Source organism: Aricia agestis, chromosome 3 (assembly GCF_905147365.1).
Source record: "Aricia agestis chromosome 3, ilAriAges1.1, whole genome shotgun sequence".
NCBI classification, from domain to species: domain Eukaryota; kingdom Metazoa; phylum Arthropoda; class Insecta; order Lepidoptera; family Lycaenidae; genus Aricia; species Aricia agestis.
Window position 1 is genome coordinate 4231314 of NC_056408.1, and position 576716 is coordinate 4808029.

Genomic DNA, 576716 nt, shown 5'->3' on the forward strand with positions numbered 1-576716 from the left:
TTAGTGGTTGTTTTCCCGCAGCAGAACGATTCACCTTTAGTAGTAGGTACTATCGAATCATGCGAGCTATTTTTTGAAAATACTAAATATTTTTTATGACGTACTATGGCAACTTTATGCCGATAGGCGCGAGCGGCTATAACCCGGCCGAATTTTATTTATGATTGGAATAAAAAGAAAAGTTAACAAATCTATTGTACTACTAAGATAGATTCATTTCAATGTGGGAAAACAACCACTAAAATTTCACGCAGTATAGATAGGTACATAATATTTTGTGTCTAGAATCTATATAATTACTATAATAGCATCCTTCCACTAATAATAATTAACTTGTAACAGGTGTTGCTTTTGCTCGTCCGCTAATTAAAGAGCATTTACACGCACCGACTAATCGGCAAGTGTGAACCGATGGGTGAAAGTGACCGACTGACCACTATAGCCGATATCTGTTGACTTTACTTTCGTTTTTGACTGCTCTCAGCTCATGTGTTAATTATACACGTTTATTTTGATATTCTTAGCCCATATAAATTGGAAAGTGATATAAGGAAATTACACCTTACAATTAATAATGTATAAAGCTGTCACGTGGAGATTTAATGGTTCACTTGAGTGAATGCTTCGTTTTTCTTTCCTTTAGATATATTTTTCAATTCTGTATTCGAAACTCTGCGTTCTATGTAAAAGATGTAAAATGTAGTGTAAAAGACAAAATTGAACTAAACAGTTCATCGTCTATTGTGAGCTTTAGTACTGAAAGATTTTCATTCATATGATAGTTGCAAGATATTCGATAAATCGAAATGCTTACAGACATACCTATTTTATGCTGTACAATAGCTATGTCCAAACTATGCAATTTCATCTTCAATTTTCGTCATCATCTTTTTATTCAACTTTCGTTTGACATATTCAATAATTGAATGCGTCAACATCCACCCGCGTTGGAAAGAAAAGTGTCATAGCTTCGCGGGCATGCCTCACGTGCGATGTTGACTGCGCTATAACGCATGCCCTTGATGAACAAAAAAGGCGCAGAGTGGACAAAACTATTCAGCGTTAGAATCCAGTGCTATTGGCGCCAAAATACTACGTTACAGCATTTATACGAGTTACCGAGGTACCTAATATGGCTCAATTACTAGCCAGTTTGCTTTGAAGCTGTTATGTCTGTGGGAGAACGTTAATGAATTCGAACCCGCGACCCCCGGCTTGAGCGCTGACAACACGCTCAACCACTTAACCACAAAGGTCGTCAACGTTGGGACTTGGGGCATCTTTTTGTAGATAGGCTATTTGCTACTGCACATCTCTCTTTTTTCTACTTTTGAGTCCCCAGTTAGTGATCTCTTATACTTCATCATTCACACAACATGGTCGCAGACAATCCTAAGAATCGTTAACAGTTATGACATTAATTACTGTAGACAATAAGTCTGGGAAACCGGCGCGGGCGCTGCATCGTAAACCCACTTACATAGACCCAATGACATAGATAACACGTGTTCTTACATGATCACATGGATTGGGAATCGCCAGCTATCTGACTACCTACCTATCTTCGGTACATATTATGATTTATTTTATTTTTTATTTATTCATTAAGAAAACCGGCGTGAAACAGCGCATGCGCTGTGTTTCGCCGAGTGAGTGAGTTTACCGGAGGCCCAAACCCCTAACCCCTACCCTATTCCCTTCCCTACCCTCAACTATTCCCTTCCCTTCCCTTCCCTACCCTTCCCTATTACCCTATTCCCTCTTAAAAGGTCGGCAACGCACTTGCAGCTCTTCTGATGCTGCGAGTGTCCATGGGCGATGGAAGTTGCTTTCCATCAGGTGACCCGTTTGCTCGTTTGCCCCCTTATTTCATAAAAAAAATATATATCAGGCTACATAGACCTATACAATAATATAAGTATACCTTAATGACTAACATAGATAATCTAAATTATATACACTTAAGAGGAGTCCACACCGCCGTTTTTATTTATTTATTCGTTATGCAAAGAGTTACAATGATACATTTAAAAGTTATAATAATGCAACGGCGGCGTACTTATCTATTTAAGAGATCTCTTCCAGCAAACCTTATAAATAGTGGATGTATTTGTCATAGATGGGCCATGTACACAAAGAGACCATTTTTCCATACAAACGTTGTCCCCTGTTTCCTCCCTGGATAATGCCGGTAGAGTTATGATTTTTTTTCCTGAATATCTATGGCCACTATTAGCATGTCCCTATGTTTTCTTTTTTTTTTCATAATTTTATTATTAAAAAAGATAAGAACGTCCAAAATCCCAAAAAATGGCCAGATTTTCCTCTGTGTTCAATCCAAACACCCAGAAAACAAAACTGGCCAGAATATACAAAAAAAAAATAAAAAAAAGGAACACATCTCAAGCCTTGCTTTAATTTTTAATGAAAAAAGTACTTAAATCGGTTAAATTTTGGATAAGGAATCAGCGGACAACGAATCGAAGATTTTCTGTTCTTTTATTAGAACTTTTGTCGTGTTGTCTCTATCGCGCTCTGCGGTGGGGGACTTGAGTCGTCGCGTCGGTACTCTCACCACAAAGGAACTGAAGTTGACCTTGTGGCGAGACAGACGTTCGACCCTCAAGTGGAGGGATGTCTTCTTACTGCCCATTTATCACATTTATGCCCAAAGGGTACCATAATATTATATTATTAACAACGTGGTTTGGTTTCATTCTTCTAAACTACTGTAGAAGTAGAATCGAATAGTTATTCGCTTCGATCGCAGTCTCACACGCACGTATGAATAAGATTAAAGCAACAAGGTATGAGAATTGGGTCCTTAGACTGGTTTTCATGAAAACCTGAAATATAAGGAAGATATTTCAACTATGAAAAATTAATCGCGTCTTCTTATGCTGAGTACATACGGTTTTACTCGATAGTTTTTCTCCAAATCGAGCAAAAACCACTGCGTGGACCGCAAAAGTCACAGCTCGAAGGCTCGCATTGAGCCGGCTCGATGTTTTCTACGAACTTACTCGACGCGAGCCGTCGAGCTTTACTCAAACGTGTGGAAGTGACTTCGAGGCTTCGAATCAACCTTCATCAACAGACATCTTTTGGCTCGAACGGTTCGGTGAATACTAAACGGCGAGCTAAGAGCTTACTCGATAGAGTGATTCTGAATGTGTGGACGAAAGCCCAAGCCGCGGGTTCTGCTCGACGTGATTGCTCGATCGAGTAAAACCGTATGTGAATACTTAGCAATAAGGAGTGAGCACACTGAGACGGGCCGTGCCGGAGCTCAGCGTGCCGGGGCTCATCGCAAAAATCCGCCTCCATACAATTTGTATGGAAGCGGATGCGCGTATCGCACACTATGTCGGGGCGCAGCGGATATCCGCTTCCATACAAATTGTATGGACTCACTCCTTTACGTTGCGTTGTATTTATTGCTATAAAGTGGATAAATCTGCCTTAGCTTTGGGAGAGAGATACTCCTAATAATAGTATCATTACGATTAGTCGCTAGCTTACTACTCAGTACTCACACTTTTGACTAATAAAAAAAATGTGAGCGTATTGTAATGTCAGCGGTTTTGATGATGAAAACATAACTTTTCTAAAACATTATCCTTCAAAAATTACGGCGCCACTTATCTTCATAAAAGCTTTAAAGCTTACTCTCACTTTTTAAGTTCAGAGATAAACTCTTCACAACTTTAGCTTTAAAGTTCGAGATTGATTGCAGGTCGTCGAAAACATAAAACAAAAGAAACATTAAACTTGAGAAAACAAAGCGATAAATTATTTATGTTTATCTTTTAACTATAACCTCAAAACGGCCGTTTCTATTCAGAAGAAAACAGTAAATATTTCTGTCGTATTCAGATGTCGTTCTAACGAAAATTATGACTACATATTACATGACTATATAGTATATAATATGCATCTCGTAGTGAAAGCAAAACATACTTTCTTTTCACTACTGATTTACTTATTTAATGCGATTTAATGTATTTATGTTAGTCTGTTATTAAAAGCCAACATAATAATAAATTCCTTGTCTGATTGCTTGTAATTTTCTGCTTAGTGCAGTACTTCCGTGTTTGTTTCCGACAGTGTCTCACTAAGTCCGTGAGACCGTCTTTTTCAACCCAACCGTCTTTTTCAACCCAACTCAACACGTAATTAAAACTATCTCTCTCAATGTCAAAACAAATGCGATAAATCAAGGAATGTGTTAAACATCACGGTCTGTTTTACATAACGTTATGTCGTCAATTTTCTGCCAGCGCACTGTAGGTCAATTTAATTTTGCCAAAGTATATTCTCCCCAAAACTCGCAACTTTATGCGCGCAAAAGAAAACCTACTAGATCCACACATATTTCTGTAAAAGATTGCCTTTTTTCTTTCTAGATACACTACACTACTAGAGTATAGTGTAGAGCAGGGGTTCCCAAACCTATTTTGTATACTGCCCACTTTGAGAACAAATTATGTTTTAGCGCCCCCTTTGTTTCAATTTAAAATTAATCCAGATGAAATAAACCACCCTCCAAGCCTCTACACATCGCCCCCACTTTTTTTCTGGCACCACACCTCCCTTTAGAACTTCAGCGCCCACAAGGGGGCGTTATCGACCACTTTGAGAAATGCTGGTGTAGAGTTATAGTAGACTATTGGGAAAGAATAAGGGGCCTAGACAAGTGGCAAGCGATCATCGTAATTGCCAACAAAATGTATGGGATTTGACATTAGTATTCGCTAGCGAAGCGATGACTTATGTTAAATCGCATACATTTCGATAATAATCGCTTGCCACTTGTATACTAAGGCAGGTGTATTAAATTTTAGACCACGCCTCATCTCGTCTCGGTTCAGTGCGAAAGTGATATGTAAATGAATCAAAGGATTATTCAAATGAGTACATCCGTAACTTTTACTGTCCGTCGCGTCGCGGTTCAACGCACTTGCCGCCCGCGCCGCGCGCTGTCTGCCTGCTGTCTGCGATCTCTGAATAATTACATTAATAAATCATTCATACTTAGTAGTAAATAGTAATTGCATAAATTACGCGCGTGTTCAAACATATTTCATATATAAAAGGTAGGGCAAATAGACTATTGAAATCTTCACTTAATAGTTTCGTTTAGCCCTCGGGCATCCCTGAGATCATATTTTTATCAATGGGTTTTCGTGGTTGGTTGCCACTGTTGATCCTGGCGACACAGGAGTTGCAGTGGTGGGAATGTGTGGTGGGCCTTTTGCCCGTTTTTAGTCTATCGTTTTATCAAAAGCCGCATAGATACTTTACTCATAATTCATAATTCGTTTATTGGCTCAGAATACGGTACAAAAAGGTTTCAATTCGTATCAAGGCTTTGTTTATTCTAATATTCTAGGCGACGGAGTGTGCGGTCTTAAAAATGTATGGAAATGCAGCCCGTCATAATTTGCGTGTACCTAAATTATAGGATCTTCTGCGGTAGTAGATATACTTAAATTAATATTAATTTTAAAAACACATATTATAACGTTTTCACCGCAACGTTTTACCGTGTACGGCGTTCGCTCTTATGAAAACATTTAAAGTTTTGTTTGCAATAAAATCTCTTTCCTTATCTTTGGAGCCATATTTTACAAACATAAACGTGACATTAATAGTGGTAATTGCGGGAGATTTAATGTGGCATTGTCAATCATGTATGCAGATTAGATGAGAACAACTCTCAATGGATCTTCTCAAGCGAAAGTGAGAGGTCAAGTATTTTTTTCTGCTAATTGGACAATAAATATGATTGTTTGTATGTTAATTTCGAACTATTTAGAGTATGCATATATTTTTTAATATTTCCAGTTTGAATCGTACGATTTGACTAAATAAATATTATCTTTATTATATTATTACTCTGTTATATCTTTGAAGTGTATTATCAAAATCGGTCCTTTTACCTATTCATTGCAAGTAAAAATAAAAATAAAAATCATTTATTTTCAGACAAAAAAGTCCATATTATAAATAATTTTGTGTCAATAAAATTATAAAATAACAAATAATCAAAATGCAGCTCATCTTGCTACCCTGACATGTAGCTCAGTGAGTCTGCGAAAGAGTGGAGAGTCAATTCGCTCCGCTATCATCTTCAGGACCCCATTCCGGCTCTCCCGAACTCTATGCACTACTGACGCTACCTTTTTCCGCATAATCGCATAGAAATCGTCGACTCCTGCATCGGCAAACATCCCGTAAGCATAGCTAAAATAATTTTCTCATTTTATGCGTCGAGTCGTCAGCCTAAAGAGAGATATATTAGAGCAAAACTACAAGTTACAACACCTTGTAGTGGTAAGGAATTCTAATAAAAACATTGTACTTCTCTCTTTCGGCACTTAAACTTAGTGCCGATAGAGAGTGTATAACTTCTTTAGAGTTTACGCAACCCTAAAACGCGAATCTCCGTGGGTGTCCATTGTTTGTCGGCCTCATAAAAATATTGCCAGCATGAGCAATATTTCACTTTAACACTTCAATTACCCAAATATTAGGGTGTAAATTGTGCAAGGCGTGTCACCACACCCCATAATCACCTGCATACCTGCCGGTGTCCACCACAAAAACTCACTTTCTCCCACTCCCACGCCCCACTTGCGCGGAACGCCCAAACTCATTGAAGTTCACTTTCCACTTGACAGGTTTTGCAAAATGGTACATTTGGTGAGATGGTTCTGTCGGACTCTTAAATTCCTTAGTAATGTTAAGATGTTAAATGTAATGTATTCGTTTACATGGAAAAAGTGCTGCAGGTACGCACGTATTTAGTGATATTTGGTATAATGAAGTCGACTAATTCAGGCTGTGGAGCAAATAAAGTCAAAAACTCATAGTGTGTTTCCATACATAGCAAATATATCATGTATGTATATAAGTATACATACAGGATATTATTTGTAATATCCCGTATGTTGCCAGGTTTTGAACTCAGGCCCAAGTCTTACACCTCGAATGGTTATCAGTTATTACCAAAATTGTATGATTCTTGCTTCTAAAGATACCCTACTCAAGATCTCGAGCTATAATAAGCGAGATGCCTACTAGCTTAGCCTGAGGGTTCGTAGACTATACTAGACTTGACTAGTTTTTTACCACTACAAGGTGTTGGTATATGTATTGTTGTAACTTGTAGTTTTGTTCTAATATATATTCGTTTGTCTCTTTAGGCTGACGACTCGACGCATAAAATGAGAAAATTATTTTAGATGCTTACTTGCAACTTATTTCTAGATGGCTTACTATCAGGTGATGCGTCTACAAATATTACTTTTAGGTCGTCAACCTACTTTTAAATTGACATCGTCAAAACCATACATCCTTTTCACTGTCCCTATAGTCAGTGGAATTGACAATACATACTTAATGCGAATACCGAGAAACAAAGATCAGAGGTCAGGTAACTTTTCAAATTAATATTCGCGCGTAGCAATAATAATGAGGTCGCAGATAGAACCTTATGGTTGCAAAGTCAACTTTATGGTTGCAGACAAAACCAACCTTATAATTTTCAATGAGCTATGATTTTGCAAAATATTTGTTAACGTTTTGATGATACGATAAGTTTGTATTTGAAACGTTTTGTGGAGATGGAGAAATAGTGATAATTAGTCAGCGCCTTTTAAAGACGTTCAAGCAACTAATCATGGTCTTCATATTGACACTTCGCTTTTTAAACGCAATTAGGATAGGTACAATAGTTACTTGAAGTTCCTAATAAAAACTCATGTCGTATATTTTCTTTGGTAGTCCCAGTAAAACATTATATTTTCAGGGGTGTCGCCCATAAAGATACTAAGTTATTATATATTACATTCAGTTTTCCTCGCTTCATTTTATACCATTGACGACGAAGAAATTCCCTTTTTTGTAATAGAAAAACCATTGTTCTGTGTAATAAGAAATTACCGAATTGTCAAATTATGTTCAAGTCGTAAAATGACCAGCGGGGTTAAAATGGTCACTTTGGAGAATCATATTATGTATCTTAATATGATTCATTTTTTCAAATCGCAAAATGCTCACTCTGCTTGCAATTCATGTCTAGTAATTCGTACTAATTTGATATTCGTCAGTTTGACAGTTTTGACAATTCATTTGCTGAATTGATTGAGAGGAATTGGTAAATGTGACCATTTTAGCCCCGCAGATGTTCCCGGAAGCCACTAAAGCCATAAAGACTACTATATCATTTGTGCCAGAGCATATTTTCTACTGCTGAAACTTCAACTGATAATATTTTCGATACAAAGCGGTTACAAAAATCAAAGGCACGATGCCAAATATTGCGTCACGAGCCAGAGGTTTAGCCAAAACGTCTAGCAAAAGTTAAAAACTTATTTTTAGATGTCTTCTTATATCTAAGCTTATTCAATATAATCACTAGTAGCTACATAGACGATGTAGTGAATTAGCGTTTCTTACATTTTAATTCTTTTCAAAACTCTAGAGTCTAGAGCTTTTGTCATAAAGGCTTTTCGTTGTAAAGGTTTCTTGTATCATAGTTTATATTATGTATCTACTAGCTGTTGTCCCGCGACTTCGTCCGCGTTAGCATAGCATAATAACGGAGAAGGTTAATTTTCTCCTTTTCATGGTCTCTTACTAAAAGGGTAAAAACGGGATCCGATCACGAAGATAAATTAATATCAGCCTGTCCGTCTGTCCATATCCAAGCTGTACCTCAAGAACCGCGCTTGACAGTTGATATTTTCCAAATTACATTCTAAGAATGTAACACCATTTTGTAATGAGCAACGTTTTTAGGAGGGGAGGGGAGGTTAGGGGGCCCAGCCCCCCCAAGTAGGAAACAGGGCGAAAGCCTATTAATGAAATGACACTTGAAATCTGTGGTGATTAGTTTAGGTTTGGTTAGGTAAAATTAAATAAAATGAACATAACATCTCCTCTCTTTTGAAAGTTGGTTAAAAATGTAGCCTATGTGTTAATCCAGGATCTCAGCTAACTATCTGTAAAATTTTGTCGAAACGCTCCCAGCCGTTTAAGCCTAAAGAAGTAACAAACACACAAACTCACAAACTTTCGCCTTTATAATATTAGTAGGATTAGTAGGATAGGATTATATTGCCGAGCAACGTCCTTGGTTGCCGCGGGAAACAATCAGTCTAGCAAACAAAAATGTTTTCTCTTTTTGTTTCTTTATATTAAGATTAGTGGGTAATTAAATAACAATGATTAATGCAGTTTTTAATTTTTTAATGAACGTTGAGAGGAAACCTCGGCAAACGAGCGTAAAACTCAGCTAATTGTGACAATTATAGAGTTATCTGTCGCGTGGGACGCTCGGCTGGGAAACTGGTGTTCCAGAAATTGTTCGCATTGACGAATCTAGTTACAACTCTATTATAATTTGCAGGGCTATACTAAATAATAATGTTGTTTTGTTGTTATAGTAAATGGTGGACATTGCCACGAGCTACTTACAAGCCTTAAAAAGGTAGACTAAAATTATTCTAAGATCAATTTCAATGTGTATTGTGTAATTCCCTTGTTCTATTTCTTGTTCTTGTAAATTAATATCTAGCGCCTGTAGTAAGAAGTATTTGCCCATAAAACACAAACAGATCTAAAGTGCGTCAGTTATTTTTCTAAACAATACGAACTTCATCTGGAATCCTATTTGCTTTTTTCAACTCAAATTCTTTATTTTCAAAATGTGTGTTAGTAAAGAACGTTATAAAACGGTACTATTGCTAAAGAGTTAATAGAGACAAAAAAATAAGTTAATAGAGACTAAAAGAGTTAGTAGAGACTTTCATAATAATATTATGATGTTAGCAGAGTTAACAATAGTAACGTTGGGTTGAAAACTGAAATCAAACTACCTCTAAATCAGAGATAAGTTACACATCAGCCATGTGTTTTTTTGCCCTAAAAAAATGCTTTCTATAGAAATTAAAGTGATCTCATGTTACTTGTAATAATGCCACAACCGATGTGGTGCATTTTAACGAAAGTTCTTGAATATTTACACGTCGACTTTCCCTGGCAACTAGAAAGACAAACATTTGAACTTTCCGTCTCCGTTTTGACCTTTTAGCTCATTAGTTATACGTTTGCAGTGGTGAATTCAAAATATATATTGGCCCTTTTTGGTTACAGCGACATTGTCAAACGCTTACTCTAGATAGCTCTTTTGTCACGTGACGGAACTAAGTGTCGCTTGAGAGGCAACTGTTTTACAATCACCTGTCAATATCATCCCCTTTTTTATGAAATAAGGGGGCAAACGAGCAAATGGGTCACCTGATGGAAAGCTTAACGTCGCCCATGGACACTCGCAGCATCAGAAGAGCTGCAGGTGCGTTGCTGGCCTTTTAAGAGGGAATAGGGTAATAGGGAAGGGTAGGGAAGGGAATAGGGGAGGGTAGGGAAGCAAATAGAAGAAGGTAGGGAAGGGAAAAGGGTAGGTGATTGTGCCTCCGGTAAACTCACTCGGTGAAACATAGCGCAAGTGCTGTTTCACGAAAGTTTTCTGTGAGCCCTTATTCGTGCCGAAGCATGGCTCTTCCACATCAAAATATCATACATTTTATACAACATAATAATATCATTTTGCATGTGGCCTTAATAAGAACTAACAGCTGCTTCACATCCACGCCTGTTCATCCATATGCGACAAGACCCTAGTAAGTCTACAACAAGGATTTGTGACTTTAGGGATTCCTTTTCCAAGGAGCGTATGAGACTTTCGGCATAATATTATAATTATTATTATCAACACACCGCTACAACTAGTTTAGTGATATAAATTGTCGATAAATAAGATTTTTTTTGTTCACAGAAAACGATGTGGCGGTCACGACGTCTGACGATATGCGTCCTCCTCATACTACACATGGTGAGAATAATTTTACTATTAAACACAAAATATCGCAATATTTATATTCATAATATTATATTGTTAACAATATTAATATAATAACTGTTAACTGAAAATACTAATGGTGCATCAGTACTAAGATAAAATCAATTACTTCTTAAACTTAAATCGGACTGAAGGAATATACACTCGATGACTTCACTCTCCATATTTTTAACCGACTTCCAAAAAACGTGGAAGTTATATATTCGGCTGTGGATTTTTTTTTTGTATGTTCGACCACTACTCCGCCGTTTGTGAACCGATTTTCAAAATTTTTATTTTGTTATATTAGGTTTCACTCCAATTTGGTGCTATTTTCACAAAAGTGGTGATCTGATGATGGGATCCATGAGTAATCGCGGGAACTCCTCAAAATTTATATGGAAACATATGGTGATTTTGGTTTTATGAGAAGCATCCTAAGCATATGCTACCAAAACGCAAGATTTTGCACCAAGGTACACTATGGTTCCGAAGATACTAAGAGAACTCCGGATTCCTTATAGATACAAGTTTGGGGGTTTAGGCGTTGTTTTAAGAACTGAAAGCATATGCTACTATGCAAATTACATTCATCATCATCATCATCATCACTACCATGTCAGGGTCACCAATGTCACAACTCACATGGTTGTATATGGATACAATATACACACAACACCATAAAATATCATCAGTCATCACGTTATGTACTTATTTATTTGGTACATTTCAAAGCGATTTTAATACAAAAAATATACTTAATGTTGTTTCAAAATACATAATATTTCAAGTACCACAAAATTGAACATAAGTAACAAATTCAACCTTTACTCCAGAGCGTAAGGCACACATTTGGGTTGGACTGAAGGAAACGGGGCACTATGGAAAAAATACTTAGAATACCAATCGATAGGGGGCGCCAAGAGGAGCAAAAAAGCTCAGATAAACTTTTCTCAAAAATCAACCCCCGGCCAGATACAGGCCGATATACGAACCTCGATAGTATGGCGAAAATACTTTTAATAAAAATTTTGACGACAAAAATACAACCCCCTATTACCACCCCTTTTTATTATACCAATCAATAGGAGGCGCCAAGGGAAGCAAAAAAGCTCAGATAAACTTTTCCCTGTCGAATGATATGCCGAAATGTGACCCTTGTTAGTATGGCGAAAATACTTAGAAAAATTTGGCTAAGGTTTAGGAACCTACGTCAATTAAATGTTGGTGACATGGGTTAAGGAGGATTGTTTTGGGTGAGAAAAACTCCTACTTACCGTTTCCACCGCCAGTAAACTTTTCGTTTAGAAGAAATTCGCATTTGAGATTTTCGTAATCTTCACATAAGGTCATATGTTTTCTGATGTTTACGAAGTATTTTTAAGGCATCTCAAGGCTGTGATGAGTGGGTCTTACTTAACTACTCAGCCACGGATACCGAAGGGGGGAACGGGGAGGCGCAGCCCCCATCCAAAGGGGGGGAGGCTCGGGGGGCGCAGCCCCCCGCCAAAACAAAAACAAACACAATCTAGAAAGTCCAAAAGTAGGTTAGGTTAGGTTGGAACTTAGACCACAACACCCAGATATAGTTCCAAAAGTTTCAAATATTCTGTCAGAGAACTAAAGATTCAGCTATCTGGTACCGACTTCAAAATGATGAAGATTGAGTACAGAAATAGTTGAGGTTTAGCCGAATTCAGAAAAAGGCACTATTAGATAGGAAAAATTATTTAATACTTTTTAGTTCATATTATAAGGATGTTTTTATTGTTTTTACCTTGGAAGTCGGTTTTAATTTTTTGTTAAAAATAATGGTGTATTAGGGTAAGAATTATAATATTAGCTGCATGTTACGGCGGAAACAGATTAAGTTATAAGTGCTATTCGTGTAGTCACTCGAGCGTCATGGAGACCTAGTAGGTTTTTGACATTGGGTAAAACTGATACAAAAATAATAAGAGCGTTTTTTTATTTTAGCGGTGAGTTAAAAAACTGCAGCCATTAAAATTTATGAAAAAGAAAATATTTATATTCAGAAAATTGCTTATTTACGTAAATTATAACAAGATTTTAGACAACAAGGACAAAATCACTTAGTTTAGTGCAACGTAAAATATCAGCAAAGCTAAATTAGGAAAATACATATTATGAAGCTTTTTTTATTTTAAAATGTCCCTACAGGCTTACCTAACCTTTAAATAATTAGTGCTTTATATGGAAGCTTCTTTGGGGTATATAAAACGTCCCCTATCTTAATCTGTCAGATCCGATGACATTTAAATATTCGAAAACAACTTTTTTTAAACCACCACGTGAGAAATCTGATTTCTATACCATGATAACTAGACACAATATGTCGGAAGCCTATACAAGCTTAATTTGACACGCTCGAGCTTGTCGTGAAATGCCCTCTTCCCCTCCCCAACTATAAATGTCTTTCTCAAGGCAAAGCACTAGTCGAAAGCTTTATTAAATTTCAAAACTATACTGAAACTATATTAAAACTATATTATAAGACAATATTGTCTGTGAAACGCTCTACCTGTATGTGCAAATCTCTTTGAAAAGTTTTGAACTCACACGTGTATCTTGTTAAAGCTTACAAGAGCTAAAATATTTTAAAAATGCTTACCTTATATTACTTTTTCATTTTATAAAACGAGCTGTCGACATAAAACCCGAATTACCAATTAACAGCGTTTAGATAAGCCAGCGCCTAGCATCTCGTTTTTAATAATTGAAATTAAGAAAGTACTTTAATTAATGCACTAAGTAGAGCGGCGCCTGACTGAAAGTTAATGATTTTTAATCGACAGGCCGTGTAAGGTACATCACTGGCACCGACTTTGTTCAAATTATATCGTTTACGTCGAGGATGTGAGCTTTCATCGATAGACAAATTATCGACACTTAACATCCCCTTTTGAGCTTTCTTCTTGTCTCAATTAATAGTAATACGCCTTATGAAGTAAAGTTACTTTTTAAACTTTTATCACACCCTTTAATATTATCATTTATACGTTAATTTAAAAGTCGTAAAGTTTAAAGTTACACATAACTTTAAACTTTACAAATTTAAAATTTACGCTATGAATAATAAAAACATTTAAGTTTAATTTGTGATTCATTCATCCATCTTCTTGTGTACCCCCAGTATCAATTTATATTTAAACTAGATGTCCCGCGCGGCTTCGCCCGCGTAAATAAGAATTTTACAGAAACCGTACATTTTCCCATAAAAAATATTTCCCCCGTTTTTCCCACATTTTCCTGAGTTTCTTCGGTCGTATTAGTCTTAGCGTGATAATATAATATAGCCTATAGTCTTACTCGATAAATTATCTATTTAACACTGAGATAAGTTTTTAAATCGGACCTGTAGTTCCTGAGATTGACGCGTTCAAGCAAACATACTCTTCAGGTTTATAATATTAGGTAGGTATAGATTTTTTTTAAATTATCGCTTGACAAACTCGAGTCTCGATCTAAAAGACTATGAAATGGTATAACATGGTCGTGATGATGATGATGATGATGATGATGATGATGATGATGATGATGATGATGATGATGATGATGATTAATGTAATTTGCATATTAGCATAATATGCTTTTTGTTCTTAAAACAACGCCGAAACTCCTAAACTTGTATCTATAAAGAATCAGGATTTCTCTCAGCACCTTCCGAACCACGGTATACCAGGTATATCTGGGTGCAAAATCTTACTTGTTGCTAGCATATGCTTAGAATACTTCTCACGAAACCGAAGTCACCACATGTTTCCCTATAAGTTTTGAGGAGTTCCCTCGATTCCTTATGGATCATTCATCAGATCACCACTTTTGTGAATATAATACCAAATTGGGATGATACCCTATATACCAAAAGAAAAATTTTGAAAATCGGTTAACAAACGGCGGAGTAATCGTTGAATATAAGAAAACGAACATAACACCTCCCCCATTTTGAAAGTCGGTTAAAATTGTAGCCTATGTGTTATTCTGATATATAAGCTATATTATTGTAAAGTTTCATTAAAATCTGTCCAGTAGTTTTTGCGTGAAAGAGTAACAAACATCCATACATCCACACATCCACACATCCATACATCCAAACAAACTTTCGCCTTTATAATATTAGTAGGATTATGAATCAAAAATACACTATAGTATAAACGTAACACACTGGTTTTTGGGAATGAATAATCAGGGTAGGGAGAAAAGTAGTTTCTTTGATAACATAAGAGAAAAGCTGTAGTTTATTTTTTCATGGACAAAAGTAACTAATTTCATTTCTCTAAGAGAAAATATGTAGTTTATCGTTCTCTGATGGAAAGATAACTAATTTCATATGTATAGCAATATTTTACTCACTGTACATAAGTCGGCTATTAGTTAAGTTCACTTTACATTCATCGAGAAAACTCGTAAACATCAGCTGATGGTCACCCCGAAATTAGGTATTCTTGTCGTCGTCGGCCTGAATTCTAATTCATGAAGAAGCGTCGCCTAGAGGGCACCGTTTGATGAGGTTTTACTTGTTAATGATTTCAGAAATTGACTTTAGTTTACCCAACTGTGCCAGAATCCAGAAGGAGGTTGTTGTAAGAACTAGATGCGCAGGTACACGTTCTTTTTGGAGAAAAACTAGTTTGTCCTTTCCCTGGACTCAAAGTATTTGCTGAACCTAAGTCGGTTCGGTCAGTCGGTCGACAAAAAGTGTCTAAACACACAATGCCGAATTTCCACTGCGGAAGTTCGGCTTAATTCCGCCTGCAATGTATTTTAAATTACCGATGACACACCATGCCGAAATTCCGTCGCGTTATATTGTATGCTTTTAACACTGCTGACGTAATTATGCGGATTTCCGCCGCAGGACTTCGGCATAGTGTGTTTAGACACAAAGTCGTTTCAGCGGTTCGCTCGCGAAGGGGTAACAGACTGACATCTGTCGGTATCTAGACAGACAGACAGTTTCATATTAACTACAATGGGCTTGGGCCTTTTCTAAAGCTCCTCACCGCACCCATTTCAATTAAAAAACGTACCGTACGTAAGTACGACAATCGTCCTATAATTTCAGGGCCCACCCAAAATCTACCCGCGACCCACCAGTGGGTCGCGACCCACACTTTGGGAAATGCTGAACTACATGGATTGTTCTAAGAACTTCTTTCTTGGCACATCAAAAACAAATTTTATTGATAGCAAATAATAAAAACGAAAATAAAATAAGTAAGTTATAGGATTTGTTCAAAATTATACCGGAAAAAATAAGGAACTACTCCAATTTTTACAAATGTTAGTTACTCGGTTCATGCTATCGTGTCTTCAATTATTATAATTAACAGACACTTAACTAGTTAAAATACAACTACAAATTAAACAGATGTTTCACAAATCAGCCAGGAAAACGTAAATATTTGTAATCTATACGAAGAAAAGCGTTGAAAAACATATTTGTTTAATGATTTTCTAACCTAACCTAGAAAGGCCGGGGATACTTAGAATTATACGACTTAATTACAAATCAGTAAAAAACCAAAACACACTCTTCCATAAGGAAATGGTTCGGACGAATACGGCCCTATGCCCTAGTAGGGACGACCCACTGCTCTGGCTTCGGTTCCGTCTACACTTACCTGATTACCCTTAAAGTGTGAACGCGGCTTTATAACTGAACATTGTTGGGTTGTAAAAATTCATTGTAATTTGATTTGTAAACGTAATCGAATATAGTACCTCAATTTGATTTGACTAAGTGATTCAACATTATTGTCGCTTCGTTTCTCGTACGATCCAGTTGGTTTCCTATCAAATAGCACATATAATATTTTGTATTCTTATGAAATGCCAAACCAACAAACCAAACCTTAAGTAGCCTACGGAAGTTGCGTAAAATAAATTCTGTAAAACTGATTATTCTAAGTAGGTATCTTAATTTCAATATTCTTTACTGTTTTTTCTACTCTTATTAATCAAGTTAGATGAAAATATGTTCTCAGAAACTTGTACTTTATACTAATCGGTAAAGCTAAACAAGATACGCCAGGACTTAAGAGGATTCCACACCGCCATTTTTTCCATATAAACGTTGTCCCCTGTTTCCTCCCTGGATAATGCTAGTAGAGTTATAATTTTTTTTCCTGAATATCTACGGCCACTAATACAATGTCCCTATATTTTCTTTTTTTTCATAATTTAATTATTAAATAAGATATGAACGTTCAAAAACCTAAAAAAATAGCCATATTTACCGCTGTGTTCAAACGTCCAGAAAACAGATTTGGCTAGATTATACAAAAAAAGCAAAACATAGGAACACAGCTCAAGCCTTTTTTTAATCTTTAATGAAAAAAGTACTTAAATCGGTTAAGTTTTGGGGAAGGAATCAGGGGACAACGAATTGTTGATTTTCTAGATTTTCTGCAGTTGTCTCTATCGCGTTCTGCGGTATAGGCTTGAGGTAAGGGAGACAGCTATAGATATTACACGTACTTTTTTTTCATTTCTCTAGCCCCTGGTGTATCCTCTTAAATTATAATGAAACAGTCAATATAAATGCTAATACGTAACATTGTAACTTGTAATTTATATTATAAAGTGAACTACATATACATAATATTATGTGGGATATATTTTGTACTAGCTGGTTCCCGCGATGATACCCGCGGTTTATTAGGGATAAAAAAAATATCCACAGCCGAACATAATATAACCTCCTCGTTTTTTGGAAGTCGGTTAAAAATAAATTTTGTGATATTTTTCCGCAGTTAAAAAGTAGCCTATGTGTTTATCCAGGGCATCTATTACCCCATCCCAAATATTAAAATCGCTCCAGCCGCTTAGATGTGAAGAAGTAACAATCATACAAACTTTCGCCTTTTTAATTTAACTTTGTATTAGTGTGATAGTTTAACTTTGTAATATTTATAATAATTCTAAATTACGAGTAACATTTCTGACTTTCTTAACAAAACAACAGCTTGAAACCGAGTAGCTTAGTCTAACAAAAGATGGCTCGTAGTAAAAGCTGCTTTCCCGGCTTAGCGACCTGCAGACACACATACTGTCCAGCTTATAAAATATTAATTTTATGGCTTATTGATTTTATAGACACCATAAGATAGATTCTTGTCGATTGAGGTCTTCTAAGTAAACTATCATTAAAATTAGCCGACAAAACTGATTACCTGTGATTAATTAATTCAACTGACTTCTTATGAAGACTCGCAAGTCAAAATATTTTTAACAGTCTTTCTAAGCACTGATTTACTTTCTTAAGTCACATTATTCGTTAGTTTTTAAAGCATTTATTTTATGTTAACATGCAAAGGTTCTTAAAGTATTAAAATTATTAATAGAATATTGTTCTATTACGTCATTACTAGGTGTTCCAGTAAATTTTGCTTTGCCAATTCACATCATAATTAGCTCTATTTCATAATAAGCGGAAGCCTATAAAAGTCTCTAGAGTCTAGACTATAAGCTGAGTGACAAATTAAATGGTTAGTCACTTATACCATTATTATTTATTACGTATCGGAACCTGATTAATTCAAATCTTTACGGTGAGACAAACATAAAATTCTGCCAAATCCTTCTCACCTAAATCGGGTAAGAATAATGACCTCCACTTAGGACGACTTCTACGTCACTCCGATACATAAATAGGCGGACTTCATATCTAGAAACTCACTTCTAGGCCGTTGAAAGCGGTGCCCAAAATTCATAAAATTCTGCCAAATCCTTCTCATCTAATTCGGGTTAAAAGAATTATGTACTTATAACTTAGGATTGCTGGAAGAAATTTCTTTAGAGATAAACAGTACCTGATGTATTAATTTTCTTCTTACATGTATAACTTATTTAATTTATTGTTTTTGTGTTAAATAAATAAAATAAATAAATCGGGTATAAAAAATGACCTCCACAAAGGATGACTTCTACGTCTCATAAAAAGTCGGACTTCATCTCTAGAAACTCACTTCTAGGCCGTTGAAAGTAAACTCGGGTCGTCGGCCGGCACACTGCACTTGAGCCGAGCATGCGGATCTCGGCTTTCTCTCCACCTAACATTTTTCGGTCCCGGTAACACATACTAATTAAAATCGATTCGGTTTTCGAACTTTATCGAGATCAAATCGCTTTTATGTAGCTTCATTAGTAGTTACTTAAAATTAAATTAGTTATCTAATAATAATATTAAGTATATAAAAAGTACTCAAAAAGTCCTGAGGCGTGATCGACTTTATGTAGATTAGGAGTAATTATAAACGTTGGTACGTGATTAAATTATTTAAAAAAGTGACTTACAAAGGATAATTATGGGAAAAACCTATAGACAATTTAATAATAAAAAAAGTAGTTACATATTCGATCCAGTCTGATGTCAGTAAGTAATATTTACCATAACATTATTTGTAGAGTTTTGATTACTAAACTCTACAAATAATGTTATGGTAAGTTGGATATTGGTTTGTCATTTTAAAATGCCGTTTTATATTTCGCTAGAAAACGGACAAAATCAGGGAACGAAGCTGCAGTAATCTTCCATTATTTATGTTATATTAATAATGGATCTTCCATTTTTGCTTGGAAGATGCTTGAATCTTCCAAACATCTTCCAAGCATAGCATCTTAGTCTGAAACGAGATTATATTAAAGGCGATTGTTGTTTACTTAAAGGTTTTTATTATTATTATCTACTTTACGCATTGTTCGGATAAAATGGTACAAGACTGACTCTAAATTATTAAGTTAAACCAAAAAATATGACCTATTTGTTGGTTTAATTTAATAATTTAGAGTCAGTCTTGTACCATTTTATAAACATAAATTCAACAATATAGTATTATGAATAAATAAAGGAAGATTAATTTTTCCCTATCCCAGAAAAAGTTTTCGTAAAAAGCAGACACGAGACAAACATTTCGTGAAGCTATTATGAATTCATATCGTTTGCTCCACAGAAAACAAAAGCCACTTACTTATGCATGTTTTTTTTTTTTATTAAAAGAGCGATCGTCTTTCGAGTATACTTATAGCTAGTGCCTACTTTGCTGATGCAAAAATATGCTAACCTTGTGAATGAATGAACAGCTTGCAACAGTTTCAATTATCAAACGAGCAGCTTGGCTGAAACAAGCTCTTATTTTGCACTCTTTAGCTGTTAGCATGAATGAAGAATTGTTATTTTAACAACATGACATGCGTGCTATGTTTATAAGATTAAAATAATATCTAATTGCAACATGTTTAAAGTTTTAATTGCATTTTTAATTATATATTTTTTTCGCTTAGAATATTTTTACATGTATTTACCTAATGCAATGAAAGATTTTATATAATATTTTTTATTGAGGTCACCCATAACAGTTCATAGAGGAAAGCTTTGTCAGGTTACTCTACTCTCTACTAGTCTAATTTTTATTCCATTTGCGCCAGCTTAAACTAAAATAATCGTTAATTAATAATAATTATTAAAAATATAAATAAATAAATAAAATATTTTTTTATTCAAAATGGGTATCATGATACACTTTTTGAAAGTCGAACGAAGAAACTACGTTGCCTACCACCGGTTCGGGAACTACCCCGCCGAGAAGAACCGGCGTAAGAAACTCGCACGGGGCCATCTTTTGCAAAAAAAAATGGAAAATTACAATGTTATGGCTTACAGCTATGTAACAAAATTAAAAGAAAAGTAACCTGCATGGAGCCACCCTATTCCCAAGGTGTGCTGTCCTCGAAGAAATCATTGACTTTATAATACGCTTTAGCACACAAACGTTCTTTAACTGCTTTTTTAAATTTGTTTAAAGGTAGATTTTGAACATTTTCTGGGATTTTATTGTATAGGCGTATACATTGGCCTTTAAAGGATTTGCTTATTTTGGCTAGTCTGAACATTGGTATTGCTAACTTGTTCTTATTTCTAGTATTTACATTATGATTATCACTTTTCTTTTTGAAAATATTTATGTTCTTTCTAACATATAAGAGATTTTCCAAAATGTATTGAGATGTGACGGTCAGAATTCTTATTTCTTTAAATTTTTCTCTTAGAGATTCCAAAGACGACATCTTATAAATAGAACGAATAGCTCGCTTCTGCAGCACAAATATTGTATTAATGTCCGCCGCGTTTCCCCACAAGAGGATGCCGTAAGACATTATGCTATGAAAGTAGCTAAAGTAAACTAATCGCGCGGTCTCTACATCAGTGATTTCACGAATTTTTTTAACAGCATATGCTGCAGAACTAAGCTTATCTGCCAGTTTCGCAATATGTGGGCCCCATTGTAACTTACAATCCAGCGTTATGCCTAGGAATACGGTGGTGTCTACTAAATTCATTTTCTCATCATTTAATAGTACATTGGTTTGTACTTGCCTAACATTTGGCAAGATAAATTTTAAACATTTTGTTTTATTAGAGTTCAAAAGTAAATTATTAGCATTAAACCAATGTACTATTTTTGAGAGAGCACTATTTACCTCGTCATAATTAAATTGTCGCCTCTTCACATTAAAAATTAGTGAAGTGTCATCAGCAAAAAGTACTATCTCATGCTTATCTTTAACAAGATAAGGTAAATCATTTATATAGATGAGAAAAAGAAAAGGCCCTAAAATGGACCCTTGTGGCATATTTTTGTAAGTACCATTTAATAAAGCAGCTATGATTTTTGACAAAAGATTAGTAAAAATCAAGACTGGTGGAAGTAGCCTCATAGTTTATTGAAACGTCAGATCACCTGCAGCTGTGGTGCCAATATAAATATCAGTGGTGTCTGATTACTTTGGATTTGCAAATCTTTACTTTCACACATTTAAATCTGATCTCCTATCAGATTTACTAGGGTTGACACAATTTGTTTGATATTCATATTAATTTCTCTGAAATATTAACAATTTTGGGTGCCGTAGTTCAAAATCATAATGATAGTTCCATGGACTATCATTATGATTAGCAATAATCGATTTTAAATAAAATGAAAAAAAATCGTGGTTATAGTCATCTCAACGGTAAGTTTATCATTTACCATGTTCTAAGTGTGGAATGCATTTTTTCTTTTTTTTTTGTAAAACAACATACTATCTACATAGTGCTTGAGGCCTCTAAATTATATTAGGTCATCGCTCCCAAACATTTCTCCTCGTAATTTCATCCAATCATGATTTAATAGGACAACCCATTTTCAACGGAAGACCCTTTCCGTTCACAAAAAATGAATGATTCTCACAATATTCGAGCAATTAAGCTATTATCTTCAGATCTACTTTCTCTATGATGTAACAAACATCCAGTTTTCAATTAAGCATAATTGCTGGATGTGGATATTGATGGTCAGCCCTGAACATCGATGTACTTTCTAATTCTGATGCCCCAGGCGGAACAAGACCAATACGATAAAACCTGACACCCGTTTCCCTTTTTATCGATATCTGACTTCTGAGATATCAAGTGTAAAAAATTTGGGACAATTTCGCTGTTATTTGAGAATATCATCCATATTATTATAAATGCGAAAGTGTGTATGTCTGTCTTTTACCTCTTCAGGCCCAAACAGCTGAACCTATTTTACTAAAATTTGGTATGGAGATAGATAAATTGAATCCCGGGAAAGAGGTTAGTGGTCACAGAGGTTAGTGACAGCTAGAATAAAAAAATCAAAAATTTTCTATTAAAAAATGTAATAGTGTTCATTAAACGTAATCAAAAATTAATAATTAAAAATAATCAAAAATGACAGAATGTTTTTATTGGCCACCAAAAAAAAAAAACAATAATATACATATTATAAATAGTTTAAAAATATGAAGTTTGTTGTAAGTATGGGATAAGGAAGCTATTACAATTAGAAAAAGATCGATCGAATAATATTACGAATCATTTCATAAATAACGTAGTAATTAATTTATTTATTTCCGTCGTAATCATTATTGACTGGCACCGACAAAATAATAGGTTAATTATAAAATTAAACCACTTTCATGCCTTTCATTATTAATTTGCGGCAAACAAAAACTTGATTTAATTATAATTCTCTACAGCGATTCTCAGAATAAGATATTTTTAATATTGGGAGCTGGCTCTCCTTTTACAGTGTGGTATTCATATTTAATGCGGGTCGAAATTTTAACTGAAAACCTTTTTACGGATAAATTTTAATTGGGCTGCCCTTTCTACCACTGGTTCCGGACGCATAAGTGGCAAGTCCTTCTTACATTGTAGAGTTCTAAAGGGCATTACGAACTAGAGCTGGATGGCACAGTCCTAACTCCTAGGATAGTGGCAGATATCGTACATGGGGCAGCGAAAATAAAGTGGTGTACACTCATAAAAGATAACATAAATCCAGCACTTGTGTGAAGCAAACTTTAACCTTATCCTACTTCTCTTTATCCAATGCTCTCCTGGCTGAAGAGAAGCGGTACGGTATGTCCCGTTTCTATTCGTTTCGTTGAAACCTAAGTGATTTACACGAGAGCTTTGCAAGATGCGTTTAAATAGCTTCAAATGCACCTGTGTACCTGTAGAAAATGTGCAGTCTCTTGCGCAAATGAAGGTATGAGAATCTCTTCACCATAGGTTAACTAATATTTTTTTACACAAATAGAAATATTTAAACGTGGGAGAGCCATGCTTTGGCACGAATGGGCCGGCTCGACCGGACAAGTTTTCTCACAGAAAACTGTGAGACTGTGTTTCGCCGAGTGAGTGAGTTTACCGGAGGCCCAATCCCCTACCCTATTTCCTTCCCTACCCTCCCCTATTCCCTCCCCTTCCCATCCCTACCCTCCCCTATTACCTCTTAAAAGGCCGGCAACGCACCCGCAGCTCTTCTGATGCTGCGAGTGTCCATGGGCGACGGAAGTTGCTTTCCATCAGGTGACCCGTTTGCTCGTTTGCCCCCCTTATTTCATTTTAAAAAAAGACCCTGAAATCCGTAAATTATGGATAACTGCAACATAACAATGTATATATTGTATAGTATACCTACATCTACACTATTTTTTAAATGGCTTTTTAAAAATATATAGATACGTTTAAAAGGAAATAGTATACGGATATCCGTTTCGTTCTATAAAACACCTAAAAAGTAAAAATAAAAGTACGCAATTTAGGAAACAGTATACGGATATCCTACGCACATTCGATCCATAAAAAGCATAAATGACGCATACTAGATGATGCCCGCAACTCCGTTGAGCCAAAATTCGTTTGTCGTGCGAGAACCATACACTTTTCCGGAATAAAAAGTAATATATGTCCTTTCCCGGGGCTCAAAATATCTCCACACGAAATTTCAGCAAAATCGGTTCAGCGGTTTCGGCGTGAAAAGGTAACAAACAAACTGACTTTTGCATTTATAAATAGGATTAAAATAACCATAAAATCTAGTAGTATTGTGAGGACAAATACGAGCTCAAGTAAGAAAGTGCGACATAATATAATTGAGGAACATTTAGTAAAACATCCGATTATAAATATTGACCTTAATCTTAGTACGAGTTTGCCGTTTTGCGTCCTTCTGCGCTTGTCTATTAGGGCTACCACTAAGACGTAGAAAGTAGAGAATTTTATATTCTTTATTATTCCTTCTCTCAATTTAATATGAAAAATCCCTGTGTTTATATATTATAAGCTTGTGAAATAATAAATTTAGTGTGCAAATCCCGACCCGTTTGCTCGTTTGCCCCCTTATTTCATTACAAAAATATATATATATATATATATTTTTGTAATGTATATATATATATATATATATATATATATATATATATATATATATATATATATATATATATATATATATATACATTTCCAGAAACACTTTGTTCCCGAATGCTTTTATATTGACCTTTTGTAGGAAAAAATTGAAAAAAATGAGACTTGTCAAGAATTTGGGTTAAGGTCAAGATGAACTTAACTCGTAAGTTTGGACATATCTAATCCGGGTTGCATAAAAAATTTGATAACCAACTCAACAACTTTCTCGCGATGAAGGAATTCTACTAAACTCATAGATTCAGATGTCCGACATTTCGGATGTCACAGCGAGCATCTTGTTTTGAGCTATTAAAATGGTCAGTGTGTCGAATTAAATAACGCTTTAGCCCACGCAGTGAAAGCTGTATATGAAAAGCAACCAGTAATTTTCCCGTCGAAATAAAATATGAGCGTCGATAACTTGTTCTTGAATGGATTTTTTGTCGATTGATTTGTAGGCGTCACTGATGGTTACTTTATGAAAGTACGAATCACTATTTTTATTTTAAACGCTGCTTTTAGTAGGTACTTGGACTATGACCAGAATTCTGGTTACTGTATCATAATTTTGGCAAATGATTTATTATATTAGCCAAACGCTACATAGCATTTTTAGACTTTTGTATATTATATTTACAATAGATTACCTACATATTAACTAAACACACACACGAGGTAAGTCCTTGAATAAAATACTCAAACTTGTTGTTTTTTCTTCCAGAGAGGAACAATCTGCGATCAAACCTCCAACGAGACGGGCGGCGGCAGCTCCAACTCGGAAGCCAACAGCGCCGCCGAGCCGTCCTCCGACCAGCTCGCCATGGAGTCTGCAGAACGAGAGACCCCGAGCCACGCGTACAATGGACCCCCTCCGCCTGTCCCGCCCTCGCATAACAGAAGACAAAACCCGCCGCACCTGCAGCCTCATCATCCTATTGGTAGGTTTTAGAAAATACAGTAAAGTTATTGAAAAAGGTTGTACAAAAATATTGAAATGCTAAAATAATAGCAACTTACATTGTCTATTCTGAAATTTCAGGTCTGCCTCGGATTCCGAACCATCACCAGATTCACTCGAAGCCTTTCGCTCACGGGCCGCCTGTAAACCATCACAAGAACGACATCAACACCGTGTTCAGAGGACAGCCCCCGCCGCCCGCCCCTCCCGCTGATGCTCAGACCTCAGCCAGTGACAAGGTCTTCAGCACAGCTGGTGACGTGTGGCCGGCGCCCGCCCCAGACATGCCCAAAATTGTATCTCTGGATGTGAAATGTGAGAAGAACGCAATGCGAGTCTTCCTCAGCTTCGACAAGCCGTTCTTCGGTATCGTCTTTTCGAAGGGTCACTATTCCAATCACCAATGCGTACATTTACCACCGAATCTAGGAAGAACGTCGGCGTCGTTTGAAATCGGAGCCCACGCTTGTGGAACGGCCGGCAGCGGAGATCCGAGATATCATGGAGACGTCGCAGCCGCCGGGACGTACTTTGAAAACGTCATCGTCATACAGTACGATCCACAGGTGCAGGAGGTGTGGGATCAGGCCAGGAAACTGAGGTGCACGTGGCACGACCAGTACGAGAAGGCGGTAACTTTCCGACCGTTCCCCGTTGACATGCTCGACGTAGTCCGAGCCGATTTTGCCGGAGACAATGTCGGATGCTGGATGCAGATTCAAGTGGGTAAGGGACCTTGGGCATCAGAAGTCTCCGGTCTCGTGAAAATCGGACAGACGATGACGATGGTTCTGGCCATCAAGGACGACGATGCCAAGTTCGATATGCTAGTACGCGATTGCGTGGCTCACGATGGACAACGCGCTCCTATCCAGCTAGTAGATAGGAGAGGCTGTGTGACGAGACCCAAGCTGATGTCGAGATTCACGAAAATCAAGAACTTCGGGGCCAGCGCTTCCGTGCTCTCTTACGCTCACTTCCAAGCTTTCAAGTTCCCTGACTCGATGGAAGTTCACTTCCAATGTACCATCCAGATTTGCAGGTACCGCTGCCCGGAGCAGTGCTCGGATGGTCACAACGTTATTGCACCACAGCCCGAGTACGGTCCTCCTCAAATCGACGCGTATCCTGTCGGCATCGAAGTTAGAAGAGACGACCGCAGAATAAGGAGGCAGAGGAGAGCGACGTCCCCCGAAAAAGAAGTGGGCGTCAATCGAGTAATTCGCGTCGTTTCCGCTGGGGACTTAAACATCGATACATCCGACGAAGCCAACTTACCGAAAGTTGTACCAACGCCTGGATTAGTTTGTATGACGACTCCCGGTTTCGCTGCAACGCTCGGCGCTCTTCTTGCCACATTGATTTGCTCGTGCGCCGTCTCGGCCGTATTATTCTTGAAGCTGAGGCCGATCACCAAGTTGAAAAAGAAGACTGCCACAGTCACCACCATGACGAGACCACACCCCGCTGCCGCGCCTCACATCATATCAAAGAGTCGATTTTACTCGTAACAACGTTGTATTTCTAATTTAATTTGTACATATTACTGTGATGAGACTGAAGTATAGAAGATACTGTATCAAGTCTTTTTTGTGGTGAAATAGATACTATGAGATTTAGTTGAAGATGCCATTTTGATACACTGTGTTCAAATCACACATTTAAGATAAATCTTGATTTTTTATCTGAATTTAGATTTTAATGGCAATTTTACTAGAAACGCAACTGGCAACACAGAAGGACTAACGCGTGTTAGTTTTTATTTGGTAAAGCATGTCTATGTACTGCTGTCACCTACCATCAAAACATCCACTCATTTCTTGACGGATTTCAAGAAAACTAAGGACAAAAACGGATTTAAATGTTACGTATAGTATAATTTAGTACCACGTTGTTTTGTAACTAGATGTACAGGCTCAGTCATGCCATCAAGAGGCTTAGATAGAATCAATTCTTGTTGTGTACAGTTAGCAGAAAAGTCCAGGACCAGTAGAGTAAAATATAAGAGAGTTGCCAATTTCATCAAAAATGTGCTAATATTTAAAAAAGTCTTTTAACTTCCGAGCAGCCATTTTCGAGCCAGTTTTGATAGTATTAACAAATAGTATGATGTTTTTGCAATACTTAATGTAACCCCGGAGGCTAATTCTTGGTCACCCGAGAAACGAACTTTCTTATACCACAGAATAGATAATAGTACTATTCTGTGGTATATACTAGAATCGGGACTGGAGGCCTACCACGAAATCGTTTTGGATTCAAATAATCGGAAGAAAATACAGCGTCTTACTCTAACAACGTCATTTCACGTTTGTAACAGTAAGACGCGTCATTCCGATTCATTCGGTTGAGTCTCAAAACAGTTTCGTGGTATGGCCCATGGTCTTGGTCTTTTTTTGCTGACTGTGCGACTACTATCCACCGTTTATCACTTGTTGTTATGGACCAATTGCATTTGTATTCATTTCATAAGTTATTTAATTAATATAGTATTAAATAAGTACAATATTCTGTTACCTCTTCCCAAATAACTTTGGCGTAGGGGCAACGGAAATCTATAGCAGTTTAGGTAACGCTAGAATAATTTTACTTGTCATTAGTATTAATATTATTTATTCTAAGTTATTATAGTCACTTGTATACTATTATGATGCCCTACCTCTCGCTATGTTTTTTGTTGATTTTTTTATTCTTTATTTATTTTTTGAGATGTTGTTCTTTTTTTAATGTTGAGTTTGTGATTAATTTTATGAGTCTTACAATAACAGTGTACCATATTAAGTGCAAACAACCTTTGTAATCACTGTAATCAATATAAACTGGATAAACATTAATTGTTGTATTTTTATTTATTCCTTTTAACTTATATATAAATGATTAGGAACCGTATATTTTACCGGGATAAAAAATATTCTACGTCGTTTCCCGGTACTCAAAATATCTCAATACCAAATTTCAGCAAAATCGGTTCAGCAGTTTAGGCGTGAAGAGGTAATGAGACAGACAGATAGACACACTTTCGCATTTAGAATGTCGCAGTACAGTTCAGTTCAGAGTTCAGATGGTCCTGTCTGGTGGTAACAGCTCATAATGAATAATGCCCACCTTACACACAGCATCGCCTTGTTGCAGTTAACCCGGGTTTCGCCACAGTCTGTGAAGCCTGACCGGCCTTTGGACCACGATCTTTTTCGCACGTTATTGTCGTACGTGAACCACTTTTCATCACCAGTTATAAGCTTCTTCAAAAATGGTTCGGCATTACGTCGTAATAAAGAATTACAAATGAGTACACGGTTCATTAGGTTTCTTTCAGTGAGCTCATGAGGCACCCAAATATCGCGCTTTTTTGTGTACCCAGCTTTCTTCAAATGCGCCAAAACCGTTTTGTGGTCAATCCCCAGTTCTTTAGATACATTGTAACTACTAATATGACCGATTTTGCTCTACTTTAAAAAAAATGGCATCAGTTTTGTCCGTTACAGGACAACCAGAGTGACGTGCATTTTTGATATCAACATTTCCAGATTGAAAACGCTTAAACCAAGTTTGCGCTACTCTCACAGATACTGCATTAGGGCAGGCGCGGTCGCAGCCTGAAATTTGGGGGGGGGGGGGGGGGGGGGGGGGGTCACTCAGTAGTCACTACACTATATTTTTTTAAACTGCGCCCTCGGACGGTTCTGGGTTCACAGCAGCTGTCTAAGGTCGGACGAAGTGGTGGTTAAGGGATAGCTAGAAATTTCCTTTTATTATTTAGCAAGATTTTGAGATTTTTCAATTTTACCTTAGATTTGGGGGGGGGGGGGTCATGTCCCCTGTGACCCCCCCCCCCCCCCCCCCCCCCTCAGACCGCGCCTGCATTAGGTCCATAAGCATCACAAATTTTTTTCGCGGCTTGTGTTGCATTTTTACCTTTTCTATACATATAATAAAACTGTAGAAATGACATTTATGTACATTAAAGATATCCAAAAAATAATAAGCGGGGGCTGTTACTACATCGCAATAGAAGCCAAAACTGTGGTTAGTTTTTTGTCTGTCTGTCTGTCTGTCTGTCTGTATGTTTGTTCCAGCATCACACGAAAACTACTAATCCGATTTGAATACGGTTTTTGCAGATATATATGCCTTATTTAAACTTAGCATCTGCGCCGCCCCAATCCCCCCCCCCCCCCCCCCTCCCCACCTGGTAATGATGCCAAGCAAAAACATGTTGCGTCGTTAGTGTTGAGTTTTAATTCTTATTCCTTAGGAACAAACTAAGTTATTAATTAATATTGAAACATGTGAAACATACAGATTTCGAGTGTCATTTGATTAATATGAGGGCTTTGCCTGGATATGGACAGACGGACAGGCTGATATTATATCTTTGTACTCGGGTTCCGTTTTTTACCATTTGAGTAAGGGACCATAAAAAGGAGAGAATTATCCATTTCCGTTATTATACTATGGTAACGCCTACGAAGTCGCGGGAAACAGCTATCCATACTATTATAAATGCGAAAGTGTATTTGTTTGTTTGTTTGTCCTTTCTTCGCAGCCTAACGAAGCAACCAATTGACTCGATTTTTGGCATTGACTTAGTTAAAAGGATAGAGAGTAACATAAGCTACTTTTGGTCTTGGAAAAACATCATGTTTCTAAAGGAGATTTGCAAGAATATTCGTATTGTACACGATTTTCGAATTTCACGCGAGCGAAGCCGCGGGCAAAAGCTAGTTTGTAATAAAATTTTAAAAAGTTTCGAATTTCTTCATTAGAATCACACATTTTAACAATAAGAGAAACAAATGAATATCACATATGTGCCGAATTTGAATATGGAATTGTCTTCTGTAAAATTAAAACTTTTTAATTAAACCAAAATCAGCCAGATACAATTGGTACACACACAGTACACACTATAATACGAAAAGACTTTTTCCCCAACCCCAATTAGTAGGAAGTGTGGAATCGACGTTGGTCTTGCTTGTCATTTTGCTTTGAACGTCACTGCAAGCTTGTAACAATAATTATTTAATAGAGTTTATTACTCCATATTATAGATATTAATCACAATCTGCCGTACTCAGAGTGGAACATTAATTACCTATTTAGTAATTAATTCAAAATTTTGACATATTAAGCGCCATACATTGTCAAACTCTTCATTAAATTTAAGGTTAATCACATATTTTTTTTATGAAATAAGGGGGCAAACGAGCAAACGGGTCACCTGATGGAAAGCAACTTCCGTCGCCCATGGACACTCGCAGCTTCAGACGAGCTGCAGGTGCGTTGCCGGCCTTTTAAGAGGGAATAGGGTAATAGGGGAGGGTAGGGATGGGAAGGGAAGGGAATAGGGGAGGGTAGGGAAGGGAATAGGGTAGGGGATTGGGCCTCCGGTAAACTCACTCACTCGGCGAAACACAGCGCAAGCGCTGTTTCACGCCGGTTTTCTGTGAGAACGTGGTTTTTCTCCGGTCGAGCCGGCCCATTCGTGCCGAAGCATGGCTCTCCCACGTATGAATTAAATATATCTGAGTACGGCGGTTAATCTCGAATTCAAAATATGACATATTAACACAATATTAAAAAAATAGGGTTTAAGCCAAAGAAGAGCTCAATTTTAAAATTTTAATTAAATATTAGTACAGTAGACCTATAAACATTTTGGTAATATTTATTTAAATTAAAATGTCAAGTATTACCTACAAATGTCAAACAACGTACCTACTTTTCAGTAGGTACGTGAAGGGTCAACAGTGAAGGGAATATTAAATGTATCATCATATTTTTAACATAACTTTATTAGATTAATATTTAACAAGGACATTATAATATTATAGCTTTTTCATAAGTGATAAAATTATTTCATAATACATACAATATTTTATTAATAAACAAATCATTTACAAAAAATAAGTAAGTACCACTACCGAATTACTAAATAAAAAAAACATAATTTTGTAAATGAAAATTGCACAATGAACATTATCTATGGACTTAGTTCTAAATAATTTCAAAAGATGGCGTTGTTTCAAAATTAAATCGTGCTGCATCAATGATACAAAACGGTTGCCATGAACAAAACAAAACTTAGTATATTGTATTAATATTAAATTATAAAAAAAGGTTAAATGCATGTTTTTGGACGGTATACATTATTTAACTAGAGTAAATTATTCTAAATCTTTCATCGAAGGACCACTACAATAAACTATAAGACTCAAGTCGTATTAGATAATTATTAAGTATTTTACCGTCAGATTGTTATAATAATAATATTATGTTTATTATTCTGTTAATATTTAACATTTATGCCTCTAAGCGTCATTTTTCAACCATTAAAATATTTTAGGACAAAATCGAATACGATATTTATTTTGTTGTAAATAACATGTTTAGTTGAAATTGTTATAACTTATAAGCAGTCCTTCAAATAACAATTATAATATTATCTACAATATTATATAAAATAAGACACTAAAATAATGCATTGAGCAAAGTCAGGAGTGAGTATAAATGCAACCCTACAGTAAAAACTATATTATTTCTATATAACTGTATAGTATCATTGGTGTATTTAACTTATTTTACAGCAATGCCTTAGATAATAACGCTTATAAACTTATTATTAGATTAATATTTCGATAAATCTAAGCTATGGTCATTGTAGTAAAGCAGAAGATGTATTTCACATTTCTAACTATTAAAACAAAACATTTATAAAATTTTAAACTGTAAAAAGTTGATACAATTTGAAGTGCAAAATTGACAAAATTTTAAAATTATATATGAGCCACTAAAATATTATTAAAACGATCTACCTACTTACTCATAGTTCTTATCTTAAATATTATGTAGGTAAAATATTTTATAGCCTATAATCTTTTACTACAGTTGGATGATAGCTGTTTTATTTCAGTTACAACTTATATATCTATAAATTATTATTATAAAATAGCGCCATAGTAACAATAAATTACAAAACAAAATATCCATCTTTATAAAATATACAACCCTAAGCATTTAATTTTATATAGCTCAAGTCATAACATATCCAATAAAACAATTTTTTTATATCGTATGTCTATTATGTATTAAATAAAATCATTTTTATAACTGGATAAGTATATGAATTATGAGGTACGCCATCAAAATAAAAAGTTTCAAATAATATTATGTCAACAGACAAACTGTTTTAGGATTAATCTCAAGCATACCAAACTTGTCAAAACTAAGTGTTTTGACCAAGAAAAATATATAAAAAAACTTAAATCTAATGGCATGACTCGACAAATTCTTACCATCTAAGAGTAGCATATAAAATGCGATTTTCAATCTCACTCAGTAAAATGTATTAAAATAAATGCAAATTAAGGAAAATATAAATGCTCGACATTGGCAAAATGTCATAATAGCTAAGAATTAAAAAATGTCATCTTACTGGCTGAGATTAAAAATCTTTTGCCTTGGCCAGAAAAATAAAAAACCTGTATTTTTTTAAACAGATAGCGGTATTTTTTATCAGAAAGCAGGTTATAATTGATAGTATATCTAACCGCTAGATGTCTGTTTAACAGCCGTTCCCAATATTTGATCTATCTCTGGTTTTGCCTTACTAGAGATAGGAATAGCTCACAATTGACATAAAATATATGTCTCTAATGTCTAATGTGAGTTATTCCTATCTCTAGTAGGGCAAAACCAGAGATAGATCAAATATTGGGAATGGCCGTTACACGATCGTGAAAATATCACAATCGCACTCGTAGCTGTAGAATCGAGAAAAAGACAGGTACTTAGATCAATAACCGAATTTCATCGTGTTCGTTGAACGGGCTAATGATGCTGGGCTGAAGATGCACCCGCCTCTGTAGATACCACTGACATAGATCAAGATAAATACCGCATGTGTATATACTTCGCGTGCCATAACGCGTTCCCAAACGATGAGCAATGCTCGTCTTTCGAAAGTCTGTTCTTTAGTCTGCGCTCCACCGTTACCGGAATCGGACGTCAATCGGAATTAAAAAAAAATCCTAAATGTCTAATTGTGCCGTATTAAGCTGTAGAAATTTAAATAGAAACGTTGGCTCAGATAATGGGCACGTTTCTTATCATCGGTACGTCACAGTAACTAGGAAAAAGTGGCACGCTCGTTTTCCTACAAATGGAGCGACATGCGGTATCTATCTTGATCTATGTCTGTGGTAGATACCAATATAAAAAGCTCTCAGTCACGTCATTATTTCATCAGTATATTAGATAGGTTTTTATAGTCCTTACCAGGCTATATCATAGAAATCTGTACAAATTGTTTAAACTATGTATCAGGTCTGAGGACTTGGTCCGTAGCACGACTTAGCACCATCCGTTTTGAGGCAACAGTTCCAATTCGACATAACTGACCTAATATAGAAGCGACTATTCGGGCTTATATACAGTAACCAGAGTAATTAAAACTAACGAGTAGGGCGACTCAGACAAGATCCCGAAAATATGTTTGACGTAGTATGTCATATCGGCCGGGGAGCCGTGCGTTAAAGCCTTTCGAAGCGAGAGTCTATAGCGTCAGTGATGCCGCGACAATGAAAATTGTATGGTTTGGAGTGGTTTGGAGTCGAGCACAGCGGTCAGCGACATTAACGCGTCTGGGACGTCACTTACCTACGCCAAATCATACATCTTTTTAAGTCGCGGCATCACTGACGCTTCGAAAGGCTACCTTTACTCAGCATTGTGAAACATGTTGAAAGGGACACTCGCGCCCAATTCGCGTATATACGCCAGTTTGTTTGAAGTCGAGGTACTCCTTAGTTCTGTCTACTCTGCAGTAACCTAAGGCCCAATTCACACCGGATTGGCAGCGGCCGGCAGCGGCGCGAAGAGCACTTTTAGTGTGAAATAATTTTAAACTTTATTTACATACCTATAACTACTAGTATCGCTTGAAAACTTCAAAAAGGCTCGAGGCACCGCCGGCGGCCGCGCGCAGCCGTTGGCGAAAAGTGTTCGCGGCTACCCGCGACCGCGCGCGACGTCGCGAGGCGCCTCGAGGCGCCTCGAGGGGTCGCGAGCTGCCGCGAGCACTTTCCGCCGACGGACGCGCGGTGCACAGTGGATCGAAAATCGAGAATCATAGGCATAAGAACTTGAATTTTGAGCTGATAATATGGTCTCCTAGTTGTTATTACATAATAAAATGTAAAAAGACGCAGCTACGTGTAATAATAAGGGAGTTACAATTTTTTTATGAAAGTAAAGAACACGGATCATTTAACAAAAAAACAATAGAATATGTCAAGTAGTTCCAGACAATTTAATTTAATTCAGTTGGAAGTTTTAAATTGTTACTGAGGACACTGGAAAAAGAGAGGGTTGATACATTATATCACCATAATAATTTATTTCTTCTTTCTATTTGAATTAAGTTTTTAATTAACCAAAATGAAGTACAAATGGTGCCGTAATACGAAATATGCCAAAATGTGAGTAATAATTAGTACTATAAATTATAATAGTGTGTGAGGATATAACGGCCAACCATGCGATTCCAGAGATATTATGCTCATTTTTCATGTCGGCTCCATACTAAAATTTCTTAAAAAAATTATTACTCCCTTATTATTACACGTAGATGAGTCTTTTTACATTTTATTATGTAATAACAACTAGGAAAACATATTTCAGCCCAAAAAAAATACATCTGAATCAAAATCAAAAAATACAATTCAAGTTCCTATGTCTATGAAACTCGATTTTCGATCCACTGTGCGGCGCTCCAAAGGTAGCGCGCGGCCGCTGGAGCGTCCACAAGCGGCCGCCCGCGGCGACGCGAGCCGCCTCTGCCGGCCTCGCCGCTCCTCGCCGCGGCTCTTCGCGCCGCTGCCGATCCGGTGTGAATTGGCCCTTACAGTCCTATGAAATACACTGTAACCGGGTATTCTAAATTATATTTCGAAGAAGTTATTAAAACAATACATTACAAATAGGATTACCTAATAAGGTATTTCACTGAGTATTTGAAGTAATTTAAGAAGTCACTTGAGAACTTAGGCCTTACGCCGTTAGCACTCTTTATAAAATCCACTACAGAGGCAGCGAACCGCGAAAAAGTGACATCATCTCGCTCTTAACCTTTTTGAGACTTTTTAGTCAGTGTGCAAAACGGTTTTTAATAAAATTAGACTTTACAGACCACGGTTACATGTACTACGTCTAAGACTTTATCCATAGGGGAACGATTTTAACTCAATTTTCTACCGTGAATTTTATCGATGTCACAATATTTATTCTTAGTTGTGTTTTCCACAGTCCATACTTTATGTGCAAGGCTGTTAGCACACATACCGCAAAAAATACAGATTTAAGTTAAAATGCTGTATCTCGCTCTATTGCTTTTGCGGTATACGACGTCAGTGTGACAACAACGCTGATTACAGAAAAATTCACGGCAAATTATTCCTTATAGCCTCAGCCTTCCCGTGGAGGCGGGGAGCCCAATAACCGTAATGCCATCCACGCAGCGAGGGAATGCGACGCGGGCTGCGGCGACGCGACTGTCGCGACGCGCGTCCGCAACTTGTGTAGTAATACTGCAGCTGCCAACGCCGCGCCCGCAGCCGCGCCCGCAGCTGACGCGAACAACGCGCCGAAACCGACCGCACCCATACATATGCCGTATACCACCTGGAATTTAAATAGGCATGATATAGAAATGATAAATTAATGTAATATTATCCCCATGTTATATTATGCCGATTTGATAAAAACGAATTTTAAAACTGCCATAGTAACGCCATCTCTAGGAAATTGTTAGCAACTTAAGTATTTACTCGGAAGAATGATGCAGAATATGTTGAGTTGAAGTATTTAATTAAAGTATGTAGGTATTAGTGATGGATTATAGTGTGAAGAATTATGAATCAAAAACTAAAATTGCGTAACCACGGCTATTTGTTTCAAGTTCATTGATTTAAAGTAAATTAATGAAATCTAAATATGTGTTGTAACGCCATCTGGCGGATATAACAAGAACTTAAAAAACACTTCACAGTGCTCTTAACTAACATACTGTTGCTGGTTATAATATTATAATAAGCAAATATGCACAATATATTTGTTTTGGCAGGACATTTTCACCTCTTCTCTTATTTTTCTCAAAAGACCGTCACGAGACCGTCAAGTTATGTTGATCCTAACAAAAATCATAAGATTCAAAGACTTTATGTTTTGCAAACTGAGCAGTAAAAATATATACGAGCTCAAAAAATCAACGACTTACAAGACATTGTGTCTTTGATTGTTTTCTAATTATTATGTACTTATAATAATTATTGAGAACATGAGTGTTTGAAGATTATAAGTTTATAACTTAATTAAGTTTGTAACTAACAATTCTAAAACTGACTTTTTTGCATAAATAGAGATTTTGATAAATTCACATCGTTTTGATTTTATATCAAAACAATGTGAATTCTATGCATAGCTAAATGTTGAAGTTATTAATTTGAAAGGTTTGTTCAAAACGAAACTATGAGGGAGAAAATGTGTTATTGCTATGGTGTAAAATATCAGTTACCCACTTCATCCTCTTATGTCTTCATGTATTATTAGCAGAACAGCATGAACCGTCTCATCCTATTTTTAACGCTTTTAATAGAAATCTCTTACCTCCTCTCTTATCCGTCCGCTGAAGACCGTAACGGGTTCCCGCGTTGGTCCAAACGCGAGATCCGCTTCCGAGACCACATCATAAATGCCGGACACGCCGACATCGGCCGATCTCGCGTCGCGGACGGTCCGGCGTTTCCTCAGCGAGCGGGGACCAGCCACGGCCGGTCCGGGCTGCTTCGCTGGGACCACGGGCTTCGCGTCGGGACTGAGGTTGCGAGGACCGTGCGGGAACCGCTCACGGTCGAGCTCGGTGGGCCGGTCCTGAAATTATGTAATTAAAGAGGATGTTTCAAATACGGTATAGTAAGCCTAAAGGGGGTGACTCAGGGGGTCATTCTGGAAAACTTTTGTTTTACCACCTTTGGAAAGTCGAAAAAAAATTAAGGCATTCTTATCTATATATATCATCCATTATCAATATCATATGAAAAATACAAAAGTATGTCTGTCTGTTTGTTACCTCTTCTCGCTCAAACCGATTTTGATGAATTTTAGTTTTTCAGTTTTCATTGCAATAATATAACTGTGCACAGTTTTCATTGCAAGAATATAACTGTGCAAATATCTAGTTAGAAATATATTCAGTACTCACAGTGAACGGTCTAGCCAACGCCTCCACCAACTCCTCTACTGCGCTCATCCTGTCAGTGTCGGGCTCGGGGGCCCGCTGCGGCAGCGACGCGGGGGCGATATGGGGCATCGGTGCAGGAGCCGCCACTGCATCGCCTGATACTTCGTCACCGAATGCCTCCTCTAGCGGTAGACGCTGATGATCCTCGGCTAGAGCCAAGTCCGCATCTTCGATGGAAGATTCACTGAAATGATAATAACATTGTAAGGTAAAATTGAGTTTAAGAACTAATTAATTATTATTACTAAAAAATACTAACAATATTGTCTATATTGTATGGTATGTTGCTAGAAATAAAAATTCTTGAGCAGGCCCTTCAGGGGCAATGGTAGGCAACAGTACCTGCCCGTATGGTGATTTTGTAAATACAATGAAACAGGCGTTTGACAGCAAGTATAAATATCTGCTCAACCTAATACAAAATTTTGTATCCAATTTTGATAGACAGCCGATATTGTACATTTTTCGCTGTTACAAAATAATTGCTGTCCGGGTCTTATTGAGGCCTGATATTATGTGCTATCATCATTATTATGTCCCGATGTCATTATGGTCCTGCTGCGTCCTATCATCCTTCCTATCTATGACTCCTTCAGGGTTTACGGTATGAAGCTGCTTCTGGCTACACTTGCCCGATTTCATTGTGGTCCTTCTGCGTCTTATCGTCCTTCCAGTCCAGGGCCCTCTCGGGGGCGTTGCCAGTCGGCTGATAGCAGTCGAGGCCTCTTGCATCGAATGTGCTGACAGTTTACAACACTTACCCGATCTCATTGTGGTCAGGACCACTGCAGCAGGCTGCGTCCTATCGTCCTGGCCCTTTCAGGGGCGATGCCAGCCAGCTGACAGTGCTCGAGGCACCCGCGTCAGCAAATTCCGACCTTACATCGAATGTGCTGATATTTTGCAACACTTACCTGATCTCATTGTGGTACAGCTGCATCCTGTCGTCCTTTCTATCCATGACTTCTTCAGGGTCTACGGTATATAGTGGCTTCTGACAACACTTACCCGATATCATTGTGGTCCTGCTGCGTCCTATCGTCCTTCCTGTCCAGGGCCCTCTCGGGGGCGATGCCAGCGAGCTGACAGTGATCGAGGCACCCGTGTCGGCAAATTTCGACCTTGCATCGAATGTGCACACTTAGCGCGTCGGGGAACTTGAACGCGTGGAAGAACGCATAGGTGATGACGGTCGCCCGCTCGTCCGCCGCTTTCGCTTTGAGGAACCTGGAAGAGGTACATGAATGTGTTATAACATTGGTTATTTATAGCTAAGTTTTGGGAGATGGTATAATGATAAAGCGTTTGTCTCTATGCCTGTTATCATATTACGCTCAAACCGCAGGTACTATCAGAGAAGTTGATTCATAGGCAGATGGCGGACCTACGTAGTTTGGTCGAGTTATATCAAATTAACATAATTCGACCAAATGACGCAGATCCGTCAACTGCCTATGAATCAATTTCTTCGATGGTACATGTAACATGACCTTTGGTATGTAAACTTGGAGTACCGGGAATAAACTGAGGATAGATTTATCGCAAAAAATTATCTAGATTTTTAAATAGGCGCCTGAGTCGATCATACAAGTAGACAATGTTATTACTTATGACTATAATCTATAAACAGGGTGTAACAAAAATAAGTGATAATACTTTAGGGTGTGTACGTGTTCCTTGTACAGAGTTCACTGTGAAAGTAGCAGCGCTGAAAGACCAAATTTTTTTTTTTACTTTTGTATGGGAAAACTCGTGACGCTCGGGCCCTTGCCTATACAAAAGTGAAAAAAATGTTTGGTCTTTCAGCGCTGCTACTTTCACAGTGAACTCTCTACAAGGAACACGTACACACCCTAAAGTATTATCACTTATTTTTGTTACACCCTGTATTAATACGCGAGCGAATAAGTTTGGAGCCCTTTTTACGAAAAATGCAGAAACGTAGTACACACACTACAACGCGCACACTAGCATGTTTTGACTGACAAGCAAATTATACTCAGCTTTGTTTATCGTTGAATTCTGTTGTCAAATTAAAAATGGATTGTTGTTTTTTTTTAATCTGAAATAGTCTATACTTTAAACGGGGAGTCAAAAGAAGAAGGTAATTACATTTAAAGTCGAATTTCGACCATTAGGCGATCTCTAGTAATAATTATTGCGTCCGGAACTAAAGTTTATGTAGCTAGTATTGATTTCCTAGTAGTCGGTATAGTGGTCAGTTACAAAATGCTGATATTATAAAATATTACCTGGATATCATCTTCGGTCGCAGCACACAGCCGTACTCGTCGGACAGCTGGATGATGTGGCCGGACCCGTCTGAAGCCGCACAAGACTTCACACGCATGTCGAACTCGCCTGGAAAATTATAGTCAAACATTTGAGTACTTAATTTTTATGAGCCTATGCCGTCCCACAGCTGGGTAAAGGCCTCTCCCAATGCTCCCCACTTCTCTCGATCTAATTTTATTATAGTAAAATACAAATCATCGCATATAAAAAGGTGTGTTACACACACTTCACAGTGTAGAGAAGAGTAAGCATAAAAGGGAGGCTAGAATAGGGGTTTTTCACGATCCACCCCTGGGTTACACAAAAAGATACTATTTATTTTGTCATGAGCTTTGTGTCACTGTATAGTGTAAAGAAGAAGCTAAATTCGTGACCATCATCTATGTTATGATGTACTCGCGCGTACCATGTCATACATTTATAAAACTCTCGACTTATAGGTATATATAGGTACTTAACCATTTCCTAACCACCTAACCACACGCCAAATGAAATTGAAATCATTGTTTACGGCGTTGCCAGTTAACACCAGTTGTGGTCTGCAAACACATAACCGCAGCGCTAAAGAGGCGAAACACTTACCGGACCGTTATGAGAAATGCAATTAAAAGAAAATCCGTGACTAGAAAAGCACTCAAACGTAAACAAGATAAATATTACATTACGAAAGTAAGCAGACGTGATCTGCGTACATGTATGTATGGACATTGTAGTTTTGTATCTAAGAACTTGAAAATTCATATGCCTCCAAATTAACATGAAACTAAAATTGACGACCTCTGTGGCTTAGTGGTGAGCGCGTCGGTAGCTCAAGCCGGAGGTCGCGGGTTCGAATCCCGCCGACGGAACAAAAAGTTTTCAATGTTCCTGGGTCTGGATGTGTATTAAATATATGTATGATATAATAAAAATCTTAAATATATGTATAGTATAAAAGTATTAAATATATTTCCGTTGTCTGGTACCTGTAACACAAGTCCTTTAGGTACTTAGCACGGGGCCAGACTGACGTGGTGTGAAGCGTCCATAGATATTATTATTATTATTATTATTAAAATAAATAACCATGAATACCAATGTCGATTAAATGCTGATATTCGGAATGCGAAAGTTTTTAAATGTCTGTATGTTTGTTATCTGTTCAGTGTTCACGCTTAAGCCGTTGAACCGATTTTGAAGAAATTTAGCATGGAAATGCTTCAAGTTTCAAGAAAGGCTATAAGGTATTTTTATCCAAGAAAAATATACGGTTTTCGCACAATATATGAATTCGTGCGAAACGTAGTTGCGGGAAAAATCTTGTATACAATATTATTATTGTGTAAGGTCCGTAGCGTATAGTAAATAACTCATGACAACACATATTTAATTTTAAGGGTTATTATTATTACTAGAGACCGCCCAATGGTCGAAATTCGACCTTAATTTCAACGACATTAGGACTACCTATATTTTGTAAAAAAAAATTGACTTTATAATATTTTTTTCAACTCTTGTCTCTGGGACTCAGCTGATCTCAGACTGGCCGTGTAAGCATTGTCTTACAGGTTTTTAAGATTCAATAAAAAAAACTATAATCCATTTTCAATTTGTCATCTTGTTGTCAACAGATTTCGACCATAAATAAAAGAGTATAATTCGTATGTATAGGCTTGTCACTCAAAAATCTTTCATTTTTCCTAGTGTGTGTTTTGTAGTGTGTGTAATGTTTTATTTGTTAAAAAAATGTATGATAAAAACATAATTTCAAAATAATATTCGATATATAATATCGATGCACTCCTTCTCTATAATATAAACTATAACTGTGCAAAATTTCATTCACCTGCGTTTCCCCATTTTTCGTCAAAAGGGATACAAAGTTTTTGGCTCACGTATTAATATATAGATAGATTACATACTCTTTTACTATATATTTAGTAGGTAATATGTTTAATTACGTACACAGCACACAGAACAGTCATAGGTATTTCATTAAAATGCTAAGCATTTTGCATCTAGGTCTACATAGCATGCCAAAAGTCTAGAACGATTAGACTTAGTAGCGTTCTCACGTTTGCCTTCGATACGTCGAATAGCTTAATGGTGTGGGAACAGACGGAGATTGTTATGGTAATATTGAATTTTCCGGTGCCACAATAGTGAGATTGAAGTGAATAACAAAGTGACAAGTGTAAGAGTGAATATGTGAAACTGTGACGCGGTAGCTTGAACTGTTGCTACGTACCAATTTATAGTGTCAGGGAAATAATTGATTAGGGAGCTACGTTTATTAGCTTTGTCCACGCTGTGCCTTCTTTTGTTCATCAAGGGCATGCGCTATAGCACAGTCAACAGCGAACGTGAGGCATGCCCGTGACGCGCGTTGAAATCGTAGCGATCTCTATGACACTTTTCTTTCAACGCGGGTGGATTTTGATGCATTATTGAATATGCCAAACGAAAGTTGAATCAAAAGAAGATGACGAAAATTGAAGATGAAAATGCATAATGTGGACATAGCTAATAGGTTTCGTTGCATCGACGCGACTTATCGCTATTACAGATTATATAAAATAAATCGATAACGTTAATTGTTATACAATAGATTAGTCCACAATGTGCCTTTTTCTGTTCGTCAAGGGCATAGTGCAGTCAATAGCGAACGTGAGGCATGCCCGCGACGCATGCCCTCTGACCGTATCCAAAACTTTCGCTTTGTTATTAAAAATGGCAGTTGGCGTTGCGTTCGTTGACGCATTCAATTATCGAATGCGCCAAAACGAAAGTTGAATTAAAGAAGATGACGAAAATTGAAGACGAAAGCGCACAGTCTGGACTCTGGACATAGCTAATGTATATTATATTATACTATTCCGTATAATATAATATATTATAGCCTGCTCGACCGGATAAATACCACGTTCTCACAGAAAACCGGCGTGAAACAGTGTTTCGCCGAGTGAGTGAGTTTACCGGAGGCCCAATCCCCTACCCTATTCCCTTTCCTACCCTCCCCTATTCCCTTCCCTACCCTTCCCTATTACCCTATTCCCTCTTAAAAGGCCGGCAACGCACATGCAGCTCTTCTGATGCTGCGAGTGTCCATGGGCGACGGAAGTTGCTTTCCATCAGGTGACCCGTTTGCTCGTTTGCCCCCCTTATTTCATTTTAAAAAAAGACCCTGAAATCCGTAAATTATGGATAACTGCAACATAACAATGTATATATTGTATAGTATACCTACATCTACACTATTTTTTAAATGGCTTTTTAAAAATATATAGATACGTTTAAAAGGAAATAGTATACGGATATCCGTTTCGTTCTATAAAATACCTAAAAAGTAAAAATAAAAGTACGCAATTTAGGAAACAGTATACGGATATCCTACGCACATTCGATCCATAAAAAGCATAAATTATAGTATACTAGATGATCCCCGCAACTCCGTTGAGCCAAAATTCGTTTGTCGCGCGAGAACCATACAATTTTCCGGAATAAAAAGTAATATATGTCCTTTCCCGGGGATCAAAATATCTCCACACGAAATTTCAGCAAAATCGGTTCAGCGGCTTGGGCGTGAAAAGGTAATAAACAAACTGACTTTTGCATTTATAAAATTAAATAGGATTAAAATAACCATAAAATCTAATAGTATTGTGAGGACAAATACGAGCTCAAGTAAGAAAGTGCGACATAATATAATTGAGGAACATTTAGTAAAACATCCGATTATAAATATTGACCTTAATCTTAGTACGAGTTTGCCGTTTTGCGTCCTTCTGCGCTTGTCTATTAGGGCTGCCACTAAGACGTAGAAAGTAGAGAATTTTATACTCTTTATTATTCCTTCTCTCAATTTAATATGAAAAATCCCTGTGTTTATATAATATATAATAACTAAATTTATTATTTCACAAGCTTATAATATTATTATAAGCTTGTGAAATAATAAATTTAGTGTGCAAATCTACCGAATTGCTCAATAATAATAATAATCGAAACTGATAACTTGAACAAATGGCTACCAATTTTTGTTACGTTACCTAAACCAAGTAACTGTATTAGTCTCTTAATTATTTAATGTTTAGAAAAAAAATGGGAAAGAAGGAAACCTATATTTACGTCAATTGAACATAATTTATATCCTCAATATTTTAGAAAACTGTATGCAACATGAAAAGTAATTTCTTACGTTGATGAAAGAGTTAAGAAATTATCTAGGAGTCGACAGCCCTATCGTGCGACGTGCGATCCGTTAAGCAAACTCATTCGTACGCATTTGTCCAGTTGACTTTTTACAATACTGTGTACCGTTATGGTGTGTTTGCGCTATTATTGCCCTGTTAGACGCACACTTGTTTCACTTTTAAACAATTATTTGGCGTGGAGTTTTGCCGTTCCCTAAAAAAAACTAGGCCTTTACATCCGTTGTGGATGATTTATACAGTATTTTCCAGAGCGAAGTAACCACTCCTCAAATACTGTAGTGCCTGGGACAAGATTTTTAAATGTCCGTATGTATTAGCGCAACGATGTTGCGGACGTCATGTTGTGTTTTTAGTAAAGGGCTAAATAGTTGTAAATAGCCAGTAAAGGGCTAAATAGTTGTAAATAGCCAGTAAACTATGTTTTAAGGAACTATGTAGGTTTCTAATTTTCAAATTTCATTGAGAAATGAAAGTGTAAGTGTCATAATAATTGGCAACATGGTTTCACTGTAATGATGTTAAACAGGGTGTAACAAAACTAAGTGATAATACTTTAGGGCGTGTACGTGTTTCTTGTAGAGAGTTCACTGTGAAAGTAGCAGCGCTGAAAGACGATTTTTTTTTTCACTTTTGTATGGGCAAGAGCCCGAGCGTCACAAGTTTTCCCATACATAAGTGAAAAAAAAATTTTGGTCTTTCAGCGCTGCTACTTTCACAGTGAACTCTCTACAAGGAACACGTACACACCCTAAAGTATTATCACTTATTTTTGTTACACCCTGTATAGAGGTTATACTAATATTGGTTCCTTAAAATTCCTTTCTAAGCACTACAAGACTTATTTATTTGATTTGAAACTTGTTTCCTTTTATTAGTTTGATTACGTTTAACTGATTTAATTAACAATATTTTTGTCAATGTTTACTACACTATTATTTTAAAATTAAGTTCTGGAATTCTCAAGCTATTTTGTTAAAATTAAACTTTTGTTTTTTATCTAATTTAATGACGACTGTGAACTGGTTTCATTTTTAGGCAATTTAGTGAATTTATATTTTATGTGAAGGCAGTTGTTTGTTTCTGGCCGCTCCCATGTCTTTTCTTTTATACCTGTGAATTTTTCTATGAATAGAGAATTTTAAAATATTTTTTTTAACATGGGCGTGTCTATATTTTAAGTAGAAAGTGAAATTTACTGAGTTTTTATTGAAATTAAAATATATTTTACATTTGAACTAGAAAGTGAATCATCTCATTGCAGAATGTAAAATTAACTTTTTAATTTTACATTTTCTTTGAACTATGAAATAAATCTTATCGTATCTTTCGATGTTTTGTGTATGTTTTTGAATTAATATAAAACAAGAAAGTATGAAATATATGAAATTAAAATTACCAACTTTTTGATCTATTTTCTAGATCCCTATTTTATACTAATCATTATGATCCACTGAAACTTAACTAAATAAATATAGAAAATAGATTATATTACATAGAAAATAATAGCTTTTTACAAGAAGTCGATAATTTCTAAGCTAAGTAATTCTTGACAAAATTCAATCTCGCTCCTTTTACAGTTACTACTAATAATTCTGGTATGACACTTAAAATTAAAGATATTATAGGCTGTTCTTCATAATCTCTTGAAATAATCTTAAATTTTATTTATTGTTATTCAAACGAACGATTGAGTTGCCTGTAAAGGCATGTGCATTGTCAGATATATTTTACCCTTTGTACTTTTGAATCATTGGTTGGGACTTGGAAGTAAAATGGTCGCAATCATAATAAACAGAAGAAGGTTTCTAGTATGGTCAACATTACACCTTTATTATGGTTATATCCTCAACGATTCAACTTCAAGCCCTTTAGTCAAAATGCATTCGCCAGTTTGGATAGTAAAGTTAGATGTCAAAAATGTATGGAATTTGACATGGCGATTGGCGCTTAAGAGTTAAGACCATAAAGTTAAATAAGTATACCTAGCGGAATAAAGAATCAATGCCAAGCTGTCAAACGAAACCAAAATTGAATTACATCTGTGTGTACAAATCTGTTGACGTGTGCTTGAAAATGTTCCTACATACATTTTTCTAGAGTTCAAATTGTCAACGTGCCGATAAGTGCAGACTGGCTGTCAAAACAGATGAAAAAAATGGTTCTGCTGTCATCTGCATCACACGTCTCTTTTTACCACGCAGTGTTACTGATAGTGACATCTCGCTTACTCAGGCCTTTGTTTCTCTGTTCCGCTAGGTATATAAATTTATGGTTAAGACGCGTTATGACTTATGTCAAATCCGAAAGCACTCAGCTAGGTATAACAGCTTACCTCGGTAATCATTGATGGCGACGACTAGGGTGAGAGTGGAGCCGAGAGGCACGATGCCAGAGACCGGCGGTGCCCACGGCCCCTTGCCGGCCTGTATCTCCATCCAACAGTCCACGTTGTCACCTGGAAAATAGAGGTGAAAGGTTAGGTTAGTGGATACGTCAGCTTCTCGCATTGAAGAAGAGGCGTCGCGTTACATTGCGTTTTTTTGCAGTGCCTCGACGTCCATATTTTTAACCGACTTTCAAACAGGAGGAGGTTATATGTTCGTCTGTTTATATTTTTTATTGATATGCCACATTGATGGGTTGCGCCGTCGGAAGCAATGACGGAATAAGACATGAAAACGCGACGTGTTATCACTGATGTCACAGAATCTGATGTCTGGTATGTGCGTTGCCGTGAGTCGTAAGACACATGCGGCTTCACTCTAAGCAATAGCGATCTCAAGCAGCTAGAGCTATTGCAATTTACAACTCCTTTGCAGCAAGAATAGAGAATATGAATAGTAAATATAATAATAACAATTGTAGCGAATCTTTACAAAGTGTCAAAACGTCGTTTTCCTTGCTCGCTTAGAATTTAGATCTTTGAAACTATAACGAATTTTAATGCGATCAACAATCATCTAGGCTAGAGGCCTAGATTCTGGGCTAGCAATTAATTTCCAAAACACAGTTTTTTTAATTAACAATGGTAGGCATCTAATTGGCCAACTAGATGGCAAAAGATATCCATCGTATTGTACGGTCATATTCCGATATCATTATTTTAATATAATTAGGGGGCAATCGAGCAAACGGGTCACCTGATGGAAAGCATTTTATACGTGGGAGAGCCATGCTTCGGCACGAATGGGCCGGCCCGACCGGAGAAATACCACGTTCTCTCAGAAAACCGGCGTGAAACAGCGCTTGCGCTGTGTTTCGCCGAGTGAGTGAGTTTACCGGAGGCCCAATTCCCTTCCCTATCCTCCCCTATTCCCTTCCCTTCCCATCCCTACCCTCCCCTATTACCCTATTCCCTCTTAAAAGGCCGGCAACGCACCTGCAGCTCTACTGATGCTGCGAGTGTCCATGGGCGATGGAAGTTGCTTTCCATCAGGTGACCCGTTTGTTCGTTTGCCCCCTTCTTTCATAAAAAAAAGAGCAACTACCTCTCAACGTCATAGCTGCAGATGCGTTGCCGGCCTTTTAAGAGAGAATACGCTCTCTTGGAGGTTTGCAGGTCGTATTAGTCCAGAAATGCTGGTGCAGGCTTAGCATGGCCACCATAGAAAGGTTTGTTCTTACGGTAAAGTAGACAAGGTGATGGACTAACAAAGGAAATCTGTCAGTTTTTCCGCAAAAACTGTCGGCGTTTCCATTCTTTCGCATTTTTACTGTGGCCATGCTGGTGACAGTTCACCATACCTCGGAAGTCCAGCTGCACGACGTCCAGATCAGCAATCACCATGGGTGGCTTGGACGCTGTCTTCTCGTAGTCGTTGAACCACTCACACCGCAGCCGCTTCGCTTCATCCCACACCTCCAGCAGGTCTTTGTCATACTGCACCACCACCGTGTTCTCGTAGAACTGCCCGTTGAGATCTGAGGAGATGAAGAAGTTATGGTAGATGCCGATGTACAGAGTGTGACAGAACTAAGTGATAATAATTAAGGCTGTGTATGTGTTCCTTGTAGAGAGGTCACTGTGAAAGCAGCGCTGAAAGACCAATTTTTTTCACTTTTGTATAGGCAAGCCCCAGCGTCACGAGTTTCTCTATACAGAAGTGAGATAAAGGTTGGTTTTTCAGCGCTGCTACTTTCACAGTGATTTCTATGTAAGGGACACATATACACCCTAAAGTATTATCACTTAGTTTTGTTACACCTTCTATTTTATTGAAATTGTGGGAGTGTGGATATAGGGAATTTCCGAATAAGCCAGGTGTTATACTTGGTCAGGTCGAAGCCCACGTATATACTCGCTTACAAAATTTCAATAGCGTGATTGTGGCGCTAATTGGTCTACCCACAGTGCATTAAAAGCTGACGACGCGAAGATAAGAAGATATTGTAAATGAAAATCGTAAATGAGATTTACGTAAAAGCTTTTTTGTATGAAAAATATTGATTACGTTCATAAATTACTTGACGTTTAAAAGCCTAGGTGTGATGGTCTCGCTTGCATATTCTCTCGACAAAAAAAAATATTTGTCCACTTTACGTTTCTAAGAAAGCAAACGACGTTTTTGCCGGCACATACCGATGAGTGCTAAAGAGTTAAAACGAGAACTTTTAATTTTCAAATCCTTAATATGGTCTGTACTATAACGTGGATGAACTTAAGCAAAAACTAGAAGTCGCTCGAAGAACGCGGATCGAACCAGAAGCGACGGGCCGCGCAAGCGAAATCCACCCTAACGATCACGCGAGCACTATTCTTTTTAAACGGCCACTCGTCGAGTCGTCGAGCTCGTATCTCATGATCCGACGCCTCAATCTAATCTTTATTAGCTGGGCCATAAAGCATATTCTGCATTGTCGACGTCGCGCATGATTTAGATGAACGTCTAGAGTCGCAAATAGAAGGAAAGGGAAGGAAACGCGTTCGAGTTAGGATTCAGGGTTGGCGTCGCGCTGGCGGAGTGCCACGGGATATTGAGCCTTATGGTGTACGGGATGCGGAGCGGGAAATTCCGAGAAACAATGCGCGAACAGCGTTCGCAGAAGGAGCGGATCCCACGTCCGTTACTCCTCACTATCGGACGAAACTGGGAATAGATTAAAAAACCGTATTCACTTTGTAATAATGTCACCGACGTTCCTTACCGACGATTCAAAGTATTCTAAGTAAATCGCCGCAAACAGCCAATAATTACGGACATATATAAAACGTAATTGAATAAGGTATGCCATAAAAATATCTCTCAGTTCACTTGATGCTATTTAACTGCACGAGGTATTTCTGTTGAATAAACTGTATTTTACTTCAATTAACTAATTGCTTTATTTGGGTAACTTTGCAATAAGGTTCATATTTCTATGAATTTAGTGACCTTAAAATATTTGAGTGCATATCACACTACGCATTCTTTACGTTAATTTAGTAAGCGGAAAAGTGTTTTTTAAGATAGATAGAGATTTGAAACAGGCTTTACTTTGAGTCTTTAAACAAACACAGGTTTATTCTTAAGAAAAGCAAATTGATGTACTCAAACATACAGCAAGGCTAACCAAACGTCTGGTAAAAGACAGACCAGTCTTATAAGAAATATGTCAGGCAAGATGAACATTTGATGAAAAATGTATATTTATTTTACTAACCATAACTTTTTATCATATATGCAAAAGTTGTCTGTCTGCCTCTATACGCTTGAACAATTTGATATTAATATTATACTTTGAGTCCCGGGAAAGGACATAGGATATGTCTTCATCCCCGGAACAGTTATCGGACGGTAAAACAATTTCTGCGCGAGCGAATCGACAGGATTATCTATGTAGTCTGTAGATAAACGGCTGCAACTCCGTTGTGCCAAAATTCGTTTATTGCCTGGGAACCGTGCACTTTTTCAAGATAAAAAGTATCCTATGTCCCTTCCCGGGACTTGAAGTACATATGTCCATACCTCAACAAAATCGGTTCAGATCGGCGTGAAAAGGTAACATATAGACAGGCACACTTTTTAATATTAGTATGGATAAACTAGATGCATTTCACGTACTTTTACGGGTTTCGATGTAGGAAAAATTTGAACAAAATTTACAACAATATTATGTACTTTCATATTTTCTGGAATGTTTACGTACCTGCCACTGTTACTATCTGGCATCGCTCATCGCTGTAAGGACCTACCTATTTTAAAATCTGTTTAACAATTAATATGGTAGACCGTCCAACATTTCAATTTTATCTGGTAGCCCTACTACAGACTTGGCTCCGGGGTAAATGCGAACTTTACGACGATTTTGATTGCGTTCATCAATTAGTTCGTAGGTGGCCATTCTATTGAATGTCTAGGTATTTACAACTTGTTTAATTAAGAAAAGTAATATTTATATGCGTGTTTGAACGTGCAAGTTATTTATATTTATTGAGTGCTGATGCCACTTACAAAACCGTTTTGTCTTTTGACCTATATAATTTGTATGTAATATTAAATATACTCTTTTGTATTGCTTAAGATTTCGGCAACCGGAGCAACTACTAAGGTTTCTTATACCGTTTTTACTTCTCTTAACCTCGTTTATGAAATAAAGTATTACTTTGTACTATGTGCGTGAAATTATTAATTTAACGCACATGATCATCTAGGTCTCTATTTGTCTTCTTATGGTTAAAGCAGTTTACATTTTTATCTAACGTTTTTGTTCTTGTTTATTTCAGTAATTAAATTAAATACCTAATTGAACGTTCACGTCTTTTTGTCAATGTCAATATATGGACAATGTTTACTTTATCCAAGTAGGTAACTTGTGAAATATTAGAAAATGTATTTAGTCACGAATCGTGTGGGTAAAAGTGTTAGTCTTACCCACATATTGTTTACAGAGCCGGCACGAAGCACCACAGTATCAAGTTTGAAAAATAAATTATGCTGAGGAATGCACAGGTGAAGCTCACATAAACTTTACGTAGCTTTTCAAAAGTCGTATCGTCGGAACTCGATATATTTTTATTTAAATTATATTATAATAGATATACAGAATTATAGTATACATAACTTATTTTCGCCGAAATCTACGACAGTTGAAATTTCCCGTATCGATATTGTTTTACATGAAAATGATCTGTGGTAATCACTTACCACCCACTTACCGGGCTTGGTGCCGCACTTGGAGTAGGCGATGCGGAAGGAGAAGTAAGTCTGCCCCGTGGAGGGAGGCACGTACACGCAGCGCGGGTCACCGTGCTGACCTGAAACATACGATAGTTAGGTGCCAATTACTATAGGGAGAAATAGGTGTGTGTTAACATACGGCTATAGTTATTGCGACTTACTATAAAGGTGCTCCCCTCACAGGGAATAATGTAACGTTACAGAGTCGAGCATTACAATAGTGAAGGAGGAGAACCAAGCATTTTTTTAATCAATTTATTTAAGGGGTTTTGTCGGTGACCGGCAATGCCACCCCCATAAAGCTTATAAGCAAATCAACCACAACATAATATTATATACTATCTATACCTAAATATTACTTACAACGAAATCTAAATAATATATGTCTAGTAGGATACGAGCTTTCCTTGAATTAGGTGAGGCTAGAAAACTATTACAATGCGCACCTTGTAATGATACAAAATATGTATTTTTATGTAACTTGTGACCTATAATAATTTGACATCACAGGAGAATGCTCGTCGGTCAGGGAGGTAGTGTTGTAATGTAATGCTCAAAGTCGAATCTATAATGTTACATTAAACGCGAATCATGCTCCCGGTGAGGGAGCACCTTTAGATCAAACAAGTAGAAATAGGTGTAACATTATCATGGTTAGAGCGTCCGTGGCCTAATGGGTAGACCTTCGGTTCGCACTCCTAGAGAGTGCAGGTTCGAACCCGGGTGGAGGCGTGTACCTATGAGACATTTTCTGATCTCAAGTACATAATACGGACGCTCGTACGGTGAAGGAAAACATCGTGAGGAAACCCGCACATAATTGGTCCCAGACGTATTGACTAATTCTTTCCTCTGGACTAGGCCGACTATGATGCGAGAATGCCGTATGCGCTTGGGCAACCATACGGACATTTAAAAATCTTGTCCCAGGCACTACAATATTTGAGGAGTGGTTACTTCGCTCTGAAAAATACTGTATAAATCATCCACAACGGATGTAAAGGCCTAGTTTTTATTATGGTTAGGTGGAGGCACCTTTGAAGGTTATCGACCATGTAGCATACGGCTAGGAATGGAAGGTACAAATGGGTCTAAAAAAACAAAACGAAAAAAACAGGTCTAAAAAAATGGGTCAAAAATAAAAAAACACAAAGTTGTCGATATTTTATTCACCACTAGGTGGAGCTATGAATTCGCAGGGTCTTTCGTATGAATTGTCTATCCTACTGCCTATAAAGGTATTCCTGATCCACCACCAATATTGACCTTCTTAATAACCCAAATATTACGAACTCGAGCGTAATTTTGTTAGTTTTACTAGTAAGACTTTTAGACTCTCACAAGCGCATAGGTAGCAACTTAGCAAGTAGAAACCTATCCGCCAAAGCAGATACATTAAGACCTCAATAGACAATGGACAAACAAGCTACTAACTAGTCAAAATGATAGTAGTGGTCCATAAACTTGAATTGAACATTTGATAGAATTGCTGTCTTAAACGAGGTACAAGATGCGGGATTAAGAGCCACACCAATGAGGGTTTTAAATACTTAATTTGCCATCAGGTGGATGATAAAATCTTTCATGTCAATTGTCGTGTCAAACAAACATAATATTACAGTTATATCGTCATATATAGGTAACAGCTTTATCGTGATATATATTAAAACTTATTGATATACTCCACCTTTTGGAAAATTAAATCTAAAACCCTCATTCAGTAATGTTCTCGGACTTCTCGGCAATCTACGTTTTTTAGGGTTCCGTACCCAAAGAATAAAAACGGGACCCTAATACTAAGACTTATTTTCTATCCGTCAGTCTGAATTCAAGAATAAACCATCCTTTTTTTAAATAAAATTTTAGATATTATGTCAACGTTCCGCCGCGAAAAAAGCTGCGAACAGCTACATAAAGCACATTTTTAAGGTCAGCCCTTACCTACTTTCTCTGAAAACGTTAAAACCATGTAAGACCAATAACAATTTACAAGCGGCTGCGGGTATCAGAGCGCCACTAATTATAACGTCTAATTGCGATTTCACTCACAATTACAACGCATGGAAACTGTATTAGTACCGGTATGAGATGGTGGTGCGTACTCGGAAATATTTCGATTAATCTAGTTATGTACATCTTATAGATATAATAAGCTCGGTCAACTAGCTATAATTGAAGGTTTATCAAGCTAACTTCACCTATAAAATATAATACTATGTAAAGTTGTAGAGAATACGATAGCTTCAAAGCCACGAATAATAAAAACTAAGGAAACGTAAAAGAGTAAGAGCCCGTGAGGGCCAGTACTTCCTTCGTTTCGTAAAGCTGAAAGTTTACCTGCTTGTAACCTTTACAGAGGTAAGAACGACTTTAGGAGGTATCCAGTTCTGAAGGTCTGGTACCTGACCTTCGAGAAAGAGTAAAGCTCAATTTCATAGCTTATATTCTTCGCGGTAAGTGGAGGAATCTCGTCTTTTAGTGCCGGACATTTTTGACAGTTGCTTCAAACTGCTAGACACCCTCAAAGTCTAATACTTTAAGAAAGTTTAAGGGTGGGACTTTTATTCGTAGCTCCAAAGGTTAATTCTAATTAACCTTTTTTTTGGTTTTCCACTATTTTATACTCAAAAGAATACAACCTAACCTCAATATAACAAACCTCAGTTCAGTGAATTTCTTGATATAACGAATATTTTCTTATTCCCCTCCGATTTGCTATACACTACTACAAATCCTTCTATACAAAAAAACAAAACCTTCTTTTTTACCCTCAACCCCAGTCTACACAAAAGAGGAGACATTTTAGTGGTAGCAGTGGGATCTATACAACATCTCACCTTTAGACGATACGATGCCCTCAAAAGGATGTGAGAAGGTGAGGTGGACGTCCATGTGGTCCTTCCCGCACATCACCTCCAGGGACTGTATCACCGGCATGCCCTCCGGCCGCTCCGTCGGCCATAGCTCGCCGGCCCGCGTCTGTAACAATCATCATCATAATCATCATCAGTATCAAGGTTTTTGGGATGCATGAAAGGACTTACTAACGTAAAGACCAGAGATAGCGGCGTTTGTCGCTGTCACAACCTGAGTGGGAACCTTTTCCTAATTTTTTGGCATGGCATTACCATTAATTGAATAATATTTTATATTTAGTTTTTAAATTTATTTTGTTAGTGTTTTTGTGTGTTTTTATTTAGTTACCTACTGAGTTGTTCCTTTATTATTTTTTTTATATGGTTGTGTTATGAACAAAGTTTGATTTATTTGATATTTATTAAAGCGATTAACGCGATCCACAACAAATTCTATTGCGACTTTTAGTCACAAATCACAAGTGCTTGTCTTTAAGAAATGAAAAATGAAAATTACACTGAACACTCATTTATTTTCTTAAGAGTTTTATTCACATATATTATCTGCTAAATCTTATCAACATTTAGCAGATATTTGAATGAAACTATTCACCTAAAAATTAACTTGGAAAAGTTTTGTTGTTATCGTCGTGTAAATACTTCAATAAATAATCGTAAAGACAGATAAGCAAATAATTTAATAACCGAATGCTCATTATTTTCATTTATATTGATGTCTATACTATAATTATTTGTAATAATAAGCTTACATTTTCATTGTGTAAGTATGTAAAATTTAAATTAATTGTTTGACAATTATTACTGAGCGCGTTGATGTCTTTTGCTTGACGATTTCTGTTTCTTATTTCTTCGTTCTGTGTTGTTTCCATTATCTTTAAGTTAATAACCCACGCCTACGTTTGATTACAGTTAGGCAATTTCTGATAAAGATTAGAAGAATTACATACAATTTGTCTTAAAAAACCTACAGCAAACTTTAATGAATACGATTTATAAAGTTTGATTAAAAAGTATAATTTCCATCAATGTTTTTGAAAAGTGTTTTCCAATCTTCTTCGTTACGAGCACATTGTGTAATCAACTGTGCGTGCTTTTATGTTCAAGAACGATTAAAATTTTGTGACAAATTTTTTCTTATAAAATTGTTGAGAAATTTATGAACTTTTATTGAAATATTTTTATCCGCAACCAATGTGAGAACAAAGTCCAAGCCACAAGTTGAAAAACTCGACCTATTTAGATCCCTTACACTCACGACACAGTTTCCGAGAATATCGTGTTTGCTAACATAATAACGTGATTGTTTCCCCGCACTTACGAAATTGGATGATTGGACCAAATAAGGCACTAAGTATACACCTCCACGTAAAATGTATGTTTTTTGGCTTTTACAAAAGGTTCCGATACTTTTTGGCTACAATTTAGGTGAATGGTTATTGACAGCTAACAAGAACTTTTTACTAATTTTGGTAGCAACAGTCTTCATAATTTTCAGGGCATTCGATATGGGAAAAAAGTTTAAATCGGCCATTAATCTTTATTAGCTCTTTACTTAAACATTATTTTTTAAGCTAACTCTTTAAAATTTATACGAAGGAGAGCCATGCTTCGGCACGAATGGGCCGGCTCGACCGGATAAATACCACGTTCTCACAGAAAACCGGCGTGAAACAGCGCTTGCGCTGTGTTTCGCCGAGTGAGTGAGTTTACCGGAGGCCCAATCCCCTAACCCCTACCCTATTCCCTTCCCTACCCTCAACTATTCCTTTCCCTTCCCTACCCTCCCATATTACCCTATTCCCTCTTAAAAGGTCGGCAACGCACTTGCAGCTCTTCTGATGCTGCGAGTGTCCATGGGCGATGGAAGTTGCTTTCCATCAGGTGACCCGTTTGCTCGTTTGCCCCCTTATTTCATTAAAAAAAAAATTGAACTTAGTATGTGATTCCATAGGAGCAAGTTTCTCTATTAAATTGCGGAGCGTTCGGCACGGTAAAACGCATTGTAAGTTGTAACTCCGTTGTAGCGACGTGCGACAAAATATGACAATAATATTAATAGCTCCCACACCGGTTTTGGTGACGGTGGCCGGTTTTATTGAAACCAGGCAGCTACGCAGGAGTAATTTTACAGTGCCCAAGTGTGTGTGCAGTACACAAGAGCACTCTCTATTCCATTACTCTCTTAACCCAGTGGGATGGAAGATCAACACGACCGGCGAGAGATCAGGCGCAGGACCGAATTTTTACATGCCCATCCGACGCATGGATCATCTAACTTGTCAGACAATCAGGTGATCAGCCTGCATTGTCCTAACCAAACTTGGAAGTAACATGTTTCCAACGCGGGAATCGAACCCACGACCTCCCGAGTCAAGAACCGCGCTCTATACCACTAGACCACGGAGGCGTGTTATGACAATATAACAGTCTAGTGCAGGCGGTGCGACAGCACAACGCATTCAGAATCTCACAACATCTCATGGCGTCCAACGACGCAACTCATCAAAATGGTATAATATCATAAAATGTGTATCAAAAACATCAGAGCCTCGCCGCTGTTGAGAGTAGTGAGGTTACCGCAACATGCCTCACTTTAAGAGGAGTCCACACCGCCCTTTTTTCCATACAAACGTTGTCCCCTGTTTCCTCCCTGGATAATGCTAGTAGAGTTATAATTTTTTTCCTGAATATCTACGGCCACTAATACAATGTCCCTATGTTTTTTTTTTCATAATTTAATTATTAAATAAGATATGAACGTTCAAAAACCCAAAAAAATGGCCAGATTTTCCGCTGTGTTCAAACGTCCAGAAAACAGATTTGGCTAGATTATACAAAAAAAAGCAAAACATAGGAACACAGCTCAATCCTTTTTTTAATCTTTAATGAAAAAACTACTTAAATCGGTTAAGTTTTGGAGAAGGAATTAGGGGACAACGAATCGTTGATTTTCTGGATTTTCTGCAGTTGTCTCTATCGCGTTCTGCGGTATAGGCTTGAGGTAAGGGAGACAGCTATAGATATTACACGTACTTTTTTTTCATTTCTCTAGCCCCTGGTGTATCCTCTTAGGGGGTGACTAACACTAAAGTGTCGATTTTATAATTCATTTTTATACTTGAAAATAAGCCCCGAATTGTTTCATTTTCTAAAATTAGATACTACATTATATTTCCGAGAATTCGATCTGAGCAAAAACACGATATCGTAAAATTTTCTCGATAGAAAAAAATCACAAAGATGCATCTAATTTTCACGAATTTTTCATTTATTGCCATAACCGTGCATTGAACTAAGTTAATATTTTAACATATTGTATAAAATTCTATCATTGAGAGATTGACCTAGCGGATTTTTGAAATGTTGTATATTTATCGAGTTATTAAGAAAAAACTAATTTGGCGATGAATCCGCGTCGTTTTTTTTTCACCTGGCATAATATGAAAGACGGGCGGGCGTGAGTGTGAAGAGAGAAGGACGATGTTTGATTTTTGGGGTTAGTCGCCCTCTTATCGCATTGTATATTGTCCAATTTGAGTTGCGGCGATCTATTTGGCATATTTTGATTAAATATCAAATGAAGCACTGACTTTGAGGTACCGCACCGCAACGGAGCAATAGACCGCACTTAAACGGCGCGATGTGGCCTCTTAAGTGTTTATAGGTTTCCCGATGAAGGCGGTTTATGGGGACATTGATGGAGCCGTGATCGATCAGATGTAGTCCGGGAGCCGTCGGCAATGATGACAGCCGTTAAAGTCGATTAGCTGCTGATTTATTTCCTGACTAGTTGTCGACAGGTGATTTTGATATAGTCCAGGAGATGTATATCCAGTAAGTACAATATATGTACTTCAAAATTATATGAGAATGATCCTTATGGCGTTGGCGTTATGATCTTGTTAGAGGAAAAATAAATCGTACCGATATAAAATTTGTAATCTATCTCAATTGCGATTGCCATGGCAGTGACGTTTTAAATTTTTTCTCTGTACATTGAAGAACACTATATTTACTTCTAACAATATAAGTTATACGGAATAATTTATTCTTTGCTAGAAGATTTTCGTAATTTCGTATACGCAAAAAATAAGAAGCATAATATAATTATACTTTTCCAGTATTGTGTCCAGTATTTTCCTTAATTTTTATTATTTAGATAGAACTAAGGATGAACATAAAAACATGTATTGTTATAACTTTCCCAAACAGTAAATGTTTCTTTATATTTAGGCAGTATATAAGTTTTCATAAAGCTTCTCTTAAACCATTAATCAATAACCAATAACATTTTACACGACGCAGTAAAGATTGAATCAATGCTTTATCATTTCCAATACATAATCGAACTTTTGGAATATTGTTTTACTTAACGGTCGGTTAAGAGAAATTGTATTGCACAATATTATCTAAAATTGATCTGTCTGCGAGAGGCAATTTGATGAATCGTACGCATGCTTTCCACGAAAGAGCGTACTGCGTTCCCACGACCGGAGAATTCGACAAGGACGCACATACGCATTCTCATGAGGCGGAAAGAGATGACAGATTGCAATTTACATTTTTGTGCGCCAAAAAACAATGTTACTTTTTTATGGGGAAGTTGATAAAAAACCTTTGATGGCAGCCGATGACTGATGCGTCGGTAGTAGCCCAAATTGCTAACTTTTTAGTAGATACTCGCTTCATCAGGCTGAAGAAAGTGATAATATTAAGTGAAGATGATGAATGAAAATTAAGAAACAAAGAGTGAAGACTTTTATCTTTTTGCGTTCTATATCTTTTTGTAGAAGATATTATAAAGATTATAACTAAAGTGTGCCACCAAACACATTGTTAGAATAGGTTAGTACCTAACCTCCTAATCTATCTAACCTTACTTAATATTTAAGCAAGGAATAAGGATATAATGTAACATCATGTTTTCATTCGCGCGTATGCGAAATTTCAAAATATTTTATGAACGTCATGATTCTTGTCATCATTATTAACTATACTTAAAAGTAAACTATACCTTAATTTACATGCGTTAAAGCCGCCAATAAGGATAAATGCGGACACAGTAGGATATATTACTGCAAAGCTTTCATACTAGAAGACAGCACCAGGCACCACTGCACCAGCATAGACAGTAAACCGAAAGATTTGTTCGACACTAAACTTGACAACGCTTCTGTCAATTATTAATAATAGTCAATACTCCGATATAACGTGAGCAACATGTCGGATTTTGGTCGGATTAATTACGGTATGTGCTTATAGTGCCCTCTACCGATCTTTGCGTAATATTCTCAATTCTTTCGCCCATGCGCTATTTGCCATCCGGATACGAATAACTTAAATTTTCCACATTCATGGCAATAACTTAATCCAGCATTAGTGAAAGTGACACCCGTTATCAAACCGATTCATGGCCAGAAATTAATTGGATATAATCAGTTATACTAAGCTGATAGGCTCTCAGTTTTGTATAAATTATACCTGACACTAACGGCTTAGTACTTTAATATACCTGTGTCCGACACGGCTGGAAATTAGACTTGGAATTTGCGGTATTTAAATAATACTAGCTATTTGACCGAGCTTTGCTCGGTATTCGATAAAACACGAATAAAATTACATTTTCTAAAAATGATTCCTAGCTAGATCGATTTATCACCCCCGTAACCCCCTATATACTAAATTTCATGAAAATCTTTGGAGCCGATTCCGAGATTCCAATTACATATTTATAATATACAAGAATTGCTCGTTTAAAGATATAAGATTACTCATAGTACGTCAAGTAATACTTTGATCTTGGTATTGGTATTCTATGGCGATTTTTGGTGATAAAAAATATCCACAGCCGAACATTATATTATAACCTCCTTTTTGGAAGTCGGTTAAAAAGACTATATACCTATATGATATGTTGCTAGAAATTAGGTTGTGCTGAAACTCGTTAATGTAGAAATTCGCGATTACACGTATTTGGTCCATCTTTGGCACTCAAAGTATTTCCATACATTTTATCCGTGTCGGTTTAATAGTTGACAAGATAACAGACAGACAATAATAATCTACAATGTATTTACAATTAATAAATTATAAAGGCATTTTGAACAAAACCTAAAGCCAATTCTGGTTTTTTAGCCGACTTCCAAAAACGAGGTAGTTATACGTTCTGCTGTGGATATTTTTTTTACATGCACTGTATCAGACATTATATCACTTATGAAACACCGAGAAAGCATCGATTGGGGATAGTTTCTAGAGCAATAATGATATGCAACAATTTCTAGCCAGCACGCGAGCCACGCATACAGTAACACCACAGTTTTGTGATAATTCGACAGCTTTGCGACAGCAAACGAGGCGTGAAAATGTCATGCTCTTTCTTGAGCACAAATTTCTTATTGCTAAATGCTAATGGATTGCTTGTTTATGCTCATTTCACATCCAATTTAATCCAATTATATAAAATAACAGGTGATATTTATACTTATATTTTTAATGTCTATCAGTTTCTTCTCGCTGAAGAGGAAACGCTAACACTATTTTTCCATAAAAACATATTCCTCAATTTACTCCCTGGACAATGCGTCTAGACAAAATATTACTTTTTACAATATCTCTGGGATCTGTTAAATATACTCTACATTCGATTTTTTCTAAATTTAAATAAAAAAATATTAACCTTTAAAAATCGCAAAATATGAATGTCCCGTACCCCGGCATTCCACCAACCATAAAACTAATTTGAAAGATCTTATAAAATAAAAACGTAGTGGCATAGACTCACTCTTCCTGAAGATATTAAAAAAAATTAGATAGGCTCTCTTTTGAGGGAGAAATCAGTGGACTTCGTTACCTCGATTTACTGTATCTGTCTCTATCACAATTCACGTGATGGCAATAGCTTTTTCGTTTAAATTCTACTGCACCCGCGTTCCCTCTTAATCATCTCTGGTGGAGACGCAGCCTTAGGCTCCACTGATTTTGATTAATGTAAATGATTTTAGTCCTGGAAAAAGATATGGGATAGTTTTTGTCACGGAAAAATGTACGACTCGCAAACAAATAACTGTAAACTCAGGGCAACATCAGCTAGTCACTTATCATACACTAGATGACGCCCGCAACTCCGTTGCGCCAAAACTCGTTTATCTCGCGGGAACCGTACATTTTTCCGGGACAAAAAGTATCCTATGTCCTTTTTCGGGACTCAAAGTTTCTCCATGCCAAATTTCAGCAAAATCGGTTCAGCAGTTTGAGCGTGAAGAGGTAACAGACAGACACACTTTCGCATTGATAATATTAGTATGGATTTTCGTCTTTTCGATATGACGCTCGCAACTCCATTGCGCCAAAATTCATTTATCTCGCGAGAACCGTACATTTTCCAGGATAAAAGTATCATAATAATACATTGTTCTTTCCCGGGACTCAAGGTATTTCCATACCTCAAAAAAACAGCTTAGCAGTTTGAGCGTATGCATTTCGCTTGCAGATCGAATGCAACATTGCTAAATGTCCTGTAGAATAGCTCTGAACAGTCCACTTGTACACGCGTGCCGTGTAATGGACGTAGTTTAGAAAATACACAGCAATCACGAAACTGCTTATATTATGGCCAGTTATTACTGTATGGGGTACAGTTTCTACTTTCTTTTGAGAATTATACGAATAACGTACGTCCTTGTATATTTAGGTCAGGGACAACCTTGTTATATCCATACTAATATTATAAATGTGTCTATCTGTCTGTCTGAATACCTCTTCACGACCAAACCGTTGAACCAATTTTGCTGAAATTTAGTATGGAGATACTTTGAGACCCGAAAAAGGACATAGGCTAGTTTTATCCCGGAAAAATTTACGATTCTCGTACCATAAACGACTTTTGGTGCAACGTCATCTAGTCTAGTAATAAGAATAATACTAGAGTGTATTATTCTTATTACTAGACTCATAAAATTTATAGGTGTATGCAGTTAGCAGATTAAACTTATTTGATTGTATTTTAAGCAAATAATAATTAAATATTTATGCGATAATCGACCGCTTAACAAAGCAGTTAGCCTAAACGGTTTAACTTAAGGGGCTAATTAGTGTTTACTTAACAGTATACTAGATTAATTAGGCATTTAATTAAATGCCGGTAAGTAATAAACTATAAGTTGAATTGCCTATTGAACTCACCATTTGCATTGAGGGTCAACATCAAAAGACATTAATTGAAATGTCGTTGATACCTACATGTATTTTTATACAATAAGAGAGCAAAAGAGCCAACGGGTCACCTGATGGAAAGTAACTATCGCCACCCATGGACACTCGCAACATTAGAAGAACTGCAGGTGCGTTGCCGGCTTAGTAAGAGGTTACGCTTCTTGAAGGTTTACAGGTTAGGTTTGTCTGGGAATACTGCTGGCGACAGTTCGTTGATGTGTTTTAAAGACCTAAGAAACCTCGCACTGAGGAGTGAGGGTGCTTAGTCTAAGGGCCTTGTTACACCAAGTGGAGTGGCGAGTCAGCGGGAAGACAGTGCTCTCGGCCAATAAAATGAAAGCACTGTTTCGACACTGTCTCGCCACTCTACTCGGTAGGTGTAATCAAGCCATAATTCTAGTCCTTTTCCTTACTAATCCATAATCCATCCATAATTCTATAATATATCAATCCATAATTCTAGTCCTTTTCCTTACTAATCCATAATCCATCCATAATTCTATAATAATATTATAAATACGAAACTGTGTCTGTCTGTCTGTCTGTTACCTCTTCACGTCCAAACCACTGAACCGATTTTGCTGAAATTTGGCATGAAGATACCTTGAGAACCGGGAAAGGACATAGGATACTTTTTATCCCGAAAAATGTACGGTTCCGGCGCGATAAACGATTTTTGGCGCAACGGAGTTTCGGGCGTCATCTAGTACCTACTATAAACGCGAAATTGTATCTGTCTGTCTGTTGCCTCTTTATGCTTAAGCGGCTGAACAAAATATGGAATTTAGTGTTGAGATTTTTTAAGAGATGGGTAAGAGAAGAAGTTTTTACAACGGACTTTACGGTTAACGCGTGATAATCAAATTGAGTTGCGACGGAGTTCTCTAGTATTATTATTAATAATTTTATGTTTTAGTTTATTTTTAATACTACCTATAATCATTTTGACGGAATGAGGATTATATCTTTTATCTATATGACACATTGTAGGGTTCCCAGGAAAGCAGAGAGAATCCCTAATTTATTTAAAAACCAATATAACTAAAGTATATACCAGAGACTCCCAATAAATCGAACATTATGATTTGACAGTAATAATAATACTTCTATTGTTCGTGGATAAGATATTTAATAAGTCGTAAAACATGACAGATTTACAATTACTACTCTTGTCCCATCCCGGATGATGAAGCGACTGACGACGTAGTAATATTATACGCACAAATTACGAGGACCATCAAATCACTCATTCACGTACTATACTTATATTATCGAGTGAAAACAGCAGAATATCGATAGAATCATTAATTTGCTTCGAAATAACCTTATGAACTCTCACTATTAAGTACAAGAACGGGATATGAAATCCGCGAGATCGTTGTAATTTGATTTCTATTGGTAATAAAATAGGTTTTGTACTGCAATGGAGGGTGGTTAGGATTACGTTTAATCCGCCTGATATCGACCGTTTAGTATGTAGTTTGATGGTTATTTAGTAATTTTATGGGTTCCGTAATCGCCAATAGCTAATATTATAAATTACGCGAAAGTGTGTCTGTCTGTCTATTATAACTTCGCGCTTAAACCGATGAACCCATTTTGATGAGGTATACAAATACTTTGAGTTCCAGGAAATGACATAGGATATAGCTTATCTCGACAAAATGTACGGTTCCCACGTGACAAACGAATTTTGGCGCAACGGAGTTGCGGGCGTCATCTAGTAACTAAGGGTCAATTCAGACAGCAACGCGACGCGTAGATGCATTTCAAAATTTGTATGGATTTGACAGATTCGCAAGACGTCTCACGCGATTGAAATCTGTCAATTCAGTACAAATTTAGAAATAGGAATAGCTCACATTAGACATTAGAGACATATATTTAATGTCAATTGTTAGCTATTCCTATCTCTAGTAGGGCAAAACCAGATATAGATCAAATATTGGGAACGGCCGTTAGTGTTCCTTACTTCCATAGGCGGTGTTCACTCAAAGATTTCTATCCGTATTGGCTAATTTGCTCATTAAGAGTGCGGATCAGTTTTTGTATAATAGCCGGCGCGGCGTAAGCCGAGTGTGTGTATAATTATACCTCATTTACGGTCATTATATACTGCAAACTGAAACACCGTTACATACAGATCTAATTTGGAGCTTCACAATAATTGCGTGACGAACAAAACACATAAAAACTTCTTGGTAGTAGAAATCACAAATTACTATATTTTACTAAGGCATTGATGGTAAACATTATGTGTCTTGTAATTGTAAAAAATATAATATACATAAAATATAATGGTTACTTTAGTTTATAATTTTAGGTGTACATTTTTCGTATCGTTTTAAATAAAACCTTAGATTAAGTTTACGTTTTGACATCATTTTACCTTCAAGAAACAAAACCAACACAATATCATAAATTATATAAACTAACAGCTGCAGTCAGAGACGAATATCAAAAAAATTACTAAAATAAATGTAGATTTTAACACAAGCCCTTCACATCGTCTGTCAAACATTGAAGTTTTTTTTTCTATGGACGCTTCACACCACGTCAGTCTGGCCCCGTGCTAAGTACCTGAAGGACTTGTGTTACGGGTACCAGAGAACGGAAATATATATATATATATATATATATATTACTTTTATACTATACATACAGGGTGTAACAAAAATAAGTGATAATACTTCAGGGTGTGTACGTGTTCCTTGTAGAGAGTTCACTGTGAAAGTAGCAGCGCTGAAAGACCAAAAAAATTTTTCCCTTTTATATGGGGAAACTCGTGACGCTCGGGCCCTTACCCATACAAAAGTGAAAAAAAAATTTCGTCTTTCAGAGCTGCTACTTTCACAGGGAACTCTCTACAAGGAACACGTACACACCCTAAAGTATTATAACTTATTTTTGTTACACACTGTATATTTAAAATTTTTATTATATCATACACATATTTAATACACATCCAGACCCAGGAACATTGAAAACTTTTTGTTCCGTCGGCGGGATTCGAACCCGCGACCCCCGGCTATGTGGTATCTGAGTGCGGCCATTAGAACTATTAATAATTTATATTAAAATAGACTATGCTAATAAAACACGTTTAAAAATTCATATCACCCAGAATTCGCCAATAGCTTGTTAATAATGTAAATACGCACTTTCGACTTTCCTTTCGATGTTAGTCATAACTTTTAGCGACAAACCAACAAAATGTAGGCGTGTGATGTGCGTCATAGGATCTAGCGTTAGTATGTAAATTATCCTTCGAATATGAGGAAAGTCGTAACAAAGGTATATTATACAGAATGTAACAAAACTAAGTGATAATGCTTTAGGGTGTGTAATTGTGTATGTGTTCATTATAAAGTTTACTGTGGAAATAGCGCGCTGAAAAAGCAATTTAGTTTTGTGCATAGGGTGCATACAGACAGACAAACTTCGCATTTATCGCACTTTACATTATGTCGCATACTTATATTAGAAAATGTAATTTTAAGCCCAAATTTTTATATTAAGAAAAATAATTGTATGTTAGTATGGACTTAAAAACGTATTTTGCACAATATAACAACATAAATTTGCGCAAATATCACATAATTACACATTATAATCAATCAATTCACACTTTCTCATTAAATTAATGATATGAACGGTGAAAGTGAATCAGACAATGAACGGAGAACACAATTGGTGAATGAATTGAACATAAATGATGATGTGTTAATCGAATGCTTAATTGAAATGTTATTGAGGTAAGAAGGCTATGATGGAACGATCTTAGCCTGAGTAGAGATTAAAAACGAAACGCAAATTTAATCAACGGCGGTAAAAAATCATTTATAAAAAGATCCATTTTGTGAACAGACGTTCTAGATATACAATGTCTTGTTTTTGTCTGATACGTAAAACAAGTCTCTTGATAGATAATAACAATTGACAAGATATTGTATCATCATAAAAACGTCTGTATAGTGCGTATATAATATGTCAAAAACGTATATGCTTCGATTAAATTCAGATTTAATTCAAATTAAATATACGAGAAGAATACTAATATTGAAACATACTCGTATTGAGACTACACTACAACATCTACATAAAAACTCTCTTACACGTCGTATAATTTTAAGCATCTCATTATTTTCTTTTTACAATCGTGCACGCCCCTTTTGGGCGTGTCGGTTACTAAGTACTGCTCAAGCCTAGTCAATAGTATCTTTGTACGTTACAGCCTCAATTATGAGTCATAGTGTTGATGCCCTGACCACCTGTGGATTATTATTATTACATGATACCATAGATATAATATTTTCGGATTGATCAAAATGCATACTTAATTTTCATGATGAAATTTTCTTAGTTTCTCTTCACATCACACGCGGCTCGAGGGATGAGGTCTTTTATTTCGACATAGGCTTTGTTTTTATTTTTATTCGTAGCAGCCTGAAGTTTCAGTTTGCAATATAGTAACGATTCCCCCACCAGTTTCGGTGACGGTGGCGGGTTTCATAGAACCTGCCCAGCTCACGACTGGCGAGAGATTAGGCGCTGGGCCAAATTTTTACATACACATCCGGTGCATGGTTCATCTTACTTGTCAAATCAAGTGATCAGCCTGCATTGACCGAACCAAACTTGGTAATAATATTTTCTAACGCGGGAAGCCACCGAATTCCGAAATCTGAATCACGAAGGCAATTTTTAACGCACTTTTATAAAACCGTAAGTGTCTAAACACACTAGGGCGAAAATACGCGCCCGAAGATCGGCATGATTACCCCTGCAATGCGCTACTCATACGCTATAACGCGTGTAATTTCGGCATGGTCATACTCATCAGCAATTTAATACATTGCAGACGTAATCATGCCGAATTTCAGCCGCGTATTTTCAGCCTAGTGTGTTTAGACACTAACAGCTGCACCAGCTTCTTATTAGTCAAAACAATCACAAGCAAAGGAAAGAATGAGTTGTTAATTTTTACAACAAAAACTATGAAACATTTTCACAGTATAATTCAACATTTTATAATTGGCAAAGTACTCTCGTGTCTAATTAAAAATACTTCTTTCCCACAAAGCAACGAAGTATCAGATCTGTATAAACGGTGTTAATTGAAATGTTTTTCACATGTCATTGAAGTAACAATACTTTTTGACCTTTACTTCGAAAGTTATCTTCCAAACATGATTTAAATCATTGTCAGAAACTTACAAGTTTGAAGGCTTTTGTCGTGAAAATGTCAATTAAGTGCTAGATTTTTGTAAGCTTTAAGTTTAATAGCTTATTTCTTGGACAACAAAATTGTTATATCTATAATCTATATATTATATATCCATGTGCTAACAAAATATATCTTTAATTAGAGTATGTAATAGATCTCTAGTACCAACGACGCGTGGGAAGATGAGATAATCTTGAAGGTTTTATGTGTAATGTGTTATAAATAATTCTCGGATTCATTAAAATTGAACAAGAATTTTTTTTTTAATATACAAAACTCTGTGCAGTGTGCCTCTGCCCTCTACATCAGTACACTAAAGCTCCATAATTTTACACTTAATATGCTGAGTTAACCATTAAAAGCCGTTCACTAATCCAAACGGCATGTATGCAATCCAAAATGCTTGCTGTTCAGCATTTCAAATGAATCTTATAAACTTTGTAGTAAATCAAATAACTTTCTTCTTAAAGTATTGAACAATACAAGGAAAATGATGTGACGATGATATTCCAAAAGCTTTTATTTAAGGAGCTGCTTACAATCATGATAATTGGAAATATCGAAAGTCATCGTGACTTGCAACATTGTTGAATAAACGAAAATTTTGTTTGCCTTGGAAATTCCAGCGCAAGAACCAACAATACACTTTAAATAGTGCAAATAACGTGTTAAAAATTAAAATAATTAGTTAAACGATCTGGAATCATATTGTAAAACTTTAATTTTATAATAATATGTTAACTTAACATGGAAAAAATATAATATGATTTTTTTCTCAAGTTTCCATATATATTCTATCTTATATAATATTATAATATGATTATATAGAATTGAATATATAGAATAATAGATATATAGAATAATAATAATATTTTAGTAACTTTTATTTATTTTTTTTTTCGTTAAAAACATACTGCAGCGGCCCATTTTGGTACAAAAATATAGCACGTACTCAGAACTCATGTCGCCGTACTTTTCACTTGATTTACAGAAAATGTAACAAACCTGTTGCTCGGAATGTGTGTTCCCCCACTCGAATCTCGACTCTATCGGATGATTTTAAGGTTGTTTTTAGTGAACACATTTTCGGGGACAAAAAATGTAGTCCCGCACGTGGCATGATCATGTAATTTAGTAATTACTACTCTACATGTTTTTTGTCCGGCCGCGGAGTTAACAACACTAATACTGTGATTCGGCCGCCGAGATACTTGAACGTTAATGTTACATGGAACTATTAAGATTTTGGATTTCGCGCAGCCTTTCTTAATGTGGGCGCCCCCTTGTGGGCGCTGGAGATGGCGAGGGGCGGTGTGGGACCCAGAAAAAAATGGGGGCGTTGTGTAGATGCTTGGGGAATGGGGGGTGATTTATTTCATGATGCATTTTAAATTGATACTATGGGAGGGCGTTAAAGCATAATTTGTTCTAAAAGTGGAAGGTACTCGGTAGACAAAACAAGTTTGGGAACACAAACGGGTCACCTGATGGAAAGCAACTTCCGTCGCCCATGAACACTCGCAGCATCAGAAGACCTGCAGGTGCGTTGCCGGGCTTTTAAGAGAGAATAAGGTAATAGGGGAGGTTAGGGAAGGGAAGGGAATAGGGTAGGGGATTGGGCCTCCGGTAAACTCACTCACTCGGCGAAACATAGCGCAAGCGCTGTTTCACGCCGGTTTTCTGTGAGAGCCGGCCCATTCGTGCTGAAGCATGGCTCTCCCACGTCTGGTTTAGCGTTACTTTTAGAACCAGGGTATTATCTACTAGGATTTCATAATTTCGATGGAGAAATTAGAACTCAAAAGTATATAGGATTTAACAGAAAGCTAAGTCATAAGTGACATGATGATTGCGTTTGTTAAAAACACTTAATAATATTTGATTTCAGATTTCACTGTCAGAGTAAATTGTTACTTAATGCAATTTTTGTCCAAGTCAAGTTTTCAAAACTTGAGTCGTAGATGATCAGGGCCCGTTTTAGCACTACCAGCAGCGCCCTGGACGTGGACGCCAGGGTGCTGATAGTCCTAAAAAAAATTGCCTTTAGTGCCCCTTTTTAACCGGCGCCCTGGGCGGTCGCCCGGGCTAACGCCGCTACTGTAGGTGATCATTATAATTACATCATGTTATGCCTTTTGAGTTTTGGTATTGGCCGAGCATCTAGCACTTACCTAGATCTGTTCCATATAACTATTATTATATTCCATACTAATATTATAAATGCGGAAGTGTGTCTGTCTGTCTTTCCGTCTGTCTGTCTGTCTGTTTGTCTGTCTGTTACCTCTTCACGCCCTAACCGCTAAACCGATTTTGCTTAAATTTGGTATGGAGATACTTTGAATCCCGGAAAAGGACATAAGATACTTCAGTTTATCCCGGAAAAATTTACGGTTCCCGCGCGTTAAGCCATTGGCATTTGGCTTCATCGCCTTCATCTAATAACCACAAAATTTCTGAGAAAGTTATTCGTACCAATTCATGAATCATAATTTATTTATATACGGAATCCACTTTATTAATTTCGTATTAGAAGTCATAAATACATCGCTTGTCATACCTGTTTTAATTAAAAAGAAAGCCTACTATTTATTATTACGAATGGTTGTCCGTCTAGCCCATATTAATAAATAAGTCCAAATATAACTCTATATTTGCCTTATTCTATACTGTATCTGAAAAAGACGGAGGTACCTATTAAGATAAGTTTTGTTAAAAGAAATCCGCTTTCACCTTAAGAGGAGTCCACACCGCCCTTTTTTCCATACAAACGTTGTCCCCTGTTTCCTCCCTGGATAATGCTAGTAGAGTTATAATTTTTTTCCTGAATATCTACGGCCACTAATACAATGTCAAATGTGTGCCTTACGCTCTGGAGTTAAGGCTGAATTTGTTATGATCAATTTTGGTGACATTGGTGACCCTGACGTGGTAATGATGATGATGATGAATGTAATTTGCATAGTAGCATATGCTTTCAGTTCTTAAAATAGCGCCTAAACCCCCAAACTTGTATTTATAAGGAATCCGGAGTTCTCTTAGTATCTTCGGAACCATAGTATACCTCGGTGCAAAATCTTGCGTTTTGGTAGCATATGCTTAGGATGCTTCTTATAAAACCAAAATCACCACATATTTCCATATAAATTTTGAGGAGTTCCCTCGATTACTCATTGATCCCATCATCAGGTCACCACTTTTGTAAGCATGGTACCAAATTGGAGTTAAACCTAATACAACAAAACAAAAATTTTGAAAATCGGTTCACAAACGGCAGAGTAATCGTTGAACATACAAAAAAAATATAAATAAATATAAAAAAAAATCCACAGCCGAACATATAACCTCCTCGTTTTTTGGAAGTCAGTTAAAAAGTACTTAAATCGGTTAAGTTTTGGAGAAGGAATCAGGGGACAACGAATCGTTGATTTTCTGCAGTTGTCTCTATCGCGTTTTGCGGTATAGGCTTGAGGTAAGGGAGACAGCTATAGATATTACACGTACTTTTTTGTCATTTCTCTAGCCCATGGTGTATCCTCTTAATAAGTCCTTATATAAAAACTATTGATTCATTTAGGGCTTACAATACTACTGAGTACAGACATTCACACATAGTAAGTCTATATTTTATTTTATTTTTTTGTCATAGCAAACGAATTTCGAATCGAAGTTACAGGCAAAAGCTGATCTAGAATCTATACATAATAATATTCTAAATGTGGAAGTGTGTGTGTCTGGCTGTCTGTTACCTCTTTACGCCTAAACCGCTGAACCGATTTTGCTGTTTATTATAGAAATACCTTGAGTCCCGGCCAAGCCTATATTATATAAAGTATCCTATGGTATACTTTTTATCCCGAAAAAATGTAATACGTTGCGCCAAAATAAACGAATTTTGGCGCAACGGAGTAGCAGGCGTCATCTAGTATCTTAGTATTCTAATTCCGCCGTAAGAAGTTAACTTTTACACGGACTTAAACAGGTTATTATTTAACCGTCTGTTATTGTTTACGAGCTGATGCAAATACAAAACCGGAATGATATTACTTTCGTTCAAAGAAACCGACGACGCGACACCGCGTTGGTATGCGATAGAAACTTGTAGTGGAACCAAAAATATCTTGTCTATGTGTTTATTCTGATAAAGATCTGAGGAGTGCGGTTTTCAGATGGTTTCTATGCAGCTTAAATGCTTTAATTGCGTCATAATGATAGTCAAACCAATGTCAAACGCGATTTAATTGGTTGTTAGTTGTTACTCCAAAATTCTGTCGTTTTCAGGAAGAAGATTGAAAAAGCAGATCTTGCAGAATACTAAAAATATCTTGAGACGAACCTTTGTAGAGGGGTGCATTAGTCTTTGATTATTATCTATAATGCATGTGATAAGCAGCTGGCAATGATGGTTGTGCAGCATGAGTCATGACCCAACGTTGAGATGAAACAAGATGAAATCCGAACATCCGATAAAAATCTTGCGTTTTTTTACATTATAACTTACCATTAATTAAGATTTTACAATTTAAAAAATTAGCATAAAACTAAACACTAATTTATTCCGTTCCGATTCACGTTGTTAAACCGTCTATTATAATATATCTATCTCTTTCCAAATGATTCCACTGCATTCGAATTCCGAATCGAACTCAGTAGAAACTTATCTCACAATGGGAGGTCACGGACGTGCGCCGAAAGGTAAGCCGGTAACGGATTTGCCTATTGCCTATCCCTGGGCTACTGAATATGCATCTCGTCTCGGAATGTAACGGTCGGGTTACTTCAATGCAACTCATAAGCCTAAGAGGTTCCCAGTTTCACCATGTTAATCATTGATTAAATATTATTAAACGCCTGAAAAGGAAGGACATTTTTAATGTTCCTAAAATAATATGATTATTGACTATTGAGTAAGCTGTCCACGGTGGTAGAAGCACTCTATTTGCCAAAACCAACCGGCTTATAGTTTTAAATACTGATTGCAGATTTAAACTGAAAAAAATATATAAGACTATTTTTTTTCAGTTTATTTTTTTTAAAGATTTTCATAAGTTTATTAACATAGGATAAAATATTGATTTTTCTTTGAATTCGTACTTACACTAATATATTCTGAGTTATAAATAATAACCCAGTTTTGTGTAAATCCGAATTATCTTAAGTTCTCTTAAAAGGCCAGCAATGCATCTGCAGCTCTTTTGAAGTTGCGAGTGTCCATGGGCGACGCTAATTGCTTTCCATTGGATGAATCGTTTGCTCGTTTGCCCACTTCTTTTAAAAAAAGTTCCTTTAATATTATATTAACATAACTGTTTAAAAAACCCTGAAAGCATTGATAATGATAATAACTACTTTATTTCGTATATTCAGGATCAATATTGAAACGAAATTAATTAAAAGATCGGTAAACTTATTAACACACTTTTCGCACACTATTAAAGTTATTGCTTGCATATGTCCCTACCACTTAGGTCCAAGCTATGATGGGTAAAACTAGCAAGCAGCTTGAAGACAGGTAGCCAGTACCACTAGCTAATTAGTTAGCTTATTACTCCCGAGCATCGTGATTAATCATATTACAATGGTTCTCACGGTGCTTTCACTGACCGGTAGATTTAAGATGGCTTTTGTGGAAACTTTGCCAGCTCTGAAGAATCGAGGGTAGAGAAGGTTTGGATCAGCTCTCAATTATCCAGAAATACTCTGCAGTGCCCCTTGCAATAATTCAATATAAAAAAAACTTGAGAGGTATCAAGGGACAAATGGAATGAAGTTATTGCTTATGTTCTTAAAACCTGTATACACTCAAAAAAATTATTAAAAAAACGCCATCTAGTTGACGCACAGGAATACTGAATACTATGAACGCCCTCTGCCCCTCTGCAGGTACTATTAAAAAAGTGTCGAAGTCAAATAGTGGTCAAATATCATTCTGTCTAGCTCCTTTTAGGCCGAACGCGTGATAACGAACTTCGTTCCAATAAGTAGATGACACCCACAACTCCGTTGAGTGAAAGTTATTTTATCGCGCGGGAACATATCCTTTTCCGGGCTCAAATTTTATGCATACCAAATTTTATCGAAATTAGTTTAACGGCTTATACGTGAAGAGCTAACAGACAGACAGACACACTTTCGCATTAATAATAATTCTTCTTCTAAGAACTTGACCGCAGAGTAAGCAAAGTTCTAAGTTGACATTATTCAAACACAAAAGTAACTGGACCCTATTCGAATAAGAAAACGAACAACAAAATTATTGTTTAACGACTAACTTAATCGTTTCATTCTTTTTCATCAAGGGCTTTTCACTTACAAGTACAAATTGAGTCACAAATCATCATACAATGTTTTAATGAGAATTTTTATAAACACACACACACACACACACACACACACACACACACACACACACACACACACACACACACACACACACACACACACACACACACACACACACACACACACATACACACACACACACACACACACACACACACACACACACATAAATAAACAGAGACATCGTTATCGATACGCCTACATTTTCCGTTTAGAAAATATTTTAATTTGCCAATTTTATGAGTAAGTAAGTACTTAAGAAATTAAAACCGGAGAGGATTTTTTTATTTGATGAATTAAAAATCGTCAATGCTTACAATAAATTATTTGATACTGTTTGTTTGCATTGAACAAGGGCTCGTCACGCCACCTTTTTCTAGGCTGGCCTCGGCGGCGGCGTCCATCTTCGGGTGCCCAGTGCCCACTCTGTTGAGACCCTTGCCCAGTGGTCGGGATGCATGCGGCTATCGTGACCCACCCACTCCCACTTCAGCTTGGCCGCCTTGACACCTATGTCCTTGATGCCCGTTTAGGAGCGCAGTACTCGTATGGGCTTTACTCCTAACATACTGCGCTCCATTGCTCTTTGGCATACCCCGAGTTGAGACCTTTGCGAATCGGTCAATGACCATGTTTGCGCACCGTAGGTTAGGACGGGCATAATGCACATGTCGACGAGTCTTCGCTTCTGGGAGATTGGTAAATCCCCCTTCATCAGCGTCTTCATGGACCGGTAGCTCTTCCAGGCGTTCTCGATCCTGCGATCGACTTCCTTGCCTTGTCTATTTTCAAAAGAAACTATCTGGCCCAAGTAGATATACTCGTCGACATATTGCATTACTGGCTGGTCTACCTCGACCCTGCGCTTCGTGCTATTGGTCATTATTTTAGTTTTGGACCTATTCATAACTAGTCCCACCTCGAGGCTTGCCGTGCTCAGGTCAAAACCTAACATCGAAAATATTCGAGATATAAGAATCGGGTTCCAAATGTACTATCAGAGAAGTTGATTCCTAGGCAGATGCGGAGCCTACGTAATTTGGTCACGTTGTATAAAAAAATCCGACTGATTACAGCTCATTGAATTAACATTTGACATAATCCGATCAATTGACGTAGGTCCGTCGACTGCCTAGACAATTTCTTCGATGTACATCCAATATACGTAATTTATACGTTTACTCTTGTAGGTCTTCTTTTAAATCATATTTTCTATAGCCCGTGGACAGAACTGGACAGGCAATATTTAATAACAGGTGTTAATCGTGCACTGGGCGTCGCCACGTAACGAATAGCGTTAGTTAACGCCATTAATTTTATCAGTACAGTCGTAGCAGTCATTTTAGAATTTTTTAGTTTTGAGAAGAACTTATTGATAATGACATAAGGGCCAGTATCAAATCTTCAAGATAATATATCACTAAACGCAAGATTATATACATATTGTAATACAATAGTAGAACATAATTAGTTACTAACTAGGTTTAATTCTTAATGATATCGTTGCATACATGTATTTATTTCCAATTTCCTTGCAACCTTGCTTGTCAATAATGAAAAGTAAAAGGTTTTCGTACGCATCAAGTTATTGCTTCTTCAAGAATTACGCATACATTAAAATATAATTTTAAAAAAATTATCGCACGACTAGGTATATCTTATATAATTATAAATATGTACTCATTGAGGATCTCAACAGAGTGGGCACCCGAAGATGGACGCCGCCGCCGTGGCCGGCCTAGAAAAAGATGCCAGCGGTGTCGCAGTAGAAAGACAGATGGATGGATGGAAAGACAGAGTCTTTGGGGGAAGCCTTTGCTCAGCAGTCATGGGATAGTTTAGGTTCATAATAATAATAATAATGTACTCATTAACACGCAGTTGGACGTATACAAATAAATGTTTAATACCACACAATTTGCTGTTCGTAGAACTCTACCTTGCTTGCTTGTCATTCCTTCTAATGCACACATATTAGTTTGTTTCAGGATTTTAAAGTCCTCTACTACTTATTATCTATGCTAGTTTAAGCAAAGAGAATCATCAAACTCGTTTACGCACGGCAACCATTCATTTTCCGGGATAAAAAGTATCCTATATCCTTTACCGGGACTCAAGGTATCTCAATGTCAAATTTCAGCGAAATCGGTTCAGTGGTTTGGGCTTAAAGAAGAAACAGACAGACAGATTAGACATTTATAATATTAAGTATGGAAGTATGGGTTTTTACGTCAACGCGTCGACACAATAAATATGATGAACGCTATCCCACTTTCCACCTAATGGCACGGTTGTAATGTCACGTCAACTGACACCTTTCAACGATTCGCCCCAAGGCGGTATCCAATTGAATAACGTACACGTAATTACTCGATTCAATATTGGACACGTAGCAACGTAACTGAGAAAAGTAATAGATTTCTTGATGGTTAATTGTTAAATATCTCATAGTATCCGAGATGGCATTAAACCGTCTTAAAATAACGTAATGTCTTTGGAATCTCTCTCCCTCTTCCGGTCGAACTATCCTAGTGAGCGGACGTGTGTTTTGCGCTACGACAAATATTTAAATTTTATTTTATTTCTAAATTCCTTGTGCATCGGAGCCCTGTGAACGTGGAGTCCTCGCCCCTTCAAGAGTAGGGCTTCGGACCGTTGGTGTGGCGCGACCGGCTGCTGCTGTAAGAAATTTTTTAAAGTTTTAATTGTTGAGGCGCCGGCGAGTCTCGAACCCGGAGTCCTTGCGTCGTGCGGCCGCTACCTTAACCGCTCGACCACGGCGAGGTGAGCCGCCGACGCTAATTTACCCTTCGCACTCGACACCCTGCAACGTCACGCCATTACTTAGAGTTTGCAATTCTTTTGCTTAACTATGCTCCGACGTACACCCCCAAGAGCTAACACTCCGACAAAGAGTGTTGAAGACAATTCTGAAATGCAAGGTAACGAAGATAACGTTAACAAAGTTTGTTTGAAAAGGAAAAGGGAAAATGAACTAACTTAGTTTATGAATGATGTTCGCTGTATGTTTCAACAGTTTGTTACGTCGCAAAACGAAAAATTTGAGGCGTTAGTAGCCCAACAAACCGAAAGACAGAAAAAATTTGATGAATCCTTATCTGAAATAAAACAACATTATAAAAACCTAAATAAGTTGGAGAAATCATTGACTGAAATAAAAAAGCTAAATGAAGAAATAAATACATCAATATCGTTATTGTCGGCAAAGTACGATGAAATTCTAAAAGATATAATAGACCTTAAAAAGGAGAGTAATGAACAGACACTCTACATCAAACAACTAGAAAATAAATTAGAAAACCTTGAGAAACTGTGTTGCGTAACTAAACTAGAAATAAGAAATGTACCAAAGCTAAAAAACGAAAGCAAGGAAGGCTTACTCGATACAGTGGTGAAAATCGTCAATGCTTTAAATATTCAGTTGCAGAGCTCTAGCATTAAAGATGTTTATCGCCCATTCTCAAAAAAACCTGAAGTTACAAAGCCGATAATAGTGGACTTTACAACAGTACTTATTATATCTTTATTAAACTAAAACAATAAAACTAAATTACAATAAAAACTAGCGTAAAAAGAGAAATAAAACTTAATAAAGAGAGTTTCATAAATACAGTCAAGAAACTACCAATACATGACAAACGTACTAAATGAAACACCTCCATCTTAGATAAAGACGTTCCTCAGAGTCCAATCTTTATCTCTGACTACTTAACTCCTAAAGCAAAGACACTACTCTTTCTTTCAAGAGATTTTGCCACCACCTACGGCTTCAAATTTTGTTGGACGGCACATGGAAAAATCTATCTTCGTAAAAAAGAAGGAAGCCCCCAGTTTCGGATTGAAGAAGAGGCTGACATCGCTAAGCTGAAAAATAAGATAAAAGAATGACTAAATTCAGCATACAGCGCAACTTATTCTTTGTTTTTAGTTTTAATTTGCATGTTTAGACTAGCACTGCCTAAAAATTCTTTTTTACATGATAACTTCGTCAATTATTTACTTTTAAAGATTTTTAATCGAGGTTTTTTATTTTATAGCATAGGATATCGACGTTTCCATTTTACATCTTTAATCTATGTATTATTTAATTTTATGTACGTGCATCCGTCTTACAATATTGTTTGTAATTACCAATACCGGGATATTAAATTATTAATGAACTCAATACTTAGAATGTCAGATGCATATTTATCGAAACTACTTTATTTTATATTAGTTTATTGTGTTTTCGAGTGGGGTCATTACTTGATATTGTTACATTTTATTAATGGCTAGTAACGAAATTTTAGAGGCTATTGATGAAATCTCTGTATCAGAATCAATAAAATGTGATGTTGAGGAATGCAGCAAATTGTTAGATAATTCAGCAAAATATCAGGAGTATAACCCGAAATTTCGATAATCTGTTGGTGATGCTGCATAGGTTGAAAACAAACTGTGATATTATTATTCTGACAGAATGCTGGTTATCCTGCAATCCGATTATTCCTACTTTAGATGATTATAACTTTATTATCTCGGAGAACACTTCCAGTCAAAATGATGGAATCGTAGTTTATTATAAAACTCAACTTAATATTGTTTGTGAGTTTCCGGCTTGTCAGGATTGCAACTGTATGTTTATTAAATATGGGAATGAAACCGCTTTTGTTGCTATATACAGATCTGCTTCGTATAAAAATATCGATAATTTTATTTCATCGCTAAATAATGTCTTGATTAGTCTCTCCTCATATAAAACCATAGCAATTATTGGGGATATAAATATAGATATAACTCACAGCACAAGGGATCTTCGTTCCCAGGACTATTTAAATCTGTGCAGTTTCCACGGCTTACTACCAGCTCACAATATTCCAACCAGAGATAATAAAACTTGCCTGGACCACATCATATTAAAAACACACCGACCGTCAAAAACTCTGGTCTTAAATTCTTCCATCACCGACCATCAGGCGGTATTACTTAGTCTAAAATTAAAAGAAAAACGAGCTTTTTACTTTTCTACTTCTCGAAAAATAAATCAAGAAGGGATAAAAGCGGACCTGTCATCTACAGATTGGAAACCTATTTACGAACAAAATGACGCTGATATTGCCATGCAATATCTTGTAACAAAAATCCAATCTGCTATCCACTCAAATTTCGTAGAGCTTACTCTCCCTAGACGTAAAAAAATAATTAAGCCGTGGATCACCTCAGGCCTAATGAAATGTATCAGACACCGTGATAGGCTCCATGATAGATTGAGACAAAATCCAAACAACAACATTCTTAAAATTACCTACACAAGATACAGAAACTTCTGCAATAATTTATTAAAAAAGATAAAGAGAGACTATGAAACAAACTTACTAGATAATGCTAAAAACAATAATAAGAAATTGTCGGATACCATAAAAAACTTAACCTACACAAGTAAATCTAAACAGCATGCATCTTACCTACTAAATTCTCGTGATCCTAAGGAATCAGTAAACAAAGTTAATGACTATTTTGTATCAATTGGGAAAAGGTTGGCTGGCAACACTACTAAATGTAAAGATAAAGATCATAATATCGATTATCGCATAAAAGATAGTTGTAGTACACCAATCAATTCTTTTGTTTTGCTTGAGACGGACATCAATGAAGTCGAGTCTCTAATTAGGAGCTTAAAAAACGCTTGCGCTGTTGGATGGGACTGTATTCCGAATGTTCTTCTTAAGTGTTCAATATACATACCCTCTCCCCATTACTTACACATATTTTCAATTTATGTTTTTGTCTCATGGTCAGTTTCCAAAGGTTCTGAAAAATCAGTAGTTCATCCAATATATAAAACAGGCGAGAGAGACCGTGTTACAAATTACAGACTCATTTCTATATTGCCATCGATGTCCAAGATACTAGAACGTATAATTAATACACGACTTATAAAATATCTAGAACATAATCATACTCTTTCACCAAATCAGTTTGGTTTTAGAGCTAATAAATCGACTACTGATGCGGTTCATGAAGTTGTAAACTTTATTATTAGTAATATGGATGTGGGTAGATTAACCTTAGGTACCTATATTTTTAGATCATGCAAAAGCATTTGACACGGTCTCTACAACGCTGCTTTTATATAAGTTGGAAGCAATAGGAGTTAGAGGTAAACAATTACAACTCTTCGAAGATTATCTCACGAATCGCTCACAAAGTGTGAAAATAGGAAATATACTAAGTGATGATTTGCCTGTGAGCTACGGCGTTCCTCAGGGAAGTATATTAGGTCCAACCTTATTTTTGATATACCTAAACGACCTTCCTTATCTTAGTTTATCGGGCGGTAGAATCATATCTAATGCGGATGATACAGTCCTTCTTTTTTCTGCTCAAAGCAATAATATATTATTCAAGCTTGCTCAACGAGGCCTCAACTTTGTCACCCATTGGTTGCAGAATAATTTCCTAACTCTTAATGCAAATAAAACACAATACATAAGTTTCTCTATGCGAAAGCAAAAAGAATTAGATACCACCTTTAATTTAACTGCCCATGCTTGTTGCAATGAGACAAAGTGTTTGTACTTTCCTCTTAACCAGGTATCATCTGTTAAGTATTTAGGTATCATCATCGACAATGCATTGTCTTTTAGCGCCCACATTGATATGGTCACGTCAAGAAATAGAAAATTAACCTATGTTTTTAAAAATCTTCGACATATAGCTGATAAAAGTCTAATGAAACATGTCTATCAAGCGCTAGGGCAGTCCATAATCGAATACTGCATCACAATCTGGGGAGGCACTTTTAAAACAAAGATGAGGCCTCTTGAAGTCGCTCAGAGATCGCTTTTAAAGGTGAGCAGCTTTCGTCCCTATTTGTATCCTACTTTCCGCCCGCCAGCTATTCATCATGCAGACAATCTTGAGACAACACACTAAACAACATTTTCATAAAGATCTATACGCTAAAAGACGAAACAAGGCTATAGCAGAACTCCCAAAACATAGACATGCTTTTGTCAATAAACATTATTGTTTTCTAGGCCCATTCCTGTATAATAAAATAAATAAAGAAATGAATATACACCCTTTAAGCAAATCAAAATGCAAACAAAAATTATTTGAATATCTACACCAACTCACGTATGAGGAGACGAAAAAACTGTTAATAACTATGAAATAACTCGTAAATTATTTAAATTAAATCCAAGTACCTACATAATTTCTTATTGTTAATTAATCTATATATATAAAAGAAAGTCGTGTTAGTTACACCACTTATAACTCAAGAACGGCAGAACAGATTTGGCTGAAAATTGGTAGGGAGGTAGCTTAGAGCCAGGAGACGGACATAGGATACTTTTTATCCCGTTCGACAGCGTTCCTGTGTGACTTGACATGAAACGTCAGTCACTATAAAACGTGGTATAACAAAAAAGAATCAGACTTGGAATAACAAAACGAAAATGACAGCTATGTAATTGACGTAAAATGACAGCTATGTAATGACGTATGGATGACAATTTGATATTTGTAAGAAATCAATATTAAAACTATTTCTATTAAATAAATAATTAACAAGTGGATTGAAGTGAAGTGAAGTTTAATTAATAATGCCGCGACCAAGACGATCATATATAAAAGAAAGTCGTGTTTGTTACAACACTTATAACTCGAGAACGGCTGGACCGATTACCATGGTTTTTGATTTGTTGGATTTGTTTCCGTCCCGAATAGCAGAATACATCTTAAAAACAATGAAAACTCGATATGTGTAATGATTAATGAATACTTTATCATTTCAATAGATGCTGATTTGTTTATTACATGTCAAACATTTGTTGTCCAATCCTGTCAAATAGTGTAACAACTATTTTTTTTTTGGAGTTGGCCTGGTTGCTGAGACCTTTAGCCCGGCCGCACATTGTCCGAAATTTCTGATACGAAACATTTGAACGTCGGCCGGACCGCCACACCGCACACTACGTCGGAAGCTGGCTGAACCGGCAAGACTAGACGATAAAGTACGAGACGTCATCTTGCAGGAGTCAAAGGGCGAAGAAGGTCATGACAAATTTACCGGCGAAAATTACCAGCAGAGTCACGGGAATTTTTATAATTTTGTAATTTAGAAGACAAGACTTATTTTATTACTTATTGATTATGTTTATTTTTATGAAGCATTTTTAAAATAGGTTTTGATGATTTTTGCGCACAAGTTGCCTCCCCCGGGAGTGTATTTATTTTTTGTAAAATGTCTACAAAGTTCAGGTACTGTTATATTTGTTTGTTTTAGACATTAATTTTCGAATTTTTTTATTAACCGAAAATAATACCTAAGATTGCCATTATTGGTTCCGCCACCAGAGCCATTGTGCTCCCTGCTTTATGGCGAAACACTAGAATCACGACATTTTCCTTCGGTTTTCCTTCCTGGCGCTATGACTCCAGAACGTACGAACCGACTTCCACGGTTTTGCATTCGTTGGAAAGGTCTCGGGCTCTGTGAGGTCTATAGAAAAATATCAGAAAAACCTTCAAGAGAAAAGCAGGAAAATAGGGAAAATAATTTTATGGCAAAACAACGTTTGCCGGGACAGCTAGTTATTTATAATTATTATTTTCCAATGGTTGTATTATTAATTTTATTTGTGATAATTTACAATATTTTATTTAAGTCCTTTATTTTGTAAAAGATGTTAAACTCATTTTTAAGTTGTAAACATATTTATTATTGTAGTAATATATTTTTAGAAAATTAATAATTATTAATGTGATTTAAATAGGGTAGCTTACAGTTCGTTTGTAATTATAGAGTCTTGGAAAACTGAAGAGCACTGTGGTCTGAAATACAGATTTATCTAGTTCGGACACAGAAGAATTACATTAAGACGTGTACATTATATAGACCACTGTGCTCTTCAGTTTTCCAAGACTCTATAATTAAATATAAAATTGACAAAATATAATTTTGATATATTATATCAAAATTATATTTTTTCAATTTTATACCTGTAAGTTATTTTATGAGCAATGTACTTTAATTAATTTTGATGATAAATAAATTATTATTATTATTATTATCTTCGCGTCGCGTTTCGGTCTGAATTAACCCTAGAATAACAGTACCTACTGAAGTAGTTTTGGCGTATGAGTACTTACTTTCTTTTGAAACAGTAACCAGCGCCAGATACTAGATGCTAGACTGGATAGAAACAACCAGCTACTGGGCACGGGGCATCTTTACATTAATACAGTGCTGTTCTATCGCTGGAATTCAGTGTAAACAAATTAGCAAATATGGGGTAAACCCCCAAATATTAACACTTTAACTGCCGCACTTAAAGATGAATATTATTAATCAGTAAACATTAATTAAATGAAGATTTCGGAATAAAGCCCGTACACCTGTCAAACTCTTCATTACATTGAAGATTAATCATTAAATGTCTATGAGTGCTTACATAAAAGTAAAGATTGTATTATCAGAGTATACGGAACTAAGGAGTACCTCGACTTCAAACAAATAAGCGAATAGCTATGTCCGCACTGTGCACTTTCATCTTCAATTTTCGTCATCAACTCAAGGAACGCAACGCCAATATTGTCATTTTTGAAGTTTTGGATACGGTCAGAGGGCATGCGTCGCGGGCATGCCTCACGTTCGCTGTTGACTGCGCCCTGCCCTTGACGAACAGAAAAAGGCACAGTGTGGACAAAGCTATTATACGCGAGTTCGGCGTGATTGTCACTTTCAACATGTTTCCAGTTTCCACTATGCTGAGTAACGCATTAGTACTGCGCGCGCCGGCCGATATGACATACTTGATAGTTGATACTACGTCAAACGTATAAATTTCGAGATCTCTTCTGAGTCGGCCTACTCGTTAGTTTTTACTCTGGTATTATTGACATTACTTGTTTTATCGGACAAAACTCTAAAGTGCCAACTGGACGAGTGCCAACGTTTGGGTGGTTTAACCTATTCTAGTGACCTCTGTCGAATACGACTAATGCCATCGTTTATCTTTTCAACAACGTTATTTACAAAGTTCATTTATCGCGCAGGAGCCATACATTTTTCGGGATAAAAAGTATCCCATGTTCTTTCCCAGGACATAAATTATATCTTTACCAAATTTCAGCAAAATCGGTTCAGCGGTTTGAGCGTGAAGAGGTAACAGACAGACAGACACACTTTCGCATATTTTATAATATTAGTTAGTATGGATAGCTAACATTTTGACGTATGCTAATCAAAATCCGTAGTCAATAACTTTACTCAAAAACCCATTTACCATACTTATATCTTAAAATTATGTTTCCTCTACCTGTGGTTGCCTGGAAGAAATTACTAATTAGTAATAAGGCCGCCATTGTGTGTTACCTGTGTTTTAAAAATGTCTTTTATTTTAAATTGTTATAATATGTATGCACATTAAAGAATATTTATCTAAACCCTTACAAACCGGGCATACGTCGGGAGGATTAGGTAGCGACCACGCTAGCCTACTGCGACTCGTGTTAATTCCGCGACGTTTTTACGCAGTCCGTTTGACGTGCGATATGCGCGCTATGTATGTCACCGGACGCGCGCCGCTCAAATGGAGCGGACATCTGTAAGACTGTGGGCACGTTGGCCGCGACTTTTGTGCGAAGAATATTTGCGGAAAATGCGTATTTTTCTTTAATTTACATATAAAGAAAAAGATTGTGTTTTTGACAACTTTTTAATATGACACAAAAATACTTTGTAAGAAATGTCCAAACTAATTTGAGAGATTGTATTTTCAAAATTGACTCTTAGAATATTTGAGAAATTAACTATAAATCATCTAAATTACAAAAAATATAATACATATTATCAAGTTCACATTTTGGTAACATCAACCAAGATAAAAGCAAAGTATTTTAGAATACATATTTTTCGTCAAATGAATGGCGACATCATGTTTTCTAACATTTATGGTTTACGCCTTAAATAAAGTTTTATATCAATTTTTATAATAAATTGTGTTTAACCGACACCATATTCATCTGAAAGAAATCTCTCAGCAAGTCGCGCGCTAATGTAGTCACGGTCTAAGTGAAAAAGCGTGCGTTTCTTACATTAGGAGTCGGTCAAGCAAGCCCCAAGGACGGCGCTTCTGGGTACGGGTTCTAGGTTACTTTTTGTACCACACGGAGCTTAATGGAATGGTTTTAACTAATTCGCGCTAATATTATAGAGGAGAGAGTTTGTTATTTATACTATTCATGAGGCATTGCTCTGGAGATTCCGTTGAAAGTCACTGAGAAGCAGAAAATGTCTCTCAAATCTTAAATAATATGTTTCAAAGTAGGTATTAAAATACCTATAAATCAGTGATAGTACCTAGTTAAAACTACTATCACTGATTCATGGACTTGATTTTAAACTTTTTCAAAGTTACACGATAGCCCTTATTTCACTATCTATTATCGCTTCCCTCCAAATATAAACCTTTCCCGGATTTTCAATATCTCAAGTTTTGGTCAGGCTAACAAAACTTAAAATTTACATTTATTTATATAGAAAACAATGTTATCGCGTTGCCCAAAATAGATTGTTATATAGAATATAATATGGTTCTACTTTTTTTAACGTCTTTATAATTTGACCGTCAAGTACATTATTCGGCGTTGCGCATAAAATTCTAACTTTGCCTACGATATGACCTGTGACATCACGTCATGGAGATCACGTAGATGCCGTCACGTACAGAGTGGACGGACTACCGTTGGTGCTGTGAGAACGTGATGCGGGAAGTCCTGCCACATAGGCCTGCTTGGCCACCATTATCAATTATTCCAATGTAAGGAACGCTTCCATCACAATAGACATAACTACCAGTAGTTCGACTGAAAAGAAACGGACAGGTTTCAATATCTGTCAAATTCGTCGGGTTTCACTAGGATTATGAACGGAATGTGCCTCGCGCTGGCTGATATAATATATTTTTAAATATTTAAAATAAAGATTTCAAAATTGGATTCTGATAATTTTGATCGCATGTGCCAAAACATAAACAAAAATACGACCAAAGAGGAACACGTCCAGCGAATATGTCATAGTTTTAAATTCGTAGGTAACAATTTAACAACCCTAGTGACGATTTTCGTCTTAATACGTCAAATTTAAAAATTTCAACATCAGTTCTAAGTCGGCATACTCTATCATTCTGTCTACTCTGCTTCCATGGTCCAGTGGTTTAGAGCATCTTGACTCTGAGGTCGTGGGTTTGGTCAGGAAAATGCAGGCTGATCATCTGATTGTCTGACTGTCTTTCGGATGGGCATCTGAATAGTTGGTCCTGCGCTTGATCTCTCGCCAGTCGCCAGTCGTGTCGGTCGTCCGTCCCACTAGGTTATGAGAGTAAAAGGAATAGAGAATGCTCTTGTGTACTCCGCGCGCACACTTGGGCACTACAAAATTACTCCTGAGTAGCTGGCCTGGTTTCAATGAAACCGGCCACCGTCACCGAAACCGGTGTGGGAGCTATTATAAACATTTTACACACTCATGTTATAGGCGGGTGTATGTCTGTTTGTTAGATACTTTTTAATTAAATCTTAAATTAATAACACTCATTTTTATGAGTTTACTTAGAGTATTGTACGTTGGATGGGATGTGAGATAGGCTTTATAGCGGAAAACTACTATCAGAGAAGTTGATTCATAAGCAGATGGCAGTTATTTTGGTCGCGAATTGTCAAACCCAGCCGACACGGCTTTATATTTTACGGGCCCCCAGACCTACATATATTGACAATATTTTATCGAACAACTTATCTGGCAATAAGATTAAAAGGCGGCCGCGTTCAATATTAACCCTAGACTTCAATATTGCATTTTAAGTGATATTACTAGACGGTCAATAATATTGCATATTAAGTGATTATTGCACATTAAATGATCATCCAGGAGCCCGCTAAGTTGTCATAATCCGACCAAATGACGCGGATCCGTCAACTGCCTATGAATCCATTTCTTCGATGGTACATTAAGGCGCAGCGCAGTCTGTCAGGATGTATTATAGTCTCTTGTCTACGCTGCGCCTTATTGTACATACATGGTACATACCCGCGCGATAAACTTAAAAATTCGCCGTAGCAAACTAGGCAACATCTACTTTGATTATATACTGAGCGAGCGAACTGAATTCAATCTTTGACTCGCTCGCTTCGCTCGTTAGCTATTAATTAATAAAAATCATAGTCACGATTACAACCGATATAATTTTCCTCAATATCGGAGCGTGAATTACATCAATATAACGAGTCATTAAATTAAATCAATATAAATAAAATTATAAAAAGTAGCGAATATAGTAAACATAACGGTGCGTGCAATAAAAAGTCTAAACATGTTCGGAATATCTGGCCTTATACAGGCTGGTCTGTTCCAGCGTTCTAGTTCTACTTTTGTTTTCTATGAAATGCAATTAGCTTGCAGATCTTGTGTGTGCCCGTTAATGTTGAAACAACAGTAAGAGAAATTAAAAAAAAGTTTAAAAATGTAAAAAAAACTTGAGAGGTATCAAGGGACACCTGAACGGAACGAATTTATTTCTTATGTTCAAAAAACCTGTAAGTACTAATAAAAAGTGTCGAGGTCTATGATTTAGATTTACGCCGAACGCGCGATAAGAAACTTCGTTCCAAAAATAGCTTGAAAATGGGGGAAAAAAGGGGAGTAAGCAAATGTGGGAGATGAAAAAGAACAGGTTACGCTGGCCGGCAGAAGTGAAAACGAAACAGCAGCGGCAGCGTGGTTGAATGAGAGGGAAATATACTTCCTCTCCTACGCCACAAAGATTTACTTTTGACGACCTCTGTGGCTCAGTTGGTGGGCTGTCGGTAGCTCAAGCCGGGGGTCGCGGGTTCGAATCCCGCCGACGGAACAAAAAGTTTTCTAAGTTCCTGGGTCATGGATGTGTATTAAATATGTGTAAGTTTATCATATAATGAAAATCTTAAATATGTGTATAGTATAAAAGTATTAAATATATTTCCGTTGTCTGGTACCCGTAACACAAGTCCTTCAGGAACTTACCACGGGGCCAGACTCACGTGGTGTGGAGCGTCCATATAGATTTTAGATATATAAATATTAGATATACTGCCCCTTCATTTTACAACTTTTTAATCAGGTCTAACGCCTGATGCAAGTTTAATATTTTTGCCCATTCTAAAAAGACCGCAGAACTTCAAAAAGGTTGTTACGATTTTTTTATGTAAATCCATAAAAAAGTAGAAAGAAGAAAAATGTAAGCAAAAGGATTCATTAGCAAAACACACATCAAAACTTTATAATATTATGTTATAAATCGTGTGTATACACACTACACACCGTTAAAGTATTAATAGTATAAGGTGATATAAAATGCTAGAGAGCAATAAAGTGTTAAAAACAGAAAACAATAATAATAATAATAGATAAAATATATTATAATTAAGAAACTTTCCCAAAACTTCACCATAAGGATAAAATCTACGATAGACTTTTATGGATTCTCGCACCAAAAATCCCTATCCCTAAAATTGAAGCACTATTTTAAGTTTCACAAATAGGGAAGTATGTCTGTTAATTATTTCTTAACATTGTCTCATTAAATATATTTTACTTTTTAAGTCTCCGTAAGTATATTTTACTATCGATTCATTCAAAATTCCCCACGAACAGGACTCACTCACATTTTAGGAACAATATTGAGTCGAATCTGTCTCCCAAACCTGCGCGACGGGTGCCGGATAACGGAAATGTATTCGCGTACCCCCGATAGGGTTGCCAGGTCACTAGACTGAAAACCCGGACAAAACTAGCCGGACATATTTTGTTTAAAAAGGCCGGACACCCCGCTATCGCCTCAACATTTCCACTCTGAGTATATCAATAGGTTCGGCACCGCGCGTACATAATATTAGCGGTTTTATTAGATGGAAAATCATCTATTACTAGTAGATTTTTTTAATAAAATTAGTAAAGATGCATAGCGCTACAAAACCGGTCTTTCTTAAATTTTGGCCGGACAGTCTATGTCTGGTTTTATCCGTAAGCCTGGCAACCCTATCCCCGAGACCACCAGACGAAAATAAGAACTGGGCCACGCCAGCAAGTTTTACAACATTATTACATGTAAACAATATACTGGATATATCTATATCTATATATATATATACTGGCCAGGGGGCCAGACTGGCGTGGTGTGAAGCGTCCATAAATATTATTATTATATATTATATTATATCTTTAGATAAAGTGTGATATTGTACCTACTTCGTTTCTGTTTATTACTCTATCCGTTCTTATCCTGGTTTTCATACATCGTTTTATACTTCATAGATATGATACGTTTGTTATCTTTGAATAGATATTCGAAAAGATAAGAAACGTCTAAACGTACAGCTCCATACACCAAAACGCAATTAAGAAATCAATGATACAAAAGGCATAAAAGTTACAACCGTGAAAAGTAACAGAGTTGTAAATTGTCGACATGTTTATTAGTGGTTCCAACTTAATAACTGGCTCCTTTATACGAGTACGTGTCGATATTCTTTGAAGTTCGTTTCGTGTCTTTGTTTGGACCGCACAATATGCGGTGAAAACTCTATAACGACTTCTCCCACAAACCGTATGGGTCGTGGGATTTTAACTGCTGATGATGACTTTAGCCTGAACTATAATTTAATAACAGTGGAGACATAGTAATTTCATTGACTGACTGATAGGATTTGATATGACGCATCGGTAAAGTCCATATTACACTAAACTTTTTCAGGCCCAGTTGTTAGGAAAGGCGTCGCTTCTTTCAAGCCGATGCTTGAAAGAAGCGAATCTATTACGTTTTTGTTTAGGCCAAATTAAGGTAAGGGTCCCTTAATACGGGCTGTAATACGCGCTTAAGTAACAAGCTTGTCAATAATGCCTTATGTACTATCAGAGAAGTTGATTACTAGGCAGATGGGAGACCTACATAGTTTGGTCGCGTTACGTCAAACCCAGCCGACTGATCAGAATTAACATTGAATTGCCATAAGCCGACCAAATGTCATAGGTCCGACAACTGCCTAGGAATCAATTTCCTCGATGGTACAACATCACAATTTTTTATCTCTATCTTTTTCCAATAGAAATTAACTAAGTGCCCCTGATCTTAATATAAAGAAATACTTACACTGAGCGAAGCCAGCACTAGCAGTATGAACGTACTCCGTGATATACTCGCAACAGCATCCGCCATACTGAACCTGCGAAGATAACAACCATTAAAACAACCAGTCATTACTATTAAGAGAGATGACGAATAGTTTCATAAGTGGCGCTGAAGTATGCAACGGTATCGTTTAAATGAGGAAAGTTACACATAGAAATGCTATACACAAAAGCCGCAACTTTTCGATCTCACTGGAAAGATAGAGGGGAGACGATTCTAAAAATATGACTTTAAAGGTGATCGCACATGCACAAGCACGCACGCGCCGAACGCGCCGCATTTTAGAATTCGTTGTATTGTAGTGTGTGTATCGCCTCCCTCCTATATAAGTTAGGATAAGTAGTTAATAAGTTCAATTATTAAACATCCTTCGGAGACAACTCTCTTTTAATCAGTCTCCCCCAAGCCAGTCATTGCAATATGAAATTATGTGCAACCTCGCACATACGTCCACACCGTACGCGCCAAATTTCGTGTACTATGCGGTGCGTTCTGTGCTGACAAATATGCGATTAGCCTAATGGACCAATTATAGTCATAGTGGAAACCATGACAGCCACTATGACTGCAAAGCTAACTAGCATCGATCATTCGACTGCATCTAAGCGGGCCCCTAGACGAGCAATTTTATTGCAAAAAATCACGTAATGCGTATTATTATTGACCGTCTAGAAAAGATATAGAACATAACACGCCTTTAATCTAATTGTCAAATAAACTGTTCAATAAAGTTGAAGTGTGATTCCACAATAGAATTGATCGTCTAGACTCTAGGGGCCGGCAAAGATCCATCATGGGATAGCCTAGCGAATACCACATTTTTCAAATTGAATGAAAATTTCTTAAATTCAAATAGGGACTTTTCTGCGCATAGCTCGATGTCCTCCACCCATAAGTACCAACCATAAAACTACATATTTTGTACGGGGTTCCGTACCCAAAGGGTGAAAACGGGTTACGGGACTCTATTACTGAGACTTTGATGTCTGCTCGTCTATCTGTCTGTTTGTCTCCAGGCTCTCAAGAACTACTATATTAAGACTTCTGAAATTTTCACATATTGTGTATTTCTGTTGCTGCTATAACAATCTATATACATAAAACTCAAAGGTGACTGACAGATTGACATAGTGTTCTATCAACGCACAGCCTAAACCACTGGACGGATCGGGCTGAAATTTGGCATGCAGGTAGATGTTATGACGTAGGCATCCGCTAAGAAAGGATTTTGATAAATTCCAACCCCGAGGGGTTCAAATAGGGGATGAAAGTTTGTATATAATAATACTTCTTAACGCGAGCGAAGCCGCAAGCAAAAGCTCGTAAATACTAAAATTAAATTAAACTTGGCCGAATTTAAATTATTTTCAACTTCATCATGTAGACAACTGTTATGTACACACGCAATAATGACCTCACTTAAATCTTATCTAAGCGTTCGAAAGCAGACGTTTGACCTTAACCGGTACCATATTCTACAAGAATGCGAAGAATCAACGCCATTTACATAAGTGAAAATATCTAAACGAGTTAGTGCTTTCTCGGCGAGCTAGTCGAGGCGTCACAAAAATACACGACTAATAACATACAATTTGCAAGGAAAACTGGGTTCTAGAAAAACTGACCATAGAAATACTAAAATGCCTATCAGTATATAAGAATATACTATCTATAGGTACGTGCTTAATGCGAAAGTGTGTCTGCCTGTCGGTTATATCTTCACGACCAAACCGCTTAGCCGATTGTGATGAAATCTATACTAATATTATAAATGCGAAAGTATCTCTGTCTGTCTGTCTGTCTGTCTCGCTTTCACGCCAAAATTACCGAACCGATTGTAATGAAATTTTGTATACAGATAGTCTAAAGCCTGAGAAAGGACATAGACTACTTTTTTACTGGAAAAAAGGGTTGTAAGGGGGTGAAAATACGAAAATTTGTTCAAATTAAGTTAGTTCCAAAAATACTAGATGGCGCCGTACGTCTCTTACATCGCGCTAACGCTTGCCCAACATCTTTCTATAAGAGGTGATATATACATTCGAAGTTCGACTCTTTTTCCATTGTTATTTCTTTTTATGTTATTTAATAAGACGTCAGTACTTTATATTATAACTAGCGACCCGCCCCGGCTTCGCACGGGTAAAAAATATATAGCCAATGTCACTCACTGAATAAATAAGTTTTTAATCTATACTAATATTATTATAAAGAGGTAAACTTTGTTTGTTTACTCATAGATCTACTACTACTACTCGACTAAGAGCTGACGACCAAATCAGTCATGTAGCTTCAGCTGTGTTAAACCTCCGTTAGCTACTTCCCTTAACAACCCTTTCTGATAATCTGCCTGCTGGCAGGCCGTGGGCGGTGGGTGTGGGAGTACTGGGGTGGGGAAAAAAAGAAAAAAAATGTAGGTTCAGCTGTATTAAAACTCTTATTACTACAACACTACACTACTAAAATTATTAGCATGAGTAAAATAAATGCATTTAAATATAGTCCAAAAAAAATCAAGATTTTTAAATAAAAAATGGTTGTTGTGCCTCACTTAACATAGATAGGTATAGTGTGTTGCAGACATTTTTTAGATATTTATAAGATCTACATTTACTTAGAACATTGTATGGTTCTATCTTTTATAGTTTAGGCAGCGTACGCAAAATAAGTAAATTTTCTGGTTGTTTACGAAAAACTGAAATATCTTACGGAACCCTATATTTTCCAAAATAAAAAGTAGCCTATGTTACTCGTAAATAATGTAGCTTTCGATTAGTGAAATAATTTTTAAAATCGGTCCAGTAGTTTTTGAGCCTATTCGTTACAATTAAACAAACAAACAAAGTTTACCTCTTTATAATATTAGTATAGATATACAGTGACGTAATCTTAAACCTATCAATGATAAATAGTTTATGGGAAAAGTTGTGTAACTGGGGGGCTAAATAAACTTTAAAATTTGGCATAAAATATAAAGTTTAATTTTAAAAAATAAAATATGTGCACACTGCACAGCTGTTTTGATTTAAGGGGTACCAGGGTTTTTTTTATAAAAGCTTTTGACACCAATTTTGTTGACATCGCGCGCTATAAACTGAAGTCCACGCGGACGAAGTCGCGGGCAACAGCTAGTTTGGTAATAAAATTGCGAATTTTGGCGCAACGAAGTTGCAGGGGTCATCTAGTATAAGTTTGTTACTATAAGTTTGCTAGATTAGCGAGATTTTAAATGTGTGTGTGTGGACTGTGGATGTTTTTTTTGTGAAATTACGTTACGACTTACGATAAATATTATTTTATTAAAATTATATTATGTTCTGTTTGGTAATAACTAAATGACTTAAAGGTATTAGCGTTCATTCTTAATGATAAGCCAGTTAAATTTTTGTGAAAGAAGTAGCAAATAGTATCAAAAATAGCCATAAACCTCGCAAAATCACTTTTAACTAGTTTATGATTAAGATCTACTTTTCTTGTTGAAGATTAACATTTCCACAAAGGCAACTAGCTCACGATAAACATCTTAAGTAGCTGTTTATAGATAACATTTTGCGTGAAATAACGGCGATATTTTTTCACTTTAAACTGCTATCTTTATCAATCTTTCCACAGGCTTTATTTTAATGTTTACTAAGAAGATAAAGTTTATATTTTAGTTTTAATATAAAAAATATATTAAAACAAAATTCAACACTATTAAAAGCTCGAAATAAATCAACAAGAACGCCGCTGCGTTCTTGTTTTAAAAACCGGCCAAGTGCGAGTTCGACTCGCCCACGAAGGGTTCCGCAGCAACAATAAAGTTTATTTCTATTAAATTAAAAAAGGTTTTCGATTTATTTTTATATTTCAATTGATTTACTGAAAGTTAAATTAAGTTAAATATACGTGGGAGAGCCATGCTTCGGCACGAATGGGCCGGCTCGACCGGAGAAATACCACGTTCTCACAGAAAACGGGCGTGAAACAGCGCTTGCGCTGTGTTTCGCCGAGTGAATGAGTTTACTGGAGGCCCAATCCCCTACCCTATTCCCTTTCCTACCCTCCCCTATTCCCTTCCCTTCCCATCCCTACCCTCCCCTATTACCCTATTCCCTCTTCAAAGGCCGGCAACGCACCTGCAGCTCTTCTGATGCTGCGAGTGTCCATAGGCGACGGAAGTTGCTTTCCATAAGGTGACCCGTTTGCTCGTTTGCCCCCTTATTTCATTAAAAAAAAAAAAAGGTTTTCTATTTATGACGTATAAAAAAAACTACTTGCTAGATCTCGTTCAAACCAATTTTCGTTGGTAGTTTTTATAGTAGTGTATATATCATATTTTTTTAGAATTATCATGCCCCTATTTTAGAAGTTAGAGAGGGGGGGGGACACATTTTACCACTTTGGAAGAGTCTCTTTCGCAAAATATTCTGGATAGAAAAAAATGATATTAGAAACCTCAATATGATTTTTGAAGACCTATCTTCCTACAACAAAAAAAAAATCATCTACATCCCATACGCATAGGTTAGATGAAAAAAAAATTTTTTTGTTTCAGTTGTACGTTGTACCCCTAAAGTTTTTGATAATTTTTCAATGTTTGTATAAAAAATCCTAATGCGGTTTACGGACTACATATACTTACCAAGTTTCAATAGTATAGCTCTTATAGTTTCGGAGAAAAGCTGCTGTGACATACGGACGGACAGACAGTCAGACAGACAGACATGACGAATCTATAAGGGTTCCGTTTTTGCCATTTGGCTACGGAACCCTAAAAAGAAATCTTGTTAAAACACAAGTTTTTTTTTGTTTAAATGAGAAAATGTAGATCTAGATTTTTTATCAAAAAAGAAGGTTTGTACGACTTAAAAATAATTCATACATAACACGTTTTATAAAGCAAAATATAAATCAAACGAATACAAACGACAAACTAATTTAAAATTATTTAATTTATGAAGATTGTCTTTTTTATTAGCACAATTAATATAATATTGCATATAATGAATATTATACTCGTAAAGACCATTATAATCTATACATATATTAATACGTGAGCCAAAAACTTTGTATCCCTTTTGACGAAAAATGCGGAAACGTAGGTGAATGAAATTTTGCACAGTTATTGTTTATATGGTGAAGGAGTGCATCGAGCTAATATTATTTTGAAATTATGCTTTTATCATACTTTTTTTAACAAATAAAACATTACACACACTACAACACACACACTAGGAAAAATGACAGATTTTTGAGTGACAAGCCTATACATACGAATTATACTTACTCTTTTATTTATGGTTGAAGGTGGTTGAAGTCTCTTGACAACTAGGTGACAAATTCAAAATGGATTATAGTTTTTTTTATTGAATTTTAGATACTATTAGACAATGCTTACACGGCCAGTCTGAGATCAGCTGAGTCCAAAAGACAAGACAATATTTTTTACAAAATATAGGTAGTAGTCCTAATATTGTTGAAACTAAGGTCGAATTTCGACCATTGGGCGATCTCTAGTAATATGAATATCACAGGATTCTAAATTATTATTCCATTTTTTTTTTACCCGACTGCCAGGAGGGTTATGTGTTTAGAGCGTATCTTGTTCTTTTTAGACTCGGCAAAGAATCGCTGAACCTTTGAAGATGGACTGTGGGCTATGGAGAATCGAGATACTTAGAGATACTTAGGGATAGGATAAAAAAAGTTTTATCCCGAGGTATACAAACGTATAGTTCTTACAAACAAGTCTCCCTATGATCCTCATTTCGTCAGCGTAAAGGTCTTTAAAATAACTGTCGCCATACGTGGGGTCTCAGCAATATCTATTCGCGAGTTTTCGTGGCATTAGATTGTCTGGGAGTAACGAGTGTGACTTATTGACAGTTATGTCTTTATTATCTACATTGTTAGTAGAAGCGCTCACCATGAAACGCGACCGCCTGTCACACACACATGTAATAAAACTTGTTTTACGACGCTTCAGGTTTGACACGTCAATAATAGACGGTGCAAAAACTTTTTGAGCAATAATGTGTATTGCTTTTTTACTTTTTTATTGACCCCCGACACATTACCATCAATGTAACGTTATTGTAAGCATTATCAGAATATCAGGAAAACCCGATAGAAAAACTAAAACAGTTGTGTGTCTAATGCTTACATATAATGAATGTTTTCAGTTTGAAGAGATACTTAATCATAATTAACAAGGTAATATTATTAAAATATAATACTTATATAAAATAATAATATAATAACATTAATTATATTGATAGTAATAAAGCTGACATTTAAATTCAAAACATTATTCATAAGAAACCAAAATCAGGCAGGTAATTAGAGATTTTGAAAAGCAAGTGTAAAATGTCATAATAAATTAAAATAAGAAACGAACATTATTAAAAGCGAAAATACCTTTTAGATATTCGCACTTTTATGCATTAACACTAAAATCAAACATTAATTCTGAAGCATTGAAAATTGAATAATAGACACTCTTTCCTTATTTGAAAAGTAAATGTATAATAATATTTTTCTTACTCTGAATCGCAAACATCATGCATCTCCATTCTCTAATCATTTTAGTACTTTGAATAATTCATTAAGTACGAAAGTACAGTAACTACACGAAACTACATTAAATCAAGGTCCTATTAATAATGTCAATGTATGCAATTTGAGCCAATTTGAAGTGCCATAAAGGAATGCCACGGGCTGTAATTTTTCAATCACCAACCGATACTAATACAATAATAACCACTCTCTCAATCACTTTTCTCCAACTCTCATACAAATTATAGTCGTAATACAAATTACATGACAGTGTAATGTGCGGCCTATTTGCCCATTTGCCGGTTACACGCCGGTGTGACGGGCGGCCTAACATTAGGTAGGGTGTAATAATAATTTAAGTGTCATATCGTTCACACCGAGAGGTATTAAGGGCAGCATGGTTCAGCGAGTATGTAGAAAATCTTCCAGCAATGAAGATGTCTTTGAAACAATTTACTGCCAAAGGGCTTGGTAAAGAATAATTTATTGGATATCTGTTCTATTCTGTAGCCATAATTTATGGACAGTTATTTGTTAAAATTATATTTAAGAGGAGTCCACACCGCCGTTTTTCCATACAAACGTTGTCCCCTGTTTCCTCCCTGGATAATGCAGGTAGAGTTATGATTTTTTCTTGAATATCTATGGCCAATATTAGCATATCCCTATGTTTTCTTTTTTTCATAATTTTATTATTCAAAAAGATAAGAACGTCCAAAAAACCAAAAATATGGCCAGATTTTCCTCTGTGTTCACACACCCAGAAAACAAAACTGGCTAAAATGTACAAAAAAAAATAAAACATAGGAACACAGCTCAAGCCTTGCTTTAATTCTTAATGAAAAAAAAAGGAGAAGCAATCAGCGGACAACGAATCGAAGATTTTCTGTTCTTTTATTAGAACTTTTGTCGTGTTGTCTCTATCGCGCTCTGCGGTGGGAAACTTGAGATTGGTGAGACAGCAATACATTTTCAAATACCTATTTCCAATTTCTCTCGCCCCTGGTGTATCCTCTTAATGTGCCAGATTGAGTAACTACTTAATTATTTTAAAGCGCCATTACAGTAGGACCGTATAGGCTTTATACAATATTTTTTTAGTCGCTACTTACTGAGTTGCTACAAGACGTTGCTTACAAAATCTGTACTAAATACTAATATTATAAAGGCGAAAGTGTGTCTGCCTGACCCTGTCTGTCTCTATCTCTCTACCTCCTAGCTCTGCTATATATCTTTGTATGCTTATGCCACTTACGGCCGTTCCCAATATTTGATCTATCTCTGGTTTTGCCCTACTAGAGATAGGAATAGCTCACAATTGACATAAAATATATGTCTCTAATGTCTAATGTGAGTTATTCCTATCTCTAGTAGGGCAAAACCAGAGATATATCAAATATTGGGAATGGCCGTAAACCTATTTGGATGAGGTATCCAAGACTATACTTTGAGTCCTGTAAAGGACATAGGATATTTTTAACCCTGAAAATCTACAATTTTAATCCATAAACGAATTTCGCTCTTCATTGCGGGCAATATCGATCTACGAATAATAATAAAAACTAAGGAAGAGTAACTGTGTCAAAAAATGTGACCCGAATACATGCATACTTTATGCATGTATTCGGTAAACAATTTTGTGTAAAATATATAAAAGTGACAATTAATGTCAACGGCTTTATTTCGTGAGTGTAGTGTTTCGTCGTTATTGCCATATTTTGGTGTGCGAAAAGGAACCAAATTCAAAACGGTTGAAGTACGGGAGTTAAACGTTTCCTTAGTTTTCATTATTCGTAGCTTCATATGAATCTTAATATGTCTTGACAATCAATCTTGAAGACGTACAGTTTTTTACAAACGAAACCGATGTCCGCCTACGCCTAAAATTCCTGAGCCACAGGTGCTCAAGCATAATTCTTGTCTCGACTCATTCGTTCTTTAATCACTCGAAATGAACTTTCGAACTGTTGTGACTTAGTTGTGCCATAGATTATAGAGTAAGAAAATGGTTTAAGTGTTCGTACTTTATATTTTGCACTTTACTTGTTTTTTTATCTGTACTTTATCGGTTCATTACATTAAGAGCGTCCGTGGCCTAGTGGGTTTGGGTTTGGTTCGCACTCGAAGGGTGCAGGTCCGATCCCGGTTAAAGGCGTGTACCTATGAGTAATTTTCAGATCTCAAGTACATAATATGGACGCTCGTATGATGAAGGAAAACATCGTGAGGAAACCCGCACTTGGTTGGTCCCAGACGTATTGACCTGCTCATTCCTCTGGACTAGGCCGACTATGTCGCGAGAGCCGAGAATGCCGTATGCGCTGGGGACATTTAAAATCTTGTCCCAGGCACTACAGTATTTGAAGAGTACGGATGCAAGACCAAGGCCCTAGTTTTTATCGGTTCTTTTCGGTGGGTCAGGGACTAGGACTCTATTTCGTTAAGCTTCCGAAAATACACCATAAATTGTTCGGTTTATTTGATAATAAAACCAAACAAACATATTGATTGCCACTTGCACTCTCGAACTTTCAACCAATTATTTTTATTTATATTATATTGCACTCAATAAAACTTCCTTACACATTTGACCTCGATCAGTGGACTTAAGAGTATTTACGTATTGGTTCTAAAGGTCAGTTCACATAGCAACGTAACGAAGCGATGCGATGCATTTTAAAATGAGGCATTCATTGGATTGGGCAGTCCAACACAGCAGCAAGTCTGTCAATTGAATGTTCTCTGTAGTAAATAAAGTGCAGTTTTGAATGGCTCGTTTAAACGTGGGAGAGCCATGCTTCGGCAGGAATGGGCCGGCTCGACCGGAGAAATACCACGTTCTCACAGAAAACCGGCGTGAAACAGCGCTTGCGCTGTGTTTCGCCGAGTGAGTGAGTTTACCGGTGGCCCAATCCCCTACCCTATTCCCTTCCCTACCCTCCCCTATTCCCTTCCCTTCCCTTCCCATCCCTTCCCTCCCCTATTACCCTATTCCCTCTTAAAAGGCCGACAACGCACCTGCAGCTCTTCTGATGCTGCGAGTGTCCATGGGCGACGGAAGTTGCTTTCCATCAGGTGACCCGTTTGCTCGTTTGCCCCCTTATTTCATAAAAAAAAATGCATCGTATTGCCTCGTCACGTTGTAATTTCAACTAAAGCTATTTATGTTGCAAACCGCACGAAATCTGAGTAGAGAAGCGTCGCGTGCCTTAGCACACGAAATAAAATATTTGTTTGGGCCCTCAGAAAAGGTTGCCTTTACTTTTCTCATAATATTTTGTGAATTTAATAAAAGAAATGGAAAATTTCTCTTTAATGTTTGCTAACGCACTTTGACCTTGTGGCCCGGGGGGAGGGGGGGGGGGCTTCTATACTGATACGGCATATACGGCGGTAGCTAGACGCCTGCTCACGTATCAAATACTACGGTTACACGGTCAGTCTGACGTCAGTTGAGTCCATCAGTTTGGTCAGGACTCAGGAATGACGGGAGAATGATCATGTAACAGTTTGACTGATCGACTGATATTTTTTATATGTACTTTTCAGCTATTATTCTGGCGTCAGTCTCAGACTGATGCCCGACTGACCGTGTAACCGTAGTCCAACAATGCGACAGCATCTCGCTGCGTCTTTTTCGCCACTTTTCGCGGTTCGCGTTAAGCGCGTATTCGCTGCAACATCGTATGCGATCGTGCGATAAAAGTCGCTTTTTGTGCGAAATGAAAGTACATTATGCGGCGGAATGCGCGCACGCTTCATCAACTCGCATTTTTCACAAGTCCGTCTGTATGTGGAGCGCACCTCCGAAACGTTTATTACAGTGCTTTAGGGACAGTCGAATGACATAAAGATCAGTGTCCAATTTCGGTATAACATAAGTTGTGTATTAAGATTTAAAATATGTATGTGCATTCAATTTTGTAAAGTTTTTGATGATATAAAAAGTATGTTTGATTTTTAAAAATGCACAGAAACACTATATTATAATATGTGCCCAATATTCTGGGTTTCTTTGAAGGTAGTTTATCTATTCAACAACATTTTTCATTTGTAAGCATTTTGACGTAAACAAATGAAAAACACTAAAGTGCTGTCAAAGTAGCTTAAAAACAACCCATTATTAACGTTATATTAGAGCCTTAATAAAATTCTAGTAAATGATGATATTGTTTTTAAAACATATAAATAGAGCCCACCATAAAGGTAGATAAAGGGGTCACATAAGTAGCATCTTACTGGAATTTTAATGTTATCATTAATTATATCTGCCATCTTTTTGAGATAGCCTTCTGGTTAATTAAAATATATTATTAAAATTTACATTACCTTACTTCTACTCGTATGTATTGGAGCTTACCAATATGTATCAAAGAGTTCTTCAATTATTTATATTTGTGTTAATTATGTTAAGACAGTAATAATTATTGTCATATATGTAACTAATATTGTGCAAACATAATTTCTAAAAAGTAACTGATCAGAGGGGCTAAAGTGGTCGCTTTGGAGAATCATATTATGATTCATAATATGATTTTTTTTAAATCGCAAAATGCAAGTCTGCTTGCAATTCATGTCTAGTAATTCGTATTGATTTGATATTTGTCAGTTTGACAGTTTTGACAATTCATTTGCTGAATTGATTGAGAGGAATTGCTAAATGTGACCATTTTAGGCCTGCTGGACATCATACATTTAGAGCTGCTACGAGTTGGTAAACTATTTAAGAAACTTTTACTTTTTATCGTCATAGCGGTTCAGTGCTATAAGTGAATAGTACAAAATGACAGGTAAACTGACAGACAGAAGTATGGATGATATTATGTACAATTTCAAATAATGACCCAACACTTATCATCTTCCGTGACTCAACTTCAATTCGAGTCCAAGTTGTTCGACCCCACATTCGATCTCTATAGGTTATCAGAAAAAGTATTCTCTTTAATTTTATCCGATGGAACATTAATTAAAATTAATCGAATAAAGATAACAGCCGGTCAGTGTTTTAATTAAAGATAAAATCTCGAAAACAAAACGATTCAATATCATATCGATTTTATTGCGGCGATATCGTTTCACCTTTAGGCTAAAAGTTAATCGATTTATGGAACATCGAATTTTGTGTCATAGCTTTTAATATAGCAAGATAATTATAATTTTTAGTATTACGATTAAGTATACAATTTAACCAATGTATAATTAATGATGTACTTAATGGATTTAATTAATGTTATCTTTTATGTAATGAGTAATGAGTTAATGACTTATTATTTAATTTTAGTATTTTGTTAATGCCCTGTACAATTAATTATTTTGCACGTCACTTACAAGGTAGAATGTCGGATCCATGTATATTGTATGTATCCATATCGTAAGACCTTTATATACCACATATTTTATGCAATAAATCATTCTATTCCATTCTATATTTCTCACAATTTACAATCTGTAGTAATCGCAAATCGTAGATATAACTACGTGTATAAACTGCATAGATCTAATTAAGATAAGGGGTCATCCATAAAGTATGTCACATAGAGGAGGGGAGGCGATCGACATGGTGTGCTAAGATTAAGTGACATCACATTTCAATAAATTGAATCGCAAAATTTGAAATAATGACGTGGTCTCAATTTTAGATGTAAAATTAGAAAACACTCTTTCGAACAAATGTGACCTGTGACTAGGAGGTAAGTCGTAAGTACGAATTAATTTAGGGATCACAAAATATTAAAAAAATAAGAAGCTAAAAAATAATTTCTTAATTCTTAACCCTAGTCGATGACTACGATAAGTCTTCGTAAGCTCATTCCTCGATAATAATTCAGTTATCCACTTCAATACCATCCAAGCGTACTGCGATTGTTTGAACAACACTCAATTAATCAATACAGTGTGAGAACGGAAATTTTTCGGCACCAACCGTATACGCTACGCAAAACTTTAAGATCGCTCCCCATAGCTAGGATGGAATGCATGAAAAATATATTTCATCAAATTGTAAAGCCAGATGAAACTTACAATTTATAAGTTTCCTATGGATCTATATTTATAAGTCAGGGGTTCCCAAAGTGTGCGCCGCGGCGCCCTGGTGCGCCGTGGATAGGCAAGAGGGGCGCCGCGAGTCAATCCTCCGTCATTATCCGAAACCAAAAATATCATAAAATAAAATAATAATTTGTAAAGCAGGTAGATGATTAAATATTTGTTGATTGCTATTTACCAATTAGTAATTACCGTCTAAACCTAACTATAATCATTAAATGTGTTTATTCGTGTATCTTTTTCTAATATAGCTAGGTAGCTATATTAGAAAAAGATACAATAAAAACGATACTAAAAAAATTCTAAACCGAATTTCAGCAAATTCGGTTCAGAATTTTTTTGTCCCGGAAATGAGATATTAGGATACCTTTTATTCCGGAAAAAATGACGATTCCCGCGTGATAAACGAATTTTGATGCAACAGAGTTGCGGGCGTCATTTAGTCCTTCTATAAAATTCATTAACTCATTAGCAAAGTTACTAAGTCTTCATAGTTTACACTGGCATTACAAAATAAGAAAACCTATAATAAGCCATAACCCCAACACTTTTATAACGCATAATATTACAATGTTACTTTACCTGTCATATGGCGATTATACCATAAATTATTAAACCTTTTACAATCTACGAGATTCTCTAAGTTTATTATCAATATCATAGTTATTTTACTATCATTACCATCGCTACGTATACGCGTTATAATACTATGCACTATCAAAATGTCGAAATATGCATATAATGAGTAATAAAAAGCCAATTATTGTAAGAATTTCAAGTTTACTTCGGCTCAATTTATACCGCTGCGGAATAGAACGGAATGGAAGCATCAATTTTGCCTTATGCGAGGTAATTGGCACTGGAGAATTCTCGAGAATTCCGTGGAAGACGCGCGTCCAATTTTTTGGCTGGTACTTAATTTGTGTCTTATACTGTTGATATTTATAATGATTAAGTTTATTGTGCTATGTACAGTTTCGTCGCAAAAATTCGCTTCCGTTCCATTCCGCGGCGGTGTAAATTGAGATTTACTCTTATTATAATAATATTACTGCGATCAAAGGGTTATAATGTTTCAATGAGAAAATTTTGTTTAATCAGACTGTCAACAACTCCTGAAATATGCACTTTAAATTAAAGAATCAAAATATGCAATAACGCTTTATAAAAAATATAATAATATGCATTCCCATATGCAAATATGCACATGCACGCGATTTTGTACACTTTGCTTTTCTATTCTGTTGTATCATTAAAACCTGCCGTGGCCTGTACCAGGGAAAATTTTACGAATACGACAATGCTAAACTTGGAAACTATAATCTTGAGTACACAATCCTCACTACGCGATGATCACACATACCGAGTAGAGTGGCGAGGCAGTGCTCTCGGCCGCGCACTCGGCATGTATAACATGGATGTGCTTGGCTTAAGCACTGTCTCATCATTCTACTCGTTAGGCATCCATTATACGCTCATGCAAGCGACAGTCAATTCCGTCAATCATGAATTATGTTTGACTTATGGTGACTGACGGTCTGACGAGTGGTATTAGACGGTCACTCAATTCTCTTCAGTTTTATGTCAGTCAAAGCCTTTTTCAAAGGTATACGTTTCTAATTTTTTTCCTATTTTGTCAGATGTGACAACACTCACTCAAAATTCGTGACTGATGGCATGAAGCAAAAATCAAGATATCCAGATTTTCGTCAATCAACTTCAGTAGGTTATCCATCAGTTGCAGCCATGACTGTGGTGAAACTGACAGCAAAACCTACTGTGTAATGAATGCCTTAGATGCGATGCCTTAGATCAGGCCCTAATGCCTGATTACATTTACCGAGTACAGCTGTGGCGAGACAGTGCTCTTGGCTCAGCATATTTAATATGGATATGCTCGGCCGAGAGCACTGTCTCTAATCTAATCAGGCCCTAAAGGTGCTCCCTCACCGGGAGTATTCGCGTGTAATGTAACATTATAGATTCGACATTGAGCATTCGATAGCAAGCTGACTTTACTGTCACGTAGCATTGATGTTACAAGTTGTATCAAGATGTTACACATTGTATCATTATAAGGCATTGTAATACTCGGTTCTCCTCCCTCACTGATGTAATGCTCGACTCTGTAACGTTACATTACGAGCGAATGCTCCCGGTGAGAACCTTAATACCTTGATCACACTAAGCAGACTGGCAAGACAATACAGACAATTCGATTAGCCAGATTTATACGTGGGAGAGCCATGCTTCGGCACGAATGGGCTGGCTTAACCGGAGAAATACCACGTTCTCACAGAAAACCCGCGTGAAACAGCGCTTGCGCTGTGTTTCGCCGAGTGAGTGAGTTTAGCGGAGGCCCAATCCCCTACCCTATTCCCTCCCTACCCTCCCTTATTCCTTCCCTTCCCATCCCTACCCTCCTCTATTACCCTATTCCCTCTTAGAAGGCCAGCAACGCACCTGCAGCTCTTCTGATGCTGCGAGTGTCCATGGGCGACGGATGTTGCTTTCCATCAGGTGACCTGTTTGCTCGTTTATATTTCACTCTATTCGGTAAGTACACAATCCTCATTAAGCTGAACTCAGTTAAGCTGCACAACAATAAACAAACAGAATTCCGCCCACGGCGATCTGTATCTTCATCGATATAGTGCGCAATCACGACTGAACCCAAATACTTTAGCGATCTTGGGTGCTTAGTCAAAATGCACTCCCCAGTTTCGATAGCGAAGTTAGATGTCAAATCCCTACAGTTTAAATATCGAACTTTGCTGTGTTTTTTGACTAAGCACTCTGGGCCCACTAGCGCCATTTCGAGTTAAAGATAATAATCATAGATTAATCTCATAACTCTCTGTTTTCATTATTTATATTTATGGAAGAGATTTGACACACGATTAGCAACAACTCAAGCTGGTGTAAGTTACAAATTACAAGAAATAGAAGTAGATTCTACCTTATACTGTACTATTGCAGGTACGAGTACGCTAGAAATCTCGTGGAGTAATCTTTGGTGGTGACTACACACACACACAAATATTACACACACACACACACACACACACACACACACACACACACACACACACACACACACACACACACACACACACGCGCGCGCGCGCGCGCGCACGCACACACCTTGTGTGTGTGTGTGTGTGCATCATGCTAATAAATGTCATTATTTAGCAAATTAGAATAAGGCGTGGTAAGGATCATAAAATAATAATATGGTTATAACTGTTTAAAATATCACATTGCATCGTATTGAATCTCATTTCCGATCATGCCCTAAACGAGAGTCCCAATTTTTGACCGACTTCCAAAAGGAGGAGGTAATACGTTCGGCTGTATGTATCTTTTTTGTAATAAATGTTATTGAACGAGATTCGATTGATAACATTGAAGATCACTGACCGCACAGAAGTGACCCTAATATTTTAGGTTGATTTGTTTTGTCTTATGGCAATGTTCGTTGGTTTGCGGGCCGTTTATTTTTTTTATTAAAAGTGAAATTTTCATTTTTTTTCGATAGATGACCATCCAAAGTATCCAAAGAAACATAAAAACATTATTGTGTACGTGTAATTTTCGCTGACCCTTTCTCACACTAATTCACAAAACAAAGTTGCGATGAATTCAAAAACTACTTAAGTGGCGAAGTCAGTACTTTCTGTCAGTCAATCAGTTTTTACTGTTTTAGTTTTACTCATCCCTGAGATTATTCTTTTCGTGGACTTGCTGTAGTAGGAATAGTCATTAGTATTCGTTTTAGTTTTACTAATGATGCCAGCTGTGTTTGCTGCGCCAAAATTCGTTTGTCTCGCGGGAACCGTACATTTTTCCGGGATAAAAACTATCCTATGTCCTTCCCAGGGACTCAAAGTATCTCCATATCGAATTTCAGCACAATTTTGCTAAAAGTTCAGCCGTTTGGGCGTGAAGAGGTAACTGACATACAGACATACTTTCGCATTTATAATATTAGAATGGACAGTTTAACTTACCAGTGTGTATATTTCCGACGACTCGTGTTCATAGTCCGCCAACTGATCATCGTTCACAACAGCACTAATGTCACCTCCGAGCCGACTCACACATAGCACATGCACAGTCACAACCTGCAACAGAAATTGAGGGTTACAACTCTTATAATGGCAACTACCTAATCGCTAGTAAGATCAATAGTGACACTATAAACTGTATAGATATCGCAAACAAATGGACACTAGGGCCCTAATTCACAATGCCCAATTTGACACTACACCGCGTGCAATTTGATTCAACTCGAATGATAGGATAGCTTACATCTCAATTTATAGTCACAATATAATTTTATTGCTAATTATAAGGAACAGCTCTAGTAGAAAATCAGTCATGGAGGTCGCCATGTTTTTTTATAAATGGCATGTGTGTAAAAAAGCATGGTGGTCTTTATGACTGATGTCCTCCTACTGTTCCCCTTGAATAGTTTACTACAATATTATAATACATATTTAAACAAGAACCTTATGTCAGCACTACATAGTATTATAGGCGAACGCGCCGGCTTACGTGTCGGCCAACGCGTTCGCCTATATGTAGTGCCCACATTAGCCACAGCAACGCGTGGAATCCCACCAAAAACATTTTCATGTAAAAATGTTGCCAAGACGAGAACATATAGTTCGTGGTGTCAAAAAGTAGTGAGATCTCATGTAGAGCCAAGTTTCTAACCTTACAGACTCAGCCCTAAATTTAAAAACCTTAATTTTACACTAAAGCGCGGCAAAATATGTGATAATAATACTCGTATAATGTGTCAGCCGTATGAGAAGAATTTAAAAACTCTACACATTAGTCAAAACCGGTGGCCTGGTCATTTTAAAATAAAAGTTAGTAAGTACAACAGAAAAGTATATTATATTAAGTTCAAAGCCCATAGCATGACGAATAACAACATGGCCAAGACACCGATTTTGACTAATGTATAGAGTTTTTAGATTCTTCTCGTACGGCTGACACATTATATTATTATCACATATTTTGCCGCGCTTTAGTGTAAAATTAAGGTTTTTAAATTTAGGGCTGGTCTGTAAGGTTAGAAACTTGGCTCTACATGAGATCTCACTACTTTTTGACACCACGAACTATATAACATTTTAAACTTTCGCGTTGCATTATAATTAAACTTTTTAATCGGGACTTAACGCGACTTATTTAAGTAGTATGTACTCGTAGTAGCATTACTACTTAACTAAGTCGCGTTAAGTCCCGATTAAAAAGTTTAACCACGAACTATATGTTCTCATCTTGGCAACATTTTACATGAAAATGTTTGTGGTGGGATTTCATTTCTTTTTGTAAGTTGGTTTATGTTGTTTTTCTTTTAGTTTATTTTTTTTTGGGTGAATTACTTTTAGGTTTCCGTACCCAGAGGGTAAAAACGGAACAATATTACTAGACTTCAAGATTTCCATGCGCATTATTAATTTGGGAGTAGGTACTGTAATCGTAATACGATTAAGATCATTCATTAAGGTTAGGTTGCACCAACTAACTTTAACTATAACTTTAACTACAATGCAAAATGTCAAATCTTTGGTTAAAGTTAAAAATGGACGCCATCAAGACGCCATATTTAACCATAACCATAGAGCGCGACAAGGTTTTAAATGCACGTGGCGAAAAAAGTAACTAACGCTGTCATCATATAAAAACGCCATTTTTGACAGTTCTCCTTTACCAGCAGGGGGCGCTGTTGGTGGCCCACGTTCATTTATAACCTTGTTGGATCAGCTGCCATCTGTCAATTTTTCCGGTCAAAGTTAAGGTTAAAGTTAAAGTTAAATTTAGCCATAGCTATAAACATAACTTTAACCTTAACTTTAACTTTAACCACGCCTCTGGTGCAACCCAACCTAAGAGTGAGTTGCACCAACTTACTTTAACTACCTATAAAAATGTCAAATGAACTGTCAAATCCCTTGTTAAAGTCAATTATGGACCTAATATTTGACGATAACCTTAACTTTAGCTAATAACTATAACAACGCCTCTATTGCAACCCACCCTAATTCGTTTCCAAAGAAAATAATTTCATTCATACATTGACCTTATATACGAGAATTACATGATACATCTACTGACTGTCAAACAATCCAACACGTTAATCTCACGAAATCTAACCACGGGGAGAGGGGGGATCAGAAAATTTGTAAAAACACCTCACGTAATTTGTGGACCCCCTTGCTACTTAAGCAACAAATACTAAAAACAAAATAAATTGAATATTTTGGGGGGCTCTCATACAACAAACGTGATTTTTTGCTATTTTTTTCTATTGATAATAATAGATGTCGCTGCTGGTCGTCTACATCGCGATATAGCTAGCACGAATAGTTTCATATACTTGTTAATGTACTCCGGTCATCTACATCGCACTGTTGTTGAAGATGTTTGATATAGCCGTTTAACTTTTAGGTGTAGGTTTCATATTTGATCTAACCGATGTAAGATGTTGTTAACATTAACAACCTACAAATTAAATATTCGCAAAGAATTATTGCTGAGGCCTGTGGGCTGAGACTACGACTATACTTTGAAGTGTTTGAACTTACATATTTTTAAGACGATTTAAGGTCTAGAGTCTACAAAGTGAAGTAACTACGAATATTTTATTTATTTATTTATTTATTAAGCCTCGTTTATTCCTTAATTATTACAATATGCATACATGATAATATTATAAAATTACAGTGTTTTATTTGTTTTAATACATTTTCTAATTTTTAATTAAGTATTTATGAACAATTCAAATATTATTAGCAAAAAAAAATTTAGTTACATTATTAATATTACCGTTATTATATATACATATAGTATTTATTTATTATAGTTAAGTACATTATTATATTTTATAAATATAGCATTTTGAATTACATTGATATTTATTATTTATTTGTTTTTGTATATATTGTATCATCTTTTGTCGTTTTAGAATAGTACGGTATTAGTTTTACTTTTAACGAGCATAATAATATATTATTATTATTGTATGTTTTCGTGCACGTCCTATCTGCTGTTGTTTTTTATCCTATCTCTCTCCGTAGGGCTGCTGGAAGAGATTTATTTTTAGAAATAAGCAGATCCTTTGTGTCGTCTTTCCGTGTAAACTGTTATATTATTGTTATGTTTTCCTGTGCACAATAAATTATAAATAAATAAAATAAATAATATTACGGATTAATATTATCATTCATTAATTATTAAATTATTACATTATTAGTTGTTATTAGGACCTCTCTACGAGTATAGGCCTCCTCCATACTTTGCCATGCATCTTTTTTTTTTTTTTTTTTTTAAATAAGAGGGCAAACGAGCAAACGGGGACGTTGCCGGCCTTTTAAGGGGTAATAGGGGAGGGTACGGAAGGGAATAGGGGAGGGTACGGAAGGAAATAGGGGAGGGAAAGGAAAAGGGCATTGGGCCTCCGGTAAACTCACTCACTCGGCGAAACACAGCGGAAGTGCTGTTTCACGCCGGTTTTCTGTGAGGACGTGGTATTTCTCCGGTCGAGCCGGCCCCTTCGTGCCGAAGCATGGCTCTCCCACGTCAAAAATCAGCATCTCTATCATTTGCCTTAATCATCCAGTCTTTTCCGGCTATTTTTATTATATCGTCCATCCATCTTGTTCTTGGTCTTTCTTTTTTTCGTTTGTATTGTGGTCCCGTCCAGTTAGTTACTTTGTATGTCCATTTCTGTTTATTCATCCGCGCTATATATATTGTCCTGCCTATTTCCACTTTAGTTTTTGACAATGTTCTAAAGCATCAATAACGTTTGTTATTTCTCTAATATCTGAGTTTCGTTTTCTGTCCCTTCTTTTTATATTTAAAATACTGCGTTCCATGGATCTTTGGCAAATTTGTATTTTATTTTTTATAGAATTATTATATATCCAGGTTTGGCTACCGTACGAGAGACATGGAAGTAAGCAGGAGTCTAGTACTTTCTTCTTGAGAGATATAGGCATATTTGATTTTAGTACCTCTTTGTAGCTCCAAAACTTGTTCCATGTGATGTTGATTCTTCTTGTTACTTCATCTAGCTGTCGAGACTTAGAGAAAGATATTTGTTTTCCTAGATAGACATATTCTTGTAGATAGTCCAGTGGTTTACCATTTACTCTTATCGGCAATAAGGTAAAGTTGGTCATAATTTTAGTTTTAATAGTATTTAGCTCTAACCCAATTTGCTGACTTACAGTGTGCAATTCGCAAATCATTTTTTCCAGTTGCAATATCAGAACGAACTACGAATATCTTGGCGGGGGCACTCCCGTGCACCCAGATATAGCCTCAAGAGGAGTCCACACCGCCCTTTTTTCCATACAAACGTTGTCCCCTGTTTCCTCCCTGGATAATGCTAGTAGAGTTATGATTTTTTTCCTGAATATCTACGGCCACTAATACAATGTCCCTATGTTTTCTTTTTTTTCATAATTTAATTATTAAATAAGATAATATGAACGTTTAAAAACCCAAAAAAAGGCCAGATTTTCCGCTGTGTTCAAACATCCAGAAAACAGATTTGGCTAGAAAAAAAAATAAAACATAGGAACACAGCTCAAGCCTTTCTTTAATTTTGAAGTTTTGGAGAAGGAATTAGGGGACAACGAATCGTTGATTTTCTGCTGCAGTTGTCTCTATCGCGTTGTGCGGTATAGGCTTGAGGTAAGGGAGACAGATATAGATATTACACGTACTTTTTTTTCATTTCTCTTAATAGCGAATCCACATAATTATTGAATTTATTTGGGAAGTAACACTCAACGTCTCACTCACGCAATTCAAATCTATATACAGAGATATACAGAAATAAAATGGAGTATTTGATGTACCAAAGACCGTTTAAAACAACTACATAGTTTACTTTTGCATCTTTAACTTTTCAAGTAGGCACCTTGAATAGAACCAATTAAAATTTGAAAGTCCTGTACCTAGCGACCCTGCCAGTGTCAAATACATGATAATACACTCACGGCTCACCTCAATACCACAAACTGTAGAAACGCGCATTATCCTATTGTGACCGACTAGTCTTGAAACTACTAGACTTTTACAGCCGCCAGAAGACTGTGAACCTTAGGCTCAATTTATACCGGCGCGGTATAGAATGGAAGCGACTTTTTGCAACGGAACTGTATATAGAACAATGAACTTTATGTCAACAGTGTAACACACAAATTAAATACGAGCCAAAAAATTGGACGCGCGTTTTCCGCGGAATTCTCGACAATTCTTCGGTGTCAATTTCGTCTCCATACTATCTATACCAAATTTCAGCAAATTCGGTTCAGCGGATTGGGCGTGAAGAGGTTACTGACAGACAGACACACTGTCACATTGATAATATTAGTATGGATTTAACGACAAAGTAAAGCCTATGTTACACATAGTTAACCATGTAATAGCCGATGTTCCGGTCAACTCGTTCGACCCACCACGGTCGGTGGGCTTGCACAAGGGTTAAGCTTAGATCTATTCACGTCTGCCCTAGTAGGCACAATTGGCAAAACGCATTCGTCACATCAATAGAGTTGTGCTGCGATAATGTTATGAATATATTGTGTCTGATAGTATAATATGTGTAGTGAGGTGCTAAATGCTAATGTCATAAATGCGTTAATGTCTGTCTGTTTGTTGCTGTTCACGGTTACTGAACCGATTGTGATGAAATTTCGTTGAAGGTATTTAGAGTCCCGGTAAAGAATATACAATAGCTTTCGCAGAAAAACCACACGCCATATGCTAACTTTGGTGCAACGGAGTTGCTAGCAGCAGTTCATCTCCCGCCATAATAATATACTACAGTGCCACCAAAGCCTGAAATAAATTATATTCTTTTCTACAGTCATTTTACAATCATTTACCTCTACATTTCTAGTGACCTTTATGTCATCATCATAAAGCCTACTTTGAGGTCCAAGAATACGTCGTAAAGTCGAAACTTCATGGTAATTCGTTTACCCACGTGGCAATTCGACGCGGCATCCATGAGAACTTAGTTATGGTATGATGCCGTTATTCCACAATTAGTACCGTTTAGACTCACAACTTGTGTTTTATTCAAAGATACGGATTGTTAGATATGAAAGCTTTGATCTCTATACATAGGTTTTGAAATTTGGTTGTGAAATGTACTATCAGAGAAATTAATTCATACTGTGGTGCCTAGGACAAGATTTTAAATGTCCGTATGGTTGCCCAAGCACATACGGCATTCTCGAAAGACTCTAGACGAGTACCAAAATAATACATTTTATTTTCCAGTACGTTTCTGAACTAATTCAGCTCTTATGTAGAAAATGATTTGGTAATTAACGTAGGAAACAGGTACGTTATAATTTATGGAGCTGTCATTTACCTCTGAAAGATATATCTGATTTTGAACAAAAGAAGGGTACCATTATAGAGCAAAGATAGGTAAAAAATCTTTTTTTTTTTTGTATGGGAGCTCCCCTTTATTATTTATTTTATTTAAATATTATTATTAATTATTAAATTATAAATATAACTGAGTACTTTGTGAAGTTCAAGTGCCTAACTATTGCCATTACTGATATCGAGCAAAAAATAGCATAAAAATTACGTTTGTTGTAATTATGGGAGCCCCCCTTAAATATTTAATTTATTTTGTTTTTAGTATTTGTTGTCATAGCGGCAATAGATCAGATCAGAGAACAATCTGTGAAAATTTCAGATATCTAGCTATAGCTGTTCTTGAGATATAGCCTGGAGACAGACAGACGGACAGACAGACATCGAAGTTTTAGTAATAGGGTCCCGTTTTTACCTTTTGCCTTTGGGTATCAAAAAGAGACAAAAATTTGAGTTGTTTCTACGAAGCCTGTTTTTAAGGTTTCATCAACTTAACTTACTTATACAAAATAATATAATGAGACTTTAAACGCAACTTATACTTATTTATAATGACGATATCAAAGTTAAATTCCGTCTCTTATGGTCAAAGATCTCGTTAAAAACATTTCAATCCCAACCTACTTCTAATTCCAATTCAAACTCAATTATCTAAATAATATCCCTTACATTATCGGTTGTTAAGAAATCAAAGATTATAATTATATCCTTTAAGTAGGAGAAAGGTTCGACTAGTTACATTAAAATTCCACAAGGGAGACCAATTCATGACGTGGATACTGTATAGTATATCATTACATTTCATTTCATCTTTTTTACTAAATTAAAAAAAAACTGACCAACAGCGAGTCAGTACGTGAACGCAGAGATCCGTAAAAAAGGCCCATTTGTATCATAATTTATATAAACAATGTATTCATTCTGCTTCAATATTGGTAACAGAATGAATACATTACGGTAAAAACTGCGCTTGGCGATAAACAGATAAAATTTGGATGGACAGATAAAATTGTTTTTGGCTACTAAATGCTACATTTTAAATATGTTAAGGACACATCTTAAGTTTATTTTCAGCGTTCTTTACTCTCTGCCAGGGTCTATCATTTGAGTATTGTATAAAGAATAGGAAATTAAAGAAACACTGTTTCAAGCAAAGCATAGCCGCTAACACCACATTGCTAATATTCATAACATACCCGTATTATTATATCTTCAGTGAATGGAAAACAAACAGTTCCTCACAATCACTCACTTCGCGTGTGTTTGCTAAGAAAGCACTCCTATACCATAAGCACCACTATTTCATGGACAGTTAATGTTACTAGAATAATAATTGCAACTCTACCGTCAAGATCATAAGGTATATATCACGCTGGTTTAGAATTACATCTGAATAGGAGTATCGTTAAAATGATTGGCATTTAAGCGATCAGATCCAAAGGGAATCTTTAAAACGATGATTGATACATAAATAATCACAATAATACGACCGTGGACCTGGGAAAATGATGTGCTTCTAAAATTATCGTTGCATCTCTTTCTTATCATGCTATCTCTTTCCGTATTGGTCATGTTGCGCGATTGAGACCTGCCGGGCTAGCACGGCCACCAATAAAAATGCGAAAGTTTGGACAAACTGTGGACATAAAGATAAGGTGCCGTTCCGATCTTTACCGCGGCTAATCGCGACCGACAAAAATACAATGAAAATGCCACTTTATGACTGACTTTAATATATGTCATAGAGTAGGATAATATTTGAATTTTTAGGACTAGAGTCTGTCATAAAGTGGCATTTTAATTGAACTAATCGGAACGAAAAATGATCAGAACTTCACCTTAAGTTTATCTCTACAGTTTGTCTATACTTTTGCATTTCTACTGGTGGCCGGTTGATGTTTAAATTATTAATAGACATGGAGTTTCTTTAACTACATTCATATCGGCTTCACTTCTCCAATATTTTTAAAAACTATCTAAATCTCTACCACTAGGTACCTATGGATACTGGATAGGGCCTTCCTTTGAAGAACCAGCTCTTGCTACTGATGTTATATTTTTTATGAAAATCTTAATATAAAACAACTTTCACAAGTCTGTATTTGCTCCTTTGATACTAGCGACACCAAACGAACCAGGTTAACTTCCATAATTTCATCTGTCGAATTTACCACGAACTGAGCTACAATGATTCAACAACCTTTGATCGTACAATTCATTCGAATAAATCCAGTTTTAAAGTAAAGTCAGGATCGTATTTAGTGGTGTGGAGGCCACAGGGTAAAAATCAAGTGGACCTGGTCCAAATTATTTTTCTAAATATATTATAAGGATAACTTCAATAATTTAGGTAGGAAATGATAATTTATACAGAAAACGAATGATTTCCGATAAACATTCAAGTTTTGAAAGTCAGGTAAAATTTTGGGAATGGCTACGCGGTTATCAGTTTTGTGCGTAGGTTAATAACAAATTATGGTAACAAGGCCGCTTAATCGCGAAAAAGTGTTTCCTTTTTGGGGGCTTTTTTGTGGAGGCCCTGGGTTAAATTCCCTAAATACGGCCCTGACTAAAGTCCAATGATTTAAGCCGCTTTAATCGGTGAATCTCTCACGGCACTAAGCCAAGCTTAACCTTTCTAAGCATATCGTCGATCGAATGTCCACGTCGATTCCTTTTAAATTTCGCTAACACATAATTGGATTCGTTTCCGTCTTGTTAGGCACGAATCGATTCGATAAAATCTTAAGTGTGTCTATTTTCGTTTATTTCTTTTGTGTATACAAACACATTTCTTACTAGTAATAATTGAGTGGGAGAGCCATGCTTCGGCACGAATGGGCCGGCTCGACCGGAGAAATACCACGTTCTCACAGAAAACCGGCGCGAAACTGCGCTTGCGCTGTGTTTCGCCGAGAGAGTGAGTTTACCGGAGGCCCAATCCCCTACCCTATTCCCTTCCCTACCCTCCCCTATTCCTTCCCATCCCTACCTTACCCTATTAGTATTACCTTATTCCCTCTTAAAAGACCGGCAACGCACCTGCACCTCTGATGCTGCGAGTGTCCATGGGCGACAGAAGTTGCTTTCCATCAGGTGACCCGTTTGCTCGTTTGCCCCCTTATTTCATAAAAAAAAAGAAATGCTTGTCTCGTGTGAAAATAAGTACATAAGTCTATAACAGTTTTCTGATGTTGCGAGTGCCCGTACTCCATAGGCGACGGTAGGTGTTTTACGTCAAGTGACCGTATGACCGTTTGGCCCCTAATTTTATAAAAGTATGCACATTCCCTATCAGCATATAATATACCCATTAAACTGGCTTTTTATGCGATATCCAAAATTCAGACACATGGACGCACAGATGGGAAGAACTCAAGCTAAGAAAATGTATCTCAGTGAGAAGTTAGAGCGAGGTGCTTTCGTAAAAATAACTGCAGGGCTAAAATGGTCGCTTTGGAGAATCATGTTTTGAATTCATAATCTATATATATAAAAATGGATTTTCAAATGTGTTAGTCGCGCTAAAACTCGAAAACGGCTGAACGGATTGCGCTGATTTTAGTCTTAAAATATTCGTAGAAGTCCAGGGAAGGTTTTAAAGTGACACGAAATTCACCGGGACAGCTAGTATTATAATAATATTATGATATTTTTTTTAATCGCGAAATGGCCACTCGGATTCCAATACATGTCTAGTAATTTGTACTAATTTGACATTCGTCAGTTTGACAGTTTAACAATTCATTTGCTGAATTGATTGAGAGGAATTGCTAAATGTGACCATTTTAGCCCCGCTTGACTCTGAAAGGGGAAACTACATCTATACTTAAATAAAAAAAAACTCAAAAATTGCCTGAAAAGATTTGGCTAATTTTAGTCTTGAAATATTCATGAAACTATGATTTTATTATTTATTAGGGAAGTGATACGAAATTCACCGGATCGTCTAGTTTTTTATGTCAAGCTAATTTACTAAGGGCCTATTTCACCACTTCCTGATAAAGTGTCGAATAGGCTATTCACAACTTTTTTAACAGATTCTCTATACTTTATCTGTCAAGTTGGATAGCCTAATCGTCGCTTATCAGGAAGTGGTGAAACAGGCCCTAAGACAAGCAAATCGTAATTATACAGTGCTAATCATAATCAATTACAATAATTGATTAACAAGCATAACGAGAAAACAGTATGACATGTAAATAATTTGCCATAGAAGTTGCCCGCAGCACCGTTAGCACAAAAACAGTTCCCAGCGCCTTACTGTATCATGCACGTACTGTGGCTTCTACACACATACATGTGTAGGATAGACTACATTGTAGATAATGGGGAAGAATTATCCATACGTAATAAATGCGAAAGTATGTCTGTCTGTCTGTTACCTCTTCACGCTCAAATCGCTGATCCGATTTTGGTGAAATTTGCAATAGAGATACTTTGAGTACTGAGACATAGGATAATAATGTTTCCTTTATTTTTTATTTTATTTTAATATTATTATTAAATATTAAAGTACACATATAAAAGGATTTTGTGAAAAATTCAAGTACCTGTTGCTACTATTGATATAGAGCAAAAAAGGCCAAAAAATCACATTTGTTATATGGGAGCCTCCCTTAAAAATTAATTTTATTTTCTTGTTATATAGCGGCAACAGATATACACAATCTGTGAAAATTTCAAATCTCTAGCTATTACCGTTCTTGAGTTACAGCCTGGAGACAGACAGACGGGCAGGCAGACAGACAGACAGATGGACAGACGGACAGACATCGAAGTCTCAGTAATAGGGTCCCGTTTTTACCCTTTGGTTACGGAACCCTAAAAAGTGGCACTATTAAATACCAAATTTTCACTCGGATACATTTATTAAAAAGAAAGAAGCCTTGTTAAAAAGGAATAAGGTAATTATGTTATTCTGTAATATGAGCCAAGATGCCTGATTCAAATAAATAAATAAATAAATTATTTAAGCTAAATGTAACATTTATCATACCTATTGAAATATCAGTATCAATTTCGCATGCCACATGTCAACTTATGACCGATTTCTTCGATTGTATCATTGTAAATTGTAACGAATTCATCTCATTAGGCCATGTTGACTGTTAATCATACGAACAGCTGAAGAGCGATGATGGCATACCGGCTACTGATACAAAAAATACCAGCTCCAATCGATTTGACGAACATTCCGATACATCGATCAGATAAAATCGATAACGATCGCTGACGCAAAAACTCAGGAGTTTGTGGCCTTTTATGTGTTTCAGTGCATCGAGACAGTAGTAACATAAATAGTCTACGCAAAGGTCGTTAAAAGTGCGTGTGGCACTCGGGGACTGCCGCGGTAAAGCTATTCCATAGCATTCTTATCAACGTATGAAACTATAATTCGCATATCTAGTCGCACGAACACATACACCGTGCCGTAGTCTGGCAACGCCGCACCAAAGTGGGGTTGTTAGATTTTTTCGTTACAGAATTTCTTGTTTCGGTCGCCGCGCTCAAAGCCCATGATTAAAGCTAAGCAATAGCTTAAAAACATTTTATATATACCTACGCGCTCAGAAAACTTCGATAGCGCGATGCAGGAATGTTAGGCGAATTGTGGGTACCGCCACAAGTATTTTCAGAGCATTATGTATGGACACTTTATAGGTACGGCTATTGTTTTAATAAACACATGTATTAAATTTTAGAATTTTATTATCATGTGTTTTTTTTAAACAAAGATTTCAATTTAACAAAAATCCCAAAAGACTTTTAGCGTAGTCGCTGTCTACGCGAAAATTCGTAATCTGGCTAAAAATATTACAAAGATGAATGATTTGTTTATTATCCATTATTATCCAAATCAACAGACAAAACACAAAACTTAATATTAAATAATGTAGTTAAATGAAACTTTGAGTCTCTAATATAGAAATAAAAAAAAACAATACGTATAAGAGTCATTATACTACCCATTGTTAACTTAGAAAGATTATAGGATTACTGTCAAACAATACGTCCAGTAGCCCATAACCTGTCGAATGATAAATTAGATGATCTATTATAGGATTATTGTCAATGTAGATTAAATTAGTCTTGATTGATTGATACGTAACGTAAGTTTGTAACCTAATAGCAATCTACAAGGCTGCTTCACGCCGCCATATTGTAAAATGTCACTTGGGAGATAGTTATCATGCTCATGCAGATTCTGCCAATGAGAAGGCCAATGTCATCCAAGAATGTTTCATGTGGCGGACTGACGTTGACTTCATTTTGATCGAGGGGTGAAAACATTGTTATGCTTAATGACAATGTCATGCAAAAACATCCTTTTAGGTCATTCCAAAGATTCTGGTATTCCTGACAGCGAAGTTTATACACAACTGAGAGACTAGTAGCTCTACCATGAGTTTAAAGCTATAGTATTTGTCGATACTCGATACCGACTACGTAAATATTTAGTATGGCGATTTTAGTTCTGCAAGTATCAGCTAGAGGCGCTCTAAAATTTGCCATACTAAAATTTTATGGTAGTCAGTATCGAGGATCGATTAATAATATTATAGCATTAAACTCATGGTAGAGCTACATCCAAGCCCTCACTAATAGTTAAACGCTACTTAAATTTAAGTAGCGTTTAACTATTCAAGGTTCGCCGTCTTTTTTGTATAGTTATACTTTGCGTCAATATGAAGTCCGTACTGATATTATAAATGCTGTGTAGTCTGTGTATCTCTCTGTTCACGCTTAAACCACGGTTTTGAAATTCGGTATGCAGGTGTCCCGGGAAAGGACAGAGGATACGTCTTTTATCCCGAAAATTTTTACGGTACTAATTTTGATGCAACTCCGTTGCGGGGGTTATCTAGTATCTTTATAAGTAAGACGGTACAAGTCTCGCAACGCGTACGGCGTACCGTAACTAGCCAATAGAACGTTTTCGTGTGCTAAGTGTTACACGCGCGTAATGAGGGCATTATTGTATTAATTTCCGAGGAAAATCGGAACAATTGTTGAGAAGAGCGCGCCGCCGTTACATTTTTAATTTCAACTTTACCGGTCCGCTCACCAACCGAAGACTCGTCTTTAATAGACGATCTTACAGATTTTGATAGAATATGACGTTATACTAGTAACTAGATGACGCCTGTAACTCCGCTGTGCAAAAATTTTAATACCACGTTCTCACAGAAAACCGGCGTGAAACAGCGCTTGCGCTGTGTTTCGCCGAGTGAGTGAGTTTACCGGAGGCCCAATCCCCTAACCCCTACCCTATTTCCTTCGCTACCCTCAACTATTCCCTTCCCTTCTACCCTCCCCTATTACCCTATTCCCTCTTAAAAGGCCGGCAACGCACTTGCAGCTCTTCTGATGCTGCGAGTGTCCATGGGCGACGGAAGTTGCTTTTCATCAGGTGACCCGTTTGCTCGTTTGCCCCCTTATTTCATAAAAAAAAAAAAATTCGTTTATCGCATAGGAGCTGTACATTTTTCCGAGATAAAAAGTATCCTATGTCCTTTCCCGGAACCCAAAGTATCCTCATAACAAAAATCAGCAAAATCGGTTCAACAGTTTGGGCGTGAAGAGGTAACGTATTAGACAGACACATTTTCGCATTTATAATATTAGTATGAAATACATAGACAGAAATTTAAATTCATAGTGATAAAACTGAATAAATCTTCAATAACGTTCATATTGAAAAACTTCAATATCCTTATAAATCAATATGATTTATTTATAGTTTATTCAATAAAGAAATAAAAAACATATTAAGATGACAAAAGTAACTTAAATTCTGACAAATCACAACTTAAAATTTTACAGTTAACTAATTTAGAAGTCCGTTACTGACTTAATATATCTAGTATATAATATAATGATATATCAGAGCAAACAACGATTCATGGTGACACAGAAAATATGAAATTCTGCAAGCTGTTATGACAGAGGCATACGAAACCTCAGGAGAGAAAAGAGAGAGTGGTGTTGACTGAGACGCACACACTTCGGCATTATAGTATGCAGGGTGCACTTAAACCTTCCAGCCAAATTTCCTTATATATAAGGTAAGCCTAGGGTAAGTCTAGGTAAAGATTTTTTACAGACGTTTGAGGCTTACAATTTAGGTTTTCCGCCTTCTCAGCAGTAAAGCAGCCTATGTGACGCCTCCGTGGTCTAGTGGTTAGAGCGTCGCTCTCGACTCCGGAGGTCGTGGGTTTGAATCCCGCGTTGGAAACATGTTATTTCCAAGTTTGGTTAGGACAATGCAGGCTGATCACCTGATTGTCTGACAAGTAAGATGATTCATGCGTCGGATGGGCATGTAAAAAGTCGGTCCTGCGCCTGATCTCTCGCCAGTCGTGTCGGTCTTCCGTCCCACTGGGTTATGAGAGTAAAGGAATAGAGAGTGCTCTTGTGTACTGCGCACACACTTGGGCACTATAAAAGTACTCCTGCGTACCTGGTCTGGTTTCAATGAAACCGGCCACCGTCACCGAAACCGGTGTGGGGAGTATTATTTAAAGCAGCCTATAACATTATAATATGAATCAAAATGAAGATACTATGTCAGTTAACGCACTGGTAGATAATACGGAATAGAGTCGAACTCCAACTCTGAATTCTCAGGCTCTTACGGTTTTTCAACCGCGTATAAAAGTAACAAAAATACACCAAAACTGAATATAGACAACGTAACGGAATAACATTCCACGAATACTCGTAATAAAATTTGCATATTTATAATTCTTAGTGTTCCTCTTTTAATTCATTTGTAATCACTTAAATTTTTTACACTTTGCAGAGAGAATTGAAGACGTAAGTGGATGAAATGGTAACATTTTGCAACATGAGGGCAGTATCTAATTTTTTACCTAATAGGCTACTTGACCTAATTTTTTTCTTCGTGCTAATCGCTTCTTAATCATTCATTTTCACTAAAAAAACTAATATTTTAATATTTTACACATTAGAAACCCATAAAAATGTTAATTGAAAAATATGCCTTATAAATGGCGCCGAAAACACTGTCCGCCACAGTGTGACGTCATACGTTTTGTATTTTAAACTCTTTTTATTGAACATTTTTTATGTGCTAAATGTCTGAAAGTGCCCAAAAATTATAAAATAATTAAATAAGAAATTAGAAATCATTTGTAATGTTGAAAAATTTTGGAGAAAATTTTTGGCCATTTCATTTCCCGTCTACAATAAATGGAGATAATACATAAAACTGATGTTTTATTTGAATTATTCAAGAAAATATATTTTAGGAATCTTTCTAGGCTTATTATTATTATTTATGTACAAATAAACTTACATATAACAAGCGCGATAAATAAAAGATATTAAATTAGGAGTCTGATGACGTGACATCCAAATCGGAAGTACCGCAAAAGCGTTTTCGTCAGTACAAATATGAATAAATAAATTTATTTGATGATAAGGGTGAAATACGGTTTCCTAGGCCAAGTTCTACTAGAAATATGCATTTGTTCAATGAAATTTAATATAAGTCAAGTAGCCTATTCTAATTTGAATAAACCTTGTAACATATAAACATACCTACTTCATCATCTGCCTGATATATCTATACATGAAATATTTTTTTATTACATTTATAATTTTCCTGGTCTTAGCCTCTATTTATGCAAAAAAAAAACTTCGATTTTCAAATTGTTACTTACCCACTTCATGCACTTATATTATGTCTTCAATTGTTTAATTTTGTTTGGTTAACGCAGAGCAAAAGTCAATCATAAGGAGTATCCCGTAAAACAGCTTTCAAAAAGCCGCCTGACATTTCCGTGCCAATATACTCGTATAGAACTTTATTATAAAAAACTCTGCTACTGATAACTTTTCGCTATTGGCGACTGTACAAAAGGAGATGCGATATGATGCGGCTTCAATTATTTTCAACAACAAGTATTTTCTAGTAAATAAAGTCCAATTTCGACTTTCGACTTGAAACTTTTAAGTAAAAAGATAGCTATTCGAAATTGGACTTTATTTACTAGAAAATACTTGTTTCACTACAATGTTCGAATTTCAAACTACAATGCGTTGCATGGCGTCGCTCTTGACTTTACAAGATGATACCTACCTTACCTTAAATATTTTTAACGTAGTCCTGAGTGCAGTTAATACGGAAATTTTCGGTCTTGCTAATTAATGTAACAAGGAAAGGGGTGACAAACGTGCGAGTAAGTACGCGGACTTATGGCTCGACAATCTTAATCACCTGTGTGTCAGCAAAGATCCGCGAGCCGTGGGCCGCGAGCTGCGAGCCTGGGGACATGAGTAATCCAGTGTGAGCGATTCTCGTGTGTTGTGTTTGCGAACTTAAAACCCGCGTGTTTTAAGTTCGTACGTCTATCAGGCCTTTGAAATACAGATTTAACCAATCTGCTGGTCACAGAAAAATCTGGATCATAAAATCTTCAAAATCTGGTTGGAAATTTTCTAAACAACCTTTGTAAAAATCACTACAGCAGTTATGGTTCTTAACCAAAGGAACCACAATCAGTAACCACCTCTGAGATATACCACGCTCTGTGCGAGAGAGCGGAGCCGTTAATAAATAATTAATGACTCTATGAAATTCCTCCGTCGACCATCTTTACAATGTCAGTGAGAGTATGTGTTATTCCGCAAAACTATTCATCATAATATAAAAGTGATACAAACGTTTAATATACTTTCTTTGGATTTTTTAAACTAGGTAGATGAATTTTTATTACAATAAAATGTTTTTGATATCCAAACTTCTTTCAAAATCCTGTAACTAAAGATTCTGACTTCTAAACAAGGCAATGCCTAAAAAAACTTCTTTCAAATTCTATGAAGATTCTGACTATCAAACACAGATACAGCCTGGAGACTGAAACAGACAGAGAGACGGACATACAGCGAAGTCTCAGTAATTATTAGTCCCTTTTGTACCCTTGGGGTACGGAGCCCTAATTATACGCCAATAGCACCTGATTATAATATATCTATATATTAATACGTGAGCCAAAAACTTTGTATCCCTTTTGACGAAAAATGAGGAAACGTAGGTGCATGAAATTTTGCACAGTTATAGTTTACATGGTGAAGGAGTGCATCGAGCTAATATTATTTGGAAATTATGCTTTTATCATACATTTTTATAACAAATAAAACATTACGCACACTACAACACACACACTAGGGAAAATGACAGATTTTTAATTGACAAACCTATACATACGAATTATACTCTTTTATTTATGGTTGATGTCTGTTGGACAACAAGGTGACAAATTGAAATGGATTAAAGTTTTTTCTTATTGAATCATAGATAGGTACTATTAGACAATTCTTACACGGCCAGTCTCAGATCAGCTGAGTCCCAGAGACAAGAGTTGAAAAAAATATGACTAAAGTCAAGTATTTTTTTTACCAAATATAGGTAGGTAGTAGTCCTAAATTATTGTCGTTGAAACTAAGGTCGAATTTCGACCATTGGGCGATCTCTAGTTATTATTATTTCAGACTACGCACCGCCACACTTGGACCAATTTGAACCTCACAAAAACAACGCTTGAGGCCTCCGCAATTATGAAATTGAAACTACCATAGTAGCTACGGTTTAGTCGTTCGAGTCGTTATATATTATGATACTAACACACTTTAAATAACACAAAATAAAAGAGAGTTGGTCTAAAAATAACCGCAAATTATAGACACGTAAAAAAGTCTAAAAATAACTCTACATAGAGAAAGATCATTACAATTCACTATTTTTACAGATTTTTGTGTGAAAATAATTATACGTCTTCTTTTTATTATACAAGCTTTGATATTTAGACGGTTTGTGTTAGTACTTAGTACCTCGATTCTTGTTTCTATAATTTTCAACATACATTTTATTGTCAGAAATATCTTCTGTCGCTTGGTATTACACGGACTATGCAAACGAGAAACTTTGCATTAAGTTACTAAATTTCAGGTGCAGATTTTCTTATTTTTAACCGACTTCCAAAAAAGAAGGAGGTTTCTCAATTCGACGATACAGTCCTTTTTTTTAATCTCTACTATTTGAATTACTAGTGGAGTAACTGAGAATTCGCTTTAATAGTATTTGCATATCATGGCAGTCCCTCAGAACCGCAATGACCGAAAACACTAAGCCCATATTTATTTTCACCAACTATATTAGCCCATGATTGATATACAAGCGATAATGAAAAGACAAAATATATGCAATTTTTGTCTATTCACCCATGATCAACGTCGATTGGTAACAGCAGAAAAGTTGGCAGTCATCTATGTATCTACAATTTTGCCAACCAATTTTTACACCTAAATTCCACTAACATTAAGTTTATGCTTCGACAAAACGTTTGCATCAGTTCTTTTGTAAAAGCATATGTGGCGTAAAAGAAGTATTTCAACCATCATCATCATCATCATTATCATCATATCAGCCTATAGTCGTCCACTGCTGGATATAGGCCTCTCGCAATGAACGCCAAGATGACCGATCTCCTGCTACTCACATCCAACTTTACATAGACCATTCCATTTCCATTTTAACCGTACTAACTTTAAATTCGTGCCTTTTCAATAATCCTATCTTTTGTTTTATGAAATAAGGGGGCAAACGAGCAAACGGGTCACCTGATGGAAAGCAACTACCGTCGCCCATGGACACTCGCAGCATCAGAAGAGCTGTAGGTGCGTTGCCGGCCTTTTAAGAGGGAACAGGATAATAGGGGAGGGTAGGGATGGGAAGGGAAGGTAATAGGGGAGGGTAAGGAAGGAAATAGGGTAGGGGATTGGGCCTCCGGTAAACTCACTCACTCGGCGAAACACAGCGAAAGCGCTGTTTCACGCCGGTTTTCTGTGAGAACGTGGAATTTCTCCGGTTGAGCCGGCCCATTCGTGCCAAAGCATGGCTCTCCCACGGGCATCTTCTTCATAACGGAAGACTTCGACATAACGTTTGCATCAGTTCTTTTGTAAAAGCATGTGTGCCGTAAAGGAAGAACTTTAACCGCGCTATCTTTAAGTTCGTGCCTTTTCAATAATCCTATCTGATTAAGAACTGTACTCGTGTTATCAGTTATCATATTAACATGATATCTTGGAGAGAAGCGCGCCACAGCCAAGCGTGAAGCGTAATTATAATAATCATTCACTGTTAACCTACTTGTGTGTGTAACGCGTGTTTCCGAGTTCCGTGCCCGGGGAAACGAGCTGCCAGATGATCACCTGATGATTATAAGTCTACAGCAAGCGGGCCAACTGACATCGCTACCGAAGATATGACTGATTTCAAAAGGAAGCCGTTTTTAGATGGATATAGAGAAGATGTTCCTTCGAGTCAAGATAAGAAAAAGAACAGACGAACATAATAACCTCCGCCTTTGTGGAAGTCGGTTATAAAGGGAATCGACCAGTCCAAATGCGTTGGTTGGGCTATGTTGGTCTGTTCTTCACATTCAAGCTACTGAACTGAATTCAGAATTTGGGAATTATTTGGTTTTATATATTATTGAGACTGAGATACTTTCGAGTACACAAAGTATGTTTATATTATAATATGTTATTTATTGAAAATGGTTTCGGGAAAATGCAGATTGTAGCGTCAAATTTAGACGCAAAAACTTTAATAATATTGCCCTATTTTTAGGCCGTTATCCAATTTGCCTGGTTTAAAGACTTTGGTCTTTGCTAATTAAACTTTTCTTTAATATTAATCCTATATTTTTCTAATCTCTATTTTTTAAGTAGCAGCAACTTTTAAAGTACCTACCAGATAGCTGGATAATCCTTGAAAGGAAAGTATTATAACAAATTAAGGATGGGAGACTTGATAGACTATACATCATATTTTATTACTGTATCTAATATTTGTAAAGGAAATTCACATAATTTATATAAAATATGAATAATAACGTGTTTTTATGATAGTAATACTTGCTTATCCGTGTAATAAAGTGCCTATAATCAATATTATGTTAATTATATTATTTATAGCTTTCTCGATTCTTGAGCATATTTCTGTAAAGTGTTATATTAATATTATGTATAAGCTATACAAGTTTTTTTTTTTAATTTATACATGACAGAAAACTCTAACAGAGCTATGCAATTGTTAAAACATGAATATAACGTAGAATTAAAAACTTTAGAATAGATGTTACAGAATGAATCGAAAATATAAGAGCAAATACATTGATTTCTCCGTTTAAAAATATACATTCGAGCAAAATCCGACCCGCTCGTACACTTTCACGAAAATCAATTAACAAAACCATGCTACGAAATAAAAAATTTTAATAACAGCGCGCGCGTTGATGTCTTTTCTACGAAAGCGGCTCTTTTGTTCCTTTTTATCTCACATCTAATCACCCCGATCTTGTTCTCACAATGTAAACATTGGATTAGAACTAGCAGCACACACGCACATCACTACTTACCGATTTACTAACACAAGTTCACAACACGAAAATGGAACACGGGATAGGGTTGCGCACGTGTCGATAGTAGCGGGCGTCCGCGCGACGTGTGTCCGGAGCGGTGGCCGCGAGAGACTGGCGCGCCGCCGCGTCTGGAACGCACCTGCCGCCCGGCCCCCGCACTAGTGACAGGTGTGTGTCGATATCGATAAGTTGCTGAACTTCATCGATAGTTATTTTTTCATCTAAATGTAAAAATATCGACAAAACCGCAAGAGACTGGCGCTGGTGTGCTGCATACCTGCCGCCCGGCCCCCACACTAGTGACAGGTGTGTGTCGATATCGATAAATTACTGAAGTTCATCGATATATTTTCTTGATGTATTTTTTTTTAATTTTCGTATTAAAAATATTCACGCCATGATAACAGCTATTCTTAGGCTACTATCTGTGTCCGTCCTATGATATTTTCAAATATTAAAAAAGAGAAGCTGACTTGAAAGCTGTGTAAATATTTTAATGAGTATAGATACAGGCTTTATTATTTCTGTTTATGACGTTTGGATGTCTGAAATCACAAATCTATGACTTCTATGTTTCCATAATATAATAATTAAACCAATTTTCATTAAGTCTAATCTGAGATAATTATGGTGTAATAGATAACGCCCGCAACTCTGTTGCGCCAAATTTCGTTATCGCGCGGGAACCGTACATTTTTTTGGAATAAAAAGTATCCTATGTCCTTTCCCGGGACTCTACGTATCTCCATGCCAAATTTCAGCTAAATCGGTTAAGCGGTTTGGGCGTGAAGAGGTAACACTCACGCATTTATAATATTAGTATGGATTTTTTAATAACCTGCATAGTGCAGGATTCATTGTAGATGGATGTAGTAATATTTTTGGTTAAAAATTAGACATTCGTTTTATACCTATATCACACAAAAAAGCTAATGAATAGATACTAGATAGTATTAAAAATTAAAGGGATATTTATACGTCGCATATATTGTACCTGCTCGTCGCTTAGTTCCCATACGATTATACCAGTTACCACGTCATAAGAATATTATCATAAAGAGTATAAAAGTATAATTGACATAGTTTTGTACTCTTTACAATGTCATGTACGTTCTGTTGAATAAGACGTGTGAGTTCTCATGCGTAAAATTAACGTATACGTTGCTGAACTACAATGTAATTTTACAACAAAGTAATTTTTAAATCACATAAATAAAGTACTTTTTAAATTGTAGCAAAGAAAGTTTTTGAACCGTGAAACCGGGTCGCGTTGTTTTAGGAAAAGTTTTTCAAGAAATTGAATTTATTATAATACATTTTACCTCATTTAAGATGGTTTTTCACTAAGATAGAAGTTACAACCCTAATAAAACTATAAATCGATACAATCTATCGACTAATGACCCCACTAGCACCGATATGAGCGAAGTACGCCGATCAAATTAATTACGGTCTCATCTCTACGAAGATCACGTCAAAAAAGATATCCCTCCCTCTCGCACTTACGGCGGGGCGAGGAAAATGTGTTTTCATCTCTCTCCAGCGTATGCGCGTGCCAAATGTGAAACGGGAAATTTTCACCCGCGACTTCTGAATGAAACGTCAATTGCCGGCGTCTTTGATGTACGAGCAATAACATTTGTGAGGTACTAGCGATACCTAGCATAGTGATGCACTATCGAGTCGAGTATCGATATCTATACATATAATAAATCTGTAGAAATGACAATTCTGTACATTAAAGATATCCAAAAAATAATAAGCGGGGGCTGTTACTACATCGCTATAGAAGCCAAAACTGTGGTTAGTTTTTTGTCTGTCTGTCTGTCTGTCTGTCTGTATGTATGTTTGTTCCAGCATCACACGAAAACTACTGATCCGATTTGAATGCGGTTTTCGCAGATATATTTGTCTTCCCCCAACTTAACATCTGGTGTACAAAAATTTTTCCCCCCACCTCTCCAAGGGGTCAAAAGAGGGGGTAAGATTTTGTACCAAAATTTTTTCTTTAACACGAAAACTACTGATCCGATTTGAATACGGTTTTTGCAGATATATATGCCTTATTCAAACTTAGCATCTGCGCCTGAGATCTGCGATAGAGAGTAACATAGGCTACTTTTGGTCTTGGAAAAACATCATGTTTCTAAAGGAGATTTGCAAGAATATTCGTATTGTACACGATTTTCGAATTCCACGCGAGCGAAGCCGCGGGCAAAAGCTAGTCGATGTAATAAAATAATATCGATTATGCAGAGATTTATACAATTATTGTCTTTTATGGGCTTTGTTTAGTGCTCATATTAATTTATTTATTGAAAATTAATTTATTGTTAACCATTACAAGTAACGTTACTGATGGTTGAGTATTCATTGAATTATGAGTTATGACGTACTTAAGCCACAAAATTAATTGAATATTATACAGGTTGTAACAAAACATGGTTACGACCTGTATAATATTAAATATAACAATTATGAGTTTTTATATTATAATTTATAATATAAACTTATAAATTCACTGCGAAGCAGCGCTTAAAGAGTTTCCTTTGTTTTCATATGGGCAGATTCTTGATATTGGAACATTTTTTCATAGCAACACAGAAGTAAAAAAAAAATTTAGGCGCTGCTACTTTTACAATGAACTCTAGTATAAGGAACATAATATTATTATTATACACACTTAATATTCTCACTTTCTTTTGTTCCACCCGGTTACATCTATATCTATACATATAATAAAACTGTAGAAATGACAATTCTGTACATTAAAGATATCCAAAAAATAATAAGCGGGGGCTGTTACTACATCGCTATAGAAGCCAAAACTGTGGTTAGTTTTTTGTCTGTCTGTCTGTCTGTCTGTATGTTTGTTCCAGCATCACACGAAAACTACTCATTCGATTTTATTTTATTTTATTTTTATTTTTATTTGTCTTCTTCCAACTTCATATTTGGTGTATAAAATTTTTCCCCCCCAACCCTCAAAGGGGACCAAAGAGGGGGCAAATTTTGTATCAAACTTTTTTCTTTAACACGAAAACTACTGATCCGATTTGAATACGGTTTTTGCAGATATATATGCCTTATTCAAACTTAGCATCTGCGCCTGAGATCTGCGATAGAGAGTAACATAGGCTACTTTTGGTCTTGGAAAAACATCATGTTTCTAAAGGAGATTTGCAAGAATATTCGTATTGTACACGATTTTCGAATTCCACTCGAGCGAAGCCGCGGGCAAAAGCTAGTTTATATTAAAACTCAAACAAAATATTTTTTATTGTGATTATTTTTTAATGTAGTATTGACTAATTATAGTTAACGCGCCCGAGAGTCCCAAAAAAAAACAATTTTCAAAATTACTTTATTGAAAAATCAAAAATTACAAATTAAAATCAAACATTAAAATTACGTTAAGTACAAATGGACTTGCTCGAGGTTAGAGGCTAAGTGAGGTGGAATCCACAGCGGCGATCCAATTTCGCTGTGAACTTTTTGTGTGGTCGGCCGACCAAAGTGCATCAAAATTCAAGAGTACTTCAGCTACGCTCCGGAGCGGACCACGTGCTTGAGAAGACAAGTATCCTGCCCCTACAAGTTCCAACGGGCTTGCTGCTACTGCAATTGCCTGAGGAGCACCCCTGCTGACTATGGAACGGGTGAGTCGGGCATGATACGGGTTCGGAGTGTTTTCTTCTTTTGAGAACTTTTACTATCCCGCAGGCAATCTAGCTATTACACGCATTTTGCCTGTCCACATTTGGTGAATTGATTGAGAGGAATTGCTAAATGTGACCATTTTAGCCCCGCTGAATAATTCACCCTTTATGTTCTCAAAAATACGTTTGACGTAGTATGACATATTATTATCGGCCGGCGGGCGTGCGTCGTGACTCGCTTTTATTTGAAGTCGGCCTACTGGTTCATTGTGTCTATTGTGGTAATACAAAGGCCATGGGCAAGATAAGTATAAATACGCAGCTGCATACGGATGTTCCTTGTCACCAGATGGAGAAAATTTCGGTTATTGACCTATACTATAGTTGTCTCTTACACGTCATGTGCACAAAAATACTGGTTGTGTCTCTTTCAGTCGCACCCGAAGATATTGCCAATATCCTCGTGTGCGACTTTAAGAGACAAAATCATTGGCAATAATTGTCCGAAGTTTGGTCTATCTGATGACCAGACTATAGAGACTGAAAAAAAACATAATATTTTCGAAAAAAAAGTCCCTTGCAAAATGTCCTTAAAGGCGATAAATTTAGACTAATCAAAAGGAAATCGTCTTCTGCACGAGCCCGGAGCCACATAGAGAGTTGTTTCCAAAAAAGATCTAAACCCTTCCCGGCTTTTCTTTTTTAACCGGTAGCAACACCTAGGACGTTCTGAAAGTATTTGGTTCAAAATTCAAAAGCTGGATGACGCCCGCAACTTCGTCACGCCAAAATTCGCTTATCTCACGGAAACCGTACATTTTTCCGGGATAAAAAGTGTCCTATGTCCTTTCCCGGGACTTTAAGAATCTTTCAGCAAAATCGGTTCATCGGTTTGAGGCTTGGGCGTGAATAGATAACCGACCGACAGACAATATTTATAATATTGATGACTGATGAGTATTGTATGAATATTTTGTTTTATTTTCACATAACCACCGAGGGCTCAGTGAGATTGCTGGTCGCAAAATCCTCAAAAGATCTCACGCAAATTGTGGATTACTACTAGCTTTTTTGAAGCAGAAACATGACCATGTAAGGAATAGCGAACAGTCTGCATTCTGTGCACACTGCACAAGCACAGGTGAAACAAAAGGTAACGGAACACAATCAGCGCGCCCCGAGCAAAATATCAATAAACGTACTACATGTGAACCACTCAAATAGTTAGGCGCCTTACAGAGGCTGAGTAACAACAGACCGTGCACTGTACAATCTTGTCTATACTAAAACTTAATATTATAAAGCTGGAGTGTTTGTTTAAACGCGATAACCTCAGGAACTACTGGACCGATTTCAAAAATTCTTTCACCGATGTATAGCTAAGGTGTCCCTGAGTGCTATAGGCTATGTATGTACCACGGGCGGAGCTGGGGCGGATCACTAGTGTAATTATAAATAATCGCTTATCTGTAATGCCGCTGCCGCACATGCGTCTATCGTACGTATAACTTATAAGACGATACCATTGGACGATACACGCAGATCATCCAATGGTATCGTTTTAAGCACGGAGCACTACGCAGGTGCGGCCCGGGCATAAGAGCTACATTTTTTTCCGAATATGACTGTAAAGATAAGTCTATCCTGAGTCCTGACTTATCCCTGGGAAACCATAATGTTATGTAATGTTTTTATTTCGTTGTACTTCGCGTAGAGAGCGATCTCACTACGTCTCTCAAGTAAGAGTAAACAAGTGACAAGCAATGCACTAAGGTTAGTCACTATTATACACTTAAAATTATAGAAAAGATCCGAAAATGGGATAAAATAATTTACTCTCACAAGTCACAGGTCGCTGCAACTTTGCTTTGTTTGAATAGGAACTTTGTACGTGGCTGTATGTTACACTACAGACTTTTGGTCGGACGATAGTTTGACCAAAATATTGGGGTTTCAGTACATTAACGGCCGATACAAATCGAAAGCTTTAATCAGTACATCTTCGTACTGATTAAGCTTTCGATCAAACTATCGGCCGACTAAAAGTCTGCAGTCTGCGGGGGCTCTTAGACTAAAGGTGCCAGATGATTTTTAGGGTTCCGTGCCCAAAGGGTAAAAACGGGACCTTATTACTGAGACTTCGATGTCTGTCCGTCTGTTCGTCTGTCTCCAGGCTGTAACTCAAGAACCGCTATAGCTAGAGTTCTGAAATTTTCACAGATTGTGTATATCTATTGCCGCTATAACAAAAAATACAAAAAATAAAATTAATATTCAAGAGTACATTACATACAACAAACGTGATTTTTTTGGCCTTTTTTGCTCTATATCAATAATGGCAACAGGTAGGTACTTGATTTTTTCCTTTTTCAAAGTCCTTAATTATATGTGTACCTTAATATTTAATAATAATATTGAAAATAAAATAAAAAAATAGCGGGGCTCCCATACAAAAAACACAATTTTTGACCTAATTTAGCTCTATAATGGTACGGAACCCTACGTGCGCGAGTCCGACTCGCACTTGGCCGATTATACTTTCTTCTACATAATATCTAAGTAACGTGTTTCCAGTCAGCTTAGTCTTCTACAATATATTTTGATACACAAACAAGCCCACATTTCCCGCATATTTGGTGTGAAGTCGGCCTAACGTGTGTAAACAGTCTGTTCCGGCAGGGTCGCGATCCCATGAATAAGAAAACCATTTTCCAAATGACTCACAAATAGGACGCGTTTCTACGGAATTTGGTGCCTCTTAACAAGACCAAGCCCTGTTAACGTGAGTCATGACTCATGATAGTACCATAGATTCATAGGCAGTTGACGGACCTACGTAATTTGATCGCTTTATCAAACGACCGACAGATCACATTACATACAACATTGAATTGACATAATCCGACTAAATGACGTACTAGGTTTTTTTTATGAAATAAGGAGTGCAAACGAGCAAACGGGTCACCTGATGGAAAGCAACTTCCGTCGCCCATGACACTCGCAGCATCAGAAGAGCTGCAGGTACGTTGCCGGCCTTTTAAGAGGGAATAGGGTAATAGGGGAGGGTAGGGAAGGGAAGGGAATAGGGAAGGGTAGGGAAGGGAATAGGGTAGGGGATTGGGCCTCCGGTAAACTCACTCACTCGGCGAAACACAGCGCAAGCGCTGTTTCACGCCGGTTTTCTGTGAGAACATGGTATTTCTCCGGTCGAGCCGGCCCATTCGTGCCGAAGCATGGCTCTCCCACGTATCGGTTCGCCATCCTGTTTGTGAATCAATTTCTGCGATGGTACATTATCAGTAATTCCGATAATATACGTACTGAAACTGTTTAACTGTATATCGTTTAGGGACACTAAGTTGTTTGGCCCAATTTTTTACTTCTAGTGGTCATTTTAGTCAGTTTATCACTTTATTTAGTTTTATCCTTATTTTTTTATATCAAACAAACAATAGGTACATACCAAGAGCAACTTTAAGATCGCAGGGAAATTCCTAATTTTAGTTGACTCTAGAGTGCAATGGCTTATTACACTATTTGGTCATACTTATTAAAAAATCGACCAAGTGCGAGTTGGACTCGCGCACGAAGGGTTCCGTACCACAATATAGCAAAATCAGACTGAAAATTGTGTCTTTTTATGGGAGCCCCCTTAATAAATTAATTTATTTAAATTTTATTATTAATTATTAAAATACAAATACAATTGAGTATTTCGTAACTATTTCAAGTGCCTATGTGTTGCCGTTATTGATATCGAGAAAAAAATAACAAAAAATTCACGTTTGTTGTTGTATGGGAGCCCCCCTTCACCACAGAATAGATAATAGTACCAAAAGCCAACAAAAAAAAATCAACTGACACTTGACTGTTGACAATTAATGACAGCAAAGGCCTGACGCAGTTTGGCTGGGAATACGAAAGAGTGATGGTTTGTTTTTGTATTATTTTCCTAAAATTGTGTTATTTCGGTTTTTAATGTTAGCCCAATAGGGTTAGTTCAGCCTTGTATGGGAATCTGAAATTAATTATAGTCAGAATTTTTTTTGCACCAGTGTTTAGAGGAGGTCACAAATAGCTTAAATTCGAAAATTCGACCAGCCACGACGGTTTGAAGGTCCAATCTTTTTTTAGAACTAAATTTGTTGTAAATTTAATTTTCTACATTTTAAGTTTTTACAATTTTCATTGGAAAATTAATTTTTACGGAGACAAATGCAAAAAACAAGTCAAAGTAAAATTTCGCTTGTAAGTCAATTATTATCGAATTTAGCGAAAATAATTGTAGAAACAAAGTTCTAGGTGATAGATCATTAAATTTCCTACAAATTTAATCCTTATGAATTTTTTTAGAAATCAATATTTAAGCTCCTACACCTATGGTAAATGTACCGGGACCCAAGCGATTGGATAAAACTGTATTCAGTTTCTTCTATTTCTTCTGTAGATATTTCTGATCATGAATTAGACCTTCTAACAACTACGGCACAACCTACACCTGAATAATTATTAAAAAATGGCCAAGTGCGAGTCGGACTCGCTCATGAGGGTTCCGTACCATAAGGCAAAGATAGCTTTTTGTATGGGAGCCCCACCTAAATATTTATTTTATTTTAATTTTATTATTAATTATTAAAGTACAAATACAATTAAATATTTTATGCATATTTTAATTATCTTAGTGCTGCTATTTTTGATAAAAAGCAAAAAAGGCGACTAAAATCCTATTTGTTATATGGGAGCCCCATAAAATATCAAAATATATAATATGTTTTTAGTATTTGTTGTTATAGAGGAAAACAAAATACATAATATCTGAAAATTTCAAGTCTCTGCCTATCACCGTTCTTGAAGACAGACAGACGGACAGACAGCGAATTCTTAATTTTAATTGTGGTTAATGTAAAGAGCTACAAGCTTATTACTAGTTTTTTTTCTGTATTTGACAATAATCGCGATACAGGTCGAACAGGTCAAAATTATACTTTGACTTCTTTTTTCATTTATTTCCTTAAATATTGATTTTATAATAACAATTATAAGAACTAAAGTTGTAGAAAATCAAATTTTCGACAAATTTGATCCTTATCATTTTTTTGAAAAAATAAAAAATAAAGGAGATATAGCTAAAAAAAGATTGGACCTTCAAACCAATATGGCGGCTAACGCAGACGTCGTGGCTAGTCGAGTTTTCGAATTTAAGCTATTTGTGACCTCCTCTAAACAGTGGTGCAAAAAAAATTCTAACTATAATTAATTTAAAAAAAAATCTAACCCTACTGGGGTATGTAATTTGGGTAGAATAATAACCATTAAATATTCGATGACGTGTACACTGTACAAGTGTGGGCAAAATATAATAATAATAATATCTATGGACGCTTCACACCACGTCAGTCTGGCTCCGTGCTAAGTACCTAAAGGACTTGTGTTACAGGTACCAGACAACGGAAATATATTTAATACTTTTATACTACCTATACAGTATACATATTTAAGATTTTTATTATATCATACACATATTTAATAATTATACATCCAGACCCGGGAACATTGAAAATTTTTTGTTCCGTCGGCGGGGTTCGAACCCACGACCCCCGGCTTTAGCTACCAACGCGCTCACCACTGAGCCACAGAGGTCGTGTTCCCTCCAAAACTCCATCGAAAGTTTTAGTAAAGGGTCTACCACTTTACTAAAACAACTGACTTGACTCCTTGACTTTACTGACTACTTTTTTTAGAATTTTACTAGACTTTACGATCATCTTGAAAAACGACTTTAAATTTTGTAAAATTTTTACAAAAAAAATGTTTTTTCCGCCATATTTTACTTGACACTGGTTAAAAAGGCGAGCGCCATCTTATGAAAAAAAAAGAACGTGACAGCTGACAGTTGACACTTGACACTTTGACAGTTTAAAACGACGCGTCGAGTACTCGATTCTCGAATCTCGATGCACACAAAAATAAAATATATTTACGAATTAATAAATGTGCACATCATTGATCAATACATAAAACTTTAGTTCTGCGTGGATTAAAAAGGTAAGAAATATTGTATCTCATTGTTGTATTATTTTCAATAATATATATAAGTTTCAAAATGGTGACGCTCAATAGATGCATTTTACTTGGGTCTTCTTCGTCTTTACATTAATTTACCGGTTATGATTCCGTAACCAAACCAAACTTCAAAGGCTCATTATTCTGCAAAATATAAAGTATTATATTTATGATGATTGTTATGTACAAAAGTTTAGTCTATTAGCTACGTAATGTAATTCATTGCATAGCAGCTAAAAGTCTAACATCTTACTGTTTATACTTATTACTAAATTCAATCACTGTTTGTAATTTGGCATATGCCTCTTCTTGTATCATAAGGAGGCTGCCCTCATACTTGTTCACTTATCATTTATTTCGTTAAAAGTGTAAAAAAAATATGTTTGTCTAAAATAATTGCTGTAAGTACCTAAATATTATGGTTAACAGATACCATAGCAAGTCTTTTGTCTTAGGTAAACATGGATACAACAAGTGACTTGCCATTCAACCCTAGTGCAGTCTTGCAACCTGACCAGCCCATGGAAACTGACAAACCTGGTGGTCCACTTACTGCTGGCAGACACGAAGAGTTCTCTGTCGAGAAAGTCCTTGACCGAAGAATTAAAAACGGCAAAGTTGAGTACTTGCTAAAATGGAAGGGATATTCTAAGTAAGCATTTTTTGTATCACTTTGAACCTTGCTTTATTATTCTGCGCACATTTATGATTTACAAGTTTTATACATTTTAAGAAATTGTACAATTAAGAATTTTATTTATAATAGTTTAACTTCAAGTGGTCGCGCGGAGTCGAATCGACTCCTCTCAATACATTTTCGTTGATATTATCGACATTTCTCATTAAATCTATATCATTGTCTCAGTAGCTTTTCATAATTTATCTATCTACAAAATAAATAGCTTACACGTATTACTCTCCGCACCCCCTTTGCGGCAAGGACCTCAATAGTTTTGGTCTCGGCGCTGCCGTCGAAAAAACTCCGCGCGCCTCTCTTTTAACTTTAGATGTATTTTTCATATAATTGAGGCAAATTCTATGTTTATTTATAAAACTAAGTCGTCATTGACCAATAACATCGAGTGTTATTGCTAGATGAAGAAAAAATTGGAACTAGGATAAGAAAATTCCGATCACTTTTTCTGCCGTTTTTCACACAAGATAAGCTACTTTGGATCACCGGATTTTATAATTAAGTTTTTACTAAAAATACATTTAATTTTCTAGGTGAACTGTTTACTTTTAAAAAGAGTAATAATTAAATATATGAAATAATAAATAATGTTGAATGAAAAATGTTTTGTTTCTCAAATTCACCTACGACGTCTTTTAGGTTACGCGCGACCACTGCCGTTACAAAATAGCGCGCACCCGCTTGAAGGTTAAAGAGTTTAATTTGGTCACTGTTAAGCATTAGTGACCTAACCCACAATTTTTTTTTGTTGTTAAATTTTTAATGCAGCTTTGTTCTAAATCATCTAAAGAACATATTAACTGCATTCATAACTCAATACATTATTTTTTTGTGAGTTAGTACACGAATGCTTAACAGTGTCCATTTATAATTTACGATATTATGTTATACTGTTAAAACAAACAATTTATGTTCATATCACTCTTTAACTCAATACTATGTCAATATTATTTAAGTGTAGGGTACTTTTTAAAAAGTGTGTGTTTTAGCTAGTTTTGTTTTTGTCATTGAAAAAATTATATTCTTAAAAGGTTTATAATTATTATTGATTACTCATTATTATTGCTAAAACAACTCCCATCTTACTAATTTACAGTGATGATAACACTTGGGAGCCCGAGGACAATCTTGACTGTCCTGAACTGATATCAGCATACGAAGAGGCACGCTTGAAGAGGGAACGCGAGGCAGCACCAAGCACAGAGGTGGCAGATGACACCTACGGTCGCAAACGACCAAAACGCGGAGATAAGAAGAAGAAGGAGGTAAGGACATCAAGTTATTAAGTCTTTTGAAAGATTTTTTTTGTTGTTTCTGTTATTAGTCAACAGATCACCTGATGATAAGCAATCAATGTTGCCCACATTGATTGCTTATCATCAGGTGATCTGTTGGTTAATTTACGTGTAAATTATGTGTTAAGCTGTGGGAAAAGTTGGTTTCAATTCATCAGGAAATCCTAATCTCTATAATATAGGTAGTATATAGGATGACGGTCTTCAATCTTTTTATTTTAAGAGTTATGTGAAGACAATAGGAATAAATTTAATAAGTCCTTAAAAAAACAATAACAGATGTAAGTTGCAGTATTAGAAAATTAATGATTAATTTTTATAAAATGTTACATTCTTCCCATAAAAATATCTTATTCTGAATTCTTTGATCATCTTAAAATAGAGAACTGTGTTTTTTATCATAGGATTTTCCATTTTGCTTAATCAAAATATAGCATTGCAAGGATACCAAAAAATATTTCAGGCTATTCAAGAAGTGGAGAAGCCCAGAGGTCTGTCAAGAGGTCTACATCCAGAGAAGATCCTGGCTGGACAACTGTACCATGGAACCCTGTACTTCCTGGTTAAATGGTTGGTACACAATTTGTTTCCTAACTCTGCATTCAACATAATCAGACTGACTTTTATTTTGACAAAGTTAATCCCTCGATTGCGGATTCTTGGGAATCTATTGTTATTCTGTTGTTATCTATTGTTATATAGGGGTTGAAAGGTTAATACAATTACAATAGAAATACTCAATTTTATGACAGCAAACTTCGTGATAGTAAATAGAATTTACGGTCAATTGTACCAATGTATAATTTTATAAGTGTTAATAATAAATTAACTAGTTAACTAATTTCAGGCAAAACTGCAATGAAATGGATGTGGTCCCCGGTCATGACCTAGGCCAGGCATTCCCGGACTTTGTGATCAACTACTACGAGAGGTGTGCTCCGTTCAGTGTCAGACACAGCGTGGGAAGAGTGCCCAGGGTAGCCCCAGAAGTAAGTTGCCATATTGGCACAAACGCAATAAAACGTGTTTTCCTTAACTATTGATTTGATTTGATCAATTGTTTCCAAATAATCTTACGCCGATGCGCGTGTGGCACTGTTGGCGCTGATGGCTTCAGACATATGAATCTATTCTCAGGGCCCGATCTAAGGGGGGGCGAGCTGGGCATTTGCCCAGAGTGGCAAAATTGACTTATTCCATCCTAGCCATCCACCACTTAAGTTTGAGAATTTTACCAGCTAACCTACCTTAAGTTTGGTAGTGGAAATATTTGAGTATTTTACTTAAATATTCCTCCCATTTTCCCCTAAGAAAGAGCGGCGAAAATGATTTTTGCCCGGAGCGGCTAAATGGGTAGATCGGGCCCTGTCTATTCTACAAGAAGCGTTTTTCATAACTCGTAGCGGTCTGCACTAATATTCCATACATTTCGGTATTGGCATCGACGGTCAGCGTGAGAGTAATATTATATTTTTTAAGTAAGTAATATATTATATGTATACTAAAGGCCTTCAGTATGGAATATTTTTATGCCTTTTGTGGATAGTGTGAGTAACAATATTATTATGATCTCAGTCACCAAGAGACAAAATATGAAGACAGTTATAATAAAAATAATTTTAGTAATAATACTATAAGATTAATTACTCTGAAAATAAAAACTATACTTAGATTTAATCTTATAGTATTATTACTAAAATCCTATGTCAAGGGAAGGACAACCAGACTTAATTTGTTTTACTTGTTTTGCTATAAAAATTGTATGGCTATAGTCAGTGAATAAAGGCTTTATTTATATACATATTATATTATTACTAAAATAAACATATTGTATAATATTTCAGATTGAGCCGCAGCAGCCTGTGGCAGCCTCCATGGACGTTACAGAGAACAACACAAGCTTGTCAATGTTGCCAGCAATGGACGGTAAATATCAATGTTGATATTAAAAATTCAAAATAAATAATTAAAATTCTATACCACTACGACTACTTAACACCATCTAAAAAAATTTACAAGGAGACTAAAATTATGGACATTCAGCAACTTTACTCATATAACATATGCATACTTATATATAAAATTATACATAAACTTACACATTCACAAATTACATTTATAACAAAAACAACTAAACATACATCTCGTCGCGCGGACCACCTTGTACTTCCTAAAATAAGAACAAACTACGGAAAAAACACATTAACATATAGGGGAGCACAGCTATACAACGCACTTCCTAAAATTGTCAAAGAAGCAGGCTCGCTCAATATCTTCAAGAAAAAACTAGCCGATCACATATTTTGTTGCAACTCGTAAAAAGTTAATCACTTGGACCACCGGCTTATATTGGCAAACTTGCATTTTCGAACACGTCTCGTTATAAAAAATATTTTCAGACTACCGACAAAATCGGGTCGACGTAATTTGTTAATACTTACTATTCAACCTTAGATAACTGTAATTTTGATGTATTGTGAACTTTTGTGATAGTACTTATAGTGTTAAGGTTAAAATATTGTTTCTCATGTAAGTGACATAATTTGTCTTATTGAGAATAATAAAGATCTTTAAACCGAAAGTGTAACAGACAGTCAGTCCTTGATTGCGGAAAGTAGTTGCGGCAACATCTATTAATTTTTTTTCAAATAAGTGATATGAATCCGATAATATTATGGTCTACTGTACGTCTATTACTACTTCAAGCAAAAACCGCTGAGGTTAAGTTGATGTATTATCAGAGAAGTTGATTCCAAGGCAAATGGCGGACCTAGATAATTTGGTCGCGTTACGACAAACCCGTCCGATCGATCACAGCTAACATTGAATTGACATAAGTTGACCAAATGACGTAGGTCCGTCAACTGCCTAGGAATCAATTTCCTCGATGGTATGATATGAAGATACTCTCAGGTCCAGGAAGGGATATAGAATTATTCGCTAAAGAATATGCTTTCTTTCAATCCTTACTAATATAATAAATACGAAAGTGTGTCTGTCTGTTACCTCTTCACGCTTAAACTGCTTAACTAATTTTAATGAAATTTGGTTTGCAGATACTTTGAGTCCCGGGAAAGGACATGGAATAGTTTTTTTTTTGTTTAAATGTACGGTTCCGTGCGATGACCGAATTTTGGCGTAACGTAATTACGGGCGCAATCTAGGAGAATATAAAATGTAGAAAAATACTTATTCGAATCATTTCATGCCAGTTTTTAGACCAACTTACGAAATAACTATAACTCATAACTCATTCAAAAATGTATAACAACGCCTTGCGACGATGCAATTTAAATTGATTATGAATATTGACATATATATCGCTCTCGTTAGTCAATGGTGAGCAAGTTGATAATGATGATGAATATTTTCAGACACCCCAGTTCCTGACATGGGCATGCCGCAAGTGCCCGATCCTCAGCAGCTCGAAGTGCCAGTGAACTGATTCTAGAATTGGAGCCAATTAGTACTTAGCTACGAATAATAAAAACTAAGGAAGAGTAACTCAATCAAAAATAGTGCACCAAAAGGCTACAAAATGTGACCCGAATACATGCGTATTTATGCATGTGTTCGGTACACATTTTTCGTGTATATATACTCGAGCGACATTCAACCAGGTTGACAAGACAATTATTGTCAAACTCATTTTACAATTTGTTTACATATGTTTGTTTACTTACTTTTTACGTAGCTTTTTACAATATTTTTGTTGTTAAAATGCCTAAATGCCCTGTGAAATGGTGTAGAAGTCATACAGATACGACTTTTAATACAGGAATAATTCCTTTCATCTGTAAGTGAATTGTTTAAAATTATGCTTAAATTTCTTGTATTTTTGTCGACCCAAAAAAGATGGTTTATTTAAGTTGGATGCTAGGGTATTTGCGTAAAATTAAGCTGGTCTCTTTGTGTTTGTCTTATTAAATTTACATGTTATTCTAAAAGTGCAATAATCAAAAAATAATATAATTACAATTTTTTTACAAAGTCGCCATGGACAGTGTTATGCAAGATGTAACAATTTAATCATGAATGAAATTTTAGGGTCTGGCTGACATTATACTACGTTATAAGATGATGATCCCATATTCCTTAAACCAAATTTAAAAAAAAAAAAACAAAAAAACATAATGTAATAAATTACGTTCAATCGACAAAAACAAATAAGTATTTCCTTTAATATTGTAAATGAACAAAAATAAAAAAACTGCTAACTGTTATTAAAATATTATATTAATTGTAAGTTATAAGTACAAAATTTAGTTACGTAAGTTTTTTATTTCAATTCTGTAATAATTTAGGCTTTAGCACTTAGATTTTTGTAATCTGAAAATGTCTTCTCTAGGTGCTCGGACAGTTTTAGATTCGCCCGAGTCGTACAAGGTTTATTCATAATTATTATTATTACATGCAGATTATTATAATCGATGTCAGGATCAGAGGAAAATGTTTGATTTTAAAATAATAATTATGTGCTCGTTTCTTCGTGATAGTAGATGTGCTTGGTGTATACTGCATAATACTATCCGCTTTTGACAATTATTTGTTTCATAACGTTACGTTAGTAACATAGAATATCATTGATGACAATGACAATAACCGCGCAGGCTGTCGTCCGGCGCGCAATATTATGATACGTTACCTGGGATACGACCTTGGCGAAAATCTGAATTGTCATATTTTAGTGTTCGAAAAGGATCCGAATTTAAAACGGTTGAAGTATGGGAGTTACGTTTCCTTAGTTTTTATTATTCGTAGGAACTTAGTTATAACTCTAAGATGCAGCATTTGACCAAATGAGAATTATTTTTATTTTTCTACACTACACAGTGTAATTCTATTGAAAGTGCTGCCTAAGCGGTTTCCTAGAAGAGCAATTTTATTGCGCAATATCACGTATTGCGTAATATTATTGACCGTCTACAGTTGAAGCCGCGTCTCCACTAGGCAACATTTAGCGCGCGACGCTCAACATGTGCAACGCTGCACAACAGCGCGCGATGTTGCCAGCTGACGCGCAACATGACGCGCGGCTTGTTGTTTGTTTAAAGAGAATTGCATTCAATTGTCGTCAAGTGGAGACGCGCGCAACAATGTCCGTAGTGTGGTCTAACGAACAAGTGCTCAAATTAAGCGAACTGTACCAAAACTATGAACGTCTATGGGATACTGCTCACAGATACTATAAATAAAATTATAACCACTGCCACTAAAATCAACACAAGTTCCTCTGGCGACATGTTGGCGACGACTGACGTAAAGTAGATGCGTAGACAGACAACGTTGTTCATCAAAAGTCCCGCGCTGACTTTCAACATGTTGGGCAACTTGTTGTCCAGCATGTTGCGCGTGAATTGTTGCTTAGTGGAAACGAGGCTTGATATTGAACATCGCGCGCAACATAAAATTGAAACGTTATATTGCACAATACAATAGTTGATCGTCTAGGGGCCGGCTAAGCTTTGCTCAGCGCAGTGATATTGTGTGAATATGGCAATGTGTCATAAAGTATTCAATTCTTATTTGGTCGATTGCAACTTAATTAAAAGTTTAGACCGAATCAAATTATATTTAAAAGTTACATATTTCGTAGTATAACGCTTTGATGATGTCTGATTTATTGAAACGTATGACTGATTATATTGTGAAAATGCAGAATGATTTAACTAATAAATACTAGATGGCGCTTTTAGACGCTGATCGATAAATTAGAAATAATGCTTACGAGCACATAGGCGCACATGTAAACATTCAATTTTGGAATACAACTACAAGCTATATTATTATGTATAATCAAAACCACGATACGAGTCTCAAACTTTATAATATTATGAACTTTGTAGTTATACAGGATGTAAAAACAAAGTGATAATAATTTAGTATGCGTATGAGTTCCCTGAATAGAATTCAATATGAAAGTAGCAGTTTTGAAAGATAAACTTAAAAATTATGTATCTATAGGCAAAGTCGTGTCGCTAGGGCACTTGCCCATCCAAAATTTAAAAAAAAAGTTTTCTGTCAGCGATGATACATTCGCGTGAACTCTGTATACAAGGTGTAACAAAAGTTATAATACTTTAAGGTGTGTATGTGTCCATTACACATATAGAGTTCATTGTGAAAGTAGCAGCGCTGAAAGAGCAAATTTTATTGTGATTTGTATGGGCGTGATCCAGCGTCGTGAATTTGCCCATGCTTACGTTTAAAAAATGTTGCTCTTTTAGCTGCATTGCTACTTTCACAGTCAATTATTAAAGGACATATACACCCTAAAGTATTACCACTAAGTTTTGTCACACCCCGCAAGTAAACAAAATATCATTTTTTTTGACTCGTTTCGTGATAACTAAAAAACCAAAACACTGTCTTAATTAATTCCACTTTTTGGCGCGTGTCCGTCTAGGTCCGCTTGCGCTGGTCTGGGTTAAAGTTAAACGTAGTCAATGCATTGTGTTTTATTGAATATAATGTTAGCTCTCTCGTTATTCATATTAATGAAAGAGAAAGCACGATATTTTGTCAAACGAACAGCAATAGCCCAGATTGGTACGTGCGTGCTTAATCAAACCGAATACAATGTTTAAGACGGTTGAAGATATACTAGATTTAGAACTCAAAAGTAACAAAATAATATTTAAGTACAAGTTTGTAACATTGACTTCGTACAACATTTGTTTATATTATTTGAATAAAATATAGATTATTAAGGAAACCCTTTTTTTTTCTTCTTGTTTTTAAGCTCAATATTCCAAAATTATAGGAATGAAACACATCGATCAATAAATACAATTTATTAATTGCATCTTAAACTAGTGGTCCCTGTATAAAAGTTTAAAAATCTTAAAATTAATAACTAATAAATGCTTTGGCATTACATATGAGGTTCGTAATAGTGGTAATAAGATCCGTCGGGTAAAATCAAGATTCAAAGAGTACAGTCAAGACAATAATATGAACATAGTCAAGATCCTGAGTATTGATAACAGTACAATTCAAGATGTACAGAATACCTTAGATCTAGTTAGAATCGAGAATCTCAAATGAAGTAAGTACACAAGAATAGAATTAACATCAAGAGTACAGTCAAGATAATTATTAAGAATACATTATACAATCAAGATTAAAAATATCAGTGCGTAGTTGAGAATCTCAAATCTAATGAGTGCACAAGAATTATACTTGTATTGTAATACAAGATAAAAAAATACAGTCAAAATATTAATACTTTAAGATCCAGTGAATAGAAGCAAGATTTCCAAATCTAGTGAGTACAAAAGAATACTGCAGTCAAGATTCAAAGAATACAGTCAAGATCCAAAGAATACAATCAAGATTCATAAAGTGAGTACAGTTTTTCGATTATAGTTTGTTGAGGAAAGGTGAGATGGAGGCGAAGTCTTCGCATTCAGGAATCAGCTTGCCTTTGTACTTGATGCAGGATTCTGCACACAGTGGTCCTTCGAACCACGCGCCCAGCATCTTCTTGCATTGCGCACAGTTCTCGATGCACAATTCCAGTGGGTCGTAGCCCATGGCTATAAAAATAGGAGTATTAGCATATCTTGATAAAAGAAAGTATGTAAAATTGGTTAGACTTGGTTAGAAGCGATATTTTTGTGTTATATTTAAGACGTGAGTTGAAAGAACACGATAACTAACATTTTGTAACATACCACAGACATAGATCAAGATCTATGGACATTTACTCATTTTTTTCCTTATAATTTGAACAAACCTTGTAACTTAACTACTATCTGGCTAATGTAGGTATCTGGATACACATAAAATGCAAATTTTTTTTTTACTTCAAATCGTTTTTCCAGCGTTGTGTTCTTCCACTCACGTTTTCAATTATGAATGAGCATAAAATTAATTTCTCGTGTGTAAAGTTAATGAATCTTGTGAGGTTGTAACTTGTAAGTTGTAACTACTGAGTTTTGGTAGGTAAGTATGATATTATTGAGATTATTTCTCCCTTTTTAGTCCATACACTCGAAAAATAGAGAAACATTAACAAAACTGTAGACAAATTGATAGATAATGTTATTTGGATGCGACCTTGACTTTTTTCTGTACTAAAGAAGCTCAAAAGGATTGCCGAAATTATTGGCTATAAAAGCCTTTAGACCCCAATATTCTAAGAGTGAATGTCAACTATTCGAAGCAAGAAATAGGCACTTAATGCACAAAGGACGGGCCTTCCGGACCCTCTAACGACATATTTCGGAGTTCCTCCGCATCAATCATAGTAAGTGGACAACGCTGACTTGTAGGACGTTAGTGGCTTAGCAAAAAGTTGCAATTATTGGTTTTGAAGTGAACTATGGAGGTGAAGGATCGAAGTGTTGATTTTTAACTGAGTGTGATGAGTTATTAAGGCCTCTAGGAGTTATTTTAATAGCTTAACATAAAAAAAATCTGATTTGGTTAACTTTAAAATGAGTAGGCATTTCATTTAGATATCACATCTAGAATTTAAGAAAAATATGAATTTTACCTTTTCGATTTTTTTGCTATACTTACTTAATAGATAAGTAAGTAGGTAAGTATAGCAAAAAATTCATACGAACGAAAATAGTACACGAACGAAAAAATTTTCTTAAAGTTTTCATTTTTTTTTGCAAGTAAGAACTCATACGCAAAAATCATCATTTTTATCGAAGGTCGCGAATCGCGATGATGATGATCATTTGGGGTCAAGTGTAAGCGGTTGCGTAACTCGAAAGCCAACCGGCTAATTCGTTAACGGGGTCATTGCCTCGCGTGTTGCGAATGTTCTTAGAACAGGGGTTGGGAGGTCGACCTGTTGAGGTGTGCCTGACTTGTATGTTCGGAGCTAGTGTAAAACAACAAGATAACAAACACAACGGTACCTATAGGTTAATATGTAATGTGAAAGTATTACCTAGCGCATAATAGGGTTGAGAATGATTAACGTAGCGAATAAGAAGCAAATATGATCGTCATAACTCAAAACAGTGATGATTGACGTTAATTAATCCTTAGTGCGTGAATTCTTGGAAATCTATTGTTATTCTATGGTATCTCGCTCACCGATGAGCTTATGGCCTATGGGACTTAATGGGTTAAGTAAGTATTACTAAAGTCCGGCCACGCAGTACGCAGAATTTCGTGGTCGACACAGGTGTCTTCTAAATGGGAGCGCAATTGCAATAATAATCGTGTACATACAAAAAAAAAAAACAAGTAACAATGAGTCAATGTGCAAAATTCTTCGTGATTGGTTTGATCTGGATTTAAAACCTTGGGTTAAGATTTGTCTTATTTTTTATGGAAATAACATAGTATTTAACCGAGCTTCGTAGGTGTGGGCCTTCAGTCAATACTTCAGTAGTCCTGATAGTTACAGTTTACCAAAATTGATGACACAAAGCAAACAAATAAAGCCGTTAGAGTTAGATATGAACTAAAAGTATTTTCAATTAAGTAGTGAAAAATGTAGAATGTGTTAAGTTCACCGAGTTAGTTCCTTCCCAAGAATCTTGGACAATTTACACACAAAGCCCGCCGGAGGAAGAATTCTACAAAGCAATTGCCCTGATATTGCTCGATGCTTTATAGATTTATTAAAGTTCATTTTTACGATGTTTAGTAGCAATAATTAAGTTCCAAAATAGAAAAACTTGGCTTATTAATTATAAAAATCTTAAATTTTCAAATATTGATCAATCTATGAATAGTTTTGATCTGATTTTACACTAAGAACTAAGAAGCAAAATGAATAATTTGTATGTTCGAGTTAATCTCAGGAACTACTTGTTAGTACTCAAAAATTTAATAAGTGTTAGATAGACCATTTATCACAGAAGGTACTGTTTCTAAAATGACACAAAATTTTCATCACTTGAAGTTGATATCTAATAAGTAAACTCAAGAAATCAATATTTCCTTTTGTCGACGTAGCCGAAGTTTTGTTAGTTAATACAGAATTTAAGTAATCGTAGCGTAGCTAAATGAAATTCATTCCCCTCTCTGTAGTAAATCATCCAAAACCGTCGATTAGTGGAAGAAAATAACAAAATCATTACAATGCCTTAGGTTCCGTGGTTGTTTACCGATAGCGGGGTTGGCGCGCACGCCGCTCAGCAGCGCTACGGCGAGCAGCACGAACACGGCGAATTTGGCGGCCATTTTCTTGTCTGGAAAATAAAAACCGTTAAACAAACAACAAAACAAAGTTATAATACTTTAGCAATGTATAGCGTGTATAGTTTACTGTGAATGGAAGCGCTGAAGAGTCACTTTTATGTTTATTTTTGTATGGCAAATTCATAACGTTGGGACATTTCTCATAAATATACAAGTCAAAAGTTATTCTTTCAGCACTGCTACTTTTACAATGAACTCTATATTATACACACATACACAAACTAGTTAAAGTATTATCACTTAGTTTTGTTAAATTCTGTATATTATCTTAAACTGTAAGGCTTGCAGTTATATTTCGGAATTTTGGTTTACTTACTTAACCGAAATTGATATATTATGGTATTATTCATAAATCATAACATATAAATTCTCTTTTTCTCTAACCATAATATTATTATGAGCGCAAACTTCAAAAAATTATAAGAAACTAGCTGTGCCCCGCGGTGTTAACCGCGGTTTATAATAAAAGACTATGATTTTATCCACAATTTTTTTACACGTGAGTATTTCGTTTTGTTTACTTTAAAATAAAGGTAGATATTGTGCTCCTTGAATATTTAAGGTAAGTTAGTTATTAATAAATTTTTTCTCATATTATGAGTACAAAAGGAGTAAAAAATAAATATTATGAAATTAAGAACATAAAATTATACCTACCTAAGTAGAATACAGTGATTTAAGTTTTTATTTTTAGACGTAAGTGATAGATAATCGATCTTATAGATAATCGACATAAATTATATTAATATAAACATTTTAATTAATTACGTAATATAGGCTATATTACAGCTTTTTTATATTTTATTATATTGAAATTGTTTTAAAAACACTAACATTCTGATTTTCTTATATATTTTTTCTCCTTTATTGAAAAACTCGACATGTCTTTGATTTCTTTGTTTATAAACATAATGAAAATTATGCGATACTTATTAAAAAAATAACATGTAATTTTTTCAGGTCAATAAAAACATTTAAAAAAATCGCCATACCTTTATTAAATCGGCACATTCCGGGAACATTATAGCGAGTGTCAACAGGCAGTTCACGCACAAGACATTTCTTACACACAGTCAGACGCAACTGCGAAAAAATCTAGACAACACTTCCTACTCTGGTACTTCCTGAATGCGTTCAGTCACTAGTTCAGTTCAGTTCAGTAACTCACCATAGACATAGATAACTTTTAGGATGGAGAGGTCTAACCGCGACCGTTGTTAAAAGTGACTTGTTTAAATATGATTCACGCGCTGGTGGGGAGGGTAAAATCCCAGGAAATGGCTAAATGAAAGTCCAAAAATCTATTTCGAGGTGACATGTTACTATTACGAAATGTTGTAAGGCAGAAAAGTTTGTGACATAATTTCCATATAGGGTATTAATTTGGGAATTTTCTTTAATCGTAATTAACGTTTTTAGGGTTCTGTAGCCAAATGGAAAAAAACACAACCCTTATAGATTCGTCATGTCTGTCTGTCTGTCTGTCTGTCCGTCCGTATTTTATTTAGCAACTGGATGACGCCCGCAATTCGTTGCGCCAATTTTTTTTATTAATTAATTTTTCGCACGGGAACCGTACATTTTTCCTGGATAAAAGTATCCTATTCTCTTTCCTGGGACTCAAAGTATCTCCATACCAAATTTCAGCAAAATCGGTTTAGCGGTTTGGGCGTGAAGAGGTAACAGACAGACACACTTTCACATTTATAATTTTAATGTATGGATGTATGGATTAATGGCATTCATAAATGAAATAGAATTATTGACTATTACAACTGGACTAGGTACTTAAATAATAAAGTAAACTTTATTTTAACAAAAGGACTTTACAAGTTCTCCAAACGAGTTATCAAAAAGGCAGAGTCTGGAAGCTTGAGTCGTGTTGATAAAAAAAAATATAACCAAACAATCTTTAGAACAAACTAAAGTATCTTAAAACCAATAAACCACGCCTACAAGTGATTATCTCAGTGAATCTAGGACATTACATAATAATAGATTTGCTTTTCCTTCGGAGTTCAGGTAAATAGAGAAATTTTCCTTCCTACCAGGCACTTATAGGATCGAAATTTATAGTCATGTTAGTGCCTCATAAAAATGACCTGGAGCGAAATAAAAAAGTTTCCGGGAATATTTTAAAGCTCTTTTTCTCACTTTTACGAAGCAAAACTCTAAGCATATGAAGCCATAAAGTTTTTGCTTTAGCTAAAGCAAAAATTGCTTAAGCAATAAAGCGAATGGAAAAATTTTCTCACTCGTTGCTTAATCCCGAACGTCAATAAATTTTAACTCGACAATTAAAACGGGTTCAAGAAAATAATATTTCCTGTTTGATAAAATATACGCAACGATTAGAAACATAGGAAACATTTCCAATATGACGCGATTAAACATAGTTTATGTTTGCAATACTACTGGCAGGCCTTGGAGTATTCTAGAGCTCCCATTGTGTGGAGAAGTAGAACTAGGAAGATAAACATAGGGAGTTAACTACTGCTTGAAACGCTACCTAAAAATTTTTAGTCGAACGACACGGTCTTAGCAGGACTAGCTGCTAGCTGTGTATTCGTAGCTTTATCTTTAGTTTTTTGATATTTGTGTCACGCTTACACTTTTAATGAAGTTCCAAATACGTTGCTGCCCAATTTTCCTGCTAACCCTTCTTATTTATATGACGGACGCGCATTAGTTGACGCAACTGCAGGAAAATCAGCTCAACAGCCTTTGAGACCTTAGCTCCCAAACTGTTTGAGCCGTACCTAGTAATCTTTGGTAGTAATGTTTTGTCAAAATCGTTTTTTGCTACTTATTCTGTTATTGACCCTAGACTTAGACGGCCCCTAGACGATCAATTGTATTGTGCATTTTGTGCAATATCACGTATCCATTTTATTGAACAGTTTATTTGACAATTAGATTGAAGGCGCGCGATGTTCATTATCAACTCTAGACTTTGAAAAAAAAACAATTAAAGAGGATGGGCTTAAAAATCTCGGAGTTGAAGTCAAAAAAAAATCAAATTAAAAAATTGGTTACATAAAACCTTCAATTTACCATAAACCTATAATATACAGGGTGTAACAAAAATAAGTGATAATACTTTAGGGTGGGTACGTGTTCCTTGTAGAGAGTTCACTGTGAAAGTAGCAGCGCTGAAAGACCAAAATTTTTTTTCACTTTTGTATGGAGAAACTCGTGACTCTCGGGCCCTTGCCCATACAAAAGTGAAAAAAATTTTTCGTCTTTTACCGCTGCTACTTTCACAGTGAACTCTCTACAAGGAACACGTACACACCCTAAAGTACTATCACTAACTTTTGTTACACACTGTATATTAAGTCTATGCAATTTACCCATAAACCTATAATGCAGTATATATTAAGTCTATGCAATTTACCATTCGAAATAGACAAAAAGATGCAATAGAAAATTGTATTATATTCCGATGTACTAAATAATATTATAATACATCGTAATTCGTAAGTCAGGTTTAGTAAAAAGAATAACATAATATGTAACTCAGCTTACCTGCGGGAGATTTTTATGTAAATTATTTGATCATAACAATTATGACATCTAAGCATGACTTCCGTAAACATAGTTTGATAAGAGGTAATTCCCCGACCACAAAACATTCCATATTCAAAGCACACGGAAACGAATCCAAGCTTTCCGTTCACAAAAAACTGATGAATAAAAAAAAGAAAAAAACTGGTTCTCTCGCTCCATATTTAGGACAAAGGTGGTTTTGCTTCCGGCGGCTAAAAGCCAAGTGTAAATAACCTGCAACCACCTGAGGGCACAACCAGCGTGATTTAGGAAGCGAGCGTCAAAAATAAACAAATGCTTCCTTATAGGGCTGTTAGTATTGGACTAGTTTTCGATGATCTACGTCCCTACTGCCTAGATCTTACTTTTTAAGAGCAAAAAAATTAAATAGGATAAACTCAGTGTCATCCCTATAATAGATAGAAATAATATGATGAATGATATTATGGTTGTTTCTTTGGAATGGAATGCCATCCCAAATTGTCCGTTACTGTACGAGTATGTTTACTACTAGTTTTCGATACTTTAAGTTCTTAGATCCGAACTGTTTAAAGGAATGTAGAGCGAATAGTGAACTAGAATAGAGTCATCCCTACTATAAGATTTTTTTGGAATGGAATGTCATTCGGAATAAAATATTGTTCGCAATAACTTCGACACAAAACAAAAATAACGAAATATTAAAAAACTCCATTTAGTCCACAATTCCCGAGTCTTTTAGATCTCTATATTAGCTGTTATTAGCGTTATTTTAAGCTGATATATGATATGACAGGCTTTGGCATATTTTCGGATGAGCTGACTTGCCGCCTGCACGTCTTGAAAGTCTCTACTCATCTTTAAAGTAGAAATTCTCAAAATTTCCGTAAGAACTCCTCCTTTTTTAGATGATGTTGACAATAATAAAACTCTTTTGTAATATTGTAAGCTAAGGAAGTGGTAATAAACGTTTGAATGAAAATATTACGGACTCAAAGCAATAGATGTTATGTTATTATGTGCGCAGTGTGTAAATCTATTTTTATACTTACTGGTTTCTCTATCGCGACCACTGTATAGGAATGTAACGTACTCACATGAGTATGGTAAAAGCGCATTTTACTCGGCTACGGTATGTAAGGTTATGCATAAATAAATAAATTAACCAGTAAACTAAATTATTCAGACATATAATTACTAAACTTAAAACCATAAACTCAAATTAAGTTTCAACCTTGTACTTAAGGATAAAATTTAAACTATTCGAATTTTTAAACATTAATTTATCAAGTTTTTAATTAAATCCTCCAAAGTCTATAAACTCAACAATAACAAAAAATTAAATAGTCAAAGAAACTTACGAGGGGCTTATGAATGGAATTGGAAAATCGGAAATTGGATGGGAGGCAATTTTGGTGGGATGACAAGAATTTTGACCGAATTTGTTTCGTTTTCAGTTTTCAGATCAAAAACTAATTTTCAACTCTACAAACGCGAGACACTACAAATACGCTTGCATTTTTTAAGCGCATATTAATGATAAATATTATAACTTTTTTTTAATGAAATAAGGGGGCAAACGAGTAAACGGGTCACCTGATGGAAAGCAACTTCCGTCGCCCATGGACACTCGCAGCATCAGAAGAGCTGCAGGTGCGTCGCCGGCCTTTTAAGAGGGAATAGGGTAATAGGGGAGGGTAGGGAAGGGAAGAGAATAGGGTAGGGTAGGGAAGGGAATAGGGTAGGGGATTGGGCCTCCGGTAAAATCAGTCACTCGGCGAAACACAGCGCAAGCGCTGTTTCACGCCGGTTTTCTGTGAGAACGTGGTATTTCTCCGGTCGAGCCGGCCCATTCGTGCCGAAGCATGGCTCTCCCACGTACATTAACTGTAATGCAAAACTGTGTCTCTAGAGGCGGCCTAGGCCTAGGCCGAGTACCTATGTCTTCTAGCACGCTTCTAGTTTCAAAATATGCAAAAAATGCAAAGTCCATTAATAGCGTGGCATTTTCGGAGATTTTTTGACGCTTTCTCCCCCCTTGGTGACATTTCGTTAGATTTTATCGATTCATACTATTCATAGTCGAGTCGACAAAATTAGCGGTTTGATGCCCATATGCGCCTTGCGTTTACTTTTTGATAGTACGTTTATGTACTATAAGAGAAGTTAATGGACAGACGGTAGACCTGCGTTATTTGGTCGCGTTATGTCAAACGCAGCCGACAGATCATAATTCATAGCTCACATTGAATTGACATAATCCGACCAAATGACGTAGTCCGTCTGAATCAATTTCTTTGACGGTACAACAAAAGTTGTGCCTAGTGCAACATATATTCTGTACCAGGCCTTTTTGCGCCAATACAGTTTTCCTCGTGCACTGTCTGGTCCGGCAATGACATCACTGTCTGGAAGATCAGGTCCGACCTGTTCTATGCCAGCCCTGCGGGTTGCGCGATCTGCCGGAATCGACCGAGATTGATTCGACTTCCGCATATGAAATCACGAGACAATTTGGTGTAAACTGATGTGACGCACGTGTCACGAATAAATTATTGTCCACTCGATGACGCCCTCCACTCCCTTGCGCCAAAATTCGCTTATCACGCGGGAACCGTATATTTTTCCGGGATAAATATGGCGTCCTTGGCAGTGCCGTAAATAGCCTTTTTTGCGCCCTGTGCGAGCTTATAACTGCACCCTTGTTTTTCAACTGGCTTCCAAAAAGGAGGTTATAATAATTATGTTCGGCTGTACATTTTTTTTACTACATTGATTAACATCTCTGGGGCGCAGCGGGAAGTACTTATCGGGAGCAATTCGAAAGAATAAGAGTCTGCCTGGTCTGGCCATTCTTGCGCCCCCCCAGAGTCTACGCCCTGTGCCTGGGCACCGGTGGCACCGCCCTATTTACGGCACTGGTCCTTTGACACCATATTTAACTTTAACCAAAGATTTGACATTTTGCACTGTAGTTAAACAACCCAACCTAAGTGTTAATACTTTAGGGTCTGTACGGGTCTCCTACATAGAGTTCGCTGTAAAAGTAAGTGTAGCAGTGCTGAAAGAGTGACTTTTCTTTTACTTTTGTATGGAAAAAATCAAGTGGACGCTTCGCGATTCAAATCACGGAAAAATTTTGCTCTTTCAGCGCTGCTACTTTCACAGTAAACTCTATATAGGGGACCCAAACCCATACACACCCTAAAAATTTATCACTGTTTTGTTACACCATGTATAAGTAATATTATGTTTGTCTGATGCATCGAAGATCTCAAACAGATGAACCAATTTCGCCAAATCCCTCTGTATAAGGGGGCGTTATTTCTGAATTTATGAAGGTTTAATTATTATTGTTGTGATTAAACAAATACAATAAAGTCTAGTCCCGTGTGGAAAGGAATGATAAGCGCAAGCCTAGAAGAATGCTTTTTTGTTTACTTCAGAAGGAGATTATATTTAATCTAAAATGGGCCCAAGTATTAAAAAATATAAACAAATAAATAATATTACCTGGTAGCGAAATGGATAACATATTATATAGAACTAACACGGAAGAAATTATATTTTACTAATAATGAATATTATTAATATTTTTCTTACCAATTCCTCAAGTTCTGCTGTGATGATGAGCTGGATGTGGAATGTAATGGACTCGAGGATGGATGGCTTTTTATACCAAAACCATTTCATTTGGCTAACAAACCGTGTCTGAAAACAGCAGGCCTCATATTGGACAATCCAATTTGTCTAATGGATAGAGGATTTTATCCTGCATTCGTTTCTTGGATTAATACTTAATAATAATTCATTAATAAAAATGTCTATTAAATTTTGTCAGGGGCTGTTTCACTACTGACGGATATGTACCGGATAGGCTATCCACAACTTATCTGCCAGATACTCTATACTCTATCGGTTACATAAGTTGTGGATAGCCTAACCGGCACTTATCAGTAAGTGGTGAAACAGGAACTTAATCTCGCTAAAACTCGAGAACCACTGAACCGATTTGACTAATTTTAGTCTTGAAATGTTTGTGGAAGTCCAAGGAAGGTTTATATCAGGAGGGACGTGACACGAAGCTCACCAGGTCATCTGGTAATTAATAAATATCTTTTTAATAGTCCAGAAACTTAAAACATTTGCTACACCAAAGAAATCATGCTTGTAACTACTAATTTTAAACTAGGTGTTTCGCAATTATAATGGAGTCAATGACCGCTACCGCCCAGTTACGCCGAGTGAACCTTAGGCAAAACGACAAGACGACGGTCTTCTGTGAGATCGTAAGTATTCATCTGATCATCAGCTTACCTTTACTCTAAGATAGGAAGATTATCATAGAAATATTAAAAAAAAAAAACTAGTAGTCAATAAGGAAAACACTAACAAATGTAGACTAAGTCTCATACTAACACGATATTTTGGTCCACGTTTAGAAAGATTTTCTAGTACTTACCATAAATTATGCTAGGATTGTAGGCAGGACTTTACACATTAAGGGCCTGTTTCACCACCTCCTGATAAGTACCAGATAGACTATCCACAACTTTTTGACAGATGGTTTATCTGTCAGAGAAGTTGTGGATAGCCTATCCGGTACTTTATCAGGAGGTGGTGAAACAGGCCCTAACTGTAGTAGGCACAATAAGTTCTAAAACACAACTGTGTTTGCGTATCTTGTATTTTCCCGTTGATAGTTAAGATCCCGATTCCTTTAACGAGATACGTTTTAAATTATCGTACAATATTAAAATTTGATATTCTACTACATGACGGCCCTAACTCAGTAGCGCCAAAATTCGTTTATGGCGAGGGAACCTTACATTTTTCCGGAATAAAAAGTATCCTATTTCCTGGGACTCAAAGTATCTCTATCATCTCTATCTATATCTATCACGAGCATTTGCCCGCGGCTTCGCTCGCGTTAAGCAGTATTATTACATACAAACTTTCATCACACATTTTAACCCCTTGGAGGTAGAATTGATTAAAATCTTTTCTTAGCGGATGCCTACGGATGACAGACACATTTTCGCATGTATAATATTAGTATGGAAGTATGGATATAAAATTCTAAATTCTACTAGCAGTTTTCATGAGTTTTCCATGCATTTCCCAGTTTCCAATCTTCGTTACATCCCATCGGACATATAAAAGTACAACAAACTGAACGTTACGTAACAGCTTCTTTGTAGCGACGTGATTCTACTAAATCTTTTTATTAACACCGTAAAGTAACTTTTTTATTACGAAATGTATTATATAGTAATGCAACTTTACGACGGGTATCTACGACCAAGTCCCAAAATTATATCATAAAAATAAAACTGTACTCTTCCAAGTTTTTTGTTTTTCCGCGCTTTCATTTAGATGTCATCTTCATAAATGGCCGGTTAAAGTTTGAAAACCCAAATATGATCTTTGTTATTCTTCATCTTTATTGTCCATTATATTATTGGATGTTATTAATCTTATATTTTTAAACGAGCAATTCTTGTATATAAATATATAATTGGAATCTCGGAATCGGCTCCAACGATTTTCATGGAATTTAGTATATAGGAGGTTTCGGGGGGGATAAATCGATCTAGCTAGGAATCATTTTTAGAAAATGTCATTTTATTCTTGTTTTATCGAATATCGAGCAAAGCTCGGTCAAATAGCTAGTATAATTCAATTGCGATGCATAACCTGGTGAATAGCTTTACATTCGACTAGATGACTAGATGATAACTGTACATTTTTCCGGAATAATAGTTCCTATGTTGTTTTCCGGGACTCAAAGTATCTTCACACCAAGTTTCAATTTCACATCAAAATCGGTTCAGTGGTTTGGGCGTGGAGAGGTAACATACAGACAGACACACTTTCGCATTTATAATATTCGTATGAATATTGTCTTACTTCGGTCATTTATTATTATAATTATATTATATTATAATTATATTTTATGGTAATAGGTGTTGCACTTTTGGGAAAACTGAGAAATTATTTATTTCCTTTCAGTAATTTACAATCGTTTCTGAGTTTATGGTTAACACCCATTAGTGAGAATATAGTTAATTATTTAAATCCTGATTTCTAAGAAACAATATTTCGAGTAAAGGAAAGGTAGGGTAAAGGTATGTATAGCTCCAAAACTGGAGGTTTTCAGTGTGGGGTTGGTACGTGGGTGTTTACCCCCGCTCCCCATCAATTTTGGAGTAGGTTTCCGAACCTTTACTTTACTTTTCATATATTGTGTCCACTGTATGGGGTGGAGGGTTGATAGTCTGAGACACAGGAACTCCTAGTTCAGGCATCAACCTACCTAAACGCTTACTGTAAAACTGTTTCAAATAGTGTATTTTCTTATTTTTTTTTATGATGAAATAAGGGGGCAAACGAGCAAACGGGTAACCTGATGGAAAGCAACTTCCGTCGCCCATGGACACTCGCAGCATCAGAAGAGCAGCATGTGCGTTGCCGGCCTTTTAAGAGGGAATAGGGTAATAGGGGAGGGTAGGGAAGGGAAGGGAATAGGGGAGGGTAGGAAAGGGAATAGGGTAGGGGATTGGGCCTCCGGTAAACGGCTCTACTTTATTTAGGTGAGAAATAAATGATTATTATTATATTATAATTTGTAATTATAAGTTACTGCTTAACTCCATCATTTTTTTCACTTTAAATTTACTTTCAACTTAAAGTATTAAACTGTAAAGTTCAAAACTAATTTCATATTAAATGTTTAAAGTTTTTGGTAAATGGTAAAATAGTTAAATGTATGTGACATTAAAACATAAATCTTGGGAGAAGATATTTCGCTATTTTACAGCCTGAAAGAAAATGTCTTAACAATTTATTCTTAGTTTAATAATTGCTTTGTGCAAGACAGCTTGAATTCGAGCCAAAGGACAACCGTTTTCAATATTCTGGATTGGATAAATCAGGTAGCTGGTAGACTAAACAATATCTCAAGCAAGTAAATATTGCCATATTCTAAAATGGTGATTCATACAATAACATGTTCACTTTTTATGAGAATTTCTTTGGAAAGTCGGTTTAAAGGTGATCGCACATATTTTATCAGAAACGTACGTGCCGCACGCCTCGTATGCGCCGCGTTTTAAAAATTGTTTGCATGCAATGATATTAAGGTAAAAGCACTAATGGCAGACGCTTTAAGGAAACATGGTACATTTGAATGTTGTAAAATATATATTTATTAAAATAAAGGATTGATAACTTCTTCCATGTCTTCAGTAACTCTTACAAAATAAAACTATTATGATTATTCACTGACAAATCAATTAAAAAATAAATTATTGGTCTTTTTGTAAATTAGTCATAACAACTAATAGATGACATCACAGTAAACGAACATCACTAACGGCCGTTCCCAATATTTGATCTATCTCTGGTTTTGCCCTACTAGAGATAGGAATAGCTCACAATTGACATAAAATATTATATGTCTCTAATGTCTAATATGAGTTATTCCTATCTCTAGTAGGGCAAAACCAGAGATAGATCAAATATTGGGAATGGCCGTTATAGTAGACACTAATATGAACTAATAGTTGACATAGAACATTACATTACATTTAACATTTTTCCTATTATTAGGTCTTTATTTGCCGTTTTTTCAAAATATTTCATTTACTTCATCATAGTAACTACATGCATATGAAATATTATCCACGTTGTCTCCAGATTCTATCCATTCTTTTTCCATGCTAAAACTATCTTTCCTTTTATTTTTATTTTTCATATATTTTTTCCTAGCAAATTTATTTTGAGTCTTTAGTCTCCATGCTTCTCTTGCCTCTTCTTTTTTCTTCTTTCTTTTCTCAGCTCTCCTTTTTCTTCTTTTTACTGCTAAAAAACTAAAGCAATCGATTTTTAGATCAGACAAGGTCTAATATGTCAATTTTTAGGTACAGTAGTTCTAATTTGTTAGCTTGTTAATAGAATTATATTTTCAGAGAATATTGATGATATTTGCAGTAGAATAAACTACAAAATAACTTTAGTATGTATTGCAAAATGATGATATGAGTCCCATGACATCTATTAGGTTTTTTACATTTTCAATAACTAATAGTAGACACCCTTTATATTGTTAGGGAAAATGGATAAAAAATCATAAATAAACATTAATTAGTGTAAACAACATGACCATTAATCCAATGAAATCAATAGAAATTACAAAAAATCAAATAAATGTATTCAAAACCTACGTGCAAAATTTCGCCTTCCTTAACTATTTGCTAAGAAACTGTCGAGCGCGTGTTGACGCGGTCACATTTTTTACGAAAACTGATCCCATTTTAAAATTTTGTTCCCGAAAGCGTCCCTAATATATTTTTTCACGTCAACAGATAGCTTGAGAAGCTTATAAAATTTATAGTGTTGAGAAAAAATTAGACTAATCCTTATTTTTATGGTATTTCTGTCGTAAGTGTCATCTATTAGTTCCGAGTCTACCATTAGTGCTATACTTCGCACATTCACCCGCACCGCGCACGGTACGTGAAGCATTTCGTATGTAACGAAATGTGATTAAAATATACAAACAAATGTGCGATCACCTTAAAGCGGCATTTAAGGCTGTCACAGACAGAGCAGGTAATGTATGTTAATGTACTATCAGAGAAGTTGATTCCTATGCAAATAAGGACGTAAGTAGTTTGGTTTAATTATATTAATCCAGTGACCACATAGCCTCTAGACGCCTAATGCAAGGCGAATACTTTCAGACAATATGTAAGACTTATAGGTCTTACTTTAGATAATGACAGCGAAATCTGTCTTAGTATCGACCGCATCCGTGACCCGTGTACATCTCGTGCGTTTCATACAAAATATTTTTTTACTGTCAAGAATCAATTTATTCGGAGCTCAAGTCTGAATCCATGACGAAAGCATTTGACATAAGTCGTATTCCTTTCTATCAAATACAAATTAGTAATGCTTATCCTTTCCTCCGTTATCGTCACGCGTCACTAGTGATGTGATACCAACTATCTTTCAGAGGTATAATATATTTTTTTTTTTATCGAAAATCGAAACAAAGCGTGATATGCTCAAGTCATTTTGAGTTGGACTGTTGTTAAACAACTGATTAATGATTATAATTTATAGCAATAAAAATTGTCGACGAATACTGAGCTCTGCAGTACCAACACTGTTTTTGCCAAATTTAGTAAGAGAAATATGGATAAACCATCCATCTACTACCAGGGCCCCCGTAAGGGCTTCTGGCGCCTGTGTGCAAAAAAAGGATTTTGGCGCCCCTTAGGCAAATTTTGTTGGTCCTTGGTTTTGGCGCCCCTAAAGATGGCGATTTGGCGCCCCTAGAGGATGGCGCCCATGTGCATTGCACACATTGTACATATAGTAGCGAGGGCCCTGTCTACTACTACTAACTACCCATCACAAAGCGTTGTTTTTTGTCGGCTTTGCGAAGTAATCATGAAATCTTATCTTGAAAGCGTAAAGAAAGTAACCAAGTAAAGATTTTTAGTCACTAAAACTTCAAGCAGTTTTATTGGTGAACAACTATTTTTAGAAATAAATTTCCATCAATTTCATTGTGACTTAGAAATCATGTGGCGGAAGTAGCAAGTCAAATAATCTATACTAATAATAAATATAAAGCTGAAGTGTTTGTTTGTTGTTTGAACGCGCTGATCTCAGAAAGTACTGGACCGATTTGAATATTTTTTTTCAGTATTAATCAAGGAAGGCTTTATTATATATCCTATGTAGCCTATAATATATTATCACGCTAAGACCAATAGGAGCGGAGCACCAATGAAGAATGTTTCAAAATCGGGTGATTTTTCCTATTGTGCTGCGTAAACGATAAAAGTTTCGCAAAAATCATATAATATCACTTAATTTTTGCCCTTTGAAAGTTTGAAAAAAGTATGTTTTTAAATATAGGTAAGTATACGTACTATTTTAATGTAATCTGAAGACGTTTGTGTATATCTTTATACTCGATTTACACTCGCGCGCAAGCCACGAGGCGAGCCGCGAGACGCGCCGCGAGCCCTAAGTGTAAACTCGAGCTCGCGGCTCGTCTCGCGGCGCAGCTCGCGGCTCGCAGGGCTCGCATCGGGAGCGATTTCCAAAGGAGCTCGAGGGAGACGCGAGCTTTGTGTTTACGCTCGCGCTTCGACGCGAGCTGCGAGACGCGCTGCGAGCCGAGCCACGAGTCGCGAGTATAAATCTCGTATAAGAAGCTTGCCACAATTAATAACCTTTTTTATGCTAAACAAAGGTTGGCAGCTTTTATTTGCATCTCTGTTTTATTTTATAAGTCTTTTCTTCATTCTATACTTTAAAATAAAAAAATAATATGTACATTGTACTGGTTTTTTTTATTTCTTTTGACAAGCGCTTCTCGTACTTCCCATCACTAGTTCTGATTTATGACATGCCGTGAATTTGAATTGGCCAATCGTAATGCATTTCTTCTCTCTCCCCCCGGGTCGCTTACCTCAGCACATTGACACAATAATTTGTTAAGAGAAATCAAAACATTAGGTGTCTATTGGGTTATGTGGTCGCTGTATTAATCTATCACACACACAACAGGTAATGTAATGTATCTTTCCCTACATTTCAATGCTAAACGCCCCGCTTGACACACATTTCAGCTGCTAAAGTGTTATACAGGCTGTTCTTATTTTTAATGTTGTAATACTATGGCCTTTCGAGTTACTTGCTATTAGATTCACTAGATAGTTCATCAGAAGATGATTCGGATTGTAATTTTGATGCGCGTATTGTTACATGCAGATTAAAAACAGAACGATGTGGAGTGAAGATATTTGATTGAAAATATAGGCTCTGGGGAACAGACTGCCTGCAGTACCTGCTGTGAAGTGATGTGCTAAGGTGGCAAGTGGCAACACTGTGTGTATCTGTCTATCATACACATATAATATTATAATCACAGAATTTTTTTAACACCCTATGAAGAGAAGAGATGTATCGTAATATACAGAAATATATTGAGATGTATTTAGATGTATCAAAATATAAATGTATATTTTCATATAGCTCGGTATCTTAAGAGGATTCCACACCGCCATTTTTTCCATACAAACGTTGTCCCCTGTTTCCTCCCTGGATAATGCTAGTAGAGTTATAATTTTTTTCCTGAATATCTACGGCCACTAATACAATGTCCCTATGTTTTCTTTTTTTTCATAATTTAATTATTAAATAAGATATGAACGTTCAAAAACCCAAAAAAATGGCCAGATTTTCCACTGTGTTCAAACGTCCAGAAAACAGATTTGGATAGATTATACAAAAAAAGCAAAACATAGGAACACAGCTCAAGCCTTTTTTAATCTTTAATGAAAAAAGTACTTAAATCGGTTAAGTTTTGGAGAAGGAATCAGGGGACAACGAATCGTTGATTTTCTGGATTTTCTGCAGTTGTCTCTATCGCGTTCTGCGGTATAGGCTTGAGGTAAGGGAGACAGCTATAGATATTACACGTACTTTTTTTTCATTTCTCTAGCCGCTGTGGTATCCTCTTAAGATACGAAGATGTAAAAATATACATTATAGCTGCTGTGTGTGGTATCCTGACGATTTCTATAGAAAGATGTATCGAGATGTATCGTGCTATAATAATATGCATCTTTTCATTACCTGCTCTGTGTGTGGCAAGCTTAAATCTGCGCGCACGCACTATAACGAGCCACACTCCGAGTACCTACGCACTACGCAGCACGCAAACGCATCGCAAAGTTCACGAAATGTGACGCGTACGGCGCGTGCGTGCGATCACCTTAAAAATATTTTGTAATCTATTAAAATCATTAATAACCATAATAAACAACAGAGGGTAAAAAATAGCCACAACACAATATTTTAGAGCCACAAATAGTCGAGCAAAAATAAAATATCTCACATTTTTATGACAGGATCATTGTGGATGCATAAATTTTGATGCTTCAAGACTTTTAAGAAGATGAGATATTTCAGTTGCAAAGCTTTTAATATTTTTATGGCTTGTTTAACAACTTGAGGAATGGTGCAGCTTGTAAAGTTTTTATGCGGCAGTTTATTTTCATGTTTTTATCTGTAGTAGAATAAGATGAAGGTGTTGATTAAACTTAACTTCAGTTAAACTCTTTGAAGGGGTGTGTGAAGTGTTATAGTAAGGTAATTTTCGGTGTGATGTTTTCTTCTGATTTCTGTACGAACTTTATGCGTCATACTCATTGGCGGTGTTAGTGTAGTCGCCCAACTAAAGGAACCTGAATTAAGTAGGTATTCCAATAATAAATAATACAAAATATACTGCCATTAAAATTTATTCTCTAAATCAGACCACCATCAAAAATCTCAAAGTAAAAAAAATCTAAAAAGCTGGCAACCCTACATCACACTATCACATGTCAACCTTCGGCACCTCATCCTCCACTTTCGCCAGCACCAGGTTCCTGTCGGTGCCCTGGGGCCGCTTCGTCTCCAGGGCACTCCTCATCTCCAGGGCTCGCGTGTCCGTGTCCAGGGACTGCTCCTTGTCTTGCAGGTCGATGGTTATCTTGATGGAGGCGGCCTCGAGAGCATTGTAAGTAGCCCTGGGATAGAAATAGCAGTATTTTAGAAAGGTAAAATCGACTTTAAAATATTACGTAACGCACGTAATTAAAATTCCCTATCTCAAAATCTACTAAACCGATTCTTATAAAAATTGTAGCATTGCCTAAGTTGGAAAATTCCTAGTACTTATGTACAACAAAATAATCGGCCAAGTGCGAGTCCGACTCGCGCACGAAGGGTTCCGTACCGTTATACAGTAAAAATTGGCCAAAAATTGTTTTCTCATTTTTTGTATGGGAGACCCCCTTAAATTTTTGTTTTATTTAAATACTACCCTCTTACAACCCTTTTTTCCAGTAAAAAAGTAGCCTATGTCCTTTCTCAGGCTTTAGACTATCTGTATACAAAATTTCATTACAATCGGTTCGGTAGTTTTGGCGTGAAAGCGAGACAGACAGACAGAGTTACTTTCGCATTTATAATATTAGTATAGATTATCTATAATATCTACTGCCTCTCTCTCACAGAACACTAACACTCCTACCGGAGCTCTCTCTGCTCCTGAACAGAATGATATTCAACAGCCACCCACGCGGCGAACCACAGATTATGAGTGAAAGTGGCCGCGCATAGACAACGCATCACTGCGTTCGTTGATATTATGGCCGCGTTCACGAAAATACAATAGTAGGCAGTAGCCCAATAGGCGATAAGTAAAAAACCGTGTCGCCCAACAGGCGATAAGTCGCCATTCCAAATTTTTTGTAGCTGCGGAGGACCGCAAAATAGCCCAATTGGCTACTTGTCGCCCAATCTGGCAACCCTGGTACTGTATTTTGTGATATTGACTCCCCTCCCGCACCGCTACGGAAATATTATTCTGCGGCACCGCGCGCCGCGCTGCACTGACTGCAGTGACGCTTAGATAAGTTGCTGAATTATTAATTATTATTAAATCTGGTAAGTACTAATACCTGCTGATAAGTAGTTTGGCATGGTTTGTACCAGCGCAACGTTACTATTGCATATTTTTAGATTAAAAAGTAGTTATTGTAAGATAATAATAATTGTAGTAGTCAGACATACGATATCGCGGACTTTTACGTTGATATTAATGTCCTCTATAAGACTATAGTACATCACTTTGCGATAAGTATAGTCTATAATTTATAAAGCATAAGCAAGAAGGAATATTTTGGTAGATTTTTCACACAATTATTAACACTTAATACGGTTCCCTTTTTTCTCTCATTAAATATAGCCTATATTCAGCAGAAATAGTGTGGATTAAAAAATATGCATTAATACTTCCATCGTGCATCGGCATCGTGGGTATCGCAGACACAATAGATCTTCAATTGTTATGCTGGCAGCCGGCTGCCGCTATTGGAGATTTATAGTTAAAGAAATTAATTAATTATAATAGCAATCAAAAATAATAGTCATTCAAAACTTATTTTAAACAGTTCTAAAAATATTACTTTCGTAGTGTTAAACTTTTAACGCTTTTTTGAAATTAGGATTATAATAATGAAGCACGATAGTCTATATCAAATCAATAAAGCAGCACCCGGCTGTCGCATAACTATTGAAAATCTATTGTGTCTGCGATTCCCACGATCGAGGTAATATTTACGTGGACTCTCCGGGCGAGTCTGTGGCACTGATAATTAAATCTCTCCCCTACCGCACGCACACCCGCGCATCGCGCCTTGACGCCCAATTCGCAACGTGCAGCAGAAATCGTAATATTTTAATTTCGCCATAACATTAAAACCAAACGTCCAATTTTAATCATTCAAAGACCAAATATTATCTACATTAACTGTACTTAGTGATGAAATAATTTATTTTAATAAGGGTCAATAGCATGATTTAAATAAACGCATTTAAATATAGTCCAAAAAAAATTCTAGATTTTTTAATAAAAAAATGGTTATTGTGCCTCACTCAACATAGATAGGTATAGTGTGTCGCGGACTTTTTTGTAGATATTTAAAAGATCTATAATTACTTAGAACATTTTATGCCTCTATCTTTTATAGTTTAGGCAGCGTACGCAAAATAAGTAACTTTTCTGGTTGATTTTTTACACCTTGCGTCCGAAAATCCCAAATATCTTACGGAACCTTATATTTTTCCAAAATAAAAATTAGCTTATGTTCAGCAGAAATAATGCAGGATTCCAATGGTAAAAGAATTTTTCAAATCGGTCCAGTAGTTTCGGAGCCTATTCGACTCAAACAAACAAACAAACAAAAAATCAAATCTTTCCTCTTTATAATAGTAGTGTAGACATCGACGGGTGAAAGCGGAAGTGGCGTAACTTGAATTTTTGGCAAAATCACTTTTTAATTGATTGTTGTAAAAAAATAAATTCTGCGTCGAATGGTCTATATCTCGTCTTTCTACGATAAATTCTAGTAAAGATACAACCATGGATTTTTACCACCTTTTAGCACAGATCTTAAAAATTTTTGTCGTAACTAGACGAAAAACTGCAATTTTTGGATAAAAGATAGATACGGCAATGCGTGAGAAATTAGAAAAAGATACGACACAGGTTTTTTAACGCTCGAGTTTGATTTGAATGAGTTACGACATTTCTGTCGCCTAAAATACAACATTCCCAAGAATACGACAATTTCGCTGCGGGAAACGTTGTGTACTTTTATAGATACGACAAATTATTTCATAGGTATGAAAAAGTTATTGCATTTTAAACACATAATTTTAATCTTAAACCTATACTTACAACCAACGAATATAGTTGAGTTATGTGTACAGAGATAAGTAACGCCATTTCATCTCCCTCCCGCCCCTCTATGATACCTTCGCCGGCGCTCCCTATACGCCGCTCTTAACGCCTTTTAGTTGATGCGCGATCGTGGATTTGAGAAAACGAGTTTGTTGCTGTATTCTTAACACTATTGTATCAATGCACGTTTATTCGTGTCATAAATGAAGCTTAATCAAGTGTAGTGAAAGCAGAGTGGGCCTTTTCTTGATGGGCAGGGCAACCCATCATGGGTGCCCCAGGTTGGGGATACGCCTCAGTTAAGCTGAAGCACCCCGGGGGTATGTGGGACTATTACCTACTAAAACCACCTGCGGTTTGTCTTCAGCCGTATACGGAGGGATGTCCTGGATATGCCTAACACAAGACTCCCTCCACGACCGGACTTCCTCCAAAATAAGGGAACGCTTTGGCAAACTGAAACATTCCCCTTGGCGCCGGGACTAGCTAAGCCGGTCAGGTTCCCATACTGACACGGACACCTGAACAAACTCATCGTATAAGCCTCAGATTGATATAAATACGTTCCAATTTTTAACATTCTATGTTGATAAATATAGAAGTTATGAATTTTTAAAAAAGTTTTTTGGCTCTACTGTAAAGTTGGGTTTTTCGAGATACGCCACTTCTGCTTTCACCCGTCCATATACACAATCTGTGAAAATTTTAGATGTCTAGCTATAGCGGTTCTTGAGTTGCAGCCTGGCGACAGACAGACAGACAACGAAGTCTTAGTAATAGGGTCCCGTTTTTACCCTTTGGGTGCGGAACCCTAAAAAGAATCACTTAAACCGGACTTGCAGTTCCGGAAATATGCTCACACACAAACATAAAAACATACAATTTTGGCAGATTTGTTCAAAAGCTGATATAGTCTAACATATACGAAAACTGGGCAGTTCTGGAAATATTACATACATTCGGATCGAATTAATAACATATTTTTTTAAGTCGGTTAAAAAAAGCAACCAGTAAATATTATATTTCTTATTAGATATTGTCCACAACTTAGTTTAACTCGCGGGAACCGAAAAGTTTTTTGGTATAAAAAGAATCCTGTGTACTATCCCGGGAATTAAAGCACCTTTAATCAAAATCAGTTTAGCGGCTTAAGCTAGGAGATAACAGATAGATACACTTTCGTATGTGTGTTATTTATTAGAATAGAAATATAGATTATTGAGACTTTCTTCCGTCAAAGGATCTATATTTCAACCATAAAGTTAATATACCTAGCGGAATAGAGAAACAAAGGCCCGAGCAAGCGAGATGTCACTATCAGTAACACTGCGTGGTAAAAAGAGACGTGTGATACATGACAGCAGAACCAATTTATTTCATCTGTTTGACGTCCAGTCGGCACTTATCGGCACGTTGACAATTTAATCTCTTAGAAAGATGCTTGTATACGTAAAGAAATTTTTACGCACATACGTAGGTAAATCAATTTCGCTTTCGTTTGACAGCTCGAGATTGTTGCTCTATTCCGCAAGGTATCTAAATATATAAAACTCAAAGGTGACTGACTGACATGGTGATCTATCAACGCACAGCCCAAACCACTGGACGGATCGGGCTGAAATTTGGCATGCAGGTAGCTGTTATGACGTACGCATCCGCTAAAAAAGGATTTTGATCAATTCTACCCCCAAGGGGTTAAAATAGGGGATTGAAAGTTTGTATACCACTGTATACAACGCTGAAAGACGATTTTTTTTTCAATTTTGTATGGGCAATGGCCCGAGCGTCACGAGTTTTCCCATACAAAAGTGAAAAAAAATGTTGGTCTTTCAGCGCTGCTACTTTCACAGTGAACTCTCTACAAGGAACATGTGCACACCCTAAAGTATTATCACTTATTTTTGTTACACCCTGTATAATAATACTTCTTAACGCGAGCGAAGCCGCGGGCAAAAGCTCGTATTAATATAACTTTATGATTTCAACTAACTTATACAAAAGGAAAAATTTGAAAAATAGAGGCTAACATTTGTGGGAAAAGTAATGTAAATAATCATACACAATTTTCTAGCTGTTTCATTCTCGTCCAAACACTTTCATGGTATTAATGCTTTTATGAAGGTATAATTAAGTTTGTACATTAACTCCCCGTTATTAAACACACAAAGAGCAAAAATATTTACCTCATCTATACTAGCGGGAGATATAAAAGAAATATCTTACAAAATCATAGTTAATTGCAAAATCCATATTGAACAAACAAAGATCATAAAATGCTTCGTGGAAATAGAGCGAGCGCAGATAATTTTCCTCTTTTAATTAAAAACTTTAAGCACACATAGATTTTCATTAAGCCCACTAGATTTACTAATTGTAAGCGACCGCGTTCTCAGCAAATAAACGGCAACGCGTCTTGTGAAATTTCTGGATGGACTCCAAAAACTACCGTCGTTTTGGTCGTACGGTGGAGGCTCGATTATCCGGACAATAATAATTGGGTTTTCTATTACATGATGAAAAAAATATTACTAGATTACTATGCCTAGTATTGCTTATGTAAATAGTAAATAGTAATGTTATCATTACTACATTGCATGCATTGTATAAAAAATTTAGTGCGGTTTTTATACGTTTAAATCAAATCAAGAGGACGATTTATATTTACCTAGGCATTATGTAGATGGCAAAAGAAACTGTTGACCGGGTCGGCTATGTAGCATGATAAAACAGTGCTGGTTGATAAGACGTATAGGTACAGGAATAGAAGCTACTTCACAGACTCATATTATTAACTATTATAATTATACAGGTTGTTCGGGTGAACACCGTTATCCCTAAAACCAACAAAGCCCGTCAAAATGAACAACTTTTCTACTGGCACAATGCTGGGAACTCAAAAAATCCGTCGTCATACCCATACAAATTGCCGTTCCGGGCAATTCGTATGGGTACGAAGACGGCATTTTTAACGGTGTTCACTCGAACAACCTGTACATTAATATTGGCATTTAATCTATTGAACTTGAAAGTATAAATGGACGTTGTTAAGTGAATGTGGATCATCATTCATCCTAAAAAAATGTATTGAATGTTAAATGCAGTCATGTTTTTTAGATCATTTAGATTTTAGAACAAGACTGCATTCATATAACACCAATTTTTTGTGGGTTAATACATAAATGCTTAACAGCGACCAAATGTTACTAAACATAAGCTAGGTTTAAGAAACAATAGTTAGTCCGGTTGCTGATAACTGAATGAATCCGGATAACCGAGGTCCGGAGCCTACTGCATTTGGAAATATTTTGGAGCCGGCATTTCAACACTAATATGATATGTTGTCATCCAATGTGAAATGGAGGGGAAAGATTTGATCATACAATTACGTTGTCTAGGTCAAAGAAATCCAGAATTATTGTTGAAAATATTTTTGTGAAAACCAAGGAACGATGAGCATCAGACATTCAACAATGAACTTTTATGTGATTTTTTTAGTAAATCGATGGTGCTTGAGTATATTATGTACTCAAGATTATGTACTACCGATTTTAGGGAGCGGAGAACCACAAATGAATTGATTAAAGCGCGCGTTAAAAAAATACACTTTTGAAACATTGTCGGGATAGTATTATTTCAGTACCAAAATCTTCAAATCTTAGTTAGTACCTGAGATGTATTTCTAAATCATAAATCTCTTCCAACAATACCACAAATCCCCAAATTCACACCAACCTCTGATTAGACAGACGCAGTAAGCGGGAGCACGCCTATTGACTCTACCCCGATCAATTACGAGGCAACGCGAACGGCTCTAATGTGCCAATTTATTGCTCCACGCCGGTATATACGGAGTACAGTAACGTGAGGGTACGGGTAAGCTAACGTGACTTATCTTGTGTAAGTTGTGTTGTGGGCACGCTATGGTATTTACCTAAGGCAACTGCTGCAGCTACTATCTTAAAGTCAAAATCCTCACAGGATTGATGTTAATTGTTATGTTAGTCTCTTGCATAAAAAGTAGTAACGGATTTTGATTGACGAATTAGTAGTTTAGCTCTGGAATAACAGCTTGGCCTCTTTCAATCTAAAGGTAATAAATACATCTAGTGGGAAATCGTAGTATTCCATGCAAAAGATTTATTCATATTTCTGAAAATACCATTTTCCCCTAAAGTCCCCCTTCCCTCTTAACTAAATAACTACTTTTTCCGGATGTGACGACAACTTTGCCACTATTTTAACGAAGGAACAAAATATGAGAACAATAAAATCGCTTTATGCGTCTGGTCACTGGTGCCATTTCAAATCACCACTGCAGAATAAGTCCTAAACTCCTAACTCAGCCACAATTTTTCCGTTTACGATAACAACTCTTTGAAGTACAAAGGGCGTTTGACTTTGAAGTCTTTTGCCTCTACATTAAAATCGGTAACTGTTGTAAAGCAGGAAATGAAACTACTTTTACAGATTTTAATCGCGGTTTATTTTTATTTTAGTTCCTCGTAAGTTTCGTATACTTTACGGCAATTATGGTCTAGGCAGTCAGTTTGTCGTTTGACATTAGTCCTCAGAATTTATATTTTGTAGACATTGCCGTAATATTTTAATGTCTCCTTTTAAATTTATTTTTCAATAACATCTTGCTATCAAATTTAAATTTTCGATACGTTAGCATTTTTTGTTGCTTGTCGAAACTTTGTTTATTAGATGGATTTTGAGGAAACTTTGCAATAATGTAGGCTACATTTTATCCCGGCAATCCCAAGGAAACGGGACCACCTCGCCCTGTAGGTAAACTGAAGTCCATGTGGGCGGAGTGGCGGAGAACAGCTACATATTCAAATAACTCAACACAACCTACTCATATACTCACTTGGCACAATCCAGCTTGTCCTGCAGCTGTCGTATGGACTCCCTCAGGTTCCGCACCTCTTCCTTCAGTCCCAGATCCGCCTCGTCGGCCGCCAATTCGATCCCCGGTCTATACGCACGAGTCGCCAGCCGCGTCTCAGCTACTTTCATAGCGTTCACCTTATCGGCGAATTGTTCTCCCATAATCTTCAAATCCTTGGACAGTTTGTCCATGTTCTCTTCCATCTGCATAAAGATGATAAATAATAAATCCATACTTCCATATTAATATTATTATAAATGAGAAAGTGTGTCTGACTGTCTGTCTGTTACCTATCTTCACGCCCAAACCGCAGAACCGCAGAAGTCCCGGGAAAAGACATATAGTATACTTTTTATCTCGGAAAAATGTACAGTTCTCGCGCGATAACCGAATTTTGGCGCAACGGAGTTGCGTGCGTCATCTAGTAACATTATAAGTTTTGCGAATAGACGACTTAGCGACTTTCGCTTAAAATAGGAGATAATAATAATATCTATGGATAAGCGGTTTTATAGTGATAGTACCTAAATGGTGTATTAACAGTAGATGATTTTTCGAAATTTATTTTCATTGATTTACCCATCGAAAAAAGACATTTCTCCGATGTTTTTTACGTGGGAGAGCCATGCTTCGGCACGAATGGGCCGGCTCTACCGGAGAAATACCACGTTCTCACAGAAAACTGGCGTGAAACAGCGCTTGCGCTGTGTTTCGCCGAGTAAGTGAGTTTACCGGAGGCCCAATCCCCTGCCCTATTCCCTTCACTACCCTCCCCTATTCCCTTCCCTTCCCATCCCTACCCTCCCCTATTCCCTCTTAAAAGGCAGGCAACGCACCTGCAGCTCTTCTGATGCTGCGAGCGTTCATGGGCGACGGAAGTTGCTTTCCATCAGGTGACCCGTTTGCTCGTTTGCCCCCTTATTTCATAAAAAAAAAATGATAAATTTAATTTTAGTATGACTACCTTCATCTTCTGCCACTGCAACTCGTTCCTCGCGCGTTGCGTATCGTACACTCGGCGGCGCATCATATAGTTGGTAACGTCGGTCTGCGCCCGCAGCGCGTTCCTGGCTTTCCCCCGCGCCACGAACAGGGACTCCCGTAGTTTCAGGGTGTCTTGGAGCTCGTCTACCGCCATCTTCCTCGTCGCCTCGCACTTCTCCAGCCATTGGGCATTCGTTATCATACTGTGGATATTTACAGAATGATAAAGCCATTTGATATAGAATGCCTGATTAAATTAGATTACATCAAGCAACAGCAAAACGTCAAGCAGAGATTTTGCCTTTTTAACACGCTTTTATTAGTTTGGGCTGTGTGTATGTAACGGAATCTTTGAGCATGATTTTTACCTATTTCCCAGTAGTCTAATAATTAATCCCACCAAAAACATTTTCATGTAAAAATCTTGCCAAGACGAAAATATAGTACCCTATAGTTCGTGGTATCAAAAAGTAGTAAGATCTCATGTAGAGCCAAGTTCCTAACCTTTTATACTCAGCCCTAAATCTAACCTTAATTTTACACTTAAGTCACGGCCAAATACTTGATATAATGTGTCAGCTGCACGAGAAGAATCTAAAAACTCTACACATTCGTCAAAATCGGTGACCTATTTTTAATTTTGTATCTAGCACAAGAAACGAGGGTATCTCTACTAACATCCACCCTCTGTAACAAGGAAATGGGATAGGTTAGGTTGGGTTTCATAATTTTTTTGTTGTTTCTGTACAATATATTATATTACATACCAATTTCAGCTTTCTAGAGTCAGTGACAAAATTGTGGGTTTTTGGACACCTATAAAATCGAAACTTTGCAGAGCCAATGATAATGCAATAATTTGTTAAAATTTTGGAAAAAAGTAGCGCCTCTTTCAGTTTTTGTATTAAGACTAGATATTAGAGGTACGATCAGAGGTCATCTTGGAGATAAGCTAATATTATGACAGTAAGGAACACTAAATTTATTAACAGATTTTTTTCCAGGTCAAATCCAATCAGTCGGTAAAATCAATCAGCCTTCTGTTTGAGTCTGGATAATAGACTCAAACAGAAGACTGATTTTACCGTGTAAAACCACCAACCAAATTACCAAATTTATTAGCATTTGTATTACACTTTCGACGGAGTATAATCTCATCATTACTCTTACTAGTTATTTCTCTTTCATAACTATTAACAACATACCGATTAGGCGTCTTCAGAGAGTTCGTCTTGTATGTGATATTCGCGCAGTCCTTATCCAGGCTGACCATGTCCTTATCAATCTGCAGTGCTTCGTTCTTATCGTTCAGGTCGAGCTGTAGCTTGAATTTCACCACCTCCAGTCGATTGATCTTCTCCCATGCTGATTGACAACGATCTATAAGCATCTTCTTGTTGCTTTCTATCACGCAGAGTTCCTGAAGAATCATTTTGACTACTTAAACTTTCAAAGCGTTACGAATAATATTGGTAATAAGTTGGCGACTACTTTTACAAAAATTTACGTATCTCCTAGCCGATCCAGTTTTTGTAAAGAAGAAGGCGTCAGGATATTATATACCAAAGTAGATACCAAAGTATTCAATATTCATTAAAATATTAATAAAATACAAATATTTTTCCCTAAAAACTGCTGACTCACAATCAAAATCATGAAATAAACATTTGTTTTTTGTGTGTACATAATATTCATATTTTCAAATAGGCGTAGGCTTGACTCGAATACCAATATGCACAAAAACAACAAAATAAATGAAAAATATGAGCTTGCGAAAGCAATAATTTCAGTCAATTTCCGCAAGCGATCGGCAGACGAGAAGATGAAAGGTATTAGGGATTTCCTTAGCCCGGAAAATTATCCCGTATTCTTTCATCTCGTAAGTTATACGAACTTAATGTCATTATCCTTTTTGTTCCATTTGCCAAGTGTCGCGGAAGAATTTGCAAATTCTCAACTGCTTTACAAATAGTTTTCCGATATTTTATTGCTTTGTTATGAAAGTGTTAAGTCTCGTCTACATCCGTTAAAAGGGCTCCAAGCCATTCTAGAGTGTGTAGCAATAGAGCTCAAGCAAACTAAAAATAATAAAAAAATCTACATGCCCAAATAGAAATGTGCTTATGTGCACAATTAAGTAAGATATTAATTGTTTGATTGTTCGTTAGAACATGTTACATGACGAATGCAACAATTTTCTAACCATAGGTCAATTTCCATTCTGCAAATTATGATGTGTCACATAGGACTCACAGGTCACCAAAAGACTGCAACTTGCATTGTATGCTAGCTTTAGAATAATTATAATATTGAAGAACTCCATGGTTATAGTTTTTTTTTTTTCAATTTAAAAGAACCTACCTTTTTCAACTCTGTGTCAGCTAAATCGTAAGTCAATTCTGTACTTCTTCTCCCGTCTCTATTGGAGAGACACTCAGAAGTGACCAGAAGAGGCATATTGAGCTGCTCCAACTCTCTCTCCGTTGATGCCTTCTCTTCTTTTAGAGCGTTCATCTCTCTGTCAATTCGGTCGAGTAACTCTTTGATTGTGGATATCCATTGCTCGATCTCGTATATCCTGTAAAAAAAGTTTGGCTGAATATACCCTGGCCAATAACCTGAATGAAACCATGGTCATCTTCTTATATCTATAAAATTCTCGTATCACAATGTTACGCCGCGTATTCCTCCGAAACGGCTTTACTGATTTTAACCAAATTTTATATGCATATTCAGTGGGTCTGAGAATCGGCTACTGGGTACTTTTTATATTGATAAGTGCATTTGTTGAATAAAATATAATAGTAAATTATTATTACAACTCGAGACTGACGGCGACCCTTGTTTGTGCGACAGGATAGCGATGGACGTTGCCATGGTGACATACTTATTTAGTTATCACTTCAATAAAATAATATGGGTGAAATACTTTATATGGCAAAGAAACGTTTGCCGGGACAGCTAGTAATAATATAGAATTTATGTAAAGCTCTAAATTTAAACAAATTGGCTGGCAACACCTCTTGTATTATGGTAGCAATAAATTTAATAGGTGTCATTTTAAACCTTCGGAGTATCTCATGGGTTATGCCATAAAAAAAACATCACTTGCGTACAAGGAACCGTGACTTGACGCATGTGTGTATGCGGGCTTGCGAGCAGGCGCTTACATTGACACAGCAGTGGGTATCAGGTACCTAGCTGGATTCCAACGCTTAACAGCAATTTCAGAAGTCCAGCATCAAGTTGCTATTTGGCCTATCCAAAGTCTGTGCCAATCCACTACTACAACAATATAATGTTTCATAGGCAGATAGCGGACCTACGTAATTTGGTCGAGTGGCAATTCAATGTCAGTTGAATGCGGCTAAGTTTCACATAATGCGACCAAATTACATAACTCCGCCATATTCTGGCTATCAATTATTCTGATACCTTGCTTGAAGACGGTTGTTGTTGTGGTAGGTGTCCCATTCTGTCTTTATTCTGGTTTCATTGCGAAGCTGCCGCGCGCTGTGACGCAGGTCGAATGCGTCCGCTCTTCTGGTGTCAGCAGTAACCTGGTATTGACGTTAAATAATAATAATAATAATATCTATAGACGCTTCACACCACGTCAGTCTGGCCCCGTGCTAAGTACCTAAAGGACTTGTGTTACAGATACCAGACAACGGAAATATATTTAATACTTTTATACTATACATATATTTAAGATTTTTATTATATCATACACATATTTAATACACATCCAGAACTTTGAAATCTCTTTGTTCCGTCGGCGGGACTCGAACCCGCGACCTCCGGCTTGAGCTACCGACGCGCTCACCACTGAGCCACAGAGGTCGTCAAAAAAAATGTAAGTTTTTTTCATATAGGGGGCAAACGAGCAAACGGGTCACCTGATGGAAAGCAACTATCGTCGTCCATGGACACTCGCAACATTAGAAGTGCTGATGCTGAAGTGGGACCTAAGAATTCATTGCGCGAACTGATAGCCTCGGTTGGGTAGCTCTTTTCAGATCGCAACGTATCGAATTAACATATTATTATTGTATTAAATATCAATGTTTTTAATGAAACAGGAAGAATGTAAGAAAGATATTAGGTTTCCATAAATAGCAACCCAAAATTTTCCCTGTATTTCAGCGGAAGACTTCAAAAACAATTGTGATTGGCGGTTAATTTTTAAGCGAAATTCCACAAAAAGTCGTTTGTCTAATGAACTTCTCCACGAGTTCGAGATGGTATCGAGAATATAATTCCTTGGAAATTCTTAATCTGAGCCAATGTTTTATACATTCAGATCGCCTCAGATTTTCAATAAAAACTTGAGTTACATGAATATTTACTACCTTCAGTTGTTCTCGGAATAAAATTCTCGTTTCCGGAGACGAAGTTATTTAGTTATTGGAGAAGTTTGTTACTGTAATAAGTGCGATATGGGTCAACTATTGAGATGACGAATATTTAAATATAGGTCAAATGTAGAGAAGAAAGTGTGACTTATATTGTGTAGGAAAATAAAATTTTATTGCACGGCAAACTCAACAAAGGGAAAATTTTTACAATAAGAATTCTGTGCTCGTCGATAAATAGTCAATTTTTATACAAGGCTCTCCATTTGGAAATGGAGGCTGGCTTATAGTATGTACAGTTTTCAAAGCCCATATTAAAACGACGTTACGTAACGGGAGAATAAAATCGAATGGTTGAACTATAGATCTAGATATATTAGAGTAGGTTAGACGAGGCATAATATTCAGGTATCTACTAGAGAATAGGATAAATCCAAGAACTGGTTAGGAAGTTCGTAAATTCATTGTCAGTAAATATTTGGCAGCTTGTTCCTCAAAATTCCTATTGCTTTGCCATTATAACATTTTCATCAAGTTAACTTTTTGTATGAATTTTTTTTTTGCAGAAAAGTACGCTTTTATAGCTTAGTTTCGAAATATTGGGACTGGACAGTGAATAGTTGGTTACGGAACAAACCTATTTTAACAAAACATATTATGTGTTCAAATTTTAATATCGTAAAAATCGTACAACAATAATTTCGTAGAAAAATGTGTGAAAATATCATAGCGCTTCCCGGAAAATTGTTATTGACATTTTATGCGAAATGAAAGCAAAATTCTTACAAGCTTATCCACACCACATCCACACGGTAATACTATTCCGGTGTCGTTCAAAATCTTCTGGTAAAAATTGTGTTAGGTTAAAGTCTTTATTTTTGTCACTCCATGTACTTATTCTAGACAAATCATGACAAAGAGGAAAGATAACAAAATAAAGAAAAAAAGCAACTCACGTATAGGAATTACGTTTTTTGCACGACTTTCTTTTGCATTTTTTAAGAGCACTGATCCTAATAAGAACATTTAAATCCTGAGCCAAAAAATCTACCACAATATATTGAACAAAAATTTCAAAATTGTAATGTATTTTTAATCAAAACCATTCCTTTGCTGTCTTCTTCTGTTTCCTGGCACACATAGAAATTCCAATTTCCAATGAAACATTAAACAATACTCAGATTGCGATGGGCTTAGCAGGTGGAACTTTTCTTATTTGCGCCCCAACCCACGGATGATCCGTCATTAAAATTAAACAGCCATTTTCGTACTTCGTTGTCTCAGAACAATTTTTGCATAATGTATTAAGTATTGGGGGCTCGAAAGAAGGATCGGTGCAAATTCACGACGCGACGTGGAAAATGTTGACGCTATTCAGTCTATTCACCCATTGTGCATGGGTGAATTCCGAAATATAACGCAGTATACTGGCTCATGGCTGCCTTACTCCCGAGTCCCGACAGTATCAGAATCGAATCGAGAATCAAATCAGCTCAATTTCAAAGCTTTTACTACTCCCAACATAATATATTATAATATACTAGCGCAAAATCGTGCTGCGGCTCAATTTGGAACTAATTCGATCTCAACGGCTTTCCCCACTCTTGACAGCTATACTAGCGCACGGTTGTGCTGCGGCTCAATTTGGAACTAATCAGACTCGTAATTCAAAATCGTCTCAGTTCCGGGGGTAAGGGGGATATTAGATTATCATATATATTGGATCCGAGATCATTGAGTCAATGATATTGGATAATGTAATATAGACATATGATTCATTTTTTCCTTGATCATAGATTTTTGACATTTGCTGAGAGATTGGATCCAATACGGTCATAGAAATAGGTGTTACCAGTTATTTAATATAAAAAAGAGTTTTTAATTTCTTGTTCGTTAATATGTTTCAAATAATGTAATGTAATTATTTTTCTAATTATATACTTGGATAATCTTGCTGAAATAACAAAAAACAAGCCATATTAAAAATTACGAAGTCTTTTGACAAATCAAATTCTCTGAGATCTAGTAACCCTGACGTCAATACCTGTCAGCGTTGGCGCTCTCCATTGGCTATTGAAACCACATATGACGTAAAATAGGATCAATTAAATATGATAATGTAATATGCAGATATGATCAAATGATCATATATATTGGATCCTATCCTGATCATAGAAATGATCATATATAAATGATAATGTTAAGACTGCTGGACAGTGTTCACTGTTCATGACGTCTAGAATCGACGACATACTGTTGATTCGCTTCGGAATTTGTGTATTGATTTAGGTTGGCCACATACACACGTTTTTCGTATTCGTTTTCCTAATGTGGAATTTCGATTTAGAATTCCGTGAGGCTAGCGCAAATGTTCGTTTTTCTTCACGAGAAAACGCGCCGGCTTGCATTCGTTACGCACGTGAGTAATTCGTTCCGTTCAGAAAAAAGCGAACGCGTGCGTCTGTTAAAGTATTTTCTACTGATTTCAGGCATTCGAATTCGGAAACCGAACACGGAAAACATTTGTTTTCGGCCAGCAATAAATTTCAGTATTTTTGGGATGTCATTATAATATCTACGTCACACTTGTCTCACCAGTGGCACTGCAGCTCAGCTGAGTCAGCACGGCTCGTATTAACCGCCTGTTACTTCAGAGACGGCTGACTCAATGCCCATATTCTGTCAATAGCCATCTTAGGATCATTGCAGCAGCATATTCTTACTTACTTATAGAAAAACCGTGTATAATTTTGAGCTAAGCAAAGTGTTTATTGACTAAATGTTAAATGTGACTTTTCCGAATGGACCTATACTAAGCGACTACGAACTGTAGAGAGTCCTATTTGTCGAAGATTTTAGGTGACCGGTGTCAATAATTGTGCATACTTTAGACTGCTTTACTATTAAGGTGGCGGTTATATATATTATTATATCCAAATTCTCTACCGACGTCCGACCTGTCCTTCATTTAAGGCATTTGAGACCAAGGCATTTGATTTTTCTGCTTAATATAAATATACAACAAATCCTTTGCTAACTTTTGAAACCTTCGCTAGGAACGCAATATTTGAGAAGCAACCTCCTTTCTTTAAAAAAACTTAGATAACAGCACATCGTCTTAAGTTTACTTTACACTTCGTTTAAACTTTACACGGTATACAGCGGTCTGAAGTACCCTCAAGTGTTGTTCACTTTTCGAGAGCGTTAAGTCTGCACTATACTTGGTAAGTGCATCTTAAAAAATAATTGAAAAGGAGATTGCTGTAACGAGCTTATAAGCTGTTATTACTAGATATTGCCCGCAACTTTGCTGCGTGAAAATTGATTACGTAAACACTTTTTCGGGATGAAACTTTACGTGTTTCCGGTACTTTACGCATCTCAAGACATGGCAGGTTACTTATTTGACAAAAGGTGTTTAGTGTCTAAACACACTATGCCGAATTTCCGCGGCGGAAGTTTGGACTCCGTCTGCAATGTACCGATGACACACCGTTTTAACGTGGGAGAGCCATGCTTCGGCACGAATGGGCCGGCTCGACCGGAGAAATACCACGTTCTCACAGAAAACCGGCGTGAAACAACGCTTGCGCTGTGTTTCGCCGAGTGAGTGAGTTTACCGGAGGCCCAATCCCCTACCCTATTTCCTTCCCTACCCTCCCCTATTCCCTTCTCTTCCCATCCCTACCCTCCTCTATTACCCTATTACCTCTTAAAAGGCCGGCAACGCACGCGCAGCTCTTTTGATGCTGCGAGTGCTTTGATGGGCGACGGAAGTTGCTTTCCATCAGGTGACCCGTTTGCTCGTTTGCCCCCTTATTTCATAAAAAAAAAAAACACCATGCTGAAATTCCGTCACATTATATTGTATGTGTTTGACATTTCTGACGTAATTATGCGGAATTTCCGCCGCGGAACTTCGGGATGGTGTGTTTAGACGTGGTTTAGACACTTATTTGACAAAAAAAAAGTTTACGTACTGAAAATCCAAACGAAAACCCAACTAAGAACAACATAAGGTAATAACAGAATTTTAAGTAGGTACGTAAGTTTTACTAGATAGTACGGTTATAAAATCTCAGTACTGTTATGAAATAGAGCCAAGAAGCGCGCGTATTTTTTAGCTCAATTTAAATTCACTACAATATCTACATCACACAGTATACAAGCTACTTCTTATATTATGAAGAACAAGGACCAATTATTATTCCACCCATATTTCCAATCTCAATTATATTGTTAACCATAGAATAATAATAACGTATCGCTTTCCGTCTGATACAAACCTTGTCTGAACCTCCACGAATATTTCGAGACCAAAATTAGCTAAATAGTTTTTTTTTTTTTAATGTAATAAGGGGGCAAACGAGCAAACGGGTCACCTGAATTGGGAAGCAACTTCCATCGCCCATGGACACTCAGAAGAGCTGCAGGTGCGTTGCCAGCCTTTTAAGAGGGAATAGGGTAATAGAGTAGGGGGCAGGGAATAGGAGAGGGTAGGGAAGGAAATAGGAGAGGGTAGGGAAGGGAAAAGGGTAGGGGATTGGGCCTCGTCATGAATCTACTTTGTTTTAGCTTCGTGGGCCTCGTCCTCGAGTTATGTACTCGAGGCCTATATATGATAATCCTTGTGTTGTGTATGTATCTCTTGTTTAGCGTTCACTGTGAAAGTAACGGCCATAGATAATATGAATTTTTCCATACAAAGGTGAAAAACTTAACTTTTTCAGCGCTGCTACTTTAACAACGAACTCAATATAGGGGACCCATACACACCCTTACGGGCCTTAAGAATGCACCTGACCCTAACTTGACTACATACTTAAACCTAGATCTCAAAATCTGTAGGGTCTAGAAAACTGTTTTTTTACGCAAATAACTTCAGTTACAGCAAATAACGTCAAAGACGAAAACACGATTACCGAAAAAATGCTCGATAGTTTCTATTTTACAAAAAACCTTGTTTTAGACACATTTTTGTTTGGATCTTCGAAGTTTGCTGCCTTTTCTTTAATATTTTTTAATATCTAAAAAGGTATTGATAAAACCTAAATTTGCTCAAAATATTTTTTTCATAATCATTATACTTAGTTCGTCTCTTATTCATGTAAAACTAACTTGGCGGTGATTTCGTCGTCGTCGTCGACGAGTGAGTGTGAAGAGAGGAGGACGATGTTTCGTTTTTTGGGTCAGTACCCCTCTTAAGTACATACTTAGTTTTGTGAAATTCTGTATAGATCATAAAGTTAATATACCTAGGGAAGGTAGGTTCCGCTAGGTATATTAACTTTATGGTATAGATACACCGACATTCGCAATTTGCAATTTATCCTATAATCAAGCTCCATAATTTGTATTCCTGACAGCTCCAATATTAATCAATAAACAAATTGCCAACTACTTACAACTTCTAGAAGCTGCTAGAACATGAATTATTCACCTGCAAATCGTACAACCGCGCGTCCCAGTCGGCCAAGCTAAGATGAGGTAGGGGCTTCTCAAACGTAACTACGGACTGCATAATAAATAATAATTATATCAAATAATATTAACAGAAATATCGCAAAAAATGTAAATAATTTCGATCTGTCAAAACGTCAGAGAGATTGAAGTCGGAGCCGTCAGTTCGAAATTTAACATATTGTATTTTTTCGTTACTTTTTATGTAAGCCAAGGATGGAGGAATGAGTTCGTAGTTCGTACAATTTTAAAAGTATGTACTTCTACGAATAATAAAAGATGTACTTTGAATAAATGCTGTCGGATGCTGCTGCGGTAGTGTAAATTATTACCGACTAAGGCTGGGTTGCACCAACTAACTTTAATTATAACTGTAACTTTAACTTTAACTACAGTGCAAAATGTCAAATATTTGGTTAAAGTTAAATATGACGTCCAAGAACGCCATATTTAACCTCCGCTCATACGTTTTACTCATACGAAAATTTACTATGTTTTACAGTGTTATATTTTTCCTGTCGATTTTTACGGATAATTTTAATTTTTTATACCCTCCATCCCGTTACCTGTAGCTTCAATTAAAAAAAAAATAAACGCAACAGACATCTGTGAATTTCTCCGGTTAAAGTTAAAGCTAAAGGATTCCATATTTAACTATAATAACCATATTAACTTTAACCACGTCTCTGGTGCAACCCAACCTAAGAGCTGACGACCAAATCGGTCATGTGGCTTCAACTGTATTAAAACAGCTCCGTTAGCTAATTCCCTGAACAAACTTTTCTGATAATTTGCGTGCTGGCAGGCCATGGGCGGTAGGTGTGGGTGTAATGGGGTGGGGAAAAAAATGTAGGTCCAGCGACTTAAATTGTTGCTCTGTAGGTAGGTACTTCCTATGCACACCAAAAAATTTTAAATTGATCGGGTGGTGGGAAGGGGTTGCCAGCGTTAATTAAAAGTAGGAAAATTATTATTATTATCATGTGGGTCCTGTGTTGGCTTTGTTTCTGACGCGAGATTAGTATGTAATATGTAAAAAAAAATATAGCCAAAAAAAGCCAACACAGCTGAGCCCACATGAAAATAATAATAATTTTCCTACTTTTAATTAACGCTGGCAACCCTTTCCCACCACCCGATCGATTTAAAAAAAAATTGGCTGCACAGGAGGTACAGAGCAACTGTTTCAAAAAAAATTAAAGTCGCTGAACCTACATTTTTTTCCCCACCCCACTACACCCACACCCACCGCCCACGGCCTGCCAGCACGCAGATTATCAAAAAGGGTTGTTCAGGGAAGTAGCTAATGGGGTTTTATACAGCTAAAGCCACATGACCGATTTGGTCATGAGATTTAATTATGTGTTGAAAATATTATTTAAGTAATTCTTTAAATTCCCATGTAAAGTAAAATTATACACAATTCTTTTCGGCATTAAATAATCGGACATTCTAGAAATAAAAGGCAGCAGTTATAACGATACTTAACCCGGTTTCATATAAATACTAGGGTTTCATAACTTTAGGCTGAGATACTAAAATTTTGACGATAGAACTTCTAAATTACATATTTTATTTGTTAATAAAAAAGAAATGGCTAAAACAATATTATTCTGACCCACTTTCTTACAATAAAAATTATAGAAACCACAAAAGTGTGTGATACGGATCAAACATCTTATCGCGGTAGTTTTGCGTCAAAAGAAATATAAATTACGAGCTTTTGCCCGCGGCTTCGCTCGCGATATACAAACTTTCATCCCGTATTTTAACCCCTTGGAGGTGGAATTGATCAAAATCCTTTCTTAGCGGTTGCCTAAGTCATAATATCTTCCTGCATGCCAAATTTCAGCCCGATCGGTCCAGTGGTTTGGGCTTTGCGTTGATAGATCACCATGTCAGTCAGTCACCTTGAGTTTTATATATATAGATGTACGATCGAACTTCTCAGGAAAAATGGCAAACATTAGCCCTTAGCATTTATTGTTTTTATATTTATAACTAATCTAGCTATACATATAGAACAGTGTATAAAACACTATATGACACCCGCAACTGCATTGCGTCAAAATTAGTTTATCGCGCGGGAACCGTACATTTTCCGGGATAAAAATTAATCCTATGTCTTTTCCCGGAACTCAAAATAACGCCATACCAAATATCAGCAAAATCGGTTATGATGTGACTGAATTACGAGAATCGGGTACCAGAAGTGGTTCCTCACTAGCAAACCCGATAATCCTCGAGGGATTGTTATAGTCGGGTCCTCCCCGTTTCATACCACATATTTTTCATACCGCGGTATGAAACAGCGAAGTAATGTTTTTGAATTGTCTGTTTCGTACCGCGGTGCTTGGAGTGGTATGAAACGACGAATTCTTTATTGGTATGGGTGGATTCGTACCATGAATTTTATTAAATATTTTTAGTCTAATCACTTATTTATACTGGCGTATAAAAAAGTGGTAACAAGAAGAAATAAAAAAATATTTTGTATAAAGAAATGTCATTTATTTCAAAATCAAAAAATATATTAATATATACTATCAGATTTCTAACAATAGAATCACAGTTTGATTTAAATTACACATAGAACTTTAAAATTAACATAACACTATATGACGCCCGCAACTCCATTGCGTCAAAATTCGTTTATCGCACGGGAACCGTACATTTTCCGGGATAAAAATTAATCCTATGTCTTTTCCCGGGACTCAAAATAACGCCATACCAAATATCAGCAAAATCGGTTATGATGTGACTGAATTACGAGAATCGGGTACCAGAAGTGGTTCCTCACTAGCAAACCCGATAATCCTCGAGGGATTGTTATAGTCGGGTCCTTCCCGTTTCATACCTCATATTTTTCATACCGCGGTATGAAACAGCGAAGTAATGTTTTTGAATTGCCTGTTTCGTACCGCGGTGCTTGGAGTGGTATGAAACGACGAATTCTTTATTGGTATGGGTGGATTCGTACCATGAATTTTATTAAATATTTTTAGTCTAATCACTTATTTATACTGGCGTATAAAAAAGTGGTAACAAGAAGAAATAAAAAAATATTTTGTATAAAGAAATGTCATTTATTTCAAAATCAAAAAATATATTAATATATACTATCAGATTTCTAACAATAGAATCACAGTTTGATTTAAATTACACATAGAACTTTAAAATTAACATAACACTATATAATTAATTTTAAATTATCAAAAAGAATTTAAATGTACTTATGGTCTTAGTGTGCATTGATTTTTTTTATGAAAATAGGTAGTTTACAAAATACAAATAAAAAAACCGGCGTAGTGCGTATCGGGCCACACGCAATATAGGTAGGGTTCCGTAGTACCGCTAGTTATTTTTAATTTTTGTATGGTTGTATCGTGGGAGAGCCATGCTTCGGCACGAATGGGCGAGCTCGATCGGATAAATACCACAGGCTCACAGAAAACTGGAGTGAATTTAACGGAGGCCCACCGCCCAATCCCCTACCCTATTCTCTTCCCTACCCTCCCCTGTCCTATTACCCTATTCCCTCTTAAAAGGATGGCAACGCAACTGCAGCTTTTCTGATGTTGTGAGTGTCCATGGGCGACGGAAGTTGCTTTCCATCAGGTGACCCGTTTGCTCGTTTCATATTCTATGATTGATTTCAATTGATTGTGTTGATCTTTTTGAATTTTTTACATCATCAGGTTTTTTAATAAAGCACAATAATACTTAGAGTCTTTTCGTATACCATCAATAAATTGCCCAATATGTATTTGGTTTTTCTGAGATGAATTTATTTAATTTAAATAATCAAATAAAATAAAATAATAATATGTAAATAAAAATTATAAATAATAAAATTAAATTAAAATAATTTATTATTTTATAATTTATATAATATGTAAGTATAGATATTTTGAGCTTGACTGTACTAAAATCTGCGCTGCGGTACGAATCGATTAATTCAAAAAAGGTCTTCGCTGTTTTGGACGCGCGGTATGAAACAGGCAATTCAAAAACAGTACTTCGCTGTTTCATACCGCGGTATGAAGAATTTGTGGTATGAAACGGGAAGGACCCTATAGTCTCAGAACAGGAAAATAAGGTTATAGTAATGCGGCTTATGCCACGATGTTTGAAATATATACCTACTATCAGGGTTGTTTTATACGAACCATACATTGTTTCGGGATAAAAAGTATCCTATGTCCTTTACCGGGACTCAAAGTATCTCCATACCTTTCAGCAAAATCGGTTCAGCGGTTTTTGCCTAATGGGGTAACAGAGAGAAAGATAGACAGACACAGTTTCTAATAAAATATAATATTATTATACCTAGTATGGAAGTATTGATTATTATTTATTTCTAAGTTTTGTATAATTTAAATAATAGATCTAGATTCTAGACCGAGTCGTGGCACAACTCACAAGTCACAACACATTATTTTTGGTTGCAAAACAACCCTATAGTGAAACTCCAACAACTCTAGTTGATATCAACTGGCACGAGGCCAATCTATGCCTCTACGTTCGATTTTTTCTAAATTTACTAAAAAGTAAAACATTTTTATTTTTTTTTAATGAAATAAGGGGGCAAACATTGGGTTTGCCACACCTCCTCACCTGATGGAAAGCAACTTCCGTCGCCCATGGACACTCGCAGCATCAGAAGAGCTGCATGTGCGTTGCCGGCCTTTTAAGAGGGAATAGGGTAATAGGGGAGGGTAGGGAAGGGAAGGGAATAGGGGAGGGTAGGAAAGGGAATAGGGTAGGGGATTGGGCCTCCGGTAAACTCACTCACTCGGCGAAACACAGCGCAAGCGCTGTTTCACGCCGATTTTCTGTGAGAACGTGGTATTTATCCGGTCGAGCCGGCCCATTCGTGCCGAAGCATGGCTCTCCCACGTATTTTTTTTACTTATTAGTAAATAAAATTGTGACTGATTTGTATCATGACTGTATGGGCAAGCGCCCCAGCCTCATGATTTTTTCCATGCAAAAGTGTGTGAAAAGTGAAAAAAGGTACACTTTCCGCGCTGCTCCTTGTACGCTGAACTCTTTACATGTAACATACACATACACACCCTAAAGTATCAGCACTGAGGGTGAAGCCAAACGAGCGTAATTTGTGAGTTGTGAGTCGCAGAATTTCGGCTGGCAGAAATTCTGCTGCATTCAGTATCATTAACTTTATTACAAAAGTCCTGCCCTTTGATTCACACGAACGTAATATTGTGAGTCATGATTTGTATGAAAAGATATTTACGCGACCGAAATTCTGCGACTCACGAGTCACGACTCACAAATTACGCTCGTTTGGTTTCACCCTTAGTTTTGTCACACCCTGTGTATTTTTTACAGAGTGTACCTACATATTTTTAACTAAGACTAGCTGTCCCGGTGAACTTCGTGTCACTTTAAAACCTTCCGTGGACTTCTACGAATATTTTAAGACTAAAATTAGCCCAATCCGTTCAGCCGTTTTTGAGTTTTAGCGTTACTAACACAATTGAAAATCCATTTTTATATATACCTATAGATATATAGATTGTAATTATTATATTATGAAGGTCTTACCCCCGGTTTCTGAAAGGTCTGTCAAATCACTGATCAACTAACACTGCTGTTACTTTAGCATGGATGTCAAATCAGTTTGAGTTTCTGATACATTGATCAGCCGAAAATTAACTAATCTATGATCATTTTAATTTGACTAGCGATTTGTTTGTTTTCGTTGATTACTTTACTATTAACTATCAAAAATGCAAATTAAATGTCAAAATAAGGAATTGCAGACTGTCATTGCTTTTAAAAATGTTCTGGTAATTTCAAATCTGATACTTTTTGAAACATTGATCAGACGAAAATTAACTAATCTGTGATCATTTTGATTTGATATGCGATTTGTTTATTTTCGTTCATTTGTCAGAATTCCGAATTTCAATTTTTCAGACGATATCGAATCCTAATTTCTTCTTCATTATAGAAATGAAATTGATTATAATAATATATATTTTTTGCAAATAAAACGAGTACTGCAAATAAACAGTTTATTTGCATAATCGACGTATTTCTTACGAATTTTTATTAAAACTTCATAATAAATGTGTTTACGAACCTTATAGTAACGTAGTTTCAAAGAGAAAACATAGATTCACATAAAAAATAAATTGAATTCACAAGTTAATTCACCCACAATTACCGATTAGTTGACAAAGCTTTTGACAAACCTTTAATCTATGATTACGGCTTGACAAGCGTTTCGGAAACCCAAAATGGCGGTTGACATATCGTTCTCGAGTCAAATTGAACAGCTACCGTCAACTGACGCGCTGATCAAATTAAACTAACTAACCGTGCTTCTAGCAACCCAATTGTTACTTGACAAGAGATTTAACAGGCGATTAGTTAATTTTAGTGTTGATCAGCCTTTCAGAAACCGGGTGTTAATGATTTGTCTAGTTAGAAAGTTTTGTCTCTACATTCACCACTTATTTTTTCATGCGAAATATTTGAGTTTGTTGTGTTAGTCCTAACATAATATTTGAAGAAAAGTTTAAAAACTTACGAGTATACTTAGACAGTAAATAATATTTAGATAATCAAGACATTATTTTATATTTTGTTGATATAAAGTACCTACTAGTATATTAAAACGATTTTTTATTACTTTCTTCACAACTTTCTTATGAGAAAAAATACTCGTGATAAATTCTCCAAAGGTATTTATTTTAAAACTTTCCGTCTTAATTAAAAAGAATTCCAGTAACAGCTGAATATGAGCACGTGATGCTTTCTTATTTTCAGGCTGGAAAACTCGGAGGTGCACATCCAAACGTTATACTCAATAACAATAGCCAGTGGAAACTTGAACGCAATTAGAGTCTAGGTAACAACCACAATAAAACTAAGATCGGATAAGAGACAATAGAACTGAAGACCTGATTAATGTTGTTAGCTTCCAGTGATAAAAGTTTGTGATTCCTTTTGTATTTTCTGCTTAAACACTTTTAAAACTCTAACAAACTATCCCGACTCGTATAAACTTTTGCGATCCATTGGCTTTGAAGTTCCGCTCATAATTTAATTCACGGTACGCAGTTTCTAGAAGCCTTCTTAGAAGAGTGATCTTCGGAAAAGTTGTAAAGAATTTTTTCCTGCTAGAAGAGGCCGACCAAAGGATTGGCGGTTGGTTTCGTTTCGGCCAAAAATAAAATTCTATTTGACAATAGTAACCGTTTTCGGACGTAGTCCTGCAAAAGAAAGGATTCGGTCAGTCAGTTTTAGTAAACGGATATCCCTAGTTCTTATCTGATGGTGAATCTGGAGTCCAATTCTTGTTTATGAATCTCGCACGATATATGAACGCCTGAGTCTGAGAATCGAAGCGAAGAGAATTGTTGACCTTTGGATGGCGTATTAAAATTTTGCTTCAGCATCCGTAGCATGGCTACAGTAGAAATACGAAAGTATAGACAAACAGCGGAGATAAACTGAAGGTGTCGTTCCGATCTTTACAGCGGCTAGCCGCGATCGACAGAATGAAATATAATGCCAGTTTATGACATAGACTATTGTACTAAAAATGCAAAAAATAGCCATGCTACGGGTGCTGGTTCAATAAAGAGACGAGGAAATAATTCCATTAACTTGATTAAAACATGCAAATTGACTTAAAAATCAAACTGAAAGACTTGAACTCGAATGAAAAAAAATATATTCGAAACATAATAATATAAAGCCGGTATTGTTTTAATTGCAACTGTTTAATTATAAATACTCGCTCCAATTGTTGTTACATTATACAACAAAGTTGGAAAATTGCTCTCAGGTTTTTCTATTCGACCTGCTTTAAATCGAGTAACAAGCTCATTAAAATTACCTTTCAGGCATTTCCCCAACGAAAAAAAAAAAAAAAAAAAAAAAAAAGGCCTTTGGAAGGAATAAGGATCAAGTGTAGTTAAAATTACTTATTATTAATTATTCGCAATCCTTAGACCACAAAAATAATGCGACTGCATAGTGCATACTGACTTGAGTGACTACTGAGTATTATAATCTAATATATGAAATTCTTGTGTCACAGTTTTCGATGCCATACTCCTCCGAAACGGCTTGACCGATTCTCATGAAATTTTGTGAGCATGTTGAGTAGGTATGAGAATCGGCCAACATCTATTTTTCATACAAAAAAATATATATGGCAAAACAACGTTTGCCGGGACAGCTAGTAATGTATAGTATAATGACTCCTGCACCGGTTTCGGTGACGGTGGCCGGTTTCATTGAACCAGTAACAGGCCTAGTTTCAATGAAACGCAGGAGTAATTTATTTAGTGCCTAAGTGTATGCGCAGTACACAAGTACATTGTCTCTTCCTTTACTCTCATAACCCAGTGGGACGGCGACCGACACGTCTGGCGAAAGATCAGGCGCAGGACAGGAGGAGGAAAGAACGCGGGAATCGAACCCACGACCTCTGAGCCAAGAGCCACGCTCCAAACCACTGGACCGCGGAAGCTGAGTATAATCGATATTCATCGTTATCTATTCATAGGATTTGCAAGATCAATTTGATGCTGTAAAGTTCAGATCAATTTGATGCTGTAAAGTTCAGATCAATTTGATACTGTAAAGTTCGAAAAGTTTATGATACATGCATTATGAATATAATATGCACAATGCGACATGCAGAGTGATCTTGAATCTTACGACAAGGGTAAATTTTTTGGGTCCTTGGTTTTGGCGCCCCTAACGATGACGATTTGGCGCCCTTAGAGAATGGCGCCCGTGTGCATTGCACACATTGCACATATTATGGTAGCAGGGGCCCTGCTTACGACAGCAATATAACAGGTAGTTGACAGCAGATATTGTACAGTTTTCGCCTGCTCCATTGCTGTCGCAAAATACAAAACCACCTATTTTTGCATGGGAAATGTTTTACGCATCCCCGGCGGATTGGGGGACATCGGCTGGGGTATGCGGGACTCTCCGTAGGATCTGCCCATTAAAACCCCATGGAGCTCCGATCCCCGCTTAGGCAAAGTTCCAAGCACGACCAACCCACTGCAACATTCAAAACCACTCTGCTGAAAATGAGCAGTCAACGCTGAATAAACAAAGTGCGAAAAATATACTATGCTGATAAATAATGATCATTCGCTTATGATAATTTTAACATGAGGGTGCATATTTCTGTTATGAATAACAAGTAACAATACGGTCATTAATAAAACATTTCATGGAACACACCACATATTTGGCTGTCACTATTGTGAGTAATGTGTCCCACATGGACCATTTTTAGGCAAAAGCTAGGGTTTATGTGAGATAAATCTAGATTTAGGTCACCTGACAACTATTTATTAGTGTTAGGTCATTTATTAGGTCACTCAAGGCGAGGATTAGTACATGCGTGGGTAAAGGTGCTTTTAGGCGATTCGTTCCAAATAGGTCAGAAATATTGACCTGTCATTTCTTTTGAATAGTTTGGCATTTTACTAGTAGTATAGGCTCTTGTGAGCAATGGTTATAAAATATTAAATTTTGCAACCTCCAGCAGCTACTACCTAAGAATATATTGAAGACTTAAATAAATTATCATCAAAATCTGTTAGGGGGGGGGGGTAGGGAGGAGCCGATTTTCAGAGCTACGATATAACTAAACACGTCAGTTAAACGTCAAAATACCTCTATAATCTTATCATCATCATAATATTAATACGCGAACGAAAAACTTTGTAACCCTTTTTACGAAAAATTAGGAAACGTAGGTGCATGAAATCTTGCACAGTTATATATGGTGAAGGAGTGCATCGAACTAATATTATTTTAAAATTATGCTTTTATCATACATTTTTTTTACAAATAAAACATCACACACTACAACACACACACTAGGAAAAATTACAGATTTTTGAGTGATCACTTGAGTGACAAGCCTATACGTATACGAATTGCACTCTTTTATTTATGGTTGAAGTCTGTTGACAACAAGGTGACAAATTGAAAATAGATTATAGTTTTTTTATTGAATCTTAGATACTATTAGACAATGCTTACACGGCCAGTCTGAGATCAGCTGAGTCCCAAAGACATTAGTTGAAAAAAATATGATAAAGTCAATCTTTTTTACAAAATATAGGTGGTAGTCCTAGTAACGAGTCACCTGGTGGAAAGCAACATCCGTCGCCCATGGACACTCGCAGCATCAGAAGAGCTGCAAGTGCGTTGCCGGCCTTTTAAGAGGGAAATGGGGTAATAGGGGAGGGAAGGGAATAGGGGAAGGTAGGGAGGGGAAGGGAATAGGTTAGGGGATTGGGCCTCCGGTAAACTCACTCACTCGGCGAAACACAGCGCAAGCGCTGTTTCACGCCGGTTTTCAGTGAGAACGTGGTATTTCTCCGGTCGAGCCGGCCCATTCGTGCCGAAGCATGGCTCTCCCACGTATAAAATTTATGGGTTATGTTACTAGCCAAAAAATTCTGCCAGAAGAAGACGACTAACTTTGACTTGATTGCCTGTGAATGAAACTGATTGCACACGCATCGCACGCAAGAGTGATACAGCCTGCGATCGATTCGAGGTACGAGAATCGGTCCCTACTAATGAATGCTCATGAAGTTACCGACAGCACGTGAACAATTAGCTCTGGGAGTGGGTCGCAAGTGGAGCAGGTCACGACTCATGGCTCACTAGTCACGACTTACAATAACATTGATACGATATCGATGTTTCTCTATGGTGTGACATTTTTAAAAATCAAAGGTTTTTTGTTTTCTTATAATTAACTAGATGACTGCAACTCCAATCTCCGTCCATGCCAAAATAGGTTATCGCGCGGGAACCGACATTTTTCCAGGATAAAAGTATCTTATATCCTTTCCCGGGACTCAAAGAATACCCATACCAAGGTTCAGCCAAATAGGTTCAGCGGTTTGTGCGTGAAGAGGTAACAGACCGACACACATTCGCTTAAATAATATTAGTATGGATGTTTTTTTTTTTAAATAACCGATTAACACATTATGTAAAAGAAATTCAGGCATCGTCTTTTAAATAATTGATTTAATAAATTGTATAATATATTATACTTAGAGGTAGATACATGCATGATCGCATTATATAGCATAATAATAAACATATTGTTAAATAAATAATATTATCTATTTTAATTATAATAATAATTTTACCCGTCTAAGGTTGACCGTTTTCGAAAACGACACCATAAAAAGTTAAAAATAACATAACGTACAATTTTCCCCCAGACTTTATCCATCCTCCTTTGGGGCCAGTTATTGCCTTAATTAACCAGTTTAATTTAAAAGGGCTGATTACTTTATTAATTAAAATAAACCATAAACATCGTTGCTAATTATCGTCCGCTATAAAAATATGAATATGAATTTTGAACCATAAAACTGAAAGGTTTTTATCAGCTTTGAAATGGTAAAATAAAAATCCTCGTATAAAATAACGTACTGTAACGGCAAAAAGCACTCTGCAATGTTCTATTCTCCTTTTTTTTAATATCCTTTTTATCCGACTTCAAAAAAGGAGATTATCAATTCGGGTCGAATATGTATTATAATAGTTCTGGAATTTCCCAATTTTCGTATAATATGTTAATCTATATCAGCGTCTGAACAAATGTGCCCAAAAGTGTAGTAGTGTAGTAATAAATAAATAAATAAATAATAAAATATCTTTTTATTCAAAATGGCTATCATGGATACACTTTTTGAACGTCATACATACATATACATATTATGTATGTACGGGGAGACATACTTACTGACATCATATTATCGACATTTTCAGGGTGGTGAACACTCCATACGCAGCATGATTTTTGTCGGACCAGTTGACCACAATTTTGAAATTAACTTTACGAAACACAATGATATTCTATGTTACTAACGTAACTAGATTGGAAGTTTACGGTAGCAACGCGTTGCCACTTCGAAGATGCCTGCAGGCATATCTCACATACATAATGACATAACGAATATATGAATTGACATTGTCTTTTGAACAAAAAAGTGGTTACGCATTTCTGAGAATCTTTTGTAAGACATTGCTACTCTAGTATTTTAGAAACTCATTGACGAAACAAATAAAAAAAAAGAAACTTGTATGTACGAGGAGTCATTGTGACGTCATATCGACAATTCCAGGAGTCAAGCATTCGAAAACGCAGCAGCGCCGAAACTTTTCGCATAGAAAAGTTTATCGGACTCATCGCAAACAAGACATTCACAAAATGTTACATTTGTATATTTTTTTTACGTCCGTGTTTGTATGATTATATATATAAAAAAAATTTGTTCCTTGGCCTGGGGACTGAGGAATACTGTGCAAAATTTCATTCACCTACGTTTCCGCATTTTTCGTCAAAAGGGATCCAAAGTTTTTCGTTCGCGTATCTATATTTTTTCGCCGCAAACAAATCTAATTTATTTTATTTTAAATTAAAATCTTGACAAAGTAGGTAATTCAGGATAATACCAAATCTAATTGGATTCAACTCCTTAGATTCCAAAGACACAAAAGGCACTTTATATGAAAGCCTCTTACGGTGATTTCCAGGGATTCATAAATGTGAAATGATGAAATTATTGAAAAGATTCCCGCGGCAAAGGCCCTGTATTCCCAAAAACGGACGATTTTCAAGATTTAATTTAAATTACTATATTTTTGTGTCTACTGTCACTTTTAAATCTTGAAAATCGTCCGTTTTTGGGAATACAGGGCCTTAATATGCCGTCCCATTCATTCTGCTATATCTAAATATATCTGAACGTTTTAACATATTTCTTTTATATGAGGTGTAGTAAACTGCGGATATTTTAGGAATACGATCTAACAGAGTTAGGGCCGCACCGGAATCGCAGTGGCGAGGCGAGTACTTTTAGTGTCATGTGATTTTTAACTTTATCTTCATCATTGTAATACATAGTAATTAGTAGGTATCGCTTGAGAAATCGCGGCCACGAGCGGCCACGGGCAGCTGCTATCAAGCGATACTATGTACTTATTACAATAACGATGTAAAAGTTTAAAATCATATTATGACACTAAAAGTGCTCGCCTCGCCGCTGCCATTCCGGTGTAACGCGGCCCTTAAGGCCTGTTCCACCACTTCCTGATAAGGTACCGGATAGGCTATGCACAACTTATTTGACAGATGCTCCATACTCTATCTGTCACGGTAAGTTGTGGATAGCCTATCCGGCACTTATCAGGAAGTGGTGAACCTTGTGGTGGTGGCCTTTGGAGGTATAAAATTATTTTCATATAGGTGTACTTCAAACTCATATGGATGAAGGAACAATTTTTTCTCGTTCTGTCATGGTCTCAGATAATAAGTAATAACTAGTATATTTGCGCAGTAGATAATGTGCCTTGTGGCCTGTTTCACCACTTCCTGATAAGTGACAAATAGGCTGTCCACCAATTAGGGGGCCGGGCGTCCACAAATTACGTGAGGTGTTTTTTTAAATTTTCTGACCCTCCCCCTCCCCCCTGGTGTGATTTCGTGAAATTTTATTCAACCCCCTCCTCCACCCCCAGTGGGTTTCTTAAGTAAACGCGTTGGATTGTTTGACAGTCGGTAGATGTATAACGTCAAAATAGTTTCGTTCGAACGAATTAGTGAATAATCTTAATTGTATTACGATCACACTTACGGTTAAATCTTTAGCATACGTACAATCTGGATGAAATTGAACAAAATAGTATAATTTTGCTTATAACATTGAGAGAAAAAAAATTACCTGAGATTTGCTTAGACCCCCTCCCCTCTCCCCAACGTGAGGTTAGATGAGATTTGACTCGACCCCCTCCCCCCCTTAAACACCTCACGTAACTTGTGGACGCCTTAACTTTACATAATATGTATTCTCCATACTTGATATTATCAAGTATGGAGAATCTGTCAAAAAAGTTTTGAATAGCCTATTCGGCACTTTATCAGAAAGTGGTGAAACAGGCCCGATTATTATCCGCCCGAAAGCGCGGTTTCGCGGATACACTGCAATACGACAAGAAAATCCTCCTATCCGCTGTTAAATAATCTGTTGATTTAATCACATTTTGACGTATCTGTCACCGTAAACACCGGTTTCTGTAACGGTGGCCGGCTACGTTGAAACCAGGCCATCAACATTGGAACATAATATGCTCATAGTATAATAATATGCAGCTACTAACATTTTTTTTTTTATGAAATAAGGGGGCAAACGAGCAAACGGGTCACCTGATGGAAAGCAACTTCCGTCGCCCATGGACACTCGCAGCATCAGAAGAGCTGCAGGTACGTTGCCAACCTTCTAAGGGGTAATAGGGGAGGGTAGGGAAGGGAATAGGGGAGGGTACGGAAGGAAATAGGGGAGGGTAGGGAAAGGAAAAGGGTAGGGGATTGGGCCTCCGGTAAACTCACTTACTCGGCGAAACACAGCGGAAGCGCTGTTTCACGCCGGTTTTCTGTGAGGACGTGGTATCTCTCCGGTCGAGCCGGCCCATTCGTGCCGAAGCATGGCTCTCCCACGTCAAAAAGGGAGAGTGCAGCTACTAACATATCGTTAGTAGCTGCACTCTCCCTTAAATTTTAAAGTGGTCGAGTGTTACATGCGAAATACAGAGTTCTTACCAACCCCGAATAAACGTAATGCTCGTATGGCCAACACGAATGGAGAGTTGAACGACTTTTTTGAAAACCTTCAACTATTCGTAGGTCGTGGCGCCATGCCAATATGGAGTGCTTCCTCTTTATTTACTGATGATAGAATACACATTAAAGACGTGAATGGAAGAACCAGATAAGTAACATTTTATAACACAAGGATATTACTACTCATTTTTCCCTTATAAAAACAAACCTTGTAACTTACCCACTTGATCATCTGGCTATATGTAGTATATTGATAAATAAAGATGGCCGCACTACCAATCATAGTGGGGGCTTGGAGAAGATGGCCGCCAGACGTGATAGCTGTCGTCCACTTCTTTACCAACCACCACCGAGAGTAGAGCGTTCAGTGATACAGTATTCTGTGTTTAATTTATTCCTCCAACGACAATGTACAAATTGTACACTATACATATTAAAATTATTTTTTTTTGATTGATCAAATCATTTTCCCGCCCCCTAGAGCCTCCATTTATGCAAAGAAGGCAATTTTTTACCTGTTACTTACCTGCTTCTTCCACACATGTATTCAATTATTCAATAGTAACTACTTCCTATTGAAATAACTGTTTATGTTAATCTTTATCAATATAATTTGGCAGTTAAAATTCACAGAGGTGAGTCACTTTGTAGGTGAAAATTTACGAATTTCTTAGGTAAGTGACAATTGACATTATGTGGTCATTAACCGGCCATAAACCTAAGGGGCCATCAATAAAGTACGTCAGTAATTTCATAATTTTAAGACCCCCCCTACAACACACACATTCACAAGTTTGCAATTTAACACCAAACAATTAAAACCACGACTATAAAAATATTTAAAATTTCGTGAAAATGAGATGTCACAAAACATAGCCCCTATGAATAATAAAAACTAAAGAAACGTAACTTATACAGGGTGTAACAAAAATAAGTGATAATACTTTAGGGTGTGTACGTGTTCCTTGTAGAGAGTTCACTGTGAAAGTAGCAGCGCTGAAAGACCAAATTTTTTTTTCACTTTTGTATGGGGAAAGTCGTTACGCTCGGGCTCTTGCCCATACAAAAGTGAAAAAAAATGTGGTCTTTCAGCGCTGCTACTTTCACAGTGAACTCTCTACAAGGAACACGTACACACCCTAAAGTATTATCACTTATTTTTGTTACACACTGTATATTATGTACTATCAGAGAAGTTGATTCCTATGCAAATCGGGGACCTACGTAGTTTGGTTGAGTTACGTCAAACCCAGCTGACAGATCACAATTAACATTGAATTGACATATTCGATGAAATAACGTTGGTCTGTCAATTGCATAGGAATCATCTTCCTCGATGGTACATACTACGAGTATTACCGTTTTAAATCTGGTTCCTTTCGAACTGTCATGTAACGTCAGCCTAATACCGCTCAAGGCCACCTAAATATTGCAAATTGAAATGTGTACCTAATCGGTAACCGCCGTACCTACAGAGACATTTAATTACGATTAACCTTCAATTTAATGAAGACTTTGACAGATAATGTATGGGGCTTATGTCAACATTTTGAATTAATTACATTTAACTAATTAACGTTCCACTCTGAGTGCGGCAGTATGGTACACATTTTTGACAAGTATTGTAGAACATGTTTTTGACGGAGTTACTTTTCCTTAGTTTTTATTATTCGTAGACCCCCCCTACCCCACCCTTATCACACCATGTGATTTCGTCGACAACTGGGCTTAGTTATTTTATTGCTTGCTTTACATATTTAAGTTCATATTTTTATTGTATCAAAGTAGAAATATTCAACACATAATCACATAATTAGTACCTTTCAACATAATATTATTTCCAATAGCAAAGATAAACATTAAATAGTTACACAGTATGCACGTGTGGTATTTTAAACGGCGCGGCGCTCTATCAATAATATTGATTCAATATATTTTAATTGATAGATTACTCAATCCACGTGTAGTTCATTATCATCACCCGTTGGTGTTGATGGTATCCAGCAGTGGTAATTACCAACCTTTCCTGGACTTCCACAAATATTTCAAGATTTTCAAGACTATAAAATTTTTAATTTACCAAATCGGCTCAAAAGTTTTCAGCGAGACTAAAAAAAATTTTTATTCAATTTTATTTAACAATACTCGATAACAACAGAGTGTCAATCCGAAGTCCAAAGTAAAGTAAATTAAACACAATTCGTTTTTAATTTTTGTGTTACAGAATAAGACTGATGTCTTATTCTGTAACACAAAAATTAAAAAACGATCTATAGATAATAGATCGTTTTTTAATTTTCCATCCTCAGAAATAAAAAAACTGAGTTTTAATTATTAATTTTTATTTTATTCTCCTTATGGTTCAAAGATATTCAATGATTACTTAACTTTAATTTTCACATGGATGTGAAAATCTTCATTAAATTATAATTGAAATACATTTAAAGCTCCAGCTTATTCAAATTTATCAAAATTAAATGTCTCTGAGTACAGTCGTTATACTCTCAAAACATACTTAAATATTCTGGTCATGACCCATTCAATAATGGCCAAGTGGTCACAATGAATGAACTATCGCTGACGTGGTCAATTCTCAATGGTAAAGCACTTCCAATCATACATATTAAAGGCTCGTTTGTTAACCAATGAATAAAATTCAATCAGCCATTCGGCAGCCCGCAAAACTTATTTAAGCTTTCAGTAACTGAATAAAATCCGACTCGTTTATTTTTTGATGTGAAATTCAATGAAGCGGGTCAGAAGTTCAGAACTCAGATCATGTTATGTAATTAGTTATACCGTTTACATAATATATACTGATTACTGATATTATAAATTCGAAAGTCTGTCTGTCTGTTACCTCTTCACTCCCTAACCGCTGAACCGATTTTGCTGAAATTTGGTAGGAGATACTTTAAGTCCGGGAGATAAAAAGCACCCTATGTCCTTTACTTAGAGTACTTTTTATCCCGGAATAATGACCGAATAAATCATTACATACTTGCGATGTCGCGGTGTAGCGGCCAAACCGCTCGTTTGCGCGGACACAATATATAATTTATGCTAGCGCGAAATGAATTACGAAAAACTGAAAATAACACGTATTCGTGCGTATTCGCGCGAATGCGCCCGACCGACGCTGATTGGTCTCGCAGAAGTAATGTGTGCGTTACGCTCTGGAGTTAAGGTTGAATTTGTTATGTTTTTGGTAATTCGCTTCGATGCGCTTCGACTCTGTATAAATTATTATTGACCCTTATTATAAGCCTCACGCACCCGTACACTCTATTTTCATGTTAGTAACGAGACTGATTCATCCATCAAATCCTATATTCCAGATCAAACTCGTTAGTGCACGACTAGTTTTCCATTACTGTCACATTTTTGTGGAATTCTTCATGCGGGAATGTGATCGAACTGTAGAATATGGATGGATATAACAGCTAAATGAATTGGATTTTCTCCAGTGCAGACCCGTATCGACGGACCGAATTGGTTAACACACCAATTCGAGATATTTTTAATTGATGTTTTTTTGTTTTAAGGCCAACCCACACGTACCACAACCATATCACGCGGTCGAGCGTATATTTCGTATTGTAAATGAACTGGACTATTCACACGTACCATATTTTGCAGTCGTTGTCGACCACTTGTGTGATACCGACCACATCGCAACCACAACGTTGCGTCGATGCAACAACGATGGCGACAACGCAACCACGTCGACATTTTGTCGGTATACCACAACGCAAATACAAAAAGCTGTAGCCACACCATTCAGACGTAACAACTGCTTGACGGCATTTTGTCGTTACGACGTGGTGTGGTTGTGGTACGTGTGGGTTGGTCCTTATATTTATTCCGGAGAAGCTTCTAAAAATACTACAGCATAAGTATAGAGTAAAAATATAACTGTACTTTCATAAAAATTATTATAGGCAGATGGACCTACATAAAATCGTCGGGTTATGTCAAGTCCAGCTTTAGACAATTTAATATTCTTTCCAATTACAGTGGATGTAGCAAAACGCGCCATATCGCTTTAATTCCATACTGCTGATTGGAAATTTTCCAATCAGCAGTATGGAATTATAGCTATATCATATATTATGGCGCACTTGCCGGGGTGGCGTGCTTTGCCACACTCACTTTACCAAAAAGAAAGTATAGTTTCTCTCTATAATAATAATCTCTATATAATAGTGTCCTCAATTTTCAACTGTGGTTAAATAACTTAGTTGAAACTAGGTTGAAACAGTAACGTAACAGGTAGTGCAGTAAGTGAGGTTGAACCATTACCGGGGTTCACGCACCACTGCAACTAAATAATGATCGCCAATTGTTCGACCGGGCTTTGATAGACAGGTTTTGTTATAGTTTTTTGTAGATATAAGCGCTTTGTGAGTAAAGGTCACAGAGATTAAAGGAAGTATAAGTTCTTATTAACCCGTCTTCCATTATTCTATGATTCTGACTAGCAAACATTCAGAAGTTCCTTTATATATCGCGGAAATCGTACTTTTTGTCACAATAAAAACAAAATAAACAGGACAAGGGATTTCCTGTTACTTGCCATAAAATCTCTATACTTACCAAAATTTTAAAAGTTTAAGCAGAGTACAGACGGACAGATTAACACGTTTTAGCATTAAAGAGCTACAACGAGGTCCTCTAATCCTTTATTTACTTGATTTGAGACCCTTATTAGTTAAAGTTAACATTTTTTAATATTTGATGGTTATTCAGCAACCGCCAATTTGATGCATGTTTTTATCATAAATGCAAGAATCAGCTCAGCAGCAATCTATTATCAGCTCCAATAAACACAAGAACGCGGATCTCCCCCCCCCCCTTACTTGTCCAATCGACAATATATTATGTACCCACCGATTTACATCAGCGAGGTACATGTATTTTTTTTTCTATTTACATCTTACAATATAATAATTATTATTATACTGTGGAGCGTGTCCGTAGGCAGAGTTGAGAGTAGGTATTTAGGCTGCTGCAGAACCCTTCATGGGCGAGTCCAACTCGCACTTGGCCGCTTTTTTACGTTAGGGACCCCCCTTATCAAAGCTATATAATATACGTTCGTGCGCCGACGAGACGTATGTGCGCCGCAGACTCGATCACACAAAAAGTGTGCCGTCTGGCGTCCAGTAATAAGCGTGAGGCATTTTAGACGATTTTAACCCCCCTCTCCCCAAAGTGACATTCGGAATGGTTTAGCTTGACCCCCTCCCCCCTAGAACACCTCACGTAAGAATGGACGACCCCTTATTGCCTAATATACTATGTATTATAATATTAACAGCTGACATAATATAAGTACTACGTTGTAGTTATTACCTCAGTGATTATATTTATTAATTACTACATACCTACCTATATCCGTAGAAGACAATATATGAATTAAATTAGACAACGAGCTAAGTAGGTCGGGGATTTTGAAATTAATTTGGTGATATCACGTTCATAGTTCAGCGATAACGGATACGATAACAAATTAATAATTATGTTTGTTTAGTACATTTCGCAAGACGATAACTGCATTAACATACCTAATACCTACTTATTAAATTCTCAGTGTTATGCTTCTTTTATGTTTTTTTTTTTATGAAATAAGGAGGGAAACAAGCAAACGGGTCACCTGATGGAAAGCAACTTCCGTCGCCCATGGACACTCGCAGCATCAGAAGAGCTGCAGGTGCGTTGCCGGCCTTTTAAGAGGGAATAGGGTAATAGGGGAGGGAAGGGAAGGGAAGGGAATAGGGGGGTAGGGAAGGGAATAGGGTAGGGGATTGGAACTCCGGTAAACTCACTCACTTGGCGAAACACAGCTAGGGAATGCAATCTCGGCCTTTTTTAGCGAGATTGATCTCGGACGAAAAAAAAGCGAGATCTCGCGAGTTTAACGAGATAACACTTGAGCATAAAAACGTCTTATTCGAAGCGCGGACTGACACGGACGGAGTTGCGATCACAGAGTAAAAACAAAGAGGAGCTGGCATAAGCAACTGTGCACTGTGATTTTCAACTAGGTCCTGAATTTTGACTTCTCGTTGTTTTGTTAGTTACAAAAGAACTGTTTTATTACTAAAACATTTGTATTTGATAGTATGCGCTTTTATAATTCTGGACGTCACGTTATACGTGCAAAGCCCTTTTGATTTTACACACCGCGGACGTTTTGTGCGGTTCAGAAGTGTAGAAGTCGTGATGTCCTTTAACGTGCACGTTAAAAAGTTATCGTCGACGGAAATTTAAAAACGTCTTCATATTATATTTCCATAAATTGTACTTCCCTATGTGTCGTTTTACCGCGGACGTCCACGATATTACCGCCACGTCCAAAATTATAAAAGCGCACATTAGAAGAGAAGACTGGTTGTTTATTTCATTTGTTATTTAATAGATAGAAGATACGTACTTATGTCAAAGTTTACTACTTAAAAATTATAGACAGATAAGTACGTCAAACAATGTTTGATGCATAAAATTCAATTGAAAAAATTCGTGAAATTCGTGAAAATGAATGTTAATCTTATAATACTTATAATATTCATTACTTTTTTTCGTCATTTATTCAAATATTGTGATTATTTACAAAAAAAAAACCCACCAAACTGCTAATCTCGCGAGATCTCGAAATTGGCGAGATCTCGCGGTATTGTATTCATAAACTCGCGGGATCTCGCTTGAGCCCCAATCTCGCGAGATTTGCATTCCCTAAACACAGCGCAAGCGCTGTTTTTACGCCGGTTTTCTGTGAGAACGTGGTATTTCTCCGGTCAAGCCGGCCCATTCGTGCCGAAGCATGGCTCTCCCACGTATAAATCTATGGATCTCTCTCTTAAGGCGCTGTGGTTGTTGCAACTACGTAAAATGAGTTTTTTAAATCATGTTTTTTGTAAAGAAAATGTAAGTATTTATTTAAGTATAACTCAAAAAAGGTACCGTTTTAAAATTGAGAAAATTTCCTACAAGTACGCAAAGGTATATCAGTACATAATTTGAAAAATTCTGCTCGATAGAAAAAAATCTCAAAGATTTTCATAATTAAATCATTTTATGGCTAAATTACACACTTTCTACTAAAAACAAAAAATGTAGTACATACTGTGTCGTAACCTAACCTAAACGATTTGATATATTTGATTTGTGTAATACTAAAAACAAAAGGTTTTTTCTCCTACTTCCTAATAATCAAGGCACGCGGCGAGCGCGTAACCGTTGTACAAGGCGCACTGATGTTATGAATGTTATTTTAATGTTCTGTACGTCGATATTCGTACTGACAGACATCGACCTGCTTATTTTAGGGACTACTGGGTCTTAAAAACTGTTGGCCACAGACAGACAAATGACATAAACCGGCGTGAAACAGCGCTTGCACTGTGTTTCGCCGAGTGAGTGAGTTTACCGGAGGCCCAATCCCCTACCCTATTCCCTTCCCTTCCCATCCCTACCCTGCCCTATTACCCTATTCCCTCTTAAAAGGCCGGCGACGCACCTGTTGCTTTCCATCAGGTGACCCGTTTGCTCGTTTGTCCCCTTATTTCATAAACACCTACAAATCGTAGAAATAATGTTAACGTTAAGGGAGCAAAAACCAAAAACGCTTTTTAGGGTTCCGTACCCAAAGGCTAAAAACGGGACCCTATTACTGAGACTTCGATGTCTGTCTGTCCGTCTGTCTGTCTGTCCGCCTGTCTCCAGGCTGTAAAGCTCAAGAACGGTACCTATACCGTTCTTGAGCGGTTGAGCGGCGGTTGAATTACCGCGGTATAGCTAGAGACTAGAGAGATGACATTTTTCACAGATTATGTATTTTTGTTGCCGCTATAACAACAAATACTGAAAACAAAATAAATTAAACTAGAGATCACCCAATGGTCGAAATTCGATCTTAGTTTCAACAACATCAGGACTACTAAGTACCTATATTTTGTAAAAAAATATTGACTTTATCATATTTTTTTTTCAACTCTTGTCTCTGGGACTCAGCTGATCTCAGACTGGCCGTGTAAGCATTGTCTAATAGTATCTAAGATTCAATAAAAAAAAACTATTATAATCCATTTTCAATTTGTCACCTTGTTGTCAACCATTGACTTGTTTCCTTATTCATTGTTGTCAACAGACTTCAACCATAAATAAAAGAGTATAATTGATAATTCGTATGTATAGGCTTGTCACTCAAAAATCTGTCATCGTTCCTTGTGTGTGTGTTGTAGTATGTGTAATATTTTATTTGTTAAAAAAATGTATGATAAAAGCATAATTTCAAAATAATATTAGCTCGATGCACTCCTTCACCATATAAACTATAACTGTGCAAAATTTCATTTACCTACGTTTCCCCATTTTTCGTCAAAAGGGATACAAAATTTTTCGCTTGCGTATTAATATATAGATACTAGATGTCCCGCGCGGCTTCGCCCGCGTAAATTAGGAATTTTACGGAAACCGTACATTTTCCCATAAAAACAGCTCTTATGTCCCTACTCTCTTCACTTGGTTTACTCTATATCTGTGCCAAATATTGCCATAAAAATTGCACCAGTAGTTCGTAATTTCTAATATTTCCCCCGTTTTTCCCACATTTTCCTGAGTTTCTTCGGTCGTATTAGTCTTAGCGTGATAATAATATATAGCCTACAGTGTTACTCGATAAATTAGCTATCTAACACTCAAATAAGTTTTTAAATCGGACCAGTAGTTCCTGAGATTAGCGCGTTCAAGCAAACAATATTAAGTATAGATTTTTTTCAATTATCGCTTGACAAACTTGAGTCTCGATCTAAAAGACTATGAAAAGTACCAATAATAGGGTCATTATAGGCTCATAAGTCATAACCATGGGACGATGTATGGTATAAAATGGTAGTGATGATGATGATGATGATGATGATGATGATGATGATGATGAATGTAATTTGCATAGTAGCATATGCTTTTCGTTCTTAAAACAACGCCGTAACTCCCAAACTTGTATCTATAAAGAATCAGAAGTTCTCTCAGCACCTTCCGAACCACGGTATACCAGGTATACCTCGGTGCAAAATCTTACTTGTTGGTAGTATATGCTTAGAATACTTCTCATGAAACCGAAGTCACCACATGTTTCCATATAAATTTTGAGGAGTTCCCTCGATTACTTATGCATCCTTCATCAGATCACCACTTTTGTGAATATAATACCAAATTGGGATGATACCCTATATACCAAAAGAAAAATTTTGAAATTGAGTAATCGTTGAACATAAGAAAACGAACATAACACCTCCCCCATTTTGAAAGTCGGTTAAAATTGTAGCCTATGTGTTATTCTGATGTATAAGCTATATTACTGTAAAGTTTCATTAAAATCCGTTCAGTAGTTTTTGCGTGAAGAGTAACAAACATCCATACATCCACAGTCCACACATCCATACATCCAAACAAACTTTCGCCTTTATAATATTAGTAGGATTTAATGGTGTAATACATCAATGGTGTAATACTCCCATACAATAAAAGTGTTTTTTTTGGCATTTCTCGATATAATCGATAACAATGATAGCAAATAGCTACGAATAATAAAAACTAAGGAAAAGTAACTCCGTCAAATAACATGCTCCACAATACTGGTCAAAAAAGTGTACCTTAGGTACACATTTCAATACATTTGCAATATTTAGGTGACCTTGAGCGGTACTAGGCTGACGTTACATGACAGATCAAAAGGAAACAAATTTAAAACGGTAATAGTATGGGAGGGAGGAACCTTAGTTTTTATTATTCGTAGACAAATAGCAATAGATACGTACCTGAAATATACACAAAATACTCAATTGTAAGTATTATAAGCACCTACTTTAATAATTATTAACGATAAAATTTAAATAAAATAATGAGAAAAGTAACCATTTCTGTAGCTAATTATCTCTATGAAGTTTGGCGTGAAATATTGGTGCAAGCTATACGGAGATGTTGAAGTCATAAGATGAACGAAGATCATCTTCGAACATGCTTAGTCCGCACACAATGAGTCGACGGTCCGACCCGATCTATGATCTAAGATAGTTTATAATCTTATATTATAAAATTCTCGTGTCACAATGTTCGTTCCCGTACTCCTCCGAAACGGCTTGACCGATTCTCATGAAATTTTGTGAGCATATTGAGTAGGTAGGTCTGAGAATCGGCCAACATCTATTTTTCATACCAAAAATTATTTATATGGCATAACAACCGAAAAACATTTCTGATATAACTACGAGTACGGTACACCGACTACCGAGTGGCGAGTGCCGACAGTCAGTTCATGGGTTCAAATTTCGAACTTCGAATCGTGATTCGTGATTCGTGAATCGTGAGTCGTGACTTCATAGTTCATTCATTCACATTTCAGTCAGCGAGCGATCGTAGTGCGGTGCGGACGTATGACGTTCTCGCGTGGAGCGTTTACGAAATAATCTAAACTTTTAAAAACAGTGCTATGTGTTTAGTGACAAAATGACGAAGTTTAGTGGTTAATGAGTGCTATTTAAAACCAATTGTGGTGTGAGGTGTTGTAAAGTTTCCGAGCACGTTTTTACGGATTTACGTTTTGAAGGTAAGTTTGTTTTGTTGTGTCACCTTTGTTTGAATATTTAGTAGTGTTTATTCAAAGATTTATAACTCAGTGACCGGCAAATGATATGATAACGTTTTTATCTAACCGGTTTCCAACATTTCTAGGTATTGTTTCACTGTAAGTAACGTAACCTCGAAGCCTGTCATAATACCGGTTTTAAATTACCGGCAAACTTAAAAAAATAATGTTACGACATGGTTATGAAAACTATAATAATATAAACTATAATAATATTGTAGATATTTAACATACAATTATAATAGGTACATAATTATAATAACAAAATGCAGGTAGTTAAAAATAATAATTAAGACACCGTGCACCGAACACGTGAATTAGTTTTATTATTCTAAATTCAAATTAAAATTAAGAATAAAGTTAAAAATGTTTCCTACGTATATTATTGTAATAATATTATTATCATTGTACCATCTAATTATACAAACTGTGTCCATCTACTCGCAAAATAAAATTAAACAAAAAGTTAAATAGCAAAGGAGTACTTATATTATGTACAGCTATTTGCCAGAAGAACCATGCCAGGAAGCCTGATATAATCAGACAAAACTTCCTAATTCCTAACAGAATCACCGATTTCGGATGGTGGCCGGTTTCATTGCAACCCGTCAAGCTATGCTGAGTATTTTAGTCTAGGAACGTATTCAACCATGTACCTAGGTCGGCAAATGAAACTCAAGAGTCAAGACTCTAGACTCACTTGTGGTCTGCAATAAAATTATCAGTTGGTAACTGCTTCTACTTGAAAAACAACGGCTTCGTCCATCCGACCTTGACCTAACCTTTGCTTGATTTAATTACTGCCTGTCTCTATTTACATGGATTTAATCTATCTAGAACTATTTATCTTATCTTATATCTTTAAACGAGCAATTCTTGTATATATGTATATATCTAATTGGAATCTCGGAATCGGCTCCAACGGTTTTCATGAAATTTAGTATATGTATAGGGGGTTTCAGGGGCGATAGATCGATCTAGCTAGGAATTATTTTTAGAAAATGTCATTTTATTCGTGTTTTATCGAATATCGAGCAAAGCTCGGTCAAATAGCTGGTATATTTTTAAACGAGCAATTCTTGTATACAGCACCGGATCTAGGGGGGGGGGGGGGGAGGGGGGCAAATTTAGGGGGCGGCCAAATTCATACTTCACGGACCAATGGACAACTCATCATTGACCACGTAATAAAATATATAATAACACAAGTACAGCAATTTCATGGCCATATCAACTTGACCGATACCCTGAGCGCGGACTGCGGAGTGAGACGTGCACGAACATTTATTATTCGCGAGGCGCGTAGGCATAGTTCAAAATACGCGCCCGGCTCTCGCACGATGTTAAACCCTACCCTGTTAATTATGTATATTATATATCCTACATAATATTGATAGCTGAAATTATATGGATGATAAAGGTGAAAATAAACATAAGTAGGTAGGGGGGGGGGCATGGGCGTATATAAGGGGGGGGGGGGGGGGTCCTGGGGGTCCGGACCCCCCACTTTACTATCCATCTTACTTGTCCAATCGACAATATAATATTATTGTCATCGATTGTCATCGGCGAGGTACATATCTGTCGTTTGACTAAAGCAATATGGGTAAAGCCAAAGTTCGTTTATCGTGCGGGAACCGTACATTTTTACGGGATGAAAAGCATTTTATGTCTTTTCCCGCGACATAAAGTATCATATCAAATTTCAGAAAAATCGGTTCAGCGGTTTGGGCGTGAACAGCCAAACACACTTTGCCATTTAAAATATTTAGGGCCTGTTTCACCACTTTCTGATAAAGTGCCGAATAGGCTCTTCACAACTTTTTTTACAGATTCTCCATACTTATCGACAGATCAATCCATATTTAGACAGATCAACCTAAGTGGTGGGCGGATAGGCTATCCGGCACTTATCAGGAAGTGGTGAAACAGGCCCTCAGTGTGGATATGGATACTATTTTTCTGTTTGACAGTAACAAGACTGGATCGAAGCTTTATTAATGTTGAATTAAAAACTGCTGGCAATTGCAAAACGATTGTAACGACAAAAACTGCCTATTGTTTTCGACCAAATTCCGGCTAGGCTTCTTCTGATCGATAAAAAAAGATGAATCATGGATTTAAATAGAAGTTTTTTGTTGTCAATTGAGATTATGATTCGTGCTTATCGATTTATACCGCGGTAATCGATAAGGTTATCGATAATTTTACTCAATGGACTTGTGGAATTTGTTTAGTACTTTATACTATCAGAGAATTTAAAATCACAGGCAGACTTACGTAATTTAGTCGACTTACATCAAGCCCACCCCAGATCACGACCAAAATATTATTTAACCTAGAGATGATGCCCGCAATTCCGTTGCGCAGGAACCTTCTTCTGCGAGAAAAGTTTATACGTGGGAGAGCCATGCTTCGGCACGAATGGGCCGACTCGACCGGAGAAACACCACGTTCTCACAGAAAACCGGCGTGAAACAGCGCTTGCGCTGTTTCACGCCGAGTGAGTGAGTTTACCGGAGGCCCAATCCCCTACCCTATTCCCTTCATTACCCTTCCCTATTCCCTTCCTTACCCTCCCTATTCCCTTCCTTACCCTCCCTATTCCCTTCCCTCCCCTATTACCCTATTCCCTCTAAAAAGGCCGGCAAGGCACCTGCAGCTCTTCTGATGCTGCGAGTGTCCATGGGCGACGGAAGTTGCTTTCCACCAGGTGACCCGTTTGCTCGTTTGCCCCCTTCTTTCATAAAAAAAAATAAAAAAATTAAGACGTATTTGTCCTTTCCCGGCAGGGCTGCCAAATTATCTTTGCCGGTCAGGCACGGCAAAATTCCCGGACATTTGGCCGAAATGTGGTTATTTCCCCGGACACCTCTTTTAAACAGTATTTACGATAACGTCTTGCCAATTTTTGCTTTTCCAACAAGAATTTGTAAAAATCTGACTATTGACTAACTCAAGTCCGTTCAAGAAATCGTGTGTATGCTTAGCGAGTTTTTACCTTTCGTTTGTTGCTGCCTGCCTAAAAAGTTGGATTTCTCTCAACGAAAGTGTTCGGATTTCACCCGGACACTTTTCAAAAACCCGGCCGGACGAACCCCGGACGCCCTTCAAACTAGGACAAATCCGGGGAAACCCGGACGGATGGCAACCCTATTTCCCGGGACCTTCGAGTACCGTATATCTCCGTACCCAGCAAAATCCGTTCAGCGGTTTGAAGAGGTAACATACAGACACACTTTCGCATTTATAATAACAGTAGGTATTGATATGGATGTAAATCCCAAATCACTTTGTTTCAATCACAATTAAATCCCGGGAAAGGACATCTACTTTTTTGGCCCAACGTCAAAAGCATAGTAAAAGGAGGTTTACTTCTAACTACTGAGTGTACAATATAAGTTTGTACATAGTATTACATAAACTTGTAAATACGGTACATGTATATCCGTTTGTTACTGTTGATTTTGTTCCCATCTGAGTAAACACGCTCATTGTGAGAACAGTTATTTGTTATCCAACAATTTGCTGTCGAAACACTGTACTTAATTATAATGATTTGATTTGCAGGAAAATGTTGAGTAATTTCACGCTATACCTAGTTTATTCGAGCTGTGAATGACATGGAAATAATTATCTTTCTTAACACCCGGCTGTCGCATAACAATTGAAAATCTATTGTGTCTGCTATTCCCACGATCGTATATTAATAAATTGCACCATCCAAGAAATTTATCCATAGGGAGATAGCGGACCTACTTCATTTTGATGAAATTTAGTATATAGGGGGTTTCGGAGGCGATAAATCGATCTAGCTAGGAATAATTTTTAGAAAATGTCATTTTATTCGTATTTTATCGAATACCGTGCAAAGCTCGGTCAAATAGCTAGTGATATATCAAGCTCTGCGAAGTAAATCACAGTTGACATTGACTTGACGTAGCCCGACAAAATAATGTAGGTCTGTCATCTACCTATTAATGAATTTCTCTTGGTACCATCGAGGAAATTATTGCTTCCAAGGCAGTTGACGGACCCACGTCATTTGGTCGGCTTATGTCAATTCAATGTTAGCTGTGATCTGTCGGTCCATGGTGGGTTTGACTTTAACGCGACTAAGCCCCAATTTCACCAAGGACCGTTAAAGTTAACGCTCGAATTAGTGTCACGTTACCTCTTTCGTTTTTCATATGAATAAAAGAGAAGACATGACATTTTAACAAGCTGTTAACACTAACAAACGTTGGTGAAATTGGGGCTAAATTACTTAGGTAATTTTTAATCCGCTCATATGTTCTTGAGATGCTCCCCCTACGGAGATGCCGTAATTACCGTTTTTAGAGCTTATTTATTACTAACTCATAATTTGAAAGCTACAAAATTATAAAAAAAATACAGCAATAATCTTCAGTATATGACCGTTCTTTTCATATTATTAATTTCCTATTTTTGTTTTTTATACTCATGATATCAGCTTCCAAAGTAGCTAATACCAATTTATTTAAATTCAAGCAAACATTCAGTATCTCCCTAGTATTTACAAATTACGGTTATTTGAAACACACGCCAATAGATCAAAAATTTCATTAACTACATACTGGACGTTTGTTTTTTTAGGTCAATTTTGAATTAAGATAAGTAAAGAAAAATGGATTTTTGCGCGATCTCGGAAAATGTATGGTGAAGGTCGTTTGCTCAGCCTTAAGCGAGTTTAGCATTGTTTTCCTGTCCAAAACAAACGGGCACAACGCTTAAAGAAGTTTTAAGTTAAATAACTACAAAATTAACTGTAAAAAAAGTTGTAATAATGTAGACCTATACTTCCCCGTTTTATGGATCCTGAAATCATATTTAGGATATCGTGTTACCAACAATTTCGTTCAACGGGAGCCCAATTTTTATGATTATATCGTAAATACTGACATCGGAATCAGACTATTTAATAATATCGGTAATTGGGTTACGTTTTATGTTCCAATATAAGTGTCTAAATACACTAGGCTGAATTACGCCGGCGTAAATTCCGCCGTGTTTACGCCGCATTTCAAATGCAATGCAAAATACGGGCCGAACGCGAGGGGTAACACACGTCGCGTTCCGTCCGTATTTTGTATGCGTTTGACATTTGCGGCGGAAGTTACGCCGGCGTAATTCAGCCTAGTGTGTTTAGACACTAATAATAAATAATACATAATATTATAATTTATATCTAATTCGACGCTTTATTTATTTTAATTTTTGAAATATTACATGTACTTACTTACTAAAAAGTTTTTAGAAATCAAAATTCAGGTAATTTGATAGGTACTTGTTATCTAACCTAGGTTTTCAAAGTTTTCGGTTAAAATAGGGTTAAAATTATCTTCAAACTAACTTATTACGTCTTAAATCGCACTTACGCAATCAAGACTTGTGTTGCCTCTATGTTATTACGCAAAGAAAATAAGGAAATGCAGAGGAAATGAGCGAAAAGGGAGTGGTTAACATATTGTACTACGTTAATACCACAATACGAATATGTACAGTAGCACACTGCGCAACACCATCATCAATAATCATCATCATCGATAGCAGATAGTGCACAGAATCGGCTACTTGTCAAAAGTTTTGTTTACATAATTGCTTCCGATTGCTTACTAGATGTCGCAAATTGCAATATTATGTATGTACGTCTAGCATCTTGCCTAGTCTTCATCCATCCGCTGCCTGACACATTCTTCAAATTATTATTATCGGACCATCAGAAAATCAGATCGCGTAACAGGCAAAAATAACTCGACCGTGTACTTGAATTTCAATGCAATGCACGGACAACTTTTAGGCGATTGTCATACTGTGCTGCATTGTTTTGCTTTCAAAGTTGTTCTACTGCTTTCTACTGTATATCATGAATACTGTGGTACAACTTTTCTCTGATGATGGACATTGCGGAGTATATTAAGTAGGGGAACCCCCTACGTAGAATTGAGGCCAATTTTGAAAAGTTTACGTATTACTGATAGGGTGACAGAGAGTCCGGACAACGCTGGATATAGTCCCGTTTTTTAACCGACTTCCAAAAAGGAGGAGGTTATACGTTCGGCTGTATAAAATATATATTTTTTGTTTACCGTATAGAACCAAAATTAAAAAAACCCCGCCCAGTGTGTGTTGGGTCACGCGCAACACAGTGTGTTAGTGTAAACACCGTTATCCTTGACACCATCAAATGAGCCCGTCAACATGAACAACTTATGCTGGGAACTCAATCAAATCAAAAACTAGCGGTAAGTACTACGGAACCCTATATTGCGCGTGGCCCGACACGCACTTGGCCGGTTTTTTTTTATAAAAGACGACAAACAAGCAAACGAGTCACCTGACGTGATAATTAGTTTAAAGTTTGTGAATAAATTATCTCCAGTGCACAGTTGTTAAACCTCGGAAAATGGTATTACGAGTATTTATACGCGACTAGTAGACTGAATGAGACAAGTATGTCTCATTCAGTCTAGTCGCGAATAAATACGCGTGTGAATGCGACTGCAACAATAATATATTCGCGTAGCTTTTTTTATAATATTTTGGTGCAAACAAGCAAACGGGTCACCTGATGGAGAGCAACTACCGTCGTCCATGGACACTTGCAATATCCTTCTGATGTTCCAGGTGCGTTGTCGGCCTTTTAAGAGGGACTCTCTCTTCTTGAAGGTTTCGGTAGCTCCACAATTTTAGCAATTTAAATTGTCCAGGATTTTCAACAAAGCCTAGCCACCCTAGCCAAAAGTAGGCTAATGTTGGCTTTATTTACCGTACCGTAACCTGGCAGGCTCTCCAAGGCTAATCTGTCTTATATAGATTATGACGTCACATTTGGCACGTGTCGTATTTGGAGTTAATGGCTTAAAACGTGTGACCGAATTTTAGAAACGGAATTACAAAATACTAGACCTTTATTACTTGTACTATAAGTGTTAAAATTGCCTGAAATCGTGGGACTTATAATACAAGCAGCGGATTTGTACGATATATCTATAGACGCGTTGTCGCGTTGTCTATGAACTTGGGTCTCAGAATTGACTATTTCCTAACGAATAAAATCAGCAAGCATTTCGACTAGGGCTAGTTCACATTGTAACACGACGAGACGATACGATGTATTTTAAATCGCATCGTCTCGTCGTTTGTTCGTCTTATCGAAATGAAGCTACTCATAAAAAATTAGCTTGATAGTAATAAAAAAATATTGTTCAAGGGCTCCCGTACTAATACTGCTGAGTGCTGACTGACCATTTGAGTCCATTTGCACGTAAAATACGCGCGTAGCTTTTGAGCACAATGTTTAGGTGACTTCTCTTACTATTTCTTCTTCATGTAAATTATATTTGCAAGTGTTTCTCATTGAATCAATTAATTAATATTGCTTTAAAAGATACTAAATAAAATATAATATTTTCAGAAAGCATTAAAAAAGGCTTCATGTAACTTCGTCACGGAATTCTATTTTTAGTTGCGACGTCTATCAAAGTACAAATTAAAAGAAGCCCCACGCAACCAATCTCCATTAGATGTAAGATCACAAGAAATGGAAACATTTATACATATGTTCCTAAATAATAATAATTAATATAATTACCAAGCCAATAACATTTTGTATACGGGGATTTACTAACCTAGTTGTAAAAGTTTTCTTGTACTTATAATTTTTTTTTATTGGGGGCAAACGAGCAAACGGGTCACCTGAGCAACTACCGTCGCCAATGGACACTCGTAACATCAGATAAGAGCGCACAGACGAACGGCACTTGTCGACGGCACGCGTCGACGACACGCGTCAACGGCAGTCGGCGGCACGCGTCGATGGTAATCGACAAGTGTCAAAATAAATCAAATGGAAAAATCCAGCGTGCCGTTCGTCTGTAATAAGCCTAAGCTGCAAACCTTCAAGAAGAGGAAACACGCTCTCTTCTTGAAGGTTTGCAGGTCGTACTGGTCCGAAAGTACCGCTGGCTGCAGTATCTATGTTAGCTGGGTGCAACATCTTTATTTATGTATCAAATCAATAGTATCACATTAGTAACCGTCAAAAATGTTTCTAAGGTACTGAAAGACTTTCAATGAAAAATTGTACAATGTTACAAAATTACAAACAAAATATTACAAGCAAACAAAAAAAAATAAGTAAATTATCACAATTTGTATCACACTGGGACAAATACTAATTATCTTAATGTTCGTTTTGGTGAAAATTAAATAAGGCAATCAGCCCTTGGCTAATATTTAATTAAAAAATATAAAATGGCTCCCAAAGGGCGAAAGTCGGTGAATTTGATTACTGTTCATTTTGTTTTTCTGTTACAAAAGTTTAGAGTTGCTCGTGCAGTTTAAAACGCTTATTGTATTATTATATACATATCCAGTTTTCTAACATCACTGTCTGATCCGATAAATGTTGTTTTGTCATATTCGGTGTGGGAATAATATTATGTAATATTATTATGCTCGAGCACAGAATCTGGGGGCACGGCAGTGCCCCCGCCAAGTCGAGCAAAAAAGCGGCACGGCCGTACCATCCTTTTCTCGAACCAATTCAGGCTCTTTTTGACCCCCTATAACTTCATTGTGGATAAACCAACAAGCCTGAATTTTCAGTTGCTAAGCAAGCATTGCATAAACACGGTATTTTTAAAATTTCATTCAATTTGCACCAGTAGTTTAAGAGCTGTAACTAGTTAAAGTTTCTTAATTTTGTCACTGACTGACTGACTGACTGACTGATCACCAAAAGTCTAAGGCACTTCTAGCAGACATAGAACCTTCGAACTAAGAATATAATTAGTGTTTAGTGTCTAAATCAAGGGAAAATTCAAATATTTCAAAATTTCTGTCCAGTTTTCTAGATACACTAACTTCGCAAATAACTTTGTAATCCCATATAAATGTATAGGATTACAAAGTTACATTTGCGGTTTATGAATCATTGTACCCGTACCATCAATATCTAGTCCGGTTTATCGTTGGTAGAGAGATATCTAGCTAGTGTTTAGTGTCTTAATTAAGGGAAAACCTAATAAACATTTATAATTACTGTCCAGTTTTCTTCGTCTTTCTCTAACTTCGTGAATAACTTTGTAATCCCATATGTACATATTGTATAAGATTACAAAGTTACATTAATTGCAATTTATGAATCATTGTACCGGTACCATCGATATTTCCGTACGTATATTCGAAGGAGTAATAGTTGTAGATAGGTATCTATATATATTTATGAAGCACTAGCTTTTGCCCGCGGCTTCGCTCGCGTGGAATTCAAAAATCGCGTAAAATACGAATATTCTTGTAAACCTCCTTTGGAAACCTGACATTTTTTCAAGACCAAAAGTAGCCTATGTTACTCTTCATCTTTTCAACTAAGTCTACGTCAAAAATCAAGTCGATCGGTTGCTTCGCGAGGCCGTGAAAGAAGGACAATCAAACAAATAAACAAACACACTTTCGCATTTATAATAATATTAATATGGATATTGGATAGTCATGAAAGGCAAGTAGTATAGTAATACTGTATACATATTGATTATATTATTATTAATTGTTAGTTTTATTTGTTTCTTATAAAAATCATTATTGATATATTTTATAGCAGTAAAAGGTACCAAAAAGGAGAAAAGTAGGACTCTACAAAAAGAAGTGAGATCCCATCAAAAACATCCTGTAAAAAAACCAAGTCTCGCAACTCAGTTTTTATACCGTAAAAATTTATGAGATCCATGCAATACCAAGTCGGTTAATTTATTCAGTCCCTACCTAGGGGACTGAAGTCTCAAGTTATTACGTAAGTTATTATCATATCAATATTAAAAATCTTTTACGTTTTAAATAAATAGATCGACTTGGACATCGCATGAAAACATGAAAACACAATGTATCTTACAACAATTTATACATAATTAATATATTATTAGATTGTTTAGTCTATTGCGCTCCATGCGATTAATGCAGGCCCGTGGTGCCGTGTGATACTGTATAGTTTATAGTGATTAACTGATTAGTGTTATACTAAACAATCTAATCATGCTATGGTCCAAGTCGATCTATTTATTTAAAACGTAAAAGATTTTTAATATTGATATGATAATAACTTACGTAATAACTTGAGACTTCGGTCCCCTAGGTAGGGACTGAATAATTAACCGACTTGGTATTGCATGGATCTCATAAATTTTTACGGTATAAAAACTGAGTTGCGAGACTTGGTTTTTTTACAGGATGTTTTTGATGGGATATCTCCTATCCAAGCTCGAGTCCATTGTCCTGGAGACAAATATATTTTCGTATATTAATTATGATACATAGTGTGCATGTGTAGGTTTAGATTAATAAATAGTTACTACGTTATTGTACATTGTACACTGTACATGGCTACATTTTTGTTAGTTGGCCTGTTTCACCACTTTCTGATGAAGTGCCGAATAGGCTATTCACGACTTTTTGACCGATTCTCCATACTTAATCTGTCAAGTTAATTGGTGGAAGCCTATTCGTCACTTATCAGGAAGCGGTGAAACCGGCCCTTATTATTTTGAAGGCCCCATTCGAAAACAAAATTGTTAGCAAATCAGTCCACAATTCTGAATTGCGGTTATTTTTTTCTGAGCCAATACTGGAGAATGTTATTAGGTATGCCAAATTGCTTGAAATTTGTCACGGTAAAGCCTGTATGTATACAAATACACTAGTTTTTGTTGCAGTCAAAAATACCTAGTAGTTTTGATTTTATAGGCATTCAAAGTTTCGAGAATATTGATTCCCGCTAACAGTCCCGCGACCGCTTGTGACGTCATAGCACAATACCGCCGCGCGGGCCCCATACAATAAACGTGATTTTTGCTCTATCTCAACAACGGCAACAGTCAGGCACTTGAAATTTTCACCAATTAAAATAAAAAATTAAGGGGGGCTCCCATACAAAAATCACAATTTTTTGGCCTATTTTGCTCTATAAACTATATTCTCTATTTTAGACGTCGTCTATTTTAGACGTGGGAGAGCCATGCTTCGGCACGAATTGGCCGGCTCGACCGGAGAAATACCATGTTCTCACAGAAAACCGGCGTGAAACAGCGCTTGCGCTGTGTTTCGCCGAGTGAGTGAGTTTACCGGAGGCCCAATCCCTTACCCTGTTCCCTTCCCTACCCTCCCCTATTCCCTTCCCATCCCATCGTTACCCTCCCCTATTACCCTGTTCCCTCTTAAAAGGCCGGCAAATTTAATATTTAATAATAATATTAAAATAAAATAAAAATTTAAGACGGCCTCCCATACAAAAATCTTTGTGGTGGTACGGAACTCTACGTGCGCGAGTCCGACTCGCACTTGGCCGATTATTTATTTGTATTTTTTTACTAATCGGACTCGCTCATGAATACACATATCGTTATAGAGCAAAATAGGCCAAAGATTGTGGTTTTTGTATGGGAGCCCCCCTTAATTTTTTATTTTATTATAATATTATTATTAATTATTGAAGTACACATATAATTAAGGGTTTGGTGAAAATTTCAACTGCCTATCTGTTGCCGTTATTGAGATAGAGCAAAAAATCACGTTTATTGTATGAGGCCCGCGCGGCGGTATTGTGCTATGACGTCACACCGTAACCGGCCGCCCGCATCGTACAGTTACAACTTGTTTTGCTTATAAATCGGAAACTAATTAACCTATCCAAGTAATTCTTTTACTAATATTCTTTATTTTTGACAGAGAATGTGGACTGCTAATAATCAAAATTAGGTAACATTCTCCATTATCCAGGTACCTCAGCTAGCAGCTAAGACTTAGTTGGCCTGATCTAGCTTAGGGTACGGGCTACGGCCTACCAAGGGCTCCCACTCATATTCCCACTCCCACATTATGAGTAGCGACTATTTACTATTAGAAGGTTTCTATATTGTATTTTCTAGTCTTATTTATTCCTTTAAATATATTCCTGTCTTACTAAGGTGACTACAAAATGCTTTACTCCCAGCGGATGGAAGTTTCTTATCTTTTCGTTTTATATAATTAATTAACTTATGCATAGCGTCAACTTCTTGATTAAGAGCACCGAGAAAATTAATACAGAATCCTGAGGGATATATCTAGAAAATGTTAAATAGCTCTAGAATACCTGGTCTGACTTGAATATGAAGGATTAAAATCCTTGGAGAACCAAGCAATGTTTTTTTTTTATGAAATAAGGGGGCAAACGAGCAAACAGGTCACCTGATGGAAAGCAACTTCCGTCGCCCATGGACACTCGCAGCGTCAGAAGAGCTGCAAGTGCGTTGCCGGCCTTTTAAGAGGGAATAGGGTAATAGGGGAGGGTAGGGAAGGGAAGGGAATAGGGGAGAGTAGGGAACGGATTAGGATAGGGAATTGGGCCTCCGGTAAACTCACTCACTCGACGAAACACAGCGCAAGCGCTGTTTCACGCCGGTTTTCTGTGAGAACGTGGTATTTCTCCGGTCGAGCCGGCCCATTCGTGCCGAAGCATGGCTCTCCCACGTATAAAAAAAAACGTGACGTTCTCAACTTATAACAGGCGTGAAATTTGAGTAATTTCGGTTTTCACAACCAAGTTTTTGACATGCATAGAGGAGGTATTTAAAAGGGATCTGGCCTTGTACCATGAAACTGTTTTGAGACTCAAATAATCGGACGAGAATGCCGCGTCCTGCTCTAACAACGTCATTTCACGTTTGTTAGAGTAGGAGGCGGCATTCTCGTCCGATTGTTTGAGTCTCAAAACAGTTTCGTAGTAGGCCTACTGATTGCAGCATCCTTAGCATTGGCTAAGGATGCTGCAATTCCCTGATTGAGTTCACCAAGTCACTCCCTGAGTTCTGGCCACAGACAGCTGTCAGCTTTTAGTAATCTTACAATTACTGTGACGTCAAAAACTGCTTGGTAAGCCTATTGAGTAAAACTTTGTTCTGTCATGTTACTACTCCATTGCAGTAAAAAATTAGGTAACAACGAGCTGAGGCAACAATCACGTAAAACTAAGAGTTCTTCAAATTTCGTCCTTTTTTGAAAAAATGAATCTTGGCGGATCCGAAATCGGTTAATTGCTGCGGTTTGGCTAAATAATTAAGTCGACGCCAAACCGAAATCACTTTGGTCTAAACGTAAGTTAATAAACACCATTACCATTCTATTATTTAATCGGCTGCTAATGGGTTCTTCCTCAATTCTCTCCCCTGTTGGCTAATTGATTGGCGTTATTCGGTTCAGTAGCTTGACCTTCAATTAGCTTTAACTCAATATTGTCTTTATTTAGGCTAGCGCCCTTATAATTATAAAGGGCGTTCGATCTTCGGTGAATTCTGGCTCGTTTGCGATGGAATTAGAAATATTTACTCAAAGACCATGGGTATTTGACACAATTTTAAAAGGCAAAAACTGCAGTGGCGATCAGTTCGACCGGCAGGGATATTAAGTGTCTTGCAAGTTGCAACAGAAATGCGACAGGCAAAAACTGTGCAATTTTGCTGGCTAAGAAAAATGCTGGGAAATTGCTGTCAAAAGATCCAAAATTATCCAGCTGATTCGATCTTCCTCTCCATATATGGGGCATTTATGTAAAATATTTGTATTATACATGTACCTAGTACAAAGACAAAACATGCGTAATGTTTGTTATCCGTTATGACATGTAATCAGGTGCCGCACGTTCGTTTGCTATTGCTACACAAACAGCTCAAATATTAGACATACCTTTGTCAAGAACAAAAATCCTCGGGCCTTAATGAGCGTCTTTTTATGGACTTTATGGTCCATTATGAGTAGGTATTTTGTTTGAATACTTGACGCCTTTCCGTATGCTGTGTCACTTGTGTGGTCTGCAGGTAAATTAATTTAATATAATAATAATACATTTTATTTTCAGACTACATTTGGCCCAATTGTTAGTAACACTTTATTCTTAAAAGCTAATGTTAGTATTAAAAAATTATAAAGATTTAATTTAATTTAACAAAAGAGTCGCTAACAGCTAGTATAATATTAATAGGTACCAAGTTGTCAACTATTTTGCTAATCTATGTGACACAGCTCCACATCGATTAACATAAGGTCAGTCCGACCTTTCTGCAAACATCCCTAGTATGCTGTTGGTACTGCCCCTCACCCGTCGCACCAAGGACGCGCATCTTTTTCGCATGGTTGCAGAAAAGCAGTCTACACGTGCCTCAGCGAACATCTCTGACGCGCTGCAGCGCCAAGGCAGACCCAACAACACCCTGAATGCGTTGTTGAATTGGACACGAAGAGCGCTATACGATACGCTGGGTGTAATTGGCCCACAGGCTACCCGTATAGAAGGAGGTGCAATAAGCCCTGAATCCCTGGAAAGGTGGTATTTTATATCCCGGATATATAACTACGGTTTCTTTTCAGCGCAACAAAACAAAACTACTACCAATAGACTTATACCCTTGGATTAGGTGAGCAAACTGCTCACATAAAGAAGTTGTTAGAATAGTTCTGTAACAGCGAGAATTCAGGTCTTAAGTGTGATAATCTAGACCAGCATTTAAGCTTAGGTTTGCAACTTCGCGGAGCCCAAACTTTCGTTTTACCAGGGATTGAAGTATTTGAAAGTTGGAAAGAGCAAAGTGGGTAGTAAACCCTAGCAGAACCTACAACTAGCGAGTAGACATATTTGATAGAAATATGAGTTTTGAACGTAAGGCTCAACTCACACTGAGGCAGAGCATTCGCTTTGCGACTGTATGTAGACTGTACCTACTGTTTTCTTTCTATACTCAGCGAAGCCTCGGGAAATAAGGTTATATTTCAAAATATTCTATGAACTAGAGATCGCCCTGTGGTCGAAATTCGACCTTACTTGCAACGACATTAGGACTACTACCTATATTTTGTAAAAAATATTGACTTCATCATAGTTTTTTTCAATTCTTCTCTCTGGGACTCAGCTGATCTCAGACTGGCCGTTTAAGCATTGTCTAATAGTATCTAATACGACAGTATATATTAAGTCTATGGTATCTAAAATTAAATAAAAAAAACAATAATCCTTTTTCAATTTGTCAACTTGTTGTCAACAGACTTCAACCATAAATAAAAGAGTATAATTCGTATGTATATGCTTGTCACTCAAAAATCTGTCATTTTTCCTAGTAGTAGTGTCGTAGTGTGTGTAACGTTTTATTTGTTAAAAATATATATGATAAAAGCATTATTTTAAAATAATATTAGCTCGATGCACTCCTTCACCATATAAACTATAACTGTGCGAAATTTCATGCACCTACGTTTCCCCATTTTTCGTAAAAAGGGTTACAAAGTTTTTCTCTCACGTATTAATATATAAATATGTTACGCTCAAAGACCGAAAACGCTCAGTGAGCGAAAAAATGGCTCACAACGCGTTGTGGTAATAGTGAAACGGCCACGACGGCGGACGGACGGCGCTATAAAATTACTTCTGAGTAACACGGCCTGGTTTCAGAACGCGTCGTGGCCGTTTTCATTAGGGCCACAACACGGTTTCGCATCGTGGCTGTTTTTAAATGCTCAGAATGCGTCATGGCTTTTCTCGATTACCACAACGCGTTGTGGTCGAGTAGCACGTCGGCCACGACACGAATTTCGCTATGTGGTATTTCTGTGAATACCAGAACGCGTCGTGGCCGTTTTCACTAGGGCCACGAAGCGAATTTCGCGTCGTGGCCGTTTCTTTATGACCACAACGCGTTGTGAGCCATTTTTTCGCTCACTGAGCGTTTTCGGTCTTTGAGCGTAACAGATATAATAAAATGTATCGGAATTCCGATACTTACATAAATTTAATTTAAAAACTGTCAGTAAGTACTAACTATAGTCCAAACGACGGAACGAGGCACAAAACTTCATGTCAAATGTCAATTTAACCTCCTGTTTGAAGTCGGTTAAAAAAAGGTAAGTATATTATTTATTTTACCAATAACAATATTTTGTTATATTCTAAATTTTCAAAGCTAAAGTTTCTCAATAATTACGACCCTCGTAGCATTACAAAGTAATTTCGCTAGCCCTTAATGAACAAAACTTCGAATGGATAAAATTTAGATTTATTTATATCGCATTTCGGTAAGCCCACTACCGACGCCTGTCCGCTTTAAATATTTATTTGCATTTCCCTTTACACAATTCATATTGTTTTTACCGGGTTAAGTCTCTTACAGCAGGGTTTTACATAGTTTTTGTTGCTTTTTTGTCTTGTAACATAGTATGGAAATCATTTGTGTAAGAAATTCACCTATTCATTTTATTCAATATCGTCGTTTTCCTATTGACTTTTTTGGAATTTTTCATTTGGATTTTCCCAGCAATTGATAGAAGCTTGACCACCCAGAGGTTTAACACCCACATGTTTAAAAACACTGGTTTTACATAGTAAAATTCTTCAAATACTTTACCTTCTTTGGATGGGATATTATAATACGAGTTGTAATACGAGTATTTAAATACTAAAAGCATTTTCAACTAAACAAACTGTATGAGTAACATTTGCGTAGGATTTAAAATCGAGTTGAACGATAGTTTGAAATAGTGATTCTGTAAAATTTAGATTTTAGGAAAAAAAGAGAAGTTGTTAAGAGCAACGCTTGCGACAAACACTTGGCATAGTACTTAAGTCAACATATGCCATATAGACAAGTATAAAAAAAAAGATACTGTATACAGCAGAACGTATTACCTCCTCCTTTTTGGAAGTCGGTCAAAAACACAAGTAGGTACATATTACGTACCTTGGAAACCTTTTTACATAAAACACTAGTTGATGCCCGCAACTCGTCGCAAGTCGCTTGGAAGCCGCACATTTTTCCGGTTAAAAGGTATCCTAGGTTCATTCCCGAGACTCGAAGTATCTCTATACTTTTAACGCCTCCGCGGTCTAGTGTGGCGCGGCTTTTGACACTCGGAGGTCGTTGGTTCGATTTCCGCGTTGGAAACATAATATAATTTCCAAGTTTGGTTAGGACGATGCAGGCTCATTACCTGATTGTCTGACAAGTAATATGATACATGCGTCGGATGGGCATGTAAAAAGTCGGTGCTGCGCCTGACCTCTCGCTAGTCGTGTCGGTCTTCCGTCCCACTGGGTTATGAGAGTGAAAGGAATAGAGAGTGCTCTTGTGTACTGCGCACACACTTCGGCACTATAAAATTACTCCTGCGTAACAGGCCTGGTTTCAATGAAATTGGCCACCGTCACCGAAATCGGTGTGGGGAGTACTATTATTATTTAATACTTTTAACATCAATATCGGTTATGACGTGAAGAGGTCACAGACAGACAGATATAGGTTTTATTTTGATCTACGCCAGTGCAAAATAGCGCAGCATACCCAGTACCCACGCTAGACCAATTTCGGTAGAAAATGAAACTTATAGCCGAGGTCATATAGTTGCATTTTATTTGGATTTTTATCTGTGACATCCCGGTGACAAAATACAAACGACCTAGGCTCGTTTAGGTATGTAGAGAATAATATGATTCATGTCACGATCTCATCGATCGCATTATGTTTATTACTGATTCTGTGTAAACACGCAAATAAATCTTGGTTAACCTAATGTAATGGGGACCATTTGCATTCCTATGAGGCCTGATCGACCGGTTCCGCCCTACGAATAAATATTGAATATGCTAGAAAAGCCTTCGACGTTGTCCTTTGAATAAATAAATTATAAAAAATAACAAATATTATGCAATGATTATAGCCGTTAATAAGTTAAGGACTTTATACTCTGAGGTCTTGATAAATTGAATGGGCTCTGTAATAAATTTAATTATATTCTTTCCTCTAAGGCCGTGTCCTTGAAATCAAACTTGTTCAACACGGCGACAAGTTTAACGTGCGATCGACGTGATACTACAATGCAAGTAATTTTAGGTGAGGTCCGGATACTGTGGGAATAACGAGGTCCAGATAAGAAACCGCGACCGAAACTCCATAAGTTGCTGGCCGTTCTTACCTCTGTAAAGGTCACAAACAGGTAAACTTTCCGCTTTCCTAAACTGAGGAATGTCTGGCCAAATTAAATAAACAGGTGAAAGGAGGTGAAAGATTATTTTAAGATGTCGTGGCTTCGCCCACGCGGACTTAGTAAGTACTTACAAATTAACGCTCCTCTTCACGAGGATTTCAGGAAATTTTCTTAACCCACTTAAATGAGTGCGGAAGAAATTTATTTATTTAATAAAGTACCATCTTTAACGAAGGAGTATTTTTAACCGACTTTCAACTGAAGGAGATTCTATGTTCGGCTGTATACATTTTTAATTTTTATAATAATATGTCCTTAGGGTCAATAGTATGCGATGCGTACAAACTACGAAAGACTGACGTCTTACTTTCGTAGCACTTTGTATGGAGCGTTTCGGGCAGGTCTTTTTTATGAGATATTTGAATTGTCATATCTTGGTGAATTTTTAAGCTATCAGAGTCATTCTCTCAGCGATGTTTCTATTTTTGTATGTGCGGTATGAATTGACCCTTAGCCCGGACGCGCACTAGCGGCCATCGAGATATCTACCTTAGTATGAAACCGCCATAGACCACGCGAACCTGGCCGCACGACGGCCAGCGGCGGTTCAGTGGTTTAGACGTGAAGAGGTAACAGACAGACAGACACAATTTGCATTTATAATATTAGAACTCGAATTTGGTACCATGTTCCGAAAAATGGTGACGTGATGGTGATGATGATGAACCATGAGGTATCGAGGGAACTCTTCGTTTATATAGAAAGTGATTTTAACTTTTTTAACTTCCATGCGACTTCCAAAAACGAGGAGGTTATATGTTCATCTGTGGATATTTTTTATGAAGTAATCCAAGCAAACGCGACCAGGAGGTAAGATTTTGCTTTAAACTTTTGATATCGCGTATGCTTAGAAAATATATTTTAATTTTTATTATTAGCTAACTGCTAACACGCAGTTGACGTGTTTATGTGCGTTAATATTGTATTAGTAAGTAGGTGTAACGATTTTTGTGTGCCAGTTTCGGAATTGGGACTTTAGTCCCTCGACCCCAGTAACCTAAGAACCAAATTGACGTAACAAGATATGTGTCGTACTTAGTTACTTTTTTATTCTCTTTTAATACGTTTACAAAAATTGCTTTCCTGTGATAGACTATTTAAATATAAAATAAATAATAATATGTGTTCTGTCACCTGTGACACATATTTATATATGTATAGTTTGGTACTACTAATATATATTCTGTGGTATAGTCTATTCCCGTTGAGAAAACAGTGGAATGTCAAAAATGTATTTTTACCTCATTGGTCCAGTGGTGGACTTGTCAGCTCTCGATGACGGCGTGGGCTCGATACCCGAACCAACAAAATTTACAAGTTTGGTGATTGGTTACAAGTTACAACGAATGTAAAACCAATCGGTGCGCATGTTTCACATTGTGCTGTCTGCCTGCCTAGCATACGCCAACGAGATATCTCACTCTACATGTTTTATCGATGTTTGATGGTTTGTCTCTTCATCTCTATTGACCCTAGCATGACAAACATTTATTCTCGCGTAGATCTATCATCGAAATAACACATTTTTATAGAGTTTTGTCGAGATAATGTCGATATTTTGACATTATGAGACGAGTAGTTTTTAGTTATCTTGAGAGTGAGATATCTCGTTGGCGTATGCTTGTAAGACAGATTAAATTTTCATACATCGGATGGGCATGTTTTACATGTCAGTCCTGCGCCTGATTTCTCACCAGTCGTGTCGGATTATTCGTCTCACCGGCTTTATTTAGTCTTACGAGGGTAAAAAAACAAATAACTATGTCCTCTGCGTAGCTTGAGTCAATGAAATAAGCTACCACATATCAGTGAAAGAGCTGTTATTATTAGTAATCATCATCACCCGGAAATATACTGCATCGTAAACAATATGATTCACAAACAATAATGTAAATCATTCATTGACTTCTTCGTACTGTTCCTGTTATCGAGTGATAAAGAGTTCAAAAGATCGCGCGTTTGAATTGTGATCAATATGCGCTTTACTAATTACGGTACAGCAATTAGCTTTGATCGATATTGATCTGTCGGTGATGGTGATAAGGTTTAATTATGCTCAGCAGAATACTTTAATATTGTCAGATGTGTAAGACGGTTACTTGGGTACTTGATCTCACGTAGCTTGCTCGAATATGGTGCACACGTAGCTCAACGCTAGCCACGCTACGCATGCTGTGCACGAGATACACGGAAGCGTGTACATACTCGTAGTATTCAAAACTGTGCTGCGCTACAGTTTTGAATACTATGTACCATACATACATAGTCGTGGCCGTATATAGCGTGTGCTGCAGTGGAAACGTTGACCCACGTAGTCAAACTAATAAATCCGTGCGACGCCGCGTGGCCGTGCACAACTGCACAGCGTGTGCCGCGTTGGAATGGCGGCTTTAAGATGTCTTCGATGAAAAAGTGGAACTACCATCAATAGGACCTGAAAAAAAAAAACACTTGTTCTTAACTCACTATTTGAACTAAACCAAATCGAGGGTTACTAGTACTCCATTCCAATTTCCAATTTTATTCTAATTGAATGGAGAGCTTCTCTATCTACCACTTACATTTAGATGAGCGGCATCCAAAGTCCTAATTATCATTAAAAAAGTAAAGTATACCCTTTTAACTTTCAAGAAAGAACAGCCTTTGATTCTGCTGTACAATATTTGAAAATTATGCTGTACTGAAACAAATATTTTAATCAGATAAACATTTTTATAGATCTAGATAAATAGAGTTTTATTTTTAAAATGTAGTCGGCAAAATGTAAGAGTTTTCTACAAGATAATAAAGCTTTAAAATGTCGCCAAACTCATCGAAGGAATATAAAAGATATGGCAGCGCCAAAAAGATTATATCTTTATCGCTTTTAAAGTAACATCCAATAATATTTTATAGTTATTTCACCTTTCGCCTTTATGCTAAAGGAATAAGAACCATGGTCGTGAGATCTCAAAGGTATAATAAACCTGAACGCGCTAGAGTTCAACTACCGCGTCGCGACATTCGACAAGATGAGATATGAATTGATGTCTCCAGTTACTTGAAGTCACAACTCATTTACACAGTCGCATTGACGAACTGATATATTATACAAACACTACTTTGGTCTCATTCTCATGAGCGCTCTATTAGAATGCCCAGGCTAACAGTCCAAACTTAAATTAAACGGACATTCTCAGGAGAGCAAAATTTAAGTGTCCCGGGCTTGTATACTCTGTAATATTATCTTATTCAAGTATGCAATATTTTTAAACGGTAGAGAGCATCCGTAACTAGCTACAAACTTAAACACAGGCTTCTTACTCGTATTTAAGTAATTCAGACTAAATTAATTTAGGTCGTTTTCAAAAATCATGTTTTTCTCATTACCGTGACGTGTCCCCACGCCAACTTGATCTCGAAACTTGCTTGTAATTTTTATAACATGTAACATATTAACCATGATCTATTCATCGTTTTAAATGCATTGGTTATCGCATTGGAAAATATCGACTCAATAGGCCCAGCCTATAAATAGTTATCATGAAATAATCGCTTGTCCTATCAAAAGTTCTAATTACCGTAACGCATGCTGTTTTCGGGTGCCCACCCAAAAATAACAGGATTTGGCACATCACAAGTGCACGGATCACTTCTCCTTAGCGTGTTCCACGGCCCATCAGCGGTCCCACGTCGTTAATGTTAGTGTGCCGCCGATGAAGCACGACAGTATCTACTTACCTTTAGCTCTAGCTTACCTCTAGCTTTGGTAACGAACTTTTCTAATTACCATAATCTTATTTTGCTACTTGATTTTTAAATAAGATTGTATGTTGATCATGTCAATCTAGAAAGTAATTTGGCCTACGTACTTTGCCCTAAGCAAGTTTTTGCAAACTGTGTCGGTTTTTTAAATTTTTCAACAAAATCTAACTTTTTCTAATTACCGTATACTAATTACGATGATACGTTCTTTTTTTCAATTGAAGTTTTCTCGCGGTTTTCATAGATTATTATTATCATGAATGAGCCTTTAATAATACTAACTTTTGCCCGCGTTAAAAGTATTATTAAATACAATCTTTCATCCCCTATTTTATCCCCTTAGAGGTAGAATTTATCAAAACCCTTTCTTAGGGGATGCCTACGTCATAGTAGCTTTATGCATGGAAAGTATTAGCCCGATCGGTTTAAAATTATGTTGTAAATGGGTCTGGGGCTCTCTCTAGCGAGTATAAATTAAGGTGTGGAGTTCGACAAGGTGGATTAACATCTCCTCGTCTGCTCAACCTTTACGTAAATAAGCTGATCGAGGGGCTGAGCAGCACTAATGTCGGTTGTTCCATTGGCGGAGTAATGCGGAGATGATTCTGGGCTGACACGCCGCGTTGGTCTGCTGCGTGATCTGTGCAACCAAACCCATTGGAGTGCAGTTAAGAATTTTTTTAAATATTTGAAAGAAACAAAAGATTATGGGTTGTGTTACTCACAAAACTCACAGTTGGCAGATGTCACTGGTTACAGTGATGCAGATTATGCAAATGATTTGGATACGCGACATATCCAGTAATAGATCTATTACTGGATATGTTTTTATCAAGAATGGAGCGGCTGTAACATGGTGCAGTGAAAGACAACAAACAGTTGCTTTATCCACAACAGAAGCAGAATGCATGGCTGCCTGTGCTGCTACAAAAGAGACTATGTGGATCAAGCAAGTTTTGAGTGATATTGATCAGTACAAACAGAGTGTAATGTGTCTTCATTTGGATAATCAAAGTGCTATTAGTGTCATCAAAAATATTAATTTTCATAAGAGGTGTAAGCATATTGAAATAAGATATCATTTTATTAAAGAAAAATACTATCAAAAAATTATTGATTTGAAATATGTTAGTAGTGACAAACAATATGCAGATATTTTCACTAAGGCATTGTCAAAAGAGAAATTTAAGTTTTTGAGAACTAAACTTGGAATGTGTTCATTTAAGTCAGTTTATTTGTAATTCTTATAGATTGTTATCTAATTTTGCTCAAGTTTATTTTAAGTTACATTCAAATGTTTGCTTATTGCTGTAAGGCTTAAATTTAGGAAGAGTGTTAAAGTAATGTAGATTATATTGAATTTTGCGCCTTACAACACTGTCAAATCGTGAGATATGTATTCTGTGGTCAAATCCATAATGCAACAATTTTTCTTGTCTATGTTCTTCTATTCTGCGATATCATAGTGACTGCCATATTTTGTACAAGTTTTTGCATAATTAATAAAGTAAATTACTGTTAAATAGTGATTTAATTTGCTCAAACTCATCAACAATAATTAACTGTACCACGCCAAATTTATTATCGTATTCGTATCTTTCATTACTTTCGTATTTTAATGAGTTTAAGTCAAATTAGCGAAGAAAAAAAATGGTAACGGTAATTAGGCAAATAATGCCAAACCGGAGAATGGCCGTAAAGATAAACGTGGGGACACCAGTTGTCCCCACGTTTATCTTTACGGCCAGTTGGCCAGTTGGCCAGGTGGCCAGTTACGCAGGAGTGATTTTCATAGTGCCTAAGTATGTGCGCAGTACACAAGAGCACTCTCTATTCCTTTGCTCTCATAAGCCAGTGGGACGGACGACCGACACGACTGGTGAGATTTGGCACAGGGACAGGGCCGACTTTTTACATGCCCAACCTCACGCATGGATCATATTCTTACTTGTACACACCTGATTGGTGAACAATCTGTTTTGTCCTAAACAAATCATCGAATCCAACCTACGACCTCCGATTCAAGAGCCACGCTCTAAACCAATGGAGCACGGAAGTCCGTCCACTAACACAATATTGATTAGATATCTAAGCTTTGTCAGCAAACCGCAATATAAACTGCAATCAACAGTTTGCCATTTCGTATTCGTTTAATCGTTCGGCTACTGAGGTATCGACAAACTCGCTAATTGCTCGACGGTTTTATCAATTGAATGATAATGAATAATTAGCTTGATATTTGCGAAACACTTCAATTTCACGGAATTTTATGAAAGTCCATGGCTTAATGACTTGCAGATGCTGCGAGGAAGAGGACGAGACACCTATACACCTCCTTGACTGTCCTGCTCTACTACAGAGCGGAAACAGGCACCTTGGTTGCTACGTATACTCATCCACAGAAGAAATTCGTGGCACCAACCCAAACCGCATCGTTCAAGTTATGAGCAGCATTGGTTTGCGGACGGTACACGGGTGACTAAAGACGCACGATTTCCGGCGCACGGCGAAAATCGACCGTGTAAATGGCAATTCGACTACGCCGCATGCGGCTAAAGTCGCGAGCCCCAAAGTCGTGCGGCCAATGGCCGCATGCGGCTGGTGACTAAAATCAACCGTGCAAACGCTCAGTCGCAAGCGATCGCTTGCTGCGAATACTACTGTCGACTGGTGACTTGCCGGGTGACTAAAATCGACCCGTTAGTCACCCGTGTAAATCGACCTTAATGCGAAGGAGTCACAAATCCTCAAGGGTCGCAGTGACATCAGGGCTACCTGTCCTGCCTTCAGCACAAAAAAAAAACCAAGGCTTTACTGAAAATTGCAGTGTATTTGGTTGCGCTGATAACGCCGGGCGTCTGTGGCTGGATTTATATGCGTCCCCTTGAACGCGCGGTTTGATCGCTACACCGCGAGATCACAAGAAAATGTATGTTACGATTTAAATACATACTCGTATTATAGCGACGCAGCGCGCTGTCATTTACATAACTACATTTGCTTGTAATCTCATCGTGTAAAGTCGCGCGTTTGCGTCGTCGCATATAAATCCAGCCTTATATAAATGGTTGCACACAATATATTTTGCTTGTGATATTGCGGTGAGGAAGCCAGTCCACACTGCGCGTTGCGTCAGCGCTGCGTCGACGCAGCGCTGCCGTTGCGTTGCTTTTACATACGAATAACCAAGGTGTTCACACGGCGCGCTGCTTCGTCGCAACGCACACATGACGGACAGTAGCCCCCGAGACGAAGCGGGAAGCGGTATTGACGTTAAGACTTCTTCATAATACTCCTAACGCTGCGATGGCGCAGCGCCCGTGTTAACACCTTGGTTGTTATAGCCATGCGTCAAAATATTTGAGTGGACTCCTGCCGAGTGGACCGGCTCTTATGGTCAATTCAGACCGCAACGCGACGCGTAGATTCATTTCTGAATTTATATGGATTTGACTGATTTGCAAGACGTCTCACACTTAAGACATCTGTCAAGTCAGAACTAAATAATATGAAATGCATATCTACGCGTCACGTTGCGGTCTGAACTGTGGGGCTAAAATGGTCACATTTATCAATTCCTCTCAATCAATTCAGCAAACGAATTGTCAAAACTGTCAAACTGACAAATGTCAAATCAGTACAAAAATACAGAAATGAATTGCAAGCAGAGTTGCATTTTGCGATTTTAGAAAAATGAATCATTTTATGATGCATATATCATGATTCTTCAAAGCGACCATTTTAGCCCCGCTGACCCTAATGGCTAAACCGCTTAAAAATCCAGCCTTTTCAATAGGTCAGCAATAATTTTAACTTATAAGTTATATCTCAATGATGCTTGAGCGATAGACAAACGCTAGGTTCATTGTACTTTTCTTCGGACTTTCGTTAATTAAGGAAGAAATAACAATGTTTTAACGAAGTTGTTCGGCTGAGTAATCGTCAAACTGAATATAAACGTTGTAATTTTAACAGGCGAGCTCGCTGAATATCACTTAAACTTCATAAAGAATGAACCCTTTTAAGGGCTATTTAATAGCATTAGGATATACTACCTTCTGTTCGCGACTTCGTTTGCGTTGAGCGAAATCGCTTGTTATTTTACGGGATAGATCATAGAGTTCTACACTTCTAGAGAGACTCTAGGTAACATTTAATGGGTTTGTTCATTAAAGGTAAAGGATAGAAGTTACTTTTTATTTTGAAAAATGCGGGGTTCCGCGCGTTATTCGGGTTTTTTTTATGAAATAAGGGGGCAAACGAGCAAACGGGTCACCTGATGGAAAGCAACTTCCGTCGCCCATGAACACTCGCAGCATCAGAAGAGCTGCAAGTGCGTTGCCGGCCTTTTAAGAGGGAATAGGGTAATAGGGGAGGGTAGGGAAGGGAAGGGAATGGAATAGGGTAGGGGTTAGGGGATTGGGCCTCCGGTAAACTCACTCACTCGGCGAAACACAGCGCAAGCGCTGTTTCACGCCGGTTTTCTGTGAGAACGTGGTATTTATCCGGTCGAGCCGGCCCATTCGTGCCGAAGCATGGCTCTCCCACGTATAACGTTTCTGCGCGTTATTCGGGTTTCTGCGCAACGGACTTGCGAGCGTCATCTAGTAAGAATAAGGGCCTGTTTCACCACTTCCTGATAAGGCTATCCACCACTTAACTTGACAGATGAAGTATGGAGAATCTGTCAAAAAAGCTGTGGATAGCCTATTCGGCACTTTATCAGAAAGTGGTGAAACAGGCCCTTAACCTCAGAAACATCATACGTGGGAGAGCCATGCTTCGGCACGAATGGGCCGGCTCGACCGGAGAAATACCACGTCACAGAAAGCCGGCGTGAAACAGCGCTTGCGCTATGTTTCGCCGAGTGAGTGAGTTTACCGGAGGCCCAATCCCCTAACCTATTCCTTTCCCTACCCTCCCCTATTTCCTTCCATTCCTACCCTCCCCTATTACCCTATTCCCTCTTAAAAGGCCGGCAACGCACTTGCAGCTCTTCTGAAAAAATAGATGAATTAACCATCATTTAATTAACTTAATATTAATATACGTTATAATAAGTTTACGTTGATGCATTTTAATTACCATTCTCCATGCGGTTTCCTAATAAGGCGCGCGGCGGTATGTAAAATAATTAAACCCGGTCTGTAAACCAATTTCCCGGTTTCCGAGCTACTGGTTACAGGTCAACAAGATATTAATTAGAACAGAATTTTTTAATGAAAAAATTGTTTACTCGAAATATTTCAGACGTTCGTTTTTGTGGGGAGAGTAAAATTGGAAACATCGTTTGTAGCTAAACATAAAGAAGAAACAGAATTTCTAGAAGTATATTCTACTAGATGACGCGCGTACTTTTGTTGCGTCAAAACTCAATTATCGCGCGGGACCGTACATTTTTTCGGAATAAAAACTATCCTATGTCTTTTCTCGAGACTCAAAGTATCTCCATGCCATACAGCAAAATCGGTTCAGAGGTTTAGCCGAGAATATGTATACCGACAGACAGACAGAAACACTTTTGTATTTTTTTTTTATTAATATAATCTAAATTATTGCGTAAATCAAAAATTATATTTTCGTTTTCCTTAGCCGATTTATAAATTTTAAATTCCTGTTCATAATTGTCAGTACTGGAATTAGCCGCAAAATTATCAGCTAGTAAGTCTGAAACTTCTTTTGGGCTCGCTGTCAATGATCCATTATTATTTTTGAGCACGATATTGTTAGGGCCACTATAAGTATTGTTAATAATTTTTATTTTTTTCCAGATTTCACTAATGGGTACATTTGAATTTATTGTAGATGTCTACCTTTGCCAGTATCTTTTTTTGTTTTCTTTTAGAATTTTTCTACAGAATGCCCTTTTCTTTTTATATTCTATTTTATACTTAGAGTCATGATCATTTTTAGCATATTTTTTAAAATTTCTATAAGCTTTTTTAGATTCTTTTATAGCCATTCTACAGTCATCATTCCACCAGGGAACATTATTAGGTCTAAAGTAGCCTGAAGTTTTAGGTATAGATTTATTTGCTGCATATATAATTAAATCACAAAATTTAAGAACAACTTCATCTATAGTAGTATCATTACGTATTTTATCTAATACAAATAAATTTGGAATATTTTTGTCAATTTCATTTTGAAATAAGGACCAATCGGCTTTATCAAATATCCAGTATTTTAAACTGTGAAGTGAACTAAGGCTCGATTCATATGCGTCCGTGCAAACGGGCGGTTTGGCCGCTATACCGCGAGATCACAAGCAGAAATGTCATGTAACGGTTTATTTAATTTATAGCGGCGCAGTCGCGCTGGCATTTGGTGTCTAAGCACACTATGCCGAAGTTCCGCGGCGGAAATTCTGCATGATTACGTCAGCAATGTCAAACGCATACAATATAACTCGACGGAATTTCGGCATGGTGTGTCATCGGTTATTTAAAATACATTGCAGAATCAAGCTGAACTTCCGCCGCGGAAATTCGGCATAGTGTGTTTAAACACGTATACAATTGCTTGTGATGTCGCGGTTCGGGCAGACGCATAGAAATCGGGCCCAAATCACGCAGGCGTATTGCTTAGTAAGTTTATTTCGGTGTTTTGCTGTCTAGAAATGACTGTATCATAATCCTAGTAAAGGCTCATGAAGATTTTTGTAATCTAATAAAGAATAGATTGCGACGTTAGAAAAACTAATAATATTATCAGACTTCTAATTTTGTCTAGACAGAACGACAATTATAGATAGACATTCGGGAGTTAGATTAATATTATGTTGCGATAGAAAAACTATGTCAAGAGACGATAGACTACAAATGGATGTGTCTATCTGCTAGTGACGAAATTAAAAGAAATATACAGTAAATTTTTGTATGGATTTTTTTACGATATGGCGCTTGCGGATTGCCGTGTTAAAAATTTCGGAATTTTGTCCGTAGCGGTCATCCCTGTAAAAAAAGGTCAATGACCGTTAGTGCCACCATAAATTATTTTAACCATAAAATTCTTGCTCTTAGCAGAAAGCCGAAGTGGCTGTCTCGCGATTTAAAAATATGTCTAGATAATTTGCTGAGCTCTAAAAATGTCTACTTGTCGGTATTTGGATTTAACTCTAACGTTTTTCTTTCCTAGAATGAATAATTAACCTGCCATAGCCTGTTAAGTGTATTGTTTCTTGGACGCGAAGTTAATATTTATCACCAGCTTTCCCTTTATTAAATGATGGATTTGAACCCCGAGAACATTGATTTGATGGTTGATTTAACAAATGTTATACATGACACAGAGAGCAGTTTTTTATATAATTTAATATAGTTAAAAAATCGGCCAAGTGCAAGTCGGACTCGCGGCCCCCCTTATTTTTTATTTTATTTAAACATTATTATTAGTTATTAAATCAGACATATAACTAAGGCCTTTATGTAAATATCATGTGCCTAGCTGTTGCCATTATTGATTACGAGCAAAAAAGGCTAAAAAAAATTACGTTTGTTGTATCAGTGTTGCCAACTATTCAAAACATTTTCCCCCTAAAGCAACTTCAAAACCCACTAAATTTCAACCAAAACTCCCCAAAAAATAAAAATATTTAAAATTAAGTACTTGGGGTGTGTTTGAGAGTTGAGGTCTACTAAGCGCTCAAAACGCTGAAATACACCTTCAACAGGCCAAACAAACAAACAGGCCAGCAGTTTTATAAAAATAATAATATTTTTATAATAATATATATTTTTATAATAATAATAATATTTTGTTACATAATAATCTGTCAGCCTACTGTCAGCAGTGTGAGCTGGTATGACTCATAGACTATTCACTATAGAGACAAGTGCTTTGTGCGGCAGTTCCATCAGGTGGCTTTCGAATCTTTGCCGTGAGCGACCGCGACCGGTAAAAATTCAAATTAAATGCTACTGTATGACATAGAATATAGGTATAATTTTCTACTGATATTTGCGTGGCGACCCATGCTGCCACCGGCGGCGGCGTTAAAGCTAGTGGTAGAGTAAAATGAAACCTATAGCCTATGTCATAGTGGCATTTCGTTTGAATTTTCGTCCGTCGCGGTCGCTCGCGGCAAAGATCCGAAAGCCACTTTAAGGATGTTATGAAAAAAATATTCTATTCTTCAAAAATTTTACCCCCAAAAATATCCCCAAAATATTTTACCCCCTAAAAACCCACTAAATTTATTTTTTCCCACTAAATTTAGTGGAAAATCCCCATAGTTGGCAACACTGTGTTGTATGGGAGCCCCCCTTAAATTTTAATTTTATTTTGTTTTTAGTATTTGTTGTTATAGCGACAACAGATATACACAATCTGTGAAAATTTCAGAAGTCTAGCTATAATAGCGGTTATTCATTTACAGCCTGGAGACAGACAGACGGACCGACATCGAAGTCTCAGTAATAGGGTCCCGTTTTTACCCTTTGGGTACGGAACCCTAAAAACGTCTCTACGCCATCAAAATTAGGAGTCGCTTTGCTTCTTCTATAGATCGAAGCGTGGAGGGTGTTCCGTAACCTATTCCGCCTAGTTCAAAGAAATGAACAGGTACTCATTGGTACCGCCTCCACCCGGTATCAACTTGCACCCTCGTATGCAAACGATAGGTCTACCCACTAGGCCACGGACGCTGCGCCACTTCGTACATTTCGTAAAACACCTACTTGTTTGTTGCTCCATAGTCCATTCCCTAAATAACTGTAGTGTAACTAGGGTCATGCTCTGAGGGACACGGTTGACTTTGTTGTTTATATAACTATCATATTGTTATACTTTAGGGGGTGAGCCAAAATCTTTTCGTTTTCGCTTCGTTATAGAATCGCCGATGAAAATGTATGGAATTGACATAAGCGTTCGTTAATATGACGTTGACGTTCGACTCGTCTAATGTCAATTCCATACATTTTGATCGGCGATTCTATAACGAAGCGAAAACGAAAAAGTTTCGGCTATTGGCCTTAGCCTACTGTAGAATAGCTATGACCTTAACATAAATGAGCTGTACTAATAATTTTATATTTTTAGAATTTAGTGCTCTCGCTTATTCTGGAGGAATTAGGCTAGGTGTCTTTTTCTGTTTTCCATAATGGATTGAAACGACCAATCGAAAAATCACTCTTAACCTGATTGCCAGATTATACAATAGAAATACATTCACGCGTATTTCATTTCGCAGTATTGACAACTTCGTTGTGAAGTTTTTCAGCTCGTGTTAGGGATTATTGAAAAATTGAATTATTCTTTGTTATCAATCTTAACGACATGGCTTGGTTTTAGTTTCGAGGGCTTTTGTTGCCAAGTAAAACCTTTCGAAATATAATACATTGAAGCCTGAAGGTAGGTATCGTTTTTTTTCGATATCATTTCCCTATGATAATTGATTATACAACAAATAATATTAATATCTATCTTAATAAGGGTCGATGCATTCTATCTAATCCGCTTACCTTTAGTATTTTGACTTTTGTACAGTCATGCCGTTGCGTTGCAGAACATGAATCGTGATTCAGCTGTATCATACGACGTTAATAAGACTATAATTATATTTAATAGATGTTATAGCCAACATTATAAGCGACCCTTTTAATTGTAACTACATAATTTATATTGTGAGGTACATTAGTTGTTCCTTAAATTTTCTACTACATTTTTTCTATGTCATAAGCTGTTGCTTAAAATTAAATGCTTACTAGTTTTGGTGAAATCGAGCTCCTTAAATTTTGTCGTCACTTGAAACGCCCCTGGAATCTGGAAAGAGGCTGCGATGCCTGGCGTTAAGACACAGTATATGGGAAGCCCGCATGTGACATTTTGTTGCTAATTGCTATTTATTGCTAAGTACTCACATACGGTTTTGCTCGATAGTTTTACTCCAAATCGAAGGAAATGACATATTTGACATATTTAATTCCATCGAGCCTGCTCAAAGCGAGCCTTCGAGCTGTCAGTTTTGGCGGTCCACACGGTGGTTATTGCTCGATTTGGAGTAAAACTATCGAGCAAAACCGTATGTCAGTACTTAGCATATGAAGAGTAGCCGAATTTAGTTTGTAAACTTTTTAAATATCTATAAACTTCTTTGGCGGCGTTATGCAGTTTTTCTGCGATTGGTGAAAAGTGATAACTATGCATTATAGGCGTTATCAGATTAATTTTTAGTTTTCACCCTCTCTTCTGTTTTGTTTTCACTTCTGGCGGCATTTGCTGTCAATCACCTGTTGTATTTCTGTCGCAAGAAACAAAATCATCCTATCGTTGCAGTTGTTTTTTACTTGAAATAAGGGCAGGCGCATGCACACGGAACATAAAGTTTAACGGTCTTACCACAAAATATCTAAACATCTATAATAATTGAACACAACATAATTCAATTTTTCAATCAACTGTTCAACAGGTGTTTAATCTTTTGTAGTAAGACCGTAAATGTTTGTTGCGGTGGGTTAATCGTGCCCGTGACTGTGCCTAAGCGGGGAGTGGAACACCATGGGGTTTTAGTGGGTAGTTCCTCGGAGAGTCCCACATAGTGCGCAAATCATTTCCCCATGTAAAAGAAAAAAAAAACCGTAAATGTTTACGTGCTGTAAAAGCATGTCAATCTATGACCGTATGTTTAGTATAATGACGTCTGCTATTACGACCTACATTTTTCTGTATTTTACGCCAAATAAACATTATGATAATAATTAATCTATGCGGAGCTGTTTATTTTCTTTTAAATGTGGGTTAGTATTAATCATCATTATCATTAATTTGTAAGTTCTTGTCAGTAGGTACCTAACTACCTCAATGCAACTTAAATCACAGAATATTATGTATTAGTAGTACCAACTTTAATGAAGCTCCGTTCTGTTGCTAACTCTGTAGTGGGGAATATTGACTTTAATAATTAAACACTGAAGTTAAATGCAAATGACATATATATTATTCAGAAAATAGGTACATTCAATAATTATTAACAAGTACAGCTTTACAATTCAAATCAGTTATCAGACACATGCGCCTCTATCTCGAGCCTAGGTCAGAATGTCATTCCAACCCCCGGCTCTCTCTCTGGCGTCGAGAGTTCATGTCATATGGTTTACATTATCAATAGCCCTGTTACAAGGAACGCAGACCTGTCACTCCACGTGAACCATTAAATATTTCTTAGGACCGTTTTTATATTTAGTTCAACTCCTATTTCAAATGGACGTGATACTTTAAAAACTTGTTTCGTTGTCAACTTAATGATCGTTTGTGTTCCTTATACTTAACACTTAGCATAAAAGTATTTAATGTTCCTTGTCACAGATTAAGATGTTTAAATGTTTCAGGGTTCAAACATAGTTTTAAAGTTTAATATAATTCCCAACAGTTCCTAGTACGATCCGTTTGCTAACTAATTTTATTACTACTTATTCAACGAATAATGATTTCTACAGACCAAATTATAGTCTGCACATAATATTATTGACGTTTCTGATGTGAACGGCTTTTTGCAATTCGGCTAATTATTATTTTAGTAGCTTATTAATATTAATAATAGGCTTCTACTAATTGAATATTATTTAATGCTTTCCACTCGTCGATTGAACCGCTGGCACCAGTTACTGTATTCCCATTACAGGAAGGCAATAAAAAGGTCGTTACGTCATGTCCGCTTCCGTATCCTATAAACCGCGTTCCATAAACGATGGATTTAGTATGCAGATACGCGAATTCTTAATACCCTCCAGGGTTTCCGCTTAGCTCTTAATCCAGTATGACTTCTAGATTATTCTTTATCTATCCTCCTCAAGCAATTAGAAGTAATTGATTTTTCTACATTGAGATATAAGTACTACTACGTAGAGCTGCTATTGCATTTGCAAACAAAAAACATGTCGCACTTGAGGAATGACCGGGGAGGGAGGCGGGGCGTTGATTGCTATAGATTAGTACCGACTACCGCAGAAGTGACACAGGTTTGTGCCTACACTCGAATGAATGCAGAATCTATTTGAGTAAGTGGATAAAATTAAAAATTAGTATTTACTAAGTAGTACTTATATCTCAATGTTTTTCTACCACTTTGTAATTTTGAGCGTTTTTTAGCGTTGCATTATTTTAATGTGCTTTTGTTTTTTTTTCAGGTATTTTTTCATCATATTTACCTACTGGATCTGCTTGCGTTGAGTGCTGACTCAAAAAGGTAGCGTTGTGTTTACATTATTTTGCTTGATTAACATAATCAATTCTTTGTTGGCTTCCCGTATTGAGCCTTTATAGTAGTAGAATTTTAAAAAATACAACTAAATTTATTTATGTTATTTTTTTTTTCATAATCTTACATCTAAATACAATTTAAGGTATATGCCTAAAAACTCTTGTCGAGTTTGTCCAAGCATAACGTCCTCAACTACAAAGCTTATTAACTAAAGTTAATCTAATAAGTAATAACAATCACACAGGAACCGTACATTCTTCCTGAATAAAAATTACCCTATATTCCTTTCCCGGGACTCTATCACTATACCTAATTTCCTGAAAATTGGTTCAGCGGTTAGATGTGAAGAGGTAGCAGAGAGACACACTTTCGCATTTATAATATTAGTATGGCTATTGGAAGTAAACATTTCAAGGTAATAAAGTCGAAATCCTTTGAGAGACGGACGCAATACTCGTAACTATGTCGCTCAATCATCGAACCGTATCAAACACCACGAAAAACGTAAAAACCGACTTATGGCCTTTATTGAGAGGGACTTCATACACTTTAGAAACGGTGAATAGTATTTTTGAATCGAGCGAATTTGAGCCGACTTTTATGTTGTTTTTCTAGATCAAAGTTTGTTGTGAAATATTTTTTTAGCTTTTCTGCTCGAATTCATAAAATCAAACGGCAAAGTTAAGTTAGACAATATTGATAACGTTATGATCATAATAATTGAAACTTTCCATTACAAAAACAATTTGCTCAATTCGGAATTAATTTTGATCATGTTTCAAAATTCAAAGCACGAAAAATGATATTCATATTTTCGTTATTAGAATAATATTGAATTTCGGATTTGGCTGGGGGCGAAATTATTAAAGTTTCGCGACGAACTGAGGAAAGCCTAGTTAGATAATAATCCATGTTATTGAAACAGTCTTAATATGGGAGTTAGTAATTTGCGCCGTAGTCGGCTTAAATTTTGGCAACCACTTTAAAGTAAACCCTTTATAGGGCTGCGTCTAACATGAAAATGTTGCGGAGGTATTTCTCAAAAATCTAGATTAAAGAGCTAACAGATGAAATTGTGAGTAGGTACTTAATTGATAATGTTCAGCGGGGCTTGCTTTGGAGATATATTATGCACGAAGCATAATATGATTCATTTTTTTTAAATCGCAAAATGCAACTCTGCTTGCAATTCATGTCAATTAATTCGTACCAGCTGATTTGACATTTGTCAGTTTGACAGTTTTGACAATTCATTTGCTGAATTGATGAGAGATGAGAGAAATTGCTAAATGTGACCATTTTAGCCCCGCTGTACGCTGGTCTAGTAAAATTTACAGGTTTTTTGGTTTAAAACGATCCATTGCAAACTGTATCCTAAAGGTCAATTCAGACCGCAACGCGACGCGTAGATGCATTTCTAATTTTGTATGGATTTGACAGATTTGCAAGACGTCTCACGCAATTGAAATCTGTCAATTCAGTACAATTCAAAAATAAGCATCTATGCGTCGCGTTGCCGTCTGAATTGACCCTAATGCAACTGCAAGTCTGGTTAATTTTAACTCGCTGTAATTATGTCGTCAGAACTTTGCTCACAGAAATAATCTCCTCCGTGGGACTGCCATTTTGTTCTCACATTCTGTTCTGTGGCAACCCTATTTCGTGTATCCGTGGTTTAGGGATTAGCTGGTGCATTAATTAACGTTTACGCGGTAAGTGGGTACGCGATCGAGCATATAAATTCACACTAGTTGGGTAAGAGCTTGATGGTTTTTGAAAGCCGATTTTTACGGTCGTGAAGACTCGACTTGTCTAAATGTCTGATACTAACTCGGTCGTCTCCTCTCACTTTTTTCGAACAAAGCTGGGCTGGTCTAGTCTACGCGACTTTTCTTGAGTTTTTCTTACTCATGATATTATCTAAAGAGTTTAGTCAAAAAAAGAGCAAAAGTCTGGCTAAAGGTGAGACCGCACTACACGATACGAGTCACTACTCACTACACGACACTTTACTTTCCATAGAACTGACGTTCTATAAACGTGAATCTGACGTTTTACAAACGTCAGTAACTCAGTCTATAGAACGTGAACTATCGCATCGTGTCGTGTCGCTTTAGTACGGTCTCGCCTCTCCAGTTGCGCCCTGCTACATTTTCAAAAACCTTGAAGAAAACGGGTTTCTATCGGCTTCCCATATATTTCTTATCATGCTAATCCTAATAACAGGAGATGAGCATGAAGTAATGCTTGAAATGAAACAGAGACAGCTCATTATACTCTGGACATGGATTGCAGTATGCAGAAACTTCCAATGCCTAAAACCTATTATCTATAGTTTAGTACATTATAAATTGTACACTTGAATTTGTGCCACTGCGAGTGCGCCAATATTCAAATCGATTTATGTCTGCTCCCAGGACTAGATGGGGTTTGGAAATGGATTTGAAATAATGTGCTGCCAACTTACACAAAAGCCCACACTATCGGCTTGTAAAATTCGCTTTGAAGTCCAGATATTTTTCGCATATTTTCAATAAATCTGACAAAAGAAGTTTTTTGTCTGGCTGGCTTGATATTCAAGGAAAAACCCTCTTAAGTTTCGTTATGGTCTACGAATAATAAAAACTAGGTGTAAGAAGCCTTGACAAGTGTTTCTAATACCTTTATTGTGTTTTGCGAGTCTGCCCAATCTTATATAGTAGTTTTGAAACTATAGTTATCTACATCGTAAGCTGCATTGATTAATTCGTAGATTAAAGTAAATAAATATGCAGTATATTATAAGCTTAATCTTTTAAAAATAGCACACCTAACACGTCATATTTAAGACATTGTTTATTTCCGCTATCATTATCTTTGAATGTAAATCACATAAATGACAGGATGTGATCCTTAATTCAGCAATTGATTGGCGGCATTATTGATCTATTAAAAGCGAGACCTGCAAGATCTCTTGCCGACACAGTAGTAGTATGTTCTGTTGTATTTACTATTCTATCTGCCATTTACTTTATTTTGAATTCTGGAATTATTGTACTTCATCATCATCGCCGGCTATCTTGCTTTCACGAACAACATTGTGGACACTCGAGTTATGAGATACGGGACCCTGCTCGTGACGATGGGTTCCAATTTTCTTCACCACGGGTCGCACATTAATTTGATAGAAATGGCGTATATTTTGTTTTATGGCCGTCGCGATATCCCTGTTGTAGCCAGGATTTATTAGTTTGTACTTTAGCAACTAGCCACTAGGACACTTCATTTTGTGTAGGCCTGACCCACGAAGCTAAAACAATATTAGCTTCATGGCCTGACCTGTACGGTGGTCAGTGGGCTTGAAAAGATTACAAGAGATATGGGTTGACTAGTTACTAATATACTAATATATGTCACAGTCACTTGGTTAAATTTGCGATTCGATTGAATGACTAGCGCATTCATTGAATGACACCATTCAATCGAATGACTAAAGGACAACACGTCAGGACGTTGACTGTGACGTTTAACGTCTTGACTAAAAGTCATGTAGTGAAGTCGTTAAATATGGAATGCTATAATTTTTTTTTAAGTAGCCGGTGACGGGGTAGTTATGGGTAAACCCACGCTGTCATATTATTTTATTACAAACTAGCTGTCCCGGCAAACGTTTTTTGCCATAAAATGATTTTCCCTGTTTTCCTGCTTTTCTCTTGAAGTTTTTTCTGATTTTTTTTCTATAGACCTCACGAAGCTCGAGACCTTTCCAACGAATGCAAAATCGTGAAAATCAGTTCGTCCGTTCTGAGTTATAGCGTCAGGAATGAAAACCCGACCTATTTTTATATAATAGTAATAATTATTGTTATTTTATTAAATATCCACAATTAAAGAAATACCTTCAAATTCGAAAACAAGTCTATCAACATAAATGTTTCATCGCCGTCTAATTAAAATAACGCCACGACACCAACTCAGTCGCAGAATCAACTTCAGCACTTGGAGAAAGTTGCAGACGTGAATGCGATCACGAGATAGTTCAAAACCTCAATTAAGAAAATGACTGAACTTGTTAAAGTTGGTATTATAAAATTACTTCGTTTATACAAAACTTGTTAACAAGACTTGTTTATCGAAGTCGAGTTTACGTGACGTGACCGAACCGGAAAACGTGATATTTGCACAGGACTCGGGAGTCGGGACACGGTTACAGTAACGGTTATCGCCTCGGTAACCGACCAAGGTTTGAGTGTAAAAACTACGGCTAAGCAAAAAGGAGGGATGGTGATTGCGGCAGCCCGTGTATGGATCTGGAATTTGTTGATTGTACTAGCTTTGCTGAAGAGCATCTTATTCAGTCATTTTCACTGGCTTCAGTAGTTAACGGTTTTACCTGTAGGTTTTTGTTAATCAGTTAGGAGACGGTGACGAAGCTCTTTCCTTACTAAGCATTTGATAATTTGGCTCTAAGTATCCAGTAGATTATAGACTACTAGACGTTCCACGCGGCTTCGCCCGAGTAAATTAGATATTTTACAGACAAATTAGTCCACAAAAAATAGCCTATGATCCTTCACGTGGTCTACTTATTTTATCTGTGCCAAATAACAGAAAAATTGCTCCTGTAGTTCGTGAGTTAAGCCTATTCAAATAATTTCCCCCGTTTTTTCCACATTTTCCTCTATTTCTTCGCTCCTATTAGTCTTAGCGTGATAAAATATAGCCTTTAGCCTTTCTCAACAAAGGGGCTATCTAACGCTGAAAGAATTTTGCAAATCGGACCAGTAGTTCCTGAGATTAGCGCGTTCAAACAAATAAACAAACTCTTCCGCTTTATAATATTAGAGTATACAAAAATGTAAACAAACCTACAAATAAATGCTAATATGAATATTTTTAAGCAAAAGCTGACAGAGACAATATTAATTTGCTACGTGTTTAGAATGCTCCAAGTTTTGCTTACTTTATTTTCCTATTAATCAGATTTCAGGTCAGACTCCATTGATAAAGAGTGTTTTGGTTCCGCACGTCCGTGCGAAATGGAAATTGGATGGAAGCTGTTATATTTAAATAAGGATCGTTAAATTGTTGAATCTTCTAGAACATTGGTTAAATCTCCGATTTGTACCTTTGCGGTGACTCGGGGTAGTTTACGATGGCGTTTAAACGTTTCAGTTTTCGCACAAGACAAGACTTTTAAGTTTTGGGAATTACTTTCGAGTTGTGTAGATAGTACTTTCAGAATATTTTCCACAAAGCTCTTTTTTCTGTGGTGACATAGCACCTCCATCGTGGGTGTCGCAGAATATAGATTTTCAATTGTTATGCGGCAGCCGGCTGCCGCTTGGGGATTGATTGGTTAAGCTTAGCATCATCAAATATTTTTATTATGGGTTATAGCGTCCCGTAATCCCCACATTTAATCATAAGCTCTATTTTAAAAGTTCACTTATTTAGTCTATTTCTTAGTTTCAATCTAGTATCTACTATCTACTAAAGCTTTCAACATTTCAACAACTTTCACTTTATGTTAGAATATGCTCCAAAACGTAAGCGTTTAACGTTCAAATGTATTTAAAATAGTCGCACAGTTCACCGCCAATTCGTCGTAATGGTCATTCGCATTCACGGCCTTTCACAGGGGATCGTTAGAGCACACCGCAAACCAAAGAGAACGTGCGAACTAAAAAACACTCGAATGTTTCAAAATGTACCAGTTAATTCGCTTAAAAACGAATTGGAGTCGTAAAGATAAATTAAACGCTAGTAGATGAATTACATGATTTACATATCAAATATTTTATATTACCTAATTAGGCAGGTGCATTACAAGTTTTCAATGTTATTGATCCTGCTAATGAAGATGAAGCTCCCCTAGAACAAGAAATGTCAATGTACAAATTACTACAATTCCTTCAAGAAAAAACCTTCAAAAAGAGAGCGTATTCCCTCTTGAAAGGCCGGCTACGCACCTGCAGCTCTTCTATTGTTGCGAGTGTCCATGGGCGACGGTAGTTGCTTTCCATCAGGCGTTTGCTCGTTTGCCCCCTTATTTTATAAAAAAAATACTCTCTTCTAAACGCAGATCGGCTAAACAAATTGGACCTGTTGATGCCCTAGAGTCTAGACTCTCGAGGCTATCTTTTAGGATAGGACTCTAGGATAATGTTAACCTAAGCACTGGAGCCTAGAACTTATAGGTTCACCAACAGCTCAAGTTCTTACATTATATTGCTTGCCCATGTGGAAGAACCTAGCAAATGTAAGGTACATTAGTTCATGAACTTAGCCCACGAAAACCTTTGATTAGAATTTTAAATCAATTATTTAATTAATTCAATAATTCATTGACCTCTGTTTATTAAAAGAATATTTGTTACACAAGACAGATGACAGATATCATCTGTCGCCACCGAATGCCGATCTGTCGATTGAAAAACCCATTAATCTTGTTTTCCAACTTTTAATTCGATATATTACTCTGATCCATCATGTGAGTACAGAAAAAATCTATTTTAATTTTAAAATTCGACGGACAAGGGCACTTCCTGAAACATGTTTTAAGGGTTGAGCCCACAGGGTACTGCGATCGACAAACAGTTTTGAGTTACCAGCTCCCTGCTCGTAGGTAAGGTGGTACAATAATTCCACCAGATGTTATTTTAGCTTACAGCTAACTCTTTAAGTACCTATAAAAAATCTTATCTGCATCTTAACAAGCTGCATCAAAAGACAGAAAAATAATAATATGCTCTTTTTGCAATAACAAAGGATGCAGAATATACTCTAGCGTTCTAATTTTTAAACATTTTTACAGTGACTCCAATTTCAATTACTTACACATAGGTTTACTAAAGACTCTAAATTAGTGCCCAAAGTACTTAATTCACTTTTGTTGGAAAAAATCCACAGCTGAACATCCTCCTCCTTTTTTTGGAAGTCGGTTAAAAATAACATTTCCCTGAAATTATTTTCAACCTAAGGATTAAAAAGGAAGGAGGAAGGAGAAGGAACCAGTTCACAAGTGCAACTTCTCTTGTATTCCGCTCCATCGAGAATCCGTCTGCACATTTCCTTGTCCATTAAAAAAATAATGACTGAGGTTCACCAGCACTGATGCTGATCACAGGGTACGTGTTGAATAAATCAAGCGAGAAATGGCGGCTAAGCGCATCTTGCCGGCCTTTAAATAAAATGTTCTGATAAACGGCTCGGCGTTCTCGCCTATAATCTTTGCCAAGCGTAAACGTTATCTTATACAAATTTATTCGCATACATATTTCAGCCTCTTCGCAGATAATATCTGTGCTACTTTCAATCTAGATTGTTTGGTGAGATAAGAGTAAACGTGTTTTTATTTCGATATCATGCTACTGGAATTTTTGTGTCTAAAAACATGGTCTCATCGAAATTCCTATAATTTGGCCACGATGAATTTATGATGGCCAATAAATGGCGAAGGCGTCTATAGCATGCACATTGCTTAATTGACACTATAGGCTATCATAGAAGAAACGTTCATAATCGGTTGTACTTGGTCCATCGTATGCCCATACTCATGGCCCAATGTCAGTGTTGCCAACTCCTAGAAGTTCGAGTCGCTAGATTCAAGATCAAAAGTCGCTAGAGCTATCCGGGAGTGGTGTCAGAGGATTCACGTGCGCTGTAGGTGAAAAAAACTACGAAGTCTAAATTGGCAATACTGGCCATGTAGATGTATTGGCGAAAAGCTATTGATTCAGAAGCTCACATACAATAAACTTGCGCATTTATAATACTGTCAACTCTCTGGAGATGCTACACTTTACAGGTGAAGTTATTTATTAAAGTTTCCAAAATGGCCGCCAACTTCATCCGTCTCAGGTGGCTTAATTGATTGATTTTATGTTTATGTTGGGAATTGGGATTTGTGATGTAGAACAAGGATCTTTTAACTTTTAAGTAAGTTTGCGAAAAAGTTCCATGACACATTTTACCTTACTCCTTAGCCTGTTTCGAATTTTGTTAATAGATTTCAATTCTACTGCATTGAAATTAGCTTTTTTAAGCTTATTTTTGGCCATGCCTGCGAAGATGTTAGAATGAAATAGATGGAAGTCGTATACGAGAATAAGCTAAGACTGCTATAGCGATTTAAAGCATCGAAAGATGGGTGGACTCGAAAATCCGATACAATCTCAAGCATGTTGAAATAAAAAATAGTTTTCCAGTTTCAATTCTACCAAAGCTTTCAAGTTTCGAAGACTGCGAACAAGATGACGTAAGCCTTCGGATAACAGTTCGCCGTAGGCCAAAGAGAATTCCGAAAGGAGCGGGAAGCCTCCGTACACTTAGACTAGATTGAATTTACAATTCAGAGAAAGGATATATTTAGAATATTTTGAAGCATCTCATTTCAAAGAAAATTACAAAGACAAACGGATAAATTAGTTTTCCATAAAACCTTTTGTGACCGGCTCAGGCGATATTGAATTTAAAATCGGTGGGTTTGAGTCTGTTTTGATGTGGCGCGTTTGTAGGTAAAGCTGCGATTTGAGCGGGCTTGGCTCGGGTTTCGCAGACTGGCTCACTTCCAAAAGTATTTTACGAATTGTGGGCCAGGGGGTATGACATAGAAGTGGTCGTTATTCAATATGACTATTCCAATTGTTTGAAAAAATCTAAGCAATTTTAGAGAAATCCTCCTCTATTTCTATCGTATCGATTATTTCTGCTCAAGTTAGGATGCGCTTTAATTATATCTGCATAGTCTAAAAAAAGATATGAGATTACAGTTGAAAGGCTAACAATGTTGCTTTCAGCTTGCAACTATACTCCACTCGGGCTAACTTGTCGCTAGCGGTCATTGACTCCCTGTCAAAAATTTGTCATTTTCCATATAAACCGCGATTGACAATGAAGTGTCAGATATTGACAATCGTGGTTTTATATGGAAAATGACAAGTTTTTGACAGGGAGTCAATGACCGCTAGCGACAAGTTAGCCCGAGTGGAGTATAGAATTGTATTAACTCTGTAGTGATTTTGAGCCTAGGCAACATAACATTATTTGAAGTCTTGCTATCATGTTCGCGTGTTGGAACAAAAATGTTGATATGACACCAGCACCTAATTGTTTACAGTTTTAGTAATTCCTCCCTAAATCTTTAGTATCACAATTTTTCAATGAAGATTAAACTACCGTTTTGTCAGTAGATATTTTCACAATAAAATGTTTCATATTTCAGTTGCTCATATTGACAAGTTCTCACAATAATTTTAGTCTGTGCATGACTTTTTGACATTTATTCTTTAGTACCCTTTTCCATCTTCATAAAATGCCCGTGCGTCCTGAATATAAAACAGACCACATCTTTTATTATTTGTTGTAATGAATTTGATTTTATGTTACTGTCTAGTCCAAATAGAATTTCAAGGTCGAATTATTTATTTGATAGTACAGTTTTTTTGTAGTTTCGAGCCGTAATTGACTTTTTGTTGGTGGGATAATAGATCAATTTCAACTTGATTTGACAGGTTTGACTAGTATAAATAACTATATAAATAGCTGGTCTATAAACATAGTGTAAATTATTATTTTATCCATCACCACAGCTGATGTCATCACCATCAACCACCTACGTTTTGAGCCTTCTTAATTATCAGAAGATTAGGCTTTTCACCACTCTTAATAAACTGAAGGTTAGCCTAGCTCTACCTATACTTTATAACTATTTATATAAATGTATTATATAAAAATATCTAGATGGCGATCTACAAAATAAAGTTTGGCTACTTTTTTAGGAATGGCTATCAATTAAATGCTAATAAATATCTAATATCTATTATAATACATATTGTTACGTGCTAGGGTTCGAGGATTTGGAGAGAAAGACCTGGTGACTCTCTTGAAGACTTTATTAACACTGCAATAAACACTAGGTCACAACACTTAGCACTAAGTCCAAAAACTAGTCACTAGGTCCAATCACTAAGCACTATCACTGTCCTAGGTCGTATCCAAGTCGCAGGTTTCACTGGTTCACTCACTATTGATCACTTGTTGTCACTCCGAAATCGCCTTGATGATAGCTCGAAACGAACTGAACTGCCGCGCCGTCTACCTGCGGCTTTTTATATGGCGAGACGAATTCCAGAAAGTTCCCGATACACGTAAACAAGTAAACAAGTGTCGGAACTTTCTAGGAGGCTCGAGCATGTACCACAATAAACATAAACAACTAAACACGTAAACAAAATAAACCGGTAAACACGTAAACAAGACACTTCTAAAAAGTTCGAGCACAGTCTATTCGAGTATGTACTAGCGCACCTAACGCCGTCTAGTATTGAGTAGGGGATTTATGTTGCCTGTGCTCCCTCGGTAAGTTTTACTGGTTTGTCGCTAGATGGCACTACGTGTCCGTATACCATGTACCGTATAGCACACGTAGTAACACTATATTCCTTCAAGCCCCATAAGAGCACTGGTGATCGCGACAACAATAGATTATATCTAAGAATACAATAATAGCATTTCCAAGAATCTGCGATCGAAGTATTAAATACCAATTTCCTATTCATAACCCCATTTATTGATACTTCATTTCGTACGTTGATCGGACGAAGGGGATATAAAGTACTTATAGGATTTCGTATGGATATTACTACCACAACAGAGGATTAGGGGCGGATTTGTAGAATACCAACACGTCGGAGGGTAGCCCATATTGGGTATCGAAGTGACTATATCCTGAATGGGATCGATAGGTGTTTATTCTAATGACAATAAAATGAAACGTAACCGCTTGGATTTAAAAAAAATCACAAAATCGCATGGTGCTTTTTAAGGTAACAGACTAAACATTTGTATTTCGCATTCACTAGATGAATTCTTGTTTCCTTTCATCAAGTCATCAGGCTTGACCGATTTTATATGGCGTATGGAATGGACCACGGAAAAGGACATAAGCTAAAAATCGCGAAATATGCATATTTTGCACAAGCAACCAGTTTAGCACTAAGGAATATCAGTTTTAATGCATTAGCGCATAGGTGTAAACCTACACCGTGTCTGTTAATGTCACAACAGTTCTATATCTGTTAAACTAATTGGCTCCTTGACCCAGGTAATTGACATGGCGCGAGTCGATCACAGATAATGAACATCATATGACTCCACTTGTTGAATAAACTGGAGTCAAAACCGAAAGATACATAGAAATAGGCATTCATCTGCTATCGTTTTGATCTACGTGCTTATATTCAATCCATAGAAATAAGCTATATCATATCATCTAAATAATAAAGAAAACACTTATTTTTTGCGACTTGTTACGATATTTGGTACTAGGTGCTATTTCTAATAATATTATAATTTATAATAGTAATAATGTTGTATCTTATTTTAAATACTAGATGACGCCCGCAACTCTGTTGCGCCAAAATTCTTAACCGTACATTTTTCTAGGATGATAAATCCTATATCATTTCCAGGGACTCAATGTATCTACATACCTCAGAAAAATCAGTTTAGCGGTTTGGGCGTGAAGAGGTTACATACAGACACACTTTCGCATTTATAATTATACGAGCGTTTGCCCGCGGCTTCGCTCGCGTTAAGAAGTATTATTATACACAAACTTTCATCCCCTATTTTAACCCCTTTGGGTTGGAATTTATCAAAATCCTTTCTTATCGGACGCCTACGTCATAACATCTACCTGCATAATGAAACTTTTTAATCGGGACTTAACGCGACTTATTTAAGTAGTAATGCTACTACGAGTACATACTTTTTCTCGACGTTTCGGCCGTGTTGCAACGGCCGTGGTCACGAGGGGTCCTCACGATTGAAATTTTTGTACACAGACAGATGACAGAAGGAGAAAACGAGGTATCCAGAGGTGAACCGTCAAGCAGCATTTTTACCATACGTCAAAGGCGTAACGGACAAAATTGGAACAGAGCTGAGGAAATACTCCATTAAGACTGTGTATACTCCGTTACGTAAAATATCATAAGTACTTCGGTCACCAAAGGATTCCTTACCTTTCCAAACTCCTGGGGTTTATAAAATAGATTGTAGCTGTGGTAGTTCGTACATTGGCCAAACGAAACGGACTATTGGCGAAAGAGTGAAATAGCACATAGCCGCAGTGAAAAATCGCCAGACAAATAAATCCGCGGTAGCAGAACATCTGCTTGATATGGGGACTAATCACTGGATGGAGCTACACGACCCTAAAATCCTCTCTACGGATCGTCATTACCACACGAGAGTAATACGTGAAGCCATTGAAATTAAAAAGTACAAAAATTTCAATCGTGAGGACGGATTTAAATTGTCGCCCGCCTGGAATCCAGTGATCAATAAGTGCAAACCGCGTGTGTCACCTCTGTCTATAAGTGTAAACCCGGATACAGTTAGTGTTGTGTAGCCGTGAACCTACTGACTTTCAGTGTATTGGAACACAAATATTGGTAAACTCGAGGGTAGTCGTAGAACCGACCGCCCGGTGCAAACGAAGACGTCGCGCTCCTGCAGACTGCAGTCCCCTCGTGACCACGACCGTTGCAACACGGCCGAAACGTCGAGAAAAAGTATGTACTCGTAGTAGCATTACTACTTAAATAAATCGCGTTAAGTCCCGATTAAAAAGTTTAATTATAATGCAACGCGAAAGTTTAAAATGTTATCTACCTGCATGCAAAATTTCAGTCCGATCCGTCCAGTGGTTTGGGCCGTGCGTTGATAGATCACCACGTCAGTCAGTCACCTTTGAGTTATATATATATAGACTAGCTGTCCCGGCAAACGTTGTTTTGCCATATAAATAATTTTTGGTATGAAAAATAGATGTTGGCCGATTCTCAGACCTACTCAATATGCTCACAAAATTTCATGAGAATCGGTCAAGCCGTTTCAGAGGAGTATGGCAACGAAAACTGTGACACGAGAATTTTATATATTAGATTAGTACCGTATGGATAGTTTGCGATTCGATCGTAGTTACGTGCTCATGTATCTTCAAGCGCAAAATCATACTAATTTATTTCTAAAGCTATCAGGCAAATCAATAACATTTAAAATGGCTTCCATACTAATTTCAATGATGGTGGCCTGTTTAAAAACTAGGTTAGCAGGAGTATTTTTTAGGTTAAAAGTGAGTTACAGTAGACTCTCTAACTTTACTTTTATAACCCAGTAAAACAACTGGCGAGAGTTACTGATTAGGGTATTATTGTAAGAGATAGCTTTAAAGCTATACCATAGCTTTAATCGCAGGCTTTGAATCGTGGCGACCGAATCAAGAAATTCCGTAATGAAAAAACCGATTACCCCCACTCCAACCGGTACGGTGTTTGTGCGCGTGCTACTAGATGTAGGTATGCAAATTGTAATTGCATAAGTTGATAAAAAATGATGTGCAATAGCTTTACCGCGGCAGCCCCTGAGTGCCACACGTATTTTTTGTATTATCGATTTAGTGAAATAATAATGGGAAACTAATTTAAAGCTGAAGTGAACAAAGAATTCCGTTATGAATTTCATGAGTCTTTTATAAGGTTTAAGACGCTCCCCCTACGGCGATGCCGTAATTTACCGTTTTTAGACTTTAGAGATTAACTCGTAATTCGAAAGCTACAAAATTATAATAAAAATACAGCAATAATCTTCAGCATAATAATATTTCTTTCTCTATCATTAATAATTTCCTATTTTTGTTTTTTATATTCATGATATCAGCTTCCAAAGTAATACCAATTTATTTAAATTCAAGCACACATTCAGTATCTCCCTAGTAATTACAAATTACGTTTATTTGAAACACACGCCACGAGTATAGTTGCAAAACTTCTGAAAAATTCCGAATAATTCCGGAATACTTCTGGGAAAGTTTCTTTAAATTTGAATTATTCAAAATGAATTTAATAAAAAAAATAATATGAATATTTATTTATGCTGAAAAATCGTATTTTGCATCAATCATCGATCGCCGCCGCGCATAGAGCGTCGCCCGCCGGCCGCTATCAGCGCTTCGCACGCGCCGACTGCCACGGCGAAATATTCGACGGAAACATTCGATTGCGGGGTACGAATCTTTCCGCGGGGTGAGGGAAAACTTCTCCGGGGAGCATCTCCCTTCCGCACCGCCGTCGCCCGCTCGCACGACTCGCTCGCCCGTACGAGCGGGCGACGGCGCGCGGCGGTGCGGAAGGGAGATGCTCCCCGGAGAAGTTTTCCCTCACCCCGCGGAAAGATTCGTACCCCGCAATCGAATGTTTCCATCGAATATTTCGCCGGAATAATTCAATGGAAATATACGTGTTTGTTTGTGGTTTGTGGTGGTTGAGTGAATTATTTGTTCAGTGGCACATTACGCACTTAAGTAAAATATAAATTGTTTATCTATACCTACTTCTAGGTTTAATATTATAAATGCGAAAGTGCGTCTGTTTGCCTGTCTGTCTGTTACCTCTTCACGCTCGAACCGCTGAACCGATTTTGCTGAAAATTGACATGGAAATACTTTGAGTTCCGAGAAAGGACATAGGATAGTTTTTGTCCCGGAAAAATGTACGGTTCTGGCGCGATAAACGAATTTTGGCGCAACGGAGTTGCGGACGTCATCTAGTTTTATTATAAATTAGTAATGGCCAATGGGATTGATTAATCTATACTTACCTACTTATTACTTACTTATATCCATACTATCCATACTAATATATCCTATTGTAAGTAAATCAGAATAAAAACCATAAAAAATAAACGAACTCATATGATTAGGTAATAGGTATTATCAAAGAAAAGTAACAAGCCGTTACCAGCCGCTATTTATCGCTAGTAATGATAATAAGCCAAAAAAGCCGTTTCTCGCCGCTTGGCTAATAATGTTAGTAACCGGCATCACATATTCTTAGATACACAACTAAAGATAAATAGTTTACAACTTCCAAGCGCAATTTTCTTCGTTTTTTTTGACAGTTGAAATATTCCCAAAGTTTCGGAATATTTCGGAATACTTCCGAAGTATTCGACGGGAATAATTCGGAATCTTTCCCGCCAGCATCTATAGCCACGAGATCGACAATTTCATTAAGTACTTCATATTTGCAGTTTGAATTTTTTTAGGTTAATTTTGAACTAAGATAGGTAAAAAAATAGGATTTTGGTGCGATCTCGGCAACGCGGCAAAATATAATTATGCATGGTCAAGGTCGTTTGCTTGGGGGATGGCCTTAAATTACGCGGGGACTTACAGGATGGGTAGGACTTGTTCTGTAGCTAATTGCTTCATCAAAACTTGGATGAACTTTTAATGAGTTACAGATACGATTTATGAAATTATCATTTCATCCAAAACGAAATTAAAATTATTTTCCTAGCGTTGGTGCTCGGCTTCGTCTTTTACGTGGGAGAGCCATGCTTCGGCATGAATGGGCCGGCTCGACCGGAGAAATACCACGTTCTCGCAGAAAACCCGCGTGAAACAGCGCTTGCGCTGTGTTTCGCCGAGTGAGTGAGTTTACCGGAGGCCCAATTCCCTTCCCTACCCTCCTCTATTTCCTTTCCTTCCCTACCCTCCCCTATTACCCTATTCCCTCTTAAAAGGCCGGCAACGCACCTGCAGCTCTTTTGATGCTGCGAATGTATGGACACTCGCAGCATCAAAAGAGCTGCAGGTGCGTTGCCGGCCCATGGGGGCGACGGAAGTTGCTTTCCATCAGGTGACCCGTTTGCTGGTTTGCCCCCTTATTTCATTAAATAAAAAAATTAGGTTACTTTTTCTATTAAACTTTCATAATCTCCTAAAAGATAACCTAGAAATGATATTAGCTTAGCCTAGGTCTTTATTAATATCATGTGATATCTCATAATATTCTACCACCTACCTTTTATTTTTATAGAGCGTCCGTGTAGTGGCCTAATTGGTAGACATTTGGTTCGCACTCGTGGAGGGTGCAGGTTCAATCCCGGGTGGAGACTGGACGTGTACCAATGAGACATTTTCTGATCTCAAGTACATAATACGGACACTCATACGGTAAAGGAAATCATCGTGAGGAAACCCGTACATAGTTGGTCCCAGACGTATTGACTAGTTCTTTCCTCTGGACTAGGCCGGCTATGTTTCGAGAATGCCGTATGTGCTTGGGCAACCATGCGGACATTTAAAAATCTTCTCCCAGGCACTACATTATTTCAGGAGAGGTTACTTCGCTCTGAAAATACTGTATAATTAATCCACAACATGTAAAGGCCTGTTTTTTTTATTTCACGAGAACTGTATAATATTTCTTCATAAAAAGTAGTCTGTGTTAATCAAGAGCCCTAACTACTACCATCCTATACCTGTTTAGTCGTTTTTGCTTGAAGATTTAAGAAATATATTTACAAACTGCCACCTTTAAATATATAAGGGTGACTGGGGAAGCGATTAAGTACTAGAATTGCCACTTTAAATATTACTCTCCGCGAAATTTTAATTATGGTGAGTACAACGGCTAAAAAACTCCTTTTGACACTCCGATGGATTGGCAAAAGCGTTTTACGAGTTTTTATCTCTGTGGGATAATGTGTGTGGTGGCCAAAGGAAGATCTTCCGACCGAGCGAGGTGTTATGCTCGGTCAGGCCGGAGCCCACGTGATACATTTCAGCTGTCGTATATATACCGACGCGCTCAGAAAACTTCGATAGCGCGATGCAGGAATGTTAGGCGAATTGTGGGTACCGCCACGTCACTCCCCCCCGAAGACCGGAGGTCGAATCTTGAAGTCTTGTCGCTTGAGTCGCCAGTGCCAGTGAGTTCCAGTGAGTCGGAACTGTAAGCTGCTGCACGGGATCCAGTGAGTCGGATAGCTGCCGTGCGGGGCCGATGCTACGTGCTGACCAGGAGAGATGTGCTCTGCTTGCTGACCGGTTGGTGTAGTGAGAAAGCCCGATGATGCCGATGCGGAGTCGCCCAGGCCGCGGTACATTGCGGCTAGTGGACGATGTACCCGATGAGGCGATGCTGGCTGGCGCGGTGCGGAGGGTCGGGGAGTGATGATGATGAAGGAGGCGTGTTCTGTCGAGGGTCACCAATGTGGGAATAATGCATGTGGTGGCCAAAGGAAGATCTTCCGACCGAGCGAGGTGTTATGCTCGGTCAGGCCGGAGCCCACGTGATACATTTCAGCTGTCGTATATATACCGACGCGCTCAGAAAACTTCGATAGCGCGATGCAGGAATGTTAGGCGAATTGTGGGTACCGCCACATCTCCAGATCCGGTGCCTACTGCAAAATATTATATAGTCTAAAAAAGCTAGTTAGCTTTTTCCGCGGCTTTGATTGTGGTAAATAGCTAGCACAATGATATATACTTTGATCGGCTATTAAACTTCCTAAGGAGGTAAGGAGGTGCACTCATTTACTACATTACATTTACTAAATTACATTATCGTCTGCTGCAGCAGTGACCTGTCAGAGAACAAAGGACCTGCCAGTTTCTATTTTATATTGTTAAAGAAAGATGATTCTGTGTTTTGGTCCACTCAGAAAATGAATAAATTTCATATAATACAATGTTTATGAGATTCTAATATCTTAGATGCCCTTAGGGGATACCGGCGTGATTTTGTTTCATTAAAGTGTGAACCAATGAGTAATATAGGTCAAAAGAAGGTTTAATGTATTATTTTTTTTATCATACTGCGGGGCTAAAATGGTCACAATTCAGCGAATGAATAGTCAAAACTGTCAAACTGACGAATGTCAAATTAGTGCGAATTACTAGACACGAATTGCAAGCACCTGTGACCATTTTGCGATTTTTTAAAATGAATCATATTATGATTGATAAAAATATATGATTTTCCAAAGCGACCATTTTAGCCCCGCAACGCGCAGAGCACATTACATTTACCCAACAGAAATCTTGCAATATTGCTGTCTCTCTCTCTCTCTCTCTCTCTCTCTCTCTCTCTCTCTCTCTCTCTCTCTCTCTCTCTCTCTCTCTCTCTCTCTCTCTCTCTCTCTCTCTCTCTCTCTCTCTCTCTCTCTCTCTCTCTCTCTCTCTCTCTCTCTCTCTAAATCAAGGTACCTAGCCGTTTTCGGTTTCAGTGACTTGCTGTGATGATAATATGACACAGTAACAATTATAATATTATTTAGTATGCTCCTCTATATCAGAAGCGGGATCGCTGTGGCACCTTACACCTGCCCTAGCAAACTCCCTTCTGAAACGGGTAGTAGGTACCAACCTAGTTTAGTCGTCTAGCTTTTGGCTCCTTCGTCGTATCGCCTCTGTTCCAATACATGCTCCTAGTTCCTATCTTAAACAGGTCACGTAGCCTTAGCTTGCAAAATATGATATCTTTTTAACGCTTGGATTTCCACAGTAAGGAATTTTATTAAAAACACTTCCCGTGAGAAGATTTTATGATTGCATTTTTTACGTTATATATAACTAGTATATAACAGTTGAAAATCTTTAAAATGTAATCTTAAGAGGATTCCACACCGCCATTTTTTCCATACAAATGTTGTCCCCTGTTTCCTCCCTGGATAATGCTAGTAGAGTTATAATTTTTTTCCTGAATATCTACGACCACTAATACAATGTCCCTATGTTTTCTTTTTTTTCATAATTTAATTATTAAATAAGATATGAACGTTCAAAAACCCAAAAAAATGGCCAGATTTTCCACTGTGTTCAAACGTCCAGAAAACAGATTTGGCTAGATTATACAAAAAAAGCAAAACATAGGAACACAGCTCAAGCTCTTTTTTAATCTTTAATGAAAAAAGTACTTTGGAGAAGGAATCAGGGGACAACGAATCGTTGATTTTCTGGATTTTCTGCAGTTGTCTCTATCGCGTTCTGCGGTATAGGCTTGAGGTAAGGGAGACAGCTATAGATATTACACGTACTTTTTTTTCATTTCTCTAGCCGCTGTTGTATCCTCTTAAAATCTTCTTCTTAGTTACTTTATCTCAAACACTGCCATTAAATATTCATTTGTTAAAAGGCCTCTTATTGTTATACGTGGGAGAGCCATGCTTCGGCACACACGCAGGAGAAATACCACGTTCTCACAGAAAACCGGCGTGAAACAGCGCTTGCGCTGTGTTTCGCCGAGTGAGTGAGTTTACCGGAGGCTGCGAGTGTCCATGGGCGACGGAAGTTGCTTTCCATCAGGTGACCCGTTTGCTCGTTTGCCCCCTTATTTCATAAAAAAAAATTGAGGAAGAACGAAGGCGAGAACTAGATCTTAAACATAACTAGCTTAGAGCAGGACTACCCGCTAATATACGATATAATTATGTAAATGGTGCCCGAACTAGCGAATCCTGCTCTCACACATTTACTGCTAAGATTGTGTGCATTAGCCATATTAGAGCAAAACATATTATATACAATTAAACATAACCAAGTCTCGGAAGCCGAAAACGGCTAGGTAGATTATATTATGTTAAGGCCCTCTACTTGCTCGTAAATTTTTCCCTAAAAATTAGCATGTTCTTTTTCTCCATGGCCACATATGCCGAGGCTTCAAGAGGGCGACTAACTCAAAAAATCAAACATCGTCCTTCTCTCTTCACACTCACGCCCGTCTTTCATATGCCAGATGAAAAAGGACTACGCGGATTCATCGCCAAATTAGTTTTTTCTCAATAACTCGATATAAAATACAATATTACGAAAATCCGCTAGGTCGGTTTCTCAATGACAGAATTTTATACAACGTGTTAAAATATTAACTTAGTTCAATGCACGGTTATGGCAATAAATAAAAAATTCGTGAAAATTAGATGCATCTTTGTGATTTTTTCTATCGAGAAAATTTTAAGATATCGTGTTTTTGCTCAGATCGAATTCTTGGAAATATGTTGTGGTATCTAATTTTAGAAAATGAAACAATTCGGGGCTTATTTTCAAGTTTAAAAAGGAATTATAAAATCGAAAATTTTGGGTTAGTCGGTCTGTCAACGACGGCCTGTTAATACAAGTGATTCCGAATCGTGTAGAGGGTGCATTCGTCTTTAATTGCCCATGATGGACTGTGGTCATGATGGGAGATTGTGCATACAAATATCCATCATACTCAACGTGGAGAGTCAATATTTTTCCAATACAAAAAACTGTCACCACGGACGATCAATTTCGTAAATCTCCCCAGGTTGGCCTATTGTATGGTCTAAAGTAAATAAACAAAATCTGTATAATAAAAATGATATTTAAATTTTGTAAGGCTAGCTAAATCTCGAGAACGGCTGAAACGATTTTGCTAATAATTTTTGTCTTGAAATATACGAATATTTCAAGACAAAAATTATTAGCAAAATTATATAATAATATTCCACGAGAAAGTCCAGGGAAGGTTTATAAGTTAAAAAGTTTATGAGTTAGGTGATACGAACTTCACGGGCCATCTAGTATATAATATATTTGAGGTGACGCCTTGATATCGATTTTTCTCAACAATGACTAAAAATAAGAAATTAAAGTTCATTGTCAGTATTCATCATGTCTTTATCTTTGAATTACCCATAGCATAATACGATTGGTCAACTTTTATAACACAAAATAATTAATCAAAAAGACCTCTATAAAAACAGGGATTCTAATTTTGCCAACAGAGGAGAGTGATTTAAGCTTTCAAAATTTGTACATATATATTAGTTCAAGCATACACTATAATTTGCCCATAGCTTATATGAAATATATTTATGGTTTTTAAATTACTCGACAAAAACCATTTTGTCGCTTACGCCCTTTCCATTTTTTGCTGTTCCATTTCTTGTTTTCTATGAGAGGCCGGCCCGACTTCTCATAGTAAACAAGCGATCTTAAACATATCCAAAACGATTTTTTACTTCAACCCGGCGTCACCTTAACTTCACTTACGTCGGAGTTTGTCCCGACAATATCGGACAGTTTCATTAACTCCTTGGTCTGTAACAACTGTAGTGCTTATATTGCTTTGTTATCTGTCGCGATCAAAGCCAGGCTTGAACGTGTAAATTCGGGGTTTGAAGTGTACAAGGGGTTGAAGGGAAGTTTGTTTAGAAACCTCAGGCCGTTTGCCAAATGGGCTATTTTGTTACCTTTCTCGCTAACCTTCTTAGTGTTTATGACAGAGACAACACAATAATATTTAACTCCGGGATAAGTTTAACCCAGAACCGCTAAAATGGGTTTTAGTAAGCTTTTTCATAAAATACATATTTTTTGTATGTGAATTGGGATACCGTCACATTCAAAAATGTATTTTAGCTCGCTTTGGGCTACTATAAGTTGAAATACAATAGGGCCTTCTCTTATAAAAAAAATCCTTGTTCACGCATCGAAAGCGTGACACAATCCCACCCATCCTAGCAGTTTTATAGTTATCGCAGGTCAGTGTAAGGGTTAATTCGTGAAAATATGGACTTATCTTTGCAAAACCCTAAAATATGGAAAAATATGGAAAATAAAACTTGGTTTTTCACAGTCTAAACTCATGTAAACATGAGTTAAGACTGTGAAAAACCAAGTTTTATTAAGTTAAATTATCTTTAGTTCATGTAAAAAACACATTCTATTTTCTTGATAAATACAGTCCACTCAATGTAAAAAATAAAGTTTATTGCAAATGATATTGGAGCTACCACAAGGTAGCAACTATCTCCACACCAAACTTGATTAAAATCTATCCAATCATTCGTAAAGAAAATATAAAAACATACAAACGCACAAACTTTCGCCTTTATAATATTAGTATACTCTTTTAAACACTATTGGCATTGATCTTAAGAAGATATTAAGATACAATTCATTCTAACGTCCATGGCCAGTAATATAACACCACTTAAACATGATATTTATCTTGTTTATCATTTTATATTCCGGTATGTAATATGTTATCAGCATGGGAACAAATCATAATCAAGCAAACATACCGCTTGTTGACAGTAATGGGCAATATCAATTAAGATACGATTACATGTCAGCTATCTTAATTAAATTGTTGGTTTTGTGTCAGATTTGCTTTTTTAGGGTTCCGTACCCAAAGGGTGAAAACGGGACACTATTACTGAGACTTCGATGTCTGTCCGTCTGTCTGTCTCCAGGCTGTATCTCAAGAACCGCTATAGCTAGGTTTCTGAAATTTTCACAGATTATGTATATATCTGTTGCCGCTATTACAACAAATACTAAAAACAAAATAAAATTAATATTTAAGGGGGCTGCCATACAATAAACGTGATTTTTTTGTCCTTTTTTACTCGATATCAATAATAGCTACAGGCACTTGATATTTTCACAAAGAACTTAATTATATTATGTCTAGTTCAATAACTAATATTAATATTTAAATAAAATAAAAAATTAAGGGCTCCCATACAAAAACACAATTTTTGGTCTATTCTTCCTCTATAATGGTACGGAACCCTTCATGCGCGAGTCCGAGTCGCACTTGGCCGATTTTTTTATTTTATTTCTCAGACTTTTAGTATACAGACAACGGATAAGCTGCTTTGTCAGTTATATCGACTAGGATTCCAATCTTTACTAAAATTATAAATGCGAAAGTGTGCCTGTCTTAGATGTTGTAGATTTTTTTAAGAGCTTATGCTGTCCCACTGCTGGGCAAGGTCTTTCCATTCATCCCGCTAAAACGCCACCGTCGGCCAACCTGGCTTGTATATTGCAAAAGATGGCCCCGTGCGAGTTTCTTACGCCGGTTCTTCTCGGCGGGGTAGTTCCCGAACCGGTGGTAGGCAACGTAGTTTCTTCGTTCGACTTTCAAAAAGTGTATCATGATACCCATTTTGAATAAAAAGATATTTTATTTTATTATTTTGTCAAGTTCATCGCGCCATCGTTTTCGAGGTCGGCCACGGCGGCGTCATCCATCATCAGGTACTCAGTCTGTGGTGATCTTTGCCCAGCGGTCAGGATGCATGCGGCTAATAATATGTCCCGCCCAATTCCATTTCAGTTTGGCAGCCTTTATGTCTATGTCTGTTATACCAGATTTGGAGCGCAGCGTGCTATTTCTTATTCTATCTGTTAATCTTACTCCCAAAATGTTGTAGATTAGTATGGGGATATTGGTTTCGGAAAAATGTACGGTCTCTGCGTGGTAACCATAATTTGGCGCAACGGAGTTTCGGGCGTCATCTAGTTTTATACAAGTTACCTTACACATGGGTGTTAGTTGTTGTATTACTTATAGGTTGGGGAAAAAGTGTCTAAACACACTATGCCGAATTTCCGCGGCGGAAATTCCGCATGATTACGTCAGCAATGTCAAACGCATACAATATAACACCATTACGCGACGGTATTTCGGCATGGTGTCATCGGTAATTTAAAATACATTGCAGGCGGAATCAAGCTGAACTTCCGCCGTGGAAATTGGGCAAAGTGTGTTTAGACACTAAACACATGTTTCTCTTTTACCTTTTTTTTAATGAAATAAGGGGACAAACGAGCAGACGGGTCACCTGATTTAAAAGCAACTTCCGTCGCCCATGGACACTCGCAGCATCAGAAGAGCTGCAGGTGCGTTGCCGGCCTTTTAAGAGGGAATAGGGTAATACGGGAGGGTAGGGATGGGAAGGGAAGGGAATAGGGGAGGATAGGGAAGGGAATTGGGCCTCCGGTAAATTCACTCACTCGGCGAAACACAGCGCAAGCGCTGTTTCACGCCGGTTTTTTGTGAGAACGTGGTATTTCTCCGGTCGAGCCGGCCCATTCGTGCCGAAGCATGGCTCTCCCACGTATACCTATGAGTACTTGTACTAATATGTATTCTGTGCTAGTTTTTATCCGTCTTCCATAATTAATTAACAATATCTGCTTTATTTCATACAGTGTAATTAAATTGTCAGTCAGATGGCAGTATCATGTCAGATGGGCTATTTGATTTCGTATTTGCTTTATTGGGATGTTTTTGCCGGGAATCTTGAATTATTCGGTAAAGTTGTTGGAACAAATCCAGTTGAGCCCGCGATAATCTTATATTTGCCTTCCGTTTTCGGGTATTTTTCGGGAATCTTTGTTCTGAAATAAAAGGTTTGCTACATCTGAAAGGAATTATGTAGAGACTAGAGACTTCGAGAAAACATAATATAAACTATGTATACAGTGTGTAACAAAAATAAGTGACAATACTTTAATAATTAATACGAAAAATTTTTTTCACTTTTGTATGAGCAAGGGCCCGAGCGTCACGAGTTTCCCCATACAAAATTGAAAAAAAACGTATTATCACTTATTTTTGTTACACCCTGTATATTTATGTAACTCTAACAATATTCTAATGTGGTGTAATGTGTATGTGTTAAATAAAATATGTTTTTATTATTATTTAGTTTTTATTATTCGTAGTTATTATTATTATTATTTTAAATTTCTTTTCTCCTTGGCGGGGTCCACAAAAGTTGCGGGCTTGTGGCCAAACAACTCGTGATGAGGCAACTTAATCATTAATTGACTAAAATTTACAGACGATGCGGCATGTGTTGAGGATGACTGCTTTTTGTATTTTTTTTATTGCTATACTTTCTCATTTGCGAGATGATTGCAAATGCATTGATACCTAATTCATTAAAATCGGATTAAAAAATACCAAACATAACATTTTGCCACTTCCAGACTTTGCTAGAAAATAACTCCTAATTGATAGAGAAATTGGAGTAACACCACAGAATACATAATATTAGTATGGTAGCCCTTAGAAAACTTTAATAAAATCATAATTCATTATACTGTAGTATACAAGTTTATATTTGTTTTGGCTTCGTCAAAGTCATGAATATATTAGTTTTTTGTTGAGATGTTCCGATCATAACTTTGGCCGACTAGCCGACTAGTCGGTTGCAAAGAAGCCGACTAATCGGCCGACTAGTCGGCCAACCGATTATGGTTTTAGATGTTTTTGTAACGCTTTCTTTACTGCTGATTCGCGGGTAAGTCGCACACGCCGCCTGCGAACGTGTCGGATCGTATTTTGGTTATGTTAAAGTTTTACCGCGGCAGTTCTCGAGTGCCACACGTATTTTTTTATTATAAATCTTTAGAATGAAGAAGATGTTATGTTGTTATTTAATAAATGTCATAGATATATTTTATTTACAAGCAAGTAATTTCAGAAACAATTTACTTAATTTCTTAAATGTAAAAGGTTTTCTTAAATGTAATATAATCAATAATAGTAATATAATAACAAGCCGAAACGTCGGCGCTTTTTGCCGACTATTCGCCGACTAGTCGCCGACTACAAAAGTGGCCGAATAGTCGGCTTTACCGACTAGTCGGCACGTCTCTAGTTTTTTTTCATTTTTGTCTACATTTCCTGTCGCAAATCATACTTTCATATCGCTTGTATAATTTCAGGCAGGGTTGCGCAACATTTTTTCGTAACGTTTACATTGTGGACGGGGCGTGTGACGGATGAAGTAATTTTACGCGGTATGTTTGACATACGATAAGAAAATGTGGGCCACGTTTTATTACGCCTGAAGCAACCTGAAGCATATTTACATACGCGTCAAGTGATAATAATCATGAGTAGTCCTTCTCCGTTAAGGGGGCGACCTATGACAGAAAAAAATCGGTTTTCACCCGCGCACTTCATACCCCCCGCTCTCGCCCTACGCATTGAAAATGTCACCTAATTTGTGTAATTATTCTCGTAATCACTTTTTGTACGAACGTAGTATAACTAAATATATCAGACAAAATTTTGAGAAGTTCGAGTCACATTTTCTATTTGTACTTTGAGAATCAAATTAATACTTTTTGCCATAAACACAAGTAATACTTTATGATATGTTTATTTATCGAAATCGAAGAGGCTCTGACACTACTAGATCGATTCTGCTGTAGTTGTTACAAAAATATTATAACTTTATTTAATATAATCTACTAGCCACGTCTTCGTGCACGTCCGAATTCGGTTAGTTTTTGCGTGTATTTGCGTAAAATATATTAACATTTGTCAGATTAAAATATACAAAATTCTCTGTCACAATGTTTGTAAGCGAACTGCTCAACCGATTCAATGAAATTTTGCATACATACATTCGTTAGGCTTGAGGATAATTTGTTATCTGATTTTTGTGAAATATAATATATTATTGATACTATAGTTTGTGCGTTTTAAGATGATATGGGTGACACTTCTCATATTCCTTGCTACGGGTTTTTTTCATCATTATCATTATCAGCCTATTGCCGTCCACTGCTGAACGTAGGCCTCCCCCAATGAGCGCCAACCATCCTGATCTTGGGCAGCCCTCATCCATCCGCTGCCAGCCACTTTCTTCAAATCGTCGGTCCACCGTGCTGCGGGACATCCTACACTACGTTTGCCTAAGCGTGGTTTCCACTTTAACATTCCACGGGTTTTTTTACAAGAAAACAAAAAAAAAACAAAATGTAATAAATTATATTCCATCTACAAAAACATCAGCCAAGTGTGAGTCAGACTCGCGTACGAAGGGTTCCCGTACCGTTATAGAGCTAAAAATAGCCCAAAAATTTTAATTTTTGTATGGGAAAAAAATAAAATAAATATAAATATTAATTTTACTATCCATTATTAAAGTACAAATAAAATTAAGGATTTTGTAAAAATTTCAAGTGCCTATAGCTAAGTATAGCAATTATTGATATCAAGCAAAAAATCAGATTTGTTGTACGTTAAATATTTATTTTATTTTTTGTATTTTTTGTTATAGCGGCAACAGATGTATACATTCTGTGAAAATTTCAGAAGTCTAGCTATAGCCGTTCTTGAGATACAGCCTGGAGACAGACAGACGGACAGACAGACATTGAAGTCTTAGTAATAGGTTAAAAATGTTATTTAAATATTATAGCGCACTTCATCGCTATTACATAAATTGGTAGCGCTGTCGACCGCTGTAATAAACGTGTATCTAAGAAGGTTTTCCATGTTTATACATGGATGGCTGGAGTTAGCTCATAAATTAAAAGTAACCTACTTAAACAAAAACACAAGCTAGTATACACTCAAATGCTTGTTCATTCGACAGATGAATTAATTTTCTTATTTGCCACTCCTATGTTTACCTGTCACTTTCAGGATAAGGTGCCGAATAAATAATAACTTAGGAAATTAAAACAGCCCCTGATTCAAAAAATTTAAGTAGATAAACCCTTTGTCAGCTCTGAGGGGACTGATAATGATGAACTATAGCTAAGAACATTTTTGATAAAGTCAGCTTTCAAACAAGAAGAAGATCAAAATCAGACCACCCTTTACACTACGAGCCACGGAGAGACACACACACAGAGAAACAAACAGACGGATACGTCCAACTTATTACTTATACCACTCTTTTTTCGTCGGGGGTTAAAATGAACCGCCTGATTCCCTTTAGGTGCAAACTCAGGGAAATATTTTGCGAATATGGTCATCAAAATTCAAAGTGTCTCAAAAGCGGTGTAGAGCTAAACTTGTTACTTGAGATTCGTCCGTTCTCGATCTCAGACAGGAATTTCGGTTGAGCTGTCTGTAGTTGTATTTACTGTGTAGGGTCTGAAAAATACTCAAAGTACTACTAAAATACTCAAAGTACTACTTACTTTGAGTCTTTTTTCTTAACCAAACCAAATTTCACCTAAATCGTTTCCACCGTTTAAGCGTAAACATACAGATGTCACATGTATAATATTAGTAAGGAAAATAATACCTATGACGCTTGTAACAAGTTAAATGTTGGAGTGTCTCTATTACTTTTCTAGCCTTCAACCGGTGAACTGAATTAATTAGATGAAATTTGGTAAGAAGATATTTTAAGTTCCGGCAACACAGGAGAGCTTTTATCGCGGCAAAACTGTTCCCGTATCTATAGGACTAGCACAGTTTACCTTAAATTGGGACACAAAGAAATAATTACTCACAAACTAAACCTGATAAGGAGGAGGAGAAAAAAACTCGACCAGAAAATGTTATACTCGTTTTTGTACCCTGTATTTGGCTGCATTATTAATACTTTTTAAATAAAGAGTTTCATAATATATACTACTTTGCTTGTGATCTTGTGGCCTAGCGGCCAAGCCGCTTGTTCGCGCGGACGCAAATAAATCCAGCCGTAGTTAATAAACATTCAACTTACTAAACGACGGTCAAACATATAAAAGAGAAATATTGAATCCGAAAACCCGATTATGGAAAATATCGGTACACAAAGAAAAATAAATGAGTGGAAATTCCTTGACCGTTTGCTTATGAGAATCCGAATTATGTGGATCACAATACAAATGTACCAATTGTGCTCTTACGGCTTACCGAAGTAATTCCGTATTTCTTTCAGCTTACGTAAGATACAGTTTATTTACTGTTTATATAGGGATTGTAATGAAATACGGTTAGACATGCTCATTTCCAGTGGATGTTGACAAGGGACATGATCAATGTTGGTATTGTGGTAATAGGCACAATACTTATGTTCAATGTTGCCTATTTGTATCCGTGGTCTCCCCTTAATCTTTTGACCCCCTTAAATTTAAGGCGTCTTTATTAAAAATTTAAGTCGGAGCCTTAATTTTTTTTAAACATTTTTTTTAGTTTTATTACATCGAGTCCAAATTAAATCTATCAAAACCGTATTGTTGTAAGAAATTAAGCAGATTTGCCCTAATTAACACGGTATAAATTCAGAAATCCACTTAACTATTTAAGTGCAGATCAAATCCAGCAATTATTCAGCCATTTCTAATCAAAGCTCTCCCTGGAGTAGTGTTCGTTTAAAACTTCGTGCGGGTTAGAAATTTCGATTGGCCTTTAAAACTACCATAACTCGTTTATTGGGACCAAAGCTACGATTAATAGGTCGTCAAGTTGTTCATTAAACTTGATGAAATTTTAATTGATACTTGAACGTTCAGTTTTTAGTGTTTTAAGGTTGTACATACGTTTAAGAGTTGATTAAGAATTGGGAATTTCTGAAACAGTAACTTAATCGTATCTTAAAATCACTCCTTTAACACTGTTCGAATTTTCAATAGGATCTCCCTGTAGATCCTTGTCGTAAATTAAAATTACAAGTTCAACCCTGAGATAAATTTTACGTGCGTGCGATGTAGCCCTGTATTTGCTACTTTATGTTACCTGAAATCATGTTAATGTGTGCGTTTGCCTTATTTGGGTCTTGTATGATGCTGGAGTCTGGACACATATTATATTATGAAAGAGGGCATGTTATGTTTGACAAGACTTGAATGAGTGATTACATACAAATTGTTTGCCCCCCTTATTTATGAAATAAGGGGGGCAAACGAGCAAACGAGTCACCTGATGGAAAGCAACTTCCGTCGCCCATGGACACACGCACCTGCAGCATCAGAAGAGCTTCAGGTGCGTTGCCGGCCTTTTAAGAGGGAATATGGTAATATGGTAGGGGAGGGTAGGGAAGGTAATAGGAGAGGGTAGGGAAGGAAAAAGGGGAGGGTAGGGAAGGGAAAAGGGTAGGGGATTGGGCCTCCGGTAAACTCACTCACTCGGCGAAACACATCACAAGCGCTGTTTCACGCCGGTTTTCTGTGAGCCCGTTATGTGTTTATGTAACTAACGACCACACTCAGAGACATTTAATAATAAAGAGGTGCTACTGTAATTAATTGAAGATTTTGACAGATATAGAAGTTTATATTGTAAAATCTTCATAAAATTAAAGTTAAGTATTCATTAAATCTTTCCGAGTGCGGCTGTAAGACAAACATTTCCAGGTATCAGCTGAATAGCCTAATGTATACAGCTGTAAATAATAATTGTATTATTTTAAATGACTCGCATACACAATGTCAGGTTGTAGATATTAATAATTTATATATTGATCAGGAAATTGCGCCACTACGGAATTAAAGACTCTGCTCTCAGTCTTTTGACTTCTTACCTTAAAAATAGAACTCAAAGGGTTGAGGTAAATAGTAAAAGGTCCAAAGGAACCAAAATAGAATTAGGTGTCCCACAGGGATCTATATTAGGCCCATTTCTTTTTCTCATCTATATAAATGACTTACCTTATCTAGTTAAGGATAATAATAATGGGATAGTGCTTTTTGCTGATGACACTTCACTTATTTTTAAAGTGAAGCGACAACAGTCGAACTACGACGAGGTAAACAGTGCTCTCTCAAAAATAGTACATTGGTTTAATGTTAATAACTTACTTTTAAATTCTAGTAAAACAAAATGTATAAAGTTTACTTTGCCCAATGTTAGGCAAGTCCAAACCAATGTAGTATTAAATGATGAGAAGATGAATTTGGTAGACAACACTGTATTCTTAGGTATTACACTTGATAGTAAATTACAGTGGGGTCCTCACATTGTTAATCTTGCAGGTAGGCTCAGCTCGGCAGCATATGCAGTCAGAAAAATTAGGGAAATTTCTGACGAAGATACGGCACGATTAGTATATTTTAGTTATTTTCATAGTAGGATGTCATATGGAATCCTTTTATGGGGAAACGCTGCCGACATTAATACAATATTTGTGCTGCAGAAGCGAGCCATACGTTCTATTTATAAAATGTCTGCTTTAGAATCTCTGAGAGATAAATTTAAAGGAATTGGTATTCTAACTGTTGCTTCTCAATACATTTTGGATAATGTAATATATGTTAGAAAAAATATAAGTAAATTTAAAGTTAAAAGTGACATTCACTCTAGGAATACTAGAAATAAGCACAAGCTAGATATGCCGGTGATCAGACTTAGTGAAGTCAGTAAATCTTTTAAAGGTCAATGTATACGCCTTTACAACAAAATCCCAGAAAACGTTCAAAATCTTTCCATTAATAAATTTAAAAAAGTAGTTAAAGAACGTTTGTGTGCCAAAGCCTATTATAAGGTCAATGATTTCATAAACGATGGCACACCTTGGGAGTAGGATGGCTTCTTGCAAGGCTACTTCTTCATTATTATAGGACTTACAATTATGTATGTGGATATTGTATATAATATTTAGGTACAAAATTGTAAACTTTATTTTAAAAGATTAATTTTTTTTTCTCACTTTTTTGGTAAAAAAGTGGGCCCCGTGCGAGTTTCTTACGCCGGTTCTTCTCGCCGGCTTAGTTCCCGAACCGGTGGTAGGCATCATGTAGGACTTTCTGAAAACATTTATTTTAAATTTATTCAGAAATAAAACAATTTTGATTTTTGATTTTTTTGATACATTTATACATACGTACTAGCTGTCCCGGCAAACGTTGTTTTGCCATATATATTTTTTTTGTTTGAAAAATAGATGTTGGCCGATTCTCAGACCTACTCAACATGCTCACAAAATTTCATGAGAATCGGTCAAGCCGTTTCGGAGGAGTATGGCAACGAAAACTGTGACACGAGAATTTTATATATTAGATATATTATGTTCAACCCTAACCGCTAACGTGGTTGCGACACTTTACGGGGCCTTAAAACTTTATGTCAACCGTCAAGCGCCGGTTTGTACACGTTTAAATTAAAATGACTGCTTTATACGTTATTTACGGCTTCTGAGGCCATTCGAGACGTATCACTCTAAAATAAAACAGTGTTACTGTCGTGTGTCAATCCTAATGCCTTGATCACACCTACCGAGTAGAGAGGCGAGACAGTGCTCTCGGCCGAGCACTCGGTATGCTTTTAACCGACTTCAAAAAAGGAGGTTATAAATCCGACCAGTATGTGTTATATTTCCAGAACTGTCCAGTTTTCGTATATGTTAGTCTACATTATATCAGCGTCTGAACTCTGAAGTCTGAACAAATGTGCCAAGCTTCAAAAGTCTATGTAGATTGTAGGTATGTATGTTTTTATGTTTGTGTTCGCATATTTCGGGTCCTACAAGTCCGATTCGATACTTAAGTGATTTTTTTGTACTAGGTATTGTTCAACTTTGGGAATACTTACTGCAAGTTCCATCAAAATCTGTTCAGTAGTTTTTGAAATAGGGAATTTTAATTCTTAATTAAAATTCCCTATTTCAAAATAAAACCGACTTCAAAAGTGTGTAAGGGCACTGTTTTGCCACTCTACTCGCTATGTTTAATCAGACCCTAATGTTCAAACGACGAATCGAGGCACTAAGCTTCATATAAAATGTCATTTTTATTATCAAATTCTGTGCCTCGTATCACCATTTTGATTATAGTGTCGACTTAACCCGGCCGCATATTATCCGAAATCTCTGATCAGAAAAATTCGGACGCTCCGCCCCGCTCATACATTTTGACACGTCAGAATTCTGATAGTATGCGGGGTCTACAACAAAATGTATGAACAGCGGGGCTAAAATGGTCACATTTAGCAATTCCTCTCAATCAATTCAGCAAATGAATTGTCAAAACTGTCAAACTGATTAATGTTAAATTAGTTCGAATTACTAGACATGAATTGCAAGCAGACTTGCATTTTGCGATTTTAGAAAGATGAATCATATTACGATTCATAATAAATTATTCTCCAAAGCGACCATTTTAGCCTCGCAGAGTGCGCTCCGGCGGGCGTCCGAATTTTTCTGATCAGAAATTTCGGATAATGTGCAGCCGTGCTTAAAGGTGGCAAAATGCTGTCTAGCAATATTCAGCCATTGCTAAGTGACTCTTGTACATACTTTCATAAACAAACGAAAGTCACAATTTGCTTTCGAGTTAGTCTTTCTTGTAAGATTCCAAACTATAATTTTAGACCGAACCAAAGCAACATTAATATGATTTTAATTATGTATGTCAGCTACATGTTAATGGATATATTTGCATGCGAGAGTATTTCCATTATGTATGATGAGATTTTCGTTGGAACAGATTTTCATGAATTTATGACTTTCTCGTAGTATGTTTTACTTATTATATTTTTATTCTGTTTTCAGGTAAGCTGAGAGAGGGTATTATACTAGCTACAGCTTTATATCAGAGAAAGAAAGAAATAGTGAGTGAGTGAGAAGTAGAGATTAATTTAAGTTTCCACGTAATACAATTATTAATAGGATTACCTGCCGCATTCGAATTCATTTAATGATTATTAAACTTCATTGGGCTTATGCCAAAATCTTCAGTCTGTAGTGGCAGTAAGAAATATATACTTTGTATACTTCTATATCTATACTTATTATAAAACAAAGTCGCTTTTTTCCCTCATGTCCGTTTGTTCCCTTTAATCTTTAAAATAACGCAACGGATTTTGATGATTCTTTCAGTGTTAGATAGACCATTTATCGAGGAAGGTTATAGGCTATATTTTATCACGCTAAGACCAATAGAAGCGAAGAAATACAGAAAAATGTGGAAGAAACGGGGAACATTATTTGAAAGGGCTAACTTGAACGCGCCAATCTCAGGAACTACTGGTCCAATTTGAAAAAATCTTTCAGTCTTATAGCCTATTTATTGAGGAAGGCTATAGGCTATATTTTATGACGCTTAGACTAATAGGAGAATGTGGAAAAAACGGGGGAAATTATTTGAAAGGGCTTATCTCGCGAACTACTGGAGCAATTTTTATGTTATTTGGCACAGATAATAAGTAGACCACGTGAAGGATCATAGGCTATCGATTCTAATAATTTTTTCAGCAGCTATACAGGGTGCAATTAAAGCTTCCTGCAAATTTTTTCCAGGGCTTAGGTATCACTAGGAGAGTCCATTTAACCAAAAAAAATTGGGTGTTATTTTTTTTCAATGACATAATATTTTATCCTATTTAAAATCGTTGCAGAACGGTTACTCGCGGCGCGGGGGAATGAGAGGGGGTAACGCGAGCGACGCGTCGTGTCCACGTTGTAGTGATTTTTAGGATAACTTACGGAAGCTATTTCTCAACATTTTAGTACCGAGTCTGAATGATTATAAAAGAAAAAATACGTGTATTTTTTTTAACAAGGATCAATATATCAAAATTTGGCAGGAAGGTGTAATTGCACCCTGTATATACCCGTGCGACACCGGGGCGGGTCGCTAGTAAATTATAAAAAGATTTTTATTTTTAAAATTTAAAATCTTATTTCTTAATATAGCTTAATAACATTCCATCGAGCAAGATAACGAAGAAAGGCTTTGTGTGAGACGAAAATTGACACTTTCAATTATTATTTGTGAATTCTTTGTCATCTTAATTTGGAGCGTAGTCAATATCACGTCAAGTTAAATCTGCAATTTACAATCTGTTCATTAGCGATAAGTTTGCAGTGAGTCGCTGCTTAATTCGTTTTCAATTCAAAAATATAATATCCTTTTTCGTTTTTATAGTAAACAAGCGAATAAAACTCATTTTATCTTCCCCCGGGTAAGAATCGTCACAATAGCCAAAGCTAATAAAGTTTTCTATCACATCAATAATAATAGTGATGTGGGATCTAAACGACAAACTTGTGAGTTTAATAAAATCTTGTACATGACTCAAGACCTACGGCTCAGGTCAAAGCATTTTTTTTTATGAAATAAGGGGGCAAACGAGCAAACGGGTCACCTGATGGAAAGCAACTTCCGTTGCCCATGGACACTCGCAGCATCAGAAGAGCTACAGGTGCGTTGCCGGCCTTTTAAGAGGAAATAAGGGTAATAGGGGAGGGTAGGGTTGGGAAGGGAATAGGGGAGGGTAGGGAAGGAATAGGGTAGGGGATTGGGCCTCCGGCAAATTCACTCACTCGGCGAAACACAGCGCAAGCGCTGTTTCACGCCGGTTTTCTGTGAGAACGTGGTATTTCTCCGGTCGAGCCGGCCCATTCGTGCCGAAGCATGGCTCTCCCACGTATTATGTAATAATACGTGGGAGAGCCATGCTCCCACTTATTTTTACATAGTTAGTAGAAGCAAAATTTTTAAATTTAAAAAAATATTTTTAAAATATTTAAAAAAGTTTAAAAGTTGGTATTTTTTCTTAAACTAAAAAACTTAAAGAAAGCATAATATAACTGGAAATATCCTGAATAGTAAATAAATATTGCTGCAAACAATACTTTGTACGCACTTACAATTAGCTATGTGCAGCGCCTTATCAAAATCTTTGTACTTGAATCCACAGATTACTAAACTACATAGGCATCGTACCTTACGTTACTTTACGACTATTTAGTGCTAGTCTAGTATACTTTAAAACTATTATACACCTTTATCGCTAAGGGTATTTCGATTATGAATTCACATCACTACTCGGTAATAGGTCCGCCCACGCTCTCAACTTAGGTCTAGATAAAGCTCATGAGTTAGAGAACCGTACAAAATACCCTCATAACTTATTTATTAGATTGCTCTGACAAACAATTTTTATTCTCGGACGATTACCAAGTACATATAGATAAGATGCGTATTGGAATTTTGTTCATTATAAATGCGAAAGTGTGTCAACTCATGTCTATATGTTTGTCTGTAACATCTTCACGCCCAAATAGCTGAACCGACTTTGCTGAAATTAGGTATGGAGATACTTTGAGTCCCGGGAAAGGACATAGGATATTTTTATCCCGGAAAATGTACGGTTCCCGTGCGATAAACTAAATTTGGCGCAACGGAGTTGCGGGCGTCATATAATTAATAATATGTATTATATTTTTGGACTCGGAGGTTATGGGTTCGATTCACGTGCCAAAAACGATGTTTCGGCCAAAGACTTTAAATAGAAGTCTTTGGTTTCGGCTAGGTCGAGTTATGACAATGCAGACTGTTCACTTGATTGACCGACATAAAAGATGATGCATGCGTCGGATAGGCATATAAAAAGTCAGTCCTGTGTGATTTTCGCCAGTCGTGTAGGTCGTCCGTTCTATGGGGTCGTTCTAAGCAAGAGCATTACTGCTTAGCTGGCCTGGTTACAATAAAACTATCATCATGTATAAATAATTTAGCTGATAGTTATTACTGAATCATTATTTTGTTGCTGATTTACCAGTATACTTCTCACACCTACTCACACTAAGTACCAATCTGTATTCCGCCTCTTAATCTTACCATTTCAATTCAAACGATATCTACTAAATATTTGCCACCGAAATGCTATTCGAATGGGCTTGTAGGAATTTCCATATTATTCAAATAACTCACCAAGACCAGGAATGAATGCAATTCCGAAACGCCGCTATTGATTTATTTCACGGTCGCACTTAGGACTTTATGTAGGTACCGAGTCTCGTAGTCGGATATTGTTTGGCTTAGCCCACTTGTGCCCTCAAATCTGCTTTAGGGAGATCGCAGACGGCACACTTTTTGTGTGATCGAGTCTGCGGCGCACATGCAGTTTGCATGGCCGCGTCACGCAGACTGTACTATGTGCGCCGCAGACTCGATCACACAAAAAGTGTGCCGTCTGCGATCTCCCTTATGTCTTGATTACACCTGCCGAGTAGAGCGGAGCGGACTCGGTATGTTTTATATGGATTTGCTCGGCCGATGGCACTGTCTCGCCATTCTACTCGTTAACGTCAATTCAGACCGCAACGCGACGCGTAGATGCATTTCCAACTTACTATTGACGTTGTAATATTCTCAAACGTCAAAGAAATAAAGCTTAGGCCAAACCTACGCGAACAGGCGTCTGCGAAGCGCAGCGTCAAGTTGTCAAATGTGTGTTTTGTATACAAAAAACACATTTGATAACTTGACGCTCCGCTTCGCAGACGCCTGTTCGCGTAGGTTTGGCCTAAGCTTTAGAAACGCTCATAATCCTCGACTCTATATATAACAGTGTACAGGTACCGTAAACAGCTGCAAAATCGTTGTGGCAATCATGGTTACCCATCATGGGCCAACGGTAGACTGCATCGAAGTCATATCAAAACTGCATTGTTAATTCCCTGATCATCTTATTCTTCTTTTTTAATAATGGCTCCTTTGTGAGTCGCCAGGATCACAACTTTAACTATAACAAAATGTCAAATGATCTGTCAAATCTCTAGTTAAAGTCAATAATTGACACCTATTTGACCTTAACCTTAACAATAACTATAACAACGCGAATGCCTCTGGTGCACCTTGCAACCCACCCTATAGTATGTATTTGATAGCTGATTTGCAAGGCGTCTCACGCAATAATTGAAATCTGTCAATTCAATACAAATTTAGAAATGCATATTATCTACTGTACGCGTCGCGTTGTGCTCTGAATTGATATTTCAGTGTTCGGTGAGTTCAGTTCACATTGCGATGTGACCAAGTGATGTGATGCGTTCATTTTATTTAAAAAAAACTACTAAAAATCTCTTTGGCACGTTGCAATGTGAACTGACCCTCTCATAAAAGTTTACATAGATTCATTTACACTTCGGAAACACTAGAAAAAACGCAATGGTAAAGTCCATCGGCGATAGTATCCTGATTGTCTCTTTAATTGACATTCTTTGTGGCTTTCAACTAGTTAAGTAAATTGCTCTTTTCTTGTAATGTTGTTTAATGTGAAACGATATTGTGTTTTTCCTCTTCAAACAGCCGTAATACTAAAAGCACTTGAGCGGATTGCGTTTGCTTTTTTGCTTTTTATGAAAATCCGTTCGTGTTGTTGTACCATTTGCTCTTCGTTACAATATAAATATTTAGTATTTGTATCGGCAGTGTCGTAAATTTTTTGTATTTGACTATCTACGACTACAGTTATTTGACTATCTACAACTAATAAAACAGTAAAACTGGAAATCTATACTTAAGTATACGGAGGGATGTCCCGGATAGACAGATTATGGACCTACGTCATTTGGTCGGCTTATCTCAATTCAATATTAGGCGTGATTTCGGCTGGGTTTGACATAAATAGCAATAGCAATAGAATAGAGTCCATCCAGAGGCGTTTCCTACATTTTCTACAATTTAAGCCACGTAATTATTTATCTTCATATAATGCTCGTTGCAAAAAATTTCACATTTTACCCCTACACGAGCGACGGAGCATTGCGGATTTAGCATTTTTCTTTAAGATAGCCAACAGCACGGTTGACTGCCCAGAATTACTTGGCGAGCTAGGTATGGTAACATGTCCTGTTCAAATGCGTAGGCCCAAGCTGCTCCATATCCCATTTATGTCAATAGCACATATAGGCAGAACAGTTTTATTATACGGGCTAGCAAAAATAAAATCGCATTTGACGAGAACCTAGATTTGTTCAATACCAGCGTTTCAAAAATGAAGAACTGTCTTGTAAAAAAATTATTTACATCTTGATCTGTATTTGTTTATCCGTACCTCATTTGTGTTGCAATGGAATGTACTGTTTTTACCATATTTTACATTTATTTATTGTTGTTAACCACTGACTCCATGTTTGTGTCTAAGTTTGTTCTTCTCTTGTTTATATGTGAAAACTTGTAATTGGCCTTCTTGTTTGTATCATTTGTATTTAGTCTTATGTTTAGCCGTAAGTTTTCCGAATTTCATTAAAATAAAATAAAAATAAACAGACCAAATCACGTAGGTCCGTCTGCCTATGAATCAACATCTCTGAAAGTATACAAGATGTTAGGGTAAACACCGTTATCCTTGAAACCATTAAATGAGCCCGTTAAAATGAACAACTTTTTCCTTGATAACAATGCTGGCTGGGAACTCAAAAAAATCCGTCTTCATACTCATACAAATTGTCGATCCGGGCATCCGTATGGGTATGAAGACGGCATTTTTTTGAGTTGCCAGCATTGTTCTCATTTTGACGGGCTCATTCGATGGTTTCAAGGATAACGGTGTTTACACTAACACACTGTATAATCTACTTAGGTACTAGCCGTACTACGAACCAGTACCTATGTTGCAACTAACGTGTAAAGATCCCTTTCATATAGCGACCGTCACGGGCGGTGTATTGATGGCGTTTATTCTGAACTTCACAGACTTTACTTAGCGTCAGTGGCGTATAAAGACTACTTGATGCCCTGAGCAATCCATGTCTGTGGGCCCCCTATCCGTATGTCAATTGTCAACTAGAATCGGTCTTTGAACCTTTACTCTCCTCAGAATAGTACTTTAAAGCTGTGCTATAATGTAGTAGAGACATATTAAGCAATATCATCGACTCTCTATTTTGATCTTTATAGGTAATAACTTGAACTTATTGAGAATAATAGCTTTAAAATACCTATTAAGTCCAAACATAAGTACCAACATAATAACTCGAGTTATCTGTTCTGGCTGAAGTATTCGTGTTGAAACTTCGCCGATAACACGATTAAAATTTATTGTATGAGTTTGCTAACATTTTACTGTAATTTGTGAACGAATTCGGTTCGGAATATTAAGTTGTCTTTTGTGAAGCTGCTTAATTATCTTTAAAAAACGATACACTAATTTCAGCGGAAAAAGTTGCTAATCCATACTAATATTATGTCTGTCTGTTACCTTTTCACGCCCAAACTGCTGTACCAATTTTGTTGAAATTTGGTGTGGAGATACTTTGAGTCCCAGGAAAGGTAATTTTTGTCATGGAAAAATGTACAGTTACCGCGCGACCACGAATTTTGGCGCATCCAGTAACATCTATACTCATTACTCAATAGCAGAGGTTCCCAAACTTATTTTGTCTACCGCCCACTTTAAGAACAAATTATATTTTAGCGCCCCCATTGCTTCAATTTAAAATGCATCGTGATGAAATAAATCACCCCCCAAGCCTCTACACAACGCCCCCATTTTTTTTGGGTCTCACACCCACACCCTTCAGACCTTCAGCGCCCACAAGGGGGCGTTATCGCCCACTTTGGGAAAGGCTGCTCTATGGCCATAACAGCTTCCCTGTTCTTTAAAACTTTCTGATATGCATTGAACACTTCAGATTTCAACACTCAACTCTTATAATAAATCTATTTACCTGTGTTTTGGTACCCAGTACCAACAATTAGCGCCACAATCTTGAATCGCACTGTCGAAGTTTTTTTAGTGAGTCGATAATTTATTAAGTATAAATGACAGTATATATTATATAACAACAGTATAGATAATTTATGAAGACAACGACGTAGGCTTCGGCCTCAGCCTGACCGAGCACAACCCCTCGCTCGGTCGGAAAATCTTCCTTTGTGGCGTACATCGTCACACTTATATTCCCTAACCTGCAAATAGTTTCATGGCATAGAAATTAAACCGCTTTTTATGTAAACTTTGAGTTGGAGTTAAGTTAGAAAACCTCCGAAAAAGATCTCCGATAATTTCAGGCTGCCAGGCATGTCTTCGTGCCAACCTCGTTCATTGATTCCCCTATCACCAATGATTTAGTACGCTATCTTCCTGTTTTGGAAACCAAAAATCAGTGATCCATAAAACAGTACGAGGATTTCTTGGCAGTTTCGGCGGAATAAATTGTATCGAGAACATACGCGTACAAATGGCGAATTCCTTTTGGGATATTATCTATGTTCCACAAATTTTCATATGCAAATCGTGGAAATTTATGAGTGTATGCAAATTGCGCTTTGTAGCAATAATAACATATCGCTATGTTAAATTATTCCCATTACGTCCATAATTTTATGCAGAAGGAAGACAAAAATGTGTTTTTTCGACAGACTTTCTCGTGAAATCCAAAGATAATAAAGGATGCCTTATTTAATATTTTTTCATCTACTATTTAACACGTATCAGAAGCTGAATTAATTCAAATTAGCAAAACGAGAATATTGGATTATGGCCTATATAGCGTTTACGTACGCTAGACCGTATGTTTATATCTATGCTGATTGTTGATCTTACCACAATTATGTACCATATCTGTATCAGTATATAAACTGCGGGGCTAAAATGGTCGCTTTGAAGAATCACATTATGAATAATGTAATGATTCATTCTTTTAAAATCGCAAAATGAAGGTCTGCTTGCAATTCATATCTAGTAATTCGTACTAATTTGACATTTGTCAGTTTGACAGTTTTGACAATTCATTTGCTGAATTGATTGAGAGGAATTGCTAAATGTGACCATTTTAGCCCCGCCGTACCAAGCTCAGGTTTGAACAATCTTTAAATTTTAGGACCTCATCGATCTGGTTGGACTGATCACAGGCCGACCTGTGGACTGATTAACGATTTCCGTTCGACTCGGATTCGGAAACTTTACGAGCGATGGTTGGTCAATGTTTAGTGCGGCGAGCGCTTATTGGATGTTGCAAGTGAAGTTTCCCAATCCGAGTGGAATGATCATCATGAATAAGGGCCCTGATAGCTGTATGTAACGCCAGTCGGCTGATCGAATATACTGCTTCGTCTGTCTGTGGCTTCGTCGTATTCCGGTATTCCACAGTTAAACATGTACCATCGAAGAAATTAATTCATAGTCAGATGGCGGACCTTCGTCATTGGGTTGGGCTATGTCAATCGTCACTCGTGATCTAGAGCAGAGGTTCTTATCGCCGTACTCAGAGACATTTAATTACGATTAACCTTCAATTTAATGAAGAGTTTGACAGATAATGTATGGGGCTTATGTCAAAATTTTGAATTAATTACATTTAAGTAATTAATGTTCCACTCTGAGTGCGGCAGTTAACCTTTTAGTCATGAGGGAAAATTTTACCAAATGTTTGTCTTGCTGGGGACCACCCAGTTGGTTTACTCAAATTAAGGGTTGTTTGTTAAAGAAAACAAGCACAACTTTAGATTATAGCACTCATTTTTTCATTTGGCTGCATTTAATGTGATTTTTGTGACTGGATACTCTTTAAAACTTCTGAATTCTCACATATTATAAGGATGGCACTTGGAATGCCTTCAGGGACCACCAGTGGTCTGCGGACCACCGGTTAAGAACCACTGATCTAGAGGCTGGTTTTGACAATACGCAACCAAATTACGAAGGTCCGCCATCTGCATATTAATCAACTTCTCTGATAGTACAAATATACCTTAAGATATTATCTAAGCGTAAAGGATCGCTATGGAAATTCAACCTTCACCCTAACGACTTATTTAGGGAATGGAATCTCAATCGAAATTCTTATTTCGCAGAAATGGCCGCGTGAATTCGGGAATAATTGCTTTTAAAGATTCATTTACACCTTTTCGTTAATGTCGCTGTCTCTAGGTAGACAACTGCCACTTAAAAATCTAGACGAGTTACATTATCAATATGATGTTCAATAGCCGGGTCCACACCGGATCCAATGCGCTCCGATCGCGCGCGGCATGAAGCGCGTTGCACGGAGCGTTTCTTGTGGACGTGCCGCGCGCGATTCATGCGCAAGTTTTGGAGCGCGCGCTCCCTGGCGCTCGCGATCCGTTCGTTGTCGGTTTTCTTGCCCGCTTCAAAGGTGCCTCAGTTACGTGGCGCGCGCATTGTGGACGGTTATATTGTGATTCGAGCGATCCATCACACCATGGATATTTCGCAAAATCGTCGTCTGATATCGCTTTATAAGGAGTTTAAATGCTTATGGGATCCAAAAGATGTTAATTTTACGAATAGAGGTGCAAGAGACGATGCTTGAGCTCAGATTTCTCGCAAAATGGGGAACAAGCCAAAAGAAGATCTAAAAAAAAATGCGGTTTCTGGCGGGAGGATACAGAAGGGAGAAATTCAAAGAGAAACAAAGCCGTATAATAAAACAAATCTACTTATGCAGTAAAATCAAGGAATATTTGAATTTTTGTATTTTTTTGCGCAATAAGTTAAGCAACATAAAGGTTACTGCTGCAACGGCAATTCGCCGCCGCTGTACGCGCGACTCCATATCGTGCAAGATACTGACTGACATGAATAACGGATCGCTTTCGGATTGCTTGGAGCGGATATTAGGATCGCAGTTTCCAAGTTCTTGGATCGGTCTAACGCGCTCCACGCTCCACGCTCCTCGTTCCTGGATCGCGGATCGCGGGATCGCCGCTCCAAGATGGATCGTTTGGTGTGGACTGTGGACCCGGCTAATGAAAACATAAATTTTATGTTTTCTTTGAACATCATATTGATAATGGCGTAAGGCATATTTTCCCAACCACGATGGATAATCCGGTCTATACGGCAACTTGCAAGGCTGTTAGCTCTAACCTAACAGCCAAGTTATAGGTCTGTTCTACATACAGTTTCATAGGTTTGACTATACCCCAATGTCTATGATGTTGGATTGTCCAATTAGTTTTAGAGGTCACATATTAAACTAGAACAAAAGCTCAGATACGACAGAATAATAATTAGGTACGCGATAAAATCTAGCTCAAATGTAGATTTCTAGACACGCTCAAAGTTATGATACAAACCGACATTAGCGTAGAGTAATGAACGTTTCAGAGATGACAAGTAACATGCTGTAAGGACAAAGGATCTGATGTTTAATTCACGTACTCTGTGTCATCACAATACAATACAGTAGTGCCGCTCAGGTGGGTCCTTGTGAATGAAATTTGTGCTAATCAGAGACAACTTTGATGCGCCTAGGACATGATACAATATTGTAGTAGTACCAACAAAGGGCCGGGACACATAAACACGATACGACGTCGTGTCGTGAAACGGCGCCGCATCGTGGTACGACACCACGTCGTATCGTGTTTATGTGTCCCGGCCCTAAAGTTATCCGAGGTATCGCTATATACTCGTAATAGGCGTTCGCTCTATTTTAACGGTCTAGTATAAAAATGTTTTACTGTATATTATTTACACTGTGGCTATGTCTGCTCGATTCTCAAAAATGGGACAGGGATTAAATGAATAATCAGGCTCACACCTACTTTGCTGTGTTGTTTCATTGGTATTTTGCCTTTGTATGTAAATTGCAATGCTCTATTAGATGGCCCAAGAGGAGCTTGGAATATATTTAGTTATATTTTTCTAGGTTTAATTATATTGTAGAAGGTTTATGAGACTTCTTAAAATGAAGCGTCACTAAGACCTTACATATATAATGTAAATTAGAATATATTATTTTGTGTCAAATGCGGTCTAGTAGTTTCGAATTTTTTTGGAGGCAAAGAAACAAACCTTTCCTCTTTATAACAATACTATGAGTATTGATATAATAATATCAATACTCATAGTATTGATATTATTATACACTAGCGACCCGCCCCGGCTTCGCACAATTTTATTAATTATAAAATATATTATAGCCTATGTCACTCAGGGTCTTTCGCTAGTTCGCACCACAGAATTTTGTACCGCGGTTCGAAACAGCGAAGAACCGTTTTTGAAATATTTTGTATTCCCGATTCATACCGCGGTGATTAGAGTGGTGTGAAACCACAAATTAATTATTTTTTGCTATGGGTGGATTCGAACCACGAATTTAAGCCAATAATTATTGTAACAAACTTTTTTTAGTCTCATTTTTTTATTTGTACAGACGTATAGAAAAGTGGTTAGTTCAAAAAGGAATAAAAACACATTTTTAATAAAGAAATTACATTTCTTTCAAAATCATAAAAAATGGGAAACTTTAAAGTTTGTTTGGATGTATGGATGTTTGTTACTCTTTCTAACAAATCAAAATGTTACAATGCGCCATTTACAAGGCAACAGTTTTAAAGTGTTCTTATTATTATTTCTTATTATTCTTATTCCAGATGCATTATACTTATGCATCTGGAAGTAGTAAAAAAGGTATCCACTAAAAGGTAGTTTCAGTCATAATATCCATGTTCAAACAACGTGACAAAAGCTCACATTGTCACGTGATCATGTCACGCGCTGATGCGTGACGTATTTCATTTTCAGGGCTTATCAGCGCTCCGAGTGTATAGTGCTGTATTTTTGCTGTAATTAAAATCCGGATGAGAATGCTGTCTTGATTTTTCAGGCTGCATTTTTATGATTTATACATTGTAGTATAAAATATATTAAACCAGATAATGCCCGCAACTCTGTTGCGCCAAAACTCGTTTATCGTTTTTTTTTTTTTTTTTTATGAAATAAGGGGGCAAACGAGCAAACGGATCACCTGATGGAAAGCAACTTCCGTCGCCCATGGACACTCGCAGCATCAGAAGAGCTGCAGGTGCGTTGCCGGCCTTTTAAGAGGGAATAGGGTAATAGGAGAGGGTAGGGATGGGATGGGAAGGGAATTGGGGAGGGTAGGGAAGGGAATAGGGTAGGGGATTGGGCCTCCGGTAAACTCACTCACTCGGCGAAACACAGCGCTAGCGCTGTTTCACGCCGGTTTTATGAATATATTATGTATAATTCCTTCACTCATAATATAAATAATATGCTCTTCTCTTGACTCTGGTCTAAATAACAAAGCAGTTATTTAAAAGCTGTTTATACCCTTAGAAAATGTTTAAAGTAGAATCCCTCTGTCTAGCGGTTAATAAATATGAAAGTTTTCATAAACTTCTGTTTTATCTCAACTTTATATTTTTACAGTCTTTAAAATATGGTCTGAGTGATACATTGTTTCGCATCTAAGCTTGAATTCGTGCTTTGTATTTTTAAAATGTGTAACGTTTATATATATATCTATACTTATTATAAAACAAAGTCGCTTTTTTCCCTCATGTCCCTTTGCTCCCTTTAATCTTTAAAACTACGCAACGGATTTTGATGATTCTTTCAGTGTTAGATAGCCCATTTATCGAGGAAGGTTATAGGCTATATTTTATCACGCTAAGACTAATATAAGCGAAGAAATACAGGAAAATGTGGAAGAAACGGGGAACATTATTTGAAAGGGCTAACTTGAACGCGCTAATCTCAGGAACTACTGGTCCGACTTAAATATTTTTCAGTGTTAGATTAGCCTATTTATTGAGGGAAGCTATAAGCTATATTTTATCACGCTAATACTAATAGGAGAATGTGGAAAAAACGTTGGAAATCATTTGAAAGGGCTTATCTCGCGAACTACTGGATAAATTTTTATGTTATTTGGCACAGATAAGAAGTAGACCATGTGAAGGATCATAGGCTATCGATTCTAATATTTTTTTCAGTGGCTATATATTTCATACCCGTGCGACGCCGGGGCGGGTCGCTAGTAAGTTTATATTTTGTACATGATACTTGCTGCTTAACTCTTTCTAACAGAAAACGAGGCTTAACTTCCTCTAATACGCCGCGCCAGCGGTCTACTTTCCGTCCGTCTTATGCTGACGCTAGTAACTAATTTAACATTTTTACTCGTCTCCAAAACTACACAACGACCAAAAAGTTTTCACTAAAAAATCAGTACACATTCCATACAAACGCACCTCTGAAAGTGCGTCTACTCGTACGTAACGGTCTTATTAATATCCCGTCTCAATTAACGCGACACAGCACGTAGTAATTGGAAATGCCAGTAACGGACATGACACCATATTTCCATTATGCATTACCACATCTGCTGGATACTTTTTCCTAAACAGAACCTACTAGTAGTAGTAGTACCAAAAGTGCCAGCCAACACTTTCGGTACTACTACTGGCCCATAGCCAGAGATTCATAGAGTTATGTCGAAGAAAAATGAGATTTATAGTTGATGTATTCTCGGCTACTACCATTCACTGAAGTGTAAATCGCTATTTTCTAGGTAAAGGTATCTTCTCATTTCATAGTCCTAAATATTTTCGAGCCACGACCGATTTCAATGGGGTCAATAGAAGCTTAACTTCAAGTTTGCGGGATCGCCACTCTGGTCCCCCGGCCGCCGCGCCGTCTTGAAAAAAGGGGTGACAGCACTATTTTCGGAAGGAATGTTAGATCTTTACCGCTGTCCTGTAGTTGCTGGTCGTTTTTGATCTATTGGGGACTTGTACAGAAAAACTTTCAGCTTTTATAAAATGGCGAGAGCCGGCTGCAGCTGGTTCTTAATATTCTATTAGCTACAAATTCGTAAAGCATCAAAATATTAGTAAACATTTTCTACAAAAGATTGCATTAAGGGATGACACGGTGAAGATAATAATATAAAATCTCTGTAATATCAAGTGGGATGGAAAATTTCAAACATTCCAAAACATTTGTCGAATTTTTCTAAACTTTATTTTTTGTTAGATCGCGTACACTTCAGGTTATGTTTTTCCTCGATAAAACTCTTGCTTCAATCAACCGTAATGTTTTAATTTGATTGTATACTTATCTCGTCTGTTAAATGACTTTTTTTACTTTACCATATTTTATTTTAGGCATCTTGGCCTATAATACAAATACCTTACAGAGTAACATACATATTCATATTATAATAAATACCTTAAGGACTTACCATACATACCTTAAGGACATACCTATCTTAAATCTTGAACGAGCAATTCTTGTATATATATTAATTGGAATCTCGGAATCGGCTCCAACGATTTTCATGGAATTTTGTATAATATAGCGGATTCCGGGGCGATAAATCGATCTAGCTAGGAATCATTTTTACAAAATGTCATTTTCATCGAATACCGGACAAGCTCGGTCAAATAGCTAGTTATTATACTTACACTTAAAAACTACACTTTGCCACGTGTTGACGGCGACGTGACGCGCTTCGTTCCAGAGTCTCCCCCGGAAACTTTTGCAATTGTCATCCTCTATCGTCATTCGTGAAACCTTTCACTTCAAGAACTTGGCTATATATAGTTGGTAGGATTTTTCTCTATAATAAGTCAAATGAATATGAATAAATAGATAAAACAGAATTTTATGAAACTATTCTCTCTCATTCAGGCACTCGACCATCATTCCAGATATAAGCTAGCACGGTAAGTCTACAATGCCAATATAACGCACCACCTAAATAAATATTCAGGTCACTAGAACCGCATATTGCCATACCAAGAAACATGAAAATAGTTGTCATATTTTCCAATTGAGAGAGCACAGAATTTTCTCCCAATCGCCATAAAAAGATACGATCTTTCAAAGCGTTGATTTACTTAGCACCCTATTGAGTGTTTCGCCTTTGATTTACAATCCTGAACATTGGCGAAAAGGCTTTACATTTATTTAGGTTGGTTTTATTATTTCTTGCCGTTCAACGGAATGAATTTTATTATCCAACCCCTTTTTAATTCTTTCACATTTCGGGAGAAGTAACGCTTGGAATAACAATTTCTGGGTGACTTTGAGGAAAAAGAGTTGGTAAATGTCTGCTAGCTACACAAAAGTAGTTTTGTGTGTTACATGTCAAGGCCCGTATTGGCATATCATCGTTATTTGTAATATGAAAACACTAATTTGCTTGCAGCACGGCTCTAGTAATTGGCCTTCTACTCACTAAACAATAAATACGCGGCAGTTGACTAGACCATTCTTCGTTTAATAAAAACTCTATGGTGCCAAGTACCAAGTTAATATCAACATAATATGACATCTTTAAATAGCAGTATTACTTTAATGTTACTTTCAGATTTCGCACAAACAAAATAATATAATAATAATATCTATGGACGCTTCACACCACGTCAGTCTGGCCCCGTGCTAAGTACCTAAAGGACTTGTGTTACAGGTACCAGACAACGGAAATATATTTAATACTTTTATACTATACATATATTTAAGATTTTTATTATATCATACACATATTTAATACACATCCAGACCCGGGAACTTTGAAACTCTTTGTTCCATCGGCGGGATTCGAACCCGCGACCTCAGCTATGGACATTGGACACTTAAAGGCTTTTATGAAATATTGTGTATTTAAGAATATTAAAACTCAGTAATTCCTCTAATTATTACAGATTCAATTTGACTATGTGACCTATATGTCTATCGAGGTTAGCCCAATCCTATATGTTTCATTATCTATTCCACATATTGGTATTAATAGTATCATAATCGTTAAGTGATGCGATCAGTCGGCTATGAATACAGAGCTGGATATTACCAAACGCGTCCAGTTGCTTCCGGTGACTTTGTCCGCAATTCTAGATTCGTCTTCTATTATTATGTTTCTATTATATTTTATTAGACACCTAATTGACCTTATCATCGGCATTTCTAATGTTCTTAAACTTCTGGTACGCTTCCGGCGTAAATAAAATAAATAATAGTTTTTTTTTCATCCTTTGGTTTAGGTATCAAATATCCAATTTACTTTATGCAAAAGTCTGAATCAATGATACTCCGTTTAGCAATAAATGCAACCCTTTTGATCCCGACGTTACTGAAATTTTAAATGCTGTAAACACGCGAATAATGCCATGAACTCATAACCCACTGGCCCCATACTGTTGAACATTTTCTAAGCGCCACATCCAATTTCTGCGATGCAATGACCGAATACCCTTTCGACAGATACAGATATTAAAGTTTTCTAGGTATGCCTACAATTTCCACATTCACGCGATCTCTTATAGTTTTAATTAATTATTATTATAAGGACCTACGTGCCTCTGCTTACAATTTACGCTTTTAAAGCATCTTACTACCGCACTCAGAGACGAATATTTTATTCCTTAATTATTGTAATTAAATGAAGTTAATTGACAGATAATGTATGGGGCTTATCGTCGCTGCGCGTGCGATACCGCGTATGAGCAGTTGGTAGATACCGCGTAACAGCAAAATGCGCAAAATTGAGATATTGTGCCAGCTGATTCGAATCGCATTTTGGCTTATATTAGGCTTCACAGAATTTAAATTATCCAATTAGAAACGTGCATTTTGCCATCGAAACAATACCGCGGAACAGTAGGCGGCCGAAAATTAGAAGCAATTCCGCGTATTTACTACAGCGGCAAGAAAAATATATCGAAAATAGTAAGTACTCCTAGAAATAACTATTTTTCTGAGATAAAACACCACGTAAGTATATTTTAATTATTGTTTAATATTGTTCATATGTATTGTATTCAAGCTAGAATATTTCAATTAATTTACCACCACTGCCATTGCTTTGAAGATCAAGGAAGATTACATCATGTGATCATTATATTTTCACCTTAACAATACAGGCGGCAAGTGGCAACTAATCGCCACGACAAAATATGATCATCAGGTTGGGGAAGTAGCTCAGTTAAGCTAAAGCACCCAGGGGATATGGGCGACTAGTAGTGCCAAACCTACCCTAACCCTACAAAAACCAGCTGCTTTTTGCCTTCAGCCGTATACGGAAGGATGTTCTGGATTTGTCAAACACAGGGCTCCCACTACAACCGGACGGTCTTCTGCAAAAGGGAGCAGACTACCATCAAAGGAGGGAAACGCTTCGGCAAATTGTAGAGGGAACTCGGCGTCGGGACTAGCTAAGCCGGGTAGGTTTCCAGCCTCACTGATTTGCCTTCAGCCGTATACGGAGACATATTCTGGGTTTGTCAAACACAGGGCTCCTTCCACGACCGGACGGTCTTCTCCAAAAGGGAGCAGACTACCACCAAAGTAAGGGAACGCTTCGGTAAATTGTAGAGTTCCCTTCGGCGTCGGGACCAGCTAAGATTTTGACAGATTGCATAGAAATTTGGAGATTCGCATAATGACGCCTCCACACTCCCGATCCGGAACAGAGAATAGCTCATTATCTTCGTTACTCTATGGCCCAACGATTGTATGCCTCAAGGCTGCTTTCCTTGCCTTTAAACCCTCCGGAACTCCGCAACGTCTTCTCTGGAACGAGGACGAGCAACTTGGCGAAGACTTTTGTAACCACTGCCACGATAGATCTCCCGCTAGGGCAGTAGCTGGCACCTAGGAGACCGTACGGCACCTCCTGGTAACCCTTACCGCTACATTTTTTTTTTTATGATATAAGGGGGCAAACGAGCAAACGGGTCACTTGATGGAAAGCAACTTTCGTCGCCCATAGACACTCGCAGCATCAGAAGAGCTGCAGGTGCGTTGCCGGCCTTTTAATAGGGAATAGGGAAATATGAGAGGGTAGGGAAAGGAAGGGAAGGGAATAGGGGAGGGTATGGAAGGGAATAGGGTAGGGAATTGGGCCTCCGGTAAACTCACTCACTCGGCGAAACACAGCGCAAGCGCTGTTTCACGCCGGTTTTCTGTGAGGACGTGGTATTTCTCCGGTCGAGCCGGCCCATTCGTGCCGAAGCATGGCTCTCCCACGTACTACATTGCGAAGAGTAGCTGCCGCCCGGCTAATGTCCGCCTTATTACTACGAAATTAGTGAAGGAATCTGCCCATATTAAACCACCGTATAGAGCTAAGCTCCGACAGACTGGATTCTGGCGGCTATACTCTGGAGAATATAGCTGCAACTGCTGTGGTCCCTACATTTAAGCGTCAGACTCATTTTGACCTTTGACCCTCTGATAAGAAGTGCTCCGGGTGGGGGTCCTTTTCTTCAGGTCCGTGTAAGAGCATGCATGGCTTTAGTATGTACTTATGTAATAAATCATATTTTATTTTTTATTTTAAATGATTATTATGATCTCTGTCAGATAAAGTCAAAAATCTATGAAAAATTGAGATATCAATTAAAAATTAAGAATAGATAATATTATTGTAAAATTAATTTGGTAACTAACACATCATATTTTTGCTAGGTTACAGTGTAAAAAAATATAAAATATTTGGTTTTTCTAATAAAAAATGCAACCTTTTACCGATTTGTTTGATTTCAAAACCACGTATCTTTAATAAAAAGCCTACTTATTTTGTACTTACTTACTACAAAAACGCGTAAGTGACATTACACAAAACCTAAGCCAATTGCGAACAAATTTACGTTACTAACCACTAAAGGAAAGTACAAAGAACTAGCTGTTAAGTTCAGTCGGTGATAGGAGTCAAAATAGCTGAGATATTCAGTTTTTTCTTCCTCCTGTAAAATCGTCAAAAAGCAGATACGCGGTATTTACCAACTGCTCATACGCGGTATCGCACGCGCAGCGACGTTATGTCAAAATCTTCGTTTCATTACAGTGAAATATTTAACATTCGTCTTTGAGTGCGGCAGTTAAGGCGACGCCTTGACAATTTGGCTGTAGCGATATCGATTTTTCTCAGCAATGACTAAAGCTAAGAAATTAAAGTTCATTGTCAGTGTTTATCATGTCTTTGTCTTTAAATTACCCATAGCATAACACGATTGGTCAACTTTTATAACACAGAATAATCGATCAAAAAGACCTCTGTAAAAAAAAGGATTCCTATTTTGCCAACAGAGGAGAGTGATTTAAGCTTCCAAAATTTGTACAAAGATTGGTTCAAGCATACACGTTAATTTGCCCATAGCTTATATGAAATGTATTTATATTTATGGTTTTTAAATTATGCGACAAAAACCATTTTTCGCTGACGCCCTTTCCATTTTTTGCTGTTCCATTGCCTGTTTTCTATGAGAGGCCGGCCCGGCCTCTGATAGAAAACAAGCAATCTAAAACATATCCAACAAGGTTTTTTACTTTAACGCGGCGTCACCTTAATGCTTGTTGTAATACAGGAAGTAACCATAAATTGTAGCTCTCGAGTATTTTTATGTGGTAATAGCCAATTTAACACATTTGTCAACACTTAATCATTTATTAACAACCGTGGATGGTAATAAATATGTTTTGTGGCTAATTCATTGTTTAATGTACTTTTAAACGCAGATGTCATTATCATTATGAGATGGACGCAACTAATGTTTTTATTCAATTATTGTTATTGGCTTCAGTGACTTTGTTATCAGATTTATGTGTTTGGGACCTTTTGGTGTGTGTGTGTGATTTTATTTCGATTACCGACGCGTGGTTATTGGTAGCTAACATCTTATTCAACCATTCGAAAAGGTCGTATTCCAATCATATTTGGATCTCATTCATAGTCCTAATTCATTCATGTTTGCGGAATTGTCGTCATTTTAGAAATTTTTACCGGCGTTAAAACTATCTAATTCTCTGCAATTTAAATCATTTTGTTCTAGATATTTTTTGCTTTGTGTCCTTCATTTCATTTTATTTAAATCCGATTCTCCGATACGCTAAAGAGAGGATTTATACGGATTGATTTTCGCCGTGTCGCTTACAGAGTTGTTTCTCTGAGCGGAATTCCTAGTCCATTTACACCGGAATACTCGTATTTAGTCAGTCTCTTTGTAACTTTAAATGGTGGTTGGCATTTTCACGGTTCTGTCGCCTGAGGTGTTGAGCTTTAACTAGTTAATCATCCTAAGATATTTTGTTTTTGACAATTCATTGCACGAACATTCGTCAAGGGAAATAAATAATGCTATTACCATTGTCGGTTTAATTTTGTTGTGTTTTGTCCGGAATTGGCTCAGTTAATATAATTCCTGAATTACCGCTTCGTTTACAAGTCTTTGACGTTTGCAATCCACGTCCATTCTGTTTATTTGGTCGAATTTTCACCGAGCTCAAATCGTGCGGATCAAATCGACACGTGTTAGCTTTATACTAACGATCTACCCTTTGGCTGGATTTGGCTCAATCATCCATCATTAGTGGAGGCTTATTTTCCTTTGCGACGTATGCTCACTAAATCCTTTTAACTTTTCTTTGTGATGGCAAAAGATTCTAAAATAATAGCAAGAAATTCAGTTAAAATTTTCCATATTTCTTGAAGCGTTGATTTCTTAAGGGTCTCAAACGACACGAAATGACCCTTCATCTTTCAGCGTTTTAAATGTCTCGAGCCCTCGACAAGGGATGTTATTCGTCATTTAAATGGTGCAGATTTTATCTCACAATTTTTTTTATCCGAGTTATTGAACTTGATAAATGACTTAGGGCAAAATCGTTATGATGGTCGACGAAATACGATGTTGTACTCGTATATTGTAGAAAAAGTTGCTGTTTGACAGGAAACACCATAAATATTGCTGTTTCCGTTCAAAATTAACATAACTCGTCAACTCGTGCAGTGATCTTTGCGGTCACATTGTGTTCAATAATTGTATTTTCGGTCTCCAAGTGTACTTTAAGGCTTTCCTCCTACGTAGATGCCGTAATTTATCGTATTAAGAGCCTTATGAACTCATAATTTGAAAGCTACAAAGGTATAATACAAATACAGCACTGCTGGTAAAGGAAAACTGTCAAAAATGGCGTTTTTGTATGATGACAGCGTTAGTTCCTATTTTCGCCACGTGCACTTAAAACCTTGTCGAGCTCTATGGTTATGGTTAAATATGGCGTCTTGATGGCATTCATTTTTAACTTTAACCAAAGATTTGACATTTTGCATTGTGGTTAAAGTTATAGTTATAGTTAAAGTTAGTTGGTGCAACCCAACCTTATAATAAGGTTGGGTTGGTAAACGAGCTGGTTATTTTCATTCAAATTAATCTCACAGAGGTTTTTTTGAGCTGTTATTTTTAAAAAGTTTAAATCTCTCTTTTTACGGGCTCGGCGCAAAAATACCAATTGTTTTATGTAAATGCTGACCTTTTGGTTTCGATATCAATTATTTATTTACTTTATTCAAATTCTCACCAAACACCTTCAAGAAATTACCATAAAGACATTTACCAAAATGTTGTCTTTTACTTCCGAATCACTTTTGACTATTTGTAAGAACCTTGATCAACTGGAAACGAATCGACTGAGTTGAATGAAAAACTTTTTTTTCCTTTTTTGTATCTATTTATTACGATACTTACTATATTATCGTTATAATGATATAATATATATTTGTAATAAAATTCTTCGATGAATAGACGTTGAAACTTATTCTATACTTTATCTACTCAATTTTTTTAAATGGTTGTGTCTGGTAACTTTTCATTCTTAAACCGCTGCACCGATTATTAATAAAATTTCATATCGAGATCCTGGAAAGAACATAGCATAATTTCTTTACAGCAAAATATACGATTTCCATCTCCATCACGACGACCTCTGTGGCTCAGTTGGTGGGCTGTTGGTAGCCCAAGCCGGGGGTCGCGGGTTCGAATCCCGCCGACGGAACTAAAAGTTTTCAAAAAGTTCCTGGGTCATGGATGTGTATCATATATAATAAAAATCTTAAATATATGTATAGTATAAGAGTATTAAATATATTTCCGTTGTCTGGTACCCCTAACACAAGTCCTTTAGGTACTTACCACGGGGCCAGACTGACGTGGTGTGAAGCGTCCATAGATATTTATTTTATTTATTTATCTGAACTATGAACTTTGGCGCCAAGAAGTTGCGGGCGTATTGCTCGTTGTCTCCTAGTACTTAGTAGTAAGATAATCCAAATGACCTAGAACATTAGGTCACGAAGTGTCTATTAACTAAAAGAACTATAAAGCGAACATTCTAGAACACACCGACTGCTAACTGCGGTATTTACAGTAACATTAACAGAACACTATACTAACAGAACACGAAATAAGCAGCTATCATCACTACATAAGATTTTATATACTTACACAAGACTTCTGGCAAGGGAATAGAATATTAAAATTTTCTTTTCTTCTTCTTGCTGTGCGAAAATTTATGTTTCTTACGCCGGTTCTTCTCGCCGGGGTAGTTCCCGAACCGGTGGTAGGCATCAGGTAGACATTCTGAAAAAAAAATGATTCAAATTTACTCAGAAATAAAACATTTTTTATTTTATTTTATTAATGCACAAAACCTACGATCAGATTTTAATGTCACGATGTTAGAGGAGAGTAAGAGCTAGCGACCTGCCTTCTGCCTAAGTTCTTCCGCTAGACACCCCTAAAGTATTTATATATTAGACTTTATAGGTGTCAAAAGTGTCGGCAGTGAAAGACGAGATTCCTACAATAATTTATCCTGAAGAAAATAATATAAAAAATTGAGCTTTACACTTTAACGAACAGGCTCCCCCTTTAACACTTATAAAACTTCCTAAAGTAGCCGCGACTGAAACTTCGGTCGTTCTTCCATCTGTAGACTGTAAAGGATGCGACTTTCAGCTTTAATAAAATAAGGAAGGTCTGACTGCAGCTGACACTTGGGCTATAAGAAGGTTCAAGGTAATAATAATAATAATAATGAACTCTTTATTTGCACATAAAAAAAATACAAAAAAGCGAAATGGAAACAATTTTTAGGAAGAGCGCAAATTGGCGGTCTTACTGCTTTAAGCGGTCTCTTCCAGACAACCATAAAAAATGATAATTATAAAAAAGAAATAAAAGGATTATGACAAAGTCTCTTAAAACTAAGTTTTTTTTACGTAAAAAATATAACTTATAAAAGTAATGTTTTTATTATTAAGGTAGTCTGCTGTATATAATATATCTAATTATAATTAAAAATAAGTCGGGTTTTCCTTCCTGACGATATAACTCCAGAACGCACGAACCGATTTCCACGGTTTTGCATTCGTTGGAAAGGTCTCGGGCTCCGTGAGGTCTATAGAAAAAAATCAGAAAAAACTTCAAGAGAAAAGCAGGAAAACAGGGAAAATCATTTTATGGCAAAACAACGTTTTCCGGGACAGCTAGTCTAATATATAAATAAATTTTATATATTAGACTAGCTGCTCGATATCAATAACGGCAACAGCTGGTAGGCACTTGAAAATTATCACAAAATCCTTAATTATAATCATTATGTGTACTTTAATAATTATTAATGAAATTAAAATGAAATTTGAATATAAGGGGAGCACCCATACAAAAAACATAATTTTTGACCTATTTTTGGTCTATAGCGGTACGGAACCCTTCGTACGCAAATCCAAACTTGCACTTGGCCGATTTTTTTTATTTTGTTTCTAATTAGTTCGGAATGAAAGTTAAAGTTTTCATTATCTTATTGTTATTAAACTGAAATATATTAATTAAAACTTTAAAAGGCCGTTTTCGATTCGCCGGGTTTCGATTGTATAAATTTTCTAGGGACGTCGACACAGTAAAACGATTTCTTTATTTGAACTATAAGTAAATGTTTTCCTTTAATTTTTGGGATTTCTTAATAGTAACTATATATTATACAATTTTATGGACTCAAATAGCATTCTAAGTTCTAACTTGCAGGCAGTGGCGGCGTTAGGGGGTGGTTAACAGGGCAATCACCTGGGGCCTCGCTCTTGCAGGGGCCTCGCGTCGAACAAATTAAAAAAAATACAGTTTTTTTTACTCAAATTTCATTTATTTGTATTTCAACTTCATTTCTCGTCAAACATACTGAATACCTACCAAACAACCAGACCTACTTTCGCATCACATAGGTAAGTTATACTTTTCCGATGGACAAAGACGTGTCACCCGGGGCCACGCAACGGGTAAGGCCTTATTTTGTGGGTAAGGCCGCCACTGCTTTTAGGTGTACCTATGGGCTATGACATACTTTAACTGTTAAATTACTTTAACTGACATATTTTTAAAGTAAATTGTGGGAACCTATATCCGATAAACGAACTTCTGCGCGGACGAAGAAGTTGCAGGCCACACCTAGAATCTATCTAAGATAAAACTGTTCTCTTTGAATTCGGATTTCGAAATTTAGTGTTGGAAAACAGGATTTCGAAAATAGTCTAGTTTTTCCATATTATAAGATTAAAAGTATCAACTATTAACACATCCATCGTGGGTATCGCAGCCACAATAGATTTTTAATTGTTATGCTGGCAGCTGGCTGCCGCTTGGGGCTTGATTGTTTAAATCACTTACAAAACCCGACATTTTCCGGCAGTGAACGAGCTGATGATAAGAATTACGGGCTTTGGCTATGAACACTCTCGATTATATCAGCTTCAAATCAAAATCCATCCATCCACCCGTTTCGATGCTAAGATGACAGACACAGGAACAGACAGACAGACACGCCAAATATACAGAGTGTAAGAAAACTAAGTGATAATATCCCCTTGGTTCGAGGACATAAAATTGAATCAAGAGGAGGTCATCACTGCCTTTCGGCTTATGTCTGGACATATTCCATTGAACGCTTTCGGTTTCCTTATGAGGAAGACGCTGAGTCCCAACTGTGAGGAGTGTAACGTTGTGGAGGACGCAGGATTATTTTTATGTATTTAATTATAATTTTCAAGTCGGATTTTGTAATACTGTTTTTTTGTAGGTACTATGAGGGTGATGTTTCCCGTTGGGGAAAAATCCCTTGCTTAAAATAATAAATGAAAAAAAAAAACTTTACGGTTTGTATACAGTCATATTATGTGTCCCTTATATTGAGTTCACTGTACAAGAAGCAGCGCTGAAAGAGCAATTTCTTTTTGTGATTTGTACCTATGGGTAAGCGTCCGAGCGTCAGGAATTTTTCCATACTTACAAAAGTTTAAAAAGTCACTCTTTCAGCGCATCTACATTCAGAGAGAACTCAGTACAGGCGACTCATATAGTCCGTGCAATCCACGAAGACGCGCCCCACTATTCCTCCTAATCGTTTATAGTATATATTGTGTGCAAGCTTTCACCAATGTTTGAGTGTTATAGGAGTGAGCACACTGAGACGGGCAAAGGGAAAGATGCTCACCCAAAAAGTGGGGCGCGTCTTCGTGGATTGCACGGACCCTAAAGTATTTTCACTTAGTTTTGTTACACCTTGTATAAATAAAATTATATACTTAGAGCAAAATTTTGATAGTATTGATAGTATCAGGACCAAATAAATTATATTTGGTCCTGATACTATCAAGTATCAGGACCAAATATTATTATATAATTGTATAAATAAAATTATATACTTAGAGCTAAATTTTGATAGTATTGATAGTATCAGGACCAAATAAATTATATTTGGTCCTGATACTATCAAGTATCAGGACCAAATATAATAAAAATATTATGATTCCTTTCCTGACAGCTTCTTTCTTACGGGATACGGGTATGCTAATAAATATATTTTCCATGACGTGAATGTACGTTCATACGTTTTCTTGTTATCTCATAATTTACGTGCGATGAATTTTTAATTTTATGCTATGTAGGTCAGTTTTTAAAAGACTTTTGTCGTCTCAAGAGGTGAGTCGTTGTAGCCTCTCACATAACTTTATACTTACTCTCACATAATTATCCAAGCAGTGAAACACTTGTAGGCCTGTATTTAATACTTTTCACTCCACAGTCCACATCAATACTGACGCAAAAAAGTCTTTGACCGTTTGTCAAGCCATTAAAATCGGTCGTCAAACATGAACGGCGAAGTTAATCCTGGATTATCCTACAATGGTCATTTATTCTACAAAAGTCGTTATAACATCAAATATTCTGTGTTATTTTACATTTTATTCTGTTTCAACCGATAACCGAAGCAGGGTTGCCACTTGCCAGAATATTTTGTCTCTCTTTAAAGTGTAACGAGAAGAAGAAACAACTTCTTTATCGGCGTCGTGCATTTTTTTAACGGGACGTCAGGACATTAATTTTTATTTATTCTTTACCTAAGGGCCGCGAAATGCTAATTTCTAAATTATTATTTCCTATTAGACAAAATATCCATATCTATTTATGTACTGCTACTCAAAGAACGTAGTGTGCAAGTTTCTGTCATAGTCAGCTTCTAAACATGCCCATGCGGATATATTTTACGTTCAAATATGCATCAAAATTTTAACTTCCTCATAAAGTTATGAATATACTGATAGTTTTAGGAATTACCTTGTTTTGTCTGCAGGTCATTTGCAAACTTTGGCCGTTCACTAACTTCTATAGTCTAAACTTTAAGTCAATAGTAAACTTAAATTCGTGTTCGGATCGGGCGCTGAACTGAATAAATACACACAAAGGACAAGCTCATATTGTGTGTCTTAGTGCTTTCACGTTGGCTCATGATAGATCATAACAATTTCATCATCATCGTGGTCATATCATCATCGTCATATCATCATCATCGCCATCGTCGTCGTCGTCATCATCATCATCATCAAATAGTTTTTCAGTTTTAAGATATTTTCCTACCGAAGCTGCGTTACGAGGGATGCGATTTGAGAATTAAGGTGACGCCGCGTTAAAGTAAAAAAACCGTGTTGGATAATGAATATGTTTTAGATTGCTTGTTTTCTATGAGAGGCCGGGCCGGCCATAGAAATCAAGCAATGGAACAGCAAAAAATGAAAAGGGCATAAGCGACAAAATGGTTTTGTCGCGTAATTTAAAAACCATACATATACATATTTTCATTTAAGCTATGGGCAAATTAAAGTGTATGCTTGAACCAATTTATGTACTTTTGGAAGCTTAAATCACTCTCCTCTGTTGGCAAAATAGGAATCCCTTTACAGAGGTCTTTTTGAGTGATTATTCTGTGTTATAAAAGTTGACCAATCGTATTATGCTATGAGTATTTCAAAGACAAAGACATGATGAATACTGACAATGAGCTTTAATCTTTTGGTTTAGTTAGGATAATGCAGGCTGATCACCTGATTGTCTGACAAGTAAGATGATCCATGCGTCGGATGGGCATGTAAAAAGTCGGTCCTGCGCCTGATCTCTCGCCAGTCGTGTCGGTCTGCCGTCCCACTGGGTTATGAGAGTAAAGGAATAGAGAGTGCTCTTGTGTACTGTGCACACACTTGGGCACTATAAAATTACTCCTGCGTAGCTGGCCTGGTTTCCATGAAACCGGCCACCGTCACCGAAACCGGTGTGGGAGCTATTATTATTATTAGTTATTTTAAATATTGCGAAACTATGGGAATGCTATGATGTGTTGTTTAAACGCGTTTTGTAAGAAATTTGCCTTCTGTCTCAATTTATTTATAGCCCGTCCTTGTCCTATATCGAATACCGCGACCCATTTTCTTAATCCTGCTTTATCTACATTAAGGTGTTCGGTGAATTTGTCACACTAATTATGATTAAGTACTATAACAACTTATTTTAAATGGTTAATAAGGAACAAAGAATTAAGAATCGGTGTATTCTAATAACTTAGACCGAAATTTGAAGTAGAAAATATAGTTTGAGTAGAGATTTTTCTGCTAAGTTTCAATCGGATTATGATTATGTCCTTAACATTTTTACCCATTCCAAAAAAGTGTAAGTACAATGTCGCTAAAGGGGTTGTCACTTATCACACTAATATATCCTTCCGAAAAAGTAAATAAAACTTGAGAGGTGTCAAGGGACACCCGAATGGAACGAAGTTATTTCTTATGTACAAAAAACCTGAATATATATATATACACTCAAAACATTGTTAAAAAAACGCCATCTATTGACGCCTAAGAATACTACTATCAACGCCCTCTGCCCCTAACATGCAGGTAAGTACTAATAAAAAGGTGATGAGGTCAAATCAAAGTCAAATATCGTTCTGTCTAGCCTTCAGATTTACGTCGAACCCCCGATAAGGAAATTCGTTCCAAAATATAAATTATACATTCTGAAGTACCAGAATCGCGCATTAGAATATCATGAAAAATATTATACCGTCAAAACGGAATTTGAATGTGATTTCAATATCAATAGACTCTATACAAGGGCCGATACAATTGAAACAACTCGGGGTTCATAAGGAAATAATTATGTTCTTTTCACGCTAATTTCCTTGTTTCTGTTATTCATTTTCTGTTTTACTTTACCGCCCATCAGGCATACTAAAACAAAACGGTATTCTTATTCATCATTGTATACGGATTGGTTTTGTTATGTATGTCGATTTAATGTCGTAACTGTATTTATTATTACTTAATCTCTCGATCGAATATTATAAATTCGAAAGTGTGTCTGTCTGTTACATCTTCACGCCCAAACCGCAGAACCGATTTTGCTGAAATTTGGTATGCAAATACTTTGAGTCCCGAGAAAGGACATAGGATATTTTTTGTGACGGCAAAATGTGCGGTTCCTGCACGATAAACGAATTAAGGAAGGATAGGAATTTAGGAAGGTCGGAAGGCCACCATAATATGCCTTATGCCTTTGAATCAACTTCTCTGATAGTACCTTGTATTATTACACCAGAATGCACAGGGAAATGCTGTATTTGACAAATCTTGATAAGGCTTCTCAGAACCAATCAATTCCACGGACGTTTTGCATACAACGGTCCTGAATACAATATACGTTTAGATACGGATGATGTATACGGTATACCTGGCCAGACCAGATGCATGAAGATGTAGAGAGTATAATGTACAACTACAGTTTGAAGGATTTATTTGAACGTGGGTGACATTGACGGGAGCGCTGCTAGTAAAGGAGAACTGTCAAACACATGTCAAAAATGACGTTTTTCTATGGTAGAAGCGTATAGTTCCTTTTCTCGCCACGTTCAAATGAAGCCTTGTCGAACTGTATGAAAGTAAACAAGGCCTCATTTTCGTTATAGGCCTGGAGATACTGACACAAAATTCTTGGTCATTTGTACCAGTATGGCGGTTTTACAGGGATATAATTACGTAAAGGCAAAAAGGAAAATGACGGTCATAGCGCTCGCACTGGCAGCCCAAACGCGTGGGCGTTAATCGAACGTGTCGGATAAATAACGAGTGTCGAACGATTTGTTCCACAAAAATCTTGTATTTTCAGATAGTCGAAAAAAAATAAGTAGGCGAAAGCGTAATGCCATACTTGTCGGGTGCGGCTTACAGCCCGCCATACCGACGCGAATACGTTAATTTTAATAAAAAAATTGAACCATTTGTACCAGGCTAATTTTTGCATAGCTAATCACCGTCGAGTAGCCATTCACGAAAATCTCCTTGCCATAATTTTCCGACAGCGCCCAATGGCCGCCATACCACTGCAAAGGTGTAATTTTTTTTCGTTAAAAGATATGCACCTACCAGTATGGCATTTAATTTTTTGGAAAGTATTTGACATAATATGACCGTTATTATTTTTCCCATACTTCTAGTAGGGGGAAAAAGTGCTGCCATACTTGAAATACTTATTTATTTTCACAAGTTTAACAAATACAACTATAAAATACGTAAAATCATTTTTTACATCATGGCATTATTGTAAGCTCGTCATTTGGCAATTGTACCAAAAAAAATTGTTACAGATTGTAACCATGGGGCGGGATGACTCTCGGACTTGAGCAAAAAAGTGATAAAAATTGGACGATTTGTACCAGTATGGCATTTGAGTTTTTGGAAATTATACGATACAATGTGGCCATTATTATAAAGCCGTACTTGAAAAACCGTTTGAAATTACGAATAAAATCTTAGGATTTTGAAAAAATATTGTTCATATTCGCTGCCTCCCACAGGTATGGCATTATCAGGGTCCTATTTATGATCAAACAGGGAACTGATAAAAAAAGTTTCAGGGTGGTACAAATCGTTTGGCAAAAAAAAAATACACCTTTGCAGTTGTATGGGGGCCATTGGGCGCTGTCGGAAAAGTAAGGTGATTTTCGTGAATGGCTACTCGACGGTGATTAACTATGCAAAAATTAGCCTGGTACAAATGGTTCAATTTTTTTTATTAAAATTAACGTATTCGCGTCGGTATGGCGGGCTGTAAGCCGCACCCGACAAGTATGACATTACGCTTTCGCCTACTTATTTTTTTTCGACTATCTGAAAATACAAGCATTTTTGTGGAACAAATCGTTCGACACTCGTTATTTATCCGACACGTTCGATTAACGCCCACGCGTTTGGGCTGCCAGTGCGAGCGCTATGACCGTCATTTTCCTTTTTGCCTTTACGTAATTATACCCCTGTAAAACCGCCATACTGGTACAAATGACCAAGAATTTTGTGTCAGTATCTCCAGGCCTATTACGGAATTTCTTGATTCGGTCGCCGAGCTCAAAACCCGCGTAAAAAGCTAGTCCTAAAACAATTTTTTTTGATTACTAACAAGCTAATTTTTTGTGAGTAGCTTCATTTTGATACGACAAACAACTTTTTTATCTGCGAAAAATCTTGAAAGTGATAGCTAACAGAGATAGAAAGGATTTCATATTAAAAATCAGCTGGGGTTCCGTTTTAGGGTACCGTAGTCAACTAAATTTTGTTGATCATAGAACCCTAAAACGGAACCCTAACTAGCAGATTTTTTGCATATTGGTAGGTTAATAGTTACATAATTTAAGAGTAACATTGTCCTACAAATAGAACAATCCATATTTTAGGACCATCAAATCAAAGTAAGAAATCCTTTCTATCTCTGTTAGCTCTACCACTTTCAAGGTTTTTCGCAAATAAAAAAGTTGTTTGTCTTATCAAAATGAAGCTACTCACAAAAGTTAGCTTGATAGTAATAAAAAACATTCTTAGGGCTAACTATACCTAATAATATTATGCTAACTATACGTCTAATAATAGCTCACTATACCTAATAATATTATGTCAAGAACATTAACGATAATGTCTTCTAAAAGTTAATTGAATGGTTTTTTTTTTCAGATAAATACTCTTCAATTATAATTTGCTGTAAAAGGAACATCCATTAAGGTCAGTATAATGCGCATAAGTTAACTAGGCATCTCGTTTGAAGGAACTTTATGGAAACAGGTGCCAAGATAATTTCTGGGTGCTTTATCACCTTTTAATGTTTCTTTAGAGGGCTGCAATTTCCAAACAATAAAGTGCTAGTTGACGCCCGCAAATGTGCTGCGCCAAAATTCGTTTATCGTGCGGGAACCGTACATTTTTCCTAGATAAAATGTATCCTATGTCCTTTCCCAGGACTCGAAAGTATCTGCATACTAAATTTCACCAAAATCGGTTCAGCGGTTTGGGCGTGAAGGGGTAACAGATAGACTGACAGACACACTATCGCATTTTAAATATTAGAATTTAATAGTGAACTCGGTCGTAAAAAAATATTTATGGAAAATGCGGCCCGCTTTGCCCCATCATAATGTGCACGTTATGTAAGGAAACATCAGCCATCTATATATTAATACGCAAGCGAAAAACTTTGTAACCCTTTTTACGAAAAATAGGGAAACGTACGTGCATGAAATTTTGCACAGTTATAGTTTATATGGTGAAGGAGTGCATCGAACTAATATTATTTTGAAATTATGCTTTTATCATACATTTTTTTAACAAATAAAACATTACACACACTATAGCACACACACATGAGAAATGACAGATTGTTGAGTGACAAGCCTATACATACGAATTATACTCTTTTATTTATGGTTGAAGTCTGTTGACAACAAGTTGACAAATTGAAAATGGATTATAGTTTTTTTTTATTGAATCTAAGATACTATTAGACAATGCTTACACGGCCAGTCTGAGATCAGCTAAGTCCCAGAAACAAGAGTTGAAAAAAAAGATAAAGTCAATATTTTTTACAAAATATAGGTAGCAGTCCTAATGTCGTTGAAACTAAGGTCGAATTTCGACGATTGGGCGATCTCTAGTCATAATAATTAATTACAGAGAATACACAAAATATCAATATAAGTGAAAAGATTAATGAGTTTTGTATGATAATTACAATGTGTTGATATCATTAATTTTGTGAATTTTATTAACCTTCAAGCGGAATATTTATGGTGTTTTATAATCAATTTTATAGAGTTACTTTCCTCTTAGAATTAGCTTCTATAAATTAAATATAAGTTACCAGTGGTTAACTGGTTACCAATATGTAATTAAATATATTATAAGCACCTAAATACCAAGGCCTAACAGACGAGCGTTAAAATTCGCTAACGTTGTGGGAACCAGTCGTGAAATAGGTGTCATTTTGTAGCTCAGTGTATAAGGTATCTAACTTCTTTAGCTTATTTTAACACCACTCTTGTCGTTTTCCTATAAATGGAGCAAGAAAAAAAAAGTTAGCATTTTTTTTATAATTTCCTAATACGTTGGTGGCTGTAAACAGAAATTTATTAATCTTACCACTATATAATGTAGTATCGTTGTGTAGGTAATTTATCGACGATGATTTCTTCTTTGAAGAGTAAACTCCTCAGTCTTATCGTTTTCGTCGAAAATTCGAAAAACCGAAATGAGGGAGATAAAAAGAGGGGGAAGGGGGGAAAACATTGTTTCTGGACGTGCTTCCATATCTACATTGAAGCACATTTATGACAGCTACATTCATGCCAAGTTTCATGCTTTCATCAGAATGGTACCATAAAATTGATTTTTGTTAGGACAAGGAGCCGTACTATCGGTCCACTACAAAACTGTTTTGAGACTCAAACAATCGGACGAGAATGCCGCGTCCTGCTCTAACTGTTCGTTTTTGAGACTCAAACATTCGGACGAGAATGCCGCGTCCTGCTCTAACTGTTCGTTTTTGAGACTCAAACAATCGGACGAGAATGCCGCGTCCTGCTCTAACTGTTCGTTTTTGAGACTCAAACAATCGGACGAGAATGCCGCGTCCTGCTCTAACTGTTCGTTTTTGAGACTCAAACAATCGGACGAGAATGCCGCGTCCTGCTCTAACTGTTCGTTTTTGAGACTCAAACAATCGGACGAGAATGCCGCGTCCTGCTCTAACTGTTCGTTTTTGAGACTCAAACAATCGGACGAGAATGCCGCGTCCTGCTCTAACTGTTTGTTAGAGTAGTACGCGGCATTCTCGTCCGATTGTTTGAGTCTCAAAACAGTTTCATGGTACAAGGCCTGAGACGTAAAGGTTCCGATCCCTGCCACACGAACAAAAATTCAAATAAAATACCACTTTATGATGTAGGCTGTAGGTTTCATTTTGCCACTGTACCACTATAAAGCAGCGGAGCATCGGACTTTTTGTCGGTCGCGGCCGCTTGCCGCGTGGATCTAAATGTCACCTTAAGTGAGGTCCCAGCGGTCATAAAAAAAAAGAAAAGTGGATTGTCATATTTAAACAATCTAGTGTTGAGAGTGTCTATACGCGGCACCAATCGCTTACCATCAGGTTATGCGTTCTCTGGTTTAGTTCAAAAAAGCTCTGCTTGAAATATAATATTCCCTAGACACTGGTAAAACTATGGTTTCTTTGTGGTGAAGAAAATAATTAATAAAAATAGGGTTTCCTTCCTTGCGCTTAATTACATGGGATTAGCAGCCTTATGTTTATGTTAAGTAGAGTGGAGTTACCGTGCAAGCAACGATTGAGCATACATGGACTTAAAAATATCGACGTATAATCCATTATAGTAAAAAAAATGAAATGTGGCACCAGCGGTCTTTGACCTTTCTAGTCTAGGAGCTATGTGAATAATGCTCGCACTGTATTCTGTTAACTTAAGAAAAAAATTAATTCTTATAAAGACACAGACTATTAAAATAGATTCATCGGGAAACTGTTGAATATAATGAAGAGTGGGATAGATAATATATTGTTATTAATTGTTGTCTCTCTCCCTCACTCTTGCTTTATCTGTGTAAAAGTGTCATGGCGAATTTAACCTGTGAACTAAACTTATTGTGTCGCTAAATAAAAGGTTTTAGTATTCAATTACAACTTTATTTAATTTATCTATACATCTATACATATAAATAAAATTGGAGTGTCTGTTTGTAATATTGAAAGAACCGTTTTTTACTACATGCATACGATACCTACACCAAAACAACATTTTTACAAAGTTTTTGTCTGTATGTCTGTCTGTCTATCTGTTTGTTCCGGCTAATCTCTGAAACGGCTGGAGCTATTTTGCCGGGACTTTTTTTGGTAGATAGCTGATGTAGTAAGGTGTAACTTAGGCTACTTTTTAACCGACTTCCAAAAAGGAGGAGGTTATATTTTTACTTTTTTCATATTTGTTAGCGGACTATCCATCTTTGTTATTATACTATGTTAACGCGGACGAAGTCGCGGGCAACAGCTAGTATTTTAACTAAAACCTCTTCGTAAGTCGTAGTAGGAACTATTTGTGAGTTCGAACTTCGTAGTGATATAAATACTTCATACTCATTTCACATCAAGTATGCAAAATACGATATCGCTCTTAGACTAGAAACATTTTAACTTCATTGTCAATCGCGGTTTGAATAGAAAACGATGAAATATTATCAGAAGTTTCTATACAGCGGTTCAATGACCGCTACGGACAGAATCTGTGAATTTTTTCACTTTTTTGTTAAAGGTAAAAAGTTAAACTTTACCGCAGCCGCGACATAAGAGAGGAAATAACATCCCCTACTCTTCTACCGCAAGCCAAAAACATTGTTTTGTGTTCAATTCTGTCGACACTCCCGGAGTGCCAAATGTTTTTAGTGTAACTATAGGTCACTGAATAACAGAACCTATTTTTCGGTAACATAATAAATAATAATAATAGAAAACATGATAATATAACATCATTATACAATAATACGATAAATACATCTTAATACATTAATATACTATAATAATTTCAAATTGTATTCCAATTTCCAAGAAATTCCTGGAAAGGAAAAAGTATTTGTATATTTTCCTCTGACCTCATTATTGTTTAATCTCACAATAGAACATATCTGTTTCTGATGTTAACCTAATGTCTATTATTTTAGTAATATGGGTGAAGAATACAATAATATATGAATATATACTGGATTTCTCCTACTCCTCCTACCTTTCTTCTGATTAATTTCGTTGCGGGTCCCAAGACAGATTTAGCTTGTCCCTCGGGCATCTCTGAGATCATATCAAAGGGTTTTCGTGGTTGGTTACCACTGTTGATCCTGGCGACACAGGAGTTGCAGTGGTGGGAATGTGTGGTGGGCCATTTGCCCGTTAAAAAAAATATACGAATATTTTGAAGAAAAATTTTTCAAACATAACGTTTGCAAGATCGTATAATTTTTTTTTGGACTAGGATTGGGAAATTGACACGTGACCGAAATGAAAACGCTGGTTTCAGTATAAATGTATGGAGTGAAAAATGACAGTTGCTTCGCTTCCACTCCCCCATAACAATGCCACAGAATTCACAGGTTTGTGTCATTTATGTATTACCGTCACGTACCCCGCCCTCAACTGCCACAGACCTTTTTTTTTTATGAAAGAAGGGGGCAAACGAGCAAACGGGTCACCTGATGGAAAGCAACTTCCGTCGCCCATGGACACTCCCAGCATCAGAAGAGCTGCAGGTGCGTTGCCGGCCTTTTAAGAGGGAATAGGGTAATAGGGGAGGGTAGGGATGGGAAGGGAAGAGAATAGGGGAGGACAGGGAAGGGAATTGGGCCTCCGGTAAACTCACTCACTCGGCGAAACACAACGTAAGCGCTGTTTCACGCCGGTTTTCTGTGAGAACGTGGTATTTCTCCGGTCGAGCCGGCCCATTCGTGCCGAAGCATGGCTCTCCCTTTAGGTCACTGCCGTGGCAACAAGCATTTTTTACCAGCAGTCTTAAAGAAATGTGCGGCATACCGCATACTGCATACATACACACTAATATTATAAATGCGAAAGTGTGTCTGTCTGTCAATTTAGCTGAAATGAATGAATTTGATATGGCGATACTTTGAGTCCCGGGATAGGACATAGGAAACCTTTTATCCCGGAAAATTGTACGATTCCTGCGCAATAACGAATTTCGGCGGAACGGAGTTGCGGATGTCATCTATAGTTTGTGCGTTTTAAGATGATATGGGTGACAGTTTTCATGTTCCTTGCTACGGGTTTTTTTTTACAAGAAAACAAAAAAATCAAAATGTAATAAATTATATTCCATCTACAAAAACAAATGTTTCCTATAATTGTAAATGGATAAAAATGAAAAGTTTCTAAATGCTAACTTAGGTATTAATATAAAATTATAAATATTAACTGTGAAATAGGAGTATAAAATTATTGTTACGAAAACATTTGAAAAATATCAGATCCATGAAATGGAACTGATGTCAATAGAGATTGACTCTGTTGAATCGAAATCAAATCGATAAAAAAGGGCGGCCATCTTAAATCGCCGGCACCACTGAAATGTCAGTACGAAATCGATAATTTCGATTGCAATTCCTTTACGAAGTGATTCGATATTTTTAAATTATCGATTAATTTTTGTTAGGTAACTTCCCTACTATTATCAATTATAATATGTCACGCATATCATAAAACCAGAAACGCACAAACTATCTAAGTACACTGTACGGCAGAGGTTCCCAAACTTATTTTGTCTACCGCCCACTTTAAGAACAAATTATATTTTAGCACTCTATTGTTTAAATTTAAAATGCATCCTGATGAAATAAATCACCCCCCAAGCCTCATCAAAACCCCCATTTTGTTTCTGGGTCCCACACCGCCCCCTTTCAGACCTTCAGCGCCCACAAGGGGGCGTTATCGTCCACATTGGTACAGTATAAAATTGCGCGGCTTCAACAGTATAGGACAAGAGTCAAGAAGTCTTGTTCGTCCATCTAGATATCTCGATTGCATAACTGAAATTTTTTGTTTAACGGTAATTAGCGCATTTTATTGGTTAATTACCTCTCATATAGAGTTAGCCTTGAGCTGTTGATCGGCGTTTTTGTTAATTAACATTATGTATGTCAGTGTCGCAACACCTTGGAAACTTACAAGTGACAGAAATGGGTAATTATTTTAATTAAATGCTCCTTGCTTGCCTTTACATTTTATCTCAGATTTTGGCTTTATTTTTGGTTCACACTATAAAATAGTTTTATCGGGAGTAATTAGTTGCGTAAATCGCAAAAAGTGATGCGCTTATAGTTTATACCTACATACAGCGTAAGCCCGGCCGCACATTATCCGAATTTCTGATCAGAAAAATTCGGACGCTCCGCCACGCTCATACATTTTGACACGTGAGAAATCTGATAGCATGCGGGGTCTACAACAAAATGTATGAACAGAGTGCGTTCCGGGCTCCGGCGGGGGTCCGAATTTTTCTGATCAGAAATTCGGAAAATGTGCGGCTGGGCTAAGGCTAGCCTAATTGTTTTAGTTGTTATAACGTGGTTTATTTTCTATATTTGGATGTGGTATTTGATAACAGTGTTTTGAATTACGACATTTCTGTTAAATAAATGTACTTTTTTTGTATCTATAAGTAGTAACTACATATTATAGAATGCTATATTATATATGCGTCATGTCAATTTACTTGAATTCCTTGTTTTATTGTTATTTAACTCTGGCTGTGTTCTGTCCCTTTCACATGTTTAATAAAGTTTTTTTTTTTTTTATATTGTATCATAGTATAGTATAGATAATGCTTTACGCATTCCCACCTCAATTCTACTAGCCGTAGTAAGCATTATTTATTTAGCTAATAATTATTTAGTTAATTCTACTAGCCTTAGTAAGCATTATATAATATTTAGTCGTCACACAGACCTGAAGAGAAAGCCTACCGCCACACGTGGCACGCCACATATTTTCTAAACAGTTTCTTTTTCTCTAATAGCTTAGATTTGTTCCGTGAAACATGTATTTGCAAACAAAGGGTAGTAAGTTGTAATTCTTGGTTTATGACCAACGGAAATCATTTCGTCGTTCACGTATTGGTTGGCACTGTGCCAAACTGTGCCGGGCGATAAAAAACTTCAGACAGGCCACAGCTTATCGTTGCGTTGCGGCGTTGTGTTGCCGCCTTCGTTCTAATTAAGTTTTATGTTAATCTATATATATGAATTTTATAATCTATATATTTATATAAAAATGGATTTTCAATTGTGTTAGTAACGCTAAAACTCGAAAACGACTGAACGGATTGGGCTAATTTTAGTCTTTAAATATTCGTAGAAGTCCAGGGAAGGTTTCAAAGTGACACGAAGTTCACCGGGACAGCTAGTTTAGAGTTAATTCATATATAGCTCGTAATGTTTAGGAGGTGTTGCGATGCCTTTTTAATGAGTCATATTTTATTATGGAACAGTTTTTAAAAGGTAAACATAATATTATTTGCACCCCATTGCACCGGCGCGCGCCCGGCGCGAATTTTGATGTAAGAACGAACAAGATAAAGTGTCTCTCACTTTAAGCGTTGTTCTGTCATCCTCTTGTATTCTGTTAACGTGCGCCGGGACAACGCAAACGTAAATAGCATAGTCCCACAAGGATTTTTAGGCACACAGCATTTTTTGAAAATGATCTCTATAGTATCACATTATAGATAGTGGTTAAGTTGAAATACGTCCCGAAATTATATCCAAGTACCATAAGAAACTTGTAAGATTGTATGTTTTTCCGTTCCAATCGACACGACGCGACGCCGCGCACAGCAGCAGTATGGCTTCACTCTTACGCTGATACACTGTAGTGGAATTGACCTTGCAAAACAAATATATTATTGAAACAAATGATGGCTCTTGAATTAATTTTGTATGGGAGGCTGTGACCGAGAAATAATAAGTGGCTACGCTGGAAGTTTTGTTTTTGTTCGAACGAAAGTAATATTTAAGAAAGAAAAATTTTACTCCCTTATAATATTGATAACAATGGGTTGGGACTGTTGATGTCGTACTTGTTTTTTCCTTTTTGACTCAGTTTATTTTAATTTATTTTTGTAATCTCGTCATAACTATGGAAAGATTGTCAAAAACCGTAAATGTACGTCAGCAGAAGTGACAGAAGTGTATAAAATTATTTTCTATTACGGTGGTTGAAGGTATTCATTAATTTTCTAATTTCAAACTGACTTTTATAAAATTTTCTTTCATAGGAACTTTCCTCCAACAACGTTAACAAACTTTAAAAAAAGTTTTAGTGAAATTAGTTACGATGTTATGCCGTCGAGATTAGAGTTTATTTTCAGCTACTTTTATTTTTCAGATTATTTTTTTTATTTCTATTTGTATCAACATTCAACAGTATAAAATATCACTTTACAACTAAATATAAATTAATATTATACCTTAAAGCTATGCAGAGGTTAAAGGAATGTAATAACGACAATACTGTTCCAGGATATTTCATTTTGTATGTAAAGCGACCGCACCGCAAACGCCGTAAGGCACGGCTATTACCATGTTAGAAAATATCGCCTGCTCGCCATAAAATGTCATTTACCCAACTACAGTGAGTAATATTTTGATAGTCTACACAGTATGTATGTTTGGTGTGTTTTAACTTTTTAAACACCGTCACGCCTGAACTCTAAAGAGGTCGTATTTTGGTGTGTACAGTGTAGGTGTCAATAGATTTGTAAGAAGAAAACTAGGGTAACATCTAGTCCAGCAACTGCAAGCATTAAGGTGATGCCGCGTTAAAGTAAAAAATCGTTTTGGATATGTTTTACATCGCTTGTTTTCGAAAACAAGAAATGAAACAGCAAGAAATGGAAAGGACGTAAGCGACAAAATGGTTTTTGTCGCGTAATTTAATAACCATAAATATATTTCATATAAGCTATGGGCAAATTATAGTGTATGCTTGAACTAATCTACGTACAAATTTTGGAAGCTTAAATCTTTCTCCTCTGTTGGCAAAATTAGAATACCTGTTTTTATAGAGGTCTTTTTAATTAATTATTCTGTATTCAATCGTGTTATGTTATGGGTATTTCAAAGATAAAGACATGATGAATACTGACAATGAACTTTAATTTCTTAGCTTTAGTCATTGTTGAGAAAAATCGATATCGCTGCAGTTAAATTATCAAGGCCTCACCTTAAATGCGAAGGTATGTTGGTCTGTCTGTTACCTCTTCACGACCGGCTTTGTGACCCGGGATAGGACAAAGGATAGTTACTTTTTATCCCGGAAAAATAATCTTTAATTATTAAAATAATCATTATATACGTGGGAGAGCCATGATTCGGCACGAATGGGCCGGCTCGACCGGAGAAATACCACGTTCTCACAGAAAACCGGCGTGAAACAGCGTTTGCGCTGTGTTTCGCCGAGTGAGTGAGTTTACCGGAGGCCCAATTCCCTTCCCTATCCTCCCCTATTCCCTTCCCTTCCCATCCCTACCCTCCACTATTACCCTATTCCTATTACCCTATACTATTACCCTATACCTCTTAAAAGGCCGGCAACGCACCTGCAGCTCTTCTGATGCTGCGAGTGTCCATGGGTGACGGAAGTTGCTTTCCATCAGGTGACCCGTTTGCTCGTTTGCCCCCTTATTTCATAAAAAAAAAAACTTTAGTACAACAATCCATACTTTACTAATATTATCAACGCGAAAGTTTGTCTGCGTGTCTATCTGTTACCTCTTCACGCCCAAACCGCTAAACCGATTTTGCTGAAATTTGGTATGGAGATACTTTTAGTCCCGGGAAAGGATATAATATAATACTTTTATCCTAGAAAATATACGGTTCCCGCGTGACAAACGAATTTTTGCATGGAGCTGCGGTCGTCATCTAGGTACAAAAACTTGAGAGGTGTCAAGGGACACACGACAGGAACAAAGTTATTTCTTATGTTAAAAAAACCTGCATACATATAATACACAAAAAAATATATTAAAAAAACGTAATCTTTTGTCGCCCAGGAATACTAACAACGCGCTTTTTATTCTCAAAAAACGCCATCTAGTTGATACACAGAAATACTTACTATCAACGCCCTCTGCCCCTACCACGCAGGTACTTATAAAAAAGTGTCGTTATAACTTTTTCGATCTAGTGCCCTTTTGCAGCGCACGATAAGGAACTTCGATCCAATAATACAGTGCAAACTGACATGTGACAAATACACAAAAACATTCACTGAGATGTCGAAGTAAATTGAAAATAAATAGCGGTGTTTGTCCCAGACAGACTTATTAAAAGTTTTATCAGAAATGTTCGATGATTGTGGAAATGAAAAACGAAGGTTCAAAGGCTGAGACAAAGTCGATTGAACTTTGTTTCAAATGTTTAGAGTTGACAAATAACATCATATCTTGATTGTCTGAGAAGTTTCGTTATAGAAGTTGCGGTTTTAGCCTCTTGTGTGGTTTTAATTAAAAAGTGTTTTTTTTTTCGTTACTTCAATAAACATTTCACATGAAGTAACCAAATGCTTAAAACAAAATTTAAACTTACTTCTGTTACTCTTATACAAGGTGTAACAAAAATAAGTGATAATACTTTAGGGTGTGTATGTGTTCCTTATAAAGAGTTCACTGTGAAAGTAGCAGCGCTGAAAGGGCAAAATTTTTTTTCACTTTTGTATGGGCAAGCGCCCGAGCGTCACGAGTTTCCCCATACAAAAGTGAAAAAAAAAAATTGGTATTTCAGCGTTGCTACTTTCACAGTGAACTCTCTATAAGGAACACGTACACACCCTAAAGTATTATCACTTATTTTTGTTACACCCTGTACATTGTTTCAAAATAGCTATCTCTAATAAAAAAAAAAATAATTATTTCCAAAAACACATAGTATTAATTATTTATTATCCATCTAAATAAATAACAATGAATTCTGAATTTATTTAGTGTCGCTAACTCGAGAACGGCTGAATCGATTAAAAATGTTTGTGGAAATCCAGAGAAGGTTTATAATAGCAGGAAAACGATACGAAGTTTACCGGATCATCAGTATACAATATTATGATTTGGCTGCCTTCGGCGTAGTTTAAGACTGGCTTAAAGATTTCATATTTTAAGCTTCTTCAATATGAAATTTTAACTTAGCCTAAATGTAAAAGGTGTAACAAAACTAAGTAATAATAATAACTCCCACACTGCACCGGTTTCGGTGGCGGTGGCCGATTCCATTTAAACTAAGGCCAGTTACGCACGAGTAATTTTATAGTGCCCAAGTGTATGGGCAGTACCAAGAGCATTTCCTTTACTCTCATAACCCAGTGGGACGGAAGATCGACACGACTGGCGAGATATTGGCGCAGGACCGACTTTTTACATGCCCATCCGACGCATGGTACATCTTACTAATTGTCAGACAATCAGGTGATCAACCAAACTTGGAAATAACGTATTGTTTCCAACGCGAAAATCGAACCCACGATCTCCGAGTCAAGAGCCGAGCTCTGAACCACTGGACTACGGAGGCGTTCAAGTAATAATAGTTCAGGGTGTGTATAGGTCCGCTGTAGTTCACCGTGAAAGCGGCAACGCTGAAAGAGTAACTTTTTTTAAACTTTTGTATTGGCAAATTCATAACGCTCCGCTTGCCCACACAAATCACGAAAAAAAAATTGCGCTTGCTACTCTCACAGCTAACTCTCTATACATGCACACCCTAAAGTATTGTCACTTAGTTTAGTTACACCTTGTTTATGAGATTAAACCAGTAACGTCAAATTGCTATATTGGTTCCACAAGACCTAAAAGCTGATGCTTTATACAGTCGACTGCCTGCCAATCCTATTGTGTTCCCTCAAGACCACAGCGCCACAGAGCGCCAGAATAAACAAATTCAATCACTATGTCTTTGAAGTCCGAACGCTCAATTCTCGTACCTTCGATCTTCGTCCGATGCAGTTGACAGGACAGCGAAAGGGCCTTCGTAGGGACAGATTACAAGACAAGGTCATAGCACCTGTTGGGGATGATTTGTAAAGTAGTCTCTGAACTCTGTGTAAATCACTCTTTAAATTATACTGTAGTGACTTGAACATGTTATTGAAAATGGGCGTCCAAGCGCGAGCATAATATACGGCATTCTTGTAGTCGGCCTAGTTTATTCCAGAATCCAGAGGAATAAACTGAAAAACGTCTGATACCAGCCGGACCGTGTATTACATGTTTGCCTTCTTATGATGTTTTCTGAGTACAAGCGATATTTGTGATTTCAAAATGATTTTCAACGCACTTCCCATATCCTCTCGAGTGCAAAGCCAAAGTCTGCCCACAAGGCATATATGACATGTGAAATCCAACCCCACGTGCGTGGCTAAATCCACATGACAATCCATAATATTATATTATACTTATATACTATATAGTTATACTAATATTATATTATCCATACTAATATTATAAATGCGAAAGTGTCTGTCTGTCTGTCCGTCTGTCTGTCTGCCTGTTACCTTTTTACGCTCAAATCGCTGAACCAATTTTGCTGGGCATAGAGATACTTTAAGTCCCGGGAAAGGACATAGGATACTTTTTACCCCGGAAAAATGTAGAGTACGGTCCCCGCACGAATAATTCCATACTGCTGATTGGAGATCTCCTATCAGCAGTATAATGGCGCACTGGTCGGGGTGGCGCGCTTTGCCACACTATAATATTACAATCGATCCGATGATAATTCGAGTTATGAGAATTGTGTATCGAGACTTTTGTTAGCTGATACGGATCCCTCGTAAACTTTAACAACTGCCATAAAAATTGAGCAATTCGAAATAATCTGAAGACGCAAAGCGCGAATGTTTTACAATCTGATGGGGCCATATGGTTTTTATGGAGTTCAAAAGAGTGGTTTGGGATTCGTCATGGTCTATCCCTGATATCCCTACTGATAAGAATATAAATGCAAATCTGTGTCGCTTATCCAATTTTGACGATTCGTGATAATATTATATAGGATGTAGATATACTCTTACCTTGGTTTATTCCCGACGTAAGACGTAAGATAGGTTTAATCACTGAAATGTAATACCTTAGATTTTCCAATGTAACCCGCACCACAATTGAAAATACAGGCAACAATATCCAGTCTGTTTTTGGAGCCATTGGATCATATTATACGAAAAGCCACAATTGACGATGCAGGCAACAATATCTAGTCATAGAGCCAATGGATCATCTATTGATAGTTTTTACATAATAGCTGTTCATTATCATATTTATATTAAATTACATATTCAGGCTTATTCTTATAAATATACGACAAATAGTTTGTTTATAACACCGCAAAACGTTTGTCGTTTCCATCAGGAACTACGTGGAAACGATGGTTTTATATGCGTGTATTTAATGGTTGTTTTCATTTATTCGCGCAATTCGTAGTCCATTCATGTTTAATGCGTCCCAGATGTACCTAATTGTTGGATCACAGCCGTTCTTGTTTGTGCACATTATTCCGCACCGGTGAAGAAATCCTGAACACTGCTCACGGAAATACTCTGTGGACTTCAGGAATAACTACCTCTCATATTTGTCATATGTGGTTATACAGAACCATGAACCATACGGGAACTTTGGCATGAATAGTGTTAATCAAGATATATATCTAGCGCCTAAAATACTACCATGCCGATGCAATATTAGTTAGCAAACAAGTACAAGTAAGAAACTCGCACGGGGCCATCTTTTCCATTTTTTTAGTAAAAGGTGGCCCCGTGCGAGTTTCTTACGCCGGTTCTTCTCGGCGGGGTAGTTCCCGAACCGGAGGTAGGCAACGTAGTTTCTTCGTTCGACTTTCAAAAAGTGTATCATGATACCCATTTTGAATAAAAATATATTTTATTTATTTATTTATTAGCACTTTACTTTTTCTGACGCTATCTTTTCGGTAGTTTTTGCGTGATCCCACCATTAATTCTCATAAGCTGCCATATACATATTGTGAAATAGTACAGAGCTGAAATACCGGTTTTGTTCTACAATGTCATCCATATTGTCATTGTAGTATGGACGCGAAAGAGCTGCTACTAAAATTACACCAACATTTTTACAAATATTTTTACAATTTAACGAAAGGTGAACGAATTACGCTGGCCGCATAACGTGCACGTTTTCAGTATTCGATTTCCGAATTCGCCAGCTTGCACTTGAAACGTACGTGCGGAATTCGTTTAGTACTCGTACAGAGTAAAACGAACGTGTGCGGTAGTTGATGTATTTTGTACTGATTCCACGCATTTGGATTTCCGAATTAAGAATTCGCATACGGAAAACGTATGTATTCGGTGTGACACTTTAAACCAGCCATTCCCAAAGTGGGCGATAACGCCCTTGTGGGCGCTGAAGGTCTAAAGTGGGACGGTGTGGGACCCAGAAAAAAATTGGGGGCGTTATGCCTGGGGAGGGGGGTGTCATCTGGAATCTGGATGCATTTCATGATTTTTTCTTAAAGTGGGCAGTAGACAAAATAAGTTTGGGAACCCTTTGGCTTTAAACGATATCATATCCTATTTTCAACAGAAAATCCTCGTATAACTACAGAAGATACGAAATAATGTCATTGAACTTTTTTGGGATATCCAATTACTTTTATACCTACTAGTTTTATAGGGTCGTATATTTTTGTTGTTCTTCCTAAGCTCTAAATCATTAATCCTTAAATGAAAGATGAGGGCGCGCTCCGGGATTCCTCAGGGATTTATATCTACGTCAATCAAAACTGTAGTAAAACACTTAACAGAATACAGCTCTTAACTAGTTAGAATGTCTAGAAAGACTTCTTACATTTTAGTACCTTTGATATTGACGTATATTCTCTTACATGGTAACACAAATATTTTAGAAGCCATAACACCATGGTTCACAGTATTCATTGTTGAGACCATGGCCGTGTTCGTCGGCGTAATTTTTAGCGCATTCGCTGCAAAACCTAGTTATTGCGCATGTCCAAATCATGTCATGCCATGGCAACGACAACTGTTTACGATTTGACATTTAACCCAATTGCAATTTGTTGGTGGCGTTGCATGAACAAACCAGTGGGAGAGCCATACTTTGACACGAATGGGCCGGCTCGACCGGAGAAATACCACGCTCTCTCAGAAAACTGGTGTGAAACAGCGCTTGCGCTGTGTTTCACCGAGTGAGTGAGTTTACCGGAGGCCCAATCCCCTACCCTATTCCCTTCCCTACCTTCCCCTATTCCCTTCCCTTCCCATCCCTACCCTCCCCTGTTACCCTATTCCCTCTTAAAAGGCCGGCAACGCACCTGCATCTCTTCTGATGCTACGAGCAGTGCCGTAAACAGTCTTTTTTGCGCCCTGTGCGAGCTTCTACAACTGCGCCCTTGCTTTTTTAGATATTATTATATTACCCAAAGCAATGTATAGGTCTATTTTACTGTTGGAATCGTGCTCTAGGGGCGCAGCGGGAACTATTATCGGGAGCAAACCGAATAAATAATACTCCTGCCTGGTTTGGCCATTTTTGCGCCCCCCAGAGTCTACGCCCTGTGCCTGGGCACCGGTGGCACCGCCCTATTTACGGCACTGGCTACGAGTGTCCATGAGTGACGGAAGTTGCTTTCCATCAGGTGACCCGTTTGCTCGTTTGCCCTCTTATTTCATAAAAAAAAAAACAATTAAGTAAATTTTAAAAAATTTCCAAGTGATCCATATCCATATTTTCCAAAATAAAATAATCAAACACTATCATAGTGTTAAATAAATTATTTGTGCGGCTGTTAGACAATTTAGGCTTATGTATTTATGTTTAGCTTTTATTATTTTAATCATGTATAAACAATTAAGACGTTGTTTACGACTTGACCAGAAACTTGTTATGGCGTTGCCATGACATCTTTTGGACATGCGCAATAAAAGGTTTGTCCAAAAAAACGCCGACGAACACGGCCCATGTTGAGACAGTCTATGACAAGCCACATGATGACTTTGATTTTCAGTTGCCACAATAATTGCAAAGCTGTGCAAGCTGTTTATGACATGCACAATCGACGTTTATCATGGGCCGTGTTCGTCGGCGTAATTTTTAGCGCATTCACTGCAAAACCTAGTTATTGCGCATGTCCAAATCATGCCATGGCAACGACAACTGTTTACGACTTGACATTTAACCCAATTGCAATTTGTTGGTGGCGTTGCAATGATCAAACCTAGTGGGATAGCCATGCTTCGGCATGAATGGGCCGGCTCGACCGGAGAAATACCATGCTCTCACAGAAAACCTACGTGAAACAGCGCTTGCGCTGTGTTTCACCGAGTGAGTGAGTTTACCGGAGGCCCAATCCCCTACCCTATTCCCTTCCCTACCTTCCCCTATTCCCTTCCCTTCCCATCCCTACCCTCCCCTGTTACCCTATTCCCTCTTAAAACTAGGCCGGCAACGCACCTGCATCTCTTCTGATGCTACGAGTGTCCATGGGTGACGGAAGTTGCTTTCCATCAGGTGACGTTTGCTCGTTTGCCCTCTTATTTCATAAAAAAAAATCAATTAAATTTTTCCAAGTGATCCATAATCCATATCCATATTTTCCAAAATAAAATAATCAAACACTATCATGATAGTGTTAAATAAATTATTTGTGCGGCTGTTAGACAATTTAGGCTTATGCATTTATGTTTAGCTTTTATTATTTTAATCAATATAAACAATTAAGACGTTGTTTACGACTTGACCAGCAACTTGTTATGGCGTTGCCATGACATCTTTTGGACATGCGCAATAAAAGGTTTGTCCAAAAATACGCCGACGAACACGGCCCATGCAATCATAACGAATATGCCATCGACAGTTGAAGACGTGAGTGAAAGAACCACATAACAAACATTTTATAACATTAGGACAATTACTCACTTTTTCCTGTATAATTTGAACTTGTAACTTATTTACGTTATCATCTGGCTAATGTAACTGCGGCTACACATAAAATCTTTTTTTTTATTTCAAATCCTTTTTCCAGCCCTAAAGTCTCTTTTTATGCAAAAAAATATATTTTTTTTACTGTTACTTACCTGGTTCCACTCACGTCCTCAGTTCTAAACGTTCTCACCCGCTTGTTGGTTCATCAAGGCCCAAATGCTAACGTTATGCTTGTACTCCCAAATTAATAATGCGCATGGAAATCTTCGCTAATCGTCGTAATCACGAAAACACCCGAATCTATGAAACTTGCATTTTGCACCTTGTTCAAAGGAAATAGAAGACAATATCATATAGCCGGTGGCTGTCCGCTGTCGCCAGTCCGTCAATAAGTGCCGGGAAGCCATCGCGGCGTTATGGTAACGTCCAACCAACGTCTGGTGCCTCTACGTCGCTGCAAAGCGCTGCTTTTCTTAAAGTTAAGTTTAAAGCAGCGCTTGCAGTGACGTCTTCCTACGCTCGGAAAATACGACCGTTGCCGAAAAATTACGAAAATTTCTATGCGCATTATCACTTTGGGAGCACTGTAAACAAGTTATGAAATGCTGAAATTTTCCGCCATCAGATGTCGTATCTGACCTGAGGCCAACAAAGCTTTGATAAGGAAAGTTATGATAAGGAACTAAGGGACTCCATAGACCGACAGCTTGACAGGTCTTGCGATAGTTAAGCTATCAGGCCTGAAGGTGGGTAAATGTTTAATGTTTAGTTTGGAAAAATTATGAAATTACTAGATGAAACTCGCAACTCCGTTGCGCCAAAATTCATTTATCGCATGGGAACCGTATATATTTCCGGAATAAAAAGTATTGTCCTTTCCCGATGGCCGATACTCAAAGTAAATCCATACCAAATTTCAGCAAAATCGGTTCAGCGGTTAAGGCATGAAGAGGTAACAGGCAGACGATCACATTCTCCATAAAATAATATTAGTATATATTACATGTGATTTTATGTCATAATCTTCATTAAATAAAAAATAAGTTCTCATTGAATTTACTACCTACTACTAAAGTACCGTTTACTTCGTTGTGTCGCGTACCGTACTTAGGGGCGATTTCACCAAAGAAATGGAACGCGTTCAAAGTACTCTGAACCGGTTCAAAACGTATAAACGCGATTATAACATCGAAATGCATTTCACCAGCATAAACTGAACGCATTCACAGCAATCCGAGTTTTATCTTCTGAACGTCCAAAGTCCGAAGTTTAACGTCATAAAACCCGTTCAAGCCCTGTCATGGCAGAACGAAAAACATAGACAAAAGAAATGTGAAGATGGCAGTTTTGACACATGCGTTTGTTTGTTTATGTATTGCTTCTTGCTATTTTGTAGTTAAATTAACTTGAAAAGGCTTTAAAATGATGAAAACATATAAAATAATCGCGTGACGTCACGTAAACTTAAATTTAGTAATCGCGATCAAAAGAAGTTTGTGAAATCCAATCGTAACAAAACGAGATTTACGTCGCAGCATGAACTCGTTCAATGGGAACTAAGTTTTATAAAACTAAGTTTTATGTGTGTTTGGTGAAATCCCACCTTATTGTATCATGTATCGGTTCTTGACCCTAAGATGCTAGTAATTTAATCTTCATAAATTGCTACAACTAAAAATTAATAGAATTAATCCATCTTTATAATCAGTGAAGCTACGCAGAATGTAAAATTAGATTTAACGAGGGTCTATTCCAAAATAGAAGCTAACGAGCGAAGACAACTATTTGATGTTTCTGTTTTGATTAATTACATTAGCAAGGCGTTACTTAGTTTAGCTAAACTATTATTTAATTAAGAGTCATTCTTTCGGCTGCACGAATATTTAATTATCAATTTTTAATAAAGATAATTAAATAAATGGAGTTGTGGGCGTCATCTAGTCCCTAAAATATCTCTTTGTATGGACATAAGTCATAATAATTTTATTTATTTATTTATTTTACTTAAATCAGGCATCTTGGCCCATATTATTTATACCTTATAGACTAACATACATAATATACATTTATACTAAAACTAACACCAAGCACTAAACACATATTGTCTGGGACGTGGAGCGCGACGTGTTCGGAAGTCGTCCTCGGAACCTCCTGTAGACGACTCCGATCGGCCAGAACTCCTCCTTCTCGAAGGTCGGTAGATGGTGCGTCGGGACTTTCACCACAAAGGAGCTGAACTCACTTCGTGGCGGGACTCCAAACGTTCGACCGCCAAGACGAAGTGGGTCTTGCATAATATGCAGCTGTTATAATAACTGTACACCCATAAGTCAATTGACAACATTTCAAAATTTTTAAGCCTTAAAATAAAAAAATACCTTTTCTTTAGTTTCTTCTCCCGATATAAAAAAAAAATCATTTTTTTTTATATTGCTTATTTACTAAGAAAATAAAGAAATACTGAAAAATACGCTGTGACGTCATACTTACGGCATAATATCATACATTTTATTTGCCTGGTGTAAAATAGTTTTAAAAAAACAACATGAAGCATAAAAAGAAACCGTCACTGTCAACCACCTGTCAACAATGACATTTCTAAACAATAACGTTACCTCATTGGTTACCTATCCTCCAGGTTGACAATGACATTGACTGCAGACGTCCTAATAAACGTAACAAACTTACATTGACAGATTTTTTCTTTTGTAAAGTGTAATGGAATTAACCGTTCAGACGTAAGTATGACGTCACTTGTCGGTTATGTCTCTTTAGAATACGAAGGATTAAAATCTATTTTTTAGGTATCTTAAAAACATAATTTAGAAAAAGCAAGAAACACGTGTCGCCTTATTTTAAGTCTACTTTCATATAAAAGAATAAAAAAGCCATGTTAAAATGTTGAAATGTTGTCAATTGTGCATTTTTAACTATCCTATTTCCTTTCTTGCGATCCAATCTATCAAACTACCGAATTTAATCAAATTCAGTTCCGCTGAACCGACTTTGATGAAATTCAGTTATTTAGATCTTGATTCTGATGATCGCCGCTGTTTTAGCGTGAAGAGGTAACAAACAGACGGACAGAAAGAAGAAACACATTTACAATAATAGTATGGATCTAGCGTTTGTGGTCCATGATGATGAACCCAATAACAGTACTATTCTCTAGAATAGTTATTATCCAGGCTTTAACGTGACGGAACCCAACACGTAGCTGCAATGCAAGACAACGGCACTAATTACTGACATTAATTTTAAGGATCCTTCCTTATGAAATCATTTGTTGCTAGCTCCAGCTAATGTTTTCTTAGCACGCACCTAAGCAATTTATTAAATGCAGCTTGTGCTATTATTATTTAGCTATGTCATTTTCCTGGTTATGGCTTTAGTGGTAAAATTATTTATTTTATTAGTTGTTTTCTAATAAGAATTAGATAGTCGGGCATTGAAGATTGATAAAAACAAATTTAGGGAAATCGCAGACTGCGGCGCTCATACAGCCCGCATGGCCGCGCCCGCGCCATCGCCATGCCGACTGTATGACGTGCGCCGCAGACTCGATCACACAAAAAGTGTGCCGTCTGCGATCTCCCTTATAATTACTAGATTATCTGGATGCCTTTATGTACATTTCCAGTATGCGGTCCTCATATTTCGCATACCCAACTCTATCCAGCGCCTGCTGCAAACTTAGGCTATGTTTGAAATAACGCCTAAACGCTTTTGTGGTCGTTTGAATAAAACTAATACTGTTGGAATAATTAATACTGTTTTACACGTTTGGTCATAACTCATAACAATGCAGGCTGATCATCTGAATTCTGACTCGAAAGATCCATCGGATGTGCAAAAAGTCTCTAGCCGGTTCAACAAGTTTTTATCTACAAATTAAATCTCAAGTCTCTTTACGATAAAGATAGTGAATTTATGACACAACTAGAAACGTGGGAGAGCCATGCTTCGGCACGAATGGGCCGGCTCGACCGGAGAAATACCACGTTCTCACAGAAAACCGGCGTGAAACAGCGCTTACGCTGTGTTGCGCCGAGTGAGTGAATTTACCGGAGGTTCAATCCCCTACCCTATTCCCTTCCCTACCCTCCCCTATTCCCTTCCCTTCCCATCCCTACCCTCCCCTATTACCCTATTCCCTCTTAAAAGGTCGGCAACGCACCTGCAGCTCTTCTGATGCTGCGAGTGTCCATGGGCGACGGAAGTTGCTTTCCATCAGGTGACCCGTTTGCTCGTTTGCCCCCTTATTTCATTAAAAAAAAAAAACACCCTCAACTCTGTTGCGCAAAATATCGCGCGGGAACCGTACATTTTTCTAGACTGAAAAGTTTGCTACGTAGAAGGTCTCCTTGCCACAACCAAATCGGATCGGACAACGTCGTGCCCTATATCGTGGCCCGTCACGATGTCGCGTCGTAGTTTTTTACGATGCTCGTCTTGGATTCCCACGACACGACGTCGCATCGTGAAACGACGCCGCGTCGTGGTACGACACGACGTATCGTGTTTTTGTATCCCGGCCCTTAAGGCCATTCCCCGAGCAAACGACCTTGACCATACATTTGCCGCGTTGCCGAGATCGCACCAAAATCCTAGTTTTTTTACTTATCTTAGTTCAAAATTGACATTAAAAATTCTAACGGGGAATTGTAGCAAATGAAATTGTCGTGTGTTTCAAATAAAAGTAATTTGTAAATACTAGGGAGATGCTGAAAGTACGCTTGAATTTTAATAAATTGGTATTTCTTTGGACGCTGATATATCATGAGTATAATGAACAAAAATAGGAAATTAATAACGGTGAAAGGAATGTTAATAACATATTGAAGATTATTGCGGTATTTTTATTATATTTTTGTAGTTTTCAAAGGCTCTAAGTACGGTAAATTACGGCATCTCCGTGGGGGAAGCACCTTAACACAGGCGCGGTCGCAGCCTGGAATTTTGGGGGGGGTTACTCTAGTGAGTGACCCCCCCCAAAATTATAATTAATAAATAGATTAGTATCTAATATATTTTGTTTTGTCTGCGCCCTCGGACGGTTCTGGGTTGACAGCTGTATAAGGTGGTTAGGGGATAGCTAGAAATTTCCTTTTTAGCTATCCCCTAAGCACCTTAAACAGCTGTCAACCCACAACAACAACAGACATTTTATATTTGGTAAGATTTTATGATTTTTCAATTTGACCCTAGATTTTGGGGGGGTGGTCATGTCCCCTGTGACCCCCCCCCCACTTTGGACCGCGCCTGCCTTAAAAAACAGACATGAGGACACACTGTCCATTAGTATTATAAGAATGGACAATGGACATTGGACATCCTAGATGAAATACAAGCATTTAACAAATGTCTCCTGGTATTTGGATCACTGTAATGATATTATCCTCATCTTATTTACCGAACCTATTCTTCCAACAAACTTCGGGATTTCGACGTAATTTATGTGTTTGTCAAAGTTTTTATTATGTTACCATAGTTACAGGGAACTTTGTTCGGAATATATAGATCATATTCACATTCCCAATATAATAAGACAATAATTATTGTCTATATCAGCAGTGTCATGGATGGAGTATGGACCGTGGATTTATTGTAGACAGTGTTTCTTATTACAGAGGAATAAATAAAGAGAGATATTAACAATGGAAATCTGCCATAGTCCATCAAATCTATCAGTTATTCTTTTTCATTTCTACTATGGTTATGTTTTTTTTTAATGAAAGAAGGGGGTAAAAGAGCAAACGGGTCACCTGATGGAAATCAACTTCCGTCGCCCATGGTCACTCGCAGCATCGGAAGAGCTGCAGGTGCGTTGCCGGCCTTTTAAGAGGGAATAGGGTAATAGGGGAGGGTAGGAATGGGAAGGGAAGGGAATAGTTGAGGGTCGAAAAAGTTGAACGCCCCCTTATTTCATAAAAAAAAAAAATTATGTTTAAACTTTATTGATGTAGAGACGAGTTTCATGCCAGTATTATTACTGCGGGGCTAAAATGGCCACATTTAGCAATTCCTCTCAATCAATTCAGCAAATGAATTGTCAAAACTGTCAAACTGACATATGTCAAATCAGTACAAAAATACAGAAATGAATTGCAAGCAGAGTTGCATTTTGCGATTTTAGAAAAATCAATCATATTATGATATCTATCTAAATTAAATTTATCTTTGCGTGCTTCGATTAAGATGATCTCGTAATATCTACAGCCTCCTTCTTTTCCTAGTCGGTAAAACTGGTGTTCTGTATACATTTATTCTGTGGTGTCGTGTTCGAATTTAAAGCTGTCATTTACTGAACAAACATACAAATTGAGATGGGAAATTCGCCGAAATAAAGTGTATTACCCGAGCATAAACAAAAACATACTATACATTACGTCCCGTTCAAAATATATCATTGGGAACGGTTCGTTTATTTCGTCTCCTTTTTTGCGTCCTCGACAGAACTCCAATGAGTTTTTTTATTGCGATTAAAACTTTATTTTATCGTATAAAGACTTTTTTCCTATAATATAATTCTGGAAACAGGCTGTAAGATTACCTGATGAACACTTGCAACGCTAGTAGAGCAAGTTACTCGTGTAACTTCTCTAGCCCTCCGGTTATCTTATAGTTTACTAAGCGGAACGCTACATAATGTGTTGTTTTACATCGATTTTATACGAGGGAGGTATCTATGGCTCTTCTTGTTAAGTAAATAATATGAACGCATTTATGAAAAATTACGTTTAAAAGGCTTTTTAACGTTTCGTCGTTCAAAATCACGTACACGAAGTAACCTTCCGGTCATAATACGGAGCCCTGTAGAACCCCCAGTTTTCAGCAGAAATCCGCACCAAAGGAGACATTCGGTCAGTGCAATCTATAGAAGACGTGGTCGATAGCAATTTTCAGACAACTAACGATATCGGCTGGCACGTATGTTCCCAATTTGCGGAACGGTTTTAACACTCATTACAGAACGTAAAATGTCGAAACCATTCTCGACCCTATTCCAATAGCTATAAGGTCAGAAGGCGTGTCTGCGAATGCAGAAGGAATATTTAGGGGGAAGTGTAAAGATCGCGATTTTAACGCTCGCGGGAAATGGGGGAAAGATGAACGTGATAACTGGTGATTGAGGTCATCAGCATTGTGTGTTTTTAAACGATTTTTCTGTAACTAGGAAAATCTACGTTTTTCTATTACTACTGAAACCCATTCCTGAAATAATATTTATCATATTAAATTGTTGGTTCCGATATCATTAACTGACTTTTTAAAATCAAAAATAATAAAAAATAAATTAGTTTTTTAGACCCAACTGTATTATTGCAAGATTCAAGTAAGTACTTGAAATAACATAAGGAAAGTCTTGGTTGTGCTATTAATATTATTATATTATACATTACATTATTAAAAACCGAAATTGAAAATGCATCATCGAAACTACAAAATAAGTCTAATGATATAGTAAGTATTCAATAGTCCAAATCACAAAATTTCGGACAAATTTCGACATTCAATACCAATTTTAGTGACTCATCTCTTGGTTTGGATCATAGTTTCTGGCTAATGCTCGAAGGACCTACTTTATCGGCTCAATTCCGATGTTTATGGCCGCAACACTTCCATTAATGAGCATCCAACCAGGCCAAATGTTTAAAATCGGAGCATGATGTTCAACAGACGCATAAGTGATCCCTTACATTAGCTCATGGCCAGCGTAAGTTGACCTTGGGAGACGATAACGAAGCTATAATTAATAGGGCCTTTAGTTATTTGGAGCAGCTATGACGTAATTTTTAATGGGCCATGGTAATGGGGTTTCGAAAGCGCGGGATCATGAAGGGTCGAGTGATGACAAAAAGATAAGTGTTGAGTTTTACAGAATGTAGGATTTTGAAGGCGGGAATCTTGGTAAGTTAGATAGGATGTCATTGACAATCCTTTGGTTTTTCAGAATGTTCACTATAATTCCCCCACAGTTCACTTGCAATATTGGAAATGTTATGGTGGTTCGTCCAGCATGGTCGATAGATCTGTGTTAGGGCTACACAAAGGTAACTGCCGGGGACTGTTAATAGAATCACAGGATAGCAGCATAAGACACTAGTAAAGTCATGCCAAATAGCCTAAAGGCCACTTTGGGGTTAGTTTGGGCCTATTTGGACATGAGGTAAGTATAACATTTTCCTGTTACATAAACATTTTTGGGTAAATATACGTTTCAGTATTATTTACTTTATTTATTATTCAGGATATTTTTCAAAACAACGCAGAAATTCTGCTGGTTTTTATAGCCGCAGCCTGTATTGTAACGTATTGGTATTTCTGCAAGTCTAATAACTTATGTCTGCAATAAATGCCGTAATGGTATAGGGCTTAACCGAACAATATTGTAGTTTTCTGACCGCTACATTTTTCTTTGGCAAGCTTCCAAGGTAGGCCGATTGCGCTTCTAATGCTTTGGACACAGTTGGATTTAGGCTTTGTTCACACTATTCGTATATAAACATACTGCATTGGAATACTGGCTGACCCGTCAAAAATTGTTTTGCCAAGCTGACTAGACGGCTTAATAATTATAAAAATATTCTTATTGAATAACAATCTATTAAAAAACCACAAGAAAAAGACTCAGTTTTGCTCCGAGTTTTTGAAGTATAAGAAAATATTCGATTTAGAAAAATGCAAAAAAATATAATTTTAAATGATAGAAAAATTTCGTCTGTGACGTGAACCGGATTTGAATTCTAATATAGTTAGGTGAAATAAAGCATAGCATGGTTTTCTGGGATCTGCAGTGCGAGTGCAGGAAAAAATCGACCAAGTGCGAGTCGGACTTGTGCGAAGGGTTCCGTACCTGGGCATTTTCAAAAAAATGTGTACCCCCTGAGTTTGCCTTGTCCCTCGACTTTGTTAATTTATTTTGTTGAGATAAATAACTTAACAGAATCTATAAATTTAAGTGAAAAAAGTATATGTTTAAATACATATATAAATTGTCGTCTTGTTGTTACTTTACTAAATAAAAAACTTACGAAGGTTTTAAAGTATTGAAAACTATCAAATATACCTGTCCCCTTCCCAACTAAGATGAGATAATGATTGATTTTAAAAAATATCCAGTATTGGAAGTGATTTCTATATATAATTTAAAATCACAAAAGTCAAATGTATCAGTTGAAAGTATCAATTATATATTTTTATATGTAATTTCTTTTAAAAATTAATTTGAATTTAAAACGAAAATTTGAGTCTTCCGGAAGATTTCGCTTTGTGACCGCTCGTTTTTGCAAACATTCTTCTAATACTAGAAATTATTCGGCACGATCTGGCAAAACAACGTATGTTGTTCATCGATAGGTACGTCTTTTTGTTTTTACTGGCAAACTAACTAGTGAAAAGCGCGGAAATGTTGTTGAAGTGCAGGTGTTTCAATTTCTTTGTTCAGGTCACATAGACCAAGTTTTACTGTTATTAATCACTTTTCTTTGATTATTGTTATTGTTTACAGATTGCAAAACTTGTATAGTATTTGATACAAAAAATGTATTAGTGGTAAATAAGATGGTTAATTTTTAAACAATCTAAAACAACAAGAAGGTAGCATTATGTAACCTTCGTTGGGTGACTTTTTCTACGGTCATTTTTGATATTATCAGAAAAATGCCTTCAATTCCGCGTTATTTTTTGTTTTTTTTGTATAATAAACGATATTTTCTATTACATTATAGAAAAAAATTATAGAAAAAAAGAAAAAATTTACATAAAAATTAAAATGAAATTTTATAGCCCGTACACGTTTTTCTGAAATTGCCCACCTACCATTTAAGAGCGAAAATGGACAAAAAATTGTATTTTTTTGTATCGGAGTGCCCCTTAAATACTTATTTTATTTTAATTTTATTATTAATTATTAAAGTGCTAATACTATTAAGTATTTTAGTCCATTGAAATGTTACATGAGATTTGCATTTATTAGAGGACGCAATTTTATTTTTGGGACATGTAGTCAATAGAAGCTTAACCTCAAGTTTGTGGGATCGCCACTCTTGTCCCCCGGCCGCCATGTTATTGAATTACAGCCTGGAGAGAGACAGACAGACAGACATCGAAGTCTCAGTAATATGGTCCCGTTTTTACCCTTTGGGTGCGGAACCCTAACAATAGAAAAGTTTCTTATTATGTGACGTGAGCCGGGATTTGAATTCGAGTTATATGAAACAAAGCAAAGCATGGTTTTCAGGAAGAGAATATCAGTTCCGTACAAAAATCCTGTTCTCTCGACTAAAAAAAAGTCATACGCGTCTCTTGCCACATAAAAACTTTAATTCATGAAAAGTAAAAACATAAAGCTTCATAAATCAATTTCATCAGACATCTCGGTAAAATAGGTCGTGTAATTTAATCAACTTAAGAGCCTCTCATAATAAGTAAAATGTATTGAAATCAAAAAGACCACAGGACAGATATTATTATTAAGTTTATTTTATGTAAGGAAAAGGGAAGTCCGTCCGAAGTTTATTATTGTAATTGCTTTTTACAGGAGTCAAACCGGTGAAGGCGTTTGATAAGTTTAATTATGTTAATGGTTAATCTGTTCCGAATTTTATATCATTCTTATTTTTTGGGAAAAAATCACTTTTTTATTTTTTTTCTGTGAATGTATACGTTTTCAAGTTATTTTGAAGTGAAAAATAAAAACTTTTTAAATGTAACGTCAGGAAACCTGACCTGGGGCCTTACTCTCGAAACTGATATCGATTTTCAATTTCAACGGTTTTTGACACTTTAGACATGCTTTAGACATCTAAAATAGCGCACGATCGTGCTGCGGATCGGTTTGAAACTAATCAACCTCATTGGATTTTGCTATTCCTGACAGCTATGCTAGCGCACGATCTGGCTGTGGCTCATTTTGGAACTAATCAGCATCGAAACATTCGCCAAATCGAAATCTTAGGTGCTCGCGACAAACAAAATTGTCTGAGAATCGACTTTCAGATCGTGTACAAACGACAAATTTCACGGTAGCAACAGAGGCATCGACATAGACTATTGAGATCGATTGTTGCCGAGTAAGGTTGTAAACGTTTTTGGTATGGTGTCGTTTCATTTTTTGTTGATAATAAATATTAATTCATTATTATTTTAACATAATAATATAGCTCGCCTGCAAGCTTTTTTAATGTGATTGATGGTACCGCCAATGGAGCTGTACAGCTATACAGTCCCATTTAAGTTTGGTATCGTGCTGAGCTTGGCTCGCCCGCATGTACCCTTTTGCGATTCCTGGATTTTCTTCCAGGAATCTCAACATTTATATTTTACTAGCTGTCCCGGTGAACTTCGTGTCACTTTAAAACCTTCCCCGGACTTCTACGAATATTTTAAGACTAAAATCAGCCCAATCCGTTCAGGCGTTTTCGAGTTTTAGCGCGACTAACACATTTGAAAATCCATTTTTATATATAAGACTAGCTGTCCCGGTGAACTTCGTGTCACTTTAAAACCTTCCCTGGACTTCTACGAATATTTTAAGACTAAAATCAGCCCAATCCGTCCAGCTGTTTTCGAGTTTTAGCGCGACTAACACATTTGAAAATCCATTTTTATATATAAGACTAGCTGTCCCGGTGAACTTCGTGTCACTTTAAAACCTTCCCTGGACTTCTACGAATATTGTAAGACTAAAATCAGCCCAATCCGTTCAGCCGTTTTCGAGTTTTAGCGCGACTAACACATTTGAAAATCCATTTTTATATATAAGATAGGTTTTTTTTTTTATGAAAGAAGGGGACAAACGAGCAAACGGGTCACCTAATGGAAAGCAACTTCCGTCGCCCATGGCAACTCGCAGCATCAGAAGAGCTGCAGGTGCGTTGCCGGCCTTTTAAGAGGGAATAGGGGAGGGTAGGGATGGGAAGGGAAGGGAATAGGGGAGGATAGGGAAGGGAATTGGACCTCCGGTAAACTCACTCACTCGGCGAAACACAGCGCAAGCGCTGTTTCACGCCGTTTTTCTGTGAGAACGTGGTATTTCTCCGGTCGAGCCGGCCCATTCGTGCCGAAGCATGGCTCTCCCACGTATAAATAAGTAAGGTGCGTCGGACGGACCATTATTTTCCAAATAAAAACTAACTTTTGATGTCGGCATGCAGGGATACAAATTTAACAAACTTTATACTAGAATATGTAGGTATACTTATGACAATGTTAAGTGTAACTACAAAAGAAATTTACATATTTGTTTAATGTCAAGATGTTCCTTAACGAAAATAACCATTTTAAACCCACTAAAGTAGAAAATGGGCACATCCATCTATAGTTTCTAAAGAAATGTATTTTTATGGTATGACGGAAAAACACAAACATTACATAATCTATGTTACATCTTCTATACATCTATACATATAAATAAAATTGGAGTGTCTGTTTGTAATATTGAAAGAACCGTTTTTTACTACATGTGCATATGAATGTATGTAGGTACATACACCAAAACAACATTTTTTACAATTTATGTCTGTATGTCTGTCTGTTTGTCTGTTTGTTCTGGCTAATCTCTGAAACGGCTGGAGCTATTTTGCCGGGATTTTTTTTGGTAGATAGCTGATGTACTAAGGTGTAACTTAGGCTACTTTTTAACCGACTTCCAAAAAGGAGGAGGTCATATTTTACTTCTTTCGTATTTGTTAGCGGACTATCCATCTTTGTTAGTATACTATGTTGACGCGGACGAAGTCGCGGGCAACAGCTAGTATTTCATATTTTTCGTAACCTTCTAATAATTTTAAATAACAATACAACGTTGCCATAACGACGTTGACAAGACGCTATGTCAACATCTCGATTTTGATACGATTTTGTTCCGGAATTCCTACGCGTTACAATGACATCAAAAACGAAATCGAAATCAGACTCGTATCAAGTTGATATCAGTTTCGGGAGTAAGGCACCTGATCGAAAATTAGACGGAGAGTTAGTATTCAGTAGGCCCGTAGGCGACGACGAAAATGTATGTCTGGCCTGCTGTTTTGTTTCCACTTCTACTGGCACCAGCTGAGCGCAACCAGTTGTTTTTAGATTTTCTAAGTTTACTTATCGACATTAAACTTTGAACTTCAGTACGAAATATTCGTTCGTGTAGCCTACACCGGAAGAAATCTTTCTGAAGAAGCCATTCAATTTTTTTTGTGATTCGGTGCATATTTCAAAGTTGCCTAATTTGGTACTAAATTGATAAGAGGTGAATCTATTAACTACATTGTCGGTAAAATAATTATATAGTTACTAGTTTTGTGACCAGTAGAGTGCTAAAAATTTTATGCCATTGGTTAGTCATCCCTGGGCTACACGCTTTTCTAATTTACAAAATGCATTACTCCAAATCTCATATTTATGCATACATAATGTATGAATTTATTCGCCAATCTCATACAGCATTACCAGGAGTGTGATACTCGTGTCTCGCCGTACAAATTGTCCCATTGAGCTTAACTTCTATTAATAAATAACATTTGTTTTTCGTAAACAATGTATGCTACATCTCTTTGTGTTTTTTGTAGACGGGACAAAAAGAAAATACACGGTAAAATAGATATATTTTTTTCTTGTTTTTTTGAGCAATCTAAAAATACCATTGGTCGTTTTATTTAGATGATGATATTTTAAACAAACATAATGTCTGCTTCTAAAAGTATAACTGAATAATCCATTACAAAACAAAACCATGGCCTAGGTCCCATCAATATAAAATAGGTACAGCATTTTTCGAGTTGTGTCTTTTTTATACACTTAATATGTAAATATAACAAATGTACTATAAAACATACACACCTGAATCAAAATGGCTACCAGTAAACCATATTTCATTTGGCTCGTGCCGTATAGTGAACTAAACACGAGTAATGTGAGCCGAAACACGTAGTTTGGCAAATGCCATCCCCCTTCTGATTTGCGATAATCCGTGGCTTGGCAAATATTTTAATGCCTGAGGTCAATTCGCCCACGTATTATGAATTAAAATACAAATGTGTACACTGAACAGTAGTATAACGTAGGAAACGTCACTACTGTACACATGAACACGTTAGTATTTTTTTTTATGAAATAAAGGGGGAAAGGAGCAAACGGGTCACCTGATGAAAAGCAACTACCGTCGCCCATGGACACTCGCAACAACAGAAGAGCTGCAGCAGGTGCGTTACCGGCCTTTTAAGAGGGAATACGCTCGTTTCTTGAAGGTTTGCAGGTCGTATAGGAAAAACTGCAGTGTATAGATATAATAATATTGCGCGGCAGAAAGTTACGCGAGAAACACACGGTGGAAGACTGCCACTCATCAAGGTAATGATGGTATATTTTTCGCGTGGAACGATGGCGAAAATTTGCAGGTGGTATGATTCCGAACAATTCCTCGGAGCACTTCCCGTGATACAACCGATAGATGATGCAGAGTGAAGCTACATCTCGGCGTAATTCCAAGGGGTCCAAGCTATTTGAAACATTATGGCAGTCAACAATTCTAGCGGCCCTTCGTTGGATACGATCCAGAGGGAGCAGTTGGTATTTTGGCGTCCCTGCCCAGAGACGAGAACAATATTCCATATGAGGCCGAACCTGTGCCTTGTAGAGTTGTAGACGTTGGTACGGACTGAAGTACTGTCTCGCTCTGTTCAGAACGCCAAGCTTCTTCGAGGCTAACTTGGCCTCACCCTCTAGATGATATCGAAACTGGACATCGCTTGATATGTTAACGTCAAGTAGTTCAATGCTATATGGGAGATGGATAAAGATGTGCCCTCAAAACGAGGATATACGGGCATTGGTGACTTTTTAGTGGTGAACGCGCAGACTTGTGTCTCGGCGGGGTTGAATTGGATTAAGTTACGTCTATCCCATTCAGAGACTTTCTCCAATGAATTCTCTATTTTAGACACAAGTTCGTTTCGACTTTCAATGACATTTTGCCGAGAAATATTAGGAGAGATGGATATCACTTTTCGATCTTCCGACTATGCTGATGAGTTTCATAAGGAGAGATCACCAATGAGTGATGATCGTACACATTTTTTAAGGAATAAACAAGTCGCCACCTGAAAAGCTGCCGAGTTGCCTTACCTGCTGTACCTTTAGCTTCTTGTGCTATGACCTTTTTTCTGAGCTACCAGAAAATAGGTCATAACAAACAGCTACAGCAATAAGTGCTTTATAATATCGAAGAGATGCAATCTTGGATATTATAAAGCACTTTTTGCTCTTCCACATAAATTGATGTAAAACACAATCCATAGTAATTTTATAAAAAGAAAGTGTCTGCCTGTCTCTCTTCCAAACCGATTTAAACGCTGAAATTTGGTATGGAAATATTTTGAGTCCTGGGAAAGAACAATAGGATAATTTTTATTCTAAAACATATCCTATCGTCCTTTCCCGACAACTTCGTGGCGCCTAAATAAACGAATATAGGCGCCACGAAGTTAGGGGCGTCGTCTAGTACAAAATGTATCTTGGAACAGTTTAAAAGTTAAATGTTAGAACAGTGGTACTCAACCTTTTTTTAAACGGGCCACGTTTTGGTCTTGGTGTCGCGGGCCGCAACCAAATTTTTTTAGGTTTAAAAATAACGTTTTTCAAACTTAGCGATTTAAGTGGATCACGACTTTCACCACGACTTTGCACTATTTTTCCGGTGGCTTGAATTTCAAAATGGTTTAACTTCACGCGCCAAGAGGCCCGCCGCGCCCGTAAGCGGCCCGCGGGCCGCAGTTTGAGTATAGCTGGGCTTGAATCTTGGCCTAAGCTTCGCAGGAAAAGCATCAATTCAAAAAAGCTTATCGTTCGCATAGAGTCGTTTAGAGCGGATTTAACAAAGGATACAGTTAAAAGGAAGTGCAAAAAGCGTTAAAAGCGCTTGCGGGTTTAAACTTTTCATCTTTATCTCTCTCCTTCCGTAATTACGTTTAGGAAAGGCAAACATCGTTATGGAAAAAATGTCTGGTGTTATTTGTTGTTGATAAAATTCAAATAGTCCTCTCTTCCAAATAAAAAGGTAATTGTATATATTTTATAGGTCTACTGTAGCCGTTATAGGCATTCATACATTGTTTTGTTCTTGTCTGTTAAGGGTAGGTTATTCCAAATTCACGTTTCTAGAATGAGTAATTTTCAAAGAAAGCGTCATTAAAAAAAACTGACAAATATATACATGTATAGATAATCTTTTAACTAGTGACCTTTATGGTTAGAAACACAATACAGATAATTTTACTCGATAAAAAAAATCCGAAACAACCTCGATTTTAAAAACATTTTGAGTTTTATAGGACTTACAGGGACTCAATCAAAAAATAATTTGGATAGTTCGATTACGATTAAAATTTTACAGGGAAATGTACGGATACATGTTTAGTTATACTATTTTTTATCTAAGTAAAAAGGTTTTTTCTCCTATTTCGCCCTATCATGGACGCGGCGAGCGTCGTAACCGCCACTGTACAAGACGCGCTGATATGAATGTTATTTTAATGCCATTTACGTCGATATTTGCACTGACAGACATCGACGTGCTAATTTAGGAATAACCTCCCCTTAAGCGACTTTTCTAATCTAAGTATATTTTCTTTCCCGGGACTCAAAGTATCCGCATACAAAATTTCAGCAAAATCGTTTTAGGGGTTTAGGCCTGAAGAAGACAGACAGACGCACTTTCACATATTCATAATATTAGTATGGACTATGGATTACAATTATTGCAGCAAAGTGGTGATGCGATGCGACGTCACTTTTCCGAGGCTGCTTAGTGCTAGACGTGTTATACTTCCTTACTAATAAAAATATTAATAAAGCGAATAAGATCAAAATCCTAAATAATTTACCCCGATAAAAAAGAAATGAGCCAGCATTTTGATCGACAAAAACGTGTGTAAAGATAGGTCTGGATAAGGATCCTATCCTTTTCCTGAAATAACCCTAAATGAAAATAAAACTTTTTATATTTCTATTTATTTTCACAAAGCCTTTTTTATATTAGGACCCAAGTTAAATTACACTAAATTGCTCATTCTACCCTCAAGAGCGACATAAAGAAGCGGACGATTAAAGATAAATAATGGGATGTGTCTCCGAATATACTTTATTTTGTACGCCATAAGACCGAGTATCGTATCAATAGCTTACCCATAAATCTGTTTAACGTCCCATTACGTTCATTGATCCCTGGTCCAATAGTTTTCTAGATTAATTAGTTGAAGACAATAGGACAAAGTTGACAGTATATATTCCGAGCTTGAACCAAAATGAAGGTCTCCGCACGATTTTTTTATGCGATCACGGAGCGCATAAAAAAAAATATTATGGAAACGCGACCCAAGCCATCTGCGTCCTGTTACAATGTGCGCGCACCTTTAGTTTGAGTTGAATCACTTTTCTACGGCTTCGGGGGTTGTCAAAAGACATATTAGAAAGGTCTTTGAGGTAGCTATCAGTTTTTTCGATTTTTGGTCAACTTTAACTAGTTTCCAGTTATACAGATTCGTCTTGTACCATTACAGAGACTTATTGGTTTTATGGTATCGTACATTTTCTATTAATTATTTAGAGCTAAATCGGTAATCTTAATCCTTTTTAAAATTGGCAACCCTATGATCTTGTACATCGTATTGAGTTTTCACATGTTTTTTGCGCGAAACACTCGAGCGGAATTGAAAGAACTAGAAATTTTACGTTTGCATTCCGATAGGAAAACGCTTTTAAAGTAACAAGGTTCTTCAATATCTGGCTCTAGTAAAGAATCATGTAAATCTGTGGGTGGTATAAAATGATAAGGTTTCTTAACGCTTTAAAACTGTTTTTTTTTTTCATTAATGAAGTATTAAACGCGAATATTTTAATTTTTATCATTCAAAAAAGAGGAGGTTCCATGTTTTTTATACTATCTATGGTAAATTAAAACCATTTTATCATTGTTTAACGTTAAGACCATCGATCCGTTTGGAGTTTGGACTGTTCGGAGGCCGACCTGACTGGACTCGTGCACAATGCACAAAACGAGTCACAATACCTTTAAGGGGGCATTTAAAAAAGTGCCTACTATAAAATCCGAACAAAAATATTTTATTTATATTACTATCATCACAGAATAGATAATAGTACAAGTAGTACCACTGTTTTTAAGATTAATACGAATCCGACCGTTTTCCCGCTTTTTATTCGCGACTACGCTCGTACTGTGTTGAAATATTTTCTATGGAAGTCATGTTTTACGAAGCGCTGGCATGCTCTTTACTTCATCCCTTATTCAGAAGTATGCACTGCAAGATATTCTAACTGAAAATCCCAGTGTCGAATAAATATTCCATGTATTTTAAGCGACAAATGTCGACAGTGACGTTATTTTAATAACGCATCTCTTCAATATATTGGATGTGACTTCGTTATCGTGGGATTATTTAAACTAGAAGTTGTGCGCGGTTTCGCCCGCGTAATAGCAGTACCTGTAGGGCTAGGCGCTAGCATAACAACAGTAGACATGGGAAAGAATCGACATACTGACAGATTTTATCGACAAATTGGTGGATTTCCATTGTCTAACTGTCATTTTGTCTATTCTACCGTAGAAAGAAACCATTTCTATGATGGCCATGCTACGCCTGCTGAAGTAATCGTACATTTTTTTATAAAATAAGGGGCAAATGAGCAAATGGAAATCATCACCTGATGGAAAGCAACTGCCGTCGCCCATGGACACTCGCAATATATGCGAGAAGAGCTGCAGGTGCGTTGCTGGAATTTTAAGAGGGTATACGCTCTCTTCTTGAAGGTTTGCAGGTCGTATAACGTATTGGTCCGGAAATACTGCTGGTGACAGTTCATTCCAGAGTTTTTACAGCGATAAAATATAATGTCCTGTGACATTTCTACTTTGTGCCAAATTGAATTATAATAATCGTCCCAATAACTTTGAAGAATACCTACTCAACAAACATTCCCTTATTATTATAATTATTATTAAGTATATCTTTAAAGCTGTGCCCAAAGTCCAAGACTTTTTTCCAAGGCAAATTACTAAATTCTCTCGGTTAAATAAATATGAGTAAAACATAATATTATGAAAATAATATACAACCGCAACCAAGCCTTTTAAGAAAAATTTAGCGCAGACCATTCCAGCTTTTTATTATCAAAGTTTCTCATTAAATACGCAAGTTAATTTTGCGTATAAAGAACAATATTACAATCTTATATTGTGCCTTATCGCGTGGTTTTAGAGTACATTTTCCCGTGGCCGTCTTTTTCTGGATAAGTTTTATTTTACTGGAAGAAAGCTGTGGAAAGTGTAAATAAAATTGCTTGTTATCTTACTTGAACAAGTAGTTTCATGTATAACTTCGCAATGCTGTTGTTCTGATTTCATTCATTCTTAGGACTTAACTCTGAAATGCCTAAAGCCGAAATAGTCTGTTCATTTATGTAATTACTTTTGCGGATTTTCTCATTTAGTTTTCCCAGTATTTCTTCTTCATATTATTGCTAGCCTATCGTTCCCCACTGCTGGGCAATGGCCTTCCCCCTTTTCCTCCACAAATCTCAATCCGTCGCCTTTTTTTCCTTGTCAAATGCAACTAATTCGAGGTGCCACCTTTTTTGGTTCTGCGTCAGTTCTGTTCCACCGATCAGTGTCAACTCCTTAGTAAAATCACGTAACCTCATCAAGCTTGGTTCAATTCGATTTCATGAGTACTTTTAAACTTTTTAGTTCGTTTATCTCTTTAGTTGTAAAATATTGTTTTTTTAACACACCTTTATTAGCTTGGGCTCTATGTAATGTAATGCTAAGTACTCACATGCGGTTTAGCTCTATAGTTTTACTCAAAATCGAGTAATAAATACTGTGTGGACCACAAAACTCGCAGCTCGAAGGCTCGCATCGAGCCGGCTCGATGGAATTAAATATATTATCGATTTAGAATAAAACTATCGAGTAATACTGAATGTGTAGACGAAATCCCGAGCCGCGGGTTTTGCTCGATCGAGCAAAACCCTATGTGAGTACTTAGCAATCTTAGCATTAGGGAATCTTTGAACACGATTTTGCCTATTTCCAGAAGTCAAATTAATTCGAACTTTCGTTTTTAGTTAAAATAAAAAAAGTGTTTTTAGTTTTGTTTAATTATTGTTTAATCGGCTATTTAACAGTTTATTTAAACACTATCATCTGCTTTTTACAGATCTTTCTTCACATCGCAGAATAAGAGGATTTATAAGGTAAATTAATTTTTAAAGTACTCAAAATTACAGCTCGTTCTCTTAAACACTAGCTTTAGTGTTAGTGTTACTTCTAGACTTGAAATTGCCGTGCCTTAATTGAAATTTTTATTTGTTATTTTTAAGTACGCCGCAAACGGCAAAAGTACCTAGGTACTAGGCACAAGCGTTAGTTTTACCCAAGTTTAAGACGCCTTTAATTTTTTATAGCATCAATATTTTTGGTCTTATTATTTATTTATGGTTCTTCTGACATTACAAATTCAATATGGCGGCCTCCCAAAGAATGCGGACAGGCTATTTGAAAATATGCACCCCCATGATATGGGTATCAAATGAAAGGGTTTGCTGTCAAGAATACAAAAAAAAATTGTCACGTGACTTAAATCCAACATGGCGGACATCCGAGATGGCGGATTGGCTTAGTGCGTGTGTTTTTAGGATTCCGTAGCCAAATGGAAAAAAACGGAACCCTTATAGATTCGTCATGTCTGTCTGTCTGTCTGTCTGTCTATCTGTCTATCTGTCTGTCCGTCCGTAGGTCACAGCCACTTTTCTCCGAAACTATAAGAGCCATACTATTGAAACTAGATGTAGTCTGTGAACCGCATTAAGATTTTGATATAAAAATGGAAAAACCATAAAAAATTTTAGGGGTCCCCATAGGTACAACTGAAACAAAAAAAATTTTTTTTCGTGGGGTATCTATGGATAGGTCTTCAAAAATCATATTGAGGTTCCTAATATTATTTTTTTCTAACCTTTTTTTTTTTTTTTCTTTTTAATGAAATAAACGGCAAACGAGCAAACGGGTCAAAACAACTTCCGTCGCCCATGAACACTCGCAGCATCAGAAGAGCTGCAAGTGTGTTGCCGGCCTTTTAAGGGAAGGGAAGGGAATAGTTGAGGGTAGGGAAGGGAATTGGGTAGGGGTTAGGGGATTGGGCCTCCGGTAAACTCACTCACTCGGCGAAACACAGCGCAAGCGCTGTTTCACGCCGGTTTTCTGTGAGAACGTGGTATTTATCCGGTCGAGCCGGCCCATTCGTACCGAAGCATGGCTCTCCCACGTATAAAACCTGAATAGTTTGTGAGAGAGACTCTTCCAAAGTGGTAAAATGTGTGTCGCCCCCCCCCCCCCTCTAACTTCTAAAGTAGGGGCATGATAAGTCTAAAAAAAAGTATATGATGTACATTACTATAAAAACTACAAACGAAAATTGGTTTGAATGAGATTTAGCAAGTAGTTTTTTCTATACGTCATAAATGGTAAACCTTAAACCAAAAAAAAACAGTTTTTTTTCATCTAACCTATGCGTGTGGGGTATCTATGGATAGGTCTTCACAAATCATATTGAAGTTTTCTAGTATATTTTTTTTTCTAATCTGAATAGTTTGCGAGAGAGACTCTTGCAAAGTGATAAAATGTGTGTCGCCCCCCCTCTAACTTCTACAGTATGGGCATGATAAATTAAAAAAAAATATATGATGTACAATGTACATTACTATAAAAACTACCAACGAAAATTGGTTTGAACGAGATCTAGCGAGTAGTTTTTTTTTACGTTATAAATGGTAAACATTAAATAAACTTTCATTAAATCAACTGAAATATAAAAATAAATGAAAAACTTTTTGATTTCATAAAAATAAATTTTATTGCTGCTGCGGAACCCTTCATGGGCGGGTTCAACTCGCATTTGGCCGGTTTTTTTTTTAGTTTTTAAAACTATTAATTAATTTTGTTTGAAATCTGACATTATTGAGCGTGTTCACAACATCGCTTGTTGATCTTATCAACAAGCGTTGTTGATTAGTAAGTTAGCCAATCCCAAACGTTTGTGAATATACTGTCAAAAAACCTAAGAAAGTGGGTATACAGTACATTGCCTCCTTTATTTTAGGTAAGTGCTTAAAATAATAATGTCTGTTAACGTCACTTTTATGATGGAACACTTAGAATATTGCGAGAGGTTTGCTCTTAAGTTATACTGACAATATAAATGAGCTTAAATATTCATTTCTATTATGACTAAATAATGTAAGAAAATGTGAATATTTATTACAGTATTGTTGTGGAACTGTAGTTTTGAAAAATAATAGCTTACTTTTAATACTCTTTTTTGGGGTAGCTAAAAATGTTGAAGTCGCGGAAAGACGCCTGATTAAATAGAACATGAAACGAATATTTTTTTTTCATGATGCCGTAACCAGGCGGTAGCGGTCATTGATCCCTAGTCTAAAAACTTGTCATATTACATTATTTTCCATACAAACTGCGATTGACAATGAAGTGTTTGTTTCTAAGGGCGATATCGTATTTTGCATACTCGGTTAGAACTGAGTATGTAGTAAATCGCTTTGAGCTCATAAATATGTAGTATGAGACTATCATTCTAAGAGTTACCAGAAGTTTTTCGATGAATCTATAAAAGTATGTGATTTTATAAGAATTTATAAGAAGTCAACTTTGGATTTGAAGTTTACAGAAAACTGTGCAAGTAATTTTCTCACCGCTCCTAGACTAGAAAGGTCAATGACCGCTGGTGCCATCTTATTCCATTTTGACTGTAAACGCTGGAGGGGTAGAACGTTTCGCCAACCGGCACGGTGTAGGAGAGGAAGAAATATTCCGTCTCTTTGTAACGCGAAGCTAAAGTGTACGAGTATTGCTTGTGTAGTGTACTGTTAGGTACCTACATAAAAAAAAAGGTACTTACCTACTTACATAAAAGTTATGTATATTTTCTGTTGCACACTGAATTTTCTCCTGCTGGAAGATTCCGGATAATTAACCCCAGCTTTGAAGCTAGGTTACCTAGGTGCAGCTAGTTTACAAACTCATTGCGAGCAGGTGATATTAGCAAAGTTCTGATCTCTATTGTCGAGTAATTAGGTTGCATGCAACAGGTCTGGGATGCTACCTGGAAATTAATTTTGTTTAGTATGGCTAACTTATACATTTACCTACAAAATATTATGCAGTTTTAAAATATTGTATCAGGGATAGACCGACTAAGGTTCGGAAATGCCGTATGTGCTTGGGTAATTACACGGGCATTTCAAAAGTCATGTCAGCTACTACGGTATTTGAAGAGTGCTTGCTTTCCCTCCGAAAATACTGTAAAAACCAGATTTATTTTATAGAACAATAAATGCAAACGCAAACAACAAAAGCCGTTAGTATAAAAAAACTCAGGAGTTTTTTTTATAGTAACGGCTTCGAAATATTCATCCAATGTTAGTAGTCACATTTCTAGGAATATCCAGGAAAGTAAGCTCTATTGTTTCTGCGGTATGAAGGCAGATAAATATTATGTTAGTGGGAGCTGGTACCGGGCGCACAGTAAATTTAAGTTTAACTATTTGCAGACCCATAACGTAAAAAAGCCTGTTTGTAAAGAGACAAGAGTCAACAATTATCAACATTTCTATGAAACTTTGTTCCTGTGTATTAGAAAATAAATTATCCGCTATTGTATATTGTGGATTGCCACCGCTTCGTGCAGCTTAACGATACCAGACAATTGCAGGAGCGCTATCGCTTCGCTTATTTTATAATTGCTTCTCAAATTGCTGCTCAGATCAGAAATAATTAAAGACTTTGTTCAAACAATATCTGTAAACCTCTGTTTTAAAATACAGTGTCTAAGGTTGGGTTGCACCAGAGGCGTGGTTGAAGTTAAAGTTATGGTTATTGTTAAGGCTAATTTAACTTTAACCTTAACTTTGATTACTTTGACCACAGAATTTTACAGAAGACGTTGCTGGTCCGACAAGGCTTTATGAGAACGTGGGCGGGGCCGTTGCTGGTAAAGGAGAACTGTCAAAAATGGCGTCTTTGTATCCTTTGTACCTTTTCAAAGCCTTGTCGAGCTCTATGGTTATGGTTAAATATGGCGTCTTGATGGCGTCCATTTTTAACTTTAACTAAAGATTTGACATTTCGCATTGTAGTTAAAGCTAAAGTTATTATAGTTAAAGTTACAGTTATAGTTAAAGTGAGTTGGTGCAATCCACCCTAAGTAAAATATATTTTTGCATTTATAAAACTTTTCTTATATTATTACTAGCTGATATAATTTCTTAAGGTGTGGCAACTTGCAATCTGCTTGATGCTTTTTACATGGGTGATGGGTGTGTTTGAGTGTAAGTGTTATTATTTCAGACATTGTCATGGAAACGTTGAATTTAACTCAGATAAATTTTGGAAAATTTTGGTAGCGCGATTCGAAACTGTGCGCTATTTCGAATGATTTAACGTTATTTCAATAGTAAAAAATAGATGTTGAAATGTGTATATTGTACACACATAAAGCCTTAGTTAAGATAGGAGTGTTAACTGCTAACTAAATTGAGTATGATCTAGGTTTTCCTAGAAATGTGAATGGAAGTCGAAGCAGATAACTGGCGTTCTCCTGGGAGAGCGTTACACAGTCGAACTTGCACTGAAGTTTATCCAATGATCTATTTGTATTTCCGCATAATCTAGTTTCCAAATTACCTACTTTATTTTTGAGATTAACCTATACAAATAAAAAATATTTTTTATTATTGTTAGTCTCGCTAAAACTCGAGGACGGCTGAACTGATTTGGCTTATTTTAATCTTGAAATGTTCGTGGAAGGCCAGGGAAGGTTTTATTAAGAGAAAAGATGTAAGAAGTTCTCTGAGTCAACTAGTGAACTAAAAAATCTATAACAAATTTTTTTGATCTAAGGCTGTGTTTCCCAACCTGTGGTCTGCGGACCCCTGGGGTCCCGCGAGTAGGTATATGTTTGGGGGTTCGCGGTGTCATCACTGGACTATACGTTATCCAATTTTTTTGCTGTTTATTTTATTAAGGGGGTCCGTGAAAACTGTGCTTTACTTCCTGGGGGTCCGTGGCTAAAAAGGTTGGGAAACACTGATCTAAGGCATACGTGTATTATGTAATGTAATTTTTCTTCAATAATAAGATTAAAAACACTGCCACCTTCTGCCAAAAGTGTTACCAACATTCTTTGTAAATCAGTCGTCACTATTAGTAATCCCAAAACTTCTATTAGTTTATCAAAATAGATATGCATAAATATATTTTCAATCAAACGTAACATCAAACATGCTTTAAATGCGATTCTAAATTCTGATATAAATTGACTTTCAGGCTACAGAATTTGAATTTATGTTATAAGTGCATAACTGAATCGATTTAATATCTATGTAGGTATAAAGTTTGATTTCCACCGTTGTAGTTTCATTTATTTAAGAGCATGTTAAAATATTATATTGGAACGAAGTTCCTTATCGCGCGTTCGGCATAAAGGAGGCTAGATACGATATTTAGATAGAATGATATTTGACCTCGACACTTTTTTATTAGTACCTGCTTGGTAGGGGCAGAGGACGATGATGATATTACTATACGTCAACTGGATGGCGTCTTTTCTTTTTAATAAACAGCGACGCGTTGTTAGTATTCCTGGGCGTCAATAGATGGCGTTTTTTAAATATTTTTTCTTGAGTGTATACTTACAGGTTTTTTGAACATAAGAAATCTGAAATAATTCTATTCGGGTGTTAATATGTGATTGGTATTTTATGCAAATATGGTTTCAACTAGATGACACCTGCAACTCTGTTGCGCCGGTAAAAAAGCAGGACAAAAGGTATCGTATTGTAGTTCTTTCCCGAGACTTGAAGTATCTCTATACCAAACAAAATATTCGATTCAGAGGTTTGGGCTTGAAAAGGTAACAGTCAGACACACCTTCGTAATTGTAATATTAGTAACATAATGATTTTTTTTAAAATAAACCGAAAATGGTCATCTGTTCTCAAATTGCTGAATTCTATCCATAGCGGTCGTTGTCAAAAGCTATATTTCATCGTTTTCTATACAAATTGCGATTGACAATGAAGTGACAGATGTTTCTAGTGTTAGGGCGATATCGTATTTTGCATTGATGTGAACTTAACGTTAACGGAATACAGGTTACGTTAGTAACATAGAATATCATTGGAATACCAATGAGTTTCTAAAATACTAGAGTAGCAATGTCTTACAAAAGATTCTCAGAAATGCGTAACCACTTTTTTGTTCAAAAGACAATGTCAAGTCATATATTCGTTATGTCATTATGTATGTGAGATATGCCTGCAGGCATCTTCGAAGTGGCAACGCGTTGCTACCGTAAACTTCCAATCTAGTTACGTTAGTAACATAGAATATCATTGGAATACAGTGTGAACATTTTTTATTTAGCGCCTAGACTAAAATGATCAATGACCGTTACCGCCTCGATTCGCCGAGTACACTTTAGTCATTACATATTTTAATGACCAATGTAAGCAATTTAGGACAGTTTCTCTCCTCACAATCACTATACCTGCTTCTAGAATTTATGTGTCGGAAACAGTCTGATCCTTCGTATATTACGGTGTAAGGACGGGGTGTTTGTAGTGCTATTGTTGACGGAACAAAGGTATGCGGGGTCCCGAGTTTAATACCTAATGCTAACAAAACATCACTAAGTTCCATACTAGATTTGTCGCATGGGCTTACTCAATAAAATTACTACTTTAATAATATAAATGCGTAGTAATATAAATGTGTCTGTCACTCTGTCTGTAACCTTCCCACGCCCAAACCGCTGTAACGAATTTGCTGGCTATGAAGATACTTTGATTCCCTGGAAAGGAGAAGTTTTGTGAGAATAATAATATGCTGTAGGATAAGACTGTTCGGCGTGCATCCGTTGTCTGATTGCCGTAACACAAGTTCAACTTAGCATGGGATGAGAGGACGTGGTGTACACTGTCTAATTTGTGCTATTGTGTTATTGTATGAGTATAATAAAGAATTTGTATTTGTATTTAAATTAGGATACTTTTTAAAATTAGGATAATTAGGATATATATATATATATATATATATATATATATATATATATATATATATATATATATAATTGGAATCTCGGTCAAATAGCTAGTAGTCTTATAAAAAGCAAGGATATGAAATATATACTCTAAGTTCATACTAATCTTCTAAAGTTAAAGAGTTTCTTTGTTTAAACGCGCTAAAATCAGGAAGAACTAATGAGAATTGAAAAATGTTGTGTTGGACGATCCATTTATCGAGGAAGGCTGGCTATTTAACACCACCCTGTGACTAAAACGAGAGAAGAAACAGTGGAAAATGTGGAAAAACGGGAAAGTTATTCATTAACGCGAACAATTTCGCAAGCTGAAATAATATGTGAAAAAAAATCCAAATCCTACTAATATTATAAAGGCGAAAGTTTGTTTGGATGTATGGATGTATAGATGTATGGATGTATGGATGTGTGGATGTATGGATGTTTGGTACTCTTTCACGCAAAAACTACTGAACGGATTTTAATGAAGCTTTACAATAATATAGCTTATACATCCTACTAATATTATAAAGGCGAAAGTTTGTTTGGATGTATGGATGTATAGATGTATGGATGTGTGGATGTGTGGATGTATGGATGTTTGTTACTCTTTCACGCAAAAACTACTGAACGGATTTTAATAAAACTTTACAATAATATAGCTTATACATCAGAATAACACATAGGCTATAATTTTAACCGGCTTTCAAAATGGGGGAGGTGTTATGTTCGTTTTCTTATGTTCAACGATTACTCCGCCGTTTGTTAACCGATTTTCAAAATTTTTCTTTTGGTATGTAGAGTATCATCCCAATTTGGTATTATATCCACAAAAGTGGTGATCTGATGAAGGATCCATAAGTAATCGAGGGAACTCCTCAAAATTTATGGGGAAACATGTGGTGACTTCGGTTTCGTGAGAAGTATTCTAGGCACATGCTACAAACAAGTAAGATTTTGCACCGAGGTATACCTGGTATACCGTGGTTCGGAAGGTGCTGAGAGAACTCCTGATTCTTTATAGATACAAGTTTGGGAGTTTCGGCGTTGTTTTAAGAACGGAAAGCATAATTATGCTACTATGCAAATTACATTCATCAATCATCATCATCATCATCACTACCATAATATTATACCATGCATCGTCCCATGATTATGAGCCTTTTCATAGTCTTTTAGATCGAGGCTCGAGTTTGTCAAGCGATAATTTAAAAAAATATATACTTAATATTATAAACCTGAAGAGTATGTTTGCTTGAATGCGCTAATCTCAGGAACTACAGGTCCGATTTAAAAACTTATTTCAGTGTTAGATATCTCATTTATCGAGTAAGGCTATAGGCTATATTAGACCGAAGAAACTCTGGAAAATGTGGTAAAAACGGGGAAAATATTAGAAAGGGTTTATCTCACGAACTACTGGAGCAATTTTTATAGCAATATTTTGCACTTATATAGAGTAGACCACGTGAAAGGAGTATTTATAGCTATTTTTATTCGAAAATGAATGGTTTCTGTGAAATTCCTAATTTACGCGGGCGAAGCCGCGCGGGACATCTAGTTAAGAGCGCATATGACCTTAACTTGACTACTTACTTTAACCTAGATCTCAAAATCTGTAAGGTCTAGAAAACTGATTTTTTGACACAAGTAACTTCAGTTCATAAAGATTAAACGCTCAAGACGAAAACACGTTTACTCAAAAAATGCTCGATAGTTTCTTTTTTACAAAAAACCTTGTTTTAGACACATTTTTGCTTGGATCTTCGAAGTTTGCTGTCTTTTCTTTAATATTTTTTAATATCTAAAAAGGTATTGATAAAACCTAAATTTGCTCAAAACACTTTTTTCATAATTATTATAGTTCGTCTTTTATTCAAGTAAATTAACTCGGCGATGATTCCACGCCGTTCTTTTTCACCTGGCATATGAAAGACGACCGTGAGTGTGAAGAGAGAAGGACGATGTTTGATTTTTAGAGTCAGGTGAGCTCTTAATAATAAAAAAATATAAAGTTGCGTCCTCACCGGGAGCATTCACACCTTTATGCTTATTAGCAATTAATTCGTTCAATTCTTCGTTCACATGAACTCGAACATTAAAATTGAGAAGAAATATAAAATATTGGTATAGAGTTATAGACGAATCTCCATTTCCAATAACTTTATAACTTTTTTATTATTGCATGTTATGACCATAAAGTTAATATACCTAGCGGAATAGAGAAACAAAGGCCTGAGCAAGAGAGATGTCACTATCAGTAACAATGCGTGGTAAAAAGAGACGTGTGATACATGACAGCAGCACTCTTTTTTTGACGTCCAGTCGGTACGTGCCGAATTCGTGTTCAATCATGCTTGTGTAAGTGTATACGTACACATATTTTTCACACAGATGAAAACCAATTTCGGTTTCGTTTGACAGCTCGATATTGTTGCTCTATTCCGCTAGGTACATTAACTTTATGGTTATGACTTATTACTTATGACTTATGACTGTTATACCGAATCTTCAACTCAATTATGCTGTCAAAGGCATCAGAAGTCCGTGACCCTTGTACAGATAAAATCTTCTGACATTGACTTACGACCTCCCTGCGTCGTGACCTATCATATCTAATGCGACCTCAACTTGAGTTCGTTAAGCCTTAATTTGATGCATTTCGTCATATTAATAAGCTTCATGATTCAATATTATAGATGACGACCTCAACTCCGTGGCGCCAAAATACATTTATCGCGTGGGACCCACGAATTTTTCCGGGATAAAAAGTGTTCTACGTCCTTTTCCGGGACTCAAAGTATCGCCATGCCCAATTTAATCAAAATCGGTTCAGCAGTTTTAGATTAATGAGGTAACAGACAGACACACTTATGCATTTACAATATCAGTAAAGATGCCTACAGGCATCAACGTTTGTGTACTAAAGCTTATTATAAAATCAATGATTTCATCGACGACAACACACCTTGGGAATAGGGTGGTTCTTACAGGCTACTAGAATATTTTTTATATTTCTATACAGTGTGTAACAAAAATAAGTGATAAAAATACTTTAGGATGTGTACGCGTTCCTTGTAGAGAGTTCACTGTGAAAGTAGCAGCTCTGAAAGACAAGAATTTTTTTTCACTTTTGTATGGACAAGGGCCCGAGCGTCACGAGTTTCCCCATACAAAAGTGAAAAAAATCTTTGGTCTTTCAGCGCTGCTACTTTCACAGTGAACTCTCTACAAGGAACACGTACACACACTACAGTATTATCACTTATTTTTGTTACATCCTGTATATTAGATAGAATATTTTTCATTTTTTGTATTTTTTTTTATTGTAAATTAGCCCTAAGTCATAATATTGTTTAAATATGTTTTAAATTGTAATTTTCCATTTTTTTTATAAGATGGCCCCGTACGAATTTCTTACGAGTTACGCAGCGCCGCGGCCGGCGCGGTTGTTTCTGCCTCGTTAGTTCCCGAACCGGTGGTAGGCACCTTAGTATCGACGTTCACTAACATTTTTGTAAAAAAAAATACTCTGAATAAAAATTATTTTGATTTATGATTTTGATTTTATAATACAAAAATAGTTATTTTTATTTCATAATTATATGAATCTTCATCTTATAAGTTTTCAATTTTGGATTAAACGAGTATAAAAAAAAAAAAATTTGTACTGATTTGACATTTGTCAGTTTGACAGTTTTGACAATTCATTTGCTGAAGTGATTGAAAGGAATTGCTAAATGTAGCCCCGCCGCTGTGTTTTTATAGGTACACGGTACAAATATTACATCAAAGATTGAGGTAGAGTTAAGCAATGCATTGATAGTTTTATGACGCCAAGAACAACAATGAATCTTTCAACTATGTTTTTAATGTTCGAAACGAACATAAAACATTTTTTAGTAGTTCAAATCAATAAAATTGAATCTGAACTTTTGAAATGTTTGTGAATGCTTTTAATCCATTAATATGGGTTATGTTCGCAACTCCGTTTGTGTTTGTTATAGAAATAATTTTGAACGTTCCAGATATTTTTAGAATTTTTTCATGATGCATAAAGTCTGGCATGGATTTATCTATTCGGGCAATGGGCATGTAGCCGACAATCTTTAGTTTATTGTTTTATATTCTGCAGACATTTGTTGTGTGTTCATTGGTCATATTGTCTTTTTAGTACACTATGTAAGTTGTGGCTCATAGAGCTTTTAATCATGTATAATTCAGTTAAATAAACTTTTCGTTCGCTTTTCGTTAAAACATACTTTAAAATTATTAAATCGAAAAGTTGTTAATAATTTCGCAAGTTTACTAACCACTTTTCAACCTACTTATTTTCCATCTTACACTTCTCCAAGACCCTCGTTATAGCTACAAAATTAACAGAAATGAGCAAGTTCTTTTAAACGAACTATTCAGTGCAACGGGAAAAAACCCAACCGACACTTCGTAAAGCAACTTTTTATAATTAACTTGATTTCAGCTGCTTCGGAATTTTTCTTTAACCTTTCTACATTTACATGAATGAGTTTTTGCACTTATAATGACTTTGTGTGAAAGTGTTCATTTTACTAGAGATCGACCAATGGTCGAAATTCGACCTTACTTGCAACGACATTAGGACTACTACCTATATTTTGTAAAAAATATTGACTTCATCATAGTTTTTTTAAATTCTTGTCTCTGGGACTCAGCTGATCTCAGACTGGCCGTATAAGCATTGTCGAATAGTATCTAAAATTAAATAAAATAAAAAAAAACAATAATCCATTTTCAATTTGTCAACTTATTGTCAACAGACTACAACCATAAATAAAAGAGTATAATTCGTATGTATAGGCTTGTCATTAAAAAATCTGTCATTTTTCCCAGTGTCGTAGTGTGTATAACGTTTTATTTGTTAAAAATATATATGATAAAAGCATCATTTTAAAATAATATTAGCTCGATGCACTCCTTCACCTTATAAACTATAACTGTGCGAAATTTCATGCACCTACTTTTCAACATTTTTCGTAAAAAGGGTTACAAAGTTTTTCTTTCACGTATTAATAATAATATTAATATGATTACGGTCAATGATATTCTATGTTACTAACGTAACTAGATTGGAAGTTTACGGTAGCAACGCGTTGCCACTTCGAAGATGCCTGCAGGCATATCATTGTCTTTTGAACAAAAAAGTGGTTACGCATTTCTGAGAATCTTTTGTAAGACATTGCTACTCTAGTATATTAGAAACTCATTGATTACGGTTTGACTCACCGCGGTCGGCAGGGCTGTCAATTGTTACTTTGAAAATTGAATGGCTCATTTAAAAAATGCATCGCAACGCCTGGCGACGTCGCGTTGTAATAAAACGACGCTTACGTGAGCTCTAGCAATTCTACCCTACTAGTATCTTTCTGTGAGCTCTTTATCCATCTTTATTCATTAGTCCTTAGACCGAAATAAAAACGTTTTATTTTATTTTTCTAAAGGACACATGCACAACCAACATTATTGAGTATTACCATTTACGTTACACCCTATATTATCATAATAATCTTCAATAATCTCTTAATTTCTTCCATTACGGACTCAATTTTCTCAACAATAATAAGAAGCTCATTTAATTAGAGTTCGGAATGTAGAGGTCGCTCACGGGCATTCAGCCCCTCGTGAGCCCACGCGTTTGGGAATTTTTGACTCGTGCAAAATCTTATTAATGCCGTGACCTAAATCAAGGATCTATTGATCTCCTAATATTGCTTTATGATCTTAAATTTTAGCGAGACAATCTCTGTGCCGTGCTAGCATACGCCAACGAGATATCTCACTCTACACGTTTTCTCGATGTTAATTGGTTTATCTCTTCATCTCTATTGACCCTAACGTAACATACATTTTTTCTCGTACGTCTGTCGTCAAAATTAGAGATAATTTTGTTTTTTTTATATGTGCTATTTTTGTCCATATATACTAACGAACTATACACGAACGAGAAATTTATTTCTCTAGTCTCGAGGTACGCATGTTAGCGAAAAAGAGATATTATATATCGATATCGGCAATATCACTACGCTCGAGAGTGAGATATCCACGAGATATCTCGTTGGCGTATGCTATGCAGGATGGTTACGGCTGAGAATATGTATTTACATGAAAATTAGGTTTTTCCTTGAAACACCTACGCATTTTCAAGTTATTGGTGTTATGGTTTTACTGAACTCCGAGTAAAGTTATATAATATTACTACATGGGGTACTGTATTATAAATGTCAGATGCAGTTTAAGCATACCTAGCTTAGTTTAAATCGTTGATCGACAAAATCCTACCGCCCGTTTCTCCATGTTATCGCGGCCTTCGGATTTGTAAAGGTGAGCACTGACCAACGTTACGAGGTGTAATGTTACTCATTAGTCGAGTGCGAGCATTCGTGCAGTCAGTGCGTCGTAACGTTGTACTGACTGCACGAATGCTCGCTGTGTAATAAGTTACATATTTACACCTCGTAACGTCTTCAATGATTACGACTGAATCTACGTGAAAATTACAGATAGGGGACCATAAAGGAAGAGGAAATAGTCCTGCCCTGTAATTTTCAATTCGATGGCTCCTTCTGATAGAGGCGGGTGTAGGTTCCTTTAGGCCTTAGGGTCTCCAATGTCCAAATATCCTTAACTGATCAAGCTAAGGTTAAGTATGTCTATCTGTATATTTGTCTGTCTATCTGTGTGCCTGTCTGTTACCTTTTCACGTAAAGGAAGAGGAAATAGTCCTACCCTGTAATTTTCAATTCGATGGCTCCTTCTGATAGAGGCGGGCGTAGGTTCCTTTAGGCCTTAGGGTCTCCAATGTCCAAATATCCTTAACTGATCAAGCTAAGGTTAAGTATGTCTATCTGTATATTTGTCTGTCTATCTGTGTGCCTGTCTGTTACCTTTTCACGTAAAGGAAGAGGAAATAGTCCTACCCTGTAATTTTCAATTCGATGGCTCCTTCTGATAGAGGCGGGCGTAGGTTCCTTTAGGCCTCAGGGTCTCCAATGTTCAAATATCCTTAACTGATCAAGCTAAGGTTAAGTATGTCTATCTGTATATTTGTCTGTCTATCTGTGTGCCTGTCTGTTACCTTTTCACGTAAAGGAAGAGGAAATAGTCCTGCCCTGTAATTTTCAATTCGATGGCTCCTTCTGATAGAGGCGGGTGTAGGTTCCTTTAGGCCTTAGGGTCTCCAATGTCCAAATATCCTTAACTGATCAAGCTAAGGTTAAGTATGTCTATCTGTATATTTGTCTGTCTATCTGTGTGCCTGTCTGTTACCTTTTCACGTAAAGGAAGAGGAAATAGTCCTACCCTGTAATTTTCAATTCGATGGCTCCTTCTGATAGAGGCGGGCGTAGGTTCCTTTAGGCCTTAGGGTCTCCAATGTCCAAATATCCTTAACTGATCAAGCTAAGGTTAAGTATGTCATCTGTATATTTGTCTGTCTATCTGTGTGCCTGTCTGTTACCTTTTCACGTAAAGGAAGAGGAAATAGTCCTACCCTGTAATTTTCAATTCGATGGCTCCTTCTGATAGAGGCGGGCGTAGGTTCCTTTAGGCCTCAGGGTCTCCAATGTTCAAATATCCTTAACTGATCAAGCTAAGGTTAAGTATGTCTATCTGTATATTTGTCTGTCTATCTGTGTGCCTGTCTGTTACCTTTTCACGTAAAGGAAGAGGAAATAGTCCTGCCCTGTAATTTTCAATTCGATGGCTCCTTCTGATAGAGGCGGGTGTAGGTTCCTTTAGGCCTTAGGGTCTCCAATGTCCAAATATCCTTAACTGATCAAGCTAAGGTTAAGTATGTCTATCTGTATATTTGTCTGTCTATCTGTGTGCCTGTCTGTTACCTTTTCACGTAAAGGAAGAGGAAATAGTCCTACCCTGTAATTTTCAATTCGATGGCTCCTTTTGATAGAGGCGGGCGTAGGTTCCTTTAGGCCTTAGGGTCTCCAATGTCCAAATATCCATAACTGATCAAGCTAAGGTTAAGTATTAGGGTGGAGCGATAATGTATGAAGAAAATTTAAAAAAAAAAATTTTTAATGGCATAGCAATAGAAAGTTGCTCTTTGATGAGCAAATTCTGCATACAAAATATAGTTTACTTGTCTTGATGTTTCGAGGTGCCCCAACCCAATTGAAAATTAGAAAAATACGAATTTTTTGAAAACATTGGTTTAGTTTTGACAAATAGTATTTTTCTATATTTGCTGTTCCTTGTAAAAAAACTACATTGTAATACGTTAAATAAAAGCCTGATGATTTAGCCAAGACCTTTTCTTTATCGCTTTTCTTTAGAATCGTCGATCAAAATGTATGGAATTGACTTAAAAATTCGCGAATATGACGTTGACGTTCGACTCGTCTAATGTCAATTCTATACATTTTGATCGACGATTCTATAAAGAATCGATAAAGAAAAGGTCATGACTACAGGCTCTGGTTAGTGGTATCAATGTTTTTATCGAGAAAATTTAAATATTTATGATATATTATCAAGGAATAATCATCAGAAAAAAGGGGATTGTTTGGTATTAAATTGTTTTTTTATTTCACAATTAGGCATTTCAAACAAAAAACTACTATAATAGTTTGTTAATTACTTCTTCCATACAACGAATAACATCTCTTTTGAAAACTATATTCACATCTGTACCATCACAGCCACCTTTTCTGCCATCAAAATAAATTCTGCGTATACTTTTATATTTGCGATCTGCATCGTGTGTGCTGATCTGTTTTTCATTATTTCTCATCGCATTTTTAACAATCAATGACAGCACTAGAATCCTTTGATATAATAATACCAATAATCAACACCTTTTAACACAGATAAAGCTATAATAGCAGCTGCTCTGTCAGAGACTCAGGTACAATCGCATACGAGAGCTAATGATGGAAAATTGAATCTCTTTTTCTTGGGTGGCTGAGCAGCTACTTATTTTGGCGATTGATTAGCTTGTAGAAGCTACAAAAAGAAGCTACAATCGCTGGAACTCGTTCTTTCGGTTGTTAAGTCATCATGCAAAGAACGAAAACAAGACGTCTGGTTAGGATCCATTATCTTTTTGTTACGAAGTCATTCTTTGTCTTGTATTTTTATTTTCTTTATATTTGTTAGTCGCATTTATATCTAAACGGCCTATCATCATTTTTCTTGCAGTTCTTTAATCAAGTAAATACCTAATATACTTCTTTTTTTGGGAAGCGACGCTTTTCGCCAGATATGTAAAATTTCCGTAGCCAGTCTTTAGGATACATCATGAACTATCGGCTCTTTTGTTGTTTTGTCCAGCTTTGGTTCATATTAATTTTTATAACAGAAATATGAGTTGATAGTTGAAAAACTGGTAACTTCTCCGATAAACCAAAAACGGGTTAACATATCTCTTTTCGTGTTTTGACGACATATTATTATGACTGTAATAAAGAGAAATACTAGGTATAAATCATATCGAAAATAGTATTTTATCAACAATAAGAGAACAGGAATTTAAAAATATTACTTACAGGAGTTTATTTTCTTGTGGGTAGTGTTTAAAATCACTGTTTCTCACAAGCAGAATTACAATATTAGCGCGCACTTTATGGCGTTCAGACAACGATTGAAAAGTGCAATGAAATCACCTCTCCTGCCTCAATCTCCCCATCTATCTGAGCAATATTCAAGCTTAAACAGTTACGAATGTAACGGAATACACATAATATAATTCAGCGTTAATTTGGCAATATTAGAAGTTGGTGGTTTTTGACAAAGTTTTTCGAATTTCTCTAAAGTTCATGACGTTGGGGCACCTCTAAATTTATTATGATCTAAATAAAATTTTGTACGTATATTTGTGAACAGTAACGGCAACTTTTTTAGGTATTGCCGAAACGAATATAAAAAAAAAAAACATTTTTCGCTTCACCCTAATAAGTATGTCTATCTGTATATTTGTCTGTCTATCTGTCTGCCTGTCTGTTACTTTTTCACGCCCAAACCGCTGAACTGATTTTGCTAAAACTTTGAGTTCCGTGAAAAAACATAAGATTCATTCCGGAAAATGTACGGTTTACGCGTGATAAACTATTTTTGGCGCAATAGTTGCGGGCGTCATCTAGTTTTGTCACTGTCTTCTTAACGAAAAGAGACTCGAGATTCAATTTGTAGTTTAAAACTTTAGCTTCTATATTTAAAACGAGGCTATGAAATAATATTGATACCAAGTATTCTGGACACGTCGCTAATATATAAAGTTTCTGTACTGTAATGTTGGAGGTGTTCTTTCTTTTATGTTCATTTTATTTCTGTGGGCGGTTATATGCTTACAATAGAGAATGAGTTTTATCTAAGTAATTCGTGGCTTGCTTTGATTTATTATATTAGTTTTTGCTGTTAATTAACGTTCCAGATTTATGCTTTAACTGCTATTACTACACAGATCTTTTATCAGCACTTACAAAGCCCGCGGCTTGATAGATTGCATAAAAAGAATCCCACGAAAATTATCTATCTTCATGCGGTAAGTGTAGCCTCTTTCCAGATCCCAGGTGCCTAGGCGATTCCTCTAAATCTATAAATTTTCCTCTTATTTATTTATTTATTGATTCACCAACAGAATCACATTTAACAAAGTACAAAATAATACAGCACAGTTTTTTTATGGATGAAATGTGTTCCAATGAAAGGTGAAATACAACATGCTTTGCGACAATGAGATGAAATGAAATGAAATATTGTGAATGAAATGAGTATTATTAGTTGATATGTAAAATATTAGTAGGTTAATAGCGTAAAATTGATAATTGATTTTTTGGACATTGCAACTTGTGCTGTAAAAAGAAGCTATGCTTGAGAAGTGTATAGGAATAATTCCTTTATCTCCTACCTTTCCTTGATACAGTTTTGGCTTGTCACTCGGAGGCTCTAATATCATTTCAAAGGATTCTGCCTGACAAGAGTATCAATGAAGCTGGTATGCCAAAACTAGCCCTTTGTTTCCGTTGTGGATGATTTGTACTGTATTATCTGAGCGAAGTAACCACTCTTTAAATACTGTTTATACGTACCATAAAGTTAATATACCTAGCGGAATAGAGAAACAAAGAGCTGAGCAAGCGAGATGTCAGTAGACAGTAACACTGCGTGGTAAAAAGAGATGTGTGATTTGAAGTGGCAGAACCATTTTTTTCATTTGTTTTGACATTCAGTCTGCACTTATCGGCACGTTGACAATTTGAGGTCTACGAAAAATGTGTGTAGGAACATCATTTTCACGCACACGTAAAGAGATTTGTACACACAGAATATGTAATTCAATTTTGGTTTCGTTTGACAGCTCAGGATTGTTTCTCTATTCCGCTAGGTATATTAACTTTATGGTTTATACTGCCTGGGACAAGCTTTTAAACGTCCGTTTGGGACGTTAACGTAAACCCTACTGGGTATGCCAAAACCCGTTAAAAATGCGACATTTTGCCAAGCCGAACATAAGGTCAATGTTCTACGCAATAGATCATTTCATTTTTATGATTCATCTATATCATGATCTGACCTACTTGGCAACATTTCAAATGAACATGCGTACTGCGTCTGTTTACAAGGAAGCCTGTGATTGTAACGTAGGCATTTTTATCAACCGACAAGTTCCTGCAACTCCGTTGCGCCAAAATTCGTTTATCGCGCGGAAACCGTACATTTTTCCGGCATGAAAAGTATCCTATGTCCTTTCCCGGGACTCAAAGTATCTTTCTTTGCAGCAAAATTGGTTCAGTGGTTTTGGCGTCAAGAGATGACAGACAGACAGAAAGCCAGATACTTTCGCATTTATAATATTAGTATGGGAGTATGGATCACCACTTGTGCCAGGCACGAAATTTCATCCTTTATAAACCAAACTGGCGTCAGTGCGCCTAAGTTCCATTGTTTTATTTTGTTGAGCGTTATTGCAGTTTTTAGGGTTCCGTAGCCAAATGGCAAAAATCGGAACCCTTATAGATTCGTCATGTCTGTCAGTCTGTCTGTCCGTCCGTATGTCACAGCCACAAAAGTGGCTCGGAGAAAACTCCGAAACTATTAGAGCTATATTTACTATCTAAAAATGGTTTGCCTTTTTTGCGAAAACTTGAAAACGACTAAACTGATTTGACTTTAAGCTTTTTTGAGCAAAATTTTTCGAACAAATTAACTTTATGCTATACATATGTTCAACGGAACTATATGTAGCAGGGAATGGAAAATAGGTCGATCGTATTACAAACCGCTAATATTAGAGAGCATAGTTAATAGCTGCAAGACCTTAGCCGAAATCAAATTTCATTGTCGAATTCATGCTGCTAAGTCAAAAAAGGTATTCAAGCGCAGAGTTCGTGAATTATTTTTGATTAAGTCTCAGGCAGATTAAGAACAGAATAAATTAAGTTGCTTTTAATTAATATATTATTAGTATATATATATTATATAAAATATGATATTTATTGTGTATATAAAATATATATATTATTATTTATTTATTAGTTTATTTAAACTATAGTATCCGTATAGTATCCGTATAGTATGTAATAGTAATTATTATAGTATGTATTTATTAATGTTGATAAAATTATAGATGTACTTTGCATCTACCACATCTCGTCTCTATCGTCTTCACCCAAAGGTTGGCTGGAAAAAAATGCCTAAAGGCATTAAGCCCGCCTCTGTACCTTGATGTGTGCAAAAAGTATAATAAAAAAAAAAAAATTCACATAGAGATAATAAATTTAATAGGGAATAATATTATGCAAAGGTCGGAGCAGAGGACGCTACTATTGTGCTACTAGCACACACAGTTAATAATCCGACTCAGGGCCGGGACATATAAACACGATGCGGCGTCGTTTCACGATGCGACGACGCGTCATGGGAATCTACGACGAGCGTCGTAAAAAACTACGTTGCAACATCGTAATGTGCCTCGATACACGTCACGACGTCGCGTCGTAGAAATAGAAAGTCACGATTCGTTATCTTTGAATTTTGAATAACAATAACTGTGGCACCACAAAAACGCATCGTGAGTTTCTACGACGCGACGTCGTAACGTGCCACGGTACACGGCACGACGTCGCGTCGTAGAAACTTACGATACGTGTTATTCAAAATTCAAAGAAATTAACTGCGACAATTGACCCTGCATTGTATCGACGGCGTCGTGCCGCGTATCGTGGCACGTTACGATGTCGCTATGTAGTTTTTTACGACGCTCGTCGTAAACTCCCACGACGCGAGTCGCATCGTGAAACGACGCCGCATCGTGGTACGAGTTACGACACGACGTCGTATCGGTTTATGTGTCCTGGCCCTAAAACCCAACATATTAAAATATTTGACAGAAGCGTAGTAGAACGTCGAACGAAACTTTTCGTCTGTCTGTATTGGAGCTAGCGTGAAAACATTTCAGTAATAATATTATATCCTATTAACAAAAAAATCGTTTGCAAGGAGACAAAGGATAGATCTAATTTTTAAGGTTCCGTTGTAAGGAATTTTTAGTTTCGCTTCGTCCGTCTATCCTTCATTTAATAGTTTCAAAGTCTTGCCAAAACTCAGTGCCGTTATAGAGGAAAAATAGGCCAAAAATTGTGTGGCAGCTCCCCCAAAAAAAAATTTCAAGTGAATAGCAGTTGCCATTATTGATTACGAGCAAAAAGCCAAACAAATCACTTTTGTTGTATGGGAGCCCCTTGATTTTTTATTTTATTTTGTTTTTAGTATTTGTTGTTATAGCGGCAACAGAAATACACAATCTGTGAAAATTTCAACTCTCTAACTATTACCGTTCTTGAGTAACATCCTGGAGACAGACAGACCTGGAGTAGACAGACATCGAAGTCTCAGTAATATGTTTTAGTCTATGGAACTTTTATTTCGCTGTGGTAATAGGGTCCCGTTTTACCCTTTGGGTACGGAACCCTAAAAATAAACATAATAATAACTTTAAACTATGTAGTTTCTTTCACCGTGGTAGTTTAAGATAGTGCGTCGTTATCGAACCTGATCACAGTTTCAATATAAGCCGGGGATGGAGGCCTTGTTTACAATATCTTAATCTTGTTCGGTTTTTACGGCGCGAGTCACGAGTTAAGAGCCCATATGACCCTAACTTGACTACATACTTTAACCTAGATCTCAACATCTGTAAGGTCTAGAAAACTGATTTTTTGACACAAGTAACTTCAGTTCATAAAGATTAAAAGCTCAAGACGAAAACACGATTACTCAAAAAATGCTCGATAGTTTCTTTTTTACAAAAAACCTTGTTTTAGACACATTTTTGCTTGGATCTTCGAAGTTTGCTGTCTTTTCTTTAATATTTTTTAATATCTAAAAAGGTATTGATAAAACCTAAATTAGCTCAAAACACTTTTTTCATAATCATTATAGTTCGTCTTTTATTCAAGTAAAACTAACTCGGCGATGATTCCGCGCCGTCCTTTTTCACCTGGCATATGAAAGACGGGCGTGAGTGTGAAGAGAGAAGGACGATGTTTGATTTTTAGAGTCAGGTGAGCTCTTAAAGCGATTTAATCTATTACTAGATGACGTAATAGATTGAATCGCAACTATTTTGCGCCAAAATTGGTTTATCGCACGGGAACCGTACGTTTCTCCGGTATAAAAAGTATTCTGTGTCCTTGCCCGGGACTAAAAGTATCTACATACCAAATTTCAGCAAAATCGGTTTGGACGTGATGAGGTAACAGACAGACAGTCAGACACACATTCGTATTTATAGTATTTGTGTAGATTTTAATTACTCAATTACGGTGAATCAAAAAGAAATGTATTTTCAGTTGAATTTAGCAACTTATAATATTTTTTTTTATGAAATAAGGGGGAACACTTGATGGAAAGCAACTTCCGTCGCACATGGACACTCGCAGCAACAGAAGAGCTGCAGGTGCGTTGCTGGCCTTTTAAGAGGGAATAGGGTAATAGGGGAGGGTAGGGAAGGGAATAGGGTAGGGGATGGGGCCTCCGGTTTATTGTTCTATTCATTAAATTATTATTATAATGCAATGGTTTTTGTGTTAAAATATTACAAGATTCTTGTTTCTGATGGAACATTATTGCTGGTTGACACCAAAAACAGTTTGCAGCATCACTCCTCAACACGGTGTACATTCGAAATATAAAAATATATTTAAGTACTAGATGTCCCGCGCGGCTTCGCCCGCGTAAATTAGAAATTTTACAGAATCCGTAGGTACATTTTCCCATAAAAAATATTTCCCCCGTTTTTCCCACATTTTCCTGAGTTTCTTCTGTCGTATTAGTCTTAGAGTAATAATATAATATAACCTTCTCGATAAATGATGAGTCTTACTCGATAAATGATCTATCTAACACTGAGATAAGTTTATAAATCGGACCTGTAGTTTCTGAGATTGACGCGTTCAAGCAAACATACTCTTCAGGTTTATAATATTAGGTAGATATAGATTTTTTTTAATTATCGCTTGACAAACTCGAGTCTCGATCTAAAAGACTATGAAATGGTATAATATGGTAGTGATGATGATGATGATGATGATGAAGAATGTAATTTGCATAGTAGCATATGCTTTCTGTTCTTAAAACAACGCCGAAACTCCCAAACTTGTATCTATAAAGAATCAGGAATTCTCTCAGCACCTTCCGAACCACGGTATACCAGGTATATCTCGGTGCAAAATCTTACTTGTTGGTAGCATATGCTTAGAATACTTCTCACGAAACCGAAGTCACCATATGTTTCCCTATAAGTTTTGAGGAGTTCCCTCGATTACTTATGGATCCTTCATCAGATCACCACTTTTCTGAATATAATACCAAATTGGGATGATACCCTATATACCAAAAGAAAAATTTTGAAAATCGGTTAACAAACGGCGGAGTAATCGTTGAATATAAGAAAACGAACATAACACCTCCCCCATTTTGAAAGTCGGTTAAAATTGTAGCCTATGTGTTATTTATTTAATATTTTAATCAGCACATGAATTGAATAACAAAATTTTTTTCAAATTAATCGTAGCACCATCTGTCAGGACAAACTAAAATTGAAATAGAATAATATTGAATGCGATGATAGCGCCGTCCGCCGGATCTAATGTAAAACATTCCAAAATCAACAACTCCTTATAAATAAGAAATTAATTGAAAAAACATTTTCCAGTAGACCAAACTGTAAATCTAAACCATTCTCGAATCTCCACGAACACACACAAAAAATTTCATCAAAATTGGTCCAGTCGTTTAGGAGGAGTTCAGTCACATACACACGCACACAAGAAATATATATATTAAGATTAACATTTTCAGGTAGAACAAATTGACTAATGCGAAAAGATATGAGATAGTTAAAAATCCTGTGATCTAAATTCTATCGTAAAAGTTGTTATAGTCAATAGTGGATTTAATACTAAAATAATAAATCAAAATAATATCAATATGAACTTTAATGTCGAATTGAGCTCGCCCAAGTCCACAGTAGAACTTGAAATTACTCAACGTTTTTAAATACCCAGAAAACTGTTACGATAATTAACGCCTTTTCTTGTCATTTATACCACACAAATTCCAGCACAAGGCACCATCTGCCGCCTAGGTGTTCGTAAATGAGATCACGCCTGTATCATATTATCCATAAAGTATGCATCATTGTATGGTAATGTTATATACGAAAGTATGGTCTACACCACGAGATGAGTTACCAAATTAATAATAAATTTCATAAATAAAAAATAATTTTGGAACGAAGTTCATTATCGCGCGTTATGCGTAAACAGAACGATATTTGACAGTCAAGAAAAGACAGTAGGGACAGAGGGCGCTAATAGTATTCCTGCGCCGAAAATGTTAGTTCGTTAAAATACTAAAATATACCATGATTTATACAAACAATGGAATAAACTACAATGAATATTACAATAAATTTTAAGATGAGCAACGCTTCCGCATGAAACTTATTATAATGTATCTGAGAGTAAAAAATACATTAAAACCATTTGGACGAACGCCAAAGAGTAGCCAGCGTAGAAACTCCCGAATGTAAATAGGTTTCTGCCTATGGTTTGACCGGTATTGTTCTCGAAAACGATTTTCGTTGGTTTACGATCGTTTTGTTTGGATGATCATAACTTTTTATTGTTATCTTTATTACGGTGAAAACTTGGTAAAACGTGGTCCACGGATTTAGAATGCTGAAATCCGCACCGATGTTACGGATCACTAAGAATTGACCCTTAGTTCTTAGTGTCAACGTCGTGTGAATTCAAAAATCAAAAGCATAAAATAAAGGTATTTAATATGAACTTGATGTTGCCCGCAAATTCATTGCGGCGAAATTATTTTTCGTGGAAATCACGCGTTTTTCCAGGATAAAAACTTCTGTCTTTTTCCCGAGAACTAAAAGTAAGTAACAAAATTCAATCAAAATCAGTTAAGTTTAAGGACGACAAAACTCTTTTGATTTAACGATAGAATCATAAAAACGATTGAACGGTAATAATAATATAATAATAATATCTATGGACGCTTCACACCACGTCAGTCTAGCCCCGTGGTAAGTACCTGAAGGACTTGTGTTACGGGTACCAGACAACGGAAATATATTTAATACTTTTATACTATACATACATTTTAATATTTTTTATTATATGATACACATATTTAATACACATCCATGACCCAGGAACTTCGAAAACTGTTTGTTCCGTCGGCGGGATTCGAACCCGCGACCCCCGGCTTGAGCTACCAACGCGCTCACCACTGAGCCACAGAGGCCGTCAACGGTACAAAGCCTTTTTATAAATTATACATGTACTTACGTGAAAATCAGAGAATATTATTCTCTGATTTTCACATACTTATTACTCTTTAATCTATGTAGATGCACTACAATCTTAATCGAAGTAGGTTATCTTTGTGCGCCTTTCTTCAGGAGATTATACGTAACATATTTTATTAGCTACATCAACATATTCATAACCATTTGTAAGCGATAATGTTAAAATTTAGCAATACTGACTGAAAAGCTAATAAAAATAAAAAGTTCATAATATCAAAGAATACATTTTTGTCTAGTATGCTCAAGATAGATAGATCTTGGTTCCCTACGAAAGTGACATGATCGTACCAAACTCTCCAAAAAAAAAAGATAAAAAAGGTAGATTTTTTAAATAATTGTAATTAATACTTAGTTTGATACAGTGTGTATCAAAACTAAGCATGGTGCTCCTGTACATATTATAAAGTTCGCTTTATTAGTCTAGAGTTCGCTGTAGAAGTAGCAGCGCTGGAAGAGTTTTTTTTTTTCACCTTTGCATGGAAAAACTCATGACGCTTGCCCTGGATACAAATCACAAAAAATTATCTTTCAACGCTCCTACTTTCACGGTAAACTTATATTAGGGACAATTAGTTTTGTTATACCTTGTATAAATACTGCGAAACTGGGACAGCGTATATTATTATTACAAGGTAAGTTTTTAAAAAGAGCGTAGAGTGTCACATAAAAACGTTAAAACTGCACCTACATACTCGTGTACAGGAAGAACTTTTGTCCGCTTTTAAAAATACGCGAAATCGCTGAAACTTCCCAAACATTTCCACTTTGAGTTACTGGTTACTTCCTAGTTTTTTGCTAGTAACATATATTTAAATGTGTCCGCGGAACTTTTTAAAACTCTTGCTCTACGAAAACTATTAGAGTTTCACGGAAATAAAATAGCCTAGTCGATTTCGATTACTTAAGATTACGTCAACTCGCCACCAACTAGGGAATGCAATCTTGGACCAAGATTGACTACTCAAGGTCTTGGCGTCTTTTTTCTGAATCAAGATTGGTCAATTCGAGATCTTGTTGAGATTCGAGTCGAGATCTTGGTCGCGAATCAAGATTTTCGGGATTTTCGAGATTGAGCAGAATAATTGAAAAATAATGCGTTTTTTTGCTGCAAATTGATAGCAACCAGTATTTTAATATAAAGTAATATTATATTATGTAATGTTTTGAAGAATTTGTTTTTGAGAAAATTGGTCATTGTTACATAAACTAAACAACAAACTCAGTTTTTACAAATTCAAGTTTTTGAAACATAAAAATCGTCGCAGCGCAGAAGACAGACTATCCGTGACGCACTTTTTAGTCCGTGGAAATAGAACCTATGCAATTGCCAAATTATATGCAGTAACGCACACAACGCGCAGCGCAGACGTGTGCGTTACTGCATTCTGTGGTGCGCGCTTTGCAGCGCAGGTATGAACAATCTGAAAATCTCGAAATCTTGTTACAATCTTTAGCTATTTTGTCAAGATCGCGAACAGGATTTCGAAATTCAGGATTGATGGTTTTCAAGATTGAATCTTGGAAAATCACTCAAGATCCTGGTGGAATCTTGATCTTGCAAGATCAAGATTGCATTCCCTACCACCAACTTGACCAATTTTAGCTTTCGTTATAATATTTAATGTAACTGGAGCTTCACTATCGAATGAACCATTTAAACTTGTAACCATTAAAATATTATGTTTTTTTTTTAGTTTTTTTTTGTTTTTTTTTTAACTATTATTTATTACGTAATAATGTAATAACTAATTGCATGTCAGAAGGAAATAAGAATGTCAGATTGCAACAATTCACATCGCCTTAATAACAAGGGTCTTATAGGCCTAAAATGTCAGACCCTCCGAATTGCAGACATTACATGAAAATGATATCGTAATTGAAGCCGAAACTTCCATAATAGTGTAACAGTTGGAACCTGAAGTCTAAGTTATGTAATATCCTACACATCCTAAAAGTGCTCCCTCACCGCGAGCATTCACGTGTAATGTTACATTTTAGATTCGATTTTGAGCATTACATTACAATACCTGACTGACGAGCATTCGCGTGTAATAGCTTTGTCCACACTGTGCCTTTTTCTGTTTCTCAAGGGCATGCGTAATAGCGCAGTCAACAGCGAACGTGTTACGTGAGGCATGCCCGCGACGCATGCCCTCTGACCGTATCCAAAACTTCAAAAATGACAATATTGGCGTTGCGTTCCTCGACGCATTCAATTATTGAATGCGCCAATATGAAAGTTGATGACGAAAATTAAAGATGAAAGTGCACAGTGTGGACATAGCTAATGTAACATTATAGATTCGACTTTGAGCATTCCATAGCAAGCTGACTTCACTGTCATTATAGCATTGATGTTACGACTACGAGTTGTATTGACAAGATATTATTACACAATATTATCATTGTGATGCTCGATTCTCCCTGGTGTAATGCTCGACTTTTTTACCATTACATTACAAGCGAATGCTCCCGGTGAGGGAGCACCTTATGTCTTCTTTACCGATAGTCCTACCAAATATTGACTATTTTCCGCCATGTCTTTTGAATGGTTCGTATTTGATTTCTTCTATTTGTTTGCTCACTCGAGCCCAAAGGATTGGGGTGTTTACATAGATTGTGTTTATCAAGTAATACATCTGCCTTCATCATTATCAGGAAATATTATTTTTTTTAAGGAAAGTAGTGCTAAATTTTTATTAATCAACTGTATTTTATAAAACCTCAACTGAAATCTAAAGAAAGGTTGTTTTTGACTGTTTTTGATTTAAAAAAAAAATGGATGTAAGAAAAAGCCAAGAGGAAGGACATACTATCATTTTATTGAAAAATAAATAAATATGCGGTATTTTATTTATTGTGCGTATGTGTATGCGGAGTCGTGAACATCTAGTAAAAAGAGTTCTAGAATAATTACGCTTATTCCAAATAATATTTAGCTACTGAATTGCATATTATTATTTTCGATCTATTGGTCGAGAGTTCCAAATTAAATTTTTTATTTTTATTGGTCCTTCGCCAAACCAAACTTATGTAAAATACACCACCTTTAGTAAGTACCTACCGAAAAAGAAAACGCACTTTTCTTAAGGCTAGGCTTCTTAGGCTTAAGAGCCAACTAATAAAATCATCGCTGATGATGTTTGATTGTGCTTGCGTTGTTAGTCGATAATCAAAGTGTTGGGACTTAGGCATGATTACCATAATTGATTACGATTACAGTTAAACATGAGAATTAGCCGTAACGATGTAGCTAATGGAATGGAGGAGGTAAATAAGCCTTGAATAACTAAGCGTGACACAAGGTCTGTGGTAGCTACTAGTGTTGGTAAAAATAGCATTAGCAATAATAATTAATTGTTAAATGACCATTAGCAATAATTAAATTAATAGTACTTGCTAAAAATACGATTGCTAATTAATATTATCGTGCGTAGCAATAATTTAAATGGTCTGCTATCAAAGACTTCTATTTAAACTGAGGTCTGCTATCATGATAAAAATCATGTCCGCGCTGTTTCGCACCGCGGTGAATTGCTATTTTTTCACTAGATGCGAAATAATACTCGACGCCAGCGGTGCGATGCGAACCGACAATTCACGATGCCGCGTTTGTAGCAAATAGGAAAGCAATAATATTAAACATCAAAATTAGCATGTTAATGAAATTAATAGAAAATAACATTAATTCCCATTACTAGTAGCTACTAGCTACCGTGAAGTGTCTGCTTATAAGCGAAGAGTGGTCAAGTGAAGTCAGATAGATATCCTTAGTAGTACTAATAGGTCTTGAAGGAGATGAGGATAAAGAAGTCTATATTGCTGGCAGGCTTTTTGGGATTTGCGCCCCAATTCCGTTTTTTCAATCCTAATCCAAGAAGCTGTATGTAAGAGTTATGACTTATGTAGATGTAGTCTAAGTAAAATAATCGGCCAAGTTCGAGTCGGAATCGCGCACGAAGGGTTCCGTACCGTTATAGAGCAAAAATAGACCAAAAATTGTGTTTTTTGTATGGGATTTTTATTTTATTTTATTATTATTCTTAAATATTGAAGTAGACATATTACTAAGGCCTTTGAGAAAATATCAAGTGCCTACCTGTTGCTATTATTGATATCGGAGCAAAAAAAGGCCAAAAAATCACGTTTGTTGTATGGGAGCCCCGTTTAAATATTGATTTTTGTTTTTATAGTAGGTATATTTTGTTGTAATAGCGGCAACCAATATACACAAGCTGTGAACATTTCAGAAGCGGTTCTTCAGATACAGCCTGGAGACAGACAGACGGACAGACAACGAAGTCTCATGAATAGGGTCCCGTTTTCACCCTTTGGGTACGGAACCCTAAAAAATTTAAATCTGTCAGGTCAAACCAATGCAACGTAACCCATTCTTGGTATTCACTCGAAAAATCTTTTCACGTTTGTTAGACGTACGAGAATTATAATATTTTGCTGTTTTGGGTGGTTATTTGGTTACTTAGCTGTCGTAAGATAATCGCTCTGCCATGCCGGACTGGTAACGGCGTCATAATTAGGCTTTGCGAATTGTGGGCTCTCTATACAGGTGTGTGAGTGCTGACGCGTGCAAGTAGTAATAGTGTTACTGTGTGTATAAGATACTAGATGATGCCCGCAACTCTGTTGCGCCAAAATTAGTTTATCGCGCGGGAACCGTACATTTTTCCGGGATAAAAAGTATCCTATGTCCTTTCCCGGGTCTCAAAGTATCTCCATGCCAAATTTCAGCAAAATCGGTTCAACGGTTTGAGCGTGAAGAGGTAACAGACAGACAGACAGACAGACAGACACACTTTCGCATTTATAATATTAATAGTAAAAAATAGTATAATAGTATATAGTATGGAGGTATGAATGTGTATTAACGGAATATACAATAGTATATTTTAATATTGAATAAACAGTTGGCCTGCTGCATTCAAGTCTTTCACTCGTGCTCCCCGTTAGTCTATAGTCTAAAACTCATAGACCAGACTTAAGTCTTAACATTAGCCGACGTGTAATGTTGTATTAAAATAGCAGAATCAAGGCTCTGGGTCTAAACTGAATAATGCGTAACATTTCCTTTTGTACCCTTTTCTGCTTACAAACGTACGAACTCGGTAATCGGTGTACACTTTTGCTCTACCTAAAAATACAAAGTCAAATACTTGTCATAAAGGGGGCTGTATGGGTTTGTATGGGTGGCTTACGCAACTTTCTCGACTTGTATTACTTTGTCCGCATTCAGCAAGTATCTTATGTCGTACGAATATCACTCTACGCTTATTTACTCGGGAGTTAAGATAAAACTCGAATGCCTCATCCGAGGTATGATAATACTTGGACGCTCGCCAGTAGGCTTTTCTACTAAATATTCATATTATATTCTGAGCACTGCGCGGAGCTGTGTTTATTTTCACTTTTTCTATACCGGGATATCTATATTTCTGTATGAAATAAAAAACATAAAATAAAAATTGCCCTATTTCTCTATACGGACAGAATTACAAAAGATAATATTTTCACTAGTTTTGCGGAAATTTGCGAAGTTTTATGAATTTTCTCGCTGCATTTTTGATTAAATTGGTTTAATTTATTTTTTGTACTTCTGAACTCGATATATTGGGTATGAATCTGTGTGAAATATGATTTTATAAGCCTCTTCGTCCACACATCACGACGTATTTAAAACGTATTTTTCACAGAAGCCTTATACGTTCTTTATTGAATAAAGTCGTAAAACGCAAGTTATTTTTCACATTGCTTAATGCTCGGTTTTAAATGGGGTAGGTAAGTCGGTTTTTAATGGGACCTTTAGCCTTAAGCCTAAATGTTTGTAAGTGTACAATTTGTATATTTTTGTAGGAGAAGTAAATTAAGCACAGAATACTATATCACACTGTACTTTCGGTGGCAGTTGGTGAAGAAGTGAGCGACAGCTCTCACTGGCGACCATATTTTCCCAGCCCCACCATTGGTAGGCGGCCATCTTTATTTATCAATACACTATATCAGTAAGTTAACAATAATGTTATGTATGCTACATATTTGTACCTAAACTATAACGTTAGCTGCTGGCTGACTAAAAAAACAGTAAACTAAATGTCGTACATTGGGAGTATTTCTAATAATCGGCCAAATGCGAGTCCGACTCACGCACGAAGGGTTCCGTACCATTGCATTATAGAGCAAAATTAGGCCAACATTTGTGTTTTTTGTATGGCAGCCCCTCTTAATTTTTTAATTAATATTATTATTAAATATTAAAGTATACATAAAACTGAGGATTGTGTGAAAAATTCAAGTACCTGCCTGTTGCTATTATTGATATAGAGCAAAAAAGACCAAAAAATTCACGTTTGTTGTATGGGAGCCCCCCTTAAATATCAATTTTATTTTATTTTTAGTATTTGTTGTAATAGCAGCAACAGATATACACAATCTGTGAAAATTTCATCTCTCTAGCTTAATAGCTAGAGAGATACTCTAGCTTATTAAGCAAGAGAGATGAAATGTTATATATAAAATAGACTCAAGAACGGTAATCCGTTCTTGAGTTACAGCCTGGAGATATACAGACAGACAGACAACGAAGTCTTAGTAATAGGGTCCCGTTTTTACCCTTTGGGTACGGAACCCTAATAGACGACTGCCAAAGTGCTAAATTAAAACTTTCACAACATTTCCGTAATTAGGACCAAAATTATTTAGTTACTGGCACATCTTTACATCCTTACGGAAGGATTTAGTTTTTCTGAAGCTGAGAGCTTATTAAGACTTCTTTCAGTAAACCAGGATCGTTTAACGGTATAGGATTTCAATTTCCGTTTGCAGCGGGTCCGTATTCGCATCCGCCGGTTTTTTTACATCCTGTCGGAGCCATCCATCATGTTGATTGAATTACTCGAGGATTGACTAACGTTTAATATTAATATGTAGGTCGAGTCTTGAAGTATTGAGTGATGGCTAATTAAGTAAGGGTCTATAGTTCTATACAGACGGACCGCATCTCAACTGCAATCCAACCGCAAATTGCAGTTTGAATGCAGTTGACAAGACTGCAATAGAACTGCAAACCAAACGCGCAGCAGTGCAGTAGGCGTGCAGTCGTGTGAACGTGTGCGTTCACTCTAACCTTATTTTTGCTACTGATTCCATGCGCGGGAGAGCGGAGCGTGCGGGCGGGGGGGATGGTGCAGTTTGGATGCAGTCGGTATGCAATTCACACGACTGCACGCCAACTGCAACTGAACTGCAATCCGACAGCGCGTTTGGTTTGCAGTTCTATTGCAGTCGTGTCAACTGCATTCAAACTGCACTTGAACTGCAATTTGCGGTTGGATTGCAGTTGAAATGCGGTTCGTCTGTATAGACCCTAAGATTAAAATCGATCCAACTGTTTGGATGCTAAATTGCCACAGACAGATACAAACACACTGACTCGTCAAACTTTTAACACGGGGTTAACAATAAAATAAATAAATTGACTGTCAATATATTTTAATTGCAATTCTTACATAAACTTCAAACACGTCTTGAACTTTTCATTGATAATAAAATTAATTAATTTTGATAATAATTAAATGAACAATGAGTTTTGAAGGTCAGAAACAGTCGTTTTATTCAGAACTCACCAATTTGACTTAAACTTTCGTAGTATAATATCTGTACCTTTTGTTTGTGAAAAATAACAATTTAAATTTTAACCTTTGAGGGCGGCGAAATTGCGATCTTTTCGATCTATGCCACTTAGGTCCACTTGCGCAGATCCAGTAGCCCTAGCACGGCCACCAGTAGAAATGCGAAAGTATAGACAAACTGTGGAGATAACTTAAGGTGGCGTTCCGATCTTTTTTCGTTTCGAAAAAATCAATTAAAATGCCACTTTATAACAGACTCTAGTCCTAAAAATTCAAATATAATATCCTACTGTATGGCATATACTACAGTCTGTCATAAAGTGACATTTTAATTGTATTTTTGTCGGTCGCGATTGGCCGCAGTAAAGATCGGAACGGCACCTTTAGTTTATGTCCACAGTTTGTCTATACTTTCGCATTTCTACTGGTGGCCGTGCTAGGGCAACAGGTTAAAGTTAATACCGGGTTAAATAGTGTGTTGTCTATTAAACATTCTTCATATATTTTACGAAAAAGATTTAGAAGAGAAGTTTAATCCGGGGTTAACTTTAACCCAGATCTGCGCAAGTGGGCCATAGCGATACAATATAAGTAAAAGGCCAAGTGCGAGTTGCACACGTGCACGAAGGGTTCCGACTACCAATATAATAGCCCCCTCAATTAATTATTTTATTGAAATTTTATTATTATTTATTAAAGTATAAACATAGCTGCGTATTTTGTGAACATTTCAGGTGCCTACCTGTTGTCATTATTGATACCGAGCAAAAAATGTTTAAAAAATCATGTTTATTGTATGGGAGCCCCCTTAAATATTTAATTTATATTGATTTTAGTATTTGCTGTTATAGCTGCAACAGACATACATAATCTCTGAAAATTTCAACTCTCTAGCTATTAATTACCGTTCTTGAGTTACAGCCTGGAGACCGACAGACAGACATCGAAGTCTGATCCCGTTTTTATCCTTTGGATACGGAACCCTAAAAACTCAGTCCATTTACGAGATTCGTAACGATCCATCGCAGATGCCTATAGGTTGATTATGCTAAAATGCTTTTTAATTTCCTTTATTCATCATAATTGTCTTAGTCGTAATATAATAAAAGGCCTTCACAATACCTTAATTTCCCTCCACGCGACGTGCTGCAATTAATTATATCGTCCCTATTTAAAAAGACAATGAAAATTTACGTATTTCAAAACAAATGTTTTTAGATAATGGACGCCGGGTCGTTTGTAGCTTTTAGCAGCGATTTAGAATAATTTACTGAAACTTTGTCTAACGAAACGGTAAATGGTCTATTAGAGGCTAAAAGCTGCATTACAATATAGACATTTACTAATCCAGATAATGTTTCGCATTTAAAGTTTTCCCTTTGTAATACTGATATTTCTGTAATTTTTGTATCTTTTTGTGGGCACAGCATAATAATTATTACACGGGAATTGTTGCTTTGTTGCTAAGTCATGATAATGTCTGTGTGCGCCCGATTCACCAGAATTTCACATTCGAAAAGGTTGATCATGCCTGCATCCTTAGCATGGCTGGCATAGAAAGGGTTTCTTTCTTCGCCAGAATCAACAAAGTGATAGATAAAAATGGAATCTGTCAATTTGTCATTTTGAAGAGCCTATGCTGTCCCACTGCTGAGCAAAAGCCTCCCCCAAAGTTCTCCAGTTCTCTCGATCCAACGCAACCGTAGACCAACCTGGCTCGTATTTGTCTAGCTCATCGCGCCATTTTTTTCGAGGCCGGCCACGGCGGCGTTGTCCATCCTCTGGTACCCATTCTGTGGCGATCTTTGCTCAGCGGTCAGGGTGCATGCGAATTTGTCATTTATAAGTGTTTTTATTATTATTTCATTTTTATTGTGACCAGGTTAAGCTGTTGCTATAGAAATGCAACATTAAAGTAGAAAACCCATATTTCTTTGTTTTCATCTCACACATTCTATATTACTGCGACCTATAACGAACGAGTGGAGACAAAGCCAGAATGAATTTTACATCAGCTATAAATCAACTTACTTTCATACTCCTTGTTAACAAGAGTGCGGTTCGTTTCAAATGCGATGCTTCGTAGCAACTTGAATTTCTTTTTTTGTCAGCAACATCTAAAAAAAAGAAATTCAAGTTTCCAGTCGATAAAAAAAAAAGCCCGTGGCGTTGCTCTTTTCAACTTGAGCTTAAGATCAGTTAAACTCTGACAGAAAAGATTAGATCAACTTAATTTTCTAAAAGTAATTACGATCGAATTGTGGTATTTTCGCCTCGTATTTCACAATTTTCTATAATTTACTTAAATTAATGAGGTTTTACCTTTTAAATGCTTTTAAAATTACTATCGGCGTCTACTCATATTTGCCAAGCTGACTTACAATATTGGTATGACTTGGTAGCTTATTTCCTTTGTAGCTCATGAGTTGTAGGCCCATCTGAATCTTTCGTTCATTTGTCATTGTCACAAAGTAACTAAATAAAGTGGATCAAATTTTTCAAATTCTGGAATAAAATATAATTCCATTTATGTACAAAGGCTAGATATTAAATCTTCTCTCGCTTATGCATTTAATAAAGATGATTAAATTTTCATGCCGAATGGAAATTAAGATGTATAAGGCCCGTGGGGAATTCGTGTTCTTATATAGGTCAGATAATAGATATTGCTCATGAATTTACATAGAAACCCCTCGGGAACCGTAACTTATTCCTTTATTATTAAAAAGTGGCAGTTTTGGAACGAAGTTCCTTATCACGCTTTCGACGTAAAGGAGGCTAGACAGAACGATATTTGACCTCGACACTTTTTTATTAGTACCTGCATGGTAGGGGCAAAGTTGATAGTAAGTATTCCTGGGCGTCAATTATAGATACCTTTTTTTTAAATATTTTTTTTGTGTGTATAATATTATGTATAATTTTTTAACATAAACTAGCTGTCACGGTGAACTTCGTGCCACTTTAAAACCTTCCCTGGACTTCTACGAATATTTTAAGACTAAAATTAGTCCAATGGGTTCAGCCGTTTTTGAGTTTTAGCGTGACTAACACAATTGAAAATCCATTTTTATATATATAAGATAACTTCGTTCCATTCGGGTGTCCCTTGACACCTCTCAAGTTTTTTAATCTGAACTACTGCTATGTGTGGCCTGTATCCAAACTAATACGGTGTCTGTCCGGTACCACTTCACGCAAGAGGCCCTGAAACGATTTTGATTAAGTTAAAAATCTGCGAAAGAACTAAAGTATCTATAGCAGAATATTTGCAGCAGCATAGTAAAATGTTCGATATTGCGTTACAAAATAACATCTTCGCAAAAAGCGATCAAAATCTTATTAGATCAATACAGGCAGATCATATAATATTATCACTGTTTTACATCGCCATCGATGCTATAACTTAAATTACTCAAATTATACCCGTTGACTTTACAGTTAATTAAGAAAGTTACAGAGACGATGTTGACGTCGTAGATTTTGGTTCAAACGAAATTTCGGTGGAGTTCTGTAAACAAACCGTTAATAGAAGACTAATAAATGTTAATTAACGAATGATCTCTATGTAAAGTAATAGCTTTGATTCCTGGGTTAATTATAAAACTAGAATTTTTTGTTTCAATACGCGTTTAAATGTTTGCTTAGCATTTGTGTACAAATGCAACCCACAACACTTTTTTAGGGTTCCGTACCAAAAGGGTAAAAACGGGACCCTGTTACCCAGTACTCTGTGCTGTTACTAAGACTTCGTTATTTGTTCTTCTGTCTGTCCGTTGTCTGTCCGTCTGTCTGTCTCCAGGCTGTATCTCAAGAACCGCTATAGCTAGACTTCTCAAATTTTCACAGTATGTGTAATGTGTATATCTGTTGCCGCTATAACAACAAATACTGAAAACAAAATAAAATTAATATTTAAGGCTCCCATAATATTACAACAAACGGGATTTTTTCGGCCTTTTTCGCTCTATATCCATAATGATAAGAGGTAGGCACTTGAATTTTTCACACTTTCTTTTGTTATATTATGTGTACTTTAATATTTAATAATAATATTAAAATAAATTAAAAATCCCATACAAAAACACAAATTTTAGCCTATTTTTGCACACGAAGGGTTCCGTACCGATACAGATATCGGTACGGAACCCTTCGTGTGCGAGTCCGACTCGCACTTGGCCAATTTTTATTTTTGCTAAACTTTGAATGCAGCCTTGTTCTAAAATTCCTAAATCATCTAAACAACATGACTGCCTCCATAACTCGATATGTAATTTTTTGTGGGTTAGTACACAAAGAGTTACAGCTACGAGTTTGACTAGCCTGGCGCTTTTAATATTTTGGAAAAAGAATAATCTAAATAATACCACGAAATAAAAGTATGTCCATTAAAATGTCCAAAACATAAAATAAAAAGTTTTCAACGTAAACCCCTTTTGATATATTTTAGCTGTCTTTTGCAGCATCTCTATAATATTATATCACATTGTGTGCTTTGAAATTTTGTATATTATGTTATATTAGGTAAGTACTATTAAACATGGGAAATGTAAGTCTGATACTTTTTTATTCTGAAACTAGATGTCCCGCGCGGCCTCGCCCGCGTTAATTAGGAATTTTACAGAAAACGTACATTTTCCCATAAAAAATGTTTATGTCCCTACTCCCTTCACTTAGTCTACTCTATATCTGTCCTTAATATTGCCATAAAAACTGCTCCAGTAGTTGGTAATTTCTTATATTTCCTCCGTTTTTCCCACATTTTCCTGAGTTTCTTCGGTCGTATTAGTCTTAGAATGATAATATTTAGCCTATAGTCTTACTCAATAAATGAGCTATCTAACAATGAAATAAGTTTTTAAATCGGACCTGTAGTTCCTGAGATTAACGCGTTCAAGCAAACATACTCTTCAGGTTTATAGATTAGGTAGGTATAGATTTTTTTTTTATTATCGCTTGACAAACTCGAGTCTCGATCTAAAAGACTATGAAAAGTACCAATAACAGGGTCATTATAGGCTCATAAGTCATAACCATGGGACGATGCATGGTATAATATGGTAGTGATGATGATGATGATGATGATGATGAATGTAATTTGCACAGTAGCATATGCTTTCCGTTCTTAAAACAACGCCGAAACTCCCAAACTTGTATCTTTAAAGAATCAGGAGTTCTCTCAGCACCTTCCGAACCACGTTATACCAGGTATACTTCGGTGCAAAATCTTACTTGTTGGTAGCATATGCTTAGAATATTTCTCACGAAACCGAAGTCACCACATGTTTCCCTATAAATTTTGAGGAGTTCCCTCGATTACTTATGGATCCTTCCTCAGATCACCACTTTTGTGAATATAATACCAAATTGGGATGATACCCTATATACCAAAAGAAAAATTTTGAAAATCGGTTAACAAACGGCGGAGTAATCGTTGAACATAAGAAAACGAACATAACACCTCCCCCATTTTGAAAGTCGGTTAAAATTGTAGCCTATGTGTTATTCTGATGTATAAGCTATATTACTGTAAAGTTTCATTAAAATCCGTTCCGTAGTTTTTGTGTGAAAGAGTAACAAACATCCATACATACACACATCCATACATCCAAACAAACTTTCGCCTTTATAATATTAGTAGGAAGGATAGTAGGATTCATGAAAATCGATTTAGTTGATTATGAGTAATAGAAAGATAGACATACCGACGTATATATTAACATAGACTAAATGACAGCCGGTATAAGCAGTGTTAGCATTGGCCTACAATACAAACATATAAACGTAAAGTTTTGTTCGACGTTTGACGTTTCTGTCAATATTCTAATTTTGTTTGCATGTCGGATTTTGGTCAGATTATTATTTACTGTGTGTGCTGGTAGCGCCCTCTGCTCTGCTTGATATTCTCTATTTAATGTTTTACCATTATGCTAACGACTTAGAATGCAATCCTCGTAAAATCAAAGTAGTTAGTCAAAACTCAAACAGTCAAGGTATTAAAACCATCTATGAACTTTGACATTTATAATCTACTTTATCGCGCGGGAACCGTACATTTTCCTGGGATGAAAAGTATCCCATGTCCTTTCCTGGGACTCAAGGTATCTCCATACCAAATTTCAGCAACATTTTTTTTTTAATGAAAAAATGGGGCAAACGAGCAAACGGGTCACCTAATGGAAAGCAACTTCCGTCGCCCATGGACACTCGCAGCATCAGAAGAGCTGCAGATGCGTTGCCGGCCTTTTAAGGGGTAATAGGGGAGGGTAGGGAAGGGAATAGGAGAGGGTACGGAAGGGAATAGGGGAGGGTACGGAAGGAAATAGGGGAGGGTAGGGAAAGGAAAAGGGTAGGGGATTGGGCCTCCGGTAAACTCACTCACTCGGCGAAACACAGCGGAAGCGCTGCTTCACGCTGGTTTTTTGTGAGGACGTGGTATTTCTCCGGTCGAGCCGGCCCATTCGTGCCGAAGCATGGCTCTCCTACGTCTAAAATGGTTCAGCGGTTTGGACATGAAGAGGTAACAGACAGACAGACACACTTTCGCATTTATAATATTAGTATGGATTTTTCAGGAATCGCAAAGCAAACACCACAGTATGATCGAGAACTTAGCGAGTTTGACCCAAAAAGATAACATTACACTTAGAGATGAAAAGGGGATAGGCAAATCAAAGGATGGTCATGATTAATGAGTTGTCGCGGCTTCTCGGCGTATACAGAGTGTTTTTATTTGCTCAACGGGGAATAACAAGTTTTCCGACAGTCTCATACCAAACTTTGTCAAATGATGTTGGTTTTGATGTGCGTGCACGTAAATAGGCATTTCGTTACATGGTACATAACAAGTAGCCTTACACTTTAAAACAGTGTTTTTCAACCTTTTTTTATATTGGGAAACAATGATATGGTATGAAAAAATATTTCGCGAAACCCCCTATTTACTATGTTATACATAGTGTAATAATTAATGTATGTTTATGAATAACCTCCTTTTTTAAATTGTAGGTAAGTATTTTAATCTTTATTTTTTACTGACATAGCTCCGCTTTATAACTTTATAACTCTGCTTTACAGTAAATAATATAATTAATAAACTGTTCTTTTTTGGGATTTAAATAGTTGTTTTCCACACAAATATTCCTTTTTTTATGAAATAAGGAGGCAAACGAGCAAACAGGTCACATGATGGAAAGCAACTTCCGTCGCCCATGGTAGGGTAATAGGGTAGGGTCTAATAGGGGAGGGTAGGGAAGGTAATAAGATAGGGGATTGGGCCTCCGGTAAACTCACTCACATGGCGAAACACAGCGCAAGCGCTGTTTCACGCCGGTTTTCTGTGAGCCCGTGGAGCCAGCCCATTCGTGCCGAAGCATAACTCTCCCACGAAATTTATGTTTAAATACTTTTTTATAAGTAATACAAGTTTGACCAAAAATAATAACGAAAAATTTGTATGACTTGTTTCTTAGCTTGTAGATTGTTTGAGAAAATAACTATGTGAATTTCTCTTCCAGATCGGGAAAGTGTGAAACATTGTAACGAGCTGCCGAAGAGGTAAGTTTCAATATTGGAGGAGTATCGCCAAACTACACGCCCCAACTTCGATGACAAACAAATTGAAAAGGATTCTCATTTCACACGCTATGAGAAAACATACGTACGTCGTACAGTGTATGTAGTGTGCTCAGGGGTCAGTACTCAATAACTGGTCTTTGAGTTCTGGCTGCGTCTCTTTGACTGACAAAACGGCTTGCATTCCGAGAATGTTAGTAGATGTGAAAACGAAATAGGGCAGGCAGACTTTTAAGAGGAGTCCACACCGCCCTTTTTTCCATACAAACTTTGTCCCCTGTTTCCTCCCTGGATAATCCTAGTAGAGCTATAATTTTTTTCCTGAATATCTACGGCCACTAAAACAATGTCCCTATGTTTACCTTTTTTTCATAATTTAATTATTAAATAAGATATGAACGTTCAAAAACCTAAAAAAATGGCCAGATTTTTCGCTGTGTTCAAACATCCAGAAAACAGATTTGGCTAGATTATACAAAAAAAAAAACATAGGAACACAGCTCAAGCCTTTCTTTAATCTTTAATGAAAAAATTACTTAGAACGGTTAAGTTTTGGAGAAGGAATCAGGGGACAACGAATCGTTGATTTTCTGCAGTTGTCTCTATCGCGTTCTGCGGTATAGGCTTGAAGTAAGCTATAGATGTTACATATACTTTTTTTTCATTTCTCTAGCCCCTGGTGTATCCTCTTAACCGCTAAAAAAAAGGGGGGTGAATACTAATTCCTTTCCTCGCACCATGGATACTACTCTACTCTTTCCCCGTCCTACGAATTTTCGCTTAAGTCAAGTGTCCCTGGCGAGAGCTGGCTAAACATGTTTATTTTATTCATCCCCAAATAGTGCAAAATTTTGCCATAGAAATTTTTATCATCTTAATTTAAAAAAAAATCAACCGATTATTTACGTAAAAGTTTGGTAGTTGAAAGTGTCTAGGTTGAATATTATGCCAATGATGAAAAAAGCTGTATCCGAATTCATTGGCGAGACAGTGTTCTTATAGGTAGTTAAGATTCGTAGTCCTTTGACCATTTCTATTTAATCTCAATTTTGTACAGCAATAGTTTGCTGCGATAGACGAAACGGTTTGATAGGTTCTAATTATTAATCCTTGGCCCGAAACGTGTGTACAATTACCGGACGTGGGATTGTGTTGGTTTCGGTAACGACCCGAGCTGGGAATACTGTTCGAAATAATCTTATAATGCCAAACATGATGTGATTTTCCTGTACGTTAATAGGACTTTAACTGTGTGAAACAGAACTGACAATATCGGAATACCGGAATTCTCTGTTGCATTGATGAGATATTGATAAAGTCCCGTAGCCCGTCCATCCGTCCCCCTTATAGTTGTTAAGAGGTGGTTTAACTAAGTATATGTCGCAGTCATCTGGTTGAGTCTGCTATTGACTGTTACCTAACGTTTAACGTCTAATCTAAAAGCCAACTCGTCAATTCTGTAACTGTAAATTAAATGGTTTCATACAATGAATTCGCTAGTCATTCTTTCAAATAGCAGATTTCACCAGATGACTACATATACACGAATGTGTGTGTGCGACCGATTCAACAGTGCTGTGAAGCGATTTGCTGATGCATGGTCGAGCGGTGACGTTTATGATAGTACTTTGAGTACAGCGGGGCTAAAATGGTCGCTTTGAAGAATATGATTCATTTTTCTAAAATCGTAAAATGCAACTCTGCTTGCAATTCATTTCTGTATTTTTGTACTGATTTGACATATTTTGTCAGTTTGACAGTTTTGACAATTCATTTGCTGAATCGATTGAGAGGAATTGCTAAATGTGACTATTTTAGCCCCGCTTACCTCATTGATGCTCATTGTCTATTATAATAGAGTTTTAACTTTACAAATAGCCGCGTGTGTTCTTAAAACTTATACATATTATTTTACCAACAATTTTTAACACTCTAAAATATTCAAAAACTCGTACTCGTAATATAATTTCTGAAATATAAAACAAAAAATAAAAATCTAGATTCTAGAACATTGACAACTCGCTCGCTCGCTCCCGTTATCGCTTCCGTTTATAACAAATCTAGCAAAGCGGTATAAACCGCTAAGGAAATTTCTGCTCAACCTCTCCGGAACTTATTAAGGAAAGGTTTTGCTCGAGCATTATACATTTACACCGAAAAGGTTGTAAAAAGAGAAATGCAAGATGGAGTGCCCTTATGTGGAATTGAGGTAAAGTGGGTGTCCACGATAGTACTTTTCATAACGTGGATATTAACACTCAGCTTGGCTCCGCTACAGACGAAACGATTAAGGGCTCCCAATTTAGGGAACACAAAACTGCGAATTCGCATCGCATCGCATATTCGCATTTTGTGTGGGAGCCCTTAGGGCCAACCCACACGTACCACAACCACACCACGTCGCAACCACAAAATGGCGGCGGCTCGAGTATGGTAGGCTTAAGTTGAAATTGATTGATTTCTTTTATGTTTATATATTTTGTATGGATTACAATTTAGAAGTAAACCTATGTCCTACACGGTGAAACCTAACTTATCGAGGTAGGCTGGCTTACACTGAAAATATAGGCCAGTATACCTATATTATACATATACGACCACGGAGGTATATATATACCTATATACCTCCGTGGTCTAGTTGTATCGAGCGCGGCTCTTGACTCGGAGGTCGTGTGTTCGATTCCCGCGTTGGAAATATGTTATTTCCAGGTTTGGTTAGGACAATGCAGGCTGATGACCTGATTGTCTGACAAGTAAGATGATCCATGCGTCGGATGGGCATGTAAAAATTCGGTCCTGCGCCTGATCTCTCACCAGTCGTGTCGATCTTCTGTCCCACTGGGCTATGAGAGTAAAGGAATAGAGAGTGTACTGCGCACACACTTCGGCACTATAAAATTACTCCTGCGTAGCTGGCCTGGACCTGGTTTTAATGAAACCGGTCACCGTCGCCGAAACCGGTGTGGGAGCTATTTATACGGCCTATATATACTGGCCTATATTTTCAGAGAAAACCAGCTCCCAGATTATTAATAGTCGTTCTCGTAATCATGAGATATAGAAGTCATGCGACGCGTAACTGAAATACACTGCCCGATACAAAACTACTACCGCTGGGAACAAAATAGACAGGAGTTTGCTTTACTTAGATAGCAAAAGCCACACTTTTAAATTACTTTTATGGTTAATTAATAACTACTTAATGAAGATGTTTACATAGGTAAACTATAATATATTATTTTCTGTCAAACACTTCGTTAAATTGAAGTTAAATAATTAATTATTTAATTAAGGTGAGGTTGTAAGAGATTCGCTCACAATAAATAAAAAATATATTGTACCTATCATATTCACTTAAATATCAATCATATTTAAAGGTAAGTTATTGACCGTGACGACTGCAAAAGTACTACAGACTGCAGAACGTTAGTATAGTCAACGGCGCTCTACAATAGGTAGAGAAAATTCGCTAATTAGGAAAATCTAAGATTCTGCAACATAATATTATAATTCTTACAATAATCATATTAATTCAGTCCGAGTCTTATCAAACACCAAAAGTAATATTCCGATCATTAAATTCTACGTCTGATTTTTAAATAAAAACACTATAAATTTATAGTTTTAGTAGGTTTTACTACTCGGAAATTGCATCAACATAGGAGAGTCAAGGTTATAAGTTATAACAAAATCAAAATATGTACCACGAATCACGATTTATGAAAGCTGCAGATTCTAGAATTTTCTAAAGCATTGTTCGGGCGGATATCAGAGAATTGACGCCGGACAAAATGGACGCTTTCACGTCACACACAGACACACAGCTCTGAACACACGAGGAAAACTTATTTATCGAATACACAGACGTTTTTCGTGTGAATAATTCTTTATACTTACCGAGTTGATGAACCAGGCAACTTATTCAAATTGCATTGGATAATATCAATAGCGAAGTTAGAAATAAGAAACATAAAGGTATTTTTACGATCTTCTCAGTAGGTATGGAACCGCGGTTTGCGACCGATATAAATTCAAATAATATGTCACTTTATGAACCTATAGAGTTCCCACAATTCGCCTAACAATCCTGCATCGCGCTATCGAAGTTTTCTAAGTGCGCCGGTGCCATATGTCGCAGGCGGATTGTGTAATCCGCCATTTTACAAAACAGATAAAATAAATATCTGCAAAGCTTAGTTAGGAAAATATGAAACTTTATTTTTTATATTTTAAAATGTCCCTAACCTAACCTTTGAATCGTCCGTGCTTTATATGGAAGCTTCTTTGGGGTATACTAAACAGACCCTATCTAAAGCTTAGAACAAACCTACGCGTCAGTGACAGGGGACGCGGTACGCGATACGGGAGCGTCTGCAACGCGAAACTGGCCGTGCACACCTGCGCGACTACTTTATCTGGTGTATGCTAACTGTTGTGGTAATGACATCCTCATACTTAATATCAGAGTCCAATGCCTCGGACGGACGGACATGAGGGTTGCGAGATGCTAAGCTTGCTTTTGATTCGGAAGGTGCAGAGGAATAAAACACGTCCACAATAGTCAAGTTGAATTAATTTAGGCGCCTACCACACGTGCATGCTTGACTACAGATTTGCTTGCGCATGCCGGCTTGAACACTGAACATTGTGCGTGTAGTTGGTAAAACTGTAGTACGCGCAAGCCAAAAGTTTGTCTTGTTGTTTTTTAAACTTGCTTGAAATTCAGGCATGCCTTCGTGTAGACTTGTCTGCGCGTGTGGTTGGAAGTTCAGTGTTCAAGCCGTTCTTTGTCAGTCAAAATATGGTGTTAAAATGCGCGCACGCTGCTATAAAATGGCAGATTTACGTACATATTATAAACGTCAGTTTGCAACTGAATTCATTGAATTATAACAATCTCTGCTCGCTCTGTGGAAGATCAAATCGAAAGATTATCCTCACAGGAATAAAAAAAATATGCATATGAAAAAAATATTTTATTTATGCATTATCAATTTTGTCACTAGCAAATACTGGAAAAATTAAAGCAGAAGAAATAGTTTTTCATTGAGAAACATTATTTACCTATACGCCGACGATCTCGGCAAGCATGCGCAATGCTTGTGGTAGATAAGTCAGTCTTACATCTTTTCATGCGAGAAGCATGCGCTAGCAAAACTGTGTTCAAGCATGCACATATGGTAGGTGCCTTAATATCATGACATAATCTATCAAAACGTAAACAAATCAAAAAATCATAACCTAAAGAGTTGTACAAAATAATATAAAAAAGGTTATAAAAAAGAAGTCTAGTTATGTACACTTCAAAACACGCGTCTGACAACTTGACGCACATGTTTCGCTTTGCCGACGCGAACATTTCGCGTCGCGGTCGCGCCGTGTACACCTAGTACAGTGTACACGGCGCCATAAGATTACATGGGCAGCGTCCGCCGCGCGGTAGACGCTACCGCTTCGCAGTCACGTAGGTTTGGCCTAAGCTTTAATCTGACAGATTCGATGACATTTCAATATTCAAAAAAAAAATTTAACCCACCACGTGAGAAATCTGATTTATTTACCATGATAACTAGACACATGTCCAAAGCCTAAACAAGCTTAATCTGACACGCTCGAGCTTATCCCGAAATCCCCTCTTCCCCTCCCCAACTATTATGTCACTTAGCAATGAGCTTTTGTTCTAATTATTCGCTGTTGAAAGTTTTTAAAGTATCGGAACTTTCATTTGCACATAAACAACTGTAACTAAAGTACCCTGATTGAGACAGTAGACAGGTATTTTGCCACGTTCTGTGTTGTTTAAAATGTTTTTAATTATGGACCTTTTTGCCCTTACATAAAGTATTATAAATATTTTATCAGTCTCTATCAGCAATGAAACAGAAACTATTATTATGAGTGACACAACATTCCTCAGGCTGATGATGCTGATGAGCTCTAATCTGTCGCCCCCATAAGGCACATGAGCATTCATCACTCCAATTGACAATACAGAGGTAAGCGGATTACGGAGGCTCTCGTCAATCATCGTTAAATCACTCCTGTAGATCTTTTGGATATCAAGTTGAGAGAATAAAATATAGATCTAAGAACAAAGTGAGGTCGGTTTTTCGTTTATGTGTGAGTTAAAAAGTAGCACATGAGAGCAAAGTAGCGTAGTCTAATGTTTGTGTGTGCGTGCGTGAATATTTTAGTGAAATCAGTAACAACAACTTAGGGTCATTTCTCATTACATGAAAAGACGATGCGATTTTAAATGAGTGATTCAAAGTTGGAATACGCTGTAAAACACCGTGAGCATTTAATGTATAGTAAATAAACTTCTGTCTAATGCTTCAAATTACCTAACCTAAATAAAATATATTCAATCAAACAAAATCTAAGAGAATCTTCTATATATATAAAACTCAAAGGTGACTGACTGACTGATTGACATAGTGATCTATTAACGCACAGCCCAAACCACTGGACGGATCGGGCTGAAATTTGGCATGCAGGTAGATGTTATGACGTAGGCATCCGCTAAGAAAGGATTTTGATAAATTCCAACCCCAAGGGGTTCAAATAGGGGATGAAAGTTTGTATATAATAATACTTATTAACGCGAGCGAAGCCGCGGGCAAAAGCTCGTGTTACATAAAACAGTAAAAAGATAAAACTCATTCCCTGTATAAATCTTTTGAGCGTAATTGTTACGTTCCTATCTTTTAAGACCTGACATCGGCTAAAGAGCGTTTAAATTCAGCAAGGCGTACTTTTTACGCTCTTTAATCTTTTACTAAAACTCTTAAGTTAAATCACAATATAAATATCATACAGTAGAGTAACTTAGTTTCCAGAAATCAAACTTAATATGACAACAACACAGACAAGCTTTATATGCGCCCGCGACCTGTGCAAAACAGTCTTACAAAGCTTTAAAATATTGTGTAGCTTTTAGATCTTTGCTGCAAGCGACCGCGACCAACAAAAATTTAAATAAAATGCCTATAATTTTCTATCGACATTGCTCTAGCATCTCATGCCGCTGCTGCTTTTTGGTGGCGTAGAGCAAAATAAAACCTATAGCCAGTATAGCCTAACCTAACCTAACACGCTAATGTATGCGCGAAATTCGAGTGACCTAGTATGAAGTTAGTTTACTGTATATCTATATACAGTAAACTAACTTCATATATATATATATATATATATATATATATATATATATATATATATATATATATATATATATATATATATATATATATATATATATATATATATATATATATAAAAAACTCAAAGGTGACTGACTGATTGACATAGTGATCTATCAACGCACAGCCCAAACCACTGGACGCATCGGGCTGAAATTTGGCATGCAGGTAGATGTTATGACGTAGGCATCCGCTAAGAAAGGATTTTGATAAATTCCAACCCCAAGGGATTCAAATAGGGGATGAAAGTTTGTATATAATAATACTTCTTAACGCGAGCGAAGCCGCGGGCAAAAGCTCGTTTAACATATATTTCGTTTCAACTTTGATATTAAAAACGACGTCACATAATTCACTGGTACATTTTCATGGGCTATTTTTTGAATATTGCATTGCGGTGTTGATGGGATGTTATGTGCCAATTTATGGAGTCCATTAAATGTGGTTTTGCAGTGATTTCTTTATTTGGTTGATGAAAATATAAGATTATTTTTTATTACTTTCTATACAGTGTGTAACAAAAATAAGTGATAATACTTTAGGGTGTGTACGTGTTCCTTGTAGAGAGTTCACTGTGAAAGTAGTAGCGCTGAAAGACGATTTTTTTTTTCACTTTTATATGGGCAAGGGCCCGAGCATCACTAGTTTCCCCATACAAAAGTGAAAAAAAATTTTGAAAAGTGAAAAAAAATGCCGTCTTCATACCCATACGGATGCCCGGATGGGCAATTTGTATGGCTATGAAGACGGATTTTTTTGAGTTCCCAGCATTGTTCTTATAAATAAAGGTTTTGATTTTGACGGGCTCATTTGATGGTTTCAAGGATAACGGTGTTCACACTAACATCTATATATATATATATATATATATATATATATATATATATATATATATATATATATATATATATATATATATATATATATAAAACTCAAAGGTGACTGACTGATTGACATAGTGATCTATCAACGCACAGCCCAAATCACTGGACGCATCGGGCTGAAATTTGGCATGCAGGATTTTGATGAAATGAAATTCCAACCCCAAGGGGTTCAAATAGGGGATGAAAGTTTGTATATAATAATACTTCTGAACGCGAGCAAAGCCGCGGGCAAAAGCTCGTCTTGTATAATATGCTTAACCTTTTGTCAATGTCTTATTTAGACTTGCATATTACTTTTGTTAAATTATAATAAGCAGTATCATCTCGATAATATTAAACTGATTTTAACGTTTTGACATAACAGAAGCTGTTTGATTTTGGTTTCACTTTTTATGAGAATACCATCTTGTAGTTTTATTACATCGACATTGCGTAAATTATCACTATTAATCTCTTTAATATGTTTTAACTTAATTTCACTAATTTTTGAACCAAAATATTTTCGCCTTAAAAACTTTTTTGGTATAACACTTTAGGTAGCGTACAAACTACGCGTTTTTATGTTTTACCTAACACATATTTAATTAAAAAGCTTATACGAGTGCTTTGGTAGAAAAGCTGGGAAAACTCAGAGCTTTTAAAGTGTTGATTTTGGCCAAAAATATTTGATTACACGGGTTTTTAGTTAACTTTTCTTGAAGCGGAAATATTTAATTGCTTTTATTTCAACGACTCAACTTTTGTTTTGGTTTTCTAACTTATCCGACAACAATAACAAACAGACATACACACTTTCGTTTTAACAGCTTTCGCTGGGTATGGAGAAACTTTCTCACGAGAAAAAAAGCACGTATCTACAGTGTGTAACAAAAATAAGTGATAATACTTTAGAGTGTGTACGTGTTCCTTGTAGAGAGTTCACTGTGAAAGTAGCAGCTCTGAAAGCCGACATTTTTTTTTCACTTTTGTATGGGCAAGGGCCCGAGCGTCACGAGTTTCCCCATACAAAAGTGAAAAAATTTTTTGGGATTTCAGCGCTGCTACTTTCACAGTGAACTCTCTACAAGGAACACGTACACACCCTAAAGTATTATCACTTATTTTTGTTACACCCTGTATAATCTATATATCACTTTTCATCCCGGAAAAATGTACGGTCCCCGCGCGATAACCGAATTTTGGTGCAACGGAGTTGCGGGCATCATCAACAGGTAGCATTATTATAAAGATGATGGTAGTCTGTAAGTGTATACTTTTCTATTGATCCTGGCGACACAGGAGTTGCGGTGGTGGGAATGTGTGGTGGGCCTTTTTGCCCGTTTAAAAAAAGTACAACTATACTTTAGTGCATATTTTTACTGATTAACGCAAAATCTGTTATTACGTATATTAAGAGCCCATATGACCCTAACTTGACTACATACTTTAACCTAGATCTCAAAATCTGTAAGGTCTAGAAAACTGATTTTTTGACATCAGTTCATAAAGATTAAATGCTCAATACGAAAACACGATTACTCAAAAAATGCTCGATAGTTTCTTTTTTACAAAAAACCTTGTTTTAGACACATTTTTGCTTGGATCTTCGAAATTTGCTGTCTTTTCTTTAATATTTTTTAATATATAAAAAGGTATTGATAAAACCTAAATTTGCTCAAAACACTTTTTTCATAATCATTATAGTTCGTCTTTTATTCAAGTAAAAGTAACTCGGCGATGATTCCGCGCCGTCCTTTTTCACCTGGCATATGAAAGTCGAGCGTGAGTGTGAAGAGAGAAGGACGATGTTTGATTTTTAGAGGCAGGTGAGCTCTTAATATGCTGGGCTAAATTATTTTTTATCCCGAACCAGTATTAGGAAACGTTTTAACCTGTATATATCCAGGCATAAGCTAGTTTTAGAATCTAATTTCAACCCTAAAGCACCTACCAGGCTAACAAGAGTTCTAATATTGCTACAACTGTGACAATTGCTACAGCAAATTTCATCTCAGTTCAAAATTGAATAACGTTCGCGTTCGTTACGTCTTGGGTGTTATGTTTTTGTTTTGCTCTCAAATTGTCAAGATGTCTCCCTAGTCCCGTCAGGATTTAATTATGTTTATTGTTAAATTAAAGTAATTAATGTAGTACGGAAATGTATAGTCCAAACCACGGAACAAGTCACTTGACAATATGAAGTTTTGTTTCGGGATTTCGGGATATTATGAATGCACGTACTTTGAATGATCAATTGTGTATGTATTTAGTAAATGATAATAATATAATTATTTGCCTACCATATTTTTATTTTTGTTAGCTATAATAATTAGGGTATACGCATAGCTGGGCATTAACTCGTTAATCCGTTAATCGTTAATTAACGAAGTTAACATTTTGATTAACGGATTAACTTTTAAGTTAACTTTTAAAAATATTAACGGACTCGTTAACTTCCGTTAATATGCAGAAGTCCGTTAATCGTTAATCCGATGGCTTCTATTTACCGTACAACACCGCGGCGCGGCGCGAAAATAGGTTCAGACAGTTAGTATAAAAAAAAGATACATACAGCCGAACGTATAACCTCCTCCTTTTTGGAAGTCGGTAAAAATGACAAGTACCGGACGGGCGGGCAGCGCGGCGCCGCGGCACGGCACGCAGCAGCGAGTGAAACAAAAACAATACTAGATACATTTTCAGCAGCGTGCGAGTGAGAAGAGATTTGTTTCGTTTTATCATTTCATTACTCAGCGCCGGTGCTTATTGTTATTATAAATCATTTGCATGTTGATAAAGAAGAGTGCAGTATAATTTAGTTAGATAGAATACAATAATTATAGAAGTATTTTGTTTTGTCCCTAACATTTTAATTTCCAAACCCTTAAACCAACAGGTTTTGTATGTACACTAGCACAATGATATAAGTTACGACAATGCCATATATGCCATATACATATTAACGGATTAACGATTAACGTTAACTTGCGTTAATTTGTCCGAAATGTAACGCTTTAACGTTTAACGAAGCTAACATTTTTTTAACGGATTAACGATTAACGAAGTTAACTATTTGATTAACGGTGCCCAGCTATGGGTATACGTCAATACGTATATTATGGATTCTAAGGCTTTTCGACATCAATCAATTCGTCGACATCATTACGAATTGCATGATACCTATTATTTGTTGTTATTACGTTTCGAAAGTTTTAGTTAACATTCAGCGACATCGAAACCTGGAATCACAATAAATTCCACTTCCATACTAACATTATAAATGCGAAAGTGTCTTGTCTCTCCAAGCCCAAACCGCTGAACCCATTTTGCTGTTTGCTACGGAAATATTTTGAGTCCCGGGAAAGGATATAGGATACTTTTTTTCAGAAAAAATGCCCTATGTCCTTTTGCAGGTGTCATCTATTCCATAAGTTCACGAACGCTGTCCAATCCAAACATTTCAAATTGTAACACAACATTTCTTTCATACAATGTTGTAAAATGTAAAAACATTTAGAATCCTTTGTGAGCATGACACATAAACGTAATCGTTTTTAAAAACTGTTTATTGTGGCAACAACGAACATTTTTTTTTTCATAAAATTAAATTAAAATGCTAACGATTTTTGACCGACTTCCAAAAATGGAGGAGGTAATATGTTCGGCTGTATGTTCAACGATTACTCAGCCGTTTGTGGTCCGATTTTCAAAATTATTTTTGTGTTGTATAGGGTTTAACTCGAATTCGGTACCATGTTCACAAAAATGGTGATAGGATCCTTGAGGAATATTTGTAGTTGATTTCCTTACACCTTATATTATATCCTACGACATTACATTTACAGAAACGCTTTGAAACAAAACAAAAACAACAAAATAGCAATTTTGAACTACAGCAACTGTATTACACATGATTCACTTGAAATGAACATTTATGAATAATGTTGCTCGGGGCTAAGAATGTATGAAATATACGCGTCTTTGTTCAACCCCGAGGGCTTGACTTATACCTTTTGTCTGATACCTTATCTCCACAAGAACACTTGAGCGTGCTTCATTTACAATGGGCTAGGAAGATGTTACCGAAATTGGTTCAAGATATCTTTTCGGCTCTAATTGGTTAAGTTTAGTATTGTGAGTGGGAATGTTTTGTAATTTACAAAATGTTTGAAAGCAGTTTATTGTACCATCGAGGAAGTTGATTCCTATGCAATTGACAGACCAACGTTATTTGGTCGAATATGTCAATTCAATGTTAATTGTGATCTGTCAGCTGGGTTTGACGTAACGCAACCAAACTACTTAGGTCCCCGATTTGCATAGGAATCAACTTCTCTGATAGTACATTACCTTGAACACCTAAATAAGAGTGTGGATTGTTGTGTTAATGGATGTGTCTTTTGTTGTTTCGTTGATTAGTTGTGATTTCGGCCATTCGATATTCGCTATTACATTCTTGTTGGATGGATTGGTAGTTCGCGCACGAAGGGTTCCGCACCATTATAGAGCAAAATTAGGCCAAAATTTGTGTTTTTTGTATGGGAGCCCCTTTTAATTTTTTTAATTTTATATTAATATTATTAAATATTAAAGTACACATAAAACTAAGGATTGTGTGAAAAATTAAAAGTAGGTACCTACCTGTTGTCATTATTGATATTTTACGTGGGAGAGCCATGCTTCGGCACGAATGGGCCGGCTCGACCGGATAAATACCACGTCCTCACAGAAAACCGGCGTGAAACAGCGCTTGCGCTGTGTTTCGCCGAGTGAGTGAGTTTACCGGAGGCCCAATCCCCTAACCCCTACCCTATTCCCTTCCCTACCCTCAACTATTCCCTTCCCTTCCCTACCCTCCCCTATTACCCTTAAATTATATTCCCTCTTAAAAGGCCGGCAAGGCACTTGCAACTCTTCTGATGCTGCGAGTGTCCATGGGCGACGGAAGTTGCTTTCCATCAGGTGACCCGTTTGCTCGTTTGCCCCTTCATAAAAAAAAGACAAAAAAAGCTTAAAAAATCTCGTTTGTTGTATGGGAGCCCTCCTTAAATATTTAATTTATTTTGTTTTTAGTATTTGTTGTTATAGCGGCAACAGGTATACATAATCTGTGAAAATTTCAACTCTCTAGCTATTACCGTTCTTGAGTTACAGCCTGGAGACATACAGACGGACAGACAATGAAGTCTTAATAGGGTCCCGTTTTTACCCTTTGGGTACGGAACCCTAAAAAGCACTTGACAAGTAACTTGACTCTGCCGCATAAATCGATTTATTATTAAGGTTGGGTTGCACCAACTAACTTTAACTGTAACTGTAACTTTAGCTATAACTTTAACTACAGTGCAAAATGTTAAATCTTTGGTTAAAGTTAAAAATGGACGCCATCAAGACGCCATATTTAACCATAGAGCTCGACAAGGTTTTAAATGAACGTGGTGAAAAAAGGAACTAACGCTGTCATCATACAAAAACGCCATTTTTGACAGTTCTCCTTTACCAGCAGCGCCCCCGACCACGTTCATTTATATCCTTGTTGGACCAGCTGTCATCTGTCAATTTCTCCGGTCAAAGTTAAGGTTAAAGTTAAAGCTAGCCTTAAGTATAACCATAACTTTAACTTTAACCGCGCCTCTGGTGCAACCCAACCTAAGAGGGTAATGTCTAAACGTCGGATCTTCGCCGTTGCGCACCGCAATGTAGCAACACCTGTGCTCTAACACGAAATGTATTTTTGAAACCGACAGCATATTTTCATTAATTAAACCACGGAACAAAATTAGGTTAGAGCACGTCAAGAGTTCGAGATTTTAATCAATTCATCTCGACCTATATCTTGTAACGCACTATCGCTATCATGCAACTTTGTTCGTACTTATCTTATGTCCCTAGGGTAAGTGAATCATCTACAGCCCTTTTCCCTTAGCTCCTGATCTATCTCGATCATCGTGTTTGATTTTCAAGTATGTTTTAGATTGATACGCTATTAATCCTAAGATAGTATTTTCTGCAGACCAAAAATATGTTTTGCAATTCCTCCCAAATCAATTCAGAAAATGAATTGTCAAAAATGTCAATCTAATGAATATCTAATTAGTACGGATTGTAAGAATAATTTTTAGACTTATACGCAACAGACAACAGAGTAACCATTTTGTGATTTAAAAAAAATGAATCATGTTATGATACATAATATGATTCTCCAAAGCGACCATTTTAGCTCCCCTGATATTTTATTATGAGGTGTAACGAATATTACTTTGATTTCCATTCTCCATGCAGATAGAGACTTAACTAAAACTTCTTCACGTGCATTTTCTATTTCAAGAATTTTATACATCTAGATTGTAAGTATTTTACACCAAATAAAGTCAATTGCAAACGCTATACATTGAACAAAATTAAATGAAACATTCATATTCTATACAAACGCTAAAACTTTTCGTTTTGGTTTGTTGGACTAGTAGGACCGTAGAAAGACCGCATAAAATTATTTGAATGAAAATTAGTGACAAGCCTCGTCACATCGAGACCAGAGTGCGTACTACGTAGCTACGATGCTACTATTTTTTATGAAATAAGGGGGCAGACGAGCAAACGGGTCACCTGATGGAAAGCAACTTCCGTCGCCCATGGACACTCGCAGCATCAGAAGAGCTGCAGGTGCGTTGCCAGCCTTTTAAGAGGGAATAGGGTAATAGGGGAGGGTAGCGATGGGAAGGAAGGGAATAGGGGAGGATAAGGAAATGAATAGGGTAGGGGATTGGGCCTCCGGTAAACTCACTCACTCGGCGAAACACAGCGCAAGCGCTGTTTCACGCCGGTTGGTATTTCTCCGGTCGAGCCGGCCCATTCGTGCCGAAGCATGGCTCTCCCACGTATAAATATGATTACGCTACTATTTTAATTTGATGGTGTGATTTGGCTTTCACACAATACGATTAAGTATTTATTTTCTTGAGTGTTGAAATTTTACAGATGACTGTTTTTGTGGCTTTATTTTTCTTCAGTCCGCTGAAGACGCCCAGGAATTGCATCCGTGGGCGTCACTCTCTTTTTTCCGTGGGTGTCTCCTACGAGCGTCACCCACGCATTTTTACATTAAAGGGGAATAACGCATCTATAACTTTATATCATTGTTTATTGCGGCTCATATTTATTTTGGTGGCTCTATTATTCCACACACGTACACACGTTGAACATTTCGCTTTCAAATGAGGGTTGGCAGATTGTGATAGTGGTGGTTTTTTGGCACTTGTGCATATTTAAATAAGGCTTAATCCCGTGAAATATTTGAAAACCCACATTAAAATGTTAAATACGCTTATCTAGTAACTTATGTTAATAACTAGCATTAGGTGCTTAGTTTGAACTTAATTAAATGTAAAACATAAAATAAAAGGTTTATAGTAATTTTTGCGTAGAATGATGCTACTAAAGATTACGTGGTCTTAGTTAAAATCGTGAGAAGGAGCATAAAATAAAAGGCACTATCCAATTCAAACACTAAGATGAAAAATATTTACTAATTACAAATTGTTCGCCCCTTTTTTTTATGAAATAAGGGGGCAAACGAGCAAACGGGTCACCTGATGGAAAGCAACTTCCGTCGCCCATGGACACTCGCAGCATCAGAAGAGCTGCAAGTGCGTTGCCTTTTAAGAGGTAATAGGGTAGGGGAGGGTAGGGAAGGGAAGGGAATAGGGGAGGGTAGGGAAGGGAATGGGGTAGGGGATTGGGCCTCCGGTAAACTCACTCACTCGGCGAAACACAGCGCAAGCGCTGTTTCACGCCGGTTTCTTGTGAGAACGTGGTATTTCTCCGGTCGAGCCGGCCCATTTGTGCCGAAACATGGCTCTCCCACGTATAGTCCCCCTCTGTCTGTCTGATTGTTAACTCACGTTTAAACCGCTAAATCGATTTTGATTAAACTTGGTATAAAGATTAAAGATACTGTGAGTCGCGGAAAGGGACATAATATAATATTATGATAGTATTACTTCTTATCTCAGAAAATATACCTATAGTTATAAACAATAATAGTAAATGCTAACGTCTAGTAAAATAAAAGCACTGGCTTTTTATCTCATAAGAAATCTACGGTGTGCACTTTATGAAGCGAATTCATACTGTAAGTGTGTTCATTTATCATGTACGTCAGTGTTTTCCAAGCTTTTTTATAATGTAACCCCCTGGTACGATAAAATATTTCGCGACATCTGTGAAAATTTCAGAACTCTAGCTATAGCGGTTCTTGAGATACAGCCTGGAAATGGACAGACGGACAGACAACGAAGTCTTAGTAATAATGTCCCGTTTTTACCCTTTGGGTACGGAACCCAAAAAAATTGCACTCTCATTACTATGCAATAATTTGTTAAAATTATTGCATTTTTGTTGCGTTAACCCCTCAGGGGCTCGCAGCCTACAGGTTGAAAAACACTGATGTACGTCATACCTGCATGCGAGATGAGGACGTGATTGATGCTGCACGTCTGCGAGACTACTCGTGTCAATTTTATACGCAGTACGTACCTTCATTTTTAGGCTTCCGTACCCAAAGGAAAAAACGGGATCCTATTACTAAGACTTTGCTGTCTGTTCGGCTGTCTATCTCCAGGCTATACAGCTCTATATCTCAAAAACCGCGATAGCTAGGCAGATCATGTGTTTCAGTTGCCGCTATAACAGCATAAAAAATGGCTCTCGTGCCACAAACGCGATTTTTATGGCCTTTTTGCTCGATATCAATTATAATGGCTTCATATTCATGAAGTACTTAATTGTATTAAAACTTTAATAATAAAGTAAAATATAACACTTAAGATTCCAAAACGACCCCATCTTTAAGTTTATTTTAAAATAAATTAAAAAATTAAATCAGCTATAAGGTTGGCTGGTTACCCCTTAACACAGGGCAACCTAGTTAGGGCACCAGTCTCCTGCTATAATTTGTAACTTGGTACATCTTAATAATTGTAGGTACATGTTGTTGGTTGGTTACCCCTTAACACAGGGCAACCTAGTTAGGGCACCAGTCTCCTGCTATAATTTGTAACTTGGTACATCTTAATAATTGTAGGTACATGTTGTTTTGTATTGTGGGAGAAATCAATAAAGATTTTTGATTTTGATTTTTGATATATAGGTTAAGGAACTCTTCATGCGTGAGTCTTACTCGCACCTGGCCGATGTTTATATCCACGTGCCGCACGTGCTTCTACTCCGTCTCAAATCTCAATGGCTATAAAGCTTGCCGGGATTTTATGCTTCCAGTTTAAATACCCCGTTTCAACCCAGGTATATGATCAAGATTAAATTCTTACCCGTAACCCGACTACGATAAACCAAAAGGTAGATTGCGTATGTACGTATGTGTCCTGGTAGAGTCTAAACTACTGGCCCAATTTTATAAATTGCTAAATGACCCGGTGAACTTGGTGTTACTTCCTAATACCTCCTAATATAAACCTGCCCGAACTTAGTTAGGACAATGCAGGCTGATCACCTGATTGTCTGACAAGTAAGATGATACATGCGTCGGATGGGCATGTAAAAAGTCGGTCCTGCGCCTGATCTCTCGCCGGTCGTGTCGGTCTTCCGTCCCACTGGGTTATGAGAGTAAAGAAATAGAGAGTGCTCTTGTGTACTGTGCACACACTTGGGCACTATAAAATTACTCCTGCGTAGCTGGCCTGATTTCAATGAAACCGGCCACCGTCACCAAAACCGGTGTGGGAGCTATAAAAAAATGAGTTAAAACCCCTGGGTTTAAGTGTTTTAGACCTCTCTCCTAGGTGACCAATAAGGTAATTATCCTAGCAGGATAATGCAGCCTGGTCACCTGATAGTCTGATAATGATCCACGCGTCAGATGGGCGTGTAAAAAGTCGGTCCTGCGTCTTATCTCTCGCCTGTTGTGTCGGACGTCGGTCATCCGTCCCACTGGGTTATAAGAGTAATATGAATTGTAGTGCTCTTGTATACTGCGCTCACGCTTACGCACTAAAATCACTCCTTCGTTGCTGGCATGATTCCAATGACACTGGTTACCATCACCGAAACCGGTGTGGGTGTCATTTATATGTAGATTTTACATTCTATATTATTTTTTGTAACTATAATAATAGTATTATGTTTAACTTGTGGCTAGATCATCATGCTCAGTTCATGAAATATGGAAACATCCGCTGGACTAATATGCTCGCCCGCTCAAACGCGCGGTTCGGCGGCTACACTGCGGTATCACAAGAAATAGTAGTTAAGTGCCTGATAGACGTACGAACTTAATGTTCGCGGGTTTTAAGTTCGCGAACTTACTCGGCTGTTGTCGGTGACACAATATGAGAATCGCTCACACCAGATTACCATGCCCCCAGGCCAACTAATATATATTCTGTGCCCAGGCTCGCGGCTCCCTGCCCGCGGCTCGCGGCTCTTTGCTGACACACAGGCGATTAAGATCGTCGAGCCATAAGTCCGCGTACTTACTCGCACGTCTGTCACCCCCTTTATGTATGTCAGAGACCGCGCTGCTTTTTAAATAAATCGTTTCATGCATTAATTGCTTGTGATCTCGCGTTTTAACGGCCATATCGTGCGTTCGCGCTGCCGCATATCTAGCATAAGTTTATAAACATACTAGGCAGAAAACATTAAATTACCGATGATACACCATGCCGAAATTACGTCGCGTTTTATTGTATGCGTAGCGCATTTCTGACGTAATCATGCCGAACTTCGGCCATGTAACTTCGGCATGGTGTGTTTGGACTTTGGACACTTAAGGAGTGAGCACACTGAGACGGGCCGTACCGGGGCTTAGCGTGCCGGGGCTCATCGCAAAAATCCGCCTCCATACAATTTGTATGTAAGCGGAAATCCGCTGCGTCCCGACACAGTGTGCGATGCGTCCCGACACAGTGTGCGATACGCGCATTCGCTTCCATACAAATTGTATGGAGGCGGATTTTTGCGATGAGCCTCTCCAAGCCCCGATTTATAACCTTGTTGACCCTCTCCATCAAAGTAACACACATCACATCAAACGTCAAAACCGCGTGACCAGCTTGTAATGGGTCGGCTTTTTGGACGATTTTCGGTCACGTATGCAATACAAAAAAATAATTGTTGTAGGGTTAATACATGACATGGAAATAGGTATCTAGTTAATATTTTAAAAGTCAACTGCAGTAGTAAGCAGTAGTAACTGCAGTATTTTTTTCTTCTTTTTGAATCAAAATATTTTTGTATCACACACATTTTCAGTCTTATCCTCTTAGTTTATGGCCATCAATGTCTATAGATCCGAATTTTGGGGAAAATTAAGTCATGTTTTTGAGGAATCCTCAAAGAACATGACTTATTCCTACTCTATAATCTTAACCCTAGAAGCCCAAACATATTTTTCCAGCTATAAAGCCCAATCATACGTCATAACGACGTGTATATAGTAAAGTCACTCGATTTCACCTTTATATTTTAGAATATGCAGATTTTTTAAATTATTTATTTAAAGTATGTTATAATGAAATGAAAAAATGCAATTTTAAAAATATATAAATTTAATTAATACTACAATAGACAAAATAACAAAAAAAATAACAAAAATAAGATCCGCTCAGGTTTTTTTCTTATAATAATAAAATTTCTATATAAATCAACTAATTAAATGTTTCTCCTAAAAATTAAATCATCTCTTATCAATAATAAATAAGAAAATGTATGTAATTCAGTCTCTAAATACATTATTCACAAATGTTAATATTATGTTCTCAGCATACCGCTTTTTTGCATTTCAAGCACTGCGATTTGGTCATCCGCCTTTTTTATAGGAACGAATCCCACGATATCGTCGTTTTATTTGGTTCAGGCTCATCACATGATGTCCCTGGTATTGTCTGTGGTGCAGGTTTTATTATATTCGTTAAATTTTGTCGCACATTCTTCTGCAAAGTAGGTGTCTCCAAATTTTTTGCCATCCACGGTTCCGTCAACTGTGTGCTCAATATCTCCATAACGTCTTTACGACTAACTGGTTTTTCCCTTTGGTTTACTTTCTTATGAAAATATATAATATAGGAATTCACAAAAGCCATGTTTAAAATACCATACAAGACCGCCATTGGCTACCTATAAGTTTTCCTATAAGAACAAAACTAATTCCGGAAAAGATGCAGGATTTTGTGGGTTTTATGGTCCATTTTCTGGACTTGTATTTTCCACGTAGTCCACCACTTCATCTTCTACGTCACTCATAACATCATCATGAGTAACACAATCTTCATCTTCGGATTCTGTATCAAGTGCCAAAACATCATCTTCATTTGCCAAAATAGCAGCAATTCCATCTTAATTGAGCTGCCGACTGGACTTCATGGTATGGTTGGATCCAAAAAGTGAATATAGAATGGAAAACCACTCAAAACAAAATATAATTAAATAAAAATACGAATAATAAATCATCAAAGCTATTAGCAAAAGTTACCAAAAGCCCAAACATACGTCGAATCGACGTGCAACATGTGTGTAACAACAAAATGACGGAACTTACCGAAGCGAAACAATCGTCCCCTGTTTCGTCTCGGCGGCTACTAAGTTGGTTCGGGAGTTTGCAGCGATCCAATCTTGCGCGAGAAAGAGAGAGCAGATTTTCGTCGGAGTATACGTCGAAACGACGTAGATTGGGCTTCTAGGGTTAATAAGACTTTAGTGTACTGCGCACTTAACATATAATTTTTATAGTTTTACATAAACTTCAGCTTATAAACATGAACGTACACGAAATAGCCGAAGCGGAATAATCCAATAACATTTTTTAACGATCACAAATTTTTATGTCATGCATTCAGGATGATAGTTGAGGGAAAACATGAGTATGACGCCGTCGCGCTGCCTCAGGCTCGTCTTAGTGTCTGAACACACTAGGCCGAAAAAACGCGGCCGAAGTTCGGTATGATTACGCCTGCAATGTATTTTAAATTACCGATGACATACCATGCCGAAATTACATCGCGTTATATTGTATGCGTTTGACATTGCTGGCGTAATCATGCCGAACTTCCGCCGCATAACTTCGGCTTGGTGTGTTTAGGGGGTTCCCAAACTTATTTTGTCTACTGCCCACTTTGAGAAAAAAATATGATCTAGCGCCCTAATTATTTCCATTTAAAATGCACCCAGATGAAATAAATCACCACCCAAGCCTCTACATAACCCCAATTTTTTTCTGGGTCCTTCCTTCTTTCCCTCTGGGTTTTTCCCACAGTGCGCCCACAAGGAGGCGTTATCGCTCACTGGCTCAGGCTGGTTTAGACACTAATAGAAATAAGACCGCCCGAACGCGCAGTTTGGCGGCTACACCGCGAGACACAAGCAATTGTGTGTAAATGACGGTATTTTTTTGATGACCTCTGTGGCTCAGTTAGTGGGCGTGTTGGTACTACAAACCCCCCCCCCCCCCTCCCGGCCGACGGAACAAAAAGTTTTCAAAAGTTCCTGGGTCATGTGTATTAAGCATGTATTAAGCCAGACTGACGTGGTGTGAAGCGTCCATAGATATTTAAAAAAATATTATTGCTTGTGATCTCATAGTGTAGCGGCCAAAACACGCATTCACGCGGACGCATACATGTATAATTATTAATGAGGTATATATAATATCCGTCCAGCTTTACCAAATGCGTTTCTATTTCTATGACTTCTTCTAAAGGGGGACCCACGATGGAGTTATCCCCTCTCTTGGCTCTTGGCTCGGAGATAGGCCTTAGGACAACTAAAAATATTGTTTAGTCTTTCAAGTGATCCGCTCTATAAAGTACAAGATGACGCCCGCAACTCCGTTGCGCCAAAATTTGTTTATCACGCGGGAACCGTACATTTTTCCGGGATAAAAAGTATCTTATATCCTTTCTCGGGACTTAAAGTATCTTCACACCAAATTTCAGCAAAATCGGTTCAGCAGTTTAGGCGTGAAGAGGTAACAGAGAGACACACTTTCGCATTTATAATATTATTAGAAATTAGAATGGATATTTATATTTTTTTTGTTACCACTCATTTTTTAAGTGTTAACCCCTGGTATGGATATTATGATATCACAAATCCGCCTTTTGAGTCGTATATTTTAGAACACCATGCAGCTGTCAAAGCCCAGGTGACCTGTTTCAATTGAATACCTTTTTCAGTTTGGGTTTTGCCCACTAACCTCCTTTTTTCTTTCAGTTTAGTCATTCAAGTCTGAGCTCCGATGCATGGCTGTTCAGGGTATAGCCTTTTTTATTGGACCTAGGGGACTAAGCTATTAAGTTCAACTAGTGTCATCATCAAAAGCCTATTGTCGGGATTTTGGGTTGTCTAAATATGTGGATGGTTTGGCTTAATAATGGCCTAAGAGCCAGCGCAAGACTTTTGTAATTTTTTTGTACAGCTGAAACTTTTCCTGTATTGGACCACTATACAGGTAAGAACGATAAATAACTGTGGAATTTCGGTCGCGGATTCCTTAGGAGGTATCCATCTCTGAAGGTCTATCTAACCTTTTATAAAACGCAAGCTAAAAGATTTTACAGAAATACTTACAGCCATTATCTAGAAACTGATTAAAACGTAAACGGATCTAGACATTTTCGTAACTCCTAACACCGCCAATCTTTCGTAGTGCTATGCACAAAATATAGTTAATTAGCAGTGGTCGGCGTAGGTAGTGCCATTTAGGGTGAATGACCTCAATTGTACGAGGGCTGCTATTTATGTATCCGGAACTGGCCACTTACAAGAACAATATTTAAAAAGTAATTACAACATTTGAAAATAGAACTCTTTGGTTGAAGAATACATTTTGTTTCATGTGACTGTCAATTATTTTTCCATTGTGGCGTCATTTTGAAAATTGCGTGTCTTCATTTGCCATGGATTTAACGTGTGAACATTTTCGTGCAATGATTTACTACGATTTTCGGCGTAGGCTAAATCAACAACAGTGCTTTATTCAACTCACCGCAACTTTTGGAGATGAAGCACCATCAAAAACCACTGTTTATCACTGGTACAGTGAGTTTAATCGTGGGCGGTCTATGCTCACGGATGAAAATAAAGAAGGTCGCCCAAAAACAGTTGTTGTCCCACAAAATATAGATGCTGTGCGGGAACTAATAATGCGTGATCGTCATGTTACATATCGCGAGATAGAGGCGTCCTTAGGCATAAGTATGACGAGCATACATAAGATATTACACGAACATTTGGCTGTAAAAAAAATATGTTCGCGTTGGATTCCGCACAACTTGACAATAGATCAAAAACGGGCTCGTGTCGATTGGTGCAAAAAAATGATAAAAAAATACAACCGTGGTACGTCAAAAGCCGTTTATAATATCTACACAGGTGATGAATCTTGGATCTATGCATATGACCCCGAAACTAAACAACAGTCAACGGTGTGGGTGTTCCAAGATGAGCCGAAACCAACAAAAGTTACTCGTGCAAAAAGTACTTTGAAGCAAATGGTCGCCTGTTTTTTTGGAATTAATGGACATGTGGCTACAGTGCCATTAGAGAATCGTAAAACGGTTAATTCTGAATGGTATACGACCCAGTATTCATGTTTACCAGAAGTCTTTGAAGAAATAAGAAAGGACAACCGACAACGCAGAATCATATTACATCACGACAATGCTAGCTGTCACACCTCAGCTGAAACAACTCAGTTTTTGGAGGGTCAAAAGATCGAATTGACTGGTCATCTGCCGTACAGCCCTGATTTGGCACCTAACGATTTCTTTTTATTTCCATACGCGAAGAACAAATTACGTGGTCAACGTTTTTCGAGCCGCGAAGAGGCTGTTGATGCGTTCAAAATGCACGTCTTGGAGATACCTCAATCAGAATGGAAAAAGTGCTATAAAAATTGGTTCCAGCGTATGCAAAAGTGTGTCGATCATCGCGGTGAATATTTTGAAAAGCAATAAAACCATATTAAATGATATATGTTTGTTTCTTTTTTTAATTCCGGATATATAAATAGCAGCCCTCGTATATGTTAACATGGACATACCTCCGGGATCGCGGGATAAAATCCCGCGTTCCGAATTATCGCGAATAATCAAGTATTTACTTTACAATTAATGAAAAAAAACGAGTTTTGAGTCATAATTTCGCCGGATAAAAAAGGCCTAAATAAATGAGTCACTAAACGTTTTTCTACGTCTAATATTTCTTCAGCCATGTTTTGCTTAGTTGCCAGTATGAAAAAAAAAGATTACGCGTCAAAATCGATATCTATTATTTATTAACTAAACATAACTCTTTCTTTTTAATTATAATCCATATTTATTTAATACCGCAGGAGCAAGACGTGTGCGGGGTGCGGGGTGGCCCGCACCCCGCACACAGCAAGCAGACACTTGCGAGTAGCGCATGGCTTGTTGTTCTGTGTGTAGCATTTTTTTTGCGCGTGAGTCCAAAATATCCCATCCACACATAACAGACGAAAAGAACAAAAAATGTTATATTTATTTGGATATAAGTAGTATATCGTAAAGCACTTTCAGGCTTGCCTGTGTTGCCTGCGAATGATCGCTCGGTTGTTTGCGTCGAATGTTTAACGGTGCCACTAAGCGAATTCATTATTGTTTATTGTTGTTTAAATATATTTTAAAAGAAAGTCAATATTTGATAAACATTAAATGGATTTTTATAATTAAACAATCAAATTATTTGCAGGTAACACAGGCAAGCCTGAAAGTGATCTACGATATACTACTTATATCCAAATAAATATAATCACATTTCTGTTAATTTTTTACTTATTTGTTAATATCATATAAAACTTATAATTATGATAAATAAATAAAAAACTAACAAATTATTTCTTTATTTACGTTTGTCACAATATTTGTTGTTTAAATATCAAATTCTGAATGTATTTCCGATTATATATTATTTCAATGCGAATCCCAAAATCGCGGGATTGAGAGGCATATTGTCCACGTTATGCCGCGATTAACGAATCCCGCGGGATGGCACTACCTACGCCGACCACTGTTAATTAGTTATACTTCTATAACCCTAAGGTGCTCCTACGTCCAAAATCCAAATTGCACACACGCACACATCCCACACCACACACCACAACAAGTTACAAGATGACCTAAAGAATCAGTTTTCTCAAACACGACAGTTTACTTCATGTTTTCAGCACTCAACATGAATATTTAATAGATTTAAAATGGTGCTTTTTTAAACATACTTTAAGATAATCTGATTATACATATCTACGTAGAACACATTTATGAAGTTTGTATTAAAAATGCATTTGCAACGGAAGAAGAAACTTTAAACCCGGAAAGCTGAGGTAAGATTAAACGGAGGATTAAAACTTTCAAGTATTTTAAGTGCAGTAATGTAAATAGCTTAATTCGCTCACAGAAGAGCTTAACGACCAGAAGATAATTGTGTTATCAAGGAATTTCTTGCCTTTTTGGTGTGTCTAAACCCTGTTAAAAATATTTACAAAGCGAATATTCAAAGTCTGCTTGTCTGGCTGATGGCACATGAAAATGAAACCCATAACCTAGGTCACAAACTTGACTTTTGTCGGTCGCGGATCCGAAAACCACCTTAAGTTTATAAATGAATAAATATGATTATTAAAAAGATTTCGTTAAGGGAAAAATTATATTTAAATTTCTTCAGGTCAAGACTCGTCTGTTGACATTATAATATCCTGTTTTGTCAGTTAATTTATCTTAGGCATTTAATTAATTGCTCGACCATAATATTATCGTATTATCCGGCTGAATATTCAATTATTAGTCAATTTATTTAATGACGGACGCCTAATTAAACACGGAGATAGATAAGGTAATCCTCATGCTACTTAATGATTTATTACTGCTTAGATAAGCTTAGGTATAATTGAAATGTTGGACTTACTTTACAGTGTAAATATATACAGTAAACCATCTTTATACTACACGACTGGCAGGTAAGAGACAGGCGTTTGACAGAAGATATTATACAATACTTGATGTCTGTCAAAATTGCATGCAACTAATAGATATCCTTTTTTTCAGCTATTTGCAAAATACTACTTGGATGACATTTTAATGTTTTCAATTCAACCTCAAACAAGAGGACGTGGGTGTGAAACAGAGCTGTCTCTCAATTGACAATATACAAGACTGCAGTCTGCAGCATTAGTCCTGTCCAATTTTGTGTAAGAGTTGTAGGAGTGTGTTATAAGTAGGTACTATCCTCCCATACAGCTAAAAGCGTATAATAAACAACTAAAAGTAAAACAATAAAATCCTTCAAAACGAGATAAAAGTAATACCATCAAAATGAAATGTAACACAGAACAAGATTATTTTATCTCCGCAGTAAAAGAAAGGGGTACAATAGCAGTTATTATGAAGAATGTTACGTCGTAAACTGCAAGCATTTGCAGCTGAATATTAGCTCCATATCTTATGTGTGATCTGCCCCCCGATGCACGATTGTCGGAAAGTTCTCACGTGAAAAGTTCTCATTTTTCTTTCAGTTTCGCTTACACAGTGTGGTAAAACAAGTTATTTTACTGTATAATTTTGTATTGCACATATTATATAACACAAAATTATGCAATAGATATTTAAATATTTTTTAGTGAAAATTGGCTCTTCTCCGAAGAAAATAAAATAAATAAATACTACTCGACGTTTCCTTTATTCGAAATCAAAATAGCACAGCATAGGATTTTACATCATTATATTTTTTTACCTCAACTTATCTGACATCATACTTATAAAAAATCTAATCAAAATTAGCTTATACATACGCCATTGTTAACCTTAACCATCTCTGTTTTCATGAAAGGTAAAAAAAAGTTAAAATATTGATTTCAAAAATCAATCTAAGCCACAGAAAACACTTATTTTCAAAAAGAAAAAGTATTAAACTTTCGTCGCGCAGATAGATCTTCTAAAAGTCACAGAATAGTGAATACACAGTTTGGCTAAGAAAATCCGCAGTAAATGCTTTTGTAACATACATTACGTTGTTGAATATAAAAGTTATTTCATTCTGTATTAGTTTAAGAGCCATTTGCAAATTAATTTCTCTTCAGATATTTATGAAACTTTATGACTGTGCTGCAGTATTTCCGTTGTAAATAAATGTTCTCATTTATATGTAAATTCCTAATGAATATAGAGCTTTTGTTTGCTTCAATAGCCATTAAGAATTCATGCTAAGTATGGTCGTTAGGCGAAGTAAATATTGACAGTTGACAGTAATAAATTAGAGCCATATAAACACATATTTTTATTCAACTGCGACGTAAATAAATAAGGGTACCGTTTTTTGACATTTGACTACGGAACCCTAAAAAACCGGCCAAGTGCGAGTTGGACTCGCCCATGAAGGGTTCCGCAGCAGCAATAAGGTTTATTTTGATGAAATTAAAAGGTTTTTGATTTATTTTTATATCTCAGTTGATTTGATGAACTTGTGAGATCTCGTTCAAACCAATTTTCGTTGGTAGTTCTTATAGTTATGCACACCATATATTTTTTTTAGATTTATCTTACTTAAAAAAATAGAGGGGGGACACACATTTAACCACTTTGGAAAAGTCTCTCTCGCAAACTATTCAGGTTAGAAAAAAATGATATAAGAAACCTCAATATGATTTTTGAAGACCTATCCATAGATACCCTACACGCATAGGCTAGATGAAAAATTTTTTTTTTTTGTTTCAGTTGTACCTATAAAATTTTTAATATTTTTTCCATTATTGTATCAAAATCTAAATGCGGTTCATAGACTACATCTATTAACGAAGTTTCAATAGTATAGCTCTTATAGTTACGGAGAAAAGTGGCTGTGACATACGGACGGACAGACAGACAGACAGACTTGACGAATCTATAAGGGTTCCGTTTTTCGCCATTTTTTTTTTTTTTTTTTTTAATGAAATAAGGGGGCAAACGAGCGAACGAGTCACTTGATGGAAAACAACTACCGTCGCCCAAGGACACTCGCAACATCAGAAGAGATGTAGGTGCGTTGCCTTCTACGAGAGAATACGCTCTCTTCTTGAAGGTTTGCAGGACGTAATGGTTCGGAAATACCGATGGCGACAGAAATGTTCATTCCAGCGTTTTTCATTATTTTTTTAATAAAATGGTAAAAACCGGATTAAAATATTTTCAATGTAAATCACCTGCAATGATAGTCATATTTGAAGTTAAATTAATCGTATGTTTTAATAGTCTTCTAAGTTCTAGCATAGTGTTTTTAAACTTGTCGCGACGACCTGCTGGGGAGTCGCGTATAAAAAGGTTGAAAAACACTGTTCTAACACATTTTATGATTAGGAGTAATAATTAGTTTGTACATAAAGACTCGGTAAGAAGTTAAGATTAATTAAAGTTGACAACTTTTAATGAAAATTACACCGTTAAAGATGTAAGTCGAGAAAGTTATTTTTAAGCATAGTTTAATTATTAATGTGAGAAGTATCTAACATTTAATATTTCAAAGTTCTTAACGCAATTTGACCAACGTCTTAGCTTTCTTCTGATATAATTTTTTGTTTCGGGATCACAAACAAAATTGGAATATTAGCGTAAGCACCCCAGCAGTCTTTCCATGGTCACCATAGAAGCGATTCTCGGAAAGGAAATCTGCAATTTTGTCACTTAAATCTGTCAGTTTGACCATTCTTTACTATTTCTAGTGTTGTTATGCTAAGCCTGCAGGTACGCTGCTAGCAACGCGGTGATCATCGGAATCGCTTCTAGTCCACCACACTGTACCACCCTCTGTACTGAAGCAACCATACTGTCAACTAGTTTTAAGTCTTAATTAGGTCTTGTGTTTAGTCGTACTTAACTGTCTTCCTATCGTGGTTCTCGAAATACGGCCTGGTGATAGACAGACGGCTGGATAGACAGCGAATCTAGTATATATATTTTTTTATGAAATAAGGGGGCAAACGAGCAATCGGGTCACCTGATGGAAAGCAACTTCCGTCGCCCACTCGCAGCATAAGAAGAGCTGCAGGTGCGTTGCCGGCCTTTTAAGAGGGAATAGGGTAATAGGGAAGGGTAGGGATGGGAAGGGATGGGAAAGGAAGGGAATAGGGGAGGATAGGGAAGGGAATTGGGCTTCCGGTAAACTCACTCACTCAGCGAAACACAGCGCAAGCGCTGTTTCACGCCGGTTTCTGTGAGAACGTGGTATTTCTCCGGTCGAGCCGGCCCATTCTCTCCCACGTGTAATACTATTTTCATCCTTTGGGTGCGAAACCCTCAAAAGGTAAAGAAGAGATAAGAGGGGTAGTATTTATAAGAGCTTTTATTAGTGAACATTAAACGATATATCCAGAAGACCATAACACACGTTGCAGCTAAATAACTGGGGGAGATAATCGTAAAATTGAATGACGAACCGAACATCCCCGCGAATCCGGTAGCGTATTGCCAAACTGTATACTGACCCAGACCGGGGTTGCTCTGAGTTCGATCGCAGTTTGCCTTTATAGTTGAAGAGCAAACTGTATACCTATTCAGAGCGTGTCTGAATCGAAATACATTTTGCTTTAAAATACTTGAGCAAAATACATACGAGTCCAGACGTCCATACTTTTCGGCGTCTGGTGTAGTATTGGTGGTTGTAATAAAAATCAGCCGAATGCAAAGAAACATTGAAAAAGATTGATGGTTAATGTGGTAGTTGTAGTTGATTAATGATTACATTTACTTTAATTATGATTATACATGATTACACAAATTTATGTATTAAAGACACTTTATTTTTCAATATCGACCCCTTTCTGTGACCCCTTTAGTAAGAAATGTAGTAAAAGCCAAAATTCGATGTTACAATACAGGCAAAAAACAAAAATAGTAATTATGACATTTTTCTGTTCTTGATTCATTAATTTATTTGTTTGTTGTTGATTGAAGGAACCCTTTATTATTTTCAGTGAACATCGATTACAAATAGGTACAATTTATTGTGTCAGTCAGTACATCTTTCTTATGAAAAATTAATAAATACTGTCATTGGAAACACTTACATTTTTTTTAACAGCCTAGGTACAGGCTATAATTGTTACAGTTCAAATTTTTACAGTTCAAATTTTTCAAAATACTTACTCGTACAACGGGTTTTCTTTCGTTATAACCCAAAATAATTCACAATAGGTATGTTTTAGGGAAAGTTGTTCAGTTTCACGGATAGGTATAACAACCACACACAACAACATAACAAAAATATACGGGAAATTATTAAACACATTGTATAGGTAGTTACAGATATTCGCATGTCACAGTTTGCTTTACATACAAGCGAGCAAAGTGCATACCTACTCAGATTGGTCTGAGCTCGTATATACTTTGCTCCAATTTTCAATGAGCGCGACGTAGTTCAGTACAGACTATGGGCGTCTGGGTCAGTATACAGTTTGGCAATACGCAATCCGGTACCGTATTTAAACGTGAAATAAACGATGATTAAAACCGGGATTGGATAGTAAAAATATTATAGTGAGAATATTATATACGGAAAATTTACGGTATTCGTGAGGGAATTGAACGTAAAGGAATATGGCCACCTGGTTGTAAAGTTGTATATCCAAAACTTTTAAGTATTAAATTGGCTTTTAAGTAAAAATGAAAACTGTAGTTAGTAGTACCAAATTTTGAAATTAAAATTTTACAAGGGGTTTTAAATATTGCTTCACTTTAAAGTACTTTGCTTAAAATTTTAGATACTTTAAGTTAAGAATGACAAATGACTATTCGTGAAAAAAAATTGCTGGGTATGGTGATCCTTTGTGTCCCAGGAAAGGACATAGGATGGGTTTTGTCCCGAAAAAATGCTTGGTTCCCGCGTGATAAACGAAATTTGGCGTAACGGAGTTTCGGGCTCTAAATCTTATCTTATATCTTTAAACGAGCAATTCTTGTATATAATATATAATTGGAATCTCGGAATCGGCTCCAACGATTTTCATGAAATTTAGTATATAGGGGGTTTCGGCGATAAATCGATCTAGCTAGGAATCATTTTTAGAAAATGTCATTTTATTCATGTTTTATCGAATACCGAGCAAAGCTCGGTCAAATAGCTAGTAGTATTTTATATTATCATCTTAGTAAAGAGGGCTTTGTTTAACAAGAAAATAGATGAGTGCACGCAAAAAAAGGCTTTGTCATAATGATCGAACGCTCATGATGCTTCTTATGAATGTTTTTACACGTTTCAGAAAACGCCATTTCGCTGAACATCATGCTGATAATTACTGACAGTGGTGACTGAGCTCAATGGAGCTTTTATCATTAACTTACGGTGCTGGATATTTTTTAAATTATTTTACGTGTCCATAAAATAATTGTAAAATATCCAGCACTGCGGTATTACTTACGACACCATATTAAACTAGATTTATCGCGCGGGAACCGTAAATTTTTTTGGGGTAAAAAATATCCTATGTCTTTTGCCGGTAATAAAAGTATCTCGAATCGCGATACAAAATTTAATAAAATCGTATCAGTGGCTTAGGTGTCAAGAGGTAACCGGCAGACAGATAGACATACAGATATTTTGACGTGGGAGAGCCATGCTTCGGCACGAATGGGCCGGCTCGACCGGAGAAATACCACGTCCTCACAGAAAACCGGCGTGAAACAGCGCTTCCGCTGTGTTTCGCCGAGTAAGTGAGTTTACCGGAGGCTCAATCCCCTAACCTTTTCCCTACCCTCCCCTATTTTCTTCCGTACCCTCCCATATTCCCTTCCCCACCCTCCCCTATTACCCCTTAGAAGGCCGGCAACGCACCTGCAGCTCTTCTGGTGCTGCAAGAGTGTCCATGGGCGACTGAAGTTGCTTTCCATCAGGTGACCCGTTTGCTCATTTGCCCCCTTATTTCATAAAAAAAAATACAGACAGACAGACACACTTTCGCATTTATAATATTAGCATGGATGGATGAGCAAATGATTGAACTGATATCTACCTGCATCAGTTATCTGATTAAAAAAATACAATCTAGTTTAGGCATAGACCGAACCTTGGTGCAATGGGTATGTTAACGGCAACGCACCTGCAACTGTTCTGAATTCTGATGTTGCGAGTGTCCATGGGCGACAGTGGTTGCTTTCCATCATGAGATGCATTTGCTCATTTGCCCCTTATTTCATAAAGTGCGTCTTTTCAGACAAAATCAGGGTTACCCAGTACTCACTAAAAACTATGGTTCTCCACTTTCGAACGATGAAATCCACCGCATAACATATTTTACCTTTGCAACAATTTAATATTTAAATATAAAACTGCAAATTCACTTGAACTACATTCGAAAACTAAAATAACTGCACCCGCAAACAATTTTAGTGCGCAGTAAAATTTATTTCTATCATAATTTGAGTAACTACATTTGAGTTCATAAATTAAATTCTGTCTCCGCGGCAGGTTGCACACATTAAATTCTCACTGAACTGTGCAGTAATAGAATGTTGGTTGGTGTCGGGATTCCGTTTTGTGCAGTCATCAAACTTTCATACTTTTTCATACCTAATACGTACGTTAATATTTGGTATGGAGTTAGTTGCAATACCCTGAATTAACACATAGGTTACTTTTTACTGCGGGGCACAACTAGTTACGAATAAAGTCACAATGCACAGATAAAATAGTTTGTTATTTCTGAAATGAATCAAAGGCATGTTAGCAATGAAGTAGTTAATTTATGGTTTGACGATAATCCACGATGTGATTGGAAATCAGATTCTTAAGAGTCCGGGTGCCATCGCAGCTCTCATACAAACGTAATGCCAAGATAATTTCCCATACGAGAATATTTACCATATTTGAGTTATTATTCAGCTTAAGATAGTAATTACCTGGGTTCCTGTACAAAGATTCACTGCAAAATATTTACATACTTACCAAAAAATATGAACGATTTCATTTTAGTATGTAAATATTGTAATCGTTCATATTTTTGGTATGTAAATATTTTGCAGTGAATTTTTGTACAGGAACCTAGGTAATAACTATCATAAGCTGAATAATAAGTCAAATATTATGGTAAATATTATCGTATTGGAAATGATCTTGGTATTACGTTTCTATGAGAATTGCGATGGCGCCCGGACTCTTAAGTGGAAGCGTAGATTAATCCATGTATTAAAAGTTTTGATTTCAATTTCAATCATTCAACAGTCAATACGGGATAAAAGTCAAGCTTTCACCACAATAGACATAACTACCAGTAGTTCGACTGCAAAGAAACGGACAGGTTTCAATATCTGTGAAGTTCGTCGGGTTTCACTAGGATTATGAATGGATGGTCCCTCGCGCTGGCTGATATAATTTATTTTTAAATATTTAAAATACATATTTCAAAATTGGATTCTGCCAATTTTAATCGCATGTGCCAAAACACAAACAACAAAACGACCAAAGAGGAACACGTCCATCGAATATGCCATATTTTTAAATTCGTAGGTAACAAGTTAACAACCCTTTTCGTCATAATACGTCAAATTTAAAAATTTTAACATCAGTTCTAAGTCGGCACACTCTATAATTCTGTCTACTCTGCTTTGACCAAGAGTGATTATAATATTATGGTTTTGCAAGCAGTCCTAACATACTTTATTACATTATACTATTTTAAGAATTCTCAGAATTGAACTAACGGCGGAGTAATCGTTGAACATACAAAAAAATAATAAAAAAAACATATCCACAGCCGAACGTATAACCTCCTCGTTTTTTGGAAGTCGTTTAAAGCAGCCCTCAATTCTAAATCGTATAGCTATGTGTCTGAAATCAGCAATACATAATATTATTATACAACATCTGAAATGGCGACAATGGGGTTTGGCCTGACATTTTTTAGTTATAAATTATTGGATGACGCCCGCAACTCCGTTGCGCCAAAAATCCTTTATCGCGCGGGAACCGTACATTTTTCCGGGATAAAAAGTATCCTATGTCCTTTCCCGGGACAACTCGCATTTTCGCGAAAACACTACCTTTTGTCAGTAAGATTGAAAAATGTAATCAACATTATCTTATTATCCGTGTTTTCGCGAAAACCCTAGAATTTTCGCGAAAATTCGATTTATCAAATCATCCTACGACACTTACACGGCCAGTCTGAGACCAACTAAGTCCCAGAGATAAGAGTTGAAAAAAAATAGATAATCAATCAATTACAAATTTCAGCAAAATCGGTTCAGCCGTTTGGGCGTGAAGAGGTAACAGACAGACAGACAGACACACTTTCGCATTTATAATATTAGTATGGATCTTCTTGTAGGCAACCTTACAACATGACCGCTTTCTTGGTTTCATCCACGTGCCCCCCTTGTAGTATTGTTTCCTTGTTTACTCTTATGGTCATATTTATCCGTCTCACCCATTTCACAAAATAAAATAAACATCGTAATGAATAACAAAAGATAAGAGTAAAATTATTTTCTCAAAAACATGCCTTACAATTTTTATTCTTATGATTTATAGATATAACTTAATTCTCTCATTAATACCATTCCCCGGCGGTTTGAAAGACAAATCACTTAATTATGGTTATCATCGTGCCTTTATCTCGGAGTAAAGTGGGCGTTAAAATTATTTTATTTTTGTAATAAGATATGGGTTTCGTTTTACTCGGGGCCTTTAATTAAACTTGTTTACAGAAGTCTAATTAATTTATCGTCTTCAGACTGAAAAGTCTTTAAGCCTTGTACTTACATAATTTGAATTAGTAAAATGATACTCGCCTTAAAAATATCAACGTATCATTTTTGATACTTTGGTCCTCTGGCTTGATGGTCTCACAATTATTCAGTTTTCCGGGAATCTACTCGTAACCAGAGTGTCAAAGTTTTTGTATTGGTGCTGAAATACTGAAGTCACTGGAGAGGAGAAAGTAGTACCTATTATTTTCAGCATTTCATATTATTATAATTGTTGTAGGTGACGCAGAAGTTAATTTATCGCGCAGAACGTTTATCGCGCGGGAACTGAACGTTTGTCCCTACAAAAACTATCCGGTGTCCTTTTTCTATCGTAAAAGTGTCTTCATACCAAACATAATCCGAAACCTGATGATTAATTATTTCGAATAAAAAAAAAATATTATAGTGGAAAAAGCGCACGTAAAATTATGTTTTATTTGTGTTTAAACTTCTTTTCCACCAAGAATCGACAGTACAATCAATTACATATTATATAATAATATTAAATCCGAATCGTTTCAGCGGTTTAAACAAGGAGAGGTAAGATACAGACAGTAAAGGGGTATGAAGATTTTTATATGGGGCATGGCCGACCTACTGCCCGCAAATTGTGTTTTTCCGCGTTCACGAATATTTTTATCAAAATTGGATAGCTAACATCAATACAAACAAAAAATACTCTTGGACAAAACCGCGTAAAGTGTCACATTACGAAGATTGAAGCTGCCAAAGTTGCAATATCTTAAATTGGTAAAACTTTAGCAGCTCATGTCTTTTTTTTATTTATTTTTTTATCTTCGAAAAGTAACGCTTTACGTGGTTACGTCCGAGATTATTTTTTGTTTGTATTAATGTTAGCTATCCATTTTTGTAAAAATAATCGTGAACGCGAAAAAACACAAAAGCGGACAGTAGGTCGGCCAAAATCTGCATACCCATTCGCTCCATGTTTAAGATTTAAGTTTCTTATAAGTCTTAAACATAAAACACAAAGGTTCAATCACTTCATACGTGATTATCCTTTCGCAAGTGTCTTAAAAGGCCGCTTAGTATAATTGGCGATGCTCAAAGAAAATAATTTAAAGTAATGCCTGGAGAAATTACTTTCAATTTTCTTTTATTGCTTATAGCTAGGGCTTGATTGTATTTGTAATGAGCACCCAAGTCTACTATTGTCATTATGACAACATAATGATTGATGAGTCCACTTTTGTTGTCAAAAGGACAGACGGGGGAGTTTTCAAAAGTGAGCCTATGGTGTCCGATGTCTTTCGGCAAGCGTCGCTTTTCATTGACTGACATTTTCATAAAAAATAAGTCGGTAGAGACTCATTAACGTATAGATTTTTATGTGTAAAAATACTTTAATTAGTATACAATTCATTAAAAATTATATATTACTAGCTGACCCGGCAAACGTTGTTTTGCCATATAAATAATTTTTGGTGTGAAAAATACATGTTGGCCGATTCTCAGACCTACTCAATATGCTCACAAAATTTCATGAGAATCGGTCAAGCCGTTTCGGAAGAGCACGGGAACGAACATTGTGACACGAGAATTTTAAATATAAGATTATGCTCTATTATTAAAGAAAAGTTCAGCCCTTGCTTTGAGAACGTTTTCGATAGTACTTACAGCTCGTATCCTAAAAACCTCAAATTTTCAGCCTTTGAACCTGAGCAACCTTTTTCAGGAATTACGAAAAGTCAGAAGTACGTAACAATTTAAAGCTAGGTGCTAAGTTAAAGAACGTATGCATGTACACTTACGATGTAGATTATCAAAGCACCAATTATTATTAACCTAAATAATAGCGTAAATAAAATGAATGTATACCAGTTGTCAGGGGTGCAAAACATTTCCGGGAAAAATAATTCCCCTGCCTATATCTTAACCGCCGCATTATTCGATTTTCTCGCCGTACGCATTAGGAGCTAATTGCTATTAGTTAGCATTGTTTGGTTATTCAATTACGTCATCAGTGACGTCACTCGGAATTGAGTTAGCAGTGTAGTTAGTTAAATAAATAAGAGATATAGAAGTGTAAGCTTTAATATATTTGTCAATCATTAGATAAATTATTCTGATAACTATTTGTATTAAGTCTTTTTGAGTACTTCGAAAAGCTTTTCTGGGATCTTGTTTCCTTTGGATCGGGGCTCGTATCTTTCAGCTTCAAGAAGTTAGATTTTCCAGATCTATTTAGATACCTAGTATTGAATTGAACGCGCTATCATTAACTACTCGTTCCATTTTTAAATAGTCCGTAATTCCGTAGTTGATTATAATATTAAGTATAGTTTTTTTTTTTTTTATTTGAAAAAAATATTTTTTTTATTTTACACGTAGAAAGTCACGGTTACATGGTATTTTAAAATTACAGAGTAAAAAATGTTTTCGATAAAATTTATTATAACAACCAGGTAACGTCATTAAAACGGCACGGTTACTTTTCATTACTCTTTGTGATGCTTTGGGTACAGTCGCCATTAGAATTCTTTGTGTTAAACAAAAACAATCGCAGGGAACAAATGAGAATGACCTGGAAAACTTTTAATTTCTGCTTAACAGTCTCTTTGATCAAAGGAGTGTCAGATTTAAGTTTTTTTGCATCTCTTGAAAAAGGTTACGCTACCCTGCTCTTGGCTAGTATTTTGATTCTTCTGTAATAGCATTGAATTTAACTGAAATATGTAGAGCATTTTTCAATAATAATACCTATGTGCTTAGTAAATATCAATTAGTAAATATCTAAGTTTTCAGTCTTCTTGAGTTTTGAAAGCTTCAGATGCATGTTTCATTCTTGTAAAATGTAACTTTTACCCCTGAGTATCAAGCCAAAGAAAGAGAAATCTGTCTTTTTTCGACACAAATATTTTAAGACAAAAGTTTGAAATCCGTTTTTTTTAACTTTCATGTGTATATCCAACTGTAGATTGAAACGAAGTGAAACGAAGTCTGCTCCTAAGTAGGACATAAATACGTAAGCTAATAGCGCCATTAACTATTTACGGTTCCATCTCCAAGAAAACCTCCGGAAAGTTTGTGATGTATATTATAATTACTTTCGTATGCCCATACACTTTATCCCAAGTTTAACGTACCGTTAACATAGTTCGAGCGAGCTGGGTGTACATTAACATATTAATATGGCTGTTTTAGACGAGGTAAGTAACTGACGCCAGTGCCGAGAAACTAGAAAGCCAAAAACTGTCGCATACCGTTTACACGCGGCCAGCAGTCGAGGATATTTTTTGGTGCACACGTTCATAGTCAGTTCGGAAAAATGAATAATCGAAAACGGCAAAAAAGGAGTAGCTCTCCTTTTTTGCCGTTTTCGATTATTCATTTTTAATAGGTTAAGAAAAATAACCTTTGTGATGACTGATGATGCAAGTACTAATTATTGACATGTTATGATAAGTACTCACATACGGTTTTGCTCGATAGTTTTACTTGAAATCGAGCAAAAACCACCGTGTGGACCGCAAAACTCACAGCTCGAAGGCTCGCATCGAGCCAGTGTGAAGGCTCGAATCGAGCCGGCTTGACAAGTGTTTTGATACTAGTTTTTATTATTCGTAGCTAATTTCCTTCGAACTGGAGGAAAAGTATCGAGCAATGCTGAATGTGTGGACGAAAGCCCGAGCCGTGATTTTTACTCTACGCGATTGCTCGACCAAGCAAAACCTTATGTGAGTACTTACACTAAAGAATAAGATTTGTCTAAACAAACGAATTTGGGTAAGGAAAAGGATATAGCGTTCATGTTCCCTGTAAAGTTGTACGAGCTTTATGTTTTCGGCGTGACGCGGAGCGATGCAGTGTGGTCACTGGTCTCCGTACAATACAACGACCGACAGCGACTGACTTCGGCGTTTACACGAGGACAGCTGTAGCGCTGGCGCGGGTGGCGGTGGGAGCGGACTTGCGCCGAAAAATATGAAGCGGGAATATTGAAGACAGCGCTGTCCGACAGTACTGTACTGTCTTAGGGCCGCTCCACATCGGAATGGCAGCGGCGAGGTGAGCACTTTCAGTGTCATATGATTTTAAACTTTATCTTCATTAATGTAATACATAGTATCGCTTGACGGCCGTCCGTGGCCGCTCGTGGCCGCCGACGGCTAACTTTAAAATCATATGACGCTGAAAGTGCTCGCCTCGCCGCGCCGCTGCCATTCCGGTGTGGCGCGGCCCTTAGAAATCGATTTACCAGTTAGGGCCAGGCCACAACAGTGCGTTACGGCATCGCATCGTAAAAATCTATGACGTCGCAGAACGCATCGTGGAAATTTTCGACGCGACAGCGAGATTTCCGATGACATTTTTGCGTTGTGACAACGCATCGCATTTCTGTGCGATGTTTTTGCGATATGACCTAGCAGTGGCAGTGTTGTGGCCTGGCCCTTACTTGCTCCGTGTAAAACGGGACTTAGATAAAATATTTCTGTAAATAAAAGTTTATTTAACACTAGTTGATGCCCGCAACTCCGTTGCGCTATTTTTTTTTTATGAAATAAGGGGGCAAACGAGCAAACGGGTCACCTGATGGAAAGCAACTTCCGTCGCCCATGGACACTCGCAGCATCAGAAGTGCTGCAGGTGCGTTGCCGGCATTTTAAGAGGGAATAGGTGAGGGTAGGGAAGGGAATAGGGGAGGGTAGGCAAAGAAATAGGAGAGGGTAGGGAAGGGAAAAGGGTAGGGGATTGGGCCTCCGGTAAACTCACTCACTCGGCGAAACACAGCGCAAGCGCAGTTTTACGCCGGTTTTCTGTGCGCCCGTGGTATTTCTCCGGTCGAGCCGGCCCATTCTTGCCGAAGCATGTCTCTTCCACGTCAAGCGCGTATAATATTATTCTTTATCGCGTATATTCTTCGTTTATCGCGTATATTATTCTTCCGGGATAAAAAGTGTCCTATGTCCTTTCCCGGGACTCAAAGTAACTACTTATACCAAATTTCAGCAAAATCGATTCGGTGGTTTAAGCGTGAAGAGGTAACAGACAGACAGACATACATACTTTCGCATTTATAATATTAGTATGGATCTTTCCTTGTACCTGAGGATATTTAAAAGAATATCTTGGAAATTTTATAACAATACAAAACAGAATCTTGTTTATTCTGTGTTATTAAAACTTTAAAGGAGGCTCTTATCGAACATAAATAATTCCGAATCTTTAACAAAACCGTCTGAAGTTTGTCAATTTTTTTATGAAATATTCAACAGCTTCCCCTTATTATTATTATTTTATTTATTCCTTTATTTTCATAAATCATACAAGACGTTTGAGATATAGGTACTCTCCATAAACCACGAAGGTGTTATGAGTTCTGATGATAAGGAAGTCAATTGATCACTTATTGTATTTTTTAACTATAGATAATTATTATGTATATTATATTTTTAAGTTAATGTAGATTTCACCGAGTAAAAATGGCGTGAATAGGGGAGGGTAGGGATGGGAAGGGAAGGGAATAGAGGAGGGTAGGGAAGGGAATAATAGGGTAGGGGATCGGGCCTCCGGTAAACTCACTCACTCGGCGAAACACAGCGGAAGCGCTGTTTCACGTCGGTAAAATTGACTAGCAATACCAGGGTAGGTAATTGGAATAAAGCATTTTGATCCTTTTTTTCCTTATAGCGGCTGATTCTGTGTGTGAAACATGCAGATATATATAAATTTATCCAATGATCAACTTGAAAATCTGCTGGTAAACCTATAACAACCCTATTATAATATTTAAACTTAGCTGTCAAAAATCGTCAGAAAGACAAATTAATTCTCACTAGATTTTAAATTGGATAATATTAGTTTATCGCTTGAATAAAGCTGTAGGTAGACATGTACATTTCCTAAAAATATCTGCTGTGTCCTTTCCCGGTTCAGACCGATTCTGATGAAAAATTTGTACGTATGTGTACACGTGTTGTGACTTGTGTAGAAAGGTCTCGTGCTTTATTAATTGCGGAAAATTGCACAGTTCCTACTTCCTCGGGATTTTATTATACGCAAAGTCGCGTGGAACAGCTTGTAAAGAATATGAATCTAACAGTGCACAACCCTGGCCAGAATTTAAAAATAGCTTAACACACAATATTCTCTAACCAAGATCGAAAAGCGAAATTTAAACGACATTAATTAAGTGTTCATTCACTAAAGACCGAGGTAATTCATTAATGCTTTTCACTTCTCGTTAGTTGGTTTCAGTTCGTTCACTTCAGTTCGGTCTTGTAAGTGATTACCTCGTTCTGCTAACTGAATTAAAACCGACATTTGGAAACCAATTGAAATGTCACGAACGAATGAAGAAGAATTATTTGGTAAAGAATAATTGTAATTGTATTTTAATTCTGGTGTTCGATGTAATGGCTGTTAAGAGGATACACCAGGGGCGAGAGAAATTGAAAATAGGTATTTTAAAATGTATTGCTGTCTCACCAATCTCAAGTCTCCCACCGCAAAGCGCGATAGAGACAACACGACAAAAGTTCTAATAAAAGAACAGAAAATCTTCGATTCGTTGTCCGCTGATTCCTTCTCCAAAACTTAACCGATTTAAGTAATTTTTTCATTAAGAATTAAAGCAAGGCTTGAGCTGTGTTCCTATGTTTTATTTTTTTTGTATATTCTAGCCAGTTTTGTTTTCTGGGTGTTTGAACACAGAGGAAAATCTGGCCATTTTTTTGGGTTTTTGGACGTTCTTATCTTTTTTAATAATTAAATTATGAAAAAAAAGAAAACATACGGACATGCTAATAGTGGCCATAGATATTCAGGAAAAAAATCATAACTCTACCGGCATTATCCAGGGAGGAAACAGGGGACAGCGTTTGTATGGAAAAACGGCGGTGTGGAATCCTCTTAAGATATCAAACTTAGTTTTTATTTTTATTATTATTATTTTTGGTTTTTTTACAACGACTGGACGGCGCATGGTAAAGCTTGTATACGCTTATAATATTGCGGCGTAATTACATTGATTTTGTAACTTTTTATTTATTTATTTCGATTCACCAACAGAATATCATCTCACACATTAAATAAAATACAAACAATAGTAACTTATAGGTTAAATGACTTCCAATGACAGGTGAAATACAGCATGTAATGGCGACAAAGAAATTAGTGATGAGAATGAGATGACATGAAATGAGGTGAGACACGATTGTTATTTTTTAATGTATAACAATTTGTTCCATATTTAATAAACTACTTAAACAAGAAAAGAACATAAATATAGAGCTCTTACTCGTATAAACAAGGATGAATATCTTTCACATAATATTATTATTATTTTATTAATAGGTCGTCATGACGTGACGACTAATCATAATAAAATCTTCAATTCTTACAAATAGATAAAAATAACAATTAATGATATTTTTATATTTTATATTTATTTTTATTATAAATAAAAGATTAAAAAAAAAATATACCCAATTTAAAGTTTCTTTCAATAAAACACTACAATATTTAATAAATTATTAATAAAGAACTCGCAAATTTATATATTACATTAAAATGATTATGCTATTTCTTATTTCAATTGAAATTCGGAACTTTAATTTTATAATTATTGTTTTTTTGTGCACTTCCTATAGCATTAATATAATTATAAACCTAGGTTTTTTTATTAAAAATACGTGCCCTGATAACTGCCGCGGTAAAGCTATTACATAGCATTTTTTATCAACTTAGACAATTATAATTTGCATACGTCTAGTCGCACGCACACAAACAACGTGCCGAAGTCTGGCAACGCCGCACCGCTGTGCCAGTCGAAGGGGGGGGGGGGGGGGGGGGGTTAGGTTTATTTTCGTTACGGAATTTCTCGATTCGGTCGCCATGCTCAAAGCCCGCGATAAAAGCTATGCAATTGCTTAAGCATTTATGTCAATTGTGCAATTTCCTCTTCCTTCCTGACTGCAATTTCCTCTTCTTTCCTGACTCTCGAAGCGAACGGACGTGTTGCTTGTTGCTTGTGTTTTATAAGTGTTGGTTGAAGTGAATATCTGAGCTGCCGGAGCCCTGCCGTCCCGGAGACTTCACCCCTTCAGATGCAAGTGAGTGGAGCGGTGTAAGCTGAAATTTTGAGAATTTGCAAGTTTCGGCGCCGTCGAGGTTCGAACCCTGTGTCGTCGCGTTGCGGCCCGTTGACCCGACTATTCGACCACCGTGGACGTGAGCCGCCGACGCTAATTTTACCTTCAGTATCTAACTGCATTTTGCACACGTTAGAAGAAGAACTTTTTCGATACTAGCGCCTGTGATTTTTGATAATAACAGCTGTTGCAGTACGAAGGATTGCTTTTAATTAAAATGCCGCTCAAAAGAACACCAACTAAAAATAATAAGACTGATAAGTTCACGTCAAGTGTAACATCCTCTGAAAAGAAACAACCTTCTTGCAGTTCCGACTCCTTTATACAAAGCGACACTTTATTAAATAAATCAGCCTCAGAAACAGACATAACAAAGACAAGTACCTTCCAATTCACCACTCCACCGGACTACGTTTCAATGAGAAACAAGAGATGTAGAGACCAAATTTAAGACTCTTTCTCAACACAGCTTCTCGACTTTCAATCTGAAATAAGATCTCTTCTTACATCTTTTACTTCCACGCAAAACAACGAGCTAAAAAACGTCACAAATCAATTAAAGGAGATACAGCGAACAAACCAAAACATCGAGACGTCAGTAGCATATCTTTCATCCCAAAATGAAGAGTTTCGACAGAGAATAGTTGAACTGGAGACTCAAGCGAAGAAAGACAGAAATTAGATAGCTCTCCTAGAAAACAAACTCGAAGAAATCCAATTGAATTGCCGAAAAACCAGCTTTGAGATCAGAAACGTACCAAAGTTGCCAAGCGAAAGTAAAGATGATCTGATCGACATGGCTGTCAATCTTTCTAAAATATAATGTGTCAGCCGCACGAGGAGAATCTAAAAACTCTACACATTAGTCAAAATCGGTGGTCTGGCCATTTATCATTAGTTATGGTATATTAAGTTCAAAGCCCTGACGAATAACAAAATGGCCACCGACTTTGACTAATGTGTAGAGTTTTTAGATTCTTCTCGTGCGGCTGACACATTATAATACTATTATCAAATATTTTGCTGCGCTGTAGTGTAAAATTAAGGTTTTTAGATTTAGAGCTGAGTATGTAAGGTTAGAAACTTGGCTCTACATGAGATTTCACTACTTTTTGACACGACGAACTATAATATTACTATGTTCTCATCTTGGCAACATTTTTACATGAAAATGTTTTTGGTGGGATTTCATTTCTTTTTGTGAGCTGGTTTACGTTGTTTTTTCTTTTAGTTCATTTTTTTGGGTTCCGTACCCATAGGGTAAAACCCTATTTCATGTCTGACCCATAGATTTCGATGTCTGTCTGTCTGTCTCAAGGCTATATAATATAAATATATACGTACTTTAATATATATTATAACAGTTTACAGTACGGAACACTACGGAACGTGCGCGAGTCCGACTCGCACTTGGCTGTTTTTTTTTTTGGGTGTATTTTAGATTTCCGTACCCAGAGGGTAAAAACAGGACCCTATTACTAAGACTTCGTTGTCTTTTCGTCTGTCCGTCTGTACGTCTGTCTGTCTGTCTGTCTGTCTCCAGGCTGTAACTCAAGAACGGTAATAGCTAGAGAAATGAAATTTTTTACATATTATGTATATCTGTTGCCGCTGTAACAAAAAATACTAAAAACAAAAAAAAAATATTTTTTAAGGGGGGCTCCCATACAACAAACGTGTTTTTTTTTGGCCTTATTTGCTCTATATCAATAATAGCAACAGGTAGGTACTTGAATTTTTTTTCAAAGTCCTTAGTTATATATCTACTTTAATATTTAATAATAATATTAAAATAAAATAAAAAATTAAGGAGGGCTCCCATACAAAAAACACAAATTTTTGCCTAATTTTGCTCTAAAATGGTACGGATATAGGTTAATTTCGGTTTGATTATTTTTTTGTTGTTTCAGTACTAATATTATGTTACATACCGAATTTCAGCTTTCTAAGACTTCAGGAAGTACCCTAACAGTTTTGATGATCGGTGAGTCAGTGATCAAATTGTGGGTTTTTGGACACCTATAAAATCTAAAGTATAATAGCTACGATATTCAAACTTTGTGCATTTAATTACTATACCCATGTCATTATATCTTAAAAATTTCAACTATCTGGCATTATTCAAACCAAAGTTACGAGGGTTCAAAAATACGACGAAACGTTTCGAGAAAAGGTAGGTAGTGCCCTTGCGCGCTTCGCTTGGCTCATCTTGGCGGGGCCACTCCCGTGCCCCCAGATTTTAACTCCACTATAATATATAATAAATAAGACGAACAGACACATTAAATTAAAAGTCAAAGAATATCTTATTTATTTAAGCTACAATGAAGAAAAAAACTAATAGAGCCGCTAAAACTATAGTCTAAATATATACACACTCACACTCACACACACACACACACACACACACACACACACACACACACACACACACACACACACACACACACACACACACACACACACACACACATACACAAACACAGACACACACCCAACTATGAATCAGTAGATAATATTTAAATGTACATACTAATTTTGTTTTTTTTTTTTAATTTATATTGTAAGTTATTTTTTAATTTGTCCTAGCTCTATCTTTAAAAGCTCAGTATTAGATTAAGAGTTTTGTAGTATTTTAGATTAGTATGTACTTTTACTACACTTATAAGTTTCTTTATTTCCCTTGTAGATGTGGAAGAGGGATGTTGCCTGATACAGGCTAAGCCTACTAGGTAGCTTCCATCACTGTACTTTTACTGTAACTTTTGTCAATGAAATAAAGAATATTTATTTATTATTTATTTTATTATTTATGTATCTTGATTATTTAAAATATTTTATTTGAAAGCCCGCCACAGACTTAGCTATAATATACATTAATATTTTTATGGCTAGGCATATTACTATATATTTTCTATACAAATTTTCGCGTGACCGCACACTCAGCTATAATATATATTTCTGGTAGCTACTATAATAATATATAATATACGGTATATTAATATACCCTGTATATTAATATACCGTACTATAATATTATTATAGTACGGTATATTAATATACAGGGTGTACCAAAAATAAGTGATAATACTTTAGGGTGTGTACGTGTTCCTTGTAGAGAGTTCACTGTGAAAGTAGCAGCGCTGAAAGACCAAATTTTTTTTTCACTTTTGTATGGGGAAACTCGTGACGCTCGGGCCCTTGCCCATACAAAAGTGGAAAAAAAAATTCATCTTTCAGAGCTGCTACTTTCATAGTGAACTCTCTACAAGGAACACGTACACACCCTAAAGTATTATCACTTGTTTTTGTTACACACTGTATATTATTATAGCTAAGTCTGTGACAGGCTTTAACAGTAGGTAAAACTATTAAGGCTCCGTCATTTAATTGTCATGTTATTTTGTTTTTTCAATAAATATATTTTTAAATACTAAATAATCATAACATCGACTTTAAAATATTCATGTAAAAAAGTCGATTTAAAAAATCAACTGAAATATTCCGACTCAGATTGAAAATATTCGATTCATTGTCCGCCGCGATGGAATAATATTTAAGAAACGCCGTTTTCAGTTTCATGAATGAATGAATGAAAAGACAATCATGTCAAAGCCTTTAAATTGGCGTCGCTTTCGAGACGAGCTTTTAATTTGAACTCACCTAGGGTTGCAACTCGTCAACTTTTTCCTCCAAAGTTTTGTTTATTTTGAGGGCCCTGGGAGCTATTAGTTGGCAACGGATCGCAAAGTTGGTGAATTTCAAAACTCAGAATATATTTTAATTAAATTAAGTAAATTGAATTCTTGAAAATGTTTAAGAAGCATTTACTTACAATTATTTACCTTCAAGGGTTATTAAAATTATTACTAAATAATATTAAGACACGATTTGAAGGTCAGCAGATCACCAGGTGTATATTAAAGAGAGAGCCTGTACACGTAACACAAGTTCAAATACTCGGTACAGGGCCAGATGGACCAGACGGACGCGATGTAAACGCGTCCATAAATTTTATCAATATCATTAAAAAAATAATTTATAATTTTGTAAGGGCCTGTTTCACCACTTCCCGATTAAATATGTTTGATAGGCTATCCACAACTTATCTGTCAGATAAGTTGTGGATAAGCTATCCGGTACTTATCAGTAAGAGGTGAAATAGGCCCTTAGTCTCGTTAAAACTCGAGAATGGCTGAACCTATCTGGGCTAATATTTTAATCATGAAATATTCGTGTAAGTCCAGGGAAGGTTTATATGTATACGGACTGAAGTCATGCGAAATACTACGTGGGAGAGCCATGCTTCGGCACGAATGGGCCGGCTCGACCGGAGATATACCAAGTTCTCACAGAAAACCAGCGTGAAACAGCGCTTGCGCTGTGTTTCGCCGAGTGAGTGAGTTTACCGGAGGCCCAATCCCCTACCCTACCCTCCCCAATTCCTTCCCTTCCCATCCCTACCCTCCCCTATTATCCTTTTCCCTCTTAAAAGGCCGGCAACGCACCTGCAGCTCTTCTGATGCTGCGAGTGTCCATGGGCGACGGAAGTTGCTTTCCATCAGGTGACCCATTTGCTCATTTGCCCCCTTATTTCATTAAAAAAAAATCATATCAAGTAATATTAATAGGACAATAAAGAGCTATTAGCTTTTTGACAACCCTACATCTGAGGCTAAGCCCGCGAGTCTCGTGTGGGTTTTTCATTAAAACCGCATTTGTTCAGGTTTCAGACAGTGAGATGAAACGCTCACTATTACGCAAACTAAATGCACTCGACTTTCGCCATTAATTCTAATTGGCTTATGTGTCATTTTAGTGTCAAATTAGCTGAAAATCGTTTGGGTTTTTAACCGACTTCCAAAAAGGAGGAGGTTATACATGTATGTATTGTTGTGGACATTTTTTATACAGTTCATGTTTTCTTTACGAATGTAACCAGGACATTTTATACGAACTTAAATAAAAGTAAATAAAATAGTTATATTGTTCTTCTAGGGAGTAGAGTACTTTGAGCAAGCGCACTCAGTAGAGTAGGTAGTACTCTATGTAGAGAATTTGTTCAGCATGGTATTACTTATCAATTATCAATTATCGAAAACGAGGAGTATTCATCGAATACCAATATTCGAAAACGCACCAAAATATCTGTCCAAGTGGTGAATTTACGAGATATTTTTTATTTTTGTATGAGCTCATGAATTTGCGCTGGGGCGCTGGACCGTCCAAAAAAAACTCTTTCAGCGCTTTGCCACTTTTACGGTGATCTCTTTATAACGGACACATACAGACCCTAAAATATAATCACTAATTAGTTTTCTTACACCCAAAACGCAGTGGAGTAAGTATTTTTATTAATTTTAACAAATTATTGCGTTGGCTCAAGTTTCGAATTATTTAGATTACTGGAGATAAGTAGGTAAAAATAGGGCTCAAAGATTCCGTTACATACATACAGCCCAAGCTCATAAAAGCGTGTTAAAAACATTTCGTCCTATTCCAATCCCATTAAGATTGCTTGTCACGGTGGAATTCACCCTCAAAGACTTCAAAATCATGGTAATTCTCCAAAAGTCACACCCATGTTTGTCTCGTGTTACATCTGCGTGAGACACCGCCGGAGATCACGCGTCAACCTTCATTCTGCTTATAAAAATACAGATCCTTTAGACTTTTATGCCGACGGCATAAGGATTATTCTCGTATATACTCTGTAAAATAATTTGGATGAGACTATAAGAATAAAACAGTAGATATGCCCGCTACGTCGTTGAACATTAATTATTTAAGTTTTCTATATGATGCCCGCAGCTCCGCTGCGCAAAAAGTCGTTTACCGCGCGAGAACCGTACATTTTTCCGGAATTAAAAGTATTCTATGTAATGACATCAGGAAATGTCCTGGTACTCAAAGTATATCTGTCGCAGTCGACTGGTTAAAAAAGGCATGCAATCGTTTGATTGCACTATATATATATATATATATATATATATATATATATATATATATATATATATATATATATATATATATATATATATATATATATATATATATATATATATATATATATATATATATAGTCAAAGGGCTCTAGCTAAACAGCAGAGCCCTTTGACTGAACAACAAATTGCATGTCAGGCATAAAAATCTAAATAATAAAATAACAAATAAAGGATATGGACGAACAGTCCATAGACGGCCCCAACTTTATAATAATAAAAAAAAATTAACACGGTTGAGAATACTGCACTGACATAATATTCAGCGACACAGGTGATTACTCCACACATTTATTATTAAAAACCATTTCTCCCACATTTCAATACAAAACTAGAAGAATAACTTGAAATTCTCCAACAAAATTAATATAACCATGATTGCGAAGGCTCTTTCGAATCCGAAAAGTCTAAATAGAAAACGTTGAATTTAATTCCATCTTCACATAGTTGGCCCGGCGAGTCCCACAATTCGCGAAGATATGTCGCCACATAAAACGAACCGTTGACTTTTATGTTCTACACTTATTTTTGCTTATTTTACGAAATAAAAGTGCGAAAAAGTAGGCAAAGTATTTATGAGTTTACAAATCGTTGCTTTTAAAAATTTATTTAATTATTCAGAAAGATCTACCAATACTGTAAAAAAGTTTGTGTTTTGTATAGAATTAAAATATAAGTACTGTTCCCAGGCAACATTTTTTTGTAAATTAAAAGTTCTTTGTTCTTTTAAAATGTAAAGTGCTTGAAGGAGAGCGTCTCCACTCTCCATCAATAAATATGAAGGAGCAAAACGGTCTTTAAGTTCTCTTGACAAAAATATTTTCATTATAGACGGACAGACAGATAGACACTTATTCAGTAATGCTTAGTCTGATCAAGCGCAAAACAAGCCCACAATATTAAAAACTAATTTAACCTTTTGTTCTTAAGAGCGGGCTGCCAAATTTTGCTGTGGAAATTAAGTATTGCGATCCCGGAAGAAGATTGACTTAAAAATGAAATCAAGATATTTTATTTAATCATTGTATCTGATATTTGCCTAACGGAAAACACGATTCACTTATTTTGACTCGATAGTTATATTTTTCGAAATTATGAATCTTTCTGGACTTTTCAACAAATATCTGTTACACTTATTGTATTACTATCATTAAATACCTTGGACTACTACAATCACACACTTTATAAAATAATGGCTAAAGGAAATATTAGTATTGTAGGTATTTAATTTTTAATTAATCATCAAAAACAGTTTTGGGACTTACGACCTTTACTTTCGTGGCGATATTGTTCACTATTAGCTGCAGCGTAAAGCACATTGCTCGGGGGCATGATTCATGGAATCATTATATCACGACTGGAGCGACGTAAGCGGGCCTAGCGTGCTTTGATATTTTTGGCAGCAGGCTCTTAAAGGTACAAGATGGAACTATGCGACACGCGACAACTGCAGACGGCATGTCGTCGTGATACTACTGGTTTCTATCATAAAGTTAATTCCGCTAGGTATATTAATACCTAGCGGAATAAAGAAACAAAGGCCTGAGCAAGAGAGATGTCACTATCAGTAGCACTGCGTGGTAAAAAGATCCCTGTGATACATGACAGCAGCACTCTTTTTTGACGTCCAGTCGGCACGTGCCACACGTTGACAATTTAAGCTTATAGAATTCTGTTCAATCATGCTTGTGTAAGTGTATACGTACACATATTTTGCACACAGTTGAAAACCAATTTTGGTTTCGTTTGACAGCTCGAGATTGTTGCTCTATTCCGCTGGGTATATTAACTTTATGGGTTTCTATGTATTTCAATGAATAAGGGTTGATTCAGACCGCAACGCGAAGCGTAGATGCATTTCAAAATTTATATGGATTTGACAGATTCGCAAGACATCTCACGCAATTGAAATCTGTCAATTCCATACAAATTTTTCCATACAAAAGGACAAAAGCCTCGTCGCTTTGCGGTCTGAATTGACCCTGTGTCGCTAGCTTCGTGGCGCTAGCTGCGGAGGGTATTTCATAGAAATACATACAAACCTGTAGTGTCGCGACGACACGTCGTCTGCGGTTGTCGCGTGTCGCTCGGTTCCAACTTGTACCTTTACAGTCGACAGTACTTTTTTTTTTAATTTTTAAATGTCTAAAATGCAATTACTATGTCACTGATGATGATGATAATGTTCTATAATAATCCATTTGTGAAGTTATTATCGAGCAACAAAAAGGTTAGGCTGGGGAAAAGAAAACTTCGTTGATCGTTCAGGGAATTTAAAAGCTTTTTACGATATAACAGTTATTATATGTAATACATTTATATTTAATGAATAATAATGGACTTGGAAATAAAATACGACTTGAAGGGCCTGTTTCACCACTTCCTGATAAGGCTATCCACCAATTAACTTGACAGATCAAGTATGGAGAATCTGTCAAAAAAGTTGTGAAAAGCCTATTAGGCACTTTATCAGAAAGTGGTGAAACAGGCTCTAAGTCGTTGTTCTAATATTTTATTAGCTAGCTATTTCTCGGGTTTGGTATCTCTGAATCATAATATATCTAGAGATTGAGAGAAACCTCTGAATAAGCATCAATAAAGTCCTGTTTACAAATTTCCATGCATGTTTCAACCCAGTCGACGACATTAATTTTATCATCGCTAACATAATACAAAACTTCAGTAATAACTTCAGTAGAAAGATTCTACTTTCTTATCTTCTTACAATCCCTTTACATGCAAGATGCTTTTGTTATTTGACGAGAAGTGACAAAAAATCAGCCCAGCCAGTTGAAGTCTTGCAAGATGCACGGTAATAGAAAGTAACTAAAAATCGAGAATCACTCAGTAAACACGAATTTGATGACACTTCTAAAACTAATATCAATCCATCAAGCCGTTCAGGCTACTGTGTCTTTTTTTTGCGGAAGATCGGGTCTATCCGCAAGTCTGCTGCGTCTGAAGATGGTGGTGGACCCTTACTTACCAAAAACACGGCGGTCAGCTGCAGACCCTGCCAAATAATTATACAAACATAATCTCGAAAAATATAACCGTCCTTCTGACGCAGCCGGGTAAAAACCTATTCAGCCCTCAGAAGACTTACAGGATGCTAACATGACATCTTAACTGTTAATGCAAATTTGCCTCAAGATGCCACCATCATTGCTATGCCTCCTCACGTAACGGCGGTAACACATGTGTTGGGTTAATTAACTAATTAGATTTAGTGGCGCGCACGGGATGCACATACAATTGGACACTAAACTGTTGGCTGTATGCAAAATTGACTATATGATAAATGGACTATGACACTCGATGTTAGCTAAATGGTGCCTAAGTTCACCGAAAGACCTTGAAACAATAAATCATGATGTTTAGTAGATCCCTTCTAAATGATTTAGGCAACATCGTTTCAAGAACTTGTCTTCAAGATTTTTTTCCGGATAAGTGATTGCAGTATGCATTGCGGTAACTGTTTATTTTTTCGCGAATCTAAATCCTGCCTGCCCGCTTTTTAAAATACCTAACATTACTCTCTGCCTTTTTCCAGAACCATGCGTCCAATTCTCGCGCTGCTCTTCATCTGCCTCCACCTGTCAACTGGTACCTCCAGCAGCGACGACAGGCGATGGCTGGTGTCCCTCATAGACCTGGTGGAACTGGATTACCAGGACCAGTGCGACCAACGCGCGACGGCTGCATGGGAGGAACTATTGGGCAGCAACAAGGGCTTGTCTTTAAAGGTAAGTTTACGACGCCAAATTTTTAACCTTATGACATTCGAATTGAGATGACGCGGACGATGCTAAAGCAAAGAATTGGGAAAAGAGAGGTGTTGATGATATCAGTTGGGCCATCATGGTGAATAGCCACATTTGCCATCATTAATGTACAGCTGTCTACACTCTATAATATACACAATCGACAACGATTGCCTATATTGGCCCATCATGGGCATAATATAATTTGGGTCTATAGTACCAGATATCTTTAAGATAAATCATGAAATGAATTATAGTCATATCAAACAAATACGATAATATATTGTCTATGATATTATATTATAAAAAAGATATCTGTTTTAACATCTGCGTAGGTGGGCCAGGGGCAAACACCAAAAAAATGGCACACAGCCGCGACTTACAAAAAACAGGTGCTTACCAAAAATGCTGAATATTCGATAATCTAATTTTCAGAACGGTACGAAGCTCTGGAAAATATTATTAAGATTCATTGGGCCAAGGAAAATATAATTACGGCACATATGATATTTATGCGAATGGGAGATAATAAAAACAAGATTATAAACAAGCGCGTAAAAATGAGAATACAAGAATTTATTGCCCTATTTTGACTGTATATTGGGTATTTAATTATTGGATGTTTTCGCCTGTTTTTGCCCTGCGTTTCCGGCACTTATCTTTTGTACTTGAATGTTGGAAAATATTAAATTTTCTTGACATATTATTATACTAACTGAAATAATATAATATAACGTAAAAACTGTAATTTCGTCTCATTAGGCAATTCTACAAGGATGTTATGACACGGGCGAAATCAGAGCGCTGCCATCTTGTAAAGTGTCATTTGACACTCCGCGCTCCTATCTGTCATCCGGAAACTATTTGACATGTGGTCGAATTATATTATTATGAATTGTCGTTGGAGTTTCCCATCCACGGTCTCATGACAATGTCATCCAAGCACAAGATTCTTGTAGGTCTGTCACATTTTGACAACAACGCCAAAGAAGGGGTTTTGATTTTGGCAGCCATGTGTGTATGTATGTTCCGTCGTCAGCTAAACTGTTGGCCCGATACGAACAAATGAAGTGTCAAAATTTCAAAAGCATACGTTATATTTATAGTTAGTTTTAGAGTTATAGTTTTTTGAAACGGATTGTTATTTCTCAGTTGGAGCGCGACAAAGCTTACGGTATATTCGCCAGCAAGCAGAAGACAGACATCAAGACTGCCTTCACCGCGCCATCTTTGTCTCCTGATGATGACGTGCTTCGGAGACGAGTGAGGCTGTTGCTGCAGCCGGGAGACACGCTGTTGGAGACTGAGCAGTGGATCCGGGTGAGTAGAATTACCTAGTTAGATGATAAGAATCAGTGACATAATGGCTAGTTTTTACGAGGTTTATTGGGAAAGCCAGTTCAATTCAATGAACCTAACGCAATATTTATAAATCAACAAGATGACGCCCGAAATCCGTTGCGCCAAAATTCGTTTATCGTGCGGGAACCGTACATTTTTCCGGGGTAAAAAGTATCCGAAAAATTAATGAAGTTTCCTAGGACATAGTCCTTTCCCGGGACCTCGACATTACCAAATTTCAGCAAAAGCGGTTCAGCGGTTTTGGCGTGAAGAGGTAAACATACCGACACTTTCGCATGTATAATAAATGATCAAACGAACTTACCAAGTGAAGTTCGATCATTATTATATGAGTCGCTTCATTCGAAGATATATAATTAACCAGTAGTACCTTTGTATATCTGCTTGGCATACGCGTTTTTTTAAAGATTTATGTAGGTAAGTTGAAAAATTACACGCTCGCTAGATCACAGGGCGTTCCGGCGTGCCTCATTATGTTTAGAGAGAAGTAATGCAAAAATCTTTCTTTCTTTCTTTGGGTACTGCAGCAAACATAGTTTCGTGCAGACTGGGTGGGAGGGAGATTATATCTTCGAATGAAGCGACTCATATAATAATGATCGAACTTCACTTGGTAAGTTCGTTTGATCATTTATTATATTTCTTCGCTTCATTCTTCGATATATAATTAACCAGTAGATTTTCAGAGTAACGAAAGAAAGATTTTTTTTTTTTTTTTTTTTTACGAAAAACAATACTTATTTATTATGAATAGTAATCATTATATTCGAGAAAGAATTTAATAATAATAACAGTCAGTAGAAACGAAACGTAAGAAACCTCTATGGTTTGTGATTCAAATGATAACACACTGGGATCATGGTGATTAATGATTATACATAATATTATAATATAACTGATTCAGCGAAACTTTGTTCGTCGATAAAATGATGGCTAAGGAAAATATCGAAAATATTGTAGTCGCTAGTCCTGCCTGTCGACTGTCGTCTTACTGATCGTGTCCAGTTTCAGTCCCCGTGTCGACGCTCGTGTCGGCGCTCATGTCGATGCTCGTATCGACGCTCGTGTCAACGCTGCCCCGCTCTCGCACAGCACCTGCTTTATCCAGCGACTAACCGACTGGGAGTTGGCTGTTCTATGCGGAGCGTTAAACGTTAGCAATAATAACCCGTTCTGTACCATTATCCTATTTAATATAATCTTGAATAACCATCGCACGGCGTAATAACTTAAATATAACTTGAAACTTTTTTAATAAAAAGGAATTACATAATTTAATATCATCACCGATCCGATCACGCCCGGGAGTTGATGTCTTTGTAATATGATTTTCGATACCGATATTTAAAACCGTAATTTTTTATTATGCCGAGTTTTATTAGGCAGAAAGTTTTAAGTCAATGAGTAATGACCCGTATTCAGTAGGTACAAAGTGCAAGAAAAAAATAATAATAATTTGTAAGTGGATTGCGGGTACTATACGCCTCAAGTATGTATTTATTATACAAATATTTTTACCGGAAAGCTTATTTCGAAAGACGCTTCAGTCTTCACACATTCATCTGAGTCAATGTAACCAACCAATAATGTCAACATTGTTAATAAACAATGACAGTGCACAGGCTGTAGAAGATATTATATGTCAAATTGTTTGGCTAAGGTTCCGATGGAGCGGACGAAGATCTCTGTAACATTTCTATTAACTAATAAGATTGGACAGAGTATAAATATCTAAAATCTAATTCAAAGTAAAATATTTTAGAATAAATTTTAAGGTTACTGCTTTAGCTGGGTCCGGCTCTGAGGTCGTCGATAATGTATGCATATAATGTAATGCATATTAATATGATTGAAAGTCGAGAATATTGTGTTCTCGGTCCACCAGGCTAAATGTTTTAACAATTATTCAAGAATAAGTGTGATTCTGTTATCGTATTTATCATTGCATATTTTATTTAGTATTAAATATTTTAATCGCTGAAAACCAGTTGCATTCCGCGGCGGGAGTCAGAAATCAGGATATGAAGGTGTCAAAACACCTATCAGTTGAGTTAGCTCACGAATAGTACACTGATTTAACTGTTCTATATTATTCCGTTTTTAATAGGCATATACTATTACATAATATATCTAATATATAAAATTCTCGTGTCACGGTGTGCGTATTTGAACTCCTCTGAAACGGCTCGACCGATTTTCGTAAATCTTAGCGAGCTAGGGTTGAGAATCAGACAACATCTACTCTTTTATCTTTATAAGTGTATTCATTTGTTGAATAAATAATAGTAAATTATTACAACTCGAAACTGCCGGCGACCATTGTTTGTGTGACGGGATAGCAATCATGGACTTTGCCATGGTGACATACTTATTTAGCCACTTCAATAAAATAATAAAAGTATTATGAGCGAAATACTTTAAATGGCAAAACAACGTTTGCCGGGACAGCTAGTATATATATTTATAATCGTCAAGACTTAAATATTTACAATATACTTGTTGTGGATTTAATACAACCATGGCACTATTTACAATAAAACGTTAACAAAAAAAAGGGCGCCTGAGGCTGAAGAATTCTCGCCTAGAACATTGTCAATATTGTTTAAGCGTGGTAAGTCTAGTAGTGATAAAGCCTACGCCTGGTCTAGTTTCCTTCTTTATATTTTTTGTGAAAAAAAAAAAAATTGCGCATCTGATAGTCTGTACGTTAAGACTTAAGGCTCATAATCAGTAACTTAAAGTCTTTCGATCGACTAGTGAGTTACTAGGAAGTAACCAAGAAGTAGGCTCTTAAATCTATTTGATAGATATCCACTTTTGGGTATTGGCTTGAAAGCCTTAAAAGTTAATTTTCCAAATAAACATGTCATTTCGAAATAAACTAACGAAGTGGTTTCAAATTTAAAATAATTCAAAAATTGTAAATTTAAAATATAATACAATATTTTCCGCCGCTTTGTTTGGGGGAAAGAAAATCTTTGAAATAAGGTAACCTTCGGTGAGGGTACACGAAGATATAGTTTTAAATTCTAATAATAATTTATTCATGTCAAGATGTATAATATATTAAGCTAGTGGTCCCCAACCCTTTTTGCGAGCCGCAATCATTTTTGGTCTTGGTGTCGCGGGTAGCAACAAACATTTTTAGGTTTAAAAAATAACGACTTACAAGTGAAAAAGACTTTCGCTTTGACTGTATAATATTTTGCCCGTGGGCGTGAATTTCAAATTCTAATAGGCTACAAATAAAGTCCCGGTGGCCCGCATGCGACCCGCGGGCCGCGGGTTGCGGGTAGCTGTGTAAAGCCCACAATAATAATTATAATAGTAATATATAATTATAAAATATCTATAAAAATAGCTGTCAGCACTACTGCTGCGGTGTTGAGCGTTTAGTCGCCTCCATCACTCTTCGAACTCGAAGGAAGTTGATTGTAGCGGTACAGTACTAGCGGCACCAGCCTACGGTTATCGCCCCCCCCCCTTTCCCCCCTTTCTTTGACGGGTAGCGGGAAGGGTTTTTCAGAGCCCAAAAGGTACCCGATTGATTGGCATGTACTAAATTGTCTCTGAGAACAAATACTGGAATTATCCAGCGAAACAATAATAATCTCGGTCTGATATTGAGACAAGATTTATCGAGTCTTGAGTGTTTTAGGTTTGCGTTACAAAGTTATACTGATAATATTGTATTATCTGATAAGTTTGATACTAATTTATATCGAGATAAGCCAGATACTGTTGATAAGTCTGATAATATCGAGACTTTGTCAGGTGAAATCTATAATGATAATAATCGATCGAAATGGAATCGATCTACAATACTTATTATCAGGAATGTTTTATAAGCAATAGCTTATCTTAATCGTTTTTAGGGTCATTTAAAACAATAATCTGGCGAATCCAAAGAGGGTTCACCTAACGTCAGTAGGAGAACCCTGGATCTATCCGGATCTGGACCGGTTCTATCGGTGCAGGTACTCGGGAAAGCTTCGGGTTCATTCGAAACCTGATTGTTCCGTACCTATATCTGTCACTTTTAGTAAGGGACCAAATTAAATATTGGGGTAGCTCGTTATAATCGACTTATATGTCGATAAAATATGTTACGAAAAATATTGAGGGTAGTAACTATCTCGTTACGTAGATATTATTAAGTAAGTTTCGTTATACACTCGCGGTGTATCTCGAGTCCCAAAATTGATGCAAGATTTATTTAATAATAAAAATTATATATCGGCAGACATAGTAAATTATAATCGTAGTTCTATATTTAGAACAAAAGGATCGCGCGGGACGCGCATTGGTTGTTAACTGATGAGACTCGCAGTCAATCTAGTTATTAACTCGAAATAGCTGTTCTCTATAAACCAGCAAAGATAATATTAATATTATAATAATAATTATTATGTTTTTCTATTTATAGAACAAAGAGCGCGGAAAAACGCGCGGTAGTTGCTAATTTCTATTTTTAAACATTGTCGGAGACTCGTAGTCAATCCGTACATTATGTTGATTTAAAAAATATCAATATATTTTAAATTTAAATAGTAATTAACTAGCAGTTAATCCCCTCAAACCAGCCAACACATTATACTTCTATTTTTAGATAAATCATCGTCAGAGACACGCGGTCAATTCCGATGCATAAGGATTGTGTTTAGAGACTCGCAGTCAATCCACACATTATGGCGGTTTATAAAATAACTCCCTGTTAACCCCCAAACCAGCCAACGTATAGTTCTATTTATAGAACAGATAAAACATCGTCAGAGACTCGCAGTCAATTCCGATGCATATAAATTGTGTTTAGAGACTCGCGGTCAATCCACACATTATGGCGGTTTATAAAATAACTTAACATAATTAAACACTTGCAGTAATTAACTTACAACTATTTCCCTCAATCGGACAAACATAATATAGTTCTATTTTTAGAATAGGTAAAACATCGTCAGAGATCCGCAATCAATTCCGATGCATATAAAATAATAATATAGATTGTGTAAAAGGACTCGCGGTCCAAACACACTGTACTTATTGACTCACAGTCGCAGTACATGCCGGTTAATTAAATAATTGCAGTAATCACCTGCAGTTGTTTCCCCCAATCCGGCAAACATATATTTCTATAATTCTATTTTTAAAACAAATAAAGCATACATAATATTATAGATTGTGTATTTTAAAGACTCGTAGTCCCATCACATTGTACGTTTATTAACTCGTGGTCGCAGTACAAGCCGGTTAGTATTGAATATAATTGGCTCGTCTAGGCCTCGGTAGTGCCTGCCGTTTATTTAAGTATTTAACTATATAGTACTTACATGTATTTTCTTGTTACACGATAAAATAACATTGACTTTAGTTACTTACAACACTGACTCAATTATCTTAATAATAATAACCAGCTGCGCTTTGGCATGGTTACTAAGTATACGTGTTCGCGTTGCCTCGCGTTAACAAAGAATGAGGCACGCCGGAACGCCCTGTGATCTAGCGAGCGTGTAATTTTTCAACTTACCTACATAAATCTTTAAAAAAACGCGTATGCCAAGCAGATATACAAAGGTACTACTGGTTAATTATATATCGAAGAATGAAGCGAAGAAATATAATATTTTGTATGGACGTTTGAAAAAACAAAATACCAGCAGTGCTGTTTATAAACTGCAAATTTAGATGATGCAATCATTTAAAAGTACAATTTCGTTAAGAAATTAAATTTTTGTCCCAAAATTACGAACGGAAGGACTTCATGATAATAACACCTTCTATGAACTTGTCCAGTGCGTCTAGCAGGCGCCAACGAGAAAACTTTGTCTACTTGTTTTCTCGATGTTTGATAGTTTGTCTCTTCATCTCTATTGACCATAACTACTAACATGACATACGTTTTTTCTCGTGTAGATTTATCGACAAAGTTAGCGAACCCTAACATGACAACACATTTTTATCGAGTTTTGTCGAGATTTTGACATTATGAGAATAGTAGTTTTTATCTATACCCGAGAGTGAGATATCTCGTTGGACGCATGCTAGACGCACTAAATATTAACCTTGTCTGCTTACCTCCTTACTAATAAACGCTGTATAAGCTTTGAATAGTTATACAGTGTTTTGTCTTCTTCAATCCAATTTAAAATGTCACTTGTGTGACAGGAACAAAACACTGTATAACTATTCAAAGCTTATACAACGTTTATTAGTAAGGGGGTTAGAGTTTAGACCATAGTGAAGAATATCCTTATCAAAGTTGTGGACGAAACTTCCACAAATTGACTTCTGAAACAGCAATACGTTAGAATCTCACCTCTGACTCGAATTTTTTCCGTGACAAAGTGTTGTTACAAACTCTTCTCGTGTCCAATCACACGGGATAACTTACAAGTTGGAATGACATCCACAACATATTTTTTTCTAAAGATAGTTTTCCGATCTTTGCTGCAAGCTAATGCGACCGACTAAAAATCATATAAAATGCCACTTTATGACATATATATGGTTTTATTTTGCTCTACGCTACAAAGCAGAGGCGGCATGGGTTCGCTAGACCAACGCGACAACGTCGGTAGATAATGAAACCTATATAAGTATATAGCCTAGATCTAGGGTCACTAAGTAGTTTCGCTTGGGGTCCATATTAAGAAATGAAATGACCTTCGCGCTCCATACATTAAAAAAAAATGAAACAAAGGTAATTACGGAATTTAAAAAGGTATTTTTTTTAATATCAATGAAGGAAAAGTGTAAATTTTTGTAGCTATACTATTGTCGGCGAAACATGGTGGTAGCGATCATTGACTCCCTGTCAAAAACTTGTCATTTTCTATACAAAGCCACGATTGACAACATCTGACACTTCATTGTCAATCGCGGTTTATATATAATATGGGAAATGACAAGTTTTTGACAGGGAGTCAATGACCGCTACCGCCATGTTATGCTGAGTACAGTATAATTATCTCTGATGTTTGGAGTGAAATTGGTGCAAGCTATTGACATTAAATCCTGGAGATGTTCATCAGTAAGTCGAGATCAAAATTTATTTTTAACGCGGTTCATCTTCGAAAATGCTTGGTCCGCACACAATTATGGGTCGGCGGATTTTAGAAGAAAAAAAAAGGATCAAAATAGTTTTTTTTACTGGAAAACTACGCATTACAATTACACAAAAACGTTGAGTTATTTCTTACTTGAAGCTATAATAAAAAGCGGTTTTGTAACGTAGCCTATGAGTTTGTAAAATCTGTTGCAAGTTTCTCAACACTACGAAACAAAGTTTTCTGTATTTTCACCAAAAACGTTATCTTATATGAGTGCTGTTTCACCACAATTGGATTTCGCTGGTCGCCGACGGTCCCTAGCGCTTACAATGTACTTCCTTATTGGCTTGTTTTGTATGAAATTTTCATCGGGATATTGTATTCTGACTTTTCCGCTATGGTCCCCTTTACAACTTATTTTATTTTTCTTTAAAAACTTCTTAAAGTTTATTTTTCTTTGCTTACCTTAAAGGTATTCTTAGTAAACCTTTTATACCTTTCTAGCGCATACTTTTTACTAGGATCCCAAAGCGTGGAAGAATCGAAAGAGTGTTTCTCTATTTCTTTTTTTGTCTGTAACCGCTTAATAAAGGACATCAGGCATTCTAGTCTAAAAAAGAAAAAAATGCGCGGCCAGAACTAAGAATATTTCCAATAGCTTGGCCATATTAAGAACTTTAAAAAAATGGACTGAACCCTGTAATTGCATTTTCTGAGTAATTAACTAGTTACAGGGTTAAGTCCATATATATTTTTTAGTTCTTAATTTGGCCTAGCTATTTTTAATAATCCTAGGTCTGGCCGCGCAATTTTTTTTCTAGACCAACATAGTATGGAAATTGCCTGATGTCCTTTAGAATACAGATACTTTTAGTCCTCGGAAAGGACGATAGTCTTTATTACGAAAAACTTAAGTGTAGAAAATATACTCATGAATATAGACAATAATGACAATAATTTGCCAGGCAATCTACGCTTTAGCAACTAGTTTCAGAAACTTGAACTTACAGATCAGAATTAGGATTAGTATCCACCATTCCAGAAGCAATAGTTGCAGCTTCAACGAGCTTTTCAATACAATGAGCAAGTTTGATTGTAGCCAGTTAATCCATTTGCCAACTTACACTTGTACAGTAATTGATTTGGGTCTAACGTCATTGGTTAACTGTTGAAGTTGTCTATGATTTGTCGAAGTGAAATACAGGATGTATTTTGTTTAAGCAAAGATTGTATAACTTACATAGAATACGTATTTTCATGTATGTCTTACGCCGGTTGGCCGGGTACTAACCCGGCGAGAGCCCCGGACCAGTGGTAGGTCATCACGTAGATTTTCTGAACTCAGAATTAAAACAATTTTTTTTTATTTTTATTTTTATGTGTCAATATACTTTAAAATGTGTAAAAATGGCCCCCAAGTTGACAGTATTTACTAACTTCAAATAAAATGCAAATTTATGAACTACGCTTTATGTTATACCGATATTGATCTAGCGATCAAAAACGCCACTGGTTTGTAGTGTCGTAAGCAAAAATATAACCCATAGCCTAGTTTATAAAGTGGCCGGAATTATAGACAAAAAAAGCTCACATGTCTAGCCAAAAAAATTCAAAACGAGAATCAGTCACTGACGACTCTTAACCGTATAATATTTTTGTTTGAAAACACCCTGTACTGCGTACAGTTCGTACTTCGTCCACAACTCATTGCGGAGTTCCTGAAGTGATCCTTATGTCTTGGTCACAAAGGTCCTTTGGGATAAAACGACAAACTGTGTGTAACTAACTAGTTAAGGGAGGTTTACACGTGTTTGTAAAACTAAATTATCCCAAGTCTCGTGTGTATTACAGGGATGTGGACCTTGATCATAGAATAGATGTATTGATATTAAAGGCTCAACTCACACTAGGGCAGAATTTTTCGCCAAAGCATAATCTATTATGAAGACGTAACAGACAGACAGACAGAGATACGGACAAACAGGCATACACACTTTCGAATTAATAATATATTAGTATGGATATGCCATAAATAATAAATATAAAAGATTACCAAAAAAAAACCTTATTTATGTCATTTTCCGGTAGGTTACCGGGCCCCTATAGACTATCAATTTTACTGGCCAATATTGCGTAATATTATTAATGGTCAATGGTTTAGAGTTTATCTATTTTCTATACATCACTACATAGTATAAAACAAAGTAGATTTTTTTCCCTCATGTCCCTTCGTTCCCTTTAATATTTAAAACTACGCAACGGATTTTGATGCAGTTTTCTTTAATAGAGTGATTCAAGAGGAAGGTTATAGGTATAATAACATTCATTAAATAGTGGAGAAATACTGTTATTTTTGTCGTAAATAATTACATTTTTAGGGTTCGGTATAGTCTGAGAAAAACCGCGGACAGACAGACAGACAGACAGTCTGTCTGACTGTCTGTCTGTCTGTCTGTCCGCGGTTTTTCTCAGAGACTATACTACCTACAAAGCTATAATTTGGCATGAATACACATATCAATGATGTCGACAAAATGGTACATGAAATCTTTTTTTATTTTTATGGTACCTCCCGACACATCAAGTGGGGATGAATTTTTTTTTCGCGTCCACCCCCTTGTTGGATAGGTTTTGTAAAAATATTATGAGTATTCATAGATCATTTTCCGATTTAAGGATCCGTTTGTAAAATATTAAGTTTTAAAGTGGAAAAAATCGTTAGAGTCCAGTCTCCCCCCGCCCCCTTCTACCAGCTAAACGGTTGCTTCTGGAGATGTGATAAAAAAAAAGGAAATATTATGCTGAATTTAAAAGGAAAACTTTTACGGCTAAGAAGACTTCATAAGTTATTGAGTAATAGTCGATCAACTAAAAAAATGTATTCGGCGAAGAATAAAGGAACTTTTCGTTGAAATTCCTTTGAAAGTAACTGATATGATGTTGTTAGTAGTGTAAAACACGTTATAAATGTACATTCATTGACCATACAAAAATTAAAAAAAAAACTAGCGGTACTACGGAACCCTATATTGCGCGTGGCCCGACACCCACTTCGAGGGTTTTTTCCGCTTACATTGCAAACGCAGGCTAAACCCTACGAGATTTATCAAAATAATGTACTAAGTATTGTACACTATGAAAAGGTCTACAGAAAACTATGCGATGGTATATGTTATTGAGGTATATCCATAAGAGATATACCTATCTCTTCGAAGCGATTTTAACCAAAACGGCAATAATCCTTATTCAATTAAATACATTATTGATTTATTATATAGATCTTTAAGGCCCTTTACAGCATATGATTTAAATGAATATTTTCGAAGATAATAATACAGATTCTAAAATTGTGGGACGTATCACGTAGCTTTTGCAGCGGTACCGACCAATGCGGGCCACGGGTAGTAATGAATATAATTAAAAACTACTGAATCGATTTTAATCATTACTTCAGTGAGTGACATAGGCTATATTTATTACTAGCTGTTGCCCGCGACTTCGTCCGCATCAACATACTACATAGTATAATAACAAAGATGGATAGTCTGCTAGAACCAATATGAAAAAAGTAAAATATATCCTCCTTCTTTTTGACATTCGGTTCAAAAAGTAGCCTAAGTTACTCCTTACTGCATAAGCTATCTGCCAAAAAAAGTCCCGTCAAAATCGCTCCAGCCATTTCAGAGATTAGCCGGAACAAACAGACAGACATACAGACAGACAAAAATTGTAAAAAATGTTGTTTTGGTGTCTGTACCGTATATACATTCATATGCATGTAGTAAAAAACGGTTCTTTCAATATTACAAACAGACACTCCAATTTTATTTATATGTATAGATGTATAGATGTATAGATATGTATAGATGTATAGATTATTATTATATTTTATACCCGTGCGAAGCCGGGGCGAGTCGTTAGTATATAATAAAGTCGTAGAGGTAACATTTTTGTACGACGTGTCTGCCTGTTACCTCTTCACGCCATTTCGCTGAAAGGCCTATGGGGGATTTTGTATGGACCCCGTCCCCACCTTTCAACAGTCATGGGATGCGTCTCGATTTGCATGAATCGTCGTCGTTGTCGGCGTCGTATGAAGATACTTTGTGTTCCAGGAAAGCACATAGGATACTTTTTATCCCGGAAAAATGTACAGTTCCCGCGCATTTGCGGACGTCATCTAGTAGTTCTATTAAGTACAAATTTCTGATGTGATAAGTGATAACATTAATCATCGACATCATCGACACTTTCTTATTTTAATAGCAATTTTGTACACAAATATTAGAACGATGAAGATGAATACGCATTGGAGAAAAACATTACGAGTCGCTTAGATTTTGCCAGTGTGAAGCTTATGAGAATTTTTGAAAGCTTTTTTTAGTACTCGATGTTGTTAGAACCAGTAGTTTTTCATGTCATCATAATCTTTTTTCTACCTCTATAAAAATAAGATATTTTTTAAAGAAAAACGTCGATGATTGCCCATCGATTTAATCTGTTAAATTCAAAGTAGTACAGGCTAACCTAACTCCTATGAAAGTTGATATAAGATATTTAAAGATAAACTTAAAATTTTAGTGGAGTTTAATAACAAAAATTAAATTTCAATAGTTTTTCCTAGTCCTATTTTCATCGGTATAATTATAGATGTAATTGTTTAAAAGTTAGTTTCGTAGTAATAACTAATAACAAACAAAATTAAAATAAGTAACAGACCTATTCTTTTTTTTTATGAAATAAGGGGGCAAACGAGCAAACGGGTCACCTGATGGAAAGCAACATCCGTTGCCCATGGACACTCGCAGCATCAGAAGAGCTGCAGGTGCGTTGCCGGCCTTTTAAGAGCGAATAGGGTAATAGAGGAGGGTAGGGATGGGAAGGGAAGGTAATTGGGGATGATAGGGAAGGGAATTGGGCCTCCGGTAAACTCACTCACTCGGCGAAACACAGCGCAAGCGCTGTTTCACGCCGGTTTTCTGTGAGGACGTGGTATTTCTCCGGTCGAACCGGCCCATTCGTGCCGAAGCATGGCTCTCCCACGTATAAGTAATTCTATAGCTAAAGTATTGAAAGCTGGCCAAATATTGTCTCGTTTCCGCTTACTACTTTAAATTGACGTACACACTACACACCCACTAGAGTGTTTTGGCGTGTGGCCAAAATTAAAACTAACACGATTGGAATATGAACTAACCCTAAGTTCTACTGTAGTCTTTGTATAATTTCATATTATTATCGAACGCTACATTTTGATCGGTGATTCTATCTAGAAGCGATAAAGAAAACGTCTTGACTAAAGGGCGTGGTCCTCATGCGGCTGACAACATGCTCCTGGCTGAGCACGTGTTGCCCGTATGACTGGAAAAACATCTGTGAAATCTTGTCTCTTGATTCGGGTAAAGGCGCGATTCCACCGCGGCGCACGCTGTGCACGGCGGCCACGCGGTGCACGGATTTATATTGTTTGACTAGTCAAGTAGTAGTGAAATCGCGTAACTTTCATGTGGACCGAACCCACGCGCGGGAGATAATCCGCATGACAGGAAAAGAGCCCTAATAGCGTGTGGTGGCCACTGGCGTTAGCCGTATGCGACGAGTCTGTGAAAATGAATGAAAACTGTAGGAAAGATTTCCTATAATCTGTTCCAGCGTTTTGTGGCTGTGTCTGTTTGTTTGGCTTATTAATTTTGTACCATCGAGGAAGTTGATTCCTATGCAATTGACAGACCAACGTTATTTGTTCGAATATGTCAATTCAATGTTAATTGTGATCTGTCGGCTGGGTTTGACGAAACGCAACCAAACTACTTAGGTCCCCGATTTGCATAGGAATCAACTTCTCTGATAGTACAAGTACAATTTCAAGACACATACATCGTTCTTTTTATTGAAATATCAGAGGGATTTTTCAACAGAAAAGCCGCAACATCACATGCATCTTCATTGCATCTTCTCTCTTTGATTATGATAATTAACCCCAAAATGTTGTTACAGCTGGTGACGTTTGCCGACACCGCGCTGAACCGCATAAGGTTTTCCACCGACTACGACTGCGGAACCAACATCAACTGCACTTTAAGAGGTAAGTGTGTGTGCAAAAGTCACAAATATTTTATAGACACTGGCCTTAAGGATATTGGACAAGTTTGGGATACTTTTGAGTCACTGGCTGGGATTTGAGGGACAAAGAACAAACTCAGGCTGTTGGCAAAATAGTCATTAATCTGTCCTGACAGAATATGAGAACTTTTCACGTGAGAACTTTCCGACGATCGTGCATCGGGGGGCTGGTCTCGTCATGCATCGGGTGAATCGTGTTATACCGATTATTATAGTTATTTGAAATCATAAATATCTGAAGAAACGACGATAAACAATCACAATTAATTCTATTGCCAGCTTGTGTCAAAAGTATAGCGTAATGTTTCCAAAATAGGAGAATTGAGTTTATTCAGATCTCTCTGATTTTCCGTTATCCAAACGCCTATGAAATATTCAGATTGCCTAGAGTCTAGACAATCGGCAAGCGACTATCGTAAACGCCAACGCCAACGCCACAAAATGTATGGGATTTGACATTAGTATTCGCTAGCGAAGCGATGACTTATATCAAATCGCATACATTTTGTTAGCATTTACGATAATCGCTTACCACTTGTCTACTAGGGCTGGTAAAACTACATACCTAATATTGTAACTTTACAATAGTGATATGCCTAAACAATAAACATATCAGGATTATTGTCGAACCATTGTAAAAATGGCCGCATAACACGCCTATAAACCTACAATAAACGACTCATGTCTAGGAAAACGCAATAAAATAAATTCCCTCGTTATTGGAGTCTCCACATTTCTTGTAATAACAAATACCTAGGGAAAAGTCCTAGCCTAGCACTTTCCAAGTTTTCCAGGCCGGTGAATCATAAAATTACTAATCCCATAAAGCCAAGTTAGTCAAGACTAAACCGTATTCAAGGAATTGAGTCCAATCCGTCGTTTCTTAATCTGCACATTTTTATGATGGCAGAAGTTATTACTTAACAGCTGGAAAATACCTAGTGACCTGGTAGCCTATTTATTACGTTTCAATTTTTTTTCCTGTCATTAATACTACATACTCGTATTATCTTACTAAAATATCTAGATTTGGAAATACTTTGCCAGGGTTTTACGAAAATTGTAACAATATAATGTAGTAAATTGTAGGTAGGTCTACCGCCAGTCAAGAGGCTAAATCTCTTGACTGGCGGTAGATACTGGACATGCATCATATCACCAAAGCTTTAAAATATAAAAAATAATAATATATCATGTTCAATTTCGGAATTTGTCTACCACGCTACATACTACGGTGATGTACAGTCATTTATGGTAGTTAGCATTAGCAATTAGCAACTTAGCTTTATGGGCTATACTCATAGTTCGTATACAAATCAACGCTTGTACCACATACTGTAACACGCGTCTGTATTCAGCCCTGTTGGGCAGGAAAGTAAATAGTAAATAGTCACTCGTGCTGCGACTCGTCATGGCTCGTCATGCGAAGTTGAGGGCTGAGTGTAAAGTGTAAACGCTCACTCGCGTCGTTACTGCCGCAGTATTCAAGGCAATAATGCCGGCAGCGCGACGAGCATCTGCATAGCTGAATATAAAACATGCTCATTAAGGGGGCGACTAACCCTAAAGTGTCGATTTTATAATTCATTTTTATACTTGAAAATAAGCCCCTAATTGTTTCAATTTTTAAAATTAGACACTACATTATATTTCCGCGAATTCGATCTGAGGAAAAACACGATATCTTAAAATTTTCTCGATAAAAAAAAAATGACAAATATGCATCTAATTTTCACGAATATTTAATTTATTGTCATAACTGTGCATTGAACTAAGTTAACATTTTAACACATTGTATAAAATTCTATCATTGAGAGATCGACCTAGCGGATTTAAAAAATGTTGTATATTTATCGAGTTATTGAGAAAAAACTAATTTGGCAATGAATCCGCGTCGTTCTTTTTCACCTGACATAATATGAAAGACGGGCGTGAGTGTGAAGAGAGAAGGACGATGTTTGATTTTTGGGGTTAGTCACCCTCTTAACATTTCTAACGAGACCTGACTTTCCAGAACTCCACAACAGTCTCTCCCGGGCCCAGGACGAGGAGTCAGTCAAGCGGATGAAGCTCAGCTGGGAGGCGCACCTGCCGAGTTTCAGCGAGTACGTTGAGAACATACTGCCTCTAGCACGGAACGCGTCGAAGGAGAACCGTAAGTTGAATGCAATCATATTATGTACTAGAAAGCACGAAGTACGTTGAAAGGTGATTTAATACCTCGATCATGGGAATCGCAGACACAATAGATATTCAATTGTTATGCGGCACCCGGGTGCCGCTTGGGTTAGGCAGTGAGTAGGACTAAAACTTGGCTAAGCGAATGGGTGGTATATACGCCACCTCCTCTATCCCTGACTGTTCACTTTGCTTCTCGTCCATTTTTTTGTAAGATTTTTTTATTTTACTATGTAATGAAACTAAAACCAAGTTTGGTCATCCCGAACCTAAAATCACGAGACTCATAATAATTATTGTCATGAGTCGGTAACGCTATTGTCATGAGTCGGTAACGCTATTGTCATGAGTCGGTAACGCTATTGTCATGAGTCGGTAACGCTATTGTCATGACGCATTGTCATTTTATTCTCAAGTCTCAAGGTAGTCCAAACTGAAATGGGACTAGACGAGCGCGAGACGAGCGCGATGCGTCGATGTATAATAAACTATGTCCACACTATGCGCTTTCGTCTTCAATTTTCGTCATCTTCTTTGATTCAACTTTCGTTTTGGCTCATTCAATAATAATTGAATGCGTCAACGAACGCAACGCCAACTGTCATTTTTATTTTTAATAACAATGCGAAATTTTGAAGACTGCGCAATAATGCATTCCCTTGACGTACAGAAAAAGGCACAGTGTGGACAAAGCTATAGCGACTACGAATAATAAAGACTATTATTATTCGTAGTATAGCGATTTTAAGTTGAACGCGGCACGCGGCAGCTGAACAAAATTGATAATTCAAATTCATAGCTTCTGCCTTCTCCACGTCTTGTTGCGAAAAACTGGCACTACTGTTTCATTTCAAAACCTTTCTTCTTTCATAGACTACAACACAGTGGAGGAGTACTGGGACTCGCTAGTCGAGCACGAGGGTGCCACCCTGAAGGCCCGGGAGATCTGGGATAACATCAAACCCCTGTACACTAAGCTGCACAAATACGTGTCACTGAAGCTGAAAGGACCGGATGCTGTTGGCAACACCTTAACTGTGACGTCATTGAGTAAGTTTGTTAAGGCGACGCTTTGATAATTTGGCTGTAGCGATGTCGATTTTTCTCAGCAGTGACTAAAGCTAAGAAATTAAATTTCATTGTCAGTATTCATCATGTCTTTGTCTTTGAATTACCCATAGCATAATACGATTGGTCAACTTTTCTAACACAGAATAATTAATCAAAAAGACCTCTGTAAAAAAAGGGATTCCTATTTTGCCAACAGTGGAGAGTGATTTAAGCTTCCAACATTGGTTCAATCATACACTTTAAGTTGCCCATAGCTTATATGAAATGTATTTATAGTTTTTAAATTACGCGACAAAAACCAATTTGTCGCTACGCCCTTTCCATTTTTTGCTGTTCCATTGCTTGTTTCCTATGAGAAGCCGGTCCGGTCACAGAAAACAAGCAATCTAAAACATATCCAACACGGTTTTTTACTTTAACGCGGCGTCACCTTAAGAGGACATCGTAACGATTTATCGTAACGTTTTATCGTAGTGGTTTATCGTAGGCGATAGCAGTAGCGGTAGCAGGCTCTATGATTTCGCATTGCGATCAGTCTGAAACGATAAATCGTTACGATGAATCGTATCGCATTTGGAGTTTTGAGTGAGACTCAAATGATAGTTCGCGAGCCTTCTATACAAAGCGTTATCATATTTACGTATTACATGCGTACACGTTAGTGTTAAATCATATAAATTCTATCCGAGGTTACAATATCATATTCTTATGTGAGAATTGAGGGTAGGAACAGAAAAAGCTTATCTTATCTGAAGGAATTCGGGCATTCAAGAAAAGTTCCAGTAGATATCGAGGTAATATTATATTATGGATCTACATATTTCCACGTGTATTTGTGACTAGCTGTTGCCCGCAACGTATTTGTGATGTTTCCCTACAAACATACTACATTTTATTTATGTACTTAAAAAAATTGCTACTTTATAATTTAAGTCCGTTAAATATAATGACTAATGAGTGATAAGTCAAGATAATATACAGGTTCGAACGTAGTCAAGTACTAAAGTTGAACTATTGTAAACAAAGCTCAGTATGGATGGCAGCTATAATGCTACTAATTTAAATGTCATCTAATAACTGCACAATAAATAACTGCAAATTGCACATTAATCTTGTCTAAATTATTATTTAAATTTAGACATAAACTGAATAAGCTTAGTGAGTTAATATTTGTAACTCCTAACAAAGGCGTTTTACATGCTCAGTGTTGCCTACTTAAAACTAAGTATTTCCCAACAATTGGGGTAATATAGCTAGCACCTGGCCACCCCTGCCCGGCTCACATTTGAATACGCCCTTCATGAATTGCTAACGTAATTTATGACCTATAAACCCCCAGTTTAATTAATAATAAACTTATACCCGTTTAACTAAGCGCTTTAACTATAGTTTTATTGTTAGCGCAGTTAAAGTTGCAGGTTTATGTTTCGAACACTCGATCCATATTAAGTAGCACGTGAAAATTTCAAATTGTATATCACAATATTGAGATGAAAATTATAATAATAGCTCCCACACCGGTTTCGGTGACGGTGGCCGGTTTCATTGAACCCAGTCCAGCTACGCAGGAGTAATTTTATAGTGCCCAAGTGTGCGCGCAGTACACAAGAGCACTCTCTATTCCTTTACTCTCATAACCCAGTGGGACGGACGACCGACACGAGTGGCGAGAGATCAGGCGCAGGACCGACTTTTTACATGTCCATCCGACGCATGGATCATCTTACTTGTCAGACAATCAGGTGATCAGCCTGCATTATCCTAACCAAACTTGGAAATAACATGTTTCCAACGCGGGAATCGAACCCACGACCTCCGAGTCAAGAGCCGCGCTCTGTACCACTAATAGTGAAAATTATAACCAAAGTACAGTGAGCGAAAAAGGATGTGGTTCACATTGCAAGGTGATGCTGCTGCATTTTTACATAGGCCATAAAAAAGTGACTATGCGCAGCGTGCAGTTTTGAGGTGCCTGTTCCAATTTTAACGTTAACGTCACGTTTTAATCTTAACTGACCCAAAGGATACTTGTACTATGGGAAAACAACAGGCGCCAATATCACTAGATTCTAGTATCGGTGGGTTCTATTCACTGGATTAGGAAGAAAGACTGGAACCCTGTATAACAATTTTTATTGTATCTTTCGTAACGGAACTTTCTGAAATAAATGAATCTTATTTTTTTTTTGGATGCTGATGTAAGCATGCTGAATTTTGTGGCGCTAGGTACCATATTAATGTTAAATACTTATTTTTTTAGAATCGTTGTCGGGAGAAGACTGGTCGAACCTCATAGAAATATTGCTGCCCCAATACCCTGACATCTATCAGAAGCTGTACGCTAATCTACAGCTAAAGGTTTGTGAACTTGCCGTGTTGTCGAGATTACGCTCGCTCACTAGAGACAGGACAGTCTTAAGACAGATTATAAGAGATATATTAAGATATTCTGCAATACTTAAGGGGCCGGGTGCCATCGAAATTCTCTTAAATCATAATGTAGTAAATTTACTACTAAATATTTAAACACTAAAAATGTAGTAAAACATTAAAAAATTTATAAATAATAGTAAATTTACTACAAAATATTTGAATACTAAAAAATATTTTTTTAGTTAACCTAACCTAACCTAACCTTTTAGTGAACCTAGGTAGTTAATTACTATTTTAAGCTGAAAAATAACTCAAAATGTTATTTTCGTATGAGAAAATGATTTTGGTATTATGTATGTATGAGAATTTCGATGGCACCCGGCCTCTTAAAAACAATATCTTGTATTGCTAGTCTGTCTAGGACATTTATATTCAGCCACTGCCGCTGCTACTCGCGCTGCCGGCTATGTTGTCCTGAGTACTCTTGCGGCAGTGCGAGTGAGCGTTTACACTCAGCCCTCGCCCCTCACATACAATAACTCAGGGTTTCCCAATCTTTTTCAGCCTGCGGCGCACTTATAAGTCAATATTTTGTCACGGCGCGGCGGCGCGGGCGGTCTCTACCTAGCTTTTACAAAAATATACGTAAATAAACACCTTTAATAGTTATAGTTAGGTTAACCTAACTTGCTTAAGCAGAGTAAATAGTAATAACAAATATTTAATCATCTGCCTGCTTTGTATAACAATTCATATGATAATTTTATTTTATAATATTTTTGGTTATGAATGATGGAGGATCGACTCACGGCGCCCCTATACACGGGCACCGCGGCGCACAGTTTGGGAAACCCTGCAATAACTACTTGGCGCGTCTAGCAGCGGTAGCGGTATGCCGAATGGCAGCGCGAGTGACTATTTACATTCTTCTGCACTTTCCTGATCCCTGCCCACTTTCCTAACAAACAGGTCTGAATATAAATGACGCGTAATGCCGGGCGCGCACTAGCGGCCAAGCCGCGGCGGCCAGGCCGCGACGGCCAGGCCGCGACGGCCAGGCCGCGACGGCCATCGAGATAGATACCTTAGTATGAAACTGCCATGGACGACGCGCACCTGGCTGCAACGCGACCAGCGGCCACACCATACTTTCGGTGGCCGCTAGTGCGCGCCCAGGCTTTGACTTCTGTCTCAAGTCAGTGACAGCCCTAAAACTATACCACGAAACGTAAAACCAAATAAGTACAAAAATGCTGAAATTAGAAATTTAACGGTTTCACTTTGGCGTTGTAGTTTTTATCGACCACCATTAGATTTCTAAAGTGATAATAAAATTCAAAACTAAATATTGCAATTTTATTGGCAACATAAAATTGGATACTCAGAATTTTATTCGGCTTATGAAATTAATATTTTCAACGCTTTCAGGATATCGGGGGGTTGAATGCTTTCAGTGCGGCCGATAAGCTATTAACCCAATTGAACATAGGTGATATTGGGAGCGAAATTTTGGAGGCGTCAGTTTTCAATGGCAGCTGTCCGCCCGTCATCGTGGATTGGTGCCAACCTAACAAACTTAAGTTCGCGTCGTGTAAGGACGTCAGTATAGCCAACTACATGGACGCGCACGAGGCCGCCGCGAAGATACGGTACAAGATGACTGCTGCTATGCACAGCAATAATACTTACATCTTGCGAGAGGCACCAAGATTTTCAGGTAAATATTGAGAGTACTATCAGAGGAATTATAGTCGGTGGACCTGCGTAATTTAGTCGTGTCATATCTAGCCCAGCTACGAAGACTTTAGTCAGTAAAGTAGTTTATGCCTTTAGCTCGCAGGCACGTAGAATCCTAGCGATATTAAATTGCCGTTGTATAAATCACTTAATAGTGACTTAATATAGCCCAACCAACGTAGGCCCAGCATCTGCCTAAGAGTCAATTTATTCAGTAGTCCATGCAAAAGGAATCTGTACGATCAATATACAGTTCAGAAATACATGAAAAGAGGACATGATTGCCCCTACACGCGTAAAACGTACATTGTAAATCTAATTTTCAACGTCTTTCCTACTGCGAATTTTGTAAAATTCCTTATAACGGACTTAGATCGTTAGCATTAATGTTTGTTGATCGATGCTACATAAATTACTTTTACCACTGTTTTATGAATGTACAAACTATCAAAGGAATCACCTAATGGAAATACAATGTATTTTGGGCACATTATCCCCTACTTTGCCCATTTTATATGAGATATATTACTTTGGGTATGTCCATTTTTTATCTAAGCATCTACAATATTATTTGTATGCATATATATACTCAAAATCTGTACTTTTATCATACCTAATATAGCAACCAACTCTCCTTCCAGCTATATACGAGGCTATTCCGGGCTTCATATCTCTCCTCTCCCTCAATCCGCACACGCTGGACCGGGCGGGTCTGTACCCGGTCAGCAGGTTCATGTACAACTCCAACCATCACCGCCTGGTGCTCCAGCTGATCATAGCGCTGAGGGATTTACCCAGGTGATTTATATAGCAATGAGGGCGTTTGAAATTCTATTTGCCACCAGCGACCGTAGCATGGCCACAGTATACAGTAACAGTAGCCGGTCTATTGTGTCAAACTGTAGTCATATGTTACGATATAGCTGTCATGTGTCACGATAATATGCCTATTTGACATGATAGACCCTAAGGCTACATAGCAGCATCTGGTAGGAAATAGAATTTTAAACACCCTTGTTGTAGAATAACAAATGCTTTCTTTGAAACAAGCTTTTATTACTGGGAAGTTAAAGAAGAAGAAATTAAAAAGTTCAAAGTGCTTATCTAGACGATTCAAACGAGCCCAAACTCGATGGGTTTTTGTTACTTGCAACGGACACTTTTCATCAGATCTGCGCAACGTCATCATAATATTGGTAAAATGATTCGCATAATCGTACAAAATTTCAGTTCAATTGGAAACCAGTTACCGCGTAAAGTTTCTGAGGTTTTTAGACAGGTATTTTCATTAGCGTTCTTGATTGGTAAACTTTTTGACGTTAGCCAATAAAAATGATAGTGATTAGATAAACTTTTTTCAAATTTACTCAAAAACTAAGAAGATTCTATTACGTCTGAACGGACTGGTGAAAGTAAATAAAAGCTTGTAAAAATACAAACAGTGAGTAATCCAAAAATAGTACAAAATGTTATGAGAAACATTTGTATTTTAAACAATATAATATCCGATATTTTGTGCTCTGAAATTAGTATAATCCTTAAATAAATTTCTAATATACCTACTACTAGGACGTGGCTCCTTCCGAAGCCGGTAAAATTTATATATAGGCTAATTCCAAGACTTTTTAATTTGTCTTCTATTTCCTGAATCAGTAAAAGTAACAGCTGAGAGTATCATTCCAGGTTGGACTATTATTTAGCCGCTGACGAGTGGAGACTGAATGTGCTGATGGGCAAGATACCTCCATCGAAGGTAGCGAGCAGTTGGAGCGAGTTCAGAAAAAACTTCTCCAAAATCGATCCATCCAATGTAGACTTACTCGGTGACCCATATGTGCTACTCAACAAACCACATGTTGGGTAAGTTTTCTGTTGTTATAGCCGCTTTACTTTATTCCAATCCAGTGATCAAATCCAACGCTGGATCACTATTGGAATAATGTAAACGGGTACTGGAATTCACTGGAATGCATTTCAGTGCAAGCTTCAGATTAGCTATGTCCACACTGTGCACTTTCATCTTCAATTTTCGTCATCAACTTTCACTTTGGCGCATTCAATTATTGAATGCGTCAAGGAACGCAACGCCAATATTGTCATTTTTGAGGTTTTGGATACGGTCAGAGGGCATGCGTCGCGGGCATGCCTCACGTTCGATGTTGACTGCGCTATAACGCATGCCCTTGACGAAAAGAAAAAGGCACAGTGTGGACAAAGCTATTAAGATTCGTCTCGTTCTATTTGTGTCAACTGGCTATAAGTCAGAAGTAGATGTCCTAACATTATTACAATTAGTTTCTTCTCCTTTCTTTGTTCCTTAATTTGACCGTTAGATACCCAATAGTATGTCTACTATGTTCACACTATGCGCTTTCGTCTTCAATTTTCGTCATCTTCTTGGCAAAAGGCACAGTGTGGACAAAGCTATTAGTTAATCATGCAAATATAGCTACTAAAGGAAAAACAATTTTATTGTAGCCTTTTTTAAAAGTGTAAATGCAAATTTAATTTTTAAACTCATGAGAATAAAAATGCGATTGGCAGATAACGAGGCGGTTAATGTTGCGAATTTTATCCCTCGGGAAGAAATTTCAATAATGAACAAGCTAATTGATTTTATCCTTGTAAAATTTGTTTTTAAACTGCTAAGTGCAAGGGTCTTACGGCAGAGACATATTTTAATGATGTTAAGTCGTAATTTTTTGTCTCTGAGTGCGGCAATTAGAGTTTTAAACGTCTTAAGTATGTCTTAAGTTTTAACCCCCGAAGAAAAAAGAGGAACGTTATAAGTTTAATGAATCCTTGTGTATTTTTTTGTTTGAATGCTGTTTTGATAGACAGTGTCCTTAGCCATATTTAATCATCATCGGCTCGCCTACTGATGATTTCTGGTGTTTTTATAAATTTCTTAATTGTTGTAGGGATTTCTTGGGCATCATTCTGAAGTATCAGATATACCAGTCGTATGCTGAAGAACTGATGACTGATGAAGGCGATTTGACCGAACACGTCGCAACCAGTAATGCACGACTTATGTGAGTATATAGACGTAGTTTCTCATTTTGCTTATGATTTCACGAATAAATAAGTTTGGTGTATAGCCTCATCAAGGCTTATAGTTGTATTACATTAATACCCCGCATTCTTTAATATTTATCGTGTTCAAAATACCAAATACTATGGTCTAAACAATGTGATGACGCATACATAAACATTTCCACTTGCAAAATATTATAACAAATAACAAAATCAATATTTTTCATTCCTCAGAGATACTATGATGCAAGGATATAGTGAGCCGTGGCCTTCGCTCGTCAGTGATCTTCTAGCAAAGAGAGAGACTGCACTAGAATTCACCGCTCTGACTGACTACTTTAGACTGCTAGATGAATACTTAGACAACCAGTTGGACCCGTCTAGCGACGTCACAGTAGATGATTACGTGGAGCCCCCAGAAGAAAGTCCCGTAGATAATGAAATACCAGTCGAAGAAGATAAGAAAGAAGTAGAAATCACCCACGATAACATTCACGATAACATCATAAATACGGACGAGGAACCCAATTTCAAATTCGAAACGTCCACAGTGGGGGTACTCGAAATCAAAAACCCCGTGGCTCCGAGGGACCAAGACAAAGATGAGATAAAGGAGGCGTCATACAACATATACTGGTGGATCGGAATAGCAATAGCGTTAACAATAGTGGTAGTGCTCGTGGCGATAATCGCGAGAAAGAGACACAACCACAGGAAGCAGTTGGAGCGACAGAGACAGAACTCGCATCCCTGATTCGAGGAGTATCGGTTCTAGAAGGTTCTAGCGCCGATACTAGTGAACTTAGTGCCAAGTGGTTGGAGTACAAAGTTTCGTGTTTCATCGCGTACGATTAAACAACGTTTTATTTGCAAAATACCTTCAGAGTATACCCGAAGCGAGGGTATAAATTACATAATGAAAATTATTTTATTGCAAGTGCGATCATAAAATTAAAATATTCTTTGAAATTTATAATTTGGAAAAATACTTTTCCAGAGAACGAGTTGAAATCTTTCGTAGCAATAAATTATTTCTTGTTTAGTCGTATGCGTTCATAGGTTGTCTTGCGTTCGTGTAAATGTGTACTTATTTATACTCTGGTGCTGTATTTCTAATCCGTGGATGCATTTAATTATGGTTTTGATTTCTATGTCTCTTCAAAACGCCGAATGCTGAACCCTACTTAAGATTTTGCTGTCGCTCTTCTTGACAGAATGACTTGAGATCTAAGTAGAGTTTGAGTTTCGGTGGTATAGTCTGTGCAATCCACGAAGACGCGCCCCGCCAATTTTTGGTTGAGCATCTTTCCCTTTGACCGTGACGCTTTTTCTTAATTGGTCCATTTATTGTATTGTGCGCGTACACTCATAGGTAATTAGGTGTGTACCGATAACACTCAAACATAGGCGAAAACATGCACACATATACTATAAACGATTAGGAGGAATAGTGGGGTGCGTCTTCGTGGATTGCACGGACTATAAGTGTAATGTAAAAATTAGATAGGAAATAAATGGAAGAAATATTTTTGTACATATCACAATTTGATAGTGTAAAAGTTACCATGGGCAATTCACAATGCGCGATTCGATTCGCAGTCGACAACTTCACTGCGCGACAGCTAATAGACGCTCGCCACGCTAAGCGCTGACCAATGACCGCGCGGCAAATTTTCGAATGTGAATCGAACGGTAATTTGTGAACTACCCGCAAATGTATAGTTATGTAATTAGTTGTAATTTCGCTGTGCCTTAAGCGTTTCAATTTCATGTATGATATGTATCGAAACGATCAAATAAATGTAAGATAATTTTATAAATCTATTTCACCGTTCTGAGACCAAATCTAATTTCATAGTTACCTCTATTTTGTTGTCTGTCCTTACTAAATATTTATTTGAATGTGTATATGCACTTAATTTCTATAAATTTTATTATTAATATGAAATAGTAAGGAATGTATCAGAAAATAAATTAATAAATGTTTTAAGAATTTTGCTTGTTTTATTCCTATTTACGTCTAAGCTTTATTCATAAGTTCTGTTGAAACACGAGAAAAGAGAATTTATTTAAGAGAAAAAAATGTACTTGTAGAGAAATTATTTCAAAGGCAGATTCCGGCCTACAAGTGCAGCCGACACGATATTATGACGACTAACATAGATTTTCACATCGAAATACCTTAAAATATTATAATATTCTGGTGAGTATCGAAAAACACAGACAGAACATACATTCTCATTTAAAATATCATAGCCGAACAAACAACATTCATGCATGACATGACGTGGATTACTTTTAATTAAATGAATTATTATTCGTAAAAAAACATGGACTTGTAAATTCATGTACATAATGGACGGTATCATTAAATTATAAACCAGCTATCATAACAGAAGCTGCCGTAGCATACTGTTGATTTGCTACGAAGGGTCAAGCTAAGGTGGTTTTATAAGGCGGTTCTAAAATTTTTTTTAATTTGTGACTGTTGAGTATTATGAACAAGAGTGTTACAAAAAAATTAAGATAGCTCACAAATACTACATAAGGTCTGGTCACACTGGAACGAGAGGAGGCGCGACTACTAGTTGATGCCCGCAATTCTGCCAAAATATTTTGTTTATCGCTCGAGCACCTTAAATTTTTCTGGGATAAAACGTATCCTATGTTCTATCCCGGGACTCAAAGTATCTCCAGACCAAACAGAAAAATCGGTTCAGCGTTTCGGGCGTCCAGAGGTAAGAGACAGACAGACAAATTGTCGCATTTATAATATTAGTATAGTAAGTATGGATTTCTTTTATTCAACGTCATTTTACAATATATTTGGTAATATGACTGACCCAACGATCGAAAACACTGCTTTCAAATGATCATGATGTACAAAAAACATGATGGATTGCGAAAAACACTGCACTATTAATTCGTCTATTACTGTGAACAATTTGTCAAAGTTTTACCATCTGGCGCTTATTTCACGGTGAGGAATGCCTGCAGTTACTAATGAACGAAGATTTACTGTGTAAGTATAATATTTTTAACTATTTTTTTTATTATAATTTGGGGCCGTCTATGGGCTGTCCTATATTTTTCTTTTTTTGTTATGTTATGTTGTTTTTCGCACTAAGGATAATTGATACAGTATTATTAATTGTAATAATTATAGTCCATCACGCCATGAACTTTTTTTTAAATATTTTAAATTTTTTATTAATACTTATTAATTATTATATTTTTTTATTTTTTACTATTAAGTATGTCTCTTTTTAACCGACTTCAAGGAGGTTATCTATTCGACTCGTATGTGTGCAATATTAGCAGAATAACCTGGTTTTTGTATACTTACTATAAATAGTCTATATCAGCGTCCGAACAAATGTGCCAAATTTCAAAATAAGTGTATTTATGTATGTAGGTATGCTAATTTTTATGTTTGTGTTCGCTGATCTCCGGAAATACAAGTCCGATATGAGTAATTCTTTTTTAAGTACTACCTAGGTGATGTTCAACTTAGGAAATATGGCAAGTTTCATCAAAATGTGTTTAGTATAACACAATAGTTTTTGTGATAGGAAATTTTGAGTACAATAATTATAATGTCGGTTTAATTTTTATTAATTTATAGCTTGTTAGTGTTGTCTCTATCGGTAAGTCATCCACACTCTGACCTCGTCATCACTATTAGCTATGTCCACACTATGCGCTTTCGTCTTCAATTTTCTTCATCTTCTTTCATTCAACTTTCGTTTTGGCGCATTCAATAATTGAATGCGTCAACGAACGCAACGCCAACTGTCATTTTTACTAACATAGCGATAGTTTTGGATACGGTCAGAGGGCATGCGTCGCGGGCATGCCTCACGTTCGCTGTTGACTGCGCTATAACGCATGCCCTTGATGAACAAAAAAGGCAGAGTGTAAAAAAGGCACAAAGCTATTGCGCACGATTTTGATGCGTGATGATGATGATGCGTGCCGCGCCCTTAACAGGATACACCAGGGGCGAGAGAAATTCAAAATAGGTATTTTGAAAATGTATTGCTGTCTCACCAATCTCAAGTCTTCCACCGCAGAGCGCGATAGAGACAACACGACAAAAGTTCTAATAAAATAAAAGAAAATCATCGATTCGTTGTCCTCTTATTCCTTCTCCAAAACTTAACCGATTTAAGTACTTTTTTCATTGACAATTAAAGCAAGGCTTGAGCTGTGTTCCTATGTTTTACTTTTTTGGTATATTCCAGCCAGTTTTGTTTTATGGGTGCTTGAACACAGAGAAAAATGTGGTATTTTTTTTTGGGTTTTTGAACGTTTATATCTTTTTTAATAATTAAATTATGAACAAAAAGAAAACATAGGGACATTGTATTAGTGGCCGTAGATATTCAGGAAAAAAATTATAACTCTATCGGTATTATCCAGGGAGTAAACAGCGGACAACGTTTGTATGGAAAAACGGCGGTGTGGATCGCTCTTAAACAATTATCTTATTCCTAAAATTTATAGAAAGCATTCACCGTCAAAAACTTTAAATTGATTATACAAAAAGTTAGATCTTTTTAACTTTACCTCCAGTACTAATCTTTACTCAAGTAAAGATGAGCCTTCCTGCTTAACTCAACTTAAGCAGGAAAAAGGGCCCTTTGTTTGAAGTCGCGGCATAAGTTTATTTACCGTTCCATTAAAAAGATCTGCAGGACCTTTTGTCCTTAAAGTATCACAGATTAAGGTAAGTACTTAGAACATTCCACTTACATCCGGTATACACTTCGGTTGGTTTCACTTACAATATTCATCATCATCATCGTCGTCCATTGCTGAAGGTATAGGCTTATATTAATACATAATATTTTATTTTCGTTAATTTTCGCTGGTTCCAATGCTACGTAGTCCGGCCATATACCTATTGGTATAAAGGGGCTGACACACGGTTTAGAACGGCGGCTTAAGACTGAATTTTGAAACTGTGTAGATAGATTGTTTTATTCCAAAAAATTAAAGGTCAAACCAAATTTGGCATAAACAACTATCTACACGGTTTCAAACTTCAGTTTTAAACCGTATATCAGGCCCTTAATACTTCGTACTGATGAGATTAAGAATAGATAGCTAAGTTGATAGATAGGTATATAGGTATATATTTATCCACTCAGCTGATTGCTAGAGTGGATAGATGGATGGACGGACGAACGGTCGGAGGGATGAGCATGTAGATAGATAATATGACTGATGATGACTAACAAACTCTTAACTATACGCTATTTGGTCCCTACAACCCTTAATCTTAATAATTATCGTCCCTAACCCCATAACGCCGCCGTCACGTCCGCTACACGGAAATGAAAAGGTACAAGCCGCGTGAGTCGTGACCACGTAAACTTTAACAAGATTCAGGCAGTATGAGTTATAAAGATACACTACCTTGATTCTACTTCTAAGCCAACATTGATGCAGCTTCGTGGCTTAATGATTCATGCGCCGACAGTGCCGGCTTTAAGGGTCAATTTAGACCGCAACGCGAAGAGGCGAGGCGAGGCGCGGCGCGGCATAAGTTTGTATGGATTTGAAAGATTTCAATTGCGCGAGGCGACATGCCAATCTGTCAAATCCATACAAATTTAGAAATGCATCTACGCGTCGCGTAGCAGTCTGAATCAACCCCAACACTACCAGCCCCCTGGGCGAGATTCCACCACAAAAATAAGTAGCGCACTTTTTTATCCGGCGCCCTGGGCGGTCTTTCAGCGCTGCTACTTTCTCAGTGTACTCTATACAGTGTGTAACAAAAATAAATGATAATACTTTAGGGTGTATACGTGTTCCTTGTAGACACTACACTGTGAAAGTAGCAGCTCTGAAAGACGAAATTTTTTTTCGCTTTTGTATGGGCAAAGGCCCGAGCGTCACTAGTTTCCCCATACAAAAGTGAAAAAAATTTTTGGTCTTTCAGCGCTGCTACTTTCACAGTGAACTCTCTACAAGGAACACGTACACACCCTAAAGTATTATCACTTATTTTTGTTACACCCTTTTTTTATGAAATAAGGGAGCAAACGAGCAAACAGGTCACCTGATGGAAAGCAACTTCCGTCGCCCATGGACACTCGCAGCATCAGAAGAGCTGCAGGTGCGTTGCCGGCCTTTTAAGAGGGAATAGGGTAATAGGGGAGGGTAGGGATGGGAAGGGAAGGGAATAGGGGAGGGTAAGGAAGGGAAAAGGGTAGGGGATTGGGCCTCCGGTAAACCCACTCACTCGGCGAAACACAGCGCAAGCGCTGTTTCACGCCGGTTTTCTGTGAGAACGTGGTATTTCTCCGGTCGAGCCGGCCCATTCGTGCCGAAGCATGGCTCTCCCACGTATGAATATATCATCCTGTATAAGGGGCCACACACCCTAAAGTAATATCACTTAGTTTCGTTACACTATTATTCTTGGACCGACTATTGAGTGTGTATTTACACGTGTGGAGCCGCAGGCAGTGGTAGAATGTCACGATGTAAATAGTGCTCTTCTTATCCCAGGTATCAGCATAAATTATTTATTACCTGCACGCTGCAGCTGATCTCACTTGAAGTGATGAGTTTAAAAATCTTCTATAGAAAACGTGTCGTGCATTCTATTTTATGCGATGTTTACGATTTTGGCAAGATGTTATATGCAAGATATTATGTTATGAAACTTAAATCTACTACATTCTCGAGACATACTATGTTGTGCAGAGAAATTGAATATACTTTGTAGAGCTCTCGTGGCACTGGCTCTATTCTTACGAAGAACACTGCATTGGTAAGAAATTTGTTGTTATTGTTTCATACAATCATCCATACTCATAATATTATAATTAATATGATATTGAATGTACTGTCACTTCTTGGTGGAAATTCGTGTTCAATTAAATAATTATACACTTTCCTTGCACTTATTCCACTTTATTCAATATACTATCTGTGCCCGGCGGTGTTGCCCGCGATTTATTAGGTAAACTAAATTGTGTTTTCATAGGTAAATAGTTAGTAGTAGTAAATTGGTATAAGAGACAAAACGAATTGAATTTGATCATCGGAAACATCGATTTTGATGACTGACAGATGGAAGTTGATTATTCTGTCTTATGCTATTATTTTGCAGACGGGCCGGGGCAAAGTCCCGGTTCACAAACAGCGGAGTAATCGTTGAACATAAAAAATTAAAAACAAACGAACATAACATAACCTCCATTTTGAAAGTCGGTAAAAAATGTAGACTATGTGTTAATCCAGGATGTCGGCTACCTTCTTGTAAGATTTTGTCGAAATCGGTCCAGCCGTTTAAGTTACTTCTGTAACAAACATACAAACTCACAAACTCACATACTATCGGCTTTATAATATTAGTAGGATTGTCGAACTGTACGCGTCGCCTTGCGGTCTGAATTGACCCTACTGCGTACAGCGGGCGAAATGCTCGTGATCTCGCGGTGTATCGGCCATTCCGCTCGGACGCATAATATAAGCAACAGCCGAGTAGCTACTTAGCCTACGAATCGATTACAATTTACACTGTTTAAATTCTTCTTTGGCCATCACAGCACAATAACGGATGCGACCGGGCGGGTCGCCTTTTTAACCGATTTAAAAAAAAATTAGATCAAAATCGGTCCACCCGTTTGGATGCTACGATGCCACAGACAGACAGACAGACAGACAGACCGACAGACAGACACGTCAAACTTATAACGCCTCTCTTTTTTGTCGGGGGTTAAAAAGGAGAAGGTTTCTCAATTGGATAAATATTATGTTTTGCTTTGTTCGCGAATAACTTCGTTACTTATGCACTGATTTTGATCGTTCTTATTTTGTTGGAAAGAAGACATTTCTCAGGTGATCATAATATAAAGAAATACTGTCTAAAGTTGGTTTCTTTTGATAAAATGATTCGTACCGCACACTAAGTCATGTATGGAAAATGCGGCTTGCCCCGCTGTGACATAACATACGCATATAACCCTTATGCTAATTTGCACTGAATATAACATAGGGTGAGCGTCCGTGGCCTAATGGGTAGACCTTCGGTTCGCACTCCTAGAGAGTGCAGGTTCGAACCCGGGTGGAGGCGTGTACCTATGAGACATTTTCTGATCTCAAGTACATACTACGGACGCTCGTACGGTGAAGGAAAACATCGTGAGGAAACCCGCACATACTTGGTCCCAGACGTATTGACTAGTTCTTTCCTCTGGACTAGGCCGACTATGATGCGAGAATGCCGTATGCGCTTGGTCAACCATACGGACATTTAAAAATCTTGTCCCAGGCACTACAATATTTGAGGAGTGGTTACTTCCCTCTGAAAAATACTGTATAAATCATCCACAACGGATTTAAACGCCTAGTTTTTTTTTTTTAACATAGGTATTGGCATAACATCCCTGGTAAATCAGGCATACTGACACTTTGTTACTCCATGTTGAATACAAGAAAATATTGTGTTACAACTTACATTCCCGTTTTAAATGAGGATACACTAGAATCTAGATGTTCAAGTGTACGTGGGTAGATATCGTTTAAGATTAGATTTATATGCGTCCGCGCGAATTAGCGGTTTGGCCGCTATGCCACGAGATCACAAGCAATTTAGGTAACGATTTATTAAAATAGCGGCGTGGTCGATTTCCTATTTTACACTATTGCTTGTGATCTGATCTCTCAGTGTAGTGGCTAAATCGCTTGTTTGCGCAGACGATATAAATCGAGCCTTAGCCACAAAATGGCCGGTTTTCAGGTAAAAAAATCAGGTAAAAAGTTTAGAAGCCTTTACGTAATTTATTGCTTTAAATTTTTACTTGAGATTTGTTTTAGGGCTATAAATATGTCTTCACAACTTTATCTTCATGATGAATCTTTTTATGCCGACGACACTACCTCTCTGATTTTTTGCGTACGATATCGTATAGCGTAATGTAAAAAGCCCTTTAATTACCAAACAGATTAGCCATTGGTACTCGCCATTGAGAATTTAGTAACGTTACTGATCGAACCACAATAGACAGAACGAACCAGTAGGCCGACTTATGTACGCCATAGTCCATACACGCTACGGTCTACCGGAGAGGTACACCTGAGCTGGTATGCCTGCGCAGGTAGACCGAAATGTTTATGGGACCTTTGCAGTTTTTTGGATCTGCGCAGGTGACTAGGTCCCACACACATTCCGGTCTACCTGCACAGATGGACCTCTCCGGTAAACCGTAGCATGTATGGCAGCATTACAGAAGTGATCTCAATATGTTTAACGTAGTATGTCACATCGGCGACTCGTTCATATAGCATGCTTACAGCGGTACCCGCACCGATTCGTCAGCTTCTTTGAAGTTGGCCTACTGGTTCGTTCTGTCTGTTGTGATCTAACCATGTGGCCTGACTGATTGCATTCAGTATGCAAATCTGAACACCATAGAGGATTTTAGTCTTAACGTCATCATTTGGTCAATTCAAAAGATTCACAATAATAAAGTTTACATGTTTCATTTCAGTTAAGATAAATAAAACTACAAAATGGAATTCTCATAAAATGTAAAAATAGTTTCAAATATGTAATTGAATTAGTTTAAATTAATATTTTATTGAACCCCCAATAAACTATCCCACAAAACTTATCTATTATTAATTAATTATTCATTATTTAAAATACTGAAATGGCAAATAGTCTGTGTATGAATTTCAAAAACGATAAGGCTGTGATTGAATTATGAATAGACCGAATGAGCAATTAAAGTAAATATTTGCGAAACATACAATTATTATAATAATTGTTTTCACTTTTGAGTGTCAATATTAATTTACGTGAAAAGGGGAATCGACAACCTCATTGACTATTAAAATATATCCCAGCCATTAATTCATTAATGATTTATTAATTATCAATAGTTTAAATCAATGTTTTTCAACCTGTGGATCGCAACCACGTAGGAGGTTGCGACTTACGACCCAAATGTCATATCGGTGCCTACCTGCCTTAACACCTTGAGGCATACATTAAATACACGTTGGTGTAGACTAATCTAGGTGTGTGTTTCATCAAAAACAAAATTACCCATAAATTTTAAAACAATAGGAGTTTTCGGCATAAAATGTGTACCAAATTAGTCCAACATTGAGAGACATTTTTTGTCCAAACTGCAGTTATTTCAGTTTCATTAAGTTGACCTAAATATAAGTGAGTTGTAATCAACACGCGAGAGAAATTTTTTTCAAGAGTTTTCAGCTTCCAGACAATATTGGATAGTTTTCAAACTGATTTTCATATGCTTATTCGAATACTATTTTATTCCTTTCTTAATTTATGGATATTAAAATTAGATTACGAATTACGAAAAATTGATTGCAATAATTTTTAGGGTTCCGTACGCAAAGGGTAAAAACGGGACCCTATTACTAAGACTTCGTTGTCTGTCTGTCCGTCTGTCTGTCAGCAGACTGTATCTCAAAAACCGCTATAGCTAGACTTCTTAAATTTTCATAAATTGTGTATTTCTGTTGCCGCTTTAACGTTGTTCGTGGCGGCCGAAAAGGAAGATCTTCCGACCGAGCGAGATAGCATGCTCGGTCAGGCCGAAGCCCACTGACGTCATTTCAGACGTTGTATATATCTTGCCGTTCTCCGAAACTTCGATAGTGCGATGCAAGGAATGTTAGGCGAATTGTGGGTACCGCCACATCACTCCCCGCCGAAGACCTGTGGTATTCTTCGATGCGCTTGTGTTGTCAGGTGTGGGCCGAAGCTACGCGTGCAATGACCAGGAGAGGGACCCCGTGCTCTGCTTGCTGACCGGTCGTTGTAGCCTATGGCTGCCCCGTTCAAGCCAGACGCGGGTTCGACCGGCGCGGACCTCCAACGCGGCTTATGGTCGAGGCGACCCGGTTATGCTTGATGTCTGCTGACGTGGTGCGGAGGGGCGGGGAGTGTTGATGATGATGATTGATGTCCAGAAGGATGCGTGTTCTTGTCGGTGGTCACCAATTTAACGTTGTTAGTGGCGGCCGAAAAGGAAGATCTTCCGACCGAGCGAGATAGCATGCTCGGTCAGGCCGAAGCCCACTGACGTCATTTCAGACGTTGTATATATCTTGCCGTTCTCCGAAACTTCGATAGCGCGATGCAGGAATGTTAGGCGAATTGTGGGTACCGCCACACCGCTATAACAAAACATATTAAAAACAAAATAAAATTAATAATGAAGTGGGGCTTCCCTACAGAAACGTGATTTTTTTTGGCCTTTTTGCTCGATTTCAATAATGGTAATAATTAGTTATAAAATCCTTTCTTATTTGTGTTCTTTAATGATAAATAATAATATTAAAATAAAATACAAAAATGCTCCCATACAAAAAACACAATTTGTGACTTACTTTTGCTCTATAACGGTACGGAACCCTTCGTGCGCGAGTCCGACTCGCACTTGGCCGATTTTATTTTAAATGATATCGCACTACCAGTACTCTCGCACTTAATGTGAGGCAGAATCGAGTGAGGACGGTAACCGGCCAATGAAAACCCTTGAAACGATGAGGAAGAGTCAATTCAAAAGAGCTTCAAAATTTTGTTAATGTCATGAACAATTAAACAAAGATATAAATTATTATCTCCATTAAATATTACCAAGAAAAGCCAAAAAAGTGTAATGGAAGAAGTTTATTAAAAACAGCGAAATTATGCAAATGCCCCAAAGCAAAAGTTTAGAATGGAGACGCTTATAGGAACAGGCTCTGGTTAGACGGGCCACCAGTTATTACGAATTACGACTGCGAGTCGCGGATTCGCGGTTAGATAGGTGGCTTTCGTGTTATTTTTATAAAATAAGGTGGCAAACGAGCAAGCGAGTAACCTGATGGAAAGCAACTACCTTCGCCCATGGACCATCGCAACATCAGAAGAGCTGCAGCTGCGTTGCTGGCCTTTTGAAAGGGAATACGCTCTGTTCTCAGAGTTTTCCTGCGTGGCAGAAAGTTAAGAGCAAAACGCATTGTAGAATACTGCCACTTGTCAAGGTGATGAGGATGGTATATTTATTTCCTGGAACGCTGGCGAAAAGTTATAATGGTTTTTATCGCACGCAACAGCGATCGCACGATGTGGCTCGTTTACGCCGATCTTAGAGGTAGCTAAGTACCACCATCTGGAAAATTATCCACTAATGTGGAATGTATCCACTTCATTGGACTCTTGATGTTGACTTTATTGTGGTTTATTCAAGAAGGGGTTAATTCGTTAACTCGTCGACATGTTAAAAAAAGGTATATTTTTTATATTATTTTATTTATTTGACACACCAACAAGGAAATACATAAGAAAAGATCTTAATATATGAAACATACCGCATAATATAATGTGTTACTTAGTACGCTTACATTAAAATGTTTAAATACTAGACTAGTACACACAATATTATTTAAAAAGTAGATGAACTTTACGGCCTATTCAAAATGATTAGAATTTTCAATTAAACGACGCGACGGTCAATAACGCAATTAACACTTTTTGGGTCCATGGGGTTTGAAATATTGGTTGGAAATGAATTTAAACGGCGTTGGTTTTTCCGCAAAAAGCCGAAGTTACGACAAGGGAGGGTTGCCTAGTAACCGTAATAGAATTTGTGGTTGCTGTTTCCGCAATTAGACATGCTATAGTCAAAATGACATAAGGTGTCCCGAGTGGTCATTGACCTATTAAGTCTAGGAGCTATATTATATTATGAAAAAAGCTCGCACTGTATTCAGTTAACTTAAGAAAAAAACTTAACTCTTATAAAGACACAGAGTATTATAGAATCATCGGAAAACCTCTTGGTAACTTCTAGAATAATAATCTCCAACTTTGTATGAGCTCGAAGTGATATACTTCATACTCGGTTCTCATCAAGTATGCAAAATACGATATTGCCCTTAGACTAGAAACACCTAGGGTAAATGACTAGTAGATTGGACAGTACTAGTCATTGGAAAAAGCACAAAAACACCATATTTATTAATGTTGCTTTAAAAACTGACTGTTTTTAAAGCAACATTAATAAATATGGTGTATACAGAGTATGTCTGCTGTAAAATTTTCACGCCCAAGCCAATTTTGCTGAACTTTGGTATGGGTAAGGTAAGGACATAGGATACTTTTTATACCGGAAAAAAGACGCCCGCAGCTCCGTTGCGCCAAAATTAGTTTATCGCGCAGGAACCGTACATTTTCCGGAACAAAAAGTTTTATATTTCCTTTCCCGGGACTCAAAGTATCTCCATATCAAATTTCAGCAAAATTGGTTCAGCGGATTGGGCGTCAAGAGGTAACAGGGCGACAGACAGAAATTAGCATTTAGTACAAAAGCGTTGTGCACACTTTACTAGTGTACTCATAATGAAACAACGTGCAGTGGAAGCGTGCTGGGCCCATAACCTAATGAAAAACCACGGTGCTCAGTTACAGACAACTGTCATTTTATTTTTATAAGATCTTGACATAGACTTAGTACAGATAAATAATATGGACCATAGATATAAGGTGTTGCTATTACTTAGGTATAAACCTATTATTTTGATATTATATATATTTAACAACTCAATAATCAAATCAAATCAAATCAAAATTGTTTTATTTCTGAATAAATTTAAAATAAATGTTTTCAGAAAGTCCTACATGATGCCTACCACCGGTTCGGGAACTAACCCGGCGAGAAGAACCGGCGTAAGAAACTCGCACGGGGCCCACTTTTTTACCAAAAAAAGTGAGAAAAAAATTAATCTTTTAAAATAAAGTTTACAATTTTGTAACTAAATATTATATACAATATCCACATACATAATTGTAAGTCCTATAATAATTGTAATAAAATTCCACCAAAGCAAATCAAATTTTAGATTTTGACGCATTATATTCCGACAATGTGAAAATGCAATCTGCGTAATCCGCAAAGCCTGTTACGAATTTCACACTGTATAAGCCTCGCTCTGGAATATTCTAAATCATTATTTTGGTTGCTAAATATTTGGTATATAAACTAATTAAAATATTATGCTATTGGTTTTAGGCCCAATAAAACTACCGAATCTATGAATGACGCTTACTTATTGACACAGTACCTACCAATAACGCTCTGTGAATAATAGTTTATAATATGTAAAGTAAAACTGACTTCAAAATTGTACGTTACCAAGAATTAAAATTCCGTATCTCAAAAACTACTGAACCGATTTTGATGAAACTTGCAGTATTCCCTAAGTTGAACAATACCTAGTACAACAAAAGAGAATGACTTCTAGCTCCTTTTTTTGAAGTCGCTTAAAAGTATCTTTCTATTTCTTACTAACTAATAACAACCTACTTCTGGCTACCGTCAATCGTGAAATCGACAACTACAATACTTAAGGATAATTTTACTTAAGGTGACGCCGCGTCAAAGTAAAAAGCCGTTCTTGTTTTCTTTGCCTGATTGCCAGGCCGGCCTCTCATAGAAAACAAGAAATGGAAGAGCAAGAAATGGAAAGGGCGTAAGCGACAAAATGGTTTTTGTCACGTAATTTTAAAACCATAAATATATTATTTCATAATATAAGCTATGGGCAAATTAAAGTGTATGCTTATACCAATCTATGTACAAATTTTGGAAGCTTAAGACCCAGTTTCATCAAGCAATGTTAAATAAATAACGGCTTGTTAAATCAGTTAACGGCCTGTTAGAGCTATCGAGCGTTCTACCATGCCCTAATGTCATGTTAAATCACCTAACACGGTGTTAAATTTAATTCCTGCTATGGAGGTCCGTTAAATATTTCACAGGCTGTTATATGAGTCAAAATAACAACTTTCAAATATCAATAGCAATATCAATAAAAGAATCTGTTTTGACTTTTGAGTCTTTCCGCCATGTTTTCGCTACGTCCTTATTATTAATTATTTTCATAGTTATTAATAATTACTTATTTTCACTTTGTCAAAAATTCAGCCTTGGGATTTTCCTTGACATTGCAAATATACTAACTTGTATCAAAATTACCAAACCGAAATAAGTAAATAAAAGTTTGTATTATGATTCATGTTTTCAGCTTTGACAGATAATAATTATTAACCTGATAAATTAAGAAGAACTATTATAGCGTAACAAATGTATGCGATCAGTGATATTTTAATTTGGTCGCATTATCTACTATTATACTACTATGGAAGAAAGTGACACATTGCAGCAAACATGTCGTATTTATCTTGTACATTGCAATTTCATCGCCTTATAACAAGAATGAACGAATTAATAATCGTTCTCTCGTTGTTCACTTAACATTTCATTTACTAATCCGCTGTTAAATTTTTACTGTGGGACATAAGTATTTTAACAGTCTGTTTAATTTTCCAAGGTCCGTTAAGTAATGCCTTGTTAGGATTTAACAAACAGAGGTTGGTGAAATTGGGTCTTAATCACTCTCCTCTGTTGGCAAAATTAGAATCCCTTTTTTACAGAAGTCTTTTAATGGATTATTCTGTGACTGTGTTATACCTACAAGTTGACCAATCGTGTTTTGCTTTGGGTAATTCAAAGACAAAGACATAATGAATACTGACAATGAACTTTAATTTCTTAGCTTTAGTCATTGCTGAGAAAAATCGATATCGCTGCAGCCAAATTATCGAGGCGTCGCCTTAAGTATTTTAAGCTGGATTTATATGCATCCGCCCGAACGCGCAGTTTGGCGGCTACGCCGTGAGATGCAGCAAATAATTACGCTTTATGTGATCCCAAAGTGGTAATGCGCATAACATTAGAAACGGGAAAGGATCGACATACTGACAGATTTTGGTAATCAAAATTAAAATGTAGAAATACATATGAAAGAATAGAAACAGTGAAAGTTTTTGCGGACAAACTGACATATTTTCTTTGTTAATTATTCATCACTTTGTCTTATTTACTGTAAGAATTAACCATTCTATTGTGGCCATGCTAAGCCTGCTGGACATACGTGCAATTGAAGTAATTAACAAAACAATTGTCAGCGGGGTTTCCGCGCGAGCGCACATCTGGAACACCTGGGGTTGAGGACCTCGGGCTAAAAGAGGATTGAGGAGTTACAGATATAGCGATGAAGACGGTTCAAATAATAAATTAAAGAAGTTTGAGAAGTAGTAACTAATAAGTATTAGAGCACCTTCGTACTGATTAAGCTTTCGATCAAACTATCGGCCGACTAAAAGTCTGTAGTCTGCAGGGGCTCTAAGGAAGCAGAATACAAAATATTGAACCGATCAAATCTGGATGTTGATTAGAATCTTTCATAAAATTATCTATTTCATGATAGATTGTAGAATATTGTATCACAAATTTTCCAGCACTGAATGGGCTAATAACGATAAACTATTGCCAAGAACACTCTCTATCATATTAGCTTTCAAACAAAAAACTATACTTATCAAAATATGTAGTTCTACCTGTTTATATGCTACGACGCCACACACACACACATGCACACTCGAACAGACAGACAGACAAGTGAAACATGTAGGTTTTAACAGACATTTTTTTTGTTTGGGATTTAAAAATAATTTAAAGACCCGAATTCAAAATCCTTCAATCTGGGAGCACGGCAGTGCTCCAGCCAAGCTTTTTAGCAAAGGCACGGCCATAGCATACTTTTCTCGAAGCGGTTCGCGGCTTTTTCACACACCCTTTATCTTCGATGTTACTTTGTTAACATTACTAGGGATTTAGAATTTCGGTGACTAGGAGCCAGTATTAAAACTAGCTTTACCTCTAAATTACATAATTTTTCGATAAATAGTTTGATAGTTACGGATGATAAAAGTTACTACATTTTGTCACTCACTGACTGACAGATCATCAAAATTCTAAGGTACTTCTAGCAGACTTAGAACCTTGAAATTTGGCAACAAGGTAGGTCGTTATCCACAATGAAAGGAAAAATTATGAAACTGCCCAAGTGCGAATCGGACTGGCGTACATAGGGTTTCGTACCGTAAATTTGTATGGGAGCCCCCCTTAAATCACAAGTTTATGTACTTTTTATTACTTATTATTTAAATTGAAATACAATTAAGTATTTTCTGAAATTTTCAAATTTTATTTTAGTTGGACTATTAGCTTTTATAGCGACAACAAAAGTACATAATTTGTAAAAAATTAAAATATCTAGCTATTGCGGTTCTCGAGATCTATTCTCGTGACACACGGACGGATGACAGACTGACAGCGAAGTCTAGACTCATTAGGAATAGGCTCCCGTTTTCATCCTTTGGGCAAGGAAACCTAAAAACTGAAAAGTGTAATATAAGTTTATTAAATAAAAGACAAGATTTTTATGTTTGTGGCTTTGCAAGAACATTAAAAATGGGTTTCAACTTCATAATAATTTTTTTACGAACAAAAGGAAAAATAGTATTGACAAAGTTAACAATGAAACTATGATAATTGATTAAAATATAAATGAAATCAGAACTGCGAATTACGATGTACGAGTTGTTTTGTAATTTAAATCAACATTCAGTGAATTTATCAATAATTTTCTTTATTTTATAATTATTATAGTGGCTTGGCAATTTACGATAGATATATTGCATGGCTATGCAATATTTTGCTTGGCTCCTTTTTACATTTAATGTTTTGGTGGGATTTCATTTCATTTTTTAAGGTTTCTTTTCTTTTCAGGGTCACGTTAAAACTTTTCTGTACTTAGTTTAGCACCCATTCTCTATCTCTAGGTATATATTCTAGGTCGTAAAATTCTAGGTTTTTTTTAACACTTACAAACAAAAATCTATGTAATTTAAAACTTAAATAACGATATAAACCAAATTTTTTGAGGAAGTTAAGGTTAAATTACAAAGAGCATGATGCTTATGAAAATATAAGATTTCCAAATCAAAGAAGTCAAGGTTGAGTTTATCTCTCGCATTCTTGGTCCGCAATGTATGAGGATCAAAAGAGACTTTTTTACAAATAGTGTTAAACTTACTTGTTAATACATTTCATAAATGTGTCTGTCTGTAACCTCTTCACGCTTAAACCGCTGAACCGATTTTGCTAAAATTTGGCATGGAGATACCTTGAGTCCCAGGAAAGAACATAGTATAGTTTTTATCCTGGAAAAATGTACGATTCCGGCGCGATAAACAAATTTTGGCGCAACGGAGTTGCTCTAGTCTATACTCTATACAAATAACATAAAAAATAGAGGAAACCTTTGTATTTTTGTGTCTTTATTTTTGTAACGAAAAAATATCTCAAAAACTACAAAACCGACTTTAAAGTTATTTCACCATTAGATTGCTACATTATCCCTGAGTAACAAAGACTACTTTTTACCGATAGCTTTTCCTAAGGGAAAATTTATCTTTTGCCGGTGACGCTGCGACAGAAGGTTAGTTTTTTAATAAATTGCTTAAAAATGGTTAATTGAATATCTTAATACGAGTATATGTAATAATAATATGATAGATATAAAAATTTAAATATTTTTAGTTACTAATTATAAAGGTTTTATAAAGTTTTACAACTGGAGCCTTCTCGCAAGCTTTGTTTCAGAAGGTTCCACTCTTCCAATGATAACAAAGACTAACCTTAGGTAAAATTATAAACATTTTTAACAAAATAAAGTTAAGTCAAACCAACAAAAATAATTAAAGTTTAAAATTTATTTCATAATTATGCAGTTAACTTTCACTCAAAGATTTCTTTGACTATAATTTTTTTTTGACTAAAAAAGTATAATATGACTTAATAAATTATATAAGGTACTAGCTGTCCCGGTGAACTTCGTGTCACTTTAAAACCTTCCCTGGACTTCTACGAATATTTTAAGACTAAAATCAGCCCAATTCGTTCAGCCGTTTTTGAGTTTTAGCGCGACTAACACATTTGAAAATCCATTTTTATATATAAGATAACCAGGTGTTTTTTTTTTACTTTTTGAGAGAATAGTTACCAAATGACAGAGTCATGTACCAAAAGAAAATACGATCTTGGAGATAACAGAGAAGGAATAAAGTACTTCCTCTAAACCATCTTCACCTGCAAGGATAAGTAAAGCTGCCTATGAAGAGTCAATTGACCAGATTTGTGGTAATGCTGAAATATTGTCACCGGAAACATCTGTTAATAAATCATCTACCCCTTCAAAACCCTCGTCACCTAAGCATATTACGAAAAGCACTGTTAACGAATCAGTTGACGAGAAATGTGTTGATGACGACAAGACTAAAACAGGAAATTATACATTTGTTTTCAGGTCGCTAAGAAAAGAAACAGTCATTTGATTGAATTGCTTGTACTTAAGTATTCGATTACTACATTTTTAAATATCTTAAAACACTTTAGCTAATTTAACCAGGTCATGTTGGTTCATTTTGGACGTTAAGAATAAATTACCAGCTGATAAGAGACAATAATGGATGGTAAGCAAAAAACACTGTTAAGAAATATATGAAGTGATGGTAGTTCAGCAAAAATGAACTTTTATTTTTTGGAGGTTAGCGACTTTTCCAGGCTCTAAATTTTTAAAGTCAGTACTGATATTCGCTGAAGCGCCACTTATCTTCCAAACTAATGTGATATTAGATTGGGTATTAGCTCCAAAAAATGAACATAAAATCATCTATCCAATAGGTTTTGGAATTTCCAAAATCGGTCAATAGATTGTAAAGATATGAATTTTTTTCCAAAAATTAAAACTTTAAAACGCTCTCTCCTAAAGTTGCATATATGGAGGCTAGCGACTTTTCCTTTCCAGTGTCGAATTAATAATTATACTCCGCAAACAAGCGATACCGCGATATAAAGGGAGTGCTACACCATCTATCGAGCGAGTACGGACTATGGAGTGTATTTCATTTATATTTTAATCGAATTTAATTATCATAGTTTAATTGTTAACTTTGTTAACACTATTTTTCCTTTTGTACGTAAAATAATTATTATGAAGTCAAAACTCATTTTTAATGTTCTTGCAAAGCCACAAACATACAAATCTTTTCTTTTATTTAATAAAGTTATATTATACTTTTCAGTTTTCAGTTTTTAGGTTTCCTTGCCCAAAGGATGAAAACGGGAGCCTATTCCTTCCAAATTATTTACTTTTGTTGTCGCTATAAAAGCTACCAATAAAACTAAATAAAACTAAAATAAAATAAATGATTAATCGGGGGTCTCATACAACAAACAGGTTTTTTGCCCTTTTTTGCTCTATATCCATAATGGTAAAAGTAAGGTTTTTGAAAATTTCAGAAAATACTTAATTGTATTTCAACTTTAATAATAAGTAATAAAAAGTACATAAACTTGTGATTTAAGGGGGGCTCCCATACAAATTTACAGTACGGAACCCTATGTACGCCAGTCCGATTCGCACTTGGCCAGTTTCATAATTTTTCCTTTCATTGTGGATAACGACCTACCTTGTTGCCAAATTTAAAGGTTCTAAGTCCGCTAGAAGTACCTTAGTATTTTGATGATCTGTCAGTCAGTGAGTGACAAAATGTAGTAACTTTGATCATCCGTAATTATTAAACTATTTATCGAAATGTTATGTAATTTGGAAGTTAAGCTAGTTTTAATACTTGTTCCTAGTCACCGAAATTCTAAATCCCTAGCTTTGTTAACATCGAAGATAAAAGGGGTGTGAAAAAGCCGCGAACCACTTCGAGAAAAGTATGCTACGGACGTGCCTTTGCTAAAAAGCTTGGCTGGAGCACTGCCGTGCTCCCAGATAAAATAAAGATAACTATTAATAAATTCACTTAATGTTGATTTAAAATACAGAATAAGTTGAAGGCTTGGCTTGAATGTGATCTGAAAACTTTTTACGATAGATATATTGCATGGCTATGCAATATTTTGCTTGGCTCCTTTTTACATTTAATGTTTTGGTGGGATACATTATAAAATATTAATTAAGCGTAAGATCAAAATGTCATCACGAAAAATTACTTTTAGATAATAATCCGCTTTAAAATAATATTTTTCATTCTTCAATTTATAATCTTAAACTGCAACGTCTAATTTCTATGTCTTTGGTATTCCAACTTAAAAAATTACCGGGATCGCAGAAAGGTTAACGACTTTTTATGGTCCACCTGTTACTATTAAGGGACTGCCAAGTGTAAAAAATGCTTTGCGGAACAGAATTTTTGAGGATTTTCCTTTCTTAAGCTCTTGGACATAAAAATTATTTAAATTCAAGCGGTGCTTTGCCTTTTTATTACTTGAGCAAAGGCAAAACGCTTTTACTTATAAAAAAGCCAGATAAATGAGAATTTGGATGGATGAGTCCACAATACTAAAAACAGATATTATATACATACTACGTCATAGTACATTTTTTACAAGGTGCAAGCTCCTTTCTACCTAAAAGCTTTAATTCACTTACATGTAATGCTCTATTTCTAGGTTCTAGGCTTTTTTATTTCTCCAGTGTCTGAAAATTCTCTACAAAGGTTAATATTTTCGATATTTCACATGTTTTTTCCTGTTATCTCCTGTTTGCGCTGTATTTCAATCAATCACAACACGTCAATAATGCTGAAGGCCAAATCACGTATGACAGCCTCCCTTACAAAATATTCTATTTTTATGCTTAGGCATAGAGAGATTTTACCATCCAAATTTACTAATATTATAAATGCGAAAGTGTGTCTGTTTGTTACCTCTTCACGCCCGAACCGCTAAACGGCTGAACCGATTTCGCTGAAATTTAGTACCTATAATAATAATAGCTCCCACACCGGTTTCGGTGACGGTGGCCGGTTTCATTGAAACCAGGCCAGCTTCGCAGGAGTAATTTTATAGGGCCCAAGTGTGAGCGCAGTACACCTTTACTCTCATAACCCAGTGGGACGGAAGACCGACACGACCGGCGAGAGATCAGGCGCAGGACCGACTTTTTACATGCCCATCCGACGCATGGATCATATTACCTATTGGGAGAGCAATGCTTCGGCACGAATGGGCCGGCTCGACCGGATAAATACCACGTTCTCACAGAAAACCGGCGTGAAACAGTGCTTGCGCTGTGTTTCGCCGAGTGAGTGAGTTTACCGGAGGCCCAATCCCCTAACCCCTACCCTATTCCCTTCCCTACACTCAACTATTCCCTTCCCTTCCCTTCCCTACCCTCCCCTATTACCCTATTCCCTCTTAAAAGGCCGGCAACGCACTTGCAGCTCTTCTGATGCTGCGAGTGTCCATGGGCGACGGAAGTTGCTTTCCATCAGTTGACCCGTTTGCTCGTCAGTCACACAATCAGGTGATCAGCCTGCACTGTCCTAACCAAACTTGGAAATAACATGTTTCCAACGCGGGAATCGAACCCACGACCTCCGAGTCAAGAGCCGCGCTCTATACCATTAGACCACGGAGGCGTTAGTACCTATGGAGATACTTTGAGTCCGGAAAAGGATATATAAGATACTTTTGTATTCCGAAGGTTTCAGGCTTCAGCGCAATAAACAAATTTTGGCGCAATGGAGTTGTGGTCATCTATTTATTTTGATTATATTTAAAGGGATAGGTTTGTGTTTAATTGCAATGCGTGTAGACTGTACGAGATGCAGTCGCTAAGGTTCTTCTTTCAGAGCATAATTTGTCTTATTTCTTAAGCAACAAAGACAAAAATTAGGCTTCCGATCTTGTCCTGCCGGCATGCGTCGTTTCGGGTGGTTCAGGATCTGAACGAAGAATGAAAATGGTGTTCAGTATTTATTCTTCTTATTATTCTTTTCCTTAATTTTTTTTTTAATGAAATAAGGGGGTAAACGAGCAAACTGGTCACCTGATGGAAAGCAACTTCCGTCGCCCATGGACACTCGCAGCATCAGAAGAGCTGCAAGTGCGTTGCCGGCCTTTTAAGAGGGAACAGGGTTATAGGGGAGGGTAGGGATGGAAAGGGAAGGGAATAGGGGAGGATGGGAAATGGAATTGGGCCTCCGGTAAACTCACTCACTCGGCGAAAACAGCGCAAGCGCTGTTTCACGCCGGTTTTCTGTAAGAACGTGGTATTTCTCCGGTCGAGCCGGCCCATTCGTGCCGAAGCATTTCTCTCCCACGTTAAATTATCTCTATTAATAATTATTTTCGTCATAAAACATTTTATCTGCCAAAAAACATGGCGTCTAGGCATCAATACAGTTTCTTCCTCTAATTTAATAAATAAACCCAAAATCACATCAATTTAGGTTTTCGACGTCGACGGAGAGGCGGAATTTAAACCTTATTACTTGGTAATACGAACCAAAAGTTCATAGTAGTGAAAATATCTCCACCGTGATTGTGTTCCTAGATCGTGCTCATACAGAATCATTCTTCGTAGAACGTGAGCCAAATAAAATATACATTCGACGATATATTTATTTAGAGATTTGTATTCTAGAATTTTACTTATGAATTTGTGATGTATGAACTATTCTGATATTTTGTATTTCATTTTGAGACTCTTGTTTGTTTATTTATATATAGCTGAAATAACAATTATTTATTATTAAAAAAGCTTTTATTAAAATACAAAAAATGTAATATAATATCTTTTGTATTTTATGAACTCTTTTAATTCAATGCTGCAATGCAGAAAAATCATAATTTAACAATAATAGTTCATAATATTATTGGTTGATATTGGTTGAGCACTTAATTTTGTTATAATTTAATATATTATATTTCCTTAATTTCCTTAATAATTAAATAATAAGTTCTCAAATTACACTCTGGATTTGTATTGTGTTTGATTTCCACTGTTGGGATGTAGCTCAGTTTGGGAGTTTCTGTTCATCAACCGTTGGATGAACCTGTAACTTAATATGGCAATTCACCACTGTCGGAAGAAGACGAAGAATACATATCTTTGACACTTGACAGATGACAAGTGTTTGCTGGCGGCTTTTTGCCGCGGATCGGCTTTGATGGCATTCGAGAAAATTTTGTTCTGATAATTTTTCCTTGAAAAGGCTTAATCCAGCTGGAATTTCAAATTTCTTTCCCTTTTTTTTCCGTTTTTCAATATAATCGCTGTGAACTTTTTGTGTGGTCGGCCGACCAAAGTGTATCAAAATTCAAGAGTACTTCAGCTACGCTCCGGAGCGGACCACGCGCTACAGAAGACAATCATCTTGCTCCTACAAGATCCAACGGGCTTGCTGCTACTGAAATTGCCTGAGGAGCACCCCCTGCTGACTATGGAACAGGTTAGTCGGGCATGATACGGATTCCGGAGTGTCTTTTTTTGAGAACTTTGTAATATCCCGCAGGCAATTTAGCTATTTACACGCTATTTGCCTTACCAATTATTTTAACGTTGTTTACTATGTAAATCAAATGATAGAGTGCAAAAGGGTAAAATATTTTGAAACTTAATATCAGTGATTTATGAAATTGACTCGTAATAATGTATACCCGAGGCAATTGATTCATAGGCAGTTGACAGACCTACGTCGTTTGGTCGGTTTATGTCAATTCAATGTTAGCTGTGATCGGTCGGATGGGTTCGACTGAAAGGCAAAAAAGTAAAAACATTATTTTTCACCTCGTACTAGTAGGAATGTCAGGTGGATACTATATCCTTCTCTCCTACGCCACGGCGGCGGCCACAGACATAGATCAAGATAGATACCGCATGTCCCTCCATTTGTATCTTGATCTATGTCTGTGGCGGCACAGTATAGCAATATGACATATCCCTACAGTAGTGAAACGAATGTACTTGCGCAGAGCAACGGAGAGGTATCCGCGGGGAAGCGGGCGGCGCGGGCCCGCATACACAAACTCGCGGAGTTTGTGTACCTGCGCCCACAGGGGTGACGTTGGCGCGTTGTCTACGAATTTTGTGTTGTAAAACGATAACTTATCTTATAAACAATGGGATATTATAATAAATGTTCAGTGTACGGATGTAAATCTGATTCAAAAAACAAAAAGGATTTAAATTTTCATAAATATCGGCTCACAGTTTACACTAATATTGTGTTGGCCTTATCGGCATGTATTTGCATCTCTGTTTTATTGTTTACGTTGTAAGAAGTGTAACAAGGAGAGAAACAATATAGAATAAATTAAAAATCTGTCAAATACCCTGTTACATCTAATTAGTACCTATTTACCCAGGTACACATATCAAGTGTAATATACCGCGCCCTTACCGCGCACATAATAAGTTTTGAAGTGCTTCTGTTACACCTGACGTGTGATTAATTATTGGATATTTTATATATTCGAAATTTCGGATGCGTCTTCATTATTTTAATCCTTCGATCGTGATTCGTGGATCCTTGGATCTATTGTTATTCTATTGTGCCTCGCTCACCGGTGAGCTTATGGGGCTTGATGGGTTAATTAATTTTTTAAATAGAGAACTAAAATCATCTAAAAATAAAGTTTCACGTAAATATCTGGCAGTACGACATAATATGTACGATTCATCTACCGGCTCAAAAATTTCCTTTCCACTCCGGTCAAGACCTTGCTGGTCCATTCCCTTATCTTTCCTATAATTAACTATGGTGACCTGTGCTGTTTAGATCTTAATAGCGACAAACTCGATAAACTCGACCGATTGTTTAATAATTGCCTCCGATTCATATTCAACCTTCGAAAATACGACTATGTTTCATCGTATCGCTCCAAGCTACACTGGTGTGTGCTATATTCACTGCTGCATCATCCCCATACTCCCGAATATCTCGCCCCTCACTTTCAATACCGTTGCAGCAGGCACGATAAAAACCTCCGATCCACTTCAAATCAGCTTTTAAGTTGCCCTTCTTACAAGTCAAGTTCCGTCCATTCTTCTTTTAATATCCAGGCTATTCTCCTCTGGAACGCTCTTCCTCCGGAAATCAGGATCTCAAAAACCAGAGATACTTTTAAGCGCAGGGTACGTGAGTTTTACTTGAAACAGTTGGCAGACTCTTAGTTTTCATAATTTATGGCATAAATTAATATTTATAATATTTTTAGCATCATCATTGATCAACTATATATTATTATAATATAGTTATTATATAATAATATATTACGTATGGTTATTGGTTTTATCTATATATAATTTTATGTGTGATAATATGTATATTATAAGTATAGTATAATATTATACAATATATATTTTATAAGTATAATATATATTTATTATTTTTTTCTGTCATTTTCTCTTTCAACTCGACTGGCCTATACAACTTTGTCCTTGTATCGCCCAAAGGTTGACTGGTACATAATGTCATACGGCATTAAGTCCACCTTTGTACCTATATGTGCATAAAGTTTTTAAAATAAATAAAATTAATAAATATGTAAATATAACACGCTGATTAAACACATTAAATGATAACATTTGCATTACAAGCACAATATTTTATTTTTATTTTATTTCCCGTTTCGTGGCAACCCTGGCATATCTGCTCGGTACCTGTCATCGGTAGCGGCATCGTGCGACGTCAAAGGCGTTTCGTTACTGTAGGGACCATAGACTTAATATTATAGGTTTATGGTAGGGACTAATATTGCTATACTGTGGTGGCGACGGCAGTCTACTCTCCCTCAGTCTTACGAATTTTTAATCGGGCCGCGTGTCCTTACGCGATTTTAATATTTTTTATCCATCCCACAAAAGTGCACAAAGCCGATGTAGAAGTTTCACTTCAATAATTCCTTACTTCATTACTACATAATAATTGTTTGGTAAAATTATTTGTTCAGGTGAAATTCGATTAAAAGACAATGGACACAAAGTGAGCAAATTCATTAAATAATCCAAAACAACGGCGTTGCTTAGATCAAAGCCTTCGGAGAATTTCATTGTTTGAAAACAGGCACATCTTTTATGGAGTAAATTGACTTATTCAGCGTTTTTGTTTTCTAAGGTTTTTAATAATATTGACCCTATTATTTGAAAGCACGTGCTACCAAATACAGTTGTACGTACAACATAAAATAGAACTCGCTAGTTACCTAAATACCGTCTTGGTTAGGCTGGATCCAGGACATCCTTCCGTGTATTGTGGCTAGGCTTCCAATAGGGAATTAACAATTTTCTTGCATCTTTGACTAGTTGTAGCCAGACGAGACTAAGGCCACCACTTACTGATAAGTGCTGAATGGGCTATCCATAACTAATCTGAAAGATACTCCATACTCTAACTGTCAGATAAGTTATTGATAGCCTATCCAGTACTTATGTGGTCAAACAGGCCGAACTAATGTGACGGCCGTCTTGCAAAATGTCACTTGACCAATGCATTCCAAAAACAACAGAAAACATCCTTGTAGGTGCATAATATATAGGATTGAACAATTGTGTGATGTTATTTTACGGTCCTGTAGTGATATTTAAATAAGAAGCATTATACATATTATATAACTTAACAGAGTACGCTATACAGGTCCATTAATTTTTATAGCAAATTCTGATCCCATTGATAGAACTGAATCGGAAAGCTTTTCAAACATTTTATCCCTCCTTCCACGTCATTTAACATGAACATTAAAAACTTGTGTTGGATGATCAGATATAAAGTGCCTTTATCGTTTCAGAGCTCGCCATTTGAAAACAAAGATCATAGTCGTTTGGATGCTTAAAGCAGAGCTGAGTTATAGTACATTTTAATTTAAAGAGCTGTTTTCTGCTCTATTATTTGATAGTTTTATTAGTCTAGTACAGCTTGTATAGTGCTTACCTTTGATGTTCTTAATTATTATTTATAAGAATTTTGTCATATTTTTATATTGTTGTTGATTAACATATAAGTTATAACAATTATTATTATAATAAAATGGCAACATGAGCTGATGAGTTTCGTTTCAGCAAAACATGGTCGTGCAAATCATGCAAAACTATAATATTTTAAAGGGACAATTTTGACACCCGTACTTTACTCAACTTCTAAAGCCCTCTCCACACTCGCGACGCGAATTGCGGCCGCGACACGGAACAATTGCTTCGCGCCGTGAACACGACGCGAACAAATACGGCCCTCTACACTCGCAATCTTCGCATTTACGTTCGCGCATTTGAGTAAAGCCCTCTCCACACTCGCAGCGCTGATTGCGGCCGCGATTCACGGTGCTTCGCGCCGTGAACAAGACGCGAACAAATACGGCATTCTACACTCGCAATCTTCGCATTTACTTACGCGCATTTGAGTAAAATTGACGTTGAAGTTACTGTTGCTGCTGCTCTGACATTGTGTGCGACTGCGAGTAAAAGCGAGTGTGGATGATGTTCGCGTTCGCGCTTTGCGAGCCCTTTGTCGCGGGCCGAACAACCGACACCGGACGGGGAAAGCCGAGAAGCGCAAGCGCAAAGCCGCGAAACCCTCCACACTCGCGGTTCGCGGCCTACGCGGGCTTTCGCGCTGCGAGTGTGGAGCCCGCTTTATTAGAGGTATCTAGTTATTCGTAGCGACGATTACGTTTCTCAAATAATAGTAGAAGATCAGAACTTAAATCGAACCTTCACCGAGCTGATATAAAAAATATTTTATATCTATCAAAATTATGAAATCAATAGATCAAGAATAGGTTACCTAAAAAAATTGTGGACAGACTATTTTTAATTTATTTTTAATGACAAAAAATACACCCTGTGTTATTGCATCAATTTATGGTGTTGCCGATATGGAATAAGGATAAGGAATGTGTTGTGTTTTTACACACTTTTCTTTAAAATATAAAATATGAAAAAAGAGAATTAAAAATGAAACAATATTCTAAAATACAACTGTACTCGTATCTATTTTCTTCTTATATATTTTTTTCATTCTAAGTATTAATATTATCAGCTCGGTAAAGGTCGATCTAAATTCGGAATTTAGACCATAGAAAATTCTGAGCCAGCAACTTACTTTTTGTGCGCTCTGTGGATTTGGTTTTTTTTTCAGAATACATCTTAGATATATTCTGGTATCATCATCCTCATATCAATTCTTGTTAAAAAGGTTGTTAACAACAATATACTAGTTGTTAAAAACTTTTTTAACAAGGAAAAAAATGTTTGTGCTTTAAAAGCTTAAAATAACGAAGTATCCGTTGCAATATTTAAGCGATACTCGCTAATTGTTTGTGAGAAACGTCGGTAACTGGAGATCAAATTGCCAATTCGGTAGTAACAATAATTGCTATAGGGAGGAAAGAAAATGAATTTCCCCGGCTCTAGTTTAATCAAAGTGATAAATTTTCCGAATGAAGGGTTGAAGGAGGCGGAACTTTTACCGAAAAAGTAGATAAGAGCAAGCGTTGACCATCACAAAGTTGAATTATAACAAACTAGATGTCGTCCGCAACTCCCTTGCGCCAAAATTCATTTATCGCGCGGAAACCATACATATTTCCGGGACAAAAAGTATCCTGTGTCTTTTTCCAAATTTCAGCAAAATTGGTTCAGCGGTTTGGGCGTGAAGATATTACAAACATACTGACACACAGCCGCACTTCCGTATTTGTAGTATAGGTTGAATCCTGTGGTTGAATCATAGTATACAGGGTACAATTAAACCTTCCTGCAAAATTAATTGCACCCTGTATTATAGCACTGCTGCAGGTATACATAATAAAAACTATCATAATAAAAAACCGGTTTCAGTGACGGTGGCCGGTTTCATTGAGGCCAGTTACGCAGGAGTAATTTTATAGTGCCCAAGTGTGTGCGCAGCACACAAGAGCACTCTCTATTCCTTTTACTCTTATAACCCACTGGGACGGAAGATCGACACGACTGGCGAGAGATCAGGCCCAGGACCGACTTTTTACATCCGACGCATCGATCTTACTTGTCAGAGAATCAGGTAATCAACCTACATTGTCCTGACCAAACTTGGAATTAATATGTGTCCAACGCGGGAATAACATCCACGACCTCCGAGTCAAGAGCCACGCTCTAAGCCACTGGACTACGGAGGCGTTTATATACATCCAGGTATACATTTTTTTATTTATTTATTTACTTAAGCAAAACAAATTAACATACAATTTAACATGCATTAAAAATATTATGGCTTAATTACAATAAGTCATCGGTAGCTACAAAAGTGTAAAACTGCAGCGCAGCTACCAATGCCTCTTACAGTTGTTACAAAAAAGTATCTTAAAATAATTAATATAATGTATATAATATATAAAAATGGATTTTTAATTATGTTAGTAACGCTATAACTCGATAACGGCTGAACCGATTTGGCTAATGTTGGTCTTAAAACAATCCTGGAAATCTAGCGAAGGTTTTCAAGTGACACGAAGTTCACCGGGACAGCTAGTAATGTCATATAAATAATAACAAGGCTAGGCTAATTACGGCTTTCAAAATATATTACATGTATAATTGTATTAATAACCATTGAAAATCAAATTAATCATATTATTTTTCCCCAGGCAATTCCTACTTTATTCATAGCGGGCTATATCGCTAACATGAAAAGGGAATAATAATAAAATAAAGCAGAAAACGGCGACCTTAAAAATTACAAAGCAATAAAGATTTTGAAATATGGCCGCTAAATATTTAAACTTAATTATTCGGATTCCCCGACGTTCTAGATTCTCATTTGGAATTCTCTCCTTCCTTTATTTTCTGAAAGTGTAGCGTTACAAAAATTATGCTTTACGCTTTACAGCCAGTTTTGCATTATAAAGATAGCATTTAAATTGAATTACTTTTTAAGGCGTTTCTGTCTGTTGGCATTAAATTCTTTACGTTTAATTTTATTGCTGTTGAGTAAACGGTGTAATTTGTTACGTGTGTAGTTTATATTTTAGGTTCAAGTTCTAAATCTTCAGTGTCCAAAGTAGCTCTTAACTACTAAACTTTTAACAACAGTTTCCTCTATTGAAGCCTATGAATTAGGATTTAGGATGCTTGCTTACGTGTCCTATCTAAAAACATCGCCTGTGAATAAATATTCACAGGCAGTGGCGTTTAATGCTTGTCCTAAATCCGATTCTTGACCCAACTCGAACAAATCGGTAGATCCGCTATTTGCCTACAATTATTTCTTTGATAGTACAACCTCATTTTTGGACGAAGTTCCTTATCGCGCGTTGCGAAAGGGGGCTAGACCCAAAAAGTTGTAACGACCAGGGTTAGCATAACAACAGTAGACATGAGAAAGAATCGACAAACTGACAGATTTTCTAATTGTCTAATTGTCACTTTGTCTATTCTTCCGTAGAAATAAACCGTGTCTATGGTGATCATACTACGCCTGCTGAGGACGAAGTAGGTACGTATTTGTGATCCACAAGTGCGGTTTACATCTGTTCTTCAAATTCGAAAGTCTTTCTGTCTGTTACCGTTTCACGCCCAAGCCGCTGGACCGATTTCGCTGAGTATGGATACTTTAAGTCCCGGGAAAGGAAAAGGATACTTTTTGTCCCGGGATGTATGGAATGTACACTATCTAAATATATTATAATAATTAGCTGTTTGACCGAGCTTTGCTCGGTATCCGATGAAAATGACATTTTCTAGAAATGATTCCTAGCTAGATCGATTTATCGCCCCCGAAACCCCCTATATACTAAATTTCATGAAAATCGTTGGAGCCGATTCCGAGATTCCAATTATATATATATACAAGAATTGCTCGTTTAAAGATATACGATATAACTCAAAGGCTGACTGTCTGACATAGTGATCTGTCATCACATTTCAAGCCACTGGACGGATCGGGATGAAATTTGGCATGCAGGTAGATGTTATGACGTAGGCATCCGCTAAGAAAGTTTGATCAATACTACCCCCGAGGGGATAAAATAGGGGATGAAAGTTTGTATGAAACGAATCGAGATGAAACTTTGATACCTAATTGATTATAATACTTCTTAAGAGGAGTCCACACCGCCGTTTTTCCATACAAACGTTGTCCCCTGTTTCCTCCCTGGATAATGCTAGTAGAGTTATAATTTTTTTCCTGAATATCTACGGCCACTAGTACAATATCCCTGTTTTCTTTTTTTTCATAATTTAATTATTAAATAAGATATGAACGTTCAAAAGCCCAAAAAACGGCCAGATTTTCCGCTGTGTTCAAATATCCAGAAAACAGATTTGGCTAGATTACACAAAAAAAGAAAACATAGGAACACAGCTCAAGCCATTGTTTAATCTTTAATGAAAAAATTACTTAAATCGATTAAGTTTTGGAGAAGGAATCAGGAGGAACAACGAATCGATGATTTTCTGCAGTTGTCTCTAGCGCGTTCTGCGGTATAGGCTTGACGTAAGGGAGACAGCTATATATATTACACGTACTTTTTTTCACTTCCCTAGCCCCTGGTGTATCTTCTTAATGCGAGCCAAGCCGCGGGCAAAAGCTAGTAATAATATTATATTGATAATATACCTACCTTCCATGATTATTGATGATATTATATTATAGATACATAAAATTATGTATCTATATAATTATAAAAGGTTCCGGAAGCTAACATGGGTGGGATACGTAATTAAACGCCACCCCATGGATACGGCTCGTTTGATATACTCCGAAAATACCTAATAAATATAATATATGGTCCAGATTTTACCTTGTAAAATAAAGATATTTACATTTTTTTTAAATATTGTGTTGTATTTTTTGTAAGTAGAAAGTATTAATTAACGAATTTATCTACGGGTATTTGCAAAAATAATAATAAATATTATGCGTTTTAAAAATACCTTTTGAAGGTTATATTTCATATTTTAATAGTGTAGTAGTAGTGGCGATAAACTATGAAACTAAAAACGAAAGAGGTAACGTGATACTAATTCGAGCATTAACTTTAACAGTCGTTGGTAAAATTGGGCCTACACATTATAATTATTAAGGTGTTAACCTAGACATAATTTTCTTGAAATTTTCCACCTCGAAACACACAGTTTCTTATTAAGAGTTGAAAGCAAAATTCCCCGCACCTTACCCATTTATCTCCCATTTTAAAAGCTGGCGAAGTTTAATAGCTATAAAACCAATCAGCCTGGCCTTAACGAGTTAACTTTGAACAGACTGGGAAGTCGCCGAAATGTTATTGTAAATTGTGCTCGAGTTTAAAGCCAGTTACAATAAATTTTGTCTTATTTAAATAAAAATGAATCGCTAAATGTGTATGTAAGCGCGAATCTCAAGAACAGCTGAACCGATTTAACTAATTCTTTCTTTAGAATATTCCTTGAGGCTTGAAGTACGAGTTTGGTTCTTATGGGAAGAAGACTTAAAAGATGCAAAGATAATGAGAATATTTTAAGTATACCTACTTTACTTAAAATGGCGTTAAGTACGTCATACTTAACGCCATTGACAATTTGAATTTTAAACTTCACAGATGTGTCGGGACGACGTCCGTCGGGATGACTACATACTCGTAATAATTATTAAATAATAACCCGAAAATTATTATTTTTCTTTTTTTAGGTTTATTATTATTATTATAAAAGTCGCATAATGACTTAGGACACAATACAACTTTAATAATAATTGTATTTGATGCTTAAGTAATCTAAATTCATTGCCGGTTAAATTAATTATGTAAAATAATTAATTTAACCGGCAATAATTACTGACATTAAAATTTGCTATGACTTGATAAAACACAATACAACTTTAATAATAATTGCATTATATTTTGATGAAATTAAGTCATCTAAATACATTACCGGTTATGTTGATTATGTAAAATAAATTACTGACATTAAAATTTGCTCTAACTTGATAAAAAAAACGAAAGACTTAAGATAATACAGTTTTTCTAAGTTCCTGGGTCATGGATGTGTATTAAATATATTGTGTATGATATAATAAAAATCTTAAATATATGTATAGTATAAACGTATTAAAAATATCTGGGGGCACGGCAGCGCCCCCGCCAAGTCTTTCCGTTGTCTGTTACCCGTAACACAAGTCCTTCAGGAACTTACCAAGGGGTCAGACTGACGTGGTGTGAAGCGTCCATAGATAATATTATATTATTATTATTTGACATCTGACTGAGAAACAATGAAATTTCTCAGTGAGAAGCTAGTGCAGTTGGATTTTCCTATAAATCCGCGGAGTCAGTATTAAAATAACGAGGGAGTTTATTTTAAATATAAAACGTAACAATAGCTGCAGGGCTCCAGCTAACGTCTTGCGCTGAATTCTTATATTTTAATCCATGCATTTTAAAAAGATCTTACTCGCCACTAACATCAGAGTAGATAGTGTGCTAACTGCTAACATCGTTATTATTATAACTAGCGACCCGCTCCAGCATCGCATCGGGTATAAAATGTATAATAGCCACTGAAAAAAATATTAAAATCGATTCAGCAGTTTTGACTCGTACCTATTCATTTTGGAAGTATCTAGTCGTCCGATTACCGGATGAATAAAATAAATCTTAGTCGTCCGATTATACCGGACGAATAAAATAAATCTTAGTCGTCCGATTACCAGACGAATAAAATAAATCTTAGTCGACGATTACCGGATGAATAAAATAAATCTTAGTCGTCCGATTATTCCGGACAAATAAAATAAATCTTAGTCGTCCAATTATACCGGACGAATAAAATAAATCTTAGGCGTCCGATTACCGGATGAATAAAATAAATCTTAGTCGTCCGATTATACCGGACGAATAAAATAAATCTTAGTCGTCCGATTATACCGGACGAATAAAATAAATCTTAGTCGTCCGATTATACCGGACGAATAAAATAAATCTTAGTCGTCAGATTACCGGACCAAGTTTGGTTAGGACAATGCAGGCTGATCACCAGATTGTCTGACAAGTAGAGGATCCATGCGTCGGATGGGCATATAAAAAGTCGGTCCTGCGCCTGATCTCTCGCCAGTTGTGTCGCTCTTCGGTCCCACTGGGTTATGAGAGTAAAGGAGTAGAGAGTGCTCTTGTGTACTGCAGCGCACATACTTCGGCACTATAAAATTACTCCTGCGTACCTGGCTTGGTTTCAATGAAACCGGCCACCGTCACCAAAACCGGTGTGGGGGTTTATTATTATTATAATATTCAAGTAAAATTTTCGTTTGCAAACATCCATACATACTAATGTAATAAATGCGTTGTCTGTCTATTATCTGTGTATCCCAGAAACATATTGTACGGTTTCCGCGCCATAATCGAATTTCATATATCATTAATTTAGTCATCATCATCAGCCTATTGCCGTCCACTGCTGAAAGTAGGCCTAATGAGCGCCAACCATCCCGATCTTGGGCAGCCCTCATCCGCTGCCACTTTCTTCAACTCGTCGGTGCACCGTGCTGCGTCCTTCACTACGTTTGCCTAAGCGTGGTATTAAGACAATTTCTGATTTATCTGATAAATATGTAATATATTTATCAAAAAAAAATCTAAAATAAATACTACCTTGACATAAAGCGTGTAATAACCTAAAACTTCTCTGGAATTGATAGGGTTGTTCCGGACGAGCCGAAGCCGACAAAGCTCCACATTAGTTGAACGGCTTACGGAAGTTTGTTAACGAATTACCCGACTATAGAGCTATTTTATTCCGGAATTATCCAATACAGGTGGATGGTTAACGAATTACCTGAATGTGAAGTTATTGAGTGCCTTACCTGAATATGGAGTTATTTTGTTGTATACCTATACCTATTTAGGTGGATGTTTACTTTCCTGAGTATGGAATAATTTTTCGTACTTAAGCTTAGGCCAAGCCTACGCGACCAAAGCGACTGCGAAGCGGTAGCGTCTACCGCGCGGCGGACGCTGCCCATGTAATCTTATGGCGCCGTCAGCCGTGCACACCTACGCGACCGCGACGCGAGATGTTCTCGTCGGCAAAGCGAAACATGCGCGTCAAGTTGTCAGACGCGTGTTTTGAAGTGTACATAACTAGGCTTCTTTTTTAAAACCTTTTTTATATTATTTTCTACATATTAAGGTGCCTACCACATGTGCGATGTGCATGCTTGAACACAGTTTTGCTACCGCATGCTTCTCGCATGAATGACGTAAGACTGACTTATCTACCACATGCATGCGCAAGCCACATTCTTGGCGAGATCGTCGGCGTATAAACAATTTTTCTCAATGAGGAACTATTTCTTCTGCTTTTATTTTTCCAGTGTTTGCTAGTGACAAAATTGATAATGCATAAATAAAATATTTCTTTCATATGTGTATTTTTTTATTCCTTTCGATTTGATCTTCCACGAAGCGAGCAGAGATTTTTATAATTCAATAAATTCAGTTGCAAACTGACGATTATATGTTCGTAAATCTGCCATTCTATAGCAGCGTGCGCGCATTTTAACACCATTTGACTGACAAAGATCGGCTTGAACACTAAACTTCCAACCACATGCTTAGACAAGTTTCTACACGAAGGCTTGCGCATGCCTGAATTTCAAGCAAGTTTAAAAACCATAAAGCCAAACTTTGGGGCTTGCGCGTACTACTGTTTTACCAACTACATGCACAATGTTCAGTGTTCTAGCCGGCATGCGCAAGCAAATTTGTAGTCAAGCATGCACGTGTGGTAGGCGGGCTAGGCGCCTAAATTAATTCGACTTGACCATTGTGGACACAGATTATTTGCGGACGTGTTTTATTCCTCTGCACCTTCTAAATCAAAAGCAAGCTTATCACCTCGCAACCCTCACGTCCGCCCGTCCGTTGCATCGGGCTCTGATGTTAAGTATAAGGATGTCATTACCACAACAGTTTAGCATACACCAGATAAAGTCGCGCGTCTTCAGTGACTGTTCATTAACAAATGAAGTTTGACGGTTCGCGCCGCAGTTGCGCAGGTGTGCAGTTTCGCGTTGCAGACGCTCCCGTATCGCGTACCGCGTCCCATGTCACTGACGCGTAGGTATGTAATCCGATGCAGGTGGATGTTTAACGAATTACCTGAATGTGGAGTTGTTTTGTTCCTATATGCAATACAGGTGGATACTTAAAAATTACCAGAAAATGGAGTTATTTTGTCCCTAAATTATCCAGCGCCAGGTTAGGCTAACCTATTATAGTTTTTATTAAATTATTCCAAATCGTTTTTAAAATAGAGTCCGAAACAAAGACCAAACGAACGCCAGATTGGAAGCGAATGACTTTTTTAGAACATTTTTTTGAGGAAATTGAACCTCCAAAATTTTTCATAAGCTTTGTAGTTACGCCAGTTTAGAAAGTTAACTACAATTATGTCATCTAAAGTTAGTTCATCGAGTTAGGTCCGTAGTAAAACGTATTTGCTCGGTATAATGAAACAACTGGGACCCGCAGGAATTGTGTCGCGTGCATTTGTATGCAAATTAAAAACAGCATTATATTCTTGCTCGCCACATCTCAAAATTACATAATTAATTTGAATTTTAAGTGGGCAAAACTTTAGAGATTTTTGGCAACCAAGGAAAAAGGTGTACCTACTCGTATTAAGAGGATACACCAGGGGCGAGAGAAATTGAAAATAGGTATTTGAAAATGTATTGCTGTCTCACCAATCTCAAGTCTCCCACCGCAGAGCGCGATAAAGACAACACGACAAACGTTCTAATAAAAGAACAGAAAATCTTCGATTCGTTGTCCGCTGATTCCTTCTCCAAAACTTAACCGATTTAAGTACTTTTTTCATTAAGAATTAAAGCAAGGCTTGAGCTGTGTTCCTATGTTTAATTTTTTTTGTATATTTTAGCCAGTTTTGTTTTCTGGGTGTTTGAACACAGAGGAAAATCTGGCCATTTTTTTGGGTTTTTGGACGTTCTTATCTTTTTAAAAATAAAATTGTGAAAAAAAAGAAAACATTTTTTTAATAAAATAAGGGGGCAAACGAGCAAACGGGTCACCTGATGGAAAGCAACTACCATCGCCCATGGACACTCGCAGCATCAGGAGAGCTGCAGGTGCGTTGCCGGCCTTTTAAGAGGGAATAGGATAATAGGGGAAGGTAGGGATGGGACGGGAAGTGAATAGTCAATCAGCGGTTGGACGCATCGACGCGAATTCGCGCGGATGCGCGCGCCTTTTTAAATTCTCAGAAGAAATAAAGTGCGTTAAGGCTTTGGAGTTAAGGTTGAATTTGTTATATTCAGTTTTGATAATTCGCTTCGATGCGCTTCGACTCTGCGCTAGTATAAATTGACCCAAAGAGAACGAAACGAAATCATACAAAGTAATATTCGGGAATAAACATGAGGAGGTATTAACTTATTGCGATCAAATAATTAACCCGGTAAATAAATTTTCAGCCTGTAATAAAACTGTAATAAATGTGTAATTTTTTTTTTTTCAATAAAAAAATATATTTTCGTCTTTCGGCCAGTATTTTTCTTTTCTATTTTGAAGTAACACTTTGTATTAAAATATTATGTATCAATAAATAACACAACGAATAGATACCAGTCAGAATACCAGATAGAAACCTATATTCGTTATCAAGTGTGAAAAAAAACATTAACATTTCATACATAAAATATTTTTGTCGGCGGAAAGGTGTTTAAAATATGAGCAAAATGATAAGATAAACCACAGCGGACATCACTCAAGAGCTTCCGTCCTCAGCACGAAAATTAAAATGTGTGATTTTCTTTACATTTTATCTCACATTTTCGAGTATTTAGGTTACCTTTTTGCGGGTTACTCAGCGGAAATAACCGGAACCTTATGATTTTAAAAAATGTCGAAACATCGTCGTCTAGCTTTAGTACTACGAATCACTTTAACTAGCTAAAATCCGAGCTTTGTGAGGGCTCGCGTCGTTTTTTTTGTATTTTAATACATAGTACCCAGGGTACGGGCACCAGTAGTCAGCCTTTTAGTGGAAAGTGCAAGTTTAAATGTGGATAGAAAATTATTTAAAATAGTAATCTAAAACCTTTTGTACTCATTCACTTAATCATTTATTAAACATTGCTATGAAATTAACATTTCTGATTTTTTTTCTTAATAAGTATTGAAAATAAAGTATTTTTCAAAATAAGGCACATTTCCCCAGTACTCAGCCGTCACAACCCAGTTCTCGGCCAAATAGCTACCAGTAGTCAGCCTCTCCTTAGATGGGCCACGAAAGAGACCTATGGAACTGAAACAAATAAACAATGCATGTCTGGCCTCTGACAATGCCAAAAAACTAAGAAATTACTTGGTTGGTAGGTGCTTCATAAATAAATGAATAAATTAAGCAGCGTAAGTTACTGATGGCTGAACACTGGGTATACCTCACCAGTACTCAGCCGTGGTTCGACCGTGTCTAGTTAGGCGGCCGACTACTGGTTTTTATATGGAATTATGTATGACCAGTACTCAGCCGGGGGTGGCCGAACACTAGATAATGTACAAGAAACGCATACCCAGTAGTCAGCCACCTCATTATTTAAATAACTATAAAGAAACTGTTCTATAACTAATTTGATTTAGACGTAAAAATGTAATAACAAAATATTTTAATAAAACATGACACAAAAGTTATGAAGAAATCACAATAACTCACCTGTTTGTCGGGCACTTCCTACTAATGTTCGGGCCACACTAACGTCAAACGCCGTTAATTATCGCGTTGTTGGACGTTAGCCGTAGGTGTAGCCACAATTTAACGCGATAATTTTCAACGGCGTTTACAATGCCGTTTTCCGTTTGGCGATAGCTCTAGTGGCGGTACATCAAAGAGATTAAGAGCCCATATGACCCTAACTTGACTACATACTTTAACCTAGATCTCAAAATCTGTGAGGTCTAGAAAACTGATTTTTTGACACAAGTAACATCAGTTCATAAAGATTAAATGCTCAAGACGAAAACACGATTACTCAAAAAATGATCGATAGTTTCTTTTTTACAAAAAACCTTGTTTTAGACACATTTTTGCTTGGATCTTCGAAGTTTGCTGTATTTTCTTTAATATTTTTTAATATCTAAAAAGGTATTGATAAAACCTAAATTTGCTCAAAACACTTTTTTCATAATCATTATAGTTCGTCTTTTATTCAAGTAAAACTAACTCGGCGATGATTCCGCGCCATCCTTTTTCACCTGGCATATGAAAGACGGGCGTGAGTGTGAAGAGAGAAGGACGATGTTTGATTTTTAGAGTCAGGTGAGCTCTTAACGCGAGAATTAATGCGATGAAGCGGCAACACTACGTATCGTCACTTTGCGTTGAGAGCCCGACGGGATCACACGTGTTGGCTTCGACTTGTTTGCATTTAAATTGCACGTTTTTTAAAATATTTAAATATGTACTTTGGTTATGGAGTCTTCACTCCAATCTAGTTACTCCTAATGAGAAAGTGATTGCTTTTTTTTTTTTGAGATTTTGCAAACCGAACCGAAACTCAAAAGTTACAAGAATCGTGGAATGCAAAGTGATGCTTGACGACGAATAATATAATCATTACCTTTTGAAGAAATGAATTAACATTATAAAAAGATAAAAGCAACTTCAAAATTGTACGTAATTTAGAATTAAATCTCCCTACCTCCAAAACTACTGAACCAATTTTGATGCAACTTGCACTATTCCCTAAGTTGAACAATATAGTTGAATATAATAGTTGAAAGTACAACAAAAAAAAGTTTTACTTTTAGTCTCTGGAACTACCATTGCGATTTCCGCAATGGTAGTTCCAGAGATATGCGAACACAAACATAAAAACATACATACATACTTACATACATAAATACCTACACTTTTGAAATATTTTGGCACATTTGTTCAGACGCTGATATACGAAAATTAGGCAGTTCTGGAATATTACATACATACGCGTCGAATTAATAACCTTCTTTTTTTGAAGTCGGTTAAGTACAATCAACGCCGTTTTCAATGCCGTTTTCAATGCCGTTTTCAACGCCGTTGGGCATTAAACGTTGACCGTTCAAGTGTAGCCACCCACTTTAACGCGTTGAAATTATCGCAATAATTGTCGCGTTGTTGGGCATTGACGTTGGACGTTAGTGTGGCCCGAACATAAGAAAATTTTGGCGCGCAAGCCGCATCTTGGCTCGACTAGTGACAACGTCGAACTGGAATCAGATTACCATTTCTTGCAGCCACTTAGCGTCATTGTAACGTTCTGAACTGACCAATAAGAAGGCCAAGCTTTTTTTAAAAGTAACTTTATTGGTTAATTTTCAATGGAATGCTATTTCTATAGGTTTTTAGCTGGAAAAGGCTGACTACTGGTGTGGGGCTGACTACTGGCGCCCTTACCCCATATCTTGACTGATCGATGATAACACATCTATAGATATAAATTACTATGTTAAAGCACAAATCAATAGACGTGATAGTTTTTCCGTAAAGTGTACCACAAAGGTGCTCAGATTGTGGGATATATTAGGGCTCGCTTCGCTCGCCCTGATTAATTGTACTCATCACTCCTTGTCCTCATTACATAAAGAACTTGTTGCAGCCTTCCATGGGCTCGTAAACAGAATAATATCAAATCCCCTTATTAAGAAGTTGTTTACCTCACGTTTACGCAAACAACTTGTCAGACAAATTGTGTTGTGAACTTCAGGAACGTCACGCCAAGTTTTCGAACGTATCAGACAAAGACGGGCGACAGGTATAATAATATTATGTATAATATGGTTTTACTCGCTTTAAATAAAAATAAAATAAAAATTGTTTTATTTCTGAATAAATTTGCAAAAAATGTATCAGAAAGTCTACAGGGTGCCTACCACCGGTTCGGGCGAGTTCTAACCCGGCGAGAAGAACCGGCGCGGTATAAGAAACTCGCACAGGGCCCACTTTTTTACCAAAAAAAGTGAGAAAAAAATTAATCTTTTAAAATAAAATTTACAATGCTGTAACCTAAAATTATACAATGTCAACATACATACATAATATTGTAAGCCATACAATAATGTAGAAGTAGCCTTGCAAGCAGCCATCCTACTCCCAAGATGTGCCATCGTTTATGAAATCATTGACCTTATAATAAGGCTTTGGCACACAAACGCTCTTTGACTACTTTTTTAAATTTATTTGAAAGTTTTCTGGGATTTTATTGTAAAGGCGTATACATTGACCTTTAAAAGATTTACTTACTTAAAAACAGGATTTTCCATAATGTCAATAATAATAATTAATCAATACAAACCCGCTCCCAGCATAAAATATAGGCTTAAAAATATTTTGTACCTGTTGATTTTCTTTAACGTTTTCAACTTAATTATTAACTCGTATCTTTATAACATCTGTCCTACGAAGGTACCCTTTTACCTCCGAGATCATATTATCTAAGCGGAAACTCTTCTTAGGTAGGCAGTCGTTGAAATTTTAATGTCCCTTATAAAGTACCTCTGTCAGGTGTCCCATAAAATGCTATATGTTATGACTCCTGCGAGATAAAGCCCACGCCTATTATGTAGTACTAGATGTCTCTCGCGGCTTTGTTCGCGCAAAATAGGATACTGCAAAAATCGCTTTTATCTACAGCTTTACAATAGTGTCTATGAACGCTTCACACATACTTCACACCATGTCAGTTTGGCCACGTGCTAAACTGTGCCTGAAGGCATGTAGTACTCATTCATAATATTATTGTACTTAAGATTTTTAAAATTTGTTAATTAATGTGCGTAAGTTAGGCGTAAGTAGTTAGTTGTTTAATGTGAGTGTAATTAGTGTCCATAATTATTGTGGTATTTTTTAGGAAACTTTCGGAAGCTATAATTTCTCAACGTTTTAATACTGAATGATTATAAGGGAGATGGCGCGCCATGTCGACTGTATGTGCGCCGCAGACTCGATCACACAAAAAGTGTGCCGTCTGCGATCTCCCTAAAAGAAAAAATACGTGTATTTTTATTTTTAACAAGGATCAATTTATCAAATTTTGGCCGGACGGCTTAATTGCACCCTGTTTTTTTGTTTTGTGAAATAAAAAAAAAACAATTAAAGGTATATACTCTAAAGGATTCGGATCCTATTCGATACACAACAAATCTTTCAAATAATACTTCTCCTAAATGGCGGGGCCGACTTTAATTAACTTTTTTTGTATGTGCTAACCCAATACCCAAATATTTTAGAATTTTTGTCTGTTTAATCTGTTTGTCTGCATGTATGTCCGGGATAAACTCAGAAAGTACTGAATGGATTTACTTCAAATTTTGCACGAATATTACTTAGAGGTCAGGTCAAAACATAGGCTATAAATTATAACGATAATACCTAGGGTGGGGGGGAGGGGCACACGTTTAAATATTTTTATTTTTTTGCTAATATCGCTAAAACGGTGCGTTGTAGAGAAAAAATGTAAAGTACATAATGAAAACTCATCAAATTTCCTATAAATATATCTTCGCTCCTTGCCTTGCTATGAGCTTTTATCTATCTTAACTAAACAGATTTCGAGTGTCGTCCCCCCCGTCCCCCCGTCCCCCCCCCCCCTGAAAATGTGCAAGGTTTTAAAATTTAAAGTGTTTAAGCATTGTCTGTGGAAATTCAAATAAAAAAAACACCTTTTGAGCGTGATTAGTGATTACGTTTAGAAAATTTTGTACTGCGTAGTACAAAATTGTACTGTAGTCTGTATAGGTATCCTTTTCAAGCTCTAAAGTTTAGACTATCTGTGTAACAAAATTTCATTATAATTGGTTCAGTAGTTTTGGCGTGAAAGCGAGACATACAGACAGAGATACTTTCGCATTTATAATATTAGTATGGATTACATAATATTATAATATAATATTATAATGTATTTATTGGAACTGGTTTACCGCACAGACACATTTTTGTTTGTACATAGATCATTGTTATAGATCAAAATATCAGTGAGTATTTTGAATATTGGCGGGACTTGGGATAACTTTTATCAATAAATCATTAAATTTAATTAAATTCTAAGTATCCGTTAAAAGTATCCGGTAAAAGTATGGGAGCCGGCGTGCCTCTACCGTTTCGGTTCGCGGCGTCTGCGCTGCGGTCACTTCGGTTCGCGGCGTCTGCGCTGCGGTCACTGTCAGTAACAAGCGTCATCGGCTTATTACGCTTCTTGAACATCTTGTTTGCCCACAGCTCTCTCGTCCTCTTATTCCCGATCACTAATAATGCGAACAAAACAAATCCTTGGAACGTTGCTGTCAACGTGAAAAGATACGCCGCGACCACGTTACTCGCGAATAAGCCGAAGACCCACGGCAACCCGAACAGGAACCCCAGCGTGAAACTCACGGAAACGCTCTGCAGTGCCTCGTCGCCCATGCCGTACCTCCGGATCTTCTTCGAGCAGAACACGGAGCGGAGTATCAACGCAAATAGTGTCCAATTTGTTACAAGAATGCACGATATAGGCGCGTACACGGCAAGCCAGAGACTCAAACCCGTGGGGTAGCAGAAATTTCCGCCGGGCGTCATCTCCTGGAACCGTCCTGCGTACGATTCCGGGGAGACAGACAAGAGCACCAAGCAAATGACGCCGGGTGCGCCCCACGCGAACACCGCGGCTCTGAGCAGCTTGTGGGGGACGTCCCGAGTGAACACCAGAGTGAGTTGTCGGTACGCCAGCACTGCTGCCACCAGCATCCAGCAGAAGGACGCCAGCACGGCGTAGTGTAGCGTCACTCCGAGCAGCAGACACTTCACGCGGTAGCGATCGTAGTGCACGAATATAACCACCAAGAAAGTCACGACTAAAATTAAAATCGCCATACACATTTGAAGCCATATTTTGTTCCTGAACTCCTGGCGCCAAGATCTAAAGAGTAGGGCGGTAGCGCCGACTATAATGAGTCCCATAAAGGAGAGACTACAGCCGGCTATTGTTAATATTTCTAAAGCCCTCTCGTTCGCTTCGGAAAACACCGTTTTCGGCACTAGGATTGCGGCGAAATGTGTCAAGTGGTTGCATCTGCACGTGTCCAGCATCCCGTCCTCGGTCGCGCGGATGAAGTCACACCCTTCTTGGGACCAGTAGCCGGTGCTGTTCTCCAGAAAGTGCCAGTATGCGCACGACCGACTCTCGTTCCTGCCCGGCGTCGCGATCGGGCGAAAATGAATATCTATAACCTGTAAAAAAAGTTTATCTGAATATTTAGTCTATTCTTGCTAATTTTGTTGAAAATTAGCATACATTTTTTTCTCTCATATTACCTCTCCTCCATGAAAGTGAGTTACATTTTCAATGTTGACGCTGATCACCAGACTGTTGATGATAAAGCCGTTTGGTTGTGATGGAAAGAGGCTTTTGTTTTGGATGATGACGAAGCTGACGTGGCGCTTCGTCAGCGCTGACGGAGGTAGAGTCACTACCACCTCGCTTTCTTGTGATCTCAAAATTCTTGAGCTGGGTGCCTCTGTAATTGCGAACCTATTATTAGCTTGTGTTCTAAAAATAAAAAAGGAAGGCTCCTACTAATTATAACAAGCCAGGAGCAAGCTGTTTAAAGGAGCTTAGTCAGCTACTCGCCTCTAGTCCTTGACGAAAAGATAATCTTTTCTTATCAAAATAAATATAGGTATACTAGCCATAGTCCACTTATGGATTATTTTGGATAATTAATTTGGATTATTTGGGTTTTGGATACATTATAAATAACTGCCGGACCCGACAGACCTTGTCCTGACAAACTGATTTGTAAAATATCTTAAATTAAATCTATACCATCTATCTGTGGTACCACCCGCAGCGCCTTAATTAGAAATCAATTTTAAGGTTATGCAATACCATGAAGAATATCAAAAGAGTGTTTTTCGAACTCGCTCCGGCCTGCGGTGGAGGAGACCCAAAAGCCGCGTACGAGTTTGTCAGGCACGACGACAGCAACGTCGTCCTTCACGACTGTCACCGCCCGGTTATTTACTGCCCAGGCCAAGCTCAGCTGGTCCAGTTCGTGGAGCGTCTTCTCAGGGGTCTCATGTCGATTTTCCAGTATACCATTCACCTGGAAATTTGAACCTACTAAAGATATAATATGACGGAGAGTGTATTGTGTACCCGGTGAATCGAGGCAGTAGCTGTAGTTCAATAACTTTTTAGTCTAGAAGCTATATTATGCAAAATGCTCGCACTGTATTCAGTTACATAAGAAAAAAATTACCTCTTATAAAGACAGAGATAGATTCAGCGGAAAACCTTTCAATAAATCTTAGAATGATAACCTCCATTTTTAGGGTTCCGTACCCAAAGGGTGAAAACGGGACCACTACACACAATACTATTCATGAGACTTCGATGTCTGTCTGTCCGTCTGTCTGTCTCCAGGCTGTATCTCAAGAACCGCTATAGCTAGTGTTCTGAAATTTTCACCGATTGTGTACATCTGTTGCAGCTATAACAACAAATACTAAAAACAAAATAAAATTAATATTTAAAGGGTAAAACGTGAAAAAAAAAATACAACAAACGTGATTTTTATGGCCTTTTTTGCTCGATATCAATAATGGCAACAGGTAGGCACTTGATATTTTCACAAATGCTTTAACTATATGTCTACTTCAATATTTAAGAATAATATTAAAATAAAATAAAAAATTAAGGGGGCGCCCATACAAAACCACAATTTTTCGCCTATTTTCCTCTATAACGGCACGGAACCCTTCGTGCGCGAGTCTGACTCGCACTTGGCCGATTTTTTATTTTATGCTCAGTTTACACATCGAGTATGCAAAATACAATATCGCCCTACTAGGAACACCTAACACCTCATTGTCAATTGCAGTTTGTATAGAAAATGATGTTAAATATGGCAAGTTTTTTGACAGGGGACCGCTTCGATTCGCCGGGTACACTAATGCAACTGCTTTTTAACAAATAAGTTCAATGCTTCATGTTTATTTCCTGTCCACACTGTGCCTTTTTTTGTTCATCGAGGGCATGTGTTCTAGCACAGTCAACAGACTCTGACCGTATCCAAATATTTCGCTTGGTTCTTTTTTTCTGGAATTTCTTATGAGTTATGACTAAATAATTTGCTCATATTCCACCCAGTAAAATGTTTTCGTCGCACATGACGTTACAATAATCTGACAGACACTGCAACTGAACAAAAATGACAATGTTGGCGTTGCGTTCGTTCATCGTTGACGCATACAATTATTTAATGCGCCAAAACGAAAGTTGAATGAAAAAAATTTACGAAAATTGAAGATGAAAGTGTACAGTGTGAATAAAGCTAATGGATGACAATAAACTAAGTCGTTACCATATCGGATTTTCTATCATTGTTTGTGTTAGTCTTGGAGAACGACAATAATTGTTGTTGGTGTATACTATATGTTACGCTCAAAGACCGAAATCGTTCAGTGAGCGAAAAAAATAGCTCACAACGCGTTGTGGTCACAGTGAAACAGCCACGACGCGAAATTCGCGTCGTGGCTCTGATGAAAACGGCCACGACGCGTTTTGGCAATCACAAGCTTAAGACAAACCTACGCGACATAAAGACCATAACGCGAAATTCGTGTCGTGGCTGATATGCTATTCGTTTTTCTTGATTTGTTCTTGATTGATTAATCGTCCATAGGTATGGAAGATTATATTTGAATTACCACGCGTACTACATAATATTTTTTCTTTTATTAAATCACTGCATTACGTGTTTATCATTATTCTTTATAAAATATCCATAGTTCCATATTATCCGTACTAATATTATTATTGTCTATCTGTCTGTCTGGCGCAACGCAGGTGCGGGCATCAACTAGTAGTATTATATTGATTTATTTTTAATAAATACGTAAATAAATAAATTCTTTATTGCATGAAATATTACAAACAATAACTTATTACTAGAGGACTCCACACTAGGTCAGACCTGTCTCGTGGAGTCCAGGAGTGGTCTTACCATATAATAACTATAATAATAATTTATTATTTGTTGAGATCAGATTACGTCTTTATATTTAAAAAAATAACAACATAAAACAACACGTTGTACCAGACAGAAAGACAGACTAATAATATTAGTACGAATAGTATGGAACTATGGATCTTTATAAATACCTTATAATGATAAACACGTTAAGCAGTGATTTAGTAAAAGAAAAATATTTTTAGTACGCGTATTAACTCAAATATAATCTTCCATATCTATTGACGATTAATCAATCAAGAACAAATCAAGGAAAACGAATAGCATATCAGCCACGACACGAATTTTGTCTTATGGTCTTTTTGTGATTGCCAGAACGCGTCGTGGCCGTTTTCATCAGAGCCACGACTCTCAGCGAATTTCGCGTTTGGCTGTTTCACTGTGACCACAACGCGTTGTGAGCTAATTTTTCGCTCACTGAGCGATTTCGGTCTTTGAGCGTAACATATACACTGTTTACCTCCTCAAAGAACTTGGTATTGTAGGCAGGGTCCGACTTCTTGACAGGCTGCTCTGGTTTCTGGTCCGTTTTTGTCTCCTCGAGTATTTGTTCTGTATTGAGTTCCTTACAGTATTTATAATGCTTAAAAATAAATCGAAAGAAGATTTTATGAAACGCGTAACATTATTAAACACTTAACATTATCATACTTGGAATAATCCATAAAATATAATTTCAAGGATTGTTGCCGTATTGGTTAAAATCGCTTCGAAAATTAGCCATTATTTGAAGTTAAAAGTAAATGACAAAAAATGTTATTATGGGATATCCATAAGAGATAGTAGGTACATATACCATCGCGGAGTTTGTAGATCTTTTTATAGTGAGACATATTCAAGACAATACTTAGTACATTATTTTGATAAATCTCGTAGGGTTCAGCCTGCGTTTGCGATGTAAGCGTAAAAAAATGTAATTATTTACGACATCACATTAGAAACCCAAATATTAACATTATTTCTCCACTATTTAATGAATGTTATTATACTTATAAACCTTCCTCTTGAATCACTATATCTATTAAAGAAAACCGCATCAAAATCCGTTGCGTAGTTTTAAAGATTAAAGGGAACAAAGGGACATGAGGGATAAAAGCGACTTTGTTTTATTACCCGACTACGGCGAAGCAAAAAGGAGGGTTATGATTTTGGCCTGTATGTATGTATGTATGTATGTATGTATGTATGTATGTATGTATGTATGTATGTATGTATGTATGTATGTATGTATGTATGTATGTATGTATGTATGTATGTGGATATGGATGTTCATCTGTTCCCTCGTAACTTTAAAACTACTTAACGCATTTGGACAAATGATGTGTCGGTAGAAGCCTCTTGACTGTCCGCTGGTTATAGGCTGCATGACATCACGTTAAATTGACTATAGCACCATCTAGGGGACTGAAAGTAAAGAATAAAAAAAAATATTTTTCCTGACAATGTCGTGTGGGGTATCAAAAGAAAGAACTTTATTAGCACATTTCAAATATGCAAACATTATTATCAATTTCTCACGGGTTTACGAGCAATCACCTGATAATTGCAAGAATTCATACTCTTCGAAACAATATCTATACAAATACATATTATAATAAAATCGGGATCGGAGGGGGGGATGGGAATAGGAAGGGGAGGATCGAGGGGGGGGGGGGGGGGGAGGGGAGGGGTGGGGGTCGGAGGTAAATGTTACTTATATCAAAATGGTGAGGGGGGCTTCGCCTCTGGCCTGTACCAAACCTCCCCCACCTGGAAATGTTGTCGCGTCGTCAGTGTTGAGTTTTGATAGGAACAAAGTTATAAATTAAAGTGAAATTATTGTACCCTAAACTACACATACACTTTTTGACAATCATTTAATTACCAATATGGAGGGCTTGGGCTTCAGCGGGAACTTGGGGGGGGCTACGCCCCCCCCCCCCCCCCCCCCCCCAACCCCTCTCCCTCGTGGAAGTGTTATTGCGTCGTTAATGTTGAGTTTTGATTCTCCTTTTTTACCAACAAGGTTATAAATAATTAAAAGTGAAATATAATTGTACCGTAAACTAAACATACACTTTTTGAATATCATTTAATTACCAATATGCTGGAACTAGGGGGGGCTACGCCCCACCAAACCCCCCTCCCTCGTGGAAGTGTTATCGCGTCGTTATTGTTGAGTTTTGATTCTCCTTTTTTAGGAACAAAGTTATAAATTAAAAATGAAATAATTGTACCCTAAACTAAACATAAGTACACTTTTTTTGGGAAAAAATTATCCATCTCCTTTAAAATTATTATACTATGCTAACGCGGACTAAGTCGCGGGCAACAGGTAGTGAAACAGAACCAAAAAAATTGTTAAACATCCTCATGATCCTTGATCATTTGAGGAGTTGGATAGTTTAAGATCGAGTGAATCTTAGCCCCAAAATAATTGAAATAAAAATTAAGGTTTAAAAAATAAAACCCTACTACTAAAACACGCTCTAAAAAGTACGAAACAAGAAAACAGTTTATAGGGATATGGAAATGTTTAAAGGATAGCCGTGGTCGTATGCCACCTACTAGAGCAAAACAGACTCATTATATTATTTATATTAATATAATAAAGGGCATACATACGACCACGGCTACCCTTTAAACATTTCCATATCCCTATAAACTGTTTTCTTGTTTCGTACTTTTCAGAGCGTGTTTTAGTAGTCGGGTTTTAGTTTTTTAAACTTTATTTTTATAAAATTATGTAGTGTTTTTTATAGCGATTGTTTCGTTTCGGTTATTTAAATACGATTCTACCCACTTAAGCAAATATCCATGTATTTATATCCAAATTTTTATGGTTTTAAATCAATAATTTATGGTTATTTTTATCGAAACATTTTAAAAATTCGGTTTAATAAATACATAATACATAATTTGTTATCAGGTTTCTTTATTCTCTTATAATATGAGCTTCGTAGGAGAAGGTTGTTTAAGGTTCTTATATTTATAGCTTTAAAAAATTACGTCAGTAATAATTATAATCACCGACGTTTTCAAGAGTGTTCGGACGGACGCGGACGGAGCGTAATTGTACGGGTTCCTTGTAGGTACCACAGAACCATGTTGAAGTTTTTTTTAGAAAATTGATTATTACCATGAAATAATTTTCAACATCGTTGGTGATTCCCTCTATATACACCAGAGCTACCTCTGTCCCCTCCTGCGGCTTTGGATATATATTAGGGTCCTCGATATTCGCCACATCATCTAACGAAATGCTTGCAGTACGCTTAAAAATAAAAATAGAGATTTAATTTCATAAAATAATTAAAATCGTAAAGTTGGAACGAGACAGATGGAAGACCTTGGGGGAGGCCTTTGCCCAGTAGTGGGATAGTATAGGCTCGTAAAAAAGGTGGGTAAAAATGTTGCGCCAGCAATATTATGTTTTCACTTAGCATTTGATAAAAGTTCTGGATTCAAACTGAGTCATTCCACTCCGAGTCTGATATATGTACTAGTCGTAAATATTATATACAAATTCATGTAAATTACCGTTAAATTATACAGGTTTCCAACAATATCACAAAAACACTAACCCGGTAAAATTTAAAACAGCCTGTTTCGAAAAATCTGTTGTTGCTGAATACTGATTGGCCATAAATATGGACGTCAATTGTGACATAAAAGGACTCCGTCCATGGACTTGTATAATTCCTCGCCAGCAATTGGATTCTCTGCCACTCAATACCCTCCCTCAATCTTCTGATATTATGCGTCGGCTCTGAATCATCGTCACGCCGAATTGCTTTCCCAGTAGAGTTGAGGCACTGGATCTGAACAAAAATAAAATATCAATATAAAAACTTTGCCTTAATAATATTAAATTGTGTTATAAATTATATTTTCTATGTGGTTAAATTGTTTTATAAATTATATTTCGTTTTTACTTAGAAATAACTGTATGATGAAAAATCAAAGACCAAACACGACAAGTACTCTAGGAAAGGCATGATTCTGGATGGAGTAGTCGAAAGCAGAAACTTTGAGAAATGCAGTTTTAATGACATATTGTTATATTTTAAAGGATATAAGTCTAACCAGTTTTAGTTTTCGGTGATAGTCAGCTGATTTGTTTCTACCAAAAAAAATCTTTCTTACGTCAATAAAAGCATTTTATGCTTGTTTCAGTATGGTTATTGGTTAAGAGTAGCTGTAAAATATTAATCTTCCATCAAATATTAATCATTCAGCTTATGTCCGGACCTATGAATACGTCGTTCATTTTTGCCTTGCTTTGGAAACTTTTGATTTATAAATTGTAATGCAGTACTATCTTTGTTTAAGCTTATAAAAATATTTTATATATAAAATTCTCGTGTCACAATGTTAGTCACCGTACTCCTCCAAAACTGCTTTACTGATTTTTACCAAATTTTATATGCATATTCAGTGGGTCTGAGAATCGGCTGCTGGGTACTTTTTATATTGATAAGTGCATTTGTTGAATAAATAATAGTAAATTATTACAACTCGAGACTGGCGGCGACCATTGTTTGTGCGACGGGATAGCGATGGACGTTGCCATGGTGACATACTTATTTAGTCACTTCAATAAAATAATACGGACGAAATACTTTATATGGCAAAGAAACGTTTGCCGGGACAGCTAGTATTTTTATTAAAAAAAAAGAAATAAAACTTTAATAAGTACCTTTAAAAACTTGCTAACGTTATCAGAGATAGCCCTTTCGGCTGCCGAAACAAATTCCTTATATTCATCTATCATTTTTTCCTTGTAGTAACCATTTAAAGCTGTCTTTTTATTCTGAAAAATAAATACTATAATGTAACTATGGGCCTTTCGTCCATATTCTTTTTTGTCTCATTTGCTTTTTAGATATTGTTATTTGAACGAAGAAGGGTGCTATTTCTTTAACAGCTTATGCGAGTTTAACATCATTATGCTGTTTTGGGCTTTGCGACATTAAAGATTTTGCCAAATTAATGATGGCCCAACGACAGTGACTAAAAATTCATTTAATTTTTTTTATTTATCTGTGAGATTGTGAAAATGAGCAGCTTCTTGCGTTGGAGGCAGCAATGATAAATACAATGAATTTTTAGTCACTGTCTTGGCAAATATTTTGTATCGCAAGCCGTCTAGTGAGTCGTCTTTATTACCGCCGTATAAAGCTATGAAACAACGTTCACCAACAACAGGTGAGCAAATATGGATCGACTTCCTCACTCAGAAATAGTCGACAACATATTGTCGACTGGTCATGCATATCCATGCATGACCGTCGTTGCCAACATGTTGTCAGAGTCACACACAACAATGCAACACAAAAGTCTGCGTTGCCTTTCAACAATGAAAAGCAACATCTTGCGGCATGTCACACTCCAAATGTTGCCTAGTGGATATGTCGCAGGCCGCAGCCAACTGGTTAAAATAGCCGTTTAATCTAATAGCTAGACTAGACAGCCCTTTGACTGAATAACGCTATTCAATCACACGTCTAGCTTTTTAATTAAATATTTCAGAGTCTCAAAACGTTCAACACTACAGCTGATTCAAAAGCAGCCGTTTGATTGAGTTAGTTCAGCGTTCACCACCGCGGCGCTAGGTGCATTTTGTTTAACTAGCCGGTATTTTGTGATTGTATTAAGATATTTTTCGTAAAATATTATATACGTTATACGTGTTATCAAAGTGACAGAAATTATGAGGGCACATACGTGAATCAAAATTTAAACAAATATTTGAGGAGAAATTACGGGATTATGAAATGCATCACCAAGGTATTTATATATATTTATTGCAATTGTGTTCAAAATGAGTTATAATACAATTTATTCTACTTGTTATCATTACGCTTGTGTAACAATAACACTCAAGTAATGGTCACGTTAGTTAATTTTCCATTTAACCAGTTATCTAGCTAGCTGTAGTGTTGTAGTTGTAATAACACTAAAGCGTCGTCTAGCTGTAGTGTTGAACGTTTCAGTCAACAAGTCGGCTAAACGACGTATAGCCGTGTGATTGAACGGCTATTTTAACCAGTGGACTGCGATGACTTTAGCCGTTAGCGCTCTTACTATACTAATTATTGTTTACGTTCTTACAGTAACATTCATACGGATAGAAAATCTCATGAAATCTTGGTCTTGGAGGTATTCTAATATTGTGAGCTCCAATACACCGTCAATTGTGATAACAATGGTTGTATCATCGTAAATATCTTCGACGTCCTGCCTCCTTCTGTTCTCTCCCGATTCGCCTTGGCCCGGCAGCAAAAGCACCATACCAAAAAGCACTATAGCAAAAGACTGGAAGCACTGCATCTGAATAAAATAAAAAATATTTTTACATTTTTGTTTAATTAGTTTTCAGTTGATTTTGATCTTAGAGAAATCGCGCGTCATTTTTACTGTGTACAACCCGGAGACTAGATTTTTTTTAACCTACTTCCAAAAAGGAGGAGGTTATATTATGTTCGTCTGTACATATATATTTTTTTGTATGTTCAACGATCACTTCGCCGTTTGTTGACCCATTTTCAAGATTTTTTCGCTATTGTATAGGGTATAATCCGAATTTGGTACCATGTTCATAAAAATGGTAACGTGATAATGGGATCCATAAGTAATCGAGGGAATTCCTCGAAATTTATACTAAAAATCACAATTTATCTGGACGACTTTGTGATTTCGATTCATCTGAAGTATTTCAATTTAAATGGAAACATATTATGGTGATTTTGTATATATATATATGAGTCTAAGTAAATCTCACCGAAAACTTAGATTTTGCACCAAGATGGACCACCGTGGTTCGAAGGTGGTGAACAGATCTCCGGCCTCCTCATAGATACATGCTTGGGGGTTTCGACATTTTTTTAAGAATTTAAGGCATATGCTTATGGTACATAAGATTAACATTTTTGCTCATTTGCTCATTTGCTCATAGAGGCAAGCATCATGCCTTTCTCATCTATACTAATATTATAATTCTGCAGAGTTTGTTAGTTTGTTTGTTTGTTTGTTTGAACGCGCTAATCTCAGGAACTACTGGTCCGATTTGAAAAATTCTTTCAGTGTTAGATAGCCCATTTATCGAGGAAGGCTATAGGCTATATTTTATCACGCTAAGACTAATAAAAACGAACAAATAGGGGAAAATGTTGAAAAAACGGGGGGAAATTATTTGAAATGGCTTATTTGAACGCGCTAATCTCAAGAACGAATGGTCGGATTTGAAAAATTCTTTCAGTGTTAGATAGCCCATTGATCGAGGAAGGCTATAGGCTATATTTTATCTCGCTAAGACTAATAGGAGCGAAGAAATAGTTGAAAATGTGGAAAAAACGGGGAAATTATATGAAAGGGCTTATTTGAACGCGCTAATCTCAGGAACTACTGGTCCGATTTGAAAAATTCTTTCAGTGTTAGATAGCCTACTTATCGAGGAAGGCTATAGGTTATATTTTATTATTATACGTCTAATTAAAGCGAAGAAATAGAGGAAAATGTGGAAAAAATGGGGAAAATTATCTTAAGATTCTTAAGAACTACTGGAGCAATTTTTATTTTATTTGGCAAACATGAAGAATATACCACGTTAAGGGACATAGGCTATTTTTTGCGGAAAAATGTACGGTCGCGTGAAATTCCTAAATTACGCAAGCGAAGCCGCGCGGAACATCTATATATAATAAAATCGTAGGAAAGTCAATGCTGTATATTGAATATTTTTGTACAATAAATAATACTTGGGACATGATTTACTATACTAACGCGGACGAAGTCGCGGGCAACAGCTAGTATGATATAATAATAATAGCTCCCACACCGGTTTCGGTGACGGTGGCCGGTTTCATTGAAACCAGGCCAGCTACGCAGGAGTAATTTTATAGTGCCCAAGTGTGAGCGCAGTACACAAGAGCACTCTCTATTCATTTACACTCATAACCCAGTGGGACGGAAGACCGTAACGACCGGCGAGAGATCAGGCGCAGGACCGACTTTTTACATGCCCATCCGACGCATGGATCATCTTACTTGTCAGACAATCAAGGTGATTAGCCTGCATTGTCCTAACCAAACTTGGAAATAACATGTTTCCAACGCGGGAATCGAACCCACGACCTCCGAGTCAAGAGCCGCGCTCTATACCACTAGACCACGGAGGCGTCAAATGAGATAAAAGTAATAAGTACATACCATGTTGTGTCACATACTAGGCGCAGCAAAAGAGCGAAACGCAGCTCGAGGTGTCTGGAACAAGTAATTGCTGATATATCTGGCAGCCGTCGTATTCTAAACTGCCCCACACAGTTCGCCGGCAGGTCACCGCCTGGCAGTTTCTAGGAAAAGATCATAGATCACAATTCGCCTGACGATTTTGTAGATTTGTATCGATGGTCAATGACTGTCAGGCAGCCTGCCGACCAGAGCCTGCAGGGGGACTGTCAATGTGTGGGACCCTTTAGAATTGACCACACCGAGCCGAAGTCTGCCAAACTGAAAGGACGTTAGACGAATGTTAGATGTTTTTCGTGACGGAATTTCTTGATTCGGCCGCCAAAGCCCGCGATGAAGGCTATCTCGTGTTGCATTGTTTGTCACCAAATTCCTCCGAGGCGGCTGGACCGATTTTGTTGAAAGTTAAATAAATTTTACGAGATATACAATATCTTCATGAAAACATCGAAATGATTACGATGGGCTTTTTTGCCATTTTCGTTGTAGGAATACGCTAAAGCGTATTCCTACAACGAAAATGGCAAAAATATTTGCTTGATAAGCTAGTATTAATTTAATACAAACGTAATACATACCAATTGATTAAATACAACCTCTGGAACCTAGTAGAATACTAGTTAATAAATATAAAATGAATGATCATAATATTAATAAAATAATAAAATTTCATATTGTAATTAATAACAAAATAACAAGAGTGTTAACCACTAGCCATCAGACTTCTAAATACGTGATTCCTCATCTAATATTTCGCCTTTTCCTTGAGGAAAGTCCCGATCAATGTTAAATAATAATAGATACTATCATAATGTTACACATTTATAAATTAACCAGTACCAGCCCAGAACTGAGATACTTGACATAACACAAGTTCTATATTGTAAAGTATCTCAGTTCAAACGAATGAAAATTGAGTACAGAATTGGTGGAGGTTTAGTCGAATTTTGAAAAAGGCACTAATGAAGAATAAGAACTACTAGAGATCGCCCTATGGTCGAAATTCGACCTTAGTTTCAACGTCATTAGGACTCCTACCTACTTATATTTTGTAAAAAATATTAACTTTATAATTTTTTTCAACTCTTGTCTCCGGGACTTAGCTGATCTCAGACTGGCCGTGTAAGCATTGTCTAATAGTATCTTAGATTCAATAAAAAACTATAATCCGTTTTCAATTTGTCAACTTGTTGTCAACAGACTTCAACCATAAATAAAAGAGTATAATTAGTATGTACAGGCTTGTCACTCAAAAATCTGTCATTTCTCATATGTGTGTGTTGTAGTGTGTGTAATGTTTTATTTGTTAAAAAAAATGTATGATAAAAGCATAATTTCAAAATAATATTAGCTCGATGCACTCCTTCACCATATAAACTATAACTGTGCAAAATTTCATGCACCTATGTTTCCCCATTTTTCGTAAAAAGGGTTACAAAGTTTTTCGTTCGCGTATTAATATTATGATGATGATGATTTCATACTTTTTAGATCATTTTTACTTTTTTTTACCTATCTACCAGACCACAAGGCTTTATGCGTAGATAACCACTGCGAAAGTCACATTATATTACAGTAAGCAAAATTGTGGTAAATGCTTGCAGTTATACAGTAAGCGATGCTGCAATTCTCAAACTTAAATATTTAAAATATTTTCAGGAGTTCTGTTCAGTGCCTTTAGATCCAGAGACACCTTCGTATGATATTTCACGTAATAAATTGTAACATATATGTTTGAGTAACTAGAAAAAACATCTTTTTATACGTGGGAGAGCCATGCTTCGGCACGAATGGGCCGGCTCGACCGGAGAAATACCACGTTCTCACAGAAAACCGGCGTGAAACAGCGCAGCTTGCGCTGTGTTTCGCCGAGTGAGTGAGTTTACCGGAGGCCCAATCCCCTACCCTATTTCTTTCCCTACCCTCCCCTATTACCCTATTCCCTCTTAAAAGACTGGCAGTGCCGGCCTGCGATTGTCCATGGGCGACGGAAGTTGCTTTCCGTTTGCCTTATTTCATATTTAAAAAAAAAACACCATGTGTGTTTTAATAAATTTCAAGAATTTCCCTCGATTTCTCGTAGAACCCATTATCAGATCACAACTTTCGTACTTAATCACTATACGAAATTTAGATTATATCGTATACAGCAACGCAAGAGTTTTAAAAACCGGTCCACGAACCGCGAAATAATCATCAAAAACATCTGCTGCGATGCAAAATGTCGTGAAAAGTACCAATAACTGGGTCATAATTAGGGAATGCAATACTGCAATACCGGGATCCCGTAATACCGGGATCCCGCATGCATTTTGCGGGACTAATCCCGGTCGAAAATTTAGCGGGATCCCGCGGGACTTGCGGGATTACAAGGAAGCGTGATTCATACATGTAACTCTGCGCGCGGGGGTGCGTGAACTGGCTACAAGCAGCCCACTATAAACAATTTACCTTCAAAGTGAGTTATAGGTTAATTCCAGTTAATTCACTTTAAATGACAATTTTACGATCCCGCGTGGAAACTAAGCCAACTTTTTCAGCTGCTGCCTACCTTGTGTCGAATATCAGGAGCCGGCAGACGACACAATTAATACCTTAAAGTTTTTAAACATACTTTGAATGTTTATTTCTTATTTTATTTTTATATCTAAAGTCTGAAGTATTAATTAACCCTAGTAAAAAAATGTCCTACAAAGTTTGTTTTACTTGAGTTTCTAAGAATAAAACGGAGTGTATCAAGTCATCATAACGATTTGTTTTAAAAAATTAAGTCCACCCTGCGGGATCCCGCAAATACCGGGATCCAGCAGGATTGTGATGGTTCAGTCCCGCAAATACCGGGATTGAAATTATCTTGCGGGATTGCATTCCTTAGTCATAATATTATGATGACTGATGACCCATGGTATAATTATGGTTGTTGTGATGATTATCAATCAAATTTATATATTGGCTTATGCTTTCAGTTGTTCAAACAACGTTAAAATCCCCGAACCTGCTTCTATAAGTATTCAAAAGTTTTGTTCGGTACATTCGGAACCAGGGTATAACCTGGTGCAAAATCTTTACTTTTTGACAGCATGTGCCTCGAATACTAATTCATGAAAAATCGAAATCACTATATTATTATCTTTCTATACCATAGAGTCCCCTCGATTCCTCATGCATCCAATCATCACAAATCACAATATCACCACTTTTGTGAACATGGTATTAAATTTGGATTAAACCTATATACAACAAAAAAATAATTATGAAAACAGTCGACAAATGGTGAAGTTATAGTTGAACATAATTATAAAAAAATCGGCCAAGTGCGAGTCGGACTCGCGCATGAAGGCTTCCGTACCGGTATAGTGCGAAAGTAGACAAAAAATGGTGTTTTTTGTATGGGATTTGGATTAAATTTTATTTTTATTTTAATTTTATTAATAACTAGCTGACCCGGCGAACTTCGTATCGCCTAACAGTCGATTCTTTAACTTTTGTATGGGAGTATAGAAAAGTGTTGTTTTTAGACTTTTTCAGGAGATTTAATTTTTTTTAAATTTTTCTCTCCGTAAGAACCATCCTCGTACTTCAAGGAATATTTAAAAAAAAGAATTATTAGCGAAATCGGTCCAACCGTTCTCGAGTTTTGCGCTAAGCAACACCTTCAGCGACTCATTTTTATATTATAGATTATATAATTAGAGATTTTGTGACAATTTCAAGTGCCTAGCTGTAACCGTTATTGATTACGAGCAAAAAAGGCCAAAAAAATCACGTTTCTTGTATGGGGGCCCCCTTAACTATTTACTTTATTTTTATTTTTAGTATTTGTTGTTATAGCGGCAACAGATATACACAACCTGTGAAAATTTCAGAAGTCTAGCTATTAGTTATTAGTTCTTGAGTTACAGCCTGGAGACAGACAGACGGACGGAGCGACCGACAGACAACGAAGTCTTAGTAATAGGGTCCCGTTTTACCCTTTGGGTACGGAACCCTAAAAATCTTTCCCAAATCGTAAACGTCATATAAAATAGAATGCACGACACGTTTTCTATAGAAGATTTTAAAACTCAGTATTTCAAGTGAGATCAGCTGCAGCGTACAGGTAATAAATAATAATTTAGGCTGATACCTGGGATAAGAAGAGCACTATATTTACGTCGTTTATATACTATAAATACTAGTACTACTAACGGCCCCACAAGTGCTAAATATACAGTACATAGATGAAGTAAAATTAAATTATAGGAAGAAAAAGTAGAGCTATGATAATATTATAAAGCATCTAAAATCTCTCAGGAATATTTGAAAACGTTAAATGGCTAGTGCTCCATAATAGATTTAATCTTTTTCAGATTTCTTTATTCCTAAGAAAAAATCATTGACATTAATGGTCTGGACGGATGGAAAAACTGTTTATTTTTTGGTCAAATTCATTATATTATAATTCATCAATACTTTTATGTTTTACCTAAACTTTCATTGAGGACATATTCATAAAGTCACGTTGGAGAATTTTTCGACATAAAAAAATGCCCCAACGTCATTTATTTCCCCCAATAAAAATAAAATAAAATAGTATTTTAAAAAGCTAAAACCGACTTTAAAATGGTACGTAATAATTACGAATTAAAATTACCTAACTCAAAAACTACTGAACCGATTTTGATTAAACTTGCAGTATTCCCTAAGTTGAACAATACATAGTACAACAAAGAAATAATCACTCAAATCGGACTTTTAGTTCCGGACATATGCGAACACAAACACTTTTGAAATTTGGCACATTTGTTCAAACGCTGATATAGACATTAACATTTTTTTTTATGAAATAAGGGGGCAAATGAGCAAACGGGTCACCTGATGGAAAGCAAATTCCGTCGCCCATGGACACTCGTAGCATCAGAAGAGCTGCAGGTGCGTTGCCGGCCTTTTAAGAGGGAATAGGGTAATAGGGGAGGGTAGGGAAGGGAAGGGAATAGGGGAGGGTAGGGAAGGGAATAGGGTAGGGCCCAATCCCCTACCCTATTACCTCCGGTAAACTCACTCACTCGGCGAAACACAGCGCAAGCGCTGTTTCACGCCGGTTTTCTGTGAGAACGTGGTACTTCTCCGGTCGAGCCGGCCCATTCGTGCCGCAGCATGGCTCTCCCATGTATAACATACCATCCTACTGTAAAATATTATTACCTTAAATAATAATGATATTATAGTAGGAAGGTATGTCTCCGATGGTATATGTACGTTATTATAGGTAAACCCAGCTGAAGTTTTACCCATATTAGCGGTTTACAACTGATAAAATGTTATATTTGCGTCACAATCACACACATTACTCCGTTACTAACGCTTGCGGTCATTTAGCTAAACAAAACGTCAGTTCATTCCTCGACTCGGTTATGGAAATTCCGTATGTCGAGAACGTTTTGTTAGATATTAAAATTTTTGAGGATTAGGCTGTGTTCCCACCAGAGATGTGCTACGAGGAATATGTTTTTGAGAACCAATAGAATCGCTTCATTGACGTGAGCTTGCCATGACATCGCGCGCTCAGCGCGGCGATACACATCTCTGGTGGAAACGCAGCCTTAGGGTCAATTCAGACCGCAACGTGACGAGGCGAGACGCGACGCGACGCGACCTAAATTTGTATGGATTTGACAGATGTCGTCAGCGTGAGACGTCTTGCGAATCTGTCAAATCCATACTAATTTAGAAATGCATCTATGCATCGCGTTGCGGTCTGAATCAACCCTTATGGTTGAGTTCAGTGGAAGAAATCTTGAGAAAATGACAACGGGTGTCTAATCAACAATACCAGGAGCCACATTTAATACCAGGTCCTACATAGGACGACTTAAGAGGACACACCAAGGACTAGAGAAATGAAAAAAAAAGTACCTACTTGTAATATCTATTGCTGTCTCCCTTACCTCCAGCCTCTCCCCGCAGAGCGCGATAGAGACAACTGCAGAAAATCAACGATTCGTTGTCTACTAGTTTTTTCCCCAAAACTTAACCGATTTAAGTACTTTTTTTCATTTAAAAATTAAAGCAAGGCTTGAGCTGTGTTCCTATGTTTTTTTTTGTATAACCTTTGGGTTATGGGGGATTATGTATGGACCCCGTCCCCACCCTTCAACAGTCATGGGATGCATCTCGATTTGTTCACTGGGACCCATAAAAGTCTTAAGTACCAGTGTCAGTTTCAAAATCAATTGGGTTTATTAAAAAAATAAACTTTTCTCCAAAAAAAAGGTGTTTATTTCTGAACAAAAAAATCACTTTTTTCTAAAAAACAAAAAGCATATCAGGGTTCCGTAGTCAACAAGGAACCCTTGTAGTTTCGATCTGTCCGTCCGTCTGTGTGTCTGTCTGTCTGTCCTCGGTTTTTCTCAGAGACTATAGGGCCTACAAAGCTGTAATTCGGCATGTATGCATATTATCTTAATGATGGTGACAAAATGGTATAAAAAATCTTTTTTTTTTTATGGTACCTCCCCATACACATCAAGCGGGGAGTGATTTTTTTTCCGCGTCCATCCTTGAATCCTATCGTGTGGGGTGTCGTTGGGTACGTTTTTAAAAAATATTATTCAGAGTATTCAGATCATTTTCCGATTTAGGGATCCACTTGTGAAATATGAAGTTTTAAAGTGGAAAAAATCGTTAGAGTCCAGTGTCCCCCCCTTCCACTAGCTCAAATTGTTTTAGCTCAGGTTTCAGGCTCAGGTTTAGCTGTTTAGCTCAGGTTGCTTCTGGAAATGTGGAAAAATTCGTAGGAGATATTATGCTGACTTTAAAGGAAAACTATCACGGCTAAGAAAACTTCATAAATAAGTAATTGAGTAATAGTCGATCAACTAAAAAAATGTATTCGTAGAAGTATAAAGAAACTTTTCGTTTTGAACGTAACTGAGATGGTATTGTTGGTAGTGAAAAACACGTTACAAATGTACATTCATTGACGATACAGAAATTATCAAAAACTAGCGGTATTACAGAGCCCTATATTGCGCGTGACCCGATACGCACTGTGTTGGTTTTTAATTTCATGTACAAACAAATGACGATTTAATTGAAGACAATAATATTAATATGATCTCCATATTTTAACACTATTTATTTGCACATTGAGGAAATGCGTATGTAAAAGATAAAATAAAACAATATGTATTATTATAAAACCTAAGGCCGCGTCCGTAACCGATACGACGACGCCGCCACCGTGACACGTGACGCGTGTTGAGACTTCTGGTGCCACGAACAGTGCGCCGCGCCGTGGCCCATTTAGTTTGATTGAAATCTGACAATATTTCCACTACGCGACTGTGTTTGATAGGTATTTCACATGCCTCGTTTAAGTTTGGGACGCCATTTTTCGGAAGTTTCATCCTGAATAGGGGCGCGCGGTGCACTGTTCGCGTCACCGGAACACTGTGCGGCGTCGCACCGTGTCAGGGTGGCGGCGTCGTGTCATGGCACGATGACGACGCCGCGCCAAGTTTGATGGAATTGCACTGTAACCCCACGTATTTGACAGATAATAATAATAATAATAATCTTTATTGATGATAACAATATTATAGGTACATTGTTTACATTGTTGACAGTAATTATTGTTAACTTAACTTTAATATAAACAATTTTATGGTACTAAGTACCTAAACTAGGTCACATGACCTGTTCTTATAGGTACTTAACTTTAGTCATGTTAGTGCTCGGATATTGTGTTGTCTGTCTGTGTTCGTGCATGGAAAAATATGATCCTAGCCCTACGAGTAATCTTGGGATGGTAACTGTTTCCTATAGAATCCAGTTCCGCTAGGGGGTATGAATTATTGTGTATGGGTGTAACCCGGTGTACTGTGTAGCCCTACGATATCTCATATCTTGGGATGGAAGCTTCTCCTCTCGAAGAAGCTCCACTAGGGGTTGAGTTGTGTAATGGGTTGTGTGTCTGTTAATTTTTGTGTGTCTTTGTATTTTAAGGTTTTGTTCGAGTGACTGGTAAAATTAACAGGCAAGTGTCAGTAGATTTTCTGTTGTAGTGTAGTCCATGGATAATAATCTGTTATACAAAAAAGATGTCGCCATAGTAAAAATTCTCTATTCTAGTAGATCTTTTGAATGACACCTGTTTCTGCTCTGTTGGTTGGTGGGGACGTTTCTTCTCATAGTCCTTTGTTTTCTGGATGTTTGAACACAGCGTAAAATCTGGCTATTTTTTTGGGTTTTTGAACGTTCATATCTTTTTAATGGTTAAATTATGAAAAAAAAGAAAACATACGGACATGCTAATAGTGGCCAAAGATATTCAGGAAAAAATTATAACTCTACCGGCATTATCCATGGAGGAAACATGGGACAACGTTTGTATGGAAAAACGGCTCTAGTGAACCCTCAAGGAGCTGAACAGAACTCTTGAGTCCAGGTCGGACGCCAGTGATACTTTTCACGCGAGTGAAGTCACGGGCTCAAGCTAGTTGATAACATTATATTTTTTTTTAAAGAAATAATTGTGTGAGTGGTTAAAAATACAAAGTTAACTGCCGCACTCAGAGTGGAACAATAATTACTTAAATGTAATTAATTCAAAATTTTTGGGTTAGGTTAGTCAAAATTCCTCGATTAGGAGGCATAATAAATATTATAACATCATCTTATCCTATCTTTACTCAATCCCATTTTAAATATTACAAAATCATTAACCAATACTATTACATTAAGAGCACTTAATGTAATAGTATTAGTAATTGATTGAATGAGAAAGGCCGGAAAAACATCCAAAAAATGTCAATTACCTTTAGCGTTCCGTAACGTATTGACGGTATACAATGCGGGTTCTGGATGAATAGACTTATCCGTGCTTTCATTACATGAAGTATTGTATGAATGGACCGCTAAGTAACCTCAATGGTTGCTGCTGAATACGTAATTGGAAGGTTTATGTTTTTCAAAGCTAGCCGTGGTTAATTACAGGTAAAGCATCATCATCAGAGGGCTGAGCGTGAGTGTCTTAAGGTGACGCCGCGTTAAAGTAAAAAACCGTGTTGGATATGTTTTAGATTGCTTGTTTTCTATGAGGGGCCGGGTCGGCCTCTCATTAGAAACAAGAAATGGAACAGCAAGAAATGGAAAGGGCGTAAGTGACAAAATGGTTTCTGTCGCGTAATTTAAAAACCACAAATATATTTCATATTATCTGTAGGCAAATTATAGTGTATGCTTGAACTGATCTATGTACAAATTTTGGAAGCTTAAATCACTCTCCTCTGTTGGCAAAATTAGAATCCCTGTCTGTTGGCAAAATTAGAATTTCTCACGCACGCAAACTGTTATTTGTATGGATGAAAACAGCATAGTGGTAAACAATTGTAACTGATACGATGCTATGTTAACTGTCGTTAAAGTTTAAAATGAGCTTACGCTTCTGAAACGATTTTGACGAAAGGTATCAAAATACTTTTTATCCCGGAATAATGCACGATTCACTTGCGATCAACAAATTTTCCGATTCAGGAACTACCGCGGCAAGAAGGACCGGTCGCTTGGGGCCACTTTTTAGCAAGCAGACGCGAGTAACGTATGAAAGTAATAAAATTTGACGTAAAACCATGTTATCAAGCATAACAGCAAAGTTGTGAGCTCATACCCACGGGTACAGTTGCATTGTAACTAAGTTATGAACGTGAAACTATATAAAATAAGAAGCGGGTTTATTGAAGTGTTATTCTAAAGTAAGTTCAGACTTCAGAGTTATTGTGTCCATAACTTTATTGCAACTGAATAAGGTTTACAATAGAATCTTTGAGCGAACTATCTTCAGCGAAGGTTTTGTGATCTTATCAATGTTTATTTTGACGCCGCTGAATTACTGCAACAACTGATAGATTTAAAAAACTATAACAACCCTACTCAGTTAAAAAAATATGAAGTATGACCCGTGTGAATTTGGCATAGATTTATCTGACATTCTGGAAGATGGAACACATAGGCAGTACATTATTCCGTGCATCGTGACACCAGAGAAGGCGGGCCCTAGCAAGCCCCAAGTGGGGTCCCTGTCGGCCTGCGGGGCGAGAAGCGCCCCCAAATGTGTGTGGTCTGACAAAGGTCGGACGGCCACTGACACAGTTGCGGTGAGTGTGTCGTGCCCGTGGCTTCGTCTTGGGTGGCGACAGGAGCGTCGCAGAGTTTTAGTGAGTACCGTCGCGGCACATACCATCTTCGCCGCGGCGAGCCCCACATATCCGCAGCGGGAGTGCCCATCCCCTGCGTCGAATGCGTTTCTCTGCGTGAAAAAAAAGGTCTAATATTATTACTTCGGAAAATAATTGAAAATACATCGCGTGAAATCAGATAAACATAATTTATTGTCCGAATTCTGATCAGAAACAGTTGAATTTCGCCGGACCGCCACCCCGCACACTATCCGAAATATCCTTCCGGCGAGTTCGAGCTCACTCGGGTCAGTACAAAATGAAAGAGACAGCGCGGACGTTCAACTGTTTCGTATCAGAAATTTCGGACAATGTGCGGCCGGGCTTAAAGAGCGCGGGTAATGTCGTGACTCGTGGGGCACTGATAATATCCATACTTACTTCCATACTAATATTATAAACGCGAAAGTGTGTTTGTCTGTCTTCTGTTTATCTGTCTGTCCGTCTGTCTGTTTGTCTGTAACCTCTTCACGCTCAAACCGCTTATCCGACTTAGCTGAAATTTGGCAGGGAGATACTTTGAGTCCCGGGTAAGGACATATTTTTATCTCGAAAAAATGTACGGTTTCCACACGATAAACGAATTTTGGCGCAACAGAGTTGCGGGCGTGATCTTGTGATTAATATATTATTAACCGACAAAGATGATACGTAGACGCCAAGTTGGAGTTTGAAGTGATCCATCAACGTCGGCGGAATCAGACTGCTCAAGATTTACCGCTTAATGCCTGCTATTCTCCCTCAACCTCACAATTTACGGCTGTTTACCTCCAGACTACATTTCATACCTTATACCTAGGCCATTAGCATTAGCCACACAATGTTAGAGTACGATGAGAAATAGCTTTCTGGGGCGTTTGTACTATAAGTGTCTAAACACACTAGGCCGAAGTTACGCGGCGTAAATTCCGCACGATTACGCCCGCAATGTATTTTAAATAACCGATGACACACTATTCCGTCGCGTTCTGTCACAGAATATACATATATTAGTTGTACCAAGTTCCGTCCGTATTTTGTATTCGTTTGACATTGCGGACGTAATCATGCGGAATTTACGCCGCGTAACTTCGGCCTAGTGTGCTTAGACACGAGTAGTTGATTCATAGGCAGATGGGGGCCGTAGTTTGGTCGCGTTACGTCAAACCCAGCCGACAGATCACAATTTTGCATTGAATTGACATGATCCGACCAAATGACGTTGGTCTGTCCTGCCTAGGAATCGCTTTCCTCGAAGGTACATATTTTATGCACACAAACAATAATAATATTATTATGTACACTAAATTAACAACATCTGTTATTGCATGTTTAATGTTAGCACAATTTGGCACGTCGACTATAGCCCATCATGATAGACCAATAGAGGCATATTTGTCTATGATTGCCCATTATCGACGTCGAATGTGCATGCTACTCAGCATCGCAATCATGTTTATCTTCTATGGGCCCACGTAGAGAGTCTTGAGGTTGGGACTAATTTGGCAGGCCAGAAAAGATTAAGAGCACTAATCAAACTTGATAATACCATAGACAAATCGAACAACTTACATGTCCAAGTATTTCTCTATTGCACTAGCCTAAAGTTTTATTTCTAGTGCTTATTTTGTGCTTGCCTTCCAGATTACGATCATCCATACTAATATTCATACTGTCTGTCTGTTACCTTTTCACGTCCAAACCGAAAGTATAGTTTTAAGTAGGTACTTATATAATAATAATATGTATGTTAGTCCTTAAGGTATTTATTATAATATGAATATGTATGTTAGTCTGTAAAGTATTTGTATTATGGGCCTATATGCCTGAAACAAATATAGTGAAATAAATAAATGAATAAAAATAAATAAACCGCTGAACCGATTTTGATAAAATTTGGTATGGAGATACTTTGAGTCCAAGGAAAGGATATAATATAGGATACATTTTATTACGGAAAAATAAACAGTTTACGCGCGATATACACGATTTTGGTGGAACGGAATTGCGGGCGTTATCTAAATTAATATAATCCAAACCCAATTCCATCCAGTGCAGATGAAAAAAATCTTTTTAATTTCATTGTGTGAACAAAAGGTAGAAAGGATTTTAATTCGTGTTTGTTGAGCACGAGTGACCTCAGAATTTTTCTATCCTTTGTTAAAATGTTATGAGAGTGCACGTCGACTTGAAAGACGCCTAAATTGTATTTATACAGGAAGTAAAATTATCATTACTCGCAAAAAATTAACCTGATAGTAATAAAAAAATATGTTCTAGGTCTCCCTGTTTATTGGCTAAAGAAAAACTTATGTAGGTATCTATTACAAGGTTTATCATGCAGTCAGTGTTATAATAATTATCACGCGTGATAAAATATTATAACATGCTGCAGAGACAGAACGTTTCTAATTGTTTGAAACTCGATGGGCATACTAGTAGAAGGTAGTGAAAAATACTTTTTTTTTATTGTACTATCAGAGAAGTTGATTCCTATGCAAATCGGGGACCTAAGTAGTTTGGTTGCGTTACGTCAAACCCAGCTGACAGATCACAATTAACATTGAATTGAGATATTCCACCAAATAACGTTGGTCTGTTAATTGCATAGGAATCAACTTGATGGTACCCTACCTAGGTAAACAAAATAATATTTATTATGGTTTTGTGTTTTTCTTTAGGCACGGTATAAAAATAATATATATTATTTTCTAAGTGTTAGCCACTGACATTGAATATAAGTACATGCAAATTATTCTTATTCTTCGTAATATTAGCACTTTTCATACTGCGCCTGAAGGAAAAAAGAAAGCAATAAAATAACATATTAGCCACTGACTTTGAATATAAAAATTACATAATATCTTGGATGCCCATAATATAACGAAAAAAATGGGATAAGTCTCTTTTGTGTCGGGCCTGGGTCACAAATGACCCGTCGCCTTTCGAAAGTGTATGTATCTAATTGTATGTATATTGTTTTTATGTTTGTGTTTGCATATCTCCAGAACTGCAAGTCCGATTTAAGTATTTTTTTGTTCAACTTAGGAATGCTGCAAGTTTAATCAAAATCGGTTCAGTAGTTTTTTAGATAGGATTTTTTTTTAAGTCGGATTCTTTTTTTAAAATACTATTATTATCTACTGAGCACTAGATGGCGCCCGCAACTCAGTTGCGCCAAATTACGTTTATCGCGCGGGAACCGTACATTTTGCGGGATAAAATGTATCCTATATCTTTTCCCGGAACTCAATGTATATTACCAGCCATACCTTTCAGCAAAATCGGTGGTTTGGGCGTGGAGAGGTAACAGAAAGTCAGACAGACATACTTTCGCATTTATAATATTAGTATAGACTGTCGGATTCTCGACGTTGAATTACTAAAATAATAGTTACTACGTATAGCGTCAACTTCGGGTTTTAACGGGACGCTATTTAAGCTCTCGTGCGAATGAGGCCTTAGTCCTCTGACATTTATGTTTCGGTCGGACCAAGTTTATAATGCGGGAACCGTACATTTTCCGGGATAAAAAGTATCTCCTGTCCCGAGACTCAAAGTACCTCCATACAAAATTTCAGCAAAATCGGTTTAGCAGTTTGGGCGCGAAGATGTAACATACAGACAGACAAACACACTTTTGCATGTATAATATCACAAGTATGGAAATTAGTATGGATTTTCTTTATTCAAAAGAAGTATCTCAATTTATTATCTATTGTGATGAAGATAATCTTTAATAAGTATATAAAATTCTCGTGTCACAATGTTAGATAGCGTACTCCTCCGAAACGGCTTTACTGATTTTAACCAAATTTTATATGCATATTCAGTGGGTCTGAGAATCGGCTACTGGGTACTTTTTACATTGATAAGTGCATTTGTTGAACAAATAATAGTAAATTATTAAATCGAGACTGACGGCGAATATTGTTTGTGCGACGGGATAGCGATGGACGTTGTCATGGTGACATACTTATTTTAGTCACTTCAATAAAATAATACGGGCGAAATACTTTATATGACAAATAAACGTTTGCTGGGACAGCTAGTTTTAGTATAAACGTTTATATACCAAAACACCGAAACTACCTTTAATCCCGAGCACATGAGGTTCTATTGTCTGGAGCTAATGAACGAAATGAATTATTAATGGAAGGTGGAGGGGTTTATCCCAGATATATCGATAATGGATTATCTCTGATCTCCTGTATTACCTCAATTCTTTTTATGATGCGATGATCGCCTATTATGTATCCGGAAATACTTCCATACTAACATTATTAATGCGATAGTGTGTTTGTTTATTACATCTTCATTCTTAAGCCGCTGAATCGATTTTTAAAGTAATTGATGAAATCTAGTATATCCATTATCCATACTATGAATCCCTAATAGGATTCTTTTTATACCGAAAAATGCACGCGCGCGGTAAAATAAAATTCTTGGACCCTTTTACCATTGAAGAAATTGATTCATAGTTGACGGACCTACGTCATTTGGTCGGATTATGTCAATTTAATGAGTCGATCCGTGGGCTGGGTTTGACAAAACGCGACCAAATTACAAAGGTCCGCAATCTGCCTATGAATCAATGAAAAAAATACCTCGCCTACTACGGGCTAAGTATTTAAAGTTTCGCTTCTTTTGGCTGCCTATTACTTTTGCCTGCCTATTACGAAATTTAGTTTTTTCGAACAGTTTTAGAAAGGCCAAACAGAGTTAGAGGCCAAGTTTGCCAAACGTGCCGTTTCGGAGGTGGCCCGGTTTTCGTGCTGTTCGGAGCTATGTTACCTCTGACATAATCTGTATGTCTTTGACACAAGGTCCATTTTCAAAGAAATTCCTATGACTAGATGTATTCTAATGTGAACACGAGCTTCATCTGCATATTGATCTGTTTCCCAGAACTCATTGTGAAAATGATTTTCCAATGATTTCCATTAGAATCATGTATTGATGCAATTATTGACTTTACTTTATTCTGTCTCATTATTCATTCGTATAATATAACTTGGACTCATAATATTGTATCATAAATTATTATTGACTCGTTATCAATATCTGGGATGCCGGTTGAAAGTTTACTTTTTTAAGTTTTTGTGTTGCGTTTTTTATGTTTAGCGAATTTGTAATTTGTTAATGTACATTGTGAAATGTAAATTTACTCTGAATAAATAATTAAGAAAAAAAAAGAAAGTACAGAAAAATATTTTGTCTATGGTCTAAAATCTAAATCAAGAAGCGAGACACAAAACCTCATTTGTCGGTACAAAATGTGTCCTAGAATCGGTTGCTTAAAACCAATGAGTTTCTAAAATACTAGAGTAGCAATGTCTTACAAAAGATTCTCAGAAATGCGTAACCACTTTTTTGTTCAAAAGACAATGTCAAGTCATATATTCGTTATGTCATTATGTATGTGAGATATGCCTGCAGGCATCTTCGAAGTGGCAACGCGTTGCTACCGTAAACTTCCAATCTAGTTACGTTAGTAACATAGAATATCATTGCTTAAAACAAAACGGCTTCGCGTCGTTAGGGTTGCATTTTTTTCTCATGTTTTAACAAAATACTAAGTTACTTATTTGATGTCAATATCTCAAGGAAAACAACACATTCAGTTTTTGTGTGAGGTTTAATTACTATGCGGGGGGCTTCGCCCCCCTTTTCCCCCCTACTTGGGGGGCTCCGCCTCCCCTTTCCCCCGCTCCAAGAATCGGTTGCTTAAAACAAAAACGGCTTTGCGTCGTTAGTGTTGTGTTTTTTTTTTCATGTTTTAATAAAATACTAAGTTACTTATTTGATGTCAATATCTCAAGGAAAACAACACATTCAGTTTTTGTGTGAGGTTAAATTACTATGCGGGGAGCTTCGCCCCCCGAACCCCCCTACTCGGGGGGCTCCGCCCCCCCTTACTCCCGCTCCAAGAATCGGTTGCTGAAAACAAAAACGGCTTTGCGTCGTTAGTATTGCGTTTTTTTCTCATGTTTTAAGAAAATACTAAGTTACTTATTTGATGTGAATATCTCAAGGAAAACAACATATTCAGTTTTTGTGTGAGGTTTAATTACTTTAAGTTGCGTTTTTTTCTCATGTTTTAAGAAAATACTAAGTTACTTATTTCATGTGAATATCTCAAGGAAAACAACACATTCAGTTTTTGTGTGAGGTTAAATTACTATGCGGGGGGCTTTGCCCCCCGAACCCCCCTACTTGCGGGGCTCCGACCCCTTCCCTCCGCTCCAAGAATCGGTTGCTTAAAACAAAAACGGCTTTACGTCGTTAGTATTGCGTTTTTTTCTCATGTTTTAAGAAAATACTAAGTTACTTATTTGATGTGAATATCTCAAGGAAAACACCACATTCAGTTTTCGTGTGAGGTTTAATTACTATGCGGGGGGCTTCGCCCCCCGATCCCCCCTACTTGGGGGGCTCCGCCCCCCCTTCCCCCCGCTCCAAGAATCGGTTGCTTAAAACAAAACGGCTTCGCGTCGTTAGTGTTGCGTTTTTGTATCATGCTTTAAGAAAATACTATTGATTTGATGTGAATATCTCAAGAAAAACAATACATTCAGTTTTCGCGTGAGGTTTGATTAGGTACTATGCCCAAAACAAAATGGCGTCGTATGTTGCATTACAATTCCCATTTTTGAGAAACGGTCATTGTCTGTTGATGATTCTAATCGAAAAAGAGTCAAATCTGATGAATATTCATATCAAAACTGGTCATCCTATTTGTAAAAACTCACATAATTAGTAAAAATACTAAAATGCAGAATATTATTGTTTAGTGAAACAAAGTTCACCGGGTCATCTAGTATTAAATAGTTTACAGTAGACTAAGTCTATAGGATTTCATAATAAGTTTAAAACTTTAGAGAGATCTTGTCAATGTGTTGAACGAATTTGAATTTAAGCCCAAGTTTCGCTACTGTTATGGCTTTATTAAATAGGAAGGACATAGCATAGTAAAATACCTCAAACTGTATGACGTTTGCAATGTTTTAATAAAACAAGATGAAATTTCCTGAGTCCGTATAGCGTGCTTGGATGCATTCCGTCTAGTTCATAAGAGCTTTACCCAGTTCGTCCGCGGAAACGGAATATAGTCTCTATCCATGATATTATAAAGAGAATGATTTGTTTGCCTATATTGCTACTGCGAAATGAACTAGAAAGATCTTAGAAACTGATGATCTTTCTAGTAAGGAAGTATATAGTTTATGAGATCTTTCTATATAGGAAGTATTACGGCGATTGAGTTTGTGGTACCTTCGTAATTCGTATTTAGGATCGGACACACATTAATTTGAACTAAATTCTGGTTAGGGTTTTTTGTATTTTTCTTCTAAGGGTCAATACAGACCGCAACGCGACGCGTAGATGCATTTCTAAACTATTGAATTGACAGACTTACATGACTGTCATAGTAGTTGTTTTTCTTCCGTCGTCCATGGACACTCGCATCATAAGAAGAGCTGCAGGTGTGTTGCCGGCCTTTTAAGAGGGAATAGGGAATAGGGGAGGGTAGGGAAGGGAATAGAAATAAGAAATGGGCCTCTGGTGTTTCACGTCGGTTTTCTGTGAGCCCGTGGTATTTCTCCGGTCGAGCCGGCCCATTCGTACTGGAGCATGGCTCTCCCACCTGCAAAAGTGAAAAAAATTTCTAGTTTGTACTACTCTTTTTTTTTTGGAATTACTGACGATTAAAATTTGAAAGACGAAGTGAGCTGCGAAAGTAGATCGTCAGCGCGCCATAAGAGAGGAATGAATATCCTTTTAGGCTTCAGTCTCGAAATCAGCGGGCGGCGGGACGAGAGCGGTGGCGTCGCGGGAGCGGCGCGGCGCGTTCCACTGCATAGATTTATATTATAGAACTGGCCTTTCGAGACCAATTATACAGTGTGTAACAAAAATAAGTGATAATACTTTAGGGTGAGTTCGAGTTCCTTGTAGATAGTTCACTGTGAAAGTAGCAGCGCTGAAAGACGAAATTTTTTTTTCACTTTTATATGGGCAAGGGCCCGAGCGTCACGAGATTCCCCATACAAAAGTTTAAAAAAAAATTTTGGTCTTTCAGCGCTGCTATTTTCACAGTGAACTCTGTACAAGAAACACGTACACACCCTAAAGTATTATCACTTATTTTTGTTACACCCTGTATATTATAAACGTACACGGCGCGCGGCGTGCTAGACGGCTTCCCTTGCCGCGTGGCGAAAATATATATGTCCTGCTGTTTCGTTTTCATTTCTGCCAGCACTTTTTTTTATGAAAATAAAGGGGCAAACGAGCAAACGGGTCACTTGATGGAAAGCAACTTCCTTCGCCCATGGACACTCGCAGCATCAGAAGAGCTGCAGGTGCGTTGCAGGTCTTTTAGGAGGGAATAGAGTAATAGGGAGGGTAGGGAAGGGAAGGGAATAGGGGAGTGTAGGGAAGGGAATAGGGTAGGGGATTGGGCCTCCGGTAAACTCTGAGTGAGTTTACCGGAGGCCGGCGAAACACAGCACAAGCGCTGTTTCACGCCGGTTTTCTGTGAGAACGTGGTATTTCTCCGGTCGAGCTAGCCCATTCGTGTCGAAGCATGGCTCTCCCACTTCCGGGGTGCAAACCCTATTTTTCGAGGAACGGAACAAGGGACAAAAGCTAGTCGAACTAATAAAATAAATACAGTTAATAAACACATTTGCGTTGGTTAAATTTCATTCAGGGAATTCCCAGTGCGGACTAAAATATGGCCGCTTGCGGAGCTGATAATGGTAAAATTAATATAATATTGTATAATTATAATGCATACAATTGATAGTAAATGTGAATATATTGTTGGTATTTACTGCAAGCCCAGAAATAATGCACAATGAATTTTGAAAATATATTAGAGCGTAGAACCGAAATTTAATCTATCGATTGATTCCGCGAGTTTGCTGTTTGGAAAAGATGTAGTTTTTTTTTATTTTATTTTACAGGGATAAGTAAGAAAGTATACGTCTAGTCTTTGGGTAATGCTTATTAGATATTAGTCCAGTTGTTTAGCACGTGGCTTTTGACTGTGAGGTCGAAAGTTCGAATCCCACATTGTCTTTTTAAGATCAGTTCGGACGATTCAAAAAGCAGACTTATGATCTGATCAAGTCTGTCAAGATTCATTCATTGCACGTAAAAGTCCTGCGCATCTCCCAAGTCTCATATAATCGTATTAGTCATCTATCTCACTGGGTTACGAAGGAGAATTATGTACTTAACTGCTCACACTTTTTATTACCAAAAACCACTTCTGCATGGCTAGCCTGGTTATACCAGTACCAGAAACCGGTCACCATCACCAAAACCGTTAAGGACGTCATTAGTATGACGATCAAGTAATGCTTACGGTAATTTAAAAAGTAAGATATCTATAAAATGGTGTAATATAAAGTTAGAGACGGTTATATAATATTACGAAAATGATCTCTACGAACTTTGTTATTTCTCTCTAAACGGAGCTGAGTTTAGTGTCATTCAGACCTATACAAATATTATCGGACGGTGTAAGCATCAAGAGAAATTGATATTGTTTTAAAAGGACGGATTCCACATTACACAGCATCCTGTGTAATGTAAAAAGGCAGGGCTCGTGCAATGGGCATCCGGACCGCCGACCTATTGTGTGCGGACCAAGCATGTTGGAAGATGAACTTGATGAACATCTCCAGGATTTAATGTAAATATCTTGCACCAATTTCACTCCAAACAAGCAGCAAAAATTGTCACTTTTCTCATTTAATGGAAATAAAATATACCTTTTTAATTTCCGTAATTACCTTTGTTTAATAATATTTTTTTTTATATAAAATGTGTGGACCGCGAAGGTCATTTCATTTTTTAAAACGACCGCGAACGAAACTAATTGGTGACCCCTAGACTACCTACCTCACTATTATGCACCTGAATATTATCTGTGGAAATCTTAAAAAAAACCCAGAAAATGTTGTATTATGTAACTAAAGATTGGAGCCCTGAACGTTTCAAAGGGTATCACGTGTGATAACGAGTGTAGCTTACAAAAGGATTACACAAATCCATTTTCATTTTAAATCCCAGGAAATATGGCCGCTCTTTGTTCTCAAATCAGATAGCATAGGATTTCAAAAGGTATTCAAAGTGACGTCAGTAAAACTGGTATAGATTTTAATAACATTTTCACGAGCGAAGATATTTTTAATATTTTTTCTGAACTGTCATGAAGAGCTCTAGAATTTCCACATTCCCTGAAACATAAGTCGCCTCTGTTTGGTTCGGACAAGTGAGTGATTCGTAGATAGCTTTAAAGAAAATCCCTCATTAATAGAGATATTTAAGAAGCGTATAAAATTCAAGGTCAGCTGCCTTTTTCTCCCATGTGCTAGACAAATACAAGCAGACCTATATTGTATAGTTACAATACAAACAAAACATTGCACAAAAATACAGAACGAAATGATTTACATGACGTATGATGATGCACTAAAGGCGAACTTATTGCTAATAAAATAAGCAATCTCTACCAGTCAACAATATTTATTTAGTGACTTCAGATTATTTTATGTCCTTACTGCATAGCAGATATAATTTACCAGTACAATTATTATTATATATTAATTACTATTATGCAAAACGACAAACGTAAATATAAGCTCCTAAGTTAATAGCAAAGTAATAATTGCAGTAGTTAAATTATAAGCGCCCAACTAACTAACATACCTTGTTCATTAAATTGTTAGAAAATGTATTATTTTTGTACAAAAAATAACATTGATACTCGTAGCACAGTCAATCCTACACGGATGATTTTGGGTGACGATAACTAAAGCTGTCATATTTTAAGGCGTCATAACGGAGTGAGTTATGAACATAAAGTTAATATACTCTAGCGGAATAGAGCAACAATCTCGAGCTGTCAAACGAAACCGGAATTGGTTTTCATCTGTGTGAAAAATATGTGTACGTATACACTTACACAAGCATGATTGAACATTAATTCTATGAGATTAATTTGGCAACGTGCGGCACGTCCCGACTGGACGTCAAAAAAAGACTGCTGCTGTATGTCGCTAGGTATATTAACTTTATGGTTATGAAGCGCTTACACGGGCAATAATTACGGCAATAATTGCTCGGCGACACGAATGGAGCGAATTTATTTCATATCGCTCAAATATTCGATGGCCACATCACTCAATATTGTATTGCGCAATTTTGCTGCTTGTTGCCGCAAATTGCTTGATGTAGTCGTGACGTCAAAGTTGACGAGAATTGACTGGAGTTGAGCAATTTTAGTTGCCCGTATAAGCGCACCATTAGGACACATTGTCATCCAAGCATCATAAATTTTAACCGGCCGAATTATTATCACAGTGGTGTCATTTCGAGTACATCATGACAATGAAATCTTCAAAACACTGTATCCTTGTAGCTGTATGCATTTATTAAAACTAAAAACCCTCCAAAAATGGAAGGTCCTTTCAAGATTAAAAACCCGTCTCTATATTATTATTAAAGCTCGTCCTTTCAGGAGTACAATCCATTTTGTCATTCCAATATTCAATTATTTAATTTCGTTAAAATTACGTTTCGTAATGATTGAACAAACAGTTTTAGCACTTGAATTTGTGTTCGGCTCAACAAATTGAATTAATTAAGGCTCATTGTTGAATTTCTCGCTATCTATCTTATTCAACGATCAAGGTATGTTGAACAATTTCGTAGATTACATTTTGTTCTGATCCAGTAAAATACATATTAAATTCCTAAGTGTCTTTTTCTGTCAGTTACCTCTTCAAAATTAAACCGCTGAACCCATTTTGATAATATTCGCACGGAGATACTAATACCTCCCAAGAAAGGACATAGCCCATAGCGTAGTTTTTGGTGCGGAAAAATGTACGGAGCTTCGGCACAACAATATACTTAAAAATAAAGTCAATTATATTAAAACTAGAATATTTATGCCAAGTTGTTCATTCTTTTAAAACGAGACACCATATTTTTATTTTCCAAAGCAAACGCCTCGGGGAATGTAAATATTAGTAGGAAAGATTCCATCGAGTTATAAATTTTGCTGAAAACGCGCGAGATTGTTTTGTTAAGAATTAAGCTGACGCGTGGAATACTTTGTACATTTGGACGTAAAAAGGGGAGATTCTTTCTACCCTACTATGGGGAATTCCCGAGAATTCGTAACTATAGCGGATTTAGACAAAATGTATCTTAATTGAAATTTTGATTAAGAGAAAGTGTTGTTTCCCGCTTTTTTGGTGATTTGTATGTTTTTGTCCGTTCTTTTTCATAACTTACAATAAAATCCAAGTCGGTTTAGTTAATTCATGAGCGTGAAGAGGTACAATCAGACAAGCATACTTTATTTTTATCAGCGCGATCGAAGCGAGACCTAGTATATCCCACAATTTTAAAATTTTGTGGTACACTTTACGGAAAAAGTATCACGCCTTTTGATTTGTGCTGTACCATATAAATTTTTATTTATATGATAGTAGATGTGTTATCGTCAGTCAGTCAAGTCATTCAGTGTGCCGCACGCACAGTACTTTTTTATATAAGGAAAGTGTGACGACGCGAGCTCTCACAAAGCTCGGCTTTTAGCTGTGATTATCAGTATGGATTTGAATTTAATGACAGTATCCTATTAAGATGGGCGATTAGAATGCTACTGGACCTAGTTAGTTCTATTTGGTTGCCGGTTTATAATGACTTTCCCGCAACAATGCAATATTCAAGCATCATTTTTTTTATCATTTCCCCAGAACAGAAAAAATGCATAAAACTATTCTCAAATCACGGAATTGTGACATATGTTTTAAGTATAGCCCGGGCGCGCACTAGCGGCCAAGCCGCAGCGGCCAGGTCGCGAAGGCCATCGAGATAGATACCTTAGTATGAAACCGCCATAGACCGCGCGCACCTGGCCGCCACCTGGCCAGCGGCCACACCATACTTTCGATGGCCGCCGCGACCTGGCCGCTAGTGCGCGCCCGGGCTATGGGCGATATCGTATTTTGTATACTCGATGTGAACTGAGCATGAAGTATATCACTTCGAACTCATAAATAGTTGGAGATTATCTTTTTAAGAGTTACCAAGAGGTTTTACGATGAATCTACAATTTTTTATTTATTTATTAGAGTCAACAAACAGTAACCAAAGTACATATTCCTTAAAAGAGTATACAAATCAATCTTATTAACTGTGGTACCAACAACGTTAACTACAAATTACTACAATAAATAATTAAAACAATGCACTCAGTAAAGGGGCAGATGTAGACAAAATATACAATAAATAAGAAGATAAACTATAGATAACATATCCATACGAATCATAATACAAAATATGATTTGTGATTTGTAGATTTGAAGAATTAAACGATAAGTACACAGTGTCTAAATTACTGTACTAGGTAGTTAAGCCTATACTTAGTAAGATAAAATATATCATAGTAAAACTAATTTTATATATTAAATTTCTATTACAGGTTCCATATGAACATTCCCTTTTTTCCAACTTAAGGACGGTAAGTTAAAGTCACCTGCTACAATAAAAGAATCAACGTCAGACATTTGTAAACAGTTCTCTAAATAGTTTAGGTGACATTCATAAACTTGAGAAGCTATGGCTGGTGGTATATAAGTCGCACTAATGACCCAACACTTGTTGTTCACATTAATCTGAACCATGGTTCATGGTCAACCAGATAATAAGCTGAGGAGGCAGCACAAGCGTCGGAGGCGTGCGGCGCGTGGAACCCGGCTGCGACTCGTCGCGATGCCGGGAGCTCGCGCCGCACCGCCACCAATACGCCGCCGCCGTCCTTGCGACGACATTTACCTAAATTTCTGTCACACCTGAATACTCTGTAGCGAGAATCGATATATTCATTATCTGAGATGTTGTCGTTCAGCCAGGTCTCGGTTAGAATAATTATGTCGTAGTTATGTGCTAATATATTCATATAAAGTACGTGCAGTTTGGTTTTAAGTCCACTACAATTCTGATAATATACAGAGAAAACGTTTGTATCATTCATAGTTGGGGTGCAGGGAAAATAAAAGATGCTAATAAGTACACTGTATTGTTTTCATAAACATGCACTTGCATTATGGTGTCACAATTCATAAGAACAATTTTATATGTTAATTAAGAAAAAAATACAAGATACAATAAGATATAAGTAATCATGTTTAGTACACAGATGCAGTAGACATAATACTTTTGTTACATTAGTATTGCAAGCAATGTTAGGATAGAATATTATATCACTGTAGTTTAAAGACACATAAATTTTAATAACCAATGTAGGAAATATTGAGTTATTGTATTTGTAATTTTTGCATAAAGTTATATTATCATTAAATATTAGTTTTATTAATCCTGACTTACTGTGTGTAAAGTATATTATATTACATAATAATATGCAATTAACATGCAATGTCAAATGACCAAGGCCATAGCAGAGTAGACAGAATGATAGAGTATGCCGACTTAGAACTGATGTTGACATTTTTAAATTTGACGTATTATGACGAAAATCGTCGCTAGGGTTGTTAACTTGTTACCTACGAATTTAAAAATATGACATATTCGGTGGACGTGTTCCTCTTTGGTCGTATTGTTGTTTGTGTTTTGGCACATGCGATTAAAATTGACAGAATCCAATTTTGTAATCTTTATTTTAAATATTTGAAAATAAATTATATCAGCCAGCGCGAGGCACATTCCGTTCATAATCCTAGTGAAACCCGACGAATTTGACAGATATTGCAACCTGTCCGTTTCTTTGCAGTCGAACTACTGGTAGTTATGTCTATTGTGGCCATAGCTATCATAATCTCGTGAGATTAAGTTTACTGTTTTATGATCGCTGTCAAGCACCTGCACATCATCCCACACCAAAATTTCTATGTTTCGAGCCAAGAATCCAGTCATTCTCCTTATAATAATTAGAACAAGACTATACCCACGACTCGACTGAAAAAATATTTGTGGGCAAATGCACAGATGCCAAACACCAACCAGATGTATTTATAATTTTTAGGCTACAAAACTGATACAAAAACAAGTTTGCTAGTTAATTTTAATTTTAAAATAGTACTTTTGCAGTTTTTTACAACCAATATTGATAACTCCACCCTTGACACATAACATCTCAAACATTGGCCACATATCAACAGTATCTTTGCCTGAAATTATAAAAGCATTATAATATTATTATGACCTCCCTCATTTTGGCAAAAACTTGTACACGGTATCTTTGCCTGAAATAACAAAAGTACAACAACTATATTAATATTATATCTATAATTTTGGTAACAACTTGCACACAATGACCTCAAACATACAGACTTGACAGTTAAATATAATATTATAGCAAAATACATCTCTAAAAGACAGTTGGAACACAAATTATACATGTTTTTAATGTTAATGTGTATAATAACGCAATATTTGTATAAAATAATATAATATAAACTTATTATTATCAACTTTCCTTTATTTCTGTCATTATTAGAGTCCATTATTAAGTTATCTGAATACAGTGCGAGCATTTTTCATTTAGCGCCTAGACTAAAAAGGTCAATGACCGCTACCGCCTCGATTTGCCGAGTACACTATAAGTGTTAACATCTTTCACCCTACAATAAGTTACACTGTCACGTGACCCTTGCCCTTACAATTTTTCCCCGGGACAAAGTGCATTCCTCCCTTTTGTAAATTTATTGTTTCATCGTCCGGCAAATTTAAGGGCTAAGGGTTATACCACTCTTGTGCTGCCATTATTTTCTTGTAATTTAAGTAATAAGTTAGATCTTGACTTTTTGTACTTCAGTAAGGTATACAATTATTAAGCTGCGTTTCCACCGCATTTGAGCTAAGCACTTCTTTTGCCTGACCACGATTCTATTGGTTCTTGCAAAACACATTCCTCGTAACGCAGTATTATATTATTATATTATATCTATGGACGCTTCACACCACGTCAGTCTGGCCCCGTGCTAAGTACCTAAAGGACTTGTGTTACAGGTACCAGACAACGGAAATATATTTAATACTTTTATACTATACATATATTTAAGATTTTTATTATATCATAGACATATTTTAATACACATCCAGACCCGGAAACTTTGAAAACTCTTTGTTCCGTCGGCGGGATTCGAACCTGCGACCTCCGGCTTGAGCTACCGACGCGCTCACCACTGAGCCACAGAGGTTGTCAAAATATTAGCTCAGCTCTGGTGGAAACGCAGCCTTATACTAGATATTGGATGTCGCCCGCATCTAAGTTGCGATATTTAAGCTGCATTTTCCGGGACAAAAAGGATCTTATGCCCTTTCCCGGGACTCAATGTATCTCCAAAGTCCAACTCCAAACTAAATTTCAGCAAAATTGGTTCAGCGCTTTGGACGTGAAGAGGTAACATACAGACAGACGTTATTAAAAATATTAGTATGGATATTATTACTACAACGCAAAATCTATAATAATTATTATCCATGATATTACCTGTTCCAAATGAAGTTATTCATATTATATTATTTTTATTATTCTAAAGAACCCTGAAGAGGTCAAATAAAAATGTCTAAAACGGATTATTTCAAGTCGTAACCGAGTAATACTTTAAAATGTTCTAGAATGTCGGAGGTAGATTCAAGTCCATATTTCAATGGATGACTGCATTTAGGAGGGATTTCAGAACCAGTCCCTTGTACGACATTCGCTTAATTCCAATGTAAGTGGCTTCTTTAGACAAGTTTCTCTGAATTTGTTAGATGTCTTTTGAATTTATTTCCTCTGAAATTGAGTTGCACTAAAAATAAGTTGTACACGAACGCTGTTTCTTCTTAGATTTTGAAACCTTCATAATGCCAAAAGGAGGAGGCAAAAGGAATAGAGTTATGGAAACTTTACGTGGATGAAAATCTTTGTCTGACCAAACGGTTATCTCTACACACTTAAACTGCTGAACCGAGTTAATTAACAAGTACGAATTTCTAGTCCTAAGAAAAGAGTATTTATCACAAAATGCAATAATTGTCAGCCAAGTTACGAAATTACCGGATAGAGCCGGATAGACAAATTTTAACAAATAATATAAGATGACTAGACAACGTAGGCAGAAACCTAGACAACCATTTGAATTACCCGTATTATACGCTCAAAAGCTCTTAGAATGTCGTAGGGATAACATCATAGTATTATTAAACTACATTTTAGTAATATTCGCACAAAATGAATAATAATAATTGTCAACGCAGCGCCGTAAAAGCTTATTTCCTGCGAGTAAATATATAATGGCCCACAATATTTCTCATTATAATGTATATTAACAGCCTGGTTATAATTACAGTACATTAATAAAGTAGTAATGATGCGGCAAGTAGATACGTTTAATGGTATGCGACGATTGTGATATTATACTCTATTGCTAAGTACTCACATACGGTTTTGCTCGATCGAGCAATAACGTCGAGCAAAACCCGCGGCTCGGGATTTCGTCCACACATTCAGCATTGCTCGATAGTTTTATCAACTAAATTATCTATTCTGTGGTTTTATTCTAAATCGATGTATTTAAGTCTATCAAGCCGGCTCGATGCGAGCCTTCGAGCTGTGAGTTTTGCGGTCCACACAGTAATTATTACTCGATTTGGAGTAAAACTATCGAGCAAAACCGTATGTGAGTACTTAGCATTAGAAAGAAATAAAATAAAGCATGTAGCATTAAGCATAGGATGTGGCAAATAGCTCGTGAGTCGAGCTTAATCTTGAGATGGTCCAGACTCCTAACTCACTAGCCCATCAAGCCGCATAAGCTCACCGGTGAGCGAGACACAATAGAATAACAATAGATTTCCAAGAATCCACGATCGAAGGATTAAGGGATTTCAAAAAACACCTCCCTGGTCCAGTGGTTTCGATTTCAGTATTGGAAACGCGCTATTTCCATGTTTGGTTAAACAATGCAGCCTGATCACCTGATTGTCTGACAAATAAGATGACCTATGCGTCGGATGGGCAAAGTCAGTCCTTCGGTTGATCTCTCACTAGTCGTGTCGGTCATCCGTCCCACTGGCCACTGGCTTATGATACTTTTTTTAACGGGCTTTGGCCCACCACACATTCCCACCGCTGTATCTCCTGTGTCGCCAGGATCGACAGCGGTATCCAACCACGAAAACCCTTTGATATGATCTCAGGGAGCCCGAGGGACATGCTAAACTGTCTTGGGACCCGCAACGAAATTAATCAGAAGAAAATAGGAGGAGTAGGAAGATTCCAATTTCCCTCCCCATAAAAGCGGGAGACAGCACAAAGTTGCAATGAGCGAAAGTCAAAGAACTTAAGGGGGAGTACCACGGAAATAAGGTTAATAATTGTGACTCCTAAGCTAAAGCTAAGTTAATATTGGAGTTTATTGTGTTTGACTGCTGCCAATAATAACTGGCTTATGATAGTGAAAATATTATGAGAATGTATGAAATAGAGCTCTTGCACAGCAGCGTTTCAATAAATCCAGGCACCGTCACCGAAATCGGTGTCCGAAACCAGATAGTCTTTAGACAGCTACCGGAATACAAAATAGTTGATTGTGCTTATTCATCTTAATGTATTTGTATAGCTGTTGTAGTAAGCCATTATGGTCCAATGTGAAAAATGTGTGTCTCTGTGATATACGTCTATATTAAGGTCCCTCACCTTAATGTAGACGTATATCACAGAGACGTAGGTATAATAGACTTTAGTGACTAAATGACCGTCATTTCCCAAGTTGTCTCCATTTATCGGTTGTTAGGTTGTAAATGCTCCTCGACAGTTTCAAGTTAGGGAGAATTTCACAACTGTTTAATTGATTTGATATCATCAGATAGGCTAGGTTAGGTAGACTTTACACTAAATATAGGTTTTATATTAAACATGATACTAAACTACGATTATTCTTATTATAATCCTAACATAAAAAAAATATTTGCTTTGACAGTGTGCTCCGAAATAAAATAATTAAATCTTTTAAAATAAAGTATATATTGTATCTTAACAACTTAATACTCTTAATAGTGAGGGAGTCCTAGAATATATATTTTTGTGATTACTAACAAGCTATTTTTTGTGAGTAGCTACAATTTGATAAGACGAACATATCTTTTTTTTTTCGAAAAATCTCAAAAGTGGTAGCTAACAGAAATAGAAAGGATTTCATACTTTGACTTGATGGTCCTAAAACATGGATTGTTTTATTTGTAGGACAAGGTTACTTTTAAATTATTAACTTACCAACATAGAAAAAATCTGCTGGTTAGGGTTCCATTTTAGGGTACAGTAGTCAACCAAGTTTTGTTGATTACAGAACCCTAAAACATTACTATAATGGCTTAAATTGTGTACAAATAAGTGAACAGCGGGTTAGTTATTAAAGATGAGTGGAAGAACCAGATAATTAACATTTTATATTATAAGGACGATTACTAATCTTTTCCGAAGTATTTTCCTCATAATTTGGACAAAACTTGTAACTTATCTATTCCATCGTCTTGCGATTCTATTTCTATGTATTTCTATGAATGTGTCGCTAGCTGCGCTAGGGTATTTCATAGAAATACATACAAACCAGTAGTGACGCTGCGACACGTCGTCTGCGGTTGCTTCATGTCGCCCGCTGCCAACCGGCACCTTTTCTTATCTGATTCTTCCACTCATGACTTCAATATTGTGCCAAAATGTACGATTCCTGCACATAATTGCGGATAAAAATCTGACGTAATGCTGCAATTAAAAAAAACACGTTCTTATACTGACGAGCAGTTTTAAGCACGCTGCATGCTTACCTGTGTTAGGTATTACTAATACTAGCTGTTTGACCGAGCTTTGCTCGGTATCCGATGAAAATGACATTTTCTAGAAATGATTCCTAGCTAGCTCGATTTATCGCCCCCGAAACCCCCTATATACTAAATTTTATGAAAATCGTTGGAGCCGATTCCGAGATTCCAATTATATATATATACAAGAATTGCTCGTTTAAAGATATAAGATATTATATTCTGTGCCTGTGTCCTATTTTTAACCTGCAGTTCCTGAAGCCAGGATATCAATAAGAGACACGACCCTCGACCTATTTACCTAAAAGCTTGTATTTAAACGCTTTCCTTAATCCCTCGTAGTCGGGAAAAGGTAAAATATTTTTAAAATAAAATGTTTTGGATGACACATTTTTGTGTCATCCTTACTTCATTCAGTACTTTTGCACTCCGATAGATCTAAAATAAAAGCACAAACTTTACTTTTCCTTTCCCTTTTTCTTTTTTCCTTTCCCTTTTTTTCTTCCTTTTCGACCATGCAGAAGCTATTTGTTTAAACGCCCATGTTGGGGCAATGAGGGGTGGTCATGATGGACACCATGATTGCAAAACTACATTGAGCACAAATCACAATCGATGCCGATCTTGGGAAATCATAGACAAATATTAGTTACCCCTATACACGTTCATAATAAAAATCAGCTGTATTAGATACTTTTAATTATTGTTTTTACCACGACAGACAGCGAAGAAAACAAAAATTTTGAAAATCAGTTCACAAACGTCGAAATAATCGTTGGACATACAAAAAAAATTTAAAAAAATATCCACTGCCGAACATATTATAAACTCCTCCTTTTTGGAAGTCGGTTAAAAGGGCATTTTCATCCGTCGTGGATGAATTTCAGCAAAATGGGTTCAGCGGTTTGAGCGTGAAGAGGTAACAGACAGACAGACAGACACACTTTCGCATTTATTTATAAACTAGATGATGCCCGCAACTCCGTTGCGCCAAAATTAGTTTATCGCGCGGGAATCGTACATTTTTCCGGGATAAATACTATCCTATGTCCTTTCCCCGGGACTCAAACTATCTCCATGCCAAATTTCATCAAAATCGGTTTAGTGGTTAGAGCGTGAAGAGGTAACAGACAGACAGACACACTTTCGCATTTATAATAATAATTAAGTATGGATTAGTATGGATATATGTAAGTAACAAGATGTAAGGACAAGATTTTAAAATGTCCGTACTATGATTGCCCAAACACATACGGCATTCATGCAACATAGCCGGCCTAGTCTCGAGGAACGAACATGTTGATACGTCTGGGACTAACCATGTGTGGATTTCCTCACGATGTTTTCCTCCTCCGTACAAGCGTCCGTATTTTTAATATACTTGAGATCTGAAAATGTTTCACTGGTACACGTCTCCACTCGGGTTCGAGCCAGCGGGCTCTCGAGAGCGAACCACACGTCCGTGGCCAAGTCTACCGACTAGGCCACGGACGCTCTTTTACGGTGAAGCCAAACGAGCGTAATTTTGTGAGTCGCGAGTCGCAGAATTTCGGTCGCCTAAATATCTTTTCATACAAATCATGACTCACAAAATTACGCTCGTGTGAATCAAACAGGACTTTAGTATGAAAATGAATTCAGCAGAATTTCTGCCAGCCGAAATTCTGTGACTCTCAACAGAACTCACAAATTTGAAATTGCGCTCGCTTGGCTTCACCCTTACTGTGAAACTATTCTACAAATAGTATTCCACAATCTTGGCTCTTCCCAGGAAATAACACAATGCTTTTTCCACTTTAGAAAACGAAGATTGTTAGGTATACTTTTACTACATTATTTAAGAAACGTGTTTCCGCTACTTTTACATTTCCCCCTCGGGAACAAACACACAGACGCATTTATAATACTCGTAGAAACATCGGTTACATGAACAGGATTATGACAGTCATATTTTTTACAATCATCATAAGTTGTAACAGGCCGCAACGTGACGTGACGTGAAGTGAACTTGCTGAGATTTCACATATTGACAATGTACGCTTTTATAATTCTGGGCGTCAAGATATCATGGAAACCGACTTCCACAATAAAACGTTGGGTACGTTACATATTATAATAAAATATGCCCTTTTGACTTTACGCACCGTGGACGTTTTGTGCGGTTCAGAAGAGTGTAGACATCGTGATGTCTTCTAACGGGCACGTTAAAAAGTTATCGTCTTTATATTATATTTCCATACATTTTACTTCCCTATGTTATCGTTTTACCACGGACGTCCACGATATTACCGCCACGTCCAAAATTATGATGTACAATGGCGCTTTACCTGTCTACCTGTATTGTTTCATGAGTGATTGTTTGTATTTAAGATTTGTACATAAATTACTTGCTTTTAATTATAAAATACAATTTCAATTGTTCTTAGGAGTTCAATACTTAAGGTCGACGTCAGTAAAACTCACGCAGACTGATGGAAGATTTAATATAATTCCATCAACAATATTGTGTTAAGTGGGGACTTACGTATTTTTCAATTGTGACATTATGGTGAATGAAGATAAATTAATTTGACTTTTCCTCGTGAAACAGTAAAGAGTTAAAGATATTACATTAATTACTTGCGGAAATAACGGTGGCCGAAAATTGTACAGTTGCAACAAAATTATCGTTGGACGAATTAAATTAAATGTCTCTGTGGTCGGACTGCTCTGTTAAAACAAGCTACAGAATTAATGAGGCGTTAACAAATGACAGGTAAAACACAGAAAGTGGTCTATTAATAAGGTCTCACAGCGCTGGATTGCTACTTAAATAAACGGGTACTAGTACAGATTCCCTAGAACATATAAATAAAAAAATATATTTTTATTCAAAATAGGTATCATACTCTTTTTGAACGTCGTAGAAAGAACGAAGAAACTAAGATGCCTACCACCGGTTCGGGAACTAACCCGGCGAGAAGAACCGGCGTAAGAAACTCGCACGGGGCCATCTTTTATTAAAAAGATGGAAAATTACAATTTTAAAATAAAATAATACAACAACATCTGCAGCTATGTAACAGAAATTTTTTTATACGTGGGAGAGCCATGCTTCGGCACGAATGGGCCGGCTCGACCGGATAAATACCACGTTCTCACAGAAAACCGGCGTGAAACAGCGCTTGCGCTGTGTTTCGCCGAGTGAGTGAGTTTACCGGAGGCCCAATCCCCTACCTTATTCCCTTTCCTACTCTCCCCTATTCCCTTCCCTTCCCTACCATCCCCTATTTCCCTATTCCCCCTTAAAAGGCCGGCAACGCACATGCAGCTCTTCTGATGCTGCGAGTGTCCATGGGCGACGGAAGTTGCTTTCCATCAGGTGACCCGTTTGCTCGTTTGCCCCCCTTATTTCATAAAAAAAAAGTAAAGTAGCATAGAGCCACCCTATTCTCAAGGTGTGCTGTCTTCAATGAAATCATTGACTTTATAATACGCTTTAGCACACAAACGTTCTTTGACTGCTTTTTAGGGTTCCGTACCCGAAAGGTAAAAACGGGACCCTATTACTAAGACTTCGTTGTCTGTCCGTCTGTATGTCTGTCTCCAGGCCGTATCTCAAGAACCGCTATTCACTTCTGAAATTTTCACAGATTGTGTATATCTGTTGCCGCTATAACAACAAATAAGTACTTACTCAAAACAAAATAAATTAAATATTTAAGGGAGGCTCCCATACAACAAACGTGATTTTTTCGGCCTTTTTCGCTTTATATTAATAATGGCAAAAGGTAGGCAATTAAATTTTTCACACATTCTTTTGTTGTATACGTGTACTTCAATATTTAATAATAATATTAAAATAAAATAAAAGTTTAAGGGGAGCTCCCATACAAAAAATACAATTTTTAGCCTATTTTTTGCTCTGTATCGGTACAGAACCCTCCGTGCGCGAGTTCGAATGGCCGTTGGTTGTTATTTAAAGATAGATTTTGAACATTTTCTGGGATTCTATTGTACAGGCGTGTATATTGGCCTTTAAAGGATTTGCTTACTTCGGCTAGTCTTAACATTGGTACTTATAGCTAATTTGTTCTTATTTCTAGTATTTACACTATGGTTATCGCTTTTCTTTTTGAAAATATTTATGGTTATCTGGTATAATATTAGTTATACATACATTAGCTATCACTTTCAAGAATTTTCGCAGAGTAAGTTGTTGTTCGTCTTATCAAAATGAAGCTACTCACGAAAAATTTGCTGGATATGCAAAAATGTACGCAAACAAATCCGTCGTCATACCCATACAAATTGCCCATCCGGGCAATTTGTATGGGTATGAAGATGTAATTTTTTTGAGTTCCCAGCATTGTTCTCATAGAAAAAGTTGTCCATTTTGACTGGCTCATTTGACGGTTTTAAGGATAACGGTGTTCGCCCTAACAACCTGTATAATATGACATAGAGCGATTAGTAAGGAGGGAATCGATAGGAAAAGGGAAAGGAATTATAAAGGAAACAAAGGAAGGAAGTACAATGTAATATAGAGACAAACGAAGGAAAAACTACTAACTGCGGTAGTAAGGAGCTAATATTACAAAAGAAATACATGATAGGACAGACAATATAAAGGAACTTGTAGAAGAGCAGATTGAGGTGTTCGCTAATAAAGTAAATGATGAGGTAGCGCAGGAAACAAGAAAGGATACTTCTAAGGTAGTGGAGAGTTATGCCGCCAAGGCGGCGGCGGGGGGAGTAAAAACCCTACCGTCGGAGCCGAGGCCCATAACCGTCCACTCCTTAGTGGTAACGGACAAAGAAAATGACATGACAGGACAACAGATAGTGGATAGCGTAGGCAAAATAATAGAGGTAAGAAAGGAGGGTATAAAAGTAGAAAGGATAAGAAAAGGGAAAGGGAGGAAGGTAATAATAGGCTTTAGGGATAGAACAGAGAGAGACGAAGTAAGGAAAAAGATAGAGATATGTGCAAGGGATAAGTTCAAAGTGGAAATAGTGAAAAATAAGGACCCCCAGGTTTTCTGTATGGGGTGCTGAAGTCGAACACGGACGAAGACATTTGTGACGCAATCCGTGCTCAGAATAAGCACCTCATACAGCATATCCTGGATGGGGACGAGGACAGGATAAGAGTTAAATATCGAAAGCGTGGTGAGGATGCCCATACCGAGCACGTCCTGCTGGAGGTGTCTCCGGAGATATGGCTGTGCCTCACTAGAGAAGGCCGCGCATACATCGATATGCAGAAGGTGCGGGTCGCCGACCAGTCCCCCCTAATACAGTGCTCGCACTGTTTGGGGTACGGACACGGGAAGCGATTCTGCGCCGATATTGCTGCGGAAGTGAGGTGCGGCCATTGCTCCGGAACACACCATAAATCTCAGTGTGAAGGCTTCGAGGGGGGTACCGAGCCATGCTGCATTAATTGCAAGAAAAATAATTTAAACGCAAACCATGGCGCGTTCAGCCGAGAGTGCCCGATAAGACGAAAATGGGAAGCCATAGCACGTGCGGCGGTATCGTATGATCCTGAAGATGATGCGTTCGTGGAACGTGCTGGCTCTACGAACGCACACGTAACGATACTACGATACCGTCGCAGTACAGCTGCTAACAAAAATGTAGAGCCCGATAAGCGCCTAAAATAAACACAAAAAGTATTGTTAGTAGTAAATATGAATTTATGGCAGCAATAACCAAAATGTAGCAATGTAGTTAAAATATGTAGGTAAATGTAAAAATTTAATTGGATGAGTATATATGTATAATGTACGGTATAAAATATATTTAAAAAGGTATGTAATTTTAACTAAAAGATATGGTACGAAAAAAAAAATTATATATATACATACACATACAAAAACAAAATACAAAACTACTTTGCACTTATTTGATACAGCAAATATGGCAAATGTAAATAACGTATTGCAATAGAAAAGTTAGTAAGACTGTAGTATAATATTATAATGTTGTAGGTAGTATTTAAGTAAAATATGGTATATAGTTAAATATTTAGTATTGTCGACAATTATGGAATATATGTTATAGTATTATTGTATTGTTTAACTGCATTGTTTAATCTTAACAACTCTGGCGCATCTGATCGGTCACTCTTGGCTGAATGTAAGAAAAATCTCCTATGAAAATTGTTATGGCCCACATTTGTATTTAAACTAGCAAATACCAGATAAGACCAGGCACATAAAACATAAAACAAGGTATATAATTATAAGTACAATATAAGTAAATAAATAATGTAAAATAAATGTATTAAATGTCTCTCAATTTTAAATGTAATAAGTAAAAGTTGTGATAAAAATAAAAAACGATGTAAATTGAATTGTAAAGTTGAGTGTAAAATTAAATGTCAAGAAAACGTTAAATATAAGTATTTAAATTGCAAAGTTGTGACAAGGATGGAAAAGTTATATGTATATTATGTATAAAAGGAATAATGTCTCTTACAAAATGTAAATATGTAGGTGTAAATAAAAACATGTATAATTGCTTAAAATACGAACATGTAATAAATAAACAAATGTAGAAATTGTCCCTTATCATGTAAGGGGGAACAAGAGGTCCCAAGTGAGGGGCCATAAAAAAACCTGTATAATATTATAACCCATAGAAGCAGTTCTTTAAATATTTCAGCTTTAATCGTTAGGATTATAGCTGCCATCATGTTGTATAATGAATTACTAAAACAATCAATCTGCATTAAATGGATTCTTCATATTCGCCATGACGGTGCGATATTTTGTTAAGACGCTCTGCGGGGCTAAAATGGTAACTTTTAGCAATTCCTCTCAATCAATTCAGCGACGATATTACGAGCAATATCGTCGGTGATTCATCTAATTTTGTAAAACGTCCTACGTCAATGGCAATTCAATTCATTAGCAGATTCATAATTGAAACTGTATTGCCATTCTGAAAAACATAAAAACGAAACGAAACGACCTGTTTTTTTTCTACATTTATTTATGATTTTATGAATGATCCATGAAATATTTGATATAATTGTTATATTTTATGTATTAAACTGTACATTTATTGTATATTTGTTCATTAAAATCATTTTATAACTAAAAACAAAATGTTGTTTAATAATTTCAACATAATATTCAAATATCGTTATATTTTCGTAAAGTTACTGCCGCAAGGGCATCTATGCCCATGTCGCAGCCGACTGGTTTAAATAGCCGTACAAAGGCCGTGCAAAGGGCTGCGCCCCCCGCCAAAACCAGCAATATTTCCGGACCTATATGACCTGCAAACCTTCAAGAAGAGAGCGTATTCCCTCTTAAAAGGCCGGCAACGCACCTGCAGCTCTTCTGATGTTGCGAGTGTCCATGGGCGACGGTAGTTGCTTTCCATCAGGTGACTCACGACTCACAAAATTACGCTCGTTTGGCCTCACTCTAAGGGTTCCTTGTTGACTACGGAACCCTAAAAAGTAGGTAAGCACAAATCATGCGAAAAAACTTTGGTGCTCGAAGTTGGGCTTTGAGTGAGATTTCGTGCGTCTACTAACATGAACGGAAGGTGTCGCGTCGAACTGGCATCGTTGCATACCAAAAATTACCGTTAAAAATATCAGTATTAATAACGTTATTTTTATACCTATAGGTATCTAAAAATGTTACCCACAGACTTGTATGAATATTAACGAAATGTGTCGCGTTGAACTGGCAACGTCGCATACCAGAAAATAACGATATTTTTTACCGGTAATAATAACGGCATTTTTTAAACTATATTTAAATGTTATGTTACCTACTAGATATCGTTAAAAATATCGATAAGCTACCCTTATAAAAATAACGGTACGTAACGGTAATTTTTCTAGTAATCGATAACGTTATGAAGCCATGCTATATGCTGGCAACATTTTTTACTTTAGTCATGTTTGTATACAAACTTCAAAGTTTTGAAACCGACTTTTTAATTTTAAATTTCTTTAGTTAAACAATTTCTATAATGTATTACGACATAAGAATAGTTCTATGATCAAAGATGACGTTTATAGTAACATTTGATGATTCTGCTATTTGACAGAAAAGCAATTCGGATTTATTGGACCATTTTTACGACTGTTCATAGAAAAATGTCAATCAAATGAATTGCTTAGTACGAATCAATAAATGAATTGCACGTTACGAGAAGTTTAAAAATGAATCGTAAATGATTCATTGTATGATTCAACTAAGCGACCATTTTAGCCCCGCTGATGTAATGGTCGGTTTACAATATTCCAATCCAGTAATCCAATCCAGCGCTGGATTGCTATTGAAATAATGTAAACGGGCACTTGAATGCAATTATGAGGATACACCAGGGGCGAGAGAAATTGAAATTAGGTATTTGAAAATGTATTGCTGTCTCACCAATCTCAAGTCTCCCACCGCAGAGCGCGATAGAGACAACACGACAAAAGTTCTAATAAAAGAACAGAAAATCTTCGATTCGTTGTCCGCTGATTCCTTCTCCAAAACTTAACCGATTTAAGTACTTTTTTCATTAATAATTAAAGCAAGGCTTGAGCTGTGTTCCTATGTTTTATTTTTTTTTTTGTATATTTTAGCCAGTTTTGTTTTCTGGGTGTTTGAACACAGAGGAAAATCTTGCCATTTTTTTGGATTTTTGGACGTTCTTATCTTTTTTAATAATAAAATTATGAAAAAAAAGAAAACATAGGGACATGCTAATAGTGGCCATAGATATTCTGGAAAAAAATCATAACTCTACCGGCATTATCCAGGGAGGAAACAGGGGACAGCGTTTGTATGGAAAAACGGCGGTGTGGACTCCTCTTAAGTGCATTTCAGTGCATTCCAGTAAGCCATAAGAAAGAATTACAGTAAGACAGTAATTTGAGAATCTTATTCAAGTATCAATAACCCTTAAGTTTCAAAAGGTTTGAAGTTAAGGAGCTCCATAGTTTAATGATTTATCCGTAAAGATAGTAATTTATTTTTCCTCTAACGAGCTATTGTCGAAATCACGAAGAGCCATTCAACTTCTAAAATTTTGGGACTCGTCCCGTGATATGGATAACTCTCTTAAGGGGGCGACTAACCCTAAAGTGTCGATTTTATAATTCATTTTTATACTTTAAAATAAGCCCCAAATTGTTTCATTATCTAAAATTAGATACTACATTATATTTACGAGAATTCGATCTGAGCAAAAACACGATATCTTAAAATTTTCTCGATAGAAAAAATCACATAGATGCATCTAATTTTCACGATTTTTTCATTTATTGCTATAACCGTGCATTGAACTAAGTTAATATTTTAACACATTGTATAAAATTCTATCATTGAGAGATCGACCTAGCGGATTTTTTAAATGTTATTTATCGAATTTCTGAGAAAAAGCTAATTTGGCGATGAATCCGTGTCGTTCCTAAATATTACTGAGGACAATTTTTATTTTCAAAAATCTTATATAAATTACCAATTATACGCCTCAAAGATAATAATATAGTACTCATAACATAATAGAGTGGAAGGCGTATAGCTACTATAATATTATACTGGATTGGAAACACGTTTATTTATAGGTACTGGATTTCAGAATACAGGCTGCATTATACTATCAGAGAAGTTTATTCATAGGCAGATGGCGGACCTACGTAATTTGGTCGCGTTACCCATCCGACAGAGAACAGCTAACATGGAATTGATGTAATCCGACCAAATGACACAATTCCGTTCACAAAAATCCATTAGCTTTGTCCACACTGTGCCTTTTTCTGTTCGTCAAGGGCATGCGTTCTAGCGCAGTCAACAGCGAACGTGAGGCATGCCCGCGACGCATGCCCTCTGACCGTATCCAAAACTTCAAAAATGACAATATTGGCGTTACGTTCCTTGACGCATTCAAGTATTGAATGCGCCAATATGAAAGTTGGTGACGAAAATTGAAGATGAAAGTGCACAGTGTGGACATAGCTATTGGCATAGGCCATCTGTTAATGAAAATCAGCACCAGCGAAGAAATTAAAATATGATCTTTTAAAAAAAATACGCCTTCGCGATATTGAAAGTCCCAACCTGTTTTGCTATTCATAGTCTACTTAAATATAGAACAAAGGACCAATTTCAGGCACTCGCCTTATAAGCAGCTTACCATCTTATGAATACAGTTATTCAACTTCAAATTTGATGATACTTATTAAAGTTAATGCGGTTAGGAAAGAAGTGAATGAGGAAGAATCAAGGTCAACTGTCTAGGGGGCTATACAGACGAACTGCAATCCAACCGCAAATTGCAGTTCAAGTGCAGTTTGAATGCAGTTGACACGACTGCAATAGAACTGCAAACCATTATCAACTGCCTTGAAACTGCACTTGAACTGCAATTTGCGGTTGGATTGCAGTATAGACCCTAAGCATCACTTGCTCGAACAGTAATAACTAATAACTAATATGAATCCGTACTAATATTATAATTATTGTGAAAGTGTGTCTGTCTGTCTGTTACCTCTTCATGCTTAAACCGCTGAACCGATTTTGCTGAAAATTGGTATGAAGATAATTTAAGTCCCGGGTAAAGACATATCACACTTTTTATCCCAAAAAATCCCGCGCCATAAACGAATTTTGACGGAGCTGCGGGCTTCATCTAAGTAGTACGAAATATAATTATTTTGCAACTTCTTCGGAAATTTTATGAACCTAAAACTTAACTTCCAAATTCCAACTTTTAATGACGGCGACGTATTGTTGAATTTGCAGCCGCAAGTTAGACATCACTTCGTGTCACTTCCGTGGAAGTTTCACAGCTATTTCGGACAATAATTTTGTGTACAAATACGGCAAGTTTACTGCAACATTTTGAACTAAATATTTCTCCATTATTCTAGGAAGCTAACAGTTTTAATAGGTTCGAATTTATCGTCATAATATTATGCTACCCGAATGCTCAGAGGTAAGTGTCTAAGCACATTAAGCCGAAAATACGCGGCCGAAGTTCGGCATGATCGCTTGCAAGTTGCAATTCGCTACGCATACGCAATATAACGCAACGTAATTTCGGCACGGTGTGTCATCAGTAATTTAAAATATATTGCAGCCGTAATCATGCCGAACTTCGGCCGCGTTTTTTCGGCCTAGTGTGTTTAGACACTAAGAGTACCTAATACATTAAGACAGGCTAGGACCGAAGCTTTTGGTAATTATAGGTATGTAAATAGGTACTTTTGGTAATTATAGGTACCTACTTAGACTGTTTTAGTTTTATATAAAAAATTGAAAAAAACTCACTCAAATATAAATTAAGTAGTATTTTTTGTCAATATACCTAGGATTATTAATAATACCCGGCTTTTAATTGAGTTTTCATCAGAAGTTAGGAAAATCAAAGCGAAGTGACGGCCCCTAGTTAAAAGTTTTGCTTATAAACGGTTCAAATATTGATGTAGGGTCACAACTTAAATCAAGTTTGAGGAAAGGTGGTTTCGTTGACGTTGCATAATTTGTCCGTATTTTAATTAATATTTTCCGTCCAAAACCTCTAGACTTTGATCTGGTTTAGGTTTTTTTTTATTAAATAAGGGGGCAAACGAGCAAACGGGTCACCTGATGGTAAGCAACTACCGTCGCCCATGGACACTCGCAACATCAGAAGAGCTGCAGGTGCGTTGCCGGCCTTTTAAGAGGGAATACGCTCTTTTCTTGAAGGTTTGCAGGTCGTATAGGTCCGGAAATACAACTGGTGACAGTTCGTTCCAGAGTTTTACAGTGCGCGGCAGAAAGTTACGCGAAAAACGCACTGTGGAAGACTGCTACTCATCAAGGTGATGAAGATGGTATGTTTTTCGCGTGGGACGATGGCGAAAAGTTGCAGGTGGTATGATTCCGAACAATTCCTCAGAGCACTCCCCGTGATACAACCGATAGAGGATGCAGAGTGAAGCTACATCTCGGTGTGATTCCAAGGGGTCCAAGCTATTTGAAACACTATGGCAGTCAACAATTCGAGCGGCCCTTCGTTGGATACGATCCAGAGAGAGCAATGAGCATTGTCCAAAAAAAATCACATGTACTTTTTATATTTTTTTTCGTTAAAATAGGGTATTTTAAGAATATACTTAAATTAAATAATTTTGAAATTCATTGGCTAGTTTTTTCTCAATAAATTTTTTAAGTTTCGCTCTGACGTCATCATCAGCGGCTAATTGACCTCTGTAGTGTTTTAAATTTCCTTTCAATCTTATTTATAATGGCTGGTTCGTCAAATGCAAGTTCTCATTATGTGAAAGCTGATACGAGAAGCTTACCAAAAGTTCGAAATGTAGTGTTGGTCGAATTTATTGCTAATTTAACGCCATTGAAGGTCAAACTAAGGTTAAACATATTTGTTCAAAAATATAGGTAACTAATGGGTATTTTTTTCTTTTATACACAGAAAAACGATCACTGACCTTATTCCTCGAAATGTTTTTGTAATGAGCAAAATTTAAAAAAAATGGACAATCCCCATTGGTATTTTGGCGCCCCTGCCCAGGGATGAGAACAATATTCCATATGAGACCGAACCTGCGCCTTGTAGAGGTTTAGTTTTATTATCTCTGTCTTGCACGATAGATATTCTATCATTGGTTGTCTGTGTCTAAACACACTATGCCGAAGTTCCGCGGCGGAATTTCCGGTTGATTTCGCCTGCAATGTATTATAAATTACCGATGACACACCATGCCGAAATTACATCGCGTTATATTGTATGCGTTTGACATTGCTGACGTAATCATGCGGAATTTCTGCCGCAGAACTTCGGCATAGTGTGTTTGGACACTTAGTTATGAGGGAAAAGGAATGGTCCTCGTATATCACGCGCTCTTAAGAGGAGTCCACACCGCCCTTTTTTCATACAAACGTTGTCCCCTGTTTCCTCCCTGGATAATGCCGGTAGAGTTATGATTTTTTTCTTGAATATCTATGGCCACTATTAGCATGTCCCTATGTTTTCTTTTTTTTCATAATTTTATTATTAAAAAAGATAAGAAGTAAGAACGTCCAAAAACCCAAAAAAATGGCCAGATTTTCCTCTGTGTTCAAACACCCAGAAAACAAAACTGGCTAAAATATACAAAAAAAATAAAACATAGGAACACAGCTCAAGTCAGTCTTGCTTTAATTCTTAATGAAAAAAGTACTTAAATCGGTTAAGTTTTGGAGAAGGAATCAGTGGACAACGAATCGAAGATTTTCTGTTCTTTTATTAGAACTTTTGTCGTGTTGTCTCTATCGCGCTCTGCGGTGGGAGATTTGAGATTGGTGAGACAGCAATACATTTTTAAATACCTATTTTCAATTTCTCTCGCCCCTGGTGTATCCTCTTAAGCGCTTAAAAATGTCGGAAGAGCTGGCTTAGTTTCAATAGAAATGGTAACCAGCACCTAATCATTGTAGAAACTAAACTAAGTAACGCCTCCGTTGTCTAGTGGTTAAGAGCGTGGCTCTCGACTCGGAGGTCGTGGGTTCGATTCCCGCGTTGAAAACATGTTATTTCCAAGTTTGGTTAGGACAATGCAGGCTGATCACCTGATTGTCTGACAAGTAAGATGATCCATGCATCGGATGGGCATGTAAAAAGGGTTCATTTCCCGTCTACAATAAATGGAGATAATATATAAAACTGATGTTTTATTTGAATTATTCAAGAAAATATATTTTAGGAATCTTTCTAGGCTTATTCTTATTATTTATGTACAAATAAACTTTCATATAACAAGCGCGATAAATAAAAGATATTAAATTAGGAGTCTGATGACGTCACATCCAAATCAGAATTACCGCAAAAGCGTTTTCGTCACTACAAATCCTATTTTCATAAAATCATATTTTCAAATCGACTTTATTTATCAATCATAAGCTTTTATTTGATGATAAGGTGAAATACGGTTTCCAAGTTCTACTAGAAATATGAATTTGTTCAATGTAATTGAATATAGGTCAAGTAGCCTATTACAATCATTAATCTGTAATAGAAATAAACGACTAACCGCCGTACTAAGAGCCGAATATTAACTGTAATTAAATGAAGATTGTGACATTGTTAATGTCATATTGACATTATCTGTCAAACTCTTCATTAAATTGAAGTTCAATCTTCATTAAATGTTTTTTGCGGCAGTAAGAATACTATCGAACCCTATGTAAACCTTTACCTTCTAAACCTTATTGCCTGAAAGTTTGTTTATTGTACCTTTGTTTACCCGAATAATTTAAAATTTTACCTTCCGTTGTTAGAAATGCGATTCAAAAATGTTTTTTCGTTTAAACGCAATCGACGTTCTGTCAGGCGCAGATGGCGATTTACGGATTGTTCATTGTTGCTTATGCGTTGTTGTTGTTGTTTTCAAGTGATGCAGTAAACATTGCAGTACTATTTGATGATAGAGCAACCCACATTATTATAAATATGAGGTGCATCTGTTCGTCTGTTGCCTCTTCATACTTAGGCATGAAGAGACAGACGGACAGGTGGTTCAGACCTCTGAACGGATTTTGCTGAAATTTGCTATAGGGGTATACTTTGAGTTCTGGGAAAAGACAGGATAGCTTTTTTTGCGGAAAAATATATGATTCCCGCGCGGTAAACGAATTTTTTGAATTGTGGGCGTCATCCAGCATGATTATAAACGTGTGGTGAGGCATATTCGTCTATGATTGCCCATCATACGCCTTTGTCCAGCGGCTTAGAGCATGGCTTGACTGGGAGGTCGTGGATCCAATTCTAACGTTGAAAACATTAAATCGAAAATGAAAATAATTTGACGATTTCTCCTAAGCTCTTTATACGACTATCTATTTCGGCTCTGCATTAATATCTATGAGTAAGTATAATACTAAGAATGAATGAATACGTTTTGATATCTACTCAGCAGAAGATCATAAGAACAGAAATTTATTCTCTAAAATGAGCCTTATTACATCGTACAAAGTAATTTAGTGTCGTAAGCTGGATTATATAATCGCTATAGTAACACTTAAATGCCTCTAACTGTAATTACTCTGTATTCAAACCGAAAGACGGTTCATCGACCACTAATACCTCTAGCGTATTAGGTCTCTCAAGGACTATAATAATTGTAGTCTACTTGGATTGCTACTAGGAATCTGTTGACTTATAGTAAAAAATGTAGACCTCGTGTAATAGGTAACATGATGTTAGACTTTTAGAAAATAAATTACTACTGTATTTAAAATATACTATTAGCACACTCAATATGTAATTTGCTCTTCGAATAAAGACCTACCGTTATTTGACGTGATGAATCATTAGCGCCCTCTACTTTTTGTATTTTAAGTCGGATGACGTTACTCCAATGACAAAAAATGTAGTTCGCAATGCCCTCTACATTTTTTATTTAAAAACTTTTCCTAAAACTGTTTCCGAGAAAAAAGCATTTCAAATTTTTTTAATTCATTTTTTGGATTTCTCAAAAACAGAAATTAGCGCGACCTTTTTAATTTTTATGTGACCTCTTGACATGCCCCCCTAACGATTCATCAAGTCAAATAACGGTAGGTCTTTATTCGAAGAGCTCTCAATTTTTCGTTACATATTGACTGTATCATATCATAGAAGTTGATTCATATGCCGATGGCAGACCTACCTAGACCTACGTAATTTGATCGCGTTTGGTACTACTAATATATATTCTGTGGTCGCGTCACAGTTGTCAGTTGTCACAGTCACAGTCGCACGGCAAGCCGAAGCACGTCTATTTTGTTGCGTAACAAAGCATACCTAAAACTAAAAGTTTCCTACCACGGTAAAGGTAAAATAATCAGCCAAGTGCGAGTCGTCCTCGCGCGCGAAGGGTTCCGTGTCGTTATAGAGCGCAAATAGGGAAAAAATATTGTGTTTTTTGTATGGGAGCCCCTTTTGTTATTTATTTTGTTTTAATTTTATTATTTAATATTAAAGTACACATATAATTGAGGATTTATGTTTGTGTCTATACACTTGAAATTTTCACAAAATCCTCAATTATATGTGTTGCCATTATGGATTACGAGCCAAAAAGACCAAAAACATAACGTTTGTTGTATGGGAGCCCCCCTCAAATATTAACTTTATTTTGTTTTAGTATTTGTTGTTATAGGGGCACCAGAAATACATAATCTGTGAAAATTTCATAAGTCTAGCTATAGCGATTCTTGAGTTACAGCCTGGAGACTGACAGACAGACGGACAGACAACGAAGTCTTAGTAATAGGATCCCGTTTTTACCCTTTGGGTACGGAACCCTAAAAAAGAACAGACAAGATTAATTGAAGTGAAAGAAAACATCAAAGTGAGGTTATGTGACTGGGAGTCTGATTAGTTCCTTACTTTAGATTCTTTGTTGGCTTTGATAAAGTTCAACCCCATCCCAATTGCGAGAAACGGAAAAAGTTTCCTGACAATCATGAACTTCTTATTGCTTCGTCGTGGGAAAATCGATAAACAAAAATAAATATTAAAGGATATCTGGCAGCAACTGCTGTAAACGGTAAGACCGCCTATTTGTACATAGTTTTCCTAAAATTACGTTTTTATGCTTAAGATTAGTTTTGAGTTGCACAAATAGGTATATAATTTTCTATCTATTCTAGTAAAAGCCATTCGCTAGTATTGCTAATTATAAACGATTTCTCCAAGGTAATAATATACGGTAAAATCCAGGAAAGGTTAGATTTTTTAAGATTTTATTGTTTTCTCATACATGTCTTTAAAATATGAAAGAATATACTAAAATATAACACTTTCCGTAAGATTGTCATATACGATTACTTTCTAGAAATTATTCCTTACTAGCAACACTATAAATTGATGCAATAATACAGGGTGTTTTTTTGTGATATTTTCTTATCTTCTACCCTCATTAACTTTTTTCTCCCATGGTTTAGAGATTTTTTGTCTTACAATAAAATGTTCAACTTTTCAAGCCCTTTAATTTGATATATGTCTCAACGTGCTACAGCTTGGGTACGGGACCCATATAAAAATGCCCCTTCTTCTTTAGTATTGAAACAGAAAAACTTGGTTGGCCCAGTTGATGTTACATGAGCTTTGCATTTATTAGAGGACGCAATTGTATTTTTGGGATATGTAGGGGAGGTCAATAGAAGCTTAACCTCAAGTTTGTGGGGTCGCCACTCTTGTCCCCCGGCCGTCATCTTGGAAAAAGGGGTGACAACAGTATTTTCGCGATACCTTGGAAACTATACGTCTTACAAAAAATATTTATGTCGGTCGGTCGGATAATGTCAATAATTGAATTATTGACATTATTCGACAAAACAACGCAGGTCCGTCAACTGCCCATGAATCAATTACATACGTTATTGTAAACCATTTGATTAAATTGACTTTTAAGCACACCCTGATTCGTCAGATAATATAAATATTTACTACTACATTATACAAATTATACAAAGTAACAACATTTCAACATCTATTTTAAGACGATAAAGCTGACACAACTCCCGTTAAATCCCGAAATTAGTCAGACATTCTGACACTATTCCCGTTAGTCCCGGCTCAGACGTCAAAGTCGCGAGCAAATAAATTGCCAGAGTTGCGGCGGAGGTCGCGACGACTGACTCCCCGGGGAAAGCCCAAGATACTACGAATTATAGGGGGAGTGTACACTGTACATTGTACATTTTTATCAGTATTTATTTATCCATACAAATATTATAAATGCAGAAGTGTATCTATCTGTCTGTTTGTCTGTCTGGTAAATTTGGTATGGAATACTTTGAGTCTCGGGAACGGACATAGGATACTTTTATCCCGGAAAATGTACGGTTCCCGAGCGATAAACGAATTTTGGCACAACGGATTGGCGGGTATTATCTAGTTTATTATGTTTTATTTTAACCAATAACAAACAATGATTTAAATCTGACAATATCAATTATATACGTAGGCCGTAGCAATAAGGTACATAATTAATAATTATATTGTTTTCGCAAATTGATAGTTTTAACTCAATAGAGAAAAAACTTTTAAAATGATTTCATAAAACGAAAATAAGGAACGTCAGAAATAAAAATCAGTATGTGCTCAAAACTATAATTTAAAAGTCGTACTATAATGAATTTTTCAAACTTACATAAAAACTAGTACGGGAGCCCTAGAACAAATTTTTTTGTGATAACTAACAAGCTAATTTTTTGTGAGTCAACGTTTCTATGAGAGACCGGGCCGGCCTCTCATAGAAAACATGCAATGGAACGACAAAAAATGGAAAGGGCGTAAGCGACAAAATGGTTTTTGTCGCGTAAGTTTACAACCATAAATACATAATATATAAGCTTTGGGCAAATTAAATTGTATGCTTGAACCAATTTATGTACAAATTTTGGAAGCATAAATCACTCTCCTCTGTTGGCAATTTGGCAAAATAGGAACCCTTTTTTACAGAGGTATTTTTGATTGATTATTCTGTGTTATAAAAGTTGACCAATCGTGTTTTGCTATGGGTAATTCAAAGACAAAGACATGATGAATACTGACAATGAACTTTAATTTCTTAGCTTCAGTCATTGCTGAGAAAAATCGATATCGCTACACCAAATTATCAAGGCGTCGCCTTTTTTTTATGAAATAAGGAGGCAAACGAGCAAACGGGTCACCTGATGGAATGCAACTTCCGTCGCCCATGGACACTCGCAACATCAGAAGAGCTGCAGGTGCGTTGCCGGCCTTTTAAGAGCCCATATGACCCTAACTTGACTACATACTTTAACCTAGATCTCAAAATCTGTAAGGTCTAGAAAACTGATTTTTTGACACAAGTAACTTCAGTTCATAAAGATTAAATGCTCAAGACGAAAACACGATTACTCAAAAAATGCTCGATAGTTTCTTTTTTACAAAAAACCTTGTTTTAGACACATTTTTGTTTGGATCTTCGAAGTTTGCTGTCTTTTCTTTAATATTTTTTAATATCTAAAAAGGTATTGATAAAATCTAAATTTGCTCAAAACACTTTTTTCATAATCATTATAGTTCGTCTTTTATTCAAGTAAAACTATCTCGGCGATGATTCCGCGCCGTCCTTTTTCACTGGCATATGAAAGACGGGCGTGAGTGTGAAGAGAGAAGGACGATGTTTGATTTTTAGAGTCAGGTGAGCTCTTAAGAGGGAATAAGGTAATAGGGGAGGGTAGGGATGGGAAGGGAAGGGAATAGGGGAGGGTAGGGAAGGGAATAGGGTAGGGGATTGGGCCTCCGGTAAATTAATTCAATCTTACGAATGTGTACTCTCCCTAACTCGCATTTTACAGCACTCCCGAGTTTTCGCACACTTTATGTTATTACGTTTAGGTTATCTTGATTTCGTTTTCATTTTCCTATAGTCTGCCCTGCCTCTATAATGTACAGACTTTATACGTAAGCCCGAGGGGTATGTGAGCTCTCCTAATAGAAATAAATAGACTCTTTTGTTAGCTACCTCCATAAATCATTGGGGTAATGTGTTATAAAATGGACTTTATTTTATTTTAAAATATTATGAAAATTTATCGGCGAGCGTTTTTCATTATAATATGTTTTAATGACCCATTCGAAACTGAACTTAATTTACTCAATAGTATGTCAATTATTATCATCATAATATTAATACGCGAACGAAAAACTTTGTAACCCTTTTTACAAAAAATTGGGAAAAGTTTATATAGTGAAGGAGTGCATCGAACTAATATTATTTTGAAATTATGATTTTATCATACATTTTTTTAACAAATAAAACATTACACACACTACAACACACACACATGAGAAATGACAGATTTTTGAGTGACAAGCCTATACATACGAATTATACTTTTTTATTTATGGTTGAAGTCTGTTGACAAACAAATTGACAAATTGAAAATGGATTATAGTTTTTTTATTGAATCTAAGATACTATTAGACAATTCTTACACGGTCAGTCTGAGATCAGCTAAGTCCCAGAGACAAGAGTTGAAAAAAAATTATAAAGTCAATATGTTCTAATGTCGTTAAAACTAAGGTCGAATTTCGACCATTGGGCGATCTCTAGTTTGTATAATATTATGACTCTTCACAGCTGGGAAGGCGACACTTTCTATTTATTTTTATTGTTTGTCATACGTTTTGTTAAACAAAACGTACGAAAATGCGGTCCGATCCATTGTGATTTGTGATCTAACATGATGTGCGCCTACCTCAAACAGTGACGGACTTGCTCACCTGCTTCACTTACTTAGCAGGGTCGGATTTATATTTTTTATGTGTATAGGCCACTTTAATTTTGCCGCCCCTATTACGAACTCTGTCCTGCCTGCCTAGCATACGCCAAGGTAAATATCTCACTCTACATATTTTCTCGATGTTTGATGGTTTGTCTCTTCGTCTCTATTGACCCTAGCATGACAAACATTTTTTCTCGCGTAGAGCTATCATCGAAATAACATATTTTTTTAGAGTTTTGACGAGATTTTGACATTATGAGACGAGTAGTTTTTAATTATCTCGAGAGTGAGATATCTCGTTGGCGTATGCTAGGCAGGCTGATAATGTTGTCCATTCACCACTTTAGTTTAGGTGAAACATTTTTCATGTAGCATAAAAAATACTCCAACCGCCATCCAAACACACCTACTACAAGTTTCAAGCACAAGTCGCAGTCTTTACTTTAATGTTCTGACGTATGAGGCAATGGGCATTGTCCAAAAAAAATCACATGTACTTTTTATTTTTTTTTTTCGTTACAATAGGGTATTTTAAGAATATAAATTAAATAATTTTGAAATTCATTGGCTAGTTTTTTCTCAATAAATTTTTAAAGTTTCGCTCTGACGTCATCATCGGCGGCCAATAATTGACTGCAGTATGTTTTTTTCCTTTCAATCTTATTTATAATGGCTGGTTCGTCAAATGCAAGTTCTCATTATGTGAAAGCTGATACGAGAAGCTTACCAAAAGTTCGAAACGTAATGTTGGTCGAATTTATTGCTAATTTAACGCCATACAGAATGGGTATTTGGGATACAGAAAAACGATCACTGACCTTATTCCTCGAAATGTTTTTGTAATGAGCAAAATTAAAAAAAAAAATGGACAATCCCCATTACTTAATGGTGAAATAAAAATATCAACCCCCGAAAAAGCGGCATGAATCATTGAGAAGACAAGTGACCGAATAAATCTTCGTTAAGCTTTGGTAAGTGAGTTTTTCTGCGGCCCCAGTGATGGATATTATAATTTACCTCTTACCGACTTGACAAATTGCATTCATTTATGGAAACAAGAGCTGAATTTTAGTGTGTAGATTTTAAGTTTATGAATATTTTTTTCTAATGTATGAAACGTGAGGATTTGAGGAATCGTATGAAAATTAAAGGTGTAATGTGAAACTAGACGTGGGAGCGCCATGCGGCACGAATGGGCCGGCTCGACCGGAGAAATACCACGTTCTCACAGAAAACCGGCGTGAAACAGCGCTTGCGCTGTGTTTCGCCGAGTGAGTAAGTTTACCGGAGGCCCAATCCCCTACACTATTCCCTTCCCTACCCACCCCTATTACCCTATCCCCTTTTAAAAGGCCGGCAACGCACCTGCAGCTCTTCTGGTGCTACGAGTGTCTATGGGCGACGGAAGTTGCTTTCCATCAGGTGACCCCTGTGTGTGATTTTCATTTATTTAAATAATAGGGTATATTACTGCAATGTTTTGACGCTAGAGTGCAGCACTAGCAAAGAAAGTAAACAAAAAGTTTCAAATTCTGATATGACGTGTGTAACATGCTATTCACTGTCTAATAGCTATGTCCACACTATGCGCTTTCGTCTTCAATTTTCGTCATCTTCTTTCATTCAACTTGTATGCGTCAACGAACGCAATACCAACATTGTCATTTTTTAAGTTTTGGATACGGTCAGAGGCACAGCATAATAACACCGTCAGAGGGCATGCGTCGCAGGCATGCCTCACGTTCGCTGTTGGCTGCGCTGTAACGCATGCCCTTGAATAGGGTTTCTCAAAGTGGTACGTACGTACGTACGTACCACTTTGAGAAACGTGTTTGAGGTACGTACCGTGAACCCCTGGGGGTTCGCCATTTGACGGCAGGGGGTTCGCGACAAAATTTACGTAATGGTGGCAACAGGGGACATTATTAGAAATGTCCGTAGATGAAACTCTTCAATCTGATTTCAAAGGATGTCTTTGATAGTTAGTAAGGGGTTCGTTTTCACCTGGAAATTTTAACAGGGGTTCGTGGAGCCGAAAGTTTGAGACACCCTGCCCTTGACGAACAGAAAAAGGCATAGTGTAGACAAAGTTAATGTGCTAGTAACGCTCTATGCTACTCTGCGTATTACTCCAAGAAACAAAAGCCATACTCGTACAACTATAAAAACTCCTGGTTTAAAAGATATTAAAAACAGTTCACCGAGTAACCAGATACTAGATATCTGGTTACTCGGTGAACTGTTTTTAACATTTTATAATATACTATTGAATGTGGATCTGTTATTTAACAAGGAAGTATAATATTCCGATAAAAGAGCCATTGTCCGCCCGAACGCTACAATGATTATGTGGATTATGTATCTGGAGCGTGCAATGCAATATTTTTAAAATTTTATTACTGAGCGAAGTTTGGATCGCTACTTGAGCCAGAAATAGGGAATATTATGTAAAGGTCCCAGTGGAAGAGCGCTATATGGCGCTATTAGCTCATAAAGTAAATAATCCGACCAAAATTCCACTGTTGCACACGTATCTGAATATTGACAGAAGCGTTTTCCAACGCCGAAAAAAACTTTTTATTAACTGTCTTTGCTGGTGCTGCCTCTAGCGTGAAAACATTGCAGTAATATAATATCTTGTTCATTTTACATGGAGAGAAAATTGATAATTTTTCCTAAGTTCATTCTCGAGAAACAAAGTATCACAAATTTAATACTTAGCGGAATAGAGAAACAAAGACCTGAGCAAACGAGATGTCACTATCAGTAACACTTCGTGGTAAAAAGAGACGTGTGATATATGACAGCAGAACCAAATTTTTTCATCTGTTTGAAGTCCAGTCGGCATTTATCGGCACGTTGACAATTTTGTCTCTTAGAAAGATGCTTGTGTAAACAAATTTTTACACACAGACGTAAATCAATTTCGGTTTCGTTTAACAGCTCGAGATTGTTGCACTATTCCGCTAGGTATATTAACTTTATGGCATCACCATATCACATAAAAATCGGTGGCTTAGGGTGAAGTAAGCAGTTAGAAAGACACACTTTATGGCGCATCCACACATGCCGCCGGCTTATACCGCCGGCTTTCAGCGGCATGTGTGGATACAGCATTAGATTATTCGACTATTAATTTTTATAGTAACTTGGTTATTAAATACTTACAATTTTGGCCCTGTTATATTATTCTTAAAGAAGATAGTATAATGATGAAAATTACGAAATACACAAAATAATACTAAAACAACAACTGTACAATTTCTTTTGTTCAAGTATTTCTATCAATATTTATACATTTGCAGGTTAGAGCAAGACAAACAGGCATGGCAGAATAATCTACTCTGCATCTAGTATTTACACTTGACCTATGTAAACCGCCCTGGCCGAAATTGATCGATTCGTTCATCGTTCGTTCGACGTTCATCGACAGCCAAACCCTTTCAGTAAACTCGGAGTTAGTTCAAAATTGAACTTTTTATTTTTTTACGCCACATAAAGAGAAAAACGTTTGATGGACCTGAATATTTATGAAAAAATATAATTTTTTTTTCATTATTTCCATTTTTTCGGTTTTTCTTGTATTATTTCCCGATCCGGTCGAGATCCGGTAAGACTCTTTTTTGTAACCGATTCATTACTGTCTCAATAACCATTCCACATTAATCCATGATGTATCAACACAAAATTTTACTAAATTCGTGAAATGTCAATGATGGTTTCTATAAAGTTAATATACCTAGGGGAATAGAGAAACAAAGGCCTGAGCAAGAGAGATGTCACTATCAGTAACACTGCGTGGTAAAAAGAGACGTGTGATACATGACAGCAGCACTCTTTTTTTGACGTCCAGTCGGCACGTGCCGCACGTTGTCAATCTCATAGAAATCATGTTAAATCATGCTTGTGTATGTGTATATGTTTGAGACAGTATTCGCCCATAGGTTTCGCCGCTGGCTCGGATCGGACTCGAAAATTCCAAGGCTACACCGATATAATTTTCTTGCTGAGCGGGGGCGTAAATAATATACGAGTCGTCGAGGAGAACATTGGCCCCGAAACGCATCTCGCTTACCCGGCTCAAGGCAATGCCATATTATAGAAAGCCCCTCCGTGGTACTCGTCCGCGGCAATGCCGTATAGAGAGCCCCTCTGAGGTACCCGTCCACGGCAATGATGTATAAAGAGCCAGAGAGAGAGATTGAGAGATAATATCGGAAGCGGCTATTTTTCCTATTTTGCCATGAGCCAAGGTAATTGAAACGCATTTCGGGAAATTCTTTATTTATAATCAACTTATTCTAAATATCAACATTTATATTTAACACTAGCGGCCCGCCCCGGCTTCGCACGGGTGGACATTGATTTTTAAATATTTTTTTTTTCAATCTTTGTTTCTTAGTCAATCTTTATGTTAAGCAGAAAATAAAAATGGTTTACACTAAACGTAATGAATTAATAAAGCACTATAATATTATCCCATCAATGAAGCGGCACCCGGCTGTCGCATAACTATTATATTATAAATCTATTGTGTCTGCGATTCCCATGATCGAGGTAATAATAATTAATATTTACGTGGACACTACGGGCGAGCACACCCGCGCGGCGCGCCTTGACGACGCCCAATTCGCAACGTGCAGCAGAAATCGTAATATTTTAATTTCGCCATAACATTAAAACCAAACGTCCAATTTTAATCATTCAGACCAAATATTATCTACATTAACTGTACTTAGTAATGAAATAATTTATTTTGATAAGAATTAATGCCATGAGTAAAATAAAGGCATTTAAATGTAGTCCAAAAACATTTCAAGATTTTTTAATAAAAAAATGGTTATTGTGCCTCACTCAACATAGATAGGTATAGTGTGTCGCGGACTTTTTTGTAGATATTTAAAAGATCTACAATTACTTAGAACATTTTATGGTTCTATCTTTTATAGTTTAGGCAGCGTATGCGAAAAAAGTAACATTTCTGGTTGATTTTTTACACCTTGCGTCCGAAAATCTCAAATATCTTACGGAACCCAATTTTCTTCCAAAATAAAATTTAGCTTATGTTCAGCAGAATTAATGTAGGATTCCAATGGTAAAAGAATCTTTCAAATCGGTCCAGTAGTTTCGGAGCCTATTCAAGACAAATAAACAATCAAATCTTTCCTCTTTATAATAGTTATAGCTAGGCGAAGATAAAAGTTAATACAATTTACATAGTGTTTTAACACATTTTTCCTAATATTTTCCGAACTATTTATTTTCAGTCACTAATTTTCTGCTGTCCTAGCACGGGGATTGTCGATCTAGAAGAAATAGATAAAAACAAGAAATAACTATAGTTTCTTGGAAAATAGTTCCTGATTTAAAGTAAATAAGGTCGTAGATTCATCGGCAACAATAATCATTTTTATGTAATTTTTTCGAGCAACTTTTACGACCTATTGTTTTGCGAGCTCGGATTTATAAACATTTTATAAAATGTTAAACAATTTGTCTAGCACTTTGGCGATGTAGATTCTTTGAAGGTGGAATTATCAATTTTCCCACGCTAAACAATGGGTAATAAAAACAGTTCACAAAATGCACTTCGAAATAAAATAACATTGACAATGAATCTACGACCTTATTTACTTAAACGTAGGATCTTTTATCAAAAAAACTATAGTTATATTTTGTCTACGAAGATCGGAAACAAATTTCAATCCCCGTGCTAAGCAAGCTGGTACTTATTAGTTAACGTTCTACTTTATTAAAATAACAACTTTTTACCTCTTAGGGAGCCACAGATTTCTGACACAGATGCTGACCGGGCATGGCTGCTTTGGTCGGTACCTGTGCTAGATCGCGAGGAGAGAGAGTGACACAAGGTGTCACCACTGCCTTAACGAAATGAACACGGCCGAACACACATTGTCGACCTGTCCATCTTGGACGGAACAACGCGCGGCCCTTACGGCTGCCATTGGAGTGGACCTCTCCCTGCCATCAATAATCCGGACAATGTTGAGCAGCGAGATTGCGTGGCAGGCGGTGAATGACTTTGCCCAGGATGTCATCACTGCAAAGGAGGAGGCCGAGCGCAGGAGAGAACGGGAGGCGTTCGACCCCTTGAGACGGCCGAGGAGAGGACGCGCACCACGGAGTGGCCGCAGCGCCTTGCCTTAGCTAGGATACTCGGGGTGGTAGTGTGGGGTCACCGCCGCCCATTACACCGAGTTCCAGAGAGAGCCGTGATGCGCATGGTGCTCCTGCATATCGCGGCCACCGTGTGGGCTTTTCTAGGCCACCTCGCGAGGCGACCTAGAAAAGCCTGCATGTTTTGATGGGTCTGGCACAGACAACCGTTGGTAAAATTGCGGTGGGTTGATCGTGCCCGTAACTTTGCCTAAGCGGTGAGTGGAGCACCATGGGGTTTAGTGGGTAGTTCCTCGGAGAGTCCCACATACCCCGACCGATGTCCCCAATCCGCCGGGGATGCGTAACGCATTTCCCCATGTAAAAAAAAAGGGAGTCACAGATTTATCACATTTCTCTTCTAAAGTTTATTTTTAAAAACACTTATTTTGCACTGAGTTTATTTTCATATTTCACTGTTAACGAGTTTGTATGCACTCACTATGTGTTTATCGGGTGCGAGGCCGGTGTCCTCAACTGCAGTATACGTACACATATTTTTACACACAGATGAAACCAATTTCGGTTTCGTTTGACAGCTCGAGATTGTAGCTCTATTCCGCTAGGTATATTAACTTTATGATGGTTTCACATTTCAGGACTGTACTATTTTGTAGTTTCGAAACGAGCGAGACAGCATCGAAACCGTGGTTATTAATAATATCTGCTTCAATAACTTACTATTGAAGCTCCATTAATGTTGCTTTGAAATAGCAGAATCAGGGTATAATAGAACGCAAGTCGAGTAATTGAGCGGGGAAGCATTTTATAATCTTAAACCAGTGTTTTTCAAACTTTTTTATGATGCGACCGGTATCATATGGAAAAATATTTCGCGACCCAAAAATTCTTTTTATACGTATGTACAGTGGCGGATTTACCAATAGGCTAAGTAGGCTGGAGCCTAGGACGGCAAATTTAGAGGGGCGGCAAATTTAGCCCCATTTTTTTGTCTTACAGAAATAAAAAAATCCCACCAAAAACATTTCTTGTAAAATATTGCCGAGACAACCACATAAGGTACGGTTTACCCTGTGAAAAAGATATGAGATCTCATCTAGAGCCAAACTTCTGAATCTATACGACCTAACTGTGCTGACCCTAACAAATTCTACATACCAGTTAATATGTATGGCTTCGCCGTTTCGCTACCGCACAGTGTAAAACCTTGTGAAGTCGTCTCAGCAAAAATTTTCAAAAAATGTTTTTGGTGGGATATGAATTATAATTATGAACTAAACTAACGTATTGAATTTCAAGGGTCAGTAATAGGGGCGGCAAAAATTGAATATCCGCCACAGCGTATGTATGTTTAAAATGTTATATTCATTTGTTTTAATTATTAACGTCGTTTAAATCTGTATTGCTTTTTTACTGAAAGTTATCTCAACTTCTGGGTCCTACAAAAGCTTCGCGACCCCAGCAGCCCTCAGGTTGAAAAACACTGTCTTAAACTAAACGAGTGCACGGATAGACTCACTGGGATTATACGCCATCCAATTTTCAAGACGTCATTTTATATTACTTTTTTAATTGTATCCGAGGTAGTTACTTGTTTTCTGAGAAGTCTTAATGAAATATGTGACTTGAAACTTGTTAGTTTGTTCTTGTGTATTGTATTAAAAACTGAATTTAAGCGGAGTCCACACCGCCCTTTTTTCCATACAAACGTTGTCCCCTGTTTCCTCCCTGGATAATGCTAGTAGAGTTATCATTTTTTTCCTGAATATCTACGGCCACGAATACAATGTCCCTATGTTTTCTTTTTTTTCATAATTTAATTATTAAATAAGATATGAACGTTCAAAAACACAAAAAAATAGCCAGATTTTCGGCTGTGTTCAAACATCCAGAAAACAGGTTTGGTTAGATTATACAAAAAAAAAAAAAAAACATAGGAACACAGCTCA

The 576716-nt window shown here is 36.8% G+C and overlaps 7 protein-coding genes and 1 long non-coding RNA gene across 9 annotated transcripts; 3 read left to right on the forward strand and 5 right to left on the reverse strand.

Annotated features, from left to right (window-relative positions):
- The first annotated feature begins 10857 nt into the window (after window positions 1-10857).
- On the forward strand, window positions 10858-28147 carry LOC121740425. Its single transcript, XM_042133114.1, has 3 exons — window positions 10858-10900; window positions 25411-25627; window positions 25729-28147. Exons 1-3 carry the CDS (start codon window positions 10898-10900, stop codon window positions 27156-27158), a joined length of 1650 nt encoding a protein of 549 aa, XP_041989048.1. The 5' UTR covers window positions 10858-10897; the 3' UTR covers window positions 27159-28147.
- Window positions 28148-36021: 7874 nt separating this feature from the next.
- On the reverse strand, window positions 36022-128033 carry LOC121740424. The gene is made up of 12 exons (XM_042133113.1): window positions 127942-128033; window positions 107074-107187; window positions 90443-90515; window positions 54428-54569; window positions 51569-51667; window positions 48178-48354; window positions 46766-46888; window positions 40198-40306; window positions 38954-39172; window positions 37907-38129; window positions 37312-37575; window positions 36022-36327 (listed from the first exon to the last, which is right to left on the reverse strand). Exons 2-12 carry the CDS (start codon window positions 107121-107123, stop codon window positions 36112-36114), a joined length of 1695 nt encoding a protein of 564 aa, XP_041989047.1. The 5' UTR covers window positions 107124-107187; window positions 127942-128033; the 3' UTR covers window positions 36022-36111.
- Window positions 128034-137531: 9498 nt separating this feature from the next.
- LOC121740428 (chromobox protein homolog 1-like) lies at window positions 137532-144568 on the forward strand. Its single transcript, XM_042133118.1, has 8 exons — window positions 137532-137648; window positions 138096-138318; window positions 139457-139625; window positions 140119-140225; window positions 140503-140644; window positions 141500-141581; window positions 143030-143121; window positions 144417-144568. The coding sequence occupies exons 2-7, from the start codon at window positions 138128-138130 to the stop codon at window positions 143098-143100; spliced, it is 762 nt and encodes a 253-aa protein (XP_041989052.1). The 5' UTR covers window positions 137532-137648; window positions 138096-138127; the 3' UTR covers window positions 143101-143121; window positions 144417-144568.
- Window positions 144569-146826: 2258 nt separating this feature from the next.
- On the reverse strand, window positions 146827-151022 carry LOC121725468 (eclosion hormone). 2 transcript variants are annotated; one of them, XM_042112472.1, is made up of 3 exons: window positions 150821-151022; window positions 149735-149818; window positions 146827-147193 (listed from the first exon to the last, which is right to left on the reverse strand). In XM_042112472.1, exons 1-3 carry the CDS (start codon window positions 150837-150839, stop codon window positions 147018-147020), a joined length of 279 nt encoding a protein of 92 aa, XP_041968406.1. In that variant the 5' UTR covers window positions 150840-151022; the 3' UTR covers window positions 146827-147017. The 2 variants fall into 2 exon arrangements, with proteins under 2 accessions (XP_041968406.1, XP_041968405.1); XM_042112471.1 differs by having other exon boundaries at window positions 149708-149818.
- Window positions 151023-165669: 14647 nt separating this feature from the next.
- LOC121725467 (tektin-B1-like) lies at window positions 165670-184498 on the reverse strand. The gene is made up of 7 exons (XM_042112470.1): window positions 184349-184498; window positions 177989-178113; window positions 176915-177131; window positions 175759-175973; window positions 174534-174756; window positions 173549-173772; window positions 165670-165955 (listed from the first exon to the last, which is right to left on the reverse strand). The coding sequence occupies exons 1-7, from the start codon at window positions 184427-184429 to the stop codon at window positions 165763-165765; spliced, it is 1278 nt and encodes a 425-aa protein (XP_041968404.1). The 5' UTR covers window positions 184430-184498; the 3' UTR covers window positions 165670-165762.
- A 20831-nt stretch (window positions 184499-205329) lies between these two features.
- LOC121740309 lies at window positions 205330-221778 on the reverse strand. The gene is made up of 3 exons (XR_006037628.1): window positions 221767-221778; window positions 212787-212789; window positions 205330-205471 (listed from the first exon to the last, which is right to left on the reverse strand). It is a non-coding gene; the product is annotated as an uncharacterized LOC121740309 (long non-coding RNA).
- LOC121740308 (angiotensin-converting enzyme-like) lies at window positions 209449-463772 on the forward strand. The gene is made up of 15 exons (XM_042132979.1): window positions 209449-209642; window positions 307645-307692; window positions 344720-344756; window positions 384694-384733; window positions 437221-437413; window positions 438584-438751; window positions 451837-451924; window positions 453977-454117; window positions 455014-455190; window positions 457472-457569; window positions 459013-459301; window positions 459963-460119; window positions 461005-461181; window positions 462243-462356; window positions 462592-463772. Exons 5-15 carry the CDS (start codon window positions 437225-437227, stop codon window positions 463109-463111), a joined length of 2118 nt encoding a protein of 705 aa, XP_041988913.1. The 5' UTR covers window positions 209449-209642; window positions 307645-307692; window positions 344720-344756; window positions 384694-384733; window positions 437221-437224; the 3' UTR covers window positions 463112-463772.
- Window positions 463773-506139: 42367 nt separating this feature from the next.
- Window positions 506140-518353, reverse strand: LOC121740398 (adhesion G-protein coupled receptor G2-like). The gene is made up of 4 exons (XM_042133081.1): window positions 518310-518353; window positions 507974-508190; window positions 507400-507602; window positions 506140-507315 (listed from the first exon to the last, which is right to left on the reverse strand). Exons 1-4 carry the CDS (start codon window positions 518310-518312, stop codon window positions 506140-506142), a joined length of 1599 nt encoding a protein of 532 aa, XP_041989015.1. The 5' UTR covers window positions 518313-518353.
- Between the last annotated feature and the right edge of the window lie 58363 nt (window positions 518354-576716).

What these genes read in the sequence shown, in the direction of transcription:
- LOC121740398 (XM_042133081.1), bottom strand. An exon ending in CTCTTTTGATATTCTTCATG is followed by an intron (nt 507,603 to 507,973) that starts GTATTGCATAAC and finishes TCGCAATTACAG; the next exon opens with AGGCACCCAGCTCAAGAATT. An exon ending in CTCACTTTCATGGAGGAGAG is followed by an intron (nt 507,316 to 507,399) that starts GTAATATGAGAG and finishes CTTTTTTTACAG; the next exon opens with GTTATAGATATTCATTTTCG.
- LOC121725467 (XM_042112470.1), bottom strand. Translation starts at nt 184,429, where the DNA reads ATGCAGTCCGTAGTTACGTTTGAGAAGCCCCTACCTCATCTTAGCTTG. An exon ending in CGCGGTTGTACGATTTGCAG is followed by an intron (nt 178,114 to 184,348) that starts GTGAATAATTCA and finishes CGTCAATACCAG; the next exon opens with GTTACTGCTGACACCAGAAG. An exon ending in CTGACACAGAGTTGAAAAAG is followed by an intron (nt 175,974 to 176,914) that starts GTAGGTTCTTTT and finishes ATGATTCTTCAG; the next exon opens with GAACTCTGCGTGATAGAAAG.
- LOC121740308 (XM_042132979.1), top strand. Translation starts at nt 437,225, where the DNA reads ATGCGTCCAATTCTCGCGCTGCTCTTCATCTGCCTCCACCTGTCAACT. An exon ending in ACAAGGGCTTGTCTTTAAAG is followed by an intron (nt 437,414 to 438,583) that starts GTAAGTTTACGA and finishes GTTATTTCTCAG; the next exon opens with TTGGAGCGCGACAAAGCTTA. An exon ending in GCGCTGAGGGATTTACCCAG is followed by an intron (nt 460,120 to 461,004) that starts GTGATTTATATA and finishes GTATCATTCCAG; the next exon opens with GTTGGACTATTATTTAGCCG.
- LOC121740424 (XM_042133113.1), bottom strand. Translation starts at nt 107,123, where the DNA reads ATGATCAGTTGGCGGACTATGAACACGAGTCGTCGGAAATATACACAC. An exon ending in TAGTGCTGGCTTCGCTCAGT is followed by an intron (nt 54,570 to 90,442) that starts GTAAGTATTTCT and finishes TGATTGTTACAG; the next exon opens with ACGCGGGCCGGCGAGCTATG. An exon ending in CGTGCAGCTGGACTTCCGAG is followed by an intron (nt 46,889 to 48,177) that starts GTATGGTGAACT and finishes TCTATTTTCCAG; the next exon opens with GTGACAACGTGGACTGTTGG.
- LOC121740428 (XM_042133118.1), top strand. Translation starts at nt 138,128, where the DNA reads ATGGATACAACAAGTGACTTGCCATTCAACCCTAGTGCAGTCTTGCAA. An exon ending in GAGATAAGAAGAAGAAGGAG is followed by an intron (nt 139,626 to 140,118) that starts GTAAGGACATCA and finishes AAAATATTTCAG; the next exon opens with GCTATTCAAGAAGTGGAGAA. An exon ending in AATGTTGCCAGCAATGGACG is followed by an intron (nt 141,582 to 143,029) that starts GTAAATATCAAT and finishes GAATATTTTCAG; the next exon opens with ACACCCCAGTTCCTGACATG.
- LOC121725468 (XM_042112471.1), bottom strand. An exon ending in ACCACGGAACCTAAGGCATT is followed by an intron (nt 147,194 to 149,707) that starts GTAATGATTTTG and finishes CTATTTTTATAG; the next exon opens with CCATGGGCTACGACCCACTG.
- LOC121740425 (XM_042133114.1), top strand. An exon ending in GCAGCCTCATCATCCTATTG is followed by an intron (nt 25,628 to 25,728) that starts GTAGGTTTTAGA and finishes CTGAAATTTCAG; the next exon opens with GTCTGCCTCGGATTCCGAAC.